Consider the following 576,716-nt stretch of genomic DNA (forward strand, 5'->3'; position numbering starts at 1 on the left):
AGAGGGCCTTGGGAGAGAACAAAGTGACATACTTAAACCCTGAAGCAGATAGTGCCTGAGGCTACCTTTGCCCATAAACAATTCCAGGTAATTGAGTCAATACATTTATTTTTGCTTAAACCAATTTTGAATGGGTATTTCTGCCAATAGTGTACTACCTAAAGATATCCAGAGTTAAATTTAATTTTGCCTTCTTGCCTACCATTGGCAAATAGAAAAAAAAGTTTATTTTCTTTTTCTCTGTATCTCTTCTATCAATGTACATATACCATACTTGTGTGCATTACTTCCTTCATTCTTATATCTCCTACCCTTTCAAAACGGTGAGCTGGAAGTATGCAATTTTTTTTCTCTCAAGTAATTCTTTCTTGACAGTGAGATTCAGGCAGTTATTTGAAGGCTGCTAAGAACAGGTGAGGACTTATGCATAAGCCTGCTGGCTGAAAATAAAATAAAGCATGCTGAAGTCCTTCTCACATTTCTTTCTTTCTTTTTTTTTTTTTTTTGAGACAGAGTCTCACTACATCACCCAGGCTGGAGTGCAGTGGCATGATCATGGCTCACTGTGGCCTCAACCTTCCCGGCTCAAACGATCTCACATTTCTTAAATTGCTCTTACCAAGGCTTTAAAAGTCCACTATATGGGAGACCATGATCCATTCTGCAGCAAGTCTAGACCCCTACAGTTCAGAGTTAGCAAAGTGTGGTCCAAGGTTCCTTGGCATCAGCATCGCCTGGGGTGCCTGGGACAAAGCAGTTCACTGGCTTTCTCCCGGCCTAGAAACCCTAATCCATAGGAGCCTGGCCTGCTAATCTCAGTTCTAATAAATTCCCTAAGTGATTCACATGCACGGTAATGTTAGAGAATTCTAACATTACCTTGCAGTGATACTTGCAGTATTGCTGCAGTAGCTTCATCCTGTCAACAGCGGCAACATGAAAATTACTTCCGTAATAGTTTTCTATCACTGTGAAAAATCCATCCCCCTCATTTATGGGTAATGTAGCTGCTTTTAAATGTAAAATTACAGTAATGGGAGAATTTTAACTGGTTGGGATTGAATGAAATGCAAGGAACACTGAAGGAATTTCAAAAACACTTTGCACCGAATCATTTATTTTGAATGTCTTTCTTTATCTAAATCAATTGTTCTTAACCTCAGCTTTATGTCAGCTTTTTCGAATACTGCTGTCTAGGCCACATGCCAGAATGATGAATTCAGAATCTCTAAAGATGAGAGTTAGTCATTAGTGTTGGAACTATGGCTAGTCAAAGCCCATAGAGAAGACTATTTTCATGATTCTAGAGGCAAAATTCATTATTATGAAGACACCAGACCTGAGAATAACCCCAAAGAATATAAAACTCCATTGAATGGGAGATCCTGGTCTATCTCCACTACTGTAATTCCTACTATCGTCTCCAGAATATCTCTTCACTTCTGTATACCTTTTCAAATCCAATTTTTCTGAGATTATTATGGCAGATTTCAGAGCTAATTAAGATATCAATTTCCCAAGACCATAATCACATCAGAAACAGGTCTACATTTTTAAAGATTTACTATACCCTCATCCGGTTACATTCATATCACAGAAATATACAGTTGACCCTTGGGACTAGGATTGGGAGCACCCATCTCCCACTAAGTCAAAAATTCACATGTATCTTTTGACTCCCCCAAAACTTAACTACTAATAGCCTACTGTTGAATGGAAGCCTTACCAATAGCACAGTCAATTAACACATATTTCGTATGTTATATATATTTTATACGATATTCTTAAAGTAAATTAGAGAAAAGAAAATGTTATTAAGAAAACATATTTACTATTCAGGGGTAAGGTGTGGTGGCTTATGCCTGTAATCTCAACTTTGGGAGGCCAAAGCAGGTGGATCACTTGAGGTCAGGAGTTCAAGACCACTCTGCACAACATGATGACACCCCCTCTCTACTAAAAAAATTAGCTGGGCATGGTGGTGGACACCTGTAATCCCGGCTACTCAAGAGGCTGAGGCAGGAAAATCACTTGAACCTGGGAAGTGGAGGTTGCAGTGAGCTGAGATTGAGCTGCTGCACTCCAGCCTGGGTGACAGAGAGAGATTCTCTCTCTCTCTCTCTCTCTCTCTCTCTATCTATAACCCATTCATTAAGTGGAAGTGGATCATCACAGGTTTTCACCCTTATTATCTTCACATTGAGTAGGCTGAGGAGGAGGAGGGAGAGGAAGAGTTGACCTTGCTGTCTCAGAGATGGCAGAAGTGGAAGAAAATCTACATATAACTGGACCCACACAATTCAACTCGTTTTGTTCACGGCCAGCTGTACGTACAGACAGTCCCTGACTCAGATGGTTTGATATACAATTCTCCAACTTTACAGTGGTACGAAAGCAACACACATTAAGTAGCAACCTTACTTCAAGTACCTACACAACCATTCTTTTTTTCACTTTCAGTATTCAATAAATTACATTATGTATTCAATATTTTATTATAAAAGAGGCTTTTTGTTAAATTATTTTGCCCAACTGTACATTAATATAAGTGTTCTGAGCACATTTAACATAGGCTAGGCTAAGCTATAATGTTCAGTAAGTTAGGTGTATTAAATCCATTCCTGGCATGATATTTTCATCTTATGGTGGGTTTATTGGGATGTAATCCCATTGTAAGTCAATAGCATTTATATTTTTTAATTCACTACACCCACTTTAGCAAACAAAAACCAGAGGAAATGAGCCAGTTTTTCACATAGCCATTTCAAGAGGCTGAGGATGTTAGATGGATAAGATCTCTGTCAAAGACCTAATGGCTTTAATGAGCTCAGCAATGTAAAAGTATGTGGGCAAAAATTGCTCAGAATGCACTAGTTCCTTTTTCCTGATGTCAGAATACCACAGCCTTATAGCAGAGCTGTGGCTTGATTAATCGATTCAGAATGATTCCTGTTGAGCAACTGTCTTTTTGAAGGGAATGCCAGTGCAATCTGCTAACAACTGTCACTTTATATTAAGTATGAATTATGCTGTATAATGGGTTCAGGTGCTCATATAAATTGACTGTCATAAAATCCTTATGTGTGATGTTTCAGTAAAATTATCCATTCAGATGATGAAAACAAAGGAGTGGAATAGGACAAGACTATAAAGGTGTTATCCTTCCCACTGTTCATGAGAAAAACACGGTCCAAAATTACTACTGCTTTATTGTTCACCCAGCTCGGTAATTAGCAGCCCCCTCCCCCTAAAATTTTTGGGCACAGAGATGATGTTATGAGAAAAGACAAGATAGAAAACTCTCATGCACTGTTGGTGTGGATTGATTACAACCAATCATCGTGTATCAAAATATGTATTAAGGTGTAGTACTGCATACCCTTTGACCCAGTAATTTTCACTTCCAGGTATTTAGCCCTAGGAGATAATACCACAAGTTCAAAAAAGTTTATGCATAAGAGCCTTTATTATAGCATTGTTTAGATCAGTAAAAATTGAGAAACAACAAATGTTTATAGCAAAGTGTTGTGTATAGCAGGGGTCCCCAACCCTGGGGGCCACAGACCAATACCAGTTAGGAATGGGCTCACACAGCAGGAGGTGGGTGGCAAGCGAGCATTATGGCCTGAGCTCCGCTTCCTGTCAGATCAGTGGCGGCATTAGATTCTCATAAGAGTGACAACCCTATTGTGAACTATGCATGCGAGGAATCTAGGTTGCACGCTCCTTATGAGAATCTAATGCCTGATGATCTGAAGTGGAACAGTCTCATCCCAAAACCATCCTCTGCCTCCTTCTGGTCTGTGGAAAAATTGTCTTCCATGAAACCTGTCCCTGGTGCCAAAAAGGTTGGGGATGGTGGTAGAACATGTATGTGATGGTATTATGAAAACACTAAAAATGATTAATAACTATGGTAAATGTATTCACACGGAAAGATGCTCAATACATTTAATTGACTACAAATAAAGTTTATAGAACAGTATATATGGTAATGCTCATTTGTGTAAAATTTTATACAGGTATCTACATGTGAATATAAAATAATATCCAAAAGAATGGCCGTTAAAATTTTAATGGTAGAATCTAGAGTGATTTCTACTTTTTTCATTACTTTTCTCTGTTGCTTGAATTTCTATAATGAACACTCAGCAATTCTGCAAAAACAATAAAGCTATTTAAAAAGAAATGAATATGATAAGAAACTTTATATGATTACAAATGAGGCGGAGGAATTTGAAAAGGTTCTAACAATTACACCTCCATTCAGAGATGATGATAATGACAATGATGGATGAATTGTATAATAATCTTGTATGATAGCAAAAACATTAATTTACAATTATTAGGAGTAGCATTAGGCACTTAGCACTGTAGAAACAATAGTAATAAATGGACTTGGAACTGAAATTAAATAAACAAGCATGAAAGCATTTGCAAGCATATCGCATGGGGAGATTGAGGCCATTCTGTTGGGGAAATACGACATGACATCTGAGAATTGCAATGTCAGAGTAACAAGCAGGGTTTAACACAATTCAGGAGAGTTTGTCTTGGCGTAGGAAGAGCTTTTGAGAGGAAATGAATGTGAGAGGTGAATTTAGAAGTGTGAGGTAGACAGCTTGTTGGAGAGGAAGTCAAATAGAATATTTCATAGAGCCCAAAGTAAGGAAGATGAACATTTTTGCCTCGGGATTTCCAAAGAATAAATGTGAAATGTGTCTCCATTCTGTGGTCACCACCAAAGTCTGCAGCCTAGCTCTGTCAGCCAGTCATACTTTCCTTCAAACGCTTTGGCAGGTACATTGTATAGAAACTACTGGAGAGAGATCCCTCATCACCAGAAATACCACGTAAGTGAAACCTTCGGGAAGCCTCTGCTATCTCTTTCAGACCACAAAGCTATTACTGAAGGCACAGCTAAAGCACTTAAAGGAATGTTTTGTTATTACCATATAACAGTCTTACAAGTAGGCCGAATCTCTTTCTGTTTAAATGTTATTTTGAAGGCATCAACCATTTCATTCCTTCCCCAGAAGTCCTTTGCTAGAGCCTGAAATCCCTTTAAATATCCGTTTTTGGGGGGTATGATATTATTGCATCTCTAAACGAGGGTCAACAAAACAGCTCTTTATCAGCCCGTAATGACTCAGCATGGTTTCTTTGATTAGAGAATCAGAATAACTCCCTTATACATAGTTTTGCCTTCTGCAGTTTCAGTTACCCACGGGCATCTGCAGTCAGAAAATATTAAATGGAAAATTCCAGAAATAAACAATTCATAAGTTTTAAATTGCTTGCTGTTCTGAGTAGCATGATGAGATCTCACTCTGGACCACTGGGACGTGAATCCCCCCTTGGTCTAGTGGGTCCACCCTGTATACGCTACCCACCCACAAGTCATTTAGTAGCCATCTAGGTCAGTGGTTCCCAACCTTTTTAGCACCATGGTCCGATTTCGTGGAAGACAATTTTTCCACACAATAGGCTTCAAGCTCCTAGGAGAATCTAATGCCGCCACTGATCTGACAGGAGGTGGAGCTCAGGCAGTAATGCTCACTTGCCCGCCACTCACCTCCTGCTGTGCAGCCTGGTTCCTAACAGACCAGACTGGTACCGGTCTGTGACCCAGGGGGTTGGGGGCCCCGGTCTAGGTGATCTGATCTAAAAGATAAGTGTATATAGGGTTCGATACTATCTGCGGTTTTCGGCATCTCCTGGAGATCTTGGAACATATTTCCGCGGATAAGGGGGTCTGCTAAACCAAGGAAATGGGATACAATTAAGATATTTTGGTGGAGCTGGAGGCCAGTCCTGTGCGGGGAACTAGAGTGGGAGGCAAGTACAGCCAAGAGTATTTTTTATGAAATACAATCTTTTAATATATAAAATCTATTTTAATTTAATATGTATATAATCTTGTTCAAATGTCAAAAATAGACAAATGAGTTTAGCAGCTCAGACCTAAGCACAACACTCATCACAGGGTGTTGCTGTTTATTTCTTATATTATTATAGTTGTGATTATTTATTCTCTGCCTTCCCCTCCAATGAATAAGCTCCACACAGGTTGGATTCCATTCATCGTGCTCACCTCTGCACCTGCCGCAGAGTGCACCTGCCACAAAGTAGGTGCTCAGTGGAATTCAATGAGTGATAGTAGAATGAACGGCAGCCTGGGCGAAAAAGAGAGCAAATATTCAAGAAGTGGGAGGAGTTGGGAGAAAGAAGTTGGTGGAAAGAGGGGCCCCAAGGTAGAATAACCTACTTTTGGGTTTCACCTACCTGGTATAAACGTATGTATATATTATCCTGATTTTGTAAAGAAACAGTTTCTTTCTTTCCTCTATTTTTCCTACCATTCAACTTTTATAAGACAATTGAATTTTCTCTACAAAAAGCGAATGAATTACATTTACAGAGTAGAATTCAAAAGGTAAAGGTCAAAGAAAATATGAGACTATTTAATAATGGTGGTTCTTTTCTTTTAGATGTGTATTAGCATATATAAGTTTTTAAAATATTCCTCTTCTTATTTTTTACCTCAAAATTTTGTTATAGTAAGTATTTTAACAGTTTATTTCCTATGTGTCAATAATATAGGTATCAGTTTTTGGGGATTTTTTGTTTGTTTGTTTGTTTGGAGATGGAGTCTCTCTCTGTCACCCAGGCTGGCGTGCAATGGCAGAATCTTGGCTCACTGCAGCTTCCGCCTCCTGGATTCAAGTGATTCTCCTGCCTCAGCCTCCTGAGTAGGCGGGATTACAGGCGCCCACCACCACACCTGGCTAATTTTTGTATTTTTAGTAGAGACAGTGTTTCACCACATTGGTCAGGCTGGTCTCAAACTCCTGAGCTCGTGATCCGCCTGCCTTGGCCTCCCAAAGTGCTGGGATTACAGGCATGAGCCACCACACCTGGCCTCTATCAGTTTTTTCTACACTTCAAATACTGTTTTCCTATAGCACATCTTTATTCCCTGCTATAATACCTGTCAAATGACTTGTGAGGAGGGGGGAGGTATGAGAAGGAAGCGACAACAGTTATCCCTGTCATTAGTCACCCCTTCCCAAAATACAGACATTCATTTAATTAACAAATACTTATTAAATGCCTACTACTATATGCTCTGGCACCTGGGGACACAGCTGGGGACAAACAAAGTCCCTGAGAGCTAACATCCCAATCCACTTGCAGCTAGTTTTCTCAGGATTGAGATTTATTTCTTATATAAAAGTTTGCTGAAATATTGACAATTATTTATGGATAGTACAATTGGGTTTTATTTACATTTCACATTGCAGAGATTAAAACAATAAAACAAAACCCTGTCATCAGCATCACAGGCAGCAGTTGTTAGTCATCACGCACTGGATGGGAGATACTTTTTTTTCTTTTTTTTTTTTTTTTTTTGAGACAGGGTCTCACTCTGTCACCCAGGCTGGAGTACAGTGGCGTGATCACAGCTCACTGCAATCTCGGCCTCCTGGGCTCAAGTGATCTCCCCTCCTCAGCCTCCTAAGTAGCTGGGACACAGGTTGTGCCACCACACCCAGCTAATTTTTTTCTTTTTCTTTCTTTGTAGAGATGGGGGGTCTCACTATGTTGCCGCAGCTGGTCTCAAACTCCTGGCTTCAAGTGAACCTCACACTTCAGCCTCCCAAAGTCCTGGGATTACAGGTGTGAGCCACCTCACCTGGCCAAGATATGCTTTCTAACCTAAAGATGAATAACAGCAGAGTTTGTAGTGAATCTCCAGAGCCTCGTGGTAGAGTGACTTGCAGTGCTGTTTCCAAGGTGGGGGTGTTAAAGAGGACGCACCCGATGTACCAGTTCCCAGGATGCCATTCAGGGGAGAGAAGATGTGGATGACATTCCTTCTTTTACGTGCCTCACCCCTAGCCACAGAGTTTATCCTAGGGCCGTAAGATCAGGGAAAAGAACTAGGTGTTCTGATTCCCTCATCTTCCCCCATTCCCACTCACAGCTTTCAACTGACTGGAAATACGAGATCTTCACATTTGTGCCTTAAATATTCCTGATCCCTCATGCCTAGGTTTGTGTTCCCCCAGAAGCAGACCCTGAGGAAAGGCTTTGAGTTCAAGGGGTTTATTTGGGAGTGATCTCAAGAAGCATGGCTGAGGGAGGGAAGAAATCAGGCAGGAAAGGCAGGGCAGCGAGTTCCCACGCTTGCGTCTGCTGCGGAGCCAGTGCATGGCACACCCCGCAACCTAGTCCAGCCCGGTGGTTGAGGGAGCTAGATACTGGCACCCCAGGGAAGATGGTTTCCAAACGTGAGGCCCGCAGTTCCTCCCGGCCCTGTATGCATGGGCCTGCCATTCCTCCCCACGAGAAGTGGAGTCTATTTCTCCTCTATTCATACCCAGACTAGCCTGTGACATGCTTTTATCAGGAGAAGGCAGAAAATATCAGGAGAACGGATGCTAGGCCCATTCTGAGACATCTAGAAGCTTCCATTTCCATGCTGTCTGGGGAGGCCAGCTGTCATCCTGTAAATAATCTGGACTCATGTACTGAAAAAATGAGACACCATGTATAGAGAAAGAAGCCACAGGGGCCGGGCGTGGTGGCTAACACCTGTAATCCCAACACTTTGGGAGGCTGAGGCGAGTGGATCACCTGAGGTCGGGAGTTTGAGACCAGCCTAACCAACAGGGAGAAACCCTGTCTCTATTAAAAATATATATATATATATATATTAGCTGGGCATGGTGGTGCATGCCTGTAATCCCAGCTACTCAGGAGGCTGAGGCAGGAGAATCACTTGAATGCAGGAGGCGGAGGTTGTGGTGAGCCGAGATCCCACCATTGCACTCCTGCCTGGGCAACAGGAGCAAAACTCTGTCTCAAAAAAAAAAAAAATAGAGAAAGAGGCCACAGGGAGGAACACCCAAGTGCCAGCCATGTGAAGGAAGCCTTCTTGGGCCCTCCAATCCTCTAGGGGCCAGCCGAATGCCACTGAGCACATGACCCAAGATCACAGAGACCTGAAGCCAGCTGAGCCCTGCCCAGATTTCTGACCTACAGAATCTTGAGAAATACGAAACTGTTGTTGTTTTACAGAGTTACTGCATACATTACTTTTTTAGGAAGCATGGATATCCAATACATACACCAATGGTCAGTCATTGGCTGAGAGTTGCTCCCAGGGGTGTTAATTTCCTGGAAGTTCTGGCCTGCTTCATAGGTAGGCAAAGCAGCCTTCACACTACTCAGAGAAAGCCTCAGGCAGTGAAAGGAAGGTTCTCTGGCCCTTGGAGGGAGGGCTAGTGTGCACGCAGCTGGCAAAGGCATGCGGATGCAGGTGGGACCCAGACAGCCAGGGGTCTCCACTGCTTCTGATGTCAAAACGTGTTCCTTCCAATTGGCCAACTGCCCTCTCCATGTCCCAGGGCAGATTCCTGCTTCTCTAGAAACTGAAATATGGCTTCTCCCTACTCCTGATCCCTTGAGGCTTCGAATCTGCCCATTTTTTTCCTGAAACATTTAACACTTCTATGCCAGTCAGTTTAACAACAAATAAACTCTAACTCAGCATAAAGTGTATGAGGTAATGTGGAATGTGTGTGTGTGTGTGTGTGTGTGTGTGTGTGTGTTGGAAAAGCACAGAATCAAATATATATATATCTATACAGTCTCTTTTCTCAAGCAGTTCAAAGTCTACAAAGAAACAAAAGCCAATCCAGAAGCAGTTACCATCCCGCACTGTTATCAAGATAAAGTCACCCCATAAATGTGTTGCTTCATAGATAAATGTAATCCTCCATCTAAGACAGAGTGCCTGCTATTTTCCTTGTTTTTCTGTTTGTGGTGATGAGGTCACCCAGAGGACTCAGTCTCTCCCCTCGTTGCCCTGGTAATGAAAAGCATGTAATTAAAAGCTGGCTGGTGAGAGCAACGAATGTGATTCTGTGACCCAAGAACAGTTTTTTCCTAAGCAAAGCTCATTAGATCACATTAAATTCACAATAGGTTTAAATTCACAAAGTGTACACTGGAATGATCAGGAGCAGGGGGTTTTAGCCAGAGAATTTCCTAAACACAGAGCAGGTTTGGAACCTGCTCCTTTGAAAATGTGAGGAACCCGAGTTGAAGTCGGCTTTTTTAGCACTTAAGGCAGGAGTGGGGTGCAGGGGGCTCCTTGCAGGGGAGCCTGATTCTGAGGCTGGAAGCTGGGATGAGGGAGGGGTAAAGAGGGATGAGGGACCATTAGCTGTCTCTGCCGAGAGGATCTACAGTGAGGGACGTCTGAGATGACACAGTGGGGCTGGGCTGGAGATGACTTATTTCTGGATCACATTCGTGTTTAGATGATCAAGCCAAATCACAATTAGTTTAGTATTTTCGATCACCTAAACAGCTGCCTCAGGTCACCAGGCCAAAAGATGGGATATATGTGATTTTTTTTTTTAAGTTTCTGAAATACCAGGGCTTATTCATTCACTTCTGTTGCTGAGACAGTAGGCCTACCTCTTTTGTTGTAGTACAGATTGAACATTTCTAATCCAAAAATCCTAAATGCTCAAAACCCAAAACTTCGTGGCTGCTGTTATGACACCACAAGTGGAAAATTCCACACTGGACCTCATATGGCCAGCAGCAGTCAAAACACAAGTGCACCCCCCAAGGTTATCCAGCGTCCTTACGGGAAAAATAAAATTACCTTCAGGCTTATGTGCATAAGGTGTATACGAAACATAAATGAATTTCCTGTTTAGTCTTGGGTCCCATCCCCAAGATATCTCATTATGCATATGCAAATATTCCAAAATCCAAAAAAATCCCAAAGTCAAATCCAGACGCTTTTGGTTCCAAGCATTTCGGATAAGGGATTCTCAACCTGAAACTGTTTTTAAAGAAAATTTCGAGGAGAAAAAAGCTGAGCAAATTCCACACTCCTTAAAAAAAAAAAAAAGGATCCAAACTTTTCTGTTTTGACCAGTTCGCTCTAATCACCCTCCTAAATTTTCCCAGAATGAACACCCTCAAGCAACCACTGGATTTTTCCTTCACCAGATGTTTGCCCAGAGGGCAAAAAAGAAGAGTGACTAGTGAGCAGAGCAGATATTGCAGCCTGCTGTCTCCAACCCAGCTGCCGTAACTCAACTTTCAAAGGGACAACTGTGGACTCCTCATGGAAGTCTGCATAGAGTAAGATGGCTTCATATCTTCCTGGGTTTGAACCTGCTTGACTTTGAGCCAGCTATTTAAACTCTCTCAGCTTTCACGTTCTCACCTGAATAAAGGGATTGATAACAATACCTGCCTCACAGAGGTGTCGTCAAAGTACTTTGCATGGTGTCTGTGACACAGTGAACAGTCGTCTAGGATGACTCATCAATGCATCTAGTCAATGCTAGCAGTTACTATCATTATTATTCGCAGTCTACACAGCCAGTGTGGGGATTAATGGCATGATGTGCTTTGAGAGGGAAATTTCTCAGTAAGCCTAATTTTGTTTATTTGTTTGTTTAAGAGACAAGATCTCCCTCTGGAACCCGGGCTGGAATACAGTGGCACACTCATACCTCACTGCAGCCTTGAACTCCTGGGCTCAAGCGATTCTCCCACCTCAGCTTCCTGAACAGCTGGGAATACAGGCGCACCTCACCACACCCAGCTTCAGTCAGCCTGTTCTTGATGCCTGGAGTCCCTTATTAGAGAACTTCTCTGGTTTCCTAAATATTGTTCCTTATTTAAAATGCAACTTAGCACCTCCAGAAGTGTCTGTAGTGCTCCCTTGTCCCCATAAATGAGTTAGTTGTGTTCCAAGATGCATTCTACCATGGGCTGAGTGTCCCGGGTTTCTCAAGACATATATTTCAATGTTAGGGCATATGTACACAGGCAGTTTTGGTAGGGCCCAACCTTCTTGTATATGTCAGTGCATAAGCATGGTGTGATACAGAGATGCTTAACCCGTGGGCCCCAAAACAGGGCATTAGGAGATCTGTGAGTCCCTCGATATTAGATGCAAAATTGCCTTGGTGCCCTTGTACCTCTTTGGAACCAGGAAATCCATAGCTTTTATTGGATTCTCAAAGGGCTCTATGGTTAAAGATTCATGATCATGGGAACAGCTACCTGGAACCAGCCCTCCACAGCCTCTTTCAGGTATGGTGGGTTTGCAAGGGGGCTTGGAGAGATCTTGAGGTGGTATTCCAGTCTGGGGGCAGGAAGGGATGGGTGGAGAGGCAAAGCAATGAGATCAGTGACAGTCAGATAAGCCCAAGGGCCCTGGGTGTCCTGGTGTGTCAGGGTGAGAGAGTAGAACCATACAGAGCCAAGCCAAACCCTGCTGACTCACAGCTTTCCTCTGGAAGCTGCCCTGCGGTGAGCGTGCAGACAGAGCTTCCAAGCAGCCCGAGAAGGAGCAAGAGCTTTCTCAGCAGGCAAGGGCGAGGCTGAGGCTGAGAGTGGAGCCTCTGGCCCTGGTGCAATCCTGAGCCTCAGGGGCACTGAGTTCTAGGCCCAGCTGCCATCTGATCTCGCACCAGTTCCTCCATCTACAAAGAAGGGGATTGAGGGGCTGACACTAGAGGTTCCTTAAAGTTTCTTCTGATTCGAAAAGAATGATTCTAATGATCCCATAAGCTTCCTCTTTGAGTACTTCTTACCCAGGAGGAAAATCTGGTAGATTCAGGTTTTATGAAGCCTGAAGTGTATACAATTTGGGGATAGAGTTACCAGAGAAATTCCTGATGCCCAGTTAAATCTGAATTTCAGCCAAACAAATCAGAAAATGTTAATACATATATGTCCCAAATATTGCTCATGACATACTTATACTAAAAGGTTATTCACTGTTTACCTGATATTCACATGTAACTGTGAGTCCTGAATTTTATTTGGTAATTCTGACAACTGCAGTTGGAATGAATTCTAAGTAAAAGAACATAAAATTAGGATTACAGAATTAAATACAAATGTGAAGGTTTATTGGAATGAGAAAAGTAATCACAGGAAGTCACCGGAGCTTTGAAGATTTAGGCCTGTTTCAGCAATTGGAACATTCTGCAACTCCTGGAACTCACAGGGATCCCCAGTAAGTGAGAGGCCTCAAGCCTCAGGTTTATAAGCATCACAGCCAATTCACATTTCCTGGGATGTTGGCGTCTTTTCTAAAGCCCTCTCTATTTATTACCCTAGTTTCATTGGTTCTCATGGCAGCCTCTCAAATTATACAATTGGGTATTTTTGTAACTCCATCTCTTCATCTCTTATTTTTTAGTCTTTTTTTTTTCTCTATTGGAGTTTGGATTTTTAGCTTTTCAATTTCATGGAAAAAACAGATTTTAAATAATATTTATGAAACAGTATAAGCCTTTCAGTTTAGACTATTTTAGAAACATCAGATTATATTAGTTATATGGGCAACTGGTAATTTTATTGCCTACATTTTATAAAGTCTAAAAAGAGAAACAAGGAATAATAAATTTTTCTTTCACTTAGAAACTGCTTTAGAGAAACATTTAATTTTGACTGTAGCCTGCAGATATGTCAAGATCTTTGTGTACATAAACACATATGCATATGTATATGTTTCTGAATGCTATGCAGGATTACCTTAAAGCATAACTAAGTCCTCCAAAATGACTGACCAGTAGGAAATCAGTCAAATTAGAAAAAATTGTTCTGTCCTAAGCACATATTAAAATGTTTATGAGTAAAATGTATGTATATTTTAATTATCATAAATGAAGTATCCATGGAAGATATTTTGTTATCTTTCATTTTAAATTTGAACTAGTAGGTTCAATTTTTTTCTTATTGAAAGAAAGTATTCTTGAGCACTGTTACACAGATTTCACATTATTATAGCAGATAATGTTTTTGGCCTTGAAAATTCTTAATCTCTTTCTAATGATGGTAGCGATTGGCTTAAAATGTAATGTGACAGAAAATTAAAGTGACTATAAAAGAAAATAAAAGTAATTTAAGATGGAAGAAAAATGCAGAACAAGATAAGCAGAAAGAAATAGAGATGAAATACCAAGAAATTAAATCTATTTTGCAATTTTTGAAAAATGGCTTGAAATAAGTTGTGTAATGTATTAGTGGATTCACAGTGGTAACTGAATAAACTAGTTCACTATTCTGGATATACCAGTTTAATAATGTCATAATTTGTGCAGCCATTTGCTTGCTTTTTCCCTCTAAAATATTTAAGGCACTCCACTTGGCTGTATGTGTATAAGCATGTAATGATGGCGGTGATGGTGGTGCTGGAATGTATAGCTGTGTGTAAGCATGTAGTCATTGTGATGGCAGTGATGGTGTGTGTGTGTGTGCATGTGTGTGTGTGGTAATTGTGGTAGGGCTGGTGAATACCATATAACTTCTCTAATTACTTCATGATATTCGTCTTGCTTTTTATTGTACAAATTAATAATTATAATTAAGTATTACTAAGGCTTTCTTTTTCTGAAATATTTAACAAGGAGTAGAATTATATCATCTTTAATCTTTAAATTTGCCTTTCTTTTTGAAAAGGCGATTAATTAAATGCTCAGTAGATATTTATACTATCTTAAGGTTCCCAACTTTTCTTCGTGCTTTCAATTAGCTTATTTCTTGTATAGGTAATTATCTGGGCATCTTTTATGCATGCATATGGAATGCTTGTGATTTTTTGTTTTTAAACTGAGTATACAACTGCTGATGAAATTTTTATCCATGTATACAGCTTTAGCTAGGGGAAAGTAAGTAACAAATATTACCTCACCAAAGTACTTCTCCTTATTGTCTGACCCAAAGATATTCTACAGCTTAAAGTTGCTGAAAACATCGGCCTCTTCTTTCAGGACTATAATCTGTTTACTTACTATGCTGCTAATATATTTGTTCTTTCTCTGAGTGTATCTGCCCCAAGTTTGGTTATTATTTAGTTAGCCACCTGTCATTGTATGAGGTCACTGCATTTTCAAAATTCTTCTTAATTACAGTTATTCAACTTTATGTATAGCAGATTTCTGGAAATCCTGTTCTTCAACTTTGCACAATAAATCCTAATATAATTAGCTGCAGGAAATGATGCTTCACTGAAAGGCTTATACATATATATATATATAGCTAAAGACAAGAATTGCGGGATACATTTTCCATGTTTTGGAAACATGCAAAAGTGTAATTTGAAGGTAACTATTTGCATGCACAAAGATGCGCTGTTTCAATAATAGCTCAAAAATAATGCATTATACAGCATTTGAACACTAAAATGAACATTACATTTAGCAATAAGAGAAATCTATGTATTGGTCTTGAAAACATGCAAGGCTTTTATTGTTTGTTGTGGGAGCTTTCAGATGCAAGAAGATGTTTTTGAATGGATAAAAGCTGCTTGAAGACGTAGTAAAGAATAGTTGAAGAATCTGACAGTTTTCGCCGCCATCAGATTGGTAAAATGTTAACACTGGACTGTTCCAAGTTTAAAAGGACTCTCCTACATTGCTGGTGGGAGTACAACTAGGACAGTTACTTTAGGGATAATCTGACAATACCAAATCAACTTGAAGATGCTCATACCCTAGAGCCCAGCCATTTTATTCCTAAATATATGCCCTAGAGAAATTCTAGCCTACATGCACAAGGAGACAGAATGCTCATTACAGTTATTTTTGCTATTTTTAAATAGTAAAAAATGAAATGAATACTGAAATTAGATATATAAAGACATTTAGTGTATTCATATCATGGAATGTTATAGAGCAGTTAATACGAATAAACTACATGGATTACTATAGAGAAATATCAGAAATCTAATACCGAAGATGAAAAGTAGGTTACAGAGGCTCAGCTGAGTGTGATACCATTTATATAAAATTTAAAGCGACAAAAACAGTATTGAGGGGGCACACAAGGACTTGCAGTTAAAGTGTTACAAATGTACAATGGGCCGGGTGCAGTGGCTCACGCCTGTAATCCCAGCACTGTGAAAGGCCGAGGCAGGCAGATCACAAGGTCAAGAGATTGAGACCATCCTGGCCAACATGGTAAAGCCCTGTCTCTACTAAAAATACAAAAATTAGCTGGGCGTGGCGGCGCATGCCTGTAGTCCCAGCTACTCGGGAACCTGAGGCAGGAGAATCACTTGAACCCAGGAGGCAGAGGTTGCAGTGAGCCGAGATCATGCCACTGAACTCCAGCCTGGTGACCTGGCGACGGAGACTCTGTCTAAAAAAATAAAAATAAAAAATAAAAATAAAAAAATACAAAGGAAATAAAAACATAAAATTAAAGGATGGTGGTTATTCCTGGGGAGGAGAGGGGGGACATGGAATCACGTATATAGGGTATGTTGCCTGTGTCTCTAATATATAATTTCTTTTTTATAAAATAATACCTCAAAGGCAGTGGTCAGAGGGAAAAAAACTGAGATGTTCTCCTTACCATGAATGAATGTATGAATAATGAATGAATTAAAAAATAAATACAGACGAAAGAAGATGCTATTGATAAGAGACATGTAACTTCATTTCATATGCTTGATACAACACAGATAAAGATGAAGACTGCTAACCTTGCTAAAAATGATGATTCTTTATTCACTAGATTTAACCTGATGGACTGCTTTCAGTTGTGATGGAGACAACGAAAAAGAATGACAGGCTTGGAAGTATATCATCAAGCATTATATCTAAAAGGAAAGTAATATTATTAAGGATTTTTTAAGAATTTAATTTTTTGGCATAATATTTCTCTATTAATATAGAAGCCTGTGGTTTGACTTTATCATGTCTGATTTTCAGGCATGTTTTCAGGTAACCTTTACGTCAGGAAGATGCTACCTGCCAGCTCCCAAGAGTTATTTTATCACACTTCTTAATAAATACAACAGAATGATGATCACACTCCCCTCCCCCACCCCCAGCGCTATTTCTCCTCCGTTTTCCCTGCCTTGTCCTCTCACACTGCAGGTGCTCACCCAGGCATGCAAACTAGAATCTCCAGGCTGGGGCCCTACCCACCCTTCACCTGCCCCTGGGCTGCTAACCAGTCTTCTTGCTGATATTTGCCCCGTGTAACGTCCACTGCTTCCACTGCTGCCTCCTTCAGGCACCAGCAGCATTGAATTGCTGACAGTAAAAGCCCCACTAGGCTGCCCACTAAGCCGTCATCCCGTGACGCTGCACCCACTGCTTCTCCCCAGCTCCTCCGCATGGGTCTGCCCTTCACTCTCACGCAGAACAGGTGGCTCATGAGATGTTCTGATGTTTTGACCCTCTTGTGCCTCTTGCTCTGTCACACTGTACTGTGTCATCTGTCCCTCCTCTCTACTGGACCTGCACTCCCTGAGGACAGGAACAACGTCCAAGGGCATCTTTGTCTCATGTATAATGCATTGCATGAAATCCAACTGGGCGCTGTGGCTCACGCTTGTAATTGCAGCACTTTGGGAGGCCAAGGCGGGCAGATCACTTGAGGTCAGGAGTTCAAGACCAGCCTGGCCAACATGGTGAAACCCCCATCTCTACTAAAAATACAAAACTTAGCCAGGTTTGGTGGTGCATGCCTGTAATCCCAGCTACTCAGGGGGCTGAGGCAGGAGAATTGCTTGAACCCAGGAGGCTGAGGTGGCAGTGAGCCGAGATAGTGCCAGTGTACTCTAGCCTGGGCAACAGAATGAGACTCTGTCAAAAAAAGAAAGAAAGAAAAGAAAGGAAGGAAGGAAGGAAGGAAGAGAAGAGAAGAGAAAAAAGAGCAAGAGAAAGACAGAGAAAGAGAGAGAGGGAGGCTGAGCCAGGAGAATTGCTTGAACCCAGGAGGCTGAGGTTGCAGTGAGCTGAGATAGTGCCACTGCACTCCAGCCTGGGCAACAGAATGAGACTGTCAAAAAAAGAAGAAAGAAAGGGAGAAAGAGAGGGAGAGAGAAAGAGGAAGGAAGAGAGAAACAGAGAGAAAGAGAGAGAAAGAAAAAGAAGGAAGGAAGGGGAAAAAAGAAAGGAAAGAAAGAAAAAGAGAAAAAAGAAAGAGAAAGGAAGGAAGGAAAGAAGGGAGGGAAAAAGAAAAGAGAAAGAAAAAGAAAGAAAAGAAAGAAAAAGAAAGAAGAAAGAAAGAAAGAGAAATGCATAGTGGGTGCTCAATAAACTGAACTGGGAAATGACTGATAATCCAGACTCAGTGCAAACTACTGAATTTTTTTAAAATGTTGTGCTACTGGCAAAATCCTTTAGTGATCAGATGCCCAGCCTGGTTCTAACTACATCCTCATTTTCTGTTGTCATTTTGACTCCCCATCATCTTCTGAAATCCCCTCTTTTTTCTCTCTCTTATCTACTGTCTACATTCATTTGAACTGAAATACTCATTTCCATGTATCTGGGCTGATAAAATAAGTGCAGAGATTTTTCATGCAATTAACTCACAGAGTAGACTCTAAGTACGCTGTTGGATTTTCTATAGCACCACATACTGCTAAGTCTAATTTGCAACCATACAAATCCATGACATGTTGGAATTTAAGGAGGTTCATTAGCCTACAATATTTACTCTGCAAAAATGTTTGCTGGAATTGAAAAGGTAACCTCCCTCACTTCACAGAAATCACTGACTCCCTTTCTGTTGCTTCAGGGCAACCGCCAGATAAACTCCCCAACTTGCAATGTAAAAATCTGGAATGGTGGTTGCTTAGTCTTTTCTACACATTTACAAGGGGCTACAATGAGGCAGAGAGTAAATCACACATAGATGGAACCTGTATGTCCCACACTGGAGCTTATTTCGGTCACCATCTTCTTGCTGGGTCTTTCCCAAGAAATCTCTTTGGAAATGGGAAGTTATGTCTGGAATTCAGGTGGCAGAAGGCTACCTGTGTGCCTACTGTTTGGAAGTCAGGGATGGAGGAGGGTGCAGGAAAGCATATTGCATTGGCACCACCAAAATGATGCACTCTAACCTGAGGCCACACACACCACACACACACATGCTTCTACAGGATGTATGCCAATCCACTAGCCGCGTCGCCCACGCGCATTCACAGGTCCTGAAAGCTAGCCCACCGTGAGGCCAGGAGGAGGTGTTTTGGAAGAGAATAAAAAACTAGGATCAGGCACTGATAAGGGATGAAAAAGATGAACAGAGACTAATGATGAAATAGAATAAGGGCAGAGGAGAAGTGTGTTGAGTGTGTGGGCAGAAGCACTAGGAAGGGCAGGATTGTAGAGGCACATATGGTGTACAGGGGTCCTGACACAGCCGTGGCAAGGAGATGCTCAGAGCTTCTGTGGCCAGGACACGATCGTTGCCTAAAGAGAACAGCTGCGAGGGACATTGTTGACGGAGAGGGACAGAGCGGTCCTGCAGCTCTTTGGGATAGGGAAGTAATTCCTTCACTGGGGCAGTTCTTTGTACCTAAGGGAAGTTCCGAGGTCAGTATTCTTATTTAAGAATATATTGAGGTTATTGAGATTCCATATTATTACGGAAATAATAGTTGTGACATTTAGTACTTCTGTTAAAATAATAATCAAGTCTACATATAATAATATTTAAAAAGGTTTTATATGTACACGTAAATTTTTTTAATCAAAGGAATTTTCTTCAAATTAGACTTTAAAATAAAAATGGAGAAATATGGGCATTAACTGCAAAGATATGAAGAAGGACTAAAATTTCAAAATCTAAAAAAAAAATCTTAATTTCACTTAATATTCTAGAATACACACATTCTGATCAGTTTCTGTCTACAAGAAAGTGGAATAGTTCTTGTTTTTTGTTTTTTTTGTTTTTTTTAAATGGCGTGAGCCCGGGAGGCGGAGCTTGCAGCGAGCCGAAATCGCGCCACTGCACCCCAGCCTGGGATTAGTTTTTAAATGTTGACACAGGTATAATAAAAAGATCGGCTTTTTATTACAGTTCTGTAACTGCAGAATGGTTGATGGAACCTGCATGTCCATCACAATCAAGATGTGTTTTCTACTGGCTTTAATTGGGGGATAGCTGTGCACAAAGCAGAGGCCCAGGCCCTGTAGACATCACAAGAGAAGAAACACTTCTGACATGCACTTAATACCACAGTTCCCATTAAACCAGCGCACTGAACATAAAACAACCTGATCCAGAGTAACATTTTATTTTATTTTATTGAGTTACAGAGTCTCACTCTGTCACCCAGTTTGGAGTGCAGTGGTACAATCATAGCTCACTGCAGCCCTGATCTCCTGGGCTCAAGCGACCCTCCTGTAGCTGGGAGTACAGGTGCCTGCTACCATGCCTGGCTAATTTTTAATTTTGTTTTATTTTATTTTATTTTGTAAAATGGGGTCTATTTTGCCAGGGCTGGTCTTGAACTCCTGGGTTTTCCTCTCACCTTAGCTTGCAAAGTGCTGGATTACAGGTGTGAGCCACCACGCCCAGTCCTTTTTTTTTAATTGGAAAGATAATTACAACAAATAACTATATACACGCATATAGAGAGAAGAGACGAGTTATCCATAAAGGCAGAATAAATAGGTTTGCCATTGGCATGTTCCTAAGACATTAATAGAGTAAGCTATATTTTCCCTAGAATGTTTATACTTGTGTCATAAACACGTATGTGTCACAATACTGTGAACCACTGCATCACACCCTCCAACACACTCACACACACACACTCACACACACATACACAGAGAGAGAGAGAGAGAGAGAAGGAGAGAGAGGGAGACAGAGAGAGAATGAGTCTGTTCTCATATAGTTGTTATATTAGCCACAAGGTTAATGATAGACTTCCATGATCGCATTATTCTTAATCTTCAGTGGACTGGGTAAGGGATATCCCTCCACTTCTGACATTTATTTGGCAAACAAAATCCAGCTGCTGTTCCATGATGCACCATTCCAGCAACTCGTCAAAACTCATCTCCAGAGTGAATTATGCCCCCAGGGAGTCGAGTGAGTCACACCTTCCTTCATCATTTATTATCAGCTCCTAGATTCCTTATTTAATTCCCAGAAAGTCCAGGATTTTTGAAATAGAATGTTGCCTTGAAATAATCAATATGAGACTAAATTCAACTCATGAAGATTGTTCAACACAGAGACATTTGCAAAAGACGACGATTTTCACGTGGCCGGGTGTGGTGGCTCACGCGTGTAATCCCAGCACTTTGGGAGGCCGAGGCAGCGGATCACTTGAGGTCAGGAGTTCCAGACCAGCCTGGCCAACATGGAGAAACCCTGTCTCTACTAAGAATACAAAATAGCCAGGCATGGTGGCACATGCCTGCAATCCCAGCTACTTGGGAGGCTGAGGCAGGAGAATCGCTTAAACCCTGGAGGCAGAGGTTGCAGTGAGCCAGGATCGTGCCACGGCACTCTAGCCTGGGTGACAGAGAGAGACTCCATCTCAAAAAAAAAAAGAAAATGATTTTCACACAGCTGGAACATGTTTCTTTTAGAACATTCATAAAAGTAGTATTAAGAACTACTATTAGTAAGCTGTGTTCACAAAGAAAAATATTCCGCTATATCTGCACCTAAAGTCCTGTCCATACAAGATCCAAAAAACAAGACAGGAAGGGGAGGATGAGCTATCCAGTGGTTCTCAAATTGTGGGTGCCAAGATCCCCATAACATTTTCAGAGGCTCCTCAAGGTCAAAACTGTTTGATAAGAATGTCAATATGTTACTCTGCATTGTAAGTATCATTGTCCCACGAGTGTGTAGGGTGTAGTAAACATGAACTGTGACATCACAACCAGCTCAACTGACTGAATACAGAAACAGATATGAGAATCAAGCTCTCTTCTCTTAAGCCAGATATTAAAGAGATTGGTAAAAATGTAAAACAATGCCATTCTTCTTCCTCATTATTGTTGTTTGGGAAAATAAAATTAATTTGCATAAAAATATGTCATCTACATTAAAGTAATGGTTTATTACTGTTATTTTAAATGAATTAAATAATAATTGAAAAGATTTCTCAGCTTTAGGCTGGGCACGGTGGCTAATGTCTATAATCCCAGCACTTCGGGAGGCTGAGGCAGGTGGATCACCTGAGGTCAGAAGTTCGAGACCAGCCTGGCCAACATGGTGAAATCCTGTCTCTGCTAAAAATACAAAAATTAGCTGGGTGTGGTGGCGGATGCCTGTAATTCCAGCAACTTGGGAGGCTGAGGCAGGAGAATTCTCGAACCCAGGAGGCAGAGGTTGCAGTGAGTCGAGATCATGCACTCCAGCCTAGGAGACAGAGCGAGACTCTGTCTCAAAAAAAAAAAGGAGGGAAGGAGGGAGGGAGAGAGAGAGAAGGAAGGAAGGAAGGAAGAAAATATTTCTTAGTTTTAATTTCTAATACAATAAATATTGATAGAAACAGCCTGCATATAACAAAGCTCTCTGGGGTCGTCAATTATTTTTAAGAATGTAGGTTTCCTGAGACCAAAAAGTCTGAGGATGGCTGAACTCTACAAATGGCTGAGTACATTTACTGTCAATTTGAAAGCATTCTCTCCTAAAAAATAGTGTTTCAAAAAAATGTTTTCTGTGACTCAGAGGGGAGTTTTCCATAGAGAAGCTTCTTGCCTGGCTATCAGTTGGCTGCACCTGAGCTAGTTTCCATCTGACCTTATCTCTAACATCCTCTATAGCTCCCTTCAGGCAAACAAAGTAGAAGGACTTGGTGGGGGCTCGGACCCAACAGCGTATTATTCTTGGAAAAGACTTGCCCTGGGTCCTGGGCCTCCTCAAAGCTTAATCAGTTTAAGCCAATGCTTCCAAAGAGGCCCACCTTCTCCACCTGCCTGTCTAAAATTCATCATATTTGAGCTTTTCTTGGACTACAAGCGGCCATTTGAAAATACGTATCTTCTGATTGCATCGGAATTACCTGGGAGGTTTTTTAAATATGAAGGTTCCCAGGCCTCATACTAGACCTAAAGAATCAATAGCACAGAGCTGAAAGGAGCATGTCTGCTCTCTGTGACAAGCTCCCTCCATGACGCGTGATGCACACTGTCCCCAGAAGGCACAGTCTGTGCCTGGAGATCAAAGGAAGCTCGAGACCGGGGCAGCCCCCAGCACCTACCAGTGAAGTCAGGCCTCGGAGGGGGCCCAAGCATACAGGAGCCGGTGCAAGGAGAGGTGGGCCAGGTGCTCCAGGGCCTTGGAGAGTCTTTTCATTGGGAATAGTGACTAATAGAAGGTAAGAGGAAGAAAAGGGAGATCAAAACGTAAGAAATACCAGGTTAAGAGAGAGGTTCCAGACATGAGGGCCCAGGAGGGCTAAACTTTGAACATTTCACACCCCCAGTTCTGTTTAGAGCCAGCTCCAAGCCTTGATTTAGTGAAGACTCAGTTTAGACTCTGAATTCAGTCCAAAAGGCCAGCTCTGATGAAGACTCCCCGGAAACATAAGCAGAGAAAAAAATAGATTTTTTTAAATTATTTTTTTAAATTTTGTGGGTATATAGTAGGTATATATATTTATGGGGTACATGAGATGCTTTGATACAACCATGCAATGTAAAATAAGCAGATCCAATTATATTCTTTAATAAACAATTATTATTGACTCTAGTCATCCTATTGTACTATCAAATAGTAGGTTTTATTTGTTCTTTTTTTTTTTTTCCATATGTGCCCATTAACCATCCCCACCTCCCGGCTACAGAGAAAATTTTAAAACCAGAAAGAGTGATCCTATAAATATGATCTAGAATGATTACATAAATAAGCATGAAAGCGTGGTCATGGAAAAAGTTAGAAGATCCAAAGTCAACCACATTTTCACCTACAAAGTATGTTTGGAGGAAGAAATTCTGTGTCTGCATGTTCTTCTGGCCAGGTGGTACAGGAAGCAGGGAGCCAGAGGGAGAAGGTTCTAGGCTCTAGGCCTGGCCATTCTGCCATTACCTATTGTGGGGTACCTTATAAAACAAACAAACAAACAAAAAACCTCATCCAGAAATAGCCTAAGAGTATGTATGCTTTACTCACTTTCTTTGCTGTTGGTGCCATGGATTAGTCAATGATGCTTTAATGCAAAATGGTGAGAGGTGACAGCGTGCTGGCAGTCCTCACAGCCCTTGCTCGCTCTCGGCGCCTCCTCTGCCTGGGCTCCCACTTTGGCGGCACTTGAGGAGCCCTTCAGCCCACCGGTGCACTGTGGGAGCCCCTTTCTGGGCCGGCCAAGACCGGAGCCGGCTCCCTCAGCTTGCAGGGAGGTGTGGACGGAGAGGCGCGAGCGGGAACCGGGAGAGGAGCGAGAGAGAGAGGCGCGAGCGGGAACCCGGGCTGCGCGCCGCGCTTGCGGGCCAGCTGGAGTTCTGGGTGGGCGTGGTCTTGGCGGGCCCCACACTCGGAGCAGCCGGCCAGCCCTGCCGGCCTCGGGCATTGAGGGGCTTAGCACCCGGGCTAGCGGCTGCAGAGGGTGTACTGGGTCCCCCAGCAGTGTCAGCCTACCGGCACTGCGCTCGATTTCTCGCCGGGCCTTAGCTGCCTCCCCACGGGGCGGGGCTCGGGACCTGCAGCCCGCCATGCCTGAGCCTCCCACCCCCTCCGTGGGCTCTTGTGCGGCCCGAGCCTCCCCGATGAGCGCTGCCCCCTGCTCCAGGACGCCCAGTCCTCTTGACCACCCAAGGGCTGAGGAGTGCGGGGGCACAGCGTGGGACTGGCAGGCAGCTCCACCTGCAGCCCCGGTGCGGGATCCACTGGTGAAGCCAGCTGGGTTCCTGAGTCTGGTGGGGACGTGGAGAACCTTTATGGGTAGCTCAGGGATTGTAAATACACCAATCAGCACCCTGTGTCTAGCTCAGGGTTTGTGAATGCACCAACGGACACTGTATCTAGCTACTCTGGTGGGACCTTGGCGAACCTTTATGCCTAGCTCAGGGATTGTAAATACACCAATAGGCAGTCTGTATCTAGCTCAAGGTTTGTAAACACACCAATCAGCACCCTGTGTCTAGCTCAGGGTTTGTGACTGCACCAATCGACACTCTGTATCTAGCTACTCTGGTGGGGCCTTGGAGAACCTTTGTGTCCACACTCTGTATCTAGTTAATCTAGTGGCGACGTGGAGAACCTTTGTGTCTAGCTCAGGGATTGTAAATGCACCAATCAGCACCCTGTCAAAACAGACCACTCGGCTCTACCAATCAGCAGGATGTGGGTGGTGCCAGATAAGAGAATAAAAGCAGGCTGCCCCAGCCAGCAGCGGCAACCCGCTGAGGTCCACGTCCACGCTGTGGAAGCTTCGTTTTTTTCGCTTTTTACAATAAGTCTTGCTATTGCTCAGTCTTTGAGTCCACGCTACTTTTATGAGCTGTAACGCTCACTGCAAAGGTCTGTAGCTTCACTTCTGAAGCCAGCGAGACCACTGAGCTCACCGGGAGGAACAAACAACTCCAGACGCACTGTCTTAAGAGCTATAACACTGCGAAGGTCTGCATCCTCACTTCTGAGCCAGCGAGACCACGAACCCACCAGAAGGAAGAAACTCGGAACACATCCGAATATCAGAAGGAACAAACTCCAGACGCGCCACCTCAAGAGCTGTAACACTCACGGCGAGGGTCCGCGGCTTCATTCTTGAGGTCAGTGAGACCAAAAACCGACCAATTCCAGACACAATAGTTTAAAGCAAGTAGGTTCTATATGCATAACCCTTTACCAATTTTTCAATTGCCCTTTAATTGCAAATTGTTTTCAAAGAAGGCTTTAACCTGGTGGCTCTTTCATTGGTTCCTTCTGTTCCTGAGCATCCTGTGAACATGTAGAGCGTTCACATATTCATTTTTAAGCTAAAAATATTGCATTTCAGGAAAGGCCTAGCGAATTTGGGAAATATGGTAAGTAAGGTAGAATCCAGTTTATTGGGATAATTTTTGGATGCGAGAATACTTTCAACCTTCACTTATGATTGTTATTGCACAAACAAGATTGGGCTGCCCTAGCAAGTCTCACCGAGGTTTTGCAACATATTTACAAGTACAAATCTGTGTGGCAAAGAGTACTTTTTGTACTATGGGCAGCTTTGATAACAAGCGGAGGTAGGAGGAACTCAATTTAGCCCAATCTGTAGTGCCTTCGCAAAGCTCTTGCTCTTTGCCTTAACCTTCCCCACACTTGAGATAAGATAGAAAAAGAAAAGAAAGATTTACCTTGTACAGGCCTTTCAGAAGATAGACTGCGGAATTACAGAATGCCTAATGAGAAGCACAATTCTTTTCTCAGTGGCTTGCTGCTAGGATCCATTGTTCATTTTGTTGGAAGATATGAGATGCTTTTGACTACATCAGATCTATTTAATAAATGACCTTTTCAGTGATTTCAGCAGTAGATACTCCTAAAGCATTATGAGACGTCTTCCATAAACATTTTTTCTCCCCAAATCAGTTTTTAGAGTACTTTATGTATCTGTTAAGACATCCCTAGTTTCATAAAAGTATATAACATCAGTGATCCAGCTGGTTAGAACCATCAGTACTTCACTTTTGATGAATTATTTTTTAGTCCCTTTCTATTCTTTTTATCCCCTACCTCAAAGGAACTTTCACATGATAGGTACTCAGCAGATGAAGGAATGCCCTGTATGGTAGCGTAGTTGAACATGACATGTCAATGAAGTATTTAAGATGATTCAGAGAGGTCTCTCTGGATGACATGCTCAAGGTAGGTGAGGTCCTTGGTATAACGGAGATCTCAACCTGTATCTAATGTGGTGAAGGGTAACATGGGACCATGGAGAGGGTAACATGGGACCATGGAGAGGGTAACACGGGACCATGGAGAGGGTAACATGGGACCGTGAGGCACCAAGAGGCAGACTGTACTCCATGACCCTGCTGCCTGTTGACATGCTGGGACACGGAGGACCTAAAAACTCCATGTTCTCGGCTGGGCACGGTGGCTCATAGCTGTAATCCCAGCACTCTGGGAGGCCGAGGCGGGCAGATCACCTGAGGTCAGGAGCTCGAGACCAGCCTGGCCAACATGGTGAAATTCCCTCTCTACTAAAAATACAAAAATTAGCCAGGCGTGGTGGTGGGTGCCTGTAATCCCAGTTACTTGGGAGACTGAGGCATGAGAATGGTTTGAACCTGGGAGGTGAAGGTTGCAGTGAGCCGAGATCAAACCACCACACTCTAGCCTGGGTGACAGAGTGAGACTCTGTCTCAAAAGAAAAATGAAAACAAAAAACTCTCGAGATCACTCTAGAATTAGTTCTATTTTTTCCTGGATTTTTAACCTATAACATTGTTTTCTCTGAAATTTTATTTATTTCATTATGTATTCATGTTTATATTTTATAGTTTTTTTCATCCAGGCATGAATGAACTAATTTATTCAACAGGTATATATATATAAAATGTACCTACCATGCTATGAGATGGAAGGTCTGTTGATTTCGTTAACAACTAAAAGGTATATTTGATTCATGTGGTAGTCTAGACCCATGCTTGTATCTATGCATGAGCTATTTGTTTGTTCGCATATTTATTTAGTTTTAGTTGTCTGTATGGGAATTCATAATTGGCTTGAGGGCAGAAGCTGGTGTTCTACTTACCTCTGTATCATAAGATCACGTAGATAGTAGGTGATTAATAAATGTTGAAGTAATGTTAAACAAATTACACCAACTTTCTTAATGGAATTGAGACAAATTATAATTAAAAGGTTTATCCCATCAGTATCAAATTCAAAGTATCTGGGAAAATCTTGCAGAAGAAATCGGGAAAGATATTAAGATGTAGTTAGTGCAAATTTAGGCTATAAATTAGACTCTGAGCTTCCTGATAGCCAGAGTAGGAGGAAAATTTGCCAAGGTACATTGGAAACAGTGATAGGTCCTATATTTTTATTTTATTTTATTCTATTCTATTCTATTCTACTCTACTCTCTACTCTCTACTCTACTCTCTACTCTACTCTACTTTTGAGAGAGTCTCACTCTGTCGCCCAGGCTAGAGTGCAATGGCACAGTCTCGGCTCAATGCAACCTCCGCCTCCTGGGTTCAAGTGATTCTCCTGCCTCAGCCTCCCAATTAGCTGGGATTACAGGCACCGGCCACCGCGCCTGGCTAATTTTTGTATTTTTAGTAGAGACAGGGTTTCACCATGTTGTCCAGGCTGGTCTCAAACTCCTGACCTCATGATCCGCCTGCCTCAGCCTCCCATACTAATAGATTTTTATTATTATTTTACTACATTAGAGGCCTTTTCCATTTATAATTACATATTTTTTGGGATAATAAATATTGATTCCACAAATTACTTTTTTTTTTTTTTGCATACACTGGGTACTTGTAGTAAAAAGGAAAGCATCGAATAATCTTATGAAAAAATAAAAGTTCATCTTTCTGAAAGTGAAACCTCCTTAGCCTTTTTAATTTAGAACTGATTAAATTCCTTCCCTGTTTGAGATTATAAACTTTACATATAAACTGTGCCTAAAGCAAACCAAAAGCCTACCCCAAACTCCTACCAATGAAAAATACCTAAGAAGAAGATCAAAATACCTGGAATGGTTGATTGACCCCTAGAGTAGATGTGGGCATTATGTATAAGAAATTTTCCTCCAACAGTGATGTACAGTAACTTGAGAAAATACACCTAGAACCATTTATGAATTCTCAAATGAGGAAAATATCTAAACATTTCAATGAACAAAGAGCTTTGGTTGCTAATTAAGAACTGACAGTAGAGGTTTTTGATTTTTTTCTCCAAGATCATTTAATGTTCAGGTGATCCTAGGGAGGTCACAAACTGTGTGAAGCCTCAGTTTCTTAACCAGCAAAACGAGAATCATAATACCTGCCTCATAAGAAATCAATGCAGATCAATGAGATTGTGTACATGGACAAAGTTTACAAATTATAAAGTTATAATTTTGGTCCTATAGATTCTAGCATTGACAGCAGTTAAACTTGAGTTGGGAAGTAGTCAATTTTTTGCAACCATGCATATATGATTAGTCAAATTCATGTAAGTATAACTAATTTCATCTGCTGCTGAGATCCACTTAATTTTTTTGCTCCGTAAATGGATACAATTTAAAAATGTATTGAGTTCAGTGGCTCAAATGAATCTGTATTGCCATTCTTACTACACAACTTGATTTTATATTTTAAAAGCTTGTCTTCTGTAAGAAGCATGAATTCACAGTGTCTCTCCATAGATTTAATACCTGTTTATGTGCAATCATCATGCAGGATAGTCTTATGTGTGATGCAGTTCTTCTTTTTCCAGCATATTCTTTTCTTGGCATTATTTACACTTGGTCTGAATAAGCACATTTAGATAGCTTAATGGTACAAGTGATTACACCATGCTTTTGAGCTTTTATGAGGAAAATTGAAGTATATAATTATACTTTTGCACAAACTGGTTTGACTGTTCTCAAAACAAAAGAAAAACCCTGACTCTACTAATTTTTCAAATGGCTGCACCAGCATGTTTAGAAGCAATCAATCAGCAACAATCACATTTCAGATAAACCTCAAGGCTAAGATGTCACCAAGGCGAATAGGAGAAAATGATCGGCTCCAGCGGACATGCAAAAACAAACTTTTTAAACGAAAGCAAAGATCACAGAGTCCCCGATCCATTCCCTGGGGCTACACAGTGAAAGGATGGATGCTGGTGAGAGCTGGAGAAATGCTACAAAAGGAACCAAACTGTCCCTTCTGGTCTGCCAGGCTGGCACACAAACAGTGGAAGGGAGCAGTTGCCAAAGGAGCAGAGGCACAAGCTAGGACAGAGCATGAAGGGCTTGAGAGCGTCCAGTGGCAGGAAGACAGGGAAATAAGGAACTTCCTTATCCTGACAACATCTGAACCTCTCCCACCGCTATAGGGGGAGCAAGCCCAGCAGTCATGGTATCTGAACAACGCAGGCTGTGAACCTTGGCCAAGCCACTTTCCCTCTGGAGCACCTGCTGATCTCTTTTCTTGACAACTCCCTCTGTAAGGCAGGGGGTAGATGGCCCAACAATCTCCTGAGTCCTTGTCTGATTCCTTCATTCTCTTCCAGCTAGGGAGCAACTGCTGGGATTGCAAAGGTTTATTTATTTATGTATTTATTTTTGGTATTTCATTTTCTTTAATTGCTTGTGTCCAGCAAAAAAAAAAAAAAAAAAAAAAAACCCTATACTTCTATATGTAAAAAACCCTAAATATGGCTGGGAGCAGTGGCTCACGCCTGTAATCCCAGCACCTTGGGAGGCCGAGGTGGGTGGATCATAGTGAAACCCCCTCTCTGCTAAAAATACAAAAATTAGCCGGGTGTGGTGACACACACCTGTAATCCCAGCTACTCAGGAGGCTGAGGCAGGAGAATTGCTTGAACCCGGGAGGCGGAGGTTGCAGTGAGCCAAGATCGCACCACTGCACTCCAGCCTGGGCAACAGTGAAACTCGGTCTAAAAAAAAAAACAAAAAACAAAAAACCAAAAAAAAAACCTAAATATGGGATATCTGTTTCTGCATATACAAATAAAGTGTGTGACTTCTGGAGCCAGTTCCTTTCACATGTATGAAGAGGGGCAGAGATTAGTAATACTGCTTAAACGTGCTTACAGCTTAGTGCCAGGTGTACATATTCAGATTTTTTTATTTCTTAATTTGAGTAATGCCTTTTAAGCCACATTAGGTATTTCTTTGACAATAGCAAAAGGAAAAAATATATATCATTTATGACGTTTCACAAAATCTCAGTCTCGCCATTTATAAAGGTCACAAGTTTACAAATGGCTAATAGAGATTCCCAAGAAATTACCTGATAATAAGAGTACTTACCTGTGACTCTTCAACAATATTCACTATTACAACAATATTCACTATTTTAAATTCCAGAAGTCATTGAAGTGCTAATTTTATAATAATACTCAGTCAAGGTATTAGTAGCGTGGTGATAACAGTACTCGTGAATATCCTATTCATCCTCCTATTTCTTCCAGCCTCCTTGCAGTTAGACAGGGTCACATAACTGTTTCTGGCCAATGGATGTGAAAGGAAATGAAGTGTGTCACTTCCAGGCCAAGGCATGGAAAAACCTTGAGCAATTCTCTAGTTCTTTAAATCTGCAAGGTTGACAGAAGTCTATAAGATAATAGAGACTTTAGATTGAAGCAAGCTGCATTGCAAATCACTGCATTGGGCAGTGTTTCCCAGACCCTAGTGGACATTGAGTGAGAAATAAGCTTTTACTGTATTTTTAAAAACCCTGAACTTTAGGAGCTGTTATTTACTGTAGCAAGCTTAGCCTGTTCTAATACAGAGAAGAATGGGTTTCAGTTTTGAGAGCTAACCAAAAATCTAGTTAGACTCTTAAACATTTCAACCTTTTAATTAAAGGCTCAGTAGCATGTATCAAGAACTGGCAGGCTTTTTCCACAAAGGACCAGAAAGTCAATATTTTAAGGTTGTGTAGGCCAGATAATCCCTCTCATAACTACTCCACTCTGCCATTAGAGCATGCAAGCAGCCATGATAATTCATAAAGTAATGATCATGGGTATGCTTCAATAATTTTGTATTTATGAAAACAGGTAACAAGCAGAATTTGATACACAGGCCACAGCTCACTTCCCCCTGTGATAGAGCATTACTGTTAAATGTAATAATCTTGGCCGGGCATGTAGGCTCATGCTTGTAATCCCAGCACTTTGGGAGGCCAAGGCAGGCAGATCAATTGGGGCCAGGAGTTTGGGACCAGCCTGGCCAACGTGGTGAAACCCTGTCTCTATTAAAAATACAAAAAATTGGCCGGGTGTGGTGGCAGGTGCCTGTAATCCCAGCTGCTGGGAAGGCTGAGGCAGGAGAACCACTTGAACCCGGGAGGCGGAGGTTGCAGTGAGATGAGATTGCGCCACTGCACTCCAGCCTGGGCAACAAGCGTGAAACTCTGTCTCAAAAAGAAAAAAAGTAGTAATCTTGAATACTTAGTGCCCTAGTTTCCCAGGGCTGCTGTAACAAAATGCCATTGGATTGCTTAAAACAGCAAATCTGTATACAATATATATTTATTATATTATTAATATATATTTATAATAAATTATAATGTATTAAATATAAATATATAATAAATTATAATATATTATTAATATATAATAAATATATTGATAATATAAATTATATATAATATATAATACACACATATACACATAATATATATAAATATATGTATTTAATTTTTCTCATACTTCTAGAGGCTGTAAGTTCAAAATCAAGGTGTTGGCATAGTTGGTTCCTTCTGGGAGTTTAGGGAGGCCGTGTGTTTCATGCCGCCAGCCTCACTTCTGATTGTTGCCAGCCACCCTTGGCTTGCGGCGTCATTACCCCAAACTCTGTTTCCGTGGCCGCCTTCTCCCTGTGTCTCTCCCTTCTTCTTTACAAGGATACCACTCATGTTGCATTAAGGGTCCACCTTTTTCTCCAGGATGATTCATCTTAACTAATTATATCTGCAACAACCCTATTTTGAAATAAGGTCATATTCTGAGGTACTGTGGGTTAGGAGTACCCCAGTACTCCTATTTGTTGAACAACAAATCATTTTGGGGGTACACAATTCAATTAATAATGCTTGGCTTTTTAAAAAACATAAACATATTTAGTAAATGGACAACAATGGGAGTGAATTTTTTTTTTAATTTCAATAGCTTTGGGGGTATATGTGGGTTTTTTGTTACGTGGATGAATTACATAGTGGTAAATTCTGAGATTTTAATGCACCAGTAACCCAAATAGTGTACATTGTATCTAATGTGCAGTTTTTATCCCTAGCCCCCCTTCCAGCCTCCCCCTTCTGAATGTCTAAAGTCCATTACATCACTCTATATGCCTTTGCGTACTCACAGCTAAGCTCCCACTTACAGGTGAGAACATACGGTTTTCGTTTTTCAACTCCTCTGTTACGCAAGTGAATTTTAAATGAGATCATGTGCCTTCAACAATTCAACAAGATTGAATTGTTCAGGTATCTAAGAGCAATGGAAAGAAAAACTGAGTTCATAAGTAAAATAACACATAGGACTTGGTAATGCACATTTACAATTCAGTATTATTGTTCAGGCTTCTATCTTTTCTAAATCATCGATTGATGCTTTAGATGAGAAAATTAAATTTGATTTACATATTTTAAGTTATTTCTTAAGACTTATTAAAGCATGGGACTAATGAAATGATTATTTCTTAGAATCTGAATGCAGGCATCTATAACAATTTTTGGAAAAAATACTCCGCGATTTTCTTGGCAGGTTTTGGAACCTTGAAATGTGAAAAAGCAGCACACAGGTGCGCATTAAACAGGTGCTTTAGACAGTACGTATGAGTAGTTCAGAGGAAGGAGAGAGCACCAGGGCCAGTAGGGCTCCTTCCTGGAGGAGGAGTCACCTGAGCTGTGCTCAGAAGGTGACCAGGATTTGGATAGTCTAGCCAGAGAGCATCTGATATGAGCAAAGGCAGGAAATGACACGTTTGTGGGGAGGATCAGAGATAGCAGGAACATGTAGGAGAAAACAGGAGTTATTATTGCTGAGTGGTTGAAACTGATATGAAAGACCTTGAATGTCAGCCTAAGAGTTCAGATATTACATAGGTGAACAAGAGGTTTCTGAGCAAATAATATGATCAAAGCTGTGTGGCACCCTATACAAGATACAAGAGGCAATGGATTGATGAGGGCTTATTACAATAGTCTAGTCATTACAAAAAGAGGTGCTGAGCAACATGACAGAGTGATGGGGTAGCATTAAATGAGTAGGATTGGATCAAAAGAAGTTTGATGATCTTGGTGACTGGAGTTATGAGACTGGGAAAATCATGAAGGAGAAAAAGATAACCCAATGTAGCAACAAGAGTGAGGGAAAAGAGGAAGAAGACAGACATAAATACAAGGAAGGATCACAGGTCAAATTCCAGCTAATTACAATTAGAGTGAAGACTAATTCATCAATTCTATTTGAATTCGTCAAAATAGAATAAGGGGCCAGGCGCAGTGGCTCACTCCTGTTAATCTCAGCACTTTGGGAGATCAAGGCAGGCAGACCACCTGAGCTCAAGAGTTCAAGACCAGCCTGGCCAACATGGTGAAACCCCATCTCTACTAAAAATGCAAAAATTAGCTGAGCATGGTGGCGGATGCTTGTAATCCCAGCTACTCGGGAGGCTGGGGCAGGAGAATCTCTTGAACCCAGGAGGCAGAATTTGCAGTGAGCCAAGATCATGCCACTGCACTCCCGCCTGGACAAGAGCAAAACTTCATCTCAAGAGAAAAAAAAAAAAAAAGAAGATAGGATAAGGTATCCATGGTTACAAATACCCATATTTCAATAGCTTAACACAACCAAGATTTATTCTGTGTTCATGCTGTATATCCAGTGCTTATTAGATGGGAAGTCGGTTCCACTGATTGATTCAGGTGGATCCAGGATAACGGGTATTGCACCATGTTGTGAAGCTGCCACCTCAACATGGAGCTGTATGAGGGGAAGAAAGAGCATGTGCCACTCACATCACTCTTAACTGCATCTAGCCCATTTGCCAGAACTAGTCACATAGCCCCAACCCAATTGCAAGAGAGGTAATTGGAAAATTGGTAATTTTAAAAGGTAGGGGAAGCTCAGGAACTATCTGGTCAATTAGACCTCAGCTGGGGAAAGAAGAGAAATTAAAAATGGGTTGAGTAATCAGATATGAACTAAGGAAGGAGGAAAAGTTTCAAATTGTTTGAAATCTTGGCATTTTGACATCATATTGTCCTGGACTTTCTTCCATCTGGAAGAGACAGAGGACTCATTATCTGAGAGAGAAGCCAATAATTCTAGGACATGCTGATAATTTACCAAGGTGCAGGAAGACATGGACCCACACAGCAAGGTTTGCAGAAGCAGTAGTGAAAAAAAAAGTTTATTTTTCCTTGCACTCTATAAAATATATCTCATTTAATAAGCCTATACATGTAAATATCTCTGTGACACTAATACATATGTCATAGGTTGGTAAATATTATTTACATTGTAAATAAAAATTCTAACAATATTGAATCCTTGTGAATTATTTTCATTGGTGATTGATTTGATGGGTGATTATGTTTTTAGGAATTTAAAGTGTGTGTAATCAGATATCCATTAATTAAAACTATTTAAGTGAGTGCCTATATTTGAGTATCCACAGTACCCTACCAAAAATCTTTATGCTACTTTTTCAAGCCTTTTACATATGAGAGAAAGAAGAAGACAAATAACTAATCTTAAGACAGTGTGACAAGTGCTATAAAAGGAATGTAAATAGTAATATTAGATCAGAGAGTAAGGGTACATTACCTCCCCTCCGTGGAAAGATCCAGAAGGCCTCCCTAGAAAGTGATACTTAATCTAATGTTTGATGTTTTTATTTAACCATTAACCAGAATGGGTTGAAAAAGGGTGAAGGTTATTCTTGGAAGCAAAGCTATTTAACCCAAAGTCATGCAACAGAAGAACCCAACTTCTCAGAGAGCTGTAAATATACCAGCTTGGTAAGAGTATTAGGTAATATTCAGTGGTGATGGGGAATGAGACTGGAGGTATTCAGAACATAGATTGGAAATAGACCTGTGTGACATGTTAAGGAAACTGGAGAATCTTTTAAGCCATTGAGAGTAAAATAAAAGGATTATTGCTCTTATGTTTATATACATGTTTTAGAAATAGTATAATATTTTTTAAAAACCTTTTATATTGTCACTATCCAGAGAGGCTTACTAAATATATTCTGGAGTATTTTCTTCCATTATTTACATATTTATACACTTTTTATCCTACTTCAATTTTCATATTCTACATTTTTTACTTACTATTATACTGTATCTTCCAGCATCATTGAATAATTTCTGACAACATGATTTCTAATGAGTGACCAATATTACAACAAATGACTCTACTAATTTTGTTTAACCTTTCCTTTACTGCTAACAATTGGGTTGTTCCAAATGCTTTGCATAAGCATCCATGTATAAAAATCTTTTTAATTAAAAGTGCATTTTTATGCCTTTAAGATAGAGTTCAGGCTGGGTGCGGTGGCTCATGCCTGTAATCCTAGCACTTTGGGAGGCTAAGGTGGGAGGATCACTTGAGCCCAGAAGTTAGAGACCAGCCTGGGCAACGTGGCAAACCTGATCTCTACAAAAAAATAAAAAGGGCAAAATTAGCCAGATGTGGTGGAGTACACCTGTAGTCCCGGCTACTCAGGAGGCTGAGGTGGGAGAATCACCTGAGCCCAGGGGGAGTTTGAGGCTACAGTGAGCCATGATTGCACCACTGCACTCCAGCCTAAATGACAGAGTGAGACCCTGTCTCAAAAAAAGAAGAAAGAAAGAGTTCATAAATTGAATTGCTATGTCAGAATGAGTAAATTCTTTTGAGACTATGTTTTACTAATATCTAAATTTAATTCCACAAAAATTTTGCTTATTTACACCATTCTGTCTTGCCTCAGTAGCAGTGTAAATATTCTATTTCTTTATAGGTTTATCAGTGAGACAAATTATTTGCTTTTATTAAAAAAGCTTGCTAGATTTTTTAATAAACTAAGTTTTTAATGGACATTTTAAGAGATAATCTTTGTTAAATAAAATTTGATTTTTTAAATAAAAGAATTTTTAAATAAAAGTCCAATGAAAAAATGTTGAGGAATATATACAAATGCAAGGAAGAAAAATAATTTCAATTCTATTTCCTATAACTAAGGACTGGCAACATATTGGTATTTAGCCCTCTAGTCTTTAAACTATCTCTCATTAAATACGTTTAACAAAATTGAGACCTACTGGTTTAAGTATATATTTTGCCTTTTTCATATAGTATAGAGCAAGTGTTGTATGAGATCATTAATTAGTCTTCAAAATTTGGCTTGTAAAGGCTGCATAACATCTTATATGAATGGGCCGTTTTAAATAACCATTCCTGTATTATCGGCTAGTTGGTTTCGTTCTAATTTTTCATCTTCACATTATCATCTTTGTGCATGCTTCTCATTAATTCCTTGAGATAAATTGCCAAAATGGAAATGTTGAGTAAAAAGATTTGAACATGTTTTATGACTTTTAATTCATTTTGTAAAATGGCTTTTCAAAAAAATACTCATGAGTGGAATGAGAGGTATTGTTTCACAACATTCAGATCTTATTCATATTTTAAATTTTCCTATTTGACAGGTAACAATTTTTAATTCTAATTTTATTATATATAATATTAAATAGCATTTTAGGTCTTTCTGAGCAATGTTTATTTGGTCATATTTTGAGGATTTAGTGCCCTTTTTTTTTTTTTTTTTTGCTGTTCAGTCTTTCTCAAGACCACTAAGATTATTAACCATTTATCTGTAATAATTATTCACAGTGCTTGTTTACCCTGTATTTCAAACTGCTGAGTTATTGGATTTTACTTGTGTCTAAGTTGGCTATCATATATCTTTCAGTAAATATTTTAGGAAGCGTACAGAGGTACTTTCTGAGCCTTTACACATATACAATATCCCTTCTGTTGCTATCACACATGAATAACACTTTGCAGGATACAGAATTCTTACACTGCAATCTTTTCCTTCACAAATGTATAACTATTGTTGTTTGATATACAGAATAGTGGAGACAAAGTCTGAGGCTAGCCTTTGTATGTGTGATGGTTAATTTTATGTGTCAACTTGACTAGGCCACAGGGTATCCATTTATTTGGTCAACTCTTATTCTGGGTGTTTCTGTGAGGGTGGTTTTGGATGCACTTAACATTTAAATCACTAAATTGACTTGTTGCAAAATGTCCACTTCCTTTTGTGGATGAGCCTTATCCAATCACTTGATGGCCTGATTGGAACCCTCAAAATTTCCCTGAGTAATGGAGAGAATTCCTCCTGTGTGGTGGCCTCTAAACTGAGACATTGGTTTTTTCCTGCCTTTGGACTTGAACTAAAGTATCATCTTCCTGGGACTCACACCTACCAGCCTTCAGTTCATACTGGAACTTAAACCATTGGCTCTCCTGATTCGCCAGCCCACTGACTCAATTCCTTATAATAAATCTCTTTATACACACACACACACACACACATGCACACACACACACACACACACACACACATGCTATTGAGAACCCTGAGATAGTATGTTGCCATTACCTAGGTTTTTTCTTCTGCTTTCATGCTTATATAATTTATTTTCTTTATCTGTGAAATTAAACAAATTTACTATTACCTAGGAATGGATTGCTTATAATCATTTTACTTGGAACTCAGAATGGTTTGAATGGGTGGGAAGTTGCAGGACCTCCTGCGTGAAAGCTGTTCTCTCTGTGGAGTGCAGTGAGGGAGGTCATCCACTAGGAGAAAGGAGGTGCTAAATTCTGTGACTTGATGCTGTGCCTTTAGAGTTCTCATCTCTGTTCTCTGTTCCTGTCAACCCAATTGTGTTGTTTACAATGCTACTTTTCTAGCTTAGTATTGGCCTTCCACTGCTTTGATTCAGATGTGGTCTAGGTCCAGCTCTCTAATCTGAACCCCTTGCCTTTTGCGTTTAGCAATCATTTTCCGTATATACTCATGTGCTGCATAACAATGCTTTGATCAATGACAGACCACATATATGACTATTGTCTCATAAGATTATAATGGAGCTAAGAAATTCCTATCACCCAGTGACATCATAGCCATTATAATGTCATAACACAACACATTATTTCTATGTTTAGTATGTTTTGATGCACATATGCTTAACACTGATTACAATTGCCTAGCCTGTTCAGTATAGCAACATATTGTACAACATCTTCGTAGCCCAGGAGAAATAAGCTGTACCATCTAGCCTAGGTGTATAGTAGGCTGTACCATCTAGACTTATGTAAATACACTCTATGATGTTTGCACAATGACAGAATTGCCCAATGGCATATTTCTTAGAACATATTCCCTTTGGTTAAGTGACACATGACTGTTTTTGTGGCTTTTTTACCCAGACTTGGATTTGAGCACAGGAATTACCTTGTATGCACCTTTCACTTAGTAGGCTATTAGTTATATTTGTTCTCCGGTTTAAATTAAAAATAAATTGTTATATACATATATGTATATATACACATAATACAGTATTATTCAGCCTTAAAGAAAAGATAGAAATCCTGCCATTTGGAACAACATGGATGAACATGAAGGACATTATTACTTTAAGTGAAATAAGCTAGACACAGAAAGACAAATACTGCACGGTTTCACTTATATATGGAATCTAAAGAAAGCCAAATTCATAAAAGCAGAGTAAAATGGTTGCCAAGAACTGGGGGTTGGGACAAATGTGATGTTGGTCAAAGGGTGTTAAGATTTTGTTACGCACAATGAGTAAGTACTGGGAAATCTAATAGTGCACAGCATGGTGACTATAGTTAATAATAATGTATTGTATATCTGAAATTTCCTAAGAGAGTTCATCTTTAGTGTTCTCAACACACACATAAAAAAGCATAACTATGTGAGATGATGAATATGTTCATTAGTTTGATTGTCGTAATCATTTCACAATGTATATGTATACCAAAACATCATGTTGTACATCTTAAACATAATTTTTATTTTTCAGGTATATTTTAATCAAGCTGGAAAAAAAATAAATTGAAATGGCTATCAAATTTTCTCTCACTGCAAAAACACACAGTTACATATTTTTAAATCTCCAACTCCTTTGGATCACTATTGATAATAATCAAATTCCTGTCTCAGGCTGGCCATCAGGCTTTGTCCTTTTAAAAAACTGTATATATGCAGATAGGTATATAGAATTGTCATAGGCAAAGAGACAAAATTGCACAAAAATAAAAATCTTATTGAAAAATGTACCTATCCTAATGCAAATGTTTTCCAAGTGATTTTGTCAGAGATGTAAGAGAGAACACAAGTGGTTCAATGCTACTAAAATTCCGTAGTTGAAGATTTCTGTATAATTGCCTACAGCTTCATTCAACAATAAATATTTAGTAAGACCTACTATGTGTCAGGCACTGTGGCATGTGAGACTTATCAGTGGTCATATCCATACAGATTTTTGAATTTATGCCGCCAAACCCTGCTACCTGCATAACACACAATGAAAACCACATATTGCTGAATGTAATTTCGTATTCTATCATTCACAATAAAATTACTGCTTTACACAGATGACATTATGCTTCATAATTACTAGAGACTTGAGTGGCTACAATCAATGTAACTGTTACATATTCAAAACACATTTTGTAGCTTATCGCTTCTCATTGTTAGGGTTGTTTTTGTAACTCATATCTCTTATGTTCTGCACAGTGTAATCCATACATAGGTATGTGCACACATCTATACATAGCTGCATTCCCTGAAAAATAACTTGGAGTCCTACGTAACTCTATAGAGAATTCTGGGAGCTCCTGTTTACACACAATGCCCTATGTTCCAGGAATGTTGGTTCTTACGGTTCTTCATATTTACTGAGCTTATTTTCTTCTATCCAATTTCCACCTCACTCCTGAGGCTGTTAGGCAGCACCTAGCTGTTTCCCACCCATTTACTTTTATTCATGCATCAGTTACTCAACCAGTCAGTTAACAAATATTTCCCACAAGCCGTGGACCACAAAACTGGATCTAGAGACACGTACAAGGCTTAATCTTTGCTCACAAGAACATCATTGTTCAGTACCATCCAGGAAGGCTGTTCTCTTGTGTGCTGGATGCCATGGCCTGAATGTTGGTGTCCCTGCAAAATTGCTGTGCTGAAATCCAACTCCTAAGGTGATAGCATTAAGAGGTGGGGTCTTTGTGGGGAGTGATTAGGTCCTGAGGGCTCTGCCCTCATTCATGGCATCAATGCCCGTGTAAAAGAGGCCTGAGAGAACCTATTTGTCTCTTCCACCATGTGAGCACACATAGAGGGCACCATCTATGAGGACTGGGCCCTCGCCAGACACTGAATCTGCCGGCACCTTGATCTTGAACTTCTCAGCCTCCAGAACTGTGAGGACTACATTTCTGTTGTTTATAAATTGTCCAGCCTAAATAAAGTATTTTCTTATAGCAGCCCAAACAGACCAAGACACTGGATATCAATGGGCCTGAAGCAATGGATGATCCAATCACTGAAAAATTGCCTTAGACATCTATAGCAATAACTCTATGCTGTAAAGAGAGAGGAGACAGTTAATAATGGATTTTTAATTGCTGGAATCTGAGCCTTAGGAGACAGAAGAAGAAAAGAGTATAAAAGAAGGCAGCTGGTCTTGTGCTTGGGGAAAGAAAAGGAGAAAAAAAATCTGGCATTGCGGAAACACTTCTACAAGGTAAAGCAGTCCCTTAATCCTGAGGCTGGAACTCAAAAATAAACAGACAAAACATTGAGCAATACCTCAACACTCTCGTCATTCCTGTTAATAGGCTTATAATAAATCCAGCTGGACCAGCCCAAAGATTATTCTTCCAGAAAGAGCAGAGCAGAGCTGCACATGGAAATAAGCCCTCTATCTTCTGATACCTCAGTCTCCACATCACTCTAAAATTAGCCTTTAAGTCCTTCCTGTAAAAGTGGTATGATTTCCATGATAACAAATGGTAAAACAATCCACCTTTGTAAAAACAACAACCAAAAACAATGACAACCACCATTTTGTTAGCCTTTCATTAAAAATTTGAATTTAAGAGACTTAAAGCAAGAACAATGCTGAGAGCCTACTTGTACTCTAGTGGAAACTTGTTGGTAACAGAACCTTATTTGATATTTCAAGTAAAATGTAGCTTGAAATCAAGCTGAGGGGAGACACCACAAGAGCAAAAGTCTGAAAGCTTGGAGCTTCATTGTTCCAAAAGCCAACTCAGCCTGCATCACAGTTTGGTCCTTACACTGTGACCTGTGAATTGCGTATGGACATGTAGAAGCTGGGTCAGAAATATTTTAAATCACAAGTTCTGGCTGCTTATTGGAAATATTGCTAAAGAAGTTGTATTCATCTGCTCAAGTAGTCACACCAAAATACCGTAGACTGTGTGGCTTAAGAGAAACTTATTTCTCACTATTCTGGAGGCTGAAAGTATAAGATCAAGGTTCTGGCTGATTCAGTTTCTGGTGAGAGCTCTCCTCCTGGCTTGCAAGTGGCCATCTTCTTACTGAGTTCTCACATGGCAGAGAGAGAGAAATAAGTCTTTCTATTCCTCTTATAAGGCTACCAATCCTATCAGACTAGGGCCCCACCCTTATAACCACATTTAACCTTCATTACCTCCTAAAAGCCCTATCTCCAAATACAGTCACACTGGGGTCTAGGGCTTCAACCTTTGAATTTGAGTTGGGGGGACATATATCAAGATTGACTACTCGTAGATTATTTTAGCCCTGCATGTTTAATCATATTTGTAGATAGCACTGTTGAAAAATACAGAAAAATTATGATAATGAGTTACATTTTACTTGAAATAGCTTAGAATCTTAGCAAGTCCTTTTTGATATAAATTGTGGAGGGGTCAGTCACTTAGGTCTATTTCAGAGAGAAACTTTCTAAGAAATTCTCTAAATAAGATTCTTTGGTAACAAAGTAAAATATTACCTGACTCCTCATCCCAGTATCTCAATTTTTTCCTAGGGCAAAATCTTTTTCCCTTGAAGACTGGAAATATTATCCATGTTGTCCTCCGGAATATTTTCAATGACTTGTGCCCTGCCAGCTCTAGCTTTTCAAGGGTCTACACTCATCATCAACAGGTAGACTGGTTTTTACAAATGTTTTTACCATAACTTCATTTCCTGTTTCAAATGTGAAATGGATCAAAAATGAGAAGAGTAGTGACATAGTAAAATTGATAGGACCCATTTCAGAATGTCATTTAGACACTCTGGGAACTATTCTTTTCTCACCATGAGGCCACTTGATGTTAATGTGAGTCGTGGGAACAATTTAAGCATTCAAAATCCTTGTAAATTTAAAGAGAAACTTTCTCAACTTAACACATTTGAAAAGAGAAAACACATAAAATATAATCGATTTGGAGTATAATTTTAAGTTCAATTATTATTGCAAACATATGTGTATAAATCAGTTCTTCACAACCCTCCACAATTCCCCTTGGTGCATTCCTCAAAATAACAGCATCTGGGGTTTTTGTTTTGTTTTGTTTTTGCTTTTGTTTTTGTCTCAAGCTCGCTTGTATTGTTATAAACATTTTTACTTTGTTAGACTGAAAGAAAGAAAACATCCTCTCAGAACTATTTTTGTCGTTGACAAATAAGAAAAGGGATTCAGTAAAGTAACAACCATAAAAAATCAGTATATTTTCTAAAAAAGATTTATTATAATGTCTTCTGCAATATGAAGACCCCTTTTAGAGTGTACTACTTATGCTGTGGTAAGAAGGTTTATTTTGTAATTAAGCAGTAAACCCTTCAATGTTTTGTGAGGTGGCAATTTTATAGATCTCCTTTTCAATCAAACAACTCAGAAATAATTTCCAGTGCTTTAAGACACACAAAGCAAGATCATATTTTCCACATTTTGATGTTTATAAATATCTTGAATCAGGATAAAAATTCATGACTAACTCATATCCCCAGAGTGTAGTCTTGGTTACAATAATACCATATACTCATCTCCACTTAAATATTTCATTATAGATGACGTGAAGTTAAAAATATATCAAATGCAAAAGGATGGAGAAAAAATTCGGAAGGGTAACTATGCAAGTCTGAAACTGGGGAGAAGTATTTGATTTGAAGAAGATGAGGATTATCTGTGAGATGACTGTAGATGCATGAAGTCTTTTTAACTTTCCTTGGAAATAGCTAGGCTCTTCTGCCAGCTTTGCAGAGCTCCTAAAACTCAAGGCAATGATCCAATTTACCATTTCCTAGGTCTTGTTCTAGCCAAGACAAAAGAAAAAAAAATGTGTCTAGAACATGAATTAAGATTTAGGAATTTGGCTGGGTGCAGTGGCTCACACCTGTAATCCCAGCACTTTGGGAGGCCAAGGCGGGTGGATCACCTGAGGTCTGGAGTTCAAGACCAGCCTGGCCAACATGGCAGAAACACCATCTCTACTGAAAAATACAAAAATTAGCCAGGCATGGTGGCTGGCGCCTGTAATCCCAGCTACTCAGGAGGCTGAGGCCAGGAGAATTGCTTGAACCCAGGGGATGGAAGTTGCAGGGAGCCGAGCTCATGCCACTGCACTCCAGCCTGGGTGACAGAGTGAGATTCCATCTCAAAAAAAAAAAAAAATTAGGAATAACAAATTATATAGTAAAATAGAATTGCTGAAATTCTATAGATACATGAACTCAACAGGGTGTCACCAATTATGAGCTGATTTCCAAGTTGATTGTTTGGAAACAATTTCCCACAGCAATAACAATACATGTGGAATTTAAGTTTCAACCCACAAGATCTATACATTGTGTTATTAACAGTTAGTAGAGCCTGATCATCACGTGTGCCATTGTTTTATGGGAAAACAAGTTTCACGTTTCAATTCCCAGATGCTTCATGAGCACCTCTTTCCATAGCCCACTTTTTAGTGAGAATAAACTCTTCTTTTCTCCAGCCTCAAAGGAAATCCGAATCCTAAGGCATCATTAAAACAGGATCCCAAATCTCCATAGCAGAGGAGAGATGAGACACTGAAGCAGTTTAAAGATCGGGTTTTCAATGCGTGACATATAACTGTCCATTTTCAGGCTGGAAAAATGAATGGCTTTCTAGGAGGCATACTGTTCAACTCACCTTTACAACTTTCAATCACTGTGGCTGAAATAGAGTCATGAAAGACAAGATGTTGATAATACTTATAAGAGAAAGAAGAAATAAAATCCCTACTTTACGTCTACTTCCTGTAACCAGATCTGAAAACCTCAGTGACCTCTGTGGATTAAGCTGTATTTATAATTGTGGAAATTAGACACGGTGATGAAACACTGGTTCTTCCATTTTCCAGAGGCTGTTTTAACACCACATGAGTGGGGTGTCTAATTTTTCTGACCTTTGGTTATTTTATTCATACAAGCCATACTGACCAAATGCCTTACTGTGTTAACTAGAATGGCTTCAGTTAAATAGCAACAGTGGAGAAAAAAATAAATGCCTCTTCTCAGCAGTGACCTGACATTACACTTCCTGCCTTTTCTAAACTCTCCTGTAAAATATATACAATATTAAAATTTAAAATCCTGACATTTATAATTCTTCTAGTAATTTGTTTCTTTCTTCTGGCAGCTTAATCACTGCGGGCCTGGATTTTCTCACTTGTAAAATAAAGGAATTATATCAAATAATATCCGAGGGTTTTTTAAAATAAAAATGTCCATAATACTACTTAAGTTTATACTGGGATTGAACAAATATGTAAATATAATGTGGACAATGAAAGTTGGGTTTTTCACTTTTGGAGAAAAAAATTTACAAATAAGGAAAGGGGGGAGAATAGAATGAACTGTGTGGTATGGTATTAAAACTAAAGGTATTAGTATGAATTCATGGTTTATGTATATATATATGTGTATGTGTATATGTGTATACATATATACACATATGTAAATATATGTGTATATGTGTATATATGTATATGTGTATACATATGTATGTGTGTATATATACACGTATATTTACATATGTAAATATACGTGTATATATGTGTATATGTGTATACATATGTATATATGTGTATACATATGTAAATATATGTATGTAAGTGTATATATATATGGATAGACAAAGATATATAGGTATGTGCTTATGCACAGATTAATATACAAACATATTTCCTAGCTCTGTCTGCTGAAAAAACCTAGAAACGACAAACTGGTAGCAATTAGCATACCTAGAGCCAAGATATTGGTTCTAAATATGATTCTCTGATAAAAAGAATAACAACTTCTTGGAGAAATTATTGATTTAGGGCTCTGGCAGGGAAGATATAAGATAAGCCCAGAACATCTTGTGGTGCCAAAAAATAAAGACATGTTTGAAAAATGATAGAGCCATGTCAGAAGAACAGAGGAGCCAATTTGTAAGAATTCCCAATGGCCAAAGCTGGAACAATTTGAGTGACAAAATAAACAATGATAATATCAGATTATAACCCATCAAATAAACTAAATATCTAAAAGTCTATACTTATATCAATCAATCAATAGGGAAGAAAAAGATACTCCTCCTTACAATAGAACTTCATTTCACAGACATAAAAGAAATGAGGGACACATAAAATGACCATTAGGCAAACACAAGAACAACCCCAGAATGATAGAATTATTGGGCAAAACCATGAAAAGAAAATGAGATGAATATTTGCATAGCATTAAAGTATCTTCCCACAAGATATTTATTAATTGAAAAGAGAACATCCTAATTGTACTCTGGAGAAACACAGCAAACACCACCTTTATATAGTATTGAAAGTTAACATCATCAGTTATAAGACAGCAGCACCATGTATGTCTTGGTGTGTTACACTGAGGACACAGTATCATTCCTGCATTCATACCAGAAATGCATCATCTCTATCTAATGCTGAGAAAATAACAAACAAATGCAAAATAAGGGACGCTTTACAAAATGACCCAGGAGCCCTCTTCAAAAGTATCAAGGCCATGAAAGCACAAGGAGAGAGAAATTGTCACAGGTGAAAGGAGATTAGGAGATATGACAATTAAATACCATATAGTCCAGGATCCAAACAGACGCTAGTGAAAAAACTGGTGAAATGTGAAGGTTTGTGAAGTAATTAATTGTGTCTCATCAATGTTGATTTCCTCCTTTCCATAATTGTGTTGTGGTTATATAGGATGTCTACGTAAGTGGAAGGTAGGTGAAGATAGACAGGAACTCTCTGGAATATTTTTGCAACTGTTTTCTAAGCCTAAAATTATTTCAATTTTAAAAGCTGCAAAAAGGATTGAGTTGTAATCATTTGCAGATTTTAATCAATAACATTTATTTCACAAGTACTGATTGAATGACTTCCCTCTGGTAGGCACCATACTATGAGACATCTAAAGATGCACAAGACACACACACACACACACACACACACACACACTTCCAGTTATTTTAAGCAATTCTTAATCACTAATATTAAGACAAGCATTCTTATTTTTCCAGAAATGAGAACCAAACATCTCTAATTATAATGGTGGTCTTATGACAACAAGAGTAATTAAGATTAAACATACATCAAATTATCTATAAATTTGATGTAATTCCAACTTTAAAATCCTCACCAAATTATATAGGGCTTCATAAGTGGATTCTGAAGTTCATTTGGAAGATAAAATATGTTAAGAATAGCTAAAGGAATTTTAATAACTGGCCCTAGCAAATATCAGAGCATACTTGAAATCTATAGCTATTAAAATGGTAACATAGGAGCACAAGCAGACATCAATGGAACATGATGAAGGGCCAGAAACAGACTTATCTCTCTATGATAATTTAGTAGAGGATATTGATGATAATTTCATCTAGTGAAGAAACAGTTTGCTATTCAATAAATGGTATTGGCATAATTTGAATCCTTTGGGAAAAAATTAAGGTCATTTATTTACTCAACAGATATTTAAATGCTCACATGTTTTGGAAACAGGAATTTGATCTCTAAACAACTCCATGTACAAAAATAAATATCCAATATCATAAAGAGCTAAGTCATTTTTTAATCTATAAAATGTATTAAGATAAAACACGGAAGAACTTTTTTTTTAATACTTTTAACTTTTATTTTAGATCCTGGGGGTTCATGCACAGATTTCTTACCTGGGTATATTGTGTGATGCTGAGCTTTGGAATTCAATTGATTTCATCACCCAGGTAATGAGCATAGTATCCAACAGTTAGTTTTTCAACCCTTTCCCCCACCTTCCCTCCTCTATTGGTCCCCAGTGTCTATTGTTGTCATCGTTATGTCCCCAAGTACTCAATGTTTAGCTCCCACTTATAAGTGAGAGCATGCAGTATTTTGTTTTCTTTTCCTGGCTTAGCTTGCTTAGGATAATGGCCTCCAGCTGCATCCATGTTGCTGCAAAGGACATTATGTCATTCATTTTTCATGGCTGCATAGTATTCCATAGTGTCTATTACCACATTTTCTTTATCTAGTCCACCACTGATGGGTACCTACATTGATTCCACGTTTTTGCTATTATAAATAGTGCTGTAACGAACATATGAGTGTGTATGTCTTTTTGGTAGAACAAATTATTTTCTTTTGGATATATACTCAGTAATGGGAATGCTGGGTAGAATGATAGTTTCATTTCAAGTTCTTTGAGAAATCTCCAAACTGCTTTTCATGGTGGCTGAATTAATTTACATTCTCACCAACAGTGTATAAGAGTCCCCTTTTCTCTGCAGCCTTTCCAGCATTGTTGTTTTCTGACTTTTTAATAACAGCTAGAGGACAGTTTTTATCATCCTGAGTTGGGAAAGCGCTTTCTACCTAGCATTAAAATATCTGCAAGGTCTAAGGAGAAAAACTGAAAAATGTAATTTCATAAAATTTTAAATGTTTACAAGATAAAATATACCATAAACAAATTAGAAGATGTGGAACAGGCTGACAGCATTTAAATGTGTATAAAAGATCAATTAGAATATAAAATAAATAAAAAGTTTCTGTAAATAAAAAGACAACAGAAAAATGGGGAAAGAATATAAACTGGCAATTTACCAAAAAAAAGTCAATGGGAAATGTATATGCTCAACCTCTTAATAAAGAAAGAAATACAAATTAAAACAATACTGAGATGCTTTCACCAAATTGGCAAAAGTGTTTGAAGATTATTCCTACTCAGGGTTGATGATTGTATGAACATGAAATCAAAAACTCACATATTGTTGCTGTAGATGAGATGCGCATAACTTTTGACCAAAAAACTTGATGTCTATGAACCTACCAAAATACTCAAATGTGTACAAAAGAAGCATGTACAGGAAAGGTCATTTGAACTGTTTGTAACAGCAAATTACTGGAAACAGCATTAATATTCCTTAAAAGGAGAATGGTTAATAAAAAGCTACAGAACATCCAGGCATTGAAATACGTTTCAGTTATGGAAACTGTATAGTGTTACATGTATAGATATGGAAAGATCTTCAATATATTTTGCTGTGTGTGTAACAAACAAGTTGCATATCAGTTGATAGAGTATGATTACATACATATATTTGCATGCATACATAGATACAGACAAAGGAGAATTTACATACTTTAATTTAGATTTGTTTCATATAATTCTTGGTTTGAATTTTTACATTGGGAATATATTCATTTATGATATATGGAACTAAAAATATAAAGTAAAAAATAAGCTTCTGTATGATTTAGAGCAGCTTTATGTAAATATAGCTGTTCGGTTCAACTTTTAAGATCAACCTTAAAAGGGGGAAAAATGGGCTAAAAGTAGAATATGCAACCAAAAATATGTATTCCTTGGTTTAATCTAGGATTAAACTAATCTTAGATTTAATCTAAGATTAAATTAAGGAAAAGGTTCTTTTGGTAAAGCTTGAAAATATGAATGAACACAGTTCATTGAGCTATATAGGTCAGGTAAATTGATGGAAGGAATATCTATATAATTTTATGTTGGAAGGCAAAATAGGGAGGAAGAGGCCAGTGGTCCACACAGCTCCCATTAATAGCCTAGCTGTTCACATGGTGTGTTCTGTGGACTCACACAGCCACACTCCTAGAGTTCACTAAATTGGAATGGTAAAAGCAAAACAAATTTAATTATGTGAATGCATTTCTTGTACACATGGAAGTAAATATTAGACTAAATTAAGAAGCAAGATATCAGTTCTACAAAGCCAGGTGTAAATAAACTATTAAGTAACATGAAAATTAGAGAGTAAGACTACAGAACCAACACAAAACTAGAGGAAATACTTGAGAAGCAGTGGATGATGATGAAGCTATGATCGCACCATTTAAAAGCAAGCCTTTGAATTCCATAAGAAAACCCATGCGGGGAAGTCTAGAAACAGAATTCTCCAGCCATCCACCCATTGCTCAAACCAGAAACTGGGGATCATATTTTCTATTTCCCTTCCCTCTCCCTCACATCTTATCCAATAATTCAACTTCCAAAACATCTCTCCAATCATTCTACTGAGTTCTACCTTCCATGCTTGGTCCCACCACTGACACGTCTCACCAGGACAACCACAATGACCTCCCAACCTTCTCTCAGCCTTCACTTCTTTCCCCACGGCCCATCCACATAACAACCACAGCGATCTTTTAAAAATTTAAATAGCCTTGTCCATTTCTGTTTAAGGGAATTGTGCTGCCTTGACCCTCAAGACAGCAGTTCTCGCCCAGACACACTCTCATTCTCCACCTTCTTCGTAAGTTGCTCTCCTTACTTTCCAAGCCAGCGCTGCTTCCTTTCCCTGTCCGCTTCCCTCCTCAGAGACTTCATGCTCACTTTCCCCAGATTTTTCCTGCATTGATTCCTTCTCATCATTCATGCCTCAATTTAAATATTTATCAGTGACTGCTTCCCTGATCACACAATCTAAAATAGCCCCATTTCCATCATTTTGATCCCTGATCTTTTCCTTTATAGCACTTACAGACATGTATAATTATATATTCACTTGAGTGTATGCTTGTTTAATGACCCCTCCCCCAACCCCCACTTTCCCGTATAGACTGAAGGGAGGCAGGAACCGTGCCTGTCTCGTCTTCTATTATGTTCCCAGTGCTGAGCCTTGTATCTGGCATGCAGTAGGTGTTCAATGAATGAATGAGTAAACAAGCCAGAATAATCGGACCCAGAAATATGCTGAAGGGATATAAATGCCTAGCAAGAAGAAGGTTAGTAGGAATAACTATTATTTGTGTGATTTCAAGATACTAATGATGATAATAGGGATAGATATAGGGCCCTTTCGGGAAGCCAAATGGCTGCACAAACAGTGTGGTAGGAACACAATGTGGCCACTGTGTCTGGGCTGTACTGATTGGATCTAAGGATAATTTTGTAAACGCACCCATGGTGATTAGCAATTGGCTCATACTGAATAAACTCCTGACAGATTTATGTGTGCAATGCAATGCCAACTTATTAATTCATAATAATAATATAACTATCAAATCAACATGCAGCTCAATCACCGCCTATAGGAGAGAGACAGGTAGATAAATTTATATCCAAATGATTAACTGCTCAGAAAAGATTCCTGGTCACAGATTACTATGCAGCTGAGATACCATCACCTTAGTCTAAGCTACCGTTGTCTTATGTCTGGATTCTTGCAACAGCCTCCTGACTGTTCTCTGCACTGCCTGCCTCTCAAATCCATAAGGCACCCAGCAGCAAAAGTGTTCCTTTTAAAACGCAAATCCAATCAGGTCCCTCCTCTATTCAAAACCCTTCAGTAGCTCCCCATTATATGAGAAGGAGCTCCAGCCCTGACTTGTGGTTTGTAAGGTTTGGTATGATTGGGCCCCTGCCTCCTCTCCAGCCTCATCAAGTGCCCCTCTCCCCAGCACTCCAGACTCCCCAACACAGAGGTGTGCGTTCAGATTTGAGAGTCTGACTATAGAAATGGGCAATGGCTAGACCATAAATAAAAACAGAATTCTGACCCCCAACCTGCAGCAACCAGCCCAGGAAGCCAGCCCATTATCCAGAGGAACCAACCAAGGAAGCCAGCCTGCTCTCTAGAAGCTAGACTTGTAGGAAGCCAGACCACTGTCTCTAGCAACTGATCCAGGAAGACAAAAAAGAACACCTCAATAACAGGACCAAAGTGGCCAGGACTTGACTGATGAGTAACTGACAGCTTCCCTAATTTTTGGCCCTACTTCCAACAGAAGAACAACCAGAGAAAGCCAAGTATGCACCTGATGTCCCACTTCCAGTGAGCCGCCTCCAGCTTCCCACGCCAACAGCTTCCAATCAGCACTCTTTCGGAGCCTTCCCTTTTCTCCACTATGAAAGCTTCCCCACTCCTCTGACTGCCTTTGAGCCTCTGCCAAAACTCAAGTGATGGTAGCCGACTCCCTGCTACCGCAAGCTTGGAATAAACAGCCTTCGCTTTTCTCATCTGCTTTGTCTTCGTTTATTTCCACAAGATCCTTCACAGTGAGAAGCTGCTTCCTCCCTTGGAGCCTTTCTAACCCTGCACCCTCTGCCTGGAATGCTTCCTCCACCCTCCACGTGGTCAAACCTCTCCCTGTTTTCCAGATTTCAACTTGTGAATTGAAGACACCTTCTCTAACCACTCTGTAACCACTCCCTTCTCAGCCTCTTTTTTGGTTCCCTTACAGTGCTTGCCACAACTTGCAATCATTTCGTTTATTTTTTTTTGGTTTGCCTCTTTTCTACCTATCACCACCACTAGAATGAAAGCTTCATGAGGGTAGGGCTTCACTTCTGTTCAATCTGATCCTGAGGACCTAGAATAGAACCTTACAAACAGCAGGTACTGCAGAACTATGTTGAAAGATTGACAGGGTGAATAAATGATTGCATGCATAAGGTAAATGCAGACTCAGTGGAAAAAACAACTGTGGCCAGCAACCCATTGAAGAAACTGGATTTTGAATGAGTCCACAGTGCTGCAGATTTGCTGATCTCCTTTGTGGACCAGGTGCAGGGTTGGGAGTTGGCTTCCTGTTGATCCCCTGTGATATACAACGCTCCACATCAGAGCAGTGGATGACGAAGAGACATGGCCCCAGGATGCAGGGCTGAGTCTCAAAAGTCTCATAAAGTCTCCAAACTGAGCATTTGGGTTACACAAGTTCTCTGGCCATCAAATATTAGCCCTCCAGGCCTTCCCAGAATCCAGACCTCAATGTCAGCTTCATCTATCCAAGCTGCTGAGAGAAGAGGTGGAATTTCACAGCTTAATAAGCCACAGGCCTTGTCCTTGAAGGACTTATCAAATCTAATCATTGGTCACAATTTCTTTGCAGCCAAGTGCATCAGTCAGGGCTCACCAGAGAAATAGAACCAACAGGATATACACTAAGAGATTTAATTTCAGGAATTGCCTCACACGATTGGGAGGGCTGGCAGGTTCAAAATATGCAGGGCAGGCCCGAATGTTGGAAGCTCAGACAGAATTTCTATGTTAGAGTCTTAGGTAGAATTCCTTCCTCTCTAGGAAGCCTCATTTTTCCTCTTCAGGCCTTCAACCAATTAGGTAAGGCCCACCCACGTTACTGAGAGCAATCTCCCTTACACAGAGTCACCTAATTGTAGATGTTAACCACTTCTGCAAAATAATTTTCATAGGCCAGGTACAGTGGTTCATGCCTGTAATCCTAGCACTTTGGGAGGCAGAGGAGGGCCGATCACCTGAGGTCAGTTGTTTGAGACCAGCCTGGCCAACATGGTGAAACCCCATCTCCACTAAAAGTACAAGAAAAAAAAATTAGCTGGGTCTGGTGGAGCATACCTGTAATCCCAGCTACTCGGGAGGCTGAGGCAGGAGAATCGCTTGAACCCAGGAGGCGGAGATTGCAGTGAGCTGAGATTGCACTACTGCACTCTAGCCTGGGCGACAAGAGTGAAACTCCATCTCAATAATAATTTTCACAGAAGGATCTAGATTAGTGTTTGCCCCAAAAGCTAGGCCCTATAGCCTAGCCAAGGAGACACATAAAATTGATCATCACATCAAGGTTTCAATGTTAAATCCTTCATTTTTTTTAAGTGAGTAAGATTATGACATTCTCTGCTTAACACCCTGTGGGGCTGGCCATCACTCTCAGTTTAAATTTCCAGTCCCCTGTCACGACTGGAAATGGCACAGCCTGATGTGACTCAGAAGGCACCTCTCTGGCCTGATCTCCTGCTTCCCTACTTGTCACTATTGTACAGGGAGCACCTCAGCTGTCCCAGTCACCATCCTGCCTCATAGCCTTGCAAGTTTCCTCCCTTTGCCTGGATGTCTTCTCTCTATGCCTATGGCTAACTCCTTCTAGAATTCAAGCCTCAGCTTAAATGTTTCCTCCCTTAAATGAGGGTTAGCTACTATGCTGCATAAAGTGACTCTCTTTAACTCTTGATCACACCACCTACTGTCTCCTTCATCACCACATCACTATTTGTAACCACTGTTCATATAACTTGCCTAAAATTTAATTGGTGAGTCTCAGCCCGGGGCAAGTTTGGCCTCAGGTGACATTTGGCAATGTCTGGAGACTTTTTAAAAAACATACTATATTTATTCATTTATTTATTAAATATGAATTTTATTTTCTAGAGCAGTTTTAAGTTTTTAGCAAAATTAAGCAGAGGGTACAGAGAGTTCCTGTAGACCCTCTGCCCCCACACATGCTCAGTGCCCACCATTTTCAGCATCCCCCACCTGCGTGGTACATTTTTTTTTACAATCAATGAGCCTGTGATGACACATCATTATGATCACCCAGAGTCAACAGTTTTCATCAAAGTTTCCTCCTGGCTTTGTACATTCTGTGTTTTTTGACAAGTCTAATGACATGTATCTAGCATTGTAGTATCATACAGAATAGTTTCACTGCCCTAAGAAGAATCCTATGTGGTCCACCCATTCATCCTTCTCTCCCCCACCAACCTCTGGTAATGACAGAAATTTTTACTGTCGCCATAGTTTTGCTTTTTCAGAATATCATGGATTTGGAATCATACAGTATGCAGCCATTTCCAATTGGTTTCTGTGATGGTTAATTTTAGCTGTCAACTCAACTGGATTAAGGGGTACTCAGATAGCTGATAAAGCATTATTTCTGGGTATGTCTGTGAAGATGTTTCCAGAAGAGGTTGGCATTTGAGTCAGTAGACTAAGGGAGATCTGCCCTCACCAATGTGGGCAGTGCTCAGATAGGACAAGCAGGCAGAGGGAAGGTGAATTCTCTCTCTCTCTCTCTCTCTCTCTCTCTGTCTCTCCTGGAGCTGGGGCACCCTCCTCCTGCCCTTGGACATCAGAATTCCAGGTTCTATAGTCTTTAGACTTAGGGACTTGCATCAGCAATCCTTCAGTTTTCAGGCCTTTGGCCTCTAACAGAGTTATGCCATCAAACTCCTTGGTTCTGAGGCCTTTGGACCTGGACTGAGCCATGCTATCAGCTTCCCTGGTTCTCCAGCTTATAAATGGCCTATTGTGGGATTTCTCAGTCACCATAATTATGCAAGCCAATTTTCATAGTAAATCCCCTATTATCTATCTAGCTGTCTGTCTATCTGTCTATCCCATTCATATAATCTATTATCTATATATTCATCCATCTATCCATCCCATCCATCCCATCCATCGAATCTATCTATCTATCTATCTATCTCTAATTCATCTATTTATCTATCTATGTATCTAATCAATCTAATCTATCTAATCTATCTATTCCATTCATCTAATTATTACCTATCTATCTATGTAATCTATCTATTCCATTCATCTAATCTATTATCTATCTACCTATCTAACTATCTCATCCATCGAATCTATTATCGATCTATCTCCTGTTTGTTGTCTCTCTGGAGAACCCTAATACAGCTTCTTTCACTTAGTAATATGCATTTAAGTTTCTTTCATGTCTTTTAGTGACTTGATGCCTTATTTCTATTTAGCTGTGAATAATACTCCATTGTCTGGTTGTACCACAGTTCATTTATCCTGAACCAAAGAACATCTAAGTTGCTTCCAAGTTTTAACAATTATGTATAAAGCTGCTAGAAGCATCCTATGCAGGTTTTTGTGTAGACATGTTTTCAACTCACTGGGTGAATATCAAGGAGTGTGATATAGTTTGGATGTCTGTCCCCTCTGACTCTCATGTTGAAATGTGATCTTGAGATCAGACCTAGTGGGAGGTGTTTGGGTCATGGGGGTGGATCCCTCATGAATGGCTTGGTGTCCTCCCCAGGGTAATGAGTGTGGAATCCTGAACAGCAGGTGAGGAACGTGTAAGAACGTGGAGTGATTCGCAGAGTCAAATGAAGCCTGAGAGCCAACCAATGTATTTCACAATGTAGAGGCCACTGATGACCTCAGTAAGAGGGGACTGGGGATGAAATCCTATTTGGATGGTATCTTAGTCTGTTTTGTGTTGTTACAACAGAATACCACAGACTGGGGGATTTCTAAAGAATTTATTTCTCGCAGTTTTGGAGGCTGGAAAGTTCAGTATCAATGTACTGGCATCTGGTGAGGGCCTTCTTGCTGCATCATCCTATGGTGGAAGGCAAGAGGGTGAGAGAAGGTGAGAGAGAGAGATTGAACTTGCAGCCCCAAGCCCTTTTATGATTGGCATTAAGCCATTCATAAGGATGGAGCCCTCATGACTTACACACTTCCCTTTAGGCCTCACCTCTCAGTACTGTTGCATTGAGATTGAGTTTCCTGCACATGCTTGTGGAGAGACACATTTAAATGACAACAGACGGGTTAAAGAGGGAACTAGGGGAGGAATGAAAGACAGAGAGTAATAATAACTCAAAGAGTTTTGCTGCCAAAGGGAGCAAACAAATGGGGCAAGTGATGTGAGTGGACGTCAAGAGAAGGCTTTTGTTAGGCAACAGAAATAACGCAAAATAACCCAGAAGAAGGGGGAAACGATGGAGGAGAGAGAAAGGAGAGAACTGCAGGAGTAGATCAGAGCAGATGGGATTTAGTGTAGGAGAAGAAAGGAGCTTGGCTAGCTCAGCCGTGGTAAAGGGCAGTCACAACATGTGGAAATGTGCTGTCTATGAATTCTACATGCTCACATGACAGACTGCAAAAGAGCTGACTGCCTGCATGGGGCCAGAACAGTCAGAAGCAAATGTTACTGTGGACCTTGTCCCTTGGACATCAAATGCTCCTTTGTCAATATGGTCAGGGATCCGTTCTGTAGGTGCCCTTTTCCTTCACAAGGAGGCAGAGACCACATCTCTTTCTACCTCGGCTCCCCCAGACAGACAGTGGCATTTGAAACAATCACCTTGTCCCTGTCTGTGTTTGGCTTCTAGCTGCTCTATTCCATTTCCATGCTGCCAAGCTCCTGCCCTTTGCCTTCATCTCATATTTTGGTCTTGTTCTGGCCTCTTAGAATTGGTACTTGGATTCTGGTTTCTGGCTGGATTTCAGTATTCACTACTAACTTGGTTAGGACTTTCCCCCAGAGCTCCTGGCTGCCTTGAGCTGCATGCCCTGCTCTATTTCCAGCTCTTTGAGGCCCAGTCCCTGACCCTGGCTCGCCTGGCTAATGCCCTAGTCTGGATCCTCCATCGGCCCTCAAAAGGAAATTGATATGTCCAGAGACAGCTCAAGTTTTGTGGTGAGACACAAATTCAAAATAGCAAAGTGAATTACCATTGATACATATTTATATATGAATTTTTGCATAATGCAGCCCAGATTCATATGTCAATAATAGCTGGAAGTATCCTATTGATGCAACAAATAATATGAGATGCTTTAATAGGTAGAAGTCTAAGATAGCCCCCCAAATTTCCTTTCCCTCCATCCTCCATATATACCTCCTATGTAATCCTGTGAATGTGATGGAATTTACTCCTGTGATTAGGTTAGGATATGTGACGCAGTTGCCTTTAAGAAGGGAAATTGTCCAAGTGGCATTGACCTAGTCACATAAGTCCTTTAAAAAAGAGTGTTCTCCAGTGTCCTCTCAGAAGAAGCCAGAGATTCAAAACACAGGAAGTGATATCATATATATATATGGGAGTTTATTAAGTATTAACTCACACAATAACTAGGTCCCATAATAGGCTGTCTGCAAGCTTGAGGAGCAAGGAGAGCCAGTCCGAGTCTCAAAACTGAAGAACTTGGAGTCTGATGTTTGAGGGCAGGAAGTGTCTAGCACCAGAGAAAGATGTAGGCTGGGAGGCTAGGCCTGTCTCTCTTTTTCACGTTTTTCTGCCTGCTTTATATTTGCTGGCAGCTGATTAGATGGTGCTCACCAGATTGAGGTTGGGTCTTCCTTCCCCAGCCCACTGACTCAAATGTTAATATCCTTTGGCAACAGCCTCACGGACACACCCAGGATCAATACTTTGCATCCTTCATTCCAATCAAGTTGGCAGTCAGTATTAACCATCACATGTTTTAAGCCTCCATATTTGTGATCATATGTTACACAGCAAGAGAATATTAATACAGATGCTCTTGGCTGACAACAATTGGTGCTTCACAACTGAGCTCTGGCACTCCCTTCCAGGCAAGGTAGACAGCCTGTAGAAAGTAGCTACAAAGTGTTCCTGCAGCCTCTTGGAAGGACAGGCTCCATGTTTTTTCCTTTACTCCAAATCCTCTGTCTTGTGGTCTTGTTTCCCTAGTTCATCTTCTACCTTCTACCTTAGCTCCTCTGACTATCAACTGGGCTGGACGTTTTCTGTGTTTGGTCTTTGGCTCCTCACACACACACTGCTCCTCGTTGGGTCATCCATGACTCACCACTTTCCACACAAGGAGCAGACTATCCCCTCACCTGAAACCATCCTCTCCCCACTTTCCTGGCCCTGGGGCCAGGATGATATTTCCTGAACTCTGAATCCCAGTCTGGATCCAGCACACTGGGTTCCCATTTGTCTGGACTCTGGAGAGGAGGTTGGGACTGTTCGAGGCATACTTTTATGGAAGGAAAGAATTAAATGTATGCGGTAGCCCAGCAAGGCCAGGAATTCCTGCTTCGATCTTTCAATCCTCTCCTTTTTTTTTTTTTTTTTTTTTTTTTTTTGAGACAGAGTCCCACTTTGTTGCTCAGGCTGGAGTGCAGTGGCTTGATCTCGGCTCACTGCAACCTCCATCCCCCAGGTTCAAGCGACTCTCCTGCCTCAGCCTCCCAAGTAGCTGGAATTACAGGCACCTGCCACCACACCCAACTAAATTTTTAGTATTTTCAACAGAGATGGGGTTTCACCATACTGGCCAGGCTGGTCTTGAACTCCTGACCTCAGGTGATCCACCCGCCTCAGCTTCCCAAAATGCTGGGATTACAGGCGTGAGCCATCACAGCTGGCCACCTCGTCCTTTCTTTAGAGGAATTAATCCTAATAACATTGGTGTGACAGCCTGAAATGGTGACGCTGAATGCTTCAAATTCATATTTTTTTCTCTTCATCTCGGGTATCTATAAAATAACATAGAAATTCTTAGAGTTCCAGATCTAAAACTAGATCCTTGGATATTCGGAAAACCCTGAAACTACAGGATCTTTTTCAATCCCTTGAGCTGTGCTAGAAGTTAGTGGGGGAAGAATTGGATCTACAGGCTCTAAGCTCAGCACTCGTAGTGCTGAGATGCAGTGGCTATGGTGCAGCATGATATTTGCTTCAGCCAGACCCAGCAAGGTACTGAGAGGAGCAGGCAGAGGAAGAGGAAACACCCCACAGTCCCTAAGGGGTCAGGATTCTATGACTTCAGACTTTCTTCCAGATCTGACATTCAGTGGGTGAGTAAGAGAGGTCAGGACTGGGTGAAGGCCAGGCAGGAGAAACGAGACTAGAAGTAACATGCCAAACTGAGATCCAATGCTGAGAGCTACTGAGTTGGCTTATTGGGGCCCAACAACAAGTGGATAGGACAGCTGGGAAGATTGAGGACCACAGAACAGTTGAGGAAAACCACAGAAAGTTACAATGGGGAACTTGTATTTACTGATTTTCTATATCTTACCAGGTATCACCACCTGCCATGCATTTTCTTCTCAACTGCCTTGCAAAATTAGGTACTATCATCTCCACTTTACAAATGCAGAAATTGAGAAGACTCTGAATGTATAAATGACTTATCTTTTCATACCTAGTGAAGTGACAGAGTTAGAATTAGAATTTAAGTGACTTTGATTGACATCACCCGCCGTGTTATTTCCTGATGGTTCCTTGCTTATTTAACGGAGGCACTGATGACTCCATGACAAGTAAACCAAGTCTATTGAATGAAAATGTCCTGAGCTCCTACTGCATACCAGGCACTATACAGAAGCTATCTGCTTCTCTTTGCCTTGTAATCCATGATCCAGGGGAACACATTGTAGAGTAATAGCAAGGGGAAACAGGGATTTCTGTGAACTCTACTTTCTATGGTAGCAGCAATCACGACATACATATCAGGCTTACTGAATGCCTACTATGCTTCAGGCACTATGCTAGATATCAGAAATGCCATAGGTACCAAAACAGTCCTATTTCACACCTATGCTAATTCCTTTGCTGTTACTGCACTGCAAAAGCCTTTGCAAACTTCAAGAATGGTCGTAAATAGTTTGACCCTCTTAAGTGAGACATCCTAAGGAATTGTTCTCATCTAAAAGTGAAAGTAGACCAGCTGACCCAAATGGAATCAGCAGAAAGAAGCCAAGAGATTTCCAGTAAATACATGGGAGAGTTTGGGCAAGATCCAAGCCCAAAAAGTCCGTCTCATTGTTATCTAAAGAAAGCAGGGAAAGAATGTGATTGTAACTAGGAAAGCTGGAATCTAATGAGTTTATCCCATCTGGGAAAATGTATTAAGAGAAGATGGTCTGATTGGAGCCTTAAAAAGGGATATTATAGTAGAGATTGAGAATTTATTAGTGTTAATCTAATACTGCCAACTGAAGCCATATATTAAAATCATTACAGAGGTATGGGCTGCTGGAAGACAAGGGTGTTTTTTTTTTCTGGTTCATATGGGTCTTAAGATTATCCCACCCTCTTTATTTCTAATTCCATCTACATAAGCAGTCTTCCAATTAATATCTTGACTTTGGGTATAAGAAATTGGGGTCTGGGATGGGCACGGTGGCTCACGCCTGTAATCCCAGCACTTTGGGAGGCTGAGGCGGGTGGATCACCTGAGATCGGGAGTTCGAGACCACCCTGACCAACATGGAGAAACCCCGTCTCTACTAAAAATACAAAAAATTAGCCGGGCGTGGTGGTGCATGCCTGTAATCCCAGCTACTCAGGAGGCTGAGGCAGGAGAATCTCTTGAATCTGGGAGGCGGAGGTTGCAGTGAGCCAAGATCGCACCATTGCACTCCAGCCTGGGCAACGAGAGTGAAATTCCATCTCAAAAAAAAAAAAAAAAAAAGAAAGAAAAATTGGGGCCTGGATTCCAGATGAATTATTAATTTGTAAGTCTACCGTATACATCAGTCTTTTATAAATTTGATTAACCTAAGTCAGTTTCAGAAAAGATGTATAATCACCTAGGAAAAATCCTACACTCCTACAGTCCAATATTACTGACAGTCTAGAGGATTGCAGGTCATTTCTCAGGGTCTGGTCCTGAGATTTGAAAGAACTGGGAAGTAAAAAAATTGGATTTTGAAACTAAGAACCAGGCCTGAGAAATGGGGGCCACGCCCAGGCATTACCATCTCAAGGGACACTTATGAGAGATTGTTCTGTAGTTCTCTGATATCATCGTGATCTTGCTAATGGCAAAAATCCCTCAGAGAAAATTCTTTAAAAGTGAGAATATTAGTAAATAATGGGTCATGCCTGCAATTTACTTCCTTCTTAGTCACTTAAGTGTTCTACAGGATTGCGGGTCTTCTCATCCTGGGCCCTACAGCTAGAATACAACTCCTGCGGCTTTACTAGCCAGGGCTGCTTTGGTAGTTCTGTACGTTATTCTGATTTAATTTATATGACATCTTTTTTGTGGGGGAGGCTGAGGACAGAGTCTCGCTCTGTCACTCAGGCTGGAGTGCAGTGGCGTAATCTCGGCTCACTGCAACCTCCACCTCCTGGGTTCAAGTGATTCTTGTGCCTCGGCCTCCAGAGTAGCTGGGATTACAGGCATGTGCTACCATGCCTGGCTAATTTTTGTATTTTTAATAGAGACGGGTTTTTACCATGTTGGCCAGGCTGGACTTGAACTCCTGGCCTCAAGTGATCCACCTGCCTCGGCCTCCCAAAGTGTTGGGATTATAGGCATGAGCCACCGTGCCTGGCCTGACATCTTTTGTACAATGATCTTTCTTTGTAAGGAATTGGCTTTCCACATTCCTGAATTTGCAGTCGGAAAATTGAATCTATCCTGAATGTGAATGCTGACCGAATGGAGAGTTACCTGTCTCAATCTGCAAACCCTCTGAATTATATTTGTTTATTTGTTTGTTTGTTTTACTTTTACTGGTTTATTATAAAGGAATTACAAAGGATGCAGATGAAGAGGTGCATAGGGTAAGGTATGTGGGAAGGGGCACAGGGCCTCCATGCCTTCCCTGGACTTGCTAACTTCCAGGAACCTCCACATGTTCAGTTATCTAGAAGCTCCTGAATTTTGTTTTTCTTGTATCCTCCTGACTTTACTGGAAACTTACTGTTTAAGAGGCAGCATTTATATTAAAAACAACTGCTTTGATTTTCTGTGGCAGGCAGTGAAGCTCTTTCACTGGCTGGAGTCTTTAATTGCGTGCCCCAAATGAATCATTTTAATGGCATTTTGGGGGATATGGATTCTACACACAGGGTTATCTGAAATGTCTTCCAGATTCCATGTTGAAGCAGTTGACCACAAAATGAGAGCAGTGCTTACAATAGACTGTGGATTCCATTTGATAAATATAATGTCCAAATGATGGCTGATGAAGCTTATCAACAATATGGCTTTTTTGTTTTGTTTTGTTTTGTTTTTGAGACAGGGTCTGGCTCTGTCACCCAGGCTAGAGTGCAGTGACACGATCTCAGCTCTCTGCAACCTGTGCCTCCTGGGCTCAAGTGATCCTCCCACCTCAGCCTCCTGAGTAGCTGGGATTACAGGCGTGCACCACCATGACCTGCTAATTTTTGTATTTTTAGTAGAGACGAGGTTTCTCCATGTTGCCCAGACTGATCTCAAACTCCTGAGCTCAAGAGATCCGTGCATCTCAGCCACTCAAAGTACTGGGATTAGAGGTGTGAGTCACCACGCCCAGCCCCTCTACAAAATGTTATTTAAAATATTTAACTTTTAATTGTGGTAAAAAAAATTGTATAAAATGTACCTTCTTGTCTATTTTTAAACATAGAGTTTAGTAGTGTTAAGTATATTCACAATGTTGTGAAACCAATCTCCACTACTTTTTCCCCTTGCAAAGTGGAAACTCTATACTCATTAACCAATAACTCTTTATTCTCCTCTCCTCCCAGCCCCTGGTAACCACTTTCTGTTTCTATGAATGTAATTTCTCTAAGTACCTCACATAAGTGGAATCATGCAGTATTTGTCTTTTTGGGACTTGTTAGTAATATGCTTTTAACGATAAAACCAGTTTCTCAACCGTACATCCCTTCAGCTGAGAAGTAGCAGCAGACGTTACTACCTCATCAGGATAACAGCTCATCTTTGCTTCAGTGTGCCAGTCAGAGTGCTAAGAGCTTTATATTTAGGATCTCAGTTGGTCCTCCCAACAGCTCTGAGAGACAGACACTCTGATTCTCTCTGCTTTACAGATGTGGACCTGGGACTGAGATATTCAGTAACTGGCTCAGTATCACACAGGTAGTAAGTGTTAAAGTCAGCATTCACACTCAGGCAGTTAGGCCCCTGAGCCTGTGTTCTTCACCACAAGACCACACTGCTACTCATCACGGTCGGTAATTTGCCTGGGATGCAATGCCATTCTCTTCCAGACAGGGCAGACATTTCTCAAATGAGAACGCCAGTAAAGCTAACATCAAATTTGCAGTGTGTTCAAAGCAGTCGCCCTAAGAACAAGGCTTACCCGGGTTTCTGCAAGGAAGCTTCATGCATTAGCGTAGCAGTTGCTCTATGTCCGCTGCACCTGAGCTCACTTCTGCATTGGCAGAGGTCAATTTCTGAGCACCCGACAACTTCTCCCTCAGCGGCCCTGCCTGGGTTTTTCTCAGGTGCCCAAGTCATGCCAGCTTGCCCAGCCAGCATGCGAGGCAGCGGGACTGCTGAGGATGTAGGACCCTCGGGGTGAGTGTGGGGGGACAAATGCCCTAGCTACCCAGGGATGACTCCTCTCCTTCCTCCTTCCCCACTGCCATTCCTCCCTTTCCCCATGCCCTCATGTGTATTTCCTGGGTCAACCCAGCAAACCACCTTCTATGTCTTTGTCTCAAGTGCGCTAGAGAACGCCAACTGAGACAATCAGCAAACATGAAAGCGGGATTGCAACACCGGCTACTCCTCAGATTGTTGTTGTTGTTGCTATTTTTAACAGAACTGCATCCTCAGACCAGATGTTTGTTGGAGTGTCTGGGGATGCCCAGTCTTGACAGTGGGGCATTGGGCAAACATGACTCTTAGCTAAACACCTAATTCCCTATAGTATGAAAATACTGGAATTCAAAGAAAACTGGCCAGCCTTGTTCAACAGCCCCCTGGTAAACAGAACAGATACTGTGTCATTTTTAACAACAAACAGCATAAATTAAATTTGAACCGAAGTGTATGTGTCATTGTTGGCTCTTTACAGAATAAATGAAATGCAAGCTGAGCAAATCTAAAAGGCAAATCATTTTCTCTCTTTCTGAAGAAGCCACCTGTGGGTCTCTGTTCATTGGCACTAAGCCTCACCCTCGGAGCACCATATACAATACAATGGGTCTCCATGTATTTCCCATTTATACTACCACTGAGATAAATGAGGCATTCAAGAGAAAACAAAGCAATAAATGCATGTTACAAATCAATTTTATCAGAGACATTTTACTTCATCAAAAAAAGAAATAACTACATTGGACTCATTAGAAAGTGAGAAAAACACCATTTTGTCACAGTCTTAAGCAGCTGGTTCTGGTTTCAATGATTAAGTGGAAATTAATCAATCAGAAACAATCAAGCAAATACCCTGTTGGAAATTTACCTTTAAATAGGCAGTTGTCTACAGCTAACCTTACAGAAAGATGGCAGCCAAGACTTGACATAGTGTGAGAGGGAAGATGTTTTCATGTTTCAGGAGCCCAGTGCATAAACTATGCTCAACACATGAAGCTCGGCTCAAGAAATTCGCAAGCAAAGATCAACCACTCAAACCAAATACAATAAAGTGATTCTGTAATGAAAAGTAGTGGTTTCAATTTCTCAAAAAAGTTTGATTCAAGGGGACATGTGAATAGGGATGAAGACAAAGAAAATTAAAATGCAGGATGGTTCTAAGTGATAAAGAACCTTTTATAAAAAACTGTCATAATTAGATGGAAAATTTCCACACCATCATTTGCATTGAGAGATTTCCCTTAATTTCCTACTGCCATGACAGTAATGAAAGAAAAAGAATGATGGGAGAATAGGATTAATCAAAATAAATAATTCTTTCTCTAAAAAAAAAAAAAGATAGGGAGGAAGCTTTAAGAAAGAAGAGAGTAGAGAGCTAGAGATTTCTTAATTTAGTTTGGAATGTTTCCATTGGAATGAAGTCAGAAATACTCATTCTGCTTGTCTACATTCTTATCTATCTCTAGGTGTGTCAGTCTTTTCTATTTTTAGAAGACTCTTAAAGATGAAAATCATGATTTATTTATGTGTAATGGAATAACATTTGGTGGATAAATCTAGAAACAATTCTCTTTGCACTAATTAGAAGAGTTATTAATTTTTTGTCTTCAGATACATAGTGCTGTGTAATTATTGAGTGAGCCTGTTTAAGAATATGGATGGTCCGAACACCTCCCAAATAGAAAGGGACCATCCTCAGGCCTGAATGACACTTTGAGGTGTTACTGCCAGTGAGTGAAAATATCTGACCTGCCAGTGTCACAGGAGAGTACCATAGAACTTTTTACTCTGCATAGCCATTAGGGAACAAACCATCCTATAGAGGACAGGAGTGTTGATCTTTGACTACGAACATTTAAAATCTTTGAACTTTATAAAAAAAAAACCAAGGTGAAAATGCTTGAATGCTTACATACATTATGTGGTATATAATTAAACCTTTTTGGGTGTAAAAGTATTATTTCAGCTCACAAACATGTTTTGTGTTCAAGATAGTGCATGATGTCTTAGACATACAGAAATGGGATTAAGGCTTTTTCTCAATGAGCTTACACTCTGATGATGGAGTAGCTATATCAGTTTTTTACAGAAAGAGGTAAACAAAGATATAGATGTAAACTGTAATCTGTATGTTAAAGTAAAGACACAAAGAGATATCTAGAATGACTTCTGGGTTTCTGGTCCAAGTTACTGTGTAGACTGTGGAGCTGTTTGCTGTGATGGGAATGAGAATGTCCCCCCAAGGATGAGCACTAAGGGAGTGATGACGAGCTCACTTGTGAGTTCTAGAGATGATGATGAAGATGACGTGGGATGTATGGCCCCAAGAGTGGCCCTAACATTGACTTATCGAGAAAGTCATTGACTTGAGCATGCATTTTTGGCATCTAGCTTATTATTATAAAAATGAAACAAGGCTGGGAGTGCTGGCTCATGCCTGTAATCCCAACAGTTTGGGAGGCCGAGGCTGGTGGGTCACCTGAGGTCAGAAGTTTGAGACCAGCCTGACCAACATGGTGAAACGCTGTCTCTACTAAAAAAAAATTTAAAAATTAGCTGGTCATGGTGGTGCATGCCTGTAATCCCAGATACTCGGGAGACTGAGGCAGGAGTATCGCTTGAACCTGGGAGGCGGAGGTTGTGGTGAACGGGGACCACACCACTACATTCCAGCCCGGGCGACAGAGCAAGACTCCGTCTCAGAAAAAAAAAAAAAAAAAAGAAAAGAAAAATAAAAGAAACAAAATCTTTCATATACCACACACACACATTCACATATTACTCATGTTTCGGAGGACTTTGTATGTGTCCTTCAGTGCACGTGGCTGTTTGTCCCCTCAGAGTAGGAAGCAGCTGTTCTAACTTCCGTCTTCACAGAAGGTTGTCATCTCCTCTGTGGTGAGAGCTCTGCAGAGTCACTGCTTGTTTGACCACATTCAGATTGCGGCCAGGGCTAAAGTCACAGCTTACCTCTTCAGCTCTCTACCGAACTGTATTTTCCTTGACCTGTTTCTTGCCAATCTTTTAATGTTTCTCATCCTCCAAGTTAACAACCCAATAAAAATTAGTCTTTTGTTAACATGCACCACAATGCTTCTCTTCTCAGAGGCCAAAGGACCTGCCTCAGCAACAGGGCTCTCACCTGCACTTGGTATGTTTAGAGTTAGGAGTTCCCAGTCCACTGCCTTCTTGCCTCTGGAGAGGGTGAAATGAGGGATGCTGCCCTGGCTCTTCCCAATTTCAGTCATTTCACAAGTCTGCAGTGTTCAAGTGCCTCAACTTGCAAAAACCATGGTTTTATAACATGTTAATCTTGAATTTGGTGTTTTCACTAAAGGCAAGCATCTTCAACTATAAAAGTTTTATTTTATTTATTTATTTATTTTTTACCTCAGATTCTGCCAAGAAGTTCTTGAAACGATGATTCTTGTGCCATAATAAACCTGGAAAAATAGCAAATAGATACTACACTAGTTTCATATTATGAAGAGATTTGTATGTGCTGTTCAGGAGGCTGAACTGTGTTTAGAAGGCAAAGAAAAGCCGTAGCAGGTTTCAGATAGAGAGCAACAGAGATCTTCCTCTTTCCCATGCTCGCCTCTTCCCAGGAGAAAAGAAGCCAGTGTAATACATTTCCTTCTGAGAACAAAGCGCTGTTTTCTGGCCTCCACTGTTTCTCTGAAAGTGGCTTCTCTGTGCTTTTAGTTTTTCTAGGAGTTGAGAGAAAGACCACTCCAGAGGACAGTGAGATTAGCCCCGAATGGGGGCCCTTTTGCTTTGTCCACACCAGATCCATCCCTGCGTGCACTGTGATCAGCCACTTCTCTATGTTTTTCTGATATTTTCACTTCCTGCTTGCCCCCTTCTCCCCCACAGTGGACATAATGATGTCTTATTCTTTCCACTCAGCTCAACTGTGTCCCTTTGGGGAGAATCAACACTTTTCTCATCTGATTTGCTATATAATTTATCAGATATCTCCATTATAGTTCCTATCATACAGTGTTGTGATTAGTGTATGTAACTATCACATGGCCAGGGAGACCTACTCTAGGTATCCCCAGAAACCAGCAAAGAACATGATACTTCTTGGCCTCAGCATGTACCTGTTGAATAGAAGGAACTAATTGAATTAAATAAGGATAACTTGGCTGGCATTTTTCTTCCTTTGAACATTACAACTACTTGTGGGAAAAGGTAATATTATCAGCATCCTCAAACCAGAAGAGATGATAGACAATGAAATATGACAAAAGCATACTCCAAATATTACAATTGCAGCATTTGTTCTCCCTACAATACCAAATGATATGCAGTAAAAAGACTTAATCCAGGGAGGAATCAGGATTTACACAAAGTAAATATTGAGAAAAGGAGTGACTTAAACAGCAATGAAGAAAAAGAAAAGAATTATCTGCATGCTACCATTCACCTCAGTTCAGGGCCTGTCTTTTCCCAAAATTTGTTTTTAAGTTTTTGTGTGGAGTTCTTTATCACACAGATCACCGCGCTTGGTTAGGCCTGGCCCTCACTCTGATGTCAGACATGACACCTCTTGGCCAAGCTGGGACCAGTAGAGTGATTAGTTTCATTGGTGTACATCTGTTCCACTTCCTTCAGTTCACTGTTTCTGATTATTTTTTTCTGCATCTTCCTAAGACGCATTTTTTTTTCTTTTTTTTCTGAGACAGAGTCTTGCTCTTATCACCCAGACTGGAGTGCAGTGGTATGATCTCGGCTCACTGCAACCGCCACCTCCCAGGTTCAAGTGATTCTCCTGCCTCAGCCTCCTGAGTAGTTGGGATTACAGGTGTGCACCACCATGCCCAGCTAATTTTTGTATTTTTAATAGAGACGGAGTTTCACCATGTTGGCCAGACTGGTCTCAAACTCCTGACGGTAAGTGATCCGCCTACCTTGGCCTCCCAAAATGCTAGAATTAGAGGCATGCACCACTGTGCCCAACCCTAAAACGCATTTTCTATTATTCATTCTCCATGACTTTGCTAATTTCCCCTTCTCTTTTGATATGTTATTGTCTATATGACACTGGCTAAATTTCGAGATGATCATTTGGAAATGTCAGCATTATCTATACATCATTTTTGGACAATATGTTCAAACACAATTATAGTAGGGTTTATCTATTACTTTATACATGTTGCTTAGAAAAAATGCGTATTAGTAATTTCTCAAGTAATTTTAAATTTTAAAGGCAACCAGATCTTAGCACTTCTGTTTTAAAATAAACAACAGTAAATAATTGTATTTCATTGTGATACCAGAAGATCTTCTAAAATGTTTGTATATTTGATATGTATACATAGCATATATATGCCATGTATATTTATTTGCCACATATATACTAAAAAGTCATATACATTTATGTATTTGCCATACTCACTTGTATGTGTATGTGTATGTGTGTGGATGTGTGTGTATTTGTCACTTCCCTCATTTGTCATTTGCCTCTTAACTATAAATGGCATACTTGGGTTACCATTGTTTATAGTGCTTATCTTATTTAACTGATCAGTATTTTCTTTACCAGCTTGCCTTTACATGTCAGAAAAAGAGTTACCATAAACTTTAGGTTCCAGGGATCCTCACTTTTATGGGCCATTTTCAAGGCTCTGGAAGGAGTCCTAGTCATGTGTTATTCTGGTCATAATCTTCCAAAAGTCAGATACTTTAACAACATTCAGTTTCTTTTCACTTTTACTTCCAGTCCATTACACTGAACTTCATGTTAAATGACATCAGAGACTAAGGGCAGTTAGAGGTCTAACTAAGGGAAATTGAACTTAAGATACATTTAGTTTAGTAGTATGCATGTATGTAGTTTGCTCTCATTTCTGAGTACAATTTAGTTCTTTCTAGCTATGTCTCTGTAGCAATGTCTTCCAGGAATAACAATATGCTGGAAATATACAGACCTGGGAGCTAGTCTGCAAAATTATAAGCACAGGGTTTGGGTTTCATCAATACCTAGTCATAACAGAAATTTTCTCCTGTTAATGCACAAAAATAATTCCAACTTGTTAATGCAATATATATAATTTTGTATATGTCCATACAATAAAAGTATGTGCTGTGTATTTCAATATGTCAGTAGAAACAATTCTGACATTTAGAAGCAAAATATAGCCAAAAACCCCTCACCCAATGCTGAAAACAGAATTCATTAAAATAAAGGGATAAATTTGAAATGTAAGTGGTGAATACACCATAGAATTGTTTGATTTTCCAGTCAATAAAGAGGAGTGTAACAAACTGAAAAAAAAAATACATTTTTCACTAATTTGTCAGGAAATACATCAAGAAAGATAAATACAAATAATGTAAAAAAATACAACATTGCAATACCACCAAGGACAGTTTGTTCAATTAGTGTAACGAAATCAAAGAATGTCTTAAGGTTAGACTTTATAGAGGAGAACTTGAAATGCCCCAAGGTCTTCCACTTCATGTATGAAGAAACTTAGAGGTTTTCCCAATTCAGCAACAACACTAAAAATTTACATGATATTATCTATTATGAGTTGTGAAGCTGTGAGAAAGGTTTCCAGTCTATCAATTTAAAGAACGTGATTTGATGAACCACGACAAAAAGGACTGGTGTATATTTTTATTTTTCTGTTTAGAAAATTATATTACAAAATCATTGTCATAGGAGGAAGCAAAATACAGCCCAAAAAAGTAGAAAAAAAATATTGTAGAGTATGTTAATAAAAATGCTATGTTATTTTTCTGGGATTTAGTGATGTCAATGGTATTTATCAGCTTTGTTTTCTCATTCTAAGCAGATATCCAGTTTTGTTTCTAATTTTGCATTTACGTTTTTACATTACTTCGTTTAATGAAAGTTCTAAAATTGATTAAGCTTGGTACCCACAAAATCTGTATCCAACCCTTGTTTGAGGCTTAGAGAATTCTTGATTATAAACATAATTCATTTTCTGTATTCAAAATATTTAATCTTGAAGCTAGGTGCAGTGGCTCATGGCTGTAATCCCAGCATTTTGGGAGGCCAAGGTAGGAGGATTGCTTGAGGCTGGGAGTTCAAGACCAGCCTGGGCAAAACAGGGAGAATCTGTCTCTACGAAAAATTTAAAAAATTAGCCAAGCATGGCGGCATCTGCCTGCAGTTCCAGCTACTTGGGAGGCTGAGGAAAGAGGATCATCTGAGCCCAGGAGATTGAGGCTGTGGCAAGCTGTGATTGCGCCACTGCGCTCCAGCCTGGGCGAAAAAAAAAAAAAGAAGAAGAAAGAAAGAAAAAGAAATATTTAATCTATCTGGAATTTATTTTAGATTATGGTATAGGGTGGAAAATTTGTCATACTTTTTCAAAGCAGGCCAACTGTTCCAGCACCATTGTTAAGTAATATATTTTCTCATTGTTAATAAAAGTCACTTTAGCATAAATTCTTAAGTATGCTTGAAATCCTCCTAGGATTTTTGTTTTGTTTCATTGTTCTATCTATTCCAGTACCATTGTTTTAATTGGTTATATTTTGATAATATATTTTGAAAACCATTAGTGCAAATGTCTTCTCATTCTTAGTTTTCAAAAATTTAATTATTGCAGTATGTTTATTTTTCTAGTTGAAATTTGAAATCACTGTTACATGTTTTTTAAAAAAAAAACTCACTAAAATTCTGACAACTTATAATTAATTTAGCAGAACTGATATCTTAACAATACTAAGTCTTATCTGCAGCGTCGTTTTTTTGTAGTTGTCTATGTCCCTCGGAAAATGTTAATACTTTCTAATGGATTTTAGGCATTCCTAATTAAGTATATGTCTAGGCAGTTGATATTAGTTGTTAGAAAACTGTTTTAAAATTAACGTCTGTATGATTTGTAAATGGCCATTTTACTGAACTTGCCTATTTAAAGAAATCAGCTGCAAACATTGATACTTCTTTATTTGTGTATTTTGAAACTTATTTAGCTTTTCCCATGATATTGGCCAAGATTCACAAAATAGTAGTAACTGTTTACACCAAGTATTTATGATTTCCAATGGAATACCTCTGAGAGAGAAACAGAGAGGTCCATTTTGATATGTATGTGTTTATCGATGTATATATGAAATGTTGAAGGAATATTCTTTCTAGTTTCCTTAAATACTCTGTCAAACATGGTTGTTAAACTAAATTAGGTACTTTTGGAAGATATCGATTGATACTGTCTTTTTAAAAATCATTTGTATCTATTACATTAATAGATTTCTTTATACTTTTTGATTCCAAGAATAAACTCTAGTCCGGGGGTAATTTATTGCTCTTTTAATACGTCTGGGTTGGTGATTTTATTTAGGATTTTTTAATTCTCTATAATCATAAGTGAAATTTAGCTATAGTTTTCTTTCATTGTGATAATTTTATCAGGTTTTGGTATGAGGTTAAAATAAACTGGGAAGATTTCCATCTTTATTCTCTGGGACATTTTAAATTGCAAAAGAAATCTATAATTTCAGAGTCTAAAATAACATCCATAAAATCATCTGGTTTTGGCAAATTTGAAGGGATAATTATCATCTTTTTCAATTTTATTCATGGTGGATCTTCTACATTTTGAGCCAATTTTGGTTATTTATATATTCCAGGCAGACAATCTATTTCATCAAGATATTCTCACTCAGTTGCATAAAGTTTTATGGAGAAGTAGCTCCCAATGTTTTGTTCTTGCCTCCTATCAGTTAAAAATGCTTGAGTAGGCACCCCAATTTACTTATTTAATAATTGCATGTATTTACTACTAGACTCGTGGATTACATAAAGTATAAAACACTCTTGTAAATAGAAGAATTTTAAAGGTAAGATAAAGATGAAATAAACTATTTAAAAATAATTTATATTTAGTTCAATCATGAAATAAAAAACTTGTTGCTTCTTTAAAATAGTCTTCATATTAATATTTTAGTAAGAATTATGTCATTAAATAGGTTTTATTATTTTTTTAAATCTTGGTTTAATAATTTGTGACATAGTGATCAAAGATATTTTTCTAAATTCAATTTATTTTGGTATTTGTTTTAAAAAGTTACCCTAGCTCTAAAGATACCTCACAAATACACATAGGTCCAAATTGGAAAAAGTAAGTGCATCATTGTCAGTCTTACTAAGTCATCATGTGCATTCTTTTCAGTCCCATTTACTAATCATGTAGATAATGGTTGAAATATTAAAAAATATTTGCTTTTCCTGATGTCAGTCAGAAGCTGTTGAATTTTTAAATTTTTAACAAATGAGTTTACATACCACTGGGACTGTACACAGGTTACAAAGCAGGTTATATATTTTGTGGTCCTGTTTTTAGAGTAGGCAGATTTAAGAAATTTTGTAAGTGACAAACATTGTTTTCAGCAACAAAAATCACATAATGATGGGAACATTTCCAATTATTCTCAAAATGCTGTCTCCATTGCAGAAGTTTGTTTAAAAAGCCAATTATTTTCTATTCCCTTGTAAAAGCATATCACTTTTACCTTTGAGTGGCAGTTTGTGCTAATATTTTTTCAGTGTTGGCTGGGTTGATACAACTGACAGCCATTTACCTTCACAGAAATGATCAGTTAATTTGGGACACTTGTCTGTCTATAAAGGACATATACATAACTCACCAATAGCTTAAATCAGTAAACAAATTAAAATAGCTTAAAATTTTTCTTCAAATTTAAATCCCAGACATCCTGCAAGAGGAAATGAAATTCTATGTATTCTTCATTGATTTTTTTAGGTGGCCATCTCATAACTGTTATCAAAAAATTACAAGTTTGCAAAGATGTAATTTGTGGAATTTGGTAACCACAGACATTAAAAAAATAAAACTTAAATCCCATCATACTCAATGACATTCCAATACCATAGCAATTTGACACCCACACTGTCCATTCTTAAAAATATATGTATCAGATTTTATCTAACAATGGGAAATTGTACTTTATCCCTTTTTCTTCCTGGACTTTTATTCCTATTCCACTTCAAGCCCCCATTCCCAAGAATGTATTTAGTATATATTTATTTTTGAAACTCTGTTAATCATCAATATTTTCTATGATAAAAATATGCATATAAATTGAAAGATTAATTTTTTAATTACCTGTGAACATAAGGCTCTAAGTGTTAATTGCCTTTCAGAGAGAGCTATCATTGCGACTGTTAGTAGTACATAATTAGTCAAAACAACGTAACTACATTATAGATTTTCACAGATAATCATTAAACAACAATTTTTAAATTATCAAAAAGAAAGCTCTTAATGAGATTAATGGGGTCAGGTTATTTTCATTTGCCCCTAGATAAATATTGTTCATGATTTGAATGAGACAGGGCTCACATCAATTCTGTTCATATATTTTATGTTTCTAGATGTACGCCCTGAGAAACCTTGTTCATATAAATAGACAGAAATGGAAATTCTGTTGCTGCTCAATGTGTTTACCCACTTCTGGGTTATTTGCTGAGAAGTTACCGACTGATGAAATTAGTTCTAATAATCTATCTTTTGACGATTCTAATTCATTCTTCAATTGTGACAAAAGCAAAGAATTAATGTGCTCCCCAGTGGTTAGAGATTGTTCACTTAGGCTTCCTTGAGATTTATCAAAGGATTATTATATGAGTCAGCCTTTTCTGTGTAACCAACCAACAAAATCTCAGTGGCATGTAAGAAAAAAAGCAGTTATTTTTCTCCCTAGCAAGTATGCAGGTGAACTGGGGCAAACCTGGGTTCGGCTGCAAGTCAGTGCCAGCCTGTTCCGTGTGTCTCATTCTGGGGTCCAGGATGAAGTCGCAGTGGCTCCCTGAGGCATACACTCCTTGTGTCGGGGTCAAAACACACAGTACATCTTAAAGCCTACACTTCTTAGAATGAGCACATGGTCACTGGCCAAAGAAAGTCAGAGACCATGCCCAGCATCAATGGGCCGATGGATATTCTTACCATGGATGTGTGAGATGGGGGAGTGAATGTTTGCGGAATAATCTAATATAACATACCCATTAGCTATTATTCTTGTTGTATATATTGTTTTGCTTTGAATCTAGTTTTCACTTAGCATTAACTTGTTCAAATCAATATATGAAAAAGAATTGGCAGATTAAGAAGAGATATGAGAAAGGTTTTTGAGATGCTAGTAGTGTTTCTTTATGTTTTTACCTGTGTGGTGGATATGCACGTGAGTTCACCGAGTGATAATTCAGTGAACTGTACATTCATAACCTATGGACTCTTTCTGTATGTTATACTCCAAATAAAAGCTTATTCTTAAAAAGGAGTTGAGAAAATCAAATTACTTTTTATATCAAAAATTTTCTAGTGGAATATATTTATAATGATCCCTTTTATCTTATTAAATGCTTTAAATATGTATTTTTATGTATTTACAACTAATAATGGAACCAATTTATTGAAAGCTATAGCTTTAGAGCATTCAATTTATGGAAAATTTCTGCTATGAAACCTAATTAGCAAAGCTATTTCTCATTTTGAAATCTATCAACTAATAGAGATTTAGTTTGCATCAGAAAATCACTCACTGCATTTTTCAAATCAAATAAGTGTCAATGTTGATTTCCAAGTATTATAAATAACATGTACATAAACATGTTAATATTTCAAGGAATGTGATGAAAACACTGCAAAATAAATTATGGAGCACATTTTGCAACAGAGTTTACTAAAGGTGATTAAGATTAAAATTGTGTAGATTCAATATAATGAAATTATCCACTTTACAAGTTAAAAAGCAAGAGTAAATCTATACACTGTTTCTTATACCTTAATTTCTAAAAATAAAATGTAATATATAGATAAAGTGATGTTATGAAGGGAGGAATGTGATAAAAACATGATGTTTATTATATGTGTGTGCATCTTATGTATTGAACTTTGGTATTTGGCTTTTTGGAATAGTTAACTAAAAATCATATTTACAAATCCAAAAATTGCTTCCTTAATTTTGTTTGCATTATTAGCAAACATTTTCTGTAATCAATGAAAGGTTTTATACACTGCTAAAAACTATTCTAGCAGCTATTACATAACATAAAATATTTAATAATAGGTAGAAAATGTAAACAATTTAGAAAATGAACAAGATATTTTTAAGATCTGACTTGATAAAATATATTTTAACCAATAGTTGAATAATACATTCCAAATCTAAAAAAAAAATTGCTATCATTTGAAACATTTGGACCCCAGTTACTTTTAAAGCAAATAGTATCACCAATCTCCACTGCTTGTTCCTTGAAGATGTTTTTCTTCCCAGTCAATGGCACATCCTTGGGAGGAGAATTGAAAGTAGCTGAAGAAAACTGCTTACATTTAAATGAGAAAAAAAGACAGTCATTTTTGGCATCAGTGTGTTTTACCAATGCTCCCTTTGCTTTGCGGGTGCAAACTCTCCCTTGGAGAGCAATGCACTTTTTGCCAATCCTTTTGAGAAGTAAAAGAAGAGGTGGTAAAAGATAACTGTCATTCATTCCCCTCTTGGAAATGTCAGGTTTCAGGATGATCCACCAAGGGCAAAAGACTCTGCTTCCAATACACCTCTATATCTTTAAAAAGAAATATGTAGAACAGAGTGAAATACTAGAAAACTTGTGGACTTTTATTGATCCGTGGATTAATCATAAAAGGAAGGCTCCAAGAAAACAATATTTTCAGAAGTCCCTTGGTTTGGTTCTCTGGCGGTACCTCACATTAAGGGGCCAGATACCACTATGGTAAAATCTCGGAGCAGTGAGGGGTAAATGTTTCATGATGATCAGTGATGCTGTTCACTGAACGTTTCCAGGCTCTCTGTCTGCCAGGCTCTGTGGGGCAATGCATTGTAAAGAGAAACAGTGACATTCTGGAGTGGATGGTTTCCCACAACATCCTGACAAATTCAACTTTCTTTTTTAAAATGGGAAAAGTTTTACTTTGAAAGATGAGCTAAGGAAAAAGAGAGCCCACTTTATAGAAGGGAAGAGTATATACCAAAGTTGTGCCGTGTATATTGAGACCTTTAAACTACCCACATTGTATACCTTTTTAGAGTCTCTGTTTAGCCCAGTTTGAAGATCATTTGTCCAGGGGGAAAAACATTCTTTTAAATAGTTTGACAAAACACAGCTAGGGAATCTCCATGGAAAATATATTCATATATTCATGATAATTCCTCATCTCATTTCAGGGAATTGTAAACATTCTTTTTCTTTCTTTCATTCTTTTTTTTTTTTTTTTTGAGATGGAGTCTTGCTCTGTGGCCCAGGCTGGAGTGCAGTGGCGTGATCTTGGCTCACTGCAACCTCTGCCTCCTGGCTTCAAGCAATTCTCCTGCCTCAGCTTCCCAAGTAGCTAGGATTACAGGTGTGTGCCACCATGCCTGGATAATTTTAAACATTCTATTATTTTAAATAATCTGTTCTGCACTCTATTTAGCTAAGTATGTATGTCCCAGCAAACTAAAGAACCAAAAGCATAAACACCAACTCCTTAGGATAGTGAAACCCTCCCCTTCCCTCCTCTACCAAGGAGAACACAGGCCTGGCCTAGGAACTGAGCAGGGGTCCACTGTGAAACAGTAGTTGCAGTATCTGGACAGATTATTTTCCATTTTTAAAATAAAAAAACATAAAAATAAGTGTCCCAATATTTTATTTGCATACCATTCTGGCATAGATCATCCCTTAGGATACATCAACATCATTTCAGAAAAAAAAAAACTGAGAGAATACTGTCTTCTACATTCCTATTAAATTTCCTTTTAATCTGTGGTTCAACATTATCGTTCCTAATTTTAGGTCTTTATGGTAGATTTTTTTTTTTTTTTTTTTTTTTTTGAGACGGAGTCTCACTCTGTCGCCAGGCCGGAGTGCAGTGGCGTGATCTCGGCTCACTGCAACCTCCGCCTCTGGGGTTCAAGTGATTCTCCTGCCTCAGCCTCCCGAGTAGCTGGGACTACAGGCATGTACCACCACACCCAGCTAATTTTTGTGTTTTTAGTAGAGACAGGGTTTCTCCATGTTGGCCAGGATGGTCTCAATCTCTTAACCTCGTGATCCGCCCACCTTGCCTCCCAAAGTGCTGGGATTACAGGCATGAGCCACCATCCCCGGCCCTTGGTAAATATTTATTAATTTTATTGGACTGTGTAATAGTCTTTTGTATTTATCACTTTTTCTATCCTTCTAATTTATTATTACACTTTTACACCTAATAATTATTTCTTCTTCCTTTTCTTAGATTTATTTTCTTGTGATATCAGCTTCTTGAGTTAAACACTAGGTTTTTTTTTTTTTTTTTGGTTAAGGTATAATTGACAAATACATATTGTATAATATTTATGGTGTACAATGTAAGTAATGTTTTGATATATAAGTACATTGTGAAATGTTTAAATCAAACTATTGAATATATCCAATAGTTATTTTTTGTGGTGAGAATAAAGATCTACTCTCTTAGCAATATTTAAATATACAATACACTTTTATTAACTATAGTCACCATGCTATACAATACTAGATCTCGCAAACTTTTATTTTTTTTTAAGTGAAAGCATGTTTATTAAGTAAGTAAAAGAATAAAATAATGACTACTTCATAGGCAGGGCAGTCCTGAGGGCTACTGGTTGCCCATTTTTGTGGTTATTGCTTGATGATATGCTAAACAAGCAGCAGATTATTCATGCCTTCCCTTTTCAGACAATATAGGATAACTTCCTGATGCTGCCATGGCATTTGTAAACTTAAACCTCCTAAGTTTATTCATCCTGCCTAATTGAAACTTTGTATCCTCTGACCAACATCTTAAAATGATTTTCTTTCTCAGAATATAGCTTTTGTTATATTGATAAGAAATGTTTTCCTTATGCCGATGTCTGAATATATTAATAATGTTTAAATCCGTAACAGCATATTAGATTCCTTTTTTGACTTAAGTCTTATTTAGGAGGATGTCTTGATATTTTCAAATAGCTGGATTTGGGGAAGAAAGAACAGTTTTGGAGTTTTTTTTCCAATTTAAAATCTTTGATTGCATTTATAGCATTGTGGTCTTAAAAAACTGTGTATACCACTTCTGCTTTGGGAAGTGTATTACAATTTTTCTCTCAAAAATTTTCCCCGAAATAGGCTGTCATGGGTTCTCTGGATGGGTCCTGGTTTCCGAATTTAATCTCTAGTTCTTCCTCACTAGCCTTAAGAGTGGTATAATTCTTAACAACAACAACTGATAACCAGCATCAAATTAGCTTCACTATGATTTATTGAGGCCACTCTCAAAGAGAAGGTCCATTCTGGAAGGCAGTGAAGATAACAAAATTCACAGTGCCACAGTCAGCAATGGTGCGGGCTCTTTTGCTTCTTGGAGCAGGACAAGTCAGCCCCTGGATTCCCTGATGGCCGCCCCGACTGACAAACCTAGAACAACAGCGGCACAGACATCCTCCCTGTGCGTGCCCGGCCGTTCCGTTTTGCTTCAAAGCCGGTGGGGGACGGAGGGGTGGTAAAATATTGGTAACTCGTGTGATAGAACTGATGGTACTAGTCAGCCATCTCACCCACCTCCTAAGGGCGCCTGCCCAGCTGTAACTGCCGCTGAGTGACCTGGCCTTGGAGGGGGCACATTCCACAACGCATGTTCTCAAATGAATGTTCTGGAAACATAGGAGCTCTCCAAAAACGCCTGCTCAAAAACGTTGGAAACTAATGATAAAAACCGTCGTTTTATTTTATTTCTATTTTGCACCCGCAGGATGGACGTCTTTTTGAGGCATGCCCTATCTGGTATGCAGCTGGAGGGAAAGCGCATTGGCTCACAGGCTCAGGGCTTCTCTCTGACAGATCAGAGCTGGTGGCCCGATGTGCATAACAGATGTAAATAATCAGTGATTCTGCAGGTGCCAGGAAAGTAGGTCTCTCTAAGGAACGAAGTTTTTCTTCATGTCCATTAACCATCAGTACTAATTTTACTATTCGATCTTTCACATTCATGTTTCTGTTACTGCCTGCTTGATGTTTTGCTTGGCTCAACTCAAAGACTGAGTTGATGAGGATTTTATTTTAATTACTACAGTAATAAGCTCATTGTAAAAGTTAAATAAGAGATGATAGAACATTTTAACATCTTTGCCCAGGCAGCCCCCTCCAGTTCTTTCCTCCTGAAGTATTAACTTAATGTTGTCTTTTAACAGATACATACAAACGAATATTGAGGTTTTTTTTTTTTAAAAAGGAATCATGCTATAGATATGAATTCCATAATTTTCTTTGAAGGTGAATTTTTCTAATTTTTAAATGTGTATATTTCAAGCAATGCTACTTGGCATATAACAGTTTATGACTTTCAAAGTTTTATTATACCAGTAGAGAATAATCTATTTGGGTCCCATTTTATCTTTATCATCTTAAACCGATGTTTTCAAAAACTGTTTTGTTGTGATATAATTTACATATCATAAAATTCAACTGTGTTAAGTGTACAATTTAATAAATTTTACTATATTTACGGAGTTGTGCAACCATCAACAGAATCCAATTTTAAAACATTTCCATCATCCTAAGAAGAAACTTCACACCATCACTCTCCATTCCATCATCAGCCATAGACAATTGAGTAATGCAGTTTCTGTCTCTTATTATCTGCCTTTTTCCTTTGGACATTTCATATAAATGAGCTCATACAACATGTATGCTTGGCTTCTTTCACTGAGCACAATAGTTTTGAAATATGTCCACATTGTAGCATTTATCAGTACTTCCTTTTTTCTTGCCAACTAGCATTCCTTAAATTAAGTTTCACCTGGCATATTTTACTCATTTTTACATTTTTACACATAATATATCATGATGTTTTAGGTGCCTTATAAATGGCAAAAGATTAGAATTTGTATTTAACCACTTAACCACTGAAAGTGTGAATAAAATTTCACAGGAATTCTGAGGAGAGTGAGATCAGGCAATGCTTCAGCCAAGGGGCATCATCTGATCGTCAAGGAAAGGCAGAGTTTGAATAAGAAGAGAATCCACTGAGGGGTGGAAGGAGATGGAGGCTATTTCATTTATTTATTTATTTTATTTTTATTTTTTTGGCGGGCAGGGGATTAAGTTTTGCTCTTGTTGCCCAGGCTGGAGTGCAATGACGCCATCTTGGCTCATTGCAACCTCTGCCTCTCGGGTTCAAGCGATTCTCCTGCCTCAGCCACCCAAGTAGCTGAGGTTACAGGTGTGCACCACCATGCCTGGCTAATGTTTGTATTTTTAGTAGAGACGGGGTTTCACCACATTGGTCAGGCTGGTCTTGAACTCCTGACCTTAGGTGATCTGCCCGCCTCAGCCTCCCAAAGTGCTGGGATTACAGGCGTGAGCGACTGTGCCCGACTGAAGATGGAGGTTATTTCAACATGAGACACTGGGCCAAACATTGAGTCCGAGCCAGCAGATCTTTTATTTAGGAGGCAAATGAAGATTGAAAGAAGACCAAGCTGAAAGTGGATAACTAGTTGTGTGACCCAAGAAAGTTCTCCAGTCAGGGTCTCCATTTCTCACCTGTGAAATCCAGTGTTAAGTTCTCATCATCTCTAAGTTTCCTTCTGGTTCTAAAATTCTGTAGAGGTTGGAAGAAAATATGATAGTATTTTAAGTCATTAAAGAAATCTGTAGTCATAGTTTCATTTTTACAGCATATTGTTGGTCATATTCCTTGCTTTATTTAACATCAAGTCTTCGGGAATGCAATAGCTAATTATAACACTAGAATTATAAAAAACAGGATTTATTTACAGCAATATTTTTGACAGGAGCTCTTAGAAGGCCTTGTATAATAAAACAAATTTTATACATTAGTAATGTGTACAGTAGAAATTTGAAAGCTATACTAGGAGGAAGAAAACTGTTAGATATGTCTATAAAACAAGAGTTAAAGACTCTAGGAAGCTGTACTTATAAATAGCAGAAAAAATAAGAATATTTTTAAAATAAAATGATTCACTAAATGTAAAAATGTGAGATATTACAGAAAGAAGAATGAAGGAAGGAAATGAAACTTCCATCAAAATTTATCTAATGGTTTGGTTATACTGAAAATAAGGACGTTTTAAAGCATGGTAATCATCTATAGTTTTGTCTGAATAAGAATAAAATCAGAAAGACATGAAACTTTGAACTTGCACTGAAGAAGAACAGGTCTTCTTGCATGCATAATGATTGAATAGTCTGCCCTAACTGCAGTAGTCTGTAAAACCATAAATCATTATTATTTAGTACAAATAAAAGTATTTTATGGTCTGATATTTCTAAGAGTGCAATTTAAATCTACATTTATCTTTTTTTTTTTCATTTTTAATATGAGACAGTGGTCTCACCGTGCTGCCCAGGTGATCTCGAACTCCTAAACCCAAGGGATCCTCACACCTCAGCCTCCCAAGTAGCTGAGATTACAGACATGCATCACCATGCTTGGCCCTAATTCTACATTTAAATTTAAGTGCAGAGCATTCGTGGCTTAGCTAAAGTAGCAGTCATCCCCAAGATTTGCTCCAGAGATTATATCTAGGTGTATAAAATATTGGCCAGGTGCAGTGGCTCACTCCTATAATCCCGACACTTTGGGAGGCCTATGCAGGAGGATCACTTGAGACCAGGATGTGAAACCAGCCTGGAACACGTAGCCAGGTCCTGCCTCTACAAAAAAATTAAAAATAAAAAGTAGCCAGATATAGTGGCACGTGCTTGTAGTCCCGCTACTCAGGAGCTGAAGCAGGAGGATTGCTTGAGCCCGAGATGTCAAGGCTGCAGTGAGCTGTGATCACACCACTATACTCCAGCCTGGGTGACAGATCAAGACTCCATCTTTAAAAAAGAAACTAATAGATAAATAAATTAGTTAATTAAATCAATCTAAATTAAATTAAAATATTGCCAAGTCCACATGTACATTAATGGAAAAAGCAACAATTACTTATGCATCAACATAATATAAAGTATGATGTATTTTACATGTTCTCGCATTCTCTCCTGAAGCATGCCTGGGAAGTCTGTTGTTAAACATGTTGTCATTTCACATTAAAATGTAGGTTATTGATTTTTCTTGTTTCTTCCCACACTGTCATTGACCCATATCCTGTAAGACAGCAAAAGAGCTTTGACATCAAAAGATGGGTAAGGATAATAGAAAATCACTAATGTTTGGAAATTCTGTGCTGAAAAAGTGGATAGACCAACATGTAATTGGTTAATGGATAAATTCCTGGACTGGATAAGCTAGCATTTTATTCTGACACAAGTAAAACATTACACAAAGGAGGTAGATTCATTTTTTAAAAATCAGACATAGTTTTCCTATCCTAAAGCTTATTTGCGTCCGCTGCAGACAAGTACAGGTAATTGCCTCCAGGTGTTTGCCTGCAGGAAGTCATTGAAATTCGGTGCTGGTAATGGCAGTTTTCTGAGCAGCAAAAACTAACCTACAGGAACCTCAGAGGCACAGGTATATTTTAGAATAGCAATGTCAGCCCTCTGAAAGGCCATAGATTCAGAATGGCCATTTTAACAGGATACAGATTAAATAAAACAAGAATGAAGCTATGTTTTTTAACAATAAAAAAAATTAAGATTAAGAAAAATGTTTTTCTTTTGCTTTTAAAAAATTTTAAACATTATTTGTTTTTCTTAAATTTTTGCTCATTGATGGTAACTGCCTAGCAATCATTTTTTCTCCCAGACAAAATAGGAATTACAAGAACAATTACATTTTTCTTAAAGTTCTGTTTTTATGAAAGTTCACATTCAAAAATAACTTATTATTAAACAATAACCCAGGTATTTTTTCCACTGCAAATAGATACTCTAGGATATTTAATTAAAGATGGCAGATTAGCCATTAGCATTTAGCTCAATGCTACAGTTCAAATGACAATAATTTTTTTTAAAGGCATAGCATACAAAGATAAAATAAACAAGAATGGAGACAACAGCAACAGAAATTTGGAAGCTGGGAGAAGATCTGAGAAAGTTGGATTCTCAGCCAACTGCAGAGAGAGCTGAGAAGCAGACTGATTTGTTTTGTTTTGTTTTGTTTTTAATTTCAAATACAGATCCAACAATGGGCATCCTCAAATATCTCTGGAAGTTCTGTTGCAAGTAGAGTTGCTGAAGAAGCAGCTGGACCTTCTCAACTCCTCCCCACTTCATGCAACAGGTAACTAACCATCTTAGCAGAAGATGTAAGAGATTTATTTCCTGCAGACAGACACACAGAGGGTTCGAACTAAAAAGACGGGAGTTGAGCTTACACACTAAATGCAAAAGCCCTTCATATTTCTTAACCTTTTCTAGGCTGGAATACCGTTTGCTAAGTACACACACTCTTGTGAGTGCATACACACGCATACACAGACACATATGCCCTAGGCAGACAACTAGAAGTCTTCTCCAGGGAATTTGACAAGCCCAATAGAAAAGATCTGAAAATACTGCCAATGAGGGCTCCACTAGGAAGAGCAAAGGCAGGCCATGATACAGTGAAGTCCCTGGTCAATAACTAGTCACACACTCCTCCTCCAATCGGCATTTTTTTTTTTTTTTGAGACCCAGTCTGCTCTGTTGCCCAGGCTGAAGTGCAGTGGTGCGATCTCAGCTCACTGCAACCTCTGTCTCTCGGATCCAAGCAATTCTCCTGTCTCAGTCTCCGAAGTAGCTGGGACTATAGGTGTGTGCCCCCACACCCGGCTAATTTTTGTAGTTTTAGTAGGGATGGGGTTTCACCATTGGTCAGGCTGGTCTCAAACTCCTGACCCCAGGTGATCTACCCACCTTGGCCTCCCATAATGCTGGGATTACAGGCATGAGCCACCGCACCTGGCCTCCGATCGGCTTTTAGTGCACCCATGCCTGGTAGGAGTAGCCACACAAGGATTACTAGGATAGGATTCTAATATGAGAGACACGGAAACAAACAATCAGGGAAAAAAGCAATGGGAGAAAACAGAAGCAGGAGGGGAGGATAACATTTGAAAATGATCCTTAATACATTCAGATAATATATTGCATGTAAAAAACAAGAAAAGCCTGCTATTTTAGAAAAATAATGTTTTGAGGAATAAGAACTTTAAAATAATTAAAAATAGAATTGTGGAAGTAAAAAAATCAATAGAAGAGTTGGAAGATAAATTAGAGGAAATCTTCTAAAAGCAGAGCAAAAATAAAAAATAAGGGATAAAAGATAAGGAAAAAATGCAGGACATGTCCAGCAGGTGCAACGTCTATATGATAGGAGTTCCACAAAGAAAGAACTCAAGAAATAGAGAATAGGAAATCATCAGTGAAACAATGCAAAAATATTTCCCCCAAATGAAAGAACATGAGTTTTTAGATGAAAATAAACCACACAGATCCAGCACTAGAAATAATTTAAAAACCAACATCAAGGCCGCCCACCTGGAAGGCCGAGGTGGGCGGATCGCAAGGTCAGGAGATGGAGACTATCCTGGCCAACACGGTGAGATCCCATCTGTTTCAAAAAAAATACAAAAAAAAAAAAAAATTAACTGGGCTTGGTGGCAGGCGTCTGTAGTCCCAGCTACTCGGGAGGCTGAGGCAGGAGAATGGCATGAACCCGGGAGGCAGAGCTTGCAGTGAGCCGAGATCGCGCAACTGCACTCCAGCATTAAGACACATCACTGGGAAATTTTTGAAACTCTGGGATGAAAAGAATATATTATCAGCCTCTAGAAAGAAGAGATTTTATAAGAAGAATCAAGATTCAGAGTGGCTTGACATCTCATAGTAGAAATGCTGGAAGCTAGAAGACAATGAATTTAATGCCTTCGAAATTATGTGGAAAAATTCATTTTATTCTAGAATTCTCTATCCAGCCAATCTATAAATTAGGCAGGAAGGTAGAATAAAGACATTCTCGGATTTCCAAGACCTCAAAATTTTTTGTTTGCTGTGGATCCTTTCTTAGGAAGCCCTGGAATATGGGACCACCCAAAATGCAGGAATAAACTCAGAAAGAAGGAAGGCATGGGATCCGGGAAATCGTGACCCACTTGAGAAATGGGAGAAGTCAACCCCAAGGATGATGGTGAAAGGGATCCCATAAAAACTGCTGAGTCAGGCCTAGGGTGTGACTCAGAATACAGGTCAGAAAGCTCTAGGTGAGAGCTATTGGATAGGACCCAATTAATACTATATTAGGTTAGTTTGAATGTGTTGAGATGACATTTACCCATCTTAGGTTGAATTACTAAGTACAGTCATGTGCTTTTTAATGACAAGGATACCTTTTGAGAAATGTGTCATTAGGCCATTTTGTTCTGCTAACATCGTAGAGTATACTTGGTAGAGCCTACTACACACCTAGACTGTATGTGACAGCCTATGACTCCTAGGCTACAAACCTGGACAGCATGTCATTGTACTGAATACTGTAGGCAACTGGAACACAAGGGTAAGTATTTGTGTATCTAAACATATCTAATCATACAAAAGGTGCAGTAAGAATATGGTATAAAAGGGTTTTTTGGATTTTTTTTGTTTTTGTTTTTTTGGTGTTTTTTTTTAAGATGGAGTCTTGCTCTGTCGCCCAGGCTGGGGTGCAGTGATGAGATCTCGGCTCACTGCAACCTCTGCCTCCCAGGTTCAAGCGATTCTTTTGCCTCAGCCTCCTGAGTAGCTGGGATTACAGGCGTGAGCCACCACGCCCGGCTAATTTTTTGTAGTTTTAGTAGAGACGGGGTTTCACCATGTTAGCCAGGATGGTCTCCATCTCCTGACCTCGTGATCCGCTTACCTCCGCCTCCCAAAGTGCTGGGATTACAGGCGTGAGCCACCGCGCCTGGCCGATATAAAAGGTTTTAAAAATGATACACTTAGATAGAGCACTTCCCATGAATGGAGCTCACAGGACTGGAAGTTGCTCTGGGTGAGTCAGTGAATGATGGTGAGTGACCGTGAAGGCCTAGGACATCACTGTACCCTACTTCAGACCTTTATAAACACCGGACACTTAGGCTAGACTAAATTTATTTTTAAAAATTTTCTTTCCACAGTAATAAATTAACCTTAGCTTACTGTAACTTTTTAACTTTATAAACCTTTTAATTTTTTTTAACTTTTTGACTCTTTTGGAGTAACACTTAGCTTAAAATACAAATACATTGTACAGCTGTACAAAATATTTTCTTTATATTCTATTCTATAAACTTTTTTCTATTTTTATTTTTTACTCTTTAAACTTTTTTGGTAAAAACTAAGACATAAACACAGACATTGGCCTTGGCCTGCACACACGCGCGATCATCAAGACCTCATTAGGTGGTAGGAATTGTTCAGCTTCATTGTAATCTGATGGGACCACTGTCGTATACGTTGTCTGTTGTTGCCTGAAATGTCATTGTGCAGTGTATGACTGTACACGGAAAGCCAAGCAAATACACAAATTAAGCAATGATGTTCTTTATGGAAGCACAAAAAGGGAAAAATAATCACGTATGGCTTCGTTGTGAATAGTGTTCTTAGGCTCCGTGAAAATGTACCTCTGAACACCGACTGTTGACCCATCCAAAACTCTAATCTACGTGGGGCACAGAGGGGACAGCAATGTAACTGTGTGTGCTCGGGGACAGAGGGCGCAGCACAAAAAGAGAGCTAAAGCTCCACATTTCAGAGTGAGAAGGCAATAGATAGTCTAAAGTTGAAAAGTCAAAAGTTACATTTTATTTAGAGATGCAAATGTAAGTATTAAACAATTGGTAAAAGAGTTGAAAATATTTTTGTCTAGGGAGTGGGAAATAGTGACAGCAGAGATGGCAAGAGACAGCTTTTTTTCTTAGCATGCCATAAAACAATCTGACTCTTTAAACTCTGATGAAATATTATACATTGATGTAAATGAAAAACAAAAGAAAGCATTGGGATGAAAAGATACACTCCTAAAATCTTTGGATGAGTCATTTTAGGTGATACGGCTAAGGTAGATAACTTATCTGATAATGATTATACCTTTCTATTTGTTAATTCATTCATAGGGTTGTGTGAATAAACATTTATTGAATGATTACCACATGCAAAGTTCCATGCGAAAGGTAAATATGAAAGGAATACACCATGATTTTCTTCCTTATGTTGCTTGCAAGTGAATATGACATATGTTTAAAATATGTTTCATGTGTTTATATGAATAAATAAAAAAGAACTAGGGCAGACAGAAAAGACCGTACATACATATGACAGTATAAAAGAATCAAGATCTAGAAGTCTGCTTGTTGAATATGGAAATTTGAATTGAGGCTTGAAGGAGGAGGTACACCAGATAGCTGGGACCAACATGAGAAAAACTATGAAAATAGGAAGTGTCTCAGCATGACTGGATGGTGGCAATTCTTTAATTATAATGAAGAACAAAGAATAAGAATGTTAACTCCAAGAGAGCAGGCATCTTGTGTGACTTGTTCACCATTCCCAATACTAGAACATTGCCTGGCATGTAACGATACTCAGTAAACATTTGCCCCATAAATGGATGGGTAAGATTGTAAAGATAGTTAGAGGTTGATAACAGAGGGCTTTGAATTCCATGTCAAATTTAGAATTTAGACTGTAAGTAAATAGGAAAATATTTGAGGAGAAGATTGTGATGGCTCTAATTTTGACAGCTGAGTTTAGGACAGGTTGCAAGCATGTGAGGTGTCGGGTCAGTTAGGAAGAAATGAAAAATAAAGGCCTGAGTTTTATCCATTAACCACTAAATTAGAAAGGAAGAAACAGACCACTTATTGCAGAAGCAAGCCATGATTTTATGGAAATGTAGTAAATGTGAAGTCAGAAAAAATTGAGTTAAATCCTGTCTTTGTCATGTAATGGGTGGGGAGATCTGGACAAGTCCTAGGACGTCTCCTAGGAACATCAATTTCTTCAGTAAAATCAGGAATAGTTTTTGCAAATACTTCACGTGTTGTCTAAAGGGTATCGGGTAGCTCTCAAGGATATGTCAATATGTTAAGGCAGGATAAATTGACATGAGGATAAAAGAAGAGAGAAGTGCAAGAGAGACATAACACATAGCCAGGAGTGGAGCTAAAAATCCACCATAACACACAAAGTCATGTGAAAGCATTTTGGAAAATGAAGAGTTAGACAAACGTTCGATGTGGTTGACCTATGACATTTCCGATGTAGTGGAAGCTTGAAAGACATTACTACTGTGTCAGAGGAAAGGGCATTACGTTGATGCAGAGAGAATGGGGGCTATTACAGATTAAACTTTTGAGAAGTTTGGAGGTCAAGAGACAACTGAAAAGGCAACTAAAATCTAAATAGGTGAAGTTCGTGATTACCTTTTATATCCTCAAAGTATTTGATGAAAATATTCACCAATCTTTGAAGTAGAACCAACCAAACCACAATTTTTAACCTAGAGTGGACTTTAGTGAGCTAGTCTAACGCAGACACTTTGCAGGTAGGAAGTAAAACCCAATGAGGTGTCAATGTTAGCAGTAGAAGGTACCACTTATCTATATTTCTCAACAGGAACAAAACAAACACATTTTAAAAACCCTAGATACAATAATCAATAGACTATGGATCTCATTTCCCTGGAAGGATGGTTCATGGATAACATGTAGAGTTGATTATTAATGAATAAGGGAGACTTAAGGGAAGGAAAGGCTGTATGTATAAGATAGAATTGTGTGTTCTAAACAATTTAGATCAGAAAATGGAAACCTAGAAAAAGTGAAACAATAGCACTTAAAGGGACAAGCATAATTGATTAACTAATTGGGAGTATGTCAATTTTATTTTATTTTTTATTTTTATTTTTTTGAGACAGGTTCTCACTCTGTCACCCAGGCTGGAGTGCAGTGGCGTGATCACAGCTCACTGCAGCCTTGACCTCCCTGGGCTCAGGTGATTTTTTTCACCTCAGCCTCCCGGGTAGCTGGGACTACAGATACCTCTGGCTAATTTTTGTATTTTTTGTAGAGATGAGGTTTCACCATGTTGCCCAGGCTGGTCTCCAACTCCTGGGCTCAAGCAATCCACTCACCTTGGCTTCCCAAAGTGCCGGGATTACATGCCCAAGCCACCACGCCCAGTCTGCCAATTTTACATGAGCCTTGTGGATCACTTCATGAAGTGCTCCTAGAAATGGTACAATTCACCTAGATCTTTGAGAGAGTGGCTTAGAGCCTTTGGATGAGCAAAGAGGAGGAAAGCAAGCATTCTGTGCAACGATGTTGACCAAAACAGAAGTATGTAGAAAGGAAGCACCAAACTTACTGCAAGAACAGTGAGTGGACCCATTTAGCTGGAGTAAAGGTTTTGTTTAGGGAAGTAAGTAAACATAATGTTTTGAGGTGATCGCTTCCACCATATCGAGGTTTAAAGACCAGCTAGGGAATGTGTATCTTGTAGTTAGAGGGAAGCAACTCCGTTTCTTCAGTGAGGGAGTTACATGATGACAGCATTCCTTTTAGGAGATAATTAGGGTGGTGTGCCTGATTCAGAGAAGCTAGGAATGTTTGGACTCTAGCCCTATCTTTTCCAAGTTGATGTCATGGTAGACAACTGCATTCTCTCCCCAGACACTCTTAGATGTTAATATTGGCAACACTGGAAGAATCTGTTGAGCAGTTTTTATGAAATGTAATACGAGATGTACTTGCTTTTCACCTTCAGCAATTTTTTCAAAGAAGAGTGAGGAAAAGTTTTAAAATATGTCACATTGGACCTCTACATTTTATGGTCATAATAATAAAATCCCACATTTTCTAAATGAAATAAAGCAATGAGTTAGAGTTGAGAAAATAGGAAGGCCTTGGTTAAGGCAAAAACAGAGGGATTATAAAAATGTTTTGGGGAATGATGTCAGAATTGTAGGTTATGGATGGTTGTAAAGAGATAATTCTGATTTTAATCAGTTAGATCATCTATATTCAAGAAGCCAGGTAGTCAGGGCAATATAAACTAGAGGAAAAAGAGAGTGTGTAGTAGTTTTCATCCAGTGAAATCAAAGCCATTGGAACTATTAATATTAATAGAAGTAATTGTAAGTGAATTTAGAAGGGTAGATATCCAAGTCACCATCTTCATGGCTTCTAGAAAAATCTTGTCCTGGGTTTAACGTAAGTCATTCTCTTCAAATTAAGAAGCAAAGAAGAAAAAAGAAAATAGAGTAGAATGGCGAGTAGTTACAAGTATGTAAATAAATGCTTGCTTAAAAAGAAATCCAATTACTAATCAGTAAAAAGCAAAAGGAGGATATAATGAAGAGACATAGAAGAATAAGATAAAGGAGACATTACACATAGTAGAAAGATATAAAGGAAAGGAGCTATTTAGATACTCACAGAAGCAGATTCTTCCAGATTACTTAAAAAGCACTCATTGCTCTTTTGCAAAGTATCCCTAAGGAGTAGGTTATTATCACCCCATTTTACAGATGGGGACACTGTCAAATGTCATTTGGTACTTCAGCACATTAAACTTAGGTTGCTAATTAGCAATGTATTTGAGATGGAATTTGGCAGTGGTAAGAAACATTAATATTTCTTTGTTTTCAGGACCTTCAGTGTAACTTAGAAGAACCATTTCTTTGACTTATCTGCTATACAACTGGTCAATATTGCATGATGACTTCTCAAAATTACCATTGATTTAGGTTTCCAGGAAAAATCAAGCATGCTTCAAGGAGATTTTAGTAGCAAGAAATCCGTATTATTTGACACCTGCTATTATTTCCTCAGCATCCCAGAATTTCTCATTTAAGTACTGCCCAATATTATTCTGGCTTTCTTTGCATTTGTGAATACAGACACAAAATGTTTTGTAATTTGTTGCAGAATGGCAGTTTGGCCTTTGGGGAATATGAATCATGGGTCACTGTCATAAAACAACTTATGTTTGGAAACTTTTTTGAATAATAGTTGGTTTGGGACAAGTCTTTTTTTCCCCCTTACTAAGAAATTAGGAGCTTTCTTAATAAGAAATAACATTAGAGTTTTCAATTTTAAATTGTGTGAATTTGTTTTAATTGTATGAAAATGGATACAAGATAATCAGTTGCTCAGACTAGATACCAAAAGGAATGGTTATTAAGACAGTAGAAAAATATTTTTGAAGAACATTCATAGGATAGCCATCCTGCTCCCCCAAATCAAACCTGAGGCAATAGAAAACTATGCTTTTAGAATAATAAAAATAACAGAAAACTCCTGTGAGAGAATGTCTGATTTACCTTTCTGGAAATCACTATTTTGTTCCAGACGGGTGGACTATGGAACTTTCTGAGAGAACATGGTTACAAAACTGTTGTGTGATCAAAGCTCTGGAGGGAGGGACTGTTTTGACTCTCTTGTTACTATGTGAGGGATGGAATTTTGCAACCAGAAGGTTCCACAACAGTTGGAAACGACAGTTGTATGAGTAGCAAGCCGAAGACAAATGTGTGTGTCCTGTTACTCCTGCTCTGAGAACTACACACTGCCGCCGTGCCAAGATTTCCTGCTTGCATCAATATTTTTTATAATTACCAAACCTCATGTGCATAACCCATTATTAGCACAAAAAACTTACAAGTAACATCTACACTGTCTTTAGGTTAGACAGCCATCTGGCTAGCTGATATGCACTACACACACACACACACACACACACACACGCACACACACGGATACCCTTATTTAGATGCCTTATTATAATGCTAGTTCCATTTTCAATCATCTACCATAAATCAAGCTCTACCTCCTTTTGCAGAAATTAAAACAGCTGAAATTTAAAAAGCGCTTAGAACATGTTAAAGCTCACCATAGGCTATTATCATCCTGTTATTAGCGGCTTACTCTTATCTTCCGTTCTCTGGCTCATCTCTCTCACTTGTGAATTCATGTCCCTTTCATTTTCCTTAGCTTCCAGAAAGTCCATTTTATCAATTGCCCTTTCTCCAACTTTTCCCAAGTTGGACTTTGACTCTAGACTCGTGGGTTCCTTTGTATTGATGTCCACAGACATTTTGGTACAATAGGCACTGCCATGAAAAGGAGATGCCAATACATTCAAAACTGTAAATTTAATCGTGTGCTTTCAAAAACAAAATAGTACAGAATGGTATAGCAGAAAGTTTAGGGAAGGGAAAAATGAGTGGTTTAAGTGTTGTTTACCAGAAACAATTCATCTGCAAAATTTGATCCCATGAACAGGCATCTGGAGAAAGCTTCTTATGTTGGCAACATACTTACAGAGTCAGAAGCTGGTGAGTTTCAGATCTGGTAAGGTTTGGGGAAACAGATGTTAATGTAGGAGGTAGATATTGGGAATTGAGATGTGTTTGCAAAAAAAGAGGTACTTGTAAAGCTAGTGGTGGTGAAGTTGTGGTGTTGGTAGTTTATTAACAAGAAGGAAAGGTTACTTGTAATCAATGATTTAGATGGGAAATTTGAAATGCTTTAGGACTGTGTGGAATACTGTCCTGTAGTCTGGTCCATGTGCCCAGTATACCCAACTGCTGATGCTGAAATCCCATAAATATAGACATATAAATACAGCCCTTATTAAAATATATGTACATATATAAATATATAATACAGGTGTCTGCATATATGTGTGTGTATGTGTATATATATATACACAAAGTAGTTTCAGTATATATATGTGTATATATATATATATAAAATAGTTTCAAGCTTCATTTATAAAATATATTTCAAGACACCCAGTGGATGCCTGAAACCTCAGATATTACTGAAACCTATATATATATAAACTGTTTTTTTATTTCTTTTTCTTTTCTTTCTTTTCATTTATGTTTTTTTTTTTTTTTTTGGAGACAAAGTCTCACTCTGTCGCCCAGGCTGGAGTGCAGTGGTGCTATCTCAGTTCAACGCAACCTCCGCCTCCCGGGTTCAAGTGATTCTCCTGCCTCAGCCTCCCGAGTAGCTGGGATTACAGGCACACACCACTGCACCGGGCTAAATAGAGATGGGGTTTCACCATGTTGACCAGGCTGGTCTTGAACTCCTGACCTCAGGGGATCTGCCTGCCTTGGCCTCCCAAAGTGCTAGGATTACAGGCATGAGCCACCGTGCCCGGCCCATATATACTGCTTTTTTCTATACATACATAGCTATGATAAAGTTTAATTTAAAAATTAGGCACAGTTATAAATTAACAATAACACTAGAACAATTGTAATATACTGTAATAAAAGTTATATATGAATATGGTCTCTCTCTCTCTCTTAAAATACTGTAATATTTTGGGACCATGGTTAATGGTGGGTAATTGAAACTATGGAAAGGTGAATATATACAGAGATGTGTGCATGTATTTTTTCATATGTACATATACAATTTTTTTAAAACCTGAAATCAGGTTATAGTAGACAGGCCATCAGGGTGGGAATTAAATCTCAAAGAAGAGAAAGGGAGCTTAAAGAAAAACACTGTTTGTTTCATAACTGTGTTTAGATCACACCTGCTTTTCCAGATCCCAGCCTGCCACGAATGAGAATATAAAAGAAATCTGAGGCTTACTGGGCGGTGGGGTAGCCTAGGGATTTAGGATGTGGTCTTCTCTGCAGACAGTCAGGGTCCCTGTGAGGCCAGGTCTAGTTGTACCTTTGGCTTGGTACTTAACCTAAGCCTGAGCTCCTTAATCACTAAAACATGGGTAACTGTGTCTGTAGCAGCAGGTTATTATTTTTTTTTTAAATAAACTTTATTTTGGAATAATTCTAGCTTTACAGAAAATTTATAAAGATTGTAGAGAGCTCTGTACATATGCCCTTACTGTTTACTTCATTGTTAACATCTTACATTACCAGGATACATTTATCAAAAATAAGAAATTGACATGTTGACATTACTATTAACTACACTGCAGACTTTATCTGGATGTCAACAGTTTTGCCATTAATGTCTTCTCTCTATTCCAGGATCCCATCGAGGATCATGTTAGATTTGGTTGTCAGGTCCTCTCTGGATAAGTCTTCAGAGATTTATTTCAAGGTTTAAAACATAACACACGTAGAGCACACTTAGTCTAGTGCGAAACATGTAATAAAGCATTGGTCAACACTGAGAGATCGTTGTAACTATGTGACAGGCACTGTCTTCAGCACTTTCAAAACACCAATTCATCTAATATTCACAGCTATTCTGTGAAGACTCCAATTACATTTACTTTACAGATCAGAAAATGGAGGCACAGGAAGGTCAAAAAAATGGCCCCAAATTATGCAGCTGGCAGATCTGGGCTTCAACCCAGGCTTGCTGGCTCTTAAGCCCATGCTTTTAGTCACGACGTTGCCTCTTTGTATGTGCATCATATATACTCTTTATTAGTAGGAGACTCTGGAACTGGTGAATTCTCTCTAGGGCAGAAGAATATTACTAAGTAGTTCTCTGTTAGTCACTGAAAATATGCCTGATTTTTAACCCTCTTTAAATAAAAAGTTATAGCAACTCAAAAAGAAAAGGTAAGGAATGTGGATTGAATAAGCCAGAAGTACATGTTTCATAGCTTTTCTTATAAATCACTTTTTTGAACGCTTACTCTGCCATATTTTTTCTTAATTTTTTATTTTATTTTTTATTTTTTTTGGAGGGAGGGTTTCACTCTATAGCCTAGGCTGGAGTGCAGTAGTGCGATCACTGCTCATTGCAACCTTGATCTCCCAGACTCAAAGGATCCTCCCGACTCAGACTCCTGAGCAGCTGGAACTACAGGTGCACACCACCATGCCTGGCTAATTTTTGTATTTTTTGTAGAGACACGGTTACCCCATGTTGCCCAGGCTGGTCTCAAACTCCTGGCTCAAGCAGTCGGCCCCTCTTAGCCTCCCAAAGTGCTGGGATTACAGGCGTGAGCCATTGTGCCTGGCGTTTTCTTAATTTTATACACATATATTCCCTTTTTCCCTCTCTCCTTCCCTCCCTCCCTTCTTTCCTTCCATCCATACTACATGTTTAAGCCATGGAACCTCTATCAAAACTACAGCAGAAAAGAAACTTTTAAAAAAAATCTAGGAATGAAGATTAAGAGCAAGCAAAAGGCAATGGAGTTTCTGGTAAGAATCAGGAAAGGCATAAAAGAGGAAGGATTTGGGAGCAGAAAGAAGGGGAGAGGGAGGATGGACTGGGAGCTCTCTAGTCAAGCTCTGCCAGGAACCAGCTGGTTATGCTGTCATTTAATTCACATGACTCCTTATATTGGCTTCCCAGTCTATAAAATGAGCAGATCCCCTTTAACTGTGTTATATATAATAATTTTGAGTCCAGAACATTTAAAAAGGATGTTTAAAGAAAAATGCAAAAGCAAGAAAGCAATTAAGTTGATATGAAAGGCTTAGCAACTAAACTGGAAGGTGAGCAGGCCTCAGACTACAACATTCATTCAACACACATTTATTTCAACACTGTTCTAGGTGCTGGGGAGACAGACAGAGAGGAACAAAGCATTGCCACTTCACTCATGGCCCTCATAGTCTAGTAGAGGGTTGAGAGATAATAAACATGGAAGCCAATAAGATAATTGTAGACTGTGCGATGTTATAAAGGAAATTAATGAATGATGATGAGGCAGAGACTATGGGATAGGGGAGGGGGTATCCACACTTGAGATAGGACATATCATGTTTAATTTACATGTGTTCAGATTGTGATTACAATGGGGAAAATAAAACCCTTAAATCCTTTGGCAATCGACAAAATCACTTTATTTATAACACAATAAAGGTGTGCACCAAGACAGCTTTCCACAGGAGGTTTGAGAACCATTTTACTAGAAATGTGAAAGAGTATTTACACAACAATGTTTTAAGAGTTATTTAGGAGTAATTCTTCATGGAAATAAGAAAGTCTAGAATGAAGTCTTTCGGCTCCTCCTCAAGCAACTGACAAGCCCCTTTCCTAGGCCGGCATTAACTCTATCTACAATTCTATGTAAATATACTCTTGGTATCTGCTATGAACTGAATTGTCCCCCCAGCATCCCAATTGATATGTTGAAGCCCTAACCCCTAATGTTACTGAATCTGGAGATAGAGTCTTTAGGAGGTAATTAAGGTTAAATTAGGTAATAAGGGTGGGGTCCTGATCTAATGGGATTAGCGACCTTAAAAGAAGAGACACCAAAGAGCCAGTGCTCCCTCTCTCTGTATAAGCACTACACCTGGGAAAGGCCATGTGAGGACACAGAGAGAAGGTGGCAGTCTACAAGCCAAGAAGAGAGGCCTCGGAGAAAGCCAACCCTGCTGATGCCTTGATCTTGAACTCCCAGCCTCTAGAACTGTGGGACACTGTATTAGCTCAGGGCCCACTGTAACAAAAATACCACCTTGTTAGATCACAGATAAGGTTGGGTCATTTTCATTGAATGTTATTCTTCCTCTAGGGTTCCTCAGTATGCCACTTGTGACATAGCTTATGAGGAATTCTTTCAGGAACTGCAGGTATCAATCACATCTAGTTTTCTTTCCCCTCTTCACAGATAGTACACCAAATAATACCCATTAAACTGTCGTTACTTGCCATTGAAAGAGAGGCTTTTCAATGAGATGTGGTTTGCTCTAATAGCACGTCTCCTACAGGTAACAGTATCAGTACTGGCGTAAATGTGAATTAAATCATCCTTCTAAAAACTGGACATGGTTAAAATCAATCAAACACATTTTCTCTTCTTTCCCTTAAGCCTCACACCATGCCAGGATGCCCATCATTTTCATGACACATCGAAATTTGAAAAACTTTTAAAAATTCCCTTTTCTTATTCACTCCATTGATGTAGAATATTATAAAGTTATTGAAATCTAGTTTTCACAAAATATAATCTTTAAACTTTGAGCATCTGAATATTTTCTGGATCCCCATCATAGTTCTATCATTTACCAGCTCTGTAGCTTCCGGAAGACTATGTAGCATTTCTAAGCCTCTGTTTCTTCATCTACAGTGTGGGTTTATGGCGGGGACTAAATGAGTTCATATAGGAAAACCCGGCAAGTCGTAAGCGCTCAATAGCTGTTAATCACTACCACTACCATTATTACAACTGCTAATGTTACTGCAGTTTTTGTAACCAGCCTCCATATCGATCCTAAATCCATCAGTAACAATAACTTTCCTTAAAAAGACCATTCTCAGGCCAGATGTCTCCAAATAGCTACCAACTGTTTGTAATATCATGTCTTAATTCCTTCCAAATGATGACTGAGTAGGCTCTTCTCTGGTTGCCTGTTGCCTGCCCATTCTGTCTTCCTAGCTCATTACGAGAGAACCCACCCTTCCCAATGGCCCCGGGGCAATCCAGGTGTACATCTCTCATCTGAGCATAATTTTTTTTTTGAGACGGAGTCTCGCTCTGTGGCCCAGGCTGGAGTGCAGTGGCGTGATCTTGGCTCACTGCAAGCTCCCCCTCCCGGGTTCACGCCATTCTCCTGCCTCAGTCCCCCGAGTAGCTGGGACTACAGGCGCCCGTTACCACGCCCAGCTAATTTTTCTATTTTTAGTAGAGACAGGGTTTCACTGTGTTAGCCACGATGGTCTCGATCTCCTGACCTTGTGATCCGCCCTCCTCGGCCTCCCAAAGTGCTGGGATTACAAGCGTGAGCCACTGCGCCCGGCCCTGAGTATAATTATTAATACCTTCCCTTTCACTCTCAAAAGTGTCCTGGCGTGGGTGTTACTTGTTTCCCATTTGCTTAGACTTTCTGCTCTCGGTGGAAAAACCATCACACACAGTTCACTTGCTCTCACCTTCAAGTTATTTCCCTCCTCTAGAATGCTGTACTTCCACCACTGCCAAATCGTGAACTTTCTCTCCTTCAATATCCCACTGAGAACTCACCCCCAGGATGGGACTCTGCTCACCCTGTCCTCTACTCAACCAGAAGCCTCTCAGCGATCATGTAAATAACTGTATAACTTTAATTGGCTCTGTTTATAAGCCTCTTATATCTTTTTTTCCCTCTAGGTATTTTTCCATGTGTTTATCCTGTCTCCATTAATTTGTAATCTTCCAGAGGGCAAGGCCTGAACACAAGCTTCTGTTTGGTGTAAAGTGGAGGCACAGGTAAGGCTGATTGCTACACACTGCCGTCCTTCTTTATCACTAATCTGTTAAAAAAAAATTCTTTGTTGTAGTGTTTTGTTAGTGATGGTCCCGAGACTTCTAACCTAATGAAAAACTATATCCAGTGCCTGCTAGTGTCCAGACAAAAGAAAATCAACAGTTACAAGCTTTTCATAACGTGAGGGGAAAGTGTGCGGATATTTTGACCCATAAGGGAATTTATGGTGTATGTAAAGCATGTTATAGAATTTGTTGCCTTTAGATTTTTATTCTTGTCTCTTCAAGGCTGCAGGACTGTCTCAGAAGGGAAATAATATTTACCTTCCAAACGGAGATCTAAAACCCGAACAAAGCCTCAGGAAACATACTCCACCACCATCTTACAAGTTTGTGCTACGGGTGGAGGGAAAATGCATCTAATGTAGGAGGCCTCCCGCTGTGCGTCTAGCAGGAAAGACCATACGGTGCAAGTCTCCAGGATCACTAGAGGGGTGGATTGTTCATTTCAGTCCAGGTAGCAACAGGAAGCCCGTGCAAATGTTCCTCTCTCACTGCGGGGCTAAGGAGCGTGGGTCCTTTCCCGCGACTACCTGCTTGCCTCTCTCAGAACCTGCAAGTGAAGTGCGGAAGATCTGTCTATCTTCTCGGCGGCGCAGAGCCCAAGGTAGAAACGGATGGAGGCGGTGCACTAGATAACATCAAAGCCCCGGGCAGGGGCCAGAAAGGGGGGCACAGGCAGCCCGGGGAATGAAGCGCCTCCCTCTAGCATTTCCTCTCACGCCCACTTCCAACCTAGGAGGCTTTTGGTTTCTGCTTTTTTGTTTTTAAAATTAAAAGTTAAACCCAGGAAGCTTTGGATCAGACTTTTGTGTTGCAGTTCGGGTAAGTTTTTCTCTCGGTTCTTTTGTCTGGCGCCTGGCTTGGGAAGAGCCTGGGCGTGGGGCAGAGTTGGCAGGGCGTGCGGGGAAGGTTTTGTCGCCGGGTCGCCCAGAGGAGGAGGGGATTCGGCCGGTGGACGGGAAAGCCCAGCGCGCGCGGAGGGCGGAGGGCGGAGGGCGGAGGGCCGAGGGGAGGGACGAGCGGCGTGACCCGGCGGCCGGCGGGGAGGAACCTCCGGGATCTCCGCGTGGCGGTGGCGGCGGCGGCGGCGGCGGCGGCGCTGCCGGGCCGCGCGCTGGGCGGAGGGCCGGGGCCGCGGGGCCGCGCCAGGGGGGAGCCTGAGCCGGGCCCGGCCGGGCGGCCGCGTGGGAACCCGAGCCGTGGACGCAGCGGCGGGGGCGGGCAGGGTGGCGCGGGGCCCAGTGGACGCGGCTCCGGGGTGGACTTTGTGCCCTCTCCAAACTGTTCGCCAAGAAAAACGTGTGTTGAGCTTTTCAGTGACACTATCCTCCCTCGAACCCCACTTTCCCCAAGGGGGGCTCCAGAAGCGTTCACGCGGACGGTGGGGATGGAACCATAGAGAAATGGAGCTCCAGGAGCCCCCTCTTTTTTGGGGGCAGAGAATGGTCACTTGCTCCTGCATTGTCCCAGGATTTTTGACAGTTGAAACTGCAGTTTACCATTCACATTCACCCTCCACATTCACCCTCTGCTTCATTTTTTTCCCACGCTCTGTTTATTTGATACATTTTGAGAAAATATATTGGATTTGCCACAAAACAAGCCTAAAGAAGCTACTTTATAGTATAGCCAGGTTTCCCTGCATCCTGATATCTAGGAAGAATTGTAGGCAGAATTAGGAAAAGAAACTGCATTTAGAAAATTCAGAAACTTACTAGGAAACTATTCTGTATTGTATATATTTCAAATAAAAGTTTAATATCGGTTTGCTGCTCAAGGAAATAGTTGAAATGTCAAAATTTACCTATCGTAATTCGAAATTGCATGTATGTTTTGTTACAAAGTTCGTAGTAATGCTGAATCCTACATAAACATTGTGTTGACAGTATGTTGTGCTCAACAATTATTGGGTTAAACGTTATTCATTCAGTTAGCATTTTTCACTTCCAAAGTGATACAAACTTCACTCATTATCACATTACCTTTCTCCTGACAGATTAATAGCTATACGTTCACAGTTAAATGCATGTTTACTTTTTGATTCAAATAACCCAGTTGGGAAGTTACATTATATACTTTTTTGGTGATTGCAACCTATTGGATATCATTTCATTTCACAAATGAGAGATGGCTATAGCACAATGAAAATAAAAATTGCATTATTTCATCGTAGGGTTAGCATTAGTATGCTAGACATAATTGTACATGTACATAGTTGGATGATCTTTGCTTTTATAACCAAATTTACTTTGTAGTAGGCATATTTCTCCCTTTACATGATATTATTTTTGGCTACACACTCGCCAATACTGAGTATTCCATTTTTAATCATTTCCATTCTGGTGGTTTGAGCTTTTCTTAGCTCAAATGAGCCAGAGGTACGATTTCCTCAGGGGAATTTTAGGGGTCAACTCCAGCAGGAAAAACCTAGACGTCGTTATGGAAGCCCAAGGGAACAAAACAATTCAAGTTTGCACAGATGGCCAGCTGTCTTAGTGGGTGTATGGTCGTTTAGCATTTTTATTCCTTAAAAGGGGAAAACAGTTTAGTTTCATCAGGGATTTTTTTTTTTTTGCATCAATTTTGTTTCACCTTATTCCTCTCAAGTCTGAGGTGGCCCGTTAAACCAGCCACTTTTGCTTCTTGAGGTGGACCTGTGGAATTTCTGTGCCCCAAACTGCGAACGTTCTTTAGGTCTAACCCTGAAAACCTTCTTCGTTACCCTGGTCCAGCCCCTCTTCACTGCTTTGCCATGGATTTCCACTCCTTGCTTTCCCTACTGCTTTCTAGCAGCCGGGGTCACACCTTGGTTCATGCTAATTACTCCCTCTTCCCCTTTCACGCCCTCCTCCCCTCTTCCCTGGAGCCCGGTCCGACGACCAGCCCCGCACCCCCCTTTTCTGTCCCCGAAGTCCCCTCCCGGGTTGGCCCTATAAGCTGTCAGGCTGGCAGGCAGGGGTTAATTGCGCGCGCAGCTTCGGCACTGGGAAGCACCAGCGGGGCTTTGGAGCGGCCTCTGGAATAACCTTGGCTTTCCTCGCTCTTTTAATAGAACATCCGCCACCAAAAAGTGGTTTCAGTTCAGGGTTAATATGTCCCCTTCCACTCTCCAAACCAACACCCTGCCCCCTCCGTTTTTTTAAAAGTTGTTTTTCAAAGTTAATGAGTTTCAAGTTTCACAATGACTTTCCCCTTCCTTCTACGCGTTGCTGAGGAAACCCCCTTGGGGTCCCCCCCCTCCCCGCCTCCCTCTCCCCCTCCCCCATTCGGCCCGGGCGAGGGGCGGGGCCGGGAGACCCCATGACGTCAGCGGCCGGCCCACATCCTGCTGTAGAAAGTAAAGAGACGGTAAAGAGAAACTACGGCCCCGCCCGTCCCGTCCCTCTTCCCGGACCAACCGCCCCCAACTGAGCGACCCGGCCAGGCCTTCCCGGGGCCGCGTGACTGGCCGGGCCCGCCTCTCCGCCCCCGCCGGGTGCTGGTTCCCCAGGCGTCGCGACCCCGGGCTCCCGCCCCCCGCGTCCCTAACCCCGCCCCTCCCCCCCGGGCTGCGCTGCCACCTCCTCCCGCGTCCCCCTCCCGTCCCTGCGGCGGCTCGGCCGGGCGGGGCGGGGAGGGGCGAAGCGGCGGGTAGGTGGCGGGGCCGGCGCGGTCTGGGGCCCGCCCCGCCGGGGAGACCCGGGGCACTGGCTCCGGGTTCGTGCCGGGCCGGGCGCCCATCCAGTCCCTACACCCGGTCAGAGCTGGCGGCCGCGCCGGCCCAGCTGGGCCCCGGCGCCTGGGCGTCCCCCGCCCCTCGCCCCGGCCTCAACCCCAGCCCCCGCGGGGACGCCCCCTCCCCCGCCCACGCGTCGCCGCCCGCGGCCTCCCCTCCTCCCGCCCCCGGGGATCCCCTGCCGCCCCGCCCACCCGCGGGAAAGCCTCCGACCTTCGCCCTGCCTCCCCCGCGCCGCCCGGCCCGCGTTCCTCCCGCCGGCCCCAAAGACGCTAAACGTGCCCTACTCTGCCCCGGGGGAGAGGTAAAGCCCGCGCCCGTCCTTCGCGCCCCGGGCCCCGCGGCCCCAGGGTCTGCCCGCCCGCCCCGCCGCGGCGCGCGCCCCCCAGCCCGGCTGCCCGGCTCCCTGGCGGCCGCGATCATGCCGTGGCTCCGGGCGCCTGCGAGCTTCGCCGCCTCCTCCGCCCGGCGGCTGCGGCCCCCGCCCGCGCGCCCCGCGCTCCCCCCCCGCCCCCCGGCCCGCTCCCCTGTTTAATATTTCAGTGCTGGGTGGTGTGAGCGCCAGTCGCCGGCCTTCAGCGTGGCGGCTGCTGGGCGGCGGCAGGGTGGCGGACGGAGCGGGGGACCGGGGAGCGGCGGCCGCCGGAGGAGGTTATGTTTGTGTTTGGGGTTGTCAAGTGAAGGAGGGATCCCAGGCGCCGCCGCCGCCGCCGCGCGGGGGTCGCGGAGATCCCAAGCCGCGGCCGCCGCCATCAGCAGCGCAGCTCCAGGGCCGGCTGCAGCGGCAGCGGCTCCGCCGGGCGTCCTGGCAGCAGGTTCGGCGCGGGCTCCGCGGCGGGGGCGCTGCAGCTGGGGAGGGCGGCGGGGCGGAGCGGGGGGGGGGCAGGAGCACATCCCTTCGGCGGGCGGGGGGCGTGCGGGCGCGCGTGTGTGTGTGTGTGTGCGTGTGTGTGTGTGCAACCGCCGACCTTGCAGAGGGGATGGCTGCGTGCGGGAGACACTTGGCACTTCTGGGCGCCCTCGCCGCGCGCGAGCCGAGCAGGTACAGAGGGACCCAGCCTCCCCAGCCGCCTTCCAGCCGCAGACGCATTTTGCAAGAGGGTGGGGGGTGAAGGAGACCAGGCCTCGGCATCCCAACCTCCCGGCTTTGTGGCTTTCTTTCCCTTTCGTTCTTTGCTCTAAGTGCCTGTTTACTCCCGGCCACCTGGGTAGTTTCTTTCCGGGTTGGGAGTGCGCGCCAGCTGCAGTTGGGAAGGGGGCGGTGGGTTGGGGTGCGGGTCGGCTCGGGCTCGCCTTGGGGTCGGGCTCGGGAAGGAGTTGCTGGCTGGAGAGGGGAGGGGGCGGCGGCGGAGCAGGCGGCGAGGAGGAGTCTCAGGGCTGCCGCGCTCGCCTCATCTCGTCCTCCTCCTCCTCAGCTCTCTGCATCCACTCCAGGCTCCTTCCTGAGCTGGCACTTCCATTCCCCCCTCCTCCTGGCATGCGAAGCGCTTTGTTCAGTGCAGCGTTGCAGAGGGGTTTTCCCAGGCTCCGCCCTCCACATTCATTCATGTTTTTTCTCCTTGCAACTGTCTTTACGCTTTTTGATCGTGTCATGTTTTTGCTCCATGTAGTATTTATTTCTTTCCCGTAAAGGAACGGTTTATCACTCGTCCTAGTCGCTACAATGCTGCTGTCTTTGGAAATACCCACTTCCCCCCACAAGGATTTAAATATGGGATGGACAGCTAGGGACAGTGGGTAGGCAATGAACGGGGTAGCAGAAAGCCTTTACGGACAGGGAATGTGCATATTTTACATTTATGCTCCGGATCCCGTGGGATCACATGATTGGATTACAGTCAGAGTTCACGCTTTAAAAACTTCCAAATATCGTTACCATTTAAAAGCTTTAAGTTTAACAACAAACGTAGTTAAGCATTCATGCAATTTATTTGGTTCAGCTGTGTCTCAATTCTTTATTGAATCAGAACCTTCCTGAATTAGATAGTGGATGTTTCTTTAGAGCAAGGAGCCGAGAAACCCTATCTTTTATAGATCACTTAGCACAATGCTAGATGAAATACTTAGACCATCATATTTTTTTGTATTATTTTACCATGTAGTTAAAAATTGCAAATAATTTTGTGCTGAACTGACATACAGCCAGATCAGGGATAAAATACTGAAGTTAATCGTGGCCTTCTTTACCTTCTGTTTCTTTGCTGTAATGAAACCATAAATTTCTAAAACCTTATACTGGGATGTTAGACACATTCCTTCCCATATAGGCTTTCTTAAGGAGAATTAATAGTTCAGCGTTTTTGTGTGACAGGCAAAGCGTCTACAATGTTTAGTTTAGTCCTTATAACAACCTTCTGATGTGGATAATATTTCCTAATTTTACAGTTGGGAAATCTGATCTTCAGAGAGGTTAAGTAACCTGAACAAGGCCACACAGTAAGGGGTAAAGTCTGGCTTTGAACCCACTCCGGTTTGACACCAAGATAAGTCGTCATGACTTGCTGCGCCTCTTGAAAGAAATCCTGAAAGTAGATGTTATCAGCTCCACAAAATAAGCACTGGATATAACTGAGTCATGCAGTACCACATTCTTTAGTTGTTGATCTTGGACAAGTTACTTATCCAATTTTTTTTAATCTGTAAAATGAATAAATGATAGGTACCTTTTTTTTAAATCTGTAAAATGAATAAATGATAGCTACCTTCTTAGTTAACAGATTAAATTAGGGAATGTGTAGAAAGTACACAGGCACATAGTAGGTGCTCATAAGTGTTCTTTTGTCTTCTACAGTACCACTAATAACAAAAGCTTTAAGGCTTCCTTACTGTTCTATTCTTGTGTCTTTGCTTAATGACTAAACATTGTTTCATGTTTAACAGTGACAGTGGGCTTTGCTTCTCAGTTTTCTTGCAGTAAGTTAAAATTTCAGCTTTAAGATCCTTGAGAATCTTGTGGAAGAGTCTGAGGTGACTGATTTGGGGAGATAGGTGATTCGGTTTTGGGTCATTCTTATCTTGGCCTATTGTATTTCAGATCACTGTGTTTTAAAATGTGTAAGTCAGGACAGGCTAGGTTGTGCTGCAGTAACAAATAACTCTCAAACCTCACTTATTTAAGCAAACAAAAAGGTGTTTCTGGCGTATGCTGTGTGATCACGTGGGTTAGCCAGAGCTGACTTTGTGGTGGTGTCAGATTTGCTGTCTGGAGCAGTGCTGATCCCATGGCAGAGAGAGAAGAGCTCTGGAGGATCATGCTGTGGTAATAACTAAATGCTCCAGCCTGGAAGTGAAGTCTCATCCGCTCACAGGTCGTTAGCTACAGCTCCTCACACGTTCCTGGGAAACACAGGGAGGCAGAAAGTGTGGTCCTACCATGAAGCTAGAGGTCTGGAATAACTGGAGCAGCCACAGTAGCAACCCCTTGTATTAACTGAGTTAACTCTAAAACAAGATGAACAAGACATTGTCCCTGCCCCTATGAATGGGCAGATTTACTATACATGCCTAACATAATCCTTTTGTAGCCTGATGCGATACTTTACTTGTTCCTGGTATTGTCGTTTTAAAACACAAAGTGAGTTTTTTTACTCTTGTCTGATAAAGATATGGTGGTTTTTTTCTGTTTTCTTAATGAGAAGTCCCGATACTGATAAAATGACCTCTGTTTAATTAAAAGTTAGTAATCTTTTGCAGTGGTGCCCAGCTTGGTTACTTTTTCTTGAGTTTAGGTTAGTGCTCTGCTAGGCAGTAACTTCTAAAGTATCTTTCTCCTCTGAAGGTAGTAAAATGTGCTTCTCCGTTTTTTTCTTTTTCAGCACATGGATTAATTGATGTATGTTGAGTTTATGGAGCTGCCTTTTGGTGGCTTGCTTTATCTGCAGTTTTTAAGAAGAAAAAGAAGGCCCTGAGTCAAAGAAGATGCCTCGAACTAAACAAATTCATCCCAGAAATCTAAGAGGTAAAGCATTGCATTAAGTAGAAGTAAGGCTTGCTGTAAATCTTTTAACAAAGTATCTCTTTGGTGACAGGAATGGCCGTTTGTTAGATGTTGACCCTGCCTGGTGACGAGTGCTATTTCTCTTGCTCATTTCCAGCAGTCCTGCACAATTCCTGTCTCTCAGGAGATACTTAATAAATATCTGTTGAATGAATGAATTGAATTTGACAAAATTACAGTGCATTCCTTCCAAACCATTAGATGGGGTATTAAAGGCTGAAAGTTGCTATTTGTTAATAGGAACCATATTTGGGTCAAGGAATCTGAAAGTAATGGTTAAATATTCTTTGCCAACTGGATCATTAAGAATTTTATGTTTTTTTTCACTCTTCCTCCATAGTTCTTTTGAGGTTTATTTTTGTACCACTCCATCAGTTAGATTAACGAGATAAGTGAAGAGAATTGTAGGCATTCACTCAGACCATTACTTGCAGAAGTCAGAGGCAAACTGAGTTATTTTCCACGAAGAAGCAGTGGGTCACAAATATATATATGATACACATTTCATGCAAAGACAGAAAAGTGTGTGTTTTCCACCAACCGCGAATACTTTTAATAGTAGAAAAGTAAGTGTATTCTAGCTTATTGTTTAAAAAGATTTGTATTGTTCTCATGTGTTATATCAATGGTGAATAGCAATTATCTTTTATATTAAACTTCAGGAGATAAGAATGTAGTAGTGTTAAAAACAAGAACTATTAAAGCAAATAATTCCAAACTGACTATGGTGTTTTATGAAATATTTACCATTACAGAAAAAAAATTCTAAAGCATATGTAGGGGAGAAGTGACTTAAAAATCAAATAGATTAATTTGAAATGTTTTTTGGTAAAATCAATTTGGCTAGTCACCATAAGGTGATCTTTGAAAATGCAGTCAATTTTATGGCCTCCGTGAATCTGGAAATAGTGCTTGTTTCCTGTCTAGAAATCTCTGTTGCCTCAGGTGGATGCCTCAGCCCAAGTTCAAATTGATGATTGTAGTAACCAGTGTTCAATGAGGTGGAGATTTACATGAGAACAAGTGTGGTGTGTGGAAATATGATTTTTTATAGTCACATAGAAAACGTTGAAAATTGAATGTGTTTGCCTGTCCCCCTCACTAGAATCTGAACTCCCTAGAGACTCACTCTCATTTGTTACTGTAGGAAAAGCCTCCAGACCCAAGGGTACCAGCTGAGGTGGGCATTTGGAGACATGGGCCCTGCTTTATCTGTCCAGGGAGGGCACCCTGTTCTAGTTTGCACAAGTGCAGCATACAGATGAGCAGCAGCCCTAGCCCAGCACAGTTCCTGGCAGCTAATGGCAGCCCAAATATTTGTTGAAGGAACGAGTGCACGATTCATCTGAAGGTGTTATTTATTAGGCCATAAATATTAAACATTTTTCATATTTAAAATATATGTTCATAACATTCTAGATAAAATGACTATCCTGAGAAACACAGATTTACAGGCCATAGGCTCTTTTCCTTTCTGTATCAAATAAATGTTCAACTCAGCACGTTTGTTACTGTGTCTGGAATTGGTGGGTTCTTGGTCTCACTGACTTCAAGAATGAAGCCACAGGCCCTCGCCGTGAGTGTTATAGCTCTTAAAGGTAGCGTGTCCACAGGTTGTTCCTTCTGATGTTCAGATGTGTTTGGAGTTTCTTTCTTCTGGTAGGTTCGTGGTCTCGCTGGTTCAGGAGTGAAGCTGCACACCTTTGCGGTGAGTTTTATAGCTCATAAAGGCAGTACAGACTCAAAGAGCAAGCAGTAGCAAGATTTATTGCAAAGAGCACAACAACAAAGCTTCCACAGCCTGCAAGGGGACCCAAGCAGTTGCAACTGTTGCCTCAGGCAGCCTGCTTTTATTCTCTTGTCTGGCCCCACCCACATCCTGCTGATTGGTCCGTTTTACAGAGAGCCAATTGGTCTGTTTTACAGAGAGCTGATTGGTCCATTTTGACAGGGTGCTGATTGGTGTGTTTACAATCCCTGAGCTAGACACAAAAGTTCTCCAGGTCCCCACTAGATTAGCTAGATAGAGAGTGCTGATTGGTGTATTTACAAACCTTGAGCTAGATAAAGAGTGCCGATTGGTGTATTCACAATCCCTTAGCTAGACATAAAGTTTCTCCAGGTCCCCACTAGACTCAGGAGCCCAGCTGGCTTCATCCAGTGGATCCCGCACTGGGGCCACAGGTGGAGCTGCCTGCGCCTTGTGCCTGCACTACTCAGCCCTTGGGTGGTGGATGGGACTGGGCGCCTAGGAACAGGGGGCAGTGCTCATTGGGGAGGCTGGGGCCGTGCAGGAGCCCATGGCGTGGGGGGTGCTTAGGCATGGCGGGCTGCAGGTCCTGAGCCCTGCCCCACGGGGAAGCAGCTGAAGCCCGGCGAGAAATCGAGCACAGCACCAGTGGGCTGGCACTGCTGGGGGACCTGGCGCACCCTTCGCGGCTGCTGGCTTGGGTGCTAACCCCTCACTGCCCGGGGCCCGCCAAGCCCACGCCAACTGGGAACTCTAGCTGGCCTACAAGCGCCACGCGCAGCCCCGGTTCCTGCCCGCGCTTCTTCCTCCACACCTCCCTGCAAGCTGAGGGAGCCGGCTCTGGCCTGGGCCATCCCAGGAAGGGGATCCCACAGTGCAGCGGCGGGCTGAAGGGCTCCTCAAGCGCGGCCAGAGTGGGCACCAAGGCGGAGGAGGCGCTGAGAGCGAGTGAGGGCTGACAGCACGGTGTCACCTCTCATTACTACCTTCATGTACTTCATGTTCTTATGATAGGGATAAAATGATAAAACACAGGTCTCGAAAGAAGAATGGAGTTGAAGAGCTGATAGGTAAACATGTAACTATGTACTATGGTGAGAAATGAATAGTATGGAGATTCCACAGAGATAGGGAGTCATTATTTTGTCCCCATTGTAGGGGGCGCAGTTTGGGGTGAAGCAGAATGATGATTTAGGGAAGGAAAGTTAACACCTGGATTTGGTTCTTAAGGCTGGGAAGTTATCTGCGAAGCTGACAAGGCAAAGTGAGTGCATTTTATCCTGGGGTAGCAGGTTGTGAAATAACTTGGGGACTCTGAGCAACTTTAAATGGTTCTCTACTTCTAGAGCATAAGAAGTTCTATTCAGGAGGGATGAGAAGGAGACAGAGAGGCAGGATACTGGAGCAGGAGAATCAGGAGGAATCAGATCAGGAAAGGCCCTCAGATTTAAGCCTGCATTTCATATGTAGAGTTAAAAGTTTTAATAAGAAAACTTGCTTCTTTAAGATATTTTTAAAGTTTTCAAAGAGAGCTTGGAATAAATTGTGTCTGACTTGTCTGTGAGCGTTTAGAAAGTTGCTTGACTAAGGTAATTAAGAACTCACAGCCACTAAAGAAAAGATTGGAATAGATTAGCTCTAGTAAGCACACTAAAGCCACCTCAGTGGGACTTCTGATGGGGAAAGGGAAGACTTCAGGGAAGCGGCGGCTTCTGAGCCAGTGTAGCTCACTCAGCAGTGGGGGACGGGAGTGAAGCTCTAGGTCCCCCTGGGAAACCCTGAGTAAGCAAAGGGACAGAGGGGTTGGTGCTCAGCGGTGACACCTAGAAACTTCTGCTCTCCTCACAATGTCTGTAAGGACTCGAGCCCTGGGAAGGATGTGGGGGTTAGAGTAAGCAGGTAACCATCAGCTACTGAGATTAATTTTTGAGCGTATCTTTAATATCTCATTGTGACAGTTTGGAATATCAGGTTTGTTGTGCCCTACCTGTGATCCACTGCTTTGCTTTACTAGAAGACATCTCTAATGCGATGAGATAAGAAATGCGGGGAGAGGAAATTGGGAGACCAGAAGAGGAGTCACAGCCCAGTTTGCCCCTACTGTTTCTGCCGTCAGCTCAGGAGCTTTCAGGAAACCCATCGCCTCTTTTTAGGCTTCCTGGGGGAAATAGTCTGAAATGTTTGTCTTGTGCTTGGTAATCAAGTCAGTATTAAAAGACAGATACCTGATACTTTCTCAAATTATATTTTTCTTATGCTTCCATGGTAGTTTCACCTCTTAGAATGTAATCTTTCTTTGATTTATTCTTGGTTCTCCTGCTGGGACAGATAAATCCCTACGGATGTGCAAAGCTACAGGGTATTCAGGAATGTGAATTTTACTTGGGGGAAAAATACATATACTTGTCTGTGTGTGCACACGTATACACATATTAAAGTATTAGACAAGCATAAAAATGTGCAATACCGGAATCTATCATGGAAGAGTATAGAAAGTTTGCATGGATTTGAAAATTAAGCCTGCACAGACTGCTTTCATAAGGAGATGGAGTATCTACTTCTTTGCTCTTAGAGGTTGTTTACTAGAAAAGTTATAAGAATAATTGTTAGGTTAAGGGCAGGAAACAAATTGGGGACATAAGTGAGACAGTGTCCGACTTGATGGGTGATGTGTATACTGTGTAGGACTGTGGTTTTGTTGAATTCAGTCTCTTCACCCTTGGCCCAGCGTTAAACCAGATAGAATCAGTTCTCCATGCCTGTTTCCCATCTGCAGGAAACAGGGTGGGTGCAGTTTTGACACCGACCTATCCTTTGTGAGGTTGAAGAATTTTGAAAGAGCGTGAGAGAAGCACTTGGTGTTCAGAAGAAAGGCTTAGCATGTTGTCCTGGGTTCCGTGGAGAAGGGTCACTGGACTGCACGGGGTGGCTCTTCCGCATGGTCTTGGTGAGTTGACAGCAGGGCAGCACTGTGTCTCCCAGCCATCATTCCTTACTCATCTCTGCTCTGTGGAGGGGTTATCTCCACCACCTTCTCAGGCCTTCGCTTGGACCCTTGAGTAACATGGAATGGAGGAGTTGGTGACTTGCAGGGGGTTCCATGCCACTTCCGTTGTGATAAAGGGCTCTATTCGTGTTTTGCCACTCATTCTTGTGAATGTGTTTCAAAGCTTTGAAAAAAAGGAAAAGAGGTGTTACTTACTTTAGTTGTATTTGGGCCTAGGGTTTCAAAGCTTCATTTCCTTTAAGATTGGAAGTCAGTGTGGAAAATACTAAGTATTAACCTTTTGCAAGACATGTTTTGAAAATTTGGTGTAGCTGTTTTTCATTTTTATTGGTTGAGTTCATTTGGCTCCGAACACCCTGCAAAAAATGAGAACTCTTTTCCCATCTGAGAACCAGATTTCTTTCTTTCTTTTTTTTTTTTTTTTTGAGACGGAGTCTCACTCTGTCACCCAGGCTGGAGTGCAATGGTGCGATCTTGGCTCACTGCAAGCTCCGCCTCCCAGGTTCAAGCGATTCTGCTGCCTCAGCCTCCCAAGTAGCTGGGACTATAGGCGCCTGCCATCACACACAGCTAATTTTTTTTGTATTTTTAGTAGAGACAGGTTTTCACCATGTTGGCCAGGCTGGTCTCAAAACTTCTAACCTCAGGTGATCCACCCGCCTCAAAGTGCTGGGATTACAGGCGTGAGCCACCGCGCCCGGCCCAGACTCCTTAAAATGTGAGAAGTAGCACTGAGGAATGTGATCAGATCATGGCCTTGATTGACACATGGGGTCGCTTTCCACGGTTGGCCTTCTTGTTCTCCACGGCATCTTGTGCATAGTCATTTGCCATTTCAGGAGCTCAGCATGCACATCTGGTATTTCTGTGCTTGGTTGTCTTTCTGGAAGGTACTTCTTCTCCTTTTCCATTTCTACTGTTTTCTTACTCTGTATGGGAGATGTCTCTGCTGAAGATTTCACCTCTGAGTTTTTCCCCCCATTTTCTGTTCTCTTGTCAGATATCCTCCTCCCCTCCACAGACATGCCCTGGGTCTCCTTTGCTTGTGTCCACATGTGCCTTCTTGTACTTACGATATTACATCATGATCGTTCTCCAGGTCTCTTATCTTAGCGGGATTATAATATGTCAGAAGAGACCATTTTGGTCATCTGTGTGCAACGGAAGAATATTTGGTTGTGTTAACTTTTTGTTTTTGAGACGGAGTTTCGCTCTTGTTGTCCAGGCTGGAGTGCAGTAGTGTGTCTTGGCTCACTGCAACCTCCGCCTCTAGGGTTCAAGCAATTCTCCTGCCTCAGCCTCTGGAGTAGCTGGGATTACAGGCCTGTGCTACCACCCCCGGCTAATTTTGTATTTTTAGTAGAGACAGGGTTTCACCATGTTGGCCAGGCTGGTCTTGAACTCCTAACCTCAAGTGATCCACCCGCCTTGGTCTCCCAAAGTGCTGGGATTACAGGCATGAGCCACTTCGCCTGGCCTGGTTGTGTCAACTTTTTAGCAAACTAGAGGGTTGAGATGATTTATACTCAGGGAATTTGTTTACATTTTTGAACCTCGAGTAGGAAATGCTTCTTCCAATATTTGGTAGCTTCTGATTAAAAACTTGTTATAATTTTAATTGCCTGAACAGATAAACCAGGTGGTTATTGTTAACTTTTGTTTTATATGAAATTTTACTTCACATACAGGATTTTTTTTTTTGAGACGGAGTTTCACTGTCACCCAGGCTGGAGTGCAGTGGCACGATCTCGGCTCACTGCAACCTCCACTCTCCAGGTTCAAATGATTTTCCTTCCTCAGCCTCCTGAGTAGCTGGGACTACAGGCTCCTGCCACCGCGCCCAGCTAATTTTTTGTATTTTTAGTAGAGATGGGATTTCACCATTTTGGCCAGGCTGGTCTTGAACTCCTGACCTCGTGATCCACCTGCCTCAGCCTCCCAAAGTGCTGGGGTTACAGGCGTGAGCCACCGCGCCTGGCCCATATACAGGATTTTTATAGCTTATCCCTTTGGTACATTTAATTACTATAAAGACAAAGAGTTTGGCCTCATGCAGTCACTGACTTGCTATGTGGTTGGTTTCCTTGTGTGTAAAATGGAGATAATGTGTGAAGATGAGATGATATGGCAAATGTAAGCATTTGCCACAGTGCCTGACACAGGGTACACACTCAATCCAGAGAGCCACTACTTTCTGTAAAAAACTGGTTTATGTCAGACTCCTCGGTTCCATATGCTTTATAAACACAGGAAACAGGAATATCTACATAAAATCTGTAAATGCATTTTAGGCTTCTCATGTGCTCAGTGTTGATTACTGACATGTCCCATTCTTGTTCTGACTATTCAAAGGTTGGGATCTGGGGGAGAGAGGTCAGTGCAGAAAATAATTTGGGAATATTCTTACCAATGTGCTGCTCCCTCCATTTTTCCACTTAAATTCATTTAAGCCTTGCCTCGTTTTTTGACAGTGTTAGATGAGGTTAAACAGAATATTTGTCTTTACTTAGTTCTCAAGAAACAGGTTCTGAGGGCTTCTTTTTTATTGTTGAACTCTTTTAAAAAATGTCGGTGTCACAGATCACGCGGGATTGAAGTGAAGTGCTCTCCTTAGGTTCCAAGATGGCAGCCATCTCTCTGTCCCCTGCTCCGCTTCTGTGTGACACAAGAGAAGCCCAGCCAGGGTTTCAGAATTAATCTGATTAAGATGAATGTTTTCATTTGCTATCAATTGTGGGCCTACTCCAGTGGTTATTTTACAAAGTCTACTACCAGGAATAAAATCTTATGTTTACTTGTTATGTAGGGATTATCTTGTTGAGCTGATAAGTGGAGTAGGTTTAATTTTGATGATTTTCAGATGGAATTCCAGCTGTTTAAGCATCGTTTTTCACATTTGAATGTTAGGTCAGCAGTTCCATGCTGACAGCCTTAAGATTTGAGAAATCAAAAATCTTGTAGTGGAAACAACCCCATGGCTTACAAAAACAAAAACAAAAGAAATTCTCTATATTGTAGCTAGAAAGGAAATAAGTAATAATTTAAAAAATAGTTTTTGTTAATATGGGTGAAAAAGTTATTAGGAGCGATCATGTAAATAGCTGACAGTGCTTAGTTTGAGGAGGATAAAAATATGAAAATGGAGTTAACATAGCAAGCCTCCTTTTTTTTTGCAGATAATTATTTTTCAGCTCATGTTGAGAGCTTATTTGATGCTTTCTGAATGCTTATTAACGTTAGCCAAATGCTTCTTTTTAAAAGCAAATACAAAATGTAGTAATATGATTAACCAGAGTAATGATTTTATTTTAGAACATTTTTGTACAAAATATGTTCTGATGAGGTACAATCTTATCTTACCATAGAATGGAAAGATACATAATTTGTGTAAAATCTTCTATCATAGAAAAACATTTTTAAGCTTCACATTTAAAATGGCGATAATTTGAGCAAGTCTGGGCTAAAGTTGATTCTTGTATTATGCAGAAAAATATTTTATGAATAAATTAAGTGCTTTACTTTTTCATGTACATATTTAACTCTTTAAAAACATTTTTGCAGTACTCTTCTGCATATTAATACTATGCTCATTACAGGTGATGCTGTTATACTGTTAACCATTGTTCACTATAGCACAAAAACTTATAACCAAAGAGAGACCTTTCTTCTCAGTGCTCAAGTCATTCTTTGAGAAAGAAGCTCTTTTTGATCATGAGGCTTTAGGCTTACATTTGGTATACAGTTGCATTGATTTTGATTTTTTTTTTTTTTTTTTTACAATTTTAATGAGAAGTTGTCAAAAGGTTTTTTAGAAATTTTCTATGATGAATTTTGTTCTAGAAAATATTCTAAGGCTGTGCTGTGATGCAAACATATTGAAAAAATAGAAAGTGATAACAAAATGGTTGGCTGCTGTGTAATGAGATAGCAGTCCCTAAGCATGAATTGGAACCATACTGTTTAAGAGTTACACCTACTTAATACAAAGCTTGATTTTTATGGTCCTTATGTGTTTCTGTCCACAGAATTTCTGTGTGCCTGTGTGACTAGAGTATGAATTTAACCAAGCATACTTGTTATTTTGTACTTTGAAGTGTGCTTACATAGGTTTATCTTCAAATTCTTTCAGATTTGCCAATGAAGAAAAAGATAGGGTGAGCATACAACTGCTTAATATAGTATCCAGATGGAGATAGGTTAAATATACAATTAGGGTGGTATTTGATAGTTTAAAGATAAAGAGAAAAATAAACTGGGCTGATACACAGGGACTTGGAAGGTGGTTGGTTAAGCCACACCAGGAGTGAACCAAGGCGCTCCCTTGTGTTGCTGGGTTCTTGTGCGCCTCTCTGAGAGAATTACACATTTTACAGCAGGAAGGATGGACCTTGGAGGTCATTTAGTTCAGCCTCCTCATTCTGCAGATGGGAAGGCCCAGTGGCAAGAGGGAGGTGGTTTTATATAGGTCTTACGATGATAAAAAGAGCAAACCTTTCCACAGGTCTCTACCAGGCTCTGTTCAGAGGGCTTTTCATGTTTTCTCATTTGATTCCTACAGCTACCTGAGACAGGTACTTTTATGATTCCCATTTTATAGATGTGGAAATGAGGCACAGAAAGATTGCTGTTTGCCCAGGGTCACATAGCTAGGAGTCTGCAGTGCTTTTGCTTCTAACCATCATGCTTATACTTGCTGATGTTGATAGTAGAAAGTTCTTTCCTGATTAGTAAGAGTTTAAAAATGCTCTCCATCCCAGTTAACTTGCTAAGCATAGCACACAGAGCTGAGGTTATTCAGGAGGTCAGAATTTGAAGGATTTTTTTTTTTCTTAAGCCTTTAATTGTTTAGAATCTATTTCAAGTTGTATATGTATATATTACTCCAAGTTAGATTTGCTATCACAAACAGTCTAGGGAATTTCCAAGCTCTTTAAGAGGGAAAGAATAGTTGTCTCATCCAAGACGTTTGCTTACATGATTTGCTTAATTTTATAGTTGGAAGTAGAGATGTTTTACTTAAAATGGAGAATGGCAGTGTTTAAGTGGGAATCTCCACCTAACAGTTGAAATTTCGGACATGAAGGCTTAGAAAATATTTCTGGGGAAACTAACGTGAAAACATTAAAATTCTAAGCAAAATAAAGAGATAACATTCTATAATTTGTCTTCATGTGGTAGGTACAGTAGGATATGGAAAAAGCATGCTATTTTAGACATATGGGCACTCTTCTTCCACACTGCAGGTAAAGGGCAAATAACCATTTTTGGCCAAGCTCGATGGCTCACGCCTGTAATCCCAGCACTTTGGGAGGCCGAAGCAGGTGGATCACCTGAGGTCAGGAGTTCAAGACCAGCCTGGCCAACATGGCGAAACCCTGTCCCTACTAAAAATAAAAAAATTAGCTGGGCTTGGTGGCAGGTCCCTCTAATCCCAGCCACTTGGGAGGCCAAGGCAGGAGAATCGCTTGAGCCTGGGAAGCAGAGTTTGCAGTGAGCTAAGACCACACCATTGCATTCCAGCCTGGGCAACAAGAGTGAAACCCCATATCAAAAAAAAAAAAAAAGAACAATTTTTAAGGGATCATAGAGAATTCTGTTTGTCTTCCGGGAGCAGTGAAAATGCTAGTAGGCTATGCCTAGACAAAAAATCTTGTACCTGCCCTCTTAGAGTTTTTAATACATTGTGTCTCCAAACACAGGAAAATAAAAGATCTAAGAGCAACATAAAGGAACAAATATAATTTCAGGCTAGTATGTGCAGTATGGAATTCCCCAAGGGAAAGTGGAGCAAAAAATAATTGGAGTGGAGTAAGGCAATGAGGAAATACCTCGCGGAGGAGTCAACTTTCTTCTCAACTAAAACCTGAATGAGGAGGAGTTTTGAGATGGGTTTTTAAAGACAGGAAGGATATATTGGCAGAGAAAATAAGTTGTTTTTAGACTTTGGTAGAAGAATGAATGGGGGAAAAATTATGCAGAAGTGATTGTTGGTTTAGATTGCTTGGTTAGAGTGGATTTCCCAGTGAACTTGAAACTCTAAGGAAGAAAAGAGGAAAGGAAACTTATTAGATTTAATGTGTTTGGTTTCTGTTTACGGTAATTATAAAATTACCAGGTCAAGGTCTTTTATACTGCCAGGTGGGTCGTAAGGTCATAAGTATTTAAAGAAGATCGTTCAGTGGCTAGGCAGTATCTTTTATGTTAACATTAAAAAACAACCTTCACCCAAGGTCAGTATGATTTGTTGACACCCAGGAAACTGGTAACAGTTTAAAAGAATGAGGCAGCCATTTTTTATTGTTTTTCCTATTTCAGAAGATCATCATGTATATGAATAAACCAGCAAAAGAGTAATATGGCTTTGAGCAAATATCTTTAGTTTCTTCTTAGAGAACAAGGTGGTTAGGGGTTGGTAGGGGTGATGTTGATCTGCAATTTACTTTTTAGTTGTAAATGGCTGTTATTCTAGGGATCAGTAAATCCTGACTAAATCCAATCCTCCACCTGTTTTTGTAAATAAAGTTTTATAGAAACATAGCCATGCCCATTTATTTACATACTGACCATGGCTTCTTTCATGCAACAGTGGCAGAGTTGAGTGGCTGTTTGTGGTCACGAAGCCTAAAATATTTACTATTTAATGCTTTACAGAAAAGTTTGCCGAATCCTGCCTGGGAAATAGAGAGTTAACACATTTATTTGTAAACCCTTTTCTGTTTGGGAATAAATGAGAATGCTTTATCTTTCTATGGAGGATTGCTGTAGGAATGAATTATTACAGGGGAGCCTAGGTGTACTGCTTTAGTTAGTATGTGAGGGTCCGCTGCCTGCCAAGCATAAGGGAATTCACATTTGGTTGGGAAGAAGTCCACTTACTTGTGGTTTTAAAATGAAGGGAAAGCCTTAGAGGTCGAGTTAGTCTTGCCAGAAATATTTAGTTCTTGATTTTCTGATACCGAGGTCGTGGGTCTCAACCCAAAAGGATTAGATTGTTAGGGAGCCACCTGTTCAGTCAGGTAGCGTACTCTCCTTTTTTAAATTGTACTGTCTCCATCTAGTCACCTTTGTATTTAACTCAACTTGGTAGAAAACTACTGCAGGCAATCCATTTCCAATGCTGTACATGAAACGTCTTGTGAAGGACTGTTATTCAGCAAAATAGAGCTGTCTTTGAGAGGTGCGCCTTCTGACAAATGAGCCCTACAAGGAAGGTCTTCCCCTGTGAGTGGAGTGCCAGGTCTTGAGAATGGGACCGGGTCATCTGAGTGATTGATAATTGCTGCTAGCACATTAAGCATTATAATTTGTCCTTAGGTTGTGGGAAACATGTTTAAACATCCAATATGTTTGAATTCTCAGTAGTCCCTACAACACTTTCTGTAATATCCTAATAATTCTTTGTTTCTGGTGGTTTTGGGGTAGTGGGATGAGAGTAAGTAAATGATATTTTTGTGTTATGGTTTTGTTTTAATTTATTTTGCTTAAGTTTAAATTTAAGGATAGGCTCAGTTGAGCTCATGATAACTGTTGAGTTGTTTAGGGAATACTTTGGAAAGCATGTTAATTCTCCACAGATGAATTGGATCGTTAACCTCTTTATTTTGGTCCATGCTGGTGTTAGCACGTGGCTCAAAATAGTATGAGAATCGGTAACTGTTAACATGTTTCCTTTCCCAGCGACAGGAAGAGCCCATAGTGGTCATGAAGTATGGTGGAATCAGAGGGCCACTTTGGTGGCTGTCACTTATAAGCTCGTCTGGACTTCTGTGGCCCGGCTCTGAGGTGTTGGACATGTGGAGTTCACCACCTCTGTCCCTGTCTTCCAGGAAATTTATAGTTGAAGACATAAAGGCCATAATGGCTTCACGTGAAAGTCTAGACAGCTGTACGAATATTTGATGAGTGAGCATATAAGGAAATACTCAGTTAACATATGTAAGGAGATGTATGACTGCATAGCCAAGGGGTTAAATGCTTTATTTATCCTTCTGTATGTTGACAGTTTAGGTTGATCTACCATGTTTTGATGGAATTAATGCCATACGTGTGATGAGTTATATATTCAGCATTCATGTTAATATCTTCTTGGAAGAGCTAGGGTTTGCAATAAGTTGTATTTGATGGATATGCTCCTTCATGGAAAGATTACCTTTTTCAGTCTCCAGTTTACTGCCTTAGTTATACTACTGTATAGTGTATTTGTTTTACAGCTTTATTAAGACATAATTTACATGCAATAAAATTCACCCATTTTAAGTGTACGATTCAATGTGTTTAGTAAATTTATAGAGTTGGGAAACCTTTACCACAGTACAGTTTTAGAACACGTCTGTCACCCCCAAAATTTCCTTGAGCTTATTTGCAACCAATCCTTGCTCCCACTGTCAGCTGCAGGCAATTGCTGGTCTGTTTTCTGGCTCTTTACATTTGCCTATTCTGGACATTTAATAAGTAGAATCATACAGTATATAGTTTTTACATGTAGCTTTTTTTCATTGACTATAATGTGTTTGAGATTAATCTGTGTTGTAGCATGTATCAGGATCTTCCTTACCTTTTATCGCTACATAATATTCTCTTATATAAATGCACTGATTGTATTGATTCATTCACTCGTTTGATGGACATTTGTATTGTTTTCAGTGTTTGGCTTGTGTGAATAATGTTGCTGTAAGCAATCCCATAGAAATCTGCGGTTACGTAGAGTGTTCTATAAGTCTCAGGTCAAGCTGGCCGTTAACACCTATTTTACTTGATATTACTATAGAGACTAGGGTTATTGTTTGCATGGCATGTGTTTTCCTGTTCTTTCACGTTGGACTTTTTGTTTCTTTGAACCTCTGCCACTGTTGCAGGTGTGTCTTTTGTGGACAGCATGTTGCCGCAATTGCTTTTTCATCCAGTCCGACAATCTGCCTTTTGGGTGGGTGTTTATTCCATCACATCGATGTAATTTATTATTATTACTGAATTTATATCTGTGATTTTGCCTTCTCTGTTTGCTTCATACTTTTGTTCCTCTGTACTTCCTTAATTGCCTTCTTTTGTGTTAAATTTTTTAGTGTATGATTTTGATTTCTCTTTCTTTTTTGTTTTTACTATACTTTTGATTAATTTTCTTAGTGGTTGCCCTAGAGATTCTAATATGCATCTTAAAATATCACTGCCTACTTGAGAGTAATACTAACTGAACTCTGGTAAAATATAGAAACTTTTCTCCAGTATCTCCTTTTCTTTCTCCTTTTATGCTATTATTGTAATATATGCTTAATCCCTTTATATTATAAAGCAGGTTATACAGTGTTAAATCACTCCTTTACACAATCTTTTTAAAAAATAATTTAAGAGAAGAAATGAGAAACATACTAATAGGTCTTACATATACCTACATATTTATTGTTTCTAGCACTCTCCTCTTCTTCTATGGATTCAGGTTATCATCTTGTACCGCTTTTATTCAACCTGAAATATTTCATATAGCATTTCTTGAAAGTCAGGTCTTCTAGCAGCAACGTTGCTTTTTTAATATTTATGGAATGTCTTTATTTTTCCTTCCGTTTTGAAGCATAATTTTCTGGATATAGAATTCTTGGTTGATAGGGTTTTGTTGTTTTTCTTTCTGAACTCTGAACATCCACTGTTCTCTGGCCTCTGTTACTTCTGAGAAGTCAGCTGTTTATTGTGTTGTGTTTGTTTTCTTTGCAAGATGAATTGTTTCTTTCATGGTTCTTTCCATTTGTTTCTCATCTTTCTCCAATTTGAATGTGATGTGCTTAGTTGTGGATTTCTTTGTGTTTATCTTATTTGGAATTTTATTGAACTTCTTGGATATGTAGATCAGTATTTTTGTTTTATCAAATTTGGGGAGTTTTTGGCCATTATTTCTTCATATATTTTTTCTGTACCTTTCTTTTCTCTAATCACACATTTATTTTTATGTTTGTTGTTCCACAGGTCTCTGAGGGTCTGTTAATATCTCTTTAATTTTTTTCTGTTCCTCAGATTGGATACTTTTCATTGAGCTATCTTCAAATATATGGATTGTTTCTTGTACCAGTTCAGATTTGCTGTTGAGTCCCTCTAGTAAATTTTTCATTTCACTTATTTTACTTTTCAACTCTAGAATTTCTATTTGCTTCTCTGTCTCTTTTTAAAATAATTTCTATCACTTTATTGAGATTCTATTCGTTGTTATAATCATATTTTAATTCTTTAAATATGGTTCCCTTCAGTTCTTTGAACATATAATAGCTACTATGAAATCTCAACCTATTAAATCCAGCATTTGGGGATACTAGAGATACTTTCTATTGACTCAATTTTTCCCCTGAGTATGGGTCACACTTTCTTATTTCTCTTCATGTCTCCAATTTTTTGTTGAATATTTTACATTTAAGATAATAGATTGTAGCAACTGTGGATTCTGATCCTTGCTCCCTTGTGAGTTTTTTTTGGTTTAGTAACTTTTCTGGACTAAATATGTGAAGGCTATTTCTCTCATGTTGTGTGGCTGCTGATGGCTCTGCCCAGGTTTGCTTTCGTTTGTTTGTTTTTTTGTTTTCTTATGTTTTACTTTAAATCCTAGCTTCCTAGAGGGTTACCCTGTGTAGTTTTGTTTTAAAGCCAAAGGTAGATCAGAGCTTAATTGTGAGTCAGTCTGAACCTTGACTCTCTGCCTGTGGGTCTGTGTGTGGGCTGGGGAGCACTTTCAAATCATAGGCAGTTCTCACATCTGTCCTGGCTTTAACTTTCAGCTGGACCCTCTTATGTCTTCTTTGTGTGTGTATGCCCAGGCTCTGTGGCCCAGGAGTGTGCAGAGGTTAGGAGACTGCCCTAGTGTTGGTGACAAATGTGCAGAGTCTCTGGTTAACCTGGGATACATGTGGAGAGTTTACCCAGCACACTGTAAGTGGCTCACCTACCAGAACTCCCTAGTAAGTCCCTGGCTAGTCTTCTGGTCTCTTGCTTGCCCTCAGCAGGACCTCAGCCTCAGGCAGACATTGCCATTGATTTTCTTGAGTTCTCTTGCTATTGGGATTGCCAGTTTAACTGACTGTGCTCCAAATCTGGTGAACCTGGCCTGGTAAAAGCAGTGAAGTTGCTGCTTTTCCCAGCTTTCCCCTCTTGGTTGAACCCTGGCACTGACAGAACTGGGATAGGGAGACAGGAACAGCCCCAGGCAAAAAATGCCACTGTGCTAGTCTTACCTGCAGTTCAGTACTTTCCACGAAGAAATGCCCCTCCACGTGTATACGGCTTTGGGTGATTGCCAGAGCGCTGACAGTGGTGGTTCTTGACAGTTTTGTGTGGCTTTATGGTTGCGTTTTGTGGAGAGGATTTGTCACTCCTCACTTTGTCCTTGCTGCATTTCCTATGAATGTGTACCATTCTGTCCTCCTGTGGACCGTGAATGTGGACCATGCTGTCCTCCTGCAGCAGGCAATGTCCTGGGCCCTCATAACATCAAGTTGCACAGTGTGTTTTGACAGGCCTCTTACTTAAGACTGCATGTAGAGACCCATCAAGCTGGCAGAAAATCTAGATGCTTTTTAAAAGATACAAATAGTGTGATGATTGTGTTTTTAAAATACTGTTGCAGGCATTCTGCATATTTAAAATCCCTACTACTGATGCACATGTTAGTTCACTGATAGCTTTTTTTTTTTTTTTTGAGACAGAGTCTTGCTCTGTCGCCCAGGCTGGAGTGTAGTGGCGCAATTTCGGCTCACTGCAAGCTCTGCTTCCCGGTTTCACGCCATTCTCCTGTCTCAGCCTCCCAAGTAGCTGCGACTACAAGAGCGCCACCATGCCCGGCTAATTTTTTGTATTTTTTTTTAGTAGAGACAGGGTTTCACTGTGTTAGCCAGGATGGTCTCGATCTCCTGACCTTGTGATCCACCCGCCTCAGCCTCCCAAAGTGCTGGGATTACAGGCGTGAGCCACCGCGCCCGGCCATGATAACTTTTATATTTAAACTTCTATAACTGAAAGTGTGCTTTAGTGGGGGAACAAAGCAAGAGTTTGGAGTTTAGAGTTGTGGGATTGGGATTGAATCCTGGTACAACTTACTAGGTCTGTGATTGACAGAATGTTACTTAATCTCTCTGAACCTGTTTTCTCATCCTAAATTGGATATAATATTCCTACCTTATGGGTTATTTTGAAAATTAAATATCACATAGATAAAACTGGTACTTAGTAGCTATTCAGCAAACATTTGTTTACCCACCCAAAAAGTTTGTGGTTGTGGGTGTGTTTTTGGCAACTTTTTCTTCACCAGATTTATCTTCTTGCTTTACCTAGCTTTGCTTCTTAACGTTTTCTCCTTTTTGTAGAATAATTTTGCTATTTTATATAGTAACTGAAACATGCAGTGTATTTCTTTCAGGGTACATTTTGGTTGAATGCTCTTTCCAGATATCCAAAATTTCCCAACATTTCACAGTGATTTCCTTTCTAAAGTATAAATTTCATGTGCTTACAAGTGATGATGAAACTTCACTGTTATTTTACGGTGAATGAACTCATATGTAGACGGTCCCTGACTTAACCAATAGTTTGTCTTATGATTTTTCGACCCATACAACCATTCTGTTTTTCACTTTCAGTACAGTATTCAATATGTGAGATATCTAACACTTTAGTATAAAAGAGCCTTTGTATTAGATGATTTTGCACAACTGTAGGCTAATATAAATGTGCTAAGCACATTGAAGGTAGGCTGGGTTGTTACAATGTTTGGTAGGTTATGGTGTATTAAATGCATTTGACTTACGATATTTTCAATTTATGATGGGTTTATCAGTTCATGACCCCATTATAAGTAGAGGAGCATGTGTGTGTGTGGGGGTGTGTGTAAAAGATTATCCGGTGGAACATCTGTACAATGAGAGACAGTAGCATTGTTATGTCGACATTCTCAGGCCATGATTAGAAGGGGCAAAGCAAGGTCTCTAAGAGAGATTATCAAAGAATTTACTGAGAAACGTTCTTAAACCTTGCTGGACCACAGCCCACTCTGCTCAACCTCAGCGGTTCTCTTCTGTGATATTTAAGTTAATATGGAAGAAGTGGTAACTTTGGTTACATCAGGTTTTAATGTCACCTTTAGTTTTGGGGTGGACACAACTGGACTCCAGTATGTCCAAACCCTCTTAATAATACTATATTTTCCTAGAGTTTTTAGAACTGAGAATTGTATAGTTTATCTTGCTATTTTACTTAACTGACAGAGTACCTTATTCTAGAATACTTTTAAAAAAATATTAAGTTTTTAAAAGCCAAATCTCTAGACACTTCTTGTTCCTTGGAAACCTTCTTGTCTCCTGAAGAGTACATTTGTTGTGGATAGTGTGTTCATCGAGAGTAATTCTTAAACTAGTTGGATAGGTTTAAATTTCGCAACATAGACATTGCAGAATTTAGACATACAGGAAATCAGGATTCAGGGCTCATTTGTTGTAAGGTGAAATCAGGAAGTCTCTGGTTAAAGACTGGATGGGATTAAGCAGACGTTTTGTAGGCAGTCTCTTCACCCTGAACTGCAGCCGTGTGCTGTCTGGAGTGTGGTCTGACTTAATAACCCACCCATGCCAGTAACATACATGATAGAGCAGAAGTGCTGTAGTTAAATAATGGATTTTATAAACATTAGATAGTCTTTTAGCACCTGCATTTTTTTGTAAGAGTCAAGCAAGAAGTTATGTATGTATGCATTTTGGTCTGAATCTTGTACTTCTGTTAAACACTGATATAAATGTGTCTCTTGAGGCTGGTCTGTAACAGATTTATAAAAATGACTACTGTTTCTTAGGCTTTAAAAATCATATTTTTGGCAACCGAATCTATGAGTTTTATTAAGTAAAGTAAAAGTTTAGACCTTTTATTCTTTGCAGATTGGATAATTTTTCTTGTACACTTAGCAAATGTTTGATAAATAGCCCTGCAAGGCACCGTGCCTGCTAAGTGCTGTGGAGGTTACCTGAGTGACTCTGGCATACATTGTAGCCTCAGCGACCCTCACGCTGCAGTTCAATAGGAGAGTTAAGACAAGCCCAAAACTGTAACAGCTGCAAAGTGATAAGGGCTATGGAACAATGAAAACTGTCAGGAGAGACTGGGAAAGGAGAACAGTGTTTTCTGATTCCATGTGAAAGCTACCCCCTCAACCCCAAGAATTCTCTTTACTTTCTATGCCCACATTGAGCTAATTCTCTAAGTCCCAGTTTCGTAAAACCTATGCATGTATTTCTGATTTCTTCTCATTGTGGGTACTTGAAAGAGAGGAAAAAGGAATTTGGGGTCAGAGACTTGGGTAAGGAGAGTAACCTGGTCAAATAGTGTGGTTTCTTGACCTGGGCGTTGTACCAGGCTGTGTGTGGCATCCTGATCTGACATGCCACTGAAACAGCCTGGAAGTGCAGGATCTCAACGAAAATATAGTTGGAAAAATAATGCGGGTAAGCTTGGGGCTGGCAGCATGTTAGAATTGGGAAAAATACCATTTGTGTAAATCAAGCGCTTGGTACCAGATGTATGAAGAGCTACTGACACCTCATGGATGTGGATGTTATTATTTCTGGTTACGGAAAGTGTGTATGTGTATGTACCAGAATCTATATATGGTGGGTATATGCACATGGTCTTGGCTAAAATTGATCTATGAGTTTAATCTGTGACAGAGAAAGCTGTTCAGTATATTCCTCAGTTGCTTGAAAATAAACTTGAAGTGTATCTGTTCAGGAGTCACAGATTAATCTTTCTAAATGTATCCTGATTTGTCTGACAGAATTCTGCAGATAGGACTTACTGGCAGTGAAGAGCAGGTGTCATGTAAATGATGCATTATCTTTTTCAAAATTAGATGCATACTGTTTTAGGAAAAAACTGCAAGCATGCTTTTTCTTCTTTTTTAATGAAATAAGAATAGTTCCGAGTGGTGGAGTGTCAGGACCCATTGATAGGTGGGTCTTTCTAGAAAAATCTAATTTCAATGAAAAATTACACATAGTACATTTTGCTTTTCATGTATGCCTTGTACTCTGAACCTGTGTGTGTATATCAGCAAAATTTGTTGTTTCTGAAATGTACTTCTAAAGTGAATCTTATTTTTTAGCATTTAACCATTTTAGAATTATTTGTATACCCACATAAGCAGACACATAAACAGGGAAGGATCTTTTAAATATGATGTTGGGATGAACGAAGTGGATGTTTGGAGGGGAAAGTACTGAAATTCATCCCACAAATCAACATACATTTTCGAGTAGATATGTAGAAAATCAATATATAGAAAGTAGGAAATATAGAAAAACATTGAGATTACATTCTAGGGCTTAGAGAATTACAGCCCAGAAACAAAAAGCATGACAGATAGAAAAATATACAATGCTTATTTCAGAACTAGTATGAAAAAGGTAGCCTTTTCTAATACGTAAGAAAAGGTACAATAGGTAAATGGACAAAGGGAATTACAAATGCTAAAGTATTATATGGAAACATCATTCTCTGTAATAAAAAGAAAAAATGGAAACAATGTGGAGACAATTTTTATTTACCAATGCATTTGCTATTTTAAAGAAATGGCACCCAGGGCTGCTGAGGTTGTGTGGAACAAGTATACTCATTTATTGCTGATGACATAGTAGAGCTTTAAAGGGTTTTATGTCTTGAAATTTATCCTAAGGAAATAATGTAGCTGAAGCAAAAAGATATTTGTTCAAAGAGCTTGATTTTGGTGTTATCTTTAATAGCAAAACAGTAGAAGTGCCTTAAATGCCCTTCAGTGCAGACTAGTAAATTGATCTTATACTCTGGCAGACATTAAAAATGATAATTTTTGAAATCCTGTGGAAACATGAAAAATGTTCATTATATGTAAAAATCCATGTATGTATAGGATATACAATTGTATGGTCTTTGTGGAAATACTTTGTTAGGGTGACAGCAATATGAGAATTTTAAGTAATTTCAGGCATCAATTGAGCATTTACCCTGTGACTCTTCAGTTAATTCATCAATCTGTGTTCTGAGCACTGCTATAGGCTCCAGGGATGCACAGCCCCTTGGGTGATCTCTGTGGTCCTGTAGGCAGACACATAAGCAGCTAACAACACAGTATGAAAGAGCAGCTTTCTGGCTGAGTGCTGTGGCTCACGCCTGTAATCCCAGCATTTTGGGAGGCTGAAGCAGGTGGATCACCTGAGGTCAGGAGTTCGAGACCAGCCTGGCTAACATGGGGAAACCCCATCTGTACTAATAATACAAAAATTAGCTGGGTGTGCGTGGTGGCGCATGCCTGTAATCCCAGCTACTTGGGAAGCTGAGTCAGGAGAAGTGCTTGAACCCGGGAGGCGGAGGCTGCAGTGAGCTGAGATCGCACCACTGCACTCCAGCCTGGGCAACAGAAGATTCATCTCAAAAACCAAAACCAAAACCAAACAAACAAAAAACAGCCCTCCAGAGAAGATGGTGTGGGGGCTGGGTCTTGGAGAATGAATAGGAGTTGGCCAGATCATCTGGGTGGAGGCTGGCTGAATGGAGGCAACCATGGAAATAAAGTAGTGATGTTCAAGTTTTGGAGGATGTGGATATTTACAAGGACCAAGTTATCTCAGGGTGACCTTAACAGTCAGGAGCAGTGATGGAGGGGACGGAGTGGGTGTTGAGGTCCGGGTCTTGGAGTGGGTGGGTGTATATCGTATTTTGGGTGGAAGAGGAGTGCCTCATTTTCACTTCTTGCAGCTTTTTCATCTTTCAAAGTTCAGTATGTATTATTTGTCTTGTTAATCATGCCACATTCTCATAATTTTTGAGCACCTTTTTTGGTTGCCTGGCTATTTAGTAAACATAAGTGTATTGAATCAAAAGAGATATTTGTCCGTGTCAATTTCTTCGTGTGTTTGCTACTGTGGTCATTCATATATTGATCAGCGATGATTTTCCTGAGACCGTTTATTGCATTGGTGGCAAAAATTAGATTTTCTGACTCCGATCTGTGAAACCATATTCCTTTCTGCATTTTATTGCTGGGCTGTAGGTTATGTTGAATATAAACATATTTGTGGATAATGTAGTTGTATGTGGCTGAGAGGTTGCACTGGATATTATGGAAAAGAATTTTGTATATGAAAGAGAGAGTAGCAGTGAGTGTTTTCCTGTTTTCTTTTTAAATGTTCTTCAACATGGAGAATGAAATCTAAATGATAATTCTGTTTATTGTTTTTTCCTTTTTTTTTGTAGGGTCTTGCTCTTTTGCTCAGGCTGGAGTGCAGTGGTGTAGTTGTAGCTCACTGCAACCCCAAACTTCTGGGGACAAGCTAAGGCTTTTCCCCTCTCTGCCTTAGCTTCCCGGATAGCTTGGACTACAGGCACATGCCAGTGTGCCTAGCTACTTTTTTTTTTTGGCGGAGGGGAGGGGAGTTCCTCACTTTGTTGCCCAGACTGGTCTTGAACTCCCAGCCTCAAGTGAACCTCCTGTGTTGGCCCCCCAAAGCACTGAGATTACAGGCATGAGCCACCGCACCTAGTCTGTGGTTTTTCTTCTTCTTATTTTTAAACATCCTGTGCAGAAAAAATTAAGGAACATGATGTATCTGTTAGACATTAATACCATGCAAATTCAGTGTGTTTTAGTGTTTTGATCTATTGATGTCCTTTCTATTGAAGGCAAGGAACAATAGTTATTCGGGGCTTTATTAGATTTTATTTAATGCTTTCATAAAGAAGCACAGATATTACTATTTATCAACTGTAATTTTTAATATTTGAGAACTATATTTTGGTGTAATTGTTTTTTTAATCCTGTGTATTTTATGCATTTTAAAACATTCTGAAAAGGGGTCCATCAATTTGGCTAAACTGCAGAGGCATACAGGGTACACAGAAAAAGTTAAGAATCATCCTCTGGATGGGCGCGGTGGCTCACGATTGTAATCCCAGCACTTTGGGAGGCTGAGGCAGGCAGATCACGAGGTCAAGAGATTGAGACCATCCTGGCCAACATGCCGAAACCCCGTCTGTACTAAAAATACAAAAATTAGCTGGGCATGGTGGCATGCACTTGTAGTCCCAGCTACTTGGGAGGCTGAGGCAGGATAATTGCTTGAAGCCAGGAGGTGGAGGTTGCAGTGAGCCAAGATTGCACCACTGCAATCCAGCCTGGGCGACAGGGCGAGACTCCATCTCAACAACAACAACAACAACAACAAAGAACCAACAACAACAACAACAAAGAATCAACAACAACAACAACAACAAAGAATCATCCTCCATTCCCCAAACCCTAAAGCCAGGAAGGGAGTAAGATTAACTTTAGAAATTAATAAATAGAGTTTTGGATCTCTACTCTGCCTTTTAGGAGCTCTGTGGATGGGACGTTTTACTTCTGACTGTCATTCTCTATGTTATAAAATGAGTATAATATATCTGTCACAGATTTGTGATGAGAGTTAAAATGGACACTTTATATAATATACCTGGCAGAGTAACAGGCACATAGAATGAATGTTGTTACCCCTTTGGTCCTTATTCTTATCATGAACTAGCTATGTCCTTAGCCAAATTACTTACCACTTTTTGGTCTTTGTTACCTATTTGTCTACACTGAAAGGATTTAGATTTGTATATTTCTACTTCAGCTAAAAAAAATCTGTGATTATATAAAAAACCAGGATTACCTTTTTCAAATTGGAATGCTTGGTCAGCTAAGCTTTTATTTTGTTGATTAAAGACATGCATATAACAACAGGCATTGTCTTTTGTGTCCATGCCACCTAACTTTTCTCTACCAGTTTTCTCTCATTAAATGTTTGTCAGTCACATTTGGTTGAAACCATGCTGTTTATCCAACGTCATGACTTAAAGTAAAGGACAATTTACTTAATTGTCTTAAATACCAGTCAGAGCCATGTGGAAGCTATGCAGGTAAACAAACCTCTTTTTGGGGTTGGGTTGTAGGAACGCTGCCTTAGGTCTAATGAAAGTGATATTCTTGTGTATTTTCAGTGGTCATCCTCTGTCCTTACCTTCAGTTCCAGTAGCTCTTTAAACCTCATTTGTTCTATTGACGCCAAGTTGGTTAGAAGGTCATAGTGTTGGTTTGTGTGTAGGAGGTTAGAGGGAGGTCCTGGCAGAGGCTTATAATCAAGTAGAAGCGTAAAGCCAGAGTTCTTGATTGCAAAGAGTAGAAGTAGCCTCTTTGACTCAGGGAACGACCTCATTGGAAGGGGTGTCAGGTTGCTGTCATAACCCCCAACACAGGTGGATATCTGTGTTTAAAAGACAGTGAGGAACCAGGGGAAGAAGCTATGCAGCCAGGACAGGGGATATCACCACCCATGAGCAGCCTGGATCTTGGATGCTGCCTCCACAGGGAGCACTGGACCCCTGTGAGCACCTGCAGTGGTTCCCTGGCCGGAGTTCAGGCAGGGCGGGCATCTGGCGTGGCTGCCCTGCTGAGCAGGACTCAACAGCAGTGGAGTCCCCAACTGTGGGGCGAGGATTCTGATGCTGGGCGGTCGAGGGGAAATGTAAGCCCAACAGCAGATGAAGGTTTTCTATAGATGGGCTCAGCAGTTGTTGGAACTGCTTATTATCTGTGTATGTGTGTGTGCCTGTGTGGGCGTGCATGCATATGCCTGCATTTTGGAGAGGAAGGGATCTGGGCTTTCATCAAAGTCCTAAAAGGTCTTTTGATCCAGGAGTTAAGAAACACTGTAATAAAGAGATTTAACTGTGTTTGAATCTTTGCTTTTCCACCAGGTGGTGCAAATCTTTTATGATGTTCATAGAGGTTAAATCCTCAAAAGATAAGAATAATTTAAAATTGTGTCATTTTCTCTGTTTAAGAGTTTAGTCCTGTCACACAACGTGAAGCATTGTTGATCTGATTCTTGCTTTCCTTCTGTCTTTAATAAAGATACAGGCAGATTTACATATCTTTTTAAATATGTAACTATAGATCTAAATTATCTGTAGATTTTTGAGGCTGTACTACTGTTTTGTTTTTTGTAGAAAGACACTGCAATGACTGGGAAAAACAGTAATACATTCAATATATTAATTGTTTCAGACACTCTTTATGGAGCTAGAAACACCCAATTCTGATAACTTTTTGCTCAATGCATATAACTTGTGTGATTTAAATTTTTGAAGATAAAACTCATGTCATGTTGGTCAGTGTATTAGGCTGTTCTTACATTGCTATGAAGCAGTACCTGAGACTGAGTAATTTCTAAGAAAAGAGGTTTAATTGGCTTATGGTTCTCCAGGCTGTACAGGAAGCATAGCACTGGCATCTGCCTCTGGGGAGGCCTCAGGAAGCTTCCAGTCATGGTGGAAAGTGAAGAGGGAGTAGGCACATCGCATGGCAAGGAGGAGGAGTGAAGAGTGGTGGGGGGAGGTGCCACACACTTTTAAACAACCAGATCTCAGGAGAACTCACTCTCACGAAGACAGTACCAAGCCATGAGGGGTGTGTCCCCATGATCCAGCCCCACCTCCAGCATTGGGCATTACAATACAACATGAGATTTGGGTTGGGACAAATATCCAAACTGTATCAGTCGGTCTGTTTGTCTCTTTTTCTCCTCTGAGCTGTTGACAGTTTGCTCTCTCTCCTGCATCTTTCTGTTTTTAGAAATAAATAGCTGGCCGGGCACGGTGTGGCTCACGCCTGTAATCCCAGCACTTTGGGAGGCTGAGGCAGGCGGATCACAAGGTCAGGAGATCGAGACCATCCTGGCTAACATGGTGAAACCCTGTCTCTACTAAAAATTCAAAAACACTAGCCGGGCGTGGTGGTGGGCACCTGTAGTCCCAGTTACTTGGGAGGCTGAGGCAGGAGAATGGCGTGAACCTGGGAGGCGGAGCTTGTAGTGAGCCGAGATCCCGCCATTGCACTCCAGCCTGGGCGACAGAGCGAGACTGTCTAAAAAAAAAAAAAAAAAAAAAAATAGCTGGAGAAAGTGGGTTGCTAATATGGGCTACTGTATACATTACATTCTAGCTTACATGTTTTTTTTTTTCTTCCCCCCAACTTAAGAATTTGGTGTAGACATCCTTCATGTCCTTCAGGCCATTACATGCAGATTTTAATTTGTTAATTTGTTACTTCATCTCTAGTAAGAATTTACCTAATTTAGTTATTTCTTTGATAGAACAAATTAATTGTTTGTTTGTTTGTTTTGTTTTGTTTTTTTGAGACAGAGTCTCGCTCTCTCGCCCAGGCTGGAGTTCAGTTGCTTGATCTTGGCTCACTGCAACCTCCGCCTCCCAGGTTCAAGCAATTCTTCTGCCTCAGCCAAGTAGCTGGAATTAAAGTTCCATGCCACCATGCCTGGCTAATTTTTTGTATTTTTAGTAGAGACGGGTTTTCACCGTGTTAGCTAGGATGGTCTTGATCTCCTGACCTTGTGATCCGCCCGCCTTGGCCTCCCAAAGTGCTGGGGTTATAGGTGTGAGTCACCGTGCCTGGCCAGTTTTGTTTTTTATTTCTTTTCAGTTTTGCTTTTATTTTTGCCATTACAAATGACTGCAGTAAACATCCTTACATCCTTTGTACATAGATTGTATTTGTTAATATTCGTATGCTTTTTTTTTTTTTGAGACACAGTCTCCCTGTGTTGCCCAGGCTGGAGTGCAGTGGCCCGATCACGGCTCACTGCAGCCTCAGGTCTCCCAGACTACTGAGATTATAGGTGTGTGCCCCCATACCCTATCTTATGCTTTTATTTTTATAATATATATTATTTACAGTGATTCTCTCAATCTATATTTTAGTTCTATTAGTGGTGCCTTTATTATACAGAATTTTAAAACTTTTTTGTAGTTGAATCCATCAACATGTTTTCTATTCTAACCTGCAATTATACAAATAGCCCTTCTAAAGTTTCTTCTAATATTTCTAACAGAAATAGGTTTAGTTTATCAAATATTTTATTGATTCCAAAATATATAGTTTTTAAAAAAACTTTCATATATCTGAAGTTATTTCTTATAATAGTGTATCATAACTTAGCTAATAGTACTTTTTCTTTCAGTGATACATAAAATAATGGTTTCTGTTATAATTGATGTTTTGAATTCAGCGTAATTGGTATTTCTTGCACTTAGATCTTTAATCCATTTGTACTTATTTTTGTATATGTCATGAGGTTATGGAGTCCATTTTTCCCCCCTACAAATAAAGCCGATTTCTCAGTGTTGTTTACTAAATGAAGAATCTTTTCTCGCAGAATTGCCATGTAGTAACTTCTGATATATACTTTGACTCATGGCCTGATCCACTAATTTATTTGTTCCTGTGCTATACTCTTTTGACAACAGTGGTTTTTAGTTCTAAATTCCAAAAGGGTAAGTTTGCCTTCACTGTACTTTTTTATTTTAAACATTTCTTAATGTTTACTTGAAATACCTAACTTTTGATTCTCAAGTCTCTGTTTTTACCTACTCTCTTTACTTACAAAATGAGTTGATCCAGGCAGGCATTTTATGTGATATTTATATGCACATGAGTGCTCATGTAATGGCATTTCTCCTATTCCCACTTTCTAAGTGAAAAAAAATTTTTTTTTTTTTGGAGACAGAGTCTTACTCTGTCACCCAGGCTGGAGTGCAATGGCATGATCTCAGTTCACTGCAACCTCCACCTCCCAGGTTCAAGTGATTCTCTTGCCTCAGCCTCCCAAGTAGCTGGGATTACAGGACAGGCTTCTGCCACCACAGCCAGTTGATTTTTGTATTTTTGGTAGAGCCGGGGTTTTACCATGTTGGTCAGGCTGGTCTCAAACTCCTGACCTCAGGTGATCCACCTGCCTCAGCCTCCCAAAGTGCTGGGATTACAGGCGTGAGGCACCGTGCCCAGCCGTGTAATTTGTTTTTTAAGAAGGTTCATGATTTTCCTGGGTTTGTTCTTAGCTTGGTGGCATTGGTGGCTTCAGCATCAAGTGCAGAAGTTCTCGTTGAACCGACGCTGATCAGCGTCCCCTTGCTGTGTTGTTCGTGGCACTTCTGTAATTTATGTCTAGAGACTGTCTGGGTTTTGTGGGATTTCTAGCAATTTTAGTGTCTCTGTCCTCTGATGCCAGTGGCACTCCAGTCATTATGATAAAAGTTCCCACAGAGTTTTGCTTCAGAGTAATCTGAGGGGTGGATCTCGGGTGTGGAGGAGTATATGGAGAATTGTTGAAGATGGGGAGCGTGTGAATGTGGGGTTATTCTGGGCTCTCTTTTTAAATATACACTGGGAATGTTTATGTTTTTCAAGGCCCTGCATGTGTAAATGATGCTTTCTATGGGGTGGGCCTGCCCGTGTGGAGACCACTATCTTAAAGCCGTGAATGGCACGGCGCAAATGGGTTTCTGGGCTCCTGAATAAGAATTCTAAGTGAATCTCCACCACCCCCATAGAACACTGTTTTAATCAATTATTGGGTTCTGTGTTAGTGTTTTACTATTTTAGGGATCAATTTATGGACTTTTATGGACTGGTCAAGATAGCAACCAAATGTATAATTTTTCCTAAGGGGGAAAATATATTCTAATTTCTAAACAATAATATTTTCAGTTGAATTTTAAAACAGCAGTTTTTTTTGTTGGCACCAAAGGGTACCTTGGGAAGCTTTCCTTTCCCACCCCCTCACCATCCTATCGCCCTGTTAACACCCCTCAAAGCAGTCAAAGCCAGCGCACCTGTGTACAGCTGAGGGCTTGCTGTCCCCCCCTCAAAGCCATTTCACCTGTGTACAGCTGAGGGCTTGCTGTCCCCCCACTCAAAGCCAGGGCACCTGTGTACAGCTGAGGGCTTGCTGTCCTCCACTCAAAGCCAGTGCACCTGTGTGCAGCTGAGGGCTTTCTGTCCCCCATTCAAAGCCAGCGCACCTGTGTACAGCTGAGGGCTTGCTGTTCCCCCACTCAAAGCCATTTCACCTGTGTACAGCTGAGGGCTTGCTGTCCCCCACTCAAAGCCAGTGCACCTGTGTACAGCTGAGGGCTCACTGTGCCCCCCGCAAAGCCAGTGCACCTGTGTGCAGCTGAGGGCTTGCTGTGCCCCACTCAAAGCCAGCACACCTGTGTACAGCTGAGGGCTTGCTTGCTGTGCATGTGTGTTTGCAGTGAAGTGCCTCAGCCAGTTCCTCCTTCCTTCTCCAAGCTGACTGGACCCACATCCCTCCTGTGTAGACATTTTGGAGCCTCCGCTGTGATGCTTGCCTGTAACCCATCAATAGAGCTAAGTCAAATTTGCTTTTTAAGAAGGTTCATGTTTATTTTCTGGTTCTAGGGCTTCTGTGGCTATTTAGATGAGTTGTTTAGAACACTAGACTAATGAGATCACCAGGGTGATGAAACATTGTGTGGATCTTGGCTTTCTTCTAGCACAGTCAGCTCTGTTCCTAACCCTTGCCATCTACTGGGCATTTTTATTCATATGCTTGATCAGAAGTTGGCTTGGGTGAATGTGTGTGTGGATCCAAATACATCCACCGTTCATCTCAGAGAAGCAGCTCATCACCTGGGTCCTGGGAGGGTGCCCTGTATTGCTCACTGGATGGAGAGGCAGGGCAGCTTTATTTCACACCAGCTATTGGCTTCTGATACGGTAGATTCACCTGAAAGGAGGGTGGAGCATGGTGGGGTTTATGTTACCATGTCAGGGCAGATGTATTTGTTTGTATATTTCCTTTAACATCTCATGAGTTGGGCACATTTTTAAAGGTGCTGTTAGGGTAGAAAGGAGGCCCAGGACCACTGTGCTGCCAGCTTTAGAATACATTGTGAATGGTGTCTCCTGGGATTGTGCAGTGAGCACAGCCTTGAGATAGCCCATTAATTTCTTCAGTAAATGCATGTTGAGTTAATGCTTGGTAATGAAGTGTACCCTGCTATGTTAGGGAATGTTTGTTAGAGGTGATTGATTGTAACCCACTGGTGCCATGGAAGATATGTTAGCAGGGTGATTTTAGCACATAAATGCCTCTGGTGACAAAGCTCAAACCTCATTTATTAAATGACAATTAAAATTGCCTTATAATTTTAACAATGTATGCCTGTTAAAATGTTCTCCATCACATCTGCAGTGAATATGTGCCTAATAAAAATTTGATAATAACGAATAGTCCCAAATATTTGGAAGCCAATAATTGTCTTTATGCTTTATAATTATCTTTAAAATTCTACCCATTTGAAATCCACCTGTTTATATTTCTAATACTTGAAATTTTTTTGTGAATGAATGTGAGTCTGAAAAGAATGTTAAGTATCTTCTTTGAAATGTCAAGTGAAGAGATGAGATTCATGTAATTTAAATCACCCAGAATTCACTGGGAGAAATTTTTTAATAATTTTAGCAATATAAAAACTAATGAGAAAAATTACACCTTGATTGTTTTAAGTATCTGAATTACCTTTGTAGATTTTATAGACTTTATGTTCAAAAAATAATGTTATGTGTTTACAAACACTTTGATATTCTAAACTTGAGTAGCAGTCTAAAAATTAACCATATGGTAATATGTTGTCTGTGTTATTAGGGATAATGGCCAACATTTATTGAGTTCTTACTGCATTTCTGGACCTGTTCAACTCTCATTACCACATTTAACCCTGCAAAAAAAGTCTTGTGGCACACTGCTATGTTCGTTGTCCCCAGTTCAGAAAGAGGAAAGCTAAGGCCTATAGAAATGAGAAGCTGCAGCCCCCCTAGAAAGTGAATGTCAGAGCAGACACTGGAGTTAGAATCCTGGGTTGCTGGCCGGGTGCGGTGGCTCACGCCTGTAATCTCATCACTTTGGGAGGCTGAGGTGGGCGGATCATGAGGTCAAGAGATCGAGACAATCCTGGCCAACATGGTAAAACCCTGTCTTTACCAAAAATACAAAAATTAGCCAGGCATGGTGGCGCGTGCCTGTAGTCCCAGCTACTCAGAAGGCTGAGGCAGGAGAATCACTTGAACCCAGGAGGTGGAGGTTGCAGTGAGCTGAGATTGTGCCACTGCACTTCAGCCTGGTGACAGAGCGAGACTCTGTCTTAAAATTAAAAAAAAGAATTCTGGGTGGCCTCATCCAAAGCTTTACACTTCTTACTGCCACTACACTCTGTGTGTGTGTGTGTGTGTGTGTGTGTGTGTGTGTGTGTGTGTGTTTGAGATGGAGTCTCGCTCTGTAGCACAGGCTGGAGTGCAGTGGCGTGACCTTGGCTCACTGCAACCTTCGCCTCCCAGGTTCAAGCAATTCCCCTGCCTCAGCCTCCCGAGTAACTGGGATTACAGGCGTCCACCACCACGCCTGGCTAATTTTTGTATTTTTAGTAGAGACGGGGTTTCACCATGTTGGCCAGGCTGGTCTGGAACTCCTGACCTTGTGATCTACCAGCCTCAGCCTCCCAAAGTGCTGGGATTACAGGTGTGAGCCACCGCGCCCAGCTGACCACATTGTTAAAGGCATAAAATACTATTCCAATACTTTTAGCAGTAATTTGTACATTAAATAAGTGACATAATTCTAAATGCCTACAAATATGTGTAAGTCTTGTAACATTTTGGGACCATGCTAGTGTCAAGTGTAGCCCTTGTACAGTGATGTACATGAGCATTAAAAGACCATGCAGTTTTAAACGACGGAGACATTTTGTCAGTGTCTTCACAGAGGAATCAGGAAGTTGGACGGTTGGCCAGTGGGTGAAATGGTGTTTTCGGAAGGCATAACTGGGCGAAGGGAGGAAGCTGATTTGCCTGCATGTGCTGCTACCTCGTGGTCCCCACAGTGCTGGGAGGGGAGACAGGTTCATGGTAGCCCTGGGCAGCCTAGGTCACATCGCGGGTCTCACAGCCACTGGAGCAGAGGTGCTACTCAGAAGCAGGTGTTCTGCCACAAACACATCTTCTTTCCGTCCTGTCACACTGCTGATTGCTGTTAAGAGTTTGGCCTTTCCCTCACTCTGCTTTTGGGGTGGGATTGGCTGAGGGTGTGGATGTTTCCTTCGGTTTTCACCCTTACGTTTCTTAGGCACTTCTAAGGGCACCTTTTTCCTGTGGATGCACCCGGTAGGAAGCTTTTTAATTCAGTGGTATTTCCATCGTGAGAGATCGCTTGCAGTCATGGAAGCCTCTTAGTTTCCTCGATAAGCTGGTCGGGAAAGAATTTCAGACCTTTGTTTTGGGTTCATTGCACTTGTCTTTTCAGAGCGGTACCCTCCTTGCTTTGCACATCTGAGTACTGAGCAGTTTGCGTGGTTCTGGCACGTGCCTAGAGGCCCTCTGAATTTGTAAGTGAGCTGTAGGCTCAACTCTTGCTGTTCCGTTTTGCAGTTAGGATGCATCTGGACTCTTCTGTTTTTCACTAGCTTTCATGACCATGGGCTTTTCAGCTTCTTACGAGATTTCTGTTAAGCAGGCATCTCCATTTCAGCCAGTTCTTTGTCCCAGCTTCAAAAGTCATAAATTTTAGCTGCCATTGGGCCCAGGGATAAGAGCAGGTGGGCCATGGTGAAGCGTAAGGCCTTGGGAAGGCACTTGTGCGCCGTCCGCGGCAGCAGGGTATGACAAGGCTGGAGAGTGGACACCTTCTTGCTCCTTTAGATAAGGGAAAGAACATTTGCTTGAATAAAAAATTAGGGTCATATTTTTCTGAACTTTGTCACCTAGACATTAAATGATAATTTAGAATTGAGAAGAGATGGCATACATTTCCAATACTCTACCTCTCTCCAGCAATTCTTGGCCTTCCAACCAATATGCCCATCATCCCACCCCAAAATCTTACCTTTTTTAAAATTTATTTTTTAGTAATCAAGATTCTACTTGTGAGTCACAGAGTATTTAAAAACATGCACAATCTGTTGTTCATGGTACCTGGATACGCTCTCTAATTGAAAATTCAACATTTAAGGGCGAATACAGAATGCTTGTTTTTAAAAATACCTTTCCAGTTTAAAGAACCATAGGGGCTAAAACGAGATTGTCTCCTTTTTAGTATTACTCACATCAAAATTATTCAATCTTTGTGAAACTGAGATACAGGCTTGTTTTGTGACCCTTTCTTTCCAGTTACTGGCTCACTTTTGAGCAAAATGGTGAAGCTGTTCTTTCTGCTTGGGGACAGTTTTGTATTATTTTCTCTCCCCTAGTCTGCACAATTCAAACCAAAATCAAGCCTCAGAGTGTTTATGTGGTATCTACTGGGCACACTGGCTGCTTAATGCATTTTAATATGATGTTAGTAAAAGAAAATGTGGAGATAGTTACTCATTGGGCATTATGATGAGATTTTAGATTCCAAAGTCTAGCCAACTCTGGCTTACCCAAAGGAAAATAAAAGAGGTGAGAATACAGCAAAAGGTGGGTGTGGGCAGGGGGAAGAGTATGGGGTGATTCTCCCAAGCCTTTATAACCAGAACATTTATTATGGGGTGTGGGTTACCAAATAACAGGAACACCCTTGAAACAGGTGCTAATACATTGAAATCTTTTTGGTACACAGAGGCTTGAGATTAATGACATTTCTTATGTCAGGATTCACCTGTTTTTAAGGTGCAGGTAGTGTTGGCAGGCCCCCTCATGAGCAGCCTTCCTCTGCAGGGTTCTGACCCTCTCCCTTCCTCTCTCTAAGATTTGGCTGCTGAGTGGGTCAGCACTTGGAGAAAGGGGATCTGAGTGGTGTTTTAGCCCCTCAGGGAGCTTGTGGCGTGACAGCACTGGCTTTCTGTGTTTGGCAGAGTGTGTGAGACCTTGCGCGAGGAGGGGACCATCATGCCAGTTGCTCTGCCTGATCAGATGTGTCTCTTTAAATGACTATACAATATTAAAGTTAAAGGAGGGCTCTTAGATATTTAGATTTTGTCCAGTTCTCTGTTCACAAATCAACACAAATAATCAAAGAAGGTATTTTTCTGTCTGCTTGCTCAGATAATAAATGCTATTTATATGTAGAAAGAAAGATGGAGGGATGATTTACAGATGACTCAAACTTATTTAAAAACAAATTTGTGGATTTCCACTAATAAGCTTATACTTCCATGGCACACTTGAGTAGTTTTTATTAAACTTCCTTTTTCTCGTATGCTCTATTTGGGATTTCAACAATTTTTATTATGTAATGAGGGAATATTTTTGTTGTGAAATTTTTCTTCCTTTTTGATGCAACTGTTAGAATTTGATGAACTGGTTTGTAACATTAAAATGAAGATGAAAAATTACAAGGTATTCACCAAATGAATGTCACTTTCTGGGGTGTTGCTGGCGATGATATGGGCTCTCTGGAGCATGTATATCTGGAGGTGCTCAGAGTCTGCCCCTGTTGCTCCTAAGAAAGACAAAGCCTCCTATCTGATCAGCTTTGTCCATGACTCTCTAACTTGTTCTTACACTGACACCATTAACTGCCCTAAATGCCAGGCACCTACTCCACCAGCCCAGTGGAAACAAGCCTGTATTAGGAAACCGCGATTGGGTTTAGAATTGGGACTATTCCACATGCTCTCTACTTGCCAGATAAGCCTTAGCATCCTCGTCTGTAAATAACGAGAGTTCATGCCTGCCACACATGGGCACTGTAAAAATTAAACACCATCGGCCGGGTGCGGTGGCTCACGCCTGTAATCCCAGCACTTTGGAAGGCCAAGACGGGCGGATCATGAGGTCAGGAGATCGAGACCATCCTGGCTAACACAGTGAAACCCTGTCTCTACTAAAAATTCAAAAACACTAGCCAGGCGTAGTGGCAGGCACCTGTAGTCCCAGTTACTCGGGAGGCTGAGGCAGGAGAATGGCGTGAACCCGGGAGGCGGAGCTTGCAGTGAGCCGAGATCACGCCACTGCACTCCAGCCTGGGCGACAGAGAGAGACTCCGTCTCAAAAAAAAAAAAAAAAAAAAAATTAAACACCATGGGTCCAGCTGGGCGACTCCCATCCTCTCCTCAAGAATCATAAACATCTTTCTTTGCTTTCAAGATTAGCTCTCGCAGTCGGGCCCTGTCAGGCCCCTCCAGACAGTCTCACTGCAGATGCCCTTGCTTTCTAGCCCTTGGCCTGGTGGGCCATTTGCTCATCCTAAGTAGGCCTTTCCTGCTTCCAAGTCTTTGCTCCTACTTTTGGGGGGTCTTAATCTCCACCTATTGAAATGTTCTATTGATGAAGGTAGAAGTGGTGGGAAATGGTATCGGGGAACCACAGGCCAGGCACTAGGCATGCTCATTGCTACTGGGTTGGCCGTTGCTTCCAGGCCTGTTCAGTGGACGCTATGTACATGTGTGTAGCACATACACAAGTGCATATATATACATATATGTATATTAAAATAAATATCAGGACGACAGGGTTTTTACTTCACCTCTTGGATCTTATACTTCTGTCTCCTTTCTCTCACAGCGAGAATGCTTGTACTCCTGGAATGACAGAATTACTTACTTGCTTTGATATACACAGCAGTTCAGACTACTAATGCCAGCACCAATACCACCATTTTTCTTTTGTCATTAGTTTATGTCCCACTACGGATATAGGATTAATGTGTTTCACTGTCAGTCATTCTTCTCTGTGTGGTTATGCTACCACCTTATAAATGCAGAGTTCATTTGTCACATTTTATTTTTGATTTTTAGGAGTTTTTATTTAAAATTTTTGTTTTACAATCACAGAAAATATTTACATGACTCCAAAGTAGCATCTAGAAAACAAGATACTGTCAAAAAAGTCCATCTTCTATCTCTGCCTTCTCCCCTCCAGTAAGTAACCATTTAAGAATATTATGTTTTATCTTTCCATTTTTGCCTTTACTATGTGTGTGTATACATAGTGTATGTATGTAAATACTATATAATTAGTGCATATTATTATTTCACCCTAATTAAATATAATATATAGATAAAATATAAATAGATACAGGTATCTTTACATGTTAACATGCAGTCTAACCATTTTTTTTGTTTCTCGGGAAGGGAGGTGGTGGGGAGGGTGGTACATGAATGGGTATTACTAAAATTACTTTATTAGGTGGGCTGAAGTTTTTATTTGTTTTTGTTTCTTTTTATATAAATCTTTATAAATGCTTATTCACTGTGCTTTTTACTTTTAGTCAGCTTCTCTTTCCATATTTACACTTGTCCATAATTATACTTCAGCAATCTTGGGAGAGAACCTCTGTGGCTTTCTGAAAAATTATTCTTTTATATAAACTTGCCCAGATGAGTTATAGGAGGAACTGTTCTCTCCAGTTTCAAAATGAGTTCACATACTGTGTGGGGGGACTTTCCAACTGAGGATAGCATGTCGTGGTGTGTGGTTAGCCAGTACAGAGATCTAAGAGGCTGCAACAGCTTTTGCTAACTTGTGAAACATGCCTTTAATTTTAAAAGCAGTCTTTGGAAATTCTACTTCCATTTGTACGTGGCTTTAGATGAATAAAGACATGTCTTCTTACGGAATCAAGACCACGGCATATGTATACAGGCAGATGATGAATGTATTGATTCTTTTACTTTACCTTATATTTACTTAACAAGGAGACATCTAAATAATGAAATGCATCTTACTGGAACCACCCAAAGTAAGCCACTTAGAGGGCCACCTAGAGATAGCTTTGTAGAGCATGATGGAATATCTGAGGGTTTTTATTAATACATGTTAACTTTCTTAAACATCATTTAAAAAATTAATGTTCTAAATATACCTCCAATAGTACATGAAACTGTTACAATAGTGTCCGAACCTTATGTGTGTAAAGTTATTTGGTCAGTTTGGAAAATTTTGTAGTATTTGTGAAGAAGGGTATAAGAGCTAACATACATTGAGTATCTACTCTGTGTCTGGTATATTCCATCAGTCATCTCTTTCAGGAATTAAAACTATCTTATGAGGCAGATAGCACTATTTAATTTTTTGTTATGAAAGAGGCTGAGACTTGGAGAGTTGGAGTCTCTTGCCTTGTATCATGTACCTAGTAAATGGCCAAACTAGGAATTGAGCCTCAGTTTTGTCTGAAAACAAACTCTTAACTGTTCCCAGTGTACCTTGTTACCTCAATTTACTTTCTTTTCTTGTCTTAAAATGAAGTCTAAGGTTCTAATTTCACCAGATTAAGACTAGGTAACCATCTGTAAACTAGAAATTTTAATTGATAAAACAATCATTCCTGTGCTTTAAAAATGCAGGCTAAAATGGTTAGGAAATGCTATCTTTTGGAGACTTGTAGCAAATGCTCAGAAAGTAATTTCTTGGGGTTGGGCGGGGATTCTCATCACAGTTTTTAAAATAATTTGATTGTCATTATTGCAAAGCTGTGTAGTTCCTGTAATTGGAGTATTTGCCTTTACACTTCACAGCTATAATTTTCTTCAAGATCGGAAGACTTTCTGTGCAGCTGCTTTAATTTACATCTGTTTTGGGGAAAATATAACACATGTCCATAGTATATGGTGTTCATTATAAAGATTTGCAGTAGACAAGGTATAAAATTATTATAAATATTTCCCAATATGCTGTTCATGTGTGTGTGTGTGTGTGTCTGTGTGTGTGTAGGGATATTTTGTGGCATATATAGCCAAATTTTATTTGCTGTTCTTTAAACATTGAGATGTCCTGACTGTCAATTTGTGGTTTGTTTAAAAGAAGAGTGGGATTTTTTTCTAGTCAAGTTAGAAGATAAAGTTTACCAAGGATACAAATAAGAGAAGCAGTATAGAAATGTATTATAAGCCATGGAAAATTATTATAAGAAAACACCATTAATTATAAATTAACTAAAATTTTAGGATATGACAAAAAAAACATAAATAGGTACCTGTGAGTCTTAAGGGGCAAAAGACTAATAGAAATATTCTGAGGCCCTGTGGAGATGGTGTGGGGGAGTTCTGAGTCCATAGCCCTAGGTAAGGGCAGAATTGATTCCATGTCTTGACTGAAACCAAAGTGGAGGTGGGGTAGGGGGATGCTCTGTTGGGGGCTGTGTACTGCTTAAGCTAGGATATATTTGGAGAGAAAAGAAAACATTAATTTTCCTTTCTCAATCATAGCAAACCCCTTCCCCCACAAAACAGAAATTGACAAGAGAACCCTAGAGATAAATCTGCCAAGCTCTGTTATATGGTGGCTTTCAGCCCTTTTCCAGAATAAATAGGATGAACATCTTGGTACATAACGTATCTTGTACTTAAGGTCATTATTTTTTTCAATAAAGAATATGACAAATAGGATAACAGAAAGGGAACGTACATTTGATCCTTCTCCATGTGGAAATGTGAGCTACAACTTGTTAGTATCAGAAACGTAGGTTATCTTTCCCTTCTCCATTTCAAATAGTCTGTCATATTTGAAAGCTAATAGCTTTCAGGCTCGCATTGCCCATAGCTCTCAGCAACATATAAAACATGCCCACTCTGTGTTTATTTACTTTAATCTGTCAATTGTGATGCCAACTCGAGATATTTGGGATTATTACATTTGATTCACTCATTTGCCTGATGACTCTGCAAATAATTGGATTGATACCAAGGTTTATGCTGTGGAAACTATGGTATGAAAAACAGTATATAGTCTATAGGTATATTTACAAGAAAACATACACTATATGTTTGTTGCAGAAAATTTGGAAGATCCACATACAGAAGTTATAGTCACTCATAACTGTACCATCCAGAAATAACTACTATTAACAATTTGATATCTTTCATTTATATGTATACATATGGATATATATGCATATACCTACATATGTATCTATATATACATGCACATTTACACACATATACATATGAATATATAACTACACATACATGAATTTTAAAGCACAGTTGGCATCATACAGTATATCTTTTGGGATGCTCCCCTTAATATTATCTATTACTAGTATTTTTCAGTGTCATTAAAATTCCCTATAAACATCAGTTTCAAATGACTGCATAATATTGTATTACATGACTTCACCATAATGAACTTTTTTTGCTGTTGTAAGATTAGTTTGTTTCCATTGTATTTGGTTATCGTGGAACCTCTTTTTTCACTTTTCTGATTAACATACATGATTTCATGACATAGCATATTATTTGATGTTGTGCTTCTTGCTCATTAAAAAATCTGAGCATTTGAGAAGAACCTAATTCAGGGTTGTGATATTCATTTGTATGTTTATCCTGAAATACTTCTAAGGAAAAAATTATCTACATGTTAAATACCCATTTTAGAAAGTTACCTTTGTTAGCTTCAGTTTGATCTACTTTCATTCAGTTTCTCGTGAGATGTAGATTGTCTTCTCGCTAGGTAGTCAGACTTCTGTGCAGAACAAGATGGGCAAGTTCCTGCTCTTGTAGAGTTTACTGCCTAGTGGGAAAGTATAATGCTAAGTAATTAATACATTATTATAGAATTATACTTGTAATAAACATTACAAACCTAAAGTTATAGTATGTTTTTAGAATGTATACTTGAGGAATCTAAACAGGAAAGAAAATTCTTCAGTTAAAATCATGATTTTCAGTGGTTCACGCCTGTAATCCCATCACTTTGGGAGGCCAAGGCGGGCGAATCACGAGGTCAGGAGATCGAGACCATCCTGGCCAACACGGTGAAACCCCGTCTTTACTAAAAATGCAAAAATTAGCTGGGCATGGTGGCACGTGCCTGTAATCCCAGCTACTCAGGAGGCTGAGGCAGGAGAACCCCTTGAACCAGGAAGTCAGAGGTTGCAGTGAGCCGAGATCCGCCACTGCACTCCAGCCTGGTGACAGAGAGACTCCGTCTCAAAAAAAAAAAAAAAAAAAAAAAGTCATTATTTTGTTTTCTTTTTTTGTTTCTATTTAAAATAGAAAACCACAATGCCTCATCTGACCAGTTGGCGCAAACCGGAGGATACAATATGGACATGGTATTTATATGTTTTTCTCTCACCAATATCCAGTTTAGAGGAGAAGAAATCTTTAATCCTTTTGGTTGGATATTTGATTTCTGAGCTGGAATTTTTTTCTAAGCTAGCAAATTTCAGGATACAAATTGAGTTATTTCTGCCAGCATCCTGGATTGGAATCATGAGATTTCATCACTATGATTAAAAGAGCCTTTCCCTGCTCACAAAGCAAGTTAAACAAAATCAGCAAAATGATGGAGATAAACGTGCTTGGTCCATAAAGCCCAAGACAAGTGTTCTATTAAGCTAGTGCTGTTATAAAGTGAGCACAGGGAGATATGGAAGGATAGTGTGCATCATTTTGGGGAACTGTACTATATGTAATATTCGTGCAAAAGATGAGCTGTTATTTGCTCCTTTTATTTTATATGCGCTTGCTCAGCAATTTAGGTAGCAGAAGTCATATATTGGATTAAATGGCTCTAGGCACTTGTTCTAGGGGCCCTAGTTTTATCCTTGATCTGGTAAAAGGCTGGAATAGAGAAACTAAGGTTAAAAAAAAAGATTAATGAAGAAGCGGAAGTGAAGAGTCCGGAGCAGAAAATAAGTTTAAATGTCTTTGGGATTTATTTGGAGGTGAAATAGGATCAATAAATTACTAGTGTGTTACTGGGCAATGTGAGGTTTGAAGATGAAGGAAGTGTCTTGAATGTACTTACTATGTTGTATAGAGCCTTAGACTCGAGGTAGTGTGATGTTCTTAAGGAAAAGTGGAAAGATTAATATTAATAATAATAATCTGTGTTTCCTTCAGTCGAATTCATAGCAGTTAATGTCTTGCCACATTTGCCTTATCTCTGTATATGTACTTTTTCATTTATTTGTCGTACATTTGAAAGTGTATTAAAGTTATCAATTTTTGTAAGTTGAGTTTGAATATGCCACTTTACTGAATTCTTATTCTTATCGATTCAGTTGATTTTGGGGGGATTTGTCTAATTAGATTATCATATCAGCTGCAAATAAAATGATTTTGTTTCTTTACAATTTTTATGCATCTTTTAAATTTTTTGTAATTTTATTACATTGTCCAGGACTCTAGTGAAGTATCAAATACTATCATTGGTAAAAACCCGACTTTAATGGCATTGCTTCTGGTAGTTCACAGTTAAATACAAGTTAGCTTCTCAGACATTTTTTACATAGTTTTGGAAATTATTTTAATCATAACTTTTTGAGTATTTTGCAAATAATGGTATGGTTTTTGTTTTTTTTTTTTTTTCAAACAGAACCTTGCTTTGTTACCCAGGCTGGAGTGCAGTGGCATGATCTTGGCTCACTGCAGTTTCTGCCTCCTGAGCTCAAGTGATCCTCCCATCTTAGCCTCCCAAGTAGCTGGGACTACAGGTGTGCAGCACCACACCTGACTAATTTTTAAAATCTTTTTTGGTAGAGATGGTGTTTCACCATGTTGCCTAGTCTGGGTATGGAATTTTTAGCAGTGTTTTGGTTTAATATGTCTGTATAATGAATTGTAAGCATAGATTTTTCTGATGACAAAGCTATCCTTATATTCTGGAGCTCTAACTTGGTGATGATATTTTAGTCTTTTTATATACTTGAGTACAACTATATTTTAAATTAATGAATATAGATGCTATTGTGACTAATGAAATAACAGGTGCATTTAAAAGTATTGCCTGTATTTTTATTATTGATATGTTTGCTAAATCAACAGATAGTAAAAATATAACTACTGTCACCTGGAGGACTATAGCATTGTTTGTTGGAAAGAAGACCTCATGCTTGAAATGGTTGGCAGTCAGTAATCTAGATACTTAAAAAAATGCATATTTTCCTCCTTACCACTTTTTTGGTAGTTTTGCATGTGAGTATATGGTATATGGTCTAGAGATGATCTTGATATTAATCTGCAGATTCCGCAGTCTCAGAAATAAGAGGAACTTGAAGAGGTTACCGCCATTGTTCTGTTTTCTGTTTATCAAAGATTCTCAGAGATGATGACTGTGTTATAGTCTCGTGAAGTAACTCATTCTAAAGCTTCACCATCAATTGGTATCTCCTAACTTTGATGCTCTGGGGTATTCTAGTTAGTAGGCTCTTCTGATATGCTCAGGATTGGTTAAGGGGCTTCTTTCTTGAATATTTGATATTATAACTATTTCTAAATAGATTAGAATGATGAATATAAAATTTAATAATTATTTGGACAATGGGAGGGGAGTCAGTAGAATCCTTTCTAATAGTAATACAGTAACGTAAAATGTGAAGAATAGTGTGCATCATTTTGCGGAAGAATGTTTAGAGTAGCACTCGGCATGTAGTTTGCACTCATTAAAGATTACTTCTTATTGTCTAACAAATACTCAAATATTTTATTCCCCATGGCCTTTTGACTTGCATGAGTAATTGAAAAAAAGAAAACCAATTGTGGCTTTCTTGCTAAACAGATGTTTAGAGTACATAAGTCCCTGAGGCCAGCATGTTGAGTTGTCACATCGCTTTAGTGTGAGAAGGAAGACATCTAGGTAATCAGATTGATTCTTATTGTTTCAAACCAAAATGCTGCTGTCATATAAGGGGGCTTTGGTCTGAGAGTGTTTGTCAGTGTCAATATTGCCAGTGATTTGGGAAAAAAAAAAGTGTAAAATTTATATATACTGCATTTATAAAATGCTTAGTGGTAATTCTGCAAATGTTAGTGTTTTGAAAATAGCATTCATCCAGTCACGTGTTTAGAGAAATAGAAATTGTCAAAAGGCAGTTAAAGAAAGGGGTTGATGATGTCATTTACATTTTAGTTCCACTCCCAAGTTGGCTGGCTCTTTTGAAGTTGACTCTTAAAATCCTAGAATCATTGATCTTATAGCTGAAAGGAACCTGGAGAGCATTGATTCAAAATATGTTTGTTGTTGTTGTTGGAACAAATATTGTGTTAGATATTAGAGATATAAAAATGAATAAAATATGGCTGTTGCCCTTAAAGTCTAGCCTAAAAGACAGACAACCTGAACAAATACTTTACTTTGGGGTAGTAAGTTCTGGAATGGAAGCTTTAGGCAGGGGGTAGATTTTCCATGTTTCCTAGGTGTGGCTCCAGCAGCTTGGGCAAGCAGCCCAGGTGCAAACAGCTCCGTACTGGTGATGGTATTGCTGGAACTAGACTCCTGGTCTCTTGATACAAGTCACGTGGGGCTGACCTAGTAAGCTTTGCCAAAGAAAATTTTACCAAGCATGCATGTATGCGTGTAAATATCTATGTAAGTATGTACATATGTATTGATTTGGTACCTTGCTCTGTGCAGTTAACAGCTGCTTTATGTGAGACGCGTAGACATAGACATTCATGCTTACTTTTTTTTTTTCTTTTTTGGAGACAGAGTGTAACTCTGTTTGTTGCCCAGGCTGGAGTGCAGTGACACAATCTTGGCTCACTGCAACCTCCACCTCCCAGGTTCAAGCAATTCTCCTGCCTTAGCCTCCCAAATAGCTGAACATTATATTGTTCACCAGTAGTATCTTGTTCCGGGCTATTTCAATTGGAATTCTTATTATTAGACCATCACATGTTTATAACCACTTACAGAATTTGATACCACTGTACCTAGCTAATTTTTGTATTTTTAGAAGAGATGGGGTTTTGCCATGTTGGCCAGGCTGGTCTCCAACTCCTGACCTCAAGTGATCCACCTGCCTCGGCCTCCCAAAGTGCTGGAATTACAGGCGTGAGCCACTGCGCCCAGCCGACATTCATACTTTCTTATCCTACATTTTTTGGGGGGTGGGGTACAGAGGTTGGGTGGGGATTCCCGCTAAACATTTAGAACCAACAGCAATGAATAATTTGAGTAATTTGTAATGTGATTGTGTTATTGTGTTATCTAGAACACTATACTCTAACCCTAAACCTTAAGATAAAGGCTTAGATTCCTTTCACGTTACCGTGTCCATGATCTTGGCTGCTTCTTCTGCCACATCCCTCCGGTGGTGCTCCCTGCATTGCCACCTACCTGGGGTTCTCCTCGCCTACTGTGCTGTTTCTAACCATCATGCTTTTCCCTGAATCTCTTGAGTCTTTTTCTGCTGTGGACTGAAACTTGATCCTGAGATTCACCTCTAGTCCCTCTGGGCAGCCTCCCGGAACACTCAGCTGGGATGGGTTGGGGCTGCTTGAGGTACAGCTCCCACTGCCTCTGAGTGGCCCTCCATGAAAATGCCTCATGTCTCTGTGTCCCTAAACTGTAGGGTATGTAGCCCGTTGGTAGATACTTAGTAAATGTTTTGCTGAAGAATTCAAGTTTTTAAATTGCCCTTTTCATTGGACAACTAAAAAATGTGTATGCATATACACGTATACATATATATGTACTTTTTAATGTTTTAATTCTCTTGTATTGTTTTTCATGTAAACATAACTGTTTTGGATTTCAATTGATTTCGAATACATGTTTTGGAGGATATTAAACCCACCACGTTTATATTGTTCACCAGTAGTATCTTGTTCCAAGCTATTTCAATTGGAATTCTTTTTATTAGACCATCACATGTTTATAACCACTTACAGAATTTGATACTTTGGTGCATCCCATGGATTAAAACATACTTTAAAATCTGACATCTATATATTAAACAGTTATTGTAAGCATGATTTTGTTAATGGGGATTTACATCTGCTTTCCAATCTCTGTAGCCATATGAAGTGTAACTAGCCATTATATTTGCTTCTTTAAATATATATCTGGGAAATAAAACTTCAGACAATTACAGTATAAACTAAACCTGATAACAATTGAATAATGAATGATAATCTGTTCAGTTTTTCCCTCCTGTAGAATTAGATAGTTGATGATTTGGTTTAAAAGTAAAAATATTTTTTAAAACCTTGACTTTTCTAAATAAATGAGAATCTGCAAAAGAAACAATGCATATGAAGTACTGATTGTTTCTTGATCATCATAATGGATGGCCTCTCTCTCTCTGTCGTTTTTAAGAAAGCCAAATTACAGGGTAGTTAATATCTTAAAGGACTCTTATCTCAAATACTAGGATGCTGAGACATAAAGGGGGCTTGCTGAGATACTGTGTCGGTAAATGAAACTCAGCAAATCATAATCATCTTTGGATTCTCAGTCATGTTATGTAAGTGGTCACACAGATGGATTTTAAACTCTGATTTTCCTAAGTTGCTTTCCTGGCCATTAAACGGTTGGGAAGGTACTCTCGGATGCAGAATAAGAAGAATGCATTACTGTGACTTTAAGAAGGAAATTAAGTAGGGAGGGAAAATGGGGATGTTGTGACTGCTGACATTTGTGGCCTCCTTTCATTTGCGTAAGAGGTGGACTGGCTTCTCTGTGGCTGCGGTTGCCATGGAGAGGTAGTGGGGGAGGACTTCCAGGAGGCAGCCCATGAGCGAGAGTCTGCCTTAGAGCTGCTCCTAGATGTGACGTGAAGGGGCAGGGAGCTCAGGTGTGCCGCGGCGGCACAGATAATGGGGATGGCCGACCTGTCATGGCTGGTAACGTGACTGTGCACATACCCCTGGGTGTGATGGATATGTTTGTGCAAGTGCCTGTGGATTCTCTATGTGAAATGAAAGGATTGTAATGTTGTGTGTGTTCCCACCCTTTGATGCGATTTCCTACACTTGATGTGATTTGATGAAAAGAGTTTAAACAATTAAACCAAATGTACACCCTGGTTATAAAAAGAGACTAACTTCAATTGGCACGTTTGCATATAGGTAAATGACATCAATAGCAGGTCAAATAAATTACTGTGGGACTAATACACTCAGAAAAATCTAATATGGTAGGTTAAACTGTAACCAGAAATGACTGTGTTACTAACCTGGTATCATTATTATACAGATATTACAGAGTGGTGTAGCTGGCTAATAGAAGAAAAACGAAACAATGAAAGTTAGAAGATTTTTTTCTGCATAAAATGTAGAAGAAAATCACTTGCATGTTTTGTAGATAAAATGCTTATATCTGAAGAGATGAATTTTGAGAATTTTGATCGTTGTTATAGAATATTTTATTGGAAATACTTTTATATCAAATAGAAAATTGCTAACGAGTTTATAGTATGATCATTTTATGGCTTTTGTTGACATAAGTGGCAAATTGAATATGAGAATTATATTTGTCTTTTGTTTTCTTGTGGATATCATTGTGGATATTGCCTTTGTTTAAAAATAAATGTGATTGGTAATTTTAACTTAAACACCAAGCTACAGTTTAAAAAAAATTTCTAAGTAAAAATCTATTTCTTATGAGGAAATCCTATCATGTATTAAATTTACCAAATATAAAGAAACTTATCTGACTTCTTAGTTTTCTGATGAAATTTGAATGAGAGCCAAATATTAATATTGTTTTATAGTAGAGTCAAAAATAGTTTAGGTGAAATAATACATTGTTAGATTGTTAGTCATTGACTGCTTAATGCATATTACAACTTATTTAAAGAATAACTAGTTGCCTAAGTCAAATCTGTGAAATAAATGCCAAATCTTTTCTTTTTAAAAGTATAGTGTTAGGTAAAATCTAGGTGATGGTGTTACATAGTGCCACTGAACAAATTTGTAGAATGTTCAAATTTACTTAGAATTTACTTAGAAATTATTACATTAAGTTAAAATATTTCAGAAATTACTTAATACATGTTAGAGATTATATATATAAAACTATTCCTTTAATGATAACCTTATTTGGCTTCCTAAACCTTCCATTTCTTTTTTATTTGGAATATTGTATATTAAGTCTAAATTTCTTTACTTTTTGAGTATGATATTTAAATGTATAAACATTTATGAGTTATTAGATACAGATATTGATGTAATTAAACATTTCATTATTTTTCTTAATTTTTAAATTAATTCTAAGTTACATCTATTCAGCAAGGAAGCCAAAATTGGTTTTCTTTCTTTCAATTGCTCGTGCAAGTCAAAAGGCTATGGGGAATAAAATATTTGAGTATTTGTTAGATAATAAGAAGTAATCTTTAATGAGTGCCAGCTACATGCTGAGTGCTTCTCTAAATATTCTTATTCTTGTTTTTTCTGAATCTCATGCAACTTTGTGAGGTAGGTACTATTTTCTCACCCATTACAGATGAGGTAACTGAGGTTTGGCTTATAAGTAACTTGCTCAATGTCATAAAGATAAGAAAGGGATAGACCAGGATTTGAACTGAGAGAAGTTTCTAACACCCACACATTACTGTCATTTTGCGTATTGAAAGTATAGTGTAGTCTGGCATAGTGGGAAAAGCTTTCTGTTCAGGTGTCCTGGGATGGAATCCCAGCTTTCCTTGTCTTAGCTGAGTGACCGAAGTTACACCTCTTCATGCCTTAGTTTTCTCACAGGTACTTACTAGAAGAATACATGTGAGTACTTTTATTCTTGCGCTAAACGTGAAGACTCCCCTGTTAGTAGAAGTTATTGCTAACACGTATCATTTTTCATGATTTAAAAATATAATATGCTAATCTAAATTATGTTTTACTCTTTTTGGAAATAGTTAATAGAATAAAAGGAGGAATAAAGAGGATATGACTAAAGTAATATTGAATGCTTTTTCAGTTATCATTAAAATATTTATTGATTTCTAGCAGAGTTTTTCAACCTCAGCTCCATTTATGATTTGGCCTGGATAATTCTTTGTCTTGGGCGCTGTCCTGTGTGTCATGGGATATTTGACAGACTCCCTGGCCTGTACCCACTAGATGCCAATTGCAGTCTTCCTCCCTCAGTTGTAAACCAAGATGTCTCCAGGCATTTCCAAATGCCTTTTGGGGGGCAAAATCACCCCAACCTAAAAACCACTAGTGGAGTTATATGGCATTAAACAAGATTGGGATGAGGACATTGGCGGAAAGTGGGGAGGGAGGAGCTGGCTCATGTTGGCAGGTGTGGCTGCACGTGGAAGGTGGGTTGGAAGGCAGGGAAGGGCAGGAGCAGATGCCATGCAGAGGACTGCAAAGAGGCAGAGGCAGATGTCTTGGGGAGAGAAGGGGCTTGGATCTGGGTGGCTGAAGTGGGCAGCTTGGAGAGGTTTTTGGAGAAAGAATCAGAGGACTTGGGGATTGCCAGAGTATTACACATTTGACAGCACTTAATAAAGAACAGTGAAGGTTTTGAGAGGTGGTCACTGGGCAGTCTGCAAGACTGACTCTCCAACCAAGTGGAACCTCCTGTGTACCAGCTTCACCATGCATGAGATTCACATATGTTTCTTAGTGGTAAAAATCATTGCATGTCCTAGACCTTCCTGAGCACTGCAAACCTTGGGTCTTAAGTTTGGGACTGCCAAGTGACTCCCATATTTAAAACTTCCATGATTTGCCTTGGTTTGAAGATTAGGTGTGATCTTGGAAAATGAGAGACCTCAGATTTTGGCAAGGAACATGCCTTGGTATAATATATATAATATTCCCTCTTCCTGGATTCTTGCCAAGTTGCTTGCTCCTACCCAGGTTTCTGGCCTTGACCCTAGAGCTTTCTTCTCTAATGCATCTACTTGTAAACTAAATAATTCATTGGACACCAAATAAATTTTTTTTAATGTATTGTGACTCAGTGTTTTTGAGTCACAATTTTGAAGTTTACAGATTTCTGGAAGCAATGCATCCCTATAGTGGGAACGGCGTATGTACCATAAATTTTGTAAATGGTAATGACTAAAGTATTCCAGACTCTTTCTGTGTTACAACAGTCAGGGAAACCAGATGAAATTTCTTTCTTTCTCAGCAAATAACCTCAGCAGGCTGTTTTGGGAGCTATTTCAATAAGGTCATCATAAGCAGAACTTAATGATCGTTTGTTAACAGCAGTGGGTGACATCACCACGAATTGTAATTGCAACTTAAATGATAGTATTATAAGGCACTTTTAGTGTTCATTATTTCAGTAGTGGTGATAAAACCTTTTTTTATTCTGCAAAATTATGTTGGTGAAATTATATGTATCTGCATGTGTCTGTCTGTGATTTCTACCGTAGTAAAATGAAACTTCAGTTTTGAGCCAGAACTGAGAACTCTTGGTTCTTAGGTCTAGCCCAAGAGAAGACAAAAGGGAAGAGAAGGGAGAGGCTACCTTTCCCGACAGCTTCATGGAGTTTTCATTTTTTGTGTGTCCCCTCCCCACGCCGTACACACGCACATTCCCATTACACTTCTGTTGATCAGTTAGATCAGTTAGTGGCTGCTCTGTTTTTCCCTGCAAAAGGAATTTTTCAATTTGATTTTCCATCCCAATTTCCCAGTGGGCCTTCATGAAGCAGTCAAGACATTTTCAGTATGTTCTTTCCCTCCAACAGATGTGAATCCAGCCATATTGAGCACATGCTGTGTTTCTAGGGCTGTACACATACTGTGGGGTTGGCTCTTCTATCTTCAGGTGGCTAAAACATCTCAGATGGAAAAGAGATTCACACATAATAGATAATTTAAGGCCCAAATAAAACCTAAATCATGGTGGACAAATTGGATGCAACTAAATACCAAATTGTATGAACTAGGTAAAGGTCTGTGCAATGTATAGGGAGGCAAGAAACTGTTACTTTCCTGGAATCATTAGTAGGTGTTTCTGAGAGTTGGGGTTAAAGCATGTCATGAAAAACTGGTGAGTTGTGGATAAATGTTGGGACCTGGGATAGGAGAATAACTATGATAGATTCTGATCATGGCGTTTGATTTTAGAGGGTGATGCAGACATGAAACAAGCAAGGTCACACACATACATTTAACACAAGAAGAGGTGGGGTGCTGTTGGTGCACACTGGAGTGCTCCCAGTTAGTGTCAGGAGAGAGCTTCAAGAGCATGTGACATTGATGCTCACACATGAAAGATGAGAAGTTGCCAGGTCAGGCAGGACGCCCTTTTGTTGCACACATAGAATACAGGGAGGTGGCATAGAGTATCACTGTACCAGCAACTTCCCGTTCTGGAGGCAAATCTGCCTGGGTTCAAGCTGGTTCTTCCCCTGACGGGCTCTGTGAATTCGCTTCTGTGTGCCACTGTTTGCTCCTCTGGAAAATGGAGGTCAAGGGTGGTCTCCTCCCAGGTAGGTTTTGTGTGTGTGTGTGTGTGTGTGTGTGTGTGTGTGTGTGTGCATTGAATGGTTGTTACAATATAATAACTGAAAAGAGCTCTAAGTCCAGTTTTATTTTAGTGTGTTTTTGCTGTGATTTGCCTAACTTGGTTTCTATGATGCAGTTAGCTTCTGCAAATGGCAGAGCTGATAAACGATTAGAAAGCTATTTTTGGTTTGACTGGTTCAGATGTAGTTGTGAAGTCCTCAGAACAGCACTCAGCACACAGGAAGCTGTTACTGTTGGATATCCCCCAGTAGGGCCTGAAATGCGAGGGTGCGGCTGTGAGTAAGAATGAGGGCTTCCCAGGCAGGTGTAAAGGAACATTGGGGAGGTGATTCTCATGAGAAGGAACACCATGAGCTTGAGGCAGCAGTGGGGGGAGGCAAGTTGTGTGCTGTGGGCATCCCTAAAAGGCAGTGTTGTTCATTCAAGAGGAGAATTTTCAAGGGGAGGGATTCTTACGCTGGATGGGAACAGATAGCTTGTGCGCTGTTTCCATTGGTTTTAAGAGCTGTGTGCGTGTGTGTTAATTCTGTGTTTCGCTGTGTATTTTACATGTATCTTAGGGAGTTTAAGAAATAGTTAATCTTGTTAAGTATCCAAATAATTGCATGATGACCATCCCTCTTGTGCTACCATATAATAACTGAAAAGAGCTTTAAGTCTTAAGTTCAGTTATATTTCTGTGTGTTTTCACCATGATTTGTCTAACTTAGTCTCTTTGCTGCAGTTAGCTTCTTAGGCAAATGGCAGCAGCTGATAAATGATCAGAAAGCTATTTTTGGTTTGACTAGTTCAGATCCATACATATGAAGTTACAAGCTTAATTACTGTTATTTTTGGCCAGAGTCCTTGGAAGTGTTGGACTTAGCCAAGTACTTCCTTTGTGAAAGAAATGACACTTGTTCATTGTTTGAATTGTGATGATTTCTCAAAGCATATGAATTTTTTTGACTGCTTAGATTATGAAGATTTAGATTGGGAATTTTGTGCATTATAAATTTTATCATAAATAAATATTTGTTCGGAACCACTTAAATGTGTGACGGGCCCAATATTATCATTGTCTTCTCTGAGCTATTTCTTCAAGGTAACAGTGAAAACAAATAACTAGAAGGCATATACATGTTTACGTATAATGGGATGGTGGACATATTTCAAAGACAGACACTGTGTGTGTGCGTGTGTATATATATATATACACACATACACTTTATTATATATACATACATACAAAATATATGTACTGTTATTTAGTTAGGCTAATGGCTTTGAACAACAACAATAATAATAGTAATGTGGATTCCAGATAATTTATTTTCCTGAAATATAATTTAGTGTATTTTCATCCGCAGATTTGGTGATACATTTTCTAAGTATTAGTCATTGGAAAATCAGTTTAGGGAATATATCTCTGAATGTGTTGGCTGGTTAGAGTTAGTGTTAGGGATAGGGTTAGGGTTTAAGTTTAATTAAAAAACTAACTTTTAAATAATGATTAATTATTAGTATTATGGATCTTGCAGTTGACTACCTATAAATTTCTTTATGTTTTAACCATTTTCTATTTTTATTGAAGTGTATCACTTAGTAGTTACTATCATTTACATTTAAAATTATAGCATGGAAAATTAATAATTGGAATGTTACATATTTAATCTATTTCTGTGAAACTACAAAAAATTTGTGAACTTTTCTCATGAATTCTTTAAAGGAAGTTGACTGGCCATTTAGCCATTTATTTTACAGAAATAATAATAAGGACTGTTTAAACAATGTAGTTAATTTTAAAGTTTTTGAGCTTGGATTTTTTTTTTAAGGTATATTTTTCTTGTGGTTATAAAATGTTAATTCTTCCCTGCTTTTGAGTAGGCGCCGATGGCGTAGAATGGTTAGGATTTATTGCATTTATCTGATGCCAAGCTGGAGATTATTGGGTGCCCTGCCTGCTGTGTGTCCAGCTCTGTGCTGAGGACAGTGGTGAGCAACTCCTGCTTGTGTCCCCAATTCCTGCCTGTCCTCCCCAGACCATGCACTCCATGGTCTGGTGAGGGGCTGTTATGATGAAAGGAAACAACTGCTCTGGTAGGGAAGGGAAGGTATTAGGTTATGTGGGGTACAAATCAATGGCCCCCAATGTAGTCTTGAGGAATTGTAAAATGTTAGGGTGTTTGTTGGTTTATTTTGATGATAATTCCCAAATAAAGATCATATCTGTAGTTGATGACTAAAGCTGTTAGATTTTATTCATTGTGTTCATTTTATTTTTCTCCCCTCTTAAGACCTACTTATATTTTTCATACCTTTTTAATTTCTGATTCGTGCTGGTGAGGGGGCTGTGCTTTAGAAGAGATGCAGATTTTGAGATGAAAGAGCAGACTTCTTAACTGACCTCAGAATACTTTTTTTGTTTTTTGAGATGGAGTTTCACCCTCGTTGCCCAGGCTGGAGTACAGTGGCACGATCTTGGCTCAGTGCAATCTCCGCCTCCCGGGTTCAAGTGATTCTCTTGCCTCAGCCTCCCAAATAGCTGGGATTACAGATGCACAACACCATGCCCGTCTAATTTTGTATTTTTAGTAGAGGCGGGGTTTCACCGTGTTGGCCAGGGTGGTCTCAAACTCCTGACCTCAGGTGATCCGCCCACCTTGGCTTCCCAAAGTACTAGGATTACAGGCACGCACGAGCCTCCATGCCCAGCCTGACCTTAGAATACTTTAACTAACACTTTTAACTAAATTAAAGGAATGTAAAGGGTAAAGAATCATGTTTTGTAATACTTATAATAGTATTATTGTCAGTTAGATGATGTTAAAATATTCTTAATTTGGAAGGAGGAAACAGGCATCAAATAAATTGGAAGTATGGAATAATGTATTGAGTTTAAGGGAGAATACTTAAGAATCTGACAGTATGCGTATATATTCATATATGTGCACACGTATTTGTGAAGATATATGTGTAAATCGTCACACATATATGTCATGTGTATTAAGCATATAAGCAAGCAGGCACTTATATACTTTCAGGTAATTGAGACACCCAAGTTTGTTTTTATTTGGCTGTCCATATTTACACATATGTTCATATATATTATACATACCTGTGTATTTAAATGAGTAAATAATATATCTTTAATATGAGTAATACGTGAACTTAAATCAACTAATACAGAAGCATATACAATAAAAAATTGGTGTTTTCTCCCTTTACTTGCCTCTGCTCTTTATCCTCATTATCAGCCTTACCAATTTCTTGTCACTTTCCCCAGAAATGCAGCTATGATAATATTATTCTTTAAAACGTGTGCACATACACAAAAATTGACTTATGTAATGTACAAAGTCATTAATCATTTAACAATGGGATACATTCTGAGAAATGTGTCGTTAGGTGATTTCCTCATTGGTCATTGTGCAAACACCATGGGGTGTACTTACACAAACCTAGATGGTACAGCCAACTACACACGTAGCCTATATGGTATAGCCTATCGCTCCTAGGTTACAAACCTGCACAGCATGTTCATTTACTGAATCCTGTAGGCAATTACAGCACAATGGTATTTGTGTATCTAAACAGAAAAGGTATAGTATAAAAGATAAAAAATTCATACAACCTGTATAGGACACTTAACCATGAATAGAGCTTGAAGGACTGGAAGTTTCTCTGGGTTGAGTCAGTGAGTGGGTGGTGAGTGGATGGGGAGGCCTAGGACATTACTGCACGCTACTGTAGACTTTATAAATGCTGTATACTTAGGATATACTCAATTTTTTAAAAAATTGTGTTAGTACGCATATTCTCACTCATAGGTGGGAATTGAACAATGAGAACACATGGACACAGGAAGGGGAACATCACACTCTGGGGACTGTTGTGGGGTGGGGGGAGGGGGCAGGGATAGCATTGGGAGATATACCTTATGCTAGATGACGAGTTAGTGGGTGCAGCGCACCAGCATGGCACATGTATACATATGTAACTAACCTGCACATTGTGCACATGTACCCTAAAACTTAAAGTATAATAATAATAAATAAATAAATAAATAAAAAGAAAAAAATTGTGTTAGTAATAAATTAACTGTAGCTTACTGTAACTTTATAACCTTTTAATTTTTAACTTTTTGACTCTTCTATGATAACATCTAGCTTAAAGCAAACACATTGTATAGCTGTACAAAAATATTTTTTATATTCTTATTCTATAAGTTTTTTTCTAATTTTAGAATTATTATTTTTTACTTTTGTAACTTTGTTGTTAAGAACTAAGACACACACAAACACATTAGCCTAGCCCTGCACAAGATCAGGCTCATCAGTATCATTGTCTTCCATCTCTACATCTTGTCTCACAGAAGGTCTTCAGGGGCAGTGACACATATGGAGCTGTCATTTCCCATGAGAACAGTGCTTCTTCTGGAATCCCTCCTGAAGGATCTGCCTGAGGCTGTTTGACTATTAACTTTTTAAAAAAATAAGTAGAAGGAGTACAGTCTAAAATAACAATAAAGTATAGTAAATACATAAACCAGTCATATAGTCATTTACTATCATTATCAAGCATTATGTATTGTACATAATTGCATGTTCTGTATTTGTATATGACTGGCAGTGCAGTGGGTTTGTTTACACCAGCATCACCACAAATACGTGATGAATGTGTTGCATTATGACGTAGAAAGCCCAAATGTCACTAGGCAATATGGATTTTTCAGCCGGGTGCGGTGGCTCATGCCTGTAATCCCATCACTTTGGGAGGCCGAGGTGGGTAGATCACTTGGGGTTAGGAGTTCGAGACCAGCGCGTGGCCAACATGGTGCAACCCTGCCTCTACTAAAAAGAATTTTTCAACTCCTTTATAATCTTGTGAGACTACCATCGTACATTTAGTCTGTTGTTAACTGAAATGTCATTATGGAATGCTTGACTGGATACTAATATGAAAGTCTATTATTTAAAAAATTTAGGATTCTCATGCTCTAAAAAGTCACTATCCATATTTCTACAGTTTGAACTTAAATTGAAAGTTAAAGCTCTACCAGTAGGAAAACACCAGCTAGTGACCTGACCATTTATAAAATTTGGCTCCACTCAACTGCCTCCATGATTTTAGGTTACCGTTTATTTCCCATCCATCTGGTCAGTATCTTTATCAGTTTCTTGCTGATTTTTAATTTTCTCACTCATAATAATTTTATTTACGTAGTATGCATTTGAAATAGAATGAGAACAAAGCACTCCCACTTTTCTCTAGTGACCAAACATGATAAAACACAAACCAGGATCTATTAAAGTAAATGAGAACTCGAGACTCTGAATTACAAATCAGAATCAGTAGGTCCTGACTTGATCAGTCTATAGTGTTCTGTTCCAGCATTCTTTTGAAGCATCTCTCTTGGAATAAGCCCCCACCCCTTAGTCTCATGTTCCAAATTCGTTGTTATGTGTGCATATTGACTTCTCATCCCTAATAGACCATTTCTGTTTCTTCATTTGTTCATGTAGTAGTTAACCTATTGATTCCAGACACTTCCCTCGGTTATGTGTGTAAATTGTGCAAGCCACTGGATGTAGAGTGCTGAAAGTGGGTCACCTCCTTGATAGTGGGGGGCTGGCATTGCCATACCTCCTGCCCCCCAGCCAGAGCCCTCTGTGCCTTGTGAGAGACTCTGATCGCTCTCCTGATATACTAACTCTTCACCACTCTCCTCTCACCTTGTGTATTTACTTTCTGACTCACACCATTGTTCCCCAAATATTGTCTTCCTTTTCCTATTTATACCCTTCTTCATGTTCTTTCCTCAAAGAAGTGTTTCCTGTCAACCCTCACAGTTTGCCAATATTCAACAGGTTGAAAGAGAACAAATTATTAATTTTTTAAGAAGCACTTTAAACAGAAGGTGCTTTCAGTTTTTCAAAAGATTTTCATAGCTGATAATATACTTGCTATTTGCTGTGTATGTTAGAAAATAGATTGGGAGCAAACCATCTATTTTATTTCAGTTTTGTGTTATTAAAAAATAATCATTTCAGCCTAGTGTTTTAAGGCTTTTCAGAAATAATGTGGAATAATTTAATATTACTAAGATTTAGGGTTGTATGAGTTCATTATTTATGGGATGGCCTTGGGCTTGAGGGCATTTTTAGATGAGTTAATTTTTTGTAATCGGTTTTATTTATACATATACTGTAAATGCTTTAATTCATTGTTATTTTTGCTTTAAACAATTATCTTTTGAAGAACTAAAGAAAAAGATATAGTCTTACATTTGCCTCTGTCTTTTTCTTCTTATAAATTGGGATTTGGCAACCTTTTTTTGTAAGGCACAAGATAGTAAATATTACAGATTTTGTGGACCTCATAGTCTGCAGTCTTTGTCACATATTCTTCTTCTTCTTTTTTGTTTTATTAAATAAATAATGCATGGGCACTACAGAAACAGCGATAGGCTGAAGTTGGCCTGTGGACCATGGTGCTCTGTCCCCTGCTATGGTGCTTATTTCCATCTGTTGTCATTTCCCATCAGCCTGAATCAGCCCCTTTTAGCATTGCTTATAATATTGGCAAGAAATTGTCTCAACTTTTTTCTGAAAATATCATCACTTTGCTTTACTTTCAAAGGGTAATTTGGCTAGATATAGAATTCTAGTTAGACATTTTTAAATCCTGTTGCCTCGCTGCTTCTCCCTCCCCTTCCCCTCTCCCACTTCGTGCCCCTCCCTTTCCTCATCTCTATTCCTGTTTTAATCTGCTGGTTTGCTGTGATATGTCTATGTGTAGTATCCTTTAGAGTCATCTTCCCTGGGTTCACCGAGCCTCCTGGATCTGCAGGCTGATATTTTCAGTCAAGTTTGGGGAATATTCTTCTATTCCCTTTTCCCAAGCTCTCTCTTCTGGAGCTTTCGTTGCATCTGTGTTAGATTACGTGATATGATTCCACAGTTTGTTCATTTTTTTCAGGCTTTTCTCTGTATGCGTTGGTTGGATAAGTTTTGTTGACTTGTCTTCAAGTTCGTGACTCCTTTCCTAACAACAGTGCCCTGTCTGCTATTATTCTCATCCAGTGAATTTTTATTTCAGCTATTGTACTTTTCTGTTCTAATATTTCCATTCTTTTTAGAGTTTCTATATCTCTTCTGAAATTCTTCTACTCTTCATTCATTGTTTACCCATCTTTTTTCTGTAAATTATTTCCTATATATTATAGTTATTTTACATCCCTTGTCTGCTGATTCCAACATCTTTGTCTTGTGTAGTTCTTATTCTTTTTACTGCTTTCTCTGTGTGTCACATTTTTGTGATTTGCGTGCCTAATAATTTTTAATCACATAGAGAACAATGTGGATATGTTTTAGAGGCTCTCTATTGTCATCTGCATCTGAAGATTATCATGTGTTTTCTAGCAGGCAGTTAAATTACTATCAGATTATTTCATAGACTGGTGGAGGCTTGGTTTGAGGCTTTTTAGAGTAGGTCTTTGAGTTGCCTGTAGTCTGAAGTTTCAGTGGAAATACAAGATGTTTGCTTGGCTACTCTATCCCTGGCAGGACTTGAGTTCCTAGCTCCTTGTCCCCCATATTGAGTCACTGCTGATACTTTGCTCAGTTCTTCCAGTCTTTCTTTGGGTGGCTTTACTTTGGGTTCCTTGTCTTCTACACAAGCAGTTCAAAAGACAGCCAAGGATTTGAGGGTTTGTTATTAGATTCTAGACTCCCTCCTCTGAGTCTCCCTCTTTTCTGGGATTTCCGCTCACTGTACCTACCTCTTCCCAATTTCCAGCTGCCCCAGACCCCATCTCTGTGTCCTCCAGCTCAGTAATACTGCTTCCTGCCTCACTGTTCCTAGGGGACTGGCCGTTGCCCTGGGGGAAAGACCATTTAAATGTGGCCTGACCTCCTTCGCATCTCAGCCTTTAAGGGTCAACACATCTAGTTTCAGCCAGCTCTGCCAGCTCTTGGTCACTCTCCAGCACTTTCATTAAAAATATATATTTTCTCTACATTTTTATTGTTATTAGAAGGAGGGTTAGTCTCATATAGGCTATTCTGCCATTACCAGAAGCCTGAGTCCTAAGTGAGTAGATACTAAATTCTTGGGGAACCTTTGCCATCCAGATTTTCATCAAGTTAAAGGATTAAGACACTCTGGGAAGCCTCCTGAGCTGGCAGGCGGAAAAATAAGATGGTGCTGGGATCCTTTTGGGTGGTGAATTTGGGTGCCCCCGGTTGGCTGGCAGGGTTTGTAGGTGAGCTGGTGAGAGGTCCCTGCACCACACACTCCCCACCTCACTACTGCTGGGAACAAAAGTAGATTGATTGGAGTGGGTGTGCACCATGAGAGCTGTACATCACTGTTCTTTCTTCCTTGTGCATTTGTAGAAATTGCATTGTTTACTGTATGTTATAGGTACTTATGCATGAAAACATTTTATTTGATTAAAATATTTTCATCTCCACTAAAGCTTAGGTTCTAAAACAGGGGATACTGCCTTACTCAAAGGTTGGCACGTGGCCGATTCTAAAGATGATGTGAGTGTCCTATGCCAAGCACAATGCCTGATGCCCCGATATCAGTGATTTTTTCTTTCCTGTCTACTCTCTTCCACCCTATGAGAGTTGTTAAAAATAATTGGATTGGGAAATTAAGAAAAGGAAAGATTATATACCTACTTTTTAAACTTATTTTTCTGTATGGCAAAATAAGAATAGTGTGTACTAGTAAGAGCTATATTACTATATTATTTGGGGAGAAATTTAACAACTGAAAAAAATGAAAATGAGCAGAAAAGTTAGTGTTCAGTAGCACCATAAAAATGTGTCTTTGAATCCTCATTCACAGTGCAAGAATAATGATAGTGTAGTGTAGGTCTGTAGCAGGGGTTCTTGACATGGATTTAGGGGTCTCCATAGATTGCTGCAGTTCTTAATTGTATGAAAAAGTGTGTGTGTGTGTGTGTGTGTGCGCGCGCGCGCGCGCGCTCATGTCCTTGTCTCTCTGAGAGAGGCTGTACGCTGGTCATGAGTTTTTTTTTTAATAGAGATCTTTTGAAGTTTTATTCTTTTTAAAAAATTATCACTTTTTTTTAACTGAAAAAGTGATGGATCAGTATTGGAGTAGGATGATGAAGATGTAATTTATAAAGATAGAAAGAATGTATCCATATTTTCTTATGTCTTTTCATGTTTGATAGTATGTGTGTATACATACACAAACATGAAAAATAACCTGGAAACTAATGTGGTAATATGTTAACAGTGGCAAATTGGGATAGTTGAAATACTTTCTTCTTGTATTAGATATCGTTTAAATTTCAAAAACCAAAGTTAAATCTCACAAGTTAATTAGTTCAAACAGAAAAGACAGTAAAAAAAGTACAGTGAAACCTGTGTCTTTCTCACACCGCCCCTTTCCTCAGGGCTGACTGCAGCAGTGACTTGTGTATCCTTTCATGCACACGCACAGGCACGTAGACACGTGCATGACACAGATGGAAGTGTACCATGTACATTGCTCTGCTCCTTGGGTTTGGCGTTTTAGATTTTGTATCTTGAAGGCTTTCCAATTTTCAGATTCTTAAAGGGGAGGTCTTTGACCCTGTCTCCCAATCCCCTCGAAAGGAATGAAGAACTTTGGATGTCTACAAATTGTTTTCTATTCTGTTATCCTTTTCAGCTTTGGTGTGTGCAAACCTGACTCCTAGTGGTAGTTCAGAAATTATTTCCTTTCCTTTGGGCTCAGATGATTTTTAGGGGCAGTGACCTTTTGAATGCCCACTCTGTGCTGGCCTTTAGCTGCTTCACCTCACTCGTCTTGCACTGTCACATGTCATTTCTTGTTTATTATTACTAACACTACAACAACACGTGTTAAGAGTTTGGTAATCTTTCAGTTTTTAAAAAAATTCAGATTGGGCTTTTTTTTTTTTTTCCTAAACTTCATTATGGAAGTTTTAAAATGATTACAAAATAGAATAGTGTAATAAGCCTCCATTTACCTACCATTCAGCTTCAGTAACTAACAGCTGGTAGCCAGTCTGGTTGCATTTACTACTCTGGCTACTTCCACCCTCCCATATTGCTTTAAAGCTAACCTCGAGGATATCATCTCATTCCTATGTTTTCATTATATAAGCTCCAAACGATAAGGGATATCTTTTCATGTCATCACAATACCTTTGTGAAACAAACAAAAATAAAGAAGAGTAATTTCCTTAATAATATGGTCAAATATCCTGTCAGTAGTTGAATTTCCAGTTGTCCCCAATATTGTAATTTTTTAAACATTTCGTTAGAATGAGGGCAAATAAGCTCCACCTGTTTTATAAGTTGATGTATCTTTTGTGTTCTTTTGATCTGTGGGTACCCTTTCCAATTCTCTTCTTGCTTTTTTTGCAGGTTATTTGTGAAAGGAACTGAGTTGTTTGTCTTATAGCTTTTTTACCATTGGTCTTTGTTTTTTCAAACGGTCAAATATAGAAATATGTTTTATTAAAGAATATTAACTGATTGCTTTTAAGTTTTTAGATATTCTTTCAATATCAGATTATATTTGAATATATATTTGTTGCCTAACATATCTCTGTTTATGGCTTTGACTTGTATGGGTTGCTAATTAAGCACATGTTTATTGATTTGAAGTATGGTATACTTTTTGAAATAAAAACTCACAAGAAAAAAATAGTTCAAAATCAGATAAAATTACTTTGAAAACATCTTAGAGAGAGAGATGCTGTTTTAGTCTGTTTGTGCTTGCTATAACAAAACACCTGAGACTGGATAATTTATAAGGAACAGAAATTTCTTTTTCACAGTTCTAGGGGCTGGGATTCCAAGATCAAGGTGGCAGCACTGGTGAGGGCCCTCTTGCTGTGTCTTCACATGGAGGAAGGCAGAAGGTTAAGAGAAGGACAAACCCTGTGTCCTCACATGGCTGAAGAGCAGAAGAGAGTAAACCCACTCCTGCAATCCTTTTTTATATCAGCATAGGTCCATCATGAGGGTGGAGCCTTCATGACCTAAACACCTCCCAGTAGACCCTGCCTCCCATTGCTGTTGCATTGTGGATTAAGTTTCCAACACATGCATTTTGGAGGGGACAAAAACATCGAGACCACAGCAGATAGCCATATCTGTGCAACAGGTAGTGAGTGAATGTGTCTGCCAAATTTCTGATTGGGGCTGAAGGAAAGAGAATTCTTGTTTCATTTTTAATTAGAATATAGTCAGCTACTTAACGTTACATGAGAGAGGCCTTTTCAGAGTCTCTGTGATGTGAGCATAGATTACCTAGAGTAAGTTTTCCATAGAGGTGGATCTTGCTGGAGGGATGATGTATATCAAATAGGAAGCCAGGGCCCTAAACTACAACTTCCAAAGCCCCAGGAGGAGCCCAGAAACTTCTCTTACTGACAGAGTTTTCTTCCTAAGTGAATTATCTGAAGCATTGTGAACCCGAGTCACATGCAGTGAGGCCTCAATTATAACTGGATTATGTAACAAAAATTCAGTTTTAAATCTGTGGTTTGGTGCCCAGACCACATTTGCCCTTAGTAATAATGTGTCATATCAGATTAGGTTTTCAGCATAGCCTGCAAAAGGTATTTAATTTGCGATGTACCTGACTATTGTCACTGGCAATACAGAGCTCATCCTGCTAATGTCATCCCTGGTGGCGATGCCATTGTGTCCAGAGGGACGCTTTGTTCAGGGTTACATTCAAGACTCCAGGTGGGTGCTCTCGTGCCATGGGATCCTGGACAGGAGCTCTGAAGTCCTTGGCGTCCTTGTCATAAGTCATCTGCACTTGTCACCTTTCGTAGGCATGTGATGGGGAAGTGAGAGCTTCCTGAAGTAAGGAGCCTTCTCAGGGAATGTGCGAAACTTACAAGGGGAAGATGGGGCTGGAGATCCACCAGCTGAAGGTGCCAACACAGTGATGATAAGTCTGGTGTCTGGGGCTGGAAGGTCTTAAGTCTTAGCTGTTGGTTTGGTCGTTGGGTCTATAGTAGAAAACTGAAGCATCAGTATATTATTTATCTCAAATTGACATCTCATTCTGTTGAGACTTCTAGGAGAAATGTAATGGCATTCTTCCCTTTCTCATCTTCTGTGCCTCTCGGTCTCCCTTTTCTTACTCAAGAGGGGGTTGGACAGTTATTTTCACTGTTTCTTTTCCACTACTCCCACATTTTAAATCTTCATCCTTTCCTTTTTCTCTTAGAGAGTATGGATGTGTTTGTGTCTGTAGTAATTTGAGATCACAGAATGCGATGGAGTACCATCTTGAAAAGAGGCTATATCTTGCTTGCTGTTGTATTTCCCCCACAGAGAATTACCAATTCTGGAAAGGATTACAAAAGAAGAGGACATTGTTTAGGTAAGAAGATGGTGAAGAAGAATGCATGTGGCAAGTTAATGGGACAGTTGTGAATAGTGACTGTAGGATTAATATCTGACAGGCAGGTCTGTTGATCTCAATACTCCTAGAGAAGGGATGTGAAAGATGCCAAGCAAAGCATTGACTCAGCTATAATAGCTAAAAAACATAGTCACTAATTGACAACTTAGCATTTAAGAACGTCTGAAAGAATAGTCTCGGTGGTCTGTGTTTCTGTTTGACTTGGTCCGCATTGTCAGGCTTGGTGCTGCCCCGTCTCTGTTGCTCAGATCCTCTGCCCCAGTACCAGTAGACCAAGCTTTTCTCAGACTGTGTGTTGTTTCAACAGAACGAGAAATCTGAAATATCAAAAAGGATTTGCTCCAACACATAGTACAGTTCTCACGGTTCCTGGTCTGCAGTGAGCTAAGTGCACGAGGCCCAGGAAGGGGAGCGGCTCGGACTTGGAGAGGCAGCCAGAGTTCACTACACTTAGTGGCTTAGTTTCTGTGTTTTTGCCCCAGGTAATAGCAGCACCTTGTATCTGAGTCCTCCTTAAAAAAAAAAAAAATACATACATATATATACACACACACACACACACACACATATATACACACACACCATACACACATATATACATATATATAAACACACACACACATACACATATATATACTTTTAACATTTATTATAGGGGAAAACGGATGTAATTATTTGCTGACAAGGGGTGGGGTAGTGGCCTGCCTGAAAAGCTGGAGGAGCATGCCAGTGAGTTTGTTTTGTTTTTTTTTTAAGTCTTTGAGATCCTGGGTCTCTCCCAACCATCCGTAAATCTGCATCCTTAGCCCCAAATTCAGGGTGTGGATGCATGTGCCCGTGTGTGTGCGTGCGTGTATGCGTGTGCATGTGTGAATCCATACTGGATTAGTAGCCCAAGTTCAGTGGACCCTGGCATGTAGCCTCTCAGGGTGAGAATACTGTCTTGTTCTTTCTCTCCCACCATGGTTACGATGACTACCTCCTTCCATTCGCTACATCAGAAATCATCCAGTGGGAAGAGGAAACCAATGTTGTCATACTCTAATAATTATATCCATCCCACAGTGGGCAACATATTTTGTTGTGATTATTAGAAAACTATATTATTAGAAATATGTATTGGAAAGCTTATCAATTTTCAACATCTTTATAACAATAGTTTATATATTTAAATAGTTTTTGTATCTTCAAGCATTAAATTTTCAGCTGGAAAATTATGTTCTAGTTTAGGGCTGACAGTAATAATTATTAGATCTATTTTTGGTTTAATACCTATTAAGAATATAGGCTCTGGCTTTGGATTTTAGAGGTATAATTTAATCAGACATTCTTAGCCATGAAGTGCACATTGAACTTTTCCTTCCTTATCTTCCTCAGTATCCACTAACATCAGCAGCAGCTTTGATAAGGCAGACAGATGCTGCTGCTGCCCCTGGTACTTGATAAAATATTGCTTCGAAGAGCTGGCTGATAAGACTTTTCTCCCTTAACTACTTGCATTTTATACAATTTTGAATCTTGACCAGATAATATCTGTAATTTAGAGAACATTGATTTGCAAGGTTGGCCGCATGTTGGAATCACCTGGGAAACTTTTTAAAATGCTGATTTAATTGGAGTGGGGTGCAGCCTGAGTATCAAGATTTTTAAATGACTAATATTAGGTAACTCAAATATGCAGCAATTATTTAACAACTCTGTAATAGAAATTAATACAACAAATTTGATTCTTGTCCATGGAAATGCAAATTGTGCCTGGTGAAGATGCAATTGATTATTGCCCTGTGGATGTTGATTATTTTCACATAATTAAGCAAATTTATTTTGACATTCCTGATGGTATCTATCTATCTATCTATCTATCTATCTATCTATCTCTGGTCTTTGAATTCTCCTTTGAATGAGTTATAGTGTCTTGCTGTTTTATTAATAAATGAGTTAAATCTTTAAAAATATGCAGCAAAAGTTGGGTTTTACTGTTTTAGGGGATGTATAAAGGGTCATCAAAGCAGGAGCTAAAAGAGTGGCACTAAGAGAATCATCCTTGGGCTAAGCTGATTTGACACCTGTCTAAAGAAGGTGCTTTTGGACTTTTAGCTCGGCCCCTCACCTGGGCTCCTGTGGGCTCTGAAATAGCGTGAGGTTTTCGGAAGGAGACTTTGGGAGTTTGCTTTTATTTTTACTTCTTAGGGAATGTGTGCTCAACCGTAAAAGACAGTGGTCTTCCTAGCATCTTCTCTGGGTAAAAACATATTTAGTATAAGGGGGAACTTCTTTCCCCCACTATTAAAAGTGCAGTTTAAGGGTGGTGGTCTCACACAGTTCTCAGAACAAGGCTGCCAAATGAAACCAGGTGATTGATATAGACTGTATGTATAAATAATTAGATAAGAGACAAAATAATGTAAAATCCTTAGAAGGCTCAGTGTAACACATTTCTTGTGTGTCTATGTACATTTTGTTATTTTCATGGTCTGTTTTGATATCAAGATGGTTTTCATAAAGAAGAAACAACATTTAGTTGATCTATGATCTTAAAAGTACAGTGGACCTCATATCTGCTTTTCTCTTTGAACTTTTAAAAGTTTTTTTCAGTATCACAATGGAAACATGCTTTCTGAAAAGGACAAGTAAAGAGTTTTGCAAAGGGCAGACCATAAAAGTGTAGCAAGATGAGGCATTTCACATTTTAAATTTTATTATAGAATGTTTTGTTCCTAATCACCTTTGCTATTCCACAGCTCATTATCACACTAGGGTAGACATTGTTCATGTCCATTTAACTTTTATCTCTATTTTGTCCATAACCACTCTGGATCTTCTAAAAACCCTTGAACCATTACCTATAAATTAATTAAAACCTGCAGCTCCCTCTATCTCTGGGCGCTCTGACTTCCAGCTCTCCCCTCCTATTCAGCCATCTGCTCTTGGTACCTGTGTCACTCTTCACACTGCCTTTCTAGCCTCTATCCATCCTGTATATTTGGTCCATCAGATGAACTCCTCTCTAGCACCTTCATCTCACTGAATTTTCTGTCTTTCCTCCTGGAAATATCCAAACGTGGCATCCCTTCTCCACTTCTTCATCTGAGTTGCCAAGCTTTGTAAGAGTAGATGAAACCGCTGTGCAGATTGGAGACACCAAAAATGCATGGATTTCCACATTCACAGATTGCCTAGTTCCTGTTCAGCAGTGCTTTTGTCTTCACACTTGGTTGGCTCCTGCGTTCCCATCAGTCACTTTACCATGTTGTTACTAGTCTCTGTAGCCCCTTACACACTCACTAAACTCCTTTTTCTTTGTAGACAGCGATGTCTCTTACCTCAGTACAGTGGAGGCAGTTGGATATGAATTGCCTTAAATTCATCCTTTCCACTAGCAGACTTTTCCTTTCACCTAACATTCCTTCTGTCCTCTTTTCCTTCCCTCTGGCCTCAGAGAACAGCCTCGAGTCTTCCCCAGTTTTAAACCAATGCTCGGCCTGGACTCTTGATGCCCTGCTCTGCTTTCTCCAAAACCTTGCCGCTCCACACCTCTTATTCTTCTTGTATTTTCACTCTTCTTTGATTGGCTCCTCCCACTGGGCCTATGAACATCTTGGAAGAACAAAACAAATCAAATAGTCAAAACTGTTTTCCTTTGACCCTGTGTTTCTCTATCCCCTGCTCCTTCGCAGTTCACTCTCATTTTAAGCTCAGGAGTTTGTAAGACAGTTCCACTTTGCTTTCTTCTCTCCCCTCTCTCCTCTGTCCTGTCAGATAACTTCCTCAGCCCACTTCCCTCCAGGCTTCCCCATACCCTGCATGCTTCGGGAAACACCACCAGTGGCCTCTTAATCACTGCATTCATAGGAAGCTTTTTCAGTCCTTACCTTTTGCATCCTCTACTGATTTTGACATTGAAATGCTGTTCTCTTGACTTCTGTGGCCAAAATACTTTCTGTTCTCCTTTTTTAACTATTCCTTTTTTGCCTCTTTTTTGTGTGTGTGTTTCTTTTCCTCTACTTGCTCCTTAAAATTTGGAACTACTTTCCATTCTGCCTTAAATGGAGAGTAATTAACCCAACAGAACCACTTGTCAAAGCTTAAAAGAATGTATACAGTCTGGGGTGTCATTCCTGGAGTATCTGATTCAGTCTGTCCTTCTTCAAACCTACAGTATCATGGCTCTGTAATATTCTGTCATATGCAGGTACCATAAATTATTTAACCATTTCTTAAATATTCATTCATTCAACAGATATTCATTGAGCACCTTCTATATCCCAGGTGCTATTGATTATTCAGTTTTTGTCTGTCATGAAAAGCACTCTGATAGGTAGTATTTGTTTCACTTCTTTCATAGTCTCAGGATAGACCAGATTACTCTATTAAAAGATAGGGTTTTCTAAGATCTTGATACCTGTGGTCAAATTTTTTCATAGAAAGCCCTATTTTTGCTTCTACCAACTCTAGGCTATGGTTTTAACTGCCAGTTATGTAAGAAAGTGGCTCCTGAACTCTTTACTGCTAGACTCTGCTCTCTCTAGATTCATCCAAACTGCTTTGAGTTCTCAATGAACTTGCCTGTTTGCCTTTCCAAACCCTAATGCCCCTCTACCTGAATGCCCTTGACTCTTTGGATATAGTCACTGCATTACTGCATGCCTAGGAATTGCTTATTTATTTCCCTAAGTTCCTGCATGCAGGGTTGTTCATCTTCGAGTATCCTTAGTGCCGGCACACAGGAGCTGATGAATACATGCTGAGCCAAATGGACTATGTGTATGAATGTTTCCATGTTTTAGGAATTATTCTGTAGTTTTCTGTGTGATTGGAACTTTGCAATTTGGAATCTATAGCCAACATTTTAAAAAAGATAATTGAGCACATTGTTAGCTTTTATTGAATTTAAATTATACAGTTTATATTAAGATATGTATTCATTATAGGTACTTTAGTAACTGGAGAAAATATAAATGGTAAAATGAAAACTGTCTGTTAATGCACTACCTTCAGATACCCAGTTGGGCCTTCTTCATAGACATATGAGTGTATATGTCTGTCAAGTGTGTGTGTGTGTGTTTCTGTACATTTCTACACATTCATCTTCATGGCGCAAAATGTTTAGAATTATGTCTTTTTAATATATGTTGAGCATTTTCCATCAATAAATATTTTGTAAAAAATACATTTAATGGCTAAGCAACATTCTCTTGTATAGAAATATTTAAGTATTTGTTTAACCAGCTCCATATTGTTTTGTATATAGAATTCCTGCCAAGTTATTATTAACAAAAATGCTGGAGTAATATCGCAATAGCAATTCATTTATTAGACAACTGTGTGTCAAGGGTCTAGTGAGCCTGGCAACTATGTGCTCTGTGGAGTAAGATACAGTTTGATGTGGAAAGCAAGCAAACAGACTCAGAATATGCCGTGAGGACCGCTGCTGCTCTAGGGGTAGGAAAAGAATGCCAGGGACACAGAGGAGTTTGAGGGAGATGTCAGGGAAGGCTGCCTACCAGAGCTGCAGGGGAACAGACAACATGGTTATTGACTGATTTCTTTGCTCAGGATATTTGTTAGGATAACACTTGGTTAGTATGATGAAGAATATCCTTTTCTATGTAATATTGAGGGTTTTTTTGAAACATTAAAGATAGATATGATTTAATCAAGTACATTTGGGACATTATTTAACTTATCTTTACTCCCCTTCCTTGACCTATTGCTGTGAATAATTATAATATGTTGCTCCTGAATATTGAAATAACTTTGCTTCCTATTTTCTGTGAATGTGCTTCTTGATATAGATTGTTAAAGCTGTGTTCATGTGTGGTGTTGGTTTTTCTGCCCCTTTGGCTGGGTTTGGTATCTGAGGCATGCCAGCTGTATGAAATAATGTAGAATGCCTTCTGTGTTATCCTGGGCTCTGGAGCGGTTTAGGACATGCTTTATTCTTTAAAATTTGAAAGAAGTTGATAATAAGGTTCCAGGCCCAGTGAATTTTTTTAAAAAGCAAATTCGGTGTAATGCTGTGGCAACTCTCTCAGCTTTGTCAGTGCTGGTTATTCTGGTCAAGCTTTCCTCATTCTGGATCAGTTTGGGTAGTTATGTGTTTTTCTAGGATTTTAGTAGTTCATCACAATTTTCAAATTCATTAGCACAGAGTTGAGTCTTTGATTTCTTTTTCACTTACTGCAGGCAGTGTTTTTGTTTGAAATATTGCTAGTCTAGACTATCATTTTCAGCATTATAACAGCGTGCCATCTTCCTCAAAGACAGGTAAGTCCAGCGGTATTTGAGATGTGAAACTTGGAGGTTAAAATGGGTTGATTGTAAAGGTGGGTTTACTCAGTTTACTTAGTAGTGAAGACTAGGAATAATCTTCACTTACAAGAGCATGTATAAATGACTGTGTGTGCCGGATACAATTTTAATTTTATGCCATTGTCATTTATTTAGTGCTATTGAAATAGCACTTACAGTTCACAGTAAGAGTAAGGTGCTTGCACTGGCATATAATGAGAGGAAGTAGGAATTATGTTTTATTCAGTAGTAAAAATAGTAAGTACAGTTACATATGGTGATCTTTTTTCAATCAGATGGTACCTCTTTCAGTAAACAGAGGTGCCTTTTACAGCTCATTAGGATTTACTTCATAAAATGTTACCAGTGTGGGTTTTGAAGGCTAAACGAAGAGGGAGGATGCACGGGTGCTAGCGCAGAGGCTGTATGGTACCCAGCAGAACAGCATGAGAGAAGGATGAGCTGATAGAAGTAGGTGAGACATGACTTAAATCTCTTATAGATCTAAGGGAGCAATAGTTGACTCGAGTGCTTTCAGGGTACTGATACAGCTTCCCAAATGTTGACATAATTTATAATGTTAAAGATGATAAAATGCTAGATTCTTAAGTGAAACCACGCAGTGCCAGTTTTCAGTTTGTGTGTAGGTGCTTTTTTCTCGTTTTCTCTTCAGAATGCAGGTTCTGTGTCACAGGTTATTGTCTTGTCAGTGTTTATATGATCAGTAAACCACTCAGCTCCATCTAATTGCCATTATTACTAACGATCATGAGCTGTGCAGCTCTAGAGAAACAGGGTTCTGTGCACGACGTTTACTGGTGGTACAGAGAAAGTGATGGGCTCTGGACAAGGGTGTTAGGGAAGTTTGCCCAGAGAAGCCCCATCTTGAAAGGACGCCCCACAGAGAAGGGACAGTGTGGGAGGCACCTTCAGGGAAGAGGACAAAGCGGGGGTTAAGTCCTAGGGTCTGTTGAGCCTGGACTTCACTGTGCCTGATCTTGAAGAGAGAACAGAAGTGGCAAAGGGCAAAGAGGTAACTAGATCACAAAGAACCTCGTTAACCACACACGGGAGTTTGAGCCTTATTTACCATCAAATTGATATTAAAATGATTTGTAAGGATACACTAAAGTAGGAGCCCCTCTGGGAGGGCCTGATACCTTTTTCCCTGTAACTGTTCACATTAGACCTGACACAGAGCAGGCATGCAATTGCAGTAAAAACACAGCATTCATTGAACCAAATCCTAACAACTTAGTGGGCTGCTCCTCCAGCCTGTGATGCATTAGAGCCCAAGGCTCTTGGGGAATGAGAGGCAGGCCTCTGAGATGGTGAGGGAGACCCTCCCCACACGCACTTTAGCATAGACTGAAGAATGGTCAGAGAGCAAGGGGCTACTGTAAATCCTTATTTGAAGATTATGTAATTTCTATAAAAGATTTGTTTTTAATTCAGTCTTCTTCCAGAAACCCTAAAAGAAAGATTATTATTTCTTAACGGCTCTAGGACTTTTTCCTTTTGTTCAGTGGTTTCAGATTATGTTTCACTAATAAAGAGACTTCTTTTATGATTATTTGTGAATGATGAAAATGAGATATTTTTGCATCATTTTCTTACACAAAAATTTTAATTTAAGGTATCACGCAAGATAGTTCTTATAGCCTTTATCATTAACAGTTTCTGTGTATACATTTTTAATAGTATACATTTTTAATAGTTGTAGAACAAAAATTTAGTCTATACTATTAGTTACTTCTCTTCTAGCCTATTGCTGTTTTAGCCACTGGCCTTTCTGGATCTTAAAGATTACAGATCCATTCACGTGTTTGCTGGGATCTTTCTTCCAAGTGATGGCTCCTCCAAGTGTATTTAATGTAAAAATTGAATGAATTAAGATTACATGTTAATTTAAATACAGTGAGAACTCATTATAGTAAGAATGCATATTATGGGCTTCAGATTTACTGACGTGGTATGAGTATTCTTTTTGTTTGTATAACTATTTTTATTTTTAGGTAACAGCAACAGAGAAACTATTATTTATTTCTGAATGTGTAGTGCTTTGGGAAATTGTTAACCCAGATCCCAGTGATGGTGGGGAGGGCATGATGGGGGATGTCTTAGAGTCTAACATACCATTTCTTTCCCTTTGCTCCTCCTCCCCTACATCAAGACTTACGGTGAGAGATGTGATTGCTGGGAAGTGTTACCCTTGGTAAAGGTTTGGCAAAAAGGATGTGTTGGAAACTGCCTCTTAAATTGATGAACTTAAAGCTGTAGATTTAGAGTCTAGCAGGCAGCCCTGAAATTAATGTAGTTGAGAAAGGGGCAGGATTTTTCATTTTTAATAGGGAATTACATGTATGCATAATATGTATGCACGTGGGATATTAGTTGAAACGTAAAACTATATTTTTTCTCTGTCACGGTGAAAAAATATAAATAATGCTTTACATATCAGTAAACTGTCTTGTATGAATCAGTTAAGAGCGTGTAGTAAATGACTACTTTCTTTGTAATTTTGGAGAGTGTCTTTAAAACACATCATATTTACCAGGAGAATTATAAAAACACACTAAATATAAACAGGAATTGTAATAAAACTTGCCCAAAGCAAAAGCTTTTATAATGGCTGTTACAAGCTAATTGGAGATTGTTTACCTATTGACCTGGAGCTATAGGTAGAAGCATTTGAGGAGGTACTTATTATATTTATTGTAGTCGCTGTCCTAAATCAGTAGTCTAAATTTATATGCTGTTATTATCAAGATAAAAAGGTAACTTAATTGAAAATTTTAAAAGCAGAGACTAGTATTTTGTAAGCAGATATAAACAAGTTATTTTTGTAAGAGTTTTGTTATGTTGAAGTGCAAACAGAAAGTGGCCAAACTTCAATTACTTAACAACAACTATTCTGTAAGTATTTGTTAATCATGAGTTCTTGTTGCTTTAAGCCACAACTGATTCTATTAAGAAAAGTTGTTTTTATTATGTAATGCAAAATTATGTGCACATAAACTATTAAGCACAGTTGTTACTACTGTGAATATATAATACATATATATTATTTATGATTCTTAAGTTTGGGTGAATTACTGGCATAGAAATAATAGTGCTTTGGTAATAAAAGTCCTTTTACATGTTTTTCAAGTACTGTATGTTATGTGATTTGTTTATTATTTATAGTTTGAAAATCTGCAGGTAATTCATGTATTTCGTTTTCTAAAAGTGGGTCTTAGCCTTTTGTTACTTACACTTTGTTAATACGGATTTCATGCAAGCATTCCATATTTTTCTCTCTGAAGCAAAACTACCACTGAGCACAGGATCCAGTTTCTGCATTTAATGTGTGTTTTTTTCCAGGACTATTTCAACTTCACTCATCATTTCATGAGCAGTAACTAAAGTTTATAAATAAGAGAAATTGTCTTATTCCAAAGATTGCCTGTACTACTCTCAAATTCTATTCTGGATCTGATAATTCGCAGGAAGCAAATAAGACATTGCTGTGGGCGATACATTTATCAGGATGAAAATTTAGTTATTTTTGACTATTGTTGAGATGTAATGTCCTATATTTCAAACTAGCTTGCTTCCTTTGTTCTGTTCTCCCACTTTGCCTTGGCAAGTTGGATCAATATGCAATTGAAAGACATTTGATCTGTAAATAGAAGGTTCTCTGAATTTCTTGGCCTTTCTGGCAAGATAGGGAGAGAGGCAGGTAGATCAGAGTTTGAAGGGCCCATGGTGTGTGGTGTCTGCCTTTTATTTATTTGGAGTAGGATACCATATTGGAGGTTACATCTTCCATGGCCAGTGAGCAGCGGTAGGGTCAGCATTGGAGACAACTTCTGAGCTGATGCATTTATTTAAATTGTACTTACACATTTGGGATATGTAGAATGTTATATAATTATCAGTATTGTCTTCAGTTCAGTACAAAATAGTACCCTGGGAATTTGTTCCTTTTGCCATTTTAATAAGTACCTAGACCAGTGTGTTAAATTTGGAATCGATTACTGCCCATGTCATGAAGTATGTGTATCCTTATAAAGTTTAAATTAATTATTATTGAAATAGAGCATGCACATATTTACAAAATCCAGTTGTGCACAGAGCCCCAGGTCAAAGAACAGCAGGAGCGAGGCACTGCTCCCAATTCTCTTAGTTATTGCTCCTGGGTTACATCTGTCTGACAAAACTGTGCACATGTGTAGCAGTTCTGCAGTGAGTTGTGTATAGTACCTCTTGAATGCAGTACTCTGTCCTCATACTTCATAGATCTGTCAGCTCTATGCTGCCAGCAAGGGATAGACACTTTCTGCCATGCCATATTTCAGCTCATCCTCGTCTCTGTTTTTCCATCCTTTTCTATCTTCTGTCTTAAGTCTTAGCTTTGCTTAATCTGGTTGTTTCTAAGCTAGTAGGCATTTGTTATATCTCTAAAATCCCTATTAGGTACTTTGTATGTAAAGATAGTATTATTTTTAGATACTTTTATAAGATGACTAGACTTTTAAAGCTGTAGTTCAGTATCTAAAGTGTACTAATTATTTGCATTATGGAAACATTTATTAATTGGAAGTAGTCCTTGTGACTAAGAAATGATTAAAATTATGAATTTAAAAGGGAATATATCCTTCAACAGTTTATACACATCTGTATCATAATTTATTCAACACAGTTATTACTAGGTATCTGACACTGTTTAAAAGTAGTATGTTTGCTTTACTGTATTCTTATTTGTTTAAGGTAAGTTAATTTATAAATTTTTCTCTGTTTTTCTTAGACAAAATTGAAGAAGCACAAAAAGAACTTAATGGGGCAGAAGTTTCAAAAAAAGGTAAATTAAAATCAGCTTGAATGTAAACTTTATTCTTGCAATGATGCCTATAAATATACCTCATAAATGTAGCCTTATGAAATAAATCAATATAGACATATCACAAAATTAGAAATCCCCTTGAACTTATTGATACTTAAAATGTTGTGGACTTTGCTTCATGAAACATTTTAGCCACATAGCACATTCTATAACTGTTTCCCACATATTAATGTATGACTGGTAGAAGTGTGAAAGGTTGTTGCAGCTCTTTTGAAAGTCCTGTTTGTGAGACTGTCCTGTAGCAATGAAAGTACCAATATAAGGAGCACAGTTGGCTGTGTCCATGCATGTGTGTTCATGTGTGTATTCACGTGATGCAGTTTTCTTTTTTTTTTTTTGTAGTGACAAAAACCTAAGGCAACTAAAACAGCCTGAATACCAGTCAGTGGAAGAATAGTTGAATCATTTGTAGTATACTCATATTTTGGGGTATCATGCAGCTTTGAAAAAGTGTTAATTACTTTAGTTGATGGTGATAACTTATCAAATAAGAAAAATAACATCGCAATGTAGTATGTAAAATATCTTATTTTTTTGTGAAAACTAACAAAGTCAAGTGTGTATACAAGTATTTATATGTATATATATATATGCATACACACACAGAGGCTTCTGTGAGATTGGACAATGTTGGAAAGGATTTATATACAGATATGTGTTAATAGTGGGAAGAGGAGCAAGGGAAGATGACCCACTCATTTATATGCCTTTGTATTATTTCACCAGCTGCAATGGGTGTAATTTTGTATTAAAATTAAAAACTTGAAAGGAAAAAATTGGTTTTCACCATAGAAAACATTGATTATCTTTCCAAGTAATACAAAAAAATAGATGTGATGCAGAAGAGCATGTAGGGATGGTCAGGTAGTGAGGTAAATACTGTTTAAACACTATCTGTTAATGAGCAAAATTGATTATGTGCTTTTAATATTGTGGGCAAATAAAGTTCTCTTTATGACATTTGTATTCCGTGATTTATTATTTATTTTGCCTTGTATCTTCAAATTACAGCAGACTATTTTGACAGAGTAATTTAGCTAAATAGGATTCCAATTGAAAGCCGTTTTACAAAAAATAGCTTTTAAATCTAGTTAGACTACTGAGCAGGTATCTGTAGGGGAAGTAATTTCCTGCCATCCCAGTTCTCCATCCCTTAAACCAGCCTGTGAAGCCTTCAGGATGGTTTGGGGTTGGTCTTACATTTATGGGGTACTATGTAGCACCCCTCATGTCTGCCTTCTCCTCACCCCACACTCCTTCCATGGGAGCTCTGGAAGGGCCATGTATATCTGACCCTCTAATGACATTCTTACAGAAAAACAAGCATAGAAAGAGTAAAGATGTCTCCATGGCCACCTTGTCCCTTTGAAGGGTTGACTGACTTAAACGCATGAGGCATTTGAGACACTCGGGTTATAAGAGGCCATACTTTTAAAGTTTTCTTTCTCTATAGCCAGCCTTTTTTTTTTTTTTTTTTTTTTTACATCTAGTCATGGTTTAGAGCTGCTTCTAGTAGCAAAGTAAATGTGAGCCTGTCTTCCTTTTCCTTGTTACTTCTTTGGCAAGAGTTTTCAGAACAGTGAACTAAATGCCTGATAGGAAGGAGGAAATGAAACAAAGGTTCTAGAAAGAGAAATTGGATAATGAGGTTCAGAATAATGGATTGGGCTACAGTTGGCAGGCTACACTTATTTAAGAGCTAGGATGAATACCAAGTGAGCATTGTTCTGTGCAGTTCACTGCATAGAATTACTGCTTGGCTTTCATTTTTATACAGAAATTAAAAATAAAATAGTTTTCCCTTTCAAATATAAGTAAGAAATAATATCAGTTTCTCTTTAACAACATGAAAAGTCTGAGTAACAGTGGTGTTGAGATTTTTCAAACCTTTTCTTGCTGATACCTATTTTATTTTAAAGGATATTCATTTCTTCCATCAAAGAATATTCTTTAAAAATATAGACGTTCATTTTAGATTATGGTAAGTCATCTACAATAGATCTCTTTTTCATTGTTTTTCTGATGTACTTTGGGTTTTTTCACCATGTAAGTTTTGCCACATTTCTTTTTAAAAAAATTATTTTTAAACACTGCTTGTAGTTCTAAGGCTTTGTCTCCATTAAAGGTTCTGTGGTCTTTAACTTATTTGAGGCTCTTTCTCCCTTTCTCTCTTTTTTGTAATTATTAGGACAAGTAACTAATTTATTTTCAGAAGTATCTAGCATAGTGGTAGGCTCTTAAAAGCAACTTCCTCATTAATAGATTAAAAAAGACATTTCCTCTTGTATTTTAATAATTTAAGGAGGATTAAATCTGTTTAGTGTAATATGGAAGTAAAGAAACTGACTTTGCCTATCATACACCAATAGAATAAAGAAATGCACTAAATTATGTTAATGTACTTATTTTATTCTTTTTCTCTTTTGAATGAAAATCAGATGACTTTAATTTGATTTATTTTGATTTTAATCAATTTAGGGATAGAGATAAGGATGCAACATTCACACAAGTCTCCATAAAGTCATTATGTTTTTCCTTACAGAGCTATCTCCTGATTCTTAACACACGTTGTGCTTGACACTATTTTTAAAATTGTTGAGTGGGATTTAAATGAAATAGTGACTGTCACAGATGTGGTAATGGAATATGAATAAAATTAACTGGGAAGAAATAAATAGATCGATTAAGAGAGCTTTTATGGCTTTCTCAAGCTTTAATTTTAATACTCTTAAATTTTTATCATACAATGTTTGACACATATAAATTAATATATGGAGCATATTAAGTTACAAAGCATAAGAATGACATGGTAATGTTTGATTCTCACACCCAATTTAAGAACGGGAATGTTGCCAGTACCATTGTATCCACCCACATGCTGATCGGCAATTCATCCCATTGTCTCTTCTGTAGAGGTTTTACTGTCCTTAGTTTTGTGTTCATCATTTCAGTCCTTTTAAAAAACAATTATGTCATATAAGTATGTATCCCCAAACAATATATTTTCTAGTTGTGCCTGAGTTTGAACTTTTAAATGAAACCATATTGTACGTAGTCTTCTGCAGCTTTTTTCACTTAACGTTGTTCCTAAGATTCACCCATGCCGTTGCACATAACTGTTACTTTTCATTGTTGTAATATTGCACTGTATGAAACTGTTGGCCCATTCTTCTGTTGATATTTAAGTTATTTCCACCTTTTTGCTATCATAAACAATGCAGTTATGAATATTTTTATATCCTGGTGCCTATGTGTGAGTTTCTAGAGCATATATAGGGAATGTGAATGTTCAGCTCTACAAAATGATGCTATATTGTTTTCCAGAGTTTTTTTGGGGAAACTTTTTGCATTCCCGCTATCAGTGTCCAAGAATTCATTTTGTACTATCAAGTACATGGTATTTTTAGTCTTTTTTTTCCTAATTGGATAGATGTTAAATCCTCTTTTATTCTTCTTTGATTTTTGTTTCCCTGGTTACTAATGTTAAAAGAAAAACTTTAGACACAAAAAGTTTAACTGATTTTATTTAAACAAAGAATGATTCATGAATCAGGCATCATTCAGAACCAGAAGAGGTTCAGAGAGCTCTGCCGAGCAGTGTGAGCAGCAAGCTCGTATAGGCTGAACTCGCAAGCAAAGTGAGAAATCACCTGATTGGCTGCAACTAGGCACCTGCCTTGTTCAGGTAGGGTGTGATGAAGTATTTGCCTTATTTGGGCATGATCTGATCAGTTGACTGCCTGTGATTGGCTGAAAAGTAGCTATTTTTTACAAAAAATACTCTAAATTAGGTTTGTGTTTGCGCACTAAATGAGGTTGCAGTTTGTTAGGTCATAACTCGAGGTAAGGAGACAGCCTCAGGCAAATGGCCTCCTGCTTATTTAATTTAATAATGTCAAACATGTCTTCATTTGTATTCCCCCTTACTGAAATGCTTACTATTATTATTTGTCCATTTTGTAAAAATTGAGTTATCTTTTTCTTAATATATTTTGAATAACTATCTTTATTCATTTTATTTGCTTTATTTTTCAGATTTATTTTTTACTTCATTTAAAGTGCCTTCTATTCACTAAAGTGAATAGAAGCTCTTGATTTTAATATTGTCAACCTATTAATTTCTTGCTTTTGTGATTCATTTTTTTGTATTTTTATTTGTCTTAAATTCTTCTCTACCACAAGGTCTTAAGTATATATATATATTTTCTATATTTTCTTCTACAAGACTTCCACGTTTCAGATTAAAAACCCATCTGGAGTTTGTTTTTTTAAAAAAATATACCTAGTTTTTTAATGTAGTGTAAGTTAGGATTCAAGTTTCTTTTTTTTCTCAAGTGGGTAACCATTGCTAATATTGTTAAATGTCCCTGAAACATTTAGTATGTTTTCCTTTTACTGTTTCATATTAATTTTTCATTTTTGTGTGGGTTTGCTTCTTAGCTCTCTATTCTGTTCTGTGAATTTGTTTACCCATATTTTAATATCCCAGTATGTTAATTACTTACCACTTTATTGTCTTGATATATACAGTGTGCAATAACTAGTATATACTGTATACAGTAGGGCAGATTCCTTGTGTTATTTGCCTTCAGGAATGTTTTCACTATTTCTAGTTCTTTGCTCATCTATTTGAATTTTAGAATCAGGTCTTTAAAAAACTTGTTGGAATTTTGTTTGGGTTTGATTGAATCTGGGGCAAACTGACCATCTTCACAGTTTTCAGGCCTCCTATTCAAAAAAGATTGTGTATTTCTGATACTTGTGTTTTCTTTAGTGTTTTATCATTTTCCTCCATATGAATCTTTATTTTTTTCTGCTCTATTTCTTAGAATTTGGTGTTTTCCTCATTTTAATGATTTTTTTCTTTTGTAAAATTGTTTTCTAGCTCCTGGCAAATAAAAATGCAATATATTTTTGAATATTTATTTTTATATCCAGCTACTTGGCTGGATTCTCATTCATTATGAAAATTGTCTGCTGGTGTTTTCAGATTTTCTTGTCATATCAGCTGGGAATAATGAAAGTTTGTTTCTTCATTTTGAAATAATTGTTTCTTTTATTTATTTTTCTTATCTTGCTCAGTTGGCTCCAGTAAAATTGATATCTTAGACTTGCTCCTGATTTTAAAGAAAATGCTTCTAATTTTTCACCATTAAAATGTTTGCTATCTTTTTTTGTGGGAAGAGAGTCTGTATATTTTTTAGTTGCTTAAAGGTGTTATCTTCTATTTTTTATTTGTTGAAATTATTTTTAAAAATCATAAATGGATTTTTATTTTTATCACGTTTTGTTTCTATGTAAAGATGATCTTACTATGTCCTTTATTCTTTCATTCTGATGTTTAAAAGTGACTTACGTATCTTTAAACCAATTTGGTCATGATGTTTAATCTTAATCACTGCTAGATTTGATTTGTTAATATTTTATTGAAGAATTTTGAATCCATGTTCAAGGCATTGGTTTATATTTTTATTATGTTTTATAATTTTCTGTGCCTGATTTTGTTTTAAGGTTATGCTAGTTTGATAGGATGATCTGAGGACTATATGCTTCTGATTCCCATGGAGCTGTTTGTTTGATATTGGAACTGTACCTTTGTAGGCAAGTCTTACAACATATTTTGACTTTTGGGAGGGACTGCAGGGTAGACTTTTAACTCCCAAGTGTACTTAACAATAAGGGATTATCCAAACATTCTATTTTCTCTTCAGTTTTAGGAAGTTGTATTTTTCTTATAATTTATCCATCTTATCTAAACAGTCACATCTGTTGGCAAAAAATCAGTCGTAGTATTTTCTTACTCTCTTTCATTTCTGCTGGGTGTGTAGTTATGTCTGTTTTTTATTGCTTCTATCATTGATTTGTGCCTCTCCTCGCTTTCTTGATTAGTGTTGCCAGTTTTCTGTTTTACTTTCTTTTTATTTTGCCAACATCTGATTTTCATGATACTTTCTTGCTTCATCCTTTTTAGTTTCATTAAATTTTGTTCTTTATTATCTTTTCCTGTCTTTTTCTTCAGGTTTGTTCTGTTACTCAAATTTCTTAACTTGGAATTCTCATTCATTTTTAAGCCTTTATTCTGCTCTATTGGAATCACTTAAAGCTGTTAATTTCCTTGTAAGTATTGCTTAGATGTATCATACACAATTTTATATTTATTAGTTTCATTCTTTTCTATGCTGGTTTCTTCTCTGACCCTCCCCCCACCCCAAATCATGTTGGAATTTTTTTTCTCCACATGGATGGGGATCTTATTTATTTTTAGTAATTTCTCACTTAATTGCATTGTATTGTTAATTGTTTTTTAAAACCATTTAGGATATCCAAAATTATTTCTTCTCTGTTTCTGAATACCATGTAATCAAAATTTTCTGAGAATGTAGTATAAAAGTACTCATAGATTTTATGTTAGAAATTGAGCATTTTATAAGTAAATTAATCATTTTGCCATGATGAAAAAGCTGAAGTTGAATAATGTTAAATAACTTAACCCAAGGGAGTGCAACCAGAAAGTACATGAGGAAAATCAAGCCCATGTCTTGGACTGTGCTATTCTGATATTATTCCCTGGTATAACTAGATAAGATCTGTGTTATAGTGATAGTTGAATTTCTGGTACAGTTTTATTTCTGTTCTAACTTACCTTTTTGAATGATGAGATTATGATAGCAGTCACCTACAGAAATGTTACGATGATCCAGGATAAAAGAGTTAGGATTCAGACAATGGCCATAGAGAAAGGTAGAGACTTTAGGTCAGCTTGCATTATGATTTTTTTTTTAACATTATTTTCTGTCTCACAATAAGAACCTACAATTGCCACTATCATTACCAGTAATTTCTTTTCAGCAGTAGCAGTATCACTCTTACATTATATACTTCAGCCCCAGAACATTTTTATTTTTTAAATAATTTCTGTGAATATCACCATCTATATAAGAGTAAGAGGGCCTAAATATATATAGGTAGTTTATATGAGTTAAGAAATATAGTAAGGAAATCTGTTCTAGTAATACTGAATGATACTCATATTTGCTCTGAAAAGTCAGTTGATAAGTGGGATTTTTGTTAACATAGGCATGATTTATGCCCTGGAATATGCTTCTCTTGTCTGGGGAAGCTTGAGGGAAGTTAGGTTCCTGTGGAAAATGAGACTAAGTCAGAAGTGAGAGTGGCTCCATTGGATCATGAACTCTAATTGGTGTGTCAGTAAAAATGCTAGTTTCTCGCCTACTTTTCTACATTAAAAAATGAATATTTTTATTCATTTTACAATGATATTATAAAAAAATTATAATAATATTTTTGAAGATAATGTGAATGAGTTTCCAAGGGGTGAAAAATGGTGACTCTCATTTAAAAAAAATTTTAATTACCACACATAACATTTTTCAAAACGAAGGCTAATTTCGAATAAATATTTTATGTTAATAAGGCCATGCTTTATTGCCAATGACACTCTTCCTTAAAAATTCTGCTGAGTATAATTAAGAAAATACAAGGACATATTCTTGTAATTAGGGATGACAAAGTCCTTCCCATGTAATACTGAAATTTAGGTAGTATAGTAGAAAATTTGGACAGATTTTATTAAATTAAAATGAAGAATGTCAATACCATAAGAGATAAGGTGAAAATGTTTTAAAACTGGGAGAACATTTGTGCAATAAAACAAAACTTGATAGGCTTACCTTAGAAGGGTATTGACAATTTACAAAATGAAAGCTCATGTGGATATGGCTAGAGGAAAGGCTAGTATAGTATTTTTGTGAGATGTCTGAATGGAATTCTGTATTTTAAATGGAATGCAGTTTTATTATTTTAATATTATATTGATGTTAACTAGTTTATTTTTTAACCAGTGTGGTCCTTGGGTTTCTTATTAGGAAATAATATATTTTAGTGAATCTGTTTAATAGAGGTTTATTTTAAAAAACAGTATTTGTACATCTTAGTCTCTTAATGTTAAATGCCCTAAAAATTATGTTTTTTCCTTGTACCTCTCATTAATTTATTTAGTAAATTGTTGTTGTGCACCAGCCATTTTTTTTTTTTTTTTGCCCTGAGAAATAGATAGGAAAGAAAAAGTCTAAGCCTTAAAGGAGCCTGCAAGCTTTAACCCAGCTCTTACCCAAATCATCATAAATCCTGAATTGGTAGAGCAAAAATTCATGAGGTAGACTGGCAGCAGTGCCTAACAAATTTCCCTTGGGAAAACAGCAACAGATTTTTTATTTTTTAGAAAAGAAAGTTATCTCCTTTTTTTACTATTAAAATTTCAAATTTAAATATTCACGTCTTACGAAGTATTCTCTTAGTGTAATAGACAGTGAATGCTGTAAGCTTGAATTACAGGGAAATTAGTATTTTAATTATTTGTGTCATTTATATAAGTTAAAGGTATCATGTGTTAACCATGTCAATATTTTGAGAAATTTGAAAATCCCAAATGCCAAGAGATCATTGCCTTTCAGATAGACTGCCAGCTTTATAAAAGATGATTTGCATAATGATATAAACAAAGCGTTTTGTAGTATATTAATGTAAAATAAATGTCTTCAAATATCTGTCCTCACTGTGTTTAAGTTCAAAATCCTAAAACATTGCTCCTTTTGAAATATGAAAGCAAAAATTCTCAGTATTTCCTAACAGTGTTACTTATCATGGTCTATTGAGCCATTTATTAGAGACTTAAGTAGCTAACCTGATTTTAATTTTATAGGATGATTCATAGACTCACATTCTTGTGCATACTTATAGCATATTTCATTGACTTCAAAATGCTATTGGTTGCAAGATGCACAATGATTTTATGCATCCTTTAGCAAGGAGAAAAGTCACTGCCAATTAAGTTATGACACAGTGCTCTTATAATTGATTAGAAGATGCATCCTGATTTTAGAGGGATTAAAATGTTTTTTAAAATTTGTCTTACATTATATTAAATACATATTTATGTCCACTGGTACATTTTTTGACAAGAAAGATAAAGTATTTAAGGTAATGGCATATGGATTTGAGCTGCTTTGACAGAATCCCTGAGGACTGTGAAAAACAAAGAAATGAATCTTATCCTAGAGGCTCATTTGGGGATTCATGGAAGAGTGGTATGGGGAGAAAAACCCAGGTTTTGTTTGTTTCACTTTGCTTCTTAGGTAATTGACTTCATGCCATATATCTGAGTATTTTCTATATAAATAATGCCACAGAGTGACTTATAAGGATAATATGTGTTGCTGTTCATCTATTTAGGCTTTTCCCCAGGTTTGCTACTGTATTCTCTGTATGAGACCAAAAAGAAAGAAAGAGATAAGCTTGTATATATTTTGCCTACGTAGAGATTTGCTCTTTTTCTCATGTTTCCTCAGAGAAGAGAGCAGACATGTTGCATAAACCTGAAGAATATAATTTGAGGGCAGAAATAGTAGAAAATAAAAGTGAGAGGAGGCAGATAAATTGAAGACAGATAAAGAACTGGGAGGAAGTCTATAAAATGAATTTTAAAAATTAAAAAGCAAAGCATGGAGATAACAAAGTATTTAACCAACAATATGGTGTTCTTTTATTGCTTCACTGTGCAAAGGGTATTTTGTGGAGCTATGCTATACGCAGGAAATTTATCAAACTTTGAAGGATGTAGCTTAGAATTTTTCCCTGACCACCAAGCAATGGGGTATAAAATTATTTTATTTAAGAAAAGCGTTGGAAGTAGCAAATAAGATTCTGTGGATGAGTGGGAAGGGCAAGAAGAGGACTTAAAAGCATCGCAATGAAAACAAATGTATGTAGTAACATTCATGCATGGCCTGATCTGCGGTGGGAGGTGGACTGCAGGAGCCCGAGGAGCAGACGCTTTGGGAGTCCAGCCCACTGTGAAGGAGCAGGAGCCAGAGGGAAATGTCACTGAGTTTTTGGCCTGGAGGAGTGTGTTTATTTCAGCAGGCCCACCCCACATCATGTAGTTAGCCATTTAGTAACTGTTTAACATGACCCTTATATGTGAAGAAAAAACGTGGTAACATAGATGCAACTCACTTCTCCACACCCTCACCCTCTCACCTCTGCCTGGGGTCTCCTCACATTTTCCCCTATACAGTTTTGCCCACAGTCATAGCACAGCACTTACTACAGTTCTTAGTGCATGTAGTAGGCATTTGACATATGTTTATTGAATCGATGATGGATGGTAGAGGTGTCAGAAAGGATGGATTCCTTTACTTAACAGGCAGGATTTGTAAACAGTGCATTATTATTGCTTTCTTTGATTTCTTAAGTGTGGTTAGATATGTAATCTAGATTGCTTTTCTGAAGTAAGTTGTTTCTTTTGTCATATTAAATTATCTAATGCAGTGATGTATACAAATAGTTTGTGTATGTCGTTGTCACAAAAATAAAAGGTTCCTTCTTTAACAGCTCCAAATGAATCCTTTCTTATGACTTCATTGAATCAGGAAGACTCAGACTACTCTCAGTGTAGTTATTTTGTGATATCATAGCATCTTTGTAAACCTGGTGGGAGGTTGTGATAGTGTGAAGAACTGAGGATTCCAGATTTCTGGTGTTAACACTACAACTCAAACGTCCTGGTGGTAGAAATGTTAATCAAGGGGAGTTCACATTTCCCTGTTCTGGTAATAGACAGTATTGCCCTGGATTTAACCTTTTCTTGCTGATGTAGGGTCAGTTGGAGTGCTAGTAAACTAGCTGCTAGCTGGGGCAGGCTTAGAGGGGTTGGTTGGGGAGGGAGTTAACCATTTATAGCATTTTTCAAAGTGGTAAAAATACTCCCCACCATGGATGATTTCAACCTACCGAATGGTTGCGGCTTGCAGAATTCCTGAATATTTGTTTAGTAGTGGAGTGGTCCACAGCACACATTGCTTGGAGAAATCATTATCATACTATATTCTTGTGGATTCAACTACTGTATACAGTAAGAGACAGACATAACACTGACTGGACGCTAATCCTAAGTTTAGAGATCCTAGAACTTTCTTAGAAAAATCACTGAAGTCTTTGGAATCTTTCTCATGAAAGTGGAGCAAGAGGATATAAATTTGAAAGACTCAGGGCAGAGAAATGTAACTATTATTCTGTAAACCTAGTGTTTTAGTTGAAGGCTGAATCAACCTTCTGCTAAGTGATTTTCTTAAACCTGTAAAAATAACAGCAGAATACAGGGTGAGTATCCCTAATCTGAAAATCTGAAATCTAAAATGCTTCAAAATTGGAAACTTTTTGAGCACTAATATGATGCTCAAAAGAAATGCTCATTGAAGCATTTCAGATTTCAGATTTTCAGAATAGGGATGCTCAGCTGGCAAGTATAATGCAAATATTCCAAAATCTGAAAAAAACATCAGAAATCCAAAACACTTCTGGTCCCAAGCATTTTGGATGAGAGATAGTATGTGTTTGGTTTTCTCATCAGTGTCAGTTATCTTGTTAGCAACATTTAGATTTTTGTCTTTCAGCTTTCTGCTACTTTTGTACAAACCATACTGTACAACATTAGAGCAAGTTATAAAAATAGAAAATGTATTTATTTCATGACACTTCACATCAGTTGTCACTTTTCTATTACCTTTTGTGCTAACCCAGCTATATCATAGCCAAAGAGGACCTGTGTTGAGTTACAAAATTGTTCTTACCACTTTCTGTGAAGTACTTGTCAGGAGTCAGGCAAAGTGCTTATTGAAAAGGCAAATAAGAAGGTTAATATAACAAATACTCTAAGTATATACTTGGTTTTCTTCTCTTAGTGGAGTGTTTAAAAGACATAGTTAAGTAATGATAACAGTGTATTTTTGAACTGTAACATTTATAAATACAATATGTATATAACATGTATAAATACAATATGTATATAACAAAAGGAGGAAAAAGGAAAATAGAGCTATATAGGCATAATGTTGCCACATCTCACTGGAATTAAGTTAATATAAATCTCACTGGAATTAAGTTAATATAAATCTAAAGAGACTCTGAAGATGTGAGGTAAGTCCTAGAGCTACTACAAAGGAAATAATCAAAAATCTCTATAAGTGAAAAAATTATTAAAGAAATTAAATATTACATTTGAAAATATTCACTTAATGTAAAAGAAAACATTAAAGGAGAAGTAGAGGAACAAAAAAAAAGACACAAGACATACAGAAAACAAAAAGTTAAATTGCAGGCACAAATTCAGCTGTGTCAATAATATCAATAATATGAATGGATTAAACAGTCTAATCAAAAGGCATAGATTGTCAGACCAGATTAAAGAAACAAGATCTGACTATACACTGTCTGCACTGGCACTCACTTTAGATCCAAGACACAAATATATTGGAAGTAACAGGATAGGAAAAGATGTATCATGCAAATAACAAGCATAAGAAAGCTGGAGTGGCTATGTTAATATCAAAAGGGACTTCAAAATAAAAAATGTTACTAGAGGTAAAGAGGGACATTTTCTAATGATGAAAGTGTCAATCCATCAGGAAGGTATAGCAGTTATAAACATGTATCCACCTGATAATAGAGCCTTAAAATACATGAAGCAAAAACTGATAAAAATGAAGGGAGAAATAGACAATTCAACAATAACAGTTGGAGACTTCATTACCCCACTGTTAACAATGGATGGAATCTTCTAGACAGAAGGTCAGCAAGGAAATAGAAGGCTTGACTACCAACACTGTAAGCCAAGTAGACCTAAATACTCCACCCAAGAACAACAGAATACACATTATTCTCCAGTATACATGGAATATTCTTCAGGATAGACCATCACCTAGGCCATAAAACAGTTGATCATTAAATCAAAAAGAATTGAAATAATATAGTTTGCTCCAACTGCCATGGAATGAAATTAGAACTCAGTAACAGAAAAATGTACTGATGTGAAAAAATTCTTCCAGTCCCACATTGTCCCTAAGAGGAGGAGAAATGTCAGTCAGCAAACCAGAACTTCTGTTGTACAAATGACACCAAGGCTTTCCAGACAAGTAGACTAGGAACATTGCTGTCATACTGATAACAGGTAATTCTGCATTTGAATTCCTCTACATGAGGAAACTAGCAAAGATAAGTGCCTCTGGAAATGTTTTCTTTGAAACAAAAATACAGCTTGATGTACAACTACAATTCCTCCAAGAAAAACCTCAAAGTAAAAAGCATCTTCGTAAATATCAAGCAAGAAGCGGATTATTTGAAGATACAGAAATAACATTTGATCTCATTTTCTTAAGGTAGAGTCAGAGCATGTTAAGAGCTGAAACTTTTAGTACAGAAATACACTTGTGACCCAGTGTTGTTATGTTGTCAGTTCTTAAGTACATACTTATAAAATGATTTTTTTATGTTTATTTTATTTTAATAGTGTTCAGTCTACTTTAAATATTTTGTATTTTAATAATTAGAATAATAGCTTTTTAAAGAAAGTTATTTTAAAACATCAAATAAAATATATGTTTATGAGTTTTTTTATGAGAAGGGTATTAAACATTTAGTTTCACTGAAGCTAAAATACCAGTGTTAATCCTGGCCCTGTAGTATGATAGAAATATACATGCTGAAATAGTGGTGTAGCCATTTTGTCCTAGTATTGCAATTGCAACCAGCGATGGTGTTGATTATGTAATAATAATAATAATAATATCAACAGAAGCAATCATAATGAACTAAAATTGAAGTTCTGGGCACAATGCCAAGCTGTCTACATGCATTATCTCAAATAATTCTCACAACCCCATGAGGTGCTATTATCTGTGTTTTGCAGATAATGAAGGCTCAATAATAGAACTTACCCAAGGTCACATAGCTGAAGCGGCAGAGCCAGAACCTAGACCCTGGCTTCCCTGTCTTCAGAGTTCACCAGAGGACATATGTAAACAGTGATGATTTGAGAAAAAGTGAGCAGAAGTGGTAACTGGATGCAAGAGTCCAGGATAGTTTCTAGTTTAGACAACTGCATGAATGGCTGTGCCACACATGGAGACTTACTATTTTTTTTTTTTAATCTATCTGGACTTAACTGTATTAGGCAGCTGTTATTATATTTAATATTCTGGAAAATTTAATATACGTTACTTGAAAGTTTTGAGTGTTTTTGAGGGAAGGAGAAGAGTATTGTGTAGGTCTTCAATAGTGTATTCTTATTTTCTTCCTCAGAGACCTGTTAAAGTTTTTGCTTTCTTGGGCTAATTTTATTTATAATATAAGTTAAATTTTATGTGTTATTCAGGTTGTCTAAGTTAAAATAGAATACAATATTCTCATAATTTTAAAGAGTTTCTTTTAGTTTTCCATTTGTGCAAGTTTGTTGTGGCAAATTCTTTCAAGTGTCATTTATTAGAAAAGGTCTATTTCACTTTCATTGTTGGAAAATATTCTTGCTGGGGTTGGAAGCATAGAAATCTAGCCTGGCATTTTATTTTCCTGAGTACATCGTTGGTGTAGAGGTGTCACTGTATTGCTTCTTTGAAGGTAATCTGGCTTTTAAAAATTACTAGTAATTTTTAAAATTATTTTTAAGATTTTGGGCCTTGTCTTTGACTTTCATAGTTTCAAAGTGATGTGTACAGGTATGATTTCTCTATATTTGTCTTGCTTGTGGTTTAGAGTGCTCTTGAATCTGTAGATTCATGCATTTCATTCATTTTTAACAATTTTTAGACTTTATCTCCTTACATATTGCCTCTGCCTCATTGTATATCTTTCCACCTTCTTTGTTTTGTTACTTTCTGGATATTGTATCCCTTGGTCTCCTAATACTTTATTCTGTGTTGTTTTCATCTGACTTATTCTCTCTCTCTCTCTTTCTCTCTCTCTCTTCGTTTCTCTCTCTCTCTCTCTCTTCTTTTCTTTCCTTTTTTTTTTTTTTTTTTCTGAGACAGGGTCTTGCTCACTCATCCAGGCTGATAATAGCTCACTATAGCCTCAACCACCTGGGCTCAAGCAATCCTCTTGCCTCAGCCTCCCAGGTAGCTGGAACTAAAGGCATGCACCACTGCACCCAGATTATATTTGTTTTTTGTTTTTGTTTTTGTTTTTGTTTTAGAGACAAAGTCTTGCTATATTCTTCAGCCTGGTCTTGAACTTCTGGCCTCAAGCAATCTTCCTGCCTCAACCTCCTGAGTAGCTGGGAGTGGCAACCTCTGTGAGCCACTGCACCTAGCAACTGTCTTTTTCAGTTGTTCTAATCTAAATTTAAATCTATCTTAGTTCTATTATGGTATTTTTTTCAATTCTATAATTTATATTTGGCTTTTCAAATATGCTGTGTCTCTTTATACTTCCAGTTTTCTGAAATTTTCAGTATTCTTGTCCTTAAGTAAGCACATTTATTTTAAAGTCTTTGTGTGTTCATTCCAATATATTGGACCCCTGTAAATCTGTTTATAATGTTGGTTCTTTCATGTTGAATTATTTTCTCAGATGTCTGGTTATCTTTGAATATATGATGGACATTTTATTTTAAAAATTATAGAAATGTTTTAAGCCTAAGTTGACAATATCTTCCTTCAAAGAAGATTTCAGTTTTCTTCTGCCAGGCTTCTAGGAGAACTGACAATCTAAGATTCATCTTAATTGAGTTTTGGAGTGTGAGATTTTTGGGGCCATTGAAAGTGAGTTGCAGTTTATGTGAAGCTTGATCTTTATGCAATTTTCCCTTATTCCTAGAATGAAGCCCTTTAGGTTCTCAGCTGAAAACATGCAGGTTTTAATGCGGACTCCATGCATGGCATGCCCTGGATTCTGTCATTTGTACCTTTATAGCTCTTTTAGATTGTCAGAACTGCCCAGCCTTTTAGCTGCTCTTTTGAATAGACAAACCCTCCCTAATCAAAAGGAGCCCCAGATACTGATCTCCCCTGTTTGGACTTTTATCCTCTCCAGGATCTTGGCTCAGTAACTTTTCACTATCTTTTTATTGCTTAATTGCCTTCAAGCTGATCATGTTTATATTTTGTCTAGGTAATCTGTTGTCCTGAGAGGAGGATCATCTGAATTACTTAATTACTTAATTCTTAATTACTATAAGTCCCTTATAAAAGTTCTTTATACATTATCATATTAACCCTTGCCTTACATGTTGCAGATACTTTCTCAGTTTCTCACTTGCTTTTTAAAATGAAAATTACATACACACACGCTCTCACACAGACACACTCCTTAGTTTTTTTGTATTCAAATTGCTTTGCTTGCTTTTTTGCTTAGAAAGTGTAATCCCAGCCCAAGGTGAGCTAAATATTTATTCCTATTTTCTTGTTCTTTTTGTGGTTTTATTTCTTGCATTGAATTATTGAACTTATTTTGGTACATGCTGTTTGCTTAAGATCTGCTTCTACTTTATCATCCAGTGTATGAGACTTGAATCTCTTTTCCCAAAAATTTTGAAATATGGCACCTTTTTCATTTACTAAGTACATATATACATATATATACACATATATACATATATACACACACATATATACATATATATATATATACACATATATACATATATATGATAGGGCCTTTTTATGTATTTTTGGTTTATCCATTGATCTGATCTTGAGAAAATATTGTATTAACCATTTAATATCTTTTCCATGAAGCTGTCTTTACATAATTTTCTTTCAGCATTTTATTGTTCAATTTAGAGTGATTATTTTCTCAAATGAAGATTGGAGGCATGTTACATTTCTTAAAAAAGAGTAAAATTTTTTATTGTTTGAAATTTTATAAAACTTGGATATTTGCAAACTGACGTATTCAAAATATGATTTTTTTTCCCAGGGGGATGGTGTGTTTCTTTATTATGTAAGCCACTTTTAAACAAAAACTCATACTGAAAACTTTAAAATTTTCTGTATGTTTAGAATTTTCTGTGCGAAATTATTTCATGGCATTTTAATATTTTTATTAATATTAGTCAAATAATATTTTCCATTGTATTTTCTAACTAATCATTTATGGCATAAGGAAAAAGACTGATATTTGTGTGTTTCTGTAATGAACTCTTCTGTTAGGTATAATAGATTGTCAGTGATTTCTTATGGGTTCTCTAGGAGACCATTTTATTATCAGGAAATAATGCTATTTTCCTTCTTACCATCATTTATATTTCATTGATTTTTATTCTTTCATTGTGTTAGTTGAACAGTCTACAGAAGTGATTAAAAATAAGTGGCTATTGCAGGAATCCTCTTATTATCCCAGACCTCAGAAGGAGATTTTTCTAGGATCTGGCTTTGAGTATTGCATATCATTGGCATGAGAGATATTCTTTATCGTGTTTTCTTAGTTTGCTAGTTTTATTTTGATTTTTCTAATTTCTCTTGTGACTTTCTGTTTGACCCCTGGGCTGTTCAGAATTGTATTGATAACTTTCTAAATATTTGGAGGTTTTTCAGGTATCTTTCTGCTATTTCTAGTTTAATTTTGTTGTGTTCAGGGAACATACTTTCTATGTCCTCTTAACTTTTTTGAACTGCATACTTTGTTTTAAAATTTAAATAGCCAATAGGCACTGTACCTAGTGCTCCTTGAATATGCATACCCTAGAGATGCCATGGGTTTAGTTCTAGACCACTGCAGTAAAGCAAATACTGCAATAAAGCAGGTTACGTGAATTTTTTTTATTTCCCAGTGCATATCAAAGTTATGTTTACATTATACTGTAATCCGTGTAAGTGTGCAGATGAGCATTGGCTTTCATAGCATTATGTCTAATAAAACAATGAGAATACCTTAATTTAAAAAATATTGCCAAAAATGTGAATGATCATCTGAGTCTTTATCCAGTCATAATCTTTTTGCTGGTAGAGGGTCTTGCCTTGATGCAGATTGCTGCTGACTGATCAGGGTAGTGGTGGCTAAAGGTTGGGTGGCTGTTGCTGTGTCCGGAATTGGTGGGTTCTCGGTCTCACTGACTTCAAGAATGAAGCCGCGGACCCTCGCGGTGAGTGTTACAGTTCTTAAAGGCGTGTGTCCACAGTTTGTTCCTTCTGATGTTCGGATGTGTTCGGAGTTTCTGCCTTCTGGTGGGTTCGTGGTCTCGCTGGCTCAGGAGTGAAGCTGCAGACCTTCGTGGTGAGTGTTACAGCTCATAAAGGCAGTGTGGACCCAAGAGTGAGCAGCAGCAGGATTTATTGCAAAGAGTGAAAGAACAAAGCTTCCACAGTGTGGAAGGGGACCCGAGCGGGTTGCCACTGCTGGCTCCGGCAGCCTGCTTTTATTCTCTTATCTGGCCCCACCCACATCCTGCTGATTGGTAGAGCCTAGGGGTGTGTTTTGACAGGGCGCTGATTGGTGCGTTTACAATCGCTGAGCTAGACACAAAGGTTCTCCACGTCCCCACCAGATTAGCTAGATACAGAGTGTGGACACAAAGGTTCTCGAAGGCCCCACCAGAGTAGCTAGATACAGAGTGTCAATTGGTGCATTCACAAACCCTGAGCTAGACACAGGGTGCTGATTGGTGTGTTTACAAACCTTGGGCTAGATACAGAGTGCCTATTGGTATATTTACAATCCCTGAGCTAGACATAAAGTTTCTCCAAGGCCCCACCAGAGTAGCTAGATACAGAGTGTCGATTGGTACATTCACAAACCCTGAGCTAGACACAGGGTGCTGATTGGTGTGTTTACAAACCTTGAGCTAGATACAGAGTGCCAACTGGTGTATTTACAATCCCTGAGCTAGAGATAAAGGTTCTCCACGTCCCCACGAGACTCAGGAGCCCAGCTGGCTTCACCCAGTAGATCCTGCACCAGGGCTGCAGGTGAAGCTGCCTGCCAGTCCCGTGCACTGCACCCACACTCTTCAGCCCTTGGGTGGTCAATGGGACTGGGCGCCATGGAGCAGGGGGCGGCGCTCATCGGGGAGGCTTGGGCTGCATAGGAGCGCACGGAGGGGGTGGGAGGCTCAGGCATGGAGGGCTGCAGGTCCCGAGCCCTGCCCCGCAGGAAGGCAGCTAATGCCCGGCGAGAAATCGAGCGCAGCGCTGGTGGGCTGCACTGCTGGGGGACCCAGTACACCCTCTGCAGCCGCTGGCCTGGGTGCTAAGCCCCTCATTGCCCGGGGCCAGCAGGGCCGGCCGGCTGCTCCGAGTGCGGGGCCCGCCAAGCCCACGCCCACCCAGAACTCCAGCTGGCCCGCAAGCACCGCACGCAGCCCCGCTCGCGCCTTTCCCTCCACACCTCCCTGCAAGCTGAGGGAGCCGGCTCCGGCCTTGGCCAGCCCAGAAAAGTGCTCCCACAGTGCAGCGGTGGGCTGGAGGGCTCCTCAAGTGCTGCCAAAGTGGGAGCCCAGGCAGAGGAGGCTCCGAGAGGGAGAGAGAGCTCTCAGGACTGCCCGCACGCTGTCACCTCTCATTGCCATTTCTTTTTATTTTTTATTTTTATTTTTACTTTTTTTTGAGACAGACTCTCGCTCTGTCGCCCAGGCTGGAGTGCAGCGGCGCGATCTCTGCTCACTGCAAGCTCTGCCTCCCAGGTTCACGCCATTCTCCTGCCTCAGCCTCCCGAGTACCTGGGACTACAGGCGCCTGCCACCACGCCCGGCTAATTTTTTTAAATTTTTTTTTAAAATTTTTTGTTAGTAGAGACGGGATTTCACCATGTTAGCCAGGATGGTCTCAATCTCCTGACCTCGTGATCCGCCCGCCTCGGCCTCCCAAAGTGCTGGGATTACAGGCCTGAGCCACAGGGCCCGGCCGCCGTTTCTTAAAGCAGTGAAGTTTGCCACCTTGACTTTTACTTTCATGAAAGATTTCTCTGTAGCATAGGATGGTGTTTGATAGCATTTCACCCAGAGTGAAACTTCTTTCAAAATTGGAGTCAGTCCTCTCAAAGTCTGCCACTGCTTTATCAATTGTGTTTATGTGGTACTCTAAATCCTTTGTTGTCATTTCAGCAGCGTTTACAGCATCTTCACCAGAAATAGATTTCATCTCAAGAAACCACTTTCTTTGCTCGTCCATAGAAGCATCTCCTTATCCATTCAAGCCTTATCGTGAGATTGCAGCAATTCAGTCACATCTTCAAGCTCCACTTTAGTTCTGCTTCTCTTGCTGTTTCCACCACATCTGCGGGGACTTCCTCCACTGAAGTCTTGAATCCCTCAAAGTCATCCTTGAGGACTGGAATCTGCTTCTTCCAAACTCCTGTTAATGTTGCCATTTTGACCTCCTCTCATCAATCATGAATGCTTTTAATGGCATTTAGAATAGTGAATCCTTTCAAGAAGGCTTTCAATTTACTTTGCCCAGCTCCATCAGAGGAATCACTGTCTATGACAGCTATCACCTTATGAAATGAATTTCTTAAATAGTAAGCCTTGAAAGTAAAAATTACTCTTTGATCCGTGGGCTGAAAAATGGACATTGTATTACCAGGCATGAAAACAACATTCATCTTCTTATACATCTCCATCAGAGCTCTTGAATGACAAGGTTTATTATCAATGAGCAGTGATATTTTAAAAGAAATCTATTTTTTCTGAGTAGTCACTCTCAATATTGGGCTTAAAATATTCAGTAAATCATGCTATAAACAGATGTGCTGTCATCCAGGCTTTGTTGTTCCATCTGTACAGCACAGGCAGAGTAGATTTAGCATGATTCTTAAGGGTCTTATGGATTTTCAGAATAGTAGATGAGCATTTGCTTCAACTTAAAGCCACCAGCTGTATTAGCCCTTAGCAAGAGAGTCAGCCTGTCCTTTGAAGCTTTGAAGCCAGGCATTGACTTCTCCCTAGTATGAAAGCCCTGGATGGCATCTTCTTCCAATAGAAGGCTGGTTTATCTACATAGAAAATCTGTTGTTTTCTGTAGCCACCTTCCTCAGTTATCTTAGCAAAATCTTCTGGATAACGTGCTGCAGCTTCTACATTAACACCTGCTGCTTCACCTTGCCCTTTTATGTCATGGAGATGGCCTCTTTCCTTAAATCTCTTAAGCCAACCTCTGCTAGCTGTCAGCCTTTCTTCTGCAGCTTCCTCACTTGTTTCAGCCTTCATAGCATTGAAGAGAGTTAGGGCCTTTCTCTGGATTAGGCTTTGGCTTAAGGGATGTTGTGGCTGGTTTCATCTTCTGTCCAAACCACTAAAATTTTCTTCATATCAGCAATAAGACTGTTGTGCTTTTTTGTCGTTCAGGTGTTTCCTGGAGTAGCACTTTTAATTTCCTTCAATAACTTTGCCTTTGCATTCACAACTTGGCTTACTGGCTGGCACAAGCATCCTAGCCTTCAGCCTATCTCAACTTTCAACATGCCTTCTTCAGTAAGCTTAATCATTTCTAGCTTTTGGCTTAAAGCTAGAGACATGCAACTCTTCCTTTCACTTGAACACTTAGAGGCCCTTGTAGGCTTATTAACTGGCATAATTTTAACATTGTTGTGTCTTGGGTAATAGGCAGGTCCAAGGAGAGGCAGAGAGACTGGGGAATGGCTGGTTGATGGAGCAGTGAGAACACACACACAACATTTATTAAGTTCACTGTGTTACATGGGCACAATTAATGCAGCCCCAAAACAATTACAACAGTAAAAACAAAGATCACTGATCAAAGATCACCATGACAGATATAATAATAATGCAAAAGTTTGAAATATTGCAAGAATTAGAAAAAATATGTCACACACCAGAAGTGAGTGCATATGTTTGGAGAAATGGTGCCAAGACAGACTTGCTCCATGCAGAGTTGCCACAAACCCTTAATGTAAAAAGCACAGTATCTGTGAAGCTCAACAAAACAAGGTATACCTGTATTCATTTTCTTTGGCTGCATAACAAATTGCTACAAACTTAGCAGTTGACACAGTACTTACTGACTTGTGGTTCTGTAGGTCAGAAGCCTGACACACAGGACCTGGCTATAATGATGATGTCAGCAGGTCTGTCTTCTGGAGGCTCCAGGGGAAATTCTGTTTTCCTGCTTATTCAGGTTACTGGCAGAATTTAGTCCTGTAGCTGTAGTCATCGTGTTCTTGTGAGCTGTCAGCTGAAGTCCATTCCCAGCTTTTAGAGGCTACCATGTTCTTTGGACGGGAGCTCTCTTTCTCCATCTTGAAAGCCAGCAATGGCAGGTCAGGTCTCATTTCCTGTCTCTCTCCTGCCTCTTCAGTTGTTCAATACCTCTGACTTCAGCCAGAAGAGATTCTCCATTGTTATGGGATTGTGTAATTAAATTTGAAAGAGTCCTGCAATAACCGAGGATAATCTCCCCATCTCAAAATACGTGACCTTATCACATTTGCAGCGTCCCCTTTGCCACATTCAGAAACATTTACAGGTTCCAGAGGCTGGGGTGTGGCCATTTTACAGGGCCATTATTTCACCTGCCATGCTGCCATATTGGACAGTACAACTTTACACTGTATTATCTTTTAAACTGGTGAAATTTTGAAGTGATAAAATTCTTAAAGTTCTTTTTATAATTTTATTATTGTCATTTTCAGAGCTCTTCATTTATATGTATAGATCCACATTTAAGTTTTAACATTTCAGTATAGGCCTGAAGACAACGAATTCTCTCAGCTTTTGTTTTTCTGAAAAAAATCTTGCTATGGCCTTCATTTTTGAAAGCTAAATTATTTCTCAATATGAAATTCTGGGTTGGACAATTTTTTTTTTCTTTCAGTAGTGTAAAAATATCACACCATGGTTTCCGTTGAGAAGTCTGCTTTAATTTTTATCTTTTATTCTCTGTGTGTAATGTTTTTCTACCCTCTGGCTGCTTTCAGGATTTTCTCTTTATCTTTGGTCTTCAGCAGTTTGAATATATTGTCTAAATTCTTTTTCTCCCTTTTCTTCTTTTTCTCAGTATTTTTTTTATTCTTTATGCTTATTCTTTCGTATCATATTCTTAATCATCCTAGTTATGGGTTATTTAGGCTTTTTGGATGTATGGTTTGTTGTTTTCATTATTTGGGGAAAATTCTTGGCCGTTATTTTTTTCATGTATTTCTGCTACCCTGTTTATTCTTCCTTTTCCTGCCGGTTCCTTGTGCTTATGGCGGGGACTGGGACTCTGGGGGCTTTTCTCAGTGCTAGTGCCCCTGCTCAGCTTGCAGCCTCCTGTGCCATAGGCTGGGGGAGTCCCTGCCCACCTCCTCACCGCCCCCCTAGCAGTGGGCTGCTGCTGCTTCCCCCACAGGGCTGGGCTTCTGGATGGGGTGGGGAGGGGAGGGTTGCTCCATCTCCTGGTCCAGCCTCAGTCTTGGCGGTCCCTGTGTTTCCAGCCCCTCCCCCATGGCAAGGGACTGAAATTTTATTGGTGTGGGATTTTGATCTCAGGACAGTTTCCTGCCTCCCCTGGGGTAGAGGGTGTCCTCCTCTGCTCTTCTCCCGGCTGCAGGGTGTTTCTGTCTGTCCCTGTGGTGACATCTGCTGCCCTTTCCCTATCAGCTTAAAGCCCAAGGCTTTGCTCAGGAGGAGGAAGCTCTCAGGGAGGGCTGGCTTCATGCCTGTCCACTCTGCTTACACGCTCGGGGCACTTCTCTGGCCTCGTCCTGCCCCTCATGTGAGCACCTGGTGCGGGCCCATGTTAAAGAGCCTGTAAGTGAGTGTGGACTCCCTCAGCCCATCCTAATTCAAAGGCAGAAGATACACATGTAAACAGGCAAACAGGGCATTCTAGATTATGACTGTAAAGAAGGGTGGGGTGGGCAGGACAGGGACACCGACCTTAGGTAGAGTGGAGGAACAGCCCAGAGGTAACACTGGTGCGGTGAGTTGAAGGTTGAAAATGACCCTGTCATCTTGAGAGTTGGGTGTAGGGAGGGCTTTTCATGCTGAGGAGATGGCAAGTACAAATCCCAGGGGCAGCAATGAGATGGGGCAGTTCGAGGAGGAGAAAGTTTACCGCAGGCTGAAGCAGAGTGAGTCAGGGGAAATGGTGTAGAGGGAGGTTGGAGAGTTGTGAGTCAGATGACCCTGCAGTCTTTTGGCCATGTTAAGATGCTTGAATTACATTGCATGAGGAATGGGAAGAACTTGGTGATGATCTGAATGTAGCTTCCTTTTGCTTGCTAAGTGAATTCCAGTCTCTTCTGCTTTGTGTTCAAGGCCTAGAGTAACCTGGTTCTAGAATACCTTTTCCATCCTATCTCCCACTCTACTAATAGATGAACAACAAGGTTGGCTTCCTGCTCTTAGGTGAGTCTTATGCATTTTCCTGCTCACCTTGTCATGCTGTTCCCTAACTGGAAAGGACTTGTCCCTCTCTGCCTGTCTCTGTAGGCTCTAGTCAGATGTGCTGCTGCCACGAAACTTCTCCCAGGCATTTCCTTACCTCCATCTTCACCAGTTGTTCCCACATCTATGTGGTAGCTTCTTGAGTATACCTGTTTATCACATTATTTGTTTAATTTGTTTAATTAATTTTTAAATTTGTTTTATTTAATTAATTTTTTTGTCTTGTATCGTTAGTCTGGTTCTCTCTGCCAACTTTCACTACCTGTTTATAAACACACTCAACCCTCCCATATCCTAAAGAAGCCTTCCCTTGCCCTGCTTTCCCCTGACTCTGACGTCTTGTCTTTCTCTTTTACTTTACAGCCATATCCCCAGGAGAACGCCTGTATTTGCGGGCCCTGCGCGTCCTCATGCCCTCCTTCACTCCTTACTGGTATATGATAGGGTTTTTACCTCCAGAACCCCTCTGACACTGCTTTCAGAGATAATGATGTCTTCCTAGTCCCAGTGACCACCAAGCCCAGGGACCTCTTGTTAATTTTCATCTGCGTATCTGAATGTGATATTCAACACTATTGGCCACATCTTCCTTTTTAAAAGTTTCTAAACCCCCACTTCCTGGCTGTTTCGCTATCACATGTTTTGTCTCATCTTTCTGATTTCCCCTTGTTTCTTTTTGTTTCTAGCTCACCCCTAAGTGTAGGGATTACCCATCCTTCTCATGTCAGACCTCCCCTCTCCACAGCATATTCTCTTTGGCTTATCATTTATGTCCTTTTACAAAAACAGCTCTCACTGCATATTCCCAGATCTGTGCCTCTAGCCCAGACCTCTCTCTAGAGGAAAAAAAAGAATGTGCACGTATACTTAATGTATCATAATTTTCATATTGCTGTGTAATCTTTGTAATTATTTTAAATGGATGTATAATGTTATGTTAAGTGGCTGTGCCATAATTAGCCTAACCATTTCCTATTGAAAATTTCTTGTCCTGAATTTCCAGCTACAGTTTACAATTCTATGCATGTATATTGAGTTTGAGATTGAGTGGAATGGAAAGTGAATGGATTTTTTCTCTTCCAAACTAGCTCAGTGCTCAGACGAGAAACCTCAGCAGAATCTTTGGCAAACCTTTCTCAGGCTTTCTTATTTTGAATCAGATAAGAGGCCCACTGTCACTGCCTGAGTTCAGGGTAGCATTTTAACTCTTGCACAAACTACTGAAAAAAGCCTTCTGAATGGCCTCCTGGTCTGATCTCTTGACCTTCTGGCCGAGCATGATCTCAATTGTTAGAAAACAGGTACTACTTGTGTTCCTAAGGCCCAAAAGAGATCTGAAGTTTTTCAGCTGACATGTCTCTGAGTAAATCTGAAAAGAGATTTATTTGGAGGTTCACCTTCAATCAAGACAGGATTTTGAACACACTCTGAGTTGTGGTTTATCATCCCTACTACTTACCATAAGAATATTCTTTACCACACTTTATTGGCAACTAAAATGCACTCTTGAGCCTTTTAATCTGTTTGCTTTTAATCTGTTACTCTCTAGAAGTAATCCTGAAAAACAGCTGACAGTGATATTTCAAACTCGTTGGTGCTCTTCTTCAAAGAAACATAGAAGCCCTAATAAATAGATTTGTGCCTTGGAAAATAAAGTGTCAGTGACTTCACATAGAACACAGGAATCTTAACTTATACTTCCCCAACTATTCTTTTTTTTTTTTTTTTTAAACAAAGTGACCCCTGTGGTCTTTCTAAGCTGTTCTTGACTTCCTAACTGATGAAAAGTGCTGGCTTTCCTTTCGAAGCCCAGGTCAGTGGTCTGACAGGGGCAGTGCTGCTGATTTTGGTCCCTCTCCTGAGTGTGCTTTGTATCTGTTATATGAAGTCGTGTTTGGATTTTTGATGTGTTGATATCTCAGAGTTTCTGCCTGATTTTCAGTCATTACTGGTAGCACACTGACAAGTGGGAGAATACAGTTTTCAGTGGCCGCCTGACACCTATTTTGAATCTTTCTCTTCCCTTCCCAATCTGACTGTAAGTTCTCCCTGTGTAAGGAGAGAGGGTTGTGTTTCAATGCTGGTGTACACCAAGTATGTCTAAACTTAGTAATGGTAAAAACAAACATGCAAAATGAGAACATTTCTGGAATCAGGGTGGTGAATAGAAGCCAGTGTACTTCCTCTGAGGCAGAGGCTCGCGGAGGGCGCTGGTTGGTGGGGTTGGTGGGGAGTGATCACATTGCATAAGCTCCATGTGAATCCTTGGGCTGCCTTCCACTGCTTGGTCTTTCTCTTTGTTTCCTCTAATGTATTTTATATTTAATTCACCTTAACAACAAATTGCCTTTAAAATGATGGAAAAGTACAAGTGCTAATGGTGAACAGCTGTCTCCTCCTTCTCTTCATACCAATTTTATTTCTGCTTTGAAGCACTATGGTCTGTGCATCCTCTTGACTATGTTGTAGATACAGCCACAAGGTTTGATGATTGTGCTCTTTTCTATAGATAAGAGGACAAGAGAAAATAACTCCAGTCACTCTTTAATAGATAGATTTAAAATTAATCAAGATGAGGGTAAGTTTAAAAAACTATTCCAGGTATTTCATTATCTGAAAACCCAAGGGTCTGCTGCCTTCCACTCTAGGGCCTTGGTTCTCAGGAGAAGGTATTTGTCTATAATTCCTAGCCTGATGGTTTAGCTGCCCACTCTGAGCTGTTCAGCCCCAGATCTTGAGAATCAAGGGGTGGAGAGTGAAAAATCTATGGAGAGGCAGGCACCTTGCTTTCACTTCCACCTCTAAAATGATAGTGCAGTATTCTTCTCACATATGCCTGCCATCATCCTTCTGTTTGCATCTCTCACATCCCCTCCACTAGCCTCTCCCCTCCTTACAATAAAAAAAAAAAGTCCTTGAATTTAGACTGATCCAAGGTCCAGGGTCATCTCACTACCTCCTCCCCTCCCAAGCACCAGTGGTAGAGTGGGCTTTATCCCTTGAACAAGGACAGTGAACCTGTTAAAGAAAGAAGATCCAACAAAATCCAGAAGAATGAACACAACTCAAAAAAGACTGTCAGGAGTATGTTCTCAGCTGAGTGCTGAGTGAGATCACCATTCCCCATGATCTCAGGCAGTAGAAGAGCCTTGAGAATGTGGAAGACAGGCCCAAATTCTGCCTTAAAGGAAATATTACTCCAGAAACACAGGTGTTTTTAAGTGCAGAACTAAGATCATAAATGTATTTAAGCAAGAGCTCAAACTTAATATGAGACAATAAAGTGAGATTAAATGGGAAATATGGAACTAAGGGAATAAAATGAGAACAAAATACTATCAGTCCAAAACTAATGAATAAATATGAAACAGTAAAGAATTTAATGGTGTGACAATTCAGTTATCAACATAAGAGAAAAGCTTTAGAAAACTGTAGAGAAAACAAAAGGTAAAAACCTTTTCCCTAAAGAAAAGGACTTTATTCCAAAAAAAGTTGACCAGAAAACATATATGAAGATATCATAGAAGAAAAGTTTTCTGAGGTGTAAACCAAATTGCCAGAAAACAAAGGAGTATGCAAAGTTTTGAAGGGAATAGCACCAGTCAAGTGTTAAAATTAAATAGAGAACTAAGTATAAACAATGATACAGATAAAATGTAAGTGTTATAAGCTTTGACAAATGAGAGAGGAGTTTGTCTATATCTAAAATCAAAACGTGTAGTTCAAAAGTTCCATTTAACATATCTGTTTTTCCAATTCTTAACTCCCAGTAGATTTTTAGAAAATAGTTTCTCTTATAAAGAAAAATGGATCTTAAGTTTAGCAATTCCTTTATCTTAACTTCAATGTCATTTTCTTTTAAGTACAAGGTTACAGTTTTTGTTGTTGTTGTTTAAATCACATACAGTATTTCTGGGTTGAATTTTTGCATTTTTCTTTGGAGTATAAGACATTATTTAATTTTGAATAACATAACTTTATCTAAAAATAAAAGTTTATCTTAAAATGTTTGTGAAGCAGAGCAAAACAGGCATACCTACCCTGTCCAAGACTCTGGTTGAATAGGTCCTGGATGGGGCCTGACATGGGTAGATTATTTTTAAGTCCATGGTGTTTCAGCTCTGCTAGCTTCTCATCCAAGTGGTTTCTCATCTCTGTTTTTGTATTTATTTCAATAGCCTACTGGCTTTCACCTTTATGATACCCACATCTAGCTTTTGGAAGTGGATAGAGAGACTACTCAGCCCAGGTTGATGAGCATCATTTTTCACTTTGCCTACTTGCCTGATAGAGTTAATGAGAGTCAAAAAGTGCATCACTGACTTTCTTATATTCATCTTAATAAGGGAAAACCAGTGGGAAAACATCATTTCATGAGCGAGTGGATCGGAGAATAAAAAAATGTTTGTTCAACATTTTGTAAAAGTGAATAATACTGATACTTTTTTCTATTGTTCTTTAGCTCAAATATTTTAGTTATGAGACCCCCCTTTTGGTTTTTTTTTTTATTATGGTGGGTAAATATATCTTTAATGGAATAGTATGCATTTTTTGCATTAAACTATGATATGAGAGCATATAAACTGATGTCACAATATTACTAGAATATTTCTAATGTAAATTTTATTCTCAATAAGTAGTTATTACAGTGTAGACATTTTGGTCTAATATGAATTTCAAATATGTATGTTGCAACAGCTATTTGAAAATAGTGGAGAATTAAGTAGTTGGCTTTCTACAAATAGAGTAATATACGATTGAATATTTTTTTTTTGTTCATATGCCCAACAATCCAACAAATGGAAACCAAACTAAATCATGGCAAGTAATTATTGCTCAAAAATACAGTAGTTGATAGATTGTGGGCACTGTCACTTAAATACTGATTTATTTCCAACACAACTAGAAATTAAGGTGATTTCATTTCTCTTGCAATAAGTTTTACCTTCTTTCTGCCTATCTCCCTACCTGCCTACCTGCCCTACCTATTGCTAATGACAAAGAAACATAGCCATTGAATATTTTGTTGAGTTAAAATGGTGATTTTTTTTAAACCAAGGCCCATTACAACCTTATGACTTTTTAATTTTGTTGGTAAGAAACCACAAATCAGTGGATTATTTTAGTTTCATAATTTTCTGTTCATTGATATAATTGCTATATCAGCAATACTTCATGGCTGTCCTGACTATGGTCTGCTCTAGAAATTATATTAGCAGCCCCTTTTCTCATGAAAATATCAGTTTTGCATACTTAGAAATTTGCTGAAAAGTTTGTTTTAAAAGAACCTTAATGAGATAAGACAGTCAAATACTCAGCATTAAAGGGTTGAATTTTCTTCTTTTTGGCCAGCCTTCTCAGACTGTTGTGTAGACAGAGTCCTCAGGTATTGCTACCAAGCCAATCTAGGTCCATTTGTCTGCACACAATGAAAAGCCAAACACTGAATCACTGGATTTTTATAGAGAGAAAGATTAATGGCAAGGCAGCCATGCAGGAGATGGGCTCAATTCTGTCTTCCCTTACCAGCTTAAAGCAGTATATAAAAGGAGGAGATGCTGGAGGAGGAGTTTTGGGGTTGGTTAATGCTTGTTGGAAAGGGAGGGGAGGTTTGGAAAGTCCCTTGAGCAGGCACAGTTGTCTCTTCGTGCTTCTTCATGGGTTGCCTTTGCAAATTCGGAGGGAGTTGGTGTGAAACCTGTGGTGAAAATACTGGCTTTGATATCAGAAAGTCCCTCATCTGGCAAGAAGTCTATTCTGTGCAGATCCCAATCAGCCATACTAGTTCCAACCAGCTTCAACCAGTCAACCAGTTTTGTTACAAGCAGAGGGAGTTCTAACAAGCTGTTTCTTTATCTGCAGTGCTGTAAGACAAGCTCAAAACTTCTTGTTAGTTACCAGTTTCTTTAACCCCATGGAGCACTGTTTAAGTATGATAGTGAAAAGGGGAAAGATAATTCAGTTTTGAAAGATCTAGTTCCAGGATGTTGATTATTCAAGAAAGGAACATAAGCATTCTAGAAATGCACACTTAGGTCTTTGAATGAGTGTTTCAATAGATTTTGATTGGCAACATTGTTCAATTTCCGGAATGCAGAAGTGCAATTTTATTTAAAAAATAGACTTTCCTTAAATACTTTCTTCACTTGTCATAATGTCCTTATGATAGTAATCTTAATTTTCAAAAAATTATAGTTGGTGTATGTACAATGTTACCAATTGTTTGTTGTTGTTGTTTTTTTTTCCAGAAATCTTACAGGCTGGTGTTAAAGGAACTTCGGAATCCCTTAAAGGTGTGAAACGCAAAAAGATCGTAGCTGAGAATCACCTGAAAAAAATACCAAAATCCCCACTGAGAAATCCTCTTCAGGCAAAACATAAACAAAATACAGAAGAGTCATCTTTCGCCGTTCTTCATAGTGCTTCGGAGTCTCACAAGAAACAGAATTATATTCCTGTAAAAAATGGGAAGCAGTTTACCAAACAAAATGGAGAAACACCTGGAATAATTGCTGAAGCCTCAAAATCTGAAGAATCTGTCTCCCCAAAGAAGCCCTTGTTTCTGCAGCATCCATCTGAACTGCGTAGATGGAGATCCGAAGGCGCTGATCCTGCCAAATTCAGTGACCTCGATGAACAATGTGACTCAAGTTCCTTGTCAAGTAAAACCAGGACTGACAATAGCGAATGCATCTCTTCTCATTGTGGCACTACGTCCCCCTCCTATACAAACACCGCATTCGATGTCTTACTGAAAGCAATGGAGCCAGAACTGAGCACCTTGTCACAAAAGGGCTCACCTTGTGCAATTAAGACAGAAAAACTGAGGCCAAATAAAACTGCACGTTCCCCTCCCAAATTAAAAAACAGTTCAATGGATGCCCCAAATCAGACTTCACAGGAATTGGTTGCTGAATCACAGTCTTCTTGTACCTCATACACAGTCCATGTGTCTGCTGCTCAGAAGAATGAGCAAGGGGCAGTGCAGTCAGCTTCTCATTTGTATCATCAACATGAACACTTTGTTCCCAAATCCAACCAACATAATCATCAGCTTCCAGGGTGTTCAGGTTTCACAGGATCACTGACAAATCTGCAAAATCAAGAGAATGCCAAACTTGAACAGGTTTATAATATAGCAGTGACATCATCTGTAGGCCTAACTTCACCTTCCAGTAGATCTCAGGTTACTCCTCAAAACCAGCAAATGGATTCTGCTTCACCTTTGTCAATAAGTCCGGCTAATTCTACACAGTCGCCCCCCATGCCAATCTATAATTCAACTCATGTTGCCTCTGTTGTTAATCAAAGCGTAGAGCAAATGTGCAATCTTCTTCTGAAAGATCAGAAGCCAAAAAAACAAGGAAAATATATTTGTGAGTATTGCAATAGAGCATGTGCAAAGCCTAGTGTGCTTTTAAAGCATATCCGCTCCCACACTGGAGAGCGACCCTATCCCTGTGTGACTTGTGGATTTTCATTTAAGACTAAAAGTAATCTGTATAAGCACAAGAAATCCCACGCACATACTATCAAACTGGGTCTTGTCTTGCAACCAGATGCTGGTGGCTTGTTCTTGTCCCACGAGTCCCCCAAAGCACTTAGTATTCATTCAGACGTAGAAGACAGTGGGGAGAGCGAGGAGGAAGGCGCCACTGATGAGAGACAGCATGACCTGGGCGCCATGGAGCTGCAGCCTGTGCACATAATAAAGAGGATGTCAAATGCTGAAACTTTACTAAAATCAAGCTTCACTCCAAGCAATCCAGAAAATGTGGTAGGTGACTTTTTGCTACAGGACAAATCTGCAGAATCACAAGCTGTGACAGAGTTACCGAAAGTTGTGGTCCACCATGTCACCGTGTCCCCCTTAAGAACTGACAGTCCAAAGGCCGTGGATCCCAAGCCTGAACTTTCTAGTGCACAAAAGCAGAAGGACCTTCAGGTGACAAACGTACAGCCACTTTCAGCCAACATGTCCCAGGGTGGAGTCTCCAGGTTGGAGACTAATGAGAATTCCCACCAGAAAGGCGACATGAATCCACTGGAAGGAAAGCAAGACTCTCACGTAGGAACGGTACACGCCCAGCTACAAAGGCAGCAGGCTACCGATTACTCCCAAGAGCAGCAAGGAAAGCTCCTGAGTCCTCGAAGTTTAGGAAGTACGGATTCTGGTTACTTTTCACGTTCTGAAAGTGCCGATCAAACAGTGAGTCCACCAACTCCCTTTGCCAGAAGGTTACCCAGCACAGAACAAGACTCTGGAAGGAGTAACGGACCCTCTGCAGCTCTTGTCACCACGTCAACACCCTCTGCTTTGCCCACAGGGGAAAAGGCATTGCTTTTACCAGGTCAGATGCGCCCACCTTTGGCCACAAAAACACTTGAGGAGCGGATATCGAAGCTTATCTCAGACAATGAAGCTTTGGTAGATGACAAGCAACTGGATAGTGTGAAGCCGCGGAGAACCTCACTGTCAAGACGAGGAAGCATTGATTCCCCCAAATCATACATATTTAAAGATTCTTTCCAGTTTGATTTAAAACCAGTGGGACGGAGAACAAGTTCAAGCTCTGATATACCGAAGTCACCTTTCACCCCTACTGAAAAATCAAAGCAAGTGTTTCTTCTGTCTGTACCTTCACTTGACTGTTTACCTATCACAAGAAGTAATTCCATGCCGACCACAGGTTATTCAGCAGTACCTGCAAATGTAATACCTCCTCCTCATCCACTAAGAGGAAGTCAGTCATTTGATGACAAAATTGGCGCTTTCTATGACGATGTCTTTGTATCAGGACCTAACACTCCTGTGCCCCAGAGTGGGCATCCCCGTACACTTGTGAGACAAGCAGCCATAGAAGACTCTTCAGCAAATGAAAGTCATGTTCTTGGTACTGGACAGTCCCTGGATGAGAGCCACCAAGGATGCCATGCTGCTGGTGAAGCCATGTCAGTGCGGAGCAAGGCACTGGCACAAGGCCCACATATAGAAAAAAAGAAGTCTCATCAAGGGCGAGGGACAATGTTTGAGTGTGAAACTTGTAGAAACAGGTATAGGAAACTGGAAAATTTTGAAAATCATAAGAAATTTTACTGTTCTGAGTTACATGGACCAAAAACAAAGGTAGCCATGAGAGAACCTGAGCACAGCCCTGTGCCTGGCGGTCCGCAGCCGCAGATTCTACACTACAGAGTCGCTGGGTCCTCCGGCATCTGGGAACAGACGCCCCAGATAAGAAAAAGGAGGAAAATGAAAAGTGTTGGGGATGATGATGAACTTCAGCAAAATGAAAGTGGAACATCTCCAAAAAGTTCTGAAGGCCTTCAGTTTCAGAATGCTCTGGGCTGTAATCCCAGTTTGCCTAAACATAATGTTACCATAAGAAGTGACCAGCAGCATAAAAATATACAGTTGCAAAACTCCCATATTCACCTTGTTGCCAGGGGCCCTGAGCAGACCATGGATCCCAAGCTGTCGACCATCATGGAACAACAGATAAGTTCAGCAGCCCAGGACAAGATAGAACTGCAGAGACACGGAACTGGAATCTCTGTCATCCAGCACACCAACTCCCTGAGCAGGCCCAACTCATTTGACAAGCCTGAGCCTTTTGAAAGAGCCTCCCCAGTTTCTTTCCAGGAGCTGAATAGAACAGGGAAGTCCGGGTCTCTAAAAGTGATAGGAATCTCCCAAGAGGAAAGTCACCCTTCTCGGGACGGGTCTCATCCTCACCAGCTTGCACTATCAGACGCTCTCAGAGGAGAACTTCAGGAAAGCTCCAGAAAGAGTCCAAGTGAACGACATGTGTTAGGACAGCCCTCAAGACTTGTCCGGCAGCACAACATCCAAGTTCCAGAGATTTTGGTCACAGAAGAACCAGATCGAGACCTGGAAGCTCAATGCCATGATCAAGAAAAGTCAGAGAAGTTCAGTTGGCCCCAGCGTAGTGAAACCTTGTCAAAATTGCCAACAGAGAAACTGCCACCCAAAAAGAAAAGGCTCCGTCTGGCTGAGATAGAACATTCCTCAACAGAATCGAGCTTTGATTCCACTCTCTCCAGGAGTCTAAGTAGGGAGAGCAGTTTATCTCACACTTCAAGTTTCTCAGCCTCTTTAGACATAGAGGACGTTTCTAAAACGGAGGCTTCCCCCAAAATCGATTTTCTAAATAAAGCCGAGTTTCTTATGATTCCAGCTGGCTTGAATACGCTGAATGTTCCTGGATGTCACCGGGAAATGAGGCGTACTGCATCAGAACAGATTAATTGCACGCAAACGTCAATGGAGGTCTCTGATCTCAGAAGCAAATCATTCGATTGTGGAAGCATCACCCCACCCCAGACAACACCACTTACTGAATTGCAGCCTCCATCTTCACCTTCTCGAGTGGGAGTGACTGGGCACGTGCCTCTCTTAGAAAGAAGGAGAGGCCCACTGGTACGGCAAATATCTTTAAACATAGCCCCAGATAGTCATCTGTCTCCTGTACAGCCAACATCTTTCCAAAATACTGCTCTTCCCAGTGTGAATGCAGTGCCATATCAGGGGCCTCAGCTCACTAGTACATCTTTAGCTGAGTTTTCTGCAAATACTTTGCACTCTCAGACTCAGGTTAAGGATCTGCAGGCAGAAACATCAAACTCCAGCTCTACCAACATTTTTCCTGTTCAACAGCTCTGTGATATCAATTTGTTAAATCAAATCCATGCACCGCCTAGCCACCAGAGCACACAGCTATCTCTGCAAGTGTCTACGCAGGGTAGCAAGCCAGATAAAAATTCTGTTTTATCTGGGTCTTCTAAAAGTGAGGATTGCTTTGCTCCCAAATACCAATTGCATTGTCAGGTTTTCACTTCAGGCCCATCTTGCTCTTCTAATCCTGTGCATTCTTTGCCAAATCAAGTTATTTCAGATCCAGTTGGAACAGATCATTGTGTGACATCAGCAACGTTACCAACCAAATTAATTGATAGCATGTCTAATTCGCATCCTCTGCTACCACCAGAGCTCAGGCCCCTTGGAAGTCAGGTGCAGAAGGTGCCATCATCATTCATGCTGCCCATACGCCTGCAGAGTAATGTTCCTGCTTACTGTTTTGCTACACTCACATCCCTGCCACAAATACTAGTGACCCAAGATCTGCCCAATCAGCCAATTTGCCAGACTAATCATAGTGTAGTGCCAATCAGTGAAGAACAAAATTCTGTGCCAACATTACAAAAAGGTCATCAGAATGCTTTGCCAAACCCAGAGAAGGAATTTCTATGTGAAAATGTTTTTTCAGAGATGGGCCAAAATTCTTCTCTATCAGAATCCTTGCCCATAACTCAGAAAATATCTGTTGGTCGACTTTCCCCTCAACAAGAATCTTCAGCTTCGAGTAAAAGGATGCTTTCCCCAGCAAATAGTTTAGACATTGCCATGGAAAAGCACCAGAAGCGGGCCAAAGATGAAAATGGAGCTGTTTGTGCAACAGACGTGAGACCTTTAGAGGCTTTGAGTTCGAGAGTTAATGAAGCTAGTAAACAGAAGAAGCCTATTTTAGTGAGACAGGTTTGTACTACAGAGCCCCTGGACGGTGTGATGTTGGAAAAGGATGTTTTTTCTCAACCTGAAATTAGTAATGAGGCTGTTAATTTGACAAATGTTTTACCAGCTGATAATTCATCAACAGGATGCTCTAAATTTGTCGTTATAGAACCTATAAGTGAATTGCAGGAATTTGAAAACATCAAGTCATCCACATCATTAACTCTTACAGTTCGAAGTTCACCTGTCCCTTCAGAAAATACTCATATTTCTCCTTTGAAATGTACAGACAATAACCAAGAAAGGAAGTCTCCAGGGGTTAAAAATCAGGGTGACAAAGTGAACATCCAAGAGCAAAGTCAACGGCCAGTCACTTCTCTTTCATTGTTTAACATCAAGGACACCCAGCAGCTGGCTTTCCCTAGCCTGAAAACTACAACCAACTTTACATGGTGTTATCTCTTAAGGCAGAAGTCGTTGCATTTGCCTCAGAAGGACCAGAAAACTTCAGCCTATACTGATTGGACAGTAAGCGCCAGTAATCCAAATCCACTCGGTTTGCCCACAAAAGTTGCACTTGCTCTCCTTAATTCAAAACAGAACACTGGAAAATCACTATACTGTCAAGCAATAACTACCCATTCCAAGTCAGACTTATTGGTCTATTCAAGCAAGTGGAAAAGCAGCTTAAGCAAGGTATTTGAAATATAATTTATCTTCAGATATGGTTTGCGCAAATTTGTTTTCATGTGTCTTGATACCTTTAAATATTTTAACTGGAAATATTTTAATTTTGAGTGACAAATTGTGCTGTAAATGTCTTATTTGAAAGACAGGGTGATATATTTACCCCAGGAGTTACATTGATAAGAGTTACCAGGAGTCCTGCAGTGATTCTATCTTGAAAGATTTTAGAAATAATTTACCCTGAGCACTTTTTTTTTTCTCAGCTAACTATATAAGTCTTTACTTAGTAGTACAGATGATCATGGTTTTACTTTGATGTTTTACTTATATTGAGGTTTTGTTTTTCTTGTTAAGTGAAAGGAAATCATGGTTATGCTTTGTTCCTCCTAATGCAGTGAAACAGGTGTAGATAATCAAAGATAGTTGCATTTCATCCTGAAATATAAGCAGAAAGCCATTTAGACTTGTCTTGAGCTTACTAGCTACATGCCCCTGTCATGCTATGTAGCTGTCTTCCAATGTAGCTGTGAGAACCATTAGCACTAGAGAGAAGTTTCACAAAATAATTCATATACTTGGTAAGTTGATTTGGTCAAGATTTATAAAGTAATTTAAGGTCATGAAACTGTAACTTGGGGTAATTTGTGGAATCAGTCTCATTAGAATTATCAGCTTTATAAAATGGGAAAAAGTCATTTACTTGATTAGAATAATAGGTAAGGATATCATGTTCGACTCTGCATATTCAGAAGTATTTGGCCCCTGCAGATTCATAAGCATGCAACACAGGTTAATAAACATTTACAGATCTGTCAGTAGGAAAATACTGCAGTATCAGTATTACCATAGAATTATGAACAATTCTAAAGAAGGAAGTTTCTAACATTACTGGTAGGTGGAAGAGATAAGAATTCAGCAAACATACTCCAAAGGTGGTGATACTTTAGCTAACTGTTCAAATTTTTTTTAAAAAAATAAGGATTTTTCAGGCAAAGAAGAATAATTTTTTTTTTTTTTTTGAGACAGAATCTCACTCTGTCACCCAGGCTGGAGTGCAATGGTGCGCTCTTGGCTCATTGCATCCTCCCCTCCCGGGTTCAAGCAACCCTCCTGTCTCAGCCTCCCAAGTAGCTGGGATTACAGGTGCCCACCACCACGCCTGGCTTTTTGTATTTTTGGTAGAGACAGGGTTTCGCCATGTCTGGTTTGGCCAGGCTGGTCTTGAACTCCTGACCTCAGATGATTCACCCATCTTGGCCTCCCAAAGTGCTGGGATTACAGGTGTGAGCCACCGCGCCCGGCAAGAATAAAAATAATAATGACACGAAATGACATGGAAATGAGAATAAACTTGGTTCATTTAAAGAACTCTGAAGAATCTGGCCTGGTTAAAAAGTGTTATAAGTTGGAAACATAGGTAAAAACCAAATCATGTGTATGGTGGTGGAGAACCAATGATACTTTCTCAGTGAAGGAAAGTGCATCCAAACCACCTGTGGAATTTGTTAAGTTCTCAGGCTCTAAATCTACTAAATCTTGGAAGTTAAGACCTAATCGTTAGAATTTAAACAAAACTCCGTGTATGTTCCTGAAGTGTTTGTGAAGAAGAGAAGTGGCTCTTCTTGAGTACCAAATGCCTCGGAAGAAATGTCTGGAAATGCATATCTAGATTTGGAGCTTAGGAGAGAGCTCTGGATGGAAGTGTGTAGAGTAGAGATTCTTTTGTGTAGAGTAGAGATTCTTTAGTGCGTAGGTGTGATTAATGAGATTGCTCAGGGTATAAAGAAGAGGAGAGAGCCTAGACTGGATCCTGGGGATCACTACTATTTAAAAAGTGGAATGGTTGAAGAAAGTCCACACTCCTGTATGGAAACTGAAAGATAGAGGAAGGATAAGAATGAGCAGAAAGTGGCATCACACAAAACACAGAAGAAGATATTCAAGGAGAGTTTTTAGGTCAAATAAATTTGAAGGCAAATGGGTATATCTGGACTGCGCAGATCACTGGAGAGTTGAGTCTATGAGCAAGTGGCTATGGAGCATGGATTACTGGGCTTTTATCCACAACTCAAATGTTAATGCATTTATGATTCACAATGGGAAGGAACAGATAGATGCTATAAAGTAAAAGGATTTCTAGGCAAAACATGGCATTTTCAACATACAATACATAGAGTGCTCAAGCATGTAAAGACTAAGATTTTGGCATTTAGCTCGTTGATAACTTTGGCAAGTAGAAGCCAGATTTAATAGTACGAAAGTGAGCAAAAGATAAAGGGGAATTTGATATTGAAAATAAAGAGGATTACTGTTAAAGGGATAAAGTCAAAGGAAGGTGTGTGCATATATTCTAAATTATGCAGAAGCCAATCTGTTTGCCAAGAAAAGAGAAGGAAAGCTTGCATCAGTAGCTCTTCCCTCTGCCTTTTTGAGGAACATGGGCCAGCAGCTTTTCTTTCCTCCTGCCTGTGTAAGGATGGGCCTCCCAAGGTACTATTCTGAGGCCACACATACCCCTCTCCATAATGAACAGACTCTTATCTCTTAGTATTATTAAGTCATTTCAGCACCACAGCTGTCTGCTTGACAATGTAATTTCTTAAAGGAGGTTTGTATAAAAGAAGCCCTTGGTAGGAAAAGTTGTGCGTTGCGTTGGATTCAGCCAGAGGATTAGAGTTTGAGCCTTTACTTAACACTTGACCTGGGACGAGGAACTTCACCCTGAGAGCATCCTTCCTCACTGGGATATATAGTCCACCTGTGCTGCCTGCCTCACAGGGACCTGAGAGAATGGAATGGCACTATAAGTGAGACAACATACTATCAAACGGGTAGTAGCATAAAATCTTACATAAAATCATAAGGTGGTATTATATTATTATATTGTTCCTATAGGAAAACCACACATCGTTTATCATTTTGATTTTGACGTTCGTTACCTGTTTTCCAGAGACTTAATTGTTACCAAGCCAAAACCTAACTTTTTGGCTAGACCTGGATGTCACATTTATCAGTATTCAGTAAACTTTTGAGAAGATAGAAAGAATTATGGTTTTAGCTGGGCATGGTGGCTCATGCCTGTAATCCCAGCACTTTGGGTGGCTGAGGTGGGAGGATCACTTGAGGTCAGGAGTATAAGACTGGTCGGTGCAACAGAGCAAGACCCCCATTTCTATAAAATTTTAAAGGTAGCCAGGTGTGGTGGCTCAGGCCTGTGGTCCTAGCTACTCAGGAGGCTGAGGTGGGAGGACCTCTTGAGCCCAGGAGTTTGAGGCTGCAGTGAGCTATGATTGTACTACTGCACTCCAGCCTGGGCAATAGTAAGACCCCATCTCAAAAAAGATTTATGATTTAAAATAATGGAGGAAGAAAAAGTAAAATATTGGGAAATGGGGCTTCTGCTTTACCTTATAATGCACTGAAGCTGAAGGAGACTTAATGATGTTTCTAATGGGTATGAGGCATTATTTTACCAAAAGGAGTAGCTAGCTCTTTTCCATCTCCAAAAGCAAACTCTTTAAGAAATGTACTTAAATGGTAGTATGAGTGGCTGGTTAAATGGAAGAAAAAATATTTAGTCTACTAAAAAAAGTTTCTGTTAAACTTAAGAAATACCATGGTATAGGAGGTTGTAAAGCCTTTATTTGGGGGTGTCAGTGAACTGTGGTGGAATTTTAAAGTAACATAAGATTTATCAGTTTGCTGTGATTGAGACAGATTCATAAGGGAGGAGATAAAGCAAATGCCCTTTGAACCTATTACTACTTTGAAATGCATTTCGTTGACCATATGCTCTGTACTCTGCCATGTTTTAATTTCCAGTGAAAGATTAGCATGCTTGTGTTTTCAGTTTTATTAAATTAGTTTCTCTCTTTTTTCCTTTCAGAGAGCATTAGGTAATCAAAAGTCCACAGTAGTTGAATTCAGCAATAAAGATGCCTCTGAAATTAACAGTGAGCAAGATAAAGAAAATTCCTTAATCAAAAGTGAACCAAGAAGAATTAAAATATTTGATGGAGGGCAAGTACAAATTTTACTTCTTAAATGTACATTTAAACTGACTTTTTAAATGTACATTTGCTTTCATGTGAATGAAGACTTAGTGCCAATTTAGTATCGATGTTGCAAGGTTTCTCAGCATATTAACAGAATCTCCATAGCAAAATATGTTAGCATTATGTTAAATCATTTTATTTTGATGGAGAAATGATGACTATTTGGGAAATACTGTACTACCTTGAAGGCAGCTAAAAACTAAATTATTAGAGTGAACCTTGGTTTTCACATTGATTTACAGTAAGGAATGACCTAGAGAATCTGCTCTCAGATGAATTCATTGCCCATTAGATATCTTTGTGTATTTTGTTGTGAACAAAAACATCATAAAAGCCAATTATAGTTATAGTAAAGCTCCAAAATATTTCAGTACTTAAAATTATTGTGGTTGAATTTAGCAAAGAAGAACAAATTTTAACCAATGACTTGGAAACAGGGAAACAGGGAAGTATTTTAAAATTATATGCAGTAGTGCAGCGCAGTGGTGCATGCCTGTAGTCCCAGCTGTTTGGGAGGCTGAGGCGGGAGGATCATGTGAGCCTGGGAGGTTGAGGCTTCATTGAGCTACGATCACACCACTGGGCTCCAGCCTGGGCAACGGAGCAAGACTGTCTCTGAAAAAAAAAAAAAAACACAAAATATAATATTGCAAAAGTTTGTTTGATTAGAATTAGCTATATTAAGTGTTGATGTAAAAAGTTGGAATATTCTGTTACTTACACATGCATAAAATTGTTATTGGTTGAGTATAAAAGTTGTGCCTTGTTTTATTTTTGGGTTGAATTTTAATCATCAATATTTTCTCAAAGACATAGTGTCCAATCTCCCTATTCATTTTTTTTCTTTAAATTAGATATAAGTCAAATGAAGAGTATGTATATGTCCGAGGCAGGGGAAGAGGAAAATACATTTGTGAAGAATGTGGAATACGTTGTAAGAAACCTAGCATGTTAAAGAAACACATACGAACCCATACAGATGTCCGCCCCTACCACTGCACTTACTGTAACTTCTCCTTTAAGACTAAAGGTATGAGATGCACATTGCTTCAAGGTCCTTTTTATATGTATTTAGGTGGGAGAGCTAAAACCCAACTGTGCGTTTTCTTTGACCGATGAAATAGTAGCTTAAATAGACTAATGTCAATTATATCTTGTCAATGTTGTAGTCTTATTACTTTATGTGATTTTAGACCCATTGGGAAAAGTTTTTAATTGTACACTTTTAGAATAAATATATAATAAATATAATATTTTTAAAAGAGCAACTGCCCTTTTTAAAAAATTTAACTCCTTAAATTGCAGTTGTACAACATGATGACTAATATACCTTTTCAAGAATATTTAATTTGGGGCTGAAGAATAGAAAGAAATTTTCATGATCACAAGTAAATTCACTGGGTGCTAAAAGATTGAAGAAAGATTTAAAGTAATAACTACAGTAAACTTCTATAATAATTACACTTCTGTTTTATTGTCTGATTTTAGGCATACATAGCCATTTTTTTTCACGATGCTTTTTTTACACAAATACTGTTAAATTTTAGCTTCAAAAATTTTCTATAGTTTCTATTAATGTTTATAAAGAAGTCTCAGAACTAATCATTAAAATTATATTTAGGACCCTTTCTGGTTTTTTAAATGTTTTTATTTATAAGCCTCACTCATAGTTAATTTTACCCTGTACAAGTTTCTTGATACATATAAGAGGTATACTACTTTAAATGTTTGCTTCCTCCGTCAGGCTCCTTATTCATGAACAATTTGTTACTTGAGATTTTAATTTTATGTGCCACTCTCTAAAAACCAAAGATCTCTCTTTAACAAAGCAAGGCAATCATGAAAACATGTCTGAGAAAACAGTATCTGTAAAAAAAAAAAAAAAAAATTAATTGATTTTTAAAACTAGAAACCACTTTTATCCTTTGAGTTAACATTTACTTTTTTCTTATGCTGGCTGTCTTTGCAGTTTTTGTTTTAAAGATTGATCAACTTCTTAGCAAAATTTATTACATTTTTTGGCTAGTATTTATGGGCATTTAAAGAGAGTTGTAACTTGTAACAACTACATGCTTCAAATTAGTACTCTTTAAGTGCCAGTGGTGTCTGAAACAAGAATGATGGAAAAACAAAATATTCTTCAGATGGCTTTGAATATTTCAAAAATGTTTGAAGAAATGAGAGAGGTTGGGAGGGATACTCAGGATGCAGTTTTTTAATTGTGATGTAGAACCTCCCTCTGTCGTTGGAGGGTGAGTTTAAGGATGATTTTCCTTCCTGGTCCTGAGGGAGGACTCTGATAGGGTAAAGTACTTTGGTCTTTTAACTGAATTTATTGCTTTTTCACTCGTTTTGATCCTATGATTAAGAAACATCTATTAGCTTCCTTTATGAGACAAGAAGCATATTTAGAAAGCTAATATTACTAATAAAAGATTATCATGTACAAAAGGATGTTATCAAATACAAGAAGATCAAGATACAATGGGAAATGGGTATTTCTCAATAGAAAGAAGAAAAAGAATGAGGCTATTTAAAAAATATTTATCAAGTAAGGGCAAAAAAGGAAGGACAACCTAGATGTGGTAAACCAAATGAAACTACAGAGATTTCTTGGCAAGGAAAAATATCATGAGTCACAAATATTAATCTTAGTGAAATAACTCGAAGATTTTAGATAAATGTTAACTAAATGGTGGACAGTCCATAATGACCCCTGAAGAGTGAGCATTGCCTGTTAGCACTTTTCATGTCTTACACATCTCTAATATGCTGTATATCTGAATTTGCATTAAATTTGTTGTTTTGTAAGACGTCATGTGGAATTATATGGTAAATATTTATTTGAAGGAGGCTATCCTTGCTAAGGAGACTGGTGAAGAAAATGTTAGAAATTCAGGATTTCCCTTTTCTTGGCATGACACTTCTCTTTTTTTTACGGTCAGCTTCCTTTTTGAAGTCTACTTTTTGTGAATCTATGTAAAACAGATTCCACAGCACCTTTTAAAGGTAGTTAAATAATAGTAGACCTTTTTTTGAATTATGCCCCAGATTTTCACCTTCTCTGATTTACTTGCTATACTAGCCAGTAGGACTCCACTTATTATTGGAAGTGTCGGGTTACTAACAGAAGGAAATAGTGATGTGATGGCATGCTGTATAAATATGGTATGCAAAGACAGCAAAACGCTATCAGAAAAATGATCTGTAGAGCTAAAAATTGATGCTTCTGATGGTAATGCTTACAAATCCATAATTCATTATTTGCCCTCTGAGTTTATTTTGTGAGTACATTTTCAAAATAATTTTAATTGATTTGTTTTCATGATTCTACGTTAAAGGTCAGTCAGCAGAGAACATATAGAGAGTTTGTATCTCTGCAAGATTTAGTCTCATTTATATCACAGAAAGTTAGACTGTATGTAGCTCTAGGAGTCAAGAAACAAAACCTCTCATGCTTTCCAGAGGATTCAGATAAATGTTTAATAAATCTATCAGAAAAATTATTTATTAAATTAACACCAGGTTTATAAAATTGCTAGGAGATATTTGCGTTTCAATATGGGCACACTTTCAATATTTTGTATATTGAAATGCAGATTTTTTGTTTATTTTACATTAGGAAGTTGATTCATAATAATAGCTAAAGTTATGAGAAAATATGCTTACTAAAAACTTATATTTCCAAATTTGTCTAGTTACAGTTATACATTAGTTTCTTAAAAAGTAAATAACCTGCAATGACTGTCTATCTAGGGAGCAAAAACATTTTAAAAGAGGGCCAGGTGCGGTGGCTCACACCTGTAATCCTAGCACTTTGGGAGGCCAAGGCAGGCAGATTGCCTGAGGTCAGGAGATTGAGCCTGGGCAACATGGTGAAACCCCATCTTAACTAAAATACAAAAAATTAGCCTGGCGCAGTGGCAGGTGCCTGTAATCCCAGCTACCCGGGAGGCTGAGGCAAGAGAATGGCTTGAACCCGGGAGATGGAGGTTGCAGTGAGCTGAGATCTCGCCACTGCACTCCAGCCTAGGCAACAGTAAGACTCCGTCTCAACCAAAAAAAAAAAAAAAAAGAGGACTATAGTGGACCTTATAATTTGGTTTGTAATATTGTTAGTATTAACACACTGAAAACATTTTGACTTACAAGTGGAAATTTCAACCATAGTAAGATATCTAAACCATTTTTATAATTTCTTAATGTGAAAACTTTAAAGCTGTCACATAAAAGTAGAGATCTGTATAATGAACACCATTGTGCGTATAATCTTTTAATAATTGCTAAGATTTTGCCATATTTGCTTCATATTTTTTCAGTATATTTAATGTAAATATCAGAGATAGCCAAGTGTTAATCCAGGTGTTATCTCCAGAATCACAGAAGTCAGGGTTTGATGGACCTTAGCCATCATCTGGTCTCGGCATCCTCTTAAGCCTGACCTCCTTAAGTACTAAGCTCTGGGGTCCTGCATGGTTGGCTGAGACAAGAATGTACTATGTAGTGCAAGAATCAGTTTGTACAGGGATGACCAGTTTCACAGGCTTAGTGCATTTATCAAGAAATTGAATAGATATAGCTATTTTCCCTGTGTTTCGGCTACTGCAAGCCCGAAATTTGGACCAATGATTCAGACATTTTGAGCTCTTCTAAAGACTTATTCTCAAATCCTACTTTGCCTCTGCCCACTAAATTCAACATTTAGAGTTGTTTTTGTTTCTCAAAAAAGATGACTTGCCCTTGTTGGCAATGCTTTTGTGTATGGCATTATCCACTGGAGATGCTTGTTATCCTCAGAAGAATATGAGCTGTTTCCCCTGGATTCAGTGATCACTTGAGGCAGGTGTGCTAGTGGTTCTCAGCTAGCATGGTCATACTTAAAGAGGTCGATACAACAGCTGCCAGAGGAAACACTCCTTTACTGGTACTATTTTGAGACTTATACTCTATATGTGAAATGAAATTAATATAGGAAATGCTTTCTCTTATTCCAGAAATACTGTTTATAAAATTACAGTGACCCAAAATAGTTTTTCATAGTCAAGCTTGAAACTTTAAAAGGTGAATTCCAAGGTACCAGAAATAAGAAGCTCAAAGCTAACATGGTGAACAGATACTAACAAAAAAATTAAAAGGCCTTATGGGAATCGAGGCCAGATATATGCCTACAGGCTTACCTGTCCTGAGATAGCATCTGAGGTTCCTGAAATAAGCCTAGTCCTCCTGTCCAGTGACTTTGGGCCATGTGGGAAAAACCCTAACCGCTTAAAAGTAAAACCCTGTATCTATACCATGCAAAAACAAACAAAAAAACTGGCCCAGAGTCAGTTGTCTGAAGCCAGTGAAACTGTTAAGGTCTCAGGCAGAAGCAACTGGAAAACTGCTTTATAGAGAGATGTTTCTGCAACCCAGGGTACTTAGGATTCCATGGAAAACAATCTTGCTGAGGATAAACTTACAATTAAAAGTAAAAAGCATGCAAAGAAACAAATGAGAAAGAGCCAGCAGTCATAACAAGTGGAGAATTCACACTCCAAGAACTACAGATCACAGTGTAGTCTGAACGGGACTTTAAATTAAGTATGTATAAAATGTCCCAAGAAATAAATAAGGACTAGAGAATAGAAAACATAAGGTAAAGGAGATGTTATCAAAGTAGAGGAGGCAGATTTTAAAAAGAAAATATAATCTGATAAATAACAAGGTATTAAAACATACAGATACCAAATTTTCTTTTGTTCACATTTTAGTCATTGGAATTGTACGACCACAATCTGTACTTTTGCTTGAATAGGAATGAAATTTGCCAGTGTTTACAAATGCAATAGCAAAATCATACTACTTAAGCTTAGTAAACATTCTTTTCCCTTAAGGAAATCTGACAAAACACATGAAGTCCAAGGCACATAGCAAGAAATGTGTGGATTTAGGCGTCTCAGTAGGTTTAATAGATGAACAGGATACAGAAGAATCAGGTAAGGCTTTATACCATATTTTTCATAAATGCTATTTATAATGTACAATTTTTTTTGCTTCCATTCCCTTTCCATTCCCACTGATTCTGCCTAATTCTATTTTCATTACCTCTTATTTATATGCAGTAGACTCCTAATTAGTTTTTCCATGTCTAGATTGTCCTCCTTCCTCCTTCCTATTCATCTATCCCCCACGATGTTCATCTTTCTGAAGCATGTGTCTGATCATACCTCTCCTCTGCTCAGAGGTTCTCATCGGTTCCCATCTGTCTAGAAAATAAAATGTGAACACTTGACCTTGATCAAAATCCTTTGTAATCTGCTGCTTACCTACTTCTCTACCCTTCTCATTTCTCTCTTTTACCTACCCTCATGCTTGAATTTCCTGCCTACTTGACATTGATCGCTCTTCACCTTTACACCCCTCACTTAAAACCCCAGCCCTCACTCCCCACACAAACGTGGCTCCCCGTGCCCTGGTCAAAATCTCACTTTCCTTCAAGATCCAGCCAAGTCCACTGCTGTCATGAAGCCTTCTCTGATTTTCCTTTTCCACACCTCTTGCAGGAAACAATTCTTCTCTTCTCTGGACTCCTCTAGTATTTTACAATTTCCTCCCTGAAAGCATTTAATCCCCCTCTTGTTCTGAGATTATTCACACACTCACCTGAGCTCCCACCCCAGTGATTCAGCATGTCATGAGCAGAGCCAGTGAGTGCGTAATGTGTGCTCACCAGAAGCACTTAGCGCAGTGCCTTGCGCTGCTCAGCAGATCCATATTTGTGGAATAAAGCGTTTGTTTACTTCTCCAAAGTGTTTATTATTCCGAAAAGGTTAAATGGCTGTTATTTTTTAAAAGGTGTTAACAAATTTAAGTATTTATCTCTGACCAATTTTGAGGAAGAATAAACCTGTTCATGTGTTCTAACTCATCAGAGAATAGAAATATGTTTTTGTGAAACTTGTTTTTAACCCAAGGATTTATCGACAAAAGAAAAAAAAAATTGAAAAAGTATTCTGCTTTTTAAAATGCCCTGAATTAAACATTTACCTGCTTGCTATATTTTTCTTAACATGTATTAGTTTGGTCTAGAGAAAATTTCCAAAGAGAAAGTGATGAGGACATCATTGAATATATAGGTAAAAATTCAAAGGCATTTAATCCCTGTAACACACGAAATGAATCAGCCTGAATTTACTTATAAATATACCAGAGAAATGACTCACGTCTTCAGTGATACAGAGCAATTCAGTTGTAAAAAACTAGGAAAAGTGTGTAAGAGTTTCAGCAAGTATGTTCATTACCCACTGACTAGAAAAGGGACAAGGTAAAGCTATTATTATAGTATATACTCATGTATATCTTCTTCAAGAAGATGAATCTTATAAAAATTAATATGTCTGTAGAATTCTCTAAATTGTTAAGGGAAGGTAGTACTTATATCTTAAATTTGCATAGGAGAATTATAGTTTCTATTAATTATCATGGATTGTTTACATTTGCTGACTGACTGACCTACCTATGTATTTATTCATTGTTGTATTTTCATCTAATTCCAAAAGCATTTGAACCTGGTCTTAGATTATTACTCAAAGTTGATATCCTAATTCCCTATTTAGATTAGAACTTCTGATAAACAACGTAGTTTTACCTTTTTCCTTTCAGTTTACTTTTTTTTAAAACTACTGTATTTGTGGGTAGTGTGCTCAAAGTTTTTTTTTTACAGTGTTTGTCAAATAATAGTGAAGTAGAACACAGAGGTGGAGTTTTGCCAAGTGCTGTGTCATGCTGTGCTAGAGACCTAACATTCTGTGTTGCTACACCAGCAGAATTTATTCCTCTCCTTTTGCTTTACTATAGGCTTGCAGTGTAGGTTTAAATATAGTAAACAGTTGTTGTTTTAAACAAATGATCTTGTTTTATTGTGCTTTTCTGTGCTTTTAAAACATATTTGGAGATTTTTTACATACAAAAAAGTACAAAGTATTTTATTGTGTGTACTCATGTATTAACAGCAGAGTTGATTATAAATATTTTCTCATATTTGCTTCACGTTCTTTTCACAAATTCAGTATATTTTTTAAAAACCAGCTCAGCAAGGTTATTGCTGCTGAGGGGCAGCTTCCCTTACTCCCCACTCCTTGCCACTCTCCTGTCCCTCTCAGAGGAGCTCTCACTGCACTGGGGGTTTTCCTTTAAGTTCATTCAACGTACATGTATATATCTATGAATAGTATGTGATTTTATGTTTGTATTTTAAATTTGCATAAACAGTACCACTTTGTATGTAGATACCTAGATATTGTGCTTTATAATTTTACATTGTTCTCCAGAAGAGACTTTCCATTTCCTCACCTCTTTAATTACACCTAATATTGTTAGAATTTAAATTTTTGGCCAATTTGATGGATTTGTTTGTTGTCTTTCTGGTTTATTGATTACTAAGATTGGGTCTCATTATTCTTTAAAACAAACTTTTACTCCATTAAACTGATGATAGCTGGAGATGGGATTTTGCTTAGCAATTCTGCACATGTCCCTGTTTGAGGGGACAAGTCAGAAGCCTGCAGCATGATGCTGTGTCTAGAGGTGCACTGTTTCTAGCCTTCCACTAGCCCAGAGTGGTACCAGCTGTTCCTTTTCAGTCTTCTGTGCTGGCTCCTCCTCACCTCCCCAGCCTCTCACATAGGCCCCAGGGCTGTGGCCTTTGATCTCTTCTCTTCCTGTCTGTGCTCACTTTGTAGGTAGTCTCATCCAGTCTCCTGACTTCAGATACCATCTCTGTGCTGATGATGCCCCAGTTCATTCCACATGTGGGTATCATTCTGACTTACCCCACCAGTCTCTGCTGGGGTGTCTAATTAGTATCTCAGGTCTGATGTGTCCCAGATCCCTGGTTCACCCCTTACCTCTAAGCACACTTCCCCTGTAGTCTTCTGCCATCCTTCCAGCTGCTTGGCCAAAAATCTTGAAGTCATCCTTGATGCCCATCTTTCTCACGTGTTGCCTCTAATCTACCAGTAAAACCTTTTGGCTCTTCACTTCAAAATGTCTTCAGAATCCATCCACTTTTAATCACCTCCAACACCCCACCCCAGCCACATCCTCTCTACTAAATTGCTTCTGGAATAGCTCCTGATTGGTCTCTGTGGTTCTACCCTGTTCCTTTACAGACTATCTTCCACATAGCAGCCAAAGTGGCCTTGTAACAATTGTGTCATTCCTTTGCTTAAAAGCCCCAGGGGTTTCCTGACTCATTTGGAGCACTGGTCAGGCACCCACCAGGAGCTCTGTCTTCCTCCTTACCATCTCCCTGAGGCTCAGCTCCCCATCCTTCCTCCCTCGCGTGCTCAGCTGCAGCCACACAGGTCTCCTGCCTCTTTCTTGAACACCCGCAGCAGGCCCCTGTCTCAGGGACTTTGCACTCCTTTCCTCTGTTAAGAATGCCCTCTAGGAGGATTCCATTCCAAGATGGCCAAATAGGAACAGCTCCAGTCTGCAGCTCCCAGCGTGATTGACGCAGAAGACGGATGATTTCTGCATTTCCAACTGAGGTACCTGGTTCATCTCATTGGGACTGGTTGGACAGTGGGTGCAGCCCACAGAGGGTGAGCCAAAGCAGGGCAAGGCATCGCCTCACCCAGGAAGCACAAGGGGTCAGGGGATTTCCCTTTCCTAGCCAAGGGACGCTGTGACAGACAGTACCTGGAAAAACGGGACACTCCCGCCCAAATACTGCACTTTTCCAACAGTCTTAGCAAATGGCACACCAGAAGATTATATCCCGCATCTGGCTTGGTGGATCCCATTCCCACAGAGCCTTGCTCACTGCTAGCACAGCAGTCTGAGATCTACCTGTGAGGCAGCAGCCTGGCAGAGGGAGTGGCATCTGCCATTGCTGAGGCTTGAGTAGGTAAACAAAGAGGCTGGGGAAGCTCAAACTGGGCAGAGCCCACCGCAGCTCAGCAAGGCAGACTGCCTCTGTAGTCTCCACCTCTGGGGGCAGGGCATAGCTGAGCAAAAGACAGCAGAAACTTCTGCAGGCTTAAACATTCCTGTCTGACAGCTCTGAATAGAGCAGTGGTTCTCCCAGCATGGTGTTTGAGCTCAGAGAAAGGACAGACTGCCTCCTCAAGTGGATCCCTGACCCCCGTGTAGCCTAACTAGGAGACACCTCCCAGTAGGGGCCGACTGACACCTCATACAGGCGGGTACCCCTCTGGGGTGAAGCTTCCAGAGGAAGGATCAGGCACTAATATTTGCCGTTCTGCAATATTTGCTGTTCTTCAGCCTCTGCTGGTGATACCCAGGCATACAGGGCCTGGAGTGGACCTCCAGCAAGCTCCAACAGATGTGCAGCTGAGGGACCTGACTGTTAGGAGGAAAACTAACAAACAAAAGGATTAGCATCAACATCAACAAAAAGAACATCCACACCAAAACCCCATTTGATGTTGGTGGGTCACCAACATCAAAGACCAAAGGTAGATAAAATCACAATGATGGGGAGAAACCAGACCAGAAAATCTGAAAATTCTGAAAACCAGAGACCCTCTTCTCTTCCAAAGGATCGCAACTCCTCGCCAGCAATGGAACAAAGCTGGATGGAGAATGACTTTGATGAGCTGACAGAAGTAGGCTTCAGAAGGTCAGTAATAACAAACTTTTCCAAGCTAAAGGAGGATGTTTGAACCCATTGCAAGGAAGCTAAAAACCTTGAAAAAAGCTTAGACAAATGGCTAACTAGAATAAACAGCGTAGAGAAGACCTTAAATGACCTGATGGAGCAAAATTGTGGCACGAGAACTACGTGACGCATGCACAAGCTTCAATAGCTGATTCGATCAAGTGGAAGAAAGGGTATCAGTGATTGAAGATCAAATTAATGAAATAAAGCGAGAAGAGAAGGTTAGAGAAAAAAGAGTAGAAAGAAACGAACAAAGCCTCCAAGAAATATGGGACTGTGTGAAAAAACCAAATCTACATTTGATTGGTATACCTGAAAGTGACGGGGAGAATGGAACCAAGTTGGAAAACACTCTTAGGGATATTATCCAGGAGAACTTCCCCAACCTAGCAAGGCAGGCCAATATTCAAATTTAGGAAATAGAGAGAACACCACAAAGATACTCCTTGAGAAGAGCAACCGCAAGACACATAATTGTCAGATTCACCAAGGTTGAAATGAAGGGAAAAATGTTAAGGACAGCCAGAGAGAAAGGTCGGGTCACCCACAAAGGGAAGCCCATCAGACTTAACAGCAGATCTCTCGGCAGAAACTCTGCAAGCCAGAAGAGAGTGGGGGCCGGTATTCAGCATTCTTAAAGAAAAGAATTTTCAACCGAGAATTTCATATCTAGCCAAACTAAGCCTCATAAGTGAAGGAGAAAAAAAAATCCTTTATAGACAAGCAAATGCTGAGAGATTTTGTCACCACCAGACCTGCCTTACGAGAGTTCCTGAAGGAAGCACTAAACATGGAAAGGAACAACCAGTACCAGCTACTGCAAAAACATGCCAAATTGTAAAGACCGTCAATGCTAGGAAGAAACTGCATCAACTAACGGGCAAAATAACCAGCTAACACAGTGACGGGATCAAATTCACACATAACAATATTAACCTTTAATGTAAATGGGCTAAATGCCTCAATTAAAAGACACAGGCAAATTGGATAAAGAGTCAAGACCCATCAGTGTGCTGTATTCAGGAGACCCATCTCACATGCAGTGACACACATAGACTCAAAATAAAGGGATGGAAGAAGATCTACCAAGCAAATGGAAAGCAAAAAAAAAAAAAAGCAGGGGTTGCAATCCTAGTCTCTGATAAAACAGACTAAACCAGTAAAGATCAGAAGAGACAAAGAAGGCCATTACATAATGGCAAAGGGATCAATTCAACAAGAAGAGCTAACTATCCTAAATATATATGCACCCAATACAGGAGCACCCAGATTCATAAAGCAAGTCCTTAGAGACCTACAAAGAGACTTAGACTCCCATAAATAATAATGGGAGACTTTAACACCCCACTGTCAATATTAGACAGATCAACAAGACAGAAGGTTAACAAGGATATCTAGGACTTGAACTCAGCTCTGCACCAAGCAGACCTAAGAGACATCTACAGAACTCTCCACCCCAAATCAAGAGAATATACATTCTTCTCAGCACCACATCGCCCTTATTCTAAAATTGACCACATAGTTGGAAGTAAAGCACTCCTCAGCAAATGTAAAAGAACAGAAATCACAACAAACTGTCTCTCAGACCACAGTGCAATCCAATTAGAACTCAGGATTAAGAAACTCACCCAAAACCGCACAACTACATGGAAACTGAACAACATGCTCCTGAATGGCTGATGGGTAAGTAATGAAATGAAGGCAAAAATAAAGATGTTCTTTGAAACCAGTGAGAACCAAGACACAACGTATCAGAATCTCTGGGACATATTTAAAGCAGTGTGTAGAGGGACATTTATAGCACTAAATGCCCACAAGAGAAAGCAGGAAAGATGTAAAATCAACACCCTAACATCAAAATTAAAGGAACTAGAGAAGCAAGAGCAAACAAATTCAAAAGCCAGCAGAAGGCAAGAAATAACTAAGATCAGAGCAGAACTGAAGGAGATAGAGACACAAAAAACCCTTGAAAAAATCAATGAATCCAGGAGCTGGTTTTTTGAAAAGATAACAAAATTGATAGACTGCTAGCAAGACTAATAAAGAAGAAAAGAGAGAAGAATCAAACAGACACAATAAAAAATGATAAAGGGGCTATCACCACCGATCCCACAGAATACAAACTATCATCAGAGAATACTATAAACACCTCTATGCAAATAAACTACAAAATCTAGAAGAAATGGATAAATTCCTGGACACATACACCCTCCCAAGACTAAACCAGGAAGAAGTTCAATCTCTGAATAGACTAATAACAGGCTCTGAAATTGAGGCAATAATTAATAGGCTACCAACCAAAAAAAGTCCAGGACCAGACGGATTTACAGCTGAATTCTACCAGAGGCAAAGAGGAGCTGGTACCATTCCTTCTGAAACTATTCCAATCAATAGAAAAAGAGGGAATCCTCCCTAACTCATTTTATGAGGCCAGCATCATCCTGATACCAAAGCCTGGCAGAGACATAACAAAAAAAAGAGAATTTTAGACCAATATCCCTGATGAACATCGATGTGAAAATCCTCAATAAAATACTGGCAAACCAAATCCAGCAGCACATCTAAAAGCTTATCCACCATGATCAAGTTGGCTTCATCCCTGGGATGCAAGGCTGGTTCAACATATGCAAATCAATAAACATAATCCATCACATAAACAGAACCAATGACAAAAACCACATGATTATCTCAATAGATGCAGAAAAGGCTTTCGACAAAATTCAATAGCCCTTCATGCTAAAAAAATCTCAATAAGCTAGGTATTGATGGAACGTATCTCAAAATAATAAGAGCTATTTATGACAAACCCACAACCAATATCATACTGAATGGGCAAAAGCTGGAAGCAGTCCCTTTGAAAAATGGCACAAGACAAGGATGCCCTCTCTCACCACTCCTATTCAACATAGTGTTGGAAGTTCTGGCCAAGGCAATCAGGCAAGAGAAAGAAATAAAGGGTGTTCAATTAGGAAAAGAAGAAGTCAAATTGTCCCTGTTTGCAGATGACATGATTGTATATTTAGAAAACCCCATTGTCTCAGCCCAAAATCTCCTTAAGCTGATAAACAACTTCAGCAAAGTCTCAGGATGCAAAATCAATGTGCAAAAATCACAAGCATTCCTATACACCAATAACAGACAAACGGAGAGCCAAATCATGAGTGAACTCCCATTCCCAATTGCTAAAAAGAGAATAAAATATCTAAGAATCCAACTTACAAGGGATGTGAAGGACCTCTTCAAGGAGAACTACAAACCACTGCTCAACAAAATAAAAGAGGACACAAACAAATGGAAGAACATTCCATGCTCATGGATAGGAAGAATCAATAACGTGAAAATGGCCATACTGCCCAAGGTAATTTATAGACCATCTCCATCAAGCTACCAATGACTTTCTTCACAGAACTGGAAAAAAACTACTTTAAAGTTCATATGGTACCAAAAAACAGCCCACGTTGCCAAGACAATCCTAAGCAAAAGGAACAAAGCTGGAGGCATCATGCTATCTGACTTCAAACTATACGACAAGGCTACAGTAACCAAACAGCATGGTACTGGTACCAAAACAGATATATAGACCAATGGAACAGAACAGAGGCCTCAGAAATAACACCACACATCTACAACCATCTGATCTTTGACAAATCTAACAAAAACAAGAAAAGGGGAAAGGATTCCCTATTTATTAAACAGTGCTGGGAAAACTGGCTAGCCATATGTAGAAAGCTGAAACTGGATCCCTTCCTTACACCTTATACAAAAATTGATTCAAGATGGGTTAAAGACTTAAATGTTAGACCTAAAACCATGAAAACCCTAGAAGAAAACCTAGGCAATACCATTCAGAACATAGACATGGCCAAGGACTTCATGTCTAAAACACCAAAAGCAATGGCAACAGAAGCCAAAATAGACAAATGGGATCTAATTAAACTAAAGAGCTTCTGCATGAAACTACCATCTGAGTGAACAGGCAACCTATGGAATGGGAGAAAATTTTTGCAATCTACTCATCTGACAAAGGGCTAATATCCAGAATCTACAAAGAACTCAAACAAATTTACAAGAAAAAAAACAACCCCATCCAAAAGTGGGCAAAGGATATGAACAGACACTTCTCAAAAGAAGACGTTTATGCAGCCAACAGACACATGAAAAAATGCTCATCATCACTGGTCATCAGAGAAATGCAAATCAAAACCACAGTGAGATACCATCTCACACCAGTTAGAATGGCGATCATTAAAAAGTTGGAAGCAACAGATGATGGAGAGGATGTGGGGAAATCGGAACGCTTTTACACTATTGGTGGGAGTGTAAACTAGTTCAACCATTGTGGAAGACAGTGTGGCAATTCCTCAAGGATCTAGAACTAGAAATACCATTTGATCCAGCCATCCCATTACTGGGTATATACCCAAAGGATTATAAATCATGCTACTACAAAGACACATGCACACGTATGTTTATTGCGGCACTATTCACAATAGCAAAGAGTTGGAACCAACCCAGATGTCCATCAATTATAGACTGGATTAGGAAAATGTGGCACATATTTACCATGGAATACTCTGCAGCCATAAAAAAGGATGAGTTCATGTCCTTTGCAGAGACTTGGATGCAGCTGGAAATCATCATTCTGAGTAAACTGTCACAAGGACAGAAAACCAAACACTGCATGTTCTCACTCATAGATGGGAATTGAACAATGAGAACACTTGAACACAGGGAGGGGAACATCACACCCTGGGGCCTGTCATGGGGTGGGGGCCTGGGGGAGGGATAGCATTAGGAGATATACCTAATGTAAATGACTAGTTTATGGGTGCAGCAAACCAACATGGCACATGTATACCCTATGTAACAAACCACGTTGTGCACATGTACCCTAGAACTTAAAGTATAAAAAAAAAAAAAAAAAAGAATGCCCTCTACCAGATACTGTGAGAGTTACACCACCCTGCCTTCAGCTCTCTAGCAGATGTCCTTTGATCAGTGGGGCCTTCCTGAGTATAAATATATGTAATATAAATATATATAAAAACAAAAGGCACCTCACCCTCTTACTGCTAGCATCACTTACGCCCTTTATTCTGTTTTCTTTTTCCTCATAGCACTTAACCACCACCAGACACGTGTGTGCATGTTTATTATCTATTTCTTCCAACTAGAAAATAAATTATATAAGGGCAAAGATGATGTTTTGCTTGCTGCTGTATCTTCAGCTCCTTAGGATTGTGCCTGGCAAATAGTAGGTAATAAACAGTTGTTTATTGAATTACTAGAAAAAAATCTCTAAAATCTGTAGTCCTGCAGCGTGTGAAGAAGGAATATTAGACTCTGCCTGCTTTTCTGAAAGTGACATATACTTAAGTGATGCTAATAGGATATGTAAGAACATGCTTCATATGTTTGAGCCTTGATGATCTCTGACAGGAGAAATGGGGTAAACCTTTTTTTAAAATGGACAGTATAATCTGTTCTTGGCAGCAGCTTTCTATAATCTAGGAAATAATTCAATATTATTAATTTTCGAATTAGATATAGTCAGCCGGGTGCAGTGGCTCACACCTGTAATCCCAGCACTTTGGGAGGCCAAGGCAGGCGGATCATCTGAGGTCGGGAGTTCAAGACCAGCCTGACTAACATGGAGAAATCCTGTCTCAACTAAAAATATAAAAATTAGCCAGGCGTGATGGCGCATGCCTGTAATCCCAGCTGTTTGGGAGGCTGAGGCAAGAGAATTGCTTGAACCTAGGAGGTGGAGATTGCGGTGAGCCGAGATGGTGCCATTGCACTCCAGCCCGGGCAACAAGAGCTAAACTCCATCTCAAAAAAATAATAATAATAGTAATTAGATATAATTGTTTTTCATTAAATTCCTTCACTAAAATCAAATGGTAACTGTGCTACTTGATACCTTTACTTATAAATAGTGTTTATGTTATATGGCCAAGGTCAGTATAGGTATTGTTAATGTGATAATGGCATTTGTTTGTTAATTTGTTATTTATTGGTTATTGGAGCAGATGACTAGAAGGTAATTCAAGTTTTTTGACTATTCTGTGTTCTCATCCTCAGTAATGATCATTCCAGGTTGATAAAGATCTGTTCTGTTTTTTAATAGCTCCAGAGGAAAAAAGTTTATTCTCTTTTTGAATGATTTTTTTTTTTTATGTATCACTTCGGCACCTATTCAATGTGTGCACAATTACTATCGCCCAGGAGCTCCTGGCTGATGGCTATGATGTGGCATGAGCCCAAATTTGGCAAGGTTCACTTCCCAAGGCTGGAATCAGGGAAAGACCGGTGATGGCCAAAGTGGTCCCAGAAGGAAGGGAAGGAATTTATTTATCCCTACACTGCTGCATTTGGAAGGCTGTTGGTGAGGAGGGAAAGGAAGGGCAAACATTCTAGACCAAGGAGTTGCTTGACCGAAGACACACAGGTTGGGGAAGAGGAATAGGGTATAAGAGTGTGAATGGGACAGAAAAGCAAGAGAGTTCCACAGGGCCCAAGGCTGGGAAGCAGGCTGGGGGATAGGTAATAGATGCTGTGCAGGGGAGTTTCAGCATGAGAACTGCCATTTCAGGTTTAAACTCTATTCACTGGGCTTGGATACAATGAACACCCCTGTCATGTCAGTTTATACCCATTTCTTCATGTTCTGACACTTGAAAACTATTATTTTTTAGATAGGATTCTTGAGTATTTTAATTTTTCTAAATAGTGACACATACAGTGTTTCTTTGATTACAAAAGTCTGAACTGAAATTGTTTAAAGCTATTGCCCCTTTAGGACCACATATATCTGACTTTTACCCTGGGTTATGTTCTCAAATGTTCTGGAGACAAGATTAAAGATTATAGGGCTTTTAATCTGTGACCCTTGAATTTTCATTGTTGAGGTTTGTTGTTTGTTTGTTTTTTGCTGTTGCTGCTGTTTTATTTTGTAGTGGGAATTTAGACAGTAATGACAGAAAGAAGCATCTTTCATTAAGTGGATGATCCCGTTCAGCAACAGTAATACTAATACTCCCACAGAGCCAAAGCCTTTTTTCTGGGTGGATGAGTGTTTTATAAAAGAAGTACCTCAGGACTTCAGCCTCTCTCATTCTCCACCAGATGGAGTTTAACAGTTTGGATGGAAAGTCTGAAATGATTTTCCCTTGTGATATCCCGTTTTTTATGTCTATGTATAAATGTATAATGACTAATTTGGAAATAGCGCTATCAATTTATTAAACTAGGAAGCATTATTTCCCCTGGAATTAGTTTCTCCTCTGGCCCAGGATCACTGTGGTGTAGAACTTTCACCACAGAGTAGCCTCTGGTAAAAGATGAGGCCTGTACTTGTCCTACTTTAACGCTTCTGTATATGTTTTAAAACCTTGCCCCAATCAACTCTATAAGAATGTTATAAAGAGAGCAGTGTGTTATAAAGTGTTTCATTTTACTAACAATTTTATTTTCCAAAGAAAAATGCAAATGATTACTATATTAGACATACAGTAGGAGTAGAAGAAGTGGCTGACTTAAAACATGATGAAGGAGAATAAAATGTTTCTGGTACTACAGTTTCAAGTTTTGAAGTGGACAGCCCAGCAGAACAAAGCTAGGGAGGCCTGGGGGCTGGTCACTGTCGAGTGAGCTCATGTGCCTGGTTCTCCCCTGCATCCTCTTCGCACCCCGATGCATCTCCACCTCCCTCATCATAGGGGGCACCTGCCCCTCTTGGGGAGCAGGCTCTTGGCAGCAGCTCCTTTTGAGAAGTGAGCCACTATGTAGAGCCTCTGCCATTCTTGAGAGTCCTGCCTGACAGTGTATTCTCCATTTTCTTAGCCCAGTCAGTGAGGATAAGTGAAAACATTGTATCGTGTAAAGTGGGATATTTTAACACACAAACTTGCTGTCTTTTCCTTTTAATGGTGAACAACCTTTTGTGGTATCATGGGGTCTTGATATCATCTCTCATCTTCTTAATCTAACATAATTCGAATATTAGTCATGTTACACAAACAGACTGCTAGAAACCACACCGGGATTTCATTTGCTGTGTGTCAACAGTAGAAATTCAGGACAATCCTCTGGTTTTGCCAGCAGTAAGTTTCCACAGCAGTTATCAAAGTCAGCCTCTTTTATTCCAAACAGTGATTTTGGTGGCTTTTCAGACACCTTTCATTATGTCTTCACACCTGCAGTTATCGAAGGATGTCTGGTCTAGCTATATGAAAACTGAAAATCCAAAATAACCCAGGAAACTCTTTTATTTCCTGGGTTCTCCCAAACACAGTCGAAGTATGTCGTTTCATCATGCTAACAGATTATAGATGACTACTAGATAATATAGTGCTGAAAGAAAAATGTCCCACATCAGGAGCCACGTGTCTTTTCAGGAACCAGTACTATGAAACATCAAGTCTTGATCAATATGAAAATTGTCTTCTCTGTTTTGGTAGGTACACTTCTTATTTCCTAACAAAAGGGTGGTAGTGACATCAGTAGTGGGGTCCTGCCGCATGTGAAGAGGGAATATTAGACTTGGCATGCTTTTCTGAAAGTGATGTATACTTGATACTAATAGGATATTTAAGAACATGCCTTATATGTTTGAGTCTTGATGATCTCTGACATGGAAAATGGGGTAAACCTTTTTTTAAAAGGGACAAAATTTGGGAGACCTGATTGTAAATCTAAAAAGTCACAACCCCTGCCAGAGTTTGCAGAACAGTACCCAGAAACCTAAGGATTGTGTTTTTAGGTTTATAGGACACATTTGGGGGCTTAGTCATTTAACTGATCTTTTCTGTAGCATAAACATAATCATCACCAGGAAACGTCTCTGAGCTTTCATTCATTAAACAAAATGTACTAAACACTTAAGAGGCAGTCAGTGTTACTACAAAGCACCCCAGTATAGTACTTATTTTTTAAACATCATTACCACTTGATAATATCTCGGTCAGCTCATAGCGTTCTGGAAAAAGCCCAGGTCTTATGCTGTGTTTGTGCTGAGTTGCTCCCTTACATGAGCATTGTTTTGTTTTTCACTAAAGGTTTTCTCCATATTTCTTTCTAATTAATGTCAGTGTTTTCCAAGCATTATCTTCAGTCTTTTCCTTTTAAGGATCCTAGACCTGTTCTCTACTCTGCCAACCACACCATACCCAGGTTATCATTCACCATCATATTGTGCCTGGTCCCTGGTTGATAAAGAGTGTTCATTAAAGGGTGATGTGAAAATGATGTGATGAAAGGCCACAGACCCCTTCTGAATTCTTTACCACCCTTAGCAACAGCAGGCTGTGCGGTACCTGTCTTATCTTTTAGCAGATGGAATTCATGTTCTAATTCTCAATGGAATAAATTAGGGGATGTTGGGAAACGTTTGCTTTTAATGAAGCAGGAGGAATTATACATTTTTATAAGCCAGCCATTAAAATGTGGACATTCGGCATTTAAAAGAAGTTTCTATTTAGTTTAAAACTAGCAACTTGAGCTGCAATGATAAGAAATGCTCATGGGAAGCCTAATCCCTCTGCTCCACTGCACATTCCCTTGTTTTCTTGCCATAAAACATGATATAGCCTCGGGAATTTTGTTCTCCTGTTCTTGGGGTATTAGTGACTACATTTTAGTTTTCACCTTTTGTGTCAAAATTCATGCCGCCAGCAATTTGCTTTTCATCCTTTGATCCGAAGAATGTTTTCGTCAACAAATGCTGGACTTCAGTGCAAGGAATGTTAATGTGTACCCTCAGCTGCCAGCTAGGAGAACCGTTTAATATGACGAAGTGCAGTGAGAAGCATTATTCTTGTTGGAGTTTAAGTACTTACAGTAAAGATGATGTTTGATCACAGGTTTTAAAACCTATATCACATTTACTCTTAAAAATAATTTAGGTGAATTTTTAAAAATTACTAGCAAAGCTTTTTTTCCAAATGAAACCTGTAGAATATATTATCATCGGGATTTTTATAGAACACATTATTACTCTTTTTAAGAAACACTTCCATGTGTAGAATATGAAACCATAATAGGCTTTAGGATTTATACTTAAAGCAGTGCTAATATTATTTTGAATGACACGCACATGACACAGTATTTTGGTTTACTTCCTAAAGTTAAACATTAAACTCTGCCCCATTATGTTTTTAATGATGATTTTATCTTTAAAATATATATATATAATTGTATTCACATCCTTTAAAAAAATTTTTTCCCTAGGTTGCCATTGTTTATCTGGCTTTCAGAGTAATATTTCTAAACATACATGAAAAACAAAAACAGGCAAACTTCAACAACAAAAGAAGGTTGCTACCCTCGGGAGCCCCTTCTCTCAGGGAGCCCCTCCTGCTGCTTTTGCGACTCCGACTCTTCCAGCAGGTGTCACTGTCTGGCAGCAGCGGGCGGGCAGGTTGCGGTTCACCTGACTCATCTTCAAATTATAACTTTTAAAATTTATCTTTAGGGAAGTTGTTTGACGTAAATGTATCAAAACCTTTACTTTTGACAAAAATGTTGCTACATCATATGCCTGCTTTTTCCCTCATGAATTGAAATTCACAGAAAATAAAGGAATTAATCTTGTGCTGATATAAAATTTTATTGAGTATTAGAAACATTTGTTTATAATGAGAGGGGAATGTGGCTGGGAGGACATAATTAAATGAAACTTTTAGGACCATTTATTTATGAATTTGCTAAGCAAATATAGATTCCTTAGGTCTGTTCTAGAGTCTCTGATGGCTGCAAAGGGGTAAGCCACAGTGCTTACCCTCCTGAAGTATTAGTCTGTATTATATACACCAAGAAAGGAACAATTGTAATAGAAAAGGAGAAAGTCAGTGTATCTTATTGGCATAATGACAGGGCTCCTAAGTTCATAGAAACCTGTTTTTGAATCCTGGCTTTGATGCATTCTAATCATATACAGTACAAGCGTCTTAACTTCCTTGTGGACGATGGGTGTGGTATCAACTCTGTCATGGGTGGTAATTAGGCTTAAACCTGGAGGGTGATGTGGCATAGATGTTGGCAAACTTTTTAATGTCAAGGGCTGGATAGTAAATATTTTAGGCTTTGCAAGCCACCTATTCTCTGTCATGAATACTAAACTGTGACTGTAGCACAAAAGCAGCCATAGACAGTATATAAACAAATGAGCCTGGCTGTGTTCCAATAAAACTTTATCCACAAGAACCAGTGGAGAGCCACATGCAGCTGGTGACCATAGTTTGCCAATCCCTGATATAACCGTTACTCACCTGTAATCCCAACACTTTGGGAGGCCAAGGCGGGTGGATCACCTGAGGTCAGGAGTTCGAGACCAGCCTGGACAACATGGTGAAACCCCATCTCTACTAAAAATTCAAAAATTAGCCAGGCATGGTGGCGGGCACCTGTAATCCCAGCTACTCGGGAGGCTGAGGCAGGAGAATCGCTTGAACCTGGGAGGCAGAGGTTGCAGTGAGCCAGGATTATGCCACTGCACTCCAGCCTGGGTGACGGAGCAAGACTCCAAGACTTCATCTCAAAAAAACAAAAAAAGACAACAACAAAAAAACCAGTTACTCAACATAGTATCATAGTCGTTACATTAAATAACATGCAGTAGCAAAGTAAGCAGTATCACAGAGTCATATATGACAAGTGTTTTGAGTCCATAACAAGTCCTCGTTCTTGTCCTCGCAGACTTGTTGATCCCAGGCAAGGCACTTTTCCTTTCTGGGTCTTCTATCAGTACGACTTTTGATTCAGCAGCAGTAGTCTTGTTTAGGGGGCAGGGGCAGAGGTTAAGGGGGACAGGGAAGTATATAAAGGACTTTTATTCTTATGAATCCAAACAGAGGGCAGAGTTGTCTGTGCTTTGTTTTGGTGCCATGGATGTTTAAAAGGATACCATTGTCTTCTGTTCATTTAAGCTACCCATTTTATCTTTTCTCTGTTACCCAGAATATCAGTCCTGTTTAACAAATATGTAATGATTCAAAATTCATTTGCAGGTTTTTAAACTTTGACAGTGGTCTCCTCTAGCAGAGATTTCAGATACTATGTATTCAGAGACAGAAACATCATTCTGTGCTTATTTCAGTGAAAGAAACCCAGGAAAGGAATCCCAGCCCCTCCTGCATCCTCTCCAAGCTACAGGCATGTGGCTCATCCAGGAGGGGAGAAGGGAGCAGAGAAGCCACCCTGGGTGTCTTCTCACCCATACTGCTAATCCTGACCTGACCTGAAATTTAATATAATCAAGGCAAAATCAGATTAAAATGGAGCCAAATAGTTTTACACTTCAAATAGTTTTTACATACATAAAAAATATATGGTGTTCGTTTTAAATTATTCATATTATTTGCATATGCTAAAAAAGAAATCAGCATGCTTCTTGAAACATGTATGTCTTAACAATTTAAAATATTTATAATATAACTGATTCTTAAACTTTTATATAGTGCAGTATATTTGAAATTTTAAAAGTTCAATTATTTACATTCTCCTTGGGGACTACATTTTATATATTCTGTTACTTGTAATCAAATAATTATATGACATTCTTAATGTCTGTACCTACAAACATTGAATTCATGCATATTTATAAGGTAGCTTATTGACTGTAATTCATTGTTGACCTTTCTGATGATTCTGTAGTTAGATTTTTAAAATATGATTGAATGTGGAATGTCTAGGCATAGACTAACATGGGTTTGAATCTTAGCTGTGACATTTATGAGCTGTGGGCTCACCACTTTGAAAGTAATTAACTGCATTTTTCATCTTTTAAATCATGCTCTGAGAAAAAGTCAACTCCTTAATTAGTCCTTGTTTGAATTATGATCAAATAGTATTGGTTTGTACAGAATGATGCTAACTTAGGATCCAGGCTATAGATGGCTGCAACCGGAATAGAGCCATTTAGTCATCATATGTACAATAGAGTAAGAAATGCAAAAAAAAAAAAAAAAATAGATACAAGATAAGAGCACTTTTAGGTTCTAAGAATTTAAAATGTGTATCTAGGTTAGAGTGAATTGGGGTGAAATTTCCTGTGCTTCCAAGTTAACCAGTAGAAGTGTTGAAATTGATTTCAAGAATTGATAGTGTCCTATTAAACAATAGGAAGACAGAAGGTACTAGTGAGAAGTCTTGATTTGACTATGGGGCTAATAGGGAGGTGCTCGTTGTGCAAGCTTATGTGAGAGAATAGCGGTATCAGTAGAGTAAAAGACCCTAGAGCAGGCCAGGTGCAGTGGCTCACGCCTGTAATCCCAGCGCTTTGGGAGGCCAAAGCAGGTAGATCACTTGAGGTCAGGTGTTCAAGACCCGCCTGACCAACATGGTGAAACCCCGTCTCTACTAAAAGTGCAAAAATTAGCTGGGCATGGTGGCGGGTGCCTGTGATCCCAGCTACTCGGGAGGCTGAGGCAAGAGAATCAGTTGAACCTGGGAGGCGGAGGTTGCAGTGTACATGTGTATTCCATATATACAAGTGAAGATATGAATCCATACTGATAACTTCCAGTCCAGCACCACTGAATTTATTCTAGTCTTCTCCATTTCCTTCTCCTCTTCACCCACAGTGAGAAACCTGGTTCGCACCTACAGTATGTTTACATATTTGCTCGGTTCTAGTATATAAATAAACTAGTTTCAGAAATCCTTACCTTTACTCCTGTAAGAAACAGATTAAAAATTACGTGCAGCGTGTGCGATTCTTGTCTCTAGCCTTCACAGTCTCCAGTCAAAACCCTCTTTGCCAAGGTTATCTAGGACAGGACCTTACTTTCCATGCCCTTAGCGTGGCTGTGCCATCCATGCAGCTGCAGTCAGAGCCGTCTGTCTCAGCTTGCATTCCTCTTAGGTTCACCCCACATCCTAGTTGATTCTGTTTTTATTTACTTACAATAAAATTTACTTTATGGTGTATAGTACGTGGTTTTTGACAAATGCATAGAATTGTACGTTCATCACATGGACACAAGGAGGGGAACATCACACACCAGGGTCTGTCGGGGGTGGGGGACAAGGGGAGGGAGAGCGTTAGGACAAATACCTAATGCATACGGGGCTTGAAACCTAGAAGACGGGTTGATGGGTGCAGCAAACCTCCATGGCACATGTATACCTATGTAACAAACCTGCACATTTGCCACATGTATCCCTGAACTTAAAGTATAATAAATTTTTTTAAAATTGTGTGTTTATCCCACCTTTCTTTTCTAATGTTGGTAATTTGTATCTTCTCTCTCTCTTTCTTGGCTAGTGTTACCAGAGAATTTTTCTAAGAACCCAGCTTTTGGTTTTCTTGCCTTTCTCTATTTTTCTTTTTTCAATGTCATCATTTCTGTTCGTATTTTTATTATTTTCTTCCCTCTCCTTGCTTTGAGTTTAGTTTGATCTTCTTTTTCTGATTTCTTAAACTGAAAATTTAGATTTATCCGAGAACCTTCTTTTCTAATGAAAGTGTTGAATACGATAAATTTCCCACTGACCACTGCATTAGTTACATCCCACAAAATTTGAATGTTGTGTTTTAATTTTCATCCAGTTGAAAATATTTGACATGTTTTGAGACTTCCTCATTAACCCAATGAATATTTAGAGATGTGTTCTTTTTTTTCTTCAACTTCTAAGTTCAGGGGTACATGTGCAGGATGTGCAGGTTTGTTACACAGGTAAACGTGTGCCATGGTGGTTTGCTGCACAAACCATCTCATCATCTAGGTATTAAGCCCAGCATTTCTTCCTGATGTTCTTCCCCCACACCCCCATCACCACCCAACAGACAGGCCCCAGTGAGTATTGTTCCCCCCAATGTGTCCTCGTGTTTTCATCGTTCAGCTCCCACTTATAAGTGAAAACATGCGGTATTTGGTTTTCTCTTCCTGCATTAGTTTGCTGAGGATTATGGCTTCCAAATCCATCCATGTCCCTGCAAAGGACATGATCTCATTCTTTTTTATGGCTGCAGAGTATTCCATGGTGTACATGCACCACGTTTTCTTTATCCAGTCTATCATTGATGGGCATTCAGGTTGATTCCATGTCTTTGCTATTACGAATGAACATATGCATGCATGTTATCTTTATAATAAAATGATTTCTGTTCCTTTGGGTATATACCCAGTAATGCGATTGCTGGGTCAGATGGTATTTCTGCAGAGGTCTAGGTCTTTGAGGAATCACCACCCTGTCTTCCACAATGGTTGAGCTAATTTACATTCCCACCGGCAGTGTCAAAGCATTCCTTTTTCTCTGCAACCTCTCCAGCATCTGTTATTTTTTAACTTCTTAGTAATAGCCATTCTGACTGGCCTGAGATGGTATCTCATTGTGGTTTTGATTTGCATTTCTCTAATGATCAGTGATGTTGAGCTTTTCTTCATGTTGTTGGCTGCATGTATGTGTTCTTTTGAGAAGTGCCTATTCATGTCCTTTGCCTGCTTTTTAATCGGGTTACTTTTTTTCTTATAAATTTGTTTAAGTTCCTTGTAGACTGTGGACATTAGACCTTTGTCAGATGGATAGATTGTGAAAATTTTCTCCCATTCTGTAGGTTGTGTGTTCACTCTGATGATAGTTCCTTTTGTTGTGCAGAAGCTCTGCAGTTTAATTAGACCCCATTTGTCAATTTTTCCTTTTGGTGTTTTCGTCATAAAATCTTTGCCCGTGACTATATCCTGAATGATATTGCCTAGATTTTCTTCTAGGGTTTTCATGGTTTTTCATTTTACATTTAAGTCTTTAATCCATCTTGAGTTAATTTTTATATATATTGTAAAGAAGGGGTCCAGTTTCAGTTTTCTGCGTATGGCTAGCCAGTTTTCCCAGCATCATTTATTAAATAGGGACTCTTTCCCCCCATCACTTCTTTTTGTTTGTTGAAGATCAGATGGTTGCTGGTGTGCAGTCTTATTTCTGAGTTCTCTATTCTGTTCCGTTGATCTATGTGTCTGTTCTTGTACCAGTATCATGCATGTGTTCTTTAATTCTGCAGTAATTTGATGGTTTTTCAGATATCCTCCAATTAATTGATTTCTGGTTTAATTCTGTTTTCATGTAAAAACACACTCTGTATGGTTTCTACTGATTTTAAATAGTTGAGGTTTATTTTGTAGCTCAGAATATGGTACGTACTGGTGAATGTTCCACATACCCTTGTATAAAAAGTATGTTCTGCTGTTGAATGGAACATTTCTATAAATGTCTATTAGGTCTTGATAGTGTTTTGCGGGTCTTTTATGTTCTTCCTGATTTTCTATTTATGTGTTCCATTAATTACCGAGAGTGGATTATTGAAGTCTTCAGCTCTGATTATGGATTTATTTTTTTCAGTTTCCACTCATTTATTTCGAAGCTCTATTGCGTACACACTTAGGATTGTTATGTTCATGGGATGACCTATATCATTATGTAATGCTCCTGTTTATCCTTCATAATATTCTTTGCTCTGAAGTCCACTTTGTCTGATATTAGTATAGTTTCTGCAGCTGTATTTTAGTTATTGATTTATGGTATATCTTTCTCCAAACTTTTATTTTCAGCCTACTTATGTCTTTATATCAATATTTAAAATGCATTTCTTATATACAGTATATACATGGGACTTGCATTTTATTCAGTCCTAGTCATTTCTGTCTTTTAATTTATGTGTTAGACCACCCCTTTTACTGTTATTATTTGTGTAATTGGATTAAAATGTACCATATTGGCAGTCGTTTTCTGTTTGTTTCATTTTTGGGTTTCAGTTTTCTTTTGATGCCTTCTCTAGTATTAATCGAGTGTTTTTTATGATTCTGTTCTATTTCCTCTACTGACTTATTATTTATACTTTTAAAAAATGGTATTTATCTACCTTCAGATAATATTACATTGCTTTACATGGAGCCTATAGCCTTTACTGCAGTATATACACAGCTCCTTCTTTCCGTGCTTTATGCTATTGTGGCCATACCTTTTTACGTTTACATTTACTGTGAATGCACAGTACATTGTTTTACACATTCAGGTATCTTTTAGAGCAATTAAAAAATAAGAAAAAAAATTGTGTCCCCATTTATTCTATTTTCACTGCTCTTTGTTTGTTTGTGTAGATCCGGGCCTCCATCTGATGTTATGTTCCTTCTGCCTGAGGAACTTCCGTTTAACATTTATTGTCCACTAGGTCAAGCAGCTGGCAATGAATCCCCTCAGTTTTTGTTTTTCTAAGAAAGTCTGTATTTGTCTTTCATCTTTGAAAATTATTTTCAATGGGCATAGAATTCTGGATTTAACAGTTTTCTTGATATTGTTACCGTATTTTTTATTTGCACCATTTTCATTGGATTCTTTTTAATAGTTGTCAGCACTCAGCTGAAAGTCCCATCTGTTATTGTCTACCTTTCCCTTTAGAGCCTTAAAATATTAACCATAGTTATTTTAAATTCTCAGTCATTTCTAACATAGGTGTCATATCTGACTGTGGTTCTGATTATTGCTTTGTCTCTCTGAAGTATGTTTTTTTTCTTGCCTTCTTGTGTGCCTTGTAATTTTGTGTAGAAAGCTGTACATCTTGTGTAAGACAGTAGAGACCCATGGAAATAGTTTGTATCCTAGAAATGTGCATGCCTCTCCTTCCTAGAGGCCTTTAGTGTGGGAGTTAGAGTTTATCTAGTTAGGAGTTTGCTTAGGTTTGAGAGATTTGTTGGCACTACAGCTATCCTCACTGCAGCAAAGGCTTCATGTTCCTGTAGAGATACCTTGTGTTTTGGCTGGGGGTTGGATCACAAGAACGTCACCTGTTCAGTTCTAGTTTTAGGTCTTCCTTTTGCACTGTGCCTCAGAAAGGGTCTGTCTGCACATTCTTGTTCTGTTTCTCTCCAAGCACTGTTTTGTTACCTGTAATGCTAAGCTCCTTAGCTTGACATTGTGGGGCAAGGAGGAGGATGGGGTGCTGTCTCTGTTCTGATTGAATTACAGTCTCGTACCTGCACCATTTTCTTAGGTTTCTGGGCTGTGTCCTTCTCAGTTCTCCTCCCTCTCCCCCAAGTGTTGTGGGAGTTTCTGTGTAATCCTGTCCCTCCCCAAGGAGACAGGTTGTATATATATGTTTTTCCTGTTCCCTTTCCACACTGCAGTGAGTTTTCAGCAGTGTCCTAAGGACAACAGTGCGTGCCACCCTTCTCCTCACAGGATAGGTCTTTTGTTTTCCTGGTGGAGACAGGGGAGATGGATCTAGGTGTAGTTCCTTGCCACTCCTCTAGGGTTACTGCTTCTCTCCCCCATATCTGGAACACAGTGGACACTTCTTACCCCACCTTCCTGTGAGCACCTGGGTGATGGTCATGGCATAGATCCTGTGTGAGAATGTAACCCTCAGAGGTTTCACACAATCTTGGCAGCCCACTCTTGACTCTAACCAGATACTTGAGCGGGACTCCCCTGACTGGGGTTCTGTTGTGTCTGCCCTCGGTGACACAAGCTTGTGTCTCCTTAGATTTTGGGCTGTTGATTATCTGGGACCTCGGCTTATTGATGGGTTTGGAAAAAGTTAAGTTTAAAGTTAGGCTGTACGTGTGTGTGTGTGTGTGCGTGCGTGCACATGCACGCTTGTGTGTGTGTTTAACGTAAACAGGTCCCATCCTTGTTAGACTTTACAGCAAGAGCAGCCTTGAATGAAATCATCCTTTCTCTCCAGTAACTTATTCTCCCAGTCATTCAGTTCTCTTTAGTCTTTCTACAAATTTTACTTCTTTAAAGAAGATGCGTCTCCAAAAAAAAAAATACCTAATTTGCTACTGATGTGGCAAATTCAAGTCAAATTGAGGATGACTCGAATTTTACAATGCCAAACAATCCTGATGGCCAACTGTCTTATTCTTCCCCAGGGCCTTCTCCTCAGCCAGGGCGGAGGCTCGTTGTGGGCAGGGCCCTTGTCTTTTATAATCCTCGCAGAGTTGCCAAACCTATAAAAAAATTTTAAAATAGGCAAGGTAGAGAAGTAGCTGAGGCGCAGGATTCTGGGTATTTACCCAGAAGTCACACATTCTGTCTCCAGCACAGGCCCCTAGAGCCATTCAATACTTTGGTATTATTTTATTTCATTACTTATTTTACAGCATAATAGTAGAACCCTAAAAGCAAAAGGCTTATGAAATCACATGCTAACAGAACCTAAATGCATGTTTCATCTTTGAGTTTTTTAATTATAAAAGTAGCACACGTTTGTGATAAATCATGTAAAATGTCAAGTTCTTTTCATCCCCTAGAAATAATAACCCTCCAATCTTTTCTATGGGTCTTCTAAGGCTTTTCTCTAAGAACTCATTTTTGTCATATACAAAGAAAAAGTAGTAAAAAATGAATATCTAGGCCATTTGGGAAAGGCAGCCTATTGCTTGTTGCTCTGTTTACATGTTTGTCTCTTTTCAAAAAAATACCTGTAAGTGCAGAATGTATCACAGCTAAACTGTACATTGTCTAATGTCAACTTTATTATATCTCAGTGACATTCCTCCCCCATAACTAAATTTTATTAAGCTTTCAGTGGGAAAGAGCCTCTAATTTGCAAGATTTTGAAAATGTGAAGAGTTTAAAAGTTCCACATGAGCTTATGAGATTTTTGAAACTATTTCCTGGATCATCTTGAAGATTCCTTGTTAAACTCAGTTTCACATGATGTTAAGAGGCTGACACTAACGACTTTTAGATAATATCCCCCTTTCTATGAGGAATGGGTTGAATCATATCACAGAAGAAATTGACGGGAAATTGTAGCATCTCTCTGAGTAAATAAGAAGGCTTACACATTAGGTGAATATGACGACACGGAGGACCATTGAAACATGCCTGTGTCAACCAAAAGAAGAAGCTAAAGCACAAAGTGTGGTTGAAAGAGTGGACTTGAGCCAGAATAAGGACAGCTGCCCAGATGACTCACCCAAACTGCTTGCTTGGCCTTTGTTACAGGCAGATTTTTAAAGGCAAAAAGAAAAAAACAAAAACAAAAAAACAGGAGGCAGGGGAGGGGGCCGGTGTTACCGAGTAGACTGTTAGACAGTTCTGTCAGGAATTCTCATGGATATACAGAAGTAACAGTGATTAGTGACTGCCTGTCCACGGTTAAGCTATAGAATGTGGGATATAGTGTCCGGTGCCACATTACTAGGTTAATTCACAGCTACCTGTGGCAATGGGAAGCAGCTTCAGTAAAGTGTGGAGTAGGATGTGATTGCTGTCTCATCTTAATGCCTCTTTCGGGCCTAGTAATTTGAAAGGGCCCACATTCCTCAGATAAAAGTCCTTTTCTTTCCTCATCTATAATACTATTCAAATCTAAAGAAAATGTATGTTGCTCACAGATACCAACAGCCATCAGTTTTTTGTGTTTGATTTAATTTGTTCAATAAAAGGAAGATACAAAATAGGGAAAAAGCTCAGGAAAAGAGTTGCGTTGAACTCTTTATTAATTTTATATGTAGTTCAGTTGTGTTTTAAAGATTTTCAAGTGCAATCTTAGAGGCCTTCATTTCCTTGTTTCTTGATTACCCTCCGCCTGCCTCATTCCCCTTCTGAGAGTCATTTCCCATTCCTCGTCCCTGACCCGGCCCCTCCCGCAGAGCTGCCCTCCTCTGAATCCTGATGGCCAACTGTCTTATTCTTCCCCAGGGCCTTCTCAGCCAGGGCGGAGGCTCGTTGTGGGCAGGGTCCTTGTCTTTTATAATCCTCGCAGAGTTGCCAAACGTATAAAAAATTTTTCAAATAGCACTTGTGCACTTGGAAAGCATTCCATCACATACCTCTTGGTTGTTTTTATTAGATGAAAAACAGAGATTCAGTTATGAGCGATCTGGATATGATCTTGAAGAATCTGATGGCCCAGATGAGGATGACAATGAAAATGAAGACGATGATGAGGACAGCCAGGCCGAATCAGTCCTGTCAGCCGCACCCTCAGTCACAGCTAGCCCACAGCACCTTCCATCTAGAAGTAGCCTTCAGGACCCTGTGAGTACTGACGAGGATGTCAGGATCACCGATTGCTTTTCTGGGGTACACACGGACCCAATGGACGTTCTGCCCAGGGCGCTGCTCACCAAAATGACTGTCCTGAGCACAGCACAGTCTGACTACAATAGGAAGACACTCTCTCCGGGGAAGGCCAGGCAGCGTGCCGCGAGAGATGAAAACGACACAATTCCGTCTGTAGACACTTCCAGGTCCCCGTGTCATCAGATGTCTGTGGACTACCCTGAGTCAGAAGAAATTCTGAGAAGTTCTATGGCAGGAAAAGCTGTTGCTATAACACAGGTAAATGATTGGCTGTTGTTCTTTTATTTCTTTTTTCGTTTTAACCTATTAAATATGGAGAACTTAATGGCTTAAGAAAATAATGCACCTACGTGATTTTTTTAGGCCAAATCAGTTTGTATAGCTTTATTTTTTTCTTGTATTTAAGGGTAGAGGGTATTTTTGCCCTTTGGAGTCTTGTTGAGTATCTTAAGCAGTTCAGATATTTTATTGTAAATCTATGAAAGAACCAAATGGTTCTTGAAAAATATATCCATTTATTTTTATTTGCTTTTTGAAAAATTTTTGAAATTAAAAAAAAAAAAGTGACAGTGGCGAACACAAGTCCCGCAACTGATTTATCTGCTGGCCCCTTCTGAGCAGTTTCTCCACTGGTGCTGATGTGATGATGGATTTTCACTGACTTATCCAAACATTTTGCACTTTGCCCCCATTGGCAAGACAGCTACCAGTTTCTATGGCAAAGTTAATGTGACCTGAAAACACATCAAGAAGTTCACTTTGCTTGAATGATCACATTGCTACAGTAGCTTGGGAGAGCTTTCTGCCCAAGAACTAGCTCAAGGCAGGCACAGGCCTCTGAAAAGTCACGCTCCATGTGCTGTGAGTGAGTCCCTGCTCTACCTCTGGCTGTTTTGTGACAAATGATTAATTCTGGGAGGAATGCATTCTTCCCTCATTGACAGTTCTCTTACCTCTAGTATGTATCGAATATTGCAATAGGATTTATTCCTAATTGTGGCAGATTGTGCTGTAAGCGTCTCTATCCCAAAACCTCTCAGACACTTACCAGTGCCTGGAAATCTGGTTTTCAGTAGACATTTCATAAACTTGCAAATGATAGACAAACAACCAGAGAACTTTTTCATAGTAACATCTCTTCACAAATAATTCTTTAGTTCATTTTTCCCCATTGAGTTGACATAGCCAACTTGAATCTCAATTTCTCAGTAACTCTTAATCTCTAAAATAAGGTGGAGCTGGTAGTGCCAGAAACAGAAATAATAACAAAAATAGCAGCTTAAGAATATAGCTGTGTCCACTTCTCAGAGTTATTCTCTGTGTACAATATGACAAAATCCAGGAAATTTGCTTCAGACATGCAAAAGACTATACAAGATGTATTGCCATTATTTCTACCAGAAACGAAATTAAAGATGTAATAATTTTTTAATTGGAAGCTTATTTTTAAAAATCGAAAAATAATTTCATTGCAGCAAACATCATTTTTATCAATGCAAATATACTTACTTTTATCTCATTGTGAAGAAATAGATTTAGCACTAGCCTTATATCTCAGTGATTACAAAAGACCTGTCATAAAAGGATTGCCCTCTCTTGTCATTTAGAGCCCATCATCTGTAAGACTTCCTCCTGCTGCAGCCGAGCACAGCCCCCAGACAGCAGCGGGGATGCCTTCTGTGGCCTCACCACATCCTGACCCTCAAGAACAGAAGCAGCAAATAACTCTACAGGCGACTCCAGGCTTGCCTTCTCCCCACACTCATTTGTTTAGCCACCTTCCTTTGCATTCCCAGCAGCAATCGAGGACACCTTATAATATGGTTCCAGTTGGGGGGATCCATGTGGTACCTGCTGGCCTCACATACTCCACGTTTGTGCCCCTTCAGGCTGGACCAGTGCAGCTCACGATCCCTGCTGTCAGTGTCGTTCACAGAACTTTGGGTACTCCTGGGAATACGGTCACAGAAGCGTCTGGCACTACAAACCCCACTGGAGTGGCTGAATTAAGCAGTGTTGTGCCATGTATTCCTATCGGCCAAATCCGCGTGCCAGGCCTTCAGAACCTAAGTACCCCAGGCTTGCAGTCACTCCCCTCGTTAAGCATGGAAACCGTCAATATTGTAGGCCTAGCCAATACAAATATGGCCCCACAAGTCCATCCACCAGGACTGGCTCTGAATGCTGTCGGACTGCAGGTTCTGACTGCAAACCCTTCGTCACAAAGCAGCCCCGCCCCTCAGGCACACATTCCAGGTCTCCAGATCTTGAACATAGCATTGCCCACCTTAATCCCCTCAGTCAGTCAAGTAGCCGTTGATGCACAGGGAGCTCCAGAAATGCCAGCTTCCCAAAGCAAAGCATGCGAGACACAACCCAAGCAGACTTCTGTAGCCAGCGCAAACCAGGTCAGCAGGACCGAGTCTCCTCAGGGGTCACCTACAGTCCAGCGGGAAAATGCAAAAAAAGTTCTGAATCCACCTGCCCCTGCAGGTGACCATGCAAGGCTTGATGGCCTGAGTAAAATGGACACAGAGAAGGCTGCCTCGGCAAATCACGTGAAGCCCAAGCCTGAACTCACTTCCGTACAGGGCCAACCAGCGTCCACGTCACAACCTCTGCTGAAGGCACATTCTGAAGTTTTTACAAAGCCCTCAGGCCAGCAGACTCTCTCTCCAGACAGACAGGTGCCCAGGCCCACAGCACTGCCGCAGAGGCAGCCCACTGTGCACTTCAGCGACGTGAGCAGCGATGATGACGAGGACAGGCTTGTGATAGCAACCTGATGGATTTTATTTTTTATTTGCTTTTTTTTTTTATATAACACTTAAAGGTTTCTTTGAAAACCCTCCTTTCCTTAAAGCACATTTTTCTGACATAAACTCATGACTAATCTTTGTGCAATCATGAACTTTTGACCAATAATTGTTGTTTTGTGTCAGCTCCAGCCATTTTTGTACATGTTGTATAGACAATTGTGCCTTTTAGGAGCTTTATGTTTAGAAACTGTACAGATTGTTGAATATCTATATACATAAAAATATATTATATATGTATATGAAAACCAGGTAGTTATTTGTGTTTAGTAAGGAAAACCTGTCAAATAAATCAAATGATTAAATTATATGTTCCACTGTTGAATATAAATTTTATGGCTATGGGGTAGAGTTTCTGTGTATAAATTAGTATGTAAACTCCATATTTATTGTATTCATATTAGTCTTTGAAAATGGGTCTGTCCTCCTTGTGTAAGACAGTAACTTTACACTTCAGACAGATTTTCTGTGTTATGAAATGTTTCAGTAAAATGTTGTTTACTGACTTTACGATTGCCTCAGTTGTGCCTTCTTTATATCATCCAGTGATCAGTGATCTGCATTTGGAAAATAGCCCTGGGTTCCATTCTTTCCACATTCCCCTCAACCCTTCGTTTTTTTTATAAACAGAGACTTTACTCGCCTTTCTACCATGTGAAACTCTAACTGAAATCCATACAACTGATTGACCTATTTTTCTTATTTGTGAGAAGTCATTTCATAGTTATTATTAGAAGACTAAATATATAAGAATACTTTCTGTATATACATAAAGCATATAGCCTAAAATGGGCAACGTTCCTAAATGAGGGTATGGAAATTTCTGGGAAACATGAGTTAAACCCCATTGTCCTTAGAATTTGGCTCAGATGAGACCTGTATAACCTCATTTCCAGGCTCCAACACCAGATCTCTTCGTGGACTGTGGGCTCTTCTTTCCCTTGATGCTGTTAAACTCACAGAGCTCTGTCCAGCACTGAACTACAGAGTGTCCAAGATTACCGAAGAGCCAAATTCAGACTTCTAAATTACTTAAGTGACTCTCTTTAGTCATTACTATTTCCTGTCCTGGAAGGTTGAACCATCCTTATTCAGGAAAATATGGCGGCATGGGGAGCCCCCAATTACCAGTGCAGTGATTTGCATTATTAATGATTACAGATGCTAGGTTTATGAGAAAAGTATTTTAATGTTGGAATTTAAATACTTAGCACATCATTAAGTCAATGTATTCACATTTTTAAAGGCTTGCTTAACAAAGATTGCAGAGACATGAAATAAGTAAGACAACAGCATGGTTTGCGAGGTGAGAGGTAGGGGACAGCCTATCTACTAAGGGGTTTGGAGACCTGCTACTAGCCAACCGCAGCTTCACGTCTGTGACTTTGCAAAGACCTGGCATTTCAACTTGCTTATCCTTATCTCAATTAGGATCTCCAAGGTGTGCTGCAGTCCCAGCACGCACTGGTGGATCTGTGATGCTTTAAATGAATGCTTCAATTTACATTTACATATTTCCACAGATTAAGTAACAAAATTCTCTCAAAAACAATAAAACTACATTTTTATATTCTGAGATAGCTTTGGAAAGAATTCTGGAAATATCTGCTCTAGGGATTGCGTTGCCCTATCAATAATAGCTGTTGAAAATGAGGTCTGTTTTCTGTCCAGTTTCTCAAAATTAATGTTTTAACTGTGTCATGAACTTTTTATTGCCTAAAATTTTAAAGCAGTATAATAAGCATATTCTTAACTCCATAATTAAGTACAGATGACTTCTCTAAATTCAAAAATAATGCTTGGAGTTTTTAGCATTGAGGTTTTTTAGTTTCTATAGAATTTTCTTAATTTAAAAAATTCCTATACTTAAAGACAAGTGTTACGATGTGAGTGGATGTTCCCTTGAAATTTTCATAATGCTGTAATGTACCTTACTCTTATTTTGTACTTTTCAAGATTCTTATTTTGGGCTTTTCAAAATTCAATGCATCATGCAAATACCTTTACTATTGGCAACTTTCAAGCTTTATTGTAGCCTTTCCAGTATTTTGCTAGTATTTGAAATATGCAGCTCTATAAAAAATATTACCAAAGTCTAAGCCATTATATTTTGAAATTACATGCACAAAATAGACAAGGGAACAATAATTTTGTGCTATTTCTCCGAAGTCGTCTTTTCCCAAGGAGCAGTGTCCACTTGATACTCCCAAATATAAACGACTTCCAAATAATGTAATTTGGAGAACTAATGGGACTACATTTGACTTTTATTCTGTTGCACTGTCGTGTGTGGAGACCCAGGCCTTGTAGAGAACTAGGGTGCAATGACATAGTAAGATAATTTATTGACAAAACAGGTGAAAGTTTTAATGTGTAACAATTTCAATATCTTGTGTGAATCCACTGCAATGCCATCATCAGAAGTACTGGAAAAAACAGCTAAAGAACCACAGGTCGTTTTTCTAGTTAAAGATTATTATATCTGGCTTATGAAAATGTATTATAACATAAATCGAGGGCGTTCCAATAACTTATTTTCATTCCCTAAACTTTAAGCCAAAATGATAATTATTTCTTTCAAAATGATAATTAACTGATGGTATTGAATGTACAAATTTTGTTTCTCAGTTATTTTTTTCATAATATAGACCTGATTTTCCTTTCACAGAAACAGTATAAGTAACACGTTTCTTACTAATTAATCCGTGGCCTGAATTTTAAATGATAGCAGTTAATAAGGATTATGGAAAATAATTATTTTTGTTGGAAGACTGTCAAGATAGTTAATAGATCTTGATTCATGCTCAGTTCAAATTGTAACATCAGGGTTATTTTTGACTTTTCTGTTTTTCATCTTACATTTTGCAGTCAACTTCAAATAATACCAGAAAGATGATTTTCATTAATTTTGTTTCAAAACCATCTATAAATTCTAAATACAGGATGTATATCACTGTAAGAATCTTCTCTCAAAGTGACTTCCCATGACTTAAAATATTAAATTTCCTATTTAATATTCAAAATATGTATTTTGTAATATATATCTGTATATATGTATATATTACATGCATATGTTATATATATGTTATATTACATGTATATATACGTTATATATACATCTACATATATGTTAAATATATATTATATATACATCTACATATATATGTTATATATACATATACGTATATATAATATACACATATATGTACATATATACACATACATGTATTTATGTGTATATTATATACACATATACATGTATATGTGTATATATATACACATACATATATGTGTATATTATATATGTGTATAATATATAAATATATATAACATATACATGTATATGTGTGTATATAATATACACACATACATGTGTGTGTATATAATACACACACGTATATGTGTATATATAATATACACACACGTATATGTGTATATATAATATACACACGTATATGTGTATATATAATATACACACGTATATGTGTATATATAATATACACACGTGTATGTGTATATATAATATACACACATACGTATATGTGTATATATAATATACACACATATACGTATATGTGTATGTATAATATACACAAATATATACGTATATGTGTGTATAATATATATACACACATATACACACACATATATGTATGTGTGTATATAATATATACACGTACATGTATATGTGTGTATATAATATATACACACGTACATGTACGTGTGTATATAATATATACACGTACATGTATATGTGTATATAATATATACACACGTACATGTATATGTGTGTATATAATATATACACGTACATGTATATGTGTGTATATAATATATACACACGTACATTATGTGTGTAATATATACACGTACATGTATATGTGTGTATATAATATATACACGTACATGTACGTGTGTATATACACACGTACATGTATATATGTATATATAATATATACACACGTACATGTATATATGTATATATAATATATACACGTACATGTACATGTACATGTGTATATATAATATATACACATGTACATGTATATATGTATATATAATATATACACATGTACATGTATATAGTATATATACATATACACGTATATGTATATTATATATACATATATACACGTATATGTATATTATATATACATATACGTGTATATGTATATATACATATATACATATATACATATATACATATAATATACATATATAATATAATTATAATATATACATGTACATGTATATAATATACACATATACATGTGTACATGTATATATAATGTATAATATATATATTATATATAATATATGTAATTATATATATTTATATATTATATATAAAAATAATATATATTTATATATAATATATTTTATATTAATTATATATTAAATATACATATTATATATTATATACATTAATTTATATATATTATATATAATATATATTATATATCAATTTATTTATAATATATACATTATATTATATATAATATATATTATATATATTATATCCATAATATATAATATATAATAGATATATATTATATATAATATATAATATATATTATATATCATATTTATATCTATTATATATAATATATATAATATATATCATATTTATATATATAATATATTATAATATATATAATATATAATATATAATAATATATATAATATATTATAATATTATTAATATATAATATATAATATATAATAATATATATAATATATAATAATATATATAATATATTATAATATTATTAATATATAATATATAATATATAATAATATATATAATATAATATTAATAATATATAATATATTATAATATATAATATATAATATATTATATTATATATTATAATATATATAATATATAATATATTATATTATATAATATATAATATATTATATTATATATTATAATATATATAATATATAATATATTATATTATATATTATAATATATATAATATATAATATATTATAATATATATAATATATAATATATTATATTATATATAATATATATTATAATATATAATATATATAATATATATAATATATAATATATATATTATATATAATATATAATATAATATATTATATTATATATTATATATAATATAATATAATATATTATATATTATATATAATATAATATAATATATTATATATTATATATAATATAATATAATATATTATATATTATATATAATATAATATATTATATATTATATATAAATATTATATATAATATAATATTTTAATGGCAATAACTCCCTGCTCCCATTACCAAGTGGGGAAAAAAGGAGAAAAGATTTAAAGCAAGAATAGCAAAATGTTTTTCTCTACAAATTATATACAGACTGTTCACAACTTACTATGGTTCAATTTAATGATTTTTCAACTTTACGCTGGTGTGAGAATGATAAGCATTCAGTAGAAACCATACTCTGAATTTTGATATCTTTCTGCGCTAGCAATATATGGTTTGATCTCTTATGATGCTGGGCAGCAGCAGGAGCCAAAGCTCCCAGCCAGCTACGTGATTGTAACCACAAACACGCTACAGTGCACTGTATTCAATACGTTATACGAGATATTCTAGACTTTATTTATTTTTAAATAAATAAATAATTGTTAGATGATGCTGTCCAACTGTAGGCTAATGTAAGTGAGCACGTTTAAAGCAGGGTAGGCTAAGCTATGTTGTTCAGTAGGTTAAATATATTAAATGCTTTTTTGTTGTTGTTGTTGTTGAAACAGAGTCTTGCTCTGTTTCCCAGGCTGTAGTTCAGTGGCGCAATCTCAGCTCAGTGCAACCTCTGCCTCCCAGGTTCAAGTGATTCTCCTGCCTCAACCGCCCGAATAGCTGGAATTGCAGGCACACAGCACCACACTGGCTAATTTTTGTATTTTTAGTAGACATGGGGTTTTACTGTGTTGGCCAGGCCAATCTCGAACTCCTGACCTCAAGTGATCCGCCTGCCTCAGCCTCCCAAAGTGCTGAGATTACAGGCATGAGCCACTGTGCCCGGTAAATGCATTTTTTATTTAGGATATTTTCAATTTACAATAGATTCATTGGGATGTAACCCCATGGTAAACCAAAGAACATCTGTAATCTGAAAGTCATGATGCATTTACTTAAATATATTGGATTCCTAGTCTTTGCACACACAGGTTTATCTGGAACCTTGCGTATAAAGGTTCTCTGGAAGGCACTGTAGGCATAAGAGACATTATCTGCTCCTAGGTGTTCACTGTGTTCTGAATCAGGCTTGGGTTTGAAGAAAACGCCCAGACATCCAAAATCCAGTAATAATTTAAGTACCAAGCAACTGCAAAAGAAATTAGAAGGTACAGTTTCTACCCCAGAGGAGAATGCTTGCTTAAGACAGATCAGGTAAACTAGGACACGACAATAGACCACATCGTAGAGACCACAGACTTTAAAAATGTATGAGAGTTACGAAAGTGATTGTCTTAAGAAGTTAAAGAATGATTTGTGTATACAGGGGATTGCTGTATTTTGAAGGAGGTATAGGATTTGGGACTTTAGAATATACATGATGCTAAGCAGTAGAACAAAAATAGCAGTCATGAAGTCTAAGACGAATGTGTGCCAGGGACCAGTCTAAGTGGAAGAGAGGATTCACTCAGACATTTGATAATATTTATTTAGCACCAATAGTGTAGAAAGCACTTTGGGACCTGTAATCCCAGCATTTTGGGAGGCCAAGGCGGGCAGATCATGAGATCAGGAGATAGAGACCATCCTGGCTAACACAGCGAAACCCTGTCTCTACTACAAATACAAAAAAAGTAGCCGGGGGTGGTGGTGGGCGCCTGTAGTCCCAGCTACTTGGGAAGCTGAGGCAGGAGAATGGCGTGAACCTGGGAGGCAGAGCTTGCAGTGAGCTGAGATCATGCCGCTGCACTCCAGCCTGGGCGACAGAGTGAGACTCTATCTCAAAAAAAAAAAGAAAAAAAAAACTTTGGGAATGCAAATTTGATGCAAATTAAATGATGCCTGTCCTTCAGGAGCTTCAGTTCTAGTAGAAGAGTAAGTAAGCAAGATGCAAGGTATCTTGAATGGCAAAAGAAGGTACCACCGAGTCCAGCAGGAGTGCGAATGAAGAATTCCTGGCTGAGTTGATGAGGGAGTGCTTCAAAGAGAATGAGACATTTAAATATGGCCTTGAAGGGACTTGGTTAAGCAGAGACAGTGGATGAGACAGAACAGATAGAAGCACTGTGGAGGAGAATCCGTATTTATCCCTACGGCGTGCCATCTATAATCTTATGTTATCATTCCAAGCAGGAAGGATTATCTCTTTGTTTTATAGGTGGAGAGGCTGCAACTCACAGATGTGATGAAACCTTGCCATGCAGATGCTGGGATTTGAAGCCAGGATGGTGTGATGCAACAGTGTAACACATAAGCAAATAGCAGGGAACGTGAAAGGGCATTGAGACCAAGGGAATAAACCACATTTTGGGATTTAGGAAGGCATCTGACGAAGCCGCAATAATATTGTGGTTGGATTTAAGGATGATTAGTACGGCGGGCTCGTCAAGTGGAAAGAGCAATCAGTGGGTCAGAGCACTACAGGGAAAGGAGCACGGGCTGTGGATTCCAGAAACCATCATTGTCACTTTTCTAATGTGTTAATAACTTATGGGAGAGTGAGGCAGTCACAGGACACAAAAGTAAGGAGGAAAGGGAAGTAATGCAGAGGAGGGTGGAAGCAATCACGAGTGACCCAGTGCCAAGCTGGCCACCGTGTCCTTTCTTTTTAGTTGGTGGACTGAATAAAATAGAGGAGACATTTGTTGATGACCCAAATAGGTCAGGATCAGTGTCCAGAAGATTCAACCAAGTAGAGAGATGGGCTGAATATGAATAAGACAATTTAACAAGAAAGCAAAAGCCCTGGCACTTGGATTGAAAATTTAAGTGTACTAAAAAACAGCAGTTTGCTTTGCACAAAGTTCAGTATGTGCCACCCTCATCCCTCCCTCTCCCAAGAAAAAGCCTAATCTGGGGCATAGTAGAAATACGTTATTTATTTTTTATTTTATGTTTTGTAGAGATGGGATTTTGCTATGTTGCCCAGGCTGTTCTTGAACTCCTGACCGCAAGCAATCCTACTGCCTCAGCCTCCCAAAATGCTGGGATTACAGGCATGAGCCACTACGCCCAGCCAGAAATCCATGATTTCATAATACATTATGTAAAACCACACTCTATACCCTCATGATCAGAGCATTCCGGGAGCATCCTCCATAATCGGACTCCAGGCTTGAACAAGATACAGACAAAAGAGCGCATTCTGAGGCCATCAGGCTCTGAGGCCAAGCTCACAGTGGCCCCTGTGAGAGGGGCTGGAAATAGGATAATCTGGCGGGTTCCTCACCTGATAGCTAAGGACACACCTAGGGAGAGTCACAGAGCAGAAATAATAAAAAAGAAGTTGCCTTTCTGGTGGAAGGAGAGAGAGTTCAGGGATTATGAAAGAAGAGAAAGTGGGCTATTGTGAGGGAAACTCCATGTCCCCATTCTTTTTTGTGTAAAACTAAGATGAACCTCACAGCAAGAAGCTAGTGGGAATTCATGGCTCACAGCTAAAGCTCATATTTGCATAATAATCAGACATAAATATGGAAGAACACAGTGATTTCTCTTCAAGGAAGACTGCAAGGTTAAACGTTCTAGTATGATTCACGCCAATCCTCTAAGATGTATTGGGATCAGCCGGGGAGGCAATGCTTAGCTGTTCACCCCTCCACTTGATTCTCAAGCGAGTTCTGAATGGACACCACCTCGAAGAGCTCGGACTCTGACAACTAGATCTGCTCTGAGAAAGTAGACAGAGGCAGCTGAGAAGAGCCTGGGCCTCAAACCCATGACCCACCCACATTCCATCATCTGGGAGAAGGACCAGGCGGACATTTCTCTAAGTCAGGAATCAAGTTTTGTTCATTTTGTAGATTTGGCCTTTCAGACATAATTAAGATTAAAAGTCCCCATGACATTTAACAAAAGTTTTCTAATTACTTTGCTTTTGTTCTCTGAGAAGCTAGGGCTGTCTCATTCTATCATGCCTGAGGTGTACATTAGATATTGTATTAAGGGTTTATTTCAGCACACTGAACAACTATTCTTTTGAGGTGCTAGATTGTTACTGGGAACTAGATTGTTACTGGGGACTGCATGCTCAGGTAAGGATGGAAAAGTGGAAATTAAGGACCTAAATAAGTTTTAGGTTTTATTTCCCCACCACCTAGACCATAAACCTCATTCTGAAAAAAATACAGCTGATTTTGGTAATTATTAAGACACCTCAAATTAAACAGGAAATTTTCCTGGCTCAAAGAGATATTGATAAATGACTTTTCAAAGATAGGTAAATTTTCTTACTTAAACTAACAAGATATTAGATTTAAATTTTGAGATTATAGGTCATGCTCTGTTGGTATGATAGTGGTTTATTAAAAAACTCACATTTTATATAGTCAGTATTTTTGATTTTAACATTTACAACAGATATTGCATTATATGAAGTCATTCTCACATTGTGGTTGAGATAATTGCTCAGGGTTGCAAAGCTAGTTAAGTAGTGAGGCTGGGAGTTAAAACAGGGTCCTTTTTTTTTTTTTCTACTGTTTCATGCTGCTTTTTCAGTAATGATTTATGATAATTGGGTTGTATTGTATTCATTTCTAGGTGAAAGTCTATTTAGTATTCATAAAACATCCCATTTAAATTTTCTACAAAAACGAGTATGTCCAGTGCCATGCATATTTGTATAAATAATAGATTTTGTAACCTTTTTCTTTGCCCTTTCTCACAACTGATATAATAGGAGCCATAAAAATATTTAGTGAAGAAACATTTAACTTAAATAGCAGGAGATAAAAGAGCAATCCAAAGTGACAGTTCTAATCAAGCATAACACATGTAAACTTCCAAGTATATTAGGTTTCAGTTCTTCATCATTATTCAGAAAAATGTCTTTGTTACATGTCTTATGAGAAAAGATTGGAGGGAAGACAGTGGAGCAGCGATTCACATTGTTTTGAGTATTGACATTGTTGGAATACAGCATAACATATTATATTATAAAGTTCCTGAGTCTGATCTTTTCAGAAATATTTCCAAAAAGAAATGGAGCAATTTTCCATTACATTTTATAAAGAAGATAATTATTTAAACATATTTCTCCTAGGAAGGGGACAGCAAATTGCACTGCTTTTTATGTGCAGACTTTATGAGGGAAAGAAAGCGATGACAGGAACTTGGAAATGAAGGCGTTTATACATTTTAGCTATAAAAAGCGTAAGAGAGAAAAATAAATATTTGTTCTGTTTAGCAGATGATCCCATATTGCAGTATAAGGCAATAGAGGTCCCTACATATAAAACGTAACTTTTTTCTTTGTCTGATTCTTACTTTTGGTCCTGAAATGCAGACGTGAATAATTAGATAACTTTTATGATGTCTGTATATCTGTGGGCTTGAAAAAGATATTTCACGAAGACCAATAGACATTTGTTATGTTGTTGAATTTGCTTGAGACAAGACATCTTTCATTCATTTGTTTTCAGTTACTTGAAAGACAGTATGTTTAGCTAGCTACCTATGAATGTTGCCAAATGAGATCTAAGGAAACCATGATAGGTGAAAGACATCAGGGCTTTACATTCCTGGAGATCAGTCATGGAAAGAAAAGCCAGCTCTGAGATCAGTCAATTAGCCAGGCATGCTTAGTTTTCTCTGCTAATAGCAAGGCTTATTTTTGCCCAGTAGGGTCAAATGTTAAGAACAGTTTTGATTCAGCAGTAGTGCCCTTTAATACATTTGAATTTATTTATTTCGGAACATCTCTATACTTTCATTACACAGCAAGACATTTTCTGTTCCTTCAACATTTTTATTTGCCAGAAGTAGTTTACGACTTCATGCAGTCTACTTATTATTCATACTCAACCATGTGCAATCATAATAATTATTGATTGAACAATCTGGTCTTCATTAAAAGTATGTTAACTATTCTAATGAAATAATATGCATCATTTCTAATCTACAAGGGTTGGAAACTTTTGAATTCATAATATTGATTATGAGAAACCAAATTTCAAAAAATATGTCTATGAGGAGAAAAATAAAATAATTTCTAAAATTTATTTTTTTAAAATCAGACCCAAATTATTAAAAACTTCACTTAACTAATGAAGTTAAATGCTTGATGAAAGTATTAAGCTCTGTTGGAAATAGTTGTAAAATATTTAGTATATGGTACATCAACCCTCTTTGATACTTAAGCAACCCTAGTACCCCCAGGTCAGTGCTCTGAAGGCCCTTTAAATGGAGATAAAGATCAGAACTGACACAGGGACCCCAGGGACCAATCCTGGAAAAATGTTTTGTTTGTTTTGTTTTGTAACTAAACAAATTCCTGTGAACCCTTTGTTGTCGTTTTTCTAAATCCTTCAAAAAAAGAAGAAGCATTTGGAAGACACAACAGATTCAGGCGACAAAACATTTCAAGTTTCTGCTACAGGTAGAATCGTATGTTCTTTAGAATTTCAGTTGAAATAGATAACATATTTCCATGATGGACTTGTATTGTCTCTTAGAGACACTTACAACTTTTGTTGTTGTTGTTGTCCTTGTTGTTGCTATTTAAATAACTCTCTTCAGCACGTAGAATACATGCCAAATGTATTTGTAAGTGATTTGTAATGTAATTTAAATGATTTGTAAATGAATGATTTGTAAAATCTGTACATTGCATTACTTTGGTCCAGAGTTAGGGGCCATTTAGATCTGGTGGCTGGTGTGAATGAACATAAGTTCAATCTCTGTTCAAGGTGTATTTCAATGACCATAGATTGTGTCTCTAACTGTTATGAGTCATCTCACAAATTTATGACTAAATAGGGTGTGGGCAAGAGAGAACAGATTTACAAATACTATCTCAAGGCTTGTCATCTACATACTGCAACAATATTATTAGTATTGAATTAATTAATTGGTATCTAATGAATATTAATATTCATATCTAATTACTATTAAATAGTGCTGGTGTTTTCTAGTTTATCTGTCAAATCAAAACATTAGCTTAATTTTTTTTAAGTATTTCATATGGAAACAATTTACCAGCTAATTGTCAAATTATTTATTTTCTGTGCTTCAGTTTTCTCATCTGTAAGTTAGGGCAAAAGTGCCAACATGAGAGGGCCTTTGGGAAGATAAAAACAGATAATATGCAAAGTATTTAACAAATCCTAGTGTATAGTAATATCCAAATAAATGTTAGCACTAGTTATTCAAGTTTTTCAATAATTTTAAATGCTTTCCAATAGAACAGATACTAACATTCATTCAACAAATACTTATGAAGCACCTGCAAGTCCATGGTCAGATGTGTATCTGTGACTATGTTCAAAACCACTTACACCCTATTTTTAAATACTGCGCTATGTTTAAAATGTTTCCTAAGTGCTTTGCAGAAAAACCAGACAAGGCAGAAATAAGTCAAATAAGCCAAACAGGTCATCTCTGACAGCTTATGTGAAGTCTTCTTTCCAAAAGTTCGAAAATGTGGAGTCTTTCTGTGCATTCACTAAGGGAGGATGGGCTGTCAGCTGGCGGAACAGTGTATGAGATCTTTATAGATGACGCGGCACCATCCAGAAGGGAGGGTACGTATTGCCTGGCTCTTCTGGGGTTGACTTTATTCTTGGTGCAACCTAACAGGGATTGGTCACAGAGAGGAGTGATCTTTGCATATGATTGCTGCTGGGCCCTCCACAGAGTCCAGGCCTGTCTGGAGACCAGCATTAGACAACAAAGAAGCCTCCTGAGGCTGCGAGGAGCCCGTCAGCCACTTAGTGAGCTGCCTCTGCATCTCCAGTTCTGCTGGGATCCGGGATTCTTATTATGGCCTGGCAACCTCCAGGTTACTCACAACTGGCACAAGAGGGTATCTGAGTGACATTGTTAAGCAGTAATTAGAAACAGTTGATTAGTCAGAGTGGTATTTGGTTTGACTTGGGGTAATTTTGTTTTTGTAAGTCTTGGGTTTTTTTTTTTTTTTTTGAAACGAAGTCTCGCTCTTGTCCCCCAGGCTGGAGTGTGATGACTGATCTCGGCTCACCGGAACGTCCACCTCCAGATTCAAGCGATTCTCTTGCCTCAGCTTCCCAAGTAGCTGGGATTACAGGTGCCTGCCATCATGCCCGGCTAATTTTTGTATTTTTAGTAGAGATGGAGTTTCACCATGTTGGCCAGGCTGATCTCGAACTCCTGACCTCAGGTGATCCACCTGCCTCGGCCTCCTAAATTGTTGGGATTACAGGCGTGAGCCACCGTGCCCGACCAGTCTTGGGTATGTTTTTAGGAGCCGTTGGACTTCAGATATAAAAAGCAAGCTTGAGCTAACTCCTCCAGTTTCCCCATTTAGTAAATGAAGAAAGCGATGTCCAAAGAGGGTGAATACTCTCCATCCTTTAAAAAGGATACAAAGCATTGTTTGTTTGTTTTTCTTTTACATTTGTTTAAGTTCCTTACAGATGCTGGATATTAGACCTTTGTCAGATGCATAGTTTGCAAATATTTTCTCTCATTCTGTAGATTGTTTACTCTGTTGATATATTCTTTTGCTGTGCAGAAGCTCTTGTTTAATTAGATCCCATTTGTCAATTTTTGCTTTTGTTGTCATTGCTTTTGGCTATTCACAATAGCAAAGATATGGAATCAACCTAAATGCCCATCAGTGACAGATTGTATAAAGCAAATGTGGTACATATACACCATGGAATACTATGCAGCCATGAAAAAGAACGAGATCATATCTTCTGCGGGAACATGGATGGAGCTGGAGGCCATTAACTTCAGCAAACTAACGCAGGAACAGAAAAACAAACACTGCATGCTCTCTCTTATAAGTGGGAGCTAAATGATGAGAACTCATGGCCACAAAGAAGAGAACAGCAGACACTGGGATCTACTTGAGGGTGGAAGGTGGGAGGAGGGAGAGGAGCAGCAAAAACAACTATTGAGTACTAGGCTTAGTACCTGGGTGATGAAATAATCTGTACAACAAATCCCTGTGACACGAGTTTACCTGTATAACAAACCTGCACATGTACCCCCAAACCTAAAATACAAGTTAAAAAAATAAAATGATACAAAGGGGTCATGTTCATGGTAGCTACCAGCACAGGCTTTGGAGACTGTGCTTGGGATTTTATTCTTCCTTCTCTACCTACAAGTTTTCTAAACTTGAGAAAGTCATTATATCTTCCTGTACCTAAATTTCTTCATCTATAAAATGGGCCTAATGATAATATCAACCTCAGAAATTGCTGTGAATAAATGAGATCTTATGTAGGTGTTTAGTAAAGGACCTGTGTAGCCTGTATTAAGTGTTCAAAGTTCTCTCATTATTATTATTGTTGCACTGATTGTTATTAATCTGGGGAGACCAACGTTAGAAATTTGAAACCAGAAGATAATAACTGACAATCAAATGTCCCTTCTTGCTCTGAAATTTTGACTCTAAACCACAATGTGTCTTTCTAATAAGCTAGATAAGTGATAGGGGAATTTTTGTGTTTAGTAACATTTGTTTTTGTTATTTGTTATTCATTTGTATGTCTCCCGTGTCAGTATTCAAAGTACTTCAGAGAATCAGATATAATACATAAAATTTATACTTGTAAAATATTTAAAAGAATTTGATTAATTTATAAAGAATATTTGAAAGTGTTTGCGTTGGGTTTATGTTTCTTGTGACTTTCATCTGAAATGTTTAAGATAACATTTCAAAGTATAACTATGAAAAGGGAAGCTATACGTTTACTAGGGAAAATATATAGTGCTATCTTTATGACATTGAGATAGGGAAAAGACTTGCAGGTAAGAAACAAAACCCCAAAATCATGAAGGCTCGTAAATTCAAGTTCATCAAGAGGCAAAACTTTGGTACTACCCTCAAAACTGTTTAAAATAAAAACTAAATTGGAGGAAAATATTTGCTTTATGTGTCTGACAGAGGATTCTCATCCAAAACTTATTTCAATTATTTTACAAGTTGGTCGGGAAAAGTCAAATAACACACTAGGAAAATGTTCAAACTGTGAGAATAAGATCCGGGCATGGTGGTGCCCACCTATAATTCCAACACTTTGAGAGACCGAGGTGGGAGGATTACATGGGGCCAGGAGTTTGAGACCAGCCTGGGCAACATGGCGAGACCCCATCTCTACAAAAATATTTGTTTAAATGTAAAAATATGCAATTCATGTTAGAAAAAATATAAATGGACAACAGGTACATGGGAAATAAAGGACATCTTTAATAAAAATGAGAGGAATGCAAATTAAAACAAGATATGGTTTTTATAACCAGGTAGGCAAATATTAAGAACCTAAGCACATCTGGTATGGCAGGGCTGTAGAGGAAGCAGTGTCTTCAGACACAACTGGCAGAGGGAGGTCTGAGTTGATGGGGCCATTTGGAAGAACAATCTGGCAGTATTTATTAGAGCTACACGTGCAGGCTCTATGTTCCAGCAATCCCCACTCCCTTACATCAGCTCTAGAGGAACACTTGCCAAGGGGACATGAACGAAAAAATTCATTGTGTGGTGTTTTTCTCTACTGAAAAATTGTAAAGAACCTAAATGCCTTTCAATAGAGTAATGTCTGAATAAACGACAGTATTTTCCTTTTTCTAGAATACTAAGCAGAACTAAAAAGAAAGCGTTAGATAGATGGATGGATCTCCAAGACATGTTTTGAGATAAAATAACCAGTTGCAGAAAAATTTATACAATGGGATCCAATTTATTTTAAAAATATAGAAAGATATAAACAAATGAAGTATAGAATGATGGAGTCGTATATCTCTATGTAAAAGGACAGGAAAAGGCATGGAATGACACATGTAGCACATAGCTCTGGACGTCCCTGGAGAGATGCTGAAGGTTGTGGGACAGGCAATCAGGAGGTGATGGGGTTTTATGAGGCAAATGAATAATACAGTTGTTTTCTACCCGAGTTGGGAACAGATTAATATATAGATAGGGACCCAAATATCAGCTCTGTGACTGAGGAAGGTGATAATGGAGCAGGTGGCTTAGTTTCATAATCAAGCAGGCTTGCAGTGGTCCTGTTCCTCACCTCCTATCATTTTTTGCTCCCCTGCATTCCCTGCGCACCATCCACCAGCAGGCTAAGCTTTGGGACAGTCCATGAGAAAGGGAGCTTAGTTCTGCATAACCTCTGATTGGAGCCAGAAAATAAAGAGACGGATAGCTCAATCTTACAGCATTTTCATAGATTGGCTCCATCCTCCTTAAAAATATGAGCCAGTGGTCACCACCAACAATTAGTTAATGAGTTGCTCCTTCTCATCCCCAGGAGCAGGGAGGATGGAAGTCGTGGAACACAAGGAGCTCAAGGCCAAGGTTGCTCTCCTGCTTTTACCATTATGACTACTATTGTTCCATGAAGGTGAGTATCACTTACAAGTAACAGTATCACCTACAAGTAATGTTTTTTTAAAAAGAAAATGTATCCATGTAATACACATAAGCAAAACCAAAAGTTCAGTAGAAATCTACAATGATGTTAGGCATTTTTCCCAACAGTAGTTACTTCTAAATAATGTTTTGTTTATTTATTATTTATATTTACTTATTTATTATTTATAAATAATGCTTCCAAAAATGATCCTGTTAATATAAAACAAAAATTAAGTATAAAACATGAGAAACTAAACAGCTATGACATGAATTTTCTTTTAAAAGACTGGAAAGCATTTATCTTGTAGAAATTTCAAATAAGCTTTATATCAATATGCACTCAAGATATTGAAATAGCATTTGCAAAATAAATTATTAAAATGTCTGATCATTTACTGTGTGCTAGGTATCCTGCTAAACACTTCACATTTTTTTTCTTTTAATCCTTCTATTAATGCTATGAGGTTGGCACTCTTTTTCAGTTAAGGAAACTGAGGCTGAGAATGGATAAATATTTGCCTGAGGCCCCGGAAAATGTTGGCCCACTTCTACTGTGTATTTATCTTACTTTTTCTTCATGCATATTCTTTTCTAACTACAGGCCCATTATTTGCTAAGCTGAATAACAGCATTTTAAATTAAAATAAATTCAGTTGTTTTCTTGGCATATACATTTGCAGCGATTCACAAACTTCAATCTTCATCTACTGAGGAGAAAGAGTTCTTTATTCTTATAAACTATAATTATAAGCATTCAATATTTTCAGAGGAAGAAAATGTATCTGTTTATACTAAGTATTTAAAAATCACCTACAGATTTGCTCTAATTGTCAGTTTCTCCAAAATTATTATTGTTTCTTAATCTCTTAACAAGTAATTATAAATAGATGTGTTGTTATGAAAAATAAGAAAGATATTCGGTGTTTCCTGTATTTCATAAACACCACGTCATTTTCTTTATCAAAATTTCCATTGAAAGATTGTAAGAGCGTTAGGCCACCTTCTGGGCTTAAGCGTGTATGAGAAGAAGTCACAACTTCTTTTCCCTCTGGATCACCTCAGGTCTTACTTTACAATGTTACAAATCCACACGAGATTAATATTCAAATCCGTGAACATATCTTTGTTTTCATTTGTGGCAAAGGATCTTTTATTGTAGGTGCTGCTTAATGCTGAATAGGCTTGAAAAAGATGTATCAAGTACAGGTGTAAACAACATGTGATTTCATTAAGATAGACATAGCTATATTGCAATGATGGCAGTTTGGTCAGTTTCATAGGTCAACAAACATCTGTCAGGGTAAGACCTCATGCTCTGAATATGCAGACAGTCTTATAATTCTGACTATACATATGTTTATTTTTTGTAACTTAAGCAAAATTTTTTTTAGAGCCAGGCACTGTGGCTCACGCCTGTAATCCCAGCACTTTGGGAGGCCAAGGCAGGTGGATCACGAGGTTAGGAGATCGAGACCATCCTGGCTAACATGGTGAAACCCCGTCTCTACTAAAAACACAAAAAATTAGCCAGGCATGGTGGCAGGTGCCTGTAGTCCCAGCTACTCGGGAGGCTGAGGCAGGAGAATGGCATGAAACCGGGAGGCAGAGGTTACAGTGAGCTGAGATTGCGCCACTGCACTCCAGCCTGGGTGACAGAGTGAGACTCCGTCTCAAAAAATAAAAAATAATAAAAATAAATAAATAAATAAAATTTTTTTTAGAGACAGGGTCTCACTCTATTGCCCAGGATGGAGCAGCAGAGTGAGACCCTGGAGTGCAGTGACACAATCATAGCTCACTGCAGCCTCAACCTCCTGGTCTCAAGCAGTCCTCCCACCTAAGCCTCCCAAGTAGCTGGGACTACAGGCGCATGCCACCATGCCAGGTGTTTTAACTTGGCGTATAAACTCTATCAGATCTGTTATTACAGAGAACTGAAGTAATCCAAAAGAAAAGTATTCGGAGACTTTGAGTAGATTCTCAAAACAACAGACACCCAAATGCTGAAACATTGACGCCCTCGCTACAGTCAGTACAGGAAAATGTGAATATTATCCTGGATGCCATCATAGTGATACAAGTTGCAAAGGTGAGAGCTTGTATTTGTCAAAGTGTAGAAGTGGTTCTTCTTACATCATAAAACATGGATGCTAACATCTAGATGACTTACCTTAAAATCCCATTTTTTTCTCTTTTGATCATAATAATGCATTTTGTGGTACAAATAAGAGAAGCTATTTTCTTTGCCAAAATAGCTTGAGAGTATGATCAGAGCCGAGATATGGAAACTATGGAATATCTCATATTTCTTCTCCTGAAAGCTGATTACCCAGATATCCAAATTCATTATTCTGTAGTTTATTCTCAGTGTATTTTCCTAAGATTTGGAAATTAGACAAGTTCATACATGGGACCCAGAGTTTCAAGCACTTCCTGTATTAACAGTAGATTACAAAGATAGCATGAAAAATCGGAAAAGAATTGAAGATGCCAACTAACGCACCTAAAAATCAATTTCATGAACTTGTCATGTTGAAAAGTCAAATAGAAAATAATTTATGTGTGATATCAGTACCATCTTTTCCTTTTTTTCTTAAAACGAAAATTTCCCTTTTATTTAAAGAAAACAGAAAAATAAGAGAAAATAAAGTATATGAAGAATCACACTCAGAAATTGCTTCTTCCTGTCGTGCCTAAGGGATGTGAAGCAAAAAGATAACAGGCATATTGATCATAAAGCTGACAGGTTATTGGTGACTCTAAGAGATCTATTGTCCCATCCCCAACTAGCAGCAAAAGTTCTGATGACATGTGAATTGATATGAAATCAGGTTTCATAGTGATTTCAAAGAAGGTTTTCAGTTTAGTTCAGGGCTGAAGGAAATGTCTGTTTCTTTGGAGAGGAAAGATGATGTGACATAGTGATTGAGTCTTGAACCAGGGGCCAGAGTACGTGGGTTCTTCCCTCAGTCTCACCTCTTGGGTTCTTTGTGACTTGCTATCTCTGATCTTCCATTCTTTCCTTCTTAAAGAATAGTGCGTGCCATGCCTGCATCAAAAGAGTCTTGCAAGGAAGATCCAGTGAGGAAATGTGTAGAATTACCTAATAATATATAAACAGTACTGTGCAAGTAGAAGGTGTCATTAATAACATCAGAATGCCTTTGTGATTACAAATGCGGGTGACACTGTGTGCATGAGTACTGCAGGATGTGGCGTCCAATCACATGGTGGCCCTCCCCGGTGACTCAAGAAAGGATGCACATCTCAGCACTGAAGGAGACCTGATTTTTCTAAAGTGAAGAAGTAAAAATGATGCCAGAGACCAAACTGCAGTATAACATTATTCATGGGGGAGTCTGTATCACAGGACATTTAAAGGGAGAAAACTTCTGTATAAAAAAAGAAAATGTACTTTCAACTAGAACAGCTAAGAAAAATGATTTTTTTTTTAAATTATACTTTTAGGTTTTAGGGTACATGTGCACATTGTGCAGGTTAGTTACATATGTATACATGTGCCATGCTGGTGCGCTGCACCCACTAACTCGTCATCTAGCATTAGGTATCTCTCCCGATGCTATCCCTGCCCCCTCCTACCACCCCACAACAGTCCCCAGAGTGTGATATTCCCCTTCCTGTGTCCATGTGATCTCATTGTTCAGTTCCCACCTGTGAGTGAGAATATGCGGTGTTTGGTTTTTTGTTCTTGCGATAGTTTACTGAGAATGATGATTTCTAATTTCATCCATGTCCCTACAAAGGACATGAACTCATCATTTTTTATGGCTGCATAGTATTCCGTGGTGTATATGTGCCACATTTTCTTAATCCAGTCTATCATTGTTGGACATTTGGATTGGTTCCAAGTCTTTGCTATTGTGAATAATGCCGCAATAAACATATGGGTGCATGTGTCTTTATAGCAGCATGATTTATAGTCCTTTGGGTATATACCCAGTAATGGGATGGCTGGGTCAAATGGTATTTCCAGTTCTAGATCCCTGAGGAGTCGCCACACTGACTTCCACAATGGTTGAACTAGTTTACAGTCCCACCAACAGTGTAAAAGTGTTCCTATTTCTCCACATCCTCTCCAGCACCTGTTGTTTCCTGACTTTTTAATGATTGCCATTCTAACTGGTGTGAGATGGTATCTCATTGTGGTTTTGATTTGCATTTCTCTGATGGCCAGTGATGACGAGCATTTTTTCATGTGCTTTTTGGCTGCATAAATGTCTTCTTTTGAGAAGTGTCTGTTCATGTCCTTTGCCCACTTTTTGATGGGGTTGTTTGTTTTTTTCTTGTAAATTTGTTTGAGTTCATTGTAGATTCGGATATTAGCCCTTTGTCAGATGAGTAGGTTGCGAAAATTTTCTCCCACTTTGTAGGTTGCCTGTTCACTCTGATGGTAGTTTCTTTTGCTGTGCAGAAGCTCTTTAGTTTAATTAGGTCCCATTTGTCAATTTTGTCCTTTGTTGCCATTGCTTTTGGTGTTTTAGACATGAAGTCCTTGCCCATGCCTATGTCCTGAATGGTAATGCCTAGGTTTTCTTCTAGGGTTTTTATGGTTTTAGGTCTAACGTTTAAGTCTTTAATCCATCTTGAATTGATTTTTGTATAAGGTGTAAGGAAGGGATCCAGTTTCAGCTTTCTACATATGGCTAGCCAGTTTTCCCAGCACCATTTATTAAATAGGGAATCCTTTCCCCATTGCTTGTTTTTCTCAGGTTTGTCAAAGATCAGATAGTTGTAGATATGCGGCATTATTTCTGAGGGCTCTGTTCTGTTCCATTGATCTATATCTCTGTTTTGGTACCAGTACCATGCTGTTTTGGTTACTGTAGCCTTGTATTATAGTTTGAAGTCAGGTAGTGTGCTGCCTCCAGCTTTGTTCTTTTGGCTTAGGATTGACTTGGCGATGCGGGCTCTTTTTTGGTTCCATATGAACTTTAAAGTAGTTTTTTCCAATTCTGTGAAGAAAGTCATTGGTAGCTTGATAGGGATGGCATTGAATCTGTAAATTACCTTGGGCAGTATGGCCATTTTCACGATATTGATTCTTCCTACCCATGAGCATGGAATGTTCTTCCATTTGTTTGTATCCTCTTTTATTTCCTTGAGCAGTGGTTTGTAGTTCTCCTTGAAGAGGTCCTTCACATCCCTTGTAAGTTGGATTCCTAGGTATTTTATTCTCTTTGAAGCAATAGTGAATGGGAGTTCACTCATGATTTGGCTCTCTGTTTGTCTGTTGTTGGTGTATAAGAATGCTTGTGATTTTTGTACATTGATTTTGTGTCCTGAGACTTTGCTGAAGTTGCTTATCAGCTTAAGGAGATTTTGGGCTGAGACAATGGGGTTTTCTAGATATACAATCATGTCGTCTGCAAACAGGGACAATTTGACTTCCTCTTTTCCTAATTGAATACCCTTTATTTCCTTCTCCTGCCTAATTGCCCTGGCCAGAACTTCCAACACTATGTTGAATAGGAGTGGTGAGAGAGGGCATCCCTGTCTTGTGCCAGTTTTCAAAGGGAATGCTTCCAGTTTTTGCCCATTCAGTATGATATTGGCTGTGGGTTTGTCATAGATAGCTCTTATTATTTTGAAATACGTCCCATCAATACCTAATTTATTGAGAGTTTTTAGCATGAAGGGTTGTTGAATTTTGTCAAAGGCTTTTTCTGCATCTATTGAGATAATCATGTGGTTTTTGTCTTTGGCTCTGTTTATATGCTGGATTACATTTATTGATTTGCGTATATTGAACCAGCCTTGCATCCCAGGGATGAAGCCCACTTGATCATGGTGGATAAGCTTTTTAATGTGCTGCTGGATTCGTTTTGCCAGTATTTTATTGAGGATTTTTGCATCAATGTTCATCAAGGATATTGGTCTAAAATTCTCTTTTTTTGTTGTGTCTCTGCCTGGCTTTGGTATCAGAATGATGCTGGCCTCATAAAATGAGTTAGGGAGGATTCCCTCTTTTTCTATTGATTGGAATAGTTTCAGAAGAAATGGTACCAGTTCCTCCTTGTACCTCTGGTAGAATTCGGCTGTGAATCCATCTGGTCCTGGACTCTTTTTGGTTGGTAAGCTATTGATTATTGCCACAATTTCAGCTCCTGTTATTGGTCTATTCAGAGATTCAACTTCTTCCTGGTTTAGTCTTGGGAGAGTGTATGTGTCCAGGAATTTATCCATTTCTTCTAGATTTTCTAGTTTATTTGCGTAGAGGTGTTTGTAGTATTCCCTGATGGTAGTTTGTATTTCTGTGGGATCGGTGGTGATATCCCCTTTATCATTTTTTATTGCGTCTATTTGATTCTTCTTTTTTTCTTTATTAGTCTTGCTAGCGGTCTATCAATTTTGTTGATCCTTTCAAAAAACCAGCTCCTGGATTCATTAATTTTTTGAAGGGTTTTTTGTGTCTCTATTTCCTTCAGTTCTGCTCTGATTTTAGTTATTTCTTGCCTTCTGCTAGCTTTTGAATGTGTTTGCTCTTGCTTTTCTAGTTCTTTCAATTGTGATGTTAGGGTGTCAATTTTGGATCTTTCCTGCTTTCTCTTGTGGGCATTTAGTGCTATAAATTTCCCTCTACACACTGCTTTGAATGTGTCCCAGAGATTCTGGTATGTTGTGTCTTTGTTCTCGTTGATTTCAAAGAACATCTTTATTTCTGCCTTCATTTCGTTATGTACCCAGTAGTCATTCAGGAGCAGGTTGTTCAGTTTCCATGTAGTTGAGTGGTTTTGAGTGAGATTCTTAATCCTGAGTTCTAGTTTGATTGCACTGTGGTCTGAGAGATAGTTTGTTATAATTTCTGTTCTTTTACATTTGCTGAGGAGAGCTTTACTTCCCAGTATGTGGTCAATTTTGGAATAGGTGTGGTGTGGTGCTGAAAAAAATGTATATTCTGTTGATTTGGGGTGGAGAGTTCTGTAGATGTCTATTAGGTCTGCTTGGTGCAGAGCTGAGTTCAATTCCTGGGTATCCTTCTTGACTTTCTGTCTCGTTGATCTGTCTAATGTTGACAATGGGGTGTTAAAGTCTCCCATTATTAATGTGTGGGAGTCTAAGTCTCTTTGTAGGTCACTCAGGACTTGCTTTATGAATCTTGGTGCTCCTGTATTGGGTGCATATATATTTAGGATAGTTAGCTCTTCTTGTTGAATTGATCCCTTTACCATTATGTAATGGCCTTCTTTGTCTCTTTTGATCTTTGTTGGTTTAAAGTCTGTTTTATCAGAGACTAGGATTGCAACCCCTGCCTTTTTTTGTTTTCCGTTTGCTTGGTAGATCTTCCTCCATCCTTTTATTTTGAGCCTATGTGTGTCTCTGCACATGAGATGGGTTTCCTGAATACAGCACACTGATGGGTCTTGACTCTTTATCCAACTTGCCAGTCTGTGTCTTTTCATTGGAGCATTTAGTCCATTTACATTTAAAGTTAATATTGTTATGTGTGAATTTGATCCTGTCATTATGATGTTAGCTGGTTATTTTGCTCGTTAGTCGATGCAGTTTCTTCCTAGCCTCGATGGTCTTTACATTTCGGCATGATTTTGCAGCGGCTGGTACCGGTTGTTCCTTTCCATGTTTAGTGCTTCCTTCAGGAGCTCTTTTAGGGCAGGCCTGGTGGTGACAAAATCTCTCAGCATTTGCTTGTCTGTAAAGTATTTTATTTCTCCTTCACTTATGAAGCTTAGTTTGGCTGGATATGAAATTCTGGGTTGAAAATTCTTTTCTTTAAGAGTGTTGAATATTGGCCCCCACTCTCTTCTGGCTTGTAGGGTTTCTGCCGAGAGATCTGCTGTTAGTCTGATGGGCTTCCCTTTGAGGGTAACCCGACCTTTCTCTCTGGCTGCCCTTAACATTTTTTCCTTCATTTCAACTTTGGTGAATCTGACAATTATGTGTCTTGGAGTTGCTCTTCTCGAGGAGTATCTTTGTGGCGTTCTCTGTATTTCCTGAATCTGAACGTTGGCCTGCCTTGCTAGATTGGGGAAGTTCTCCTGGATAATATCCTGCAGAGTGTTTTCCAACTTGGTTCCATTCTTCCCATCACTTGCAGGTACACCAATCAGACGTAGATTTGGTCTTTTCACATAGTCCCATATTTCTTGGAGGCTTTGCTCATTTCTTTTTATTCTTTTTTCTCTAGACTTCCCTTCTCGCTTCATTTCATTCATTTCATCTTCCATTGCTGATACCCTTTCTTCCAGTTGATCACATTGGCTCCTGAGGCTTCTGCATTCTTCACGTAGTTCTCGAGCCTTGGTTTTCAGCTCCATCAGCTCCTTTAAGCACTTCTCTGTATTGGTTATTCTAGTTATACATTCTTCTAAATTTTTTTCAAAGTTTTCAACTTCTTTGCCTTTGGTTTGAATGTCCTCCCATAGCTCAGAGTAATTTGATCGTCTGAAGCCTTCTTCTCTCAGCTCGTCAAAGTCATTCTCCATCCAGCTTTGTTCCGTTGCTGGTGAGGAACTGCGTTCCTTTGGAGGAGGAGAGGCGCTCTGCTTCTTAGAGTTTCCAGTTTTTCTGTTCTGTTTTTTCCCCATCTTTGTGGTTTTTATCTACTTTTGGTCTTTGATGATGGTGATGTACAGATGGGTTTTTGGTGTGGATGTCCTTTCTGTTTGTTAGTTTTCCTTCTAACAGACAGGACCCTCAGCTGCAGGTCTGTTGGAGTACCCTGCCGTGTGAGGTGTCAGTGTGCCCCTGCTGGGGGGTGCCTCCCAGTTAGGCTGCTCGGGGGTCAGGGGTCAGGGACCCACTTGAGGAGGCAGTCTGCCCGTTCTCAGATCTCCAGCTGCGTGCTGGGAGAACCACTGCTCTCTTCAAAGCTGTCAGACAGGGACATTTAAGTCTGCAGAGGTTACTGCTGTCTTTTTGTTTGTCTGCGCCCTGCCCCAGAGGTGGAGCCTACAGAGGCAGGCAGGCCTCCTTGAGCTGTGGTGGGCTGGGCCCAGTTCGAGCTTCCCGGCTGCTTTGTTTACCTAATCAAGCCTGGGCAGTGGCGGGCGCCCCTCCCCCAGCCTCGCTGCCGCCTTGCAGTTTGATCTCAGACTGCTGTGCTAGCAATCAGCGAGACTCCGTGGGGTAGGACCCTCCGAGCCAGGTGCCGGATATAATCTCATGGTGCGCCGTTTTTTAAGCCGGTCTGAAAAGCGCAATATTCGGGTGGGAGTGACCCGATTTTCCAGGTGCGTCCGTCACCCCTTTCTTTGACTCGGAAAGGGAACTCCCTGACCCCTTGGGCTTCCCAAGTGAGGCAATGCCTCGCCCTGCTTGGGCTCGCGCACGGTGCGCGCACCCACTGGCCTGCGCCCACTGTCTGGCACTCCCTAGTGAGATGAACCCGGTACCTCAGATGGAAATGCAGAAATCACCCGTCTTCTGCGTCGCTCACGCTGGGAGCTGTAGACCGGAGCTGTTCCTATTCGGCCATCTTGGCTCCTCCCGAAAAATGATTTTTTTTAATTCCAGTAAAACTTTAAGCCAAAACGAAAGAAGAGAAACTTCAGAAGTCTACCAATCCTGGTTGTAATCCTTTTGAAAAACAGGAAAACTTGAGAACAAGAGAACAAACAAGGTAGAACAAAGTTGTTTTTACTGGTCTAACATCCTCTGTAGTATTAATTAGATACATGAAACACCCAGAAGGAGAACTGAGTGAGAGAAAGAGAAGGAAAGGCAAATTTAAAGGATATGACTCCTGTTCTGTGGAGCAGACTCGCTTTAGCATCCTCTTGTGTTTATTAAATATTGTGTGCAAATATCTGGGGTGCCAGCTACGTTATGCAGTTCTTGGAGATACGTTCTACAGTGATCTTTCAGATAAAAGCCCTTCTTTTTTAGATGAGAAGTTTAACTGAGTTAACTAAGTTTTAATCACTTAATTTAATCTTGTCCTACTTGGACTAGAATTTAGATGATGTCCTGATTTCTCATCTTTTTGGCACCTTTCATGGTTTTTCACATTTATAAGATAAGATCATTTAATTATGGGACAGTGATTTCAACTCATTTTTGGATTCTGTCTAGCCATCTACACTCAAAATCGTAGTGTGGCACGTACCTCTAATATTCATATATAAGCCCAAATTAACTATATCGTAATAATTTTGTTATATCCCTTGAGATACAATATACAAAAGCAAGAGATAGAATTTATGGTTGTATTTGCCCATGTGAAGTTACTGAAGTTTGAACAATAAATAGCTAATAAAAATAAATTTAAAAGAATTTCAGATAATTAAACTCAACATTATTTTAAGGAGCTACAGTGGCAGGGATTCCAGGCCAAATCACATTGTAAAGATAGATAGATAGATAGATAGATAGACAGACAGACAGACAGACAGACAGACAGACAGACAGACAGACAGATTTTGGGGGAAGTGGGAGCAATTTGTCAGAACGTAAAAGAGAACTATTTGAATTCTGTCAAATCATTTTACCTGGGGAACACTTAGATGATGGAGGATTACCTTTTCCTTTGGCTTCAAGAGACAATAGGCAGTGTTTTCAGCAAACATCATGATTTTTGATCTCTCAAAGCCTTTGTATTGAGAATACAGATGATATATTTGTCTCTATTTTGTACTCAGATCTGGAATTTCCTAGAATGTTACCTACAAAAGATTTAGATATAAATATCTTGAAGAACTTTCAGCACAAATGTCAAAATTTTTTCTTTGTCACCTGTTTACCAATTACAGTATCATCACACTAAACACAGACTCAAACTTCTCTTCATTCCACTATTCCAGAATGGAACACAAAAATGGTATATTTTGATCTGTATTTATTGCCATTGATTAATGTGGCATTCGCAAACAATCCCATTTGGGCAGACCATGTTTGCATTTTAATTTCATTGCAATCAACATAATGTAGCTATTGATGGTTTCTTCCATTTTCCCTTTCATTTGCCTCTTAAATTTGAACTGCAGCCCTTTGTGCCTCAATCTGTTGACACAGATGGAATTTCTTAGAATGCATTTCCTGTTTCTCTGAAGCAGTTAGAATGGAAAAAAATCACTTCATATCATACATTTAAATTCCACCAATAAAATCAAAACTTTTATGAGTCATTATGCAATTGTCCCATAGAGTAAAAGGTTCAGCTGCAAAGTGATATGTATTATTATTTCATTGCAACTTTATAAAACTTTCCTAGGAGAAGTCATTATTTATTTAAAAATAAAAAGCAGTGGAAGTCTCTAAAATATTTTTTACACATTTCAGGCTAAGGTTTAATATTCATACATGTGTACACACACACAATGAATATATATATTTAGAGGTAAAATTTCTGAAAGAAACATTTTTATATTAAAAAGGAAGGGACTTCTGATTATGAACATGACTAAATAACAGGTTTTGAATGTAGCTACTGAAAAGTAATGAACTCTCAAACTGGACAAAAATGATGAAGTAACTGTTTTCAGACATTGGACAACTTACCACAAAGGGCTGTAGTCCATTCAAGATGGAATCACAGGCAGGCAGACACACCTTGCCTTTAGCTTTCTGCCTGGGGCACTTTCCACACTGTGGTGTAAGGCGTTCACCCAGATTGACAGCAGTGGTCTTGCTGGGTGGAGGGAACAGTAGAGTTCAGGGCCACTGACGCAGCTATAATTTTTGAAGAGGCATATCCAGAGAGGAAAAAGCTGCACAGAAGCGTAGCTCTAGAAATCTGCATATAGGTTCTTTTGAGTCATTGGCATGCACATGTGAAACTCCATGATTTCTGGCAGAGAAGGGCTATAAGAGGCTCTGAGTTGAACTGGGACACTGCAGGTTCCATAGTGCTGAGGGGCACTGGCGTTCTGACCTGGCAGAGTGGAGTCATTTCATGTAATACCTCAGGCATTCTGTTTTGAAATCACAGAAAAGCCACACCTTAAAAGTAGGACTGACAACCAAATTAAAAAGTGAGCCAAAGACTTGAATTAGAGAGTTCATTTTAAAAAGGTATACATATATGAATGGTTAATAAGCACATGAAAATTTGCTCAATACCAGTAGTTATTAGAGAAATGTGAATTGAAACACCAGTGGCCTATGTACCACTATACACCCATTGGAGTGGCTGTAATAAGAAACAAGAATACCAAGTGTTGGCAAGGATGTGGAGAAATGGGAACCATCATGCATTCTGATGGAAATGAACATGGTATATCCACTTTGAAAAACATTTTGCTGGTTTATTGAAATGTTATACAAAAATTTATCATTCAACCTAGCAAATTCACTCCTAGAAATCTACTCAAGAGAATTAAAAACATATCTACACAGATATGTACATGAATGTTCACCACAGCATTATTTATAATAGCCAAAAGCAAGTAAAAATCTAAATGTTCATCAACTAGTGATCAGATAAACAGAATGTGTGTATCCATATAATGAAATTGTAAACTCAGTTATTTATAATAGCCAAAAGCAAGTAAAAATCTAAATTTTCATCAACTAGTGATCAGATAAACAAAATGTGTGTAACCATACAATGAAATTGTATATTCAGCAAGTAAGTAGAATGATTACTGGCATATGTATTAATATTACATATATACATATTAATAATACATATATACACATAATTAATAATAAAATGTATTAAACTAGAAAAAATGCTAAGTGAAAGAAGCCAGACACAAAAGACTATTAAATATATATGCAATGTCTAGAAAAGACAAACTTATAAAGTCAGAAGGCAGATCAGTGGTTGTCTTGGGCTGAAGATAAGAATTGGAATTGACTGGAAACAGTGTGAAGGAACTTTCTGGGATGATGGAAATGTTCTTACACAGGATTGTGGTGATGGTGACACAATTCTATAATTTCACTAAAACCATCAAATTGTTAAAAAAAATAGGGGTATACTAACCATACGGTAAATGCTACCTAATAAAGCCTAAAGTCAGTTGATTCACCAGTAAATTAACTGCCTGCCAGAATAAAACTCAACACTAAAGAAAGGCAACAAAATCCAAACTCTCAGCAACATAGCAGCTGCAATATCCCATATGCGATGAAAGTTACTAGACATGCAAAGAAGCAAGAAAATGTGACCAAATACCCAGGAGAAAATAAGTTGAAATAAACAGACCTGAGATGACCCAGATGATGAAATTATGAAATAGAAATTTTCCAAGAGTATTATAAATTTGTTTCAGGATTAAAAGAAGAGCATGAGCATTTTTTTTTTTTTTTTTTTTTAGGGAAAAGATGAATTTCAGCAGAGAAATCAAAACTATATAAATTAAATACATGGAAAATCTGGAACTAAAAAAAGTCAGAAATGAAAAATTCACTGGATGGGCTGAATAGCAGATTGAAACATGCAGAAGGAAGTATCAGAAAACTTAAATATAGAGCAACAGAAAATCTAAATTTAAATACAGAGAAGAGAGATTTCTTAAAAATGAAGATTTTCAGTGGTTGGTTGAAATCTTATCAAGTGGTAATCGGGGTCATAGAAGGAGAGCAGAGTTCAGAGCAGAGGACACATTTGCAAAAATAGTGGCTGAACATTTTCCAAAGGTAAAAATTACTGCTATAGTTTGGATGTTTGTCCCACTCAAACCTCATGTTGAAATTTGATCCCAATACTACAGGTGGGGGTCTAATGGGAGGTGTTTGGGTCATGGGGGCAAACCCCTCATGAATGGATTAATGCCCTCCCTGTGGGGTGGTGAGTGAGTTCTCCCTCTGTTAGTTGCATAGAACTGATTGTTAAAGAGAGCCTGGCACCTCACCCACCCCTTGCGTCCTCTCTTGCCATGTTATCTCTGCACATACCAGCTTCCCTTTGCCTTCCGTCCACCATTACTGGAAGCAGCTTGTGGCCCTTGCTGGGTATAGATCCCCAATCCTGAACTTTTCCAGCTATCAGAATCATGAGCCAAATAAATCTTTTTTTTTTTTTTTTTAACAGAGTCTCTCTGTTGCCCAGGCTGGAGTGCAGTAGCATGATCCTGGCTCACTGCAACCTCTGCCTCCAGGATTCAAGCGTTTCTCATGCCTCAGCCTCCCGAGTAGCTGGGATTGCAGGTGTGCACCACCACGCCTTGCTAATTTTTTTGTAGAGATGAGGTTTCACCATATTGGCCAGGCTGGTCTTGAACACCTGACATCAAGTGATCTGCCTGCCTTGGCTTCCCAAAGTGTTGGGATTACAGGTGTGAGCCACCATGCCTGGCCATAAATCTTTTTCCTTTATAAATAACCCTGTCTTAGGTATTCCTTTACAGCAGCACAAACAGACTAAGAAAATGACTACTAACATCTCATTAAAAACAATACAAGACAGCCTATCAGGGACTAGCATCTTTAAAGAGTTGAGTTATCAGGCTAAAATCTTATATCTAGAAAATTATCCTTTAAAAATAAAGTCTGAGATATTTTCAGTTAATAAAAGTTAAGATCATCTATCACTTATGAATAGCAATATAAATGTCATAAATAAGATATTAGTTAATCAAACCAAAGTGCATCTTTAAAAAATGACAAGCCACAACCAAATGGGGTTCATACCAGTGATGCAATGATAGCTCCATATTAGACAATCTGTTGTTTTACCATATTAATGTTACAAAGGTGAAAATTCATCATATCATCTTCATGGAAACTATAGAGATTTTAGATATGTTCCTTGAGCTTTCAAAAATATTAACAAATCATGAATAGATCGATACTTTCTTAACAAACATGCACAAGTTTCTAGGACCACCACCATGTATAAGACAGCCAGGGGAAAAAAAGAGAAATGAAAAGTAGGAATGGAAGAAGCAACTATATTGATATTTGTAGATTCTGTGATTGTACACATGAAAAACATAAAAACAAGTGAATTTGATAAGATACGAAGCTAATATCAAAATTCAGTTAATTACTTATATCAAAATCAGAACATAAAATGACACCACTTATAATAGCTATAAGATTACAAGAAATAAATATAAGAAATATATAAGATCTATATAAGGTTTTCAAATGCTACTAACATAAAAATATTATCCAAATAGAATGGTATGCCTTATTCCTGAGCTGATAGATTCAATATTGTAAAGTTCAATTTTCTTAAAATTAAATCACAAGTTTAATGTGATCTCAATAAAAATACCGGAGAAAAAATTGTTTTTGGAATTAAGTGAACTAATTCTAAGTTCAATGGAAAAATAAATAAGCAAGAAAAAACAAATAAATTCTGAAGAAAGATTAATAAACTGTTTCTGTCCGTACTCCAAATATTATAGGAAATAAAACAGTTTATTGTTGACAAATATATATCCCTATAAATGGGCAGAACTACGGAGTATAAAAATAGATAAATATATGTTGAATATATACTTTGTATATAATAATATTTGAATTTCACATCACTAGAGATATGATGATTCATTTAGTAGATAACGGTGGAGTGTTTTAACAGCCAATCAAGAGAAAAATTAATTTGAACCCCACCTTACTCCTTTCACCAAAATAAATTTCAGATTGATTAAATATTTAATATTTTTTAAATGTTTAATAAATCATGAAAATACCAGTAAAAAGGCTGGATAATTATTTTTAATAATATGAGAGTTAAAAAAACACTTTCTAAACACTACACAAAATTCAGCAACTATACAAAAAGACTAATAAATTTGATGACATAGAAATTTTTTTAAAATTGCATGGATAAAAAATACAACATGCAAAATGAGTTATAAATGGATAAAATACCTACATATTGTTTAGAAAAGGCCAATAATCCAAAGGAAAAATGAACAAAAACATGAAATAGTTCATAGGAAGAGACATGTGAATGAATTTGGCATCTTTGAAAAATGTTCTACCTCATTCATAAGTGAAATGTCAACTGGAACTTCTGTACAGTATCCATTTTCCACGAACGATTAACAACAACAAAAATGTTTGTGCACTATTTGAAGGACTATATTGAGTAATAATTAATTTCATATACTATTAATGACAGTAAAATCATTAGTCTGACCAATTTGGAGAACAATTTGGCACTTTCTATCAAACATGAAAAATGCATATTTCTGGGAATTTATTCCATTTCTAGGAATTTATTCTTATTGACATATTCACATGTGGGAAAAATGTGAACAATGATATTTATGTCATTATGTGTAACAGCAAAAGTTGGAAGCAAGCTAAATGGCCAAATAAGGAAGAGATTCAATAAACTGTAAGATATGCCTTCAATGGAATACTATGGAGTCACTGAAAGAAAAAATAGTAAGGCTACTTACATTGTATTGTTGTGTTGTGTTGTATTGATATGTTGCAAAAATATACTAAGTAAAAAGGAAAGCAAATTGTAGAACAATGTGTATATTATGCTACCTTTTCAGAAAAACTATAAATATGTATGCACACATCTCTACTCTTATCCTTTATGCAGATTTATGCTGCCAACATTTGTACCTTCTGGATACAGGACTTGGGAGTAGTAGGAATGGGAAGAAATGGGACAGGCTGAATCTTCACTCTATATATAAAACCTTTAGTTCCTTTTGAATTATTTACCGTTCATATGTATTATTTTTAAAAATAGAAAATAAAAATGTTCAAAGTTGAATAAGCAGGGTAGAAACATTTCAGTGGCTTTCCATTGAATCCAGAACAAAGGTTTCTTTCCAGAGGTTCAGGCCCTCCTTGAACTGGCTCATTCCCATTTCTTAAATCCCACCTTGTTCCTCCCACCTCCTCTCACTCCGCAGTTTCCAACTCTATTGACCTTCTCTCAGTTCCTTGCACAAGTCAGTTTTGCCGCTTTGGAGCCTGTGCGCTGCTTGCTTTCTGCCTGCAACTCTTTTGTCCCAACTCTGCATTATCGGGCTCCCTCTCTTTCTTATTCTTTTGGCTTCGGTGGTCACCCATTCAGAGAGACCCTCCTTAGGCATCCACTCTAACACAGAGCCCGTTTTTCTTAGTCTTTTCTTGTGGCACCTAATTCCTTCCTTTCATACTTAATTTCTTTATCTGTTGGCTCTTGTAGTGTTTTTCCACACCACTCTCCAGGATGGTAAACTCCTTGAGTTACCATTTCTATTTTATTCTCTTGTCGACACCTGTAAGAGTACCCGACACATTGCAACTGGGTTGGAATGCTAACATCTCTTGAATAAATTCATTCACCCATTTAAGACCAAAAGTTTGTATTACAAGTTAGCAGGAATAAATGTCTTACTGATTGGTATATGGGTGTAAAAATATGGCCCTGATTTTCAGTATTTAAAACTCTCAAGATGCCAAATATTTTCTACTGCTTTCTAAGCTGAACTTCCAGGCACAGCTGGCATATGCATATTTCTTGACAATCTCCAAGTTTTGATAACCAAATAAGAAAATAAAAGAGCACAGAAAAATATAATTTTGGCTGTTACTAAATGAGCTAATAATACCAGTAATAGTATTTTAAAAATTCTAAAAAATGTCTAATTCTCACAATAGCATTCTAACAGTAAACTAAGAGGTAAGGTAATATATTCAAGATACAGAGCAACCACACTTGTTTAGGAGCACTGTTACTTTGTCTACATTGATTTGTTAAAACATTGTCCATTGTCAACCAATCTAAAAAGGACACAATAGGCTAGGCACAGTGGCTCACACCTCTAATCCCAGCACTTTGGGAGGCCTAGGTGGGAGGATGGCTTGAGCCCAGGAGTTCAAGATCAGCCTGGGCAACACGGGGAGACCCCAACTCTACAAAAACTTTTTAAAGAAATTAGCCAGGTGTCATGGTGTGTGCCTGTAGTCCCAAATACTCAGGAGGCTGAGGTGGGAGGATTGCTTGAGCCCAGAAGTTCAAGGCTGCAGCAAGCCTGATTGTGCCACTGCACTCCAGCCTGGGCAGCAGAGTGAGACTTTGTCTAAAAAAAATAAAAATAAAAATAAAAATGAATACAATTTTTAAAATAAATAAAAAGAACATAATAAAATATGTCCAGAAATCAATAGTCAATATTGTTTGATTAATTTTGCCAAAATCCAATACACGGTGTAGTTACAGAGCTGAACTTTAATAATAGAACCAATGTAACATGGTAATGCTTTTCATATTTTAAACTACTTCCCTAAATGTTATCTCATTTGATGCTCACTACGAAAACACAATAGAGATCATTTTGGCCTGTGCTTTTGTAAAATTATAGAATATTAGACCTGGAAAATGTATAATGTCATTTACTTCTATTCTTCATTTTATAGATGAGGGAACTGAGGCCAGAAAACATGATAAAGTATGTTCCATTCTCACAGCTAATTAGGGGCTAGAACCAGGATCTCAGTCCTCTCTTGGGCCACTAGACAATTGCTAAATATGCTTCTGCAACACCTTCATATCATATGACTGACTTCTTAAGTGTACAAATTAATTTTAGAATTTAAATCAATTACAATATTTCTTTTTAAAACATGGAATATGGTTCATCCAAAAGATAATCTACATCCCACTACCCATATAGAACAATTATTTTTATTTTTGGATATTTTCTTCAGTATTTTTCTTTGATTTGTATGTTTCATAGAAATGTGTGTGTGTGTGTAATTTTTTTACCTCTCTTAAGTACATATTTTTAAATTTTTAAATGGATACACAATATTTGTACATATTTATGCAGTACATGTGATATTTCATTACATGCATAGAATGTGTAATGATCAAGTTAGGGTATTTGGGTATATCCATCACCTCAAGCATTTGTAATTTTTTTGTATTGGGAACTGATATGGTTTGGCTCTGTGTCCTCACCCAAATCTCATGTTGAATTGTAATTCCCAGTGTTGCGGGAGGTACCTGGTGGGAGGTGATTGGATCGTGGGGGCAGATTTCCCCCTTGCTGTTGTCGTGATAGGGAGTGAGTTCTCATGAGATCTGATGGTTTAAAAGTGTGTGGCACTTCCCTCTTTGCTCTCTCTTCTGCCGCCATGTGAAGATGCGCTTGCTTCCCCTTTGCCCTTCCTCTATGATTGTAAGTTTCCTGAGGCCTCCCAGTCATGCTTCCAGTACAATCCGTGGAACCATGAGTAAATTAAACCTCTTTTCTTCATAAATTACTCAGTCTCAGGTAGTTCTTTATAGCAATGTGAGAATGGAGTAACACAGGAACATTTTAAGTTCTATTTTGAAACATACTTTTTTTTTTTTTTACAATACAGCTAAATATTTTGTAAAACATTTAAAAAATGTTAGTCCCACACAGTCATGTAACTTCGAACAGTAAGCTCATCACCTAATATTATTGCATCTGCCACTTAGAAGCTGTGTGACTAGAAGCTCCCTGGGCCTCAGTTTTCTCATCTGCAAGATGGGGATAATAATAGTGGTAATTTTATAGAGCTGTTATAAGGCTTACTCAGCCTCCCAAAGTGTTGGGATTATAGGCGTGAGCCACAGCAGCTGGCCTATGTAATTTAATTATATGCTTTTTGCTTAACGTATTATTCTTATATTTTTATTATTCCTGAAAGTTCTTCATTATTATAATTTCAATACTTAGTCAATATGCTGCCTAATGAACATAGTGTAATTTACTTATCCTATTTCCCATTTTGGACAGTGAGGTTGTTTTCACTTTTTGCTCTTATAAATAATTCTGAAGAAAGCATTCCATATGAATATTATTGTCAATATCACTGATAATTTCTCTGGGATAAATTCCACGAAGGATGATTACAGAATCAATGGGATAAATATTTTTAACATTACTGACTCATATTGTTAAAATGTTTTCTTAAAATGTTGTGACAATATCATTAACGGTGTGCAGAAAAACAGTTTTCAAGGTCTTATCCTCATTAGATGTAGTCATTTAAAAGTAAATTGCTAAATTAATAGGCTAAAATGGCTCCCAATTGTTCTTTCATTTTGCATTTATTTGCTTATTAATGAGATCAAACATCTTGCAATTTGTTTGTTTGTGGAATATCGTTTAAAGCTCAATTAATCCGCTATGTTTTTAAATAACAAGCTAAGACACTACAGATGAAAAGCAATGGAAAGCAGAGATGTTTAGTGACCCCCTACTACGGTGCTAAGTATTTCAAATATATTGTTAGGTGCATTAATATGCAAGTTATGAGAAAGAGACGAAGCAAAAGTCACAGACTTGAGTGCATAATACGACAAATACTACTTCAAACTGGCTCAGTTTTAGAACTTAAGGGATTTTCATTCTTTTTCATAGTTTTTACTAACCAAAAGCTTTAATGAGAAATAATTAATTCAATATTAAAAGGAAATAATGGGTAGCATGAATAGCTTTTGCATGATGGGTCTAGAGAAGTGTTAAGTAAGCACATGTGGCAATTGAGTCCTTGAAATGGGGCTGGTCTGAATTGAGATGTGCGGTAAGTTCAAAAATACATATGTGATTTTGAGGACTCAGAACAAAAAGAAGAGAATGCAAAGTATATCATTAATGATGTTTATTGATTATATGTTGAAATGTAAATATTTTAAAATAGTGGATTGAATTAAACCTATTAAAATTAATGTTACCTATTTCATTTACTTGTATAATGTGACTTCTAGAAAATTTATAATTGGATATGTGGCTACCATTGGCCAGCACAGGTCTAGGGAATTATTATGATATCAGATTTTAGGAAGGAAGTTATAAAATTTTAGTTCTTCAGGAAGAGATCTAAAGGAGAGTACAGAGAGAGAGAGAGAGAGAGAGAGAGAGAGAGAGAATCTACCACATAACTAAATTAAGTAAAGGGAGTGCTACAGCACTGACCATTATGACCAACCAGGAGGTCTCTGATAAACTCAGATATTTATTCATAAATTCAGATTACAAAGAGCCTACCACAAAGGACAAACAGGCCGGGCGCGGTGGCTCACAGCTGTAATCCCAGCACTTTGGGAGGCCGAGGTGGGTGGGTCACTTGAGGTCAGGAGTTTGAGACCAGCCTGGCCAACATGCTGAAACCCTGTCTCTACTAAAAATACAAAAATTAACCAGGCATGATGGCGGGTGCCTGTAATCCCAGCTACTTGGGAGGCTGAGGTGGGAGAATCACTTGAACCTGGGAGGCGGAAGTTGCAGTGAGCAGAGATCGCGCCACTGCACTCCAGCCTGGGCGACAGAGCGAGACTGTGTCTCAAAAACAAACAAACAACAAAAAACATAAGTAGCTGTTGTCAGGACTCTTACAACAGAATGAGGTAGAGGAAGCCAAAGGGCTTTGAAAGCTACATTCAGAGCACAAAGAAGAGCCAAAAAGGACAGACACTGCCAGGGGAAGCTGGGAAAATATTAATATAAAGAAAATCAAATTATGCAATTCTTATTTTGTCTTTGTCCTCTATAAAGAGGAATGATCTTCAAACTAGAAAAGAGAGATGAAATTTCCTCACAAGAAAAACTGAATTCAAGATAGAAAAGGATACTTAAGAGAATATCAAGTTGTTAGAAATACGTTTTCATCTCTGACTCCAGATAAATTATATTTCTTGGTCATGAAATCATTGATAGGCTTTGGCACTTGACTGGTTCCAAAGTTGGACGAATCTAGCTACTAGACGAGTTCCCTGAGAGCATGGGTCTGATCTCTTTCATTCATTGCTGTATTCCAGCATCTAGAACATTTCCTGGTATAGAGTAAGTGCTCAATAAATATATGCAGATAAATACATGAACAGAGAACACAGAGTGGCCAGATTAAAACAGGGAAATGTTCTGATTTCAAAATGGGGAAAATAAGGATTCTGACTTGTGTAGATACCCAGGCAACATGCAGGCAAGATGTCAGCGGTTAAAAAAATTTTAGAATGGATTAATTAAAAAAACAATCTTCCAATATGCCAGGATTCCTCTACAATTTTACATCTAGTTTAACCCACACAATAACACAATTAACTGGTCCTATACACATTTTACAGATAAAACTGAGGCCCAAGAGGAATTTAAGTAACTTGCCTGGGAGTGATATAGCTTATAAGCAGAAAAGCTGGCACACAGAATACATCTGACTCCAAATTTAACTACTGGTTGTCCTCGGAAAGGAAATCATGATGACTCTGAACCAACCTGTGTACGATAATCACGAGTATGCTAAACTCTCCTAGTTTCCTTTTTAAATCAAATTGCTAAATTGGTTGATGCCATAGATAACTGGTTTATGTACTTAAAAAAAAACTCATTGAGATCTTTACCTGTATCTGAATATATAAAGAAGTTTCTAGTAGAGCTACTCTACTGGATAAGACAGAAGTTCAGAGATCTACCAGAATAACTATCCATTCACCTTTGCAGAACTTCATAAAGCCCACTACCATAAACACAGGGTAAGGGGAGTTCAGTCAGGCATTTGATAAGGTCTTTTGTAATAATCTTGCAACTAAGGCTAGATGACAATCAGACCAATTAGTAGTATGTGGAACCACTGGTCCCTATTGATGTCAAACTAAAAGGAAGCCTCAGTCTTGTGGCAAAGGGCCCTGTCCTTGACCTTTTTGTATTGAAATATGTGACCAGTGACTTGGAGAAAATAATAATATTCCCATGTTTAGCTGATCACACAATTTTATACCAGTTCCTACACTTAGACAGTTGCATTCATCCTCTTCTACTTTGTGGTTGAGAAGCTTCCTCTAGTAGGAGTGATGTCAATGGAATTCCAATAAGAGGTATGTTCTATTTAGACATTTAATCCATGAATTTGTATATATACATTATAAGTCATCTTTGGCAGTTCAGCCCTCAGCCAACAGAATCTCAGTTTCTACATTTCTATCATTACTCCAGAAGGGTTCTTGGGTGTGGACTAGGCATTCTCATTGGCATGCATTCAAGTTCTCCTCTGTAGCCACTGATCCTGTTGCCTCTATCCCACAGCTCTGGAATATCTCCAAATAACTACTCTTTTATTCTCCGTGCAAATGAAAAATTCCATTAGGGTGATGTGAGGTTAGTTGTTGACATAACTTCCTGCTTCAAAAATCCTTCCTTCCTTCCCATCATCATTTGCGACCCCAGTTACAGCTCTGAATTGCGATTTCCATTTGTGACATATTGCCCCCGAAGAGACAGAAGAGGAACCTTCATCCGCCATCCCCATGTTAGAATCCTCTTCCTAGGCTCTCAGTGAAGTTGCCTCACTCGATCTCAAGCTGCCCGGCATGTCACATTCCATTTATTTCATTTAACTAAGATTTATTTAGCTTTATGCTATGCTAGGAACTGACAAGAAAATCATTATTACAATTAAATGAGATTTATTGAGTACTTACTTTATGCCAGGAACTGAGCTAAGAATGAGGAATAAAAAATGTATAAAGACACATTCCTTGCTCTCAAAAAATGTGAAGTTTAGAAAGATGGAGGTAGTAAGTAAATCAACTTCAATTCAGGGTAATAGATGCTAGTAGAGGCACCATGTGTGATGCTGTGAGACCTCAAAGAAAGAGTCTCTAAATCATCCTGAAGAGGAAGTCACATGAGGAGAGTCTTTAAGAATAAGTATGTCTGGCCTTGTCAATTAAAAGAGAGTTGGGAGTTCCAGGCAGAGTGTCAGCATGAATGAAGACAAGAACGACTACTGGGATGAAGTGTGCGGAGCTGAGTTCATTTTGACATGGGAAAAGTGTAGAGGCTGGGTGCAGCGGCTCATACCTGTAATCCCAGCACTTTGGGAGGCTGAGGCAGGCAGATCACCTGAGGTCAGGAGTTTGAGACCAGCCTGGCTAACATGGCGAAACCCCGTCTCTACTAAAAACTACAAAAATTAGCCAGGTGTGGTGGCATGCGCCTGTAATCCCAGCTACTAGGGAGGCTGAGACAGGAGAATCACTTGAACCTGGGAGGTTGCAGTGAGCCGAGGTCGAGCCACTGCACTCCAGCCTGGACAACAGAGTGAGAGACTGTCTCAAAAAAAAAAAAAAAGTAAAGAAAAGAAAAAGAAAACCGTAGAGCAGAAGGGAGATGGCAGGAAACAAGGTGGGAAGGGTAGGTTAGATTTGTATCATAGAAGATTTTAGACTGTCTTCTGAATTATGTGGGAGCCAAGGAAGGGTTTTAAGCTGAGGTATGGCAGGATCTGATTTGCATTTCAGAGGGATCACTTGTGGCAGCCATAATGAATTAAGATGGTAGAGAACAGACAAGAGGAAGGACGGACTGTTAAAGTGATGGGTAGTCATAGAAACAAAAAGTGATGAGGGTCATAGCTGGCCCCTGAAAACAGATGGGTTTGAAAGCTATTTAGGAGGTAAAATGGAAAGAATGTCATAGAAATTTAGATTTGGGGGTGAGGAAGAGGGAGGAGGTATAAGGGAACCTGGGTTTCTGGCTTGGACCAGTTGGCTGGACGTGGGTGTCACATGCAGGCTACTGCCTAAAAGCATAGGTGACTAGGAGAATGCTATTGGCCTCAGTGTTGGAAGTGTTGAGTTTGAGATGCTAGTGAAGCACACAGAGGATGCATATTAGTCAGTTGCCTGAACTTACAATTCCAGAAGAGCGGGCTGGGCTAGAGACCATAGTCTCTATATGGTCGTTACATATGGACGTCTTTATATGGATGTCATCAGTATATCATGGCTGAAAACCAGGGTCTTGATGAAGTCACCCAGGGAGATGGTATAAGATGAACAGCATAGAGAACTAAGAATAAAACCATAGAAAAAAGTTCATTGTTGGTCTTTGTTGTCTTATTTTGTTTTGTTAAAATGGGGGAATCTTGCAGATCTTTTAAATGCTGACAGAAAAGTTAAAGGAGAAAATTTGAAGATGCAAAGAGAACATATAAGTAATAATTTTCCTGGGAGCAGAAGGTATTTATTTATTCATTCATTCATTTAATAAGTACTGAGTGCCTCTAGCAGGCTGGGAATAAAAGGCCCCTTCCCTCATGCAGCTTACATTGTAGTGGTAAGGAGAGCCCCATAGGAAATAAATAAATGATAGGGTGTGTTAGAAGGTGACAGGTGCTACAGGGGAAAACAAGGCTGCATAATAAGGATGAGAGTGCTGGTGGAGAGCACAGTACATGTGAGATTTAAATAGTGATTAAGGAAGAATTTCCCGAGGAGGCAACAACAGTTCAAAGGCAATGAAAGAGAGAACCATGCAGATCTCCGGGGAAAGAACGCTTCTGGGGCAATCTGCTTTATTCAGAGTCTACTGATTAAATGTTAATCTCATCTAAAAAAAATACCTTCACGGAAGTATCTAGAATACTGTTTGACCAAATATCTGGGCCTAGTTGACAAATAAAATTAACCATCACAGAGGCCAACGACAGACGCAAGAAGACCAATTAAGAAGCTCTCGTGTTAACACAGTGGAGAGGTGTTGGTGGCTTGAGCCAGGATGTCACAATGGAGGCAGTGAGAAATGGTCAAAGCCTGGATGTCTTTGCAGGCAGCAGTCACTGTGCCAGGAGTCCAAAGATGACAAGAAATGATTCATGTGGTCAAGGTCCTTACAGTCTGTAACAGTTATTAAAACCGTAATTGCTTATTTGTTCATGGCATCTTCATTACCTTGATTATACCTTCCTGGTTCAAATCATATGTAACATCTATTCCAACAGAATGGCATTGGAACCTACCAGAAGACAGGACACCAGTCACTACACAGGACTGATGCATACTTACTCAGTCTCAGGTATGTCTTTATAGCAATGTGAGAACGGACTAATCCCTGCCTTTTCATTGTAATGACTGTCAATTTTTTTTTTTTTTTTTTTGAGATGTTGTTTTGCTCTTGCTGCCCAGGCTGGAGGACAATGGCGTGATCTCGGCTTACCGCAACCTCCACCTCCCAGGTTCAGGTGATTCTCCTGCCTCAGCCTCCGGAGTAGCTGGGATTACAGGTGCCCACCACCATGCCCGGCTAATTTTGTATTTTTAGTAGAGATGGGTTTTCTCCATGTTGGCCGGGCCAATCTCAAACTCCCGACCTCAGGTCATCTGCCCACCTTGGCCTCCTAAAGTCTGGGATTACAGGCATAAGCCACTGTCAATCAATTTTTAAAAACAAACATTTTCTTCTCTGTACCTAGTATGAGACAATTTGAGTGTACTATGTCAGGTATTTGAGTGGAAAATATAAAATCTATATGTTGTACAAGTGGAAAACATAAAAGCTATATGTTGTGCACATCCAGCCCTTCTTGTAGAATGTCTGGTACAGAGCCTAACCTTTGCTTGCCTAAATCAGGGTTGTGCTGGTCTCATCACCATTCCCAGGAAGCTGGGTGCTGCCCTGTCTGTGGTGGGGCACAGAAACCCATTTACCTTCAGTATTCAGATAGTAGAGAAGATGGACCAAGTTGGACTTGGGAATCCCCATTCTGATTTTGAAGTCTAGGCTTGAGATGGGGACTAAGAGATGAGAAATGTTGTAAAGATGGAGACCAAGACTGCTGGAGAATTGAGTCAAACTGAGATAGGAGGCAGGACTTGACTCCAGAGGCTGGGCTCAGACACCGGACCAGATTGAGGACTAGCAAATACAGGGCCAGGGGCAGAAGCAGCTTTCTATCAGACAGCCCAGGAGTGTGCCATGTCAATTTACTATTGCCATGGCAACACCTGGGAGTTACTTCCCCTTTCTATGGCAAGACTCCAAAGTTACTACCCCTTCCCTAGAAATTTCTGCATAAACTGCCCCTTAATCTGTATGCAATTAAAATTGCACATAAATATGACTGCAAGACTGCCCTGAACTGCTACTATCTGCCTACGGGGTAGCCCTGCTCTGCAGGCGCAGTTATGGAGCTGTAACACTGCTGCTTCAGTAAAGCTGTTTTCTTCTACCTCCAGCTTGCCCTTGAATTCTTTCCTGGGCAAAGCTAAGTACCCTTGTGGCCTAAGCTCCACTTTGGGGCTTGCCTGCCCTGCATCAAAACCATGCTAATGTGGGGCAGGCTTTGAAAAAGCCTAGAGACTGGAGTCTAGAAGGCCATTATTGGAGGTAGCTCTCTTTTATGCATCCTGCAAGCACTTCCACTGTGCATTCCAGATTCATTTAAAGGGACCCAGAGATATGCTTCTTAGGCTTTCCACCAAAGCATCTCTCAAGCCAAAGGGAATAAACAGGTAGCTTCAAACAGTCTGCCTCATGCCTGGAATATATTTGAAATCTTTTTGTTTTATTTTAAAAATTACATGACTTTTGCATTCTACTTTATAATATCACCATTGTTTTAATAACCCTTCCCCAAAAATTCTTGGCATAAAATGAGCACTGCAGAAAAATGTTTCATATTCATTTTTGGCCTTATGTAGTCCTTGGCACACAACTTGACCTAAGCCATGCCTAGCCCAGACTGAGAAGCATGAACCTACAGATGAATACTGAACCATTGATTGAATGTGTCATCATTCTTTTGAGACCTGGTAGTTTACAAGCCTAGAGCAGAGAAGGGAAGCTAGTAGGTGGCCAATAAATCATGGTTGAATGATATAGGTCTTCTCATGTTCTATTCTTAATCTAGGCATTTTCAAACACATGCTTTTCTTTCTCTAGAATCTTATTTCTCTTTATTTAAAATCAAACAAGGCTGGTTGCAATGGCTCACGCCTATAATCTCAGCACTTTGGGAGGCTGAGGTGGGCGAATCGTTTGAGCCTAGGAGTTTGAGACGAGCCTGGGCAACATGGGGAAACCCGGTTTCTATAAAAAATGCAAAAATTAGCTAGATGTGGTGGCACACAACTGTAGTCCCAGCTACTTGGGAGGCTGAGGTGAGAGGATCACTTGAGCCTGGCAGGTGGAGGCTGCAGTGATCCATCATTGTGCCACTGCACTCCAGCCTGGATGACAAAGGGAGACCCATCTAAAACAAACAAACAAACAAACAAACGAAAGAAAACAAAACATTTTTTTGAACATGTATAAGGCGCGGTCTGTAGTATTGGAGAATCCTAGGATGAATTAATTTGGATTCCATACTTACAATTTCGGCTTTCACCAATGACTTGAGAAGTTGCTAATAGGCTTCTCTGATAACCTATTTTATCTTCTTCTCTTTTGATCCTAATTCTGTTCTATGGATTGTATACTCTCAGATTTATTTTCATCGTATCTTGTTTTCATTAAGGGGTACTTGCAAAAAGTTTAGTTGGGGAGTGAAAAAATAACTCTTATATATATCCAATATTAAAAGTTTCTTTTGAAAAAGTTTTTTTCTAGTAGGTCCTTTCTAACATGTCTTTTGAAAACAGTATAGGTTGGTTTTATGGCTATGTATGGGGATCTCATGAGAATGCCATTAAAATAAGCTTTTGCTGAATTGGAGGATAAAAGGAAATGGGAAAAAATCCAAATGCATCCCATTATTACAAGAATGGTTCCCTCTACATTTAAGTAATTATTTTTCTGCAATTCAGTGATTTGGAAAAACATGTATTTTCTAGTTTCCTAAGAATAAAATGAATTAAAACGACTTTAAATACTACATAGGACAAATTTTAATTTTCTACTGCATTCTATCATAGACTCTTTTCTTCTATATTTTATTTTATTTATATATATTTTTGAGACAGGGTCTCATTCTGTTGCCAGGCTGGAGTGCAGTGGTGCGATCACGGCTCACTGAAGCCTTGACCTCCCGGGGCTCAGGTGATCCTCCTACCTTAGCCTCCCAAGTAGCTGGGACTATAGGCTAATTTTTTTTTTCTTTTGGTAGAGATGGGGTTTCGCCATGTTGCTTAGGCTGTTCTCAAACTCCTGGGCTCAAGCGATCCTCCTGTCTTGGCCTCTCAAAGTGCTAAAATTATAGGCGGGAGCCACTGCGCCAGACCCATATTTTGTTATTTTGAGAGATTATTCTACTTCATAATTTGGAGTGCATTTCTGATTTTCTTGTTGGAAATGGAAAAATGACTATTTTAGGTTGAATCCATTCTTAATTATCCCCTGATACTTCGTTTAGGACATTTCTGGATTACTTTTTCTCTTCCTGTTCCTTTTCTCTTTTTTTCCAGTCCTTTCATGACAGATAAATGTTGGTTGGATAAACCAAGGAGTTGGTACATATCCCAAGAATGCAAATTCATTTTGGTATTAAATTTAAAAACATATTCCAAGGAAGGTAAATTCAACCCACCCACCCCCTACCTCAAACACTATGGGTGCTGGTTCCCATTCTCTCTTCTCTTGACCCATCCTCTGTAGCATGAGCATTAGCCACGTGTCAGAAGAGTTACAGTCACTAGAAAGCTACCTAGAAATCAGAATTCCCTCTTCTTTCAATTTTTTTGAAAGTTAAGTCATCATAGGGCACACCTTCTGAAATCCACAGTCTGTAATGAATGTAAACACAGAATGTGCATTTGTGAACTGTGCCCCAAAGGGTTGGCTTTCTAGATTCCAAAAAAGGACAAACATTTTCAGATGTTGAATGCACAGTGATGTCAGACATCATTAGTGACAGCTCATTTCTGCATTTTGTGGTTGGACTCTAAACTATGTTATCCCAGAAGAAGTCTCTCCATCTTGCCCTGGATTTGGTGGGAGAAGGATCTGACACAGGGAGCTTTGCCCCTGAAAACAGCACTGTGGCAGCTGGAAATGACCTTATATGGTAGCTTCGCTTTACACTCCCTGTCCCAGAAAGATCCGTATGGAATGTGGTGACTTTTGATGCTGATAAGGACATTCCACAGGAGAATGCTGGGGTCGGGTAGACGAAGGATCCCTGTGAACGGTTACCCATTAACACTGGCTCTGGTTTCAGACCAGTGAAGAGTGGCAGTCGGCATAGTTTTCATTAGTCAGACATTATAACCTGAGTTTGGCCTATTTTTCTTTGAAACATTTGGAATTGTCAAGCCAAAATGCATTTCCTATGGAGTGAGTGAGTTTGCCTCTGCCAGCCTTTCCATGTGATAGTTTATTATTATAGAGGTGACATGGGCACCCAGAGTCCCTGGCAAGCTATTGTTTTTCTTTGCTAAGAACAGCAGGAAGAGACAAAAAAAAGTCCTTCAGAAAATAATTTATCTAGACTTTTGCAAGGCAATGAGAAAATGAATTGCCATTAGGCTGAGCAATCTACCCTGTATCACTGAGGATAGAAAATGTCTCAGAAGTTCACTCATGTCTAAGAAGTTTCACGTGGATCTTGGTACAATTGTGGCTTAAAATGTGAAGTTCAGGCCAGGTGCAGTGGCTCACGTCTGTAATCCCAGCACTTTGGGGGGCCAAGGCGAGTGGATCACCTGAGGTCAGGAGTTGGAGACCAGCCTGACCAACATGGAGAAACCCTGTCTCTACTTAAAATACAAAAATTAGCTGGGCGTGGTGGCAGGCATCTGTAATCCCAGCTACTTGGGAGGCTGAGGCAGGAGAATCACTTGAACCTGGGAGGTGGAGGTTGCAGTGAGCTGAGTTTGCACCACTGCACTCCAGCCTGGGCAACAGAGTGAAACTCCATCTGAAAAAACAAAAAGAAAAAGTGAAGTTGTGAAGTTCAGGGGTTCAGAGAAAATCCCTTCCCCTCATAAGTGAGGAATGAAGAATGGAAGCACTCTGAGGACACTTCCATGCAGACAGTCAGATGGACACACCCAGTAGAGTGGCTTTGTAATATTGCACTGTCTATCATAGGACACTTCCCAGCTACCAGACACAGAGTTTCTCTTGGGCTCAGCCCAGTTTTTTATCTTTGTGTTGCCAGCACCACGGCACCCTGCACAGCACATAGCAGGTGTTCAAACTTCCTCCCTTCCCTGTCTTCCTCTTTTACCTCCCCTTCCCCGTCTATCCTCTCCTTTCTCCCTCCCTTTCCCCTGCTTCCCTCAACCCTCATCTATGGAGTGCTTCTTATATCCCAGGCACTGTGCCCAAGCCTGATGCATGGTGAATTTCAGCAACATGCATCTCCTAAATATTAAGAAAAAAAATCCCCCGTCTAAGAACCTTTGGTTTTTAACCTCATTCTGTGCTATTTTCAGTAACTTCTGGTTTCCACACTAAAAAAATTTGCAGTCATTATTTATTGAGCATGATCTACAGACCAGGCCTAGTAATAGTCACCTAATTCATTAATTCACTTACCCATTCACAACTATTTATTGAATACCTATTGCATGTTAAGTGCTGGAATTACAGCAGTGAATAAACACACAAAGACTCCTGAAGCTCATGAGTGCCCAATTACTTGCATTACCTGTATTAAAACTTATATTATTCATGATCCTCATGAAGCTTCCGGTGGGGTGAAGGGAGAGAAGCAATATGCAAGCAAACAATAAAAATGTATGACATCAGGAGGTAATCAGTGACATAAAAATGTAATGACACGGGGGCACTGGAGAGAACTAGAGCAGGTCCTATGAAAGCTGGGGGAAAAGCATGATAGCCAGAGGGAACAACTGGTGCAAAGGCACTGGGGCAGAGAGCGCCTGTGTGTTCAGGATTGTGTTTTGGCTGGAGCAGAGGTGTTGAGGGGGAAGTGATCAGAGATGAGATCACACAGCTGGCAGGGGTGATGTCTCCTACAGTTTCATAAGCCACTCTAAGGACCTGGCTCTCCCTCTGAGTCAAATGGGAAGCCAGTAAAAAAATTTGAACAAAGCGGCTGGGCGCGGTGGCTCATGCCTGTAATCCCAGCACTTTGGGAGGCCAAGGTGGGTGGATCTTGAGGTCGGGATATCGAGACCATCCTGGCTAACATGGTGAAACCCCGTCTCTACTAAAAACACAAAAAATTAGCCAGGCTTGGTGGCAGGCGCCTGTAGTCCCAGCTACTTGGGAGGCTGAAGCAGGAGAACGGCGTGAACCCGGGAGGCAGAGCTTGCAGTGAGCCGAGATTGCGCCACTGCACTCCAGCCTGGGCGACAGAGCAAGACTCCATCTCAAAAAAAAAAAAATTTGAACAAAGCTATGTGGGGCATGATCTACTGCACGGTACAGTGGTTAAGTCCTCGGGTCTTGGGCGAGGCTACTATTTTGGAATTATGCCTCTGTTTCTTGCTAGTTGTGTGACTGAGGTTAAGTTACTCAACTTCTGTGCACCTTCTGTGTGACAACCATACCTACCCCTTGAGTCATTATAAGGGTTATATAAATTAATATTTGTAAAGTACATATTTGTTAAGTGTACAAAATGAATGGATTTTTAAAAATCACTTAAAATGCACTAGATAATTATGAACTGCTTTTGGACAATTAGTCAAGTGACTTCCCTAAGGGCACAGATCATAGATGAACAGGTCAGGATCCACACCAAGGGCTATGTGACCCTGAAACCCATATTTTTAGCATACAGCATGGCACCTGCCTCTTTCCTCTGCAATTTCAGCTGCTGGAGCCATCATTAATTAGATAGTAACAGGGTGTATTATGGGTTGTATTGTGTCCGCCCCAAAATTTATGTGTGGAAGTCCTAATACCCGGTACCTCAAAATGTGACCTTATATGAAGACAGGGAAATGTAATCAAGTTAATGAGGTCATTAGGATGGGCCCTAATCCAATATGACTGGTGCCCTTGTACAAAGAGGAAATTTATTTTTGTGTTTGTTTTTGTTTTTTCTTGGAGACAGAGTCTCGCTCTGTCACCCAGGCTGGAATGCAGTGGCGCGATCTCAGCTCACTGCAACCTCCACCTCCTGATTTCAACCAATTCTCCTGCCTCAGCCTCCTGAGTAGCTGGGATTACAGGTGCCCGCCACCACACCTGGCTAATTTTTTTGTATTTTAGTAGAGACAGGGTTTCACCATGTTGGCCAGGCCAGTCTTGAACTCCTGAACTCAGGCAGTCCTCCCTCCTCAGCCTCTCAAAGTGCTGGGATTACAGGGGTGAGCTACAACACCCATCCAAAAGGGGAAATTTGAACACACACACACAGAGAAAGAGAGAGACAGAGAAAGAGAGAGAGAATGCCACATGAAGACTGGAGTTATGTTGCCACAAGCCAAGGAATTTTGAGAAGCTTGGAAAGAGGCCTGGAATAGCTCCTTCCCTGGCATCTTTAGAGGAAGCGTGGCCTTCCAAACACCTTGATTTTAGATTTCTAGGCTCCAGAACTGTGAAATAATACATTTATATTGTTTAAGCCAACCAGTCTGTGGTGCTTTGTTATGGCAGTCCTAGGGAACCAGAATGCTGTCTTTAGTTATCCTCAATATTTTATGCACTCAAAGAAGCCTTTGCCAAATGTCTAGTGAAGACACAGTGCTAGACTCCTTCCCTAGGGAAGGCAGCTGGGTTTTGTGCAGTTTCTATGTTGTCCAAACCCTTTGCCCCAGGAGTGGGTGAGAAGCTGCAGCAAGTCACTTACAATGAAAGGTGATTGCGAGTAGGAGTGATCACCTAGGTCTCTGATGTGTGCTAATTTCCTCCTGTAATTAACCTGTCAACACTGTCTGTTAATAAACCTAGGGGGTTGCCAACATTGATCAAATACAACACGAGGAAATTGGATCCTATGGAAAAAATGTCACATCAAAGTTTCAGAAGCATTTAAAAAAATCTCTTCTGATTCTGCTGAGTTTTTAAGTAAGACAAATCATTCCTGATGAGTTAAGATTGCTGGCACCTGGGTCGTCTGGTGAGGCACCTCGTTTTGATTGCCCGTTGCATAGTTTCATTTCAGCCTAAGATCTTAATTCCTGCAAATGATTTCCCTAGCATATATGATGAAAAGTAATGTGCCTGCTGAAGATGGATTTTAACCATATTTAGCTATTGGAAAGACCTTGTCAGGAACCATCTTTATTCATTTTTTAAATGTTTGTGTAGTGGCATATGAATGTTCAATAAATATAATTTTCATGATCACACAATATTTTCCCTTAACCTTGATCTCTTCTCCTAGATTATTTAAATTCCCTATGTTAATAATAGAAAAAAAAGGACCTATAATTGCTATTGAATTTCTGCAGTTTACACACTGTGCTAGAAATACCTGTCAAATTTCCCTGTAACTGCTGTGAAACAGCCTCAGAAGCCAGCGGGGCCACCAGCAGAAGGTCTGATACCTTCTACCTCACAATTAATCTAGATTTGGCGGGGCATGGTGGCTCACACCTGTAAGTCCGAGAACTTTGGGAGGCCAGGGCAAGGGGCTTACTTTAGTCCAGGAGTTCTAGACCAGCCTGGGCAACACAGCAAGAACAGTCTCTACAAAATAATAATAATAATAATAATTAGCCAGGTGTGGCGGTACATGACTGTGGTCTCAGCTTCTCTGGAGGCTGAGGTTGGAGGATTGTTTGAGCCCCAGGGGGTCAAGGCTGCAGTGAGCTGTGATCACACCACTGCACTCCAGCCTGAGACTCTGTCTCAAAAAAAAAAAAAAAAAAATCTAGATTTATGGATCATGGATGTGGAAGAATCAGACCTTGCTTTGAATTCAGCTCTGTCACTCACTCTACCAGTTTCAGAAATACCTTTTGAGGGCCATGCTCCCTAAAAATAATTTTAATGAAGAGTATAGACAGTTTACTTCTTAAAAAGCAATTTATTATCTGAAAGAAGGAAAGTTCATAGTGATTATTCTGGTCAATGCTTCATTCATGTTGCTATTTCCATAGATAATAGTAGTTAATTTTTGGTAGTTCTTGATTTACATGTTTCATTAACTTAGCTAGATGCCTTGTAGCACCTAACACCTCACCCTTTTTGAGCAATTTCTCAGGAAAAGATTTGTGATGACTTTGTTTTGTATAGCTGACTCATCACCCCAAACTTGTCCTGTGATGAGCCCTGGGAACCCTTGCAACCTTGATGACAGCAGTCAGAAAGTATATGCAGTTAAGCAATTCCCATAGAAGGGAAGTGAAGCAGTGGGTCACCTGATACTGGAGTCTCATAACGAGACTCGCGAAGTAGGAAGGAAGCCTCCTCGCAGGGCGGTTCCACCACAGTATGAGCGGCCACAGAAAAAGTTACCCTGAGTGTTCCGTGCTGCACCGCGTCACCCAGCCCCCACATTCATATGTTGAAGTCCCAAACCCTAGTGCTTCAGATTATGATCGTATTTGGAGATGAGTCTTTAAAGAGATAATTCAGTTAAAATGGGATCCTGGGAGTGGGCTCTAATCCAGTTTAAATGGCGTCCTTAGAAGAAGAGGAGAGGGGGACACAGACACACACAGAGGGAATCCCATGTGAGGACATAGGGAGAAGGTGCCATCTACCAGCCAAGGAGGGAGGCTTCAGAATGAACCAGCTCTGCTGACACCTGATCTCAGACTCCTCCAAAACAGTGAGAAAATAAACTTCTGTGGCCTAAGGTGCACCATCTGTGGTGTTTGTTACTGAAGCCCTATCTGACTAATACAGTGGGTGTTGCGTTTATGCAACCTTTTCCTTCATAGAATGCAGAGGGATTCATCTCCTACTTCTTGCCTGTTTTCCCTCAGCATTAGCCACTCTGGCCTCCTCGCTGTTCTGCACACGTGCCATTCCCTCTGCCTGGAACATATTTCTTTCAGATACCTTCCTGGCTCCTTCCTTTGGTTCCTTTAAGTCTGCTGGCATCTTGCCTTCTCGGCAGGTCTCCTCTGGCCACTTATTCAAAATTACAAACCACCCACCTCCTACCGTCCCCCAGCACTCTTTATCCTCCTTGGTTTTAAAATTTTTCTCTATATCACGAGGTCAGGAGATCGAGACCATCCTGGCTAACACGGTGAAACCCTGTCTCTACTAAAAATATAAAGAATTAGCCTGGTGTGGTGGCAGGAGCCTGTAATCCCAGCTACTCGGGAGGCTGAGGCAGGAGAATGGCGTGAACCTGGGAGGCGGAGCTTGCAGTGAGTCGAGATAGCACCGCTGCACTCCAGCCTGGGCGACAGAATGAGACTCCGTCTCAAAAAAACAAAAAATTTTTTTCTCTATAGGGCTTATCACCTCCCAGCACCCTATATAATGTACTTATTTAAACATTTAACTTCTTAATTAGAATGTAAGCTCCATGAAGGCAGAAATTTTTGTCTGTTTTATTCGCTGATATATGCCCCACAGTAGGGATAGTACAGGACATGTAGTAGGAACTCAAGAAATATTTGTTGAATGAAAATATTAATAATCATCATCATAATAATGTGAATTGAGCAATATGTGCCAGATACTAAGTGCTTTACGTGTATTGGTTCATTATACATGCATAGATACACTTAATGTAGTATAGCTTAATTAATTATGTTAATTAATATATGAATTACTTCATGGTTAAAATAAAAATATTCCTGTGTGGTTAAAAAATGTTTGATTTCTTTCCTCTTTGTTATATATTGTGGGAGTTAAGGAACTCCTGTAAAAGCAGAGTAGGCAGTGATAAAGCTTGTAGGGAAACTTTGATTCAGGACAAAGAAAGATTTGTCTTTTCAGAAAGGTGGTTATATAGCCGGGTGTAGTGGTGGGCGCTTGTAAGCCCAGCTACTCGGAGAATCGCTTGAACCTAGGAGATGGAGGTTGCAGTGAACCAGGATCGTGCCACTGCACTCCAGTCTGGGCAACAGAGCCAGACTCTGTCTTAAAACAAAAAAAAAAAAAGAAAAAGGAGTTTATGGTACATGTGAACTAGTATTTACTAGTTACCAGTGATTCAGTCCTTACCCTGTGGGAGGCACAGTCCCTCCCTCAGCCAACCAGGGAAGGAATGGATAAAACAATCTGCAAGGTAGAAAGTGCAGAAATGAAATGCAAAGACTGGATTACAAAGCACGTTATGCCTCCGTCCAAACACTCCCTACGTTTCTCACCATAGCCTTCAAGATAAGAAAGAGCTTTTGATTCGCTGGTATAATTTTGAAGCAGATAATTTCTTGAAAATATTCGATTTTAATCTTGGTTGCTTTTGTGTGTTGTGATCCTTATTGATTACCTATTTCAGTATAGTTAGAGTAGTTTAAAGTTGCTAGGGTCAATTATAATGTAAAAGACATCAATAATGCTGTTAGATGTTTTAAAAAAATAGAAAAAAATCTAGTGAAAAGCTACGATTTGAAAGTATAACAGCTGTGAAATTGCTACCTTTCCTCCTTCTGCTCATTCATCATCTCCTGGCTTGCAGTACGTTGGAGACAGTGTCTGGGGACTGAATTGAATAATTTGAAGGGGGGAAATGATACACCTTTGTAAATTAAACACAACTGCCAGGAAGATTGATTAAATACAACTTAACTGAAACCTCATTATAGATTCAGATGAAGTTCCTCATCAGTCTTTCTACAGAAAAAAAGAAGAAACAGCTCCCAAATCTGGATGTGGTTTCCCCTGGAATAGATCTCACTTTTTAAGAAGTTTTCCTTCTGTGGTGTTAAAAAAAATCATTTTTTTTTCTGCTGCTGTTTTAGAAATCCTGAAAAGTCATAATGCCCGATAAATGAATGCCCCATTTATGAGTCACATTTACTTTTACATATATATGTGGGAGACTCCCTAGAGGTGTATCTGAAGATTACTAATGGAAAATCTTGATTTATTAACTCAAGGGAAGGTACATAGACTGTCTCCAAGAGTTCTGTACTCCTCTCTCTTATAAGAGTACTTTGAGGCCGGGCGCGGTGGCTCACGCCTGTAATCCCAGCACTTTGGGAGGCCGAGGCGGGCGGATCACGAGGTCAGGAGATTGAGACCATCCTGGCTAACACGGTGAAACCCTGTGTCTACTAAAAATACAAAAAAATTAGCCGGGCGAGGTGGCGGGCACCTGTAGTCCCAGCTACTCGGGAGGCTGAGGCAGGAGAATGGCATGAACCCGGGAGGCGGAGCTTGCAGTGAGCCGAGATCGCGCCACTGCACTCCAGCCTGGGTGACAGAGCGAGACTCCGTCTCAAAAAAAAAAAAAAGAAAAAAGAGTACTTTGAATAATTTTCCCTCACCACTTTCCATCATATATATATGTATATATATATATACACACACACACACACACATAGATATTTATGTATACACATACATATATTTACATAAACACATATGTATATTCATACATACATGCATGTGTGTGTCTATATATTTAGTATTGCCCGATTTTGAAAACTAAAAATGATGCATTTTCACCATAAAGGAAAATCATGTAATGCAGGAAAGAGCAAAGAAGAAACTAACAAATCCCACAAAATCACATCTCCCCAAGGAAAAAAAATTAGTTTGGTCCATGGTGAACATCATTCTAGATGTCACTTTAAGCCTATATTGCAAACTAAAATGCTTTCGGGAGTCAAGAGGAACTTCCATGGTTGAGACTGATGTGAGGAGACTCATTCAATCCTCTCAGTCTACCTTGAGCGTTTGCACATGGTATGGAGAAATATTTCTGTACCCTAAAAAAAATTTTTTTTTAAACTACAGGGCAAGCAAGATGATATATAGCAACCAATGCTTTCCTTGTTGGGAGAACAATAAGAGTGATGGCAACTGTGGCAAACTGAAGAAGACATGCCCCATCCGGAGGGCACAGGTATTTCTCAGGTAAAGCAGGTGATTGCCAAGTGGCAATGTGGTCCCAGTGTTGTCAGAACTTCTGTTCTGCTAGAAGTGAGACATTTGCCTTCGTACTAGAAACTTTCTAATTTAAAAATATTTTCTCAAAATTGTTTAAAGACTCTATGTGGTGGCTCACTCTTTTAATCCCAGCACTTTGGGAGGCCAAGGCAAGAGGATTGCATGAGCTCAGGAGCTCAAGACCAGCCTGTGCAACATAGTGAGATTGCATCTCTACAAAAAATACAAAAATTATCCGGTGGTGGTGGTGCAGTAGCCTGTATCCAGCTACTCAGGAGGCTGAGGTGGGAGGACGGCTTGAGCCCAAGAGGTGGAGGTTGCAGTGAGCCAAGATTGTCCCACTGCACTCCAGCCTGGGTGACAGAGCCAGACTTTCTCTCTCTCTCTCTCAAAAAAAAAAAATTGTTTAAAAGTGCTGCAATGTAGCCTACTCACTGCTATTTGTTAGGGACAGTTAGATAAATGGATGGATAGAAAGATCTATAGATAAATAACCAGCAAGTCAAATGATTGTTTAAAAATAAAATAATTCTATAGAAGCTACTTACTTTAAAAAAAAATCACAATTTTACTTAAACTTGATAGAAGAAAAACAGGCCAGGCGTGGTGGTTCACACCTGTAATCCCAGCACTTTGGGAGGCCAAGGCGGGCAGATCACGAGGTCAGGAGATCGAGAACATCCTGGCTAACATGGTGAAACCCCATCTCTACTAAAAATACAAAAAATTACCCAGTGTGGTGGCACATGCCTGTAGTCCCAGCTACTCAGGAGGCTGATGCAGGAGAGTCACTTGAACCTGGGAGGCAGAGGTTGCAGTGAGCTGAGATTGCACCACTGCACTCCTGCCTGGGTGACAAAGCAAGACTCTGTCTCAAAAAAAAAAAAAAGAAAGAAAAAGAAAAAGAAACTGACATTAAACTGAAAGAGTTGCTAAACTTCATTAAGCATTTCTTCACCATCAAAAGTCTTCTAAACTTAAGAAAATTATTGTGGAAAACATTATGAGATTGGAGACTTAATTATTACAATAAATGATCACTGTATTTTTAACTACAGGTATATGCTTTAGTTTAAGACTATACAGATTGACTTCCTACTTTTAGAAGATTTCTACTCCTTAACTAATATTTCCTTGGTTTGTCCCAAGACTATCTTATCAGGCTTAGTCCACTTTTCTCAGAATGGTAGGGAATTATGAGAATCTCATAATGCGAAGTGGTCTTCCTTCCTTAGTACTTCTTCCGGAGGCGGAACCATAGCACTTCTGAATCTTCTGTTTCTTTTTATAGACTCTACTCTTTGATGTTTATGGAATAATGCTATGCCCTTTCCTTATTTGGTTGTTGCTAGAGAATTTTTTGCATTCTTAAAAACCACTTCTCGGCCAGGTGCAGTGGCTCATGCCTGTAATCCCAGCACTTTGGGAGGCTGAGGCGGGAGGACTGCTTGAGCTCAGGAGTTTGAGACCAGCCTAGGCCTCATAGCAGATCCCCGTCTCTACAAAAAATATAAAAATTACCCAGGTGTGGCGGTGTGTGCCTGTAATCCCAGCTACTTGGGAGGCTGAGGTGGGAGGATTACTTGGACCCAGGGTGTCAAGGCTGCAGTGAGCTGTGATTGTGCCACTGCCCTCCAGCCTGGGTGACAGAGTGAGAACCTGTCTCAAATAAATAAAGAAATTAAATAAAACAATTTTTCATATAGAGGTATCAGAGAAAGTGGTTTTTATAATCCCTACAAGATTTTGCTGTATTTATCTAGAAACTTTTCTCAACTATCTTTAAAGCTAGTATAATATTTACCAAGAAACTGTTATATGCAATCAATATTTATCATACCAGATAGTGTGACTCATAAAGTTTATTTTCAAGCACTTGTGGGTGTATCATTAATTTAGCAATCATATACTATCCTATATCATGCGGCTGTAATTACATGTCTGCATAGCCATATATACTATATATCAATTTCCTGGGTTATTCGACAGTGGTGCCCCCAGTTACGTTTTTAAAATTTAATGTATTTTATGACTAAAATAGATCTTATAGATCAGTCAACTCTCATCTTACAGATGATGCAATTGAAGCTCAGAGATCAATTTGAAAAGCTTTTAAGTCCTTCAAGGGACTGGAAATCACTCAAGCTTTTTGTACCCTCACTCCTTTTTTCATCTCTGGTGTGTAGAACCACACCTTGTGTGATTACAGATAGATCAAGCCCAATAAGAAATCTGCTGCCCTAAACTCCAGTATTGAGAGGCTGCTGGCGGTAAGTGAAGATGTGAAGGCTTTCCACATTTTCAAACCAACCTTCCTGCCCATGACTTCATAAGCCTATGGATGCTGCTTACCTGTGTGTTAAGGTGTGGTAGGTGCCGGCCTTCATGGTCGGTGAAAATGTATCTGTATTAGTCCGTTTTCATGCTGCTGATAAAGACAAATCTGAGACTGCACAATTTACAAAAGAAAGAAGTTTAATTGGAAAATTAAACTTTTCCAATTGTGGCGGGGAAACCTCACAATCATGGCAGAAGGCAAGCAGGAGCAAGTCAAGTCTTACATGAATGGCATCAGGCAAAGAAAGTGAGCTTGTGCAGGGGAACTCCTCTTTTTAAAACCATCGGATCTCATGAGACTATCATGAGAAAAGCATGGGAAAGACTTGCCCCATGATTCAATTACCTCCCACTGGGTCCCTCCCACAACACATGGGAATTCAAGATGAGATTTGGGTGGGGACACAGCCAAACCATATCAGTATCTATCTCCAGATTTTGTAGTAAAATATAGATTCAGGGAATAGAGCTTCAGAAACAAAGTACCCCTTGATTTACAACTACCTATTTTTTTTTTTTTTTTTTTGAGACAGGGTCTCACTCTCTCATCCAGGCTAGAGTGCAGTGGCATGATCATAGCTCACTGCAGCCTCAACCTCCTAGGCTCAAACAATCCTCCCACCTCAGCCTCTCAAGTAGCTTGGACTACAGGCACATGCCACCATGTCCGGCTAATTTTTGTGTTTTTTGTAGAGAAGGGGTTTCACCATGTTGCCCAGGCATCTTAAACTCTTGGACTCTAGTGATCCACCCAACTCAGCCTCCCAAATTGCAGGTATTACGAGTATAAGCCACCGTACCCAGCCGTGACTACCTGATTAAGAGAATTTCCCAATCTAGAAAGCTTAATCACCATTTGGAGATCAGAAGTCTGGATGAAAGAAAAGAACTACCTTATTTATCCCTCTGAGCATTTTATGTTATATAATATGCTTTTTAAAATATATTTTGACCAGATGCTCCCTCCTGCACCAACCCCTCCTCGCCACCAACACACATACATGCTCTTGTGTGTGGGATTTGTTGTTGTCATTGTTGTTTGGCTTTTGTAAAAATAGGTGCTGTGGTCAGTACAAATAATCCAGTGGTCTTTCACTCATCACATTGACTCCTCACTCTCCATTCAAGATGCTTTCATCTGACATTTAAAATTGTAGGCATAAGCATCCCAGCACTTTGGGAGGCTGAGGCGAGCAGATCACGAGGTCAGGAGATCGAGACCATCCTGGCTAACATGGTGAAACCCCGTCTGTACTAAAAATAATACAAAAAATTAGCCTGGCCTGGTGGTGGGCGCCTGTAGTCCCAGCTACTCAGGAGGCTGAGGCAGGAGAATGGTGTGAACCCAGGAGGTGGAGCTTGCAGTGAGCCAAGATCGCGCCACTGCACACTCCAGCCTGGGTGACAGAGCGAGACTCTGTCTCAAAAAAAAAAAAAAAAAAAAAATCATAGGCATAAGCATGCAGGTGACAGTCAGCCATACCATCACATCCACATGTAACTATTTCCCTCATGGGAAGTAAATAACTTAGGAGTTTTTACTGAAGGACACAATGGTCCAATAGATGTGTGTGTATGTGTGTGTCTGCGTGTGTGTGGAACAATGTTCAACCAACCCTTGATACTTTACACTGAAGAAAAATTAAAAAGAGACCTAGAATGAAGAGGATTATCAATAATTTATTGAAGAAATTCAGTTCATTTTGATAAACATTCATTGTCAATTTATTTTACATTAGGAATAGTGCTATACTTCCAGCCCTGTTACTCACATCCTTCAGCATCTACATAAATTATCCATCCAAAACCCTGGCTTTCCGAGTTCCCAGACCCCTTTATGCCCACTCATTTGTTTCTCCACCACACCTTTGCTATATATTCTCAAGGCTTTTCAATATCTGTAACTACACCACCTCAGCAATCCCCATTTTAAGTGCCCTGTCTCTGATTACAGCCTCCAGGCTTTCCCTAATGTGCCCACTCCACTATCTTGACTTCCCAGATACTGCCAATCCATTGGCATTATTTTAAAACATCATTATTATTTTGAAATATGTCAAGAATCATTTCACACATACAAACAATATAAAGAATAACACAGCAGTCATATATCTACTATCTAACTATAGATATAAAATATTACCAAGAGCATTAAACCCCATTACATAGCCTTCCCAACTACATCCCCTAGATAACTACTATCTAAACTTTGTATTAATAACTACCATTCTCACTCATTAATTTTTTTCTTTTATCTCTCTACACAATACTGTTTAGTTTTGCATGCTTTTAAACTTATAATTACTGGGATCATACAGACTGTATTCCTTTATGACTTCCTTTTATTTTCTCTTGATGGAATGCGAGAGTCGTCCCTGCTGGCCTGCAGCACTAGTTCATCATTTTCACTTCCACGTGTTATTATACGATGTGAATATACCATCATTATTTAAAACACATGTTTCTGTTGATGGGCATTTGGTTCTCCCATTTGTTTGTTTTCAATTTCAAATGATGCTACAGTGAACATTTTTGAACACCTCCCTGTGCACAGATAAGTGTGTTTTTTTTCTGGAAGATATGGCCATGCCACGGGCATCCTTATTTTCAACTTAACTGGTGCTGTCAAATTATTTCCTGTGAATTCCCACCTTTTCCCCTTCAAGCAGCTCAGGTCCTTGCTTCTTTTCTTGCCCAGGTTAGATTCCCTGAAGCATCACTAAGTGATTCCTTTCCATATATTGTGGCCACCTGACCTTCCCTCTTTCACTGAGCCTTCCTAGCAAAGCCCCGTCTTTGGCTTAATCCAATTCTTATTATTCTGAACTGAATGTAGAGAATAACACAGCTCTGCTGACTGATCCGCTGCACCCATGCGACCTCATGGGTGCCCTTACTTCTACCAGGCAGTCCCAGCTCATTCCCTAAAAAATTCTCTTTCCCAGACAACTGTTGACACCTTTCTCCTCCAACTTCTGTCTTCACTCTCAAATGATGACCGTTTCCCCTTCTTTTACAATACTATAAAAAGCAACCCGAGGAGAACTTTCATGTCTTCCCACCTCCTGATCAGTCAGCCTACTGCCCGTGACCCTCTGCCGTCCCACCTGCCACAAAAGGGGAACTGTCTCTGATCCTGTCTAAAGCCAACCCCTCTTCTGAACACTGGGTTCCTGTCTGACACCGCTAAAGGCTTTCCTACTCTAATTTTCTCCACTGCTGCCACATCACTGTTTCCTCCCTTTCTGCAGGATCCGTCATTAGCATACAGACATGCTCGAATATTTCCCGTCTTAAAATAAAAATGTCCTATCCTCCTGTCTTCCACTTCCTCATGTATCTGCTTTGTTGTATGGTGAGCTCATCAAGAGTTATCTATACGGATTGTCTCTATTTCCTCATTCCTATCTGAGTTTTGACACACTCAGTGAAACTGCCATTGCCAAGCCATTGATAACCTCCATGTTACCAAATCCAATGATCAGCTCTCAGTTCTTATCAACTTTACAGCAACAGTTGAGCCAGCAACCTCTGAATGTTCAGAGAGGCTGTAGCTCTGTTGCTGACCCATTCAAACTGGTCTGCAATTTGAGTTGAATCCTGGGAGTTGAGCCTTGAATCTGCAGCTCCACCTGATTTTCTTCACTAGGCTTCCAAGGCACTTTTCCTGTTATCCTCTCCCTGCCTTTCCCTCCCCACTGCGGCTTCTTCTCTGTTTCCTTTTCTGGATCTTCTTTTCCTTCCTGGCCTCTAAATGTTTGAGTACCCCTAGGTACAGACCTCGCTTCTCAATCTACAGTCCACCCCCTGAAGCTCTCATCTGCCCCGTAGCTTTGAATACCATGAATATGCTGGTAACTCCCAAAAGCATATCAACAATCCCCTTTAAGGGACACTGATATGCACCCCTGTTTATACTCCGCATCTTTACTTGGATATCAATGGGCATGCGCACCAAACAGGGTTCTAGGTTCTTCCCTCCTGTTTGTCCACAAATAGCTCTACCCTCCACCTAGTTTCCCAGACCACAAACCTGGGAGTCATCCTTGATTCCTCTTTTTATCTCACATCCCACAACCAATCTGTTAGCATGTCTTGTCATCCCAAATTAGCATATGTCCCCTGACTCTGACCCATTTTCAGAACCTTCCCTACCAGCATCCTAGTCCAAGCCACTTTCCCTCTCCCAAGCTACTGCAGCAGCCTCCTAAAGATCTCCCTGCCTCCATTCTTGACCCTACACAGCATGCTTACAGAAAATCAGGCTGGTCTTTTCTTGTTTCCTTTCATCTTCCGAAATATTTATTGAGGTATAACATACGTTCCGTAAGGGGTTCAAATCTTAATGTTCAACTCAGTTTTTACAGATGCATTTGCTTTGGTCTGATGTTGGTGTCCCCTCCTCAAAATACATATGTTGAAACCTAAACCCAACGCAATAGTATTTTTTTTATTTTTTGAGACAGAGTGTCACTCTGTTGCCCACACTGGAGTGCAGTGGCACAATCTTGGCTCACTGCAGCCTCCACCTCCCAGGTTCAAGCAATTCTCCTGCTTCAGCCTCTGGAGTATCTGGGATTACAGGCATGCACCACTGTGCCCAGGTAATTTTTGTATTTTTAGTAGAGACGGGGTTTCACCATGTTGGCCAGGCTGGTTTTTAAGTCCTGACCTCAGGTGATCTGCCTGCCTTAGGCTCCCAAAGTGCTGGGATTACAGGCGTGAGCCACCAAGCCCGGCCCCCAGTGCAATAGTATTAAGAGGTGAGTTCTTAGGGGATGATTAGATCATGAGAGCAGAGCCCTCTCGAATGAGATTAATGCCCTTATAAAAGAGGTTAGACGAAGCTTACCTCCCCTTTCCCTCTTCCACCATGCTAGGATACAGCTAGAAGGCTCTGTCTATGAAGGCAACATCTATGTCTGCCCTTACCGGACACCTAATCTGCTGGCACCTTGATCTCGAACTTCCAAGACTTCAGAACTATAAGCATTACATTTCTGTTGTTTATAAATTACGCAGTCCAAGGTATTTTGTTATAGTGCCCAAACGAATGAAGACATTGTATGTGGAACATCTGTGAGGATATAGACCACTTCTAGCACCCCAGAAACCTCAACCATCACCTCTCCCAGTCTGTAACTCCCAAATGTAACAAATGTGACTTCTATCGTGATAGGTGACCTCCACTTTTTTGAACTTCGTACGAATGGAGAAATACTGAATGTATTCTTTCATATTTGGTTTCTTTCATCTCTTCATTAGGTTTGAAAAAAATTTCTTCTCTTGTATTTAGCTGTACCTTGTGATTTTTCTTTGCTGTTATCTTCCATTGTATGAATATACCACAATTTATTTATCCTTTGTAAAGTTAAAGAACATTTGGGCTATTTTTTAGCTTGGGGCTATTATGAGTAAATATGCTATGAATTCTCTTGTACACGATTTTTAGTGAACAGAAGCTGTTCTTTCTTTGGGGTATATTTTTCAAATTTTTCTATTTATTTTTAGCTTTATTTATTTATTTATTTATTTAGAGATGGGGGTCTCATTATATTGCCCACACTGGTCTCAAACTCCTGGCCTCAAGTGATCCTTCCATCTTGGCCTCCCCAAGTGCTGGGATTACAGGTGTGAGCCACTGAACGTGGCCTCTTTGGGGGTATATTTATTTGCAGGAGGGGAACTGCTTGGTCAACAGAATATGTGTGGGCCAGGCGTGGTGGCTCACGCCTGTAATCCCAGCACTTTGGGAGGTTGAGACAGGCGGATCACTTGAGGTCAGGAGTTTGAGATCAGCACGGCCAACATGGTGAAACCCCAACTCCACTAAAAATAAATAAATAAATAAAAATAAAACAAAACGAAAAACAAAAATTAGCCAGGTGTGGTGGCAGGTGCCTGTAATCCCAGCTACTTGGTACGCTGAGAGGCAGGAGAATCACTTGAACCCGGGGAGTGGAGGTTTCAGTGAGCCGAGATCACGCCACTGCACTCCAGCCTGGATGATAGAGTGAAACTCCATCTCAAAAAATAAAAATAAAAATAAAAATAATTAAAAAAATTTTAAAGTATATGTGCATTCAGCTTTAGTAGATACTGTCAATCCATTTTCCCAAGTGGCTTTATTGACTCATATTCCCACATAAGATACGAAGATTCTGGTTCCTTTACATCTTCACCAACAGTTTTATTTTAGCCATTCTTCAGTGTCGTAGTCATTTTTTAACATAAAAATCAAAGCACAAACTGTCTCCTGACTGCAATTTCCCAGGGCTCCTCCTGGCACTTCTCTGGGCCATCCTTCCCTTTTCATCCCTCCCCCTCACTGTCCTGCTCCCTCACTCCATTCACCAGGACTGTTTCCACCTCTGGATATTTTCTCTCCGTTTTCCTAAGCCAGGTGTGCCCTTTTCCCAGACATCGAAGTCCTTTGCTCCCTCGTTTTCTTGAATTCCCTTCTCAAATGATACCTCCTTAGAGAGATCTTTGCCTCCTGCCATGCTCCTATTGCACCCTATCTTTTTACTCTGATTGATTTCCCTTCACAGTACTTATTGGTTGTTGACCTTACATCATACACTTGTTTATTTGTTTATTCTTGGTTTCCCTTGGTAGAATGCACACTCTATGAAAGCAGGAAAGTTGTCTTTCTTGATCATCTCTGCATATTCAGCGTTCAGTGCCCGGCAGAGGGCCTGGCACTTAGCAGGCTCTCAGATGTTTGATACAAGAGTTCTCTATCCGAGCGAATTCTTTCTCCCCAGCAATTTTATCCCATCACTTACACTTATAATCATGCTCTCCTCTTTTCTTTCATCCAATCTTCATTTTTTTTCTATTCACTTCTCTTCTACCTTCTCTTTCCTTTCTCCTACTCTATTTCATTATTCATAGGAGGCTTTGGAATTACAGAGACGGCGGGGCCTCAGGTTGGATGCTGAACATTAAAGCTCTAAATTGCAGGGCAGCAGGCAAGGGAAAAAGCAGAGCTAACACTGCTTTTGCAACGTTAAAAATGCATTATGGCAGGCCTGGTGGCTCATGCCTGTAATCCCAGTGCTTTGAGAGGCCAAGGCAGGAAGATTGCTTGAGCGCAGAAGTTCAAGACCAGCCTGGGCAACATGGCAAAACCCCACCTCTACTAAAATTACAAAAATTAGCCGGGTGTGGTGGTGCATACCTGTAGTTTCAGCTACTTGGAAGCTGAGGTGGGAGGACTACCCGAGCCAGAGAGACTGCAGTGAGCAGAGATAGCGCCACTGCCCTCCAGCCTGGGCGACAGAGCGAGACTCCACACCCCTCCCTGCAAAAATGCATTATCATACTCTACACTTTATCTTGAATTTAGCTGAAGGCTTTCATAGAAATTCTCCTCTCTGTTTCTCTATCCCTCTGCCTCTTTCCTTTTCTCTACACCTCCAACTAGACATTTCACAGACAAATCTCTGGAGTAGAGTCCATTCTATGTAACAGCAAGCCCCTCATGCTGTTGGTCACAGAACCACACTGTCAGAGCCAGAGACAGCTGTAAACCCTGCTCTCCCAGATGGAGAGCAGCCGGAGCCGGGATTTTGGTAGAGGGAGTTGGGAATACATTAGGGAAAGTCTAATGAGAACAAAAGAGGCAGCTGAATATTCCCCACTCCACCTTAGCGTGCAAGAGGGCAGCAGTCCAGATTTTTCATGACGTTGGGGTCTGGCAGGGTCGTTAGTCTCTATCCAACAAGCATTAGAAAGAAACAGAAAATAACATATATCTGGGGGTGTGCCTGCCTGCCTCTGTCTTGTGCAAACAACAATAACTGGAAAACACCACTTAGCCCCTTACTTGATGGAGGGAGAAATTTGGAACTCTTCTGAGATGATGAAAGAATAGAACTAGATAAGGAAAGTAAAATGCTGTTCCTGGTCTGAAAAAGAGAAATGATTTATCTGTAGTAACACCAACTACAAAGAGTACAATCCAGGTAGACTCCTCTGACGCTGGCACCTGTCACAGAGAGGGGGAAGAACATCAGGCTTATTCGCATGTGTGCAAATGGCCAAGCACTAATGTAGGAGGACTGACGGGAGTCTATCTATCTGTGGCTTCTGGGTAGACACAGGCAAGCCTAACCCTGCCCGGGCCTGTGTCTGATGGCGAGGCTTGGCATCTACTACAAGCACCTTGTCATTAGGGTTTTATCGTGCTATAAATATGCTAACGATACATTTATAAACAAAGTTTCTAAGTAGTGCAATTGCCCAGGAAAAACTGATTGATTTATACACGTGTGGGTTTTTTTTAGACATCCCGTTCCATGCCTTAGGGTTTCTAGTGTTCTGTAGCTGGGCAAGTCCAGACTCACTTTGGTCTTGTTCTGGGTGTTTTCCGAGGCTGTGCTCGCTCTGTGTGGATGACATGAGTGTGTGTGGAGTTTATGGCTGTGATAAAATACAGCTCTGGCATTTGCTGTGGTTCCCTATCGAAAGCCACGCTTTCTCGGCACTGGTTGCCTCCCACTGTGGAATCTGAAAATCTCAGACAATCACATTCCTGGTGTGTTTGTAGCTCAGCAGAGGAATGGCACCCAATCCTGGGCAAAGGAATGTGAAGGTTTCTGGAAAACAGGTTTTCTTCCCCAATTTTCAAAGAGAGGTTTCTTCCGGTCCCTGCCTTCGTTCGAGGGAGCACGTGATACTTGGCACCGCAACCACAGTCTTGTGAACCTGTGGGAGCAGCACCAAGGACCACGAAGAGGCTGCCCCAGGGCCCAGGCGTCACTGAATGACTGAGCCAACCTGGAATTGCTTCTCTCTAGGGCCCTTTTAGTCACATATCTTGCTTCTTGCAGAAGAAAGCATTAACAATGAATTACAGCATATTTAGTCGGCTGTGCATTAATGACAACGTAGACCCAAATCCCCCTTTCAAGGCCCCTCAGGGCTTCTCACTGCAGGTAGAATAAAGCATGAGGTCCTGAACAATCAGCCCCTCCACCTCTCCAAGCTTCTCAGGCCTTGCTCTATGTTCCCCACGTAGTCTCCTCCTTCACTTTCCTGTGTGTTCTCACTGTCAAATTCTACCTCAGGGCCTTTGCACACACTGATGAACTGAATCCTATTCCTTCCTCTGCACTGACTTTAAAAGCTGCTTCCTAGGAATGGCCTTGTTCTCTTACTCAACCTAAAGCAGATGCCTGGTGTTATTTTTCTCTGTCAGTTCCCTGCTCTTTCCCTCAGAGGCCGTAGCCAACTGTGTGGGGCTCCCTTAACATGCATTCCAGTCTCCTTCTCGAAGGCAGGGCCTAAGACTCAAACTGCCTTTCCCAGGCTCCATTGCAGCTGGGTTCTAGAAATGGTTGAGATTCTGCCCATCAGACATACCTGTGGGAGGTGGTTTAGACATGCTGCTACATGGTGAGAGAGAGCTGGATAGAGGGGTTCATCTGACTGGCTGGGGTCCTGGCAGAGGATGTGAGATTCTCTCCTTAACAAGGGTAGGAGCTCCCTCGGTGGCCTAGTTCTGCAATAGTTGGGAGCGATGATCTTGGAATTTTGGCCTAGAGTTGTTTCTTTAGGCCTCTTTAGAATATGGAGCTAGCTGTACTCTTAATGCACGCCTTTCTGCTTAATTTGTCTATAGTGTATCCTGTTGTCCATAATTACAAACTTTGACCCATAAAGTAATAGTCATTGCAATTTGTAATTATATATTCATTTCATACATTTCCTAACACCCTGGTATCTCCAACTAGCCTCTGTGCTCTGAACACTTAACATAGGGTACAGTGTCTGTAGCTCAATATTTATTGATGGGTAAATAAGTAGACAATCGAGCAAAACCAGACACTGCATGTAAAGTTAGAAGAAAAGAGAAAGTCCTGAAGTTGCATCTTTGATATTTAAATCTTGAGTGATTTGAAAGAAGCCAGAAGCTGACATTTACAATAAGTTCCCAACTTGCTCAATTCACCTGGCAGGCTCATCGCTGTGATAGCCAAACTAGAACAGAGGTCCAGGGAATATGAATTCCAACTGTTATTAAATGCAATAGCAATCTTAACCGTAGGATTTTTGTTTCTCAAGAAACGTAATTTGTCAGGAGAGATTTCTCAGAGCCTTTCCTGTTCCTCCTAAGAGAGTATATCCCACTCTGAGATGCTCTCTGGTACCATGGAACTCTCCATCAAAGGTGCAGCCTCACATTCTCTCCTGGGCAGTTCCCTGATTCGACTGTCATGCCCACTTGACTGTCAGATCCATGAGGGCAAGAACGCACATTGCACAATGCCTAGCACACAATTAGCACTCGGTATATGTTGGCTGAAGAACAAATGGGTTGTACTGCGTGTTATTTAATCACAAATTTTGAGGAATTTCACACAGGACTAAAATTAGTGTCATATTTACACTAATTAATGAGTCAGATGGCTCTTTTTCTGCCTTATTTGTGTGTGCACATTTTAACTGCATGTCTTACACATGTAAAAATATTTTTTTTTATACAGGCTGCAGCCTTCTTCCATTGTTGCAGGCTCTCTCTTCTACTGTGGGGCTTTCCCCTCTCAAATGCTGAAAATAGCAAAAAAAGTGTGTCTCTCATTCTCTTTCCCCTCACTCTTTGCAGCTAGGCTTATTCCCTGAGCCCTCTCTCTACCTGATGTTCTCGCTAAATGCTTATACTCTCTGAGGTCATCCATTGTTTGAGTTATTCCTGACAGACTCTCACCATTATAAGTATTAAAGGGGAGGAAGAAGGGGCTGAGGAGACTGAAGGGAAAAGGGGAGAAACCCCTCAGCTCAGAAAACCCCTCCGGAAAGATCATCTCTTTAGGAAACAAGGCAAAACTGCGGTTGGTATTTCTCCACTGTGGCCAAATATTTTGACTCAAAGTCTGATGTAGCCCATGTTTAATTCTGCTCTGTTTATTGATGTATGTTTCATGAATGGGAATAGAGTTTGCTGTTTTACTCCAATATAATTTATAGTACATTTCTTCTGATACATTATAGGCATATATGACTGGCATATTATTTGTGCATATAAATAATGTATTTCCTCTTCTTTTTTTCTTTCTTTTTTTTTCCAGAGACAGGGTCTCACTTTGTCGCCCAGGCTGGAGTGCAGTGGTGTGATCATAGCTCACTGCAGCCTTGACCTCCTGGGCTCAAGCAATCCTCCAGCCTCAGCCTCCTGACAGCTGGGAATGTAGACGTGCATGACCATGCCTGGCTACTTTTAAAATTTTTTCTACAGAAGGGGTCTCACTATGTTGCCCAGGCTTGTCTGGAACTCCTGACTGCAAGCAATACTCCTGCCTTGAACTCCCCAAGTGTGTTGGCTCACGCCTGGAATTACAGGTGCAAGCTACCACACCTGGCCCTCTTCTCTTTCAATTACTCCTTCGATGCTTATAACTGGCACCAATGTCCAAAATCTTTACTGACTCCAGGAGCCCCTATGAGCACACAGATCATTAGACTCTCAGTTTTACTCCCCAAGTAGTTGGGATGCCCTAGTTCTGAAATGCTCTTCCTTGCAACCGGAGTTGAGGACCCTGGTATCTGCTCATGTCCTTCCTTCTCACCCATCTTCTTGAATACGACTCCCCAACACATGGACACACAAGCATGTGCATACACACACACACACACACACACACACACAGACACACACAGACACTCTTCACCCACCCATAAGGCTCCATGCTCCCCAGGGATTCGGGAATCTAGAGGGTGCTGTCAGCAGCCTGTCTGGGGCCATAAAGCATAACTCCCAAGCTGCAGGATTGAAGACAAAATTCTGATGCAAAGATAGAAGCACAGATAGGGACATACAAAGGCAGATGGCACCATAGCCTAGGAGCCCTAGATCCCTGGATCCCTGGGTATGTGTGAGCAAAGGGGAAGGGAAAGGAGGGAGTGGTAAGGGAGAGGGTGAGGAACTCATGCAGCTATTTTGTAGTACCTTCATCTCAGGACTCCTCAACCTCTTAAAAATCAGTTTCATCTTAAAATGGTTAAACCAAGTTTGCCTTCAGTAACAGTATTTTTTATTTAAAAGTTTTATTATGTGGTGAGAATGTTTAAAAACCTACTCTTAGAAATTTTGCAATATACAATACATCATTATTAATTATGGTCACCATGCTATGCAATAGATCGCTAACACTTATTTCTCCTGTTTACCTGAAAGAGTAAATTTTGAATATTCTCACCATAAAAAATTTGTTAAGTAGGTGAGGTTAATTAGCATGTTAGCTTTAATTTTTCTACAATGTATACTTATATCAAAACATCTTATTGTACCTTGTAATATATACAATTCTTTTTTTTTTTTTTTTTTTGAGATGGAGTCTCACCCTGTTGCAGAGGCTGGAATGCAGTGGCACGACCTTGGATCACTGCAACCTCTGCCTCCTGGGTTCAAGCGATTCTCCTGCCTCAGCCTCTCGAGTAGCTAGGATTACAGGTGCCTACCACCATGCCCAGCTATTTTTTGTGTATTTTAGTAGAGACAGGGTTTCACCATGTTGGCCAGGCTTGGTCTCTAACTCCTGACCCCATGATCCTCCTGCCTCAGCCTCTCAGAGTGCTGGGATTACAGGCGTGAGCCACCACGCCTGGCCTGTAATATATACAATTCTTATTTGTCAATTAAAAATAAGAGAATATTAAATAAGAATTTAAACTAGAAAAACATTTTATTATTGGCAGTATTTGGGTCATGCAAAAGAATATATGTAACATATCTCAGTATTGTCACACATTGACAACACAAATACTTGTGAGGCAATGAAGTTCACATGTCAATGCTGAGCCCCGTATCTCAAGTGCCCCTAAATTTTCATAGTCACATGACATTCCTTTTACAGAACATACAAACTTTCATGCTAGATATTGAAAAGAAGTCTAAAAATGCAGCTACCAGGGGGAATCAACAAGTTGGTATGAATGAGCTTCAGGCAAGGCATAAATGGTGGCAGCCAGTTATGAGAGGGTTGGAAGGGGAAAGGTTCTTGAGGCCTGGGGGATGAGGGGCAGGGAAGGATTCATACCTCCTAAGGAGGAGGAAGAAAGGGGGGCTAGATATGAAAAAAGAAAATGCCCCAAGTTTTATAAGACTTCTCCCACACGTGCACCCCACTAACTGTCTCTATTCAGAGACATATAAAAATTGTGGACAGAAGTACTTCAAAATCTGTTTTGTCACAGGTGAGAAAGTACACAGCTTTGTAGAGACTATTTCCAAGATGGTAATATTTATATCGGCAATATTTATAATTTATGGAGTGCATATTGAGTGTCTTATGCTAAACTCTGGGGCTATAACTCAGAAAAATGAGATTTAGAGCTCAAGCATGCTACAGCCCAGAAGGCAGACAGACAAGAACTTAGAAAATTCCAAAACAGTCTCAAAGGGTGATACTCTTACTCCAGTTTGATACACACTTCCACTGCATCCTAGAGCCTCTTCAAAATTAAGATAAAACATTTCTTGGTGCAGTAATTTTTTTTTTGAGATGGAGTCTTGCTCTGTCGCCCAAGCTGGAGTGCAGTGGTGTGATCTCGGTTCACTGTGACCTCCGCCTCCCAGGTTCAAGTGTTCTCCTGCCTCAGCCTACTGAGTAGCTGGGATAACAGGCATGCACCACCATGTCAGGCTAATATTTTTGTATTTTTAGTCGAGACAGGGTTTCACCATGTTGGCCAGGCTGGTCTCAAACTCCTGACCTCAAGTGATCTGCCCACCTCAGCCTCCCAAAGTGCTGGAATTACTGGCGTGAGCCACCACACCTGGCCAAGTGTAGTGACTTATTTAATGCCTGTCTTCGCTGATGTTTTGTTAGCTCCAAGAGACAGGACTTGTGTCCATCTTGTGGACTGCCATACACTGGCACCTTACTCTGGCTGGCACTTGATAAATAATCATTATATAATTGAGTGGGTAAATGAATGAATGCTAGAAAAGAGGCAAGCATGGCGTGCTGAGTGGCCAGTAACCATCCTGGGGGTCAGAGAGGCTTTGGGGAAGAAGTGATATTTAAGCCGAAACCTGAAGGAGAAATGGTATTTAGCCAGGTAAAGAAAGAGCAACGCTTCAAAAGCCCGGAGGCAAGAGCGCTTGGAGCAGCCTGAGGGTACTGGAAACGAAACTGCATGGCTGAAGCTTACAGATGCTGCTCTGTGCATGGGCTGTTGTGCAAAGTAGAAACTTCTCATCTCGAGGTGAATAAATTGCAGAAGAGCGTCCCCTCTCTAGGCCAACCAATGAGAAAAAAGAGACTTCCTCTGGGCTGATTGAGTCTCTCCACTGTGCACCAGGAGGCTGAGGTCAGCCTCTATATGAGCCTTTGTCGGGGAGCCCCCCTGTAGGATGCCACCTGCACAGGCATGCCCAGAAGCCTTGGGAGGAGGGAGGAGGGTGTGGAGAGCTGAGTTAGATCTTGGTAAGCAGGAGCTGACTCAAAAACAGCTTTTATGGCACTCTAAGGAGTTTGAACTTTGCTCTATGGGCAGCGATGCGCTCTTGAAGAACTTTAACCTAACAGTGACTCTCTTACAGAAGTTCGTTCAACAGACATTTATTGTGCTCCTGCTTATGCAACAGGCACACCAGTACCTGCGGTTCTGGGGGTACACATGGTGAGGAAAAGAGACACGGTACCTGCCCTGGTGGAATTTACGCTTCACTAGTGAAAGAACGCATACTGGGGGACAAGTAAGAGACAGAACACCATGAGAGCAGCTTGAACTAGAGGGAGAATCTGTTAAACAATCCTGCAAGGTCAACATGGTATTCTGTTTTCCAGATAAGGAAACTGAAGGTAGGGAGGTTTAAGTAACTTATCCAAGACCACGCAAGTGAGCTTCAAATGCACTTCGGTGTGATTTCAAATCCCATATCCTTGTACTACAGAGATAAGAACAAAATGATGAATAATATGTTCTTTAAAAAAAACCTGAAACATGAATATAGAAAAGATGTATCATTACATTTACACACACTCACACACACACACTCACACACACACATCCCCTTTATCTTCCTTCCCACTCACCCATGCACATATACCCTGGTGAAATAAAACCCGACCCACCTTACTTTTCAGGAAACACAGGCTGGAAAATATTTGTCAGGACATGGCCAATGGCTTAGCTGTAATCCCTATATGGGCCTATTCAAACTAGTTAATTCTTTCCTGGGGAAAACCATTCTGTAATTGCAGACCTTGTCTCTTAACTTAGCAGAGCCTCTGACAGGTGGATGCCATTTACAGGGTCCCAGAGCTGTGAAAAGCCAGTCTGACTGTCTGTTTTAGAACTCTTAAGTTCAGGTAAGCAATTTTGTAAATTAATGTCAGTTATCTCTCTTTTGTTTGAAGCTGGTTGGGGTAGAAACTCCATGTTCCAAAATTTTGTCACCCTGACCAATAAAATGCCCCCTGCTTTCAAACACAATCAGACCTGCTTTAGGGGAGTATTGTCTGTGCTTTATTTGAGCCTTGATTAAAATGGAGATCAGAAAGACTCACAGATGTCTCTTCTCCAAACTCAATAAACCCCAGGTCCTCTTACTTTTCATCTTACATTTTCTCTCTTTATAAAAGTATTCATTTCTCTTCTTTGAATTATCTCCTTTCAAATAACTTCCTTCGTTAGAAAAAATGTAGGAATATGCATTTTGGGAAACAAGAGCTACCAATGGTAATTACAATTGATTTTTATTATTCATGAGATTCCTACTATTATTATTCTCATTGCAGTTATGTTCTACAGGATCACTATGAACACTGAATGAGTGAATACTGAACTACATTGCTCCTAGGAAAAAAATAGGGTTAGGTTCCTGCAAACCTCTGGTCAACTGGCCAATACATAACCTTGTTTTATGTGTATTTCTGTTGAAAAACACCTTATGTAACATATATTATTGATTCATTAACATTGAACTCACAGCCAGCGGCCATATAACTCATGCCTGAATGAAGCTTATCTAACACATGTATTTTCTCTGTAAGGCCCATCACAGCCTTCTGGCATTTAGGGACACCAGGCAGCGCTATGCTCAGGGGCCATTTTGAACAGTGAAACCACCAACAAAAAGCACAAAAATGTGAAGAACATGGTACAAAATTGATGGCAAAAAGGACACCTGTTTACAGGATAAGGGCTGAAACGAGAAGGCCTAGTGTCACCTTGTTTGACCTCAGGTAGGAACGTGTGGGTTGGTAACTCGAATTTTTCACCACTCTGCATGTCCATGAATCTCTCTGAAAGCCCCATGAATATTGATTTTGAGGTTACAAATAAACTTAAGCAAGCAGGTGAATTGGCAAATACGGAACTTCTGAATAATGAGAATTGACTGTATTTGTTCTTCTCTATTAAGTAACGGGGTCTGTTGCAGATGGAAGAAAGAAAGGGTGAAAGATTTTTGGAGACTCAGGAGACTTTTTTGAAAATGATTTGCCCAAGGCACAGAACCAGAACAGTAGTTCATTGGCCTAAGGTGGGGAAATATAATTCCTTGCATCTCCAGCAATCTGTCTGCAGTTCTGTCCCTGTGAAAAATGACTTGCCATAATATACAAGCCTTGTTACTATGTAAGTGTAATTATATTTTAATAAAAAATAGATTTATAACCAAACAATAAGCTGTGAGATTAACAGCCCAGAACTGGCTGTGAACTTTCAGCCCTCTAACCCTGGCACTCCTGCCTCTCTGCAGCACTTACTTTCTGCCAGGAGTGGGTGATTGAACACCACTGACCAGGAAGGGCTCCTGGGAGCCACATTTTTTGCTTGGCATTTTTAATTGTAAAAACCAGTGTTCCACCAACACTGCAATTCAACGAATCAAAAGTCAAATCCATGCTTAACAGGAAAAGATAAAAGCATCAACTTAAAGGAATGAAACAAATTTGAAAAGCAATGGAAAAGGAAAGTCATATGGAGTGAAATCCATTCAAGACACGTTTTATTGTTTTTCCCATATGCATTTGCTGCCCAGCTTTGACTATTAATCATAATTTTTTTCTTCTACTAAAACTAAACCATAATTTGACTTCTAGATTCTTCCAGGGTCGTGCTCTGAACAGAAGCACGAAATATTTCAGTAGCTTTTTAGACAACTATTTCAAAAGCAAACACATGGTTGTCTGCAGAGTTGTAGGTTAAAGCTATAAATTTATTTTATTAAACAGAGAGGAATTGGTGAAACTGAAAGACACTATAACCCTGACATTTTCATGAAATAATATTCTTGTCTGATTTTTTTTTTTAGTTTTTACTCAGATATCACTCAAGTTACACATAAATGGTAATTTTTCTTTATAATAAGCTTCCATCTCTTGTATAAATTTAATGTGTTCAGTGATGACTGTGGATAAAGTCACCTAATGGTGATTTTCTAAGGGAGGTAAACTTTATTGTCATAATTTCCTGGTTATTACCTAGTAAAACAAGTTTTTAAAAAACCAAAAAACAATAGACTTAAAACCATAAAGACCTTTTTAGCATTCGGATTAAATAAAAGAAAGGGTAAAATGTTGACATTTTCCTAAGAGATACCAGTTCTTCACATTTTTATATAATCTCTTAATATGAAGCATATAATGTGTATAATTATATATTTTATATTTTATTATATAAAATTATAATATAATAAAATAAAGTGTTTATATTTATAATATAATACAATAAAGTGTATATTATATTATATTTATAATATATAATAAAGTATATGTTATAATTTTATATAATAAAATATAAAACATATAATTATAATATACACTTTATATGGTAACATGATCATAGTCTCTACCAATACATATATCTGATTAGATCACCATATGTGAAGTCTGTTCATATTTTTAGTTATTGGGTTTTTTTTTCACCAAGCAATAAAATGTCCAGTATCAAATAAATAAGGGTCATATGATTCCCAGATGACATGACCAGGGTACTCACAAAATTCAGAGAAGCTGAGTCAGATCATTTCAAGAGGACAAATGCAGCGCTCCCCCAAATTCAGTAACTTGTGGAATGTAGCAATCTTGTATTTTCTCTGAGCCAAGCAGCCTGATGTTGTCAAACTCATCTTTCATTTCCTCTGCCTTACCGCAGTGTTAGTGGTTTCGTTATTAGAAGGAAAAAAATGCATAAATGTCTTAGTTAAGATGAAATTGCATCTATTAAAATAAAGTTGATCCTAAATGATTCTTTCACTCAAAGTATTAATAGACTAAAGGAAAATGTTGCAAACTATGAATTAGTGGTATAGTTTATGAACGGTAGCTGTTGTGATTCATGCATATGCCTTTTGGTTACCTTATAATGAAAGGTTGTTGGGTACAGCCTTCACATCAATGAGAAAATCAACAAAATGTTCTTGAAAAGACGACTGGCAAACTTTCTTTTATTTTTCTGTTCTCATTAGTAGAAAGAGGGACAGGTCACTTTCAGAAGGATTAAAAGGTCAAAAAACTTGGTGAAGGGATGTCTACACAAGCCTTTAGAAAGCTGTTATCAGAGGATCAGCTAGAAAACAATCTTAGAGCTAATCCTTTGGCTGGATCCAAAGAAAACCCAGCAGATTTAAGTTTTCTCTTTTTTCTCTTTGTTTTCCTTTACAGGGGTATTTCCCACAAAAGCCTTTCAGTTGCCTTCATCCAAAGTTATAGGTCCTGAGTCCTTTTCAGCTCTTTTATTCTGTCTCCAAGCCTAGCCCTTCCTAGCTCTGTCCTCCTACCTTTTCCTGATCTTTTCCATTCTGCTTGTTTTCATCAGGGGTTCCCCCTAAATCCCTCTTAGCATCCCCTAAAGCCTAAATGTTCATGGATGGAGAACTTCTTCTGAGGGAAAAACAAGACTGATTCACAGAATTCTAGCATTAAAGAGGACTGTAGAAATTATCTAGTCTACCCGCCTTCTTCCTCCACCATTTTACAGGCAAACAGAATTCACGAAATTGCCCAAGGTCATGTCCAGGTAGCGACTGCACCAGGACCAAAGCTCTGTCAATAATAACTGCAAATTGGTTGCAAAGTCCTTTGGACAATTCAAGCTGCTCTACCTACCTAAGGCACTATGATTATTATTATTATAATACAGATGTTATTATACAGAGCCGACCGCATGGGCAAGATTGCTGCTGGTGATGTGTGTGATGCCAACTCACCAAGACCCAGTGGCATCACGCTGGCATGTTGAAAAGAAAAAGGGGTGACATCTGCTTTACATACAGAGCCTCATGACCTGTACTCATAGCTGGAGGCATCAGTCATTGCACTACGAGAGGAAGTGGGCTTTGAAATACCTTGGGGTTGATGTCCCAAGAACACCCTTCTTCCGCTCCTCCTCCCTGTACTCCTTGAACTGCTGCTCATGGGAGCCTGAGTAATACAGAAATTGGAGGACAACCACACAGCACAAGTGTAGGTTTGACAGGAGTTTACATAATGCTGTAGGAAAAGAAACCAAATAAAGGCTTCAGCTTTGCTGAGGCTCTCCCCATCCCCCTCACATGCCAAATGCTCCTTTTGTGGCTCACACTCCTTGGTCTTTAGTCAGAGAGGCCAGGAGCCCACCTATACATCTGTATCAGGGTTAGGAAGTTGGCTCTTGTTAACAATGTTGAATGCACTTTGCTATTCACTACTTTTGTGGTTAGAAAAGCCTCCTGATATCAAACTTTAGAATCAAGCACCACCTTGTGGTCTGATGCATTTATTAAACTGGCACAATTTGAGAGCTGAAACTGGAAATGCTCCCTCAGCTGGTAGTAGAGAGCCAGGATCTGAAAACTGACTCCCAGGTGGCTGCCTGGAAGCAAGAACCCCCAAGGTGTCTTTCTGCTGCTTCTCTGGGTTCTCAGACCAGTTAACAATGGCATCCCCTTTCATGGGGTGAATCCCATGTTCCTGACACTAACACATTATGCTAGATATGTATAGTAAGTAGCCAACTTAATCCTTTCAAAACCACAGGGAAGTGTTTCTTATTACTTCAACTTTTAAGTGAGGAAACGGAGGCGGAGGTCACTTAGTGGTCCAGTCACAGACAAATGGCAGGGCTTGGATTGACTTGGAAGTCAAGTCTTTCTGAAGCAAAAGTCTCTGCTGTTAAACACTGCTCTGCTGACCTCTAAGGCCAAGACCAAGACCAGGGTCCACTTCAGGCTCTTTTGGGGCATTTTGGCTCTTGGCTGCAAACCCAACCAGAACTGCCAGAATCCTACCTGGAACTCACGCAAGGTGCTAGAATTAACCTGTTCTCCAAGGTTACATTGATCAGGAAGGTTTGCATTCAGAGATGGGGACTTCATTGGTGTCCATGGACCTACTGAGATAGCCAGAGTTTAGGAGAAAGTTTGGCTTTTGAGGATGGGCCAGACAGCAAATGACCAGACTCTAGATCATTCATGAAGAAACAAAACCAGAAAGAGATATTTGACAAATATTCACTTGGACAATTACAGTGCTTCCTGAACTGAAATTCAGTTACTCTTTAAAAAGGATGATTTTATCATATTCATTGTTTGAAGGGGAGGATTGGAGTATCTGCTTGGCAAGTGAGTAGTAGTGATGTGGGCCAAGTCATGTTAGAAGGGAGATCTCGCCCCTGGTCTTGTTCCAGTGATATCATAAGTGTTCTTGGGCAAGTCACTTCTTTGTCTCTGGGTCTCCATTTTCTCATTCGTAGAATAGGGGTTGGACTTCACTAAGAGGTAGATGGTTCTAAAGTACAGCACAATTGTATGGAAAATGTGAGGCAGGAACCTCAGCTTTCTCCGTTTCCTTAGAAAGTCTGTCCTGCTCAGGCTTCCTTCCTATTCTCCACTGAATCTGCTGCTAATTTTGGTAACATGATGACTTCCACATAGCAATGTTTACTAACATGTCTAAGGACAATGATTAATGGGAATATATGCTTCTCTGTTTTTCCAAAGTAGATAAATCCATATAGTTCATAACTCCCTGACTCTCCATACACCAAAAAGAAATACAAAAAGTACCATGAAAAGAGGAAGCACTGCCATGAACGGTCTCCCCTTGAATGGCTAGTATGTAATGCCAAGACAGTGCCTGTTCATTTCAAAGCCTCTCCCATTCTAGTTCCTTCCTGTGCTCTCACTCCGAATTTCTTACTTGAGATCTCTATTGGTTGAGCCATTCTTTTAACAGATAATCTGTACTACAGTAGACTCTAAAACAGAGCTGTCCAACAGAACTTTCCACAATGTAGAAAATGTTACTTGTGCTCTGCAATGGCCATAGGTGACTATTGAGCATTTGAAATGTGGCCAGTAAGACTGGACCAAGTGTTTAATTTTATTTAATTTTCATTAATTTAAATTTAAATAGCCACAAGTGACTGGTGTCTACCGTATTGGACAGTGCAGCTCTGCAATATTGCCATCACATAGGCCTTTGTTGCAGACATTCTGATTTCTGAGACACAAAGCGTACATCATAACAGGGCTATCCTGAATACTGGCTTTACAAGCAGACTTTCAAAAGATTGCTTCTCCATGTTTTCTTGTATACAAGATTTCATAACAATAATGGTATGTCAGTCTTTTTAAACTGTTTTCTGTTTGAGATAACTGAATTGTTTCTTGACTTATTTCAACTGAATAGTTGAAAAGGAATCCCTATTTGATTCCATGGGAATAAAACTTATTCCTTGGTTGCAAATAAAAAGAAGAGTATTATCTCACTTTGTAGGTTTTTCCATTCAATAATAGAATAAATTTGAATGTACATTTTCTAATGGCTTCCAGTGAATGAGTAATTTTGATGCCAAACAATTTTTTTTTTTTTAGACGGCATCTCGTTCTGTCACCCAGGCTGGAGTGCAACCTCCACCTCTCAGGTTCCAGTGATTCTCCTGCCTCAGCCTTCCCAGTAGCTGGGACTACAGGCGTGTGCCCCCACACTAGGCTGATTTTTTTGTATTTTTAGTAGAGATGGGGTTTTGCCACGTTGGCCGGGCTGGTCTCAAACTCCTGACCTCAGGTGATCCACCTACCTTGGCTTCCCAAAGTGCAGGGATTACAGGCGTGAGCCACCGTGCCTGGCCCTGATGCCAAACAATTAATAATAAAAGTAGATTTTCGCTTTAAAAAGGGAGCTCTATAGATAAATTCATTTTTCCTAAAATATTTGATATGGAAGATGAAATTAGGAAAAAAAACTGGTAAAATTCTAAGTGTTTTATTATAAATCTCTTATCCTGAGTAAGCTCAAGTGACAGTCCAAGTATGTTTCTAATTAATTAGGCCAATATTTCTTTTTTTGTGTGTGTGGTAGGAAACTTTTACTTCTTAACTTCTATCAAGTATATTTCTTTTTTTTAATTATTATTATTATTTAGGTTCTAGGGTACATGTGCACAACGTGCAGGTTTGTTACATATGTATACATGTGCCATGTTGGTGTGCTGCACCCATTAACTCATCATTTACATTAGGTATTTCTCCTAATGCTATCCCTTCCCCCTCCCCCCACCCCACATCAGGCACCGGTGTGTGATGTTCCCCACCCTGTGTCCAAGTGTTCTCATTGTTCAATTCCCTCCTATAAGTGAGAACATGCGGTGGTGTTTGGTTTTCTGTCCTTGCTATAGTTTGCTCAGAATGATGGTTTCCAGCTTCATCCATGTCCCTACAAAGGACATGAACTCATCCTTTTTATGGCTGCATAGTATTCCATGGTGTATATGTGCCATATTTTCTTAATCCAGACTATCATTGATGGACATTGGGGTTGGTTCCAAGTCTTTGCTATTGTGAATAATGTAATTAGGCCAGTATTTCTTAACTGGAACAAAGATTGAGTAACATTATCCACGCTTATCTCAAAATAAAACCTTTTAACCTCAAAGAATATGAAGAGGTTTTCAGGTCGGAGATAGTCCTGAGAAAGTGATACCTAGGCTGGAAGAGAAGACCAAAAAGTCTTACAAAATTGTAAACTTACAAATTTTTTATAAATGTGGTAAATTTTGATAAATGCTTGCATGAGAAAACATATTGCTGTGTTTTAGAATTTGTGAGGGACATCAGTAAGCAAGAGATTCTGACTTTGCTCTGGAATGAGAGAGTGGAACTCCTAGTGTCTTTCCTCATAATCTGCTGAACGACTGAGGTTTTCATCCTAGGACCATATGATGACCTGCTACTCCAGGGCTGCCTGTGCTTTATAATGATGCTATACAGACACTGTTGTCCTATGGGATCTGAGCTCCAGTTGAAGAATGTTTCATATACTTCTATTCTTGGTGCAGAGAATTGTCTCTACTATAGAAAGTGACTTAACACTCCCAAACTGCATCGTCTGAGAATGGGCATTTCTCATGTACTCAAAGGTTAATACATGGAAATCAATCATCTCAGGCCTTAAAAAAGGAAAACCCAGCAGGCGTGGTGGCTCACGCCTGTAATCCCACCACTTTGGGAGGCTGAGGTGGGAGGATCACTTGAGGTCAGGAGTTCAAGACCAACCTGGCCAATATGGTGAAACCCTGTCTCTACTAAAAACACCAAAAATATTAGTCAGGCCTGGTGGCGGGCCTCTGTCATCCCGGCTACTCAGGAGGCTGAGGCAAGAGAATCGCTTGAACCCGGGAGGCAGAAGTTGCAGTGAGTCGAGATGGCGCCACTGCACTCCAGCCTGGGTGACAGAGCAAGACTCTGTCTCAAAAAAAAAAAAAAAAAAAAAGGGAAACCCAAAATGCAGCAGAAAACCAATTTAAGTCCATGCTTCTATTTCTTTGTGATTTGGTTTTCGTGGGAGTTTGGGCTTGAGGGGATGTAGGCATTCCTCTGGGGTGTGATAGCACATTTGTGCCATGATAAGGCCAGTCCCTGTCCCAGTGGAGTCATTTCTCAAGTCCTGTGTCATGGGGAAAGTGAAGGTCTCCCCTGCCCACTCTACTCCCACTCAAGTGGCTGCAGAAGAGGGGGATATTAGGCACCATAGGACAGGAAGAGCCACAGACTCAGTGACCTCTGTGCAATGAGGAGGTTGGTCAGAGCGCATTTGTCAGAGAACCAGCTGTGAAATGTATGGAGGCGGAGGGGAAGCACTTTCCAAGGTTAACCAATCCAACCCTTAGACTGCCAGCTGTCCTCGCTTAGAACCACGGCTGATGCAGCTGTGGTTAAAGCATGGACATCTAGTTATCGTAGGAAGAGAGATGGAGAATTCTTCCCTTGCAGTCAATTTGTAAGCTGATGCAAGAAACCCACCATTGTAGCCACAAAATCAAAATCAAAGAGGAAAGTGAAAGAATAGGACCCAGGCAGGCTGTGCAACCAAGCATTTCCTTTAGCTCCTCTTGACCAAAGGCATCCCAATTTCCCAGTGAAGATGAATTAGAAATTACATGAGAACCATATGGTAGATTATTTCTAGATTGGTGTATAAATATATACAGCGCTGAAGCCAATTGTTTGAAAAACTGCCTGTATTATATCAGTTGGGTGAGTTTAGCTCTTCTCAATGGATCTTTTAGTTATTGGAATAAAATTCCAACTTATAGCAACTTCTTCAGTATAAATTAGGCAGACTTGCAGCAAGTCCTGTGAATACCCAGTTCCTGGCACACAGTGGGCCTCATTACAAGTTGACCGAAGAACCTCAGTTCTGGGTTCTGTGACAATTCTGGGCCCAGAGTTGTCACAGGGCAAATGAGATAAGCAGCATTGCTTGGAGAATGTTGCCTCAATCATTCGTGTTCCTTTCTGGCTGTGATGTATATTACACTCTCCATAGTAATTGTCTGTCTCCATAAACCCATTTAAAAATACGCATGTTAACATAATAGGATTGCTAATTATACTTGGATGTTCTTGTTCCTTTTCTGACTCTATAATAAAGCCTCAAAATGCTAGCTAGGTCACGGCCACCTAAAAGAAATTACATTTCCTTGACCCCCTTCCAGCAGATATGGCCAAGTGACTACACTTTGGTCAATGGATATAAACAAAAGAAATGTGTAAGGCTCCCAGGATCTATCTTTTAGGGGTAGGGGTAGGCCCTTCTCCTGCCTCTTTTCTCATCCCTACCTGCAATAACTTAAATATGATGGCTTAAGCTAGAAGAACCATTTTGGACCATAAAGTAAAAATCCTCTGTTGAAAATAGAGGGAACAGGCCTGGTGCAGTGACTCGCACCTCTAATCCCAGCACTTTGGGAGGCTGAGGCAGGAGAATTGCTTGAGCCCAGGAGTTTAAGACCAGCTTGGGCAACATAGGGAGACCTGGTCTCTACAAAAAATACAAAAATTAGCTGGGCATGGTGGTGTGTGCCTGTGGTCCCAGCTATTCAGGAGGCTAAGGCAGGAGAATCACTTGAGCCCGGAAGGCAGAGGTTGTAGTGATCTGAGATTGCAACATGGCACTCCAGCCTGGGTGTCTCAAAAACAGAAAATAAAAAACAAAAACAGAAAAGAAAAAAGAAAGAAAATAGAATAGCATGATAAAAGGAGTGTAGGTTGAGTGAGAGAGAGGATTTGGTGGAACAGAGGTTATAAAGTAAAATAAAAGCAAAGGTATTATGGATAAAATCCATGTTCAGACATCATCGTTCTGATTGCTTATAGGCAGAATTGGTAGAATTCAGGTAGGCCAGATGCCATGAAATTTTGTATTGACAAAGAGACCAGCAGTCTAGCCTGCAAAAGCCTTTGACCATTCAATACCTAAGGTGACCACCTTTTCCAGACAGCCAGCAGGAAGGCTGTGAAAGCTGTGAAGGCTTTAAGAAAGGTGCGCACTTGGGAGTATTATGAGCCGGGAAACATTTCCTAAAGGGAGAGAAAACCCACAGGCGGCAGTGAATGAAGAAGTTTTGCCCAGTGAGCTGGTGAGAGTCCAGCTGACTCTCATGATTTTGTTTTCTCTTTCTGCCCAGTGGGATCTGATAATTTTTAGAGATAAGGAACTATTATGTGATTCTCAGTTTTTAATTTTTCTGAGTGGGAGAAATGTTTGTTTATATAAAGTTTGTCCTGTTCTTATTGGACTTGTAGGAGTGTTGTATTAGGTAACTTACATTTCTATTTTGTAGGGCCCCTGAAAATGAGTAGTTACACTCAGACCTGATAAAGAGCATGGAATAGTACCTGAAAATCCTGGACTTAGAACCAGATGCATGAATTTGGTGGAACTCTGGGATTCTTTATCTGGGAGTAGAGGGATTGAGTACATTTTAAACATGGAAATAAGGGTACACTGAGATACATGGGTGGCCAAAGGGGAGACATAGCTGTCTTTCAATATCTATTCTCCCTCAGGTTCTGTGAACCTGAAAGAACCAAGGACTATAAAGAGCAGTGGTGTAAAACTCCCAGGAAGTGTCTTTAATGGGAGATCATGTGGCTTTATCTTGTCTCTTTTTTGCATCCTGCTGCCTGGAACACAGATGTGATGGCTGGTGTTGATCCTGCTGTGTGCTGAGGGAGATGGAACATCGAGGTAGAAAGCACTGGATCTTCTAAGCATGGTGGAGCCATTATGCCAGCCCCAGATCATTTACATTCAGATGAGTGTGCAAATTTTTATTCCCTTAAAGCCACTTAGATTTCGAATTTTCAGTCACTCTCAGCTGAACCCAATCCTTACTGCTCTTGGAAGACATTTACACTGTGGGAACCTTAGGATGCACTTTTTTTCTTTTCTTTCTTTCTTTTTTTTTTTTTTATTGAGATGGAGTCTCACTCTGTCACTCAGGCTGGAGTACAGTGGTGTGATCTTGGCTCACTGCAACCTCTGCCTCCTGGGTTCAAGCGATTCTCCTGCCTCAGCCTCCTGAGTAGCTGTTATTACAGGTGTGCACCCCACACCCAGCTAATTTTTGTATTTTTAGTAGAGACCGGGTTTTGGTTTCTCCATGTTGGCCAGGCTGGTCTTGAACTCCTGACCTCAGGTGATCTGCCCGCCTCAGCTTCCCAAAGTGCTGGGAAGGACACACTTTTATAAGCAGGCATCTTTGGAGATCTTGGTGGGAGAGATGGCTCAAGGAGAGGAAAAGAGGGAGGTATTGGTACAACTGGGTTTTTATAGGCCCAGCACTAGCTTCATAAAAGTTATTTGAAAAAAAGTATGGGTCTATGTTTTTGTCTGATGAGGTGGCCCATTGCTCTATGGTAAGTGGAATACATAATTGCTCTCCTTTGCTTTTGGAAATTAAATGTATTTAGAATTGAAACCAGCTTATGGTTTTCTTCTCTTACTCATTTTCATAGAAGATGATCCTATGAGTAACACTTTTTTTGGAGACTCAATCATTGTTTCCAGTCTCTTGCATTCTCTAGTAGGTGGTTTATCCTCAGTAACTTTTGCAAATTGCATCAACATACTTGCCTCCTACAAATTTAAACTCAATAAACCAAGGAGAACAAGGGTGTGATGGTGGGAATTTCTTTTGAAAGAGTCAAGCCCATGCTGTGCAGGCTGCACCCATCTTTACTGCTTTCCCATAAAAGGCTTGGGGGAAGGAAGTTAAACCATAACCCCATTAGGTAATAGGCTATGCATTAATGCAATTTATCTGGAATGAGGAAGGAAGAGATTCAGCTTTGAAAGAATTTCCTCAACAGCATATTCCTCTTTGCTGCAAAGCTGTTTCTCTTCAGGTGAGACCCAGGAAGCAGCCTGGGAATCCGTTGACTGTCGATACCAAAGGCTTTCTGGAGGTGTGCAGTCTCTAGGGATTTGAGGGTGTCGCCCAACAGTCAGTGTGATTTTACAACCAGTTCTCTCTAGGCTAATTTCTAACTCAGGGAATGAGAATGGTCATGCTGAAAAGTGGTAGAGAGATTTGACTCACCTGATTGCAAGGACCAGGTCTGCCACCCAGTAATTGTGTAGACTAGAAGGTGGTGGAGTGAGTGGTGACCTCTGAAGAGTATGACCTCTCAAGCCAACTGCTTGAGCTCCAATTCTGCCTCTGCTACTTTGTGACTGTGTAGCCCTGGGAAGTTATTTTACCTCTCTGTGCCTCAGTCATTTCCTCTATAAAATAGGTCTCTATATGGACCTACCTTATAAGGTTGCTGTGAGTGGCACATGCAAATGTGGTTATAAAGTATATCCCATGGTATGTGGTGTAATTTATTTTTTGAGGGGAGATAGTGAGGTGCTAGTTACACACTGGGATGAGGTAGATCCTTGTTTGGATCTCAGCCTTGCTTCTCCCTGGGTAGGTGGCTTTGGATCGCTGCTCACCTTGCCAGGTCCCTCTGGCTCCTCCTTGGCTGAACATGCTTTGACTACACTGACCTTTCTGTTTCTCCAGCCCTCCTCATGGCCTGTATATAATATTTCTTCCAGTTGGAATGCTCTCTATTAACCATTATGATTCTCATGAAGGCTGTTTCTGTTCTCCAGGCTGGGTTCAGGTCTCTGTGATATCACTCGAGGAGTTCTGTACCTACCCTCCTGAGCACTTAGAATTGTGCTAGAGTATTCATTTGTATAATTACAGTTGACACTTAGGCAGCTCCAGGGATGGGGGCACCAACTCTCCTTGCAGTCAAAAATCCACAGATAACCTTTGATTCCCCAAAAACTTAACTAGTAATAACCCGCTGTTGACCAGAAACCTTAGTGATAACATAAACAGCCAATTAACACCCATTTTGTATGTTATATGTATTATATACTATATTCTTATGATAAAGTAAGTTAAGAAAAGAAAATGTTATTTAAAAAATCATAAAGAAGAGAAAATATATTTGCTATTCAGTAAGTGGAAGTGGATCATCTTAAAGGGCTTCATCCGTGATGTCTTCACATTGAGTAAAGAGGAGGAGGAGGAGGAGAGGAGGAGGAGGAGAGGAGGAGGAGGAGGAGAGGAGGAGGAGGAGAGGAGCAGGAGGAGGAGAGGAAGAGGAGGAGGGGCTGGTCTTGATGTCTCAGGGGCAGCAGAGGCGGAAGAGGTGGAGGAGGTGGGAGGGAGGCAGGAGAGGCAGGCACACTGGGGGTAACTATTACTAATGAAAATCCTTGTGCAAGTGGATCTGCACAGTTCAACCCATATTATTCAAGGGTCAACTGTATTCCTATCTGTACTCAGGACTGTGAGTTCCAAGAATGGTTAACAAGTCCTGTGTCTTTCAACCCAATGTCTGTACTGGTGCCTGGCTCAGAGGGGACACAACAGATACATGAATGCTGAATTAATACATACATACATAAAATGAATGTGAGAAGAATTTCCTTTTCTGATGGTTTTATAAACTATGAGCTACTTGAAGGCAGATTACATTTCATCTATAGTTATATCCCCAAAAGCCTATAGTTAGCAAGAAATTAATGTATTTGTCATGTGAATGAGTAAACTGTACCATAGTGATTCGAATTTAATTCACTAAAATATAACATTCTGATTTGAAAATAAATAAAATTTCTTTAGAAAAGCTTTTGTTGGATATAACCTAATTTATACAAATATTCTTTTTTTATTTGTCAATTGAGAAAGTATTTAGTTACTCGTGATGGAAACTTTCTCTTTTTTATATTAGAGATGTTATCTCACTGCAGAATATAAGTTAAGACTTGTAGCACAGCCATTCTGATAGATTTTGCTCTCAGAATTCATTTATCCTCTAAAAAGTATTGAGGATCCCAGGAAGCTTTCATTTGTGTGGGTTACATTTACTATATCAAAGAATATATTTACTATATCAAAAAATATTTTAAAAACATTTAAAATATTTATTTGTTTAAAGCAATAATAAACTCAATACAAATTAAATAAATTAACTAATTTTAATAAAATTAATTATATTTTTCTATGGATCTTTTGCCCATGCATGATTTTGCCAGGTAATGCATCAATCATTTGGAAAATATTAATTCATTGAGTGAATATTTGACCTTTCAAATGTTGGCTATACAATATTTTGAAAAATCACATTTGTTACTATCACTGATCTCATTAGAAAAGTCTTTGAGGCATTGGGAAGCTGTCTGGTTTACACAAGCAGGTACAAGTTTACCAAAATTCAAAGTTTTGCTTGAAGGTTCAAATGTTATTTTCAGCAACGAATAATGTTTGTTATTTTCCTTGAAGTGACAGGCTCTCTATTTAGTCTCAAGAAAAATTTGTCAAATAGCCAAGGCTGAATAACAATAGTTTGCAGTCAGTTGTCTTTTAGGGAAAAAATGGTTCCATGCAAAAATAGGCTATTTCAGCCTACAACTCATAGCAAGTGTGTAAGTATTAGAGTATACTGTAAGTGCTTCATGCTCACAATTACTACAAATGTCAATATGGTAAAGAAGGCAAATAACATCTTAATATTATTTAAAAAATAGTTTTGATCTTATGCTCCTGCGAAAGGATCTTAGAGAAGCCCAGGGGTCCACAGACCACACTTTGAGAGCCACTGCTCTAGGGTATTCTAACATTAAATTACAAGACTCATTGACCCCACATAGATGAAATTTACAACAATATGGCTTTTAATTAATCAACTTTTCCTGCAACTTCTACCCTATCAGGAACAAATAAGCCAAGAGCAAAATGTTACAAAAGATTGTGATAACTGAGTTTAAGATCAATGTACGAGAACTATCTTATCAATATCACCCATAATTATTAGTGTAAAGAAGTCACAAAATGTCTTTTAAAAAATTCTACCCCGAAAACATTTCAGAATGTAAGAAGTGGCAATAATTATAATAAGTGGCTACAAACTCCACTTTGAATGCATTTTCAGCAGCTTTTTTCCTAAACATTTATCACGTATTATTTTATTTTAACATGTCTCTGTGATATGGGTACATAGGACTTGATATCATCTCTGTTTTAGAGATGAGGAAACTGAGAAAAAAATGACTAGATTCACCCACCATTGCCTAGGAAACTGGCGGTGGAACTGGGTAGCTCTCCTGATGAATATTTCAATGCCTTTTCTTTTTCACCCTGTGGAATCACTTGGCCAGCCAGACTCAGCAAACACGTTTCATGTCAATAAAAAGAGAATATTCCAATGAGCCCAGTGACTTTGGAAATCCCTAAAGTGGAGTGTTCCAAGTAACTGAAAACCTGGGGGGAAAGAGTGACCTCTGTGAGCTTTTCCAGCTTCCACTTCTGCTGATGGGTAGGAAGTTCATAGGAAGGAAGACATTCTCTTAGCCTGGGCTATGTCCCTTGCTAAATTTAGGATTCCAGATTATAGAAACACCCTCAGATGACCAAGCCCTCCACCCCTGATGTTCTGGGGGCTCTCATTCTGAAAGAACAAATGCATTTTTCCTTCCCCTTTGGAACCAGATAGTAAACTTGGCCAAGGAGCCTGCCAGCCACTGGCCTGGTGTGAGTGAGTGGGGTGATTATTTGGAGATTTAGGCAGAAAGTGTTGAAGGGAAAGAGGCTGTGGGTGGGGAGGGACAATCAGCTAAAGAGATGGGAAGTATCATCCTCTTGTCTTGTTAAAGCAGAAAACTGTTTAAAATGTCATGCCCATATTTACTAGCTGTTTATAGGTAACAGAATCTCCTCTGTGTGTCGTCAGTGAGTAATTGCCATAACAATGTTGTATTTACATGACCCATATTTTACCCCACAAAGGCAGAGAAGAAGATCCTTAAAGAAATTGCATATACCTCTATGGTGTGTAGAGAAGAACAGCAGCTTTCCTCCCTCTTCCTACTCATATGGCTCTTGAAAATGCTCTCAGCCTCTTCCTTTAATAATTTCCATCATGTCCTCCTCTGCCCTTTAGATTGTAGCACACGATTTAAATGGAAGGTGCAGGGGAAGTGTTTCTGAGTGGTTTGCCTGACTCAAGCCACCTGGTGGGCAAGGGGCAGCATCTGAGGGGCTTCCTTCCACAGCCCGCCTCTTAGGGCCCAAGAGATAACAAGACCACATGCAGCTCAGATGCAATCACTTCTTAACATAGCTCAGAGGCAATCACTTCTTAACATTTGAGAAAACTTGCCTGGGTGAAAAACCATTTTCCCAGACAGCAATTTGCCTAGGAGTTGCAATGACATTGTCCTTCTGTGCCAAGAATATCAATCAGTTCAAAAGTCCCTCTCCTGAGAGCCACTGGCAAGATCCTGGGCGTGCACACACAAGCAGTATCTGTAACCCTGCTGCTTGGGGTTAGTGTAAATGTCAAGGCTGTGTATTAGAATTAATTGTTCTGCCACTATCTGCTCTTCCTTTCTCTTTTCCTCCTTTTGTATAATCGTTTGCCTTTTTTTTTTTCTCCCTCGATCTTGTTGTTTCTAGCTTTATTGTTCTCAGTTTAGACTTGTGAGCCTTTGGGATGAAAAGTGATGTAAACTCTTGGAGAGGAAAGAACCCTGGATCATAGGCCAGAAGGCCTAAGTCCCAGTAACACTGTCATCCGTTAGCCTAGTCACACCACTAACCTATCTCCACCTCAGTTTTCCATCTCAAACTGGAGATAATAATCTGTATATTGATTGCTTTTTGAGACCCTTGTAAGAATCAATTGTTATTATGTAGCACTATTGAACATATGTATTTACTTTCATTACAGTACCTAGAACACCAGCTGGTGCATAGAAGGTGCCCAATAAACATTTGTTGAATTGATGACTATATTTGGAAATATTTTGTAAACTATGAAATCACTACACACTTGTTTTTATGACATTTTGCATAGATGATGCTACTAGCCTGCAGTGCTCTAGGCCTTGGGTTGTGTCTTGTCATGTCGGCTGTGTAAACAGGCTGGCTCCTGCCATGCCACAGGTGGCTGGGGATCTCTTTCCAGGCCACAGCATCTACTTGGTTTCTGTGATTCCAATTCCTGTGTGGATCTGACCCACTAACTAGAAGTTTGCGCTAAGTGAACCTTGGTGTGTAAATGTTGGTGCTGGAGGGTGAATGTGGGTACCTTGAAGCCCTGGTCTTATAAATGAGTAACATGTTTCTGTATAACATGGAATGATACAGATGATGGCATTGAGAATCCTGTTGGTCTCGGAAATTTCAAGGGAGTTCTAGTTCTAGACCAGATCAAACAAGAGACAATGGAAGATACCAGTATTTGGCAAAGGAAAGACATTTAGAATTTAGAAGTATTCTAAAGGATGATTTCTTTTTTTTTTTCTTTCTTTCTTTTTTTTTTTTGGAGACAGTCTTACTCCTTCACCCAGGCTGGAGTGCAGTGGCGTGATCTCAGCTCACTGCAAACTCTGTCTCCTGGGTTCAAGCGATTCTCGTGCCTCAATCTCCTAAGTAGCTGGGATTACAGACATGCGCCACCACGCCAGGCTAATTTTTGTATTTTTAGTAGAGATGGGATTTCACCATGTTGGCCACACTGGTCTCAATCTCCTGACCTCAGGTGATCCACCTGCTTTTGCCTCCCAAAGTGCTGGGATTACAGGTGTCAGCAATCACACGCAGCCCTAATGGATGATTTCTATTTACATCCTTCTTATAGACTGAGACAGATCCCCCTAAAATTCATGTGTTGGGACCCTAGCCTCTGTATTTGGAGACAGAGTCTGTGAGGAGATGTTAAAGGATAAATAAAGTCATAAGGTTAGGGTCTTAATCCAATGAGGCTGGTGTCCTTATAAGAAGAAAAGGAGATACTAGATCTCTCTTTCTCCCTCCACTCTTGTCTTCTGCTCCACAAAGGAAATATCAATGGATATTCCTCACAAGTCTAAACTGAGAACAGTAAAGCTAGAAACAACAAGATCAAGGGAAAGAAAAGGCAAAAGATTATACAAAAGGAGGAAAACAGATAGGAAAAGCATAGTGGCAGAACAATTAATTCTAATACACAGCCTTGACATGGAGCAAGAAGGAGGCTGTCTGCAAGCCATGAAGAGAGAGCTCTTACCAGGAACTGAATCGGCCACCTTGGTCTGAAACTTCTAGCTTCTAGCTTCCAGAACTGTGTGAAAATAAATGTCTGTGGCTTAAGCTACCCAGCCTATGGTATTTATTATGGCAGGCCAAGCTGACTAATACAACCCTCACCTCCTCTGTCTCATTTCTGGGTAGCTATCCTGAAATTCATGATTCTGACATTCTCCTATATGCAAAGAACATTGAAGTCTATGAGCAGACTGAACGTATATGTCTGAATATCCTTGTGAACTAAGCATGATGGAAGAGAGGAGACAAGAACAGCCACACTCCACTGAATGACAAGTCAAAGATTGCAGTGAGCAACTCTTTTACCTGGCTTGCCTGAGATAATTTTGATACATTACACTAAGCTTCAGGAGAGTGAAAGGGTGTAGGTTATGTCAATTAGCTTGTGGACTTTTTGCAAACCATGTGATTAAGGCTGGTGACATTCTGCATCAGGTTTTAACAAAACAAGATTTCTAAAGTTAGTTTGGATACATTGATTTTTCTTACACCACCACTGTTGCTAGTTGGGTGTATTAAGTGATATTATAGCATACGTGCAAAGGGAAATGATTATTTGGGACAGTGAAAAAAACAGTATATTCAATGTGATGATAGAACAAGTGTGAAGGCTGAGTTTGGCAATTTTGGGTTTGATCCTCAACCTCTAATTTTTGCAAGTTTGGAGCCATGATCTTCTAATTATTTAGCACAAATGTTGAAGAAGTTAGACACAAATGAGTCAAAGTTAATCTATCACATTCATTTTTAAACTTTAGTGTTTCTACGAATCATCTGAAGAGCTTGTTAAGAGCCAGTGAGTTTTCGGGTGAGCCGCAGATTTTGTATTTCTAACAAGTTTCAGCTCATATCAATGCTGCTGGTCCATGAACTGTACTTGGAGTAGCAAGGGTCTAGAATACTGTGTGTCAGATGGAAAGATGAGACATTTAGTTTTTCTCCATGAATAAAATACGTGAGATTCAACTGTTGCTTTGTTTTGCAATACTATGGGATTCCTCTCTAAAAATTGTTCAAAATCTCATGCTTTGAAGAACTACATTATATGGATTGTAAAATGACTTAAGCAGGAAGTACTTGACATGAATATGTGCTTAATAAATATTGATTGGTTGATTTCTGAAAAGTAGATCTTCAGAGATGTAAGGCAAATGTCTTCCAGTAATATAAAATGATACATCCCTACTTAGGGGATCTAGGATGCTATGCATTGAGACAAGACAAAGTTTATGGTGTCAGAGCCAGAGAGAAAGCAAGGGTGATCTGAGCCCAGCAACACAGCTCCATTGTAAATAGCTGCTCACCTGGGGCAAAGAAGTGCTATAGGATATGATAAGGAAGGTTCATTTCATCATTTTATGGCTGTGTACATCCTGGAGTGAAGGAAAGGCATTAACGAGTTTGGTAAGAGCTGGCAAAGCCAGAGTCCTTATTTGCAAGGCATGGTAAGCCTATGGTTGTGTTATCATTTACTTCATTGTGATTTACGACAGTCCTACTGCTGATTATACCTCTCTGACCCCCTCAGGGTTGGTTGGAAGTTGTTTAGATCCTACCTTTTTCTCTCCAGACACCAGAGACTGCCAGAACCACGCTCACCTGTGAGTGAAACAAGCAAATTCCCTGGCATCAAGGGGAAGTTAAAACTTCTATTTGAAACAACTTTTTGAACACTTTTGGCATATGTGGAAATGTACATATACACACACGCATATGTATGTGGATTATGTAAGGGGTTATAATAAAGTAAAATTAAGATTCAAGAGCATTTTTGACTTTAAGAAAAATATTCCTGACCCATGCACTCTTATGTAACCTGATCCCTCAGAAGTATACAAGATAAATCAAATTTACAGAGTTACAAAAAAGTGTTCACTGACTGCTGGAAAATATATGATGTCATATTTGTGGTTAATGGCCTAAGTTAGATTAAAAAGGTGCACTTTTTTGTATTTTGATGATTTGTCCTTTGTTTTTTCTGTTTTAGTTAGACTTGACCATGGAATTGATACTCTGTCAATAAATTCTTTATCTTTCACTGTTGCCACTGGTAAGAATAGCTAAAGGTTTTGCAGGATAATTGCCTTGAAGAAGGTATTTTCAGAATCCATTTATTTCAATTATTTGCCAATATTATTCAAAATTTCTTGTCTTCTTATCACTATCAATGAGTAGAAATTTTCAGGATTGCTAAGAGTTTGTTATGCTTTGTGGGAGAAATTCTGTGTAAGATTGAGTTTTGAAAAAATTCCATGTTGCATAATCTGGGGAAATGCCTGTTCATGCCTATATCTGAGCAAACTTTGTAACTTGTTTATAAAGGAAAAAAGATTTGAAATTTAAAATTTGGCAATTAGGAGCACATTAACTCTCCTTGTCTACAATTTTTATCGCACCATAAAAATACACTTTTAAGAAAAAAAAATAGCATTCCTTTTAAAGGTTTCTTTCAAAAGATATCCCTTTAGGAGATGGGAGTTAAATAACAAAATCAATTACTCTCTTTGTTGGGTAAGTCAAGGACTCCCTAAGCCCAAATTTTGAGTGCCTCTTGGCATCTTTGTATATAACAACTGGAGGTTATCCACACATTAATTGCCTCTAATACTATTCAAATGCATAATCAAATCCAACAAGTCATTTCTGCTTAACTGATGCAACACAGATGATGCCATGCTTCCTGAGACTGAAAGGTTTGCTAAGGAAATTGCCTCTAAAATTATGGCAAGTATAAAATAAAGGACTATTAGAGGAGATACCACCTTAGCTGCTGTACCTAGGGATACTGATAAAGGATATATCACAACACTCATTCATAACTGAAAGGATATTAAAATCCAAATAAAGCAAAAGACCAAAGATAACTTAAGCCATACCCCAAAAAGCTAATTAACTAATAAGTTATTTTACTGTTGAATAGAATGAAGAGATTAACGGTAGACAACTCTTTAGCTGGAATATTGGAAAGACTTACACAATGAAAGCAATAAGTGACATAGATCTTGCTAACAATCAATAAAGCAAGTAAAGCCAGTTGGCACACTGTTTAACGTGAATCAATGTGAATGATATCTCATCCAACTTGAGGTGTCATTCAAGAAGGAATACTTGCTATTTCTGTCTCCTAAATTTCCAAGAAGACATTAGAAGTGTCTAAAATGAGCACACTCTTAGGTGACCCTGATAGAAGTGCATTTTATATTTACTTGTGAAACGTGCCCCAAAAGTTAAAGAAACCAATAACTCATATAAATTCTTGGGTTTGCAGGATGTCAGATTAAAAACAAGAAAGAGCTTCCTGAAACACTAAAACTCCCTCCACTTGTAAGATAACAAAACTGGCTGAAATCTTTTCGAACCGATACGGCCAGCTGGAGTTTGCACAGAACAAGCTTGCTGATGTCACAGCCTGGATTTCCACTGCACGTTTTATATTAACTCCTCCCCAAATTTGCACATGGGACCTATAAGGAAGCACAAAGGGATGACTGTGCGTGCCTGAGGGTCTTTCAGACCTCTCCTTTCCTCCCACCAATTACCTGCTAATCTCAGAATCCGCCCTCTTAAACCTTTTCTAGTAAAAGTACTGCCTTAAAACCAGCACAGAGAGATGAATCTGAGCTTGACTCATATCTCCTTGTAAGTCAACTTGCAATAAATAGCTTTTCTTTCTCAAAAACTTGGTGTTATATTATTGGATTCTAGCACATTGGGCAGCAAGTTCCTTTTGCCTGATAGCACTTTTGTATAAATGTGTATGTGTAAGGATGCAATTAACAGCATCCTTTTAGGTTTCTGCATTTATATTAGGCCAAATCGATATACCTTTTAGATATTGCTGGACTTGGATTCAATTTGCTTTGTTCTCCATTTCATTTACTAAAATCTGGGTCTAATGTAAGAGTTCTTGGTATATTACATAAACATAAATCATTGCTGCTGAAGTTCTAATAGGACTCTGTTGCTACTTGCAGAAACCAGCTTTGAGGTAGTCAAGGAAAGAGGATAAAGAAAAGAACAAAACTGAGGTTTTAATTTCATACATGATTTGTGTCTTTGACAGTGCTTTTGTTTCATACAAAACACAAACGAAATAAAAATTTAGGTTCCATTTCTGTCCCTTGCCATGTTAACTGTCCAATATAAAAAGAATTGAGCATTATGAAGTAGGGTTCTGCAGCTTGCTAGATAATAAAGATATTGAAAGAAGGGTTCAATTTGGGTTGGATGCCAATAGTGGTGAAGCATCCTGCATGTTCACGTTGGCTCTCCAGAACTTTCAGGACTTGATAATTCTGCAGGAACGCAAGGTGGGGGCCTGACTTCTCTTAAGCCACACCAATGCCAGTTAAATTTGGGATTGACAGAAAAGTAGAGGAAGAATAGTTAAGTTTGCATGAACTTCATTTATGTCTTTTTTTTCATGTGTGTATTCATGCAGTGTTCACTCCCTACTCACTATAAGCCACGTGCTCTGCAAGATACTAGGTATACAAAGATGAATAAATTTGTCCTTGAGGCACAAGTAATTATAAAGTTAGAAGATAAAGAAAAAAATATCCAACCTGTATTGAAAAAGAAGAAAAAGAAGAAGAGGAAGAGGAGAGGTAGAGGAAATCACCTATGAAGTAACTGAAATCCAACTAACCTCAGAGGAGTTCTTTAAAACTCTGCATGCCAAAGACAATGAAGCAACTAACAGAATTATAGGGGAAAAGTTTGTGACCAAACTATAATCTATTCTTTGTGGCGAGGACCATAAAATATAACCCCACACACTCAAAGGAAAAAATGCTTGAACACATTCTATAGCCTGCCAAGATTTTCATAAAATGAAGAGCTTAAATTGAGTTAGAAACAGACTCCCAATGAGCAATGAAATCAGCAATTTGAAAGATGCATGCAACTGTCAAAAAAGGGAGAGAGAAGATACATAATGAAAAAATAATCCCTTTTTCAGTAATATTTTCAGACCCCCCTCCTATATGCTAGACAGCATTCTAGTCAATGAGATTACAACAGTAAATTAAACAGACAAAAATTAAGCAGAATGCAAAGTCTGCCTTTATAAGCCTATATTCTACAGGAGAATCAGAAAATAAACAAGATACAAAAAATGCATAGTATGAAATCACATAATACCTCAAGTCTTAATAGCAAAAACTAGCATATGGATATAAAAGGATAGAAAAAGTGGGTGAAAAAGGGATAAATTTTTTAGCTTATGTACAAGAGGAAGAAAAGACTTTAATTTCCAGGAATTTACACACACATGTGCACACACAAAATGTAGGGTAGAAAAATTATTGCTTAGACAAAATAGAAGTCAAAGGGAACAGCATTAAATAGGACAAAAAGAATAACTCATACTACTACTACTACTAATAAAAGTCAACACATTCAAAGTCCATCTTCTTATTCTTCATCTGACTCAGTTTCTGCTCTTGCCTCTCTAAGTGAGGGTATTGTCCTACTGCCCCCAAAGCCAGGCCAAAAACCTGGGCATCATTCTTTACTCCTCTGTCCCTGCGCACACCCAATCTACTGCCCGTGACGTTTTGTTTTTCTACCTCCTAAATACATCTCAATCCATCTCCTTCCCTTTGTGCTTTCTGACATTTTGCTCATTTAGAACACCATCATCTCTTACCTGGCCTTCTACCTCAACCCTCTAACTGGTTCCCTTGCCTCCTGCTTGTTTTCATCAAATCTACTATCCATGGGGAGCTCAAAACTATCTTTCAGTCTACCCATCTGATTATAACATTATTCTGTGTAAAACACCTTTGGCATCCCATTGTCCAGAACTCCTTAATGTCACCCTCTGTAGTTTAACTGTTGATTATCTCTCCAGGCTGGTATCTCATTTGTTGCTTTTTATATCCAGCCACGTGAGCATTTGCAATTCCCAAATACTGGGTCAGCCGCTTTCTCACCTTGAGGCTGTTTCCCTCTGCCTGGTACCCGCTCTTCTTCCGTCTCCCTTTGCCTGGCCAATTCCTATTGAGTTTAGACACCACTTCTCCTTGTAAACCTTTCCTCACTCTCCACTCTGCCAAATCTGGTCGAGTTCCTATTCTGAGTGTTCCAACAGAACCTTGAACTTCCCCTATCATAGTACCTTTCCACTTGATTATAACAGCCTGTTGATATGTCTGGAGTCCCCACCAGATTGTAAACCCCATAAAGCTGTGGACCATATCCCCAGGACAAAGATCTATCCAGAAGGGGTTTTAATATTAAATGAGAAATATTATTTAAAAAGAAGTAAGAATGTAACCTAAGAATTTGGAAAAGAGAAAAATAAGCCAAAAGAAATCATCAGAAGGATTTGACCAAGATTAAAAGAAAATAAATCAGAAAGTAGAAAAATTGTATTTCTTTGAAAGAAAACATGCACATAATAAAGTGCATAAATCTGTAGCATTTTATATATAATCAAGAGAAGTTGTATGCACTCAATTGAAAAATTTATGAGAAAGGACAACAGATATCAAGGCTATTACAAATTATGCTTATGATTTAGAATAATTTTTAAAATGGCAAATTTCCTATCTAAACATAAATGATCAAAATTGTCTTAATAATTAAGAAATCTGAAATCTCCAGTAACTCAGAAAGAATTTGAAAAAGTACTCAATAATTACTTCAAAAAATGGATACTAACCTGGGCAACTTTACAGCTTTCACATTTTCAAGAAGCAGGTAATTTCTTTCAGATAAATTGTTCTGTGGGATAAAACAAGATGAAAGAAATTATCAAATTCATTTTATGAAGATGAAATGATTCTGTTTCAAAAAGCCAAATAAATAACAAACACAAAACTCTTGAATTGAATAGTAATCTTATTTTTGAATACAACTGCAGAAATCCTTAAAAGAATTACAATTTCAAAACAATAGCACCTTCATAAATTATCCACCACATCCAAGTAGGGTTATTCCTGGAATTCAAGAATAGCTCAATCAGAGAGAAATAGGTTAGCATACTACATCAATGGATCTAAAAAGAAAAAAATTATAAAGCTCATTAAGTCATTTCAATGCCATCTGGAATAACAATTCTTAGAAAACTTAAACACAAATGGCATTTATTCAAATTGTCAGTGATATCTGATGGCTAAAGAGTAGAGGTACTCTCTCTCATTAAAAGCAGAAACAAGACCAGGAAGTCTAATATCACCATGACTATTTATAAGAATGCTGTGAACATCAGTTTGGGCTTGTATTTGACCAAAGTCTGCCAATGTGTTTTTGCTTTGATTTTGGCTGTGGAAGTCTGAAGAGACAAATGTCTGCTTCAACTGGCTTTCTAGCATCCCTGAGATAGTTCCTAGTCAAGGATCATGTGACTATTTAGGTTACCATCACATGTAATCATTAATGATTGGGAGTTCCAATATTAACTGACAGACCAATAGTCTAAGCCCTATAACATCTTCATTTTTATAGGTCAAAACAATTGAATATCAGCTATTTCTTATGACTTAGTCTAAAACAAATATTGAGAGAGAGTGTGTTTGCTAAATAACTTTAAAGAGGACAGTAAATCTCTCTAAAGATACGTTGGAATGTCTCACAAATAAGCCAGGTTGTTACAAGGTACACAATAAAGAGGGATCTGCTTCTAGTTTCAACTGTTCTTATTCAACCTGGATAAGGTGCTTAGGAACCACTGTAACCCACTGTAACTCCTCTAAAAAGCTGGCACAGGAAACAAGACTGCTTGGCCAGTGCAGTAGCTCACGCTTGTAATCCCAGCATTTTGAGAGCCCAAGGTAGGAGGATCATTTTAGCTCAGGAGTTTGAGACCAGCTTAGGCAACAAAGCGAGAGTCCCATCTCTACAGAAAAATAAAATAAAATAAATAGCCAGACATGGTGGTGCACATCTACAGTCCCAGCTACTTGGGAGGCTGAGGCGGGAGGATTGCTTGAGCCCAGGAGGCCGAGGCTGCAGTGAGCTATGATTGCACCACTGCGCTCCAGCGTGGGCAACAGAGTGAGATCCTGTCAAACAAAACAAAACCGCAAAACAAACAAAAGACCCCCCCCCCCCCGCCCCCTAAAACCCAAAAAAGACCATTAGGCACCTGAACTCAAAATGTTTAAAATGTTTTTCCTCACCCACCCACCTCTACCCTCCACAGTGAGCCATCAACCTAATTACAAGAGAGAGCAACAAGGCCTGGGGTCCCTTTGCTGGAGCACAGTCCCAAGGTGCATCCGTCCATGACCCAGGTAAGCATGTGTCTTCCCAAGAGGCCAAAAGCATGGAAACCAAACTGCAGACTTTCTCCCTGTGAGCTCCCGCATGCACCAAGTGATGCCAGCTGAGGTTTTCTTGGGTCTGTGACACAACAATATCCATTTTGAACCATCCAAGGTTTATAAAAAACATTAATAACAATATAATAGAAGGATAGAATTAGATTGTACAGTAGTAGTAATCTTTGTAGAATTGTTTGCATACTAGTACTCATTGTCAAATAAAATAATCATTAAGAACCCTATTTAATTTGCAGTTAATGAACTTTACTTAAGCTGTGACTATTTCAGGAGTAATGGTCCTGCTTGGAAATTCTTCACATTCTGTACAGACGTATTAAAGGCAGAATAGCACATTATCACCTCAAATTTTCATGAGGAGGTAAAACTAAAATCATGTACAACAATCTCAATGACTTATATCGATATAATGAAGAGTATGAAAAAGAGAGTAAGAGAAAAATGAGGAACCAAAAACACATTTGATGTTGCTAATCTAATTTCAAAATAGCAGACTTAACAAGCATGCTCTAAGAAAATAATCCTATATATCTGAGTCTCCAAGGCCAGATATATTTAAAAGCCTGTTGAAATGATTTATGCAAACTGACAATTGAAGCAGTTGAAGATGAAGGATTATTCAGATTTTCACAGTCTATGAAGCCTAGGTACAAATCTCTTCTTTGTATGCATTTTACTAGAAAAATTTCCTAAATTCCATTCTGCTGGGCACAAAAAGTTATTGACAAACTAAATGTGCCCTTTCTACATCTTGTGTATCAGTTGTTGGGACAAGCAGGACCCACCAGAAGTCCTTTAAATTTAATAGGATTCATGGTGAGTTTATGCTGAATTCGCTAGATTTCTCTTTTACATGCTTAATGAGGGATTTTGGGGACACAAGCTAACAAAATAATGAGTCTGGCTGTGGAAATATCTGTAGAATGGAAAATCAGTAAAGACAATTACAATCAACAATGAGTACACATGATGAAGGCCTCAAGTGATTTAGGAATTGTAAATATACACTATTTTAATCATAGTTTCCAGTTGTGTTTGGAAAATAATTATGACACAGTGTATTTTAACAGAATTACCTATCTTAAGAAAGATTACAGGACTCTTCATTTCTTACTCTTTGATTGAAGACAAACTACACGGAGTATAAGAGGTTTTGGAACCGGTTTGTCATGCTTATAAAAGATAAGGAAGCCCCTCTCACATGTAAAAAGGCTGCTCGAACAAAATAAAGCCTCAATATTGTATGCTGCAGATAATAGTCCCAGTCGTCCCAGTCTAGCAGGGAGTATTACCCACCAACTATTTTTTCAGAGAAAGTAGTTTGTTCTTTGCAAACTGCTCAAGTAATAATCAAACTGAGGAGTGCAAAATAATTCTGACATATTTGCACATGAGTGCAAATAATTCTGACACAATTACTACTATTAAAATACTCCTATCACCCTGCTTTGGAGGAAATGCTGCAATTAGTATACAGACAGTGTATACTAATTAGTATAATTGCAAGCGGAGGTGCAGAGGGAAAATCAGACCTTATTCTTTTATTTGAAAAGCTGGCTGGGTGTGGAGGCTCATGCCTGTAATCCCAGCACCGAGAGGCCAAAGCCGGCAGATCATCTGAGGCCAGGAGTTCGAGACCAGACTGGGCAACATAGTGAGACCTCCATCTTTAAAAAAAAAAAAAAATTAGCTGGTGTGGCGGTACATGCCTATAATCCAAGCTACTCAGGAGACTGAGCAGGGAGGATGGCTTGAGCCTGGGAGGTCAAGGCTGCCAGTGAGCTGTGATTGCACCACCGCATTCCAGCCTGGGTTTCGGAGTGAGATCATGTCTCAAAAAAAAAAAAAAAAAAAAAGCCAATTACATTCAGTTGCAACATTTCTAGATCAAAGGTTTGAGGACATATTTTCATCAAAGGATTTATTTAAATGTGAAATATACTAGACATCAAAGTATAAGTGAAGGTAAAAATCCGAAGCGTGATTCTGAAAGTATTCGGAAAGCATATCCTTTCAACTGTGTGTGAACCTTACATTGGTGAGGCTGTATCAGTGGAACTGCATCATCACCATTGACCAAATCTTCAAGGCTAGCAGTTTAAAACAAAGTGTCTTTCCCTTCTTTGGTACTGCTAGAGAGAAAGGAAAGCCCACTGACAACATCTCTATCTCTATCAGCAGTGCCTATCTTGATAGAGCTAGACAAGACAGCTCCCTAACACCATGATGAAATTGAGCATTCATTCAACATCATCTGTGTGCAGCATGGTACCCACAGGAGCAATCTAGTGACTAACAGGGCCACGGAATTTCCTGTCCTCAGCCATAACATCAAATTTAAAAAATTAAACTACTAAAAATGTTAATGACATTTATAATGATCATTATAATTCATAATATAATTATGGTAAATTTTGGGTTAATTATATATTCCTGTCATTTATTTTATGTTGATAATACATGATGTTGGCTAAATATTAATTCTTAACATTTGGCCTTTCTGTATTTCTTTAAATTGTATGGTCACTGTCCTTTTACTTAATAGTATCCTGAAAATACTGGCTAATGCATTAAATCATGAAATAGAAATGAAGTATAATTCCTTAAGGAGAGGACATAAAATTAATACTATTTACAGATGACACAAATATAATGCTAGGAAACCTATGAGCATCAACTGGAATAGTTTTAGAATTAATGAGCATTCATTAGCAACCTAAAATGTTAGCAGCATAGAGATTTAAAGTAAGATTTAAATAATTAATAATATTAAATAATAAAAAATAAGATTTAAATAATTAGAAAGATTATTATAAAAAGAAAGAACTTTTACTAGTGAAAAAAATGGGCACTGTAAAGATGTAAATACTTCTTAATTAATTTGTTGGTTTAACAAACTCCTGGTCGGATTTCCAGCAGAATTTATTTTAGAGCTTAAATATCAAAATATCATCTAGAGAAATAAGTGGGTAAAAGTGGCTAATTTTTAAAAATCAAAGTGATGGAAAGAAAATTAATCTTTCAGATAGACACTGTATTACAAAGTAACATTAAGTAAAATGGTATGATTTTACTGAAAGAAAAGGAAAGATAGCTCTCAAACAAAATAGATAGAAATATATTACAAACCTATGGAGAAGGGAAGGAATTTGTTGTAAATACCTTAAGGATAATTAGTTCTTTAGGGAGAAACAATCAAGAACCTCCTCTCTTTCATCTACCATTAGTTGAGTTAATATTTAATAAGAGCTTGTAGTAGTGCCTGACACAAATATGCTTTATATAGCTATTTATTAAATAAAGAAAACAAATAAGATACCAAGATAAATCTAAAAACTTTAAAGTAAAATAATTAACCCTATAGAAATAAATACTGGTGACTTGAGAATTTCTCTACAAAAAAAGGTAAAAATTGATTTATTTAGTACATTTGTTCCATGCCGGAAACAAAATAGAAAGCAAACAAACATCTGGGTAAAATATTTCTTAGCAAACATGGTAGACAAATATATAAAAAACTCTTAAAAAACAATAAGAAAATTAGTAAGAGTTCTTGTTAAGTAAAGAACACAAACAGACAAGTGACAAAAATATGACATTCTGATAGATTTATGATAATAATACTTATTCAAGGTCATACCATTTTTAAAAATTGGTGAAGACTTCAAATAATCTCCATATTTTAGAATACTGTTAAAATTTTAAAATCAAAAGTAAGGAGCTCATGGTTAAAAGGATCTCATAATGAAATTCAAGCTTCTTGCCTTCTCCTCCCTACTCTGAGTTCAATTCTCTGAAAGCAAGTACTTAACTTTGTTGCTTCTTATATTTACCTTCATGTCTGTGAGTGGTACACATAAACTGCTTTTCCTATTTTATCAGTTTTATACCTTAGATATTGATTTCTGCAGTAACAAATGAAACTTCAGCTCTCAGTGCATACCTTCCTCTTTTTCCCATTCTACCCATGTAATTATATCACTTTCAAATCACTGATGTCACATAACCACATAAATATTGTTCCCTGCGAAACTCACTAATGTTTTACGATTATATGCCTTTTACTGTCTTTTGCCCCCCTGTCCCTCTGGAGTTTCTGATTGCCTTTATTTTTTTATAGCACTAATTGCCTTTATCATATTGTTTTTTTCAAACTCTTGATTATATCAGGTGTGTTAGCAAATTATCTCCTGGACTTAGACCACTGTTCCATAAACCTAGATCTTTTTGCACCAATCTTGGCTACTTGCTCTGCAAAGATTTGTTGAAATGCTGTATGAAAAGAGGGAGTGGTGAGACACTCAAACAGTGCTGGTAGAGTATAAATTGTTACAACCACCCTAGAAAGCAAGTTGTCACTATATGACAAAAGCTATAAACATTCAAAGACTTTGACCCTACTTTTCACTTCTAGAAATTGCTTCTAAGAAAATAATCAGAAATGTCATTCAGATTTGTGTGCAAAGATGATAACTGTAATGATGTTTATGTGAAAAAGTGGAAGTAACTTGAGTGCCCAGTTATTTGTGAGTTGTTAATAGATTGTGGAGTACTCTAGATTCATTAAAATTCATTGGTAGAGCACTTTTGAAATCTGCTTCAGGGAAACACCTCGAAGAGAAAAGTAGCTATCTTCAAGCAACTAAAACTGAAGTATAAAAAGAGAACCATGTGATTCAAGCAAGTCCACAACAGAGCCAACAGAGTTTGCTTTCAAAGGAATCTGCAAATTGAAGGATACAAACAGGTACGCTCCGAAATCTCAAGGGTGGAATTAATTGCTGTAGTGTGCCTGTGCACATGGGCAACCCTATGTAGCATGCATGTTCCAGATGGGTAACAGGTGCTTGATTTTTTAATGTAATGATGGTTGTGCTGCTCCCAAGCAATGAGAAAGAGGGCAGCTGTGGATGAATGGGCGTAGAGAATAGGTAAGGATGTGAAACTGACAAGGAAGGGAAGAGGTGTTATTAAATAAAGGCTGAATATTCACACAGGGGATACAGAACACTTCCCCTAATGCTAAGGTGCTGAGGAAAGGCTGTGTGGGAGATGAGTAGATGCACCTTGAGAATTACAAGGGGAATTACGTCATCAGGGGAAATCCAGGTTTCACCTGGGATGAGGCGGAGGCGCATGTATTTAAAGAACAGATTGCAAATTTCTGAGCTCCTTGGCAGCAGAGCAGGGTTTCCAGAAGACATATGGTTAGAGTTAAGGAAGGGTCAAAAGGGGAAGGATGTGTCACAGAAAGGTCAGGCTGCTCTCAATGGAATGGAGACTTATAATATAGACATGGAGAGAGGGGTCACCAGAATTAGTCCCTTAGATAACTAGGGAGGAGAAATTCTGGGAGTTGAGGGGTACAGAGCAAAGGCATCAGCAGAACAAATGGGACAGAACTGGCAGCCCCAGCATTTCAAATGAAACTTCAGAATGAACTAGGGAAGATACCTCCACAAACTATTGTTTCAACTATCTCAGGTACACCTAATTGCCATAGGCCTATCAGCATTTTTGAGGTTGACTTCATGCACAAATATTTTTGGGAAAACCTGATGGCTAAGTAATTTGAATAAACGCCTTGAAGGGAATGAAGTGGTAGGGAAGATGGATTTGGAATTATCTGTTCCTTTTTTGTAAAAGCGTAGATGAGAGAGGCTTTGGGGTACACCAACAAAAGACAGAAAATGCAGTATTAGCTCAAGAAACCTGGGCCAGGTTGTTTGCCTTGAGGGAGCAAGAGGCTTGTGTGGGAGCCTTCTGGGACTGTGTGAAATCTTGGCTGAGTTTTGAGTCAAGGTCGACCAGATGCAGGTCTGGCTTCCCAGAGAGTAGATCTCACTCCCTTGCTGAAGCACAAATCTGCTGGGAGTGGCGCTGACTTTGGACTCGAGGAAGAGTGAGAGTAAATTAGTAAACAAACTAAAATAGGAAATAAAAATGATTTATGGTTTGTAAGTAGACACATAAAAATTTTCAAGGCCGGGTACGGCGGCTCAAGCCTGTAATCCCAGCACTTTGGGAGGCCAAGGCGGGTGGATCACCAGAGATTAGGAGGTCGAAACCAGCCTGACCAACATGGTGAAACCCTGTCTCTACTAAAAATATAAAAATTAGCCGGGCGTGGTTGTGGGCACCTGTAATCCCAGTTACTTGGGAGGCTGAGGCAAGAGAATCGCTTAAACCTGGGAGGGGGAGGTTGCAGTGAGCCGAGATTGCGCCATTGCACTCCAGTCTGGGTGATAAAAGCAAAACCCTGTTTAAAAAAAAAAAAAAAACAATTCAATTAACCACTTGACAGTGTTTTACTCTCCCAGTTCTCCAAATGTTTATGTTTAACCTAGGGCACAATTCAAAGTGGGTGGGGTTGTGGGAGCTGAGTGTTTACATGTGCTTTCTTATTTCTGGGTAATTATAAGGAGTCAATGTGCACATTTTCTTTAGAGCAGGACACATAACTGTGAAGACAGCTCTATCATCTTAAAAATATTTGCATTTTAAATATTTTATTGGCCCAAATTTTGAGAAATGGAACACACAGATAAAAGAAAATGTACTGAATATTCTGACAGACAAAGAAGATTCAGGGAATCTCAAATACTTTTAAGCCAGCTTGTGATCTCATTCCAGATTTCTAGGTAGCTGCACTTGAGTTTCCAAATTTCACCTGCTAAATGTACAATTTTGGGTAAATATAGGGAACACTGTCCAGTCTTCAAAAGCAGTAGAAGCAACTTCTTTGAGGAGTTAGCATAAAAAGAATCTGTTACAAAAAGTGGGTGTACAAATGCAAATTTTTGATGGAGAACAAAAATTCACCCAAGATCTGGTTTTTAGCTTGGCTTTCACACAGGGTACTAGGCATTCACAGACCAGCCTCATTTTTCATTCCTTTGACATAAACTAGCCCCACCAGTTTGGGTTTGTAGAGAGACTTCTATCTTCCTAATACTCATTTATTGACTTCCATCATCAGAGTTCTCACGGAAAAACCTTTCACCACCATAAATCAACTTGGATGTTATTGATACTTGGCCTGGAGTTACACAAACACAATGAGATCGTGAAAGAGAGGGTTAAATGGATTATTCTGGACATCTTTCATGAAAATTGAGGCTCCTCACATTTCTCTCCTGTGTTTTCTTTTTCTGAGTGGCTTCTTAATTTCAGTATCATTTTCTTTATCCTTTCTGGTTCCTTGTTAAAAAAAAGAAAGGAATGTGTTTCCTGGAAACTGTCTTTGTCAACTAACCTTTGCATTTTAAGTGATACTTCTGTTGTCTTGATTTCTAAAGATCATGAAGGTCTAGCTTTCCTAAAACTTGTTTGAGTTCATGAATTGTTATTTTGAACCTCACTGAAATGTTTAAAATTATTTCCATTGAGAAAAAAATTTCATTCTACCAATACAACTATTTTTATCTGTAACACTCAAGGAGTTTTGCTGAGTGAAGAATGAAGAGTAATTCCTAATATAAAATTAATAGGCATGTAAGCTTTCATAATAGTACGAATATTCTCATTTTTCCTATGGGTAGGTCTTTGCTCATCAAGATCCCAATGGCTCTAGTAAGAGAAGAAATCCAGGCACCTGAAGCAGTACAGATGGTAGCGAGGGTTGTGACTAGGAGCTTGGAGTCTAAGAGAGAGCAACTCTGGCTTGAATCTTTAGCTACAATAACTGTATAGACATGAAATAAAGTTCTTAACCTCTCTGATTTTCAGTGTTTATAGGTGACTAAAGTAGGTATGGAAAAGTGGGTTTCAGATAATGGTTCTGAAGGACAGAATAATCATTTTTCCAAAAATAATAGGAGCAGATATATAAGAGAATATTATTTGAATTTTTTGTTTAAATCTAGTAAGTGGGTTGGAAGGGAAAGAATTGAAGAGAGAGTGCTCTAGACAAGGGGTGTCCAATCTTTTGGCTTCCTTGAGCCACATAGGAAGAGGAAGAATTGTTTTGGGCCACACATAAAACACACTAACACTAACGATAGCTGAGCAGCTAAAAAAAATTGCAAAAAAACTCAATGTTTTAAGAAAGTCTATGAATTTGTGTTGGGCCACATTCAAAGCCATCCTGGACCACATGCTGCCCATGGGCCACGGGTTGAACAAGTTTGCTCTAGACAGAAGGCGTGGCATGAAGGTATTCTCAGAGCCAGAAGATGGGGAGAACTAGAGAAGATGAACTGGGCAGTAGGAGGAGATGAAGAAAGCAAAAGATGACTAAGACAGTCCTCTCTGCCCACAAATTCATAATATTAATAATGGATCTTTTTTACTAGAATTTGATATCACAGGTCACTTGATTTCTTAATTGGGGATTTCTTTTATGAGCCATATCCTCCACTTTGCTGTTCCCTCTCTATTTATTTGAAGAGACAAGTCCAACACATAAAAGAGAATAAAGGTCTACACCATTTAGCCTGATGTTAAGTGCAAAAGGATTGCAGAGTCAGAGATGAATATGGGATGGAGTATGGCTGCAGTCTCCAAGGATGAAATCAGGCTTCGAAGAAGTTTCCGAAATGCCAGCAGCAAGTGGAGGTCTTGTTAGCTTTGACCAGGTTGTAGACAGCTTTGTACTATACCTGTCCAATGCCAAGCGATATGTGCCTGATATGTAATAATTTCTGAATTTGTTAAGGGAATGAAAATAAGAATCTACCTGCTATGGGCTGAACTGTGTCCTTTTCCTCCTCAAATTCATTTGTTGAAGCGTTAACTCCCAGCACCTCAGAATGCCACTACATTTGAGATAGGGTGTTTAAAGAAGTAATTAAGGTAAAATGGGGTTATCAGGGTGTGGTCTAATCCAGTGACTAGTGTCCTCATAATAAGAGGAGTTTATGACACAGACAGAAAGACACCAGACATGTGCATGCACAGAGGGTTGCCCCTGTGAAGATAGAGGGAGTTGGTGGCCTTCTACAAGCTAAGGAAGGAGACTTCAGAAAAATAACCCTGCTGGCATCTTGATCCTGGGCTTCTATGCTCTAGAATTGTAAGAAAGTACACTCTGTTGTTGAAGACACCCAGTCTGTAATTATTTGTTACGGCAGCCCTAATAAACTCACACACGATCCATTTTGTTTTACTTTCCCTTCAAATAACAATGATGTCTTAGTTATATGTGTTGTTTAGTCCCATGGTAGTAACTCATTTTTTACCAGTCCTAAATGACTTATTTAGGGAGAGAGGAGAAAAGAAATTTGGAGAAATGCAGAATATACATGAATGGGGAACAGAAACAAAAGTATACATGAAAAAGTCTACAGTTGCGATGGTGCAAGGCTACCCTGGTTAAGTTGAGGGAACCCTTCCCTTCTTTCCCAGTGACTCAGAGACTGGTCACTGCTTGACAAAGTTTCTCCCTAGAGAATTCACTAGTATTAGAAGAGGACACAGAAACCAGGGCCACCCTCTTAAGTCATTGTTTCAGAGATAAGCCAGTGTGGGGGAAGATGTGATGAGGCATAGAAGCTGGAATTTGAGCCTTGGTTAGGGAACTGAGGAGACCATAGGAATTGCTTGGGTGGGGAAAAATTAATTACGTGATTTTGTCTCACACTTTGATACATGCAAAATAAGTTTAGAACAAACATCAAGGAAGAAAGAGGAGCTAATAATGATTGAGTCATACCTTTTAAGGAATATTTGTCAAAGATAGCCTTGAAAGAGAAAAGAAGTGGAGAAGATACTCCAGAAACTCAAAATGGAATGTCAGGTGTGGGCAAAAAGAGTTTGAGATAACAGGGAAAGGGTTTAGAGCAGAGCAGGAGGGAAGAACACAGTGGGACCGGTGCTATTCCCGGTGCTAATCAATGCCCTGGAACTGCTCTTACTGATCTAATGGGGATCCAGGCAGGAAAGACACAGTCCCTCTTCTCCAAAATCTCCCAGCCCAGTGATGAGCACTAAGTAAATTGTGACGACTCTACAGACTTGCAAGTGCTAAGGTGGGAACCCATGGTGTGCACTGGGAGCACAGAGGAGGGACCTCTTGCCTGGTGCTAAGGGAAGGAGGTCAGAGGAGGCCTCCCCAGGAAAGGTGACATCTAAGCAGAGTCCTGATTGAGAGTGGGGGCTAGGCCAGCAAAGAGATGTGTGGAAATGCATTTCAGGCCTGCAGAAAGTTTGTGAGATGGGAGAGCATGACTCATTCGTCAAACCACAGGAAGGTATTATGGCTGGAGTAGAATTTTTCTGAAATGTGGTCTTCTCTCAGTGGTAGGGAAGAAGGGCAAAGGGAGAGATGTATAGTGTCTCTCTCAGAACTTAAAAATTCTTTTTTGTTAATGCAATTAGTATGTGTGTACCATGAATCACCTGGATGATTTGCATATATTCAGGAGTGATTATAGTAAAGAAGAATTTAGGACAACACCAAATCCAGCAATATATTTTTAAAATGTTGTTTTGAATTAATGCATAATTGTACATGCAGGTATACCTCATTTTATTGTGCTCTCCTTTATTGCCCTTTGCAGATATTGTATTTTTTATAAGTTGAAGGTTTGTAGCAACCTTGCATTGAGCAAGTCTATTGGCACTATTTTTCCAACAGAAGTGCTCACTTCTTATCTCTGTGTCACATTTTGGTAATTCTTCCAGCATTTCAAACTTTATAATTATTATTATTCTGTTATGGTGACCTGTGATCAGTGATCTTTGATGTTACTATTATAATTGCTATGGTTTAAAGGTCCCTGTAGCCCATGGATCAAGGAGTAATTTTGACTTTCAAGCCTTATAATTTAAGAAACTCAAGTTAGCACATGAATTATAAGAAAGCAAAATGCCAGATTGTTGATATGGAGAAAGTTTTAGTAGTCTGGGTAGAAGAACAAACCAGGCACAGCATTTCCTTAAGCCAAAATCTAATCCAGAGCAAGGCCCTAACTATTCGATTCTATGAAGGCTGAGAGAGGTGAGGAAGCTGCAGAAGACAAGTTTGACACTAGCAGAGGTTGGTTCATGAGGTTTAAGGAAAGAAGCTATCTCCATAACATAAAAGTGCAAGGTGAAGCAGCAAGGGTTAATGTAGAAGCTACAGCAAATTATCCAGAGATCTACTTAAGATCATTGAGGAAGGTGGTTGCACTAAACAACAGATCTTCACTGTAGATAAAACAGCCTTCTATTGGAAGAAGATGCTATCTAGGACTTTCATACTAGAGAGAAGTCAATGCCTGGCTTCAAAGCTTCAAAGGACAGGTTGACACTCTTGTCAGAGACAAATGCAGCTGGTAACTTTATGTTGAAGCCAATGCCTATTTACCGTTCCAAAAATCCTAGGGCCTTTAAGAATTATGCTAAAAGCTGCTCTTCTTGTGCCACATAAATGGAACAACAAAGCCTGGATGACAGTACATCTATTTACAGCATTATTTACTGAATATTTTAAGCTCACCGTTTAGACCTATTTTTTTTAAATGGCTTTCAAAATACTACTACTCATTGACAATGTACCTGGTTACCCAAGAGTTCTGATGAGAATGTACAAAGAGATTAATGTTTTCCTACCTGCTAACACAACATCCATTCTGTAGCCCATGGATCAAGGAGTAATTTTGACTTTCAAGCCTTATAATTTAAGAAACTCATTTTATAATGCCATAGCTTCCATAGACAGCGATTCCTCTGATGGATCTGGGCAAAGTGAATGGAAAGCCTTCTGGAAAGGATTAACCATTCTAGATGCAGAATAATCCCATTTAACTACTTTTTCTTTTGTTGCCTATGCTTTTGAGGTCTGAAAAATCCTTGCCCAGACAAATATCACAAAATGTTTTCCCTATGTTTTCTTCTAGTAGATTTATCTTTTTAGGTCTTACATTTAAGTATTTAATCCATTTTGAGTTAATATTTGTAATGATGAGAGATAGAGGTCTAGTTTTACTTTTCTGTATGTGGATATCCAGTTTTCCTGGCACCATCTGTTGAAGAGATTGTCCTTTCCTCAATATGTGTTCTTGGCACCTTTGTCAAAAATTAGTTGGCTGTAAATGTGTGGATTTATTTCTGTATCGTCTATCCTGTTCCATTGGTCTATGTGTCTATTTTTATGCCAGTACCATGCTGTTTTGGTTACTATAGACTTGTAGTACATTTTGAAGTCAGGTAGTGTGATGCCTCCAGCTTTATTCTTTTTGCTCAAAATTGCTTTGGCTATTTGGAGCCTTTTCTGGTTTCATATGAATTTTAGGATCAACTTTTTCTATTCCTGTGAAATATAATTTTGTGAAAAATATCATTGGTATTTTGATAGGGATTGTATTGAATCTATAGATCACTTTGAGTAGTATGGACATTTTAACAATATTAATTCTTCCAATCCACGAACATGAGACCGCTTTCCATTTATTTGTGTCCTCTTCAATTCCTATCATCGATATTTTACAGGTTTTATTGTAAAGAGTTTTCACTTCCCTGGTTAAATTTATTGCTGGGTATCTTAATTTTTGTAGCTAGCATAAATGAGATTGCTTTCTTTCTTTCTTTTTCAGGGAGTTCTTTATTGTTTTATAGAAATGCTACTGATTTTTGCATGTTGAATTTCGCATCCTGAAACTTAAATGAATTAGTTTATCAGTTCTAAAAGTTTTTTGGATAGAGTCTTTAGGTTTTTCTATATATAAGTTCATATCATTTGCAGACAGACACAGTTTGACTTTCTCTTTTTCAATTTGAATGACCTTTCTTTCTCTTGCCTAATTGTACTTGCCAGGACTTCCATTACTGTTTTTAATGAAAGTGCCGAAAGTGGGCATCTTTGTCGTTTTCCAGATCTTAGAGAAACAGCTTTAAACTTTTCCTCCTTTAGCATGATTTAACTGTGGGTTTGTCATATATGGCCTTTATTGTGTTGAGGTGTGTTATTTCTATTTGTTGAGAGTTTTTATTATGATGAGATGTTGAATTTCATCAAATGCTTTTTCTGCATCAATTGAAATGATTATATGGTTTTTGTCCTTGATTCTATAATGTTTATTGATTTAGGTATGCTGAACCATCCTTGAGTCCATGGAATAAATCTCACATAATCATGATAAGTGATCTTTTTAATGTGCTGTTGAATTCAGCTTGCTAGTATTTTGTTAACTTTTTTTTGCATCTATGTTCATCAGGGAGATTGGCCTGTAGTTTCTTTTTTTGGTTATGTTCTTCTCTGGTGTTAGTATCTGGGTAATGATGGCTTTATAAAATTAATTTGGAAGAATTACCTCCTTTTCAATTTTTTGGAGTAATTTGAAAAGAATTGATGTTCATTAAAAAAAAATGTTTGGTATAATTCAGCAGTGAAGCCACTTGGTCCGGGGCTTTTCTTTGATGGGAGATGTTTTATTATTGATTTAATCTTGTTATTTATTATTGTTCTGCTCTGTTTTCTGTTTCTTCATAATTCAATTTTGGTAGCATATGTACCTAGAAACCTATCCATTTCTTCTAGATTTAGCTTTTCATAAAAGTCACTTATGATCCTTTGTATTTCTAGGATCAGTTCTAATGTCTCTTTTTTCACCGCTGACTTTATGTATTTGGCTTTTATCTTTATTTCATAGTTAGTCTGGCTAAAGATTGGTTGATTTTGTTTATCTTTTCAGAGGAACAATTATTGGTTATGTTGATCTTTTTAATTTTTTTCTCTATTTTGTTTATTGTTGCTCTGATCCTTATTATTTATTCCCTTCTACCAATTTTGGCTTTGGTTTGTTCTTGTTTTTCTAGTTTCTTGAGGTACAATGTTAGGTTTTTATCTGAGATTTTTCTATTTTGTTCATATAGATGTTAATTGCTATATACTTCCCTCTTAGAATTGTTTTTGCTGTATCCCATAGGTTTTGGTATATTGTATTTCCATTTTCATTTGTATTAAATTATTTTTAAATTTCCTTTTTAATTTCTTTATTGACCCATTGGTCTTTCTGGAGCATGTTTAATTTCTATATATTTGTATGTTTTCCAAAATTTCTCCTGTTACTGATTTCTAATTTTATTCCACTGTGGTCTGAAAAGTTACTTGACATAATTTTGATTTAAAAATTTTTTTTGACACTTGGCTTGTGGCCTAACATATGATCTATCCTGAGAAGGTTTCATGTGCTGTTGCGAAGAATGTGTATTCTGTAGCGGTTGGGTGGAATGTTCCGTAATGACTGTTAGGTACATTTGGTTTAGAGTGCAGTTTAAATATGATGTTTCTTTGTTGATTTTCTGTCTGGATGATCTGTGTCCATTGCTGAAAGCGGGGTGTTGAAGTCCTCTACTATCATTGTATTGAGGTCTCTCCCTCCCTTTAGATCTAATAATATTTGCTTTACGCATTTGGGTGCTCAACTGCTAGTTTCACATATATTTACAATTGTCATATGTACTACTCCTGCTCTCTTTTGGTTTCTCTTTGCATGGAATATGAGCTTCCATCCTTTCACTTTCAGTTTATGTATGTTCTTACAGGTTAAGTAAGTCTCTTACAGGCAACACATACTTGTTTTTTTTTTAAACTCTATTTAGCCACTTTATATACTTTAATTATGAAATTTAATCCATTTACAGTCAAGATTATTATTGATATGTAAAGACTTACTCCTGCTATTTTATTAATTGTTTTCCAGTTGTTTTGTTTATCTTCTGTCTCTTTCTTCCTCTCTTATGGCTACATTTATGTTGGAGTGATTTTCTGTAGTAATAAACTTTGATTTCTTTCTCTTTCTCATTTGTGTATCTGCAGTAATATTTTTCTTTGCAGTTATTCTGGGGCTTACATAAAATATTGTATAGTTATAATAGACTATTTTTAGCTGATAATAATAAACTTTGGTTGCATACAAATATTCTAGACTTTTACTATCCCTTCTACAATTTTTAATTTTGCTGCTTAATTTACATCTTTTTATATTGTGTGTTCCCTAACAACTTATTGTAGCTAGACTTATCATCGACCATGTTGACTTTTTAACTTCACAGTAGAGATATGAAAGATTATGTACCAACATTATGGTAATGAAGTATTTTGAATGTGATAATAAATTTACCTCTACCAGTGAGATTAGACTTTCATATGTTTTATGATAGTAATTATTGTCCTTTTGCTTCCAATTGGAATACTTCCTTAAACATTTTTTGTAAGGCTGGTCTAGCGGTGATGAATTCCCTCAGCTTTTGCTTGTCTGAGAAAAGATGTATTTCTCCTTCATTTCTGAAGATAGCTTTGCTGAGCATAATATTATACATGACATTTTAATGACACTTTGAATGTATTATCTCATTTTCTTCTGGCTTGTAAGGTTTCTTTTGAGAAATCTGCTAATAGTCTAATAGAAATTCTTGTGTATGTGACTTGATATTTTTCTCAAAAAGCCCCCAAATCCAAAAACTTTTTTTTAAGAATGTCATAAATGACTAAGCTAGAAAGAGAGAAGAAAGTAAAGTTGGAGAAATGCAGGACAATACATAGTTGGAGAACAGAAACAAAAGTCTACATAAAAAATACAGTTGAGATGGTGTAAGGCTACCATAATGTAAGGTTAAGGGAATCCTCTCTTTCTTTTTCAGTGACTCAGAGACTGGTCACTGCTTGATAAAAATTTTTTTTCTAGATAATTCACTAGTATTAGAAGAGAACACAGAAACCAGGGCTACCTTTTTAACTCATTGTTTCAGATATAGGGTGAGGAGTCGTGTGATGAGGCAGAGAAGCTGGAATTTGAGCTTTGGTTGGGAAAATAAAGAGACCATAGGAAGAGCTGGAGTGAGGAAAAATTAATTATGCGACTTCTTCTCACACTTACATACATGCAAAATAAGTTTACATAATAATTATTGAGTCATACTCTTTTTTTTTTTTTTTGAGACAGAGTTTCTCTCTTGTCACCCAGGCTGGAGTGCAAAGGTGTGATCTTGGTTCACTGCAACCTGCACCTCCTTCATTCAAGCAATTCTCCTACCTCAGCCTCCGGAGTAGCTGGGATGGCAGGCATGCGCCACTATGCCCAGCTAATTTTTTTTTTTTTGTATTTTTAGTTGAGATGGGGTTTCACCATGTTGGCCAAGCTGGCCTTGAACTCCTGACCTCCGGTGATCCACCCGCCTCGGCCTCCCAAATGCTAGGATTATAGGCATGGGCCACTGCGCCCAGCTGAGTCATACTCTTTAAGGAATATGTGTGTCAAAGATAGCCTTGAAAGAGAAAAGAAGTGGAGAAGATACTCCAAAAACTCAAAATGGAATGTCAGGTGTGGACAAAAAGAGTTTGGGATAACAGGGAAAGTGTTTAGAGCAGAGCAGGAGGGAAGAACACATGGGACTGGTGCTATTCCAGGTGTTTTAATCAATGTCCTGGAACTGCTGTCACTGATCTAATGGGGATCTAGGCAGGAAAGACACAGTCCCTCTTCTCCAAAATCTCCCAGCCCAGTGATGAGCACTAAGTAAATTGTGACGACTCTACAGACTGGCAAGTGTTAAGGTGGGAACCCATGGTGTGCACTGGGAGCACAGAGGAGGGACCTCTTGCCTGGTGCTAAGGGAAAGGGGGTCAGAGGAGGCCTCCTCAGGAAAGGTGACATCCAATCCAAGTCCTGATAGAGAGTGGGGGCTAGGCCAGCAAAGAGATGTGTGGAAATGCATTTCAGGCCTGTGGAAAGTTTGTGAGATGGGAGAGCATGACTCATTCATGGAACCGCAGGTAGGTATTATGGCTAGGATAGGATAATTTTTCTGAAATGTGGTCTTTTCTCAGTGATAGGGAGGAAGGGCAAAGGGAGAGATGCACAGTGTCTCTCTCAGAACTTAAAAATTTTAATAAGGCAATGAATGTATTTGTATATATACTCTAAATCATTTGGATGATTTACATATATTCAAGAGCTATAACAGTAAAGAAAATTTAAGACAATACCAAATTCAGCAATTTTTTTTTCCTTTTAAAAGGATATATTTAAACACTGATGAGAGATGCACTAGAATTGTAGGCAGGACTTTTTTTTTTTTTTTTTTTCAGTTATGGTTTACCTGCAAAGTTCCTAGTCCTAACAGTAGTTCAGGAATCCACAGATGTCTGAAGTGTGAGCTAGCACCCCAATTCATCTGACCATAGGAAAGGCTTTAGTGGACTCATACAATTCAAGTGAGACTCTTGCACTGTCTTTGAGTTTCAGTAAGTGCCTTTCCTTTCAGAGATACTGGAGAATTAGAACTGTGTAGAAAGTCTTCCAGTGTACAATACAGAAGCACAAATACAGCCATTGACCTTAATGGGACATTTGAGGAGGTCATACAATAAAACAGCAGTCTCTGTTAAGAAATAACACTAATGGGCCTGGGGGTGCTAAATAGAGGGTGGATTATTTTCTTACCCATATATTGTACTTGGCTTCCACGTCATCTGGAAGAAATTTCATCTGTTATCTTCACTTGGTCTTCATTCTTATTTTAAAAAAGCTTCTCTTCAGAGCAGAGCAGGTATCTGGTGAATTATCACTGTGACTAAACAAATTGTCTTTTGCCCAGTGATTTTTAAATATGTACACTACCCACCATGGAATTTACTAGGCCAGCTAAAACTTGAGTAGGAGATATAACTAATTCTAATGGATTTTATTTTGATGTAGATAAGTACTACAATTTAGAAAAGCATGAGGCAATTAGCAACTTAAGACCTTGCTAATAAAATGCTATTTCACTTTCTGGCAGAGAGTGCAATAGACAGAGATCAATTCTAAGAGTAAATTGGTTGAATATTAGTGCAGAGCCCTGTGATGCCATCAAAACATATTAGGCATATTTACTATATCATGGGAAGTCCTCAGTAATAGCACATACCTCCCTGATGGAAAAAGTGGCCATTTATTTTTAAAACTTTTATTTATCTCAGCTCAAATTTTTAGGTATGTTTCTCCCCCAATTAGAATATGAGAATAGGGACTGTATTGTTTACAACTAACTGTATTGCCAGCATCTAGAACACTACCTGGTCTGTAATAGGCTCTCCATAAATATTTTCAGAATAAATTAGAATCACCTACACACCTACTTTGACATACACTGTCTGGTGCTTTCAGATCTGTCTCACTCAATTTTTGTCAGAGCTAGTCAGATGTCCCATTGGTCCAATGTGGAAGCTGAGCTCAGAGAGGCTAACTGTCCGAGGACAAATAGCTAGCAAGTGTCAGATGTGGGATTCAGCCCAAGCCTTCTAACTTCACTCTCAAGAATGTTTTCTTGTCTACCTTGGATTTAAGGAACAATTCTGGTTCTTTGCTGAGAGGACTGGGCACTGGCTGCTAGAAAGCTTTTTGAATTATTTCTTCCTTCTCCTTCCTTCCTTCCTTCCTTCCTTCCTTGCTCCTTCCTTCCCTCCCTCCCTCCCTCCCTCCCTTCCTTCCTTCTTTTCCCCCAAAGACCCCTGATATGAACTAGATAAGTTACTAGTGGATTTCCTTCCAGATTTCAATGTTTACTGATATACCAAGACATTATGCAACCTCAAAACACTTCTAACCCAAGAGCACTTCTAATGGTACCCGTGGGGGTCCCTCAGGACTCTGGCTCATAAATGGGCTGTCAGGCCTCAGAGCCCTCAGTTGGCCGCTTGGGGCTCCTCCCTCATAGACATGCTTCCTTGTGTCACATGGACAGACAGAAAGTACTGTCTTGATGAGTCATTTTTGGCTCTGAAGCTACTTGTCACTCAGGAGGCAGGAGAGGGATGTGATAGAATCTTTGCCTGAATTCTTGAAGGGAGAGGCTTGGCCTGGTTACACATATTTCTTTTGTTACAAAATCCTCATTAAAATAGACACCTTTTACTTGACCCAGCAGATCTGTAGTTGTTTATTTTCCCTCTATTGTAACCAAAATTTAATTTTTCCCCAACCTTTGGACTTGACCATGAAGATGATAACCATTTTTAGATATTTATATAATATTTGTAATAGATTTCATGTAACGTTTATATTATATATATTTTATAAATGTGAAGTTTCTCACTTTCTTCATAACAAGATCTGGGGCAAAGAATTTCAGGTTAAAGAAATGGTATTTTTAAAAGTTGTAGGGGACATTTTATGGGTAGAGGCCTTGCACCCGTGTCTCCCTTCTTAATTAGCTGGCTAGATTGCAGACTCACTCTTTGAGCGAGAGGACTTGGTTTGTGTGTTTGGGGGCACCGTGTGTGTGTGTGTGTGTATGCATGCATGCCCATTTGTATTTGTACACAAGTTAAAAAATAAGAATCGTGCCGGGCATGGTGGCTCACGCCTGTAATTCCAGCACTTTGGGAGGCCAAGGCGGGTGGATCACAAGGTCAGGAGATCGAGACCATCCTGGCTAACATGGTGAAACCCTGTCTCTACTAAAAATACAAAATATCAGCTGGGCATGGTGGTGGGTGCCTGTAGTCCCAGCTACTCGGGAGGCTGAGGCAGGAGAATGGCATGAGCCCGGGAGGCAGAGGTCGCAGTGAGCCGAGGTCGCGCCACTGCACTCCAGCCTGGGTGACAGAGCAAGACTCCATCTCAAAAAAAAAAAAAAAAAGAATCCTAACACACAAGGAGTTTTATTATTTACCCAAAGATGTTGGTAGTTTCAGGGAAATTTCTAGGAAGGGGACTTCCATCCAGATGGCATTTTCCAGTAGCAGAAAGAGAAAGGAACGATGTGACTCTTAGTGCAAGCACTGTGCTGGGAACTCCATGTATGCTATGAATTCAATCTGTACTTAAAAATAAGTTTTACTGAGTACCTTCTAAAAGTAAGTTACTGTGCAAAAGCTGGGAAAACAAAGCTGAATAAAGTACATTCCTTTACGCCAAGGAATTTACAATCTGAAAGGTGAGGCAGGTGAACAACTGGTGATTATAATTGGGTGTAATAAGTGTTATGCAAGACGTTTGTACCGAGTTATGGTGCAGGAGGACTTAGGAGAGGCACCCTTATTTTGTCTTAGCCAGACAAGGCTTGATAAATATGTATGTTGGAGGGGTTTTAGGGTAGACTTCCCCAGGGAGGAGACATTCACCTTGAGTCTTCAAACGCCAGTCCAGAAGCATAGGGACAGCTTCACTACAGGCAGAGGGAAAAACATGCAAAGCTCCCAGAGGCAGAGCTGGACAAGTTCAAGGCCCCTGCTCAAATACCTATGGCTGGGAGGCAGGGCCATTTTGAAGAGTTCAGATGCATTTTGATGGCTGTGGTTAATGGGTCAAGGATTTAAAGTGGGGGAGAAATAGAATTAGTTTTGCATTGATAAATATAAATCTGTTAACATTTTGAATATAGACATATGATTATTTTTGTTGGCTTTTTTGGACATTTGCTTCTTCAGAATGATAAGAAAGGAGGAACAGGGACTTTGCTGTAAACAGACATTCACAGGATCACCTGATTATTATGCTGGTTGTTGGTCTAATTCTCTTCCCGTGAAACATTTTTTTGGAAAATCTAGTGTGTTATGAAATTAACTGACTTAAGTTAACTGTCTTGCAATATGATGAATGGATTAAGGAGAAAATGACACTAGAGGCTGGAAACCAAGCATGAGGTTGTTTGAGCAATCCAATGAGTGGAAATGCTACTAGGAGATAGAATTGATAAGATTGGGAAGGAGGGGTTGAAGAGACACAAGCGTCAAGGATGTCTTGCGAATTTCTGGCTTGGGCAACTAGGAGGACAATGATAAAACAATAGTGAACATTTATTGAGCACCAACTACACATCAGGTACTGTTCTATATCGCTTCACATATCTGAGCTCATTTCATACTTAACAATAATGCGTGATGTAAGTACTACTCTTTTCACATTTCGCACATGAGGAAATGGAAACAGAAAGGATAAGTAGCTTGCCCAAGGTTACACAATTAGTAAGAAATAGATTTGGGAGTCGTCAGTTCATAAAGGTCTTGCAGACGAAAACAATGGATGGAATTACTCAGGAGGTATCTGTTGGATGAGGAAAGGGCCAAGGGCGAAACTCTGGGAAATTCCAGTGTTTCAGGAATCGGCAGAGGAAGAGTCGTATATTACAATATGTCAGGAGTCAGCCTGTGAAAGAGGACTGAGTTGGACCAGTACAAGAGGTTGGAGACCCTGGAAGGCAATGGCGTGATAGACATCAAGGGCCTCCAGGGCGGGACTGCCGCCTGCTTATTCTGGATAAGGAAATGGAACCTGGGGAATGGTAGACCTGAGATTTGCTGGAAGCCTTGAGATTTGCTGGAAGCCTTGTGTTCTTCCCGTGGCTCCACAACCCCTTTGGGATTAAGGCATCATTTGTAGGACAAGCCTGTGGTTTTTATTTTTGGACTTGATAATCTGGATTGATGAAGAATGCAGGAGTGGGACTTGGTTATGAATTAAAAATCATATTATCTCCTTCTTAAAATGCTGGTTGTAAATTTAATTTCTTCTCTAAGAAATCATTTACTGGAACATTTAATGAGTAAGAAAATTACTTGCTTTAAATTATAGCTCTTCTTTTCTCTTTAGTAAGAATTAGCTAGAAAGTATCTAGGAAGAGAAGCAGAAAACCCCAATTATCCCCCAAAAATTCATTCTCATAGTGAACCTTCAGAAAGTTTATTGGAAACCCTTATTATTTACAATAACTGTTAAGATAAGCTTATTGAATATTCTTCCCAGATTAAAATTCACCAAACCTCATCAGTTCTCAGAGATCTCTGCCTTCCTTAAGCCACTAGATAGCCAGTAATTTCCTTTCCTTTTATTGAATTGTATCAGCTTCAGAAGACGCGATATAAGCCTATTGGTTTCTGTCCTCACAATAACACTGCTGGAACCCATCCTGAGGGTCCTTGAGGGTCTTTAACCCTTAATGTCTGGCCACTCTTTCTTCTTAGTCTGAGCCATATATATCATTTTCATATATGCCATACATACCACACATGTCCCATTTGTTCAAATCCTACATTTAAAAATCTCTTGCAAAAGCCAGCTTGGGCCAGGCATGGTGGCTCATACCTGTAATCCCAGCACTTTCGGAGGCCGAGGTGGGCAGATCACTTGAGGTCAGGAGTTCGAGACCTGACCAGCCTGGTCAACATGGTGAAACCCCGTCTCGACTAAAAATACAAAAATTAGCTGGGCGTGGTGGTGCGCACCTGTAATTCCAGCTACTTGGGAGGCTGAGTCATGAGAATTGCTTGAACCCTGGAGGCGGAGGCTGCAGTGAGCCGAGATCATGCCACTGCACTCCAGCCTGGGTGACAGAGCAAGATTCCATAAAAAAACAAAACAAAACAAAAAAAACCTATCTCAAATACTTGAGTCCTTTATGAAGTTTAGCGCTTGGCTTATTTTTTGAAAGAATACTACCTTCTTTCCTGAATTTATATTTTCATCCCCCCTCCTCCAACTTTCTCTGGCAGTGCTTTTTGCAGCTGGACTCCCAATTTAGTCATCATAAAATCACCGTAGTCATAAAACCTGCTTGGATAGCCCTGAGCATAACTTGTCAATTTTTATTTATTTCTTTGTTTACTTGTTTGGCAGTCTCTTCCACTACCTTAAAGATCTAAGGAGATAGGAATTGTGTATTTTTTTGTTTACCATTGTAAATCCTATTTGATTTTAAGTCCAGTGTTCTTTTCCCCACAATATACAGGTAGCAGTGGTAGAGAGGGGAGGTATGTCCCTGACACAAGGACCCTGGAAAAGAGATGGGAAAATTAGGAAATTTACCCACTCCTAAGGCTAACCAGAAAACTCCACGCTAGATAGCTGGTGTAAGGGCTGGGTCTGTAGGGAAGATGAGCTGGGAGCCAGAAGATGAAGTGTTGAGATGGAGGATAAAGGAAAGTCTAAGCCAAGACAGGAGCTGGAGCTAGCTCTGACACACATGGGAAGCTGGCAGGATGCGGTCAGAGGTCAGAGAGCGATCAGGGTAGAGTTGGTTTAGGATAAATTTTGCTAAGTCAGGGTGTCTGAGGACAGATCTTTTTTTATTAACCATTTTGCATGCTGTTGTCCCGCAAGGACCTGTGCCTCCTTGCACATTCATTTTGCAGAAAGATGCCACTAGGAAAATTTGAACTGAATAGGAAAAAAACTATCTGGTGAAATGAAAATGATCAGAACCTTAAATGAAACTGTGGCTTATCATTCCTTTCAACAGTCCAAAAAGGAAAATCCAGCATGAAGGCAAACAGATACTAGAGATTACCAAAAGTAGATTACAAAATGTGCAGTAAAAATTAAGTGGAAACCTTCAGAGATTGTTGAAAGGGAAAGTGTTCAAGAAGAATGGGAAGCTAAAAATTGAAACCAAAAGTATAACTATAAGCAATCCAATCAAAAGCAATTTTGATGAAGAAGAAAAAAGATAACTAGAGATCTGTATAACTACAGGGAGAAGTTTTATTAGAGTTGCTTTTTTAAAAAAAATACATAAATAATGTAAGGAGGGGAATATAATCAAGTTCAGATGTAAACATGGCTTTAATTTATCTGTGAAAAACTAGCTCTGTGACAAAATAAGAGAAAGGAAAAGCTAGTTTCTAGAGTGAGTGGAAGATTGCAAAAATTCTTAAGCTGTGGGAAATGGGTAAACGATAAAAGGATCTTTCAAAGCTATATTCTCAATGAAGACAAGCAGCAGGAGCCTGCTTTTTTCCAGTATTGATGTAACTTTTTAATCATATAAAAACATAAGGCCTGGAAAGAAAATTTCTTCCTGTATATTCTATAATAACTCAGACTTATTAGTAGCATATTCTTTTGTTAATAACTTTATACCCCACAATAAGCTTTTATAATGCACTATTTTATTTAATAATATTTAACTATTTTCTCCTAACACATTTTCATAAATTAGAAAATCAACATTCTTCCCTCTCTACCTTCTTAAGACACTTTAGTGTGTTGCTTTATCTCTACACAATCTTTAGTGCTTTGCCTTATATCTACAACTCAAAAGAAAATTTCTGTAATAAATGTAGTCCCTGGCTGGGTGCAGTGATTCACGCCTGTAATCCCAGCATTTTTGGAGGCTGAGACGGGCGGATCACCTGAGGTCAGGAGTTGGAGACCAGCCTGGCCAACATGACAAAACCCTGTCTCCATTAAAAATACAAATTAGCCAGACATGGTGTCCTGCACCTGTAATCCCAGCTACTCGGGAGGCTAAGGCAGGAGAATCACTTGAATCTGGGAGGCAGAGGTTGCAGTGAGCCAAGAACATGCCACTGCACTCCAGCCTGGGCAACAGAGCAAGACTCCATCTCAAAAAACAAACAAACAAACAAAACCAAATGTAGTCCCTAATAAAGAAACAATGATAGGAAATTAAAGTAAAAATGACTTTTTTCTCAGATCAATTTTTTCTTTTTAAGATACTTGCAAATTACATTTTCTCCACTGCCTACTTCATAGCTCAAGTCTGGCAATTTCAGCTGGAATTAGGAAGAGCTCATGTGCTCAGCCTCAAAACCATGTCTACATTCCGACTGCCTGATTCTTCCTCTTTCAGACCTCTCTGTACAACGTCTGTTGTGTTTCAGCTTTTTGACTCTTCAAATTAGCATCTCTTCCATAAATTGGATTTTGATATTGTTTCGCCCCAGTCAACATTCAGTAATAGAACTTATGTGAAACAGTTCTTCCTCTGTCCTTTGCACATTTTCTTTTATGTTCTGCATTTGATGATACTTTGCTCTTTCCTTTTCTTCTGAATCCTTGATTTGAAAAAAACTTTGTGTAGCTCTCTGTATATCTTACTAACTAAACTTTTCCAATTGATATGACTGTCTCCATCATTTCACCTACAGCCTCAACGAAACACTTTCCTCTAGGCATCTTGAGATAAGTGGCACATGATATTTTCTCATTTTGTAATGGGGAAAGGCAGAGAGAGGCTAAGTGCCTTGACTATCTGAGTGAGGAGTTGATCTCCAAGGAGCTGTTTAATGAGTAGACGTTAGTTTCTGTTGAGTTGGATGATCTATATTTGGACCATGTCATTATTAATAGTTTCACTTTCCTGAAAATTAGGTGTTCTCATAATTTGGAGTTCTGGCTAAATTAAAGATTGTCATTTTCCTTAGTTATGTTCTATTTTTCTGATATGTTATATTTGCTCCCACCTCTACATTAGTGGATGGTGGCTTTTCCTAAGGTTGTTGCTGTTTTCAGATTCTGTGTTCCCTAGAAGGGATCGAAGCCCTTGAAACATCACTGAGAATTTATTACTTATTGATTATTTCTTTCATTTTGTATCTAGGGTTTTGAACTGATATCATATCACTTTCAATGTAAAGAAATAAAGTGAGTATAGATTAGATTAAAAAAATGAAAAGCATAATTAGAATTAGGATGTCCTAGATGTTTTCTGGTCATCTTTTGAGAGCAGAAAAAAATCAATATGCAGATCTACACATATAGGAAAAAATGCTAACCAGTCAAAGTGGAGAGGTGGGCATTTGCTTGAGTTTCTATGCATGTTGGAAACAGTTGCTCTTTGCTCCATTTTGTTGGATCCAAGTCATAACAAAGTGGTAGAATGTTCCTTGAAAGGGGAGGAGTATGGGAGAGAATTGGGAAAAATGAAGCCACTGGTACAGAGACCTGGCCATTAGTCCAAAAAGATAGTTTCTTCCAGATAATGTACAAAAATAGAATGGATGTGGGGGGAGAAAGAACAGCCAGAAAGAAACAAGGCTGTGCAAATGCTTTATCTAGAAAATGTTAGCCCTCCCTGGCTAATCTTGAAACTGTTTGGAAAAAATCGTTTAAACAAGCTACTTTCCAGTTCATGAGATCCTTTCCACTTTGTAGCAAGATTATGTGCTTTACATGCACATTAGCAGCTTTGAGATTGTCTAAATCATGCTTCATTGCTTCTCTCACACTCCAGGAAGAAGGGAGGTTGAGAATGGGGCCAGGGCTCCAGGCCTGATCCTTTCTCCTCTTCCTCCTCCTCCTTCTTCCTCTCCTCCTCTTCCTTCTTCTTCTTTAAAAGTAAGTCTTCAGTACTGCTTCCCTTAAAGTCTTGCAATAACCTTATCTTGAGCTATAAGCACACACACTGTATATTCCTTCATTTGATCCCATTTTTCTTTTTCCCACATTTCTCTAAAATAAACCAACATAATAAAGTCGTAATTTGGAATTCTGGCTAAATTAAAGATTGACACACAATGGCATTACTCTTCATTCTTTGCTTTTGCAAGTCACGTGTGAGAAAGAAACATATTTCAATGGCCTTTTGACTGCCCTTGATAAAATCTGTACTTAGGGAAATAGCAATAATCAATAAATGCTAAATAATATTAACACAATGTATGCAGGGGTTTTTAAGCTTCACAGAAAAAAAAATTTAAGACATGAATTTCCAGGAAAATTATTCTTGTAACTATTCCAAATGGTTTTTTTTTCCATCAAAAGAACAAATGGAAAAAAGTGCAAAAGCCAAATCAAACAAAATCCTTAGTGTGAAATATATTTTGGAGCATGTGGAATTAAATTTGCATTTTCAAATAAAAACAAATGCCCTTTTAAAAAGTCATCTAACTTTTGTCCTACGAAGACAACCAGTAAAATATACTCTTTCCCTTTTCCCAGCATACTCATGTTTGGGAAAACATGATTATCTGAAGAGAAATTTACTTTTAGTAAATTAGAGTTTGAGGGGGGAGTGTGGAAGGAATAATTACAGATTATCCTTTTATTCAATCTCTTCTCTTGGAAAGAAGAGAAGAAATGTTGAAAGCCAGAGAACTTTTCTAAAACGCTGTAGAGAATTTTTTTTTTCTGTAAATATCCAAGTCCAAAAGGAGATTTGCGAAATGTGGAGTTGGAGATTTGAACTCATACAATATTTCCTAATACAAATAAAAATCTGAACCTTTTAATGGTGACACAGTCCACACCATGAATGGTCAAAATCACTGGAGCTAATGTACAGGAAGGGGTTCCTCAGGGAACTGTGGCAAATTTTAGCATCTTCCTTTCCTTTTAGGGACTGGACACTCATCCTTAGGACTTGAGAATCATATGTGAAAATTATATAGACTTCCCACAGTCTACTGACACATTACAGAGATACTGGAAATATTAACCACACACGTTGTCTACATACTCTCTTTCTCATCATCATAAGCCACCTGTGTTCTCACTGACACTGCAAATCCAGTAACCAAAACATCCTGTTAAAATTCTCTGGCCCTTCTTATCCATCTGCTGTCCTTTGCCACAGCTCCTAAATCCTCTTACCTTTGAAAATCTTTCCTGCTACCCTTTAAAACCTCTATTCAGCCTCTTTCTCAAGTTGCTTTGTACATAGTGTCTTCACAGCAGCCTTGTAGGAACCTCAGCTTCCTCACCCCAATCATTGTTTTCTTTTCTCCATTTGTATCGCTTCTCCTCCAGGGGTATCTATTAATCCTCCATCAGTCTATTGACTTGTGAATATAAAATCCATGCTACCTTTACATCGGAACACATAATGTACCTAGAATTCCTTTTGACACTAGTGGTGGCTCGATAAACATGGATGCACATCACATTAGAGAAATGGAGTTTTCTGAGTCCAGATTTCTTACATGAAAACGAATTTCAAATGAATCAATTTCTCACTGTTATTTTAGGATAGCTCTCTGCCATAGACCTTTTATTATACAAAAGTTGAGAATGATTGAAGTTATTTTGCTTAATTTTTTGCCACTAAATTTGATGTGCCAAAGAAATTCTAAAAAACAAAAACGAAATGCATAATATTCCCACCTACTCAAGAGGCTGAGGTGGGAGGATTGCTTAAGCCCGGGAGGTCCAGGTTGCAGTGAGCCATGATTGCACTCCAGCCTGGGTGACAGAGTGAGAATTTGTCTAAAAAGGAAGGAAGGAAGGAAGGAAGGAAAGAAGGAAGGAAGGAAGGAAAAGCAAGCAAGCAAGCAGGAAAGAAAGAGAGAAAGAAAGGAAAGAAAGAAAGAGAGAAAGAAAGGAAAGAAAGAAAGAAAGAAAGAAAGAAAGAAAGAAAGAAAGAAAGAAAGAAAGAAAAAGAAAGAAAGAAACCATGAAGGTAGCTGCCGTATTTCTATGAAACCTTCCCTCCAGAATTAGTTCCTTTTACCATCTCATTCAGACACATGGAAAGCTTGTTTAAAATGACTTCACAAATTAGACTTAATGAAGTGACTTGACTCAACTCCCCTCACCCTCAAGTGGTCTTTCCCTGCATCAGAGTCCCTTTAGTTTCGGATGTCACTCATGACATAGAATGAACATTTAAAAGATGAGGAGGCAGCCACTGGCTATCATATTTTTCTGAGATGTGTGAAATATGATTCTAATATTAATAATAATTGTTATTAACAAACAATATCCTAATATAATTATTAATCATGAATTATTAATACATAATCATATTATTTTCTCTTAGTCTAATTTATAGGTTCAGATGTGTGCATGCATGTGTGTCAGTGGCACTCAGAGAGGAGATTTAAATAGAGAGTGGGAAGGGAGATAAAAGATAACTGCTGCAACACTGGAGCAAGAAGCCAAGGGGAGGTATCTGTTAAAAACTTTTTGGGATGTGAACCTTTTGTTTTTCTAGATTCTGGATGCCGGAACATCTCTTTTTTGAGATGCATCTGTAGGAGCATTTTTGTGTGGAATATTTGAAAGTTATCTTGAAAGTAAAGGTCAGAGACAGGAATTGAAACAGGGCTTAATTCTTAAAGAAGAAGGTATAAGATATTGCAGTTGATGGAACTGTGGTGAGCATGTTCCCCAAGGGTGGTGAGCATGTCTGTGTGGGCATAGAAGATACATGTACGAACATTTTTATTTTATTTTATTTAGATGGAGTTTCACTCTTGTTGCCCAGGCTGGAGTGCAGTGGCGCAATCTCGGCTCACCACAACCTCCGCCTCCCGGGTTCAATGATTCTCCTGCCTCAGCCTCTTGAGTAGCTGGGATTACAGGCATGCGCCACCATGCCTGGCTAATTTTGAATTTTTAGTAGAGATGGGATTTCTCCATGTTGGTCAGGGTGGTCTCGAACTCCTGACCTCAGGTGATCCACTTGCCTCGGCCTCGGGATTACAAGTGTGAGCCACCATGCCCAGCCAAACATTTTTATTTTTAATAGCTTAATGAATGTATAATGATTAAATGTTTAGCATGTATTAAACTATGATTTCATGTAGATTTTTTTAACCATACCAACCATGATTTCATATGGATTATTTAAGCATACCAACCATAATTTCATGTATATTATTGCTTAAGATAGTAATGATATAAAATTTTCTTAAAATTATTCATGTAAAAGAAACAAGTCAGTTAAAAGGAAAATATTAAGTAAAAATGTACAGGTGGCACCCAAATATGGTAAAAATTGTGAAGCAGTTTAATGAATAACTGAACTTTGGGAAATGCTAGATTAGAGAATTGGAAATACTCTTTTAAATAAACACTTGCTATCTATGATTATCCTATGGATGAGTGTCCAAGAAATAGAGATGCATATGTTGTATGTTTTTAAAATGTACAGGATGAATTTACATTGACCATCATATTTCCTGTGCTAAATCAACCATTATTTTTTGGACTATAGGGAGAAGTTATGTTTCTTCATAGCTCCTGGAGATGTGTGATGTGTCACAGGCCTAATAACTATATTACACATTTTTTCACAAAAGTGCTACATAGAGTAGAAATGTATAATAGTTACTGACCCAAGACTAAACCAGGCCTAGTGGTGTGGATAGCTTCACTTTGCCTACGATAAAATACTTCCTCATTCTTTGTGTGATTTTCAAGCAACTTAATGACTGTTAGCTTTGCTGAGCTAAATGCAACATCTCATACCAAATTTATTGGCTTGGCAAAGTTACAAATTTTATTACGCAAAAGTTGAGAAAGGAAAGCTGGAGAATGCTAAAAACAGTACAATTTGCTACTGTGTAGTATCTGTATTGGGGGCTCAGCATGTTTTATTTATAGATATCTATTAATACAGAGATACAGAAAGAAATACATAAAAAATAGTTTTATCAAATACTTTCCAGCATTCAAGTGTAGCCTCAAAAGCAAGAATAGGCCAGGAGTGGTGGCTCACGCCTGTAATCACAGCACTGTGGGAGGCCAAGGTAAGAGGATTGCTTGAGGCCAGGATTTCAAGACCAGCCTAGGCAACAGTGAGATCCCTATCTCTACGAAAAAATTTTAAAACTTAGCTGGGCATGGTGGCTTGAGCCTGTTGTCCCAGCTACTCAGGAGGCTGAAGTAGGAGTGTCACTTGAGCCCAGGAGGTTGAGGCTGCAGTGAGCTATAACTGCACCACTGCACTCCAGCCTCGGAGACAGAGTGAGACCCTGTCCCCAAAAAAATTAAAATTGAGAAAAAAAAAAAAAGGCAAGAACAGCCACAGCAAACTTTCTATTGGGGAAAAAAAAATCCTCCTCTTTGCATCTCTCCCTTCCTTCCCTTCCCTTTCTGAGAGTGACTGTGGCGGAAAGGAGCATTTTCCCCCTGCAGTCCTCTGAGGGGTGGGGTGGGGCTATGAAGCTCTCCTTCATATTCACTCCTTTGTCCAGCTCTTTTCACCTCTAGTTCTTCTCCCCGCATCTCTATCTAGCAGTGCCTTAAGTGGAGGAGGGGTGGGGGCATCAAGCTTGTAACACTGGTTTGTTGGGGTTCTCCTTCTCCCCTCATTTCTTGATTCTTGGGAAAATGTCTTGCTGGGAGGCTGCCTGGCAGTGCCCTAGCTGCCTTCTGTGGGCTTGAATGGGGCTTCCCTCTGCCCCTACAGGAGGAAAAGGGAGCTGCTGCCAGAGGGAGAAATGGAGAGATGGACAGAGAAGACAGGTGCCACCCCTCGCCCCTGACACACAAAGAAAAAGACATGGGAATTCTCTCTCTCTCTTCTCTTCTCCTCTCTCTCTCTCCCTCCCTCTCTCTCTCTCCCTCCCTCTCTCTCTCTCCCTCTCTCTCTCTCTCTCTCTCTCTCACACACACACACACACACACACACACACACACACACACAGGCGCGCGCGCAGGCACACGTCTTGCAAATTCAGGATTCAAAGAGACAGGGGCACCATTATATTTGGCACGGTGGGGCCCTTCCAGGTCTGAAATCCTGCATTCTTCCTTACTATTTACTTTCCCCGAGCTCGAGAAGGGCCAGGTGTGGGCGGATGGCTGGCCACGTTTTGTGTTTCCAATTCATATTCACGGGATGACACAGACGGGGCGTGGTGAGTGCTGTTGGAGGCGCTTGGGCAGTTTCATTTTGCCCCACTTCTCCACCTAAAGGCTCGGCGTTGCTGGAACCTGCAGGGGCAGCCTCAGCAAGGTGGGGTGGCGTGGAGTGGGGTGGGAGACGGGACTCCAGCTGAAGTAGAACCCAGGCTGGACCTGAGAATATTGGGGAGGGCGTGGGCGGTGGTTTCCGGGTAGGGGCCTTGAGGACAGGTTGGTCCTGACTGTTGTCAGTGTTTGGTCAAAGTTGCCAAAAGGTTAAAAAAAAAAAAAAGTAGGGGGAATCCCTGCCAAGACATATTTCCCAGGCCACCTTTCTTCCGCGGGAGTGTTGGGGGGGAGGCGCTGCTTGGATCCTGTGAATGTGACATCAGCTCTCCTCTCCTCTCCCAAGGTCGGCTTTGGAGAGGGAGGTCAGGGCACCCCTGCCTGGCACGGGTGGCAGCGCTGGCTTCCGGCTCAGTGCCGCCTGTCCTCGGGGAGCTGTGGCCTCCCTGGGCCCGGGGGCTAGGCTGAGGTAAGCGCACAGCGGAGGCCAGGGGCCCAGGCAGAGGCCCTGGGGATAGGGTGGAGGCATCTCTGGGTGTGTGTGTGGATGTGGGAGGGAGAGTTCTTGCCTCTCTCTCTCCCATCTCCGACTCTTGCTTCAGTGGCTCTTTTAGAGGATGCATGTCATTATGGACCTGTCGCTGCCACTGTCCCTGTTCCCCCTGCTGTGACTTCGAGGGAGGTCTGTGGGTCTGAGTCTGTCCAAACCCACGGCTTTGCTGTTGGGATAAAAACTGTCCTTTTGATTTTAGAAGGAGGAGGGAGACAAGGTTTCCCAGCATGTGTGTTGTGCCAGTCTTGGAAATTCATCCGTGCTTGAATTCCACCCTCCATCCCCAGAAAAACTGGAGTAAAACAAAAAGAGGAGATGGACAAAGTGTGTATTTGATGGCATCCCCTGGGAAGAGACTCTAAATTTATCCCATAGGTCTTACTGGGCCACTGTGAGCGCTTTGGTGGAGAACAAACAAAAATTCTGGGTGCTCAGTTGTCTAACCTGAAAAATGGGACTAGTGGAAAAAGCCAATGTGTTCCATGCACCTTTTGCTTTCTTTATTAAGGCATGATGTCACCTGTACAGTAACTGCCCTGTGTGTACTTCAGGGGGGGATTTCAAGGTTAGATAGACAGGAAATTGTTTTGAAAATGTAAACACATTATTAAATGTGAAGTATTATCTGATTCCTTGTTCGAATGGCATTTCCTTCTCAGCACCACCTTCCTTGCATATTCACTTAACCTTGTACAAGAACACCTTTTTGCCTTAAATGAAGACCCCCCCCCCCCCAAAAAAAAAAGAGTCCCAGAAAATATGTCCCTGCTTGTGCGGGGAATAAATGGAATATTCTGAGGTGCATTCCTCCTTCCTATGTTAGGCACCATTCCTTGACCCTCCTCGGCCCCCAAGCCAGGTTGCGTTTTTTTCTGCCATTTAGAAGGGTTTTCCTTTTTGTCCTAGTAAAACATCAGCCCCTGTAGCTCTTCATCTCCCCCTGGTGTTCTTCTCCCGCCATGTCTTAAGATTGGTGGCACCGACCAATCTTAAGATTTAAGTTCTGTATGAAAAACACCTTTGCTTTTCAATCAGTGTATCAGCCTCCTCCGCAGGGGAAGTGTGGACACACAAAAGAACTTATCGGGGCTTCTGATCAGTGATAGGGAAAAGATTGGGCATCTGCCTAAACGAGCTCTCATGTTATTTTTAAGCTCCCTTTCTTGCCAATCCCTCACGGATCTTTCTCCGATAGATGCAAAGAACTTTAGCAAAAAAGACCCGCAGGAAGGGGCTTGAAGAGAAAAGTACGTTGATCTGCCAAAATAGTCTGACCCCCAGTAGTGGGGGAGTGACGAGGGAGAGCATTCCCTTGTTTGACTGAGACTAGAATCGGAGAGACATAAAAGGAAAATGAAGCGAGCAACAATTAAAAAAAATTCCCCGCACACAACAATACAATCTATTTAAACTGTGGCTCATACTTTTCATACCAATGGTATGACTTTTTTTCTGGAGTCCCCTCTTCTGATTCTTGAACTCCGGGGCTGGCAGCTTGCAAAGGGGAAGCGGACTCCAGCACTGCACGGGCAGGTTTAGCAAAGGTCTCTAATGGGTATTTTCTTTTTCTTAGCCCTGCCCCCGAATTGTCAGACGGCGGGCGTCTGCCTCTGAAGTTAGCAGTGATTTCCTTTCGGGCCTGGCCTTATCTCCGGCTGCACGTTGCCTGTTGGTGACTAATAACACAATAACATTGTCTGGGGCTGGAATAAAGTCGGAGCTGTTTACCCCCACTCTAATAGGGGTTCAATATAAAAAGCCGGCAGAGAGCTGTCCAAGTCAGACGCGCCTCTGCATCTGCGCCAGGCGAACGGGTCCTGCGCCTCCTGCAGTCCCAGCTCGCCACCGCCGCCGCGTGCGCCTGCAGACGCTCCGCTCGCTGCCTTCTCTCCTGGCAGGCACTGCCTTTTCTCCCCGTTAAAGGGCACTTGGGCTGAAGGATCGCTTTGAGATCTGAGGAACCCGCAGCGCTTTGAGGGACCTGAAGCTGATTTTCTTCGTTTTCCTTTGGGTTCAGTTTGAACGGGAGGTTTTTGATCCCTTTTTTTCAGAATGGATTATTTGCCCATGATTTTCTCTCTGCTGTTCGTGGCTTGCCAAGGAGCTCCAGAAACAGGTAGGCACGCTCGTTGACTTGTAAGTCTCGGAATTACAAGTTAGTGTGTTCTTATCCACCTTCATGCTTTTCTTGCTTCTATTTTTCCCCGTTCTTTTTATGACTGCAGCTTAGAGAGCAAGTGTCTGAGAATTATTGCTGAAAGCTACTTAAGTCTTCTAGTATAAAATGTAAAATTCCTCTATTGAATACAATTAGGTGCAATTGACTATAACATGGCATTAAAATAACTTATCGTTTTATTATTATTATTCCGTTATGTGTTTCCTTGGCTTTTAAAAAATGAGAAGAGTATGGACATATACAATTTAGTCAAATGTATGTTTGTAATATACGTGTTTATACAGGTACACAGGCCATATAGGAACTTAAATCTTATTTAAACACTATTTTAACAGTGTGTTAACGTGTAAAATATTTAAGCATTCCAGCTTGAAGCCAAGGAATTTTATCCAGTCGTTCAAGCAATGTATGTTCAGTAAAATCACCTGCAGAACAAAAGTCTGTTGACTAACTACCGCCTCCCCCCCACCCCCCCCCCCCCGCAGGCGGTTTCTGGGTGAAGCAGATGTTTTCTTTAAAATTTGTCATCATTGACTTTAGGTTTCTTTTGGCAGGTTTTTGGCACCCAAAACAGTGTGAGCTCTCTTTTCAGCTTTATTCACCTGTGCTGGGAGGGGAGCTAGGATAATTCTTGGCTGCTGAAGGATTTAGGCAGTGCGTGTGCATCTGCCCGGGTCCCCCCCGTTTTTAGGGTCAGTGCACTTTTTTTGTCTTTTCGTGACCCTGACTAAAGAGAAAGGATGTCAAGGGAATGAAAATCCTGGAATGTGTCTGATCATTTGAAATGTACAAAATTGGGCAGATAAGCTGCATGGCTAAATTGTCAGGAGGAAGAGGCAAGGCAGTAGCGGAGAAGGGGGAGGAAGCGGATCCCACACAAGCCTGATGCCCAGGGATTCGGAATTCAAAATCCACCCAGCCTACCTTCAGTCCCCTGACCTGCTTCTCAGCCCCACCTTAGGTCACTGGTTTCTATGGAGTTACCCTCCTGAATTGAATATTGAATAGTTAATTTCTCTCTCCGATCATTTTCCCCACCTAATTTTGAAAGATATACATCATCTGGGGTACCCTGTGCCCTACACAGCATGTGAAGTGGATGGGTACCCCCTAAAGAGAGGGTCATCCTGAATGGGGAAGTGGCCCCAAAGCTAGGAATAACTGTGATTTCTTGTCTTTAGTCATGTGCCAATGTTAAGTAAGCTTCAGTGGATAGTGCTGTCCTACCAAGTTCCTTGTAGAAGCCAACCGGATTTTCAACAGGCAGCATTCCACAGCATTTCCCTGAGCCTGCTTCAAGAGGGGTGGGGGAAGTCCCTTTTCAGGTGTTTGTCTCCTCTGCATTTGTGTAATCTCCCTGAAGGTGGATAAGCCAAGGGCATGAGGGGGAGGCAAAAGGTGAACTCATGTTGAGGAGGGAAAAAAATAAAGAGCCCTTTTTTCTGTGTTTCTTGCTGATGGCAGGCTGTGTGCTTCATCTGCTTTTATCTGCTCTGCTAGCTCTGACTCTACTGTGATCCAGCATGTCTCTCGGCGTTTGAGGAGACATCCCCCACTGACCTGCTCTTTCTCTCCCCAGCAGTCTTAGGCGCTGAGCTCAGCGCGGTGGGTGAGGACGGCGGGGAGAAACCCACTCCCAGTCCACCCTGGCGGCTCCGCCGGTCCAAGCGCTGCTCCTGCTCGTCCCTGATGGATAAAGAGTGTGTCTACTTCTGCCACCTGGACATCATTTGGGTCAACACTCCCGAGTAAGTCCCTAGAGGGCATTGTAACCCTAGTCATTCATTAGCGCTGGCTCCACTGGAGCCCAGTTTTAGAGTTTCTTTTCTAGGGACTCTGAAGGTAGTCGTTCTAACACCATCGAAGTGCCTCAGTGGGGACAGTTTCCCTCTATTCCTGAAAATAACGACAGCTTGGTTCTTAGCAACCAAGGGGAGGGTCTTCTGAGGCCCCATAGCTCAGGCTACTCGTGATGGGACAAGCAGGAGGCCACTGCACGTTTCAAATGAGGAACTTTCAGTGAGAGGGCCTCAGGGGGACACTCTCACAGTGGCATCTGATGGGGTTTCGGGAATAATTGCCGAGGTCAGATGTGGGTTAGTGCAACCTGTGCTTCTCATGGGAGGGTGGAGACTGAGAGGCAGAAGTGATGATATAGAGGGTTAGAATCTCTTAATTTTACTTACAAAAAAACCTAGGCTCAAAGTGTTGAAGTCATTTGTGCAGGAGTGAGTTTGTAGCAGAGCTAGAACTGGAGCCCGGATTTCCTTTGCTGCTATATTTTCCCTTTAGAAATGCCCATTTCAGAACTGAAATAGAAATACTGTCCATAGGCTTCTCTTTCACCTACAGAGAAGAAAAGCAGATTTCCCCCTTCTGCCCTGGACACTAGTTCATCATCTGTCGGAAGCAGTCATAAACAAGCACACATTTACTATGCATACAATGTACCGTTATGACAAAGGAGGACCAAAATCCAAACAATATCAAACCACACCAAAAACCACAAGGAGCCTAATAATTACTAAGGTGATACTTCCAAAGGGAGGACTTTATTTCTTAGATGAGAATGAAAATGGACACATTGGAAATTACTGGAGAGCCCTCTGGCTATGAGTCCTTCCACAACCATATGATACCACCGACTGGCAGGAGAAATGTGTGAACATGTGCCTCCTCCTCCCCCAACCACTGGGGTCGGTGGGGTGATGGTGGCACTTTTAGCAGTATCCTCCATGGTTTGAATTGAAAATAAGTTTTAAAAATCTTGTGAGTCATGGTTTTGCATTGAAACCTCTTCCCACTGTGTACCCACAAATAGTTGTTAACTAAATAGACCATTAGAAAAGGAAGAAAATATAAATTAGATGCCAAGCAGAGATGTCCTAATTTTTGACAAAAAAGCAATGTTGCTCGTGTCAAGAAGAAACTGAACTTTGTGAAGAGTTGAAATGGAATTCCACTGAATTAGAAAAACTTGTTTTCTCCTGCCTGGATACATACAGTCAGGGCCATTGATGCACAGGTGTTCCTGGCTCTTGTTACACTTTACCCTCTGAAATGATGCTCCCAAGTGCTATGTGATGAGCTCCTTGTGTGCCCAGTGGAATGGGTGTGCCCATGTGTCATTTTAAAGACTATTAATTATGCTAATATAGTTTCTTTCTCTCTTTGGATAATAGGCACGTTGTTCCATATGGACTTGGAAGCCCTAGGTCCAAGAGAGCCTTGGAGAATTTACTTCCCACAAAGGCAACAGACCGTGAGAATAGATGCCAATGTGCTAACCAAAAAGACAAGAAGTGCTGGAATTTTTGCCAAGCAGGAAAAGAACTCAGGTGAGCAGAAACACCTTTGCTTTTCAATCAGTTTAACAGCCTCCTGAACTCCTTCCTATCATGGTACTGCCTTCCTATTTTAGAGAGACTAACAGAGACATTGAAAGTCAGGGTAAAGCTGAATATAACATTGCTGAAATGTTTTTCCTTGTGTATTTTAACAGGGCTGAAGACATTATGGAGAAAGACTGGAATAATCATAAGAAAGGAAAAGCCTGTTCCAAGCTTGGGAAAAAGTGTATTTATCAGCAGTTAGTGAGAGGAAGAAAAATCAGAAGAAGTTCAGAGGAACACCTAAGACAAACCAGGTAAGAGGGAAGGAAGAAAAATTAGGTAAGAGGTTGACAAGAACAACTAGCCCCGGTCATTGATGCCAGCAGCCTGTTCCTCCAGCCCTTCTTACTTGGGCAGGTGAAAGACTTTTAGAAAACAGTAGCAGAGGAGATCTATGCATCCTATAGATTAAAAGGAGCAAAAGAATCCCTCTTAAATATTTCCATGAAGCTCTGGAATGCAAACTGATGTCCTCTGTACTTTTAGCACATACCATTTCATCTACAGGTAGATTTCCCAACCAAAATATATCCAGAGATGCCTTTGTCATTGGGTTATATACAGCCTTTGCCTCTCTGAGTCAATGTATTTACCACTTTCCCTGAGAAATCAAAAATCATTTTGGGGAGAGGACATTTAGAAGAAGAATCAAAATGTCATGGATAATCAAATTCTTCAATAAGTTGCAGTTATTCAGATGGCCAAAGGAAAAATAAAGTCATTAGATAGGGTTGGTGGAATTTAGAACATGCTGTTTTTCAGGTTTATGGTCTTTTTTTTTTTTTTTTTTTTTTTTTTTTTTTTTTTTTAATAGGGAAATGTGTTTGGTGCAGAGCCAATGTCATTCCAAAAAGCTCTCTCTTTTCCTGGTCAGTCATGTGCTGGGACAGAGAAGGGATCTGGATTAGGCAACATCATAGAGTTGCTCTGAGCTGCTCTTTGGTGATAACCCTTCCAAATCCTAAACTTTTTGGAATTCACAAGCTCAAAGGAGGAAACCTACTCTCTGATCTATCACATGTTCTGCATTTTTCTATCATGGTCTATGGAGACTTTTCCTAGAAATCCAGTGGCAAGAAGTTCTATGATTAAAGTGTTCTGAGCTCAGGCCAGGCAGTCATGAACTACTTCTGAGTTGTTTACTACTGATTTGTGGGGCAGCCTCAGCTATCGGTTTCTTCACACCTGCTTATGAGAGTATCCATATTTATGGTCGCAGGCCAGTAATGCTCCCCACGAGATCAGTTTCTGAATTAACCTGGAATTTTTTATGGGTTTTTATTATGCCAACTATTAAATCAACATTACAGTTCTTCCCTCTGTATTTCTCCTGTAAAACATCAGGCCTGCAAAAAAAAAAAAATCTTTTTAAAAATAATTGCCATAAAGTATTTGCTCTGGGCCTACTGTATGCTTCTTTTCTTTTTCTCTCTTTTCAACTAAGTCACCGTCAATTTATTAAGATGGCCATAACTATTCAAAACCTATGCTGAGTTCCTCAAGGCAGGGTCGCATAGTGATGAAGGTTGGGATGGGGCTACGGAAGAAACCAGAACAACTCTAGTTTATTTAAAACCTGTATTTACTGCCCACTTCCCCTTAGACTTGACCATATGACCCCTCGCTCCCATTCTAAGCATAGGGGCAGGCTTTATTTTTACAACGGTAATAGATATCACTTGAGGTTTTATCAAAGAGTTGCGGCGGGTGGTGAAAGTTCACAACCAGATTCAGGTTTTGTTTGTGCCAGATTCTAATTTTACATGTTTCTTTTGCCAAAGGGTGATTTTTTAAAATAACATTTGTTTTCTCTTATCTTGCTTTATTAGGTCGGAGACCATGAAAAACAGCGTCAAATCATCTTTTCATGATCCCAAGCTGAAAGGCGAGCCCTCCAGAGAGCGTTATGCGACCCACAACCGAGCACATTGGTGACAGACCTTCGGGGCCTGTCTGAAGCCATAGCCTCCACGGAGAGCCCTGTGGCCGACTCTGCACTCTCCACCCTGGCTGGGATCAGAGCAGGAGCATCCTCTGCTGGTTCCTGACTGGCAAAGGACCAGCGTCCTCGTTCAAAACATTCCAAGAAAGGTTAAGGAGTTCCCCCAACCATCTTCACTGGCTTCCATCAGTGGTAACTGCTTTGGTCTCTTCTTTCATCTGGGGATGACAATGGACCTCTCAGCAGAAGCACACAGTCACATTCGAATTCGGGTGGCATCCTCCAGAGAGAGAGAGAGGAAGGAGATTCCACACAGGGGTGGAGTTTCTGACGAAGGCCCTAAGGGAGTGTTTGTGTCTGACTCAGGCGCCTGGCACATTTCAGGGAGAAACTCCAAAGTCCACGCAAAGATTTTCTAAGGAATGCACAAATTGAAAACACACTCAAAAGACAAACATGCAAGTAAAAAAAAAAAAGAAAGAAAGACTTTTGTTTGTTTAAATTTGTAAAATGCAAAACTGAATGAAACTGTTACTACCATAAATCAGGATATGTTTCATGAATATGAGTCTACCTCACCTATATTGCACTCTGGCAAAAGTATTTCCCACATTTAATTATTGCCTCCCCAAACTCTTCCCACCCCTGCTGCCCCCTCCTCCATCCCCCATACTAAATCCTAGCCTCGTAGAAGTCTGGTCTAATGTGTCAGCAGTAGATATAATATTTTCATGGTAATCTACTAGCTCTGATCCATAAGAAAAAAAAGATCATTAAATCAGGAGATTCCCTGTCCTTGATTTTTGGAGACACAATGGTATAGGGTTGTTTATGAAATATATTGAAAAGTAAGTGTTTGTTACGCTTTAAAGCAGTAAAATTATTTTCCTTTATATAACCGGCTAATGAAAGAGGTTGGATTGAATTTTGATGTACTTATTTTTTTATAGATATTTATATTCAAACAATTTATTCCTTATATTTACCATGTTAAATATCTGTTTGGGCAGGCCATATTGGTCTATGTATTTTTAAAATATGTATTTCTAAATGAAATTGAGAACATGCTTTGTTTTGCCTGTCAAGGTAATGACTTTAGAAAATAAATATTTTTTTCCTTACTGTACTGATTTGGAATCATTACTGAAATTTGTAAGGAGTGGGCCAAAGTGATTAAGTATTATAAAGGCAAATGGTTAAAGACGGTTTCATAGAAAAGTGACAATTAGAAGGATATTACGGTCTAAGCTAATTATATAAAGAATTTTATCTGTATCTTAAATGTTGATTTTATACTGCATTGAGGTAAAAACACAAAACAAAAAAGCAGCTTTAACACCTCTGTCTTCTCTTGGGTAGCAGCCTCCTGCTTCTCCTTCACCTGAAAAATTCTCCAGGGACTTCATCCATTAACTTGGCTCAGGCTATTAGGCAGGATTCAACAGTTTAAGCTGATGGTGTGGTGAGAGATGCTTTATCCATATTAATGGACTGAAGGAGGTAATGGCAAGACAACCCCCCAAAACATACCTAATTATACAAAGTTACATACCAAAGTTGCTTTTAGAAAATGGCCTGCTCAGAGCAAGTAGAGGTTTCCAATGGCTTTTTATTTTCTCACATTAAGGATGTTGTTTCTTAAGGAACATTGAGTACCATTGCTTCTTCGTGATAGCCTAGGACTGGCCGTGTGCCCATGGAGGTAGAGACACCAGGTACTGATTCTAGGTCATCTGCCACAAAGCACCACTTCCTCTCCACTTTGCCTTGGCTGGCCTTGTCAGCTCACTGGAGAGCACAGTATTGCAATTGCAGTATTGCAAATGGTCACTACTAACTGAATTCTCTAAGAGCTTGATTAGCCCTCGAGAATCTTCCTTGCCCTTCTCTAATAGTGTCTGAGAGAATTCCTGGCATTTAACAAATATTAGCATGTAGTGATCACTGTCGTCCTAACAGTGACACATCAGAAGGATTTCAAATAACAGTCTTCAGGCGTGCGTAATCAATGTCCTGGGCAGAGTCTCCGTCCTCATTGATCCTCATTTTTCTCTTTAAGGCACAGTCCAATGTCTTTGGGGAATTGTTTATAAAGCTTACTTTATCCATAAACTGTTTCTCAGTGTGTGACTCTCAAGAAAATTTTGAAGTTTTGCCCATGTTGACAAGGTGCTTGGTCTGAACTTGGCCAGTATTTAATCTTGAGCAAACAATTCAATTTCCTTCTATCGTGAGTTTTCTCATCTATGAAACAAGGGAGTTGAGGGGAGTTTCTTTCATACCTCTGAGAAAGAGTTTGAGATTACATAAAGAAGTTGAAGTGGCATTAAAAAAAATGAAGATCTGAGCTTAGAAGACATAGATCTAATACATTTAAGAGGAAGTCAGAATGAGAGAAGCCACTGAACAAAACAGTCCAAAGGACAGCATAGTAAGTCAGATTGATGAGTTTTGGTTGGGTTTTTCATCAGTCAAACCCTTGAGCCCCCCTTTCCCATGCTTCCTGCTTCAGTATCCAGTAGGAAAAATGAAAGGAATGATGTAGACACTCTAGGGCATGAGGATTTGCAGTAAATAAGTTGGGAGACTCACAGAAAATTAATATTTTTCAAACATGAAGAGGAAACATTCAATTATATTACAGTCCACATCAGCTTGAAGGGTAAACTGATGGGATGGTCTGTCACATTTCTTGCTCTGTTTCCAGTAAAAGCATGGTTTCTGGAAAGCCACTTAGGACAGCTTTCTCTCTTTACACTGATAGCCCAGGCAAGCTTTGATCTCAGAACTCCAGAAACCAGAGAACTCTAGGTGGAATGTGGTAACTTTTGCCAGGGCAGAGGGAACACCTACTAATAGGTACTTCATTTGCACCACCAGAGATTGGCATCTTTTTTGATGGATCCACTGGCTTTGATACTGCCTGTACTCTCCCAAAACACAGCTTGGGTATTGGACTAATCTAGAGCTCCCTCAGGAGAACTCTTGCTGACATTAAGAAAGAGCAACATTTTGTCTTTCCAGGTGAAAATCCAAGGCCCAAAAAGGGAGGTGACTCACCCAAGATCACAGAAGGAGCTGTAGCATCTCTGGAGCCTGAACAGTTAAGTTAAGTACGACTATTTCAGCCAGAGGGCCCCTGGAGGTCTGCAGAAACAGATGCCCAGGCAAACCTTGCTAGAAGGCTCTGGGTACTAAAGCCAAAATCAGTCTTTATGAAAGCTTTGCCTCCCAGCCTTGTACACAGTGCTTAGCAGACACATCCCCTCAAGAGGAACGAGAAGAAATGCAGGGGAAGAAAAAAGGACTATAAGGAGGCTATCTCATGGCATCATTAAGTAAATGTCTATAGGATAAAATAGAATATAACCAAGAATTTTTAATTATTATTTTTAGACTTTACTCACCAAAGAATCTATCTGAGTGAAGGGGGAAATCTCTCGGTCAGTTCTCTTTTTTTTTTTTTTTTTTTGAGATGGAGTTGTGCTCTTGTTGCCTAGGCTGGAGTGCAATGGCGCGATCTCAGCTCACCACAACCTCTGCCTCCTGGGTTCAAGCGATTCTCCTGCCTTAGCCTCCTGAATAGCTGAGATTACAGGCATGTGCCACCATGCCTGGCTAATTTTGTATTTTTAGTAGAGACGGGGCTTCTCCGTGTTGGTCAGGCTGGTCTCGAACTTCTGACCTCAGGTGATCCGCCCACCTTGGCCTCCCAAAGTCCTGGGATTACAGACGTGAGCCACTGTGCCTGGCCTGGTCAGTTCTCTTTTACTCTACAATGCAAGGCAGTGGTCTGCTTTTTTTTTTTTTTTTCCTCTGTTTCTAAGGTCTTGAAAATGCCTGTTTTCACATTTAAGTTCTCAATGTGTAAAACACTGCTTTCAAGCTTATGTTCTTAATAGAGTCCCTTCTGTCTTGGCTTTATCTCACCTTTATACTCACAGTTCCTAGGGACTTTGGGTCTGGAGCTCAGAATTTATCTACTGCAAGTGAATGTTACACATTTCACAGTAACCTCTCATCTTTGTAGAGAATTTGGTTTCCTGTAGCTTCTCACATCCTTTCTCTCATTCGACCCCTACCCTCACACAACAATCCTTTCGGGAAGCTGGAACCATATCATGTATCCATCTGCCAACCAAGGAAAGAGACATATCGAGAGGGTGAGTGACTCATCCAGAGTCCAACATCAGGCAAATAGCAAGACCAGAACCCGGGACCCCTGACCCTTTCTTCTTAAACTCCTCCAGAGCCAAGGGGATACACTGGACCTGCAACTTGGACTAACGTAGATTATTTCCAGCTTGTGAGTGAACTGTGAGTGGAATGAACTTGTTCTTATTCTCTTAGGAAGATCAAAGCTCCGTATGTACCCTGAGCCCTAGTTTTGAATGTCTCTGTCGTATGATTATTTGTTTACTGCATCATTCTTGTTATGACAATGCATGGTTGGCAGAAAACTTGCTGGCATTTACAAAGCTTGCCTCAAATCTGGTGCCATGAACCCATGACAACTTCATTGACAACTACTGGCCACAGAGCCAATACATCGGAGGAAATAGAATGATGAATGTGATGGCAGCGGCCATCAAATTTCCTCAAATCTTGGGCAGTAATCAGAGAGAGAGCTAGGGCTGGTGCCACTAGATAGTAAAAAGAGAAGGGCTTCGGCCTTGGAGACAATGAATGATGGAAATGTTGGGTCCCAGGGATGACAGGCTGCCCGTAGCTCAGAAAGGCAGCACATCGGGAGTCCGGCATGCAGTTTTGCCCGTTTAGAGTTTTCTGGGTTTCTGCATCCTATTCTTATTTTTCACATTCCGAGTCATTCCAGTCCCCTTCTGTGTAAGTTGCTGTGGAAGTATCCAGGGCTAATAATCACAATATTAAGCGGCCATTGACATGGCATGGGCACTGACCAATTAGAAAAAGCTGGGACAGAGCTGTGGGGTAGGCTCCTGATAGACTCTGGCTGGGCTAGGTGTTCAACCTCCTGATGTTGGCCTGTAGGGGACCTTGTGATCTGGGGCAGGGATGGGCAGCCAGGGTGGAATTTCCAAGCTTCTTGTTGCTAGGGCTATTTACTAACCAGGATGAAATCATTTCACTGTTTTACAGACTAGAATAGTCTCACTGGTATGTGCTCCTGTGTATGTCAGATTTAAAAGTATCGAAACCATTCTCTGCTTGATAAATTATTCTCTTTACAGCTTCAATGAGTGAGATGACATTATCTTCATGCCTGCGGAGGTTTGGCACCAAATCTTTCTGCTCATGCACCTTTGGTGTCCCGCTGCACAGTCATCTCTGGGCAATGCCCCTCTCTCTGCATGTTCCCCTCCCTCGTGCTCTGGTGCCCTTTGGGAGAAGTAAAAAGACCTTAAGGGTCTCCTTGTCTCCTTGGAGATTTTACTTTAATTTTTTTTTTTATTTTATGTGTTTTCTATTTCAATAGCTTTAAGTGGTACAAGTGGTTTTTAGTTACATGGATGAATTGTATAGTGGTGAAGTCTAGGATTTTAGTGCATCCCTTACTCAAGTAGCGTGCATTGTACCCAGTAGGTAGTTTTTCAGCCCTTAACCCCTCCTATCCTCCCCAACTTCTGGGTCTCCGATGTCCATTATACCATTCTGTATGCCTTTGTGTACCCATAGCTTAGCTCCTACTTATAAGCGAGAACATGTTGCATTTGATTTTCAATTGCTGAGTTACTTCACTAAGAATAATGACCTCCAGTTCCAACCAAGTTGCTGCAAAAGACATCATTTAGCTCTTTTTTATGGCTGAAGAGTATTCCATGGTATATATGTACTACATTTTCTTGGCCTTCTCATCAGTTGATGAGCACTTAGGTTGATTCCATATCTTTGCAATTGTGAATTGTGCTGTGATAAACATACTCACGTAGGTGTGTTTTTGATGCATTGACTTCTTTTCCTTTATGTAAATTCCAAGTAGTGGGATTGGTGGATAGAATGGTAGATCTACTTTTTAGTTCTTTGAGAACTCTCCATACTGTTTTCCACAGAGGGTGTATGAATTTACATCCTTCTTGGAGATTTTTAGCAGGGCAATTTTGTGGTTGCCAAAGTCAAGATCTGCCTTAGACCAGGGTTTCCTAGGGCCCTAGCTCTGCAATAGGAAGGAGCAAGAGGGACGAGCTGCCTGTAAGATTAAATCTTGCCCTCTTAGATTAATTTGGGACTAGGAAAGGGTGGCCCTATAATTTATTATTTAAACTGGGACATATTTGACAGTACTTAGTGACATTCTTAACAATTCTCACGGAGCTACACATTGGACTGTTGTGGACAAACTTGGACATATGGTCATCTCAGATCAAAATAAGCCTTGAATCAGTTCAGAATTTCAGAACCGCCTTTGCTTCTTGGATGTGCTGGAGCTTGGCACTGTGTAAGCACACGCAATGTCTGTATGCCTTTACCTGCAGACCAGGCTGCAGCCCAGCACCTCCCCCTTTTCTGGTGCCTACAGCCTCAAGTTCAGAGCTTAGGGCATAATATATCATTCAATAAATGCTTATTCAATGGATGAATAAATACAGAGGTGAGTTCCACTGTTCAGTAAGAGCGGGGTGAAGGTGATACTCTTCTAGCCAGAATGCGACTAGACAACAGAAGATTTATGAGACCCATTTCCAGGGCTCTCTTTGCAGAGCTCACATAGCTGAAATCTTCTTTTATTGAGGCTCCACGCTAGTGGTAAATTATTTGACACAATGGGGTATTCTTTCTACTTCTTTCTACTCCAACCCATCCTGCATTTCACCATAATCATAATAACAATAATCTTCTCCGAATGCTTTAATTATAATTTCAATAAATATAGAGCTAGAAGGAAATTAAAAATAATTTCGGCTATTATCCTCATCTCAAAAACCTTCCACTGCCACTCTGCCTATACAATAAAAATATGCTATCTACTGAGACAGGCACCAGACTAGGAAGAAAGGTTGGGAAATGTTACAATTTCAGTATTGAGCATATTAAGTTTTAAATTTTTCATCATAGTGTGAAAGTTGTCAGAATCAAATGAAGTCACCTGTGTTAGGAACCCTGACAAATGGAGCCAGGAAAGGCCATAAAGGGAGAATTCTCACACACAAATGCCTGATAACCAAAGCTATCACAGAATACTTGGCAAAAACCACAATCTTGCACAAAGGCCATCACAACCTTACACAAAAAATACTTCAGTGAAGACATCTGCCCAGCAACTGCCTGTCTAGCCTCAGACTGGTGCCACCCTTGTTATTGATAACTGTAGCCAAGAATAATGATCTCAAAACAATTACGTTATCCTCCTAATTTTTCCTTTAACAATCTTTGTTTTGCTTTACCTCCTCGAATACGCACATAGTTTACTATGGCATGTGTATTTTCATTGCAATGTCCATCCCTGAATAAAAATAATTTTCTTTTCATTTATTAATGTATTTGTTTTTTGAAACTGGGTCTCCCTCTGTCACCCAGGCTGGAGTGCAATGGCACAATCACAGCTCAATGTAGCCTTGACCTCCCAGGCTCAAGTGACCCTCCCACCTCAGCCTCCTAAGTAGCTGGGACCACAGGTGTACACCACCATGCTCAGCTAATTAAAAAACATTTTTGTAGAGATAGGGTCTCCCTATGTTGCCCAGGCTGGTTTTGAACTCCTGGGCTCAAGCAATCTTCTCGCCTTGGCCTCCCAAAGTGCTGGGATTACTGGAGCTGTTGTGCCCAGCTCAATTTCTTTTAGGGAGTCTCTCTGTCTGTTATCTAGGTTGACAGTGGTTATCTTCAAATATATCCAACAGTTGAGAGAATAGTATAACTCTAAAGCCAATATACCTAGCATATAGTTTATATAGTTGTTGAGATATGCTGGGTGTTGCTTTATCTCTACCTGCATCCTGCTCCCCTTCCTTGAATTACTTTGAAGCCAATCCCAGCTATCATTATCATCTTACCTAAAAATATTTCAGTGTAGTTGTAATAAACTTGATATGCTTTGCTCGATCAGGTAAAATGTGAAATAGTCAACTAGATATGTGGACCTAGAGCTTACAGTGGATGAAGAACTCACAATAACAAATGCCTCACGGAACTCACAATAACGAAAGAGACAATGCATGTTGATAGCTTGTGTTTATGTGGTGCTTACTAATATCCCAGACAGTCTTTTGAGAACTTTGCATGCATCAACTCATTTTATTCTTACTAAAACACTATGAGGTATTTATCCTATGTTGCAGATGAGGAAACTTGAAGACAGAAATTCAGTAGTAACTTATGCAAGGTCAGGCAGCTAGTGAAGGGGTAAGAACCAGGTAACCTCATTCAGTATGCTTTTTTGATTCAGAAGAATCCAAAGTGATAAAGGTTACATTACGGGATAATCAAGTCCTATGATGGTATCAAAGTGACAGTGATCAACTCTGCCTGGGGACAGGGAAGGGAAGTGGTGGTTTCAGGGAAGGTTTCATGTAAAGAAACAGTGAAAAATCAGCCTTGAATTCCTAAGCAGGATACCATTTGAGAAATTTAAAGCTGAATCAAAGGCGTGAAGAAGTCTCAATAAAATGCTTTGTCGATAGATGACTTGATAAAAAGAACATAACCTAACATGCTCATGTGACTGACTCATAAGAAAAGTTAGCAGGTATCTGGATCATTAAAACATGATTTATCTTGCAATAATCCAATGATATTGGAAATCTTAAAGCAACACAACAACACTAGGACAGAAATCTCTAATTTTCAAGTGGCATTGATTGAACTGAAATTTTGAGGTATGACTTTAAAAATAGCAAGAAAGCAATTCTAACAGATTTTGACTAAATTTTCAGAAGTTAACTACATTTGTTAACATTATAATACAATGAAATAATTCCACTGAAAATCACTGTACTTACTGAATGTAAGCTTATTTTATAGTTCAAATGCCCTGTCAACCTCCTACTCTTTAATGCATGGTCACAAATGACCTCTCATCATGTCAAGAATTCCCTCTTGATATATGGATAGGAATAACCCACCTGTCAACTTAGGTGTCTTCCTTGTGTTTGAACAATTTGCTAAGGTACCATTACCAATCGACCCTGCTCTGACATTGGTCACCGGTGTGGTTCTTTCCATATAACCTCATCATTTTGCTCTGATCAGCGGCCACAGGCAGGCAGTAACCCTTGGTTTGGTGAAAGACAAAATGCCCTAGACAATTAAGGAGATGATCTTATTCAGGCTACTACAATAAGGAAAATGTTCATTAATGAAGACTGTCTCAAGGAAAGGAAGGAAACCTGGGGTTTCATAGAGACAGTAAACAAGGGAGCAAGTGAATCTCTTGGTAGTCATGAGGATGGAGATGGTCTTTTCTTAACCATGAAGAAAGGGTGGAAAGGAAGAGGCTCGAGCAGGGTGTTTCCTTGCAGTTAGCCATTTCTCAGGACACAAAGAATGAGGAGATATTTTGAGGGACACAGGACTCAGATAAATTTCTTCATTGTCAGTCCCTGGTTTTTTTCAAGATGAATATCATTCATCAAGGAAACACTCAATGACAATCATAAATCTCCTGAGTGGGGTGAAGTAAGGTCTCAGAAATCATTTCTCAAAGAGTCTTAGTGTTATTCCGACAAAGACAGTTGAAGCATCTGTAGAAAGATAATGTCAAGGTCAGTTGTGTTGGGATTCTGGGGATTAGGCACCGTAAAAGAGGATTGCTTAAAAAGAAAAAGAGAAATATAAGTATAAAAGGTTTACTAAAGAGCCAGAAATTGAATAATGAGGGTAACCAGTTCAGTGGATTCCAAGAGGTCAGTGGAGGAAAATCTTTCAGTTCTGTAACACTGCTCTTTGAGTCTCTTAGAGCTACTGAATAGGACATCAGTGCTTTCAGTGGTGCTGTCCACAGGGCACGTCTGACTCTAGCATTCCACAGGCTTCTTAGTGGCCCAGGCAGTGCCTTTCCAGGGAGAAACTGGGCCCATGAATGGTCTGCTACAGTGGTGAGTCCTTTGAAGTATATATAGCAAATTCTAGCTTATAATGCTTCTTCAGATCCTAGGGAAAAGGACCCAGATACAAGACAACCTAGAGTCCTTATAGGGATCCGGGTAGTCAGATTTTAGTTCTCGGTGACACTGAGTCAGGCAGCAGTGAGAAAAATTGAAAAAACTGTTGGAAACCAGAAAGATTGAAGATCTGATAAGGATGGATAATTTGGGAAGTTTACAGGATCCAGTCCAACTTACAGATAGGTACAAAAACTAACAGCTAGGGAGAAAGTCAATTACAATTCCACCAGAAAAGACAGTTTGCCTATTAATCATTACTCACATTAAAAAAAAAAAACCCAAACAGCTCAAAAACAATGAACAAGGTTAGAATGAGATAACCTGGAAGACTGTGCTATCTGATGTATAGTTTTTCATTAAAATGCAAAATTTATTTGTGTAGTCACTGACTTTTGATCAAGAATAATCTCAAAGAAAGATTATTCTTGCCATTACAAGCCATCTCATTAGATCTAGAATGGTTATTCAGATTGGTACAGCAAGAATGGTAATTTACCATATTGGCCTTTTAAGTTTGCTTTTTGGAAATTTTCATAAGGAGGCTCAGATTGGACTGTTAAAAAAAATCTCTCTAGACAGGAAGCCAAGCCAAGAACTTGCTACCAGATTTTACCTGTCAAGTACCTATAAATCTGGGCAAATTTATTTTTTCTTCAAGTCCCCCAAATATCCTAGGATTCCTAGGCCTGCCAGGAAAGGACCTTCTTTACCTCTTTACTCACCTAAAAGGAAGAGGATCTGTAAATCAGGTATCAGGCCTGTTTTCCCGGGAAGGCTTTGTAAGCATCATTTCCGTAATTAGCTTCTTAAAAGCATCTGGTCATATCTGATTAAATAAGCATCATTCTCAACTATGACATTCCAAGCACTGCCTTAGCTGCATAACCTGTATTTTCAATTTTGTCATGGTAACAAGAGGGACAGATTCTTATTGAACCTATGCAAATGATTATGTTGCCATGAAAATAAAAATACTCAATAAGAGTTTCCAAATTCTGGAGGAGTCAGGCAGAGAGAATCCACTATCAAATGTTTCATTTCGTAAGTGATATCTTATTCTCTGAGTTTATAAACTGAGCTTCAGTTTATAAAAGCAAAATCTAAATTGCTATGTATTATGTATTATAGACCGCTTAAGAGGAAAAAGAAAGGGCTTCCCTATATATCCAGAAAACAGAATATCAGAATGATCATATTCCAAACAAAAAACACAATCAGTCCTCGTCAGCTCATTCAGTGCTATGTAGTTAATTCGTATTCCACTCAGTCTTGAGTGAAGAGTCTCATGAACCCCTTTGTTTCTTGGCTAGAGTTCTAGGAATCCTAACTCAGTCCACTGGTATGTTCTCAATATTGTTTAAGTGACACCATCAGAAGCCAGTACCCAAAAGTATCTGGCAAAAGTGAAGGACAATCTGGCATCATCCTTTTCTACAGGGCTTTGAGAAGATACCATGCCGAGGACAAGCACTATGGCCTGTAGCTGATTTGCAAAGACTGAGATGCATCAGAGTAAAACAAAGACTATCTGTAGATGACAAAAGACATAAAGTGGCACTGTGGTTAACTTCTTACTGATAATTTTCAAAAGTGAAAGATCTGGTGACAGGTCATTAGAACAATAATGCAACTGACAAGGAAATCTGGCTCTTCGTGTGGAGTACAAAACAAGATCAGGAAGTCGATCCAAAAGGTTTTAGACAAGAAGATAATTTCCCCTATTTTCAAAGAGTGGCTATTACATCTGATTTATAAAATTGGGTTGTATTAGTCCGTTCTCAGGTAGTGCTATAAAGAACTACCTGAGACTGGGTAATTTATAAAGAAGTTTAATTGACTCTCCACAGGCTTAACAGAAAGCATGGCAAGGAGGACTCAGGAAACTTACAATCATGGTGGAAAGCGAATGGGAAGCAGGTACTTTCTTCACAATGGTGGCAGGAGAGAGAGAGAGCCAAGCGGGAGGTGCTTTTAAAACATCAGATCTTGCGAGAACTCACTCACTATCATGAGAATAGCAAGGGGGACGTCTGCCTCCACTGAGCCAAACTGTATCACGGGTAAACATTATTTTTACAGAGAAAAAAAATCTTGATAAATAACTGTAATAATCCTGACATAATATACCATGAATATATCAAGCATATAGTTAGAATATACCAAGAATATATCAACAATATATTCTGAATGAGTCTGGAGTACATCCTAAATATCTATATGTTAATAAAACTCCATAGGGAGTTGATATGTATCCCCATTTGAAAATCACTGGCCTAGAAGATTCTAGGTTCAAATCAAAGAAGCAAAGTTGTGACCAAGTTAATATTTTTAAAAATAACTGAAATTATGACTGATAGCACTGTACTATTGTATAACATTAGGCACAGCAGAACTAGGACCGTGACAAATAGAAACATATGAAGAGTGATGGTATGGACAATTCTTTAGGGATTTCTACAGCACACACTTTCTGAAATATTAAGAACACACATTTTACCTAGAGAAAGCTAAGCAAATCTGATTTGCTAACTCATCAGTTGTAACATATCAAATACACCTAATTATTTCCAGCATCTCTCTTTTTCATCTTTGTAGATAAAAGTAAAAATCTTGTTACTTTTCCAGGCCCCCTGCCCTTGAAAAATTATAGAAATAGTTTTAGGTGCAAAAGAAATCATCACAGTTGTGTTTGGGGAAGACAAACATAACAAATGTTGATACTTTTCCAGCCCTTGTACCCTTGAAAAATTTCAGAAATAGTTTTAGGTGCAAAAGAAATCATTAAGATTGTGTTTGGGGAAGACAAACTTCAAAAGTTGTTAGGCGATTTGAACACTTGGTCAGGTAAGACTATGGGTTACTGAGAAACAATACTTGGCTACATATTTGACTAAAACAACAGTAAAAAATGTAAAAAGTAAATATAAGAGGTAACATGATTTTAAAGAAGCTTAGCTCTTTCCTAAGAAACTCTGTTTTCTTAAATAATCAAGGACATTGTTGTGGTTTGAATGTTTGTGTCCCCCCAAAAATTCATATGTTGAAAGCTAATTGCCAATGTGATAGTATTTGCAAATGGAGGATTTGGGAGGTGATTAGGTCATGAAGGCAGAGCCCTCATGAATGGGATTAGTGCCCTTAGAAAAGAGGCCCAAGACAGCTTCCCTGAGCCTTCTACCATGCGAGGACACAGCGAAAAGGCACCACCTATGAACCAGGAAGCAGCCCTCACCACCAGACATTGAATCTCCTAGTGCCTTGATCTTGGACTTCCCAGCCTCTAGAACTGTGGGAAATAAATTTCTGTTGTTTATAAGCCACCTAGTTTATAGTATTTTGTTATAGTATCCCAAACAGACTAAGACATAATAAAGTCAGCATAAACCAGGTTATTCTAGTAAGACACAGACACTTTGTTTTCTAGGCAGATTGCACAGAAGATAAAGAATAACCATTTACAATCTTTTATCAAAAGCAAACCAATAATCCAAGAAAAAAATTCATCTAACAGAAAGAAAACAAAATTCTAGTTTTCTAAAGCTCTTTTTTTTTTTTTTTTTTTTTTTTTTTAAAGACAGAGCCTCACTCTGTTGCCCAGGCTGGAGTGCAGTGCTGTGATCTCAGCTCACTGCAACCTCCACCTTCCAGTTTCAAGTGATTCTCATGCCTCAGCCTCCCGAGTAGCTGGGACTATAGGCACACACCACTGCGCCTGGCTAATTTTTGTAGTTTTAGTAGAGACAGGGTTTCACCATGTTGGCCAGGCTGGTCTCAAACGCCTGACGTCGGGTGATCCACTCGCCTTAGCCTCTCAGAGTGCTGGGATTACAGGCATGAGCCCCTGTGCCCAGCCTCTAAAGCTGTTTTTGAAAATTTTACACGTATACCCATTAAACTTTACCTAACTTTGGCCATGACAAAGAAAATTCCTTTTCTGAGAAGCTTCTACACTTTTCTGTGTTCATATGTATCCCTACTAGTGTAACTTCTCAAAATGCCAGAAATTCATTAATAGATACATACAGACTTTTACCACATAAAATAAGAGGCAAATTATATAAACTTAAAATGATGTTTAGCAATTAACGTTCAGTATTCTGCTTTTCTCAGAAATGATCTAGGCAGCTACTGGATATCCATTCATTAACTCAATTTATTATTGGCCCAAGGTTTTAAGTTTCCTAAAGACTTTGCAAATTATCTTCAAGCTGACACATTGTATAACATAATTACTGCTGAAATAAAATTTGTCAAAATAAGTCTTCAAATTACTTAAACACAAATTCGCATTTTTTCATCATTTTAAACATTTAGTAGAAGTGATGCTAGCTAGCTTCCTCAATTAGTAAATCTGTATAAGTTTAAAAAATATTTACAAATATAACAAAATCTGTGCTTATGCAATATTTAACACTGATAAATCAGAGAAAACTTAGCTGTATTTATTAAATCAAAATTATTAAGCTAGACTCATTTGCCAAAAAAGTACCTAAATTACATAAAATTAGATTTCTAAATTGTTTCTGAGTTAATCTCTATAACAATACCTTTTTTAATCCCCACACTGAAAGTATTAGAGGTTCAATTTTCTTAATTTCTTTCTCTTCATAAAGGGATATTCTTAATAAAGGAATATTTAGTCAATATAAATGCTTATTTATCTCTAAGCAAATCAGACTAGAGATTCTTTAAGATATTTCCTAATCTAGCTTATTGATATTATCAGGAGATAGAAAAATATTATACACTCACACAATGAGAAGTAAACGACTTTCTAAATACAGACATACTCACAGGGAAAGCTTATAATTTCATTTCTAAAATTTCAGTCAGATGTCAAATATAAACCAACAAATACAAAACCCACCAGTCCAGATATTAACTTCCTGGTTGGCATAATATTCTTAATAGATTTGAACTAAAAATAGACAGACAGAGAGGAGATTCTAGCTAAATTCTGTCACCTTTCACTCAACAGAGACAATTACCTCTATAAACCATCAGTTGCTTAAAGAGATCATCAAATGTTCAGACCATGAAAATAAAAGTTGTCACTAGAAATTGAGTAAGTGCTCAGGAAAAGTAACAATCAAATCTACCGTGCTACTGATGAACACAAGTCACATGAGTTGGACTCACCTTTGGGTTCCCGAATCTGTAGTCCGGAACACAGAGGGCTCCAGCTGCCGAGATACCCCTGTGGAATAACAGAGGTCTGAAGTGAGGCCCAAGCTATTCAAGTTATTGCACCCAACAGAGGGAGTCCTTGTAAGGAGAATGGGGTAAGAAAGGGAGCCTGGTCAGCATAAATGTATCAGGAAAGTGGCCCAAGTGCAGTAAAATGACTAAGAGTATGGTCATTGTATTCAGATATACCTGGATTCAAACCATGGGTCCACTGCTTATAAGCCCCTTGGGAAGCTATTTTACCTTCCCAAGTCTCCATCTATTCATCTATAATATGGAGATAATGATACCTACCACACAGTGTGATTGTAGATTACCATTCCATATGAAACTCTGGAGACCGGCCCTTTATTCATCACACAAACCCTTCACCATATGACCCTAACTTACTTTTCCTGTTTTTGTTTGTTTGTTTGTTTGAGACAGGGTCTCTCTCTGTTGCCCAGGCTGGACTGCAGTGGCATGAACACAGCTCACTACAGCCTCGACCTCTTGGGCTCAAGCAATCCTCCCACCTCAGCCTCCTGAGTAGCTGGGACTACAGGTGCACACCACCATGCCCAGCTAATTTTTTTATTTTTTGTAGAGATGCGTCTCACTTTGTTACCCAGGCTGGTCTCAAACTCCTGGCCTCAAATAATCCTTCTGCCTCGACCTCCCAAAGTGCTGGGATTACAGGTGTGAGCCACCATGCCCAGCCCTCCTGTTTTATCTTCATGCTACATTGGTACTATCATAGGGGAACATTTCTCAAATTTTGTGTGCAACAGAATTAACCTAGAAAAATTGATAAAGTGAAGATTCCCAGGTCACAAAGCCCAGAAAATAAGACCCAGTAAATGATAGAACCTAGAAATCTTTGTTCTAGCAAGAACCCAGGTGGTTCAGACATAGGTGTTTTTTAGATTATGTTTAATTTTTAAAATATAACACGTGAGCAGCCGGGCGCAGTGGCGCATGCCTGTAATCCCAGCACTTTGGGAGGCCGAGGTGGGCAGATCACGAGGTCAGGAGATAAAGATCATTCTGGCCAACATGGTGAAACCCCGTCTCTACTAAAAATACAAAAATTAGCTGGGCGTGGTGGCGCACACCTGTAGTCTCAGCTACTCAGGAGGCTGAGGCAGAAGAATCGCTTGAACCCGGGAGGTGGAGGTTGCAGAGCTGAGATCATGCTACTGTTCTCCAGCCTGGTGCCAGAGTGAGACTCCATCTCAAATGTATATATACGCACGTATATATACATATAAGTGTATATATATGTATATATGTGTATATATACATATATTATATATATAACATATATAACACATATATTACCTCTATAACATACATATTACATATATATTACATAGATGTTACATATATTATATATACACGTATACATATATCTATATATACACTTATATATAGATATATATAAAATGTTAGCTATTCCTCACCCTGGCTGTGAACTTTCGTTTCTCTCCACCCAGGCTTTTGAAATGCCACTTTCTCATAGAAGAATGGCTTTTCTTCAAGGTTCTGCTGGTGAGCTGTTTTTTAAATGTGTTCTCTTCTGTGAGGCTTTCCTGGACTTCTCAAGGCAAAAAGGCTTTGTGGTCTCTCCTCTGGTATTTGTTAACAAGTCTGATTCCCCACTTGACAGAGAGCTCTTGTAGGGGAGGCACGGCATCTTTTTTTTATCTCTGTGTTCTCAGCATCCAGAGAAGGCATGCTTTGAATGTCTGTTAATTGAGATGACAATCCCAACCCCATATTGCAAGGAGAATGATTGGAATCTCTCCCATACTTGGCTTTAAAGTCATCTACAAGCCTGAACTGAGAGTCTTAGAGACTTTCAGGCCAGAAGGTACTAAGAGGTTTGTCAAGTCACAGACTGAAGAAAATATTTGCAATACATATATCTGACAAAAGACTGGGCATCTCTCTGGAATATCAGTTTCTAAGAAATGGTGCTAACACATCCTTATAATAAATCAGAAAAACGGTGCCTGGTAACTCAGGTTTCCGCATGCAACTCCTTTCATTACTGGAAATAAAAATTGTTTTACTTTGACCAAAGTAGATGATGTCTTCCAGCATAAAAAAAAAAAAAAACACTCCTCCCCAGCATCAACCTATCTCTCTTATTTTTGTACATGAATATGTTATTAGCAGCAATGACAGATGGCTAACATCTGAGTCCAGCCACTTGACAATCATTCGAAGTCAGCAGGAACAGACGTGCTGAAATCAAAAAAGACGAGATGAAGTGCTCTACCTAGGGACACCGCTTTGCAATATATACGTGTCACTGACCTCTACTTAGGAATGTGAGTGCAAATTGTCCTCTGGCTATGGGCAACAACATAAGCCACGAAATGAAAGAGCTCCCAATAAATTAAAATGATAAATTTAGCGATTTAGTGTGAACATAAAAAGCTTTACAACTTCACGAATTAAAAAACAGTTTCAATGTTAGAAGTCAAGAGAGCAGCTCCCTTTAGGGGGTGGGGTGGTAGTGGGCAGAGGAGAGCCTGGGGTACTTCTGTCTTCTGTTTCTTGGTCTGGGTGCTGAGAACATAGGCGTGTTCACTTTGGAGGAATGCTCCAAGCTGCACATCAAGATATATGCTCTTTCCCGTATGTGTTATGTTTCAAAAAAGCTTACCCCTTCCTCCTCTCAAAAAGCATTTTTTCCCTTTTGTTTTTTTATTTCTTCTTCTTCTCTCTCTCTCTCTTTTTTTTAACTAAATACACGCTGAACAAACAAAATATGCAAAGAATAATAGTTTGAAGGGGTGCCAGCATGCTAGTGTGCCTCTGGAAGCGTACATGCCTTGGTCTGGACTGGGCATCAGATGTGCATTTTCACTTGATGTAATTCATTTCCTTGTTCCATGACCCAGCTTTCCTCTTTGGGGTAAAGGCCTGTCCAGCATTTATCTTGGACAAGGTCTCCACCTTTGCTGCATCCAGGGAGACTCCTTCAGTGCCACGGTCCTGCCTCAGGTTAGTTTCCTTGTACGTGTTGCCTGGCTTTGTCAGGTCTTAATGCCATCCTGAAGCTGGTAAAATGAGCCAAGTGACTTCATCTCTCATGGCACACCTTGAGGACATTACTTGGGCACAAGCTAATTCACTGCTCACAGCCCGAGAGACATTTTTTTCCCATGAGCTAGCTCCTCTCCTCCTCTCTCACAAATAACTTCCTCTATGGGAAAGGACACATCAGAGAACAAGGAGCATTGTAACGAGTGAGAAATATGCTTGACATGGGGAAGGAGATGCCGTCCTCACTCCCTCCTTCCCCACCCTCCCACACTCATCTGTCAACTCTAATTTCTCACTAATGCTTGGGTTTCACTCTAAGCTCCCTTTGCTTGCTCGTGCCCATCAACAGAAATATCCAGGAAAAGAAAGAGCATCAGGAATGGCTGGCCTGTGTGCAAGCAATTCCTTGCTGTTGCTGACTGCCTTCTGCAGCTTGGCGAATTTGACTCTTGGAATGCACGGACAGAAGTAGCATTTTTCTCTCCACCAGAAGTCTGACACTGACCATGTCAATGAGCGTCAATTGGCAGTACGTGTGTGTTGGTTGACCCTTTACATCAAGACCAAGCTAAGCATTTGCTTTCCTTTGGTCAATTCCACTGGTCCTTCCTTTTGGTCAATCCCATCACTCTCTGACCCAGGGCCAGAGGAACATAGCATTTCTCCTAATTTGGACAATGTTGCAACACCAAAAAGGCTTGTACTGAAGTACGGAGGAGGTAGATGTGAAGAGTCATCCTTTTGTCAGATTGCAAATGTGTTGCAGCCCATTAGTTTCAGGATGTTTTTATTTTGTTCCCTTCCAGTAAATGTTTTCAGAGATTTTGCCTCGGGTTTTTAAAGATGTTTTATAAGTTATGGGTCTCTTTAAAATTTTTAATCATCTTAATGAGGTATAATTTATATACAATAAAATGCCTAGACAGTGATCCCATTTGATGGATTTTACAATTATATATACCCATCCAAACCAAGATATAAAACACCTCCTTCACCCAGAAAACCCCTCATTTCCTTTTCCAGTCAATTCCCTCACACACACTCACTCCTGCCCTACCCCCAGCCCCACTAGAGCCTAGGAGAAGTCACTGTTCTGATTTCCTTCACCATAAGTTAGCTTTGCTTCTATAAAATGTAGCACCTCAGTATATATTCTTTTAGGTCTTGCTAATTTTGCTCAACATAATGTTTTTGAGATTTGTTCATGTTATTGCCTTTGTCAGCAGTTTGTTCTACTTTATTGCTGAGTAATATTCCATTGTACAAATATATGACAATACATTTATCAATTCTCCTGTATGAGTACAATGGAATTGTTTCTATTTGGAGCTGTTACTAAGAGTGCTGTGAGCACTCTTGTAAAAGTCTTTTTTATGTTCTTTTTTCCCATTTCTCTTGCATAAATACCTGAGAGTAGAATTGCAGAGCCATAAGTAGGTTTATGGTTAACTTTATATGAAAGTTCCAAAATTTTTCCAAAGTGGTTATACCATTCTTATATTCTTACCAGCAGTGCCTGGGATATCGAATTGCTTCATGCTTGGTATTGTCAATATTTTTATTTTACTTAGTCCAACATTTGGTATTATCACAGTTTATTTACTTCAGCTATGATGATTTGTGTGAAATGCCATTTCACTGTGACATTAGTTGGCTTTTCCCTGATGATCTACGGTGTTGAGCTTACTGGCCATTCGTTCTTCCTATGTGATAGGCACGTTCATGTATTTTGCCTGTTTTTACAAATTGACTTTTTTGTGTTTTTATTGTTAGTTTTTAAGAGTTCTCTATACATCCTGGATATGAGTCCTTTATTAGACATATGTATTGCATAGGTATTTTCCAGTTTGTAGCTTGAGAATTTATTTTTTAATGATGGCTTCTGATGAACAGAAATTATTAATATTTATGAAGTCTGACATCATTTTTTAAAAATTACTCCTTTTTATGTCCTGCTTAAGACATCTTTGTCTTCCCAAATGTTGTGCTATATTCTCAAGGTTCCTCTTAGATAATTTAGGTTTTTAGTCTTTATGTTTTTGTCTATGATCCATATCAAATTAATTTTTGTGCACGGTATAAGGCGGGGGGTGGTCAAGACTCATTTTTTCCCCCAAATATCCAGGTGTTCTAGCACTATTTGTCTAAAAGTCTTTCATTTCCCCATTGGAATGACTTGGTGCTTTTGTTAAGAAGCCATTAGTATATATGTGTGTGTGTGGCTATTTCTGGGTTCTCTATTTTGTTCCATTGATCTATTTCTGGACTCCTTTCATTTCCATAGATCACTATCACAATATCTATAGCTGTAGAGTATGTTTTCAAATTGATTAGTGTAAGATCTCTAACTTTGTTCTTTTTTATCAAGATCGTTTGGCTGTTTTGTGCCCTCTGGGTTTCTGTATTTATTTTAGAAACAACTCGGCACTTCCTTTAAAAAATTCTGCTTGAATTTTGATCGAATTGGGTTGAATTTATCCTCGATTTAGGAAGGATGGATATCTTAACAACATTCAGTCTTACAAAAACAGTATGCCTTTTTGCCGGGCACAGTGGCTCACGCCTGTAATCCCAACACTTTGGGAGGTTGAGGTGGACAGAACACAACAGGCCAGGAGTTTGAGACCAGCCTGGTCAACATGGTGAAACCCCATCTCTACTAAAAATACAAAAATTAGCCAGATGTGATGGTGCATGCCTGTAATCCCAGCTACTTGGGAGGCTGAGGCACAAGATTCACTTGAACCAGGGGGGTGGAGGTTGCAGTGAGCCGAGATTGTGCCACTGGACTCCAGCCTGGGCGACAGAGCAAGACCCTGTCTCAAAATAAATAAATAAGTAAACAGATAAAACTAGACTAAATAAAAGAAACCACTGTGGCTTTTTAGTTAGGTTTTCAGTTTCTTTTAACAATGTTTTGTAGTTTTCAATGTAGAGATCTTGCATATTTCATTATATTTATTCCTAGCCATTTAATTGTGGTCATATTTTAAAATTTTTATTTGCCAGTTTTTATCGTTAGTGCAGAATATATACTGACTTTTACCCTAAAGCTTTGCTGCACTCTTTTATTACTTTTAAAAATATTTGTGTAGATTCCATGGAGTTTTCTATGTCACATGTTCTTTGAATAACAATGATTTTTTCCTTTAGAATCTTTGTGCTTTTTATTGCATTGACTTACTCTATAAAATTACCATACCTTCTAGAATATTGCTGAATAAAAGTGTTGAGTGGATGTTCTTGCCCTGCTCCTAATCCTAGTGGAAAAAGATTTAATGTTACTAGTTTAAAGAATAATCTGTTATTTGATTGAGAAAATTTCTTCTATTTCTAGTTTGCTGATAGTTTTTTTATCATGAATCAGTGTTGAATTTCATCAAGTTCTTTTTCTGCATCTATTGAGATGATTTTTTTCTCCTTTATTCTCTTAATGTGGCAATTTACACTGATTTATTTTCACACATTGAACCAATCTTACATTTCTGAATATATCCCACTTGGTCATGACTTATTTTTTCATTATAGCTTTTTGTGTGTTGCCAGATTTGATTTGCCAATATTTCCTTAAGGCATATATATATATGTGTATATGTATATATACACATATATACATATATACACACATATATACATACATACATATATATACATATGTGTGTATATATATACGTGTGTGTGTGTGTATATATATATATATTTATAAGTTTAAAAGTTATTTCGAAAATATAGGCTGAGTATCCCTTACCCAAAATGTTTGGGACCCAAGGTGGTTTGGAATTTGGACTTTTTTTGGATTTTGAATAGTTAGATAAATATAATATATCTTGGGGATGGGACCCACGTCTAAACACAAAATGCATTTATATTTTATATATACCTTACATACATAGCCTGAAGGTAATTTTACATAATATTTTAAATAATTTTGTGCATGAAACAAATTTTGATTGTGTTTTGACTATGACCTGTCACATGAGGTCAGGTGTGGAATTTTCTACTTGTGGTGTCCTGTTGGCACTCAAAATGTTTCAGGTTTTGGATCATTCTGGATCCAGAATGGATCCAGGTATAGGTTGGATTCAACCTATACCGTTTTTGCCATCTTAGGGTCTGGTTTTATTGACTTTTTTTTTCTTTTTTGCTTGTTTGTCTTCTTGCTTTTTTGTGTTTGTTTTTAAATTTCAGATTGAACATCAGACATTAGGTATTTTTTTAAAACACAGTAGAGACTGAGACACCACTTATTTACCCTCAGAAAAGGGCATGCCTCATCTTCTGTCCAGTTATTCATATAGGAGTTTGGCAGATGAAGTCTGTCGTTGAGGTGGGCCTGAACTTTGTTGTGGCTTTAGTTATGGTAATACAACCCAAATTTGAAATGAAACTACACTCTGATGCCTTTTATTTAGTATAAGCACTGGGTGCCAGAGAGCATCCCTCAGGTCTCCCACTATGACTACAGACTTCAGGAGACCCTATGCCCCTGCACCTCAGGAGAGATCTCTCCCAGCATTCCTGCCCCTTGGCCAGTGGCCAACTGCTATTTCCTGGCACTTGGTGTAAAGCAGGGGCGTGGGTGGGAGGGTTTCTCTGAGTTCCCCTGATCCATGATTAGACTAAGGCAGCCCTTCTGCACCTGCAGCTCCTCAGCTCCTCTGCCCCTCCCCCAGATGTAGACAAGGGCACCTCATGCTTAGCACACAGTTCTGAATGCTGGACCCATTTCCTTGGCTTTCCTGCTCCACCCTCAGTCTTAGACAGGCCCAGTGCCACTATGCTCAGGGAGGTCTCTCTCAGACCTCCTGACCCTTCCTGGTGTCAGGCTGCTCTGCCTAATAGGCAGTGTAAGTTCTGGAGCATAGCAAGATTACTTTTGGTTTTCCTGCTTTGCCTTCACTCTTAGGTTGATCATGTTAGCCTGCATTTCCCTGGATTTCTAACCCTTTTCCATATGTGGACTGTCACTCTCTGCCACTTAGTGTAAGGCCTGGAGGGTGAGAAAGTTTTCTCTCTTCTTCTGCCACTCCTGGTGCTGCCCATATTCTCATTCAGTGTGGACCTGGCACTTCTTTTGTGAAGCAGTAGTTAAGGAGACTTTAGAACTCACCATGGCCAAGGAAAGGCCCAAGGGTTTGTCAGTGAGACAGATCAGATTCCAATTGATGGGCAACCAATCAATGAAACAGACACACCCTCACAGTTGGAAATGGAGGATGAAGATACAATTGATGTGCTCCAGCAGCACGCAGGAGGTGTCTACTGAAAGGGGCACCTGTTTCTTTCCTCCAGAATGCTGTTCTTACAGACCAGTATTAAATTCTCAGTCAGAAAACTGCAATTTGGTTTCACCACATCTTGACTAATAGACTAATACAGTAGAGTTTTCTCTATCCTTTCATTTTCCTTTTCCTCATTCCTTTATAAAATCACATAAAGTAACTAATGTATTTGCACAAGAATATCACATTTTTAAACTTTCTTATTATATTCAGTGGCCAATGGTATGTTTTAATTGACATCAAGTGGAGATAGGATGGGGGAAAACACTGATTCTGTGAAAATACCCCGTTTCTCCACTACCGGCATGCTCATTCAGCTCTTATCTTTATATTCCAGTAAGTTATTTTGCTCTCACTGTTTTAACAACAACCACCACAACAGAAAAAACATAAAAATCTTTGCATACCTTGTTCAATTGAATAATTTTAATGATTTCGTATCTATTATCGTAAAACCAAGGACAATTTTATAACTTTTTTTGTACATAGCTGTTACATGTAAGGCAATCTGTCTTTAAGTAGGGTTAAATTACTCTTAAAAAAAAAAGAATCCTAGACAGTTTTCTCTTCAAGTCAAGCATGTTGTTGTTTAAGCTTCTTGTTTAAAAATAAATTAAAGTTTTCTCGATTCCTCTGCTCTCTTTCTAGTGTAGGCAGCTGGCATACTGTGTTACAGTCTGTTCACCACTGGTTTCAAATCTTTTTTTTTTTTTTTTGAGATGGAGTTTCACTCTTGTCACCCAGGCTGGAGTGCAATGGCGTGATCTTGGCTCACTGAAACCTCTGCCTCCTGGGTTCAAATGATTCTCCTGCCTCAGTCTCCCAAGTAGTTGGTATTACAGGCACCCGCCACCATGCCGGGCTAATATTTGTATTTTTAGTAGAGACGTAGTTTCACCATGTTGGCCAGGCTGGTCTTGAACTCCTGACCTCAGGTGATCTGCCCACAGACAGGATCAGGACTTTTCATTCAGCTGGGCTTGAGCTCTAAATATCAATGAGATCCCAGAGATCTCTTTATGGTTTAAAACTCGGCTTTCTGAACCTTGGTGTATCTCTCTCTCTGTGTTTGAGCATCTGGCAGCTGGATTTTTATATTAGATTTTTCTCTTCAGTCACTCCTCTAGTTTTCTGGCTCTTGTGAGGTCTTTCTCCTTCCTTTTGTCCTGTCCCTAGACATTAGCACTTACTGCTTGCCCTTGGTGAAAGCCTAGTGTTCCTTGAAAAGACTTCTCTCTTGGTTCTTCTGCCCTTGTTCCAGCCTTCAGCAGGCCACTGCTGGTGAGGACTTGGAGTATCTCAGGGTACATTTCCTAGTTCTCCTGCCCTGCTTTCAGTGAAGGTCCTGAGTGCTTTATTGGGGTTTTATGAGCTCTTCTGCCCTGTCTCCAGCCTTTGGCTGCCTCTGCCTTGCACTTGTTGAAGGCGCCATGTATCTCATGGCAGATATCTTTCAGGTCTTCTGCTCTGCTCTCAGCCTTTTGTGTACTATCTCTGTGTACTCAGTAAAGGCCCATAAAAAAACAAGGAGGGGGGTGCAAACTCAATTTGTGACTAGAGCCCCTTGAGACTCCAGTCCATCATCTCAACCAACCAACGGGCATCAAAAGCTCATCAAGGACAGGCATGGTGGCTGGTGCTTGTAATCCCGGCACTTTGGGAGGCTGAGGTGGGTGTATCAGTTGAGCTCAGGGGTTTGAGACTAGCTTGGGCAACACGGCAAAACCCTGCCTCTACAAAACAAACAAACAAACATTGGTCTAATGTGGTGGCACAGGCCAGTAGTCCTAGCTACTCAGGAGGTTGAGGTGGGAGGATCACTTGAGCCCAGGAGGTTGAGCCCTGATCATGCCACTGTATTCCAGCCGGGGTGACAGAGTGAGACCCTGTCTCAAAAAAAAAAAAATGTTCATTAACAGTTCAGCTGAATTCTCACTCCATCCACAGCAGATTCCTCCTTTCTCCACCTTCATTCGAGGTTCACAGTAGCTACGGTTTTCTCTCTGCTGAAATTCATTTCATTTAGATTGTCTTGCATCCTCAGTTCTTTGGTAGGTTTATTTATTTATTTATTTTTGAGGCAGGGTCTTGCTCTGTCATCCAGGCTGGAGTACAGTGGCACAATCACAGCTGCCTGCAGCCTCAGCCTCCTGGGCTCAAGCAATCATCCCACCTTAGCCCCTGGAATAGCTTCATAGCTGGGACCACAGACATGTGACACCACGCCCAGCTATTTTTTTTTTTTTTTTTGAGAGATGGTGGTCTTGCTATGTTGCTCTGGCTAGTCTTGAACTCATGGGCTCAAGCAATCCTCCTACCTTGGTCTCCCAAAGTGCTGGGATTATAGACATGAGCCACCATGCCTTGGCCTCTGGTGAGTTTCTTTAAACTATCATTATATAGCTTGTCTAGATGTATCTTGCTGTAAAGGTGGAAGTAATGGTCTCTTGCTACTTTTTATATCCTAATAAGAAGCAAGTGTCTAAAAGTGGTCTTAAAAATTATTAGGTAGCTGAAATTACACACTATTAATTAAGTCCACACACACACACATACACACTCCATTTCCTAATTTCTCTTTTTTTTTTTTCCTACTCAGTCATCCACAGCACTTTCTATTGTCCACCTGTAGTTCTCAATTGCTAATGATTTTTCTTTCCAGGGGACAGTTGGCAACATCTGGAGACATTTTTTATTGTTACAGCTGGGGAGATGGTGCTATTGGAGTCCAGTGGTGTAGAGATCAGGGATGCTACTAAACATCCTATGGTAAGTAGGACTGCTCTCAACAACAAAAAATTATCTGGTCCAAAATATCAATGGTTCTGAGGTTAAGAAACTCTGTTCTAAGGGAATATGAACAATTGCCTGTAGCAGATACAGTCATTGTTTTTCCACCAATAAATTCTGGTGGCTACGAAGCCAATCAAAAAGCAATAGAAGAGAAAGGAATAATGTGTGTATTGTCTTTCTGATTTCAGGAAGGCAGTGTGTGGATCTTACACATTGTCACATCTCCTGTCACAGTGACTTGTCATGGTAAGGTCATTAATAAATGTTTACTGATTGAATACATGAATGAAAGAGTGAGTGAATGATTCAGTGAATCAGCTGAAGATGCCACCTGCTCTCTGGCAGGCCTCATCTATGAAGCCTTTTCCTGAGCACTCCACTACTTGTCAAAAAACTAGAGCATTTGAAATATGTGCCACATGGTCCCATGAGTTAATATACTCATATTTTGCTCTTTGAAATTAACTAGTTGAAGTATCTCCTCACTTAGTTTGGGTGTGCTTTCAAAACTATCCATTTGTTTCTACGTTTGTTACTGGCCAGCTACCATGAGGCATATTGTTGAGCCCTGAGATAATATATTGACTACAGCATGGACTTTGCCTTTGAAAAACTTCTTTCCTGGGGCATGCTAAAAAAAATGTGTATACCTTGAATTATCAAATACGGATCAATGTTTGTGATTATGGTTATTCTGAAAGCATAGCCTCAAACACTGTTTGAAATTTGGAAAAGGAAAAAGATAGACAAGCAAGTCTGCTATAATCTTGATTAATAAATTTCGATCATGTACTGAAACTCAGTATTTTAATTTTACCAATTATCAACAGAAATGTGTAGTTTCCAGAATCATTTTGGGGACAAGATGCAAATCTTAACAAACAATTTACTCCGAAAGAAATGGACTATGAGTTAGGCTGATGTGAGTTGTTGGCTTTTATTTCTGCCCTAGTTATTTGACGCAGATATCCTAGCGGATGATTTATTATGATGCTTGAGTCCTGAGGCTCTCACACTGAGGGTTGAATAATTAGTGAGGAAATGTTTTTCAAATATATTCTGATTCAGACAATTTAAATTAACTATGTGTGTCTTTGTGGGCATATATATTTGTGCTCTGAGTTGTATGAGAAAGTTCCAGCACTTTTCCCTTTTCTCTAAAAAGCTTTTTAGACAAATTAATATTGAAAACCACAAAAATGGATGAAATGTATTTTCTTCATCTTTTCACTAATCTTTCTAACATAGGATTATGTTAGAATAATCACCCCCCTTTTTTCTCCATCAGGTTTTTCCCCTGGCTTCATGAGATTTAGAACTCTTTCTTAAGATTACTGTAGTGTTAAGAGTTCTGGTTGAGCTGGGCGAGGTGGCTCACGCCTGTAATCCCAGCACTTTGGGAGGCCGAGGCGGGCGGATCACGAGGTCAGGAGATCGAGACCATCCTGGCTAACACGGTGAAACCCCGTCTCTACTAATAATACAAAAAAATTAGCGGGGCGTGGTGGCGGGCACCTGCAGTCCCAGCTACTCGGGAGGCTGAGGCAGGAGAATGGCGTGAACGCGGGAGGCGGAGCTTGCAGTGAGCCGAGATCGCGCCACTGCACACTCCAGCCTGGGAGACAGAGCGAGACTCCGCCTCAAAAAAAAAAAAAAAAAAAAGTTCTGGTTGAGGGGAAAGGTGGATATTCAGAGCACAGGCCTGTTCCCATCAAGCACATCCTGCAGTAATAGCCCAGCTAGCTTCATCTGCTACAGTGATGCTCCTCCTATTTGCCTCCGATTTAGGTTTCTGTGAGTGAGGTCCTCTTAGTGACCATATAAGTCAAAGAGGAAAAACTCGATATCCGGTGAAGTCAGTTTGTGCAAGTACAACAAAGTGAAGACACACAGTGCCTAGTGTCTGGTTTCTCTGGAGCTCAGGGACTAGGTGTGTCCCAGCTGTGACTCATGAACATGGCATTTGTTACGTTAACCTAAGGAGACTACAGACTTTATTTGCTGTCCTTGTAGCACCTTTATTCAGCAGAAAACCCAGCTTGGCAAACAGAACTGTATGATTCTGAGTTTGAAGGAGGCAATCTCTAAATCAAAAGGCCAGAACCTATGTTCATCTTGGTGTACCTGCTCTGTTGTAAAACAAGGAGGAATAATTTTCTGTTTATTACTCATAAGACCTGGACTTAGGGATGCTGAGCTCATCAATAGAGAATGAAGCCCAAATCAATAATTATCTTCCATTGCAAAGTATTATTTCCTCCATACTGGTCTGTTTTTCTCTGGTGAAGGATTCAGTGAGTATTTGCGCTTTGAGCTGTTACTATATAATTATCACACAGATAAGGTCAGTAGATAAAAGCTGAGCACTTCAAATAACTAACTGAGGCTTCATCTCTCTCCTTTGTGCCTCCAACCAAGGATGTGGTTAGGAAATACAGGGAAGGAACCCCTCCCCACAGGCTGGTAGGTTATCTCATTGCTCTGAGGGGGCCCTGCCTTCTGCTGCCTTCTTAGTTTGTATTACCCCTAGGGGCAAGGCCTCTAAAGTGAGTAGGTCTATCACTTTCTGGGTGGTTGGAGTCCTGCCAGCTCATGGTGGGAGACTCACAGATGAGGAGGGACCTTGTCAACACCCTGGGGGTGGAACAAGACCTCACTCATTAAGCCTTTGTTTCAGAAGCTAAGCATCTAATTAGGATTTTTCTGGTGGAATTACAAGCATTTCTTTTTTAAGTGGTTTAAGACAAAGGACTGGGAATGGGGTAGCAATATGACAATTTTTAAACATATAGTAGCTACTGAGACTCAGAAGAGAGGAATAGACTCCCAGCAGGAAGAATTACTAAGCCCTGGATGTTAAGACTAAAGAAAATTGTGAGATTTTATTCCCTGGCTGTCTTAAAAAATATGATGCATCATCATTTCTCTGCCATTTGCAAAATAAAGCCAGCCTGAAGGAAACGCACAAGGGATGGTTTCTTCACTCACTCAGAAGACACCTGCCGTGAGACAGGCAGTGTGCAAGATTGGTCTGGGGAATGCAAAGATAAATTGGACCCAGCCCTTACCCCTCACATGGTTTCTATTCTACCTACCAGGGAATCCAGTGACCATTTATTGAGGTTCCCTGGTATTATTTAAAAAAATACATGGTAATATCAACAAACCCCAATTTAATGCTTGGCATTATATATGTCAAGATGAAGCTAGACACAAGAGATCTGCTATGCTTTGCAATGTGCCTTTTTAAAGACCCATCTTACTGACAACGTGAGGTGAGTGCTGTGTGTGCTGCTGCCTCATGGCTGCCCTCCACCCCCAATTCTCTATCAAAGAGATGTTGACAGGGAGATGGTGACAGTAGAATATATAACAGCCAATCAACACCTTTCATACAAAGCTCTGTAGCCAGATACCGCAGTCAGAGGAACCTACCAAATTATGTATTTCATTCACTTTATGCTCAGCGCAATTAGACAAATTGCTATGGAAAGCATATATCCTGGAGTGACACCAAGAGCAACGTGTCCCAGGTGCCAAACAGAACATGGAGAGACAAGATCCCCACCCCCAAGAAGTTTCCACTGTCCGTGGAACACTGATAACTCCCCCTGGAGAATACTGCAGGTGATTTAATTAACAAAACAAGAGGAGGCTCAATGAGTGGGGCAAACTATCCAAGGATGAAGGGAAGAAGAAGGAGAAAGGTGAGGGTTTATTACCATCTCAGTAAAGACCTATTGATAGTTAAAATTTCTATGCTGTACTTAGAAATGCTGAGTTCCTAGTGATACAGGAGCTAGAAAGAAACAATTTAGGCAGTTAGTGACGGAAAGAGAGTCCTCAGCAAAGTTCCCCTTTTAATAAAAAGCAGCCCCCAAATAATTTCTTTTCTAACAAAGAGCAGCCTGAAAAATCAAGCTGCAGACACAGATAAGCAAGCTAGAAGCTTGCACAGGTGAATGCCTGCAGCTGTGCCAATAGAAAAGGGCTACCTAGGAGCCAGGCATATCCAACGTGGAGTCTTCATCTTCCCTTTCCTTTGTCACCACATGTGCAATAAGGGAATAGGCAACGTGGCACCAGCCACGTAGAGAACACACTTGAATAATAAAAGATTAGCGTAGGATGGCCAGTTTCTTCACGTGTTATGTAAATGGAACACCTGGTCCAACCAATCTCTTGTGTGCTTTGTAAGTCAGACACCACCTCCTCAAGCTCATCTATAAAACCAGCCGCATCTTGCTGTGAACCTGGAAACCCGTCTGGGACCCCTTCCTCTGCACAAGGGAGCTTTCCTCTTTCTTTCACCTATAAACTTCCGCTCTTAAGCTCACTCCTTGTGTGTCCACATCCTCGATTTCCTTGGTGTAAGATGATGGAGCTTGGGTATTTAGCTCAGACAATGACGCCGCTTCACTAGTTTGTGTGCAATTTTACAAAGCTCAGCTTAAAAAAAAAAAATTCAACTGATTAGACCCAACTCTAGGAATTGTAGTTCATCAGACAATAGTAAGATAAAGATTTCTGTCTGTTTGGTTCTATTCTACCAAGGTTGGTTAAGTGACAGATTCTGTGCCAATGCTGAAGGTATGGAAATAAATGCGATTGCCTATTTTAAGGAAGTTTAAGTCTATTGGAAAACATCATCATGAACAAACAGAATTACTAACAGACTAAAAGAGATATATGCTAAATACAGGTGTGATGAGATAAAAATTTCAACCAGCAGAATTCTTTTTGGAAAAATACTTTTGTAAAGCAAAATTTAAAAAATCTCAGGATCAGCTGGGGACGGTGGCTCACACCTATAATCCCAGCACTTTGGGAGGCTGAGGTGTGTGGATCACGAGGTCAGGAGTTCAAGACCATCCTGGCCAATACAGTGAAACCCCATCTCTATTAAAAATACAAAAATTAGCCTGGCGTGGTGGTGCGTGCCTATAGTCCCAGGTACTCAGGAGGCTGAGGCAGGAGAATCATTTGAACCCGGGAGGCAGAGGTTGTGGTGAGCCGAGATCATGCCATTGCACTCCAGCCTGGGCAACAAGAGTGGAAGAAAAGAAAAGAAAACAAAAGAAAAGATCTCAGGATCTCCAAACTCCTTAAGCAAAAGGAAAGGTTTAGCCTGGAGGTTGAGTCATGCAGCACCCTCTTTCAAATAAATAGCTGTTACTAGCATTCCTCATTAGCCAGGTCTCTGGCATCTGCAAAGGACTGCCCCACAGATCATTCATAGGGAATTTCTTTTCTGGCCTCCCATAAACAAGGTCATGCCAATTGTAACTTTAGGTCTGCAATCTAAGTCTAGCTCCTAAAACTAACATATGATAATATAGAATACAGGCCTGTCTTCCCAGGTGCAGAACAAAGACAAGACAAGAAACTTCCTGACTTTTCCTTTACTCCCTTTTTTCTCTGCAAACATTCACCTTATCTTACATAAAATGTAGATTTATTGGGTACTAACTAAAGTCTCCCTAGAATGTAACCATCCCCCTTACTGCCTGCTTGCCCCCTCTTCCTACATGTCTTCTCCCCTTAAAAAAAACGTATAAATACTATACCTCCTAAAAACCCCTTTGGAAAAATAGCCACAGATGTGTCTGTGGCCCACGTTTTTTCCAGGTGTGCTGTAAAGCTGGCTTAATAAACCTTGTCTGATTGAGACTTTTGCCTCAGTCTCACTGAGGTTCTTACCTTGTTCAGACGAACGGTGTGAAGCAGGAAGGGTGTGAAGCAGGAAGGGAGAAGGCAAAAACACACTCAAGTAACAACAGATGTCTCCTATATTGCCTTAAGGGGATAATAGATCTTGTTAATGAAAGGGAACTTCATTTTCTGAATACTATGGGGGATTTGATGCCGTGCTTTTTGAAAGCAGAAGCTGGGGCAGAGATGAACATCTTTGCGTAGCAGAGAGGAAAGCAATCTTAAGTTGATAGGAAGCAGGGATGCAGGAAGAAGAGAGATGTCTACCAAAGAGAGGATAAGGAGAGCATGAAGGTCAAATGATGCCTCCGACATGGTGTGCCGCCCTGATTGTGATATAGTCTCTCCCTCCTGTCCTCATGAAGACATCTTCATAAAGTAGGCAATGATTGCTGCGGCTTTTGCTTATCTTTTTGAGGAATTTGGAGTTCTCTCTGGGTTGGTGGGAGGAGCGACTGAGCAAAACAGCCTGCATGGACTCCACACCACTAATTATTGCCAACTGTGTGCTGTGCAAATAAGCTCCTAACAGGGCTCTGCTCTTTCACCCTGCTTCTCCAATGGTCTTTTCTCCACTGAATAGCCTAAACAAGTTAAACCCTAAGTTGAATTGCATACACCTGCTCAAAACTCTTCAGTAGCACTCCTTTCATTTAAACAAAATTCACTTTCCTAGCCATGGTCAACAAGTCCCTACTTGAGAAGTTCCTGGCTTCCTCTCTGAGCTCATCACCTGCCACTCCCCTATTTCTTACTCAGCTGCAATCTCATTTTTCTCCTCTTTGTTGTTGAGCACTTGAAGCCGTTTCTCACACCAGACATTTGCTTGCATTTACCATTTGCTCTGCTGGGATGCTCTTCCTCCGGATGCCCACCTGACTCACCTTTCTTTCTAGCAAGTCTCTTCTCAAGTGGCGTCTACTTGGTGATCACATACCTGCTTCCCCCTTTCTTAATGAGCACCCTCCACTCTCACTCCCTACCCCCTGACCTGTCCCTTTTCACAGCATTCATATGTTTGTTCGTTATCTGATTTTCCCATGCTGGAATGTAAATCCCACTGGAGCATGGGCTTTGTCAGTTGTGTCATGCTATGTCTCCAGAGCCTACAATGGTCCCTGACACAAGGTAGGTAATTAATAAACACATATGGAATGAATGAGATTGTCTAGGGAGTCTCACTGTTTTCGCCCAGGCTGGAGTGCAGTGGCGTGATCTCGGCTCACTGCAACCTCCGCCTCCCGGGTTCAAGCTTTTCTCCTGCCTCAGCCTCCTAAGTAGCTGGGATTACAGGCTCCCGCCACCACGCCCAGCTAATATTTTGTATTTTTAGTAGAGACAGGCTTTCACCATGTTAGCCAGACTGGTCTCGAACTCCTGACCTCAGGTGATCCACCTACCTCGGCCTCCCAAAGTGCTGGGATTACAGGCGTGAGCCACTGTGCCCTGCCTGATGTGTTTTGTTTTATTCAAGAATTCTTCATAAGGGAGTCAGTGAGGAGAGGGTGGGTCTGGCCTCTTCCCTGGGTCTGTATAATTGGACTCTGGAAAATGGAATTCCAAGCCAAGGGCATCCTGGGAAGGCTTGTGTGTGCACACTCACCCATGAGGCCTGCCCGTCCTCCTGTGCTGTGGTGCTCAGACGGCTTCCTGTGCAGGTGACTGACTCAGGGCTCTTTTCGCTGGGGACCTAGATAACAAATTGTTCTTGTGACAACTTAGGGAGCAGAGCAGAGAACAGAGTGAGAAGACAGAGGGAGAAAAGTGGTGGAGCTAAGAAAGGAATATGAAATACATATGATTTTTTTTTTTAAGGCAGCCAGGTAGAATAGAAATGGGGGAGGGTGGTGGGTGCAATATCTCATGCCTGTAATCCCAACACTTTGGGAGGCTGAGGGGGGGTGGATCACCAGGTCAGGAGTTCAAGACCAGCCTGGCCAACATGGTGAAATCCGGTCTCTACTAAAAAATACAAAATATTAGTCGAGTGTGGTGGTGGACGCCGGTAATCCCAGCTACTCGGGAGGCTGAGTCAGGAGAATTGCTTGAACCCGGGAGGTGGAGGTTGCAGTGAGCCAAGATCACGCCACTGTACTCCAGCCTGGGCGACAGTGCAAGACTCCATCACAAAAATAAAAAAGGAAATGGGAGTTGGGGTAATTTTCACTCACTTCTCCACTAGAGGGTTCCCCCTAACCCCCTTCTCTCTGTTTCTTTTACTTGTGTCACCAGTTATAAGAAGACACAGAGCAGTTGCTTGGACCTTCTTCTTGCTGGATCAGAGATGCTTGGGCCACAACTTTAAAAATAGAAATTGATGTGTGTGACAATGATAATGCAAATGGCTACTAACTGTTGAGTGCCTCCACTTCTAAAGCTCAGTAGAATGCCCTTATGTTATCTCCAATCTTTACAACAGTGTTAGAAGTGGGGGATTATCCCATTTTACATATAAATAAATTGAGTCTTGGGAAGCACTAAATGTATCTGGATCTTTCTGTTGCTTGGAAACATTCGTCTTTGGTATTTTCCCTTTCCCAGAAGCTCACGTTCAGCTTGAGCAGAGTCAATAGTTACTGTAAGTGGTGATGAATTGAAGGGAAGGTAGAAAAGCTTCAAGGATGAGATTTGAATTATCTTTGACAATGTAATAGTGTGCAACCCTGTACTTTAATCTGCCTGGCAGATTGGAGTTGAGGAAGAGGCGTCAGATAGCAACAGGATGGAGTCATAGACAGGCATCATCCCCTACCTCACCTCAACCCCTATGTTAGAAGGACAATACTATGTGGTTAAAATGTGTGAACTATCAGACACAAGAGAACTTATTTCTTTGGGGAATGAGGTTGGGGTGTTAGAGCTACAAAGGAGGCCATGCAGCCAGCATTGAAGTCAGTTGATGGGAAAAAAGGGGTTGAAGAAAATATCTCAAAAAAAGGGGTTGGCGAGAAGCAAAGATCTGTTCTAAAACCAACTCTTCATTACTCATCATGCTGTGGCCCAGAACAAAAAAAGGCAGGGGCCATAAAATTGCAAAAGAAATCTTAAAATCTCGTTTTAATTTTGAATTTCCTCCAGAAAATGTGCTTGGAAGGTTGCTAAAAAGCAGCTACGTTCATAACTTCTATTTTACCCTCCTGTATTTTTCCTTTCCCTTCCTTAAAATAAAAATGGACAATCCTTAACACAGCATTTTTTTCCCATCAACTGACTAGAGGGATCTGAGGTTATTCCAAGCTTTATCTGTAGAATAATCAAGGATTGGTTGCAGTTTGGGGTGAGGGGGACAGCCTACTCTCCAGTGTCTTGTGCATGGCTGAAGGCGGTCAGCTAATATGTGAGCACATAAGGAGCTTGCTAATTTGTCCATTAAAAGATTTGTCAACCAAACAGCCTACCACACAAGAACTGCCCTAGGCTTCAGAGCCAAGAAGTCAAAACAAACATCAGTGGGGCCCATGGATTTGGGTCACTGAGATAAAAGGGAAAAAATTTATTTTGGTGCCTGGCTTGTGTTATCCCATCCCAGGCTGTGGCTGTTGGCTTTGACTGCTAGGAAACCAAGCAGCCAGTCACAGTTCCTGGGTAAGTGGACCCAATTATTTACTCGTCCCTTACTTCTTTTAAATCTCTGAACCATTCATTCATTTGCCCCAGCTGATTTCCTCTGTACCTCTAAAAGTTGGGTCTGAAGGGAGTTTAGAGTGACGCTGAAGAATCTCAGGTGCACTAGATTACCACTGACTTTGCTATTACTTTGAATGTAAAAGAAATGCTGTTGTTAATGCAGCTGATAAGCCCCTGGCAGGCTGGACTGAATAACCCAGAAACTCCTAACATCTAAGGTCTAACACTTTCACCTACTTGGGCTTTTATCTCACTGTCACCGCCTATTTATCCTCCATTCAGCAACAAGCTCCTTGAGACCTGGTATTCCAGCACCCAGCACAGTTCTTGGCAAATAGTAGGAGCTCAACAAATATTTAGTGAGTAAATGGAATGAAATTGTGCAGATTCCCATGATGTCACCTCATGAGGTTGCTCAAGTAGGCAGATCCTCTGAAGCATTCTAGAAGGGCGAATGAGAACCTTGGGGCAGGGACTCTATCTCATTCATCCCTGTATCCTGGAGCACACCGTTTTCTTAAGAATGAATGAAGGCCTGTCATTGCTCAAGGCATGGGAGTGGGTGGGTGATATCTTTTGGGATAGTCCCACCCCATCCTCAGTTTGCAAGGTCCTCAGGAGATCCTGCATCCGAATGTGTCAGAGAGGTCCAGCTGTTGCTAAAAACCTCCAGAGGGATCCAAATGGGGGCACCTTCCACAGACCACGCTCTCGTTTCTAAACTGCTGGCAACACAAGCAGACTTGAGGAGGTAGCCAGTGGGGCAAAAGTCCTAGGCTCTGTTAGCCAACTGGGGGACAGAAATAACAGGAACAGGAGGAATGGCTTTAACAATCATACTTTATTATGATTGCAGGAAAACCACCCAGGAAACACAGGCCCGACTGTTCATAACTCAAAAACAGGAAATGGACAAAACTTACGATAAGGGGAAGGATAAATGATTAGCTTAAAGGGAAAAATAGGCCCAAGGCTCATAAATGTGCCATGAGTTTACCTTATGTAAGACCTTTTTTTTTTTTTTTTTTTGAGACAGAGTTTTGCTCTTGTTGCCCAGGCTGGAGTGCAATGGTGTGACCTTGGCTCACCGCAACCTCCACCTCCCGGGTTCAAGCGATTCTCCTGCCTCAGCCTCTTGACTAGCTGGGATTATAGGCTTGTGCCACTACGCCCGGCTAATTTTGTATTTTTGGTAGAGATGGGGTTTCTCCATGTTGGTCAGGCTGGTCTCAAACTCCCGACCTCAGGTGATCCATTCATTAAAAACAAATTCAGTATGGACTTAAGAGTTAGATATGAAAACTAAAAACATATAAGAACTACAACAAAATATAAAAGAATCTTTTCTTTCTGATCTCTTCAATGAGAAACCATTTGGAAGCACAAAAGCAAAAGTAGAAAGCTAATTTAAAAAGAGCATCTCCTATGTTTTATGTATAAAATATACAGAGAAAGTTTCATTTCCTTCTTTAAGTCTCCATCTCCATATTTTGAACCACAACACGTATGCCTGTTGAAATCAAAAATACAACAAAAAAATCCTTTTAATAATTAAACCAAAGTGGAAAAAAAAGGTGTGTACTTATTCCATAACATCTCACATCATCACCCAGGCAAAACCACTGGAGTTACTAGGGTGCCCCTTTAGGTGCACATTTTTTTTTTAACATTTTTGTTTTTGCTTGCTATTAAATTTCTACCCTACCTTCAAAAGTTTGCACTGAGAGCCAGGCATGGTGGCTCATGTCTATAATCCCAGCACTTTGGGAGACCAAGGCGGGTGGATCAAGAGGTCAGGAGATCAAGACCATCCTGGCCAACATGGTGAAACCCCATCTCTACCAGATACTCCATTTTAGCTGAAAGCATAAGGGATTAATCTCACGAGAGGAAGTAGATTCAATTTAATGGCAAGTTTTTTGCCTCTGTGATCGAATACAGTCATGTGCCACATAATGAAGTTTCAGTCAACGACAGATCACACATATTACAGTGGTCCCATAAGATTATAATACAGGGCCGGGCACGGTGGCTCATGCCTGTAATCCCAGCACTTTGGGAAGCCGAGGTGGGCAGATCACGAGGTCAGGAGATCAAGGCCATCCTGGCCAACATGGTGAAACCCTGTCTCTACTAAAAATACAAAAATTAGCTGGGCATGGTGGTGGCATACGCCTATAATCCCAGCTACTCAGGAGGCTGAGGCAGGAGAATCGCTTGAATCCGGGAGGCAGATGTTGCAGTGAGCCAAGATCGTGCCACTGCACTCCCGCCTGGGTAACAGAGCGAGACTCCATCTCAAAAAAAAAAAAAAAAAAAAAAAAAAATTTGCATACAGCTGTAGGTAGAGGACTAAAGAAGGCCTAGCAGGTACACAGCACAATTTATTACCAATTTACCACAATCTACCACAGTTTCTCTGGTCCTGGGGTTCATCAAGGAATGATCTGCATTCTGAGATACTCCCTCTCCTCATGTTCCAGGTATTTGTGTCTTGAAAGAAATTCCTGCCTTTGTTGGACTCATCTTCCTCTTACATTTTACACTTGTGTCTTCCTCTTTTTTCGTTTGTTCTAAACTTCTCACAGTGGATTCTGGCTACCCATATTCTCAGCCCTGTATCCCACTTGGTGTGTGTGCACGCACACACACACACACACACACTATGCTTCATCTACCATTGTTATACCTGGACCACCTATTGTACCTTTATACCTTCATTCTGTTCTCTCTGCTTGGATTTTTAATTTTTTTTTCTCTTTTCTTTATAGCAAACTCTGTTCCTTCTTTAAGCGCCAACTCAAAAGCTCTTTTGTGCATGATCAAGCCTTTCCTGATGCCCTTGGTGAGAGGGGAGCTCCCCTCCCCTCAGCTCTGGCCACAGTGTATCTGGATGGCCACTGTCCCACTGCAGCACGTGGGCTTGTTAGCTGTGATGGCTCCTGGAGGGCTGAGGCCACGTTCAATGCCGTGTTTAATTCAGCTTTGTATCCCCAACATCTCACACAGTACATAAAACAGAATAAACACTTTTGTTTATAAATGACTCAATGAATGACATTGTGAATGGTGAAATAAAAACTGGTTACTACATTTCTCCATGAAATAGTCTTTAACTCTTTGAAGCAGAGTATCACACCATTATTCCTTAGCAATTTCGTCTTTGAGAGAAATAGTCCCCACCCCAAATCATATTTGTTTTATGTCTCATTTTTCAACTTGTTGTATATTGGAATCTGATATGCTTAGCATCTGAAGTATGAGATTTACCATAACAAAGGTCAGGGGAAATTCTAGCCTTTGGATTCTACTTCTTGGTTTTGTATATTTAAAGTTTCAGGTACATCAAGTTATTTGGAAGTGAATAATAAAACTTGAGAGGTTTCACTTATTTGCCTGAATTAGTATATTTATTCCTATGACAATTATATTACTCCTTCAATTCCAAACAGCAACCAGAAAGCTCCCAGGCAGGTATTATGCTTTTAGTAACTTATTTACTTAACCACAGAAATTGGCCCACTGTATGCTAATAGGCTGCTACGTTTGCTTCCTTTCTGGAAGGCCCCATGTGAAGTCCCAACCAAGAATTTTTTGCAAGTTGAGGGCCATCGTAGGTGAAGGGCCAGTCTGAAAGGGCCAGTTGACTGTATGCAGTTTACCAGCTGGTGATCAATGTGTAACTTTGATCAAGGGTTATCCTGGACCACTCTGCTGAGTACTTGTCATCTATTATCTCAGATTCATTTTTCACAGCAGCCTTGTAATACACTTATTATTATTTTTAATACATTAGTATTATTTCCAGTATTTCCAGGTAATGAATGAGAGCCTAAGAGAAGTTAAATCATGGGCCGTAGCTCACCTAAACTAGTACACGGAGAGACGGAACCAAAGCTCTGTGGAGTCCAAAGCCCTTGTTCTCTTCATTAGACCCTCTTATCTCATGAGACACAGGGAGTGATAGTGGGTTTTTATCAGACCTTCAAGGCTCTTTAAAACTCTGTAGTTAACACTGAGAAAGCAAATCTTCTGGACTTCCAGGGTTTCCCTTTGGTAGACCTGCCTCTTAAGGGTTATTTATTCTGACACCTGTCGGTGGGGACACATCTCAAAGGCTGGCTGAGCACACAAAGGAAGAGGTTTGAGCTGGTACCAGTCTCATCCAAGGTCACCTGCACTGGGAAGGGGGTGCAGACCTGTCCTATTCTGCAATTAACTCAGGGCTTTTGTTTTCTTTTCAACGGCCCAGATTTTTCAACTGAGCCATTTTCAGAGCAGCAAAGATGGGAAGGCCAATTCTTCCTGTCTTTGCTGCTCTGAAAAGTTCCTTATTTGTAGGTTTCTTTTTTTGTTTGCTTGTTTGAGATGGAATAAAGAAAGGCCTCAGTTCAGACTTACCACCCAGTGGGCCAAAAGAAGTAAAGTGACCCCTTTCCTTGCAGAGCCCTCCAGGGCAGAGCCTGGCTGAGGGCTGACTTCATCTCACATACCTACTGACAAACAAATAAACAAAGGAGGAGTTTTAAACTAGTAGCCATAACAAAAGTGCAAACAGAGAATTAGCTGGAAGCCAAGAAATCGCTGGAGGCTGCTTCTGCTGTCACGCAACACTGCTGGCCTTAAACCTAGAAGACTCCAGAAACAGTCCTTGAAGCCACAGCAGGCAACTAAATCCCACCCACTCAGCACCAGGCCGGAAAGATGACCCTCAATACAGTGGGGAAGAAGTCAGGGTTTACCTCCACACCTTCATCCCACGCCACTCACCTAAGTAGTGTTTTGGTGTCAGTTGCCAACTGATAAGGGCTTTCCCTTATTTCATTCCGCAGGGAAAATTGGTCTTTTGACAGGTGAAATAGGGAACTCCTCCAGTACTAATTTACTGTTGAATGTTTATTTCTTCTTGTGTAGTTCTATTTTATATATTTTCTCCTCTCAATTATAATTGATGAATTACGTAAGCAAGCACTGATGAGGCCCTTTTCATTCCAGACACTCAAATGACAACTCTGACTACCCATGCTGGTTTCACTTAACTTCTTCACCTAGGTAGCTCCTGGTTTGAGTCAAACAACACTCAGAGATTTGTGGGCTATTCAAGCTCAAAGAAACACTAGAGAATTACAATATTAATAATAACTAACATTTATCAGATGCTTGCTATGGGCCAAGACTTTTGCTATGATTTTGTATTTTTGTTTGTTTGTTTTTTGTTTTTGTTTTTTTGAGACGGAGTTTCGCTCTTGTTGCCCAGGCTGGAGTGCAATGGCGCGATCTCAGCTCACTGCAACCTCCGCCTCCTGGGTTCTAGTGATTCTCCTGCCTCAGCCTCCCGAAGAGCTGGGATTACAGGCATGGGCCACCAAGCCTGGCTAATTTTTGGTATTTTTAGTAGAGACAGGGTATCTCCATGTTGGTCAGGCTGGTCTCGAACTCCTAACCTCAGGTGATCCGCCCACCTCAGCCTCCCAAAGTGCTGGGATTACAGGCGTGAGCCACCACACCTGGCTTGTATTTTATAATTTTATTTAAACCTCATAATATTCCTGATTATCTCTATTTAATGGAGGAGTGGGCTGGAACTAAAGGAGTTAAAAACTCTCCCAAGCCCGTTCTTCCAACCCACTGTGGCAGAATCATTGCTTAACACTTCTTCTTTTTTTTTTTGAGAAGGAGTCTCGCTCTGTCGCCCAGGCTGGAGACAATGAGATCTAGGCTCATTGCAAGCTCCACCTCCTGGGTTCGCGCCATTCTCCTGCCTCAGCCTCCCGAGTAGCTGGGACTACAGGCGCCCGCCAGCACACCTGGCAAATTTTCTGTATTTTTAGTAGAGATGGGGTTTCACCGTGTTAGCCAGGACGGTCTCGATCTCTTGACCTCATGATCCGTCCGCCTCGGCCTCCCAAAGTGCTGGGATTACGGGCATGAGCCACCGCGCCCGGCGCTTAACACTTCTTTACTCTCTCAATTTAACAGAAGCATGGGGAAGATGGATGACAGCCTAAGGTCACACAGAGAGTTACCACCACTTGCTTCTGGTGCTAATTGACTGACAAGGTCCAAAACCTCTGAGTTTAAAGCAATGAAAGTACATACATTCACGTGTCGCTTAAGGATAGACACACGTTCTGAGAAATTTGTCCAGCGGTGATTTCATTGTCATGCAATCAACATAGAATGTACCTGCTATTTACACTTACATTACTACGATATATAGGCAATACTGTAGGCAATTAGAACACCGTGTTAAGGATTTGTGTATCTAGACAGAGAAAAGGTACGGTAAAAATACAGTATGAGGATCTCACAGGACTCTCGTGTATGCGGTCAGCATTGACTGAAATATCACATGGCATCTGACCGTATTTACAATAACGGGAGGCAGTGGACACTGTCTGACTCCTGAAATCAGATCACCTAGGTGACTCCTTCAAAACTGTGGATGTTTGGCCGGGCGTGGTGGCTCACGCCTGTAATCCCAGCACTTTGGGAGGCCGAGTTGGGTGGATCACGAGATCAGGAGATCGAGACCATCCTGGCTAACACGGTGAAACCCTATCTCTACTAAAAATACAAAAAAGAAAAAAAATTAGCCGGGCGAGGTGGTGGGCGCCTGTAGTCCCAGCAGTTCAGGAGGCTGAGGCAGGAGAATGGCGTGAACCCAGGAGGCAGAGCTTGCAATGAGCCTAGATCTCACCACTGCACTCCAGCCTGGGCAACAGAGTGAGACTCCGTCTCAAAAACACACAAAAAAACAAAAAACTGTGGATGTGTGGGAAACTGATCTGCAAAGCTGATGATGCAGACAGCATTCCAACATGCCTTCATGCACACAGCACTTACTCATGATAAAGTTAATAAATAGGGCTTCGTTCTCTTTCCTCTTGTGGTGTTCCTCCCTTTAGCCATGGTCTGCTGAGAACAATTTTGTCTTTGCTCCTACTTCCCATGCCTGGAAGGGAAATGTAGTCTTTTGTTGGTTCACACCTGGCTTTTGTGACATAAAATGGGGAAAAGTAAGTTAAGAATGAATGTTTAAAGTGTAAGAGGTTCCTGAACAGCAGCAGGTGGAAGATAGCTGGAGAAAAGAGGGCAGGGATTTTAAGAAGGGTTTCTGAGGCGTGTACATAGATCTTCCCTAGAAGTTTCTCAAGAGACACCATAATAATTGCAATGAGTTTCAAATATTTGTTCGTGGATACCCAGTGTTTCTCTGAATAAGAGAGCAAGTCAGGAATAGGCCAAATGGAGCCCTGGTTTTTATATGAGTTGCACATTCATGTTACAAGAATTTACTGAACACCTATTTTGTCCTAAGGATGCAAAGATAAATAAGGAAAGAGCTCTACCATTAAGAATCTTACACACAGGTGTCTGCCTTCCTACCTGGAATGATTGCTAGACCTTTGCCCATCTCGGCTGTGTGCCCAATAGATCTGCACCCAATAGGAAATAAAATATATCAAAACAAATTCAAGGTTCTTGGTTTGGGAGGGGTAGACTGAAACCCATAATGTTGGGAGTGAACTGAAAGACACCTTAATTTGACCCCTACATTTTACAAATAAGGAAACCAAAGCCCAGAGATTAAAGTGGCTTAGCCAGGCTCTTGGGGCAGCAGAATCCCAACAGAATCAAGAGAGGGGCCCCAGGGCTCTTGAGACTTCATCTGCCTCCTCTCCCATGGGCTCCTCAGGCATTACTGGGGCAAATCTGGGGACCCTGCATGGAAGCCCATCTCGCTAATTCATATTGGGAGTGGCAGACATTGTCAGGGGCTGTGAGAGCAGCCAGGTAGAGGCCAGAGGCTGATGGACCCCTGCCGTGGTAAATGCCTATGATTCAAGTCATAGCCCTCACCTGGGGCAGAAGGCAGGTCCTCTTGCCTGCTCCGAAGTCTTGTCTTCCCTTGGATTCTGACGTTGGTGTCCCTCTAAGCTGGACAGTGGGCTCTGGTCATCCAATGCTATCTTTTATGGAGGGGACAGGGACAGAGGGCTAAAAAGACTCCATGCTTTTCTGAACACTACTGACTTTCTGCCTCACTCTGCAGCCTCCTCAATGGGAGCCTCACACACTGGCTGGACACTGACACTCGGGAAGATCAAAGGTTCATCAGGACACCAGTTCATTCTGATTATTTCTCAACTGTTTGGGTTTGTCTGGGTGGGGAAAGAAAGGACAGTTCTGCTTGAGGTGCCACCAAAACACTGCCTGAGTGGCAGTGGAGCCAGGGAGGCTGGGCGGCTGGATGTGGTCCCACCTGGACCGTTCGCCAGTGGTGTCGCTCTGATGCCTGATTTATTTGTGCATTTGGCAGATGGGAAGGAGGAGTTCCACTGGGTGATAAATTGCCTGCACTGACCTATCCCTGTCAGTGGTAAGCCTGCCTGCCACCCACCCCCGCACACCGCACCAAAGCAGTTCAGTCTCTTAGAGTACATTGTCAAGAGGAGAAGAGTTGGGATGGGGGCAGATTATAATGTCACCAGTGAATCCTCAGGGCTGTGGGTCTGTGGAGGCCTGAATGCTGGAGGGCATAAGCAGTGCTTTCCTTTCTTGCTTTCCATCAGACGCAGAGTCCTTTCCCTATGTGGCCTCCAGAACTGTTGAGCAGGACGGGGTGAGGGAGGCAGTAGAGGCCTGGGTCTGGCCCTGGGTTCTGGTCACCTCTACGAACAACTCAGGGGCAAATAGTTTTCCGGGCCATTGTGGATGACTGTGATCCCAGCCTTTCCTATTGCCCTCCCAGAAATGCAAGCCACAACATGAATTTCCTGCGTGGCCTTGAACAAGCCACTATACTTCTCTGGCACTCTGTTTCCCCATCGATCAATGATTATCTCTGTCCAGTCATAACAGACCATTTTGGTCTCCACACCAACAGTGTCGTTGGTGTCACCTCCTGCCCCTACTCCACAGTGGAATTCCTGGGGACTTTTATTGAAAATATGTATTCCTGGATGCCATGCCAAGAAATTCTGACTTAATGGTACTGCGGTGGGCTCACTTATCCGAATTTTTAACAGCACCCCAGATGACATTTTAATGCATTTAATGCATTTCTTTTCTCTAAATCCATGTCAAGTTAAAACATTTAGTACTGGATCAAGTAATTTATTGTGTTGATTTCTAATGATTTCACTCACATAAAGCCAGTCTGCTTTGACCAGTGCACAAATGGCATCGCAGCCAACACTTCATTTTTTTACTTTTACAAAATTATCCTACAGTGGAGATAGGGAGGGGACACGAGGGAACTTTCTGGGATGACAGATATATTAGGGGTGTAAGTTCACACTGGTGTATGCATTTGTCAAAATGCCTTGAATTATAACACTAAGATCCGTGCACTTCATAGTATCTAAATTATACCTTAATTAAATGAATGAAATTTAAGAAGAAAAATGGCAAAAACACCAACTCAAAATTCCCCTACAGATAACACAAACGCATTCAGCATGAAGAAGAAGTGCTTCATTTGAGGGACGCTGTCAGCGGCATTAGAAAAGGCTCTGTCACTAACAACTTGTTCCTAAACTAAAGTCTTTCCCACCCTTCCCGCCAACGGGGAAGGCAAAGCCAATTGTAGCTTTAGCAAGTAGAGCGAGACAGGCAGAGATGCTGGAAAGACTTGGGGAAGCTGGCCTGGAGAAGCTGTATCTGCCCTGTTTTAGTGCAGTGGGCACTAAAAAAGCCTGAGGCTTAAACACGTGATCTGTAAACAAGCAGCCCATAGCACCTCTCTCCCCTCCGCCCCTCCCTCCACTGTCACCGGGATGAAGCTGTGAAGACTGCTTGTCTTCACAGACATTTCCCTAAGTCTGCTTTCATAAATTAAAATGTTCATTCATTCATTCATTCATTCATTTATTCCACATTAAGCGTCTCTGCAGCAGGCACTGGAATGGCTGAGATGAACGACCTGCCATTTCTGTCCCCAGACCCTCACAGTCAAATGAGGGGCCAGCTAAATCCATGTATAATCTCGGGACAGGATGCAAATCGTCTCTCCCAGGTCCAGTGAGCCTGTGACCTCGGAAGTGGGACACATCACGCACTGCGGAGTGTGGGAGGGGTACCTGAGATACTGAGGAGAGGCAGTTGATGGGGAAGGAGAGCATTCTAGGAAGAGGGAGTGGCATTGTTTCATTTGGGGAAGTGGTGAAAAGAGAGGCTTAGAAATGGGCTAGACCAGGAATTATATTACATGTTGAGGAGTTTGGACTTTATCCTAAAATAAAAAGTCCTGGGTTTTTGTGTGTGTGTGTGTGTTTTTCCTTTTTTTAAATATAGGAGTGACAAGCTTTGTATTTTGTTTTCCTCTCTTTTTTTTTTTTGACCTAAGGAAGTGCATGGCAATTTCTACCATCCCCATCCCCACCCCACAGTGCAGATGGCCCCAAGTCTGGGGCTGGACATCCCTGGGTGCCACCTCCTTCTCCACTGCTCCTCCAGCAATGGGGAAGCTGGAGGCTCTGCATGTGGACCTCAGGTTCTTCAAGTGTCAGCTGAATATCTGAGTCCTTATCTTCCTAATTATACCTGGGACTCTTAAACTTCTCACTGCTCCTAATGACTTCCATGCAGCCTTGCAAAATAATAGGTTCCACCTATTAACCAGCTGCAATGCACAGTAGCCTCACACCCATCCTGAGGTAGTTTGTCTGGCAACCTCAACTGTACCAAAGAGAGCTGAGAATAAGAAGATTCCCAAATGTATAAAGTCAATATTACTAAATTAATGCACTAAACAGCGTTGTGATGTACTCAGTTATTCAACCCTTTACTTGAAGGCTGAGTAAAACTTATGTGAAACATGATTTGAACAAGCCTGGTATTTTCCATTTTCTGCTCATTCAGGAGGATTAGAAGTGACAGTTGAAAGTGAGGGAAAGACCCACTCCCAGTGAGCAGGCCGGCGAATTCAGAAGGCACAGCACCTGCAGCCGCTGAGGACAGAGACAAAGGTCTCAGTACCTCCCTTTGGCCCTGGGGACATTTCTCCCCAGTAGACCAAAAGTTTTCATTGTTCCAATGAAATAACCATTTCAATAGTCATCATGTAAAGGCTACACATATTTGGTTCTCTGTTTAGTTAATAAGGGAGGAACTTGTGCAATACTGCTCAGAAAAACAAATAATAAAATGATTACAATGAAAACATGTTCGTGCATTGTGGGGTACATGGCAGTTGTCTGGAAATTTTATTTTCAATGAACAAAACATATTTGTTTGTAAATGACACTATATGAGGTGATGTAGCCAAAATGGTCTTTCCAGCTAGCTACTTAGGATAACCAAAGGCAATTCTAAACCTTTCCATTTCTGCAATATCAACTTCCCTCCATGGATAACAAAGTGTTTAGAGACGGCTCCTTTTTAAACCTTTTGGACACTAAGGGTGAGTGACACTCAGTGAGGTTGGGACTCACAGGTCTCTCCCGAGACCTGAAAGAAGACATCCATTTCCTCCCTGCCCTTCGGGACTGCATTAGGAATGAATCAGTTAGCTGTCCAGTAACGATTCTTAAATCAAGGTATATATATTCTTAAATCAAGGGTATATGACGAATGAATCCTGTATGCATTAGCAAACAGGGAAGTGAGACAGCCAGCTATTTCTCATGGGAATTCCTGTGCAGATTGTTGCAATGAGTCCCGTTGTGTAAAAAATATATGCTTAGTCACAGTTCTTGCTGGTGTGCAAATTTGTAGGGCTAACACATTTCCAGGGGCAGAGAGCAAGACTGCAGGAATGTCTGTGATATGAATGCAACGCTCCTGGCATGCACAACCTCAGCAGTCTGCAAATTGGGGTGGATGCTTTACTTTGCCCTATTTGCCATTCACCTGCTTTGCTAACCTCCCAGCCAGCTGGCATTTCCACAGCCTCCCTGTTGTCAACTGGAACTGAGGATGTGTTTGGCTTATAACCGATTGTAACTAATTATTAACTCTGCAGGGTAGATTATGGTTTTATGTTAATAGCATTGCAGGAGGCTTTGAGATACCGCAGCTTGATAGGACCTTCTGAGGCTATTCTGTAGGCTCCCAGGAATGCAAGACCTGCACAGTGGCCCCAGATTGGGACTGACGAGATTTCCTGAGGAGGAAAGACCTTTGCAATGGAGGGCAGGGAGGGCACCCTGCCCTCAGTCTGGCTCCTGATCTAACACCAGGAACCTCAAGCAGCCAAAATCCTTTAGGCGACAAGGTTCAGATTTCACATAGGCTGTCCTGTTTAGAGCAAATAAACAGCCCATTCGTGTATATTTTGGACCAGGTCTCTGGACTGCCCGGGGGCACCTTGCCACCTGTTGTGCAACCTGCTTGTTGTGGAGAATTAGGGAAGAACAATTCTAGAAAGGTGTCCCAAGTCAGTTAGCTGAGACGGGGTATTGAGAGTCCTTTTGGGATGCACTTCACATGGATTCTGGGAGGTAGGCAGGAGGTTGGGGATAGAAGGTAGGGAGAGATGTGGACAAGAGGACCTAAAGTAAGACAGCTGCCTGCTCTTTGCCCTTGAGCAGCGAGTATTCCAGCACAGGGGACAGTACCCAGGCCCATGGCACCTCTCTAGAGGTCTAAGGGACATGCTTCATCCTTAACTGTTGCCATCAGAAACAGCCTGAGTGAGGCAAGCAGGATTGAACTCTTTCCTAGGAAGCTTGATGCCCTTGAGTGCACATGCCACTTGGGGTATACAGCAAAGATCACTGTCTAGGAATTTTCAACTTGTTCAAAATTTCTATGCATCGCATGTTAATTAATATGAAAGGCACCAGGCTGGTGGTAAGCATTATTGTGAAACTGGTGCACCTTTCAATAGCCTCGGCGCCATGTCTTGTCCATCCGTCTACCCTCCTGGCCACCTCTCCATCCCCTCTCTCTGTTGCTCAGGGTTGCTTCTTCATCTCTTCCAGTAATCCCTCACCTCCAACCAGAGCAAAGCCTGCCCACAAGAAAAAAGCCTAAGCTAAATCCACTCGCACTAATAAGGCCAGTATGTTATCCCTTCCAATAACGTGGGCATGATGATTATATTCATCAAGGGAAAAATGTTTTTTGTTGTTGTTTGAGACAGGGTCTCACTCTATTACCCAGACCGGAGTCCAGTGGTGCCATCACGGCTCCTGCAGCTTTCACCTCCCAGGCCCAAATGATCCTCCTGCCTCAGCCTCCAGAGTAGCTGGGACCATGCCCAGCTACTTTTTAAATTTATTATATAGAGACTGGATTCCACTATGCTGCCCAGGCCAATCTCCAACTCCTGGACTCAAGCAATCCTTCTGCCTCAGCTTCCCAAAGTGCTGGGATCGCATGAGTGAGTCAGCACTCCCAGCTGGAAAGCAGTTTTAAGTCAATGTTATGAGGGAAGTGAAACAAACAACGATTGAGCACCTGTTATGTCCCAGGTATTATGCTGAGCACATGATCCAATTTAACCTTCAAAAACAACTCTACAAGCAGGCAGTTTTATATTCTTCTTACCGAGGAGGAAAATGAGAGTAACCTCTCTCAAGGTATATGATGGCTTCAGCCTGAAATGGCTTCTGGAGTGGATAGTAGGTCCTAGGGGTCACCAGAATCCAGGATTATATGGAGGTATCTCAAAGCTAGTACCAGGAAACAGAGCATGCTGAGCAAGTAAGACTTAATAAAGAACCCAGGCATTTCCCCTCAGCTTCGGCCAGAACAGGACTGCTTGTATACATTTTCAACATTGGATTCCAGGAAAGCTTCTGTATTAAGAGTTCAATTTGGCCAGGCATGATGTCTCATGCCTGTAATCCCAGCACTTTGGGAGGCTGAGGTGGTGGGATCGCTTTAGCCCAGGAGTTTGAGACGAGCCTGGACAACATTGGGAACCCCCCCTCTCTATTATTATTATTATTGTTATCATTATTATTATTATTATTTTCAAGTTCAGCTTAAAAAAACATTTTGTTTCAAAATAACTTCCTTGGCAAATGGGATCTTTGGAAGGGATTTAAGCAGGGTGTAACACGTCATATTCACTTTTTGAAATATTGCCCAGAGACTGCATAGAAAATAGATTGAGCCTAGAAACAATTCTCCAGAGGAGAGTCATAGAGGACCTGAACTAGGCAGTAGCAGAGGGATGGAGACAAGAAGACCGCTGTGAGACATGCCAGGGAAGACGGCCTTCTAGACCCCGGTGACTCTAAGCATGGTCTCTGGGCCAACAGCCTCAGCATCTCTCGGGAGATTGTGAGAAATGCAAATTCTCAGGCCCCAACCCAGATCTACTGAATAAAAATCTGCTTGGACAAGATCGCCAAGGGATCCATATGCTCCTTAAACTTCAGAAGCACTGCTTTCAGACCACTTGCCTGGGAGAGGGATGGAGGAAGGAATGGACGATGACTCTGAGCCTGTGTTCAAGCATTATAAAATGGGTGAGACCTTCTAGAACAACATGGATGAGACCTTTCTTTGAGAAGAGTGCTTTCCCTTCAACAGGTCAGTGGGTATGGCGAGGGCATTCTGGTGCCATGACCTCTCCCTAAACAGCTGACAGTCACGGCATAGTTTGTTGTTAAGGTGCCATTTGCTTTCTCTTATTATACAGCAGGTCTTCAAATAATGTTACAATGTTGATGAGGAAAAAAAAATTGATTCCTGGCCAAGGCCACTATCTGTGTGGAGTTTGCAAGCTCTCCCCGCATCTGTGTGGGTTTTCTCCAGGTGATCTGGTTTCCTCCCACTTCCCAAATCTGTGCCTGTTAGGTAAATTGGCATGTCCACACTGCCCCGGTGTGAGGGAGTGGGGGCGTGTGTGTGAGGTGTGAGTGTGCCCTGTGATGGGATGGCGCCTCATCCAGGTCTGGTTCCTGCCTTTTGCCACGAGCTGCTGGGACAGGGCCCAGCCACCTGCAACCCTGAACTGGAAGAAGCAAGTAAATAATTATCTTACTTAATTTTATCACTCTTTCTTAAATGTATGTGTAGCCCACACTTATTTCTATGTTTAATATAAAAAGTGTTTTGCTCTAAACATAACTCTGTTTTATATCAATTAGCCTAAGTTCAAATTGGTTTCATTGTACCTTCTATGTCATTTCACTTAGTCACAGTTTCCGAGAACCTATCATTAAGGAAGGACTTACTGTACTCTCCTTTTCTCTGTTGCTGTGGATTTCTTCAAGGATCCAGGATCACCTTCCCCACTTTTGGCTATCCTAATGAACTGGCCCACTGTAAACCTTTTATACCTGGGCTATTCTTTTTTTTTTTTTTTTTGAGACAGAGTCTTACTCTGTCGCCCAGGCTGGAGTGCAGTGGTGCCGTCTCGGCTCACTGCAAGCTCCGCCTCCCGGGTTCCGGCCATTCTCTTGCCTCAGTCTCCCGAGTAGCTGGGACTACAGGCGCCCGCCAGCACGCCCGGCTAACTTTTTTTGTATTTTTTAGTAGAGACGGGGTTTCACCGTGTTAGCCAGGATGGTCTCTATCTCCTGACCTCGTGATCTGCCCGCCTCGGCCTCCCGAAGTGCTGGGATTCCAGGTGTGAGCCACTGCGCCCGGCCTGCCTGGGCTATTCTTAACTTTCTTTTTCTCTCCCCCAACACTTTCTTGTCTAATATTTTATTCTTTGTGGGTTTGCTAATTTAAGCTAAAATACTGGTGGCTAATAAGGCTCATATATTTCATCTCTTCAAATAAAGATTTTAGTATTAAAAGAGACTGTTCCTGGGCCAGGCGCAGTGGCCCATGCCTGTAATCCTAGCACTTTGGGAGGCCAAGGCAGGAGGATCATTTGAGGTCAGGAGATCAAGACCAGCCTGGCCAACATGGTAAAACCCTGTCTTTACTAAAAATACAACAATTAGCCAGGTGTGATGGTGCATGCCTGTAATCCCAGCTACTCTGGAGGCTGAGGCAGGAGAATTGCTTGAACCCGGGAGGTGGAGGTTGCAGTGAGCCAAGATCATTGTATTCCAGTCTGGGCAACAGAGTGAGACTCCAACTCAAAAAAAAAAAAAAAAAAAAAAAGAGAGAGAGAGACTGTTCCTTAACTCAAGGACATCAGAGATGGGACTGTTTTAAGCATCCAGTCAATGAGGAAATATTCAGAGGCACAGGGTCTTTAAGACCCTCTCAGCTAGATGACATTTTCTCCTGTTGCTGTTCTGCATGTAACTGTGCTTGATCTCAAGAAACGATGTTCACTCCTATCTGCTTGTGTTTTCTTTTCTTTCTTTCTTTCTTTCCTTCTTTCTTTCTTCCTTCCTTCCTTCCTTCCTTCCTTTCCTTTCCTCTTTCTTTCTCTCTTTGTTTTCTTTTCTTTTCCTTTTTTTTTTTTTATAGAGTTTCACTTTGTTACCCAGCCTGGAGTGCAGTGGTGCAATCTAAGCTCACTGCAAACTTTGCCTCCATGGGATCAAGTGATCCTCCTGCCTTAGCCTCCTGAGTAGTTCGGACTACAGACATGAGACACCAAGCTCAGCTAATTTTTTTTTTTTTTTGGTAGAGATGAGGTCTCACTATGTTGCCCAGGCTGGTCTAGAACTCCTGGGCTCTGGCAATCAGCCTGCCCCAGCTCCCCAACAAGCTGGGGATGAGATGGGCATCAGCCACCACACCCAGCCCTGCTTGTTTTTGCCTCTAGTGCTCTCTCTCTGCCTGGAATGCAATTCCCCAGCTCCCCTGCCACCTCAGGCTGAGTTGGGTACCCCCACCTGTGTGGTCTCCTTGGGCATCCCCCCCTCATAGCCTGTTATGATGCTGCACTCTAATTGTTGGTTTACATGTCCCTCCCACACTTGATTCAGAGTCTTTTCATCTTTATACCCTCAAAGCATATCAGAGTGCCTTGCTCATACCAGAGGCATAATAAATATTTGTTAAATGAGTCAACGAAAGACTATGTGGCTGTGGACGAGGCTGGCTTTGAGTGTAGGCTGGGATGGGGGAGTTGGAACAGTAGTGTCTGCAGCAGTAAGAGGTGGAATTAGAACTCACGAACATCTAGACATATAATGAGGTCAGGAGCTACTCTGCATTCTGCATGGGTCTTTGCATATCTCTGAATTACTTATAATACACTACCGGGCCCTTCTGATGAAGTGTAAGCTAGAAAATTTCTCCCCACCTTAACTTTATGGGCAAGCATTGAAACCTGCCCAGTGTTATTCTCACTGAAAGGCTCATACAGCAGTGACTGTAAAGTGGGTTTGGTCACTTATTTTTACTTTTATGAGTGTTTTATTTTCAGTTGTAATAGTAATCTTAGTAAGCTTTTACTTAGTGTACACTAAGATCCCAACGAACAATAGATTTGCCCTTAGCCTACGTCCACTCCCCAACCTCTGTTTGCTGAGGGATTCTCAGCCTTAAGAAAGGATGCACTCCTACACAGTCTACCTACCCTCTAATAAATGCCAAGACAATGCAAGGGAAGTAAAAAATACCAAAGTGAGAAAATACTGCTATTGTAGCTTGAAGCTTAGAGGGTACATTCCTCCCTACCTTAACTTAAATACTCTTTCTACAGAAGCAAGAAACAAAGACAGATCCCTGAAAACCAAGAGTAATAGAGAAAGTGTTTACATGAATGGACACAGGGGCATGTTTTGTTCTTTCTCAGCGATCCTTTGTTGTTGCAGAGACTATATATGATCCTGATGGGCAAGAGGGCCTAGTGATTTGTCTTTTCATTCTCCTCCACTAATGATCCTCTGAACAGTCTACTGATCACATTTCCTTGCCCTTCATTCTTTTTAAAAAGACCTTTGAAATTTAGTTCTCACTCTCCATACTCCCAATCCACCCATGGCCATTGCTCTTCCTTATGTCAGCTCTCTGCTTTCCCACATCACCTCCCAAAATGCCATTTCTATATTTTGTTTTGAGAAAGCTATACTTGTATCTGATAGTTATGAAGTCATGTGTAATTACACTTTTATCTTTTCTGGTCATTACCACATATATATACCATATAAGAACACTGAAAGTAGTCACTCTGAAAATGAACCTCAAATTTATTTTCATGCCATGGAAACCAATGTTTCCAGAAATCATAAATAAGTCACCCATATGGATCAAGATCATGTTTCTTACTCCCCAGCAGAAGGACTATAGCTGGCCCCTCTTACAACATTGGGGAGGGGTGCCCCAATTTCATGCTATAATCACCAGAATTTGATAGGATGCACATGGCTAAGACAGAGACAATCTGAAGATGCATGGAGATCCTGGAAACGATGCTGCTGAAAGAAGGGAGGCATCTAGACATGCTTTGCCTCATTCACAACATTTCTATTTTAAAAATTAATATTTTAACTTTTATTTTAGGTTCAGGGGTATATGTGCAGGTTTGTTATATGGGTCAACTTGTAACTTGGAGATCTGGTATACAGATTATTTGATCACCTGGGTACTAAGCATAGTACCTAGCAGTTTATTTTTTTCCCTGAACCTCTCCTTCTCCTCACCCTCCTCCCACAAGCAGGCCCCAGTGTCTGTTGTTCACCTCGTTCTGTCCATGTGTATTAGTTCATTCTTACACTGCTATAAAAAAAAGTACCTGAGACTGGGTAATTTATAAAGAAAAGAGGTTTAATTGGCTCACGGTTCTGCAGGCTGAACAGGAAGCATGGCTGCGGAGTCTCAGGAAACTTACAATCATGGTGGAAGGTGAAGGGGAAGCAGGTGCATCTTACATGGTTGGAGCAGGAGGAAGAGAATGAAGAGGGAGGTCCTATACACTTTTAAACAACCAGATCTTGTGAGAACTCACTCACTATATGAAAACTGCAAGGAGGAAATCCACCCCCATGATTCAGTTACCTCTCACCAGGCCCCTCCTCCAACAATGGGGAGTACACTTTGACATGAGATTTGGGTGGAGACAAAAATCCAAACCATATCATTCTGCCTCTGCCCCTCCCAAATCTCCTGTTCTCACATTGCAAAATACAATTATTCCTTCTCAACAGTCCCCCAAGTCTTAACTCATTCTAGCATTAACTCAAAAGTCCATAGTCCAAAGTCTCACCTGAAATGAGGCAAGTTCCTTCAGACTATGAGCCTGTAAAATCAAAAGAAGATTAGTTACTTCCAAGATACAATGATGGTACAGGCATTGGGTAAATATACCAATTCCAATAGGGAGAAATCAGGCAAAACAAAGGGGCTGCAGGCCCTATGCAGGTCTGAAATTCAGCAGGACAGTCATTAAATCTTAAAGCCCCAAAATAATCTCCTTTTACTCCATGTCTCACATCCAGGCAACTCTGATGCAAGGAGTGGGCTCCCAAGGCCTTAGGCATCTCTGCCCCTGTGGCTCTTTAGGGTACAGCCCCCTTGGCTGCTTTCATGGGCTGGTGTTGTGTGCCTGTGGCTTTTCCAGGTACCTGGTGCAAGCTGTTGATGGATCTACCATTCCAGGGTCTGGAGGTTGGTGACTCTCTTCTCACAGCTCCACTAGGCAGGGCCCCAGTGAGCACTCTGTGTGGGAGCTCCAACCCCACATTTCCCCTCCACACTGCCCTAGTAGAGGTTCTCCATGAGGGCTCTGCCCCTGCAGCAGACGTCTGCCTGGACATCCAGGCATTTCCATACATCCTTTGAAATCTAGGCAGAGGCTACGAAGCCTCAACACTTGTCCTCTGTGCACATGCAGGCTTAATACCATGTGGAAGCTGCCGAGGCTTATGGCTTACATCTTCTGGAGCAGCAGCCTGAGACATATCTGGGGCCCTTTTAGCCATGGCTGGAGCTGGAGTGTCTGGGACACAGGGAGCAGTGTTCTGAGGTAATGCAGGGCATTAGGGCCCTGGGCCCAGCCTGCAAAACCATTCTTCCCTGCTAGGCCTCCAGACCTGTGATAGGAGGGTCTGCTGTGAAGGTTTCTGAAATGCCTTCAAGGCATTTCCCCCATTGTCTTGGCTATTAACATTCGGCTTCTCTTTAGCTATGCAAATTTCTGCAGCTGGCTTGAATTCCTCCCCAGAAAATAGGTGTTTCTTTTCTACAACATGGCTGGGCTGCAAATTTACCAAACTTTTATGCTCTGCTTCCCTTTTAAATGTAAGTTCCAGTTTCAGATCATCTCTTTTTTGCTCACAAATATAAGCATATGCTGTTAGAAGCAGCCAGGCCACATCTTGAAGGCCACATCTTGAATGCTTTGCTACTTAGAAATTTCTTCTACCAGAAACCCTAAATAATCATTCTCAAGTTCAAAGTCCCACAGATCTCTAGGACAGGGGCACAATGCCTCTAGTCTCTGCTAAAGCATAGCAAGAGTGACCTTTACTCCAGTTCTCAATAAGATCCTCATCTCCATCTGAGACCACCTCAGCCTAGCCTTCACTGTTCATATCACTATCAGCGTTTTGGTCACAATAATTTAACAAGTCTCTAGGACTTCCAAACTTTCCCTTATCTTCTTGTCTTTTTCTGAGCCCTTCAAACTGTTCCAACCTCTGCTCACTACCCAGTTTCAAAGCTGCTTCTACATTTTCAGATATCTTTATGGCAATATCACACTCCCAGTACCATTTTTCTGTATTAGTCCATTCTCTCATTACTATAAAGAACTACGTGAGACTGGGTAATTTATAAAGAAAAAAGGTTTAATTGGCTCATATTTCTGCAGACTGTACAGGAGGCATGGCTACAGAGGCCTCAGGAAACTTACAATCATGGTGGACGGTGAAGGGTGAAAGGGAAGCCACAATGTCCTACATGGCTGGAGCAGGAGGAAGAGAGTGAAGGAGGAAGTGCTACACACTTTTAAATGACCAGATCTTGTGAGAACTCACTCACTATCATGAGAACAGCAAAGGGGAAATCACCCCCACAATTCAATCACCTCTCATCAGGCCCCTCCTCCAATACTACTGGGGATTAAAATTCAACATTAGATTTGGGTGGGGACACAAATCCAAACCATAGCACCATATGTTCTCATTATTTAGCTCCCACATCTAAGTGAGAATATTCGGTATTGGGTTTTCAGTTCCTGTGTTAGATTGCTAAGGATAATGGCCTCCAGCTTCATCCATGTTCCTGCAAAGGACATGATTTCACTCTTTTTGTGGCTGCATAGTATTCCATGGTGTATATGTACCACATTTTTGTTATCCAGCCTACCATTGATGGGCATTTAGGTTGATTCCATGTCTTTGCTATTGTAAATAGTACTGCGATGAACGTATGCATGCATGTGTCTTTATGGTAGAATGACTTATATTCCTTTGGGTATATACCCAGTAACGGGATTGCTGGGTTGAATGGTAGTTTTGTTTTTTGTTTTTTGAGGAATTGCCACAATGTTTCCCACAACATTGGACTAATTTAAACTACCACCAGCAGTGTATAAGAGTTCCCTTTTCTCTGCAACCTTGCCGGCATCTGTTATTTTTTGACTTTTTAGTAATAGCCATTCTGATTGGTGTTAGATGGTATTTCATTGTGGTTTTTGATTTGGATTTTTCTAATTATTAGTGATATTGAACATTTTTCCATATGCTTATTGGCTGCATGTACGTCTTCTTTTGAAAAGTGTCTGTTCGCATTCTTTGTCCACTTTTATGTTTGTTTTTTTTTGTTTTGTTTTGTTTTTTTGGTCTTGCTCTGACACCCAGGTTGGAGTGCAGTGATGCGATCTCGGCTCACTGTAACCTCTGCTTCCCGGGTTGAAGCGATTCTCCTGCCTCATCCTCCTGAGTAGCTGGGATTACAGGTGTGCCACATGCCTGGCTAATTTTTTTGTATTTTTAGCAGAGACAGGGTTTTACCATGTTGCCCAGGCTGGTCTCAAACTCCTGGCCTCATGTGATCTACCTGCCTCGGCCTCTCAAAGTGCTGGGATTACAGGTGTGAGCCATCGTGCCTGTCCCTTTGTCCACTTTTTAGTGTGGTTGTGCAACATTTCTTGGGGCCAGTTCCAACTTCAGTTATGCAGCCTTTGGCTCAAGAGCCTTCACAGGATTTCCTTTGGCATTTGCTGCATTTTTGCCAATTCCCACAATATTGTTTGAACTGTAACAGTTTTTCCTTGTTTCTTTCTTTTTTCACCAACTGGGATCTAAGATTGACTTACAGAAGCAAGGTATGTCTGAAACGATTAATATTTCTCTAAGTCTCTATGTGCATCAAGATTTGTAACCTATTGTGAACTTGTGTAACAACCATTTAGTCAGTGCAATTGATCAAAGTAGCTTTCTACACAAAAGCGGGTACCTGGCTATCATGTAATCATGAAAAAGCAACAACTCTGAATTATATTATATTATATTTATGTGCTCCATTTATTATGGTGTTGCCCTCCAAAATGAAATTACATACCCAAATTAAAAATGCACTAAAATATTTTAGTGACAAGAAAATATTTTTCTTTTTTAATATCTGCAGAATGGGCACAAATATATTATACTGGGAATATTTCATTTCATTTTTAAAAAATCATAGAGGCAACATTATGCATTTAGACTCATATTGCAAAGAGCATTACTATTTGCTCTATTTTGACTCCTTTATATTTTCCTTTCTTTTTAAAAGAATATGCGTGTGTGTGTGTGTTTGTGTTGTTTTACTGTCTGGAAGATAACAAACTGTATACTTTAGTGACATAAATTACCTGAACAATTTACTGTAGATGCTCCTGGCAGAAAAGGCCACATCACTCTTGTGTTTCCTTCTTTGCTGCTGTGAGAACGCTATGTTCCCTGGAGAGCCCGGTGAGGCCTGGCTGGGCTAAATTCTTTTCACATGCATGGTTCACTGCTTGAATACCCAAGAGGCAGAGCTTACTCTCTCACTCTCTGTCTGAGAATGGGTTTACCATTCTTGTGATTGCCCCTTGCATTCTGCTTTTCTGCCTCCAGTAATGTTTGGTATTTGATAATTTAGGGAAAAAGGACCACCAGCTATGCACTTGGACAATTATGAAATAAATGCTGTTTAGGGCATGCAAAGGTTTTATAAATTCTAGCCGGTGATCAGCTCCCAACCCAACGAATGCATTTCAATTGTGTTTATCTTTGCTTGCATATCTAGAAACAAGACATAAACACAGTTATCAACCATTTGGCACCTTTTAAATGGACACAATCATCCACTGTCTAACTTGTAGTGCTATTAAAGTTTGATGTGCAGTTGTAAGAAGCTCTGTTGTCTTCCTTTAATGGCACCAAATCAGGGACAGTCAAATGTTTGCAGACAAGATGTCAGCCAAACCTTAAAGCTGCAAAGGCTCAATCTACCTGGCCAGAAAGTGGTGGCCCCACCCATTTCTCTATATGCATCCTAATTGTCTCTTTCATAAGTCTCCTGGAGGGCATGTGTATGAATACATTAAACATGTCTAGAAGATAATAAGTGGGGTTTAAGTAGTCTCAACTTTAGCCTTTTTGACTCAAAATATCCCAGACCTGGCAATGGAATGAGCGGGATTATCTGCCTTTTTGTTTCACGGCAGTCCAGTCATTCTGAATGTTACCTTTGGTGTTGCTCAAACACCAGGCATTTCACATGCCCTCACCTAACAGAATAGCTGAGTATGACTGTCAGTTTCTCCCTTAGGTGGTCACTCAGTCCCAAATTTCCCATTTCTATGACTAATACCAGCATATTTAATATGACGTTGAACACCTTGACCTCCTTTATCTTCTCTTTCTCATGTTCATTACTACCATTACTAATTGTACCTGCTTACTACCACCCACAGTTTGGTACATGTCTGGATTGGGAAAGCAGCCTCCTAATCATTTCTGTACATCCAGCTTTCCTCTCTGCTTTCTGCACAGCTGCCAGAACAAGCTCCTGCATATGCTGTTTGTAGCACATCCAGCGATTCATTACCAAAAACTAGAGCCTATTACTTAAGGTCTCCAACAACTGGTTTTCTTTTTAACTTCTCTCTTTCCCCTGTTATTTTCTCCTTTCTCTATCCAACTCAGTGTGCTTTCACCTCACTTCATAAGTGTTGCAAGATGTTTGCCCTTACATTTTTGCATGAATCTTTGCACCAATCTGGAGTGTTCGCTTGCCTTTTCTCTCTGCATGTCTCAAGACCTGAGCTCATCATCCACGAAACCACTCTCCTTTAATTAGGCTACCATTCTGATTACTTCTTCATTTTGCTTTCCCTGTCCCCTGTAAGTTTTTAGTCTATTGAAATTTGAGTCAAAATTAAGTAATTTTGAACCCAATGATGTTTTGTTTTATAATTATTCACAGCATGCTTCCAGTGCATTTGGAATGTACCTCAACCAAACTTTGGAATATACCTCCACCATATACATGATTAAAAACTTCTTAAAGTCAGAGAATATGTCATCTACTGTTTTTTATACTACCTATATACCATGCTTCTTTTCAGCCTTCGTGCAACAAATGCTCATGAGCATATAGGGGCTGCAGATACAGCAGGAGTGAGAAAGATAGGACTAGTTCTTGCCCTCAAGAGCTAGTGGGGAGTGGGCTCATCCAATTAATATCTCTGAGACACAAAGGGAATATTAGGCATGTGATTTCCAAAGGAACAAAAAGAGCATGTGCGATAACTTCACAAGCAGGAGCCAAAACAAATTCTGCATCATACCTAATGACAAGAGAAATGAGAAAATTGCATCCAAGTATTTATTTTGAACAGCTGTGGGATGCAACAGTACAATTAGAAAATCACATGTCAGGCACTGGACACAGGCATCTGCCAGATTCTGTTGTCCTCCTATAGCCTCTCAAAATAGTAGGACCAGCGTCTGAGGGGTGTGGGGGCTGAAAATACTCTACATTTTGATCTGGGTTATGGCTACATGGGTGTGTATATATGCAAAAAGTCAAGCCAGGTGCCACGGCATAAACCTGTAGTTCCAGCTAGGTTGCCCAGGCTGGTCTTGAACTCTTGGGCTCAAGGATCCCTTGAGGATCACTTCAGCCCAAGCGTTCAAGACCAGCCTGGGCAACATAGTAAGACCTCATCTCAAAAACAAGCAATCAAACAAATTCATCAAACTGTACCAATGTTATACCTCAACAAAAACTTTTTTTAGTTGAAAAAAAATGGTAAGAAGGGAAAAAAGCCCACACTTTGCTTTGGCCATGCCTTCTTATTTATTTTTATTTTTATTTTTATTTTGTGGGCATGAAGTGAGCATGAAGCCATCTGAATGAATTCTTGTCTCCTCCTGGGCATGTGAGCCTTGGGGTGAGTCAGTGAGTCTTAGAATGCTGAAGGGTTGGTATAAAGCAACCTTCAACCTGAAGAACAATAAACTCTGGCTATACCTTAGAACCACTTGGATGGAGCATCTCAAAAGAAATACCAGTGCATGATCCCCCATCCTCAGAGATCAGATTCAGTTGGTCTGGGATGGGGCCCTGTATCAGTATTTAGAAAAGATGCCACAGGTGTTTTTAATACGCAGTGAGAAATCCAAACCCCTAGTGAGTTCCATTCCCTCTGTATAGAGTTAAGGAAATGGAACTCACAATGGTTAAGTGATTTGCCTACGGCGATGCCGCTGGGTGCTCATCTCACCGTCTAGGGAGGATGTCCAGTCTACCCATGCCTGGAAGAACCACTGGCCTGACATTACAAAAGAGGAAGTGATCCAAGCCTAGAATCAAATCCAGATGTTCTGATTCTTAACCTCTAGTTTGTTTCACTTCATCTCCCTCAAACGGAGGCATTATTATTGCTAAGAGATTTTGAAATAAAAATTGCAGCTATTGCTTTAAGCTAACTTTGAACTTGTTAAAGCAAGCCCACTGACTGGAAACATTAGAAAGAAACCAGGAGGGTGAAATTTACTCTTTCTGTTTTGTTTTGTTTTGCTTGAGACAAAGTCTCCCTCTATTGCCCAGGCTGGGACCACAGGCATGTGATGCACCACCACATCTGGCTTTTTTTGTTTGTTTGTTTGTTTTTTAAGACAGAGTCTCACTTTGTCACCCAGGCTGAAGTGCAGTGGTACAATCTCAGCTCGCTGCAACCTCCAACTCCCGGTTCAAGTGGTTCTCATGCCTCAGCCTCCTGAGTAGCTGGGATTACAGGCATGTACCACCACGACCAACTAATTTTTTCTATTTTTAGTAGAGATGGGGTTTCACTATGTTGGCCAGGCTGATCTCAAACTCCTGTCCTCAAGTGATCTGCCTGCCTTGGCCCCCCAAATTGCTGGGATTACAAGTGTGAGCCACTGCACCTGGCTTAAAAAAAGAATTTGTGGAGACGGGATCTTGCTATATTGCCCAGGCTGGTCTCAAACTCCTGGGCTCAAGTGATCCTCCCACCTTGGCCTCCCAAATTGTTGGGATTATGGACATGAGCCACCGCACCTGGCCAGTTTTTTCTTGATATGAATAAACAATGTTGATGACCCTCCCGAGCCCTATTCCCCATTCCCTTCTTCCCCAGTCTGTCCCTATCTCCCCGTTGAGAAAATCTGTCACTTGGGTTAATACTTCTGACTCAACAGACTTCATGGCATCACTCTGGCACACTTCCACATTAAAATTTATAATAATTCAAGACTCCAGAAAAACGAGCAAAAAATCAGTCAGAAAAAGACTAGTGAAGAAACTGATGTATCTTAAAACATCCATTTGAGAAAAGGCTTCATCAGATCTTTGCAAGCTGGCTTAAGACTTTAAGACTGCTAGGCAATATATGCACTGCCCAATTGACTTGCCCTTAGGCCTCTCTGTAATGATAACTTGAAATCTATGTGCAACTTGTAAGACATTGAATAAATGTCTGTTTTAATGGCCTCTTTTCTGTCCACAGGAAATTTATTAGTGAGATCACCATTTAGAAGCAAATGTAAACAACCTTCTCAGAAATCTCTCAACCAAATGCACTGAACATAGCTTATTTGCTTACTGCTTTTTATCATTTTCTTTTTTTTTTTTTTTTTTGAGGTAATCAGGGACATTTCTGCATTCATGCGTGATGACTTTTTAAAAAATATCACTTTGGGTCTGGAGAGTCATATAAGTTTTAGCTGGATGATCATTCTGTTTTTTAAAAAGGACACAGTATATTCACATAAAAAAAGGAAAGTACATCTATAAGGTTCCGTGTCAATATGGTTGGATAATAGTACATAGATAAGAGATTCATTTAGACTAGACCTAACCTTATTTCAGGGTTGGCCAACATGGGAATTAAGTTACAGTAGAGCCCTGGTGCTGAATAATACTCCAAATACAGCTCTGGTCTGTTGTAGAGAAGCGATACCATGGAGAATATTTCTCTATGTGCCCTCATCCTTCCTTTCTGACTTAGAGGAACAGTTGTTTCACTTTCCTTTCCAAAGCTAGACTTCTCATTTTTATTCTCTATCCTCTGCCATCCTGCCTCCTCCAGGAACTTGTTATCTCATTCATCTCCTTTCTTTATCCTCTTCAATTTTTTTACCTCCGTTGAGGCTTTCATCTCTGCTGAAGACCTGAACAATCTACTTTTCTTTGAAGAAAAAGAAAACAAACAGAAACACATACCAAATTGATAAGCTGATGGGTGATCATGGTGACCCTTCAAGCTTTCATTCATTTAATCCCTTTCATTTGATCCCAAATATCTAAACCAACTTGTCCAAGCTCTCTGAGTTCTCCACATCATTTCCTATCAGTGACTGCTCTTTTCTTAAAATTCTCTTTTCTCTTAGTCTCTGGATCATGTCACAATTCTGGTTCTCATCCTTCCCTTGACTACTTTACATTTTCTTTATTGGCATTTTCTTCTCTTCCCACCTCCTAAATGCAAAGATCACTCTTTTGTCTCTTTTAATAGAGATGAGATCTCACTCTGTCATCCAGGCTGTAATGCAGTGGCACAATCAGAACTCATTGCAGCCTTGGACTCCTGGGCTCAAGCGATCCTCTTGCCTCAGCCTCTGGAGTAACTGGGACAATAGGCACATGCCACATGCTAGCTAAGTTTTCTTTTAATTTGTAGAGATGAGATCTCACTCTATTGCCCAGTCTAGTCTCAAAATCTTGGCCTTAAGCGATCATCCTGCCTTGGCTTCCCAAAATGCTCGTATAACAGCTGTGAGCCACCACCTCTGGCCCAGGGATCACCCTAGATTTTACTTTTGTCTTTTTACATGCTCTTCACCCAAGAACTCATTCATTCTCATAATTTCTACTGTCCTCTCTTAGTGGCATGACTTTCAAGACTGTCTCTAGTCCTGACAGCCCTTCCCAAGAGCTAATCTCACTTCTTCAATCATCTTTTAAGTACTTTATTCAAATGATCCTCTGCTTCCTGCCAGAATTCACAAACTCCTGCCCCATATAGTAGCTCCTTAAAATCTTCATTTTGGCAAATGGTGCTATCTTTCTTCCAGGCAGCTAGGCTCAGAACCCTTGAGGCATCTTGCTCTCTCCTCTTGCTTGACTTCTCTGACCAATTAATCGCCTGTCAATTATTCATTTTTCTAAAACCTTGCTCTCATTTTCCTTTTATTTCAACTTTCACTGTATGATACCAAATTCTGACCCTTATCACATATGGTCAGTACTATTGTAGTGACCTCCTTGCTGATCCTATTGTCTACAGCTCTTACCTATTCATACATTTTAGACAACACAGCTGAGCTGTTCTTGAACATTGTCATTTGTATACTGTCCCTTCAGTTGAATTGTGAACACAGAAAAGCTTTAAACCAAATGCACACATTTCAGATATTCAACAAATGTTTGTTCATCCACTTATTCATTCATCCAAGCAATATTTGTAAAGTTGCCAGCTGTTTGTCAAACTCTGTTAGGTGCTGGAATATACATGAGAATAAAATGTGGTCCATGAGCATAAATGTTCTTGTGTTTTCCTTGCTGAATAAATGAACATGAGGAGGAAGGCAAAACAAGTGTCCAGGGATATGGTACTATTTGAGCAGTGTTGGGAAAGCATGAGTTTTGCATGCTTTCCCCCCACCATGAGGTGTTAGTTTGAATCTAAGGATTGTATTGTACCAGTTCCATGACTGCAGTCTATCAAGCAAGAATATTTATTAGTTGGGGTTCTTTAAGAAGCAGAAGCCAAGATAACAGATTTATTGGAGGAAGAACTCATGAAGGTTAAAGAAAGAAGGAGGAGTAGGTAGGGAGCCCCTTAGGCCATGATGTTGGTCTGACCCCTATGAAGGGAAGAAAGAAGGAAGAAGTGTTGGCTAAGGGCACTCTCAGATTCCAGAGCAGTTGCAGGAAAGTTTTGACCAGGTTGATGGCAGTCCTCCAGCCAAAGTGCAAGAAGACCTGCATCTCACAGGAATGGCATCTGTGCTCAGCCACTGGGAAAGAGCAGTTTGGAGGAAGTGTGGTTCTGACAAGGAGGTTGGGGATCCAGAAGTTAGCGGCTGGGCCAGCATTCAGGTGAGCTCCCTGCAGCAGGACACCTGAGCAGCACACCATGCATTTGACTGATACCAACAGAAAATTCAGCTGACACTTGCCACAATAAAGAGTTAACAAACTTTCTCTGTAAAGGGGCAGATAGTAAATCTTTTAGGCTTTGTGGGCCATGTAACTCTTTTAGCCCAAGAGATACCATTGACATGAATGAATAGGCCTGATTGTATTCCAATAAAACTTTATTTACAAAAACACACAGCGGGCCAGAATTTGCCTGTGGGGCACAGTTTGCTGACACCTAGTTTAAGTGAATAAGGTGCTGTTTTCCTTACACGATGGGATGTCTGGAGGTAAGAGAGTGTAGGTGAAACTTCAGTGGCTCAATATGACATAAGACTTCCTTCTATACTTTTGCTTATGTATTCTCAGCATTTTTAAAGACAGGAATGACTCCTCTGATGCCTGTCCCTTATTTAAGAAGCCAAATTATTCCCCTCAAATCCCCTAGCATTAAAGAACTAATTAATTAATTGGTGAAATATTTATTGAGAAGCTATTACAGGCCAGGTATTTTTCTAAGTGCTCCGGCAGCACTTAGAATTTTTAACAGAACAGAAAAAAATCTTCGTTGAAATGAAAGTGACACTCTAGTGGGAAGGGGGAGAAAGACAGTAAACAAGATAAATAGTGAAAATGTAGTAGTAGATGATGATAGATGCTATAGACAAAATAAATCCAGGAAGAAGGGAGGCTGTTCCAGGTGGTGGTAGCGGGGAGAGGTTCCTTTTTTAATGGAATGAAAAGCTGTTACTGAGAAGGTGACATTGGGATAAAGACAAGAAGGTGTTAAGAGTAAACCATGCAAATAAATTGGGCAAATATTTTCCTGGGAGGAGGACAGTGTATCAAATGCAAAGGTCTGATGCAAGGAGATTAGTGTAGCTGAAGCAGAGGGAGCTGGGGCATGGGAGAGGAGAAAGTGAGGGGCCAGGTCCTGTAGAGCCTTCTGAGCTTCTGAATGATTTTGGCTTCTACTTTGAGTGAGATGAGAAGCCATGAGACTGTTGTGAGCAGAGAAGGGACACCATCTGATTTACATTTAACAGACTCACTCTGGGTACTGTGTTGAGACCATGTGGAAGGGAGTGGCAGGATGGAAACGTGGAGACCCATTAGGAGGCTTCTAAGCTAGAAATGCTGGTGACTTGGACCAGTATGGCAGCAGTAGAGCTAGCAGAGACCAAGGATTGATTGATGATATAGAACAAGCTGTTGCCCAGTCTGGTCTCAAATACCGGTCCACAGGCTGCATGTGGCCCCGGATGGCTTTGAATGCAGCCCAACACAAAGTCATAAGCTTTCTTAAAATATTATGGGATGTTTTTGTGATTTTTAAAAACTCTTCAGCCATTGTTAGTGTGTTTATGAGTGACTGGAGACAATGCTTCTTCCAATGTGGCCCAAGGAAGCCAAAAGATTGGATACTCTTGATACAGAGCGTGAGAGAAAGAGGGGCAAGGGTGGCTGAGTTTGCAGTCCTGTGCACCTGGAGCAATGAGTTGCTCTTTACTTGCATGACAAGAACGAACAGAGGCAGCTATGGCCAGGAAGTACAGGAGAACAGAAGTGGATATGTTAGGCTGAGATTCTTAGTAGCTACCCAAATAGGGATGTTGAGTAGGCAGTTGGATACTTAAGTTCTGATATAGACTAGAAGTCCAGGCCGTAGATGTAAATTTGTGAGTATTCTGCATACATATATATGTCATTAGCTAGAACTTTGTCATGTAGTCAGGCCATCTACAGCTGCAAAGAAGGCAGAAAAGGGAATATGTACCATCTCCAACTTCCATAGAGAAAGGAAGCAGACAGAAAAGGATGGGAAGGTCTGCTGGGTCATTCAACCAACAATGTCTATATTACCTAACTTCTCAGCTCTTCCTGTACAAAATAAGAATAATAAAGTCTACTTTATAGGATTATGGTCAAAATTACATGAGATAAGCTATAGAAACAGGCCAGGAGCCATGGCTCATGCCTATAATCCCAACACTTTGGGAGGCCGAGATAGGCAGATCACCTAAGGTTAAGAGTTCGAGACCAACCTGACCAACATGGTGAAACCCTGTCGCTACTAAAAATACAAAATTAGCGGGGCGTGGTGGCACATGCCTGTAATCCCAGCTACTCTGGAGGCTGAGGCAGGAGAATTGCTTGAACCCAGGAGGTAGAGGTTGCAGTGAATGGAGATCACACCATTGCACTCCAGCCTGGGCAACAAGAGTGAAACTCCATCTCAAAAAAAAAAAAAAAAAAAATAGGAAAGAAACATAGCTCCTGGTATAATAGGACCTTTAAATATAGAAGTTCCCCTTTCTTTCCTTTCTGTGACCTGAGATGTCATGGAAAGTCCTTCATTAGCTCACCCCATATATTTATTTTTGGACTTCCTCATTGAACAAAATGATGACACTGTTATTTTTACAATCACTACTGCCGCAAAAAACAGGAACTTTTTCTTGTCCCCCAAAACCACAGCTTTTCCAGAGCCTCACTGGTCAAGCTGGGCTCTTGCTCCTCAGTCCCACTTTCTTCTTATCTCAGGGGTTCTGTTTTTAATTTGACATTTCAGTTTCTGTGCATAACCATGGTAGAAGGATTTCCAGATTCTTGGTAATCATTAACCAACTCAAGACAGGCATAGCCCTGCCCTGCCTCCTCCTCAGCTGAGGCCTTGCTGGAGAATGTCTGGGAAGGGCATTCACAGAGCACGGAGACGTCCAAAGCCGCATGGAGGGTGCCTGGTGAAAGGCCAAGTGGGGGCCGAGTGTGGCCATGCCATGGGACAAGGTTGAAGAGAGCCTAATGCCATCTGAGGAAAAAGAACTCTAAGGAAGCTATTCTCGGGGAAACGGAACATTCACCCCCAAATCTGGCCAAGCACTGTGCAGTAGACTTCTTAGGCTCTTTCTCAGCCTTATCGTTGACTCGATATTTACTTTACCCTCCCTTCCCCCTGTGCAGGGAGAAGGCCGAGACGTTTATGCCTATAGAGCGGGCCATAAAATCTTGACTCTTAGATAATATCATTTTATCATTCTTTGTAGTGGGAAAACAATAAATATTTTAAAATGTGTTTTTCTGTGTTTTCAGACTTAGTGGCCAACGTGTGTGTGTGTGTGTGTGTGTGTGTGTGTGTCTGTTTGTGTGTGTGTGTGTGAGAGAGAGAGAAATAGAGAGAGAGAGAAAGAGAGAAAGAGAGAGAGAGAGAGTCTGCTAGGCCTGCCATAACAAAATACCAGACTGGGTGTCCTATATAACAGAAATTTATCTTATAGTTCTGGAGGCTGGAAGTTCAAGATCAAGGTGTTGGCAGGTTTGGTTTTTCCTGGGGCCTCTCTCCTTGGCTTGTAGATGTCGTCTTCTCCTGTGTCCTCACAGGGTCTTCCCTCTGTGTGTGTCTGTGTCTTACATCTCCTGTTCTTATAAGGAGATCAATTGTTGTGGATTTGGACCCACACATATAGCCTCATTTTACCTTAATTACCTCTTTACAGATTCTGTCTCCAAATACAGTCACATTCTGAGATACTGAACATTAGAACTTCAATATATGAATTTTAGAGGTACACAGTTTAGCCCACAACAGTGTGTGTGTGTGTGTATGTAACAGTGTATATACACACACATATACATACACGTAACATATATACAGACATATATACAGTCACACACATATGCAGACACACACACTGTTATGTGTGTGTATATATACAGTTATATAGAGTATGTAAAAACCCATACTATATATAAAATATATATTATGTAGATTTTTATGTATACTTCTTATTACACACACATCCACACAATTCTGAGATACTGTCCAATTGTGCTTGAAACTTCCTCCTGTCTGCCTTGGGTAGCTTTCCCCATAAAGTACACCTCACATTTCTCTGCTCTTCCAGACACTTGTTGTCTGAATTAGTTAATCTTTGCAAAATTCTCTGCAGGGCAGGCTCCCTTAACCTTCTAACCTCACCATGACTGTTAAGTAGGAACGGAATGGAGGCACTCTGCTCCAGGGAAACTTCACCAGTGGAGCCTGTAGGTGGAATCTCAAAGCAAAAATGCCTTCTGGGTGGGGGCTGGAAGGGGTGAGCGGCCTCCCTGCTTTTGTTTCTCTGGAATTCCTTTAGCAGCAAGCAGGAAAAGTGCCCGCAGCAGGGGACTCTCACAGGGTAGACTTCTGTTTAGGCTGAGGAAGCAGGGATCCAGCCAAAGACCAGGAAAACACCATGCTTCTGGGTTAAAGATAAACCAAGAAGGTATTTTAAAAGCGAGCTGCTGGTCCAGTGGGAACAATAGATAAGTTAAAGGCCTGGGGATGAAGCCAATTTCATCTCTGACTACTGTTGTTAGAAAACTATAAATGACATAAAAATTGGCAACAGTGGTCCACTTGAAAAGTTTTTCCAGACAATCTTAACTTCTCCCTTGGTTTATGGTCAAAATGGACAGAGACAGCTTATCTTTCCCAACAGTCCACACTTCACTCATTTGAGGTGACTTCTCTACTTGTCATTTACAAATTGGTCAACGTGTGTGTGTGTGTGTGTGTGTGTGTGTTTTGAGACACAGTCTCATTCTGTCACCCAGGCTAGAGTGCAGTGGCACGATCTTCACTCACTGCAACCTCTGTCTCCCAAGCTTGAGAGATCCTTCTGCCTCAGCCTCCTGAGTCACTGGGACCACAGCCACGCGGCTCCACACCCTACTAATTTTTGTATTTTTGGTAAAGACAGGGTTTCACCATGTTGCCCAGGCTGGTCTCAAACTCCTGAGCTCAAGTGATCCACCCGCCTTGGCCTCCCCAAGTGCTGGGATTACAGGCATGAGCCACCGCACCATCCTATTTTTTTAACCAGATGTGGGTACTAATTTGTCTGAGTTCTTGCTACTCAGGGTAGCAAGGATGGGCCTCTAGCAGAAGCACTGCCTGGGAGTTTGTGGCAAATGCAGAATCTCAGGTCCCACCCAGACCTAATCTGCATTTTACCAAGATCCCCAGTTGACCCTTATTTTTATTAAACATTGAGAATCAGTGGTATAAGGCCCTAATACCCCAATAGCAACTCTTCTGAAAAGGGGAGACCACCTCCAAAAGTGCAATACTCTTACTATATGGGATTGTTTTCATATAGTACCCGATGTTGAGTACATGATAAGCAAATAAATGCGTTTTGATCATTGATAGGTCTGCTTTCTTCCTGCTTTTTAGTCTGCACATTTATGGCTTTAGTATTTATCTAATTACATTATTTTTATGCTGTGCTATCATGGGTCACTAACTTGAGTTTCTGTGCTTCAATTTTGTCTTCTGTAAAGTGGAATTTAAAATAATATGTGCCTCATAATATTCTTCTAAGCTGTGAATGTGTTAATACCTGTGAAGCGCTTGGTGTCCTGCCCGGCATATTACAAGAGCTCAATAAATGTTAGCTAAAAGCACACAGCAGGACCTTCATAAATGCTTATGCTATAATACTCCTATCAGCTGAGAATTGCTATGTTTTCCTTGAATGTGTTACCTCGTTTCTCACCACCCATTTGCACATTACCTTCCTTATTGCTGTTTAGTTCTCTTGAAGAAAGAGTAAAAGACAACCACTGTTTTCTCATTACATTGCATAACACAATGCTTAGCATATAGTGGATTCTTAGTCAGTATTGTGGAATTATCTTTGTTCATGCACACAACTGCTTTGATAGCAAAGACTGATTTTACTTGTTTGATATTTTTTCCACTGCTACAACGACTAAATTGGCTATATTTCTTCATTCACTCATTTGACATGACAAATTTTGACATGACAAATTCTGTTCTAGGTGCTATAAATATGGCAAGAACAAATCAAAATCTCTGCTCTTAAAGAGATAATTTCTAATGAAGGGAGGCAAATAGTAAGGAAATACATATGATATATAACGTGATCACATGTGCTACAGGTATAAAATCAATCATGATAAAGGGGAAAGAAGATGCTGGGTGGAAATTGGTATTTTGCAAAGGGTGATTGGGAAGGTTTTGCTGATCAGGGAGCACTTGAGAAGACACCACTAGGCAAAAGGTAGCAAACTATTTAGCTAACAGCAGGGTAAGGTGGAAAGTTTTTAGACCAGCAGGCAAACAAGAAAGTGCAAATGCCCTGAGGTAGGAGCTTGCTTGGCATGTTAGGAGTCATTAGGAGGCCACTGTGGCTGAAGCAGAGTGAGAAAATAGAAGCATGGCAGTCAGGTGGGTGGGTGGAGCTACACAGGTGCAGGGTGGGTCATGGCTGCCAAGGTTGTGTGGGAACTTGTTGGTCATTAAAAGGCTTTGGCTATAGAAGATTTTAAGCAGAAGAGGGACATATATTTTAAAATGATTACTCCAACTGTCCTATGGAGAAATAAGGGGGCAAATATTGAAGCAGGTAGATCACATTGGATGTGACTAAAATAATCAAGGGGAGAGATGCTGATGGCTTGACATAGGACAGCAGAGGTAAAAGGGCCAATAAATCCTCAGATACATTCAGGATATATTTTAAAGACAGAGCCTATGAAGTTTACTGCATAATTAAATGTTGTGAAGTTGGGGAATAAGGGAAAGAGAGGAGCCAAAGATGATTCTAAGGTCTTTGGCCCAAGCCACTGCAAAAATTGAGTTGTTGTTTAATGGGATTGGGGAAAAGAGCAAGTTTGAGAGGAAAATTGAGCATCTGGATTTGGACACAGTAAGTTCAATTTGCTCAGTTGACATCCAAGTGGAGATGTCAAGTAAGGAGGAGGATGTACAGGTTAAAGTTCAGAGGAGATGGTTAGAGCCATGAAATTGTATGAGATCACCCAGGGGGTGAGGGTAGGCAGAGAGAGAAGAGCTTTGGGCTATTTCCAAATGGAAAGTTAGAGCTGATGAAGAGGAAGCAGCAAAAGAGATTGGGAAGTTCTCCAGAAGCTAGGAGAAGACCTAAGAGTCCAATAAGCCAAATAGTGTTTTGATGCTTTTGCTAGTTTACACAAGACAAAAATTGAGAATTGATCATTAGATTTAATAATGAAGAAGTCTCTCGTAACCTTGATACACATAGTTAACATGGAGTGGTGGGGACAAAAACCAGATTAGATTTGGGTCAAAAAGGAATAAGGAAGAAAAGTAGAGATAAGGAGAATAAACAAATCTTTTGCAAGTCCTTTGAAAAGTTTTGCTCTAAAGAGAAGCAGAGAAATTAGGTGGTCACGGAGAGAGATGGAGAGGGCAAGGGAGGATTAAAAAGATGGGAGGCCTTATAATGTGTTGACATATTTATGAGAATTCTCTAACAGGGAAGAGAGACAATGATGCAGGAGAGAGGGCTCACTCCTCAAGATGATAGGAGGGGGTGGGATCTAACGCCTAAGTGTCATCGTTGCTGTTGGTTAGCAGTAATGACAGCGTATCTGTGGCAAAACAGAGAAAAAGCAGAATGTATGGACTGGCACAGATATCAGTTGTTGAGTAAAGGTGATGGTGGCAGAATGGGGGGTTTCTCTTTAATTTCTACTTAAAAAATGGAAATAGGGAGATAAGGAAGCGAGATGAGGCGTTTTAGAAGAAAGAAGGTGGGAAATAAACATCAAAGATGGTGGGAGAGAGTGGGGTTTGGACACATGGAATCTCTGATGGGCAATATTCAGGTCCACGTGCGGCTTGTGGTCATGAGTTTAATGTGGAACCAGGCAGCGTCTTAGTATGCTTTTCTTTGGTCTCTTGCTGCAGTCCAGGCGCAGGTGTGAAACTCATCAAGAATTGTACCTTACATGGCTGTACTCATGGGTGGGCACCATGTGCACACAGCCATTGCAGGGACTGCATTTCCAGCTCTTTAGGAAGCCCACAGAAGAAGCACACTGAATACAAGTTATTGAGGAAAATCATTTACTCCCAAAGAATATGCTGTTTCCTTGATATTCAGTTATTCAGTTCACATTGAATTTTGACATTCTTATTTTCAAAGACATTTATATATGAGAAAGTGATATATTTATGCATTCTTCAGCCCATGTAATTCTTCAATTTTGCTTAGGCACATTTAGCCAAGCCATCTTCATGACCCTTAAAACATGGTAACTTTATTTAGTGCCTACACTTCAGAGTGGGCAGCTTTCAACTAGAAAGTTGTTCATTCTGCTGAGTCAGCAGTGTGCTGAAAAGCCAGAAAGGGTTAATGCAGCTATTTCTGGGGTTCATAGTATCTCCTCCATGCCAGGATATTGCTTATTTTATTATTAAAAATAAAAATCTTTTGTTTTTCCCACAAGGTTGAGGAAGCCCTTAAAGATCGATCTGTGTCATCCAAATTTCCCTTCTTGCCCCTTCCTCCAGTGTCAATTTACATTATTACTCAACTTGCATGACTATTTCTTACCTGGTATAGCAGTATTTGGAAGAGGCCTTAAAAGCTGAGGGCCCTGGCAAGGAGGAAATGAGTGAGCCTTATTCTCCTAAACTATCTTTTGCAACCTCCTGTGGTGAGTGCAGGGGTTGCTCTGCGCTTCTCAGTTCTCGGGCCACTCTTGGGCAATGGGAAGCTGATTGTGCCCATGGTCACTAATGGTCCTTGACACGGTGTTTGTGTTGAACTCTCCAATGTACGCACGCGTTGTTGGCTGTTATTACTTGCGACGCACAGGTGCAGGAAATACCCAGGGGCCTTCCCCACAGATCTGTGCTATGCACATCTTCCATTCGATGACGCCCTGTACTCTTTCACACCCTGCCCCCTCCTCAAGTCTTCCCTGATAATGCCAGGGCAGGGACATTCTGTTCTGAGCTCATTAGTCAAGAATGTCACCAGACTGTCCTGAAGAGGGTTTTCTCTGGTGTGAGCTCTCCGTCGTTGGGAAAGAAAATCTGAACATCATGCTGTCTTTCCATGAGTCCAACTCAGGGTTGCATTCCCTCACCTGTGTCCAGCCACCAGAGAGATCCCCTTCCAACTCCAGGGAATTCACAAAAATGCCCAAATTAGTGGCTCCCTGACAAATAGAAGAGTTTAATTGGTCCCTGGAATAGTGATCTTTGAATTCATTTCTCGAAATGGTTCATGATTTTGCTTCATTTTTCTGGGAAACGCAGCCCTTCTAGTGCACTCATTTGGAGGAGGGTAACATTCATGCCTGCCTGCAGCCTGTTTGCAAGAATCTCTGGGAAAGCTATAGGGTCAAGCATTTGATTCACAAATATTTATCAAGTGTCTACCCTTTGTGCTGTTCTTCAGATAAGTGATTCTCAAATTTTGCTGCATTTTAGAATCCCTTGGGAGCTTAACAAAAATCCTGATGTCCAAGTTACAGTCCATACCAAGTAAGCATCTGGGGATGGGACCCAGGCCTCTGGATTTTTTGAAGCTCTCTGGGTGATTTCAATGTATACCCACACTTGGAACCTATGCTTTTTGACAGTGCTCCTCAACTTTAATACGAAAACAAGTTACCTGGGGATCTTGTTAAAATGGAAATTTTGATTCATTTGGTCTGGGGTGGGGCCTGGGATTCAGCATTTCTCTAAAGTTCCCAGGGAATCCTGATGCTGCTGCTCTACAGACCACATTTTGAGTAACAAGCAATAAAGTTCCTTTATTCCCAGATGTGTCCAACTTTCCCGGCTCAGAGCCTCCACACATGCTATTCTTCTTTCCCTGGAACTACCTCCCTGAAACTCCCAGCCAAGATGCCTCTCCATCCTTTGGTCCTCCAGTTTTACCTCGCCACCCAATATAATCTCCACCTTCTTTCTCTAATTCTGTATCACTGTGTGCTTACTTGCTAGAATTATCACATCTCAGAATTATTTATTCATTTTCTTGTTTCCTTGTTTTCTCAATGATCTCTCCCACTAGTGCAAGTGCCAAGAAGCCAGGAGCCATGTCTATTTTCTTCTCTACAAGTTCTACTCAGTACCTAATTCAGTGACTAATACAGAGCAGGAATTTGACAGATGCCTGTTGAATGAATGATAATAGGGGATTTTGGACAGTTGGATTAATTTTTCCATTTAAGGTAAGACAAGTAAGGTAAGACAAGTAATCACCTGGAGAGCTTCAAAAAATCCTGATGCCTATGTCCCATACCCAGAGGCTTATTCGGTATGGACTGTGACTTGGTAAGAGAAATAATAAAAGTAACAGAAGAGAGAATATTTGAGCATGTCTTACCCGGCCATTTTCCTGACATGAATGTTGACAGAAGTATGGTATAGCTCAGGAAGCTCAGACCCTTTTCTAAAAACAGAGCTTCAAGAAGAACACTAGTAAAATCTACTGTATTGCCTAGGGAAGGTGCCCTGTTCTTACGAAAGGATGAATCATTGGTTTCCCAGTGTTATCTTTTCAGGTCATTGCAGCTCACTAAAATAGCACCCAAGGTAAATAATCAACAGAGAAGTACCATAAATGTCTCAGCAATTGAGTTAACCTTGGAGCTGCTTCTCTACTAACCTGATACCATATCTGAGGCCTTAGCTCCCAAGGGCAGGATCTTATCCTTTGCCAAATCTGGACTTAGATGTCAAGCACACCAAGAATCTTGTTTAACACTTCATTTTAAATTTAACTGGTGAAAATACACATACACAAAAAGTCATATTGATTTTCCATGGTCGGTGCAGAGGTCAGATGTGATAGTCTAAGGCTTTGTGCATTACTGGCAAGGGACCACGACGAAGCCAACTGAAGTAATCTAGTGGGATTAAGAGAAGAGATACAACCTTTGTCAAGTCTCACAAAAGCCCAGAATGGGAGACAAGGTGCTATTCATGTGTGCCTTATTTTTGAGAAAACGAAGGCACAGAAGGACAGACCCATTGCCTAAAGTCACCCAGTGAGTTCAGGTTGGGAAGCTGGGAAGAAGAATAGCACCAGAACATCTCTGTCCCCATCAGAGGCTTCAAGTCACTCAGCCATACAGTTTCCCTCTTCCTAAATTCAGCAAGCAATTTATGTATTATATTGTTTTTAATTTTTCTAAATGGGGTGTGATAGAATAACAGGTCTGTTTCAAGCATATACATCCTGAAGATAATGAATGTTTGCGTTTGCCTTGTGTATTTATTTAGTTTTCATTTAGAAAAATCGGCTGTTACCATTGACCTTCTCCTTGGTTCTGGGATGCCCACGGGCTGTGGATACTGGTGTGTGCATGTTAGTGATGCCTCCCTTTGCACCTTGTAGTACAGCAAACAGAAAAATGGCCAGAGGGCATTGGGGTGGTATTTAGGGACAAGACACATGCCGTCTATGTGTTTGGTGATGCCATGTGTATCAGTGCCACAATATTATTTAATCTGATCCACACATGTCTAAGGAAACTTTTGGTGAGATTATCCATCTCTTGGTCACATTCCAGGGTCTGGAAGTCTCTATAATGTCTAGGGTGTAGATAAGCAAAAATATAAATCAGTAAGAGTAGATGAGTGCTGGAGAAAGTTTCACTTTGGCCAATCAGTTCTAACCCTAAGAAACGGGGATAAAATCCATTCTATTGTGGGCTTCAGAAGAATCTATGAGGAACAGGAGTTTGATCAGCGTATAATATCTCACAGAGCTGGCAGAACTGAAGAAGCTGCCTTGAGAAATCACAGAAGTCATAGGATCTCAGCTTTGGATACCACTCGGGGGTTCTTCTCACCTAACACAGGTGTCCTTGGTGAGCATTCCTACAGCACTGTGATTGAGGGAGAGCTCAGATCTCCGGGAAGAGTTGTCCTTTGTTGGTTCTAATTTTAAAGTAGGTCTTCCTTAATTTGAGCCTATGTCAGCATCACTGTAACCTCCACACATGTGTCTTAGTTCTCACCTCTAAGAGCAATCCTCCTTCTGGCCATTGCATGTCCCTTACAGCAGTAGAGCTGAATTAATAAGTTTAGAAAGAAAAGGCTCATTCTTCACAACAACAGTCCTCTGGAAGCTTAGACATAGATATTAAGAATGGATTTATTTAGTATTCTCTTCAATACTTGGAATATGAACACAACTGCTTGTTTCTTGTATGATATGGTTCTAGACCCCTCATGCTAGCTGTCCTTCATTCATTCACTTATTCATCACGAATTCATTGATTCACACAAAGCTTAGCAGATTTTCTGAAATATACAGAACATGGGAGCTGTTACCTCCCTTGTGCCATCAACAAAGCAGGCTTATTGTGAGTTAGCTTCTTTATTAACAGCTTCATCACACAGTCCTGATCTGCTTCTAGCTGAGCCCACCTTTTGCTGGCTGTCAGCAGGAAGACATCTGCCAAAATACAGTTTTATAGTTATCTCCAAATACAGTTTAAGACTGTCTGGAAAGAGAGTGGCAGTAGATCCAATAGTAACTGCTGGAAAGAAGCAGATTAACTCTGAGGAAACAGGCAAGGAGGTAGAGTTTGAAACAGGCAGTGGATTGTGCTGTGGGGTAGTAGGTTTCCCTTCACTGGAATTTTTCAGATGTTCAGGGTCTTTCCCCACTGGCAGCATGAACTACAAGATTTGATTCAGTTTAAGAGTTCGTGATTTTAGTGGTCCTTCTGTCTTTAGACTTGTACATTTTTTTCCCCTGATAATTTGGTCTTGTTTTCACTAGATGTAGGGAATAAGCCCTTCTATCTGCTACACCTCTGGGTAAAGTAAGCAGCCCATTCTTTGCCCCATGGAGCCATCCATGTATGACTGAGGCAGGGATTTTACTCAGTTCCAGGTTCTAAGAGCTTCACATGTCTTTAGTCTTGCTGTTCTTCTAATAGTTTTAGAGCTTTATGTCTTAAAGGTTTATTTATTTGTTTAGAGACAAGATCTTACTCTCTCACCCAGACTGGAGTGCAGTGGCATGACGATGGCTCACTGCAGCATCAACCTCCTGAGCCCAAGCAATCCTCCCACCTCAGCCTCTTGAGTAGCTGGGACTATAGGTGCACTACACCTGGCTAATTTTTGTATGTTTTGTGGAGACGGGGTCCCACTATGTTACCTAGGCTGGTCTCCAACTCCTGGGCTCAAGGGATCCTCTCACCTTGGCCTCCAAAGTGCTGGGATTATAGGTATGAACCACTGTATGCAGCCCATCTGTTGTATTTAGGTCTTTGGTGCATTTGAGTTAATTTTTGCATGTGGTGTAAGGTAAGGGTCCTACTTCATTCTTTTGCATGTGGATATTGAGTTTTTCTGATATTAATTGCTAAAGAGACTGTCCTTTACTGAATGGCCTTGGCATCCTTGTCAAAAATCATTCAACCCAATAGACAAAAGTTTATTTCTGGGCCCTCTATTCTATTCCATTGGTCTATACATCTATTTTTATGCCAGTGCCACACTGTTTTTATTACTGTAGCTTTGTGGTAAAATTTGAAATCAGGAAGTATGAGATTGCCAATATTGTTCTTTTTCAACATTGTTTTGGCTACTCAAAGTCCCTTGAGATTCCATATGAATTTTAGAATGAATTTTTCTAATTTTGCAAAAAAAATGCTATTGGGATTTTGTTAAGGTTTGCACTGAATCTATAGATTGCTTTGGGTGGTAGTGAGACTTTAACAATGTTACACCTTCCAATCCATAAATATGGATATCTTTCCAATCCGTTTGTGTCTTTAATTTCTTTCAGCATTTTTAAAAAAATATATTTTCATTTTTTATAGAGATGGGATCTCACTATGTTGCCTAGGCTGGTCTTAAACTTCTGGCCTCAAACAATCTTCCCACTTTGGCCTCCCAAAGTGCTAGGATCACAGGTGTGAGCTATTGTGCCCGGCCCTCACCAATATTTTGTAGAATTTAGTGTACTAGTCTTTTATCTCCTTGGTTAAGTTTATTCCTATTTTATTATTTTTGATGCTATTGTAATTTGAATTTTTTTCTAATATTGCTGTTAATCTTCTATTTTATAGATGAGCATACTGAAGCCCAGAGACATTAAGTAACTAGGCTCATAAGTAGTGACAGTGATGTTGCCACCAAACTGTAAAGCCAGGATTTGGACTCAGGCAAGTGACCCCACAGTTGTGTTCTTGAGTGCTCCACAGCAGCATCACTACAGGAAGTGGACTAGATTCTCATGGGCCTTCAGGATGATGAAGAATTCTAGACGATTTACAGTGGAAAATCAGGATTACTGTGGTTTTTGCCTGCTCCTCCCTGTTCTTCCTTCTTTGTTGTTTAGACAAATGCTAAACGACAGACCTTCAGCTCTCAAATGCTAGAACCTTGACGAAGATTTATAGCCTATTCTCTTTAGAGTGCCTCTTTTCCTTCCTTTCTTAACTGGACTATGAATGGCTCTTATCTACTTTTGTTCTTTTGTTTTTTTCACATTTTACTCCAATTTCCTAGAATAAATTCATAAATAATTGGAAGCTGGTTTGGAGACACAGCAATAAATTTTTTTTAAATGATGCTTTGTAGTAGCGACTTAGGCATTTTCCTTATTATGGATATGTCTGGACTGTACAAGGATCCCTTTGTATAACCAACCTCAATAAACTGATGGATGGAACAGAGGCTTCATTTGTCTTTGGCACAGTGGCACTAACCTGCTTCAGAATTTTGACATCAATTGTTAGACATTAAGTAACTTGCCTCTTTCTCATGAGCCCAGTCATCAAAAAGGGACATGGAAATATCCTAATGTTTCACCTGTTTTATTACAGGGTTTTAATAACTTAGAGAACCTCCAAATGAGAGTACTGAAAAAATATCTATAGTGTAACATGCTTTGTGCAACCAGATGAAGAAATAATGTAGGAAAAAAACCAGTGTTGCTTCATTTCTCTCTTTCTCTCTCTTTCTCCATCCATCCACCCATCCATCCGAATAATGACTAAACTCTACTCATACTTATCCCTACATGTCCATACAATCTATTCATTTTTCATCTCCCCTGCATTGCCTCCATTCAGATGTCATTATCATTTGTCCACTTTGCTACTGCAGCCTCCCAACTGGACCCTCTTCCTCCAGTCTTTCCCTTTCTATTCCATTCAACACACTGCTACTAGGGTCACCCTCCTGAAAAAATTCTCATCAATGGATGTCCTCACCTGAAAACACTTGATTTTGAATCATTTTGCTTCCCCTTTCTCTCACCTCCTTCCACCATATTTCCTCCAGATAGACTTACTTTTAGGACATTCTATTTTCCCTTCTTGGAGCACTAATCCTTTTTATCTGATATATTAGTCTGCTCAAGTTTACTCCAAAAAATGGAAACGACTGTAGTTTCAGACAGGAAGAAATTTAATACAGGGAACTGGTCACATAGATAATAGAAAAGCTGAGAAAGCAAGCAAGGGAACTGATGTGACTCAGAGACTGCCAAGAAGAATAAATCATTGCTACCCTTAGTCCTGGAGGGATGGAGGGAGGAGATGATGTTATTTGATCTCAGGAACCAGATACTAAAATCAGAGCAGGAGCCATGGACCAGCGAGAAAGGGGCTATCCTGTGAGTTCTGGAGCCATGGAGGAGATTCAACCATTGCTTGGGATCCTCCTGAAACAAAAAGGAATGCGGGAGTGAAATATCCAGCTTTTCCCCTCCCCTTATCAGCCATTCTCCCACTGTGCTTTCCTTTGGCTGGATTGCATTGAAACTGGAGGATAAGGGGCCCATGAAATGCAGTCCCCTCTGATACATGGCAGGACAGAGCAAGGCAGGAAAGTGATCTGCATAGCCAACTAATTCCCTCTTTTCAGGATTCAGCTTAAATGATACTTCTGGAAAGCTTTTCCTGATGTTGCCATAGTATCCAGTAACAGCCCTCACTTTAAATTTGTCACCTTTTGTCACATATGCTCATTGAATTGTTGTGTTCTCAGCTCACCTGTAAGGTTCCACAGAACATCATGGCCTCTATCACATAGTGACATGATAATAAATATTTGTTGAATGGGAAACTGATCTTGGTAATTGTCCCTTATAGAAAGTGTATCAGTTTACACTTGCTGAAGCGAGAAAAGTGCTTATTTCTCAACATCTTCACCATTGTTTATAAGTAAACTGCCTAATTCTTGCGAATCTGATAGTTGCAATTGGTATCTCAGGGAAATTTTTATTTGCATTCCTCTTATTGTGAGTGAGGACTTTTTATATGTTTAAGAATCTGCCGTGACTAATTATATCATTTGTCCATTTTTTCCATTTGGTTGTTGATCTTGGTCATATTGATTTATAGGAACTTGTTGTATATCAAGAAAATTAACTCTTTGTCGACTACGGATTACAAATATTTTTTCTTAATTTGTTGTTCATTTGAGACTTAGATTATCATGTTTTACCAGGCAAAATTTTTCAGATTTGTCAATATTTTCTTTTATGATTTCTAATTCAATATGGGCTTTGATTTATTCTTAGGCATTTCTCACTCTAGTGATTGTATATATAAAAAAATCTCCTGCTTTCTTTTGAGTATTTCATAGTTTTATTTTCTTTTTTTAATGTTTAGATCTGTATCAATCAAGAACGTATTTTGATGACACGGAAAAAGGCATGGATGATACTTTTTTTTTTTGAGATGGAGTTTCGCTCTTGTCACCCAGACTGGAGTGCAATGGTGCAATCTCGACTCACTGCAACCTGTGCCTCCTGGATTCAAGAGATTCTCCTGCCTCAGCCTGCCAAGTAGCTGGGATTACAGGCGCCCAACACTACGCCCAGCTAATTTTTGTATTTTTTAGTAGAGACGGGGTTTCGCCATGTTGTTCAGGCCGGTCTCGAACTCCTGACCTCAGGTGATCCACATACCTCGGTCTCCCAAAGTGCTGGGATATAGAAGACTGATGAACTAAGATGAAAGATTCTAAAAGGCAGAGTAAAATCTCTCACAGGCTTGTGCTTGGGAAACAAAGTGAGCAACTGACCTCACTACAAAGCCACTCTTCTCAAGATCTCTGTCAGATTTTGAAGACACATGGGACGGAAAGCTAGAGATCTAGGATGGAACCTGATGGGGCAGAGCTAGGTCTCAAATGTTTTGGTACCAAGGACATGGAGATTCTTCAGGCTTTCAGTCAAAAAGCCAGAGGTCAATGCTCTAGGGGCACAGGCAAACCAGAGAGGAACTGGTTCTCACTACACTGCAACTCAGCAGCAATCCAGCTCAATTTCTGACTAAATCGAATTGATCAAAACCTTGGTTTGTCTTCCTAACAGGACAGGAGGAATACTTTCTGTTGGAAGGTAACATCTTCTAGAGTGACTACAGTTCTTTAGTACACACTATCTGGAAAACATTTTTTAAATTATTGTTCATGTAAGGAAGCAATATGACTAATAAGCAACAGAAAAGTCATAAAATAGAGGCAGACCTGCAGGTGTTACCAAACCAGAGCTTTAGTAAAATTGTGATTATTCTACTCAAGTAAATAGAACAAGAAGGACAAGTAGATGAAAGCATGGATAATTTTAATAGATAATTCAAATTCGTAAAAAGAAATTAGGTGGATATTTTGAAATGGAAAAATGTAGCAAATCCCAAACAGGATAAACACAAAGAGGTGAATTATAGTCAAATTGCTCAAAGTCAAAACTTAAAATCGTTAAAGCAGCTGAGGGGAGGGGCATCTATTACTCTTAAAGAAACAATGTAAAGTAACACTGAGAGGTATATCTCATCTGAAGTGACAAAAGCTAGAAGGCAACTGAATATTTTTCAGTGTTTGAAAGAAAACAACTGCCAATCTGGAATTCTATATCCAGTAAAAATACCTTCAAAAATGGAGAAACATACATGTTTTCAAACAAAGACAGAGTGAAAGAATTAATCAAAAACAAACTACACTAAAGAAAAAGCTAAAGAACAATGAGCCCAATCCTTCAGACCTAAGGAAAATGATTCCAGATGGAAACATGGAAATGTTGGAGGAAAGAAAGAATAGTATAATAAGAAAATATATGGAAATTTCAACAAATGCCAACTGTACAAAACAATAATTTTAATGTCTGGTGGAGTTTAAATTATATGCAGAACTGAAAATGTATGACAATAATAATGCAGCAGTGACTGTGGGTAAATGGAATGTAAAGATTTCTGGCAATGTAAGTAAACTGGTAAAAGCAATCATTTATATTAGTACTATAAGAAGTTAAGAATGCCTGTTATAATCACTAAGGGAACAATAAAATAATTTAACACTAACAATTGAAGAAAAAATTAAATAAAAAATTGATTACTTCCAAAAACGATAAGAAAAAAGGAGAACCATAGTAAGTCAAATGGAAAACAAACAAAAAGGTAGTTAATATTAATTCAAACTTATCCATAATTATATAAAATATAAATGAACTAAATACTCTGTCTTAGTTTGTTTTCTGCTTCTATAAAAGAATACCACCGATTGGGTAATTTGTGAAGAAAAAAAATTACTTCTCACAGTTCTAGAGTCTGGGAAGTCCAAGAGCATAGCTCTGGCACCTGGCAGGGGCTTTCATGCTCCATCCTGACATGGCAGGAGGGCAAGCCAGCACATGCCAGATAGAGAGAGGAAATCAGGCCAAACTCTTATTTTGTTTGTGTAATCAGAAACCCACTCCCATGAAAATGGCATTAATCCACTAGTGAATACAGAGTTCTCATGACCTAATCATCTCTTAAAGATCCAGCTCCCATTACCATTACATTGGTAGTTAAATTTCAATATCAGTTTTGGTGGGAACATTCAAACCATACCATACTCTCAATAAAACAATACTGTTGTCAGACTCCATAAGAAAATCAAAATAAAGTATATAATACTTACAAGAGCATAAAGTTTCAACATAAAAGGATATGAAAAGATATACTGTGCAAACATCAATCAAAAGGAAGCTGGGGCCAGGTGCAATGGCTCCCATTTATAATTCCAGCACTTCGGAAGGTGGAGGCAGGTGGACCACTTGAAGTCAGGAGTTCAAGACCAGCCTGGCCAGCATGGTGAAACCCCATCTCTACTAAAAATACAAAAAAATTAGCCAGGTGTGGTGACAGGTCTGGGACCTGTAATCCCAGCTACTAGGGAGGCTGAGGCAGGAGAATTGCTTGAACCCTGGAGATGGAGGCTGCAGTGAGCTGAGATCACCCCACTGCACTCCAGCCTGGGCAACAGAGCAAGACTCCATTTCAAACAAACAAACAAACAAACAAAAAATGGAAGCTGAGGAGTCTATATTAATATCAGAAAAATAATTAGTTAGAAAAACATTTTACCATGATAAGTGGTAAGTCTAGCAAGAAGAAATTGTAACTCTGAATATTTATGTGTACCAAAAATGTAATTTAAAATACATAAAGAAAAAAGTAAATGGTAAAATAAATCCAAAATGTAATAAAGACACTAACACTTCTTTCTTAATACCTTTGGTGTCATTATGCTAATTAGGCCTCTTTGGCAGGAAGTAGCAAGAGCAAGAAGGTTATGAAGCAGGTTCACGCCATGTATTGCAAGCTGTCCTGACACTTGGGTCTTATGTCCCACCAGATCCAATAGTATTGGGAATATCTGTGGTTCTTAGAAGTTTCTGGAAAACCCCAGGAGGATATTCACAGACAAGCTCTAGATTTTAGAGTAAGGGCATGTCCTCTTCAGCTAACAATTCTTTATTTGAAAAGCAACTCCAGATTATGCCTGATCGTGGAATACTAAATGACTGTGCAACCCAGACTTCTCTTGAACTCGGTATTACCTGATCCATTGAATCGCAGCATTTCATTGTCAAATAAAAATGAATATAAAAAACTGGACCTGAGCAGGTAAGGAGGCACAAGTATACTTATAAGCCGGCATCTCAGACTCCTAGGATACCTGTTCCTACTGCTTTGTAGGAACCCATACCCACGACCCATGGGAGTTCCTTAAAACCAGCCAATGGATGAGGAAACCAAGTGGGCTAGGTTTATAGATGAAGCTGCCTATTATCTGCAGAGAATTTGCCTTATAGTCCCATGTGGGATGATCCCTGAATGATAATAATGAAGGGAAAAGCTCCCAGAGGGTCTAACTTCATGCACTATATATAGTTGTCCACATCATGTGGAAAGAGGGATGATTACAATTATGGATCTACATTAATATCATGGGAGGTAGCTGATGAGTTGACCTGCTAAATAAAGACTTGGAAAGTTGCAAGAAGTTCTGGGGGAAATAGTAGATGGGCAACTTTTGGAATGGGCAAAGAGTATATAGATATTTGTATCCCCCATAAATGCCCAGACAGTATTGATGTCAGAGAATCTGCTTAATAATCCAGTCATCAGGATAAGTCACCCTTATCCTGGATCTCAGTCAGTCTCCTTCTTTCACCACCCTGTGTTACTATACAATGAGGCATGAAGGACCATGCTTAGGACTTAGCAGATTCCCTGGAATATCTCTGAGTACTTACTTGTCTTTTGCCCAACAATTATGGTAAAAGAACTGTAGCAACCCAATAATCACAGGATGACTAAGCACTCAGATCCCACAAAAATGAAGATTTAGTTACACCCTCATAGAGAATACAGGCCAAGCTGAATGTCAGGAAACAAGAGATGGGTAAAAGAAGGCAGGTATGACAATCAACTTGTTCTCATGACCAGCTATGAAGGTGGAGCTATGTTTTATATTGTTTCTTTTTCCCCTGCTACCTTATAGCTTATAGGAAGAACACTCACAATAATGCTTTAAGTTTTCAAGGGGAATATGACTGAATTTATCCTGAGTGGATACCACTGAAAGAGTTTTGTGTGTCCCCTGTGTGGAAATCACAATATTTTCACCCAAACAACCAGTGTAGATGCCAAGGGGCAAAAGAGGAGGACTGGATCTTTTATTTTGCTCATTGAATCCACTCTCCACATTTTCCCATCTCATTCTGTACCTAAAATGGCTTATTTTTATGGATGCTATTAATGTGTCAATTTCCTTCTGCCTTCTTGTTGTGTTTGACTAATAGGAGGCCCAGGTGGGAGTCAGGAAGGCATGAAGAGAGAGTGATATTAGGGTATTTATGCCCCTAAACACCCCGCCAGAGGCTGGTGGTGTTGTTCTTAGATAAGTTTCTATTAGGAGACCCTCTGTCTTCCAGTGAGGACTCTCTCTCTCTATCTCCTTCAGGCCCAGGAATGGTAATGGCCCTGTGCTGTTGCCTTGGGGTAATGCACTACCCCTTGCTGGTTTCCCTAAACTCTGCACCACCTTTGTAATTAGTCTCTCCACTAAATCCCCCTTAATTACTCATTTAGGTGCTCAAGTGAGAGATAGGTCTCAAATCAAGGGTTCTTAACACAATAAAATAATTGGAGGTGATCATTGTCCAGAAAAGAAAATGTAAGACTCAACTTTGCTGCTGAAATGCTGGAAAAGTCACTACTTTGCAAAGCAGGTTGCTAGCATTCAGCACAGCAGCGTGGGCACCCTGATGGCTAAACGAATGAGACAACATTGTAGAGCCACGACTGGTGATTTCTGTCCTCACATTTTCAATTGCCATTTCTCAGGCAGGCTCTTGAATAGGACATATAAACTACATGCTGAGTTACACTTCCAAAATGTGAAGCTGATGTCATTGTTCTCCTCTTGAGTACAGCTAGAGGATACCTTTACTCTAGAGATACCAGCTAGTCTCGCTGTTCTTCTCCCCTGCCCAACCCAAGGCAACTTGTCATCTCTTTCATCAGTATTTCCCCTTTGTATTCAGCATGGAACCCTGTAAAAGAGGTGGGGGTGGCACCATGGCTCCGTTCTTCTCTGGGACACTTGTCTTCTCTAGAACTAACATGCAGAGTATTTTCAGTTTCTCTTGAATTTGCTGTAGTGCCTAAAAACAGACTTTAAAGGAGCTATTTGGATCATTTACAAGCTGCCACAACGTGGTGTCTGCATAGGACATGAAGAATTAAGTGTTGAAACGTCCAAGCCTTCCTCTCTCTCTGAGGGGGTCTTCATGAGTGTTTTTACTCCCTCTCGTGAGAAGACACAAAGAGGTCTATGTGTAAAGCATAACCAGCCTTCCACACATCTGGACTGCTTCCACAATCTGTTTGCACAGGCAGCTGGAGGAGATCCGATGTACCTTGGCTCTGCATTCCCCCAACATGGCACGTCGCAGGGACTTCCCCAGAAGTGCTGAGCTACCCATGCCTGTCGCTGCAGCTTCCATCCATTCAGCTGATGGAGATTTGTACAGGACTGAGGCATCCTTCTCCTCAGGCTGCTCACCAGGCTGTGAACTGGGCAGGTGGCAGCTGGGTCACCCTGGGAGTTAGGGCTCAGTGGCTCTCCACCCAGCCTCCAGTTTCCTTTCTGTCTCCAGTTTCTGTGTCCAAATTTGGCAGCTGAAATGCAAGTCTGAATTATGTCATCTTCCTGGTCATCAGTGTCACCGTCCTGTCTGACAGTTCCCTTGCGGGCTCCTTTTACCGGTTTATTCAGATCAGAGTCATTTCTCAGGTGTTAAGCTAAAATAAGCAGCCCAATTAGGAAATCTCTGCACTTTCACAGAAGGCCTTCAATCAATTATACCTTCTCTTGAAGAAGAGTGGTGGCTGGAGTCAGACTTGTAATGGTGTTCATTATAAGGTATCTTCAATAGATATACAAGCAGTTTTGGTTGGGATGGCCTAGGCTATTTCTCCTGTGAATGTTATCAGATGCGATCTGTACCTCTACAAACCACTCTTCACTTAAACCAGGTAGCATGAAGCATGGTGTGGCCATTTCCATTGTTGCAGTGCGTTTAAATTCCCCGAAGGCTGAGGATGGGTTGAGTGTTCTTTATTTTCCTTATCTGTTTGATCACCTTATGCATTTGTTACTCTCACAAGATTAATGGCAACCTCAAAAAAACAGAAAGACAAGTCTACCGCATGGAGGCTTGTTGCCTCCAATTCCCACAGAATTATTTGGTCATTACACCAAGACCTGCAGCTTATTTGGGCTTTTATAATTAAGTAGACTTTGTCTTCATAGGTAAGCACTTGGTCTTGGTGGAGATTGTTCCACATTTGTATAATCACTGGATGTAAGAGCATTGCTTTTAGGGAATGGCCTGTGTCTGGAATCTTGAGCACTAATCACCCCTCCACCCTGGCATAAAGTGTTTTAGCATTATGGATGTCTGTCTATTCTTAGCAAAACTCAAGTTTAACAAAAACAAGTCATGTTTATGCTACAGCTTAATTCCAACTAAAACCTTTATCAGTATTTTTTTTAAATGTTACAATTTCTTAAGAAAATATCTGCCAGTCTTCTCTTGTGTGTTTTTTTCGGATCAAGAGATTACATCAGCATCTATATTAAGTGAACATTCCTGCCCACTTTTTTTTTTTTCTGTGACTGGAGTTTTCATTTCTGACAACTGTGGGATTTGTTTTCCTAGCCCATATTTACTTTTTACTTCAAAAACTCTGAACCATTTCTTTTTTCTGCTAAAACATCAGTAGCTACCATGGGTAAGAGTGACAAATCAATACCACTATAAACAGAGCTGATATGATTTACTAATAAGAATTAATTGTTGATCTTAAGACTTCTGAAATATTTTTCATTGGCTTTGCATTTTTAATATGAGTATTAATTAAGAATTCTTTAGAAAGAAAGACCTGCATGAAAGCACTGTGATATATTATTTTACTGAGTATCAGAAAAACAAGATAAGAGGAGTTGGGTTAAAAATATGCAATGACTATTTCTTCTTGAAGTTTTCTTTGGTGAGTTAATTTTCTATTTAACAAAAAGTTTTCTACTTTCTAGATGTCCATTTTCCTCTTGGATATAGTTGTTGTTCATGGGCAGAATTCAGTCGTCCAAAATGATGACACATACTGATTTCTTTGATTGTTCTTTTCTTTCTTCTCTGATATGGTAACTTTAATAGTTAGTATAGCAGCCACAAAGGCAAAATTATGCAATTTCCTATTCCTTAAAATATTTTCTTCTAATTATTAAGACATTTATCTTGGATTTCTGTGTGTAATAGTATTAGGACAAGTTGTATATTATATTGTAACCTGTAATATAATAGCTAATATTTATATAGCATTGTGGTAGGTAGAATAATCGTTTCCCAAAAGATGTCTACATCCTAATCCCTGAAACTTGTAAGCATGTTATCTGATATGGCAAAAAGAACTTTGCATATGTGGCTAAGCAAAGCATCTTGATGGGAAGATTATCCTGGATTACCCCACTGTGCTCAGTGTAATCACAAGGGTCCTTACTCCTGCAAGAGTGGCTGTAATTAAAAAGTCAAAAAACAATAGATGTTGGTGTGGATGTGGTGAAAAGGGAACACTTTTGCACTGCTGGCCCTTGTGAAAGAGCCATCTGTGGATGTTTCAGTTACAGGGGTTGAAAAGAGGAGAGGTATTTTAGAGGTCTCCGTTGAAGATGATTAGGTTAGACAGCTTAGCAGGCACAGTAGAAGATCTTGTGTTGTGTTCAGCAGACACACAATCTTAGACTTCCAAAGTTCCTAACTCATTCTGTCTGCTTCATTCACTCTTTGGGGTTGCCCTTACTTAGCTCTGAATAGAATCTGATTGGCAATATTTGGAAATTTGCTCCTTATCTGGGCTGCTTCCTTTTATTTTTTAAATTTTTTTTTTTTTTTTTTTGAGATAAGGTCTCGCTCTGTCACCCAGGCTGGAGTGCAGTGGCATGCTCCTGGCTCACTGCAGCCTCCACCTCCTGGGTTCAAGCAATCCTCCCACCTCAGCCTTCAAAGTAGCTGGACCACAGGTGCATTCCACCAAGCCTGGCTAATTTTTGTATTTTTTGAACAGAAGGGCTTTTGCCATGTTGTCCAGGCTGGTCTCGAACTCTTAGGCTCAAGTGATCCATCCACTTTGGCCTCTCAAAGTGCTGAAATTATAGGTGCGAGCTGCAGCCCCAGGCCTGGGCTGCTCCATTTTAATTACCAGCTCTCCGTGTGCTTCAAAGGGTTAATATAGTAGGTATTCTGGAGGCATAGTATCTTTTATTACTCCCAATTATTCTAAGAGGTATATAATGTTATGATTTCCTTTTCACTATTGAAGAAATTAAGGATCAGAGAGGTTACTTTTGCTGCAGTCTTAGGGTTAGTGAATAGGTTTGATCTTATATCTGTTGGACCTAGGGTACATTCTTCTAACCATTAATCAAGGTTTTGAAACCGAGTGTGGACTGCAGGTGCTATCTGTTCTTATAAAATTTAAATTAATAAAGGAAAGGAGAGCCACTTACCTGTTTATTAAGTTTGTCCACTAGCCTATCTTCCAGAATAACCACAGCAACCCCCTGAACAGATATATTTAGTCTAGAAGTTTCCTGAATCACAACAGCCTGAGGTGCAATGGGATCATGATAAATAACAGCAATAAAACATGCATCTATGGTTTGGTACACAGCAGAAGAATCACTGGAATCTCAAGCTCCTTAGTGAACCTTCCTTGTATGTGTGTGTGGGGTGGGGGGTGGGGGAGGGTGAGGGGGCGTTTCTGTGTCTTCCCACCTCTCAAGAAGGCGCTTTCCCTCTACCTCTCAAGATGGCACTCTTCTTCTTCTGCTTCCTGGAGGGGTCTGGCTTTTCTGCTTTCCCCAGCGCTCCCTGCCAACTTCCACCCCCTGAGTTGGCATTTCCATGCATTTTCTGCACTGGTGATGACATCATTGTGGTCCTAGCTGCCTTTCCGTTCTGCTCACTGAGGGGGTTGGATAATACACTCATACTTTTGTCCTAGATCATTGAGCTGAGCTGAGTTCTTGGTTTCTCTGCATTTTATTTCCCATTACTTCATGATCCCCTAGTTCCCATTCACCAGGCTCATTCTTCTAAGGACATTCTTAAAGATAATGCCATGTCCTGACTCACACTGAATGTAGAGCCGCAAGGAAGCTCACTCATCCTTGCCTTTCTCTTTCCATTAGGAGCCAGGCCTGGCACGTCAAGGAGTGTCCTCTGTACCATTGCTGTGCTCTGTTTCTGGGCTGCAGCCCTCAGCCTTCATGTTTCTAGCCACTGCGCCTTTCCTGAGACCACTTGGTCCTTCAGACATGCACAGACATTCCTGAATTCTTGATGCTCACATGATTTAGGCCCTGGGAACTTTGCCTCCTACTTTTCATGACTTTTCCTGCTGTGTTTTCCCTTCAACAATCATCTGTTAGGTCTTCTTAACACTCTGAAAGCCCTTCCCTTCACTCACCCAACTCCCAACCAATATGGTACCCTTATTTTTCTCTCTTTCATGACTAGTGTTTCTACACTATTACCTTTCCTCAGTCACAGTCCCATATCATGATGTCCAATAAAGTCGTCTACGTTCCTGAAATGAAGTCAAGCCAGTCTTCTGCCTCTGGAAGCTCTTTTGCTCTTATCAAAAGGGTTATAAATTGGGATATTCATACCCTCGTGGATAAGCAGGGCAGTCTTTTGGTGGTAGAGGAAGAAAACTATTGAGCTTCTGTTTATTGATTTTTCATCTGAACAGTGGTAAAGAGTGCACTGTATAGGTCTTTCCTCTGTGTCTTAACACCGTTGCCATGTGTCTGAATGACAAAAGGTGCTGTATCACAGAGGGTCCCTGAGGGATTCTGAGGAAAAGATGTGCCGGGGCTTGGCAATCACTTGGCTGCTGGGTATCAGCAGAGTAGCACATACTGTAATGTGTGTTTGCCTGGTTACATGGATTACAGATTATACTATCTGGCATTACTAAGTTAAATCTCATAAAATGTTTAAGTGGCATACAAAAATGGCTACAAAGAGATCACTAAGGTGACGCTAATAATGATGACGAAGGGAAAGGGAAACAAGGGCTCTCCTGTGCCCTGTAGAAACTCTCATCAACCAAGTTAGGAGCTAAAAACAATGAATATTTAATCCCATATGAGACAAGAAGTCCAAATAATCAAACAAAACTATTTAACATATGGATTTAAAGTCATTATGGTTGAGAATGAATTGCACTTAAAGATATATACATATATCTGTGCTTTCAGATAGCAGCCATCACACAATTAGCAAGACATTTAAAAATTAAGAATCCAAAACATTAACAATATTTCAGTGGGTTCTAAAAACTATTTTGCTGCCATTAATAAATAGAAAATAAAATCATTAACAAAATGGTACCAATAAATAAAAATTCGCTTTAAAAATATTTTTTACTTTTATCCTTTTACACTTCCATTTTTCTGTGCATATCTTATATATATGATATAAATATAAGTGTATTATTTATAAATAATGAACTGTTTTTATATATGTGTATTTCTTGAATATTTTTGAACACATGACCAAAAAAGATGCTGGAGTTAGTGTCTTTGAAAGGAAAAAGAAAGGCAGCACATTCTTAGATAAACGTGTATTCAGAACGTTTTTAAATCATTACACGTGAATAAGACAGAATTGATTTTCTTTGTATTTCCTCTCATTCTTTTCTAAATTCAATATCTGTATTCTTATGTTCTCCTTTAAATTGAAATGCCAGGCTGGGCATGGTAGCTCATGCCTATAATCCCAGCACTTTGGGAGGCCAAGGCAGGAGGATCACTTGAGCCCAGGAGTTCAAGCCCAGGCAGGGCAACATAGTGAGACTCTATCTCTAAACAAACAAACAAACAAAAATTAGCTGTGGTTCCAGCTACTCAGGAGGCTGAGGTGGGAGGATCACATGAGCCAGAGAGGTTTAGGCTATAATGGGCCGTGATCTAAAAAAATTAAGAAAAAATAAAATACAAGCCAAGCCAACTTCATCCTAACATTGTAATTCTGTGAAGTCCAACCATGTCACACCTCCCTTTCACACCTTGTGCTGTCTTCCCATCTCAACATCCCTACCATGGCCTTCAGAGCCCTGCAGGCTCTTCCTCACCCACCCCCTCCCAGCCTCCTCTCCTCCTCCTACTTCAGCCTCTTCTTCCCAGCCTCCTCCTCAGGGCTTCAAGGACTCTGCTTCCTCTGCCTGTGCCCTTTGTTTTTCTAATATGTCAGGCCCCTCCTCTCTCAGGCTCCCAGATTTCCACAGGGTTGAAGCCCTGACCTAATTAAACCTTTTCTTAACAACTATTACTTCCTTGGTGAGGCCTTCATTGGCCACCAAAACAACTTCTATCCTTTTCCCTTGCTTTATTTATCTTGTAAGCACTCATCGCCATGCAATATGCTCTCTACTTCTTTTGTCTGGTTTATGTCTGTCATCTTCCAGTAGAACATGTGTTCTATGAGGGCAGGCAATTTTGTTTATTTTCATTTCTAGTGCCTAAACACTGTCTGGCACATTACTCAGGCTTAATAAATAGTTGTTAAATAAATGAACAAATGAATGGTCTGGTATTATACTGTTATACAATTTAACTATTATAGTTTTACAACATTTGAAAAGGGAGGTTTGGTTTACCCAAAGACTAGGACTTTTTGGAAGTGTTCAATATTATCATCTTGATGCACCTACATCAAGGGCAAAATACTTCAGGAGAAAAGAAGAGGGCAAAAGACTTCAGTGGAAATATTTAGGGCTTTCAACACATAAAGTATTTAATTTTGAAGACCTATGCATCTTTAAATTCCTAGGAAATGTATTTAGAGGAATTCTCTTTTGATAAATTTCTTTCTTAGATTATTGAAAGAACTCTATATAGAAAATGCATAGAAAGGGAAGTTCAAGGATGTGGAATTAAAAATAGCATATTTAAGGAAGTGATTTCATTGACTCTACTGCATAGAAAAGTCACTAGAAGGGTCTATGGCCATACTACCTGAATGTGCCCAGTCTTGTCTGATCTTGGAAAAGTCACAAAAAGGAAATTCACCCATGGGATCATCGAGGCTCCAGATCTTTGGAAAAATTAAAAGTCCATGGAATAATCCAGGGAGCAACATGACTGGGTGAGTTCATAGAGGAAAGAAGACAATTTTGTGGGTAAGAGTGGAGAGGAGAAACAGCATTAGAATAACATCCATTTTAGAAAGCAGTGAGTGTTGGGAATAATTTCCTTCTTACAAAACAGTCTGTCCATCTTTTGGAGGGGAGCTAACTGAGGGAATGCCTGAAGAGCAGGGTTTAATTGGTAGAAGACAAATAACTTTTACAGAATTCTAATCAAAGTAATTACCAAACATCACAGAAATTTCTCACACTGAAGGGAATTGATGGCACAGGTCTTTTTCTTTCTTATGAATCTAAGTAATTCTGGCCTAAAGGTCACGGGGGAAATAAAAAGTCATGGTGCCTCTAAGTTATTTTATCCATTCCATTAGTAACACTCTTTTATCAGCAGGGCGGGCCTTCAGAAAAGGGGTCATGCACCAATTATCATCTGTTGCACACACAACTTGCAGGACATTCCTGACGTTCCACATTTCTAGGACACAACTGAGATACTGCAAAAAACAAACCAGTTACTTTCCCTCTGCCAGTAGAAGACCCCTTGAACAGCATCTTACTCTTCAGCAGCTCCTATAGAAAACCAAGTTATCAATGAGCTACTAAATAATTGGTATCACTTTTTATTGTTTCTGATTTTTCTCAGGTAGAGACACTAGTTATAGGATATACAATCTTTATTTTGATAGCATTGTTGGATTGACAGAAATTCAACTTGGTATGATATCATGCATGTATTTGAATTTTTTTAAAATAAAAAAATTCCTAAATGTAATGATACCTTCATAATTCTGATGCAAGAGCCCTTTAAATTCTGTGTTAATGGAGAAGTATGACTGCCTTCTATGGTAATCCATCAATAATGAGTTGTTATATATTGAAATTTATTATGTGGAAAGAGTTTTCTTGCTAATTTTAATATCCTTGAAGGTAAGAGCTATGTTTAATTTCTCTTTCTTCCCTTACAACTTTGTGTTTGTACATGATAGATACTCAATAAATGTTTCTTAGTTAAATGATAGAATCAATCAGTAAATGAAAGATTGAATTAGAGATGAGTATTAAAGACATAGATTCTGTCTCTAAGAACTTTAGAATGTAAATGGGGAGACAAGGCATAGTTTAATAAAGACGTAAACGTGGAATAGTAAGTGTCAAGCAAGTGGTACAGATGATAACTTTTAATGAAGTCCAGCAGAGGAAAGACCTCAGGGTAAAAGTTGAACTTGAACTATGCATTAACAAATTAGTAGGAATTCAGTAACTCGAAAAGATGTTAGGATATTACTCGCAGGTACTCCTAGTGATAGAAGAAAAAAACCTAGAGATGAAGGAACATTAGATGTGTTCTTGGGATTGTGAAGAGATCAGTTTAGCAGAGAAAGAAAAATAAAGGACATGGATGAGAAATAGGAGTGGAAGAAGAGATTGGAGTCACACTGGGAAGTCTGCAATGCCAAAGGAGTCTGGACTTTATCCTATAGGCAAGGTTGAACTGTGTACAATTACAGAATTCATTCCATCATCAACAGGTACTTATGAGTTCCAGGCAAGATGCTAGAGACACAAGTTAAGGACATACATAGACACAGTGCATGCCATGGAAGTGATAGGTCCAGTGAATGTGTGATGAGAGTGTGGTAGTTGAATCTATCTATGCTGACTTAGCACGCAGGGCTGCTGGGACCAAGCCCTGCCTTTTGCTTTGGATATGCTCCACTGTGCCCAGATAAAGAAAATGATGGCAGCATATAGACCCTTTTTCCCCACCGGAGCTGAAGTTCTACCAGAAAACCTTAGCAATGCTAATTATTAGTGTTTATGAAGGCTTCTGAATCTATCATAAGACATGTAGGAAATTTCTAAATAATTTTCAAGTTCCTCAAAAATCACAGGGAAAAGTTACCATACTACTTAATACTTGATACATGCAACATGAATATTGTTTCTCCTTCAATCAGAACCTATGATAGAAAATAATTAAGATTTCTTTATATTTTAGCGACTTAAAATGAAAATGAAAGTTTAACTGTTAAAATGAAAACATACAGAGATATTTCATTATTTTTACCCCATATAAGGCATGGCAAGAGCCAAAAAGTAACCAATTTAATTTTTGGCCATGTAAAGAATTATCAGGGTATTTTAGTATATGTGCTGCTGGGTGAGTACTATCACGGTATTTTAAATACACACGAAGACACATGCTTCTTCATAACTGTATGAACACAGTCTTTTAACTTTCAAGTAAGAGGAGACTAAATTCTACCATGTTTGCAGAGGAGGTAACTTGGCCCTCACTAGAAATTTAACTTTCTTTAAACACGAACTTCAAGCAAACGAGTCTATTCAGAATTTTAATTTGGGTGGTGGTGGTGGTGGGGGCGGGGTGATTTGCTTTTGTAAGAGAGCTTGATAATCTTTCCCTGTTGAGCTCCTCAGTCTCCCAGGCTCCGTGGAGCTGCAGGATGTCATGCACTTGGACAGCAGCCACCTTGGAAAAATCTAAGCAGGCATAACTTGGTGTTAATGACTTTGGTAGCTTAGAGAAATAAAAAACGAGGAGCAGGTCCTCATGCGAGGCCTCCGGGGGCGAGGTGGTTTTCCTCTTTGCAGTAAGGTTTGCTCTTTGTAAGAATGCTCAGAGTTAGATTCCTGCTCCTGCTCCAACTGGTTCAGGCTGACAATTGCGAAATGCTTCCCTGCCTGTCCTAATCGAAGGCCCACAACCAGGACCACAGAAGCAACCTCGGTTTGTGATGGACCCTTGTCTAAGGATCAGGTTTCCAGCATAATTTTCTACTTGCAGGTAGTTTTACCTGACTTTCTTCTTAGCTTTCCAGCATTTCCCGTGCCTGGGCCTCAGACAACTGTCTTCCCAATAACCTATGACTGACCTCCTTGGATCCCTGGTTTCTCCCTTGCTCTGACCTCTGCTAAATCCATATGCTGCAGATCTTTTACCTTGACTACCTGGCTCCTGACAGCTGGTTCATGCTTGCCTCAGCCAGGAGTGCAGACTCATACAGTTGTCAGATTTGCTGGTTGGGACCTAGACTTTGATTTCCTTGCTGAGCTGCTCTCCACAGACACCATACAGCTGTAAGACCTTATTCAGAAGGTTATGGAGTCACTTCCTTGGGAAGTTTTCATAAGAAAGGCTGAACAAACTTGCTTAGATAGTATGAGTCTAGCCTTAGACACAACAGCAGACTTCTAATTTTATGATCCTTACCAACACTCTTACTACAAACCATACCGTGCCATTCTACAAACAATTTCTGTAAGTTGCAAAAATTTCTGACAACCCTATCTCAGGTTCAATTCCAGGTCTCCGTCACATGAGATGTGTCATGTATGTACGGATATAGGTCTCACAAACACTAAAAGAAATGTCAATTTAGGGTAATATATAGAAGCCAAAGCAAAAGACACACAAAAAATGAAGGCCTTATATTCTTCTCTGTCAATATTTCTAGTTAGAAATCCCAATTGACAACACTTATCATTCATTTTACCTTTGGAGATATTTCTGAGTACTTCCAGTCACTTTTATTTAAATTATTTTGGCTTGCTTTTTATTTAAGGGATAGAAAAAAAAGGGGGGCATTCTGAATTAAGCCTTCCCACATACATCTGTGTGAGGGAGATAGGTATCCAACATTCCACAGGTGAGTCTGTGGCCAAAAAGCTTCAAGAGGGGAGCACGTCTTGAAAACACAGACAAGATCAGTCAATATCAGACATCAGAGACCAGGAGTCCCCTGCTCATGAGCCCCAAGGCACTCCATGGTGGGATGTGAAGAAGCCCTCCCAGGTGAGGTGAGGCAGGCAGTGGGATTTGGCTGAAGGAAGCCTTTCTCTGTCTCCTGGTATGCTGACTTAGTGCACAGGGCTGCTGGGCCCAAGCCCTGCCTTTCATATTGGACATTTTCCAATCTGCCCAGATAGAGAAAACAAACAATGGCAGCATGAAGAGGGGCCATCTCCAGGTAATTCATCTCACTTCCAACTGTCCAGGGTTCTCCCATCAGAGCTGAAATACTACCCGGCAGACTGGCCATCAGACAGCCGGACCTGGATATTTCCTTCAGCAGTGCTAATTCCTAGTGTCTTTACAGGAATCCTGACCCAGAAAGTCACCTCAATAGGTAAGAGGTTAAAAAAGCACAAACAGGGGAAACAAACTGGGTGATAAAAATTCTTGAGCCCTGGGGAGCTCAGAAAGGGGATTTGGAGCACAATTCACACTTGGGCCAGCCAGCTCTGTTCACGCTGATAAGTTGTTTTTGAGAAAAACAAATGAATTCATATCTGATAAACCAGCACATTGATAATACCAAATTCCTTTTCCCTTTCTAAGGCTCTGCCAGGGAGGAGGGATAGATTAGTTTTTGCTGTGCAGGGGCAGAGAGGGTGGTAAGATTTACTGTAGATGCTACACAATGAAATATTTTTTGGTTTAATCAGTTTTGCAGGAATTGTACTGTTAAATGTCCCTTATTAAGAAATACCTTTATGTCCCCGTAAGAGTATTAGAATGACAGTTGATAAAATCTGTTTTAAAAGTGTTCATTGTTCCCATCACAAGTAAGAGCAGCTTGGTTGATCCCAGGAGAATTTTGATAAATTTTTATGTTTTTGAGGGGGTAGACCAAGTGCTGTTCCTCCTAAATGGTATTTTCTATTGTATATACATGTACATAAAAATTATTCTCCATGTCACCATCCTCAGACACCTAGCAACCAGTGACCCCCTCTCAAACAAAAAACAAAACAAAACAAAACAAAACAAAACAAAAAAAACAGAGTCAATAAATTAGCCTGGAGCTGCATTCTGAATGGTAGCTCTCTAGCACTTACACCCATGAGTACTTTACTACATTCGTTAAAAGGTAGAACAACACAAGTCAAAAATTCCTGAATAATGTACTGGCTGTAAGCAGGACATATGGAGCAGAAAGAGAGCCCGGTAGAATAATTTTTTCTTCTCTCTGGGTAATTTGAAAATTAGTTTCTATAAAAGATGATGTTTAAGCTGGGTCTTAAAAAGTGGATAGGAAATAGGCAAGTGGAAGTACTTTTCCAAATACACCTAGCACAGTGTATGCATGCTCAATTATTTAGTCATGCATTGATTCAGTCACTCATTAATTCATTCAGCGGAAAAGCTCAATACACACTGAAGATAGAATTCTCAGGCAGATAGACTTGATTGTTTCCATCACACAAGATGATGTAGTCACTTGGCTACAGAAAAGTAGACAATTATAATACAGTGATCAATACTATAGAGGACAAAGAAAGAGGGGCAGGTGCTTCAGCAACAGAGAGTAGAAGGACAAAGAAAGGTAGGCTCTGTCTTCTACCCTGCCCCCTTTTCAGCCCTTCCTCTCTAAAACACAGAGAAATGTTCTCTTGTCATTGTTTTCATAGCCACATATCAACTTATTCCTTGGAGTCCCTTAGGAGAGTATCTGATATGATTTTGGCCAAAATATTCAGAATCAAGGTTATATTAATCCACCTATTTTGTTCCCTTGAGTCTAAATTAATGGGTCTTTCTTAAAATATGAATTTGATTTTATTTCTGCCACTGAATCCAGGCCCTGGCAGAGGCCCTGCTCAGTCCTCATTGCACAGGGCTGTGAGTTAATGACAGTTTTCAGAGTCCCAGGTACAGTCCTGCTGATTCGTGTTGGGATGTGGATGTCACTCCTGTCTCACCTGCTGCTAGCCCACATAGAAATGAGGTGTCAGATGCCTCTTTGTGCCTCAGTTTCCCTTAATTTTAAATAAGAAGTTCAGATTAAAGGAACTCTAAGGTCCCTTCAATCCTTTGACTTTCAAAATTTTCCCTTTCATTCATTTATTAAGAGATGAGTCTTTGAAATCAATGGTGCTTTTGCATCATTAGAGGGCAGACTTCCCTTGGAGTAGGAAATGAAGGAGAGTTTTGAGAAATTAAAATATTTGATATGAAGCATTGGATTCCTCTTCTGACGGGCGAGCACCAGAGAGAGGAGGAATAGAAGAGCAAATGAAGATGATGAAGCAATTACCCACTAACCCTAGAGCAAATGTCCTCTACTAATCAAATTCTTATAGTATAGTGCGTTGAGCTACAAGTCCCATTGGAAGGTCGTGAAATCAGCATTAAAAAATGAAAGAAATTAAACACAATAGAAAATAGGCTACATTTTACATGAGAAGAAGAGACACTGTTTCATGAAATTCTTTTTCTTATCCACTATATGTGTGGGGGTGTGTTTACTAAATCACACTATAAAATTTATTTTTAAATGATTGTAAAGGTAACACACTTTAAAAATATTGAGCTAAGGGATTAAATGTTACTTTTAGGTTAAATGTTCAAAATATTTGTACGTTAATATGTAAATGGGAGTTTTTGATCTTCTTGAAGCAAAGCAAGAATGCATAGATAAACCAGAGTAATAAGTATTGAAAATCTAGTAATCTTGAGTGAATAAAATACATTCTGTTTCATTGCAGATACAAACATCTACTGGGGAACTCCTAGAATGTTTCCTTAAAAGTCCTTTTTAAAAAAATAAATCTCATTAAACTGAATATTGGCTTTGAAGACAGACAAGCCTGCATTTAGAGCCCAATTTTACCATTCCCTAGACGTTTGGCTTTGAGAAAATTACTTTGCCTCCTTCTACACCTATCAGTTGCTTTATCTTTAAAATTATGGTAATCAGACTGGGTGCGGTGGCTCACGCCTGTAATATCAGCACTTTAAGAGGCTGAGGTGGGTGGATCACGAGGTCAGGAGTTCGAGACCAGCCTGGCCAACAAGGTAAAACCCCTCTCTACTAAAAACACAGGCATGGTGGTGCGCGCCTGTAATCCCAGCTACTCGAGAGGCTGAGGCAGGAGAATCACTTGAACCTGGGAGGTGAAGATTTCAGTGAGCCGAGATTGTGCCATTGCACTCCAGCCTGGGCAATAGAGTGAGACTCTGTCTCAAAAAAAAAAAAAAAATTATGGTAATCATACTTTGCACACAGAGTTTTTTGATTTTGGTTTTTTTAGGGGGAACTGCTTCATGAAAATTGTCTGAGCAAGGATTTTTTTGGATAAGAACTGAAAAGCTCAGGCAACGAAAGCAAAAATAGACAAACATGTTTATGTCAAACTAAAAAGCTGCACAGCAAAGAAAATAATTAAGAGTGAAGAGACAACCTATAGAATGGGAGAAAATATTTGCAAATCATGCATCTGACAAAAGGTTAACATCTAGAATATATAAAGAACTCAATTCAATAGAAAAAATATTCGGTTTAAAAATTGGCAAAAGATCTGAAGAGACATTTCTCAAAAGGAGACATATGAATTACCTACAGGTATCTATGAAAAAAATCTTCAACACCTCTAATCATCAGGGAAATGTAAATCAAAACCTCAATGAGATACTACTTTACCCCAATGAGAATGGTTGTCATCAAAAAGACAAAAAATAACATATCCTGGTGAAGATGCAGAGAAAAGGGAACTCTTAAACACTGTTGTAGGAATGTAAATTAGTACAGAAAATATGGACAACCGTATGGAGGTTCCTCAAAAAATTAAACATAGAACTACGATGTGAGCAACAATCACACTGTTGGGTTTATAGCCAAGGGAAATAAAATCAGTATGTTGAACAGACATCTGCACTCCCATGTTTATTGCAGCCACATACACAATAGCCGAGATATGGAATCAACCCGAGTGTCCATCCATAGATGAATGAATTTAAAAATGTAGTACATACACATAATGGAATATTATTCACCATAAAGAACAATGAAATCCTATCATTTGCAACAACATGGATGAACCTAGAGGGACATTATGTTAAGTGACATAAGCCAAGCACAGAAGGACAAGTATCTAAAAAAGTTGATCTCAAAAACCTGGAGAGTAGAATACTGGTTACCAGAGGCTGGGGAGGGGAAAGAAAGAGGGGGAAATGAAGAGAGGTTGGTCAATGGGTCCCAAGTTACAGTTAGAAAGGAGGAATAAGTTCTGGTGCTGTATATCACAGGAGAGTCATTGTAGTTAACAATAATGTCTTGTATATTTCAAAATAGCTAGAGGAGAATATTTCAAATGTTCTTACCACAAAGAAATGGCAAGTATTTTGAGGTGATGGTTATGCTAATTACTCCAATTTTATTATCACATAAGGCATACATGTACCAAAACATCACTCTGTATCCCATAAATATGTACAATTATTAGGTGTTAATTAAAAACACAATTTTACACGTTTTATTTTATTTATAGTTGACAACTGATACTTGTACATACACACAGTTGTTTTAACAACTAAATCAGCCAATGTATGTAAAGTGTTTAGCCCAGTCTCTGGCACATAGTAAGCTCTCAATTAATGATAGTTTTCATGGTTGAAGGAAAATTAAATAGTTTTTTACTCTCCTAATTAGGAAGCCCAAGCGCAAGACAAGCCATGTGACAGCTGACAAAACGATGCAGAGCTCACCTCTGAGTAGGCTGAGTCTCTGTGCTCACCTGCCCCTGAGAAATGATGATGAATCAGGTGAGAATAATAAATTAGCACAGATAGCAAACAATAAAAGTTGATCTCAGCTCATATGCATTCCTTCAAACTGCCTCTTCAATCTGGTTAAGAGACTACATCATTTATGGGCTATTTTCCAGTTGAAAAACCAAAGAACAGGCACTCTCTGTTCAAGGTAAGTGAACTGCTGACTTGGGACAATTTACTGCCCTGAATGGGATCCTGCTTCTCACCTCTGTTTCTGGTCATGATTCTGAGGACTAACATAAAACATCATGTTTACATGCAGTAGCTTTTAGAGTGTCCCATGACAGAGGAGCAGCACATAGGTTATGCAGTTGTTTTTAAAATGAGTGTCCAACAGCGACCAAGCTGAGAATCAAATCAAGAACTCAACCCCTTTTACAATAGCTGCAAAATATACACACACACACACACACACACACACACACACACACACACACACACACACAAACAAAAAAAACAAAAAAAACCTTAGGACTACCTAACCAAGGAGGCGAAAGACCTCTATAAGTGAAACTACAAAACACTGCTGAAAGAAATCATAGATGACACAAACAAATGGAAACACATCCCATGCTCATGGATGGGTAGAATCAATACTGAGAAAATGACCATACTGCTAAAAGCAATCTACAAATTCAATGCAATCCCTATCAAAATACCACCATCATTCTTCACAGTACTAGAAAAAACAATCCTAAAATTCACATGGAACCAAAAAAAGGCCCACATAGCCAAAGCAAGACTAAGCAAAAAAAAAAAAAAAAAAAAAAAAAAAAAAAAAAAAAAAAAAAAATCTGGAGGCATTACATTACTTGATTTCAAACTATATTGTTAGGCCATAATCACCAAAACAGCATGGGACTCGTACAAAAAAAGGCACATAGACCAGTGGAACAGAGTAGAGAACCCAGAAATAAACCCAAATACTTACAGCCAACTGATCTTCAACAAAGCAAACAAAAACATAAAGTGGGGAAAGGACACCCTATTCAATAAATGGTACTGGGATAATTGGCAAGCCACATGTAGGAGAATGAAACTGAATCCTCATCTCTCACCTTATATAAAAATCAACTCAAGATGGACCAACGACTTAATCTAAGATCTGGAAACTGTAAAAATTCTAGAAGATAACGTTGGAAAACCTTCTAGACATTGGCTTAGGCAAGGATTTCATGACCAAGAACCCAAAAGCAAATGCAATAAAAACAAAGATAAATAGCTGGGACTTAATTAAACTAAAGAGCTTTTCCATGGCAAAAGGAACAGTCAGCAGAGTAAAGAGACAACCCACAGAGTGGGAGAAAATCTTCACAATCTATACATCTGACAAAGGATTAATATCCAGAATTTGTAACAAATATGAATAGACAGTTCTCAAAAGAAGACATACAAATGTCCAACAAACATAAGAAAAAATTCTCAACACCACTAATGATCAGGGAAATGCAAATCAAAACCACAATGTGATACCTCCTTACTCCTGCAAGAATGGCCATAATCAAAAAATCAAAAAAATAATAGATATTGGCATGGATGTGGTGATCAGGGAACACTTCTACACTGCTGGTGGGAATGTAAATTAGTACAACCACTATGGAAAACAGTATGGAGATTCCTTAAAGAACTAAAAGTAGAACTACCATTTATTCCAGTAATTCCACTACCGGTTATCTACCCAGAGGAAAAGAAGTCATTATATGAAAAAGATACTTGCACATGCATGTTTTTAACAGCATAATTCACAATTGCAAAAATCTGGAACCAACCCAAATGCCCATCAATCAATGAGTGGATAACAAAACTGTGGTATATGTATGATGGAATACTACTCAGCCATAAAAAGGAATGAATTAATGGCATTCACAGCAACCTAGATGAGATTGGAAACTATTATTCTAAGTGAAGTAACTCAGGAATGGAAAACCAAGCATCGTATGTTCTCACTGATAAGTGGGAGCTAAACTATGAGGATGCAAAGGCATAAGAATGACACAATGGGCTTTGGGGGCTCAGAGAAAAGGGTGGGAAGGGTGTGAGGGATAAAATACTACAAATTGGGTGCAGTGTATACTGCTCAGGTGATGGGTGCACCAAAATCTCACAAATCACCACTAAAGAACCTTTTCATGTAACGAAACACCACCTGTTCCCTGATAACCTATGGAAATAAAATAAATAAAAATAAAATAAAATGGGCATCTAAAAGCCTTTTATTATTTGTGAATATTGCCAACTGGAAGTGATTAAATTCATGTGACATTCATGAAATATAGAACACCTCTTTAATGGAAGTTCATTTTGAGCCTTTTCTTATGGTCAACAAACCTCAGGGGTTCTAGATTTGAAACTTTGCAGAGATTAAGCATCCAGTCTACAAGTTTACATGTGCAGATGAATAGATCAATGGCTTGTCTAAAACACAAAATAGATCACTAATTTTGTTAATTGTAAGATGTTACAGGGATCATCCAGAACAAATCCTTCATTTTACAAACGTGGAAATAAATCCAGAGGCATTAGGCTGCCCAGTTTTGTCACATGGATAGTATGTGGCTCAGGACTTGAACTCAGACAGTCTGTCTCCAAGCCCAGTACTCTTCCCCTGTATTCTAGGTTCTCAACAATGGGTATGAAGTAAAGGCAGTTCGTATAGTTCAAGGTCATGGCAGGACTATTTGGAGTCGCCTTCACATAGCAAGCCAGCCAATTCTCACTCAGCCTGGACATAGGACAGACTTTCCAAGAGAGGCAGGAAACTGGGCTTTCTGCCACCCAACATCCCATTTTTCTCTTGAAAATGCAAAAAGAGACTGATTTCATTTCTGAAGGGCACTTGATTATATGATTTAAAAGCCCAGTAATTATTTTTGACCTTCAACCCAATGATTCCACTCCTAGAAATTAATCACTAAAAAAAAGAACCTGGATGAGAGGAAGGATTTAGCTTCAAGAATGGCATAAAGTTGTTTTTATAATGACAAGATCCTGTACCCAAGATAATTGTTTAAATAAGCTCCGATATATTTATATCATAGTTTATTTTATTTTACAGCCACAAAAATGATATTGCAAGAAAATAACATCTAATAACCTGGGGAAATGTTCTTGATATGTTGCTCAGGAAAGTATCTTACAAAACAGCATGTGCAAAATGATTCTTATTTTGTAACAAAAATCTATATTTATACCTATATTTGTTTAATAGAAGGACTCAGATAAAATATCCCAATGTATCAAGAGTCAGCAATAGAATGTTTGGTCATTAATATTTTTGCCTTTAGAGTTTTGTTGTATTTTCCAAAGTTTTGAATATGAACATGCATTATTCCTATAATGAGACTAAAAATATTATTTAAAGCTAAAGTCTTATTTCTTCCCTCAATATGCCTCTGGGGTAGTCCAGTAAGCTGAGGATGTAGGATAGCACTTCAGGCCTTTAATGGTGGTGACAATGAAGGGGACAGAGATAGAGACATAGTCTGAGGATTTATCACATATAGTACTTTCAATCCCTTGGGCTATTGTATCATCAAGCACAAAATTTTTTTCTTAATGGTACCTTCTACAGTGCTTTATAAGTCTCAAACATTTTTTAGACAAAGGCCAAGTTAAGCAGGAAAAAAGGTCCATGACCTACTCAGTCTGTCTAGTCACACTTTCCACTAGGAAAATGAACACCTTGGTCTTATAAAAGTGGAAAGAAACAAGATCAAACACATTACAGCAAACTTATTGGCAATATATAAGAATCACTAATCAATGTATGTGAAAAGCATCTGAGCTTATACACATGATTTCACGTTGTGATGCTGTGTCATGTAAACCTGAAACTAACCCAGTAGGATTTTTATTTTTATTTTTCATTTTTTATTTTTGAGACAGAGTCTTGCTCTGTTACCCAGGCTGGAGTCCAGTGGCACGATCTCGGCTCACTGCAAGTTCCGCCTCCTGGGTTCACGCCATTCTCCTGCCTCAGCCTCCAGAGTAGCTGGGACTACAGGCACCCGCCGCCACGCCCAGCTAATTTTTTTGTATTTTTAGTGGAGACAGGGTTTCACCATGTTAGCCAGGATGGTGTTCTCGATCTCCTGACCTCATGATCCGCCCGCCTCGGCCTCTTAAAGTGCTGGGATTACAGGCGTGAGCCACAGCACCTGGTTGTATTTTCATATTTATCTTGTTAATTTGCTGAAAATTACTTAAATGGAACACATATATAGATGGCAGATGTAACCTGGAAGCACATGTTGGGAGCTTATACTTGGGTTAGTGCAAGAGTGTGGGTGATTCATACTTGAACCATAACACATACATATCTTAGTTTAGTGATTGGGAAATTATAGGCCAAAAGTAATCTTCATGGAAAAGTGCATCACTACACACTATGGGGCCAACTAAATTGCTAATAAATGAAGCTAGACTAATAAATGAAGCTAGAATAATTGGTCATTAAAATGCAAGAATGACAGCCATCAAAAACTGTCCAATCAAGACAAAAGTGCTGAAGCACTAACCTGAAAGCCACCTTCTCAAAAATTTCAGAATTCCAAATCTTGATGCCTATGCCTGTTTCACAGGAGCTGGGCGGTGCCACCAAGAAGCTCAAGTTTTTGTTGAGCATGGGATTAGAATCCTCAGTAAAATCCAACATGTGGCTTTTCTTGGCTCATGAATAGGAAGTCTGCGTAACTTGTAAGACTTTACTTGGCAGGTTAGTACTAAGCAGCCCTGTGTAAAATCGATCACCTTGCACCACCATCTGCCTGTAAGAATTTAGGAAAGGACTCTCATTTTAGCATCAGTGCTCTCTGAGGACCACCAATGTCCCAGGTTCACACTTTAAATCACTGTGAGTTCAGGGCATTCTTGATCAATGTGAAGTCAGGACATGAGCAAGAGCCTAATTCACTGACTCACCCAGCACTTCTGAACTCAGACTGCAGGGCCAGAGGGCAGGCTAAGAAGGCTGCTTTGGAAGAAATACGCAAAACTCCAGGACATTTTCCCCCATTTGCCTTTTGCTCTTTTGTCCTTTTCCATCTCCCACTCCCTGCTCATAGTCTAAGTCATGACAGAAATGGAAGGTTGGTGGTGGAGGACATCCCAGTCCAGTGCTTTTCTTTTTTTTGCTGCTGATTTTTCATTTTCTTGGTTCTTTAACAAGCCATCTCTCATCTCGGAGGAGTAACTTTCCTTTTCAGCTCCCTACACATCTGTATTTCACAGAAATAAAAGGGAAGCTTTAGGATTTTGCCAACAAAGAGATGATGTTGGAACCTCTTTAATAGCCTCCATCTTCAGGGGATTCGTGATTGTGAGAAAATTCCTAACTAGGCCCAAGGAGAAAACCTAGGAATTCTAACCACTAGACAGACACCGTGGTGCCCAAGTCTTTGGAGTCTTTAAGAATTAGCTGGGATTTATGTAATGGGCGGAGGATATGAATTCCAGCATCTGAAAGGGCTTTGTATAACCTCCTCCCTTTAAAAATGGCTTGGCATGTCAGATGTCATCTGGCCCTGACAATTTACATGTCTCCCTCCAGAGGCAGAGGATAATGACAATAGTAGCAGTAGTCTGAGGGCCTCGTGGTCTTATGGACACTGAGAGGACAATGGGCCAATGGGCCGAGGCACCAGCTGTGTGGTGTCAGGGCCAGGCTCTGAGGCTAATTAGGGCTACCAGACTTGAGGGTGCCCCTGTTGCTCCTGCTCTCTGCAGGGGCCCCACAGCTGCTGAAACTGCCTGGTCAGAGTGAGTCAGGCCTTGGCACCCTTGGACATTTGTGAATTTTGTCTTCTGGCCCCCTCTCTCCTTCTGTCTTGTCTGTTCTGTGCAGCCTTTTCAGTCTTTTCCAGATTTTTTGATGCTCCTCCTACCCAAACTTGCTCTCAGTAAAGGTACAGATCTTCACCTGACATTTGAGGATAAACTTAGGTTGACCACTATCTTTCGAAATGGAAGGATCATTCTCATGTTTTCCTCAAATGATGCAGAGATGATCATGTCCCCTAGAAAGGCTGGAGTTAGTTAATACTTCGGGATTTAGAAAGATTTCTCAAATTCCCTGAAATCACAGGATTGCTACTTTCTTAAATATGATTGACTCCAGGGGGAGTTTTTGCAAGGTGTGAATTCAAACTGTAAACCATCACCAGCTGCCTCCAGCTGTCTGTAGAAGGGCTTTCTACAAAGAACTCTGATTTTTTTTCCCCAGAGAAGCTGGGCCAATCCAGAAGTGCTTCTATCATGCCTTTATCTACACTGTCCTGGAGAAGTACTTAGGCAAGTTAACTAAACTCACTGTGCCTCAGTTTTCCTCATTCATAAAATGGATATAATGATAATAGCACCATCTTATAGGAGGGTTAAATGTAATAGTATACTTATGAAATCTTTGAAGAGGGCTTGACACACAGAAATTACTCTTAGGCCTAGTTACTGCTTACTTCTGAGGCTTGAGGAGTACAGAATTGGGACCTAACTTTGGAATAGTGCTACAGGATGAGGCTTTTTGTTTTCTATTGTTTTAAAATCAAAAGGATAAAAATTAAGCAGCAGGCCCTCTTTTCTCACTTTGGGCATTTTGGGGCCCACATGGTAGGAACCTATGTCTAGGAGCCCCTTTGGCCTCGAAGAGGTTCTCTTACTCTAGTAGAGTACATGTGGACACAGTCGCATTTAATTTACTGGCTTGATTTGCCATGTATATTTATATATTAATTTTAGTTTGTATCATTTCAACTACTGTTCTAAAAAAGAACTAAATTTTCCCTTGGCATACAATACTTACAAACAAAAAAAAAGAAAGATAAAAAGGAAAATGACAAAAGAGAGAAAGAAAGAGAGAGAAAAAGAAAGAATACATTTTGAGGACATGTGAATATGCTATTATTATGTTAATCCACAAAATCCTAATGAACCAAGACATGTTTTAGCCACTGCTGCTTCTGCTAAAGGATGTCTGTCTTAGTTAATTGAGTGTTGCTATAAATGAATTCTACAGGCTGGGTACCTGATTTTTAAAAAAGGTTTATTTGGCTCATGATTCTGATGGCTGGGAAGTTCAGGATTGGGCGTCTGCATCTGGTGAGGGATCAGGCTGCTTCCACTCATGGTAAAAGGCAAAGGGGATCCTGCATGTGTGGAGATCACATGGTGAGAGAGGAATCAAGAGGTAGGGGGGAGACGTCAGGCTCTTTTAAACAACCAGCTCTCTTGGTATCTATCAGCATGAGTACTCACTCAACATCAAGGGAGGGCCTTAATCTACCCATAAGGGATCTGTCCCCATGACCCAAACGTCTCCCATTAGAAGATTAAATTTCATTATGAGGTTTAGAGGGGACAAACATCTAAACCATAGCAGTGCCCTAGTGCAGATAACACTTCAATATTGCGATTCCATGTTTATGTGCCTGCCTATCCTGCTAGATTTAGCTTTCTGAAGTCTCCTGTATCCTCTTTGTATCCCTTAAAGCCAGCACGGAAGGTATAACAGGTATGTGCAAACATCTTACCTAGTTATTGACTTAACCTTCAGTTACTGAGAGTAGTTGGAAGGGCTGAGATGAGGGTTATTCTAGGGATATACATTCTAATAGGAGAGAGAGGATCACGTGGTATTCAAGAAAAGAGGCCAGGTATGTCAGTGCCTTCTGGAGCCCAGGATGGTGTTGACACCAGATTGCATGGATCTCCACTCTGATATGTCCTTGATGCAGCTCATTTCTCTAATCTCTCTCTCTCTTTCTCTCTCTGTCTCTCTCTCAAAGCAGAAACTGCCAAATGCAACACCTCATTCTGGATGTGGAGTCCGGGAGTCTTGACTGCTGTATATTCTCCTACAAATGAACCTTGTTTGGAAGTTCTAGCAGGAGCTACTTGTACACCTGTGAACAAGGAAAGGTCCTCCTCTATTGGGGAAGATGGTCTTCTTCAAGCAAGCACACAGCACATGGAGCCGTGTAGAAGGAAGGGGCCGCCCACCTAGCCAGCCAGATCAGCCGAATCAACCCTGGGGATCAATGTGATGACAAGTGTCACAGCCAGATCACCCTCACATCCTCCATCTCTTTATGAAATGTCAACTTTGAATGCTGCCAACATCTTTCTGCACCCTTTACCTCTGCTTCCTTTGACCAAGTAGGATGTGCATGGACTGCTTCTGGGCCATGATATGGATGGGGAAGGACCTGTGTGTCTGCTCCACCCAGGATCAGCAGCCCAGCATTTTTTCTGCTGTTCATCTGGTGCCTGAAGTGGATGGGAACAAACAAACAACAGCATTTACTGATGGGGTCCCAATGGGACCTTCTTTTCTACATGCCTATGCCATGGGATTAAACATCATCAGAGTTAGAATTTGAGACAAGGTTGTTTTTATGTTCACTCCAGTGACAAAATTTCAACAGATATAACAATGCCTGGAAACAGTGCCTGGGACATGGAAAGTCACATCTCAAAGGAGCCAGCCAATATTTCAAAATCTAAGGGCCTGTCCCACTCCATCTACAACCATAATCATCTTTCTCATCCCTAATAAATCTCCAAGCAACCACACACTATTACTAGTGAGAAAAGCACAGAAATGTACACCCCAAGAGAAAGGATATCTTTAAGGCACTAACCGGAGCTGGTTTGAGTCACCTGGATACAGCACTGTATTTTTGTGGTTTTATTTTTTCTCAACCTTCTAAATTCAGGGTTATCTCGAGATGGGGAGACAAGAAAGCAACAAGTAATCCACAAAGAGGGAAATCTAAAAGGAAGGAGATAAGTTGTGAGCAAAGGACAGTGAGAGACTGATTCTAAGGATGGTGAAGACCAAGAGCAGAAATGCTGTTTTAATAAGTAAAACATTTGCCACATATCCTATTAGAATCTTTGTCCTCCTTGCCTTTAACCCTGCCTCTTAGGGATGGAGAAAGGGAGGTGCCATCAGCATGGGAAGTCACCCCTCAGTGCAGCTCTCCCTCCCTGAGCCTGGCCATTCCCTTCGCCCCCAGCTCCCGGTGGAAATCTGTTATCACAGTACTTGCCACACTACATTGAAGTTGGCTCTTTCTCATGGAAACACATCAGTCCTCTCAAGCATATTACCAACTTATTCATCTTTATACCTTCGGAGCCCAGTCCCTTGTTGAAGAAATATTGTTTGAAAAGAGCTGTAAAATTTCCTGCATAAAACACAGTAAAAAGATATTTTCCATTTGCCCAATTGCTTAAAATTTTTAAATTGGAAGCCGTATATAACTTCCTTTCTTCCTAATCCTGTAAGCACTGAGAGTGACAGTTCTTAATACAGATACAGCAAGAAAAGTTAAAGTTCACGCCAGTACCTGTAGTAGCAATAAGGTACAACACCAAAGTGCGTTATTATTGTGGCTTAGCCTGTTTCTCCCTTGCTAGGATGAAGTTTGGCGTTGACTGACAGGTCAATACTACCTGAAAACCCCCAGCAAGGCCAAACCCAGCATTAAGAGCTTCTTGTTATAAAGGAGCTGCTAGGGACCCAATCCTTCAGCATCAGAACAAATGGGGAAGATGGGTCCTTTGATATCAAAACCAAATTCATTCCTGATTTGAGAGTTCTTTATTCTTTCTGGGAGTGCAGTGGTGCGATCTTGGCTCACTGCAACCACCGCCTCCCGGGTTCAAGAGACTCTCCTGCCTCAGCCTCCCGAGTAGCTGGAATTACAGGCACGAGCCACCACGCCCGGCTAATTTTTTGTATTTTAGTAGAGATGGGGTTTCACCATGTTGCCCAGGCTGGTCTCGAACTCCTGAGCTCAGGCGATCCACCCACCTTGACCTCCCAAAGTGCTGGGATTACAGCTGTGAGCCACCGCACCTGGCCCCCCCTTTTATATCTTTCTATAAGTTGTCACAAATCAGTTATGGTTGTTACAAGTGTTCCTGGAAGCTAATTGTTGGCCGTCACATTAACAGCAACAATAGAAACTCTCGGGGTGGGTCATGGTCTTTAGCACTACATATCTAAAGTAGATCTTATTTGAAATGGTTTAAAATGAATAGAGGAAATGAGATGGGCACAAGTTGCATAACATCTTTATCACTGTCTCTGCATTTCATCCTGACGCCCATACCTCTGCATCACCTTCCTCCTGGGTACCCTCCCATTGTGCATGCCTGTACTCTTCTTAGGAGTATTTGGCATTCTCTGTTCTGCTCAGAATAGCATGCGAAACGACTGCTTGTGGAGCTGCTCTCCATTGTTAGGGAGACAATAAAAGGATGTCTGATAAGCATCTTACGACAGATTTTTTCTACAGCTGAAGCATATTGGCGGCATAATTTTCCAAATTTGCATTCTACCTGTGGCTCCAAGGGGCTAACCTAGACTCCTTGCCAAGGGAGGACATTGTTCCTTCATTTTCTAGAGGCTGCAGGCACTTACCGGATTATTATTGATATTGACTCAGAGCTGGCTCATTCTCACACTACTAACCGGTAACTATGAATCTCTGGCTGCTCAGAAGACTTTTGCACTGTCTCAATGTTTCAGGAAAACCTCTGTGAGAAGTACATGAGCGGGTACAATGTAGTCTGTGTTTTCAAATATGTATTTATATTTAAATATAACATATATTTAAGTAAACATGTAGAAAATCCAGATTGTTTTTTAAAAGATAGATTGAAAATGATGCCTTGCTCTATAGAAGAGTCACATAAAGGAGGACAGAAATTTTTCAGACTCTGATGTAATCGCTATGTTTACTCTGCTGGAAGTTTTCAACACAGGCTCAACTCCCATTTTCAAGAACATTCTAGAAGGATATATGTTTATGTGAGTTGGAAACTACACTAGATTTTTTTTTAATGCTTGTTCTAAGACCCAATTTTTCTCCAACTCCTTTAAATAAAAAAATCCCTATATATTTAAAATATAATTAAATTAAAGAAATTTCAACATACATGCGAGTCTGTAGGAATGCTTGTTGGCTGAAACAAAACTGTTGTTTATGACTCTTTGACCAACTCTGTTTATTATGTGTGTGCAATGTGTAAGGCATGATACAAATATTTTGGATACCAAGAAGGTAAAGGCACCTCACTTCAATCTGAAATAGCTATTGAGGAGACAAGTCGTAGGTCGATAGATAATTACTTTTTAAAGTCCAAATGGTTGATTAAAACTCTATGCAGGTGATTTGTGAGTTCTGATTAAGGAGAGAAAATTCCAGACTACAATATTAAAAGCTTTCTTTAAAGAAGTGGAATTTAAACTGTCCTCTTTGAAGAATTCTTTTACCTATGTGTTTCTACTGCTTCTTTTTAATCATATATTAATATTAATCATATATTAATAATAATTTCTTTTATCGCTTTCTATGTTTCTCAGAAAATAAAAAAAGTAAAAGGATAGTTAGAATTTCAAATGGTAAACATAATGGGGAAAGGCTGTTATTTATTGACAACCCACAGTTTTAAGAGTCTTTGTAATTATTTAGCATCTTGATTTCATTCCTTCAGTTTACACTTGTTTTCAGCAAAATCATGGCCAAAATAAGAAGAAACAGCAGGAGGCAAATTAATGTCTTAGAAACCCTAGGTCAGAATCATCAAAGGGACAATGATTGCAACATTTTAAAATTGTTGAAAATAGCTAGTATGTTTCCTTCTAATACAATGTGAATAATGAGGAGGAATTTTAGGGATTAGATTGAATTTCTGCATTTTGCAACATTTGGTAAACATAAAGTTCTTCCATTTTCTGTTCACCATATGTGCCATATTTTCTATTAGCATAAAATTCCTGTGACCCTTAAATAATTCAGATTCAGTGACATAACATAATTAAGATTCTGTTAAAGTTAAATAGATGAACAAAATTCTAGTATTTTCACTTTGAAAGTAAAACAGCTTCTCTGGGCCACTCATATATAGAGATTTCTCTTTCTTGCAAATATTTTTAACAATATAAAATATTTTTTAGAAATCAAATGTTGGTTATGAACTTGCTTCATGATAGAATGATAGTTTCACTTGACCTGTTAACTATTTTAAACTTTTAAATAGAATTCATAAAACGTGCTTCCCACTTACTTCATCTGTTCCCCAAGTAATTGGGTTTCAGTCACTTTTTTGGTCTTGATTTTCTTGGTGAGCCAGAAGGAAGCAAAATCAATGTACAGGAAGCACCCAACTTCATCCACCTGGGGAAAATGAAACCGTTTACATGTATTTGTAGGACATGTACTCAGCCTGATGCTAATGACTCCTTTGTATATAAAGAAGTGAGCCTTGGTGCAGACCCTCAACGAGCTTCCCTTCTTACTAGGAAAAGAGGGCTCCCTGCAAGGGACCTAATTAACCAGTAAGAGCGAACTTGAGTGAGTCAGACTAACAATATTAGGAGTAAGGGATACACAATTGGGAATCAGAGCCATCAGGGAAATGCCCAGGAGAAAGTAGGACCTGAACCGATCTTTGAGATAAACCTCATTCTGGACAACCATGAAATCAACAAACACTGGACAGAGGCCACTATGTTCATAGGCTGGTGAAAAACAATCACTTAAACAACCAGAAACAACATTAAAAACAAACAAACAAAAGGATCCTTCCCGACTGGAGCAGTGGTGCCCTTGGGGAATAGTGGACATAGGTGAGTCAGTAGCCAAGGGGTGGTCAGGTGATGGTGGGCTCTGAAATTTAAGCAGAAGAGAGACACAATATGGTGGCCCCTAAACTCCCGTAAGTTCTTTTGAGGAAACCTGGAGAACAATAGGCTGGACAAGGTATTGCACTAGAGTATCAGATAATCTGTTTGGTGGCTCAGTTAATCATAGAAGTAGTTAGGAGGTAAGTTAGGAATAAGTCATCTCATTCTAAGTGGTGTTGGGATTTTTGTTTTTGACCCATAATTTTTCTTGAACTTTTGATAACTGTTGCTGATCGGCTTCTAGCTTAATTCTAAAAGACATTAGGAGTGAAAGAGACAAACAATCATTTGGAATTTGAAAGCTTGTTTTTTGCTTTGTTTTTAAGGAAGACTGGAGCTTCAGGCTCCAGTATTTTATTACATCTATCACATATTTATTACAGTCAGATATGGCAGTGTTCAGAGCAATGACTAAGAACAAAGACCTTAGAGTCAGAGGCAGATTGGGACTGAATCCCAGGTCTGCTTCTCAAAGGCATATCACCTTGAGGAAGTTATTTTATTTACCTGGGTCCCAGTTTCCTCATATACAAAATGGGTACAATGATGATAAAATAATAATAATACCCACCTCATGGAACTACATGTGTATATTTATTATATTTATATTTATGTTTTTATGTAGTTACTAGAACAGTGCTTGGTACAGAAGAAGCAATCAATTAGGTATTAACTATGATTACTTTATAGTCACAAATGTCCTTAATATCGTACCATAATTAAGTACTTAACATTTTATTTTATCTACAGAGAACACTACAAACTCTAGGAATTAGATGAAAAGGTTTGAGAACCACCAAGCCAAAAATGGGAAGCAATTATAATTTTTGTTCAAAAACTGACATGATGAAAATGATTTTTCAGGAGATTAGTTTGCTTTCTTCTCTTTCATTCCTTCTTGGTGTATACATTTTTCCTAAACAATCTTATCCATCTCCATGGTTTCATTTATAGTATTTCTTATACGCTGGCGTGCAAATTTTTTATCTCCAAACCTGACCCTTTTCTCTAGCTCTTAACTTGCGTATTCAATGGCCTAACAGAAATTGATTACTTTTTTAAAGAACTCAGATGCAATGTTTCAATCAAACTCAGCTCTTGTCCAAATCTGTCGCACTGAAAATTCCGACGTACTGGTTTTCAGAATGTGATTTCTACCAGCAGCAACAGCATTAGCTGACAGTGTGTTAGAAATGCAAATCCTTGGACTCTACCACAGACCCGCTGAATCAGAAACTCAGGGCAAAGGAGGGGGCAACAATCTGTGTTTTAAAAAGCCCTGCAGGTGATTCTGATGCATGCTAGAGTTTCAGAACTACTGGTCTAGAACTAAGACTTAGTTTTTTTGTTTTGTTTTGTTTTGTTTTGTTTTGTTTTGAGACAAGAGTTTCTCTCTTGTTGCCAGGCTAGAGTGCAATGGCACAATCTCAGGTCACTGCAACCTCCGCCTCCCTGGTTCAAGCGATTCTCCTGCCTCAGCCTCCAGAGTAGCTGGGACTACAGGCAACCACCCACCACGCCTGGCTAAATTTTTTGTATTTTTAGTAGAGACGGGGTTTCGCCATGTTTACCAAGCTGGTCTCGAATTCCTGGCCTCAGATGATTCGTCCGTCTCAGCCTCCCAAAGTATTGGGATTACAGGCGTGAGCCACCATGTCCGGCTAGATTTAGCTTTTTGTATTGGGTGTATTTTGCAACTTCTTCACCCTTCACATAAAGAGTTCAGTTTTTCAAGTAGAAAAAGGTTAGTCTTGTGGACTAAGGGGATCATGGGTGGGAAGGGACAGGACTAGTATCAGCGATATCTACCTGGGGACTACTGAAAGAGTACAGATGAAGGCCTCACCCAGGGCAGGACAGCGGGGTGTTTTATGGCTAAAGCAAGACTGTTCCAAGTTCTGTCCTTTCAAGTGCACTGCTATTTAATATTAACTTCCTCTTTTTATGTATTCTTAATGAGCTTCAATATTTTTAGCAAAATTTTAAAATATTCTAACTATATATTATCATAAATTCTTTTGAAATGTTGAGAAAGGTGGCTCATTTACCAAAGGGGAAATAACTTGCGTAGATTTTCTGAATCATGAGACTTTGTGTCCATTAAAAATGACCTTCAGCCTCTAAAAATAGGCTGGGTGGGGCAGGTGGGAAGATTATTTATATAATTGAGAAAACTGTACCCTTGGAATTTCTCCAAATATTTCTGAATGTATCTGGAAAGAGTTATACACTAAAATCAATGTAAGAATTAGATTGTAAGGTGAAATTAGGCTTTAAAAAGTGTTTATTTTTCATATTTCTAACATAAAAAATAGCAGACATTCTAAAGTTCTGTTTTCTGACTATTGATCCTATCAGATGCCAATCTAAGCAAGCCGTTGGCCAAATGATTTTCTCTTTGCAACAGAAATATAAGAACTTAAAAACCTATTTTTTTAAAATACAGACTTTAATTAGAGCACCAGAAATATCTTCCAGAAAGACAATACGGAATATGGATCATTGTAATTTAAGTTAAACCACATTTTGTCTTCTAATATTCAGAGAAAAGAGGAATAATCAAAGGTAAGTTTCAAGTCAATCTGGAATTTAGTATAATTCATTTTCCAAAAGTATTTTTCCTAGTGCATATAGGAAGCTTGTGGGAAAATTATATCCAGTCATTTCATTTCATTTCTCCTTCATTATTTATAATAGTTTTTAACTTATTAAGTCTTAACTATGGCCCATGTACTTTCGGGTCTCAGTGTGCTATGTAAAACGTAGCTATAAAAGATAAACAAGACACTGTTTCTGCTTCCAAGGAACTCATCATCCAGAGGGAAAATAAGAGTATAAAATGAGTACGACATAAAAAATGTTATGTAAGAGTATATTTGGGCCAGGCACAGAGACTCACACCTGTAATCCCAGCACTTTGAGAGGCCAAGGAGAGGGGATTGCTTGAGCCCAGGAGTTCAAGACCAGCCTAAGCAACATAGTGAGACCTCATCTCTATAAAAAATTAAAAATTAGCTGGAATGTGTCTGTAGTCCCAACCACTTGGGTGGCTGAGGCCAAAAGATCACTTGGGCCCATGACGTCAAGGCTGCAGTGAGCCATGATTGCACCACTGCATTCCAGCCTGGGCAACAGAGTGAGAACCTGTATAAAAAAAAAAACAAAAACAACAACACAGTTGGGCCGGGCACGATGGCTCACACCTGTAATCCCAGCACTTTGGGAGGCTGAGGCAGGAGGATCACCTGTGGATGGGAGTTCAAGACCAGCCTGACCAACATGGAGAAACCCTGTCTCTACTAAAAATACAAAATTAACTGGGCGTGTTGGCGCATGCCTGTAGTCCCAACTACTCTACAGGCTGAGGCAGGAGAACCACTTGAACCCAGGAGGCAGAGGTTGTGGTGAGCCGAGAGCACGCCATCGCCACCAGCCTAGGCAACAAGAGCAAAACTCCATCTCAAAAAACAAACAAACAAACAAAAACGCACAATCATACGAAAAACATACACTCAATTTATTATGATAGTCAGTTGATACAAAGTACTGACAAATTTTATAATAAGTTCAAACAGATATTTAAACAATGGCAAAGAAAATTCATGGTTTCTAATGTTAGACAATAAATAATCTTTCTTAAAAAATGTAATCAAATAAGCAAGCATCACCAGACATTAATGAAAACCAACACCAAGAAAATAAATATTTATAAAAGCAAATGGTATGAATGATATATGGTACAAATAATAGAAAAAAGAGATAATAGAAAAGGGTTTTGCTTTTTGCATTTTACTTTAAGAGTGAAGGGGGATAATACTGCATTCTTCAAACATGAACATACTGCTGTGACCAAAAGGAGCACTCAGAAAACAAAAGTATCCTTGAAAAATAAAATATGATGATTAAATTTTTGAAAATTAAGAGAAGGACTGGAAAAAACAGGAAGATAGAAACGTGCAAAATTTAAAAAATGATGAGAATTGAAAGATGAATTCAGTAAATCCAACACCTGTTTAGTAAACATTTCAAAAGTGAGAAGAGAGACAATGAGGGGAAGAAATAATCTAAGAAGTAGAAGTTGTAATAGTATCAAAGTCTTCAGAGTAAATACCGAGTTGGATAAATGAAAAAGAAAAGCTGAATGCTGACAAATCAACTTTACTTAGAAATGTGGCAATAAACAACAGATCTAAACACAAAAAGGTCAAAAATAGTTATCTCCTGGGAATGGGACTGGAGATCAGAGAAACTGATGGAAGACTTCCTTTTTACTTAGATATATTCTAAAATGTTTGACATTTTAAAAAAATGATGACTAATTCTGGAGAAAAGTTTTACAGAGATGTAATACTTAAGTTGCATTTTAATGGATAGTTAAGCTTTTCCCCCCTTGGGCATAAAAAAGGGTGGTTATTCTAAGCAGAGGGATTGGGAAGAGGCATGGGCATAGGGCATGGCCTATTTTAGAAATGGCAAAGCATTCTGTAGATTGTAGCATCCACGTGAGGGGAGAAGGAGTAGGAAGGAAATGAGACATCTGAGTGAAGTGGGGGCCTGAGCATAAAGGGTCTTGGAAGCTCTGAAGTTTTTGTAAAAGGTTTTTCATTTGAGAGCCTGGGAGATGGGTCTGTATTATCCAAAACAGGGGATACTGGAGGCAAAGTAATCTCAAGAGGACACAATGAAAAAGTAATTCTTCAAATATTTAGAAAGAAGAGTCTGTAAAGTGCATGAATAAGTTCCCTGACTTCTTCAGTATGCAGCATACTGAATATATAACTATTACGCTTGGTAGGGGAACTCAGTAAATATTTGCCGATTACTTTGGCACACTATTACCTTGAAAAGGTTCAGTAAGATGATCTATCTGAAAACCTCCACTTGTGCTATGCCTTCGAAAGAAAAGAGCTTTTACAAATTTCAGGTCTCAGTGTGTTTTGTAAAACATTGCCCTCATTCTTATTCAGCCCAGACCGTCATTCTTGGCATTCTCAAAAATATATACAGGTCATTTTAACCTTGTACGTGATGGATAAACATTCACATCACAGCAGCCAAAAATAATACCCATTTTGATCCTTGTAAATTCTGGGCCAGTTGATGGGCCCTTGAGACTACTAACAACTTTAGATCTTCTCTCTTCTCTGGAAGGGGAACAAGGGGTGGGCTTGTGTTTTTAACCACCCCATCACCTTTAAGTAGGATATGAATTTACAGAATGGTTTCCTTTATGTGAAAGCTTCTAGGTTTGCTGAGTTTTTCAGTGTGGAAGGAAAGTTCACAATGTAAAATGGTACTAGCAATGTGTGCTAATTTTTCATGTTTTACAAGGGTAAGAGGCAGAAATATGGATCCTTTTCTTGATTTGTAATTAAAGTAGATTCATGGTCCTACTTTCTTATCTAAATAACTGAGGGGTCAAATGTTAATACGCAGAGATGCCGAGTATTCCAAATAAGGCAAAATGCTGGTCCAGTTGCACTACAGTTATTGACACCTGACTCTTACCGAGGGAACTAGATGTCTTTTGATAGCTGGGCCAGCTGCCATCCAGATTCACACAGAGCAAGAGGTAACTGAGGACATCTCTGGACAGATGTCTATTATCACACCTCTTCAATGACCCAAGATCTACAAGCAAATCTTGTATCATATATCTTTTCTTTCCTTATGAGTTGAATTACATGACCCCCCCTACAACAACAAAAAAAGATATGTTGAAGTCTTAAGCCCTAGTACCTCAGAATGTGACCTTCTATGGAAATTGGGTCATTGCTGATGTAATTAGTTAAAATGAAGTCATATTGGAATAGGCTGGGCTCTTGATTCAATATGACTGATGTTCTTCTAAGACAGCCATGTGAAGACACAGAAACACAGGGAGAAGCCCAAGCCAAGATGAAGGCAGAGACTGGATGATGCTGTCACAAGCCAAGGAATGCCAGAGGCTAACAGGACCTGGAAGAGGCAAAGGAGGACCTTCCCCTAGAGGCTTCAGAGAGAGGGTATCTGAACAGACATCTTGATTTCACACTTCTAGCCCCCAGAACTGTGGGAGAACAGATTTCTGTGGTTTTAAACCACCCAGTTTGTGGTACTTTGTTACAATAGCCCTAGGAAACTAATACACTTTTCTTGATCCCTAAATATAGATAAATGGGAATATAGAATTAACCATTTGGTTAAATTCAGCAATGTCATTATATATTAAAATAATTCTCAATATTTTTTAATATTTTCAATATTTTTATCAATAGTTTTTTTTTTGCAGATGTTATACTTAAGGGTTACATAATTCTTGCTTTATGGACACAGTATTTTAGAATTTCTCTGTTCAATATTTAACTTGCTCATATTTCATTCTTTTTTCTTTTCTGTACTTGTATTCTAAATACAGTTACACTGAATATCTTGATATGTTAATATTTGTCCACTTCCTTGACTAGTATTTTAGAATAAGTAAATAGAAATGGAGTTACAGGCTCATAGGACCTGACATTTTAAAATATTCCTAGTATATGTTATCAAATTGCTTCCCATGGATGTTGTAACAATTTGTTGCTTGAACTGACATATTAAAAAGGGTCTTTTCCAGAACTGTATCCTAGCAAGAGGTAGATCTTAAGTATTCTCACACCACACACACAAATGGTGACTGAGCTGAAAAATACGCTAATTTGCTTGATTGTGGTGGTAGTCACCTCACGATGAATATGTATATAAAAACATCACATCTTACACCTTAAATATACACAATTTTTATTTGTTAATAATGCTTCAATAAAGCTGGGAAGGAGGAAGTATTCTCTGCTAATGTGACTAGTGTGGGATTTGTTGCTTTAATTTTCATTACCTTGAATACTAATATGAAACCTTTTTGCCCCAAAATGTTTATTAATGCTTAGTACGTATTCTGTGACACTTCTGCTATTGTTCTTCATTATTTTTTCTTAAATAGAGTCTTTGCATGAAATCTATTTGTTCTTTGCATATGGAGTATATTAACATTTTTTAGTGTCCTCATTTGTAATATGAAGGTAGTTAGAATAAGCATCCTCGGGGATTGCAGTAAGAACTACATGTGCTGAATATACCATGTACCAGGCACCTAATAGGTTCTTAATAGTGGGAGCAATTCATTATAATTTCATATGGGGCCTGCGTATACTCTCACTTGCCTGCTTTCAGGTTTGATAGCACAACTGCTTTGACTTTTCAAATAAATCTCATTCTCATTTGTGCAGTCATCTTAGCCTTTTTCTTTTGCATTTTCCGTATACTTTGTTCAGGTTGAACCATGATGGAGGAGTTAGCTGGGCTGGAGACTCAGCATGTAAAAATGCACAGAGGCATAGAAGAAAGTGTATTTTGGGGTAAAGGTTCAAATATTAACTCCATGTGCTGGTAAGTGGGTGTCTTAGACAAGTCCACTCATCTTTTTGTGCCTCAGTTTCCTGTTTTGTAAAATGGGAAATTAATAATGTTAACTATCTCTTAGGTTGTTGTGAAGAATGAAATAGATGCTATTCATGATCTATTGCTGCATACCACAGTATCTAAAATCCACCAGCTGCTTAAAAGAATAATAATCATTTATTATCTCACATAGTGTCTGCGGGTAAGGGATTCTGGAGAGGTTTAGCTAGGTGGTTCTAGTTTGAGGTTTCAGGAGGTTGTGGTCAAGTAGTCATCTGGGGCTGCAGTCATCTAAGGCTTGACTGAGATAGAAAGATTCACTTCCAACTTAATGGCTCATGTGACTAGCAAGTCAGCACTAGTTCCTGGCAGGAAGTTTAAGTTCTTTGCCCGGTGAATCTCTTTCTAGAGCTACTTGAGCATCCTACCAACATGGCAGCTGGTCTCAGCATGACCTAAGAAAGAAAGCAAGGAGAGAGTTGAAATGCCTTTTTGAAATCTCAAAAGTCTCATACCGTCACTTCTGCCACTGTGAAATCATTAGAAGCAAGTCGCTATTGTGACCTACACTCAAGGGAAAGAGAATTAGGCCCCACCTTTTGAGAGAGGAGTGCCAAAGAATTTGTGGACTAATTTTCAAACAACCACATGACCTAATGCATGTTACACACTTGTCTACTTTTTTTGACTAGTATTTTAGAATAAATATATAGAAATGGAGTTACTGGTTCAAAGGGCATGCCATTTAAAAAATATTCCTTGTATATGAGATAGCTTTTAGGAAGAAGTCAAAAGATGCTGTCTATTGTGTCACATACTTCATAGCACTATCATTATCCATAGCACTATCATTAAGGCACTGCAAGTTGTGCTGTAGTGGTGGCTTTGGATACATCTGAGGTATGATAGAAAAAGAATCTTTAAGATACACAGGAGCTAAATAAAAATGGGCCCAGCACGTCATGACACAATGCTTGCATTTTTTTGCAGTAAGCCCTTCCTTTTCAAACTGGGTTACTCCCAAGGCACGTAGGCACAGGGAACAAGTGCTACTTAAAGCAACAGAATAAACACACGTCATCTCTAGTAAAGTGCTATTTTATTTGAAAAACTTTATTTGAAAAAAAAGAAGTAGATGTATTAAAAAATAGATTGTAAATTTGCTTATATTTTAAAGAGGAAACACTAGGTATTATCTTGGTCTTCTGGTGGCCTGCTTTGGACAGTATCTCCTGATCCTGGGTAAATAATTAACTTTTCTTTCCATTTAGGTTACCTTAGTGGAGAAGTTTAGTGACTCAGTTAGTTGATGAGGAGATACTGAAGGATTTAAGGGAGGTTAAGAATCTGATATTTTTAAAAGGTATCTCCATCAAGAATATTGAAAACACTTCTGGAAAAAGAAGAAAGATAAATATTTGAATTTACCCAACAGATATTAAAGGCATTGCAAAACCCTCATAATTAAGCATTTAAAACAAAGCTAATAGAAAGATAAAGAAGCAATCCATTTATGAGAGTAGTTACACCAGAAATAAATGACAGTATATGCCTACAAATCTAATATACACCTAAGAAGTCCTCACTAATCAATGAGGGAAGGAATGGATTCAATGCTTGTTGGGGGAAAATTGAGCTCTTTGGGGAAAAAAATCCATCTCGAGCCCTATCTTACATTACTTAGTAAGATAAACTCCAGATAAATGTGATGAGTGTAAAAATAAAATCATAAGAAACTTGAAGACAATTAGATGTGTACTTACTTGCTCTCCAGGTAGGAAGGAATTTCTAAATATAAAAGAAGGATTCTCTAGGGAAAGCAAATCAATCGCTGCATCTGAGTAAGTATTATACTTTTGTGTAATACATTAAACATTTAAAACAAACCACAAATACTGATGGATGGCATTCATTGTGTACCAACTATGTGCCAAACACCACACTTGGAGCTTTGCCTTCATTGCTTACCCTTAATCCTTACACACAAAAAAACCCACCACAGGCTCAGTCGTACTGCCTCCACTTAACAAATGAGAAAACCGAGACTGCAAGAGATTACATCAGTAATTTGCAATGCTGGCTGCACACTGAATCACTCAGAGAGCTTTACAAAGGCCCGTGCCTAGGCCTCATCCCAGAGCAGTTTAATCAGATTTGCTGGGAATGGCACCTGGGCATAAAATCCTTTGTCCAAAGTCACACAACTGGTAACTGCAGAGACAGAGGCTTTTCTGTGTTCTCAACACCTGGACTTTTCCTATGCCATGTGGAAATTTTCTTGAGGATATAAACAGGCACTTAGTTTTCAAAGGTGGTAAAAACCTGAATGTAGGCTTAACTTAAAGCAGAAGTGATGTGAGATATGAGAGTCTATTTGTAGACCCACCTATAGCAGAGAATCCATAGTCTGTGTTTCTGGAATATCAGTGAAAAAAAGCCTCAGGGCTGGAATAGAAGGATAGCATTTTGATGGTCTAATAATTTTGAAACAATTGGCAATACTTAGACAACTTGAAAGGTGTTTGCATGAATCTAATTTCTTAGGCTTATCATCACCGTTGTAACTTCTTCTCTACCAATTGGGACATGACAATACAGACGAGTTACTTTATTGCATAGTTTTTAGGAACACAGATTTTTGGAGACAAACCACCTAATTTTGATTCCCAAATATATTCTTTATAGCTGAGTAATCTTAATTTACTCAACTTCTCCATGGCTCAGTTTTCTTAACTGTAAAATGGGAATAATAATAGTATTGTATTAATGCTGTGTAACAAATCACCTGAAACCATAGTGGCTTAAGATTTTTCCTGGTTTCTCTGGGTAGGAATTCAGGAACATCTTAGGCAGGCAGTTTCAGCTTGGGGTTTCTCTGAGCTGGGGCTGCTATCATTTGATGGCTCACCTAGGGCTGGAGGACCCACTTCTAAGGTTCACTCACATAAATGACAAAACGTGGCTTATTGTTGGCAGGAAGCTTAAGTTTCTCCCCACAAAGGCCTATAGAGATAGGACTGCTTGAGAGTCCACATCGCATGCCATCTGGCTTCCCCCAGAATAAGTGACCCAAGAGACCAAGGTGGCAATTGTAATGCTTTCTGTGGCTTAGCCTTGAGGTCACACATCATCACTTCTGCAGTATTTCATTGGTCCCACAGATCAACTCTGGTTCAGTGTGGGAGCGAAATACACCCTTGCACCAGAAAGCAGGGATCACTGGGAGCCGTTTTGGATATGGCTATCACAAGTACCTAGTTTATTGGCTTGTTCCAAAGATACATACAGTTGACCCTTGAACAACACAGGCTTGAACTACATGGGTCCCCTTTTACGCAGATTTTTTTCAGCCAAGTGTGGATTGAAAATACAATATTGGAGGGATGCAAAACCCTTATATACAGAGGGCAGACGTTTTGTGTACTAGGGCTCCTCAGGGCTGACGCGGGGAACCTCAGCATACATGGATTTTGGTATATGCAGGGGTCCTGGAACCAATCTTCTGTATATACCAAGGGATGACTGCATTAAGGCATATCTCTCTGTATGTGAATATATATAAAGCTATATATACATACATCTCACACTTAGAATGCTAGAACAGAGCTTACACTATAATTAATAATGATGTAACTAAATCAAAAATTCTGGGAGTGGGGTCTGAGCATTGGTATTAGTATTTTAAAAATCACTGCATGTGGTTAATATGTAGCCAGGTTTGAATATCATATTTCTATCCCAATACTTAGCTTCATGGTGATCAGAAGCCCTGGAACCCTAGTTGAGAGGTTTTCAGCCTTAGTTGCATAGTAGAATCATCTGGATAGCTTTTAAAAATCCAGTTGTTCAGGCTACACCCCAGACCAACTCTGTCAGAATCTCTGGGCATAAGGGCACAGGTCATCAGTATTGTTTTTAAGCTTCTTAGGCAATCCCACTGCAGTCAAGTGTGAGACCCACTACTCTAGTTATTTAACATAGATGACTGTATTACAGTCCCCTCATTTCCTCTCTACTCGGCATTTAGATCCTAGGGACCTAACGTCACTTGTTGAAAACAAAAGGAAGACCTTTGACTCGTCTTAATGTGCAGGGAAGGCTGAAGATGGGTAGGAATGTGCAGCATGGCGCCAGTTGTTCTCTGTCTGTGCTGTTTGTCTGGAGGATTCAAGCCTCCAGCATGTCAGCCAGGCTCCTTTGGTCAGAATGCGCCTTCGTGCAAGAGTAGAAACCTCCTAGGCATGTGATCGCTGGGCCAGGAAAATGTCACCCATTGCCAGAAAAAAAACAGCTTTCCACGCAACTAGAGTGAATGGCACATGAAACCAATTTAGCCAGCGTGGTTGGAGAGGCATCAGAAGCATCAAAACATGGCCGTTCTGGAAGCAATGTCTGAAGGGTGTACCTGGTAATGCCCACAGGTGCTGTGCAGGCACAGAACCTGCCTCAATTTTAAGAGCATGGAGCTGTCTGCCTGCTGCTCTGAGTCTGCTTTTGTAAAGGAGCATTAGCTTGCTGCAGAGAACAATTGGTTACAATCTGGGAAAGACAAGCAAAAACGGCAGCTATATTTAAACCAGAAAAATAGTGGATGGATGACAATTTCTAGTGACTTATACCATCAAATTAGACTTAGAAAACTTGTGGTGTGTTGGGAAAAATCTCAATCCTTTTTGCAAATATTTGGGATTGAGGGAAGCTCTTAACAGACTTTGCCCATAGCTTTCTCTCCACAATTTTAAACCTATGTTTGTTTTAAGTAAAGCTTAATCCATGTGTTTCTGATTCCTTTAAGCATAACTCATCAAAGTCTTTATTTTGGAAAAAAAATCCATTTGACGTTTAAGATGCCTTTGTTTTTTAGCCTTTTAAAGCATTTTCCCCTGTTTGAAAAGGGGCTCAGAGAGCACGTTTGCCAAGTTTAGAGCCCATTCAGTTGTTGTTAATGCAGATTTTTGACCACTGCGCAGGATTTAGATTTCTTCGCACTCGCCAAAAATGTGACTTCCTGTTTGTTTTTTTAATACCTAAATCCTTTTTAAAATTGAATTTGGAACTCTCAGTGAACCCTGAATGCAGCAGATCTGCCCATCCTTAGACTTTTTTCTCTCTACTATGGAGTTTGTTCATGCATTTATATTATAGTCTTTCTAGCGCTTCGGAACAATTTCTGTTTGTGTTGCTTAGTAACAAAAGAAAAATATTTTGAGCATGTGATAGCACCTTTTATCAAGGATCTAAAAGTTGGCTTCCAAACATGAGCAGAGAGCCATGACAACATGAGTCTTAGATGCCCCATGGTGAATGCAGAACTTAATTTGGAGGAATAAGAAAATGAGAAGTAAGAATGTAAAAGGAGAATGTCTGAACTGAAAGCAGGCCAAATGGGTCTTTAGGAACCCAATAACTGTTTTCTCATAAATTGCTTAAGAAAACCAGTTAGATGTCTCTGTTTCCGCTGTATCTTTGAACAAGAGGAAAAGGGAACTGGATTTGTGAATAGGCTGAGTTAAGGTTGTATTGAAGTAATGCAAAACCACCTAATAAAAACTAAAGAAATATTAGTCATACATGTCTGTCTGCATAATGCCATATTACCTGCTATTTGCAATACCTTTCTTTATCTTTATTAATTTTATTAGTTCTAGATGCCACATTCAGATCATCAGAAAGGGGAGAAACTTCGGCTCAAGAATTTTTCATCAATCATCTTCAGTAAGCTGAAATAAATATTATTTTCATGGATCCTGAAAACAGATATAAAATTTGACCCCTGGATGAGTAATTTGGTCAACAGCATCTTTTGTTGTTGATTGTTATTTGATGATGTGGGGGCATTTATACAGGAATTAAAGTCATCGTTCCTGCCCTTAAAGAACTTACAATTCGGAGAGTTTGTAAAGTTTCACTACCAACTATAAAATACAGGAACAAGATATTCATCCATAAAAATGACAGATGTTCAAGCAACTCAGTATTTGTGGGGTTAAGGAGGAAGAATATTAGCAGATAAATTAAGAGCCAGGACACCCAGGTAAACAATAGGTATGATTTTTCACACAGTAAAGTTTCACTTTTAGAAAAGCAAGATAGAATCTAAATCCTTTAATTTTATACAAATAGTCCCACATTTGACATTTAAAGAAAAAAAAAAACAAATTGAATATTGCAGTGGAGAAAGGCCCAGTATAAAAATTGTTATTGGTAGCTTGAGTTTATTTTCTATAATAAGATTCAACATCAACTATATCTACTTAAATGGGACCAAAACACTTGTATTACACTGATCAATTTTTAAGTGAATGTTATGTAGACCATTTATTAGAATGGTCTTTTATTTGATACAATGTATAAATACATTTCCTTATTTTATTTTATTCTGTTTTATTTGAACAGATGATTTATCTCATGGCTGGGCCCTTAAAATGTCAGTGATTAATACAAACTGCAGTTACCTCTTAAAGAATATGCAGCCACTTTATTAATGAGGAAGAAAATCAAATATTTTTAAGGGAAGACTCTGAGTATTTTTCTTGAGTGGCTAATCTTAATTCAGTTTGCCTTTCAGTTTCCTTTTCTACAAACCAGGGCTGTCACTTGCTGGAAAAGACATGTGGAAAGGATGAATGCTTGAAAAAGAAATTTGAACACCAGAGTCATCAGAATCATTATTCCTAAGAAATTGGTTGCCATTTGAATTCTGCATTGCCTGGCAAGACCAGGGAAGCGGATGCATCTGGCTTAACACAATGAGTGGTAACCAACATCATAGGAGATGTACATAGCTTCCCTAGGCCACTGTGCATGTTGCCTACCACAGTCCCTTATGGCACCAGCCACATCTTAAACGAGAGCCACTGTGTAATTATAACATGACCAGGGTCTACCTGTTGGGATGGGGCACTGTGTTCTTACACCCACCACCTTAGGGTAAGCCTAAGAGGGATTCCAGCACGAATGTACATCTTCCAGAAGAAAAAAAATATTAAGCAAGAAAAGAAAGGTAACATGTCAAATTTGGGTTTTAGTTTGCATCCGTTCAAGTGATTAACAAATTCTTATTCAGTACTCATCAGATGCCAAGCACCATCCTAGGTGAAGTGGGTACATTGGAGGGCAAACTTTCAGACCATATAAAATGAAATGATTTACTTAGGGTTTCTTTAATGAAATATGTGTTGGAGGAATATTGAACCATGCCGAAGTCCTAAAAATAACTGCAACTAAGCCCAGTATATTTCTATTGCTCTATTTCTTGCAGAAATTAAACATAAAATCATCACCTAATAAAGACATGTGTTGCAAAGCACTCTCATAAATTAGAAGTTAAAATTAAAGCTGTATTTTGAACAAGGCCATGTAGTATCAACTTGTTGTGGTCCAAAAAACCAGGTTCTATTTCTAGCTCTATTCAGTGAATTTAGGTGAGTCACTCGACGTCACGGGGCCTTCATTCAAAGTAAAATGCGAATAATTGCTGCCCATCAGCAGCAGACAGTGTTGATTTATCACTTGCTCTCACTCCTTTTTTCTCATAGTTAGTGCCAAGCCTGGCTGGGAAAAGCATAGTTAGCTTTGACAGACTCTATAATAGAGACAGGCCAGGCTTGCAGCTAGAGGTGACCGTGTCATGTAGCAAATAGATGTAAATAGCGATGTAGGTACCCAGTGAGATATAGGATATAAGTAGGTGTCTGCTTATATCCTATGAAGGGGTGGAGAATTCCGGAAAATATTTACTTTCCTGATAAAAGGAGACACACGTTTTAACCATTTTTTCCTTCTCTCTTCCTTGAATGCAACTGTGATATCGAAAACATGACAACCATGTTGTGACCATGAGATGACAAGCAGGGGACAAAATCCGTGTGCTAAAGACGGCCAAATGCATCTGGGAAGATACTACTGAGCAACCGAGTTGACTCCAGCAATGACTGACCCTCCCCTCCCAATTTCCTGGCATGTGAGAAAAACGCCACCCACTCTATTTATTTAGGTGCGTATTAGTCTGGGACTCTTTCTTGCCACCAAACAGACTGCCATGGGGTGACTCTTCCTGAGTTTGTTTTAAGGACTGCACACAGAAATGACATCAAGTGTATATTTCACATTATTGATTTCATATTCTCATGCTACATATGAAAAACCTTGGGCTCAAAAAGGGTTAAGTGACAGAGTTATCCCAGGTCTTCCAAACTGAGCTATGTCTTACGATCATGCTTTATGACTTGCTCTCTTTTGAAGCATCCAGAGTATGTCAAAGCTCTTAGAATAACTCTAAACATCTGTCTAGTCCTTTAAAGTGTTCAATACATTTTCAAAAATTTCATCAAGTTTGATTCTCAGAGCAACCCAGTGAGGTAGATATTATTAATATCACCGTTGCATATGATCATTTCCTTTCACTTCTTTCTCAGCCACTGCAGCCACTGGGTGCAGCAATCCTGCCGTGACAAATGATCAGTTCCCACTCTTTTGATGAGCCCAAGCTCTTTCTTTGCTTCATGTTTCTGCCTTAGTCTGTCTCTACTCACCCCTTATAAAATTCTGTTTTAATTCAGTTGGGTACATAACCACAACATCAGAGCGGATTTTGGCTGTCTGAAGCCAAGGAGCTCTGGAAATCTCACTAGAGAGGCTGTCTACATTGCCAAATAAACTTAAGAAAGGAAAAAATGCTTATAGTATTAGGCATGAAATGTGATTAGAGTGGTCCTGGCCAGAAACCACTTTTACAAAGGCAGTGCCACAGATTCTGGAAGAACTGCAGCTCGCTATTTTTTTTGTTTTCTATCAAACATGCTTACTTAGAGTAAACCTCTTTGCCTCATTTGAGCTAACTCAATTAAATCTTCCACTTGCACACAAAAACACACATTCACCCAAGTTGATGACTGTAAAGTAATGCCACATGCAAAAAATCAGCATTGGTTAGCTAGAAATGGATTCTACATGTAATGAAACTTGTCAATTCAATTTAGATATAGAGCAGAGAAGTAACTTCACTTAGAATCTATCCTATGAACTCTGGCTACTGCAACTGTGGTCTCTGGACCAGCAGCATCAATATTATCTTGGAGTTTGTTAGAAATGCAGAATCTCAGGCCCCACTCCAGACCTACAGAGGGAAATGTGAATTTCAACAAGAGCCCTGGGGATGTGTACGCATGTAGAAGTTTGAGAAGAGCTGCGTATCACATAGTTGCATTTGTTATGAGTGCACACAACCCAGTCTTTGTAGAGTGCATCCTTATCATTGTTTCTGTACCTCATCTGTGGCATCTGAGGAAATCCTGTAACAAAAATGCACTCCCTTCACCCTACATTTTTATTATTCAAAAGTGTTAATTGGTGTAGTATTACTCGCTTTACAGTGAATAAGTTTGAATGCATCCACTTTGAACCCTGGTGGATGTTTCATTGTAGTAGTTGTCTTCTCTGGTTAGATTTGGATTTAAATTCATAACAGAACTTCTGAGATGACTGATCCTCAAGCACCACTCCAAATCGTAGTCAATTTAGAATATTATGTGAAAACGTGCAATAGGTGCCTATAACATAGCAGTACGTGAAAAAATGGTGTTGGAAGTACTTTTGTTTGTCACATTTTATGATGTTATTGTTTGTACTCTTGAATCTACATTTCAGGAATGGTGGCAGGGTGGAGGGAGAAAGATGGACTATGGCAAATTTTCCTCATAATTTCTTATTAAATGTCATTAATTAATTAATTAATTTTTTTCTTGAGACAGAGTCTCGCTCTGCCACCCAGGATGGAGTGCAGTGGCTCTATCTTGGCTCACTGAAAACTCTGCCTCCCAGGTTCACGTGATTCTCCTGCCTCAGCCTCCCAATTAGCTGGGATTACAGGTGCCTGCCACTGTGCCTGGCTAATTTTTTTTTTGTATTTTTAGTAGAGACAGAGTTTCACCATGTTGGTCAGGCTGGTCTTGAACTCCTGACCTCAAGTGATCGTCCCGCCTTGGCCTCCCAAAGTGCTGGGATTACAGGCATGAGCCACCGCACCAGGCCATAATTTCTTCTTTTAACAGCTATGTACAGGTTATCTACTAGGTTCCCACTTTGGCCATAGGAGGAGCATATAAGGAGACACAATCTCTGTCCTGAAGCTACATATAGTCATGTGGTAACCGCTTGTGTGCAGCTTGACTCCAATGGCACCAGTCACACTCCAGTTTATGTGAGTGGTGCTTTCCGGAGCTGCAGGCTTCCTGGAGTTGGGCAAACTGCAGTCAATAGTGAATAAGGGCAGAAATGTACTAGGAACTCTGGTAGCACAGTGGAGGGACACCTAATGTGTACTGAGTGAAGTGTGAGTGTGTGTGTGTACAATGTGTGTTTGTGCATGTGTGCATGAAGTGTGTGGGTATGGTATGGGATATATGTGTGTAGGATATGTGAGGTGTATACACACACTTTGGGGTTGTGTGTGTGTGCATGAAGAGGGTGGGTATGATATGGTATATAATATATGTGTGCATGGATCTGTGGGGTATGTGCGCATTCTTTTGTGTGTCTGTGTGTGTGTGTGCATAAAGTGTATGAATATGGTGTGGAATATATGTGTGCCTGAATCTATGAAGTGCATGCACACCCTTCTGTGTGCCTGTGTGTGTGTGTGCATAAAGTGTGTGGCTATGGTATGGTAAATATGTGTGTCTGAATATGTGAAATGTGTGTGCACATGTGTGTGTTGGAGAAAGAAATGGGAGCTTTGGCTTCAGGCAAAGCTTCTGGAAGTAGTGATGCCTGAACTCTTTTTATTCTGCTCCAGTCAGACATTCCTCCCCGTGTCCCAATGTAATTATACTTGCCAAGTCCCCATTGTCTTTGTCATTATCACACCTGGTGGCTGATACTTAGTCTTTACCGGATCTACCCACTGAATTCCCATCTCAGGAAATAGCAGCTGCTTTGCTCACTTGCTCAGACTGCTAACCTAGGATTTATTCTCGATGCTCTTTCTCTCACACTCCCCATCACATCCATCTACAGGTCCTGACAGTCTCACCTTCAGTATGTGTCCAGACCTGACCACCTCTCACAGCCTAAACTCCCACCACTGTCAACAGCTGTCTGTTGTCTGCCTTGACACTATCAGAAAAACCTCCCAACTATTCTGCTCTGCCCTTGCCTTCCTTGAGTCTATTTTATACTCAGGCCCCAGAGTGGCCCCTTTAAAATCTAAATTTAATCATGTAATTCATCTACTCAGTATATTCCAGTGGTTTCCTCTTATGCTTAGAATAAAGTTCAAATTCCTTGCCTGTTTTCATCTAGGAGAAATCATTGTGTGAGACAAAGCCTTACCTTTGATTCTTCCTTTCCCTCAATTGCTTATTCAATAGGCCACTCAACTCCATAGCTTCTTCTTTTGTAATGCTTCTTGCATCCATATTCACCTTTCTCTGTCCACTGCTGTTACTTTGACCCAGGACTTTAATACTCCATGCCTGGTTAGTATGGCATTGAAGTTGAGAACTCAGGTTCTGAACTGGGTTCTATGAGATAACTCTTTACTATGCGTTAGTGAACATGCTATATAATCTGTCAGAGTCTCAGTTTTCTCATCTGTCAAGTGGATATAGTAATGATATCTATCTCATGGAGTTGCTGGAGGATTAAATGAATTAATATACGTAAAACACTTGAGATAGCCCAGCCACATTGTAAGCACTGTTATCAGCACCGGGTATTTTTATTATTAGTCTTTGCATAGCTTGCTATTGGTTCTCTCCGCCATCCAACTATTCTTTACAGCCTCTGACTCCATCTCCACAATCTTCCTAAAAATACTCGCATCACGTTATCTTCTTGCTGAAGGTCAATAATGGGTGCCATTTCCTTTCGTTTACAGGAAAACTGCTCTACCTGGCTTTAGGGGCATCTGTAACTTGGTGCCATCCTGGATGGTCACTCATTTCTCACCACTCCCAAATGTCATTTGTGCTTTAGTCTCTATTCCAAGCACAGTGTGATGGAAAGAACCGTAAAAATAAAAAGAAACAAAAAAAAGGAAGCATATCTTAACTGTCACAGAAGATCCAGTTTAGCCTCAGATAGACCTGGATTCCAATTCCAGCTCTGTGGGACCTGGAGCAAGTGACTTGAAAATCTCTTCAAGCCTCAATTTCTTCATCTGTAAAAACTTGAGAATAATAGTTCTATACAGTGTTGTGATGAGTATGAAATAAAATGATATATGTTAGCTGCTTCTAATCCTTCTTTGTAATGAGTCTGAATATAAATAAAATACATTAATTAGGTAAAATATTATGAATGGAATGTAAACAATGAGTTTGACACGTGGGCAAACAAATGGAATGTATGCAAAGGTACCTGGAAAGTATGCAAACACCTGGGGTGCATGCAAAGCACCTGAAAGGCATGCAAGTTTATGAAATGCATGTGAAGAGTTGACATAAATTAGGCTAGCTCATTCCCATACCTTTCCTTAGAGAAAATGCTCCTTGCTTCAGGACATTCCTCTCAGCCCTGCCTTCCCATCTTAAAAGTCCAACTCTGATTTTGACATTTGAGAGATGCCTTTTTCAACTCAGAGTTCTCTCTCTCTCTTTTTTTTTTCTTATAATATCTACAACATGCATTGTCTAGACTGTTAGTTTGGGATTTATTATGAACTGCCCTGCATTGTCAGTTAAATTTTTTATGTTTGCATGTTTAGTTTATTTAACTAAACTAGTGTGCTTTGTGAGCACAGAAACTATGCCTTTACATTCCCTCAGCATATAGACCAGAACTTTGCAAACAGCAATCCCCAGGTTTATGTTTTTAATTTAATGTGCTGTGGAAAAAAAGAACCTTTACCATGCTGACTTGTTAAGTGAATGACATGAACTCTTGGGCATCTCTGCTCTTCTGTATAAGAAGTGTCATGCAACTCTGGATGGGACTGCTGGGCCTCTTGAAGCCATATTGCAAGTTCACCACCCAAGCCATTCCCAGCACTGTGCTCCTCTGAGTAAGTCTGGTGTACAATGTGGAGCATGTGAAGCCTGATTGTTCTAGGCACAAATTATAACTGCCTCCTCTTCAGTGGGAGAATTTAGAGTGGGCTTACAAGAAAAATAGGATCCAGCAAGAGTAAGTCTCTCTATGAATAATAGATAAAAGATTTTTTCAATAATCCCCAGAAACTGCCTGCTCTTTCCTCATCTGGCAACTTTGATTTGGGTTTATATGGATTTTATTAGTTTAAAATGTTATGCATACATAGAGCCCTAACTTGCCTTGTTATTTACTTCAAGTGCAGACCACATAGGTTTTGATATATTATAAGTAATCCTATTATAATGTTTAGGTGGCCTGAGCTAACTTGAGCTTTCTGTCCAAACACATTACAGAAACAGCAATGCTTCCTTCCTCAGCAAATGCTTAAATGCTGATAGTGATGCCCGGGGCCAGACTCTTTGCCTAGCCCTTTGGGGAATAAAAAATCTATTCTTGACATGCCTTGGAAATTATTCTGTAACAAGATTCAATAGTTATTTCAAAAAGCCCAGAGCCGAGTGAAGGAATTTTGATACACAGACTAAGGAACTTGAGCAAAAGGATCCAATCGCTGCATCTTAGAGCTTAATACTTAGCCTGATTCAGTACTAGATCCCCGGTACTGATGCCCTGACTTTACAATGGCCTCACACACTGATCATTAAGTTGATGACTTAGCTCTTGACCTACTAGTTGAGGATGTGATAAAACTACACCGGTGGGTCTATAACTCCATAAAAATGGTGATCATAAAAAAAGAACTACCATTCAACTCAGCAATCCCATTACTGAATATATACCCAGAGGAATATAAGTCATTCTACCATAAAGACATATGCACATAAATGTTCATTGCAGCACTATTCACTATAGCAAAGACATGAAATCAACCTAAATGCCCATCAATGACAGATTGGATAAAGAAAACGCGGTACATATACACCATAGAATACTATGCAGCCATAAAAAAGAATGAGATTATGTCTTTTGTGGGAACGTGGATGGAGCTAGAGGCTATTATCATCAGCAAACTAATGCAGGAACAGAAAAACAAATGTCAAATGTTCTCACTTATAAATGGGAGCTAACTGGTAAGAATTTATGAACACAAGGAAACAAAAGATACTAAGGTCTACATGAGGGTGGTGCTTCTTCTTTTGTAATGTTCCTTGCATTTATATTTGCCTTTCTCTTCCACTACTGTCAGTGGAAGGGGGAGGAACAGAAAAGATAACTATTGGGTACTGGACTTAATTCCTGGGTGATGAAATAATCTGTACAACAAACCTCCATGACATGAGTTTACTTTTATAACAAACCTTCACACATACCCCTGAACCTAAAATATGAGTTTTTTAAAAAGACCTTAAAACTAAAAAAAGAAAAGAAATTGTGCTTATATGAATACTAGTAACAGCTACATTTATAGAACACTCTACCAAACACAATTCTTAGGCTACATATTATATTGCCTTAGATTCAACTGCATGAGATTCTTAGGCCAATTATGATAACTGCCTAATGAGAATGTTTCTTGAAATAAGAAATGTTTTGGTGGCTGAGTCTTTGACTCATTGAGGACAAATGAATCCATGTGATTTCAAGCATTTTTTTTCTTACTTTGTTTACTTTGAAGAAAGTATTTCAGTAAAACCTAATAACAATGGAGAACTTAGCCTTATGGTGGAATGAGTGTATAAATTTTTGGAAACTGATTTTAAAATGCTCTGGCTTTGTATTAATTACTTGTATGTGGAGTTGGGAGGGGCAAAGGGGTATTGGCTAGACAGGAGTACAGGGAGCAGAAATGTATAATCTCTTGATTTTAGCCTCTTTGGTGGAACCTTAGGTCCTCGATTCAAGATGTTTACAGTGTGGTGATTCCTCAGAGACCTAAAGACAGAAATACCATTCAATCCAGCAATCCCATTACTGGGTAAATACCCAAAGAAATATAAATCATTATATCATAAAGACACATGCATATATATGTTTATTACAGCACTATTCAAAATAGAAAAGACATGGAACAAATCTAAATGCCTATTAGTGATAGACTGGATAAAGCAAATGTGATACATATATACCATGGAATACTATGCAGCCATAAAAAAGAATAAGATGATGTCCCTTGAAGGGACATGGATGGAGCAGGAGGCCATTATCCTCAGCAAACTAACGCAGAAACAGAAAACCTAATACCACATTTTCTCACTTATAAGTGGGGGCTAAATGATGAGAACACATGGACACATAGAGAGGAACAACACACAAAGGAACCTATCAGAGAGCAGACATTGGGAGGAGGGAGAGGATCAGGAAAAATAACTAATGGGTACTAGGCTTAATTACCTGGGTGATAATCTGTACAATAAACCCCATGATGCAAGTTTACCTTTGTAACAAATCTGCACATGAACCCCTGAGCTTAAGATAAAAGTTAAAAAAGAGAAAAAAAGAAAGAAAAGATGTTTCTTCTTTTCTAACATTTATGTATGTATGCTACAAATTTCCCTGAAGCATTGCTTTACCTGTGTTTTCCACAATTTGATATCTTGTGTTACTATTCTCATTTCATTCAAAATATTTTCCATTTCCTCTGTGAATTCTACACTAACCCATGAACTACTTAGTGCTGTTTAACTTCTGAATAATTGGAGATTTTCCAGATATTTTCCTGTTATTAATTTCCAGTTTAATTCCATTGTGATCAGAGAACATACATTGTATGCTTTCAATTTCTTTGAATGTGTTTTGGTCATTCCTTAAATGGCCCAGAATATGATCTGTGGTCTATATTTTATGACTTCAAAGGAGTGTGTAATCTGCTGCTGCTGAGTTAAATGTTCTACAGATATCAACTAGGTCAATTTGGTTGATAGTGCTGTTTAGGGCTTTTATATTCTTACTGAATATTATCTTCCTACTTTTTTTATCAGTTACTGAGAGTAAACTATTGAGTCTTCAACTGTAATTGTGTATTTGGCTTTTTCTCCTTGTAGTTCTATCAGGTCTTCTTCAAATATTTTAAAGCTCTGCTAATAGGAGTGTTAGGTCTTTGTTATTAGTTGACCCTTTTATCATTAAGAAATGACCTTCTATATTACTTGTAATATTCTTTACTCAGAAATCTACTTTGTCTGATATTAGTACAGCCACTCTAGATTTCTTTTGATTAGAATTATTATGGTATATATTTTCCCATCTTTTACTGTTAACCCATTTGTCTTTATATTTAAAGTTAGTTTCTTGTCAGGTTTCACTTTTTTAAACCTAATCTGACAATCTGTATCTTTTAATTGCTGTGTTTGAACCATTTATATTTAATGTAATTACAGATATAATTGGGTTTAAATCACCTACTTTGATATTTGTTTTCCGGTGATCTCATCTGTTCTTTTTATCCTTTCTCCTGGTTTACAGCCTGCTTTTAGGTTAAGTATTTTTATAATTCACTTTATTCTTCACTATTGGTTTATAATTTATACATCTTTTAAAAATTATAAGTAATAGTTGCCTGAGGGTTTACAATATACATATTTAATCAATTAAAATTTACCATCAAGGTTGTTCAGCTTCAAGTAAGATGTGAACTCTCTATAGCAATATATTTTGAATTCTACTTCTCATCTTCATGCTATTGTTGCCATATATTTGTATTTCTTATGGGGTAAACCCACAGTACATTGCTAGTATTTTTGAGCTAGACAGTAAAATCTTTTACAGTGATTAAAAATGTTTAATGTCTTTTATATTAGTCTCCATTTAATCATTCCTAGAAATTTTTATTTTTTAGATCTAAATTTCTGTCTGCTATCATATTCATTCCGCCACAATAACTGCCTTTCATATTTCTTGTAGTCAAGGTTTCCTGGAAATAAATTCTCTTAGTTTTGCTTACCCACAAATATTTATTTTACCTTCATGTTTGAAATATATTTTTACAGATTAAAGAAATCTAGATTGATGGCCTTTTTAAAAAACTCTTAACCTTTTAATGATGTCATTCCACTGTTTCCTGGCTTACATATTTTCTGACAAGAAGTCTCTGGTGATTCTGACCTTTGTTTCTTTGTTTGTAGTATGTCCATTTTCTCTGACTGCCTGCAGATTTGCTTTTAATTTTGGTTTCAGAAGTTTGAATATAGTATGCTTAGATACATGTATATGTGTGTGATGCTTTGTATTTATTCTTTTTGCAGTTCTCTGAGATTCTTAGATTGGTGGTTCATGTTTTTTTTTCAGTTATTATGATTATTTTTCAGTTATTATGATCTCAGTAGATGCCCACATTCTATCTCTTTGGGTGGGCTTGGTCTGAAACAAAATATGGGAGATAATGAAGAATTGTCTCCCAATGGAGACAGGATCTCATGGGCCATTCCATTTCACATCACATTTGGGTTTCTCTGTATTGATAACTGAACTCCGTGTTTTGTGTCCCAAGATGCATTTCCATTTATTCAGTGATGTTTATTGTGGATCTCTTATGTACCAGCAGATGTGCCGGATACTGGAGACATTATGGTGAACAAAACAGATTATAGTCTCTATTTCACTCTGCTGATAAATAAGATCAGTGGAGGTTTTCAGGCTTTTACCTAGCCATGCAAATTCTCAATGGACTAAACTTCCAGTGATGGGAGAGTTTAGATACTCAGCCCGTAGTGCATGAATGCTGTTTACACTTTCACCACTTGCCTTATTATAATCCTTTTTCTATTATGAATGTCTCTGTAGGAATGTTAATAGTTGACTCTGATGTTTTTAAATGCAAGAACTGCATTTGATGATGTTCTGTTTCCCTGGTGCTTTGCTATAACTTCTTATATAGGTTATTACTATGTAGGTGACATGAGAATTTGTGTGTGTGTGTTTGCCTTTAAGGGTGTCTGCTAGGGTGACTTTAAGGGTGCCCACACGTTATTTCATTAGAAAATGACGGTTCATTCTGCTTTTCCATAGCACGATGAAATGACCAGATAATTTTTATCCGGATGTTTGCCACATCAAAAACTGAATCATTAGGCATAACATGCAAATTCTGAAATTTTATCACCAGTGAATTTAACACTTCATAAAATAGATATGGTGCTTCCTATTTCTGTAAATGAAGGTGAGAGATAACAAAACTGAAGGAAGTTTGGATTTGCAAATGACTTGGAACCACAACCACATCCTGAATACTATTTCACCACGTGTTCTTTTCAAAACAGACATAAAAATGTGATATTTTCCTTTTCTTAGTTGCCAGAAATAGGAATATGATGGCATTTCATTTCTGACAAAACATCCTAGGGTTACCTATTCCCTTTCCTGCTGCAAAATAATGCCTTTGACTTAGTTAAACCCAGCCAATGTTTTCTTAAAGTTTGCCCCTTGATTTTAAATTCTATAAATGTATCTTTATGTATATATATTCATACACACACAACACATAAACTATACTCTTTATTCATTTGTCCCTAAGTTATATATGCCTTGAATAGATGTTTCTATGTTGCATTCTAAGGTGCCCAAGGTGGCTTGTCAAGATGCCTTTGTAAGTGCTGACCTTTGAACCCAGGTATTATGTTTTACCAGCATTCAGCTGGGGAAGGGCCAAAGTTCAACGTTCAACTCTTAACATGTGCTGCTTGATTTGAATTTGAAACTTGGCACTGTGTGTCCTCCTGTGCCTGGTTATTATTCTTGGAATGCAAAAAGGTACATGTTTTTGTAATTCTCTGAGGAACTTCTCTATGGCTTTTCCAGAACCTAAGTCTTATTTGGTTCCAAGGGTGAAAACTCATTTTTTAGCAGCTCTCAGACAGATGGGTGCTATTTTTGAAATCCATACAGTCTTTCCTGCTTGCTAGGTTCTATTGAATGGTCTGTGTCACTACCACAGAAATACACTTAATGCATTTGTTCTTCCCTTGCTGCTTAGAGGTCTGTAATTTCCACCCAAAACACTGAAGCAGCCCCAAAGAGGAAAGGGAGAGCTAATTCATTTGCAGGTGAACTTTAGTCAACAATTCTGAACTTCCACAGATTCCACTTCAACATTTGTTTGGAAGCTCAGACATTATGAATAATAGGAATATGACACTTGCAACTACCAATATAGCCTAGAAGAGGAAAATAAAAGATGAAATAGATGCATATGCTATGATATTTACATCTGTTAAGTTCTTGAAAGAGTATGGATAGATTAAGGTTTAGGAAATTAAATTACATTTTAAATGCAACCAGAAAGCATGTCAGAAAAACACTCTTGTGAAGTAAAAAACTCCTTCTTTATTTAAAGGACCACTTGGTTTATATTTTGTGATTCATTGTTTGTAGAACTATAACTTTAGCTATCTGAAACTCACCTATTCTGTAACTCCTCTTATTTGGAAAATAACCCAGAGACACAAAATAAGCAAAAGGTATTGCCACAGGCTAAAAGCAATATCACAATGTTTGTGCACTAAAGCCCAGGAACTTGACTTCGAGGCCAGCCCATTTCAAGACCTGTTCATTATTAGTTCACACACATTTCCAAAAACTAGCTATCTTCATCTGTTATTTGTATTAGTTTTCTCCAGGCTGTTCTAACAAACACTATAGACTGGGTGAATTAAACAATATAAATTAATTTCTTCCCAGTTGTGGAGGCTAGAGGCCCAAGATCAGGGTGTCTGCAGGGTTGGTTTCACTCTGAGGCCATTTTCCTTGACAGCCTTCTTCCTGTGTATTCATATGGTATTTATTCTATGCATGTACATGTCTGCATCTATATTTCCTCTTCTTATTAAGGACACTAGTCATGTTGGATTAGGGCCCACTCTCAAGATCTCATTTTAATTTAATTACCCCTTTAATGACCTTATTTCCAAATATGGCTATATGCTAAGGAACTGGGGGTAGAACTTCCACATATAAGTTTAGGAGGAAGGATACAGTTCAGGCCTGAATACAGCAGCTTTGAAGAAGAAAACAGAAGCAGTGACTGAAGAAAGGGCATTAGTCAAGTATGCTAGTAACAGCAATAAGCAATTGCCCAAAGAAAAAAAAAAGAGATAGCAAATTTAATTTAAAAGCTTATATGAGTATATTGAAAAGCACAAAAACCGGTGTTAAATAACTTTGCATCTCTCAGCAGGTCCTAAGGTCATGTTGGTATAACTGCAGAATTAAAACTAAGACATCAAGTAAAGGTAAACTGTTCATCATATAGAAGTAGCAAGTTCCCATAGAATGACAGATGGGAGCTTAAGCCCCAACACTGTCACTTGGATGTCACTTAAACTCTCTATTTGTTTTCTCATTCGTATCTTGAGAATAAAAATATCTGTGCAAATACCAGAGGTAAAGAAGTCACCTATGGGTACTTCATAAACATAAGCATTCTCCACAGAATAAGCTCTTAGATCCAAGAAGGCATGAAAATCTGTATTACAATTAAATAAAATTTAGATTTGCATATCAAATTATCAAACAGGAAAAATTTTAAATTTTTACCGAGTTATACCCTCAATTATCTGGAAAACTGATTTTTATAAATAAGCTGAGTCAATATCTAAGATTTCCCTAAACTAAGAACTTATTGCAAATAAATTTTTTAAGGCAGAGCATAATTACTTGTTAAAATAATCAAATGAGGTACTTCTGGCTATATCATCCTGTATCCAAATCCAAGAAATAGAAGATGTAGGAAGTAACATAGAGCTGAAAGAGCTCTGCTCTGTAACTCAAAGGAATTGGATTCTCACTGGAACATTGCAACTACTGTTAATTTTGTTTTTTCTGGGTCCTTTTCCATGCCTTTAAAAGAAAGCTATAAAACCAGATGGTTTCCATGATGCCTTCTAATACTAAAATTTTATGAAAACTCATTTCTAATTCCTTTGTTCTCACTTTATAGAATTGGGGGAAATCTAAAAAAGACATCGCCTCCATTCACTTATCACTTCCAATTACCCTTCACCAGTTTGTGGAGAATGTGGAATACCAGGAAGCCTGGTCTCCACCTACACAGCCAGCTGTCTTGTTATGGCAACCTTGACTCTCTGAATTGAGTCTTAGATATCTGGTCCTTGGGTAGGGACTTTCAGGAAAACACATGATTGTCATATCTAAATCTGATAATGGGTAGGTTGCCATCTTAAGCTGTTAAGTCCTCCTCAGCAAGGCACCAGACCCTGCTCTCTGTCAGAGGCATGCTAATCTCTGATAATCAGAAACAACCAGACGATCTGACAAGTCATTGCATGCATATAGATTGTGTCAAGAAAAACATGCCTTTAAATGCTGTCAGCAATTTAGTAACCACAGAAACCCAGCATCCCCAGCCATTCTCTTTGTCTAAAGTCCTGAGAAGAAAGTCCTTGTCCTAGATGGAAGCACACCTACAAGATCCTCTTGGCTTGAAGACAATAAGAAGCTACCAGGTGTTAGAAAATAAGTTGTTCAATCCCTCCACCTAACGGACCTAAGAATGTGAGGTTGGTAACAGAAATGGTTAACAAGTATTTTCTCAGGCTCTAAGGGATACCAGATCTCAACTTTCACAGAGGTTACAAACCAAGAGTGAAAGAATATCTTGAATTGATTTAAGCTGATATTGGGGATTTAGGAAACAGGGCCAATGCTTTTCTAACAGAACCTATAGTACAGATTTTTAATTTTTTAATTGGCACATTCTAATTGTATATATTGATAGGGGTACAATGTGATGTTTTGATACATATATAGGTTGTAAAATAATCAACTCAGGGTAGCGTATTCATCACTTCATGTATTTATTATTTCTATGTGGTGAGAACATCCAAATGCCTCTCTTCTAACTATTTTGTGAAACACAATACCTGACTGTTAGCCATAGTTGCCCTGCTATGCAATAGAACACCAGAGCTTATTCCTCCGAGATAATTGTAACTTTAAGAGTACAGATTTTGAACTCCCAAAGGCAATTCAAATTTAACATATCAGCAAACAAACTCATTATTCACAACCTCCTGAAGAAGATTTCTCTTCTTAATCACCCAAGGCAAAATGTAAACCTCTTCTATGCAATCAGTAACTAGGATGGACCTACTGATTCCATCCCCTAGGTATTTCTGAAGTCCATTCCATTCTCCTGTTTTCATTATCATCACCCTAGTTAACAGCTTTGGTTTGCCTCTAGTCTTACCAACCTCTAAATTATCCTTTACACAATCAACAGAGCATCTAAATAAAATGCAAATTTAACCATATCACTCCTATGCCTAAAACTCCTCAATAGTTCCCCATTTTCTGCGATAAAAGCTCAAGCTCCATAGAAGGACATAGAAAGCTGTCCATTACCTGAGCCCTTAGATATGGCCACTCCATCCATTTCCTTCCCATTTTCCATTTCCAACCTCCCATTCTGGCTTTATGACATATTGATACCAGCCCATTAATGTTTCTTTACACATTGCTTTAACATGCTTCATCTTAGAAATGCAACATAACTTTTATAGCTTAAGTATCTTATAGTAATTTCATTTATTTTCAGGAACAAATAAGTTCTGGATGAGTTTAAATGGTAAAAGCCATTTCTTTCACTGGATCATTATTTATTAAGCTAAGTATTTAGGTTTTAGGACATTACAATGAAGATAGAACCCTAGAATAAAGAAAGGTAACAGCAACCTTTATAAGCCAGTAAACTGTTTTCCACTATCATAATCTTTTTTCACCATACCAGGCGAAGTGACAGTGAGTAAGATAAATTGATTTATAGAGTACATGTTTAGAAAAAGTAGACCAACCATGTAATAGTTTTTAATAAGCCTAGTTTAGTGTAGAGGCTTTCTCTCCATAAGCATAAGCATCACCAATATTGGGGTGAAATGGGGGAGGTGGTGGAAGGAACATGAGCTACTGTCCATGGTCCTGATACAAAAATACGCATTATGACATGGCTGTTCTCTGTGAGCCATGTGCCTTCTTCCCTGTTTCTATCACCCTTCAGCACCCAAGAGTCATATCAGTATGGTTAGCTGTAGTTTGTTGAGTGAGTCAGTGGTTTAAGTGAGTTCTGTTATGGATTGAATCATGTGTCCCAAAAAGATACTGTGAAGTCCTAAACTCTAGAACGTGTAAATGTGACCTCCTACAGAAATAGTCTTTGCAGATGTAATCAGAAATACAGTGAGATCACCTTGGATTATGTTGGCTCTGATTCAGTGACTGGTATTGTTATAGGAGGAGGAGAATTTGGACACAGACATACGGGGAAGGCCATGAGAATTAGAAGAAGAGATCGGAGTGATGCATCTATAAGCCAAGTAGCACCAAGGATTGCTGGCAGCAGCAGAAACTAGAGGAGAAAAGGAAGGATTCCTTCCCTAGAGCTGCCAGAGAACAGATGTCTTTACCAACACCTTGATTTCAGATTTTTATCCTCTAGAACTATGAGAAAGTAGACTTCTGGTGTTCTAAGTGACCCAGCCTGTGGTAGTTTATTAGGGCAGCCCTAAGAAACTAACAGAAAGACACTATAAATACCCCTTTGAATTTTTTATTTTGGTGTCATTTTATAGCCCTAAACATTAGCTAATTATCTTTCATCAAAATTTATGTTTTAGTGTATTTATTATTATGTATAAATGATAATACTGCTCAGAACCAAAATATAAACATGCCTACCAGCAAAGGACCTGCCAGGCTTTAGGTTTGACTTCCATGATACTTCTCTATTTATGCTTCAGTTTAGGCATAAGAGCACACGGAGCTTTAATTTTCTTTCTTTTTTTTTTTTTGAGACAGAGTCTTGCTCTGTCACCCAGGCTGGAGTGCAGTGGCGCAATCCTGGCTTGCTACAAGCTCCACCTCCCAGGTTCAAGCGATTCTCCTGTCTCAGCCTCCCAAGTAGCTGGGATTACAGGTGCACATCACAATGTCCAGCTAATTTTTTTTTTTTTTTGTATTTTTAGTAAAGATGGGGTTTTGCCATGTTGGCCAAGCTGGTCTCAAACTCCTGACCCCAGGTGATCCGCCCTCCTCGGCCTCCCAAAGTGCTGGGATTACAGGCGTGAGCCACCGTGCCTGGCCACATCTTTAATGGAATAAAATAGACAGGCTTGTAGTATTCAAAATTAGTGGTGATTTGTGGGTAATTTACAGGATTTTGCTTTTCTACTTTTCTTTCTGGGATCCTCAATGCTTAAGTATTTCTCTAAAAATTAGTAGTGGTTAATATGTCTACTTACTATTTTGTGACATTGTTAGATAAATAAATAATAAGAATTGTCTCTCAAGCATCTTTCAGGTCCCTCCTGCACTAGGGGAGAGACTGGTGAAACAGTTGCCAGGCAGAAAGGGTGGGATGGTGGACACACCCTACTTTGCAAATTGTTAACGTCTCTCATGACTTTGTTCCTTCTGACTGCAGTGATAACAGGCTAGTTTCTCCCCTGCATGCATGCATTCGGAGGCCAAGAAGGCTATCATTTTGTTACTTATGAGAACCTAGAAGAATTTCAGTCTTCTCATCTGGGGTGTGTATGTGACCAAGAGGCGTGTGCCCAAAGCTCTGCTTACTGATGTTATCAAGACATCCTATAGAGGATACTGTTGAAGAGTTTCCTGTTCATTTAGAACAGAACAGCCAGATTGAGTTTTCAGACAATGTACTTAGGAGAGGTGATGCTGACAGGCAGCACGTTAACTCAGAAAAAGTCATTTGCATGATTGACTACAGGGTATCTAATTCTTAGATTGTTTTTACTCCTTTTTATTTTTTTAAGGGAGTGGTCTTTGTTCCCCTTGTAATTTTCCTATGGATTTTAAAACACATTGTCTTACCCAGTGTAAATACAGAAGATGTCTCCAGGGAACAACTTCCTCAGATGAATTTTCTGTGTGAATTTTGGAACTGGCATCTAAGTCCATTACGTAGACAGATTGACTTCAGAGGAGTTGCTGTCAGGTTGGGGTGCTAGCTTATTAGAATCTGAACTCCCATAAGACTTATGTATGTCATGTCTATCATTTGCAAACATACACAATGAAATCATGAACTTTATTCAATATTACCTTCACTGTAGCTCATTGGAATTCGTAGTGTTTGAAAATAATTGGCTCTGACTTATGAGATGTCACTCTAGAATCTTACTCTTTTCCTTAAGCCTCTGTGGATAAGTAAAATAATTATTTTCTCTCCAAAAATGTTTGCTGGGTGAACAAATGACTTGTTTAATAGAATTGTTTCTGTGTCTCTTGTTTGAGTATGGAGTATTCTTTTGATGTTTGTAGGATTGTGGCTTCCAGATCAAGCTAAAAAATCATGTCTTAAGAGCAATAAATTCTGTTTCTATCAGTCATTTTTCTAAGTTAAAGAACTCACCATAATATTCTTTTGTTCAAAAGTCTTTGAATTGTTGACTCAGCTACTGAAATGCTTTGCCACTTAACATCTCACTTTGTTTGATCTTTCCCATCTATATAATCAGCAGCACAATGTATGCTGTCCCTTACATTAGAAAGTGACTGTCCCCAAGGGGAAAACGATTTGTGTATAATGACACAGCACATGCTCTGGGATAAGACAAGTAAGAAAATAAGTCTTACCTGATTGCCAGGAAGGGGTACCTTGAAAACCACTTACATGTTCTTTAATAATGATAGAGCTCATAAGCTTAGTGTGGGATGGATATCCAGGAGATTGTAAAACGATTTGATTCTTGATTGAATTTCAGCAAGGCATATTGACAAACTTGTATAATATGCTTGTAGACAAGATAGAGACTCTCGTACACACTGATTTACATGTGGGCTGTATTCAAAGAAGCATAATACTCATAACAAGGTACATATTTGTTCCTCCCAGATTTGCCTTCGCATATCATTCTTGGGGCTGTGGTGGTGCCATGCTTTACAAAGAAATTGAGTACTTGGAATGTGTCCAGAAAAGAGAAACTAGAATGATTAGAAGATTCAAATTTGAGTCATTGAAAGGAAGGCTGAGTAAATTCAGAATATTTTTCATGGATGACAGCAGACATGAAAAGAAGGTAAAATGCTGAACAGTATGGTGGGTCAATATATTGAAGAAGGGTTAATACTCTATGTGGCTTTTTTGATTTAAAAAGGCAGCAGGGGACAGAAGGAAAAAGTAAGAGCCTAGAAGTCAGAACTGGGTTTATTGTCATACCACTTTCAAGTCATGTAGGGCTGGACAAATTGTTTAACCTGTCTGAATTTTAATTTCATGATCTATAAAGGGAGGATAATTGTGCCTACCTTGAGAAGATTAAAAGACAGGTATTAAAACATGTAGTAGGTACTATTATTTCAAAGAATTAGAACTAATGTCTAGAAGGTCCTGGGAAGTAATTTTGCTCCACTATAAAGAAGAGCTTTCGGCCGGGCGCGGTGGCTCATGCCTGTAATCCCAGCACTTTGGGAGACCGAGGCAGGCGGATCACGAGGTCAGCAGATCGAGACCATCCTGGCAGTGAAATATCGTCTCTATTGAAAAAACAAAATATAAGCCGGGCGTAGTGGCGCTTGCCTGTAGTCCCAGCTACTCGGGAGGCTGAGGCAGGAGAATTGCTCGAACCCGGGAGGCGGAGCTTGCAATGAACCGAGATTGCGGCACTGCACTCCAGCCTGGGCGACAGGGCAAGACTCCATTTCAAAAAATAAAAAAAAAAAAAAAAAAGAACTTTCCTGTTTTCAAGGCATTCCAACAATAAAGTGGGAGTGAATTCGTCCTTGCTGGAGTGTTCAGAGTCTGGTGCGTAACTCGGCTGGTCTGTGTAATTTTTCTCCCAATCTTCCTGTATTGTGTCCACCTTTATTGTCTCCTGGATAACCAAGGTACAAGTGAGAGAGTAGCATTTAATTTAAAGAAAAGCATCCCTAATTCTGATCTACTTCATTGGTTGCTAATTCAACCTTGTCGAAAAAACTTTTTCATTTATTCATAATTTGGATTTGTTAGTTTATTTTAGCCAGTTATGCCTGCAAATGTATTTCTTTTAATACAAGATCAGTGACTCTCACCCAATCAAATGACTATAGACTAAGAAGAGTGTTCATTTCTCCTAAACTTAGAATTCAGAAATCAGTTGAATTGCTCCAAACCAAATATACACTGTTTTCTCCATGGGGAATTATTACCTCTTAAGAAAATAAAACTGAACGTGGGAATACATCATTTTTTATTTTCAGAAACAAAATGAAAACTCAACTTTATATTACCTTAAAGGAAATGTATAAATGATTATCTCTGAGGTACAGAGAGTCCCAGCAGAACATTGAATCTAAGTTATAACACCATCAAGACATGCACGTGTAATTTATGTGCCACTAACGATACTTACTTGAATTTCATTAATATTAAAAAGTAAATTGTTGCTAACTCTGTGAGGATAAACTATCTTTCTTTAGTGACTTTTAAAAACCATCCTGAGTGCATAATGAGAACTATTGAGAGAATCAAGATTCTATGTACACAAATTAATGTGTGTAATCACCCACTGTTGGCTGCTTGTATTATTGTCCAAGCCAACACATATTGATAAATTAAAGCAGTATGTATATAACTAATACACTGTAGAGAGGCAACATAGTGGGTTTTTTAAAAGACTCTAAGGGTTTTGTTAAATGCAATACAAAGGGTGATTCTAAAACATGGTCAAGGTTAGAAATCATCCAACCCTAAAGGATTGGACATTTAAAATTTCTTTCTTGACAGTGAATTTATTCTCCCAAATAATGTGTATTTTAAAAGCTTTGGGAAACATACCCAGAGATCAAAACAATTTCATCATTGCATTTTCCTCTAAATAATGTAAGATGAAATGAATTAGATGAATTTTCCCTGTAACAGGGAAAGTCATCGTATTTTCTCCTCTCAAATAGGAATTGACTGAAAATCATTTGAGACATCCCCTTGGCCGACAAGTTGGTCTTTCCAAAGAAATTTTTGAAATTCTTCGAGATTAGGTGAGCCCCATTTCTCAAGTGCCTCAGGTAAGGAGAATCACTCTTAGGTATGAACAGATAAATCAATCTCTGCATTATCCTGTTCTGCCTATTGTGCAAATGTGTCAATCATTCCCTTAGAAAGCAAACACTTGAAAACAGGAATAAAATTCTTGCGAGCATTACATAACATCTATGGAGATAGGTAGGTAGGTAGGTAGATAGATAGATAGACAGATAGATAGATGTCTCATCAGTTTCCTTACACTTTAAGAAATGTTATTTTAATCAAAGCAAAAGAGAAATTTGCTCTCTCTTTCATAGGTGCTTCAGGAAGCTATGAGTGGCTCATTTTGAGGTTTGTGAGTATGTGCGTGATACTTCTCCAAATTCAAAAGTGATTTTGAGTTTAGAGAAGTTAAATAATTCTGCCAAGCATACAACAAAGGTGCTAAGTGGTAGAGCTAGAGCTCAAACCCAAGTGAGATCATCTAGACACACTCTCCTTGTTTTTCTCTGGAAAGCACACTCTCTCCTGTGAAAACATTCCCAGCCCCTTTTCTGACTGCATTTCCTCTGTTTCACTTCTAAACATCGGGTTCCTTGGGGCTGTGGACTGGACCTTCTTCTCTGCGTATGCTCCTTACCTGGGCAACCTCATCTCTTCCCACACACATAAATACCACCGGAATGTTGACGGTTCCCAATTTTCATCTCTACTTCACACATCTCTTTTGAGTTATAGACTTACACATTCAAATGTCTTCTAGTCACCTCATACTTAAAATTTTCTAAGTTTGATTTCTCCACAAACCAAAATCCACCATCTCCAGTTTTTCCATCTCAATACATGGTGCTGCTACCCACATAACGCTCATGACGTGAGCCAAGAAGTTACCGCTGATTTGTCTGTGTTACCACATTCAACCCACCACTATGTTTTGTTGAAATATTTCCTAAATAATCCTTTGAGTTCATCCACTTCTCTCCATCTCCTAGTGATTAGCACCAGAAAAGCAGCTGCTGAATCAAAGCAGCTGAGGAGAATCATCTCATCATGAAAAAGATGTAATGGGTCCTACTTCCCATCCTCTGGGAATCCATCATCATGCATTTGCTCACATCTATCAAGAACTTGCCTACCCTGCTTTGAAAAATTTAGAAGTGTCTTCAATTTTGTGAAGGAAATAATAATTTAATACTTTTTTCTTCCTCCTAATGCCTCTTCTTCCTTTCCCTCTGCAGGATTTTCTGTGCTTTCTAGAAGCCCTTTCAAATTCTTGCTGGGGCCTTTTTCTCAAGGGCTTCTCTTTGTCTAGGCAGTTCTCAAATTCAGGTTCCAGGGGACTTCATTTTTAAATTAGTGTTGTTTAGATGTGAACATATTTTATATAACCAGGCATGTGAACACATTTTATTTGAGGGCTTTATTTTCAAACTGTCATAAAGTGGTATTCTTCCACTAGGGAAGGGAGAGGGCAAAAAAAAAAAAAAGCTATATTAGCATCTTTAAGTCTCAAGGTTTTGCCTCAGGAGAAAAACACTATAATCAAGCTTTGAAAACATCAGACAAGCTCTCTCTATTCCCCAGTAACATCCACCCCTGCAGCTGGCCTTTCATGCTTGGAGACAGCAGTACATATGAGAAATGAACATTACACACACCTGATAGTAGCCAGGTTTCCTCTCTGAAAGGGATGGCCTGCAGAGAGGAGAACCAGAATAGATGTTGATCTAGATGCTGATCTGAACCTTGACAGAAAGAGCTAGTGCTTTTTGTTTCCATCAAACACCAGTTTTCATTTTGCTTTAGCTAGGCTGATTTCACGAGCAGTCTTACAATACCTGTGACACTTAATTAAATTAAATTAATTAATTAATTTACTTATTTATTTTTGAGATGGAGTCTCGCTCTGTGGCCCAGGCTGGAGTGCAGTGACACGATCTTGGCTCACTGAAGCCTCTGCCTCCCAGGTTCAAGCAATTCTCCTGCCTTAGCCTCCCGAGTAGCTTGGATTACAGGCACCTGCCACCATGCCAGGCTAATTTTTTTGTACTTGTAGTGGAGATGTGGTTTCGCCATGTTGGCCAGGCTGGTCTCGAACTCCTGACCTCAGGTCATCTGCCCGCCTCAGCTTCTCAAAGTGCTGGGATTACAGGTGTGAGCCACTGCACCCGGCCCCTGTGACACTTTAGAGAAAGATTTTTTTAAATTATTACAACCCTGTTTTAAGGATGGTGTGGTTTTACAGCTTCAAAAAATAAATATCAGGCTAGGCGCGGTGGCTCATGCCTGTAATCCCAGCACTTTGGGAGGCTGAGGCAGGCAGATCTTGAGGTCAGAAGATCGAGACCATCCTGGCCAACATGGTGAAACCCGTCTCTACTAAAAATATAAAAATTAGCTGGGTCTGGTGGCACACGCCTGTAGTCCCAGCTAGCTGGGAGATGGAGGCAGAAGAATTGCTTGAACCCGGGAGGCGGAGGTTACAGTGAGCCGAGATCACACCATTGCACTCCAGCCTGGTGACAGAGCATGACTCTGTCTCAAAATAAATAAATAAATATCAAATGATCAGCTTCTGAGAATGAAATTTGACACTTAACATGGATTTGTATCAAGGTCTTCAGGCATCCTCTTGCAGCCCTGAGAAGTGACAGGAATTACAAAGTGAAAAAATGGGTTTTTTATATGTTTTATATGAAACAGTATCTCTAACAGAGTTCTCATTAAGCCTACCTCTCATTATCTGGTTAAATATTGTCCTGCATTATTACGTGACAATGTTTGTGTTCAATATAAGGCAGGAGGAAATTTGTTTTTTTTTTCTTTTAAAGGAAAAGTTATAATATTTGAGAATCAAAATGTTAGAACCAGACCAAGGGAGGCAAATAGAGCTCATAGGTTTGGAACTCAGGGACACACTTTGCCACTTACTAGTTGTATGCACTTGAGCAAGTCACTTGAACCTCATCTTTTAAATGAAGATTTTTTATCATTCAAAAATTTCATTGAGTATCTATTATGTGCCAGATACTCAATGTGGTGGACTGGGGTGAGGGTGGTGATGGAGGTATGGTGTGAATCGCAACAGACAGGAAGACAAATGTGTTTTCTGTTTTTACAAACTTAGTTTAGTGATGGGAGATATTAAACGAATAACCAAGAAATTATGTAACACAGTTGTGGTTAGAACTATAAATGAACAGAACAGAACAGGCTAAAATGAAGCACCTGTTACTAGGGTTAACCTGATACAATCAATAGTTTCTCTGCTAGGCTCAATAATGACCCCTTCCCCACCCCCTACAAAAGGTGCCTATGCCCTAATCGTTGGGACCAGCGAGTGTTATTTTCTATGGCAAAGACTTTGAAGACATGACTAAGTTAAATCTCTTCAGATTGGCCTAAATGTAATCACAAGCATTCTTATCAGACAGAGGCAGAAGATGACAGACAGAAGAGGAAGAGGCAATGTAATCATAGAGGCAGAGACTGGAGTGATGGGGTCACAGCCAAGGAATGCTGGAGCCACCAGATACCGGAGGAGGCAAAGAATGGATTCTCCCCCAGAACCTCTGCAGACTCTTGATTTTAGCCTAGTAAAACTGGTGCTGTCCTCCTACCCTCCAGAACTACGAGATCTTGAGTCTCTGTTGTTTAAAGCACCAAGTTTGTGATCATCTGTTACAGCACCCATAGGAAACTCACACAGTCTCCACGTGAGAATGAAAGTTGAGACTTAACATGGATTTGTATTAAGGTCTCCAGGCATCCTCTTGCAGCCCTGGGAATTGACAGGAATCGCAAAGTGAAAAATGGGTTTTTATAGATGTGTTGTAGGCAACAGTATCTCTAACAGAGTTCTCATTAAGCCCACCTCTTATCATTACATGGTTGAATACTTCCCTGCATTATTACCTGACAATGTTTGTGTTCAGTACAAGGCAGGAGGAAATTTGTGGGTTTTTTCTTTTAAAGGAAAAGTTATGACATTTGAGAATTAAATATCAGGGCATGCCAAGAACAGGTACAGGCCCCAGGATACAGAAAGTACTCAAATTTTATTTGTTGCCATTTTTATCTGAACTGTCCAAATTAGTGGGAATCTACCTACTGATAATGATCTCCATAGACAGAAAAGTTACTTCAGATGAAAAGAAGGAGAGTGACAAACTCTTCTACTTACTAGTCATAACAGTCACTTAGAAATTTTTGTGTGCAAAATGTTATGGATAGGTTTAGTTAATCATCCTCACATGGAGGAAATACTCTCTTATTGCATCATTTTTGCTCTTGCAGCACTTAACTGTATCCTTCGCTACATCACTTATTTTATATTGATAGTTATTGAAGTTTACCTGTCTGAACTCCTAAGGGTGGGAGCCCTCAGTGATTTAGCTTTATATTCTCTGCACAGAGCAGAGCATCTGGTGCATAGGAGGCACTGCACTGTAAATGATTAATTGATGAACTAACTGAATGGACAGATTCAGACTTCCCAGTTTCAGACAGATATAACAAGTGTGTCTTTGGAGGGAGCACCAAATTGCAAAGGGAAAGGCTGCAACATTACTGCACAGCCTGGAAAAGGCATTGAACTCACTATTCCTATGTTCTCTTCTGTTAAAAAAAATGAAGTGGGGCTGCAGTGGATTAATTTATTCATACAAAAGCTACTTAGTGAGTACTCTTGGCCACACACTATTGTAGAATCTAGGAATATAGCAAGGAACAAGACAACATAAGATTTTATCTCATGCAACTTAAAATACATTAAAAGAAGACAGGAGATAAATAAGAACTTATTAGCTGGTTTTAGTGATTTGACAATGATTAAAGCAGGATGACACAATTGATAGACTGTTAATTGAAATCTGAATAATAAGGAGACAGCCATGCAATAATCTGGGGGAAGTCATGCTGGGTAGAGGGAGAAGTCAGTGCATAGACCTTAAAATAGGAAAAGCTTTGAGTTTTGCTGAATAGAAATAGGGCAAGTGTGGCTGGAGAGGACAGGGCAGAGAAGAGTGTGGCACAAGATGACAACAGAGAGTTTTGGAGGAGCCGTGTAGAGTCTTAAAGAACGGTGTAAAGAGATTGGCCAGGCACAGTGGCTCACACCTGTAATCCCAGCACTTTGGGAGGCCAAGGGGGGTGGATCACTAGAGGTCAGGAGTTCAAGACCAGCCTGACCAAAATGGTGAAACCCCGTTTCCACTAAAAAAAGAAAAAAAGAAATACAAAATTAGCCATACGTGGTGGTGCACGCCTGTAATCCCAGCTACTTGGGAGGCTGAGGCAGGAGAATTGCTTGAACCCAGGAGGTGGAGGTTGCAGTGAGCAGAGATTGCACCATTGCACTCCAGCCTGGGCAACAAGAGCAAAACTCTGTCTCAAAACAAAAACAAAAACAAAAACAAAAACAAAAACAAAACAAAACAAAAAACAAAAAAACAGTGTAGAGAGGTTGGACTGGAGGCTTTCAGCAGGGAAGGGACTATACCTGGACTATTTATTTTTCAAAATCACCTTTTCTAAGGGCAAACCACAGCAAAAGCAGAAACACCAGTTAGTTCACAGTGGCAGGAGTCCAGATAGGAGATGATGCTGATGGTTCCTCATAGGGTGGAAGCAGTCAGGATGGAAGGAGGTGGACACATCTGGAATCTCTTTGGGAAGTAAAGTTGACAAGACTTGCTTGTGTGTTTATTGGGCACAGAATAAAAGAAAGAGAGAATCAAGAATGACTCCTAAGTTGTTATCATCAGTAAGTGGGTGAATCATGGGTTATTTACTAATAAGGGAAAATTTGAAAGAAATCAGGTTGCAGAATGGAAGTCATGATTTCTGCTTTGAGATTCCAATCAGAAATTTAAAGATATACCAAGTGGACAATTGGATATGCAATTTGGAGTAAAGAGTTAGTTCAGGGCGAGGTGCAGTGGCTCACCCTGTAATCCCAGCACTTTGGGAGGCTGAGGCGGGTGGATCACCTGAGGTCAGGAGTTTGAGACCAGCCTGGCCAACATGGGGAAACCCCATCTCCACTGAAAATACAAAAATTGTGACACGTGCCTGTAATTCCAGCTACTTGGGAGACAGAGACAGGAGAATTGCTTGAACCCAGGAGATGGGGGTTGCAGTGAGCCGAAATCACACCACTGCACTCCAGCCCGGATGACAGAGCGAGACTCCATATAAAAAAACAAAAAAAAAAAACAAAACAAAAAAAACAAACATAAAAATAAATAAAAAGAAAAGAAGAGTCAGAGTTAGTCAGGGCTGGATATAACATCTGAGAATTAATAGTATATAGATTGCATATTGATTTTTAGGGCTATAGTAACGAAGTACCCCAAACAGCAGAAATTTATTATCTCACAGTTCTGGAGGCTGGAAGTCTAAAATCAAGGTATTGGCAGGACAATGCTCTCTCAAGTCATCCTGAGAAGGGGAATCTGTTCCATGCTTTTCTCTTAGCTTCCTTAGCATTTTTTGACCAATTTTCACCTCCAGTTTCCAATTGGCATTTTTTGACCAATTTCCACCTCCATTTTCTCTCTTCCTGTCTCTGTGTTCAAATTTTCCTCTTCTTGTAAGGAGACCAGTTTTTTGAATAAGGGTCCACTCTCATGACCTTGTCTTAACTTGATTACATCAACAAATACCCTATTTCCAAATAAGGTCACATTCACAGGTATTAAGTTTTACAACTTCAACATCCTTTGAGGAACACAATTTAACCCATAATGGATGGTATTTAAAGCCATGACACTGGATGTGGTCCCCTGGGAGAAAGTTAGGAAAAGAAAAGTTTCAAACACCTGGCCCTGGGGTGCTCCTGCCTTTAGAGGCTGAACAAGAGGGAGCCTGAAAAGGAGTCAGATGGAAAAGCAGGAAAGTCTGGGCTCCTAAAAGACAAGAGATGAGTGTTTTGATGAGATAGTGGTTAAAGCATATTTTTAAAAATAAAAAAACACTAGCTCATGGTTTCTTTGTTGGGAGAAGTTGATTTTACAGCAGAGAAGTTTCAAGTGCAAGAGCCACTCCCTGGAGTAGGCAGGAGGGGCTGGGCTCTAGAAGAGCTGCCCCTTGACTAGAGCAGGAGCCTGGGTCCTCTGCAGCACATCCCTTCACACATCTCTCTCTTGGATCAGGGGCAAAGGCAGACTTGCCAGAAGCACAGGCAGAGAGTTTGAGATGCGATGATGAAAAGGAGTGACAGCTCTCTTCTGAGCCCTTCAGTGTCCTCTGTAATGTGTGAGGCAAAGTTGTTCACTGAGTGTGAGGCAGGAAGAGGGGATGTGGGTGGTATGAAGAGAGAAGTGATATCAGGGGAACCCAACCCCAGTATTTCAACATAGGTTCTATTTTCCATAAGTGTTGGCCAGCTGAGAAATAAAGAGAGACAGTATAAAGAGAGGAACTTTTACAGCTGGGTGGCTGGGGGTGACATCACATATTGGTAGGACCATGATGCCCACCTGAGCCTCAAACCAGCAAGCTTTTTATTAAGGGTTTCAAAAGGGGAGGGGGTGTAATAATAGACAAAGATCACATGCTTCAAAGGGCAAAAAGCAGAACAAAGATCACATGCTTCTGAGGGAACAGGACAAAGGGCAAAAACAGAACTACTGATAAGGGTCTATCTTCAGTGGTGCACATATTGTCTAGATAAACATCTTACCAGAAAACAGGGTTCAAGAGCAGAGAACCAGTCTGACCACAAATTTACCAGGGCAGAATTTTTTCCCCACCCTAGTAAGCCTGAGGGTACTACAGGAGAGCAGGGCGTATCTCAGTCTTTATCTCAACCGCATAAGACAGACACTCCCAGAGTGGCTGTTTATAGACCTCCCCCCAAAAATGCATTCCTTTAATTAATATTAATATTAATATTAATATTCCTTGCTAGGAAAATAATTTAGCGATATCTTCCCTACTTGCACGTCCGTTTATGGGCTCTCTGCAAGAAGAAAAACATGGCTCTTTTTGCCCGACCCTGCAGGTAGTCAGACCTTATGGTTGTCTTCTCTTGTTCCCTAAAAATCGCTGTTATTCTGTTCTTTTTCAAGGTGCACTGATTTCATATTGTTCAAACACACAGGTTTCACAATCAGTTTGTACAGTTAACACAATTATCACAGTGGTCCTGAGGTGATGTACATCCTCAGCTTACGAAGATAACAGGATTAAGAGATTAGAGTAAAGACAGGCGTAAGAAATTATAGAAGCATTATTTGGGAACTGATAAATGTCCATGAAATCTTCACAATTTATGTTCCTCTGCTGTGGCTCCAGCCAGTCCCTCCGTTTGGGGTCCCTGACTTCCCACAATAAGGTGAAGGTGTGAGAGGTATTTTGGAAGACTGGGAAGGAAAAATACCAAGTACATATATTAGGGTTGATCTCTGAGGTTGCTTCCAGTTTGGATTCCATTATTCCAGCCAATAATACGTTCTTACATGATAGATAGACAGATAGATACATACATGATAGATAGATAGATAGATAGATAGATAGATAGATAGATAGATAGATAGATAGATACAGTGAGTGAGTGGGCTAGGGTCTAAGTGTTTGTATCTTCCCAATTTCCAAATTCATATGTCAAAATCTCAGCCTTCAAGCTGATGGTATTAGGAGATGAGGACTTTGTTAGAAGATGAGGATAGGATTAGTGCCTTCATAAAAGAGAACCTGGAGAGCTTGTTTACCCCTTTCACCATGAGGACACAGTGAAAAGATACCATCTATGAGGAGGTGGTCCCTCACCAGACACCAGATCTGCTGGAACCAAGACCTTGGATCAAGATCATGAATTTCCCAGCCTCCAGAACTGTGGGAAACAAATTTCTGGTTTTTATAAGCTACCCAGTTTATGGTATTTTGTTATGGCATCCCAAATGGCCTAAAATGGGTAGGTAGGTAGGTAGGTAGGTAGACAAATAGAGAGATGATAGATAGATAGATAGATAGATAGATAGATAGATAGATAGACCTAAGATTAATCTGTCTCTCTCTCTCTGTTCATCTATCTACCTGTGTACTTTCACAGTTACTTATTAAAAACTGATTTGTAAGTGTCCTTTATGTGTCAAGGGTATTGCTACTGGCTAATTTTCATGTTGTTACACTTTTTAAAGTCTACTCTTTGCTTATTAATTTTGTTATGATATTTTCTGGGTTAATTTTTTCATGTTGTCAAATCTCATACTTCCTTGTGACTTTTGTCAGTAGTTTTATGCATAGAAAATCCTTCCTTTAGAAGAACATTACAGTTTTCTTTTCAGGTTCACCTGCCACCTTTTCTAGGACTACTGGTTTATGATCCTGTCACCTATGGTTACGTTCCTCAAAGTCCTAACACTTGTCCCCATCTGCACCTGGGTGTGGAGCAGATGATGCTTGCACAGCACTGGCTTCTGCACCTGAAGAGTGTGGAAAAGACACACTGTCAGATCCAAATTAATAGCGAGGTTATTTTATACTTTTTATTTTTCATATAATTGAATGTTCAGCTTTTTCATATGGATTGCTCAGTTTTTCAGCTTAAAGTCAGGAGTTGGGGGAAAAAAAAGAGTAAAACAGTTAAGTGAAAAGAAGGAATATCTGGTGAACAAGTAGAGCTTCATCTGTTTTCACCATGGGAGCTGGTGGTCAGATGCCTGGAGCACAGAGAGAAAAGCCCTTGGAGAAGCTTAGAGATCAAGAGAGAAACTCTGCCTCATGGTGTCAATGGACAAACCAGGGCTGGGAAGAGTATTTTGCTCTCAAGGTTTGAGGTGCTCTCTTTCAGGGACTTTCCTGGGACTTGAATAAGGGTCTGAAGTCTCCTTTGTCACGTTTCACTTCATCTAATATGATCTCTGTCACTTTTTTTTTTTTTTTTTTTGAGACTGAGTCTTTCACTGTCACCCAGACTGGAGTGCAGTGGCACGATCTCGGCCCACTGCAACCTCAGCCTCCCCGGGTTCAAGTGATTCTCCTGCCTCAGCCTCCTGAGTAGCTGGGATTACAGGCATGCGCCACCACACTCAGCTAATTTTTGTATTTTTAGTACAGACGGGGTTTCACCATGTTGGTCAGGCTGGTCACAAACGCCTAACCTCGTGATTCGCCCACCTTGGCCTCCGAAAGTGTTGGGATTACAGGAGTGAGCCACCGCGCCCTGCCAGCTCTGTCACTCTTACTTGAGAAGAGCAAGTCCGCCCTTGGGCTGAGTTCAAGTTTGCTTCTAAAGAAATAGTGTGGGAGCGATTAAGCAGGAAGCATGTGGCCTGAGCATGCGCATTTCTATCCAGTCAGAGATACTCAGGCTGACGCCTCCCTCCAGTGCAGGAATCATGAAATAACAAATATTTATTGAGCACCTACTCCTTACCAGGCATTGTTTCAGAAATGAGAAATCTTACTCGTATATTGAATTTGCCTAAATTAGACCATCCTTTCAAAAGAACTAACTGTTCTGTAGTATGCAGACTGAGGATATCCTAATTCCTTCAGCTTTTCACTTACCTCATCAGATATAATGACACTGTCCCGCAATTATATTTCATCAACGTCCAGCCATTAGTCTCTGTTCAGATATTAATAATTATGATGATGATGATGTTATTACTATTAGTATTATTTACTCCTGAATTAGCAGGATGACATAGAGATCATTAGTGACAATACACCATCTGCAATGTCACCAGAATTGTTTGTTCTTCTGGGTCTGTGTCTTTGCTCTATCTTCTCTCTCCCCGCCATCTCTCCACTCTCTTCTCTCTGTTTCTGTCCCTCTTCTGTCTCTCTTCTCCCTCCTCTTCTTCCTCTTCTCCCTCCTCCTCCTCCTCCTTCTCTCTCTCTCTCACACACACACACACAGCAACACGCAGCACGCCTGGATTTCAAACAATGGGGTGCCCTTTCCCACATTACCCGTAGAGCACACAACTCCAGCCCTCTCTATTCACAGATTTAGCTGCTGTAGAGGTTCATGGTGTACTGTCACGTACAATTTTCTTTCTTTTGTGGAGTAATTGAAATGGAGTCATGACTCAATCCCTACTGAAACACCGCATTGTGAGGCTGACAGATTTGGAAAATACTGCAACTCCTACCCTAACCAAAGCTGTCTTTCTTGTCCCTATTCTATTATTCCTCCCATCAGTTGCTGTCTGTGCTTGGAGACTCTTTTCCCTACTTAATTTAGTTGCATGACTAGAAGTAATGAGGAGCCTAAGTGAATTGCAGATTGGGGCTGAAAAAAATAGTGCCCTATCTTCAGAGTAAATTAGTTTAAAAGTAAGGCCATGCTTACATCAGGATCTCTCCAGTGAAATATTGGAAGAAGTCAGGGTTCCAGGGAATGAAATGACTTTGGACTCCTTGAATCGTAATTGATTAGTGTATATGTGATCCATTTTAAGTGGTTCCAGCTAAGTACAATCCTACTTATAGAGGTTGTTCATTTTAATTTTTCCCTTGATTAAATCCCATTGCCGTGTGAACCTCATTATTTCCCTGGACCATCCTTTCAATTGCTCCTTTACCTTAAAGAAGAAATTGAGATCCTTGAGAAGGTAAGCATTTAGCATGGTTTTATGCTAGAGTGAGATCTGGACTTTGGTTTGAGAGCTTCTCATCTGTAGAACTGAAAATTTCAGCTCAAAGGTAGCACCCGCTCAGACTCTAATGCCATCAGCTTCGTAGCCGGGTGGCATTGCTATGGCAGTCTCTCAGTGTGCATCATGCCCTGTCTGCCCAATTGTCAATGAGGTCCTTGATTCAAGTATTTTTGGTCCTTATGATGCAGGATTTATATACATGTATTGATGTAGCTAATGCGAGCTAATGACTTGTGACATATACCCATGTGTTCTTCCCTGTTACTCCTCTCTTTCCCCCTCCATTTGCTTCCTCCTTCCCCGCTTATTTCTCCTCACTAAGGAATGGCATCATTCTTGCCATGGCACCAAGATATTAAGCCCCTGGCCTGCTTCTTTGATGACATTGCCTTGATTGTGCCTTGCTACTTTCTGAGGTACTTCTCTGGTTCTTATTACGTTGATGTTGAGCCCTCTGAACCTTTTGAATGTGCTCACAATCTGATGTTTTCAATATAATTGTATGCTTTCCATCATTAAAAGTGCTGGGCTAAGGCCTGCATTGAGTAGTGCCTTCTTCAGGCTCCATGTTGCTCTGTGCCAGTCCTGAGTCCACCTTGGACAGCCCTCCTCTCTGACGGAAGACTGCTCCTTCGCTTTGCTACTTATGGCCCCTGAGGGATTCAGCTCTGGGCTATGGTGCCAAATACTCTACTCATCACATTCCTAATTCTCTCCGGGGCCATCCTGATTGTTTTTAGTTTTTTTCTGACTCCTGGCCTCATGGAGCAGCCCCTGGCTCTGCAGTCTGTGTGGCAGAGTCCACACAGAGCAGCATGGTCTCAGGACCGCGGCAGCCACACAACTCTCAGATCTCTGTGGTCTTTGTGCAGCTCCACTGACTCCTCTCAGCAGGCTGGGAGGACCGTTTATCTTGTCCTGTGGTGCTGAGCAGAAAGACATAGTTTCATGGTAATCAGGCAGCATGGAGACTAGCTCTCCAGTATAGCATAGTTTCTCATTTTGTAGATTTTTCCTGCTCCTAATTTTAAATGCTCCTTCAATGACAGACATGCAGTATCCCCTGTGGAACCCAGTCTGCCAGCTGGAACTGGAGCAGAAAACATTAGCTCTGTCTCACCTGCCACGTGGGCAACACTCACACATAGATGCTAATTTAGATAAGTTTTAATTCAGTCTAACTTAGAAGGCCATTATAATGGGAACAAACAACATCTTCTCATAGGGTAAAACATTGTCCCAGATCCTAGAGCAAGCAAATATGATCTTAAGTTTCAGGTACATAAATGTTCTTATGAACATACACAGTAACACAACACATATGCAGAGTATGTACCACTGTATAGATCGACCACACACTTCACAGCACGCATCAACACCTGTACCAATGTGACTACAGCATGAAATATTAGGATTATTCAAAAAATAGCCATTTTGAAATCAGCCAATTTCTGTATTGAAAACTGAACATTAAGTTGTAAATAGTGCTCTCTCATGCTTTCCCCAAACCCCTGCCCAGACCGATTTATCTTGGGTCTTTTTAAGGTACAGGTGATTCTCAGCGATTTACTCTAGGAATATGCTAACCCCTTTCTCTTGCCATGCAATTTTAGCCCACACTTGTTCCTTGTTCACCAGCGAAACCTCAATTACAACTTCAGACCCACTGAGCCACTCAATTTCCTATAGGTTTGCATCCAAAACTTGCGGTTCTGCTCCTCTTGTTCCATAATCATGCAGCACTTTGTGCATTCTCTTCTGTGGTACTTTGATATAGGATGGTGGCTATTTGTGTCCACAACCATCTTTACATTATTCTGTGAACTTCTTAAGAGAAGGGGCTCTTCTCACCCATCTCTGCAATCCTAACACTGCAGCGTAGTGCCTGGAATGTGGTAGACCCTCCCTTAATCCATTTCTACTGAATTACTACTGGATGAGTGATTGGATTGCCAATTGATTTGTCACTTCAGTCATGCATTCATATGTTAAACTGTGTGGATCAAAACCCAAAGTTATCCACAGTAGTGTAATACAAACCCAGCCTAAGGATTTCGTTGGTAAAATCCTAGCAGGAGGATCGGTTGCCCTTCCCAGTGTGTAACTGTGCTCTTCCCAACACTGCTGCTTGATCATGCTGATGTATTCAGGGATGCTTTTAGATTTGATTGATTGATTAGTCTCTGTTCTCTTCAGTTTCCCATAAAGTTGCATGTGAGTGTGCTTAGTGGGCTAGTACCTATTTTTCCTTCCTTCAGCAGTTGGTTAGGGAATTTTTCTTTGCATAGGGAAATCTAATGCCTTGTCTGTCAGTGTGGCAGTTCTGGTGATGTGACTGTTTAGTGAGACAAGGATTAAGAATATTTAGTCATCGGCACCTAAACTATGTTCTCTCCTGTCAGGGTAGGAGTCAATGAAGACATCTTAGTCTTCTTAATAAGTTACAGATAATCTGTCTCTGAGTGCATGCTTCCTGCTTCTAGCTTGGAGCCAAATGTTGCTCACACTGAAAAGAATAATGTCTGTCTGTTTGTTTGGATATTAACTCTATTTTGATCTATAGCACAATTTTGTAATTCAGATTGTCACCCCTGCACTTCGTACCACATGTGCATATTCTTTCTTCCCAGTCATTGCTGCAATTATCTTGTCTGTTCTTTGTGTAATATGTTCTGTGTGGGCCTCTGCATTGAATTCCATTTCTTGGGCAATTATGGAAATTCCAGTTTGGCTGCAGTTTAACTTTGCACTCTCTATTCATATGAAGTTTTCTAAATAAACTTGAAGAGTAGCATAGTTTGAAATCATCATGAATCTCCTTAAAGGAAGAATTTTTAAAGAAGGAATACTTTTTGAAAACAAATCAATTCTGCTAATCAGGTGTAGTTTTCTCCAGTTATGAACAAAATCTCTATCTGGAAACATCCTACAAAAATTATCTCCATTATCTTATGTATGTTAAAATAATTTAAAAATGCTTCTTAAAATGTGTCAATAACTCATATTTTAACTTAAATAGTTTAAAATTTTTAAAAATAGACAATAATTGTACATTTCCCTAGGGTAATAGTGATGTTTCAATACACATAAAGTATGATGATCAGATCAGGGTAATTAGCATATCCATCACCTCAAACATTGATCATTTTTTGGTTTGAGAACATTCAATAGTTTCCTTCTAGCTTTTTGAAACTATATATTATTGTTAGCTATAGTCTTCTGCAGTACGGTAGAAGACTAGAAATTATTCCTCTCATCTATCTGTAATTTCGTATCCTTTAACAAATCTCTCTCTATCCCCCTACCCCCTACCCTTCCCAGTCTCTTATATCTTCTGTTCTACTTTTTACTTCTATGAGATCAACATTTTTTAGCTTCCACATATGAGTAAGAACACATGGTGTTTAACTTTCTGTTCCTGGCTTATTTCACTTCACATAAGTTCCTCCAGTTCCATTTATATTACCACAAATGACAGGATTTCATTCTTTTTTATGGTTGAATAGTAGTCCATTATGTACGTATTGGAATAACTATAGTCATCAGTTATTGGACACCTAGGTTGATTCCATATCTTGACTATTGTAAATAGTGCTGCAATAAACATGGGGGGTACAGATGTCTCTTTGATACACTGATTTTCTTTCCTTCAGATAAGTGCCCAGTAGTGGGATTTCTGGATCATATGGTATTTCTATTTGTAATTTTTTGAGGAAACTCCATACTCTTTTCCATGGTGGCTTTACTAGTGTACAGTCCCACCAACAGTGTATGAGTTACCTTTTCTCTGCATCCTCACCAGCATTTGCTATCTTTTGTCTTTTGATAATAGCCACCCTAATTGGGGTGAGATGATACTTCATTGTGGTTTTGATTTGCATTCCCCTGATGATTAATAATGTTGAACATTTTTTCATATATTTGTTAGCCATTTGTTTGTCTTCTTTTGAGAAATGTCTATTCAGATCATTTTATTGCTTTTTCTTTTTCTATTAATCTAAGGAAGGCCCTCTATAGTTCTCAGAATTGAAAGGTCAGGATGTAGGAATATATGAAGAACTGTCTTCACATTATACCATAAACTCTCAACATTCTCTCCTTTTAACAAAGCCCAGGGCAAAGGGTATTTCTGGTTTTTCTAAGAGCTACAGAAGTTCCAGAAGTGTACTTGGAAATAGGGAAAGGACTGGCAAACTTTTCCTGCAAAAGGCCATGGAGTGAATATTAGGGCCATATACAGTCTCTGTCACATACTCTTCTTTGCCCCACCCCGCAACCCTGGGCCCTGCTTCGACAACACCTTAAAAATGTAAAATCCATTTTTATCTCATAAGACCACACAACAACAGGGGCTAGGCTGGATTTGGCCCACAGACAGGAGCTTGAGAACGCCTGGCATAAAGGATTGCTGTTTCCTTGTGAGTGCATATGGTTATGTATGTTGTGAGTGTGTGTGAGTGTGTTTGTGTGAAGGATTTAGATGGTGGCCATTGAAAGCCTGGAAAACATTTTTTTTTCTAGTTTGTGAAACATTGTAGTCTTTCCTGATGCTCAATTTAGATCCTTTTAATGACCTAAAACTAGCCAATTTAGGCCGGGCGCAGTGGTTCACAACTGTAATCCCAGCACTTTGGGAGGCCGAGGCAGGCGGATCACGAGGTCAGGAGATTGAGACCATCTTGGCTAACACGGTGAAACCCCGTCTCCACTGAAAACACAAAAAAATTAGCCAGGCATGGTGGCAGGTCCCTCTCATACCACAACCCAGCAAAAACAGCTATTAAGTTATTCATGTCAGTTTGCTTCCGAACTTTTTTGTACATACGTGTTCCTATTATATGTACACATCTATACACACGTTTATGATATATACATATGTATAGAGCCATAACTATGAATCCAAAATTCAATTTTTTTTCTTTTTTTTTTGAGACGGAGTTTCACTTTTTTTTGCCCAGGCTGGAGTGCAATGGCATAATCTCAGCCCACTGCAACCTCCGCCTTCTGGGTTCAAGCAATTCTCCTGCCTCAGCCTCCTGAGTAGCTGGTATTACAGGCACGTGCCATCATGCCCAGCTAATTTTGTATTTTTAGCAGAGATGGGGTTTCACCATGTTGGCCAGGCTGGTCTCGAACTCCTGACCTCAGGAGATCTGCCCGCCTCGGCCTCCCAAAGTGCTGGGATTACAGGCTTGAGCCACTGCGCCCAGCCCAAATTATTTTATATTAATCATTTTATATCAACTTTCATTTAATCTGTTTTAGGCATCTTCTGATGTAATCACTGGTTCTTTGAAAACATAATTTTAGGCACCATTCTATCTTATCAAAATATCGCCATGCGTTGATTCATTTTCTATTAGACTGTTTTCACTCTAATGCATGGCCCTACAATTAACAATGTCAAAGCTGCAGTAGTTGTGGGTAATTTTTAGAAAGTGGCAATTTTGCTCTCCTGAATGAGGGCCAGAGGTCTCACAAATACATAACTGGAGGAAAGCAGGAAACAATCACATTAGTTTCTTAGAAATTCACGTTAATAAGGAAAGGGAGTGAAAAAGCTTGGATATTTCCCACTAGGAAGTAAGCAACCTTCAAACGTTTCTTATGTTTATTTTACTCAACAAGATATGCCAAGCGCTCCATGACACTTTCTCAGCCAGCTTATCTTTTCTGTCTGTAAATTCTTTTTTCCACTTTACCTCACCTTCCACTTCTTCTCCATGAGTGCCATAGGCCTCAACTATGCGTAAGGTATGCTAAAAAACCAGAACTTTTTAAATAAGTATTTTCTGTTGGCAATTCAACCTAAAGCAGGCCACCAATTTCAGGTGATAGCGAAATAACAATGATTGGAAATACAAAACTTAAGGAAGATGCATGGCATTTGCTTTTATATTGTCTGTGCCAGATGAATTAGCTTTGAGTTCTACAGATACAGAAACTTCTAAAAACTGAAATAGCCTGGTATTTGGCAGTAAAAGTTTTGACGAAAAAATGTAAAATTTTACCTCATAGGTAGTGTTTGTCATAGAAGCTCAAAAGATAAAATAAATTCAAGTTTCTTATGTATCATAACAAATACTGCAAAATATTAGCCTAAGGCCATACAGCTACAACAGTGAAAGTATCTGAATCAGAAATATGTATACTATTCTCTTTATCTAACAAAGGTATACACTGTCAGCAAAAAGAATAAAAGAAAGGATTCTCTTCCAAAAGGAACAACTGGCTCATTGATATTGATAATATCCAGGGATCTGGATATCAGTGGCTTTCTTTGATACCTAGAGCCTTCCCTAAGTGACCAGGTGGATTCATTCAGAAAGCATCTTCAGAGCTAATTTCATTTCCTACCCACAAAAGCCACTTCGCACAAAGGCAATTTCCAGGTTCTTTCAGAACGTAGAAGGATAGAGGTAATGCCTAAAGCCAGATGCCAGTTCTGAATAAGGCTGCCAGAACTTCTTCTGCTCATTGTCTTCATTCCATTTCGTTTTACTAAGCAATTGGAAAACATTGGTTTCCAATATTGTAGATGAGGAAACCGAGATTCAAAGAGGGTATGTGACTTATCTAGGGTCCTACCCTTGAAACGTGAAGGAATTGGACTCTAGACCTCAGATTAATTTTGTAAACACCTTGTTGTGTGGCAGACTTTGAAGGAGCTGGAATCTTTCTCTGTGTGAAGAATACCCCTGATGTACATGTCTTGAAATTGTGTCATTCTACCAGAAGAGAGATTCTTTTGGTTCGATCACTTTTAATGATATGGGAGACATCAAGAATTTATGGAATGCCCCCAAATGGTACTTTTTTATTGGCTATCTCTAACCTTTATGAAAATTCTGCAAGGTAGAGATTCTTCTTTCCAATCTACAGTTAAAAACATATGGTTCAGAGCCATTAAATACTTCTGAGGTCCCACAGCTAGAAAAGGTGCGCCTCGTACTCGAACCCAGATCTCTGGGAGCAACCTTCTCCTACCTCCCTGGGAGTGCTGTTAAATATAAATCCCCCATAAGCAGCAACCTGCCTAATGGACATCTCCACTTGGACATCAAATTAGCATCTCAAAGTCAATATGTCTGAAACTAAAACTCCAATGCCTCTTATCCCTATCCCCAGAGATCTGCTTTTCCTGTAGCCTTTCCCATGGCAATTTGTTCTTCCAGTTGCTCAAAGCCAAAACCTTGGAGTCGTCTTTATTTTTCGTTCTCTCACAGCAATCACTTAGGAAATCATCTTTAAAATATACTGGGATCTGACTACTTCTCACCACCTCTACTGTGGCCACTGGTTTGGACTCCATCCGCTCACCTAGATTGTCACTAGAGCCTCCCAAATTCTACCCTTAATCCCTAAATTGAATCCAGAGTGATGTTTTAAAATGTGAGATGGTCACATCACCCTTTTCCTCAGTCACTTATGGTGTATCTTCATTTTACAAAGAATAAAAGCCAAAGACCTTAAAATGGCCTACTAGGTCCTATGTCATATAACCCGGGTTTCTTCTCTGTCTCTGCTTTCTTGTACTCTGTCCATGCATTCTAGCCACACTAGCCTCCTTTCTATTTTTGGAGGCCACACACTCTTTCCCTCAGGGACTTTTCTCTAGCTATTCCTTTGCCTGGAACATTCTACCCCCCATATCCATTTGGTTAACTCCCTTACCTCCTTCAAGTCTTCATACAAATGTCATCTCTCAGTGACATTTAATAGACCATTCTGTTTAATACCTCACATGCTTCCCAGCACATGCTCGGCACTCCCATTCCTCCCTAAAGTGATCTACTTCTTTCCCCATAGCACCTTTTAAACATTCAATATAATTTACTTATTAATTATGCTTATTGTATATTGTTTGCCTCCATCCATTAGAATATAGGCTTCCTGAGGGCAGGAACGTTGTCTGTGTTGCTCAGTGATCACTGCAAATGCCTGAAACAGTATGTACACATAGTAGGCACTTAACAGGTCTTTTCTGAATACATGAATGAACGAATGAACTGGAAATTAACTGAATCTGATTCAAGAACAGGTTAGAGTCATCTCTTCTGTGAAGAAATTACAGATGTTAAACAGAGAATCTATCACCAACCAATCCCTCACTCTAGTCCAAGGGAGTTTTCCAAAGTTTAACTTATCAATTATAATGGAAAATGTATACTAGAAATCAAAAGAAGCATTTTCCCTAGAAATGGACTTTTTCAAAAAGTTAAACAACTGTGTATGCATAATATTTACATGGAAAATGAATCAACATTTGAATTTGAATCTTGTTTATAAAAAAGTAGTAAACTGAGGGTCAGAATCCTGTTAAAAATTCCTTGTTTCCCAAGATATGTTCTGTAGAATTCCAAGCCTAGTGAAATAAGTGTTCTTAGGTAGAATAAAATACTAAAATGACTCTGTGGGCTGCTAGAATTGGTTCCTACTGGCTCACCAGAACCAAATGTGCACATCTCTTTCCAGCTCCACATTTCTGGAAATCTGCTGTGTTATGAGAATTTACACCATGGAAATAGGCATGTGGCAATCAGCAAATGCTATGAGTCAGGGAATGTTATTTTGGATATATTCAAATAAGATTTAAATAAGACAGTCGGTTGCTTAGCATTCATTAGCACACAGAATCTGTATGTGTATATTGAAATCTTAGAGATGGCGGATGGCGGAGATTCATTTCACTTTCTTTACTAAATGTGTGTAACTATGGAATCTTTTTTTTTTTTAAGTATACAGTGAAACACATGTTAATAGCCTAACAGAATATACTACTTTATAAAACACTATGATAGTGGAAATTGCATGAAACCTTTGAGTCTGAAAATCCTAGGCTATAAAGTATGTAATCTTAGGAAAAATATTCCTTCATGTGAAATGAGAAAAATATCTTGCAAAATTTTTGAGAGGCTTAAAATGAAAGAAAGTATGTGATAGTTCCTGACACAGATTACGCACTTAATAAATGTCCATCTTTGTCTTCCCCATTCTTGTCTCCCCAGCCTAGCTTTTGGAAAATGTAAAATGAATCAGGGACGTTCCTATTGCCAGAGTGGGAACTGTCATTTGAAATCTTATTTCTCATCACATAATCTGATATACAAATACATGATCAAGAATAAGAAATTTTTGGACCAATATTTTATTTGTCTTAACACCTTAAAAGATACTTATTCTAAGCTTAGATTTACATTTTGATTTATCATAAAATAGTTTGAATAATAATTTTAAAAAATAAATCAAGCTATGAAATTTCAGAGTTTTTGTTTTGTTTTGTTTGGCATATTATCTAGTGTCAATTTTTTTCCTGATGAGTTTTCTTATACCCAAGTATGGAAACATCTTTGAATTCTATTTCCTCGAAACACTCTAGTTTATCCAAATTGTAAATTAGGGCTTTGGATCCAAAAAGCTTGTTATGTGTGAATTATCTTTAAGTCTGGGAGGTATCTTTTCCTAGTAAACTAACTGTTCTCCATGTACTGAGTGTGTATTTCATAAGAAACTGTAAAATCTTACTAGGGGCCGGGCGCGGTGGCTCACGCCTGTAATCCCAGCACTTTGGGAGGCCGAGGTGGGCGGATCACAAGTTCAGGAGATCAATTCTGTCCTGGCTAACACGGTGAAATCCCGTCTCTACTAAAAATACAAAAAAATTAGCCGGGTGTGGTGGCGGGCGCCTGTGGTCCCAGCTACTCGGGAGGCTGAGGCAGCAGAATGGCGTGAACCCGGGAGTGGAGCTTGCAGTGAGCCGAGATTGCGCCACTGCACTCCAGCCTGGCGACAGAGCGAGACTCCGTCTCAAAAAAAAAAAAAAAATCTTACTAGGTAAAATAAGTTGGTCACCCTTATTTATTATGAAAACCAAATGTTCAATTGTAGAAGTTTCTAGGAAACGCTTCCCAAACAGCCCCAATCCTAACTCAAGAAGCTATTTTTGCCAAAGTCAACTTGGCTTGTGGTAAGTAGGACTGATCAAAACATCGTTCATCAGAATAATAAAGATATTCTAAGTGATGTTTCAAAACCACTGTAAAAAAATCCCTTGCATATGTAAATTGGAGGAGCAGCAGTTTATTCAAGGAAAGGTTTTTTTTTTTTTTTTTCTGAAATGGTATTTCCTGTGGGACTCTTGGTCAGGATGGCCTCGTTTGGGACATGCCATGTGATTTTTCTATCAGCATCACTCTCCAGACTCAGGGGAGGCTAAGTGAGCAGGGAAGTCATATATTTGACTACAAGTGGAAAAAACTCTTGGTGCTATTCACAGAGCCTTTACAGACATGAGATTGAGATACAGATGTGTAGAAAGTCCTAACCATCCACAACAATCTAAAGGAACTTCCTTGTTTGGTCTCCCTGATTGAAACAGGAAATAATCATCTTCGGAAACGTAAAGTGGTCAGCTCTAGCCATTTTGTGGGTTGCAAAGATTTTTCTTTCCTGTTATCTCCCGGGATGTTATCTCCAGGAAAGAAGAAATAAGCACAGACATGAGAAGTCATCAGCAAAAGGCCTTCTAGAGCTCCAGGTGTACTTTATTATGTTGTGCTGATTTTGCAACAGCCAACATTCTTGTGGACTAAAACAGTCACTTCGAATTCCATTTAATCTAAAAGCCAAAACCTCAGCCAAAGAGAGATTATGGCTGGAACACAGACCTTAATAAGGTACATAACTAGCGACAACAGCAGAAGTTAAACTGTTCTTTCTTCTAGGCATCCTTGCTAGTATTTGTTAAATATTACCATTTAAAAACTAATTTTATAGGAGAAAAAATATGTTTTAATTCCTTCTTTGGCTGTGAGTGAGATTGAATGGTTTTCTATGTTTGTAACCTAGTTATCATGTTAGTGACCTAGTTATATGTCACAAACCAAATGCCTGCCCCATTCCCTTTAAAATTTTGTTAATGCCCTTTGCACATTTTTAATTGAATTTTCATTTATATTTCCTTTTTTGCACATTTGTTCAATATGCAAATATTTATTTTTTATATTTTAAAATTGACAAGTAAATATTGTATATATTTATGGCATACAACATGATGTTTTGATATTTGTGCACATTGTGGAATGGCTAAATCATATGCATTACCTCACATACTTATGTTTTTGTGGTGCGAACACTTAAAATCTACTCTTAGCAATTTTCAACTCTATAAGATACTCTTATCAACTATAGTCCAACGTGACATACCATAGATCTCTTGATGTTACTCCTCTTAACCAAAATTTTGTGTTCTTTGACCAATATCTCCCTATACCCCTGTTCTCCAACCTCTAGTGACCACCATTTTACTCTCTGTTTTTATGACTTTGACTTTTTTAGACTCCACATATAAGTGAGGTCATGTGGTATTTGTCTTTATGTATCTGGCTTATTTCATTTAATGTCCTCCAGGGTCATCCATGTTGTCACTCATGACAGTATTTCCTTATTTTCATGACTAAATGTTATCCCATTGTGTATATATACCACATTTTCTTTATCCATTTATCTATTGATTGATACTTAGATTGATTCCATATCATGGCTATTGTAAATAGTGCTGCAAAAAAACATCAAAGTACAGATGTCGCTTTGATACACTGATTTTCTTTCCTTTGGAGAAATGTCTGCTTGTGGGATTGCTGGATCATATAATAGTTGTATTTTTAATTATTTGAGGAATTTCCATACTGTTTTTCATAATTTCCATATTAATCCAAATTGCCACCAACAGTGTACATTTCTCTTTTCTCCACATCCTCAACAACATTGGTATCTTTGGTCTTTTTGGTAATAGCTGTTCTAACAGATGTGAGGTGATATCTCATTGTGGTTTTAATTTGCATTTCCCTGATGATTAGTGATATAGATCATTTTTTCCCTTTTTACATATATTCCTTATAAATGTATGCATATTCCTTATAAAATAAACTGGCCGGGTGCAGTGGCTCACACCTGTAATCCCAGCACTTTGAAAGGCCAAGCTGGGCAGATCACCTGAGGTCAGGAGTTCGAGACCAGCCTGGCCAAACAGGTGAAACCCAGTCTCTAGTAAAAGAACAAAAAAATTAGCCAGATATTGTGACGGGCACCTGTAATCCCAGCTGCTCAGGAGGCTGAGGCATGAGAATCACTTGAACCCAGGAGGTGGAGGTTGCAGTGAGCCAAGATTGTGCCACTGCACTCCAGAGCGAAACTCCATCTCAAAAAAATAATAATAATAAATAAAATAATAAACTAATCCTCTGATAGATATCTGAATTTGTTTAAAGAGAAGTTTAAATTTTTAGCATATAGCCATCACTTGGTTTCCAAAGGGGATTGGTTCTAGGACCCCGTGGATATCAAAATTCAAAGATGCTGAAGTCCCTTATATAAAATGAAGTAGTATTTACATACAATCTATGCCTGTCCTCTCATATGCTTTCAATAATGTCTAGCTTACTTATAATACCTAATACAGTGTAAATGTTACATAAGTAGTTGTTACGGCATATTTCTTATTTATATTATTTTTATTTTTACTGTTTTTATTTTTAATTTTTTTGAATATTTTCGATTGGTGGTTGGTTGAAGTCATGAATGCAAACCCATGGGTCCAGAGAGCAAACTGTACTTAGGTTGATCACACTCTTTCTTTCTAATTATTTTCTATCACGTCTATTCTTAGTGTATTTTCTGCATTGCAATCTGCTAAACATACACTCCTATTTTCTCCTAGTTTTTGAAGCCTTTAAGTTATATTTAATTTCTTAATACATCTGGAATTTATTCTAGTCCCTTGTGTGAGTTAAGTTCTAAATTGAATTTTTAAGATATCAAATTAATTGTCCCAGTGTTTACCAAATATGCCTTTTTTCCTCATTGATTTGTGACCTTAGCAAGAGCATGCCTGAGAACTACACAGGCTTATGTCCTGCTGTCAGCTCCTTACAAACCGAGTGATCCTGAGCAAATCCCTTTAACCTCTCGGCTCTCAGTTTACCCCTTTGTGAAGTAGAGGTAATGATAGCCAACTGCTATGGTCCCTGTGAGGATGAAGTGAGAAAATGCAGGCAGAGCAATGTTCCTGGTAGGTCACTAGCGCATTTGGCGGTGTTATTAGTAATAGTAATCGGTCTCCCTCTCTGTAAGAGCTAGTAATGGAAGCTCTGACACTGGTCTGCAGGTCCTGGCCCTCACCGTCTCTCCCCTGTTTCTTCCCAGCCCATTCCATCTCTGACCTCATCCCCTGCTGCCAGCCTACCCCATTCCCTCCTCTCCAGTTTCCAGGCTGCCTCTGCACCAGCCAGGCGCCTTCTGCCACAGGCTTCACTCTTCTCTTCCAAGTCCCTGGATGTTTCCCCAGTTCACACCTGGCTTGCTCCCTCACCTTCAGAGAGCCTCTGCCCAGCTGAAACCTTCTGACTGGGGCCTTCCCTAAACCCACCCCCTTAAGTTTGGACCTCCTCAGTGCCCCCTCTCATCCTTCCTTGTTTATTTTCCTCTACAGCAGTTACCACCTCCATATAGTTTGCTTCTTTGTGTATTATCTGTCTTCCCCCACAACAGAAATCTCCCCAGGGTCAGGGCTTTTATCTCTGTTGTTCATTAGTGTATTCCCAGGGCCTGTAATAGAGCCTGAAATGCAGCATGTCTTCCATGCATTACTGTTGAATGAATGAATTCTTGAACATTTTACTTTATATTGTTGTAACCTAACAATCTGTGGGGGTGGGGGTGGGGGTATTATCAAACCAGAGAGTAGAGGGATTGAGGTAAGAGATGTGACAGAAGGAGGGCAGCGAGCACCCTCTTAAGGGGAAGGCTTCATTGGAAGCACCCTTCTGGAAGCCCCAGCTATGGAAAGCGTCTGTGCAGACTTGTTCATGTGTCCACCCTCTGGAGAAGGGGACTGGTAAGAACTAAATGGTCAGCCTTGGTTTGATGAAAGAGAAGCAGGAAAGGAGAAGCAATGGCCCTTCTGTGAGTGGGCATTGTCTCTGAGTGGGGGTTTTGCCTATTAGAGCCGTTAAATAACATGCATGCTAAGTTATGGACTATAGTGATAAAACATTCGTCCTAGTTTGTTAAATGCCATGAGACAGAAGACTCTGTAACTTAACACCTAGCAATCCTAGGTAGCACAATTCTTAACGATTTCTATAAACAAACCTGACTCTTAGATATTACCTATTTTTCTGCACACTGTGAAACATCCAAGTGTTTGACAACTGCAAGTTGCACTAAGTCTTTTGGCATCATCTTCATTTCGTGACATTCTCTACATGACTACTGGGAAAGTTAGATTTGCTCTTAGTTTTCTTTTTACACAGTCACCTGGGGGCTCAAGAGATGTCTTCATGCTTTATTCTAATGTTCTCTTTATTCTACTGTGTTTACTTAACAAAATTGAAATGCTCTCCTGCACAAACTATACTACCAAAAACCTTTCAAAGGAATTCTTATCACTCCCATGAACTCACGGACATGGGTTCCCAAAGACTCAGAGCTAGGGGAGTTTTCCTCTGCATCTTTGTCCTATCTCTTTCCAAACCTACGTAACCTTGTTTAGTATGCCTTGTTTTCACTTCTCCCATTTCCAGACGATTCAGAGCAGAACTCCAAAACATTTTCCTCAGATTTCTATGTTCTTGGATGACTAGAGAAGTTTTAACAGTGAAAAAATAAAAATAAAAAAAAAGAGGGAGGGAGGGGTATTTTAACAGTGAAAAAATAAAAATAAAAAAAAAGAGGGAGGGAGGGAGGGGTTAAAACTAGAGAAGTTTTAACAGTGAAAAAATAAAAATAAAAAAAAAGAGGGAGGGAGGGACTTCACTCTCTAAGCTGCAAGTCTTTTATAACCCCTCTTGGACTTGAGGCAGAGCAGACTGGCCAGAGAGAGCATTGGCTGTTGCCTTAGCAACTTCCTGACTCACTGGCTACTTGCCCTGCCCAGAAGCCCTGAAGGAGCTGAAACCATGTAACCTCCATTAGAAGGCCCTCTTTGGCCCATGTTTACTGTTGAACACCCAGTGAAGATGTGGTTTTGAGGAATGAGAGACAACCAGTGATTGCCTGCCCATACATGAAGAGGCAGGTATTTCAAAACCAGGATGCCTTGCCTGATATAAGCACAGATGAGTCACATGAGTTGGCTTTGGGGACAAAAACTTGTTGAGATCATACGAGCCAGTTGGCAGCACAGTCCCTGTGTCACTGACTAAGGGGTTCTCTGTGTCATACTGATTAACGCAGTTTCGTTGTGTTCCCTAGAAATGGTAAAACAATCCACAGAAGTTCTCGTTTGCTCAGTGGATGGGCACATAAGTTTGTTGTTGTTGTTGTTGTTGTTTTTGAGATGGAGTCTCACTCTGTCACCCAGGCTGGAGTGCAGTGGTGCGATCTTGGCTCACTGCAACTTCCACCTCCCGGGTTCAAGTGATTCTCCTGCCTCAGCTTCCCAATTAAATGGGACTACAGGCATGCGCCACCATGCCTGGCTAATTTTTGTATTTTTAGTAAAGACTGGGTTTCACCATGTTGACCAGGCTGGTCTCGAACTCCTGACCTCAGGTGATCCACCCGCCCCAGCCTCCCAAAGTGCTGGGATTACTGGCGTGAGACACCGCGCCCGGCCATAAGTTTTTATAAGTTAAGTCTTGCGTTGATGTTCAATTCCTGATTGTTCAAGCACGAGAGGCATTGATTAGTATAGATAACCAGACAACAGGCATTTATTTACTAGGTCTCATGTTGTTTGACTTCTAGTCTCAGTTCTGTGATTATTGTGAAAAATACAAAAGAATTATAAAACACAGTCTCAGGTTTTAGGGAGACTGAACTCAAATTAACATCAGAATGATGAACAGGTGGTGGAGAAACAGCCCCAAGGCTTATTTGCATGTCAATCTCCATGGCAGAGAAGGGCCTTTGAGGAAGAGGTTTGCACAAAAAGGCTTAAGTTAGAAGTGGGGAAAAGCTAGACTTGGAGAAGCCATGCTTGTCCCCCAGCCTGGCCCATGGACTAGGTGAGAGCATTCTCGAAAGAGAACCTGAACAAAAATAGGAAGAGGAGACTTTAAGATATACAAAGGCTGGTGCAGAGCTGCTTTGAGGCCTCAGTGACAAAGAACAGGACACAGTAGGGACAGGGAGGGAATGGGGAAAGGGACATTCCCCTCATGTACACTTGGGGTACAAATAGCACAGCTTGGGTGCCCCACAGGTCTGCAGCTGGGGAAGCACATAAGATCAAAACTCTGGCAGTGGATCCAGGTACTGACGGGCACAAGCAGGCAATAGTGGGCATCACATGTACCAGTGTGGAAGAGCAGGGAGGGCTGCTGCTGAGCACATGGGAGGACCACCAAGGGAACCCTACAAATAACTGGGAGAGATCTGGGGTGGTGAGCGAGGTCCTCGTTGTCCAAGTAGGTGCAGTGAGCCAGTAAATTTCACCTTATTACTCAGTGTTACCTTATTTGCCCCCACATGTTGGAGCTGATTTATCTGACCTGATTTTTGGAGTTTCTCCAACATGTATGAAGAAAACAGTGGTGAGGCAGTTCTTTCCAGGACACAGCTTGTCAGAGAAGGGGCATGCTGGGTGGAGAGAGAGGAGAGGCTCAGAGTCTGTGTCAGTCCTGAACAAGTGAAGTGAATAATGTGAACATCATTTTTCATTTCTATGACATTTGCCCTCCTCAGAAGATTTTGGTTACTGAAATGACTTAAGATGGTTATAAATTCCCAGACTGAAAGAGAATAGGAACAGAAGGAAACATTCTGATAGAGGTTAGGTAACATTGGTAAAGTGGACTATTGCTCTCACGTGAAGTACTGTATTTACTTAAAGGGGAACTTGGCTAGGTATGGTGGCTCACTGTCATCCCAGTGCTTTGGGAGACCAAGGCGGGTGATCACTTGAGTCCAGGAGTTCAAGACCAACCTGGGCAACATAGCAAGACCCCATCTCTACAAAAGAATTTTAAAAATTCACCAGACATGATGACATATGCCTGTAGTCCCAGCTGCTTGAGAAGCTGAGGCAGGAGGCTGACTTGAACTCAGAAGTTCAAGGTTGCAGTGAGCTATGATCGCACCATTGCATACCAGCCTGGGTGAGACCTATGTCTAAAAAAATAAAAAATAAAGTGGAACTTTCCAAGTGACCTCAGACACTGTGCTGATTATGGCCACCCTCTCTTGCTGGCCAAGTAAGACAAAGGTTAACATGTTGATTGCAGTGTGAGCAAGGCAGGTTATAAAGGGGAGATTCAGTTAATACATGCCACTCTCAATCATTAACAGCTGCACATAAAAGTATGCATCTTCTAATCAAGAGATCAGATGGCTCACGCCTGTAATCCTAACACTTTGGGAGGCCGAGGCCAGCCTGAGATCAGGAGTTCGAGACCAGCCTGGCCAACATGGTGAAACCCTGTCTCTACTAAAAATACAAAAAATTATCCAGGCATGGTGGTGAGTGCCTGTAGTTCCAGCTACTCAGGAGGCTGAGGCAGGAGAATTGCTTGAACCTAGGAGGCAGAGTTGCAATGAGCCGAGATCACACCACTGCACTCCAGCCTGGGCAACAAGAGTAAAACTCTGTCTGAAAAAAAAAAAACAAATTACCATGTGAATAAATGATTTCACCTGTTTAAATAAGTCCTCCAAACTCCACCTTTGTTTTTCTTTTTTATCTTTTGACATTTGATCTAAATCATACTTATGTTAATACAAAGATCAGAAACCTGGAAAAAGATGGGCAGGTAGGCTGCTCCTGTTTCTTGCAACTTCCGCAAGCTTGAAGATGTCTAGAATTGTCTATGGCTGATATGTTGCTTTTGGAAAATCTATCATCAGAATATTAAAGCCAATGTGTAAGAAAGAACTTTTATAAACTATGTCATCCTCTGCTTCCCTCTGTTACCTCCAGAAATAACTGTGTTTTCAGGGATATTTTACTACTGTTTCAGGAATGAAATATCAGTTGCTAAATTGACATAGTCACACTTTGGGAGGCCGAAGCAGGTGGATCACAAGGTCAGGAGATCGAGACCATCCTGGCTAACATGGTGAAACCCCGTCTCTACTAAAAATACAAAAAATTAGCCGAGCGTGGTGGCAGGCACCTGCAGTCCCAGCTACTTGGGAGGCTGAGGCAGGAGAATGACTTGAACCCGGGAGGCAGAGCTTGCAGTGAGCCAAGATTGCACCACTACACTCCAGCCTGGGCAACAGAGTGAGACTCCGTCTCAAAAAAAAATAATAATAAAAATAAATAAATAAATAGACATATTCATTCTTCTGTGAAATATGATTTCAGATCAAATAATAGATTGCATCTATAAATAAGATCTCAGAGGAAATGTTTATGTTTGGTTCATTATTAACAGCACCTCTTCAAAGTGATACGATTTTGTCTTCTGTGTGTCAAAAACTGTGAAGAAGAGTGTAATATTTCACCTTGCAAGCTAACAAGTGAACCTGCCACAGTTTCATGGATGCTGGCTGTGTTAGTCCATTTTGTGTTGCTATAAATACCTGAGGCTGAGTAATTTACAAAGAGAAAACGTTTATTTGGCTCACAATTCTGATGACTGGAAACTTCAAGATTGGGCATCTGCATCTGGTGAGAGCTCAGGCTGCTTCCACTCATGGTGGAAGATGAGGCGGGGCCAGCACGTGCAGAAATCACTTAGTGAAAGAGAAATAAAGGGGTAGGGAGGTACCAGGTTTTTTTTAACAACCAGCTCTCAAGGGAACAAAGAGAGTGAGAATTCATTCACCCTCTCTCTACCCAGGCCCTTCCTGTTTATTCAACCATTCATCTAGCACTCACCACCATGACTGAAACACCTCCCATAAGGTCCCACCTCCAATGTTAGGGATTAAATTTCAACATGAGGTTTGGAAGGGACAAACATCCAAATCATAGGTTGGCAGAAGACACAAGACTCTTGGCTCAGAGATGAAGAACTTTTTGACTCACAGCAAAAACACTAGGCAGAGTATCAGAATTCTCCAGTACCAGATCCAAAAGTCCTAATTGCCACAGTGCAGAGCAAAGAGAGCTAAGTGACATCTGTACACACAGTGGGTTGCATTACAAGAAAGTAAACCAGGATAGGTAACCAGAAACTTCTAGAATGAGCAGTAAACACGTTTGCACTGTGTTCCAGAAGGAGGCACCATCTCTGTCTTCAAAGACCATTTGCTATAAAACATTGTTGAAACAATTGTCCCAAAGGCAGCCAATACCTCTGTTCACAAAATGTGCAGAACATGAGATCTGCATTATGAGTTGTTCTCATTCACACATATTTTTATTAGGCAAATGTCCATGTCATATCAAATAATATAAATTAAATGCAATAGGTCCCCCCAAAGTAACACTGGAATATGAATTTGACTTTCAAATATATAGTCTTAATTCACATGATGCAGAATTCCCTTCTCAGTTAATACTTTTAGAAACATAATCATACGATAATAATAATACAAATAAAATATATTATTACATAAATAATATAAAGAAATGCCCCTTTTTTCTAAAGTGACAAATTAATATTTGAATTGAGGTTATTAAGTTGGAAATCAAGTAGAAAATCAGTTGGAGGCCTTTGCAAAATACATTCAATTACAAGATTTAGAAGAAAAATAGATAAAATTTCTCTTTTTAAAGTGTTGATTCAAATGGAGAGATACCAGAATAAGCGAATAATCAGAAGGAAGGTTGTTTGTTTTCCTCTGTTGAGAAAGAAGCTCTTGAGCTGAGCATTGGCCAATTGTGAGACACAGCTGGTTGGTAGGAGGCTGTCTCTAAAGTTCACTGATGTTAAAGGATACCCCAGAAATGTGGGATGGAAAGAAAAGGAATTGGTTCAATGAAGGTTTTTTTCAGTGATAGATAAATACCAATCGAGTAATGTTTTGTCATTGTTGTTTTTGTCTTTTTACAGCTAGAAATACTTGCTTACTAAAATGCATGTTCTTATCTCTTTCATTTTTCTTACTCATGATTTCCAAATCCCAAGCCAGGAAAGATAATAACCTGATAAATCTTAGATATACAACATTTATTCAGATAGCAAAAGCTTCAGTGAGTTGTGCTTCCGACCTATAGTATTTGATAGAACTTTAAAACCTAGCCTGTTGAAAGTAAACTGAGTTTATTCTGTTCTATTTATTTATTGAGATAAATGTGTATCGCTTTGGCATTTTTAGAAGTTTAGACAATATCTTTTTGTAATCCATGCTGTTGTTAATATCGACCTGTGTATTCTTACATGCTATAACTTGAATGTGCTAGAAAGCTATCCCTTATACTTTTCTCCCAACCTAGTGACCACATATAAATAAATGAGTAAACAAATCAATAAAATTACATTTTGGCATCGAAGTGCCTGAAGGTTTGTGAATAGGATGTTTTTCCCTGACAAAGAATAAAAGCATTGATCCTGGAGCCAAACTGTTTAGGTCCAAATCATCCCTTTAACTTATCAGCAGTGTGACCACGGGCAGCTTACTTCACTTGCCTATGCCTCAGTTTCCCCAACCGTAAAGCGGAGTTAATAGTAATTTTTACCCCAGAGGGCTGCTATGTGGACTACATGAGTTCATATGTGTAACATGTTTGGAACAGTACCTGGTACATAGGAAGTACTCTGCAAGTGTTTGCTATTACTATCTCAAAAATGGCATTTTTTTCCTTTATTGTTTCAGATCAGAGTGAAGCC

At 39.6% G+C, this 576,716-nt stretch overlaps 2 protein-coding genes and 1 long non-coding RNA gene across 14 annotated transcripts; 2 read left to right on the forward strand and 1 right to left on the reverse strand.

The window, feature by feature from the left end:
- Positions 1-81,266: 81,266 nt before the first annotated feature.
- On the reverse strand, positions 81,267-92,159 carry LOC130541579 (uncharacterized). The gene is made up of 3 exons (XR_008955645.1): positions 92,077-92,159; positions 82,836-82,959; positions 81,267-81,444 (listed from the first exon to the last, which is right to left on the reverse strand). It is a non-coding gene; the product is annotated as an uncharacterized LOC130541579 (long non-coding RNA).
- A 10,652-nt stretch (positions 92,160-102,811) lies between these two features.
- HIVEP1 (HIVEP zinc finger 1) lies at positions 102,812-297,583 on the forward strand. Of its 6 annotated transcripts, none has more exons than XM_063605151.1 (9): positions 102,812-102,982; positions 106,494-106,636; positions 179,888-179,941; positions 210,407-216,387; positions 220,265-220,398; positions 221,288-221,463; positions 226,307-226,408; positions 271,392-271,484; positions 297,074-297,583. In XM_063605151.1, the coding sequence occupies exons 2-8, from the start codon at positions 106,597-106,599 to the stop codon at positions 271,463-271,465; spliced, it is 6,561 nt and encodes a 2,186-aa protein (XP_063461221.1). In that variant the 5' UTR covers positions 102,812-102,982; positions 106,494-106,596; the 3' UTR covers positions 271,466-271,484; positions 297,074-297,583. The 6 variants fall into 6 exon arrangements, with proteins under 6 accessions (XP_063461221.1, XP_034817335.2, XP_034817333.2 ...); XM_034961444.2 differs by lacking the exons at positions 271,392-271,484; positions 297,074-297,583 and adding exons at positions 251,897-252,387; positions 253,737-255,455 and having other exon boundaries at positions 102,815-102,982; XM_034961442.4 differs by lacking the exons at positions 102,812-102,982; positions 271,392-271,484; positions 297,074-297,583 and adding exons at positions 103,147-103,493; positions 251,897-252,387; positions 253,737-255,455.
- EDN1 (endothelin 1) lies at positions 296,671-394,923 on the forward strand. Of its 7 annotated transcripts, none has more exons than XM_063605153.1 (9): positions 296,671-297,147; positions 309,799-309,918; positions 354,314-354,404; positions 359,056-359,199; positions 388,340-388,404; positions 390,050-390,215; positions 391,650-391,805; positions 391,970-392,113; positions 393,689-394,923. In XM_063605153.1, the coding sequence occupies exons 5-9, from the start codon at positions 388,341-388,343 to the stop codon at positions 393,792-393,794; spliced, it is 636 nt and encodes a 211-aa protein (XP_063461223.1). In that variant the 5' UTR covers positions 296,671-297,147; positions 309,799-309,918; positions 354,314-354,404; positions 359,056-359,199; position 388,340; the 3' UTR covers positions 393,795-394,923. The 7 variants fall into 7 exon arrangements, with proteins under 7 accessions (XP_063461223.1, XP_054969163.2, XP_057158422.2 ...); XM_055113188.2 differs by having other exon boundaries at positions 296,675-297,147; positions 390,047-390,215; XM_057302439.2 differs by lacking the exons at positions 296,671-297,147; positions 309,799-309,918 and adding an exon at positions 319,473-328,487 and having other exon boundaries at positions 390,047-390,215.
- The last annotated feature ends 181,793 nt before the right edge of the window (positions 394,924-576,716 follow it).

Source organism: Pan paniscus, chromosome 5, assembly GCF_029289425.2.
Source record: "Pan paniscus chromosome 5, NHGRI_mPanPan1-v2.0_pri, whole genome shotgun sequence".
NCBI classification, from domain to species: Eukaryota; Metazoa; Chordata; class Mammalia; order Primates; family Hominidae; genus Pan; species Pan paniscus.

What these genes read in the sequence shown, in the direction of transcription:
- HIVEP1 (XM_034961444.2), top strand. Translation starts at nt 106,597, where the DNA reads ATGCCTCGAACTAAACAAATTCATCCCAGAAATCTAAGAG. An exon ending in GGCAGAAGTTTCAAAAAAAG is followed by an intron (nt 179,942 to 210,406) that starts GTAAATTAAAAT and finishes TTTTTTTTCCAG; the next exon opens with AAATCTTACAGGCTGGTGTT. An exon ending in CTTCTCCTTTAAGACTAAAG is followed by an intron (nt 221,464 to 226,306) that starts GTATGAGATGCA and finishes TTTTCCCTTAAG; the next exon opens with GAAATCTGACAAAACACATG.
- EDN1 (XM_055113188.2), top strand. Translation starts at nt 388,341, where the DNA reads ATGGATTATTTGCCCATGATTTTCTCTCTGCTGTTCGTGGCTTGCCAA. An exon ending in CCAAGGAGCTCCAGAAACAG is followed by an intron (nt 388,405 to 390,046) that starts GTAGGCACGCTC and finishes TTCTCTCCCCAG; the next exon opens with CAGTCTTAGGCGCTGAGCTC. An exon ending in CAAGCAGGAAAAGAACTCAG is followed by an intron (nt 391,806 to 391,969) that starts GTGAGCAGAAAC and finishes GTATTTTAACAG; the next exon opens with GGCTGAAGACATTATGGAGA.